The 437,963-nt window shown below is 40.6% G+C and overlaps 1 protein-coding gene across 1 annotated transcript; it reads left to right on the top strand.

The window, feature by feature from the left end:
• Positions 1 to 15,567: 15,567 nt before the first annotated feature.
• On the top strand, positions 15,568 to 393,590 carry MYO18B (myosin XVIIIB). Its single transcript, XM_072147027.1, has 44 exons — positions 15,568 to 15,701; positions 49,560 to 49,676; positions 51,857 to 51,997; positions 52,451 to 52,483; positions 55,779 to 56,282; positions 57,272 to 57,338; positions 58,328 to 58,440; positions 62,881 to 63,057; positions 65,283 to 65,481; positions 68,329 to 68,471; positions 73,116 to 73,216; positions 83,422 to 83,485; positions 105,375 to 105,519; positions 134,912 to 135,082; positions 140,994 to 141,084; positions 143,188 to 143,380; positions 144,456 to 144,536; positions 153,809 to 153,956; positions 155,224 to 155,383; positions 158,441 to 158,624; positions 165,525 to 165,735; positions 169,097 to 169,206; positions 185,313 to 185,378; positions 191,021 to 191,149; positions 192,073 to 192,216; positions 193,060 to 193,149; positions 216,602 to 216,721; positions 218,350 to 218,458; positions 221,184 to 221,311; positions 229,188 to 229,342; positions 234,159 to 234,282; positions 239,615 to 239,815; positions 240,413 to 240,523; positions 241,371 to 241,475; positions 248,894 to 249,046; positions 291,822 to 291,935; positions 293,855 to 293,971; positions 295,362 to 295,445; positions 300,861 to 300,998; positions 301,433 to 301,618; positions 360,987 to 361,120; positions 369,430 to 369,594; positions 377,846 to 379,026; positions 393,405 to 393,590. The coding sequence occupies exons 2-44, from the start codon at positions 49,638 to 49,640 to the stop codon at positions 393,416 to 393,418; spliced, it is 6,843 nt and encodes a 2,280-aa protein (XP_072003128.1). The 5' UTR covers positions 15,568 to 15,701; positions 49,560 to 49,637; the 3' UTR covers positions 393,419 to 393,590.
• Positions 393,591 to 437,963: the final 44,373 nt, after the last annotated feature.

Here is a 437,963-nt window from a genome sequence, read left to right as displayed (position 1 = left end):
ATTGGAAATCCTAAAGATATTCTGTTCCATAAGGACGTAAAGGGATTTGGAATAAGCTTCTTAGTGTGGATTTGTCAACAGCACCTTTTTATTTATATTCACATTTCAGAGAATGTCCTGAAAACTGTCTATTTTCTTATTGTACTGTAGTTTTAAAGAATTTATGGAAGCCATAGCTATGGAATGAGGTGCAATGACTGTTACTGAGCACTGATGTGCAGACCCTGTACCACGCAGCAATAACTAGAGAGTCGACACTGCAGGCCATGGACCCATTTTGCTTGGCAGCACCTTATTTTGGAAGCTTTGTTCATGTAAAACTGTAGATGTTAAGTAGCACCACAGTGCTTGATTCAATAGGTAGGTTAAGCCTTAGGAATATAACAAGAGATGATAAAAGAGGGCTAAATATAGATTTTTTTTTTTCCTTTTCCCATTTGTTAGAAACCATTGATTTGTCATGTTGTAAATCAACGACCTTCACAGTTGTGGATATAGATCCCTCTATGGCTTGTGGCCGGCTACAGTGGTGATTATGCACTTTCTTTTCTGTATATGAAAGTATTGTATCGGGTGGCTTATGCTGTAACAAATAGTAACATGGCTGTTTTACTTGTATCATTGAGCATAAGCATATCCCAATCTGTACTGGCTCTGTCATGTTCTAGCCCACGTTGAGTTGATACCGTGAATGTTCCTTCAGTCCACTTATAACACATAGCGTTCTCATAGACTTTTATAGTAGATTTATTTTGTAACCATTTGCTTGCTTGTCATGGTTTTTTGTTAAACTGTAAACCCATTTCTATATAAAATAGCTGGAAATACAAGCGTTTCACCTCTAACCAAAATATGACCCAAAATACTGAAACAGGCAGCCTCTGTGTGATTCGTTTGCATTGTATCTACTGTATGTATACTTATTTTTATGGAAAGTGTCGGCTGTACTTGTTTCATAAGCTACAATATGTCTACAATCCCTTGGGCTAGCTTTGTCAGGCAGCTGTACTCCATGGATGGTACCTACAGAAGGGTAATGTCTGCACGCTGAGAATTAGACTATGGAGGATAATGACGTGGGCATCCTGGTATCTAACCGGTGTTAGCTACTGAATACAACATATTTATTTGCCTTAAGATGTTCAAAGTAAGGAAACACATGCAGCACCATTTCACAATAGCACAACAAGAGCATTATATACCACATACCTGTCTACAATCCATACCATGTATATATACACGAGGCTAGGAGATGGGCCGAGCACAATGACTAAAAGCACATTCCTAGAGAGAAGCTATTTTCCCCATTGCTTTCACTTGTCATGCTGCTCAGATCGGGAGCTCCATTACAAGTATGGGGCGCTGACATTACTGCATACAGAGGAGTCTGGACTTTCTTTACACTTGATTTGAAGATTGTTCCTTTTACATTTAGTCTACTGGTGTTTTCCTTGTGTTGCTGTCCCTGTGAATGCACAATATCCCACTGTAAATATAACACTGTTATATTGATGGATTGGAATTGTTAGTGTTGCATGTTCTTACTAAATGGCCAGACCGCATCCCTCATTTCTAAGATAGGACAACCTATACACAAGTAGAAAGATATACAATGGCAATTATGGTTCTAGCATACATATGAGTAAGGCAGAGATTATTCTGTTGTAGTCAACATGGTTTTACCCCAAATCCAGAATTTCAATAATATATATTCCTAAATATAATCCATCTTTTCCTCCTTTTGTAGTCAAAGGGATTTTCCACTTTCAGCAAATAATTGATATGGTTTGTCACAGTTTTCTAGATGCTAGATGTCATTCTAAAGTAAGCTTCTATGTTTGCTTCTAGAAAATGGACAGATTTCTATCCACTGGAAGTAGACAATCCCTTTAAAAGCACCTTCATATTCTACCCTGGTCATTGCCGGTAGAAGTGCCATGTTCTCCGTCATTTTTAAATAAAGCTCTGCTGCTACTGGTAACTTCTTTTATTTTTACATTTTTTTTTTTATAGAAATCAAAAAACTTAATGACTACACTGCTGTTCTTACTTTCAAGAATGGAAGGAAGTCAGTTTAGAAATTGATCCTAATAAATCCTGATACGTTGTTGTAACCATCATTGTTTCATTGGAAACCATGACACTAGTGTGAACAGAGCCAAACCATAGTCTACAATCGTATCTGATATCAAACATCCATCTGCCCAACACCACAGGATACATACTAATAACAATGTACGAAAATTGTGTAGAATTAGCCAGAAATGCAGAGATTGTGCCAATATTAGTCTATAAACTGTTCTGTACATTTTATGTGGCCTAGTATAGGCTTTTTATAGATTATATGAAATGACCTATTGTGAAGTTTTATCAAATGCTTATTATAGTTATATGTGAATATACAAAGCTCTATCCATTGAATTTTAGAACTGCTTTGAAGGGACAAGATGTCCCTCAATTTGGGGCCCCTGTCTTTATACAACTGTCTTTATTGTGGGACCTCTGTTTGCATACACATTAAATACACATGAATAGTCTATGAATATTTCCATATTTAGAAGAATTGTGTATGCATGACTATGCCTGACTTTAACCCGATATCAGACGTCCCGGTTCAGAAGAGAGGTGCAGTCTCGCTATCTGTAGTCGTGAATGGCCCTACTGGAAGAACATGGCTGTGCCAGTCTATGAATCCTCATGCACAGAACGGATTGTCTTCTATTAGGAGGAAGGGTCACGTATTCATAAGCTTTAGCGACCATACACGTGTTCTCATGAAACCATCCTGTGTTGTGGCATCACTATTGCGTAAAGATGTACATATTTCATCCCAGGTAAGGTAACTCCTTCCCTCCCTGTGCCACAGTCGCATGGGGCGTATTCTGTCTGAAAGATGTCATTATGGACTCGGCTGTCTTTTGGGAAATGAAGGTAGTTATGTAGGAATAGAACAAGAGTTATATTTTAACAAGAATTCATTTTATATTATTTATTAAATCCATGCATTTCTTCGATGTTGCTGACATTCCACAGAATTGTTTATCTGTATAGTTGGTTATTTAAGGTGTGCTGGCAATTTCATTTTAAGTAGAACTTTCCGCTTTATTCTGTTTTTCATAAATAAACGCCAATTGACCCAGAAAATCCTGTCCAGTTTACAGTTTTGTCCTTACACTAGATTAATCTGCACCATAACTCTTCACCAGAGCTACAGGTTGTCATAGCGATTGCCATTTCTTCCAGATTGTTGCAATATTACTAATAAAGAAATATTCGAAATCATCTACACACTGTCATATAGAAACCGATCATTGCATAAGATCACTGTTCACTTACAATGCAAGCAAAACAGAAACCTGCAGTATTCCAGCTACTTCTATTGTCCAGTGACTATGAAAGGGTTGTTTCTTCTGCCGAAAGGGGCATTCTGGTGGTTACAAGTTATTCCATATGAACACAATGGGACTAACAAGAAGCCAAGTACAGTACTTGGCAATTTACTAAGGTCCATGAAAATCTAATGGGACGGCAGAACCTGACTCTTATAAGACACCGTACATCTTTTCTTCTAAGTCCCAGCTGTCATCAGTTATCCCCATTTTATGGTGATGCATATTGTAAACTGGGACCAGGTGAATGAACCCCCCGGATTTAATGTGAGATGCCCCTCTGTGAGCAGAGAGTAGCCCAAAATCTTGAGAACAGAATTATAGGGGGTTATGCTGCTTACATGAATTAGTTGATTGACAATGAGATCCGAGCGGTCGTCACTCATCTTTCTTAAAGTAAAAATGTCTGATTGACTGTGGATACAAGGAATACACTTCCCAGGTTGTGTTGTACTTCACATATGGCCATAACTGATCTGTCCATATGTCAAAATATACAGAAGTACTCATTATGTTACACACATACCTCCATGATTCTGTCAAGTATGTTTACTTGTGCGATTTCATGAGGAAAGTAACCCTTGTATAAAATGGAATTTGCTCACAGATGTAATGTGTGGCCATCCAGACCTCCACATGGTGTGTTATTACTTTGGCTGTGCACAGGAGCCCCCATTGTGTGTATAGCGGTAGGACCAGCACTGTGTGCATTGCATTACCCTACAATATATGACCTTTGCTTAGCTACTTTGTTTCCCATCATTCCCAGAATATTTCCACAATTTTGGTTGTAATGCCAACTTATCTAATTAAAAAGGGTAAATCTTTTAGGCTTTTAACCAATTTTACATTTTATACAGTTTTTGTGTAAGGAATAAATAGTACTTCACCTTTCTTAAGTAGTACGAAACTGGAACACGTGCAAACCCTTTTAGCTCTAGTTTTACAGCCTGCAGGAGAAGGGAATGTGATCTCTTCATCGCTTGTGGTTTGCTAGGAAGCTACACACTACATAACATGAGGGACGTTCCCTACTCAGATGACCCGATGCTGTGTAGAGAAGAAGGTGACAAGTTTCATATATTGGTGCAATACATCATAACAATAAAAGATCAACTAATTGGGCAGCATATATAACATATACAATATGTAGACGGTGCACATGGTTATAATGGGGATTGGCTTGTTTCATCTTTTACATATGATATGCATGTGACTCGTTGTCGCTGTCCCAAATGGATATGATAGAAGGGCCTTAGTTCACACTTGTATATGATCTCCACCTGTGCATTTTCATTTCAATAAAACTAATCAAGTGTAATTGTCAATGCAATGGACATTAGAGAGAGATCACCCCTACAAGATGATATGTACCGAACTAATTTAGAGGATGAAAATCTGACCTACCACAGGCAGACAACATGTACTCACAAACCCACCCACACCTAGTCAATACAATTTCATGTCCTTCAAGGAACCATCATAAAACTGGGAGTATGTTTCCTAATGGTTGTATGATATGTCGCCCACTAGTGGTGGTTGCTGGGTAATGGAGCACTTTGGTCTAGTAGGGTTATAATATAGTTTATTGTTACCCCCTGGCCACTGCCTGTCCTTAATAAAATGCATTTTGTGTTTCAGTACCAAATGATCTGGTACAAGGATAATAAATTGTGTGTTTACAATCTTGTAAAGATGTAAATATTTTTGGATATTGTATTTATGAGAAATATTTTTCATTTAAAGATTTGTTTTTATTTGTTGTATTCAGGAAAGGTTTAGATTGCAATCCAGTACAATACTGCACGTTAACAGTATACCTCCCACTCACTGTGAAGATTTGCCTTGACTATATCTGTGATGTGCCACAAATAGCTAAACCACTTTTATGTCCCCAAAGTTTTCTGAAACAGCAATGCTGCTTCTATGTGCTAGTCAACTGCTCATATAAATCTGTTTCAATAAAGACCCCTGTGTACTGTCCTGAGTGTTTCTTCATTCATATGTGTGAATCGTCCATATCTGTATCCATGGCCTGGTAGGTCATTAGAAATGATTGGGTTGGGTGAAATTTGGGTTTGACAGCTTCATCTGAGTACCAGGAAAAAATTCAATTCAGGACCTGGATGAATTTGAACCCAAACCACATTGAAATCAATGGAAACCCAAATTTTAACACCCAAACTGGATGTAAAATGGGGGCAGTAAGGGATAGAAGGCTGTAAAATGGTGGTGATAACAGGGCAGTTGCCCTGACAAAAATGGCCCAGGACTAAAAATAATAACATAGCCTAAAAAATATACAAAGAAATAATACAAGTAATGAATTAAAAAAATAAAATTCTTTTAATGTAAGTGTGCTAGAAGACTGTATGGGTAGTGATGAGTGGACCAATGAGTGGGCAATTATAATGACAGTGAGGGGCAGCTTTAATTTTTAATTTTTTAAATTATTGGCCTTTTCGATACAGTGTGAAGGCGTGTATATTCCCTGGATGGAGATGCCAGGCAAATTGAATGCATTTGTCAATTACATCACGAGTGCCTCTGAATCCATCAGATTGTCTTCAACCCACTACACCTCAACCCCGTTTAAAACAGCAAAGACATCTCAGCCACAGGTCAAGGACAGTCACTAATGCTCTCCGATAACTCTCCTAGCCAGATTCTATGGGCCATCCTCTTGCCCCTGCCCAGTTAAAGACCTATAGTTCCTAGATGCCCAACAACTTGTGTCAGAGGATGTGGACAGTGGATGTAACCAAGGTGGCAACTTTTGCAGCTTTCTACAGTGTGGAGACTGACAAGTAGGGCAGTGGTGAGGGATTGGTGTAAAAAGCTCAGAGGGGGGAGGACGATGTTCTACATGCAACGTGGCTCAGAGGCAATGATAATAGCTTGGAGAGTTGGTGGTCACAATGCCCTCCGTAGGAACCAGAAGATGTGGATGGTTGAAAAGGCTCATTGTGGAGCCCATCGCGACAACTGGCCTACTACCTCCCATCATGCCCAGAGCTGGCCACACAAAGACTGGCCAGGATGATCTCCCTGGCGTAGCATTTTTTAAGCAATTTTTAGAAGATATAACATGAGTCATGAGCACACTGTGCTGTCCGTTACTGGAGCGAGCAACAATCTGAGCACCATGGGTATAACCAGGCCCCAGGAAACAAAACATAAGCTGAAGTGGATGAAAAAGAAAAATAGAACATGAAAACCCCTGAGGCTCCCTCTGCTGTTTACGTTGCCTAAGCATCTACTCCCGCCTCCTGAGTGACAAGGACATTTGTCTCCACACAAAGAGAGGATGTGACACCACCACAACCATAACAACCCTTGTCCACACCATCCCAGGGAAGCCTTCAGCTATGAATGCCTCCGAACAATGCAGAGAATGCATTTTTTAGCCCATCCTACCCGCAAGCCCTAAGGTGTGCACTTTGCGATGCCATGAGTCACAAGGTACACATCACATGTTGCAGCTGGACCCTGGGCAAAAATCCACTAGTTTCGGCACATCCAATAGGGAAAACGACAATAGGCCATGCTGAAACTTATCTGTATGGGCAAAAAACCACACACTGCTCCTAGTTGTGAAAAATTCCCTCGCGACCCATAGAGTAACTCCCTTGATAAACTGAAAATATTTACAAAAACTAAAAGAAAACTGAACCTTTTAGAAAAACAGAAACTTTGTGGAAAAACAAACTTTTTGGAAACACAGAACCTTTTCTGTTTACAAAAACATAAACTATTTTCAAAAAGTTTTGTTCCCAATACCGGTTAACGTACATTCCGTGCATTGTGCGCATGTTCAGAACTTTGTGCTGCAGAAGATGCTGGCCAACTACACAGACCTGCCGAATCTGCTGCTTGAAATGTGTGGTGTGTGTGCGCGCATTTGCATCATTCATACGCTGCTGCTACTCGGCCTTCGGCCTTCCCACACACCGCCTCATCCATGATTCAACACTTCAACATCATCGTCTGGGGCTACATGATGGACTTTTGTGCCATGCTGCACTGCTTCCAATATCGTCAGTGATGGGAAGCAGCCGCTTAAAGCAGTGAGAGGAAGATCTTTTCCCATTACATTACACAAGGAAGACATAGGAACCAAGACTGCAATTTTTAACTGACTTTACAGTTACAAAGAAAGTCAAAATTTGAGCCTTTGTACATTTTGATAGGGATATAATTAAAGAATATTTCAGTACAAGCGGTCCCCTACTTAAGGACACCTGACTTACAGATGACCCCTAGTTAAAGACTGACCCCTCTGCCCACTGTGACCTCTCTGGATGTTACTATAGTCGCAGACTGTAATGATCAGCTGTAAAGTTTCTGTAATGAAGCTTTATTGATAATCCTTGGTCCCATTACAGAAAAAAAATTTGAAACTCTGATTGTCACTGAGGCAAAGAAAAATTTTGTCTAGATCTACAATTATAAAGTATATAGTTTCAACTTACATACAAATTCAACTTAAGAACAAACCTACTGACCTTATCTTGTACATAACCCGGGACTGCCTGTAATAAAAAAATGCAGCTAATGTCACTGCTCTATTGGACAGTAAGGGTAAAGAAATACACGTACTGTCACTGCACTATAATATAGTATGAGGATATAGATATCATAGCAGCATATCAATATACACATGTGGTTCTTTAGACTGCCCTCTCGCCTCTCCCTAGCTGTGTCCTGATCATATGAGGATATAGATGGAATTAGTGCTGTCACTGGCACTGCACTTTAGGGATAAATGGATCCAGTGAACATGTACACTACAATTAAGAAATAGTTGCAGATGCAGTTAAAAGTTTGTACTAAGACTGGTACTGTAAGTTATCACTGTATGATGCTTGAACTTATACTGCAGCAGCACCTTTAAGATTTTGATGGAACTGTAAACTATACTGAGATTGTGCCTTTAAGATATTACTAGTTGATGCTGGAAAAGATATTATTAAATGTGGGTCTGCACTATAGCAGCCTATCAGTAGCTTAAAAGAAACCTACCACATGAAATGGTAGGTGTATACTTCAAAAACCTTTATCCTCCTAAACCGCTGTGTCGCGGTTTAAACACTTTAGTATCTTTATATGTTGCGCCTAAATAGGAAATGCCGGAGAGCCTCGCGCACGGTCGCACATATGGTGCGCCAAGCGCGTACCATGGTGCGCCGAACCGACTTAACATATAAAGATACTAAAGTGTTTAAACCGTGATACAGCGGTTCAGGAGAATAACGAAAATATGCTCCGGCACCAGCTCACCCTGAGCTGGTGCTCGGTTTTTGAAGCTTACACCTACCATTTCATGTGGTAGGTTTCCTTTAATGCGGTTTTTGAGAGTGCCCTAAAAAAGGCAATAATTTCAGATTCCCACCTGTCTATAATAACAGCAGCCTCCCGCCCTACCCAAGTGCCCCGAAAAGGGCAATCATTGGTCCTATTGTAACTTCTGTGCCTAAGCTTCGCTCTGTCCGTAGTTGGCAGAATAGAGGCGTTTATTTGTGTGTGAACTGTGGCTCACTGCTTGTGTTTGGATTAACTGAGCCACACCCTGCTCCTTGCATTTAAGTCCTGCCCAGCAAGGGTTACTAGCCTGATGGACAGTTCCCCCAGTGTGCTGCTGGAGGCGTGTCTGGGAACAGCCTTATATACCTGCCTGCTACCATCATACCTTGCTGGTTATTCTTCTAGTCTTACCTGTGTACCTAGTGCTCTTGCTATCTTGTTTGGTGTTCGGTGTTTTGTATCTGATTCTGTGTATCTGTGGCACAGTAATAGTAAAATTTCCTGAGAACAAAAGTGTTCCTGAGATCATCTTGTTTCACGTCTCCAACTATGACTTATATTATACAGGGGAGTGTTATATGCTTTGTTACAGATTTCAGAACATTTATTATATTTCTCATACATTTTTCAGTAATGTACGATGCTATAAAGCAATTATAGATATTGTTAATGTAACATTAAACAATGGAGATTTGACAACAGAACTTGCCGCTCATTATCATATGCATGACTTTACCAAAATCAACATACACAGGAGAAGCTTTATCATGTTAACCCCTGCAGGCGCTGGCTATATATATCGAGAGACTCCAGCCTCCTGATATATTTGGCAGGGCAGTTCTATGCCAAGTCCTGCCCGGTCTGGCATAGAATTGCACTATATCTTGTGGTTGACAAGGAACTTCGCTGCCGGGTATGTCCACTTCCAAAGAAGGTCAATAGTCACTTGTGCGTATTTCAGGGCTTATCATTAGTTTTCTGGTATACCAGCTCTGATATATCCCCCTGCCCCTGTGAGGACATTGCAACTATTTGTAAACGGTTTATTGGTTAATTGTAAGTATGGATGAATCAGTTTAGGATCTTCAGGCTTGACATCTCCACCATAAATACTTTCAGTGCCAAACCTAATAGAGGGTAGAAGAATACTGCACAACAACTGTATAACTACATATGGTAAGCTAAAATATTCTATAAGCTATATCCAAAAGATACTCTATAAATAAAGATATTCCATAAATGAAAGGACTAGTGGCTTTAGATGAAACATGTCAATGATGTTGATTATACAAACTAATAGAAGCCTTGCATTTTCATTTTTATTCTACTCCATTTTTAAAATCTTTTCTGCCCATTTCTCCTATGTGCACTACATTAAAAACCTAATGGAGGATACTCAAGATTAATTGATGATACAGTATGTTTATTAGTTGAATGTTTTTGGTGAGGAAGTCAAATTTATTTAGAAAATACAGGTTATTATTTAAGATACTTTGTACCAATTCTACGACATTATTCATTAGCATCCTCTATGCTGTCAGTAGCAATACTGGCACTAGATGGCACTATTATTTTTATTATGACAAGGTTCCTGAAGGGTTTAGGGTACCTTTTACATTTTAGTTGCTTAAAGTTTTGTGTAAAGATTCTGTTTCCATTCTGCAGTTGTAATCTCCAAATGAATATCTGGACATTAATAGCCTTCGTATATGAAATGGATATATAGACACTAGTCACATGGGGGAATCTATGAGTCATTTGCCCTAGTATTGTGGTGTGAAAAAAAGTTGTAAATGGTGCTGCATCTGAAATGTACGGCTTCTTATGTCTCACTGCTAGTCACAGACAATGCATTGACAGAGACACCTGAATACATGAATACTGCTTCTGTAAAAGGCTCAGAAATGGGGCAGATTTATCCAGCTGTCTAAAAGTAAAAATGTTCTTAGTTGCCCATGGCACCAATTATGTCTCCCCTTTTAAATATTCATGAGCACTGGTAAAATGAAAGCTCAGCTGTGATTGGTTGCCATGGGCAACTAAGAACATTCTTACTTTTAGACAGCCAATGTATTGTGTATTGATTCCCTGGCCATAGATGTGCAGGGCTGAATATAATAAAAATGTTGTAACATTCCTATTACTAATTACATCCCATGAGATTCACATATTGGGTTGTGTACTCCATTCAGTGATCAATTTACTAAGGGTCCGAACGCCGCACTTTCGTCGGGTTTCCCTGAATATTTCCGATTTGCGCTGAATTGCCCCTGGATTTTGGCGCATGCGATCGGATTGTGGCGCATCGGCGCGGGCTTTCACGCGACAGAAATCGGTGGGCGTGGTCATCGGATAACCTGACAGATTTGGAATATAAAAAAGGATTTGTGTTGCAAGATCAGCACTTACATGCACCAGGAAGAAGAAGGTGAACTCCGGCGGACCAGCGACACCTGCTGGACATCGGGCGCATGATCTTAGCGAATCTCGGCAGACCTGAATCGTCGCCGGACAACGCGTCACAGGATCGCGACTGGACCAGGTAAGTAAATGTGCCCCACTGTGATTAATCCAACAGTTTGAGAAACTTCTACAATTAAGTTGTGTAATCAAACCCAACATCTGGCCAGGACTTAGTGGGGAGAGGGGTATGGTTCACATCAGAGTAAACTTTAGTTGATGTGTATGTCACATATAAGCTGTCAGATTACTGTGTTCTCATTGAGAAGTCTATATTTCTTAATACATTAGATGTATCTAGCCCCAGTGCACTGGGGATCAGGACTGGTGCCCTATGGAATGCCAGTCCCTATGAATTCCCCTTATGTTGGCTATTGAGCTCCAGGCTAGAATAAATTATTACACTTTTCTGCTCGGCAGGTCCTGCAGATGAATGAGGACATAGATAAATCTCATTATTAAGTGCTGCCTTTGCTGAATTAAATGTTTATGTGCAATTAAATCTGAAGCATTTGTGTAAGTCAATCATCCTATGATGACCCCAGGAGACTTCTATTCTCCACACACTCCTGATAGACCCCAGGGAACGGCAGACGACAGATCTGTTTTCTGGCAGATGAGATTGGGCATTTACACAACCCAATGTATAGAACAACTAATCAGCCATAGTATAATTTAATTTCAATCAACAGGTAATGCATGAAAATATTTCTCATAGGCTTCATTCAATCTACACACACACAAAACCTACTCATAAGACAGGGAAATAGCAGCCCTGCACAATTCATGTAACTTTGACATCAGTTGTGTAAAGATAGGATTTAGCTTTTTTTCTGAGTATCTTTTATGTTGACAGTGGCCTTACTGGACAAAAACTGGTTGTATATCTGTACTAGTAGCTTCTTTCCATAAATAATACTAGTATATCGCTAAAGGTAGCGTTCGCGTGATGTGCAAGTCAAAACACATGCTGCTACTTACAAAGCACAAGCATTTAGGGTCACACGCACACGTTCAGTGTGCTTAACCCTTTCACGACCCGTGACGTAATAGCACGTCACGGGTCGGCCGCGGGTGCATGGAGAGGGCTCACGCGCTGAGCCCTCTCCATAGCCGGTAAGTCTTTGCTGCATATTGCAGCAAAGGCTTACCGGTAACACCCACGATCGGTGCTAGCACCGATCGCGGGTGTTTTCACCTCGATCGCCGCCGGCAATGCTGCCGGCGGCTTCAAAAGGATGGCGGCGCGTGGGCGCCGCCATCTTTTCGAGGATCGCCGCTCCCCGTGACGTCATCGGGGAGCGGCGATCCGTCGTCATGGTAACCTCGGGTCTCACGAAGACCCGAGGCTACTTCAGGTTAACCCATGCATTACAATGTGCTATCAGCACATTGTAATGTATGAGTAGTAAAATCCCCATATACTGCCATACTGTAGTATGGCAGTATATGATAGGATTGTGCAGACCCCCTAGGGTTAAAGTACCCTAGGGAGTCTGAAAAGTACTAAAAATAAAAAAAAAAAAAAAAGTTAAAAAAAAAAAATTATAATAAAAAACCCTAAAAACTCAAATCACCCCCCTTTCCCTAGAACTGATATAAATATAAATAAACAGTAAAAATCATAAACACATTAGGTATCGCCGCGTCCGAAAATGCCCGATCTATCAAAATATGATAACGGTTTTTCACTGCGTTTAATCCCGTAACGGAAAATCGCGCCCAAAGTCGAAAATGGCACTTTTTTTGTCATTTAAAAAAATTAAAAAATTCTATAAAAAGTGATCACAAGGTCGAACAGTCCTAAAATTGATAACATTGTAAATGTCATCAAAATCCGCAAAAAACGACACCACCCACAGCTCAGTACACCAAAGTATAAAAAAGTTATTAGCGCCAGAAGATGGCAAAATCCCCCAAAAAAATTTTGTACAGGAGGTTTTAATTTTTTTAAATGTATGAAAACATTATAAAACCTATACAAATTTGGTATCCCCGTAATCGTACCGACCCAAAGAATAAAGTAGATATGTCATTTGGGCGCACAGTGAAATCCGTAAGATCCAAGCCCACAAGAAGGCGGCACAAATGCGTTTTTTTACCAATTTCACTGCATTTGGAATTTTTTTCCCGCTTCCTAGTACACGGCATGGAATATTCAATACCATCTCTATGAAGTGCAATTTGTTACGCAGAAAATAAGCCGTCACACAGCTCTGTACATGGAAAAATAAAAAAGTTATGGATTTTTGATCATGGGGAGTAAAAAATGAAAATGAAAAAACAAAAAAGGGCCAGGTCCTGAAAGGGTTAAAGAGGACCTGTCACCATAAACAAAACGCTCTAGGAGCTGCTTACTTTACTAAGCTATACCCCCACGTGTAGCAGTGTTACACTGCTAGCTTTACTGGATCTATAGCTATACAGACACTGCACTTACATATCCTGAAAACACCAGACAAAGCTTACAGCGCTCCAGCGATGATGGGCCGGTCTGAGGGGCTGGCCTCTATGTAGCTTCTTCCCCGGACCACCCCTCCTATGCCATAGGCCAGCGGTGACTGCCGGGCTTCATGCGGCAGTCACCACCTCCTCGTACCGCCTCCTCATGAATACAGTTGCATTTACGGGGCGTTTGCATTGTTACATATGAGGCGTTTGCCTCACAGTTACTTTTACGTGGCATTTGCATCACAGTTACTTTTACGTGGCGTTTGAATTACGCCTACTTTTACGGTTTTACGGTTACGCTTACGCGGCGCTTGCGGCACGGTTACGCTTAGGCGGCGTTTCCGTCATGCTTACGCGGTGTTTCTGTCACGGTTACGCTTATGCACCGTTTGCATCTCGGTTAGGCTTACGTGGCGTTTGCTTCACGGTTACGTGGCGGGTGCATCATGGTTACGCGGCGTTTGCATCATGGTTACGCGGCGTTTGCATCACGGTTACGCAATGTTTGCATCACGGTTATGCGGCGTTTGCGTCAGGGTTACGATTACGCAGCGTTTGCATCACGGTTACGCTTACGAGCCGTTTGTGTCACAGTTACGCTTATGTGGTGTTTGCGTCACAGTTACGCTTATGTGGTGTTTGCATCACGGTTACGCTTACGCGATGCTTGCGGCATGGTTACACTTACGCGGGGCTTGCGGCATGGTTACACTTAAGCGGCACTTGCGGCATGGTTACACTTACGCGGCGCTTGCGGCATGTTTACGCACGGTTTGTATCACGGTTACACTCAGCTGTGTTTGCGGCACGCCTACACTTATTCCGCGCTTGCATCACATTTACACCTACGCCGCGCTTGCATCACGTTTACACTTACTCGCCGTTTTGTGTCACGTTTACTCTTATGTGGCGTTTGAATTACTTTTACACAACGTTTGTGTCATGTTTATGCTAACGCAGCTTTTGCATAACGTTTACGCTTAAGCATCATTTGCGTCACGTTTATGAGGCCTTAGATGCAGATAGAGAAATTACATCTCACCACTGACAGTATGAGAGAAGATTAGCATAAGACACGCCCCCAGCTCCAACCCCAGCTCCTCCTCTCTGACCAAACACAGATTGTAATGGTCACATCTCAGGACTAATAACTCTGTAACCGTGGGGGCTAGAAGGAAAATTCAAAGTGCCCCTGAATCTATGTAGCAGCCCCTACAGAATGGTATGCTAATCGCCATATAAGTGAGGTGGTGAAAGGTCCTCTTTAACACTGCTACATCTGCGGTAGTGCTAGGAGCTACTCACTTTAGTAAGCAGCTAGTAGAGCATTTTTTTTAAGGTGACAGGTCCTCTTTATGGGCGGCTTCAAAGTGTCTGTGCCGACTTCTAAATAATGGCAGCACTTTATGGTAGGTGCTTATGACCTTGATTTCCATGCAGAGATTCTGCGTATAAATCTGTTTGGAATAACCTCACAAATTGTTGTGCCCAAAGGATTTATTGATAGTGAAAATTCGGATGAAATCCTCAGCAGAAAATTAAGATACTGTAGATTAAAAACACAGACTTATTAAATGGAATGATAATATATTCCCTTTAATTGTACTGTATTATGTTTTTTACATAAAAATTCAAAGTGGAAATCTATGCATAATATATAGCAATATTTAGATCACAGAATGGTATTTTCAAGCAAAGTTTCCAATAGATCAAAGCATGTATCAATAGCTACCTAATGGGAAGGACAAGACTAATACTAATAACCATCTGTGTTGTTTGGTCATCCTATCCACCTGGTAAGCAAGGAATCTGCTAAACCTATCTCACAGCACGTCCTGTCAAAATATCTTCCCTCCCCCCAACATTCGCTGTTTTGGATATTTATAGCCTGACTTGTGTCCAGTCAGCTGTCCCTATCACACTCTAGGTATTTGGGAAAAGGGGGGAGGACCAAGCTGTAGAGTCCCAGGGATCCTAACATAGTCACTCTCTTTGCTGCCTGCTCTCTCTGCTTTGTAGGACCTATAGCTGCTTCTGTCCCTTGGATTTGAGGATTATAATCTGCTCCTGAGCCTAAATTGGGACCTTCATAAAGAGGTATTGTAATAAGGTTTTCTATTTTTTTTTCTTGCCTAATAGCGTCTAACAGGATCATCCGGAAGTTCTAGAAATGGCCAATAATGTGTCAATATGATCTTCGTATAAGAATGGAGAGGTTTATAACCAACTGTGTCTGGTTCTGTGTCTATGATTTCAGTTTGTGATCTGAGGACCTTCCAAGGGTGATGAACTGATATAACCCAAGGCCTCTGCCTCCCAAGGCCTCTGCTAACATCCATGTCCTATCATTAACCACAAGGGAACACTTGTATTTATTCTTGTTATTACGATCAGTATTATTATTTTGTACATGTGATAAAATTTCTTGTTACATGTACAGTATATAGATGAGATAGACAGCGCTTCACATACAATATCCTGTAAATCTGAGGCAACCGTCATTATGAATCTCTATGTCTAGGATCATCTGAAATAAATCTGTAAATTCTATATAAATTATAATCTTGGTCCTGGGTTCGATTCCCACCCAGGTCAACATCTGCAAAGAGTTTATATGTTCTCTTTGTGTTTGCGTGGGTTTCCTCTAGGTCCTCAGGTTTCCTCCCACACTCCAAAACATACTGGTAGGTTGTTTAGATTGGGAGCCCCATTGGGGACAGGGACCAATTTGACATGCTTTGTGCAGCGCTGTGTAATCTGTGTGCACTATATAAATAAAGAATTATTATTATCTTACATTAACAATATTCATTGGAAACCCGGTTTTCTGCAGTTTCCTATCCCCCACATGTAATGTCTCTCTGGCTATAGCCTTACCAGACGCATCATATATGTGTTCCACATTATCAGCTTTACCTCCTCACACTCTGCTCTATAAAGATGATACTTCAGACTATATTTAGAGAGCAGAGAATTAGGAGGCTCAGCACTTAGAACTGTTCCAAATCCTCTCATAGCCAGTCAATTGTGGCAGACAATATCAGTGAGAACTGAGGACTCGCAGTTAACCCCTTATGTGCCTTCCAACGACAAAGAATGTGGTTACTGCAAGTGTAAGGCCTTCACCACATGTCTGTGTTTCACATGTGCTATTTATGTTCACCATGTACACAACACACATCCATCCATGACTATTCAGAGATCCATTTTTGTCAACGGTCTGTGAATGGTGAAAGTCAGTGGAAACATGTTCTATGATGGATTTGATAACTCTGTGGCAGTATTTTGCTTAGTGTTTTGCCTCCATAATGTATATAGGCAGGGCCGGCCCCAGCAGTGGGCATACCTGGGCAAGTGCCCTAGGAGCTGCTGGGGGGGGGGGCCCACATAAGGCTGTACATAAGGAATCCATGGGGGTGAGGGGGACTGTATCTAATCAATCCATAGGGGCTTTATATAAAATAACCATGAGGGGGTGTTAGGAATGATAAACTAGAGAATATTTTAGGGACTGTTAGTTTCTGAATTTTTAATATCGCCATTTTTACTGTAAAGGGGCCCACTGAAGCTCTGTAGCCCTACTGAAACCTGGAGCCGACCCTGTATGTAGGCAACCAGGAGTGGAACCTACACAGATGAAAAGTATCATGGAATTTTTTGTTAATTATTTTTGTGTTTCAGCCCGACTACTATATTTGGCTTCCAAATACTGATAACAAACACGGACAATGCTGCTTTATAAAACCGGCACGTAAGCCTATTGGTCTATAAAAGTCATATACAGCCTCTGGGTTCAACAGAATACAAAGTATAAGAATTAGGTTAGAAAAATTTTTTTTTCCTGTAACAAACACTGACAAAACACATTGATAATCATGTTTTCTGTGGGGAACAATGGACAGCACATCTTTGTATAATACAGACTTTTGAATAAGGCCTAAGAGTCACTAAGACATGTTATTACCAAACATATACACTCACCTGCCACTTTATTAGGTACACCATGCTAGTAACGGGTTGAACCCCCTTTTGCCTTCAGAACTGCCTCAATTCTTCGTGGCATAGATTCAACAAGGTGCTGGAAGCATTCCTCAGAGATTTTGGTCCATATTGACATGATGGCATCACACAGTTGCCGCAGATTTGTCGGCTGCACATCCATGATGCGAATCTCCCGTTCCACCACATCCCAAAGATACTCTATTGGATTGAGATCTGGTGACTGTGGAGGCCATTTGAGTACAGTGAACTCATTGTCATGTTCAAGAAACCAGTCTGAGATGATTCCAGCTTTATGACATGGCGCATTATCCTGCTGAAAGTAGCCATGAGATGTTGGGTACATTGTGGTCATAAAGGGATGGGCATGGTCAGCAACAATACTCAGGTAGGCTGTGGCGTTGCAACGATGCTCAATTGGTACCAAGGGAACCAAAGAGTGCAAAGAAAATATTCCCCACACCATGACACCACCACCAGCCTGAACCGTTGATACAAGGCAGGATCCATGCTTTCATGTTGTTCACGCCAAATTCTGACCCTACCATCCGAATGTCGTCGAGACTCATCAGAGACTCAGAGAAATCGAGACTCATCAGAAGAGGCAACGTTTTTCCAATCTTCTACTGTCCAATTTCGATGAGCTTGTGCAAATTGTAGCCTCAGTTTCCTGTTCTTAGCTGAAAGGAGTGGCACCCGGTGTGGTCTTCTGCTGCTGTAGCCCATCTGCCTCAAAGTTCGATGTACTGTGCGTTCAGAGATGCTCTTCTGCCTACCTTGGTTGTAACGGGTGGCGATTTGAGTCACTGTTGCCTTTCTATCAGCTCAAACCAGTCTGCCCATTCTCCTCTGACCTCTGGCATCAACAAGGCATTTCCACCGACAGAATTGCCGCTCACTGGATGTTTTTTCTTTTTCAGACCATTCTCTGTAAACCCTAGAGATGGTTGTGCGTGAAAATCCCAGTAGATCAGCAATTTCTGAAATACTCAAACCAGCCCTTCTGGCTCCAACAACCATGCCACGTTCAAAGGCACTCAAATCACCTTTCTACCCCATACTGATGCTCGGTTTGAACTGCAGGAGATTGTCTTGACCATGTCTACATGCCTAAATGCACTGAGTTGCCGCCATGTGATTGGCTGATTAGAAATTAAGTGTTAATGAGCAGTTGGGCAGGTGTACCTAATAAAGTGGCCGGTGAGTGTAGCTGTATAATAAATTAGATGACTGCTAATAACAGTTAATAGTTAAGATAACAGTTGATTCTAGTTAACTAGATAATTCTAGTAGATCATCTTCTTCTTAGATGGTTCCAACCTACACAAGTCCTCCAACAAAATCCCAAAAGCCAACCTAACGTGATATAATTACCTGGGCACCACCGCTATACGCTATGCCATAAATATCAGTTCTGTCTCTGTGCTAGTCTCGGGTACCATAATATGAAGTGTGCTGGGCACCACCGCTATACGCATTGCCATACATATCAGTTCTGTCTCTGTGCTAGTCTCGGGTTCCATAATATGAAGTATCCTGGGCATCACCGCTATACGCTATGCCATAAATATCAGTTCTGTCTCTATGCTAGTCTCGGATACCATAATATGAAGTGTGCTGGGCACCACCGCTATACGCATTGCCATACATATCAGTTCTGTCTCTGTGCTAGTCTCGGGTTCCATAATATGAAGTGTGCTGGGCACCACCGCTATACGCTATGCCATACATATCAGTTCTGTCTCTGTGCTAGTCTCGGGTTCTATAATATGAAGTGTGATGGGCACCACCGCTATACGCATTGCCATACATATCAGTTCTGTCTCTGTGCTAGTCTCGGGTTCCATAATATGAAGTGTGATGGGCACCACCGCTATACGCTATGCCATACATATCAGTTCTGTCTCTGTGCTAGTCTCGGGTTCTATAATATGAAGTATCCTGGGCACCACCGCTATACGCATTGCCATACATATCAGTTCTGTCTCTGTGCTAGTCTGGGGTTCCATAATATGAAGTATCCTGGGCACCACCGCTATACGCATTGCCATACATATCAGTTCTGTCTCTGTGCTAGTCTCGGGTTCCATAATATGAAGTGTGATGGGCACCACCGCTATACGCATTGCCATACATATCAGCAGGGCCGGTTCTAGACAAAGTGGGGCCCTGGGCAAAACTAAAAGTGGGGCCCCAAAATAAAACTATTTTATGACCAGTCACAGTCAGCAAGAGGCTCCTTTAGTATGGTAAAACAAACTGTAATATGGGAGAATTTTATAGGAGATAGATAAATGATAGGGAGATTTATGGGCAGCATTGTGGCTCCGTGATTAGCACTACAGCCTTGCAGCGCTAGTCAACATCTGCAAAGATTTTGTATGTTCTCTCTGTGTCTGTTTGGGTTTCCTCCGGGTCCTCCGGTTTCTTCCCACACTCCAAAAAATTACTGGTAGGTTGATTAGACTGTGAGGCCCATTGGGGAGAGGGACCGATATTTTCTGAAAGCAGACACTTGCCCCATTTTCAGAATTGCATCAAAGACTTTATAGACATAGGCGCCTTCATGCAATTTTGATTCAAATTGAAACATTTTATTAAAAATACTTAAAATTTGACTTTGATGGCAAAAAATTTGATCCAAACATGGACATTTGTAGAGTTCACAAATGTGCCCTATTGATATGTTCACATGAATAAATCCACATAATATCACTAAAACTGTAATAACTAGATATCTGCTTTTCAGCTAGACATTTTTAGACAGTCACAACCTGCAAAATATATCAATAAAACAGAATAAAAAGTAAAGGCGCCATAAAACCTATAGAATTTTGAAAGCAGAGAACCAGGCAATGCATTTGGCAATTAACATTCAAAATTTCCTCTAAAATATGTACAAATCCAGATACTTATATAAAGAAAATATACTTTCCTAAAACAGTAAGATGTGAGGAGACCATACATACCCCACATGTGGATATTCACCAAAATATGCAGCAAAGGGAACTGCAGAAAATTCACACAGATGTATCATTGTCTGTTCCTTAGACTATATATCCATAAACCTCTCTAATGAGATAATAAAGTCACGTTTAGATGTGCGCCATTGTATTAGCTGCACAATAACAGAACCCTCCGCGCTTCATAAGAATGAGAGTGAGAACGTCATAACATAGAAGTAAATAATGGAGGATGGTGAGAAATAAAAACTTTATTCCAGGACATGTGTGTGTTTTTGGTGTTACATATAACTTTATGGACATGTTCTGGTCGCTGTGTAGTCACATTAAGTGAAGAGGATCGAATGTTCATCGTATCAGTCAATTTTCCCAACAAAAAATAACTATCACAAAATAAAAGGGAATAAGAGAGAAAGGGCCACATTTATCACTTTTGTGCGCCTAAGAGTAGTAGTTGCGCCTAAATTCAGGCGCACTGTTTTCCAGAATTATCACAAGCTACAACCATCTGTGATAAGGTAATTTCCTGCCTCTTATTAATCACTTTACTTTAACACAGTTTAGGCACAATTTTGGTGCAGTTTAGGCGCAATGTTAGATTCAGGCACTTACATGTGATCCTGCTACAAGCTCCTCTCTGCTTCTCCCACAGCCCAGAATGAAGATAACACTCACAGCAGCACCCAGGTGTGTGACACCCAGCACCCAGTGACCTCCTCAGCAGGGGCTTCTCCTGGAGGGGATCCCCCAGTGCTGGTCTCCTGCTGCACCCCTGTAATTCTGCACAGTATCCCCCTCAGACACACTGGTGATACTGTGGACAATTACATGGGGGACACTTGTCTATACTATGTGCAACATTCTGTAACGTTCTCTTCTCTCTTGCTTTGAGCTCAGGATTCTGCAGAATGTTTTGTAAATAGAAGGTGATGAAGTGTAAATAGAGTCTGCAGCTCCTGTCTGCAGAGTATCTAATGACTGTATTATCTGTACTAGTGTCTGCAGAGTATCTCATGTCTGTATGATCTGTTCTAGTGTCTGCAGTGTCTGGATGAGCTTTGCTGCTAGAAATGAGCTGTTCTGCAAAGGGGCTCAGTGCTTTCTTCTCAGTTAACGGCAGCTTCGGGCTGGAGTGTTTTTGCGCCCGTTTTTGCGCCTAAATGAAAAGTCGCAAGTGATGAATATCATTAGGAGCATCAAAACATCTGGATTGCTAGGATAATGAGGGAAAGCTGGTTATTTTTGCTGCGCAGCTAGTTTGGCATTTAGTTGCAAAATGGCACAAAAACTGTGCGCCTGAATGAAAAGGCGCAAAAACAACAGAAAAAAACCATTGATACATGTGGCCCAAAGTGTGTTCTTAGATTTGCATAGAGAAGGGTTAAAAACATGAATATTAGTTGATATTATCCCTTATCAAAATGTAGTACTAGTAACATATAAAGTGAATATTTCCATTATCTGTGAGGTGCAGCAGCTCCTGTGTGCAGCAAATGCTCCCTCAGCCTGATGGCTAAGAATCTGGAGACACTTCAGGGGGCTGTATCTCTGGTTCTGTGACTCATAGAACCTCACTCCTTTTTTCCTATGAAAGAAGAGAGTCTCCTCTTTTATATGAATCTAAATTTGTGTTTCTAAAATGTAGGAAAACGGAGATATTTATATATAAAAATGGCACCTGATATTCTCACTTTAAACCTGAATATCTCTGGATCCATAGCACCTAGAAACACAATTCAAGATTCATTTGAAAGAAGAGATTCTCCCCTTTCTCCCTGGGGGCCCTGGGCAATTGCCACCTTTGCCTACCCATAGCGCCGGCCCTGCATATCAGTTCTGTCTCTGTGCTAGTCTCGGGTTCCATAATATGAAGTATCCTGGGCACCACCGCTATACGCATTGCCATACATATCAGTTCTGTCTCTGTGCTAGTCTCGGGTTCCATAATATGAAGTGTGCTGGGCACCACCGCTATACGCTATGCCATACATATCAGTTCTGTCTCTGTGCTAGTCTCGGGTACCATAATATGAAGTGTGCTGGGCACCACCGCTATACGCATTGCCATACATATCAGTTCTGTCTCTGTGCTAGTCTCGGGTTCCATAATATGAAGTATCCTGGGCACCACCGCTATACGCATTGCCATACATATCAGTTCTGTCTCTGTGCTAGTCTCGGGTTCCATAATATGAAGTATCCTGGGCACCACCGCTATACGCATTGCCATACATATCAGTTCTGTCTCTGTGCTAGTCTCGGGTTCCATAATATGAAGTGTGCTGGGCGCCACCGCTATACGCATTGCCATACATATCAGTTCTGTCTCTGTGCTAGTCTGGGGTTCCATAATATGAAGTATCCTGGGCACCACCGCTATACGCATTGCCATACATATCAGTTCTGTCTCTGTGCTAGTCTCGGGTTCCATAATATGAAGTGTGTTGGGCGCCACCGCTATACGCATTGCCATACATATCAGTTCTGTCTCTGTGCTAGTCTCGGGTTCCATAATATGAAGTATCCTGGGCACCACCGCTATACGCATTGCCATACATATCAGTTCTGTCTCTGTGCTAGTCTCGGGTTCCATAATATGAAGTGTGCTGGGCACCACCGCTATACGCTATGCCATACATATCAGTTCTGTCTCTGTGCTAGTCTCGGGTACCATAATATGAAGTGTGCTGGGCACCACCGCTATACGCATTGCCATACATATCAGTTCTGTCTCTGTGCTAGTCTCGGGTTCCATAATATGAAGTATCCTGGGCACCACCGCTATACGCATTGCCATACATATCAGTTCTGTCTCTGTGCTAGTCTCGGGTTCCATAATATGAAGTATCCTGGGCACCACCGCTATACGCATTGCCATACATATCAGTTCTGTCTCTGTGCTAGTCTCGGGTTCCATAATATGAAGTGTGCTGGGCGCCACCGCTATACGCATTGCCATACATATCAGTTCTGTCTCTGTGCTAGTCTGGGGTTCCATAATATGAAGTATCCTGGGCACCACCGCTATACGCATTGCCATACATATCAGTTCTGTCTCTGTGCTAGTCTCGGGTTCCATAATATGAAGTGTGTTGGGCGCCACCGCTATACGCATTGCCATACATATCAGTTCTGTCTCTGTGCTAGTCTCGGGTTCCATAATATGAAGTATCCTGGGCACCACCGCTATACGCATTGCCATACATATCAGTTCTGTCTCTGTGCTAGTCTCGGGTTCCATAATATGAAGTGTGTTGGGCACCACCGCTATACGCATTGCCATACATATCAGTTCTGTCTCTGTGCTAGTCTCGGGTTCCATAATATGAAGTATCCTGGGCACCACCGCTATACGCATTGCCATACATATCAGTTCTGTCTCTGTGCTAGTCTCGGGTTCCATAATATGAAGTGTGCTGGGCGCCACCGCTATACGCATTGCCATACATATCAGTTCTGTCTCTGTGCTAGTCTCGGGTTCCATAATATGAAGTGTGCTGGGCACCACCGCTATACGCATTGCCATACATATCAGTTCGGTCTCTGTGCTAGTCTGGGGTTCCATAATATGAAGTATGCTGGGCACCACCGCTATACGCATTGCCATACATATCAGTTCTGTCTCTGTGCTAGTCTCGGGTACCATAATATGAAGTGTGCTGGGCACCACCGCTATACGCATTGCCATACATATCAGTTCTGTCTCTGTGCTAGTCTCGGGTTCCATAATATGAAGTATCCTGGGCACCACCGCTATACGCATTGCCATATGCAACACCCTCGCCGATGCAATGGCGAGGTAGTGCTTGCGAATACGTCCCACCTGTAGGTAACACCACATTACACTACATGGTCCTGACAGGATCAAGGGGAAATTGCAGTGGTTAATCCTGCCTGGCAAGGCAGATGTTAATTTGTGATGTAATCATGTCAGCTAATGTCTGTGTTACATCCTGTCTCTGTGCACTGAGAGGTAATTGGAGGAGCAGCCACCACCTGACCAAGGGAAGGTAATAAAACCTCTGGCCAGGAATGTTCTAGAGGAGTCTCTCCCCAGAGAGAGAAGAGAGCAGTCTCTCCCAGAAGGGAGAAGAGACCGGTCCTAGTCAGGCCCTCTGGGTCTGCAGGACACAAGCAGAGAGTAGTTAGCTGAGCAGCAGCTCAGAGTCTCTAGCACACCAGACCAGTGCAGGAAGAGCCTAGCCCCTGCCTGAAGTGGAAGATAAGACTAGAGTTAGTGTAGTGAGGAAAGGGGTATCATCCTACCTTCAAGGGTGATACCTGAAGAGATCCAGGACCGAGCTGAAGCCTCCTCTAAGGACACAGCTGCCTCCCAGCCTGCCCTCCACATCCAGGCTGGTGAACTACATCCTGTGGCTCCCTCCAAATACCTCTCCAGTACTCCACCTGTTAAAGACACGTTTTCTGCAGTTCCTGCCGGTTGCAATAAACGAACTGTAAGTTGTTTTCTTCAACCTCTGTCTCCGTCTGGTCCCTGCTACTACAACTACCCTCATCACCGGCACCCTGTCCATCACCCAGAGACTCACACTCGGGACATTAAGGGGTTGCCCCAGGGAGATCCGCTATAGCAGCCGCTCCCTCATCTTTTCTTGCCAACACCACCCTGCTGGAGACCTGCCAGGCTGTAGGACAGCCCTCCGGTTACCCCGTACCAAGCACCGTGACAATAGCGTGCTTAGGCCGCAACCGCCAGCCACTCCGGTACCGCGGGCCCCGGCTGACTCCAGGCCTCACCTCAAGGGCTAGGCCCCGGTGGGGGATGTTGCAAGTGGCGTCACGAACAGGATATAGACTTCTGTGCCTTATTACGGCATTAAAGACTTTCCTTTATTAAAAGACTGTGCTGCCTAACCCTGCTGCCATCCGGGTTTAGGCCTAAGGACTTGTACGTTTCTGGAATGAACTGTGTTATACTGCTGCCACGTGCGGTCGAGCGTCGCTCCCGCACTCCAGAGGTTAATCCTGGCAAGAACTGTACCAGCTCTGCTACATCCGGCGCTGCCGCGCCCGAAGATTTTTACCTCAGAAACTGTGGCGCAGCAAATAATTCCAGCCCGCCAAAACCTTCACTGGCGGGAAACCCAGATGACGCATCAAGCTCCACCCACGCGCGAAGCGCGCGAACCCCGCCTCCTGTGGCGCAGGAAAAATTAGAGCCCGCCACAGCTCTTGGCGGGAAGGACTCGGACTCCTCCCACTGGCTCGAGGCGGACTTCCTGCCCTGTCTCAGAGAAGCGCCAGAACTGGAGCGGACTTTGGACAGAGAGGACAACGCCATGTGGGGTCCTCCGCCTTTCCCTCCTGTGGAGCGTCCGGAGTTTTATGAGGTCTTAGAGACTATGGTGGTGGTCTCTGCGCAGCCTGTCCGAAGACCCTCCGCGGGACATCGGCTGCACCGAGGATTGACTCGGGCCTTCGTCACCAGGACATGCTACCAAACGGTGACGCAGTATCAAATTCCACCCGGGCGGTTCCTCGTCCCTATCCCGGCTACCATCCCGGTACCACGGGTCCACGTGGAGGCGCCACGTGGGGAGGCCCCGACTCCTGCGGAGCCAACGCCTGGGCCTAGTGTTGCCGCTCCACCTGCTCCGAGGCCTGCTCCTCCTGCTGCGCGGCCTGCTAGCCCCGCTGTAGTGGTTCCTGACCCTCCGGTGGTTCCTGCTCCTGTTCCGGCACCTACCTGTCGTCAGAGGAGATCCGAACCCGAACCGGAGCCACGAGCCCCAGCACCGAAACCTCCGCAGCCTCAAGGCCGAGGTGAGGCCACCCGCCGGCGACTCCGAGACGCTGTCTCGGAACAGCGACGCCGAGAGAAGGAGGCCCAGCGGTATATGGCCGGCAGATCCACAGCGGGAGCTTGGGTCGAGAAGAACCGCACCACCGGCATGGTCCGGTTCTTCGACAAGCGGAAGGGCTATGGCTTCGCTACCCAGGACTACACCGGACGGGAAGTATTTATACCCCGCCGGTCCGTCAAAAGGCCTGATCTGCCGGAGAGCCAGCACAACCTCAAGCCAGGCGAGTGCATCGAGTTCTCCCTGCAGGAAGGACCTCGAGGACCCTGGGCGGCTGGAGTGATCCGGATCCCCGACTCCGATGAGGACCGCTACTACCCGCACGATGACTGGTATGAGGACGACGAGTGGCCGGAATCCCCGAACACCTCTTCCTCCTCGGCTGCAAGTCCCCGGGCGGTGACCCACGTGAATGCCCCATCCACAGTAATTGTGAGTACGGGTCCCATTGCTATCCATGGGCCGGGCATGATACAGGGCGCCACCCCCACCGGTTCCCCTGCCGGGAGCATTGCCAGGTCCCGCGGCTCTTCTGTGGGAGAAGACATCCCGGCTAGCGAACCTTGTCCGGAGGTTCCATCTAGGCCCGCATCTCCCCTTGCCGGTTACCAATGGGGTGATGACCCGGCCCCGGAAGAACCGGAGCTGGAAGGAGCCGCGGCGCGGCCGCTGGACTCTGTTTATTTCTTCCTGGACCCCTCCGTGGTCCCTGGCTCAGTTGAGCCCCCGGCTGGAACAGCCGACACCCCGGGCGACAGCGCTCCTCCCCCTGAAGGTCCGGAGGATGTTGCTGCACCTGCAGTACCCACTACTGCCACCGGGTGTCCCCAGCCGGCACCTACTCCCGCTGAGGACGCACAGGATTCCCTGCAGGAGCTGGATCCTGTCTTTGCTGAACCCCGCAATACTGACTAATCCCTGAAGGGCTGTAGCCCTCTCCAGGTACTTTGTCCATTGTAAATATTGTGTATAACTCCATTTTCCCCAAAGAGCCAGAGACAGTCCTGAGACTCTTACCCTTATTTATCTCAGTCACGAGATTATACATTGTCATGTGCTATGATAGCACCTCTTCCTCTGCCACAGCAGAGAGTTCTTCAAAGGACTCTGTCCCTCTCAAAAAAAAAAGAGGAGACACTTTGCTTCTCAGTGCACTTTTCCCCACATCAAGGGCTGTACCCAGAAGATGGACTTTGTTACTAGAGACCTTCTGAGAGACTTTTGCCAGATACTCCAGGGAAAAGTTGCTATTGCTATTGACTATTATTTTGCACTTAATGCCTTCCTTTTTAGGTATGGACATTCTGCTTGCACTTCTTATGCCTTTTCTTTGCAGGAAAAGAGACATTTGCTACCGTGCTACTCTGAGTAGCCTATCTACCTCTGTAACGTTATGTTATAAGATGTGTACCCATTAGGCTGCTAAGCCAATGTGATTTTGCTAACCTGTTGCACACTGTCATATCTGCCAGTAGTCTGCATTAACCCTTTTATAGGCTTTTCAGGTTGTAGTGTGGCTGTGTCGGACCGTCTTTTTGTGTAAAACACTGACCGCTACCTGATCCCTCAAACTGAGGTTTGCACATGGGGGTAGTCCGTAAACTGCGGGTCTTTAGGGGACCGGGGGTGTTACACAGATAGCACCTGGATGCCACTCATACATGGGTAAGGTTGTCAGTCAGGAGGTACTTGTGTCACATATGCCAATGTATGCATATAGACACCATTTAATTGTCGCCAGGGAAGAAGCGTTGATCAAACAAATATACAGGCCTTGGTGCAAGGAGTGGATTACAGGACATGACACCACACCTTTCCTACTGTACAGTTCGGTTTAATGGCGTCAGCGACCAACTGTCATACAGCTCTTACATATTTTTGTCTTAGTCCGACACCAACCCAGGTGCCTGTCTCCAGGACCATGGGCGGTTTGTCCCTACACCTCACATAGCCTGCACTTCCCAGAAGTGCCCTTAGCCCCCTCTGTGCCCCAAAACAACTGTAGTCGAGCCGAGGGCGGCTCTTTCAATTGCCCCCGGGGTATGCAACACCCTCGCCGATGCAATGGCGAGGTAGTGCTTGCGAATACGTCCCACCTGTAGGTAACACCACATTACACTACATGGTCCTGACAGGATCAAGGGGAAATTGCAGTGGTTAATCCTGCCTGGCAAGGCAGATGTTAATTTGTGATGTAATCATGTCAGCTAATGTCTGTGTTACATCCTGTCTCTGTGCACTGAGAGGTAATTGGAGGAGCAGCCACCACCTGACCAAGGGAAGGTAATAAAACCTCTGGCCAGGAATGTTCTAGAGGAGTCTCTCCCCAGAGAGAGAAGAGAGCAGTCTCTCCCAGAAGGGAGAAGAGACCGGTCCTAGTCAGGCCCTCTGGGTCTGCAGGACGCAAGCAGAGAGTAGTTAGCTGAGCAGCAGCTCAGAGTCTCTAGCACACCAGACCAGTGCAGGAAGAGCCTAGCCCCTGCCTGAAGTGGAAGATAAGACTAGAGTTAGTGTAGTGAGGAAAGGGGTATCATCCTACCTTCAAGGGTGATACCTGAAGAGATCCAGGACCGAGCTGAAGCCTCCTCTAAGGACACAGCTGCCTCCCAGCCTGCCCTCCACATCCAGGCTGGTGAACTACATCCTGTGGCTCCCTCCAAATACCTCTCCAGTACTCCACCTGTTAAAGACACGTTTTCTGCAGTTCCTGCCGGTTGCAATAAACGAACTGTAAGTTGTTTTCTTCAACCTCTGTCTCCGTCTGGTCCCTGCTACTACAACTACCCTCATCACCGGCACCCTGTCCATCACCCAGAGACTCACACTCGGGACATTAAGGGGTTGCCCCAGGGAGATCCGCTATAGCAGCCGCTCCCTCATCTTTTCTTGCCAACACCACCCTGCTGGAGACCTGCCAGGCTGTAGGACAGCCCTCCGGTTACCCCGTACCAAGCACCGTGACAATAGCGTGCTTAGGCCGCAACCGCCAGCCACTCCGGTACCGCGGGCCCCGGCTGACTCCAGGCCTCACCTCAAGGGCTAGGCCCCGGTGGGGGATGTTGCACATACATATCAGTTCTGTCTCTGTGCTAGTCTGGGGTTCCATAATATGAAGTATCCTGGGCACCACCGCTATACGCATTGCCATACATATCAGTTCTGTCTCTGGTTTCATACTATAAAGTATCTTGTGGCATTTGTGTTTAGAAATGGTTCCATTTGACAGTTTTCACTCCCATGAGGGGAGCATGTGTTAGCACATATATTTATGAAAATTGCATTGTGGTCTGTAAAATGTCACACTGCGTTGGCCCATGCGCTCTGTGTTTTATACATGGACCTCACCCCACAATTTTACACAATTATACAGTTTGTTAGGATTACATGTCTGATGCATGCGTCCTGACAGCAGAGCTTGGCGCAGGCTCTGAACAAACAACAGGTGTCGTCTGCAAAAGTAAGAAGTGATCCTTAAAGTGACAGCTGTTATTAACAACCCAAACACTGGTAGAGGATTGAGGCCGTCCTACATACACCGGAGCGCATTCATCAGAAAGTGAATTCTGTGAATTATGAGCTCCTGCATAATGTACAGTGTAACATATTGATTGGTTGCTATGATGACAGTTGTCTGTAGGTTTGTCTTACCAAAGAAAATGTAAGGGCTTGTGTAGGATGATATAGGTTTAAAGGGGTTGTCCGAGTGTATAAAAACCCCTTTGGTGGCCAGGATGGGGCGGGTTTAAAAAAATAAACGTGTACTTACATCCCAGCATTCCAATGCTGCAATCTCTCCAGTCCGTGCCCCATATAAACAAACGGGCAGGGAAGACAGAAGCTGAGCACAGCACGGCCGGCCAGAAGCTGAGCACAGCACGGCTTCCATGCCCCTGTTTGTTTACATGGGGCACGGACCAGAGAAATCACAGCGCCGGACGCGAGGAGGGCATTGGGAGGTAAGTACATGATTATTTTTCTAACCCATCCTGACCACCAAAGGGTTTTTTTTTTTTACCCTCGGACAACCCCTTTAATTGATTTTCAGACATATGTGTATGTTTCCACTGCTAGCATGTGTTGCCTTGTATTTCTTTTGGCTCATACATTTGGTAATGTTTTTCATAGCCCTGTATATGAGCCGACTGCCCAAGCCGAAAAACTCAGAGCAGGTCCTATTCGTGCCTGTGTACATGGCTCTGACAGTCTTTTTCTTTACTTTCACTGGCAAACAAGTAACACTGAATGCATGTCAGTCTACTGCTCTACTATACTATTCTATTACTATGTACTATTCCCTGAGAGACCTGGTCCTGGGACAGTCGAACAACAGACTTCACTTAACACCTTATAAGAAAATGTAGACAAGTGCAATGTCTACACAAATGTTTATCGGGGACTTGTCCTAACCATTGCAGCAGCAACTAGCAATGTCCTCCTTTACATCTGTGGGCTCATGCCCTTGGCCTTGGATTTCATGGCCCCGTGCATGAGGCGAAATATAGAGCAGGTTCTAATCCTTCGTGTCTTTGTGGCCCGGGTAGTATCTTCCCCTGTCATTGGCCCCTTGTTTAAAGCCTTTTTTTTACATTTGTGTTCAAGAGGCCTGAGGCACAGAAACGATGAGGCCAGTGATATATGAACATCGTATTGCCACAGATGTAACCAAATTATGGGGGGGAGAAGGGGCATGGGCATGGACCACAGCACAGGAAGTGGTGACTAGGAAGACAAGAAATTTAAGGTTTATTTGTTATTTAAATGCATTTTTTGAACCTGCCAGTGTCTTCTAATAGCACAAGCAACCCTTTCCAGCAACAAGTTTTTGATTGCTCTCTCCCTTAATCTGTGACCAGGACTTGTTGTCTGCAGATTGGCATTAACGCCTTTCCAGTTGTTACCAACCACATTTCCATTGTCTATAGCAGTGGTTCTCAACCTTTTTAATATTGTGACCCCGCAATACAGTTTCTCATGTTGCATTTACCCGAAACCTTGTACAAGAATATAACAACTATTATACTACCCCTATGTACAAGAATATAACTACTATACTACTGTCCCTTATGTACAGGAATATAACTACTATAATACTGCCCCCTATGTACAGGAATATAACTACTATAATACTGCCCCCTATGTACAGGAATATAACTACTATAATACTGCCCCCTAGTACAAGAATATAACTACTATAATACTGCCCCCTATGTACAAGAATATAATTACTATAATACTGCCCCTATGTACAAGAATATAACTACTATAATACTGTCCTCTATGTACAAGAATATAACTACTATAATACTGCCCCTATGTACAAGAATATAACTACTATAATACTGCCCCCTATGTACAAGAATATAACTACTATAATACTGCCCCCATGTACAAGAATATAACTACTATAATACTGCTCCATATGTACAAGAATATAACTACTATAATACTGCCCCCCTATGTACAAGAATATAACTACTATAATACTGCCCCCCTATGTACAAGAATATAACTACTATAATACTGCCCCCTATGTACAAGAATATAACTACTATAATACTGCCCCATGTACAAGAATATAACTACTATAATACTGCCCCCTATGTACAAGAATATAACTACTATAATACTGCCCCCTATGTACAAGAATATAACTACTATAATAATGTCCCCTATGTACAAGAATATACCTAATATAATACTGCCCCCTATGTACAAGAATATAACTGCTATAATAGTGCCTCCTATGTACAAGAATATAACTACTATAATACTGTCCCCTATGTACAAGAATATACCTAATATAATACTGACCCCTATGTACAAGAATATAACTACTATAATAATGCCCCCTATGTACAATAATATAACTACTATAATACTGTCCACTATGTACAGGAATATTACTACTATAATACTGCCCCGTATGTACAAGAATATAACTACTATAATACTTACTATACTCCTTACACAGAACTCCCCCCAGATATTGCCCTCTTAAACAGAATCCCACTCCCTGGTCTTGTCACCCCCCCTACCTCCACAACACAAAATTCTCTCTCTGATTTGTCCCCCTTCACAGAACAAACCCCTCCAAAATCTGTCCCACCCCCCTCCACAACAAAGAATCCCCTCCCCAGATCTTACCCAGGATCCCCACAGTTATAGTCCTCCATCCTTGTCCCCCTCTTCACCATCAGCAGCCCTGCTGTATGTGATTGAGAAGCTGGAGGGTCATGTGATGATTCCATCATCACAGGTCCTTTAGCTGGCAGGCTGTAGGAGCTGTATTTCTAGATAGAATTACAGCTGCTATAGCGACCCCTGCAGCAAGACCTTGAATGATGTCATTCAAGGTCCCACAGCAACTATTGTGTGCATAACGCACACTTGTATTATCAAGTTTTTGCCCATAAAATTGTGGCTCTGTTGGCTTTAGGTGACCCCTGTGTTTTGGTCGTTCGACCCCCACCAGGGTTGCGACACACGGGTAGAAAATGGCTAGTCTATTAAATCAGACCCCAAATGAATTTCAGGAAATCATATTTAATTAGTAGACATGTAGGTACTACATGTTTATGTCCACGATACATTTTTTTTTTTTTGGTTTTAAAAAGTTTTTTATTGAACAAGCAACAATACAAGTCATATAAACATTTGGGAAGTCGGGGCACGCAGGCACAATGCATTTTTATACTAGATTCCACAGTGTGAGGAAAAACTGAAAAAACTGACTTTTTATTATTGTAGGGCAGCGTTGTATGATGCCCTTGTTCCACTCCCTATTACACAGTAACATCGATCACATGGTATAAAATCTAGAGAAGTCCATCTAGTTCAATCTATTGCCCTACAATCTTAATACTGTGTAGACAAAATAACTTTGTGAGTCAAAAACCACGTTTTCTTATCAGTGCATCATTTCCAAGAACCTAGTCAATATAATGTTCAACTGAAACAGAAGTAAAAATTATTTTACAAAGAGAAGATACTTGAAGAAACAGTCATTTAAAATGCTGTACACAGGTGATGTATTATACAATAGATCAATTTGCAGTCATGTCCTCTGTATATCCTATGATGTTATACTCATAAGATGGGTTAGTTTTAGCTACATAGGAACAAAAATCTTACCTCTTGTAAGGTCCTCTAAACTGGTTATCCAGGCTGGAAGAAAGATGGTAGGCTGTAAACTAAAAAAAAACTTATACTCATCTTTCTATTCAGCAACATGGCTCCCGTCACTGGTGGTCTCTTCTTATACATAGGGGTTGTAGCAGTAACATTATGCAGATAGTCTGCAGCAGTCACATGCCATGATCGGCCTCAGTCAAACCTAATAAACTCCTGACAGTGCTAGATATGCGGGGTGTAAAGTGTACCTTGTATGATGATACTAGTTGTATAGCCAACAAATATCTCAATTATAGAGCATCCTATAGACCTTTCTGAGGTCTATATACCTAAGGTCTATTAAGGAGGATCCATAAGCTTAGTAATTTCGTTATCTTTCGGTTGGTAAACGAGGTAATACAGTTATTGATGAGCTCTTGTCAAGCCCCAGAAGTCTGTATGTTACACCACCTCTGTTGGTCAGGTCATACTCAGAACATCTGTTTGTCCTTGCCTCACTTTCTATGCCACTAAGAGTCTAAGAGAGACTATCCTACCAAAGATTGCCTTACCCACACATTATTCACTGGGTGACGCCACCCTTTTGTGTCTCAAAGACCTCATGCCTAGCATGGGTTTCTGAGACACTTACCCTATGTGCTGGGGTTCTAGTCTTAATGGGGTTCTATAGCTTCTCCATGGTCACACTTGGCATCTGTTCTTCCTGGCTGTAGAGTTTACACCTTACTTTTGCCTATATGGTGTAACCCGGTACAGGTACAAGTAGCAGCACTCCTTTGTAATCCAGTGAATCAAGTGTTCTCGTTATTCATCATAAATACATAAAACATTTCGTCACTCGCTCTTCGTCAAGCATTGTGCGTCACAAAGATTGAGTGTCGAAACGTTGCCTGTATTTCTGATGAATAAAGAGAACACTTGATTCACTGGATTACAAAGGAGTGCTGCTGCTTTTTCCTCAATTGTATCTATCTGGACTAATGCAACTGGGATCTTTCTGCTGCGGGCAACCACCACAATGTAAGCAGTCCCAGATTGGGCAAATTTGGATGCCTATGTTCACATCTCTGCAGGACTTTTTTTTTCATACATTTTAATGGAATCTTCACCTGTGTTACAATTCATTCTTATGACATCATATTTAAGATCTATGTAATGTGACTATTATAGAAGAGAATAATGACTGATTACTAGAGCAATTATTTTTGGCAATGATGCCATGTTACAGTCAGACTTTATTCCTGGATATGATGTTTTGATTTGAGGTCTACACTTGGTCATGAATAAAATGTAATACTGACAGTCTTCTCTATGAATGTATCAGCTACACTAGGGAGATAGGGAGTTATACTGTCAATGTTTCCACATAGAACTAGAAACACCCAAGGCGTGCACCAACAATTTGTAGTACTAGTAGGTTAGGAGAGGAGAAAAGAAGGGAAAGTTAGGGGTGTGTTATAAACTTAACTTTTAATATTAACCCCTTAAGGACGCAGCCATTTTACAGCTTAAGGCTCAGTCCCATTATTTAGATTCTGACCTGTGTCTCTTTATATGGTTATAACTTTTGAACACTGTTACTTATCAAAGCGATTCTGAGATTGTTTTTTCCCCACATGTTGTACTTCATTTTAGTGGTAAATTTTGGCTGATAAGTTTTGCGTTTGTTTACAAAAAAAAGAAAAAAATGATTAATTTTTTAGAAAAATGTGCCCTTTTTGAAATTCAAAATCACCGCGTTTTCAGGAAGATCGATTTACCACCTAAATAACTTGCAGAATAACATTTCCCATTTGTCTACTTTACATTTTCATAATTTTTGAAATGTTTGGATAATTTATTTTGACGTCACGCGGCCTACAAATCGAATAGCGATTTTCCGTATTTTCAGAATTGACTATTTTGGGGATAAATACTGTTTGAAATCAAATTTTACATATTTAGCAACAAAAACCCCCTATATAACCAACCAATTTTCAAATCTGCACCCCTCAAACTATCAGAAACAGCATTTACAAAGATTGTTAACCCCTTGAGATCTTCATAGTAATTGAATCAAAATGGCGGTGAAATTTAGAATGGTCAAATTTTGTCGGTTATATGTTCATTTAGCCCTAAAATTTACACATTTCCAAAAGATAAAAAGAGAAAACCCACCATAAAATTTGTTCTACAATTTCTCTTGAGTGCAGCGACCCCCCACACGTGGCCGTTACTTGTGTTATGGGGGCACAGCGAGGCGCAGAAGGGAAGGAGCACCCTGCAGCTGCCAGGATTTTAGTTTTCTCGTTGCCCCCTTTTGAAGGCTATAAAATTTTTGCTTTTCCGTTATTTGGGCCATGCGATGGCATTTTTTTTTGCAGGACGAGATGCTTTTTCCAGTGTTACCATTTTGGGTTTGGTATCACCTATTGTTGAAAATTTAGGAACTTTTTTTGAGGTCATGAGTAGAAAAGCATCAATTCTGTACTGGATTTTTTACTTTTTTTTTTTTTTTTCGTGTTCACCGTATAGCCTAATAATCCTGGTATCTTTATTCTATGGGTCGATACGATTACGGGGATACCAGACATGAATATTTTTTCTTATGTTTTACTAAATTTGCCAAATAAAACCCTAATGTGGGGAAAAATCTATCATTTTTGCATCGCCATCTTCCAAGTGGCATAACATTGTTACGTTTTTGGCTACAGAGCTGGTTGATGGCTTGTTTTTTGCGGGACATGTTGTTCTTTGCAAAGGTATCAATCTGGAGTACATATGTTTTGTTGATCACTTTTTATTGCATTTTTAATGGGATATAATAGGTAAAAATCATAATTTTTGGCGGGTTTTTAACGTTTTTTTTTTACGGCGTTCATCATATGGGTTCAATAGTTATTTAGTTTTATTCTGTGGATTGTTACGGACGTGGTGATACTATATATGTGGGGTTTGTGTTATGATTTAGACTTTTTTGAGCGTTATATGTCTCTTTATATGTTTTGGGGCTTATGGGCATTTTTAGTGATTTATAAAGTAATTTTTTATTGAAAAACATTTTTTTTTACATTTTTTTACATGATCCACCATGGGATATGAACAAGCAATCATCTGATTGCTTGTTCTTGATAATACTCTGCAATACTAATGTATTGCAGGGTATTAGCAGTGCCAGCCTATGCAGATGCATAGGCTGACACTTTGCCTTTAAGATGACGTCACAGACGCCATCTTAAAGGCAATCCCTCCAGGCTTCTCTGGGGTCCCCATCGGCCCCAAAAAAGCGATGGCCCCTCCCCCTCGAAAACGGTTCCGGGGTGGGGGTGGGGGGGCGATCGTGGGGTAAAGACCCCCAGAAGGCATGTTAAATGCCGCGGTCGCGTTGACCGCGGCATTTAACGGGTTAAACACCCGCGATCGGAGCCCACTCCGACCGCGGGTGTTAGCCGGGGATGTCAACGGTAGATTACCGCTGAAATCCCGCGGCTAACGATGCTGGTTCGGCTGCTATGCAGCGCTGAACCGGCATTGTCTCTGCGCAGTAGCTGTACTGCGCTGAGCGCTATTCGCGGGACTCAGCGCAGTACAGCTACGGCGCATAGCGCTAAGGGGTTAAATTAAAATGTACTGTGTTGTGTACACACTTTAAATTTTTCGGAATGCTGTTAGCATGCGATCATGAGACATCTAGTCTACCCATAGTGGGGATATAGTTCAGTAGGGGTATGTCCCCAATTAATACACTGCCACTTGAACAGGGTCATTTGTGTCTCTATTCATAAAATTGATAGTGGAAAACTCATATCTGTCCTATCTGTTCACTGAGTAAATTATGACAAAAGAAAATCAGTGACACAAATCCCATTTTTTGTTGTGGGAATGCGACTTTTGTGTACATGTAGTCAAAATATTTACAAAGGTGAATCAGTGAGCAGAGATCCCTCTGTGACAGGGCACAAAGGTCCAGCAAGAGTCATAGGAAGAGGCAGGCTATATAGTAGGACAGCAGCTGGCCAGCCGGCCCCCTAGGGGGTGGGTATGCTCACATCGAAGCACATGCGACTTTGCTGGGCCATGGATGGATGAGTATGCCTGTTGCTGCAGTGAAGAGGTACCGTCACACGGAGGTACACAGGTGCACCCGCGACTCAAAACATGGGTCGCAGGAACACCCGTGACAGCACAGGGAACATATATACCATCAATGAACATTGACTACCAGTGTAGTCATTTATGTTCTCTACTGTACCTGCAATTTACAATATATAGGCAAAAAAATAAGGGATTTGAGATCCAGAATTAGGGAACATATAAAGTATAAAAACTATGAAAAGAACAAAATGGAAGCAATCGCTCAGAAGAAGGATTTACAACCTACACCGAATATTTGAAAAAATTGCACAATCTATGAATAAAAGATCGGACAGAATGTGCAATTGAACACATTAAATTGGACATAAGAGGGGGTGACCTAGATAATAAACTATGGAAATCAGAGAGTGGGTGGATCTACACTTTCAAAACTCTGAAACCAATGGGCCTCAATGATTCTTTCAATTTTGGATGCTTCCTTTAAAGCCTTGCAGTGGGATCTCATTTTGTCCCCCTTCTATGCAATACAATTCCCATCTAAAAATGCCTTTACATCATGTGGAAAAACTTGTATCCCATTCGTGTAAACAGTACATGTGTGTTTTTTTGTTATTTGGCTTTTCAGTTTTGAGCTCATTAAATAGACTCTGCATTTACCATTATAACCACTATCTACAGTATGTTAGTTCATGTAGTTCATAGTTTGATTTTATCATTTGATTGTTTATACACTCCAAGTCTTTCAATTCTAACTGTAAACAAAGTATCCAAAACAAATATACCTTATTGGATGCTCAACCTGCCAATCACCTAGACAGGAATAAGACACCCGCTTAACGGGCATCCGGGCCCCAGAAGAAGACGATTTACTCATTAAAACGCAGCGTAGGGACATTTTAATAGACATCTTGTCAGTTTGTTAAGCTCCTTGTAACTGTGTTGAAATATTTGTCCGATAAGTGTCATATCTTGCTCCGCTAATCCTGCCGATACATAGAAACGAGTATCAATAATCTTGCTTAGATCCGCTGTCTGCCCTAGCGTCCATAGAAGTCGCCGTTACAATATATGGCCGACACCTTGTGCAGCACGGACTGACACCATATCAATGAAAAGCGTAGTGTACAGTGCCGGCCTGTGATGTGTAGGCAGACCAGCAACAGCTAACCAGTAGATCACAGGGTGGCTATCACCAGAGCACATGCTATATCTCAACACTTACCTGCACAGTCTGCATATCATTGCAAGTGCTGATTGAGACACTGTATATGCACTGTGTATTACATGTCCTGATAATAGCTACATGTCGCTGGATACACAGGGGCTCATTTACTAAGGGGCTAAAACGGCTTTCACTGGTATTTAAGAAGCGCCAGGATTGTGATGCACGCAAGGCTTTTGTGGCGCAGCTGCGTTGGCTTACATGCAACACAAATTTGGAGAGATGCCGTCGGATGGTTCAACTGATTCGGACTGAGTGCTGTATTTCACTTTTAAATTTTGTTGCCAGCCCTATGTTTAAGATACACCACAAAAAAGATGGTGAACTCTGTCAGAACTGTGCGGGAAAGCGACACATTCATGATTTCTGGTGCACAATCTTACTGAATCACTGCACGCTGCATTATAGACACAAATGCACTTTCAGTGAACTCCAACAGATTTGTAAGTAAATGTGCCCCACAGAGTAGCGGAGCTGAGACCCCCTGTGCAGTTAGGTGGATACGTTAAACGCACGCTGCTTGATTACAATGGGAGTTTACTTCATTTAAACCCTATATCCACTGTATGTAGACAAAATATTCCCATGAAAATAAATGGGATCTCTGCTCATTGACTCACCTTTGTAAATTTATTGACTATATGTACACAAAAGTCACATTCCCACAACGACAAATGGGATTTGTGTCACTGATTTTCTTTTGTCAATATTTACTCAGTGAACGGATAGGACAGATATGAGTTTTCCACTATCAATTTTATGAACAGAGACACACAGGGTAGAATACTGTACAGGACCCTGTTCAAGTGGGAGTGTATTAATTAGGGACATACCCCCACTGAACTATACCTCCACTAAGGGTAGACTAGATGTCCAATAATCACATGCTAACAGCATACCAAAACAACGTGTATAAACAACACCGTACATTTTAATTTAATATTAAAAGTTATGTTTTATAACACAGCCCTAACTTTCCCTTATTTTCCCCTCTCCTGACCTACTATGAGCTACACTCCAGATTCGGATGCATCGTTTATTTGTTTTAATGTTGAATCTATACCTGACAAATACAAAGATGATGCCAGCACACAATAAACCACATAGAGCTTGTACAAAAATCTGCCCATCTGCCCCTCAATAGTGCAAGTTCCAAAGGCTGTCATTGTGGGTGGGCGTATAAATAAGGGGTCATCAGGACCCTTACACTCTCTATTAGTACAGTCAGGGTTTGCTCTGCTTTGTACACAGAAGTCCTGCTTCAAATCATATAAACCTGGATATCTGAGAGCTCAGCTCCTCTGATTCTGGTATATTTTTTTCTTGCATTGGTATCTGCTTGTATTTTATATGGTTACTCTCATATTTGTTGTATTTGTGCTGATTTGTTATATTGTATATGCAGGCTGTATGTTCTGCTTTTACACTTGAGCCAGGTGGTTTATACTGCGTATTGGATGTATTGACACCAATAACTGTGAGTATATTATATACGTTAGGGACCAGTTCATTTCTACCTATGTATAAGGATGCTTTTAGGGGGAAAATATTCTATCCACCCTTTTGTGGGCTTTGTGTACTGTGTTACATGTTTTTAAGTTATTTTGGGTCATTATTAAGAATTACCATTCACTTACATTTGGGCCTTCTCCTTTGTACTCAGAAGAGCTGCATTGAAGGGAACCTGTCACCACATTTTTTACAAATACAACTAGTGACAGGTTCCCATAGAGCCCTATTAACTAAATGCCACCCTTCTTTTAGCTAAAAGTTGTTTCCCTCATATCCTCATGAAATCAACTTTATTTTATGTTACCTGGCATCAGAGAGGCCGTGTCCTGCTTGGCAGACCCCTCCCATCTGCTCCTCCCAATGCCCTGTGCCTCCTTCCTGTTCAGTACTTCATGTCATTTAACCAGGGGGATGTCATCTAAGCTCCTATGCCCAGTAAAATTGATATCTACCCATAGGGGCAGATTGAGGCTGTATGAATTTTATAGCCCCTACAAGTCTGGATTCACTTCCTACATATGATACTAGAACCAAGCTTCTTGTGGAATGAAGGATGTGTCCTTTCTGCCTGCTTTCCATCTGTGGTTGTAAGACCTTCAAAGGTCTTGAAATGGCTGAAAGTCCTATGTAGTATAAAATTGGTGGGTGGTTTGGTTGGCCATGGGCCCCCTAGAAAGATTGGTCTCCCGGCTACCACCTAAACAGCTTTATATATTATAATCCACTAATGTCTACCCCATGATGGCTCTGATTACATGAAAACACAGCATGTCTCCATGAACTTCTACTCCTCAGCGCCCACCTTTCTGAGGGAGAGGTTAATAATGTAGCAGTGCTGAGTCACAGCCACTGGCCTGTGTGTCTTTCAACATGTGTCTTTCAACATGTCTGTAGCATTGAGACCTGTGAATCAGGAACAGAGAGCCAGGACAATGCAGTAATATATCTGCATATGCAGGACCCATTACTATCATTGGACTCACATAAAGTGAGTTGCATACAAATTTACAAACTGATTTTTTTTTAACATTGCAGCCATACAAAGGGGCCACTTAGGGTTAAGGCCAATGTTTTTTAATCATAAGTTTTATTTATTTTGATTATTAGAATAGCAATGGGACTAAACATTGACTAAATTATAGTAAAAATGGACCCTTTACATATGTGTGACCAAGACACAACACGAGTGCTGGTTGTGACGGGTGATGAGTCCAAGAACAAAATCTAATAAATGTCACAATGTCATGGCTTTGAGAAGACCAGAGGACAGTGACAAATGACCTTAGGTATTTGCAAGGAGGCATAACAAGAAAAAACTAACCAGTAGTTAGTTAGGTATTTCATAATAATTTTATACAGCAGTGGTGGTGAACCTATGACATAGGTGCCAGAGATGGCACTCAGAGCCCTCTCATTGGGCACTCAGGATGTTGCCCCAGCACAAAGTTCACCAGACAGGACTTAAGTGAATCCTCCGGCAGTCCGAGGAAACCCAGGATGTGCCATGCTCAGCATTATTTTAAAGGGAACCATCCTGGTCTACCTAAAACCGCAGGGAGAGAAAGAAGGTGCGGACAGGGTCAGATTTTCATCGGAGCTCCTGTTCTGGATCCCATTAACAATATTGGAGTCTTTTGGACCGTTGAAAGCTGTGCTGGAGAAGGGAGCAAGAACATTGCAATAAGTTACTGCTTAAATTGCAATGTTGGCAATAATTAAGTGGGTTTTGGTTTGCAATTTCAGCACGCGTCTATAAATGATTCGCCATCACTGCTATACAGTACACACCCTTTATCACCAGTAAAGCTTTACTATGTATAGTGGTGAGCAGATGGAAAAGATGACAGGTGTAGTTTGTATCATTGAACCCTGCAACTAACATCTTAAAAGAGTGGCTGCAGCCATTTTCCCTTGAACAGGTCTTGTTGCCTGGGGGTTTTGGCTCCCAGGTCTAAAATATCTACAGTGAATGCAATCCCTAAATATAGAGAATACATTATGAGTAAAACTGGAAGCGTTTAGCTAATGATGAACTGAGGCCAGCGCTTGGCAGACTTCATTGTAAGGAGTGCAGGATTCAGTGTCAGGCAGGATTAAAGAAGGTCACGACAAACTCTTAAAGATAGCCTCTCACCACTGTGTTCTACTAGTGTCACATAGAGTGCAAGTACAAGCCTTAGGCTTTTCACATTAAGGTATCAAATGTGTTACTTGATATTTGAAGAAGATATTGGGGAGATTCATGATTAAGTCTACCCATATTTGAGAAATTAAGGTTTTTTTTGCTAGAGGCCCACAATACTTAAAGGGGTTTTTCCAAGAAAATTCTCAAATTTCAATCCCCTAGTGATGTTTACACAATAAAGATAATTTTACTCAGCTTTATTGCTGTTTTAGCTCCTATCACTCAGTGATGGATGGTCAGTGTAATATTCCAGAGTGTGTGTGTGTGGGGGGGGGGGGGGGGACTTTCAAAGCAGACACATTATAATCCCTGTAGTTCTGTGTGGAGACAATGTGGTTAGATAATCAGGATATAGGGTTTATATAAATTTTCATTTATCCTCTGAACATTGTACTAGTATCTGACACATAGAAAGAGAGATGAGACAGATCAGAGATGAGATTATGAGGTCCATGATATGCCTATTACACACAATGACACTTTGCCAGCACTGCTACATATCTGCTCTCACACTATCAGAACTGACATACCTCCATCCCCCTCCCCAGATAAAGAACTTATCTGCTCGTAGCTTTTCTCTCCTCACCATGTGCTGTGATGTGTTTGCCGAAGTGAGCGTCTGTGAGCTCCGTCCTGGAATGCAGGGGGGAGGGGGCTAGAGGCAGAGAGCAGCTCATGCAGTGTCAGACACGAGAGCAAGATGGCTTTCCTGACCCTAAGTCAGTAGATACAGGGTTGGAAACCAAGGGCAACTGAAATTGTATACACAAGGATTGATAGAGACAGGTTAGAATTATATCTGTGAAATATCTGTGGATTTTTGTTAATTAGAGAAAGTGTTATTTTGTTATCCTGAGTTTATTTTAAAAAAACGTGTATTTGTGGGAATACCCCTAGAAGACTAGTGTACATGGTGATTAAAATATACTATTGAATGGCACTGGTTTTAGGTTGTACAGACTGCCAGAGCCATCACCATATTTAAGTTTAGGTGTGAGCCTTGTTATAAATTAGGCATGTGGCTCCCCAGTACTGGGGTTATCAAGACCGATGTAGGAAATCCCAGTCTTTAAAAATTTTCCCTATTGACTTGCAAAATAAATCAGCCACCAAATTAAGTACTTCATAATACTGTTTTGGATTGCATACTATAACATGTTTTCCTTCCTGAGGGCATTGATCAACTGTTATACATATATGATGTGTGTATGGAAAGATTCACACAGACACTCACAGTGCAGTGGCAGGATAGATATACAATCTCTACCTTAATTTGAACCTCTCATGCATGTCTCCAAGACTTTTCTCGAGCTGCACCAATTCTCTGGAATGCCCTTCCCCTGACTCTGAGACTAATACCCAGCCTCCAAAGTTTCCAACCTGCTGTTAAAACCCATCTCTTTAGGCAAGCCTATCACACTCGCTAACTGCATGAAATGTCAACTCTCCCTTTACTAATCCATCCTATGTCCTCACCCCATATGTTATCCGGGAAGCACCAGAAATATACCAAGCTCCAGGCTTCTCTGCAGTCAATTTCACCTTGGACCTTGTATATAAGATGGCGACTAAATGCTGGTTGAAGCAGCAGAATTTTTAGTTATTAAATTATTTTACACTGTTCCCTTATAAAGAATGGCTGGACCATAATACAAGCTTTTGTACCTTGTGTCCCCCCTCATCCTCATAGACTGTAAGCTCTTGTTTCACCCCCTCATCCTCATAGACTGTGAGCTCTTGTGAGCAAGACCCTCACTCCTATTCTTCCATATGACTGTTTGTACTCTCTAAAGTATAATTATATTTTACATGTCTCCTATGATGTGTTAAGAGTGGTATTATGTTGGATTGTTATCCTGCTTATGATGGTAATGAGAAGACTGCTAAACTTTAGTCTTCAGAAAACAGGAATTGTCAGAAATAGTGATATGGAAAATGTTTACAAAATTTACCAAGAAATATTTAAATCTGGTTTCCAACTGGTAGTATATATTTAAGTTACAATAGACTTGCAATAGGCAGCCTTCTGCTCTGCTTCCTTTATTTAGTATGATAGTATAAGCTTTTTTAAGATCTGTCAACTGTTATACATAGTTCTTGAAGAATGGAAATATTTGGCTTACATTTATCTCTGTATATGTACTTGTACAGAGGTAAATGTAAGTCAATAATTTCATCTATTTCCATTTTTTTTATAACTCGTTTTAATTTGGTGTAATGGTTTCCAGTTTTTTTGTCTTCAACAACTATGTATAACAGTTGACAGATCCTACTATTTGAAGTACCGGTAAATAATACCACATATACCGTGTGTAAATGATGTCTGTAGAATTCCTGTTCATATACACCAGACATGTAAACCTAATCTGGCTAAAGATTGTATGACCGGAAACTTTTTTTTTTTAGCCACACAGTGACTGTATTTAGCTACATGTACTGTATGACCGATGAGCAACATTACTATGACTGTCACTTGCCGATAATGCAACATAAATTACGCGTCTCAATATTAAAGTGGGGTTATGGAACAATGATCCCGATGTCCTATCTAGAGTAAGGATTATCAATATCAAGCTGGTGGTATTTGGGTAAACACTGAAGCCTCTTTACAGATTACCAAGAGCAGTGCTGCACATTGTAAATTGGCTGAGCTCATCTCTATTTACATCAATGGGATGGAGATGCATTCAGGTCATGTGACCCATGTGACTAACAGACGTGACATATATATATATATATATATATATATATATATATATATATATATTATCATTATCTTCAGAAAACCTCTTAATTTATTATAGTACAGTAAGTATAATAAACTGATAATAAATGAAAATTATTTGTTGCAAGTGACCTATCTAATAGAATTGAATAGATGCAAGACTAAAAAACTCCAATACAGATAGCGCTACTTTAGGAATTTTTTTAATTAGTAGATCTGCAGGCATTCATTATGGCCCGCATTTACTATTAGTGAGTGACTATGTGCAGTTTGCCTCACTAATGTGCAAAGTGAACCAGATTAATGAAGACCAGCGCATTAAAGGAAACCTGTCATCAGGAGCTCTTTTTTTGGCTCCTTCATGTTCCCATAGAGAATACTGTACAGAATGCCAATGAGTTTTTCTTTATAGTAGAACTGTCTTTTTCCTGAAAAAAAGATAAGTTAGATGAAAGTTTTCTGTATGCAGAGTTGTGTCCCTAGTCCAATGGCCAGTGAGGAGTGGTTATCCCCCCACCCTCGGGAAACTGCTCTGTCATGCTTCGATTTCTTTGGCAATGCTTACATTATTCCCTATGTGGATGTGTGGGAGCCAGAAAAAGGGCTCCTGATGTCAGGTTCCCTTTAGTATGGCACACTCTGCTCACGCAAAACGTGCATAAACTAAGTGCACCTTTTTTTATGGTTCACTCAGTTTAACGGCCATGTGCCACAACTATGTCAGACTCGCTGACATTAATGTGGTGGCCAGTGCAATTGCGCAATTGTGCTGTGGTTGACACAGTGAAGCCTCAACACAATACTGGCATAAACACTACATGAATACATGTACAAGCACTTTGCACAAGAAAACTGGCACAGACCAGTTAATAAATGTGGGCCTATGTGTTTTCACTTTAGGCAGAAACCTTCATCCGGTGGATATTAAAAAACAATTCAATTTTTAATACCGTAGGTCCCTTTTGAAGGCTTCTGTCTGAATCTGGAAAGCATTGCGAATACCTGAAAATCTACTAACAAGTTTCTGAAGTTGTCCTATCCATATTGGAGTGTTCTTTCTTTCATTGGGTCCATTGTAATATACCCTATGCTGGAGGTATATTACTGTGCTGAAGGTATATAATAACTGAGATAGGTCCCATGAGTCATTATCATATTCAAGCTGTACAGCTTATTCATGAGTGGGAAGCACAGCCACACCCCCAGTGCTTGACTGACAGCCTGTATAATGATGACACTCCAAGGTGCTGGCTCCTCTATGTGCTTCCTGGTGTTGGCAGCCACGCCCCCAGCAGCCTGTGTGTATGAGATACTCCTATGTACATGATTAAAGCCTGTATAATGATGTGACACTCCTGGTGCTGGCACCCCCTGCAGCCTGTTTGTGTATGAAATACTCCTAAGTACAAAAGCCGTCCTAGGACGTCATAGGAGAGCCCATATCCTGACAATAGATAGTGACAGCTAAAACTTAGCTTTTATTAATAGTACAAATAAGATATGAAGTAACCACTTAGGTGCTCAAATCAAGAATAATACATTAAAAACACAGGAAAAAAGGAACAGATTGGAACGGCACCGTGCAAAGCGTCGGGTGCAGGTCTTCAGAGCGGGTCTGACATGACTCGCTGAATGCAATCGGGGAAGTAGGTTGAAGCAGCACTCCAATAAGTAGTGAAAAAAGAAAACAGTTTATTCCACCATTGATGCGACGTTTCGCCTTATCATTAAAGGCATTCTCAAGCATGCTTCACATTTGCATCCCCTCCATGATGTAGAGACATGTCTAGAGATTTAAATACCATCTAAATTGTAAAAGTACAGCAGTCATATACGTGGCACAATGTACTTGCCCACGTTGGTATGTGGGCAAAACGATACAACAGCTCCGCAGGAGGATCTCTAGTCACATTAGTTCCATTACAACAAGCAAGGACACCCCGATCTCTAGACATGTGAGACTACATCATGGAGGGGATGCGAATGTCCTGCGTTTCTGGGCCATAGATCAGGTCCGAATGGGACCCCGACAGGGGAACATAGACCATAGGCTTCTACGGTTAGAAGCCAGATGGATCCACCGTCTGAAATCTTTAAGCCCGTCGGGTTTAAACGAAGGTTTCACTTTTGCAGCGTTTCTTTAAGGGGCCATATACGTGCACTCCTACTATCTTTCTGTCTATTCTGGAAAGAAGAACTGTCCATTCACCTTTAAAATTTTGGTCACTAACCACTTTTCGTACCTATCAAGAAATTGACACCCCTCCCCCTATCATAATATTTCTTCATTGGCCTAGAAATATATTTTGTTATCAATATCCCGATCCTACTCAATATAGAAAGGATATTTTACATGTAGCACATACTCGTAAGGGCGTAGGTACTTGTTGACATCATAGCAATTCAGTGATAGATACTTTACTCATCGTATGCGTTATTTACTATATACTAGAAACGCACCTACTGAGCTTTAAAGCCCTATCTCTATTGCCACCAGACATCTGGTCATCTTTACGATTACACTATTGTTATTGGCTCGCACCCTGGATATGGCACATTAATAATAGTAGATAACTAAAACATCTAACACACACATACAAACAATGTGCAGAAACGAGCGTAGTAGCATACTCACCTAATCCATCAGATGTGCGCACTTCGACTTGCAATTGGAGATAGAGTACCTGGGCATGCGCAGTCGCTCCTGTCGCTGAATCAACATCTCCCTTTCTGACATGCGCACGTCAACTGAAGAGCAAAGACGGCGCTCAATGTGACTGGTGAATGGCATCAACAGCTGTCCATTACCGCGCCGCCCCTCGCTGCCTATCATTGGCGGATGTTTTAGCTTTGCCCGCCCCTGCTACATAGTAATCCAATCGGGATAGTAGGCGGTGGCTAAAAAAAACAACATCACTCATTGGGCAAGATACCCACTATGGGGCGGGGCTATGACCTTTATATATCCAGCGCGATAGCGCCGCCGATCAGTATTAGCCCGACCCCTGATGAAGCCAGGTCACTGGCGAAACATGTCGGGGGGCTAATCTCTTTCTTAATTTTAAACTGCAGTGTACCTAGAGAGAGGTGATACCTTTGTTCTGTTGGCTGGTGAAGATTAGGGTTTTGTTGTGACAACAGGTTTCTGTACAAGGTTGGGATCGGATTGATCCCTTACCACAGGAATCAATGCATTTGTTTAAATGATAATAACTCATAGCATTCAGGTTTGTATCATCGCAATACTAGCAAATACTATCTACTAGCCACTATAACATCAAAACCTAATATCCATCACCCGCATTGGTTAGGGTGCTCACCCGCTCCCCTTCATCTTACAGGGGGCCGTCTTTCCAGCCAATTTTTGACGTTACTATTTAGTCTTTAATACGACTTCACAATCAAAGGCCACCTCCCCTAGGGCATCGGTGTTTTTAATGTATTATTCTTGATTTGAGCACCTAAGTGGTTACTTCATATCTGATTTGTACTATTAATAAAAGCTAAGTTTTAGCTGTCCTAGGACGACTTTTGTACTTACCTTGTAAAAACCCTGCCTGACAATTGGTCCAGTCTTTTGTTAAAATTGAAATACTCCTATACACATGACTTACAGCCTGAATGATTTGACACTCCTGGAGCTGGCTCCTCTATGTACTTCCTGGTGCTGGCTGCCACGCACACTGCAGCCTGTGTGTATGAGATACTCCTATACACATGACTGACAATCTGTATAATCATGTGACACTCCTGGTGCTGTTTCCTCTATGTGCTTCTTGGTTCTGGTGGCCCTGCCCCCTGCAGCCTGTGTGTGTATGAGATACTCCAGCAGATAAAGCACAAGTATTAGCAATGCTTTACTTTATATTACACACAGACATGAGCAGGCTAGGGGAAGGTAAAACAGGGAGGGGGGACATAACTTTCTCTCTCTATATGCCCAGCCTCATTTACATAATAAAGAAAAGATGATTTTGCAATGATTAATGTATGAAATATATACGGTAGATACAGGCTGGGATGGGATCCTTGTGAGCTGCTCCAACAAGTAATGGTGACAGAATTAGTTACAGAGACCTGATGACAGGTGTCCTTTAACACCCCTCTTTCTAGCAAAGTCATTGAATTCCAGCTATAGCTACAGTGATTCTTCTCTGCAATTATAAATGATCTGTTTCTGTAATATTTATTCTCCTATTAGAAGTAAAAGATTTTCTTTCATATCAATTCATAGAATAAATAATGACCATTATTCATGTTCACTTATTAACCATTTCTCTTCTCTTGTCTTTCCTCCACATCATCTCATCCTGTTTGTCCAGTGTTGATTGAAGCCTAATGTTTCACTTGTCCTGACTCCTCACCTGAAGCATCAAGCCCCGTCCAGACATTGTAACAGCATGGCTATCTCCTCACGCCTTGCACTTTGGGAACAGAAGGAAAGTCTCACTCCTGAGCACGACACCCATTAACCTGCATGTTTCTATTATTACATGACCATTTTGTGTGCAGAATATGACTGTCCATACCCTTTAGATAGCAGCCCCCCACCACCTATATGCCTATGCTCACCTCCACTGGGCATTTAAAACAACTGGCTCATGCATGTTACATTCAGAGTTAGTTCCATCGAAAACCTGAAATTGTCAGCCAGGTCTGTCGAGAACAAGGTATTAAGCCAACAGCATCTAAAGTATATGGCTGATAGAGGGGATTTCTGGGCCCTTATTCTACTGATTGGTGTTGTGGATTCCCCACCAGTGATCGTACACTACAAATCAGAGCTAGAAGAAGCTCCGTCAGTAGTAGTACTAGTACATTGGCCATCTGGGTGCTGCTCTCAATGTATTTAGTGTATACTAAATGATCAGCAATACCAGCAATAGCACGCTCAGCAATCACTGGCAAATTACCTATTGTGAATAGGGCCATGGAAAACCCCTCTTAAATGGGCCATGTAAAATTAGCATTTTACATAGCAAACTAACTGAACATGATAAGATAACATTGTCTCTTGTCTTAACCTCAAGAAAAGTATTTTTCTATTTGTTCAAACTTTACACCTTCAATATATATCTTCTTTCCTAAGTATGATTGTGTTTGGTTGTAAGCTGCTAATAGAAACCTCTACCTTAGAACAAAAAAGATTAGGCAGAAAAATTCAACATGCCAAATCACTGATTACTCAAATAGCACTTAGGAGCCTCAAAGGGAACCTGTCACCAGGGACCTAATTTTCATTAAAGGTTACAGAAGCCCATTGCAAATTTCTCAAAATTTCTCCTTTACATTTCTCCTTTCTCTAAGTATTTGCATTACAATATAATTGTGTGTTATAAGTTACCTTGCACCCTGATAGAATCTTCTGTGTAGTCCTAGGGGCCAGACTTTGGTTTGCAAGCATTTCAAAAAACAACATTTGACTTGTCTGTGCTACTCACTCCTCAGCTCTTGGCCTCCACCTTTATGCTCTTGTACAGCTCCTCCCTCCTGCTCCTTCACAGAGCTCACAGCCTGGAGAGCTGACATTGGTGGGAGAGGGAGGAGCTGTACAGGTTGGGGGCTGAGAGCTGAGCAGTCTGCAGCACAGACAAGTCACATGTTGTTTTTTTGAAATGCATCCAAACCAAAGCCCAACCCCTAGTACTATACAGAGGATTCTGTCGTGGTGCAAGGTAAGTTATAACAAACACACAATTATATTATAATGCAAATGCTTAGAGAAAGCAGAAGAGCATATCAGCAATGCAGCTTGTAATGGGCTTTTGCAACCTGTCTTTAGTGAAAATTAGATCCCTGGTGACAGGTTCCCTTTAAAGGATTTTTTTTCTTTACAACAACCAATATGTCCATTCACTGGGGGTCTGAACACTGAGAACATTATAGTCCACAAGGCCCCCCAAGTGCTAAACATAAATGGAGCACTGGTGTGTGTGTGCATGCATTTTTATGGGACTTTTGGGACTATCTCCAGAGCTCCATAGTAAATGAAGCCATGGTTGAGCATGGAGCGCTTTTATTTCTGCCCAGTTATAAAAACAGAGATAAGGGATAAGTGTTTCTAGTAGAAGACACATTTAATAACTATGATATTCCTGTCTAATCTCTCCTACCCAAGATCCATATACTTCTGATGTCATTAGTCGTATAACCAACTTGAAGGCTCAAATATCATAGAGCAACAGAAAAATTCATAGTTTTAGAAGATTTATTACTATAATTGGAATCCCTGCTCTTTTGCTGTTTAGGAGTCTTGTAGGCTTACCAACTCAATTACTGAATGCCAACCCTGTACAATGGTTCAAGTGTTGGCTAGGTCTACTAGCCTGAACCCCAAGCAGCTCAAATAACTCAGTTCAGGTAATTGGGGTTCAGGCCACTAGGATTCGGCCAACACATAGACCTAGTTCCATGCAGTGAATTCTGCCATGTGAAATGACCCTGAGAAAGCATATAGAGATGGCTGTCCGATAATATACAATTGTATAATAACGTCAGCGTCATACATATTGATGCTTATTGCATGTGCACTCACCAGTCCATTGTATGAACAGGCAGTCATTTTACAGGGAGGTATGCTATTATGCAATGCATTTATACTTGTTTTTAACTCATATAGATCAAGGAGGAAGACAAGGGGCCAGCACCTACATCTCCTCCCCCATTATTTTCAGTCATTCCTGGTGGATTTATCAAACAGCTTGTTCGGGAGACTGAAAAAGAAGCAAAGCAAAAAGTAAAAGAGCTGAAAGAAAAGACAGTAAGTATGAATCATGTAATACGTACCAGGGTGCTGAAGATACATTTGACTATGTCATTTATAGAATTTTGCAAAATAATGTAGCATTTTCCTATGTAAATGAATATTTTTGAAGTTGAATGAAGTAATTCAAGGAAAAAGTGGAGTTGAAATGGATGGAAAACACAATAAAAAAACATAGTAGGCCACTGATACATATGAAATAAAAATATTCAGGTCATGGAGCGATAGGTTTACTGACAACCTACTACAGATTCAGCATTGATCCAGGCTATAAGAAAAGGTGTTCGAAGTTCATAGAAGCAACTACATTTTGAAGGTGAACAGAATTCAGTACACAAAATACAGATATTTTTTCCCCAAATTAAAAGAATTATTTCTTTTTTGTTATAAATACAATTGTGTTCTATTATGATATTATTATAATTCTATGAAATTAATAATTTTTTTCAGGTGAAACAAGATCTACCACCTGATATTTTAAAGGTAAGAGATATGAACATGTATAAGTTATCCCTATTTATGTCCCTGACTGTCTCTGACTGTCTTTGACCATTTCTGTCTCTAAGTGTCTCTGACTGTCTTAGTCTCCGACTATCTCTGTCTTTCTCTTATTATTTCTTTCTGTCTCTGACTCTCTCTGACTCCAGTCTTCTATGACTGTCTCTGTCTTTGACCATCTCTGTCATTGATGGTCTGTGACCATTTGGAGCAAAGAATAAAAGCCATAAAAACAGATCCCACAAGAATTTGCTGCAATTGTCTTTTTTTTTTTGTCAACTTCACCGCACTTGGAATTGTTTTCCAGCTTTCCAGTACAGTTCATGGAATATTAAATGGCACCACTAAAAAGTACTCTTTGTCCTGCAGATAACAAACCCCCACACATCTCTGTAAATGTAAAAATAAAAAAGTTACTGCTTTTGTAATGAGGGGAGTAAAAAACAGAAGTGTAAAAATTAAAAGGTTAGGGGTCCTGTAGGGGTTAAGGAAGAGTTATACAAGAAACAGAATATTATGAATTTGGTTAGGTAAAATTCATTGCAAAATGTAACTTATTATTATTATTATTATTATTATTATTATTATTATTATTATATAGTGTTGCATATGCTTAATGCATCAGGTCTGTTATCAGGACACAGTTCCCAAGATCAAATCACAGACATCTATTCATCAATAACTAAGCTGAACATGTGTGGCCATTAGATTGGATTCTAGATTCCATTTGCATACAGATATTAAGTGATAAAGCTTTGATATCTTGGATATTTTATGTAGAAAATAGGATTAGTTTTCCTATTATATTGTTAGTTATGAAAATAATCTCAAATTATGTAAACTCAGAATTTACTGTGTCTTACTATTACATTGTGTTGTTATTAAGGCTGTAACTGCTCTGTTATTAGCAATAGCAATTAGTAATTAGCAATAAGTTATTAGCACCAAATCAGCACAGATGCTCCCTAGGTTGGTGTAGATCAGTTGCTAGGGCAGCTGTGAGTCTCATGTCACAAGGTGCACTAGGTGTAATTGGGAAATAGGACAGTATAATAAAAATATGCTGCAATATAGTTATATTGCATTATTTGGTACAGGTTTTCAGACTTCTAGGGTTGCAAAACCATATGGTGCCTTAAAGGGAACCTGTCACTTCTTTTTTCACAAATACAGCTAACAGGTTCCCATAGAGTCCTATTAAGTAAATGCCAAACTTCGTTTAGCTAAAATTTGCTTTTAGTTCTTGTATGTTAAGGTCCACATAAATTAAATTACATGGGCATGTATCATTCCGTATTTTTTGGACTATAAGGCACACCGGATTATAAGGCGCACCATCAATAAATGTCTGCTTAAATGTCTAGGTTCATATATAAGGTGCACCAGATTATAAGGCGCACCTGATTATAAGGATGAATGACCAGCAGGTGGCAGCATTGTGCACAGTTCAAGGCAGCTGTTGTCTGTAAGTATGGTTCATATATAAGGCGCAATGGACTATAAGGCGCACCTTTGATTTCTGAGAAAATCAAAGGATTTGTTGTGCGCCTTATAGTCTGAAAAATACGGTAATAGATTACTCCAGTAGTGGTACGTGTGTAGTCGCAAAAAACTGTGGTAGTTTCCATATTCACATAACCTAAACAATCAAACCCATTTAGGGCCTATTTAGGAACCAAAAAGTCAATTTGACAATTGTCCCTGAAGGTAGCTGCGTACCAATTTATCCTTTAGATTAGCGGATTGTCTAAAAATGATCAATGGTTCCAGGGGTAAATATATTGTCAGTGTTTTATAAGTCCTCAATATGTCCCAATACTTGGACAATATCTGTCTCATTGCATCGCTCTGATAATATTTGTCTATGTGAAGAGCTGTATGAAGACTTGTTTTATGTGTAACAAATTGCACTTTGCAATGACAGTATTTAATATTACATGCTGTGTACTGGGAAGAGGGAAAAAAATTCAAATGCAGGGAAATTGGAGAAAAAATGCATTTGTGCCATTTTCTTTAGGGATTGGTTTTTACAGTTTTCAAATGACATGTCTCCTTTATTCTTTGGGTTGTTCCGATCATGGGGATACATTTTTTTATAGGTTTAACCGTGTTATAAATTCAGAAAGTAATAGTTCTCCTAATGGAGAGTTTGCCAATTAACCCTGCATTTGCATTACAATATAATTGTGTGTTATAACTTACCTTGCACCCTGACAAAATCCTGGGGTAGTCCCCAGGGGTTGGGCTTTGGTTTGGATGCATTTCAATAAACAACATTTGTCTTGTCTGTGTTACTCACTCCTCAGATCTTAGCCCCCACCTTTGTGCTCCTGTACAGTTCCACCTCCTGTTTCTTCTCAGAGGTCACAGCCTGCTCAGCCTGACATCAGTGGGGGAGGGACAAGGTGTACAAGAGCACAAAGATGGAGGCAGTCTGCAGGTCAGACAAGTCACATGTTGTTTTTTGAAATGCATCCAAACGAAAGCCCAGCCCCTGTGACAATCCCAGGATTTTGTCAGGATGCAAGAGTAAGTTATAACACACAACTGTATTGTAATGCAAATCCTTAGAAAAAGCAGAGAGGTATTTTTGCACTGCAGATGTCATGGGCTTATACAACTTGTCTTTATTGAAAATTAGGTCCCTGGTGACAGGGACAGGATTAAGGATTAAATGCCAGAAATAACTTATTATATTTGGATAGATTGGACATTTAGGTACATGACAATACCTAACATATATTTACTGTTTACTTATTTCTATATCAGTTCTATGGAAAGCGGGTGATCTGAATTTTTTAATTTCTAATAGTGTGCCCATGTCAGCCAGAGAAGCACCAAAGGGCCCCCATGCTAGCCAGAGTGCCCAAAAATGCACCCATTTTAGACAGAGCACCCCCCACAGTGCCCTCAAACCTGCAAGAGTGCCCTCACACAGAAGTCTTAGTGCCTCATTTACTTCCCTGAAGAAGCAGCAGTCTTCTCCATTCTTGTGTGCGCCAGCTGTATGCACCGGCTCTGAAGCCAGCACACGCAATGACGTCACACCAGGGAGAAGTGAACACTGCTCCTTCTTCAAGGTAGCAAGGAAAGGTAAGTATCCAAGTACCTGCCCCTATCCTGCAATCCCAACTAGTGCAGCATAGGAGATGGAAGATTGATCGGACAACACAAGGCCGCGGGCCAAATCTTTTGACAATGCTCCAATGCTCCGGAATACTCCACACTATTTATTTTATTGATTAATATCACCTCATTTTTTTTTTAATAATTTCTTTAGTCTCCTGGAAAGTTGAATGACTCATTGGTACAACAGTTTGTATACAAGGATGAGAACATTCTCACAGTAGGAGAAGAAATGGCAGGTACAAATAATGTTTTCATGAATGGACTTAATGGAGACAAACACCCGGGCCAAGGACAAGCACCAGAGAAAGAGAACAGAAAATCCATACATTTAAAGCCTGTGAAAAGCCCTACAAAGAGACAGAGCACACTTGAACCCAAGAAAATCAAGAACAGCGAGTCCATGGTCAATAAAACCAATGAACTTAATGAGAGCAAGTCCCCGGTGCCAGGTATAGAGGAGAAAGACCTGCCAGTAGCAGAAGAGAACATACAGATTACAGTCAGTGGCAGCAAAGAGGGTGAGGCTGAACATGTGCAGTCACCGCAGGAATATACTGAGGTAACGAATGACAAGCTGGAAGAAACCACAGCAGACCATCAAGATAACTATGAACCGGTCCCAAATATTGAAGAAGAGAAAATTACTCTAGAGAAGGTAATCCATAGAAGAGTGTTTGCCAAGAACTTATTTAGTGAGAATTGCCACTAAATTTAAAGGAAATCTAGGTCATAGTGCTATTCACCCTTAAAGGAAATCTACCACTTAACTTAAAGAAAATTAAACTACAGATCCTCATCTATAGTCCGCTTTTTCAGGATCCCGGTGCTGGTCTTCTGTACTCTGGACACACATGGATCACAGTAAAAAAAAGAGTTATAAAAAAAAGCCCAGAGTTTGGGTGTGCGTGATGTCCGGCACTCAGGCTGTTATTTATTTACACCTCTCGGTTGACACCACCTCCTACTCCCAGCATGGGAGGCTAAAATTCACCCCTCTTGTGCTATAGATGCCTCCTTCTTCAGCATCGGAGAGGGAGGTGACCTCTAGAGAGAAGTATAAATAATTAACAGCCACAACGGCGGACATTGCGTCCCTAAACTCCAGGCTGCTTTTTATGTCTTTTTTTTACAGTTATCCTGGCTTGTCAAGATTAAAGAAGACCAGCACCAAGATCCTAGAGAAGAGCATATAGGTAAGAAAATTTCCTTTAATGCTGCAAGATAGCTCCCAGCACAGTGAATACTGCTATAAGTTTATGTAGTTTTGTTAAAAATGTTTATGTAAATGAAGTGCAAGTGCTCCACTCAGAGCAATTTTTCCCACTCTTCCCTTTCTCCTCTTTTGCTGTCTGCCGCATAATCTGTGCTGCGATGAGGTTTGGGGAGGGTGTGAGGGGGAGAGTGCAGAGCGAGCAGGAATAGAAGTGCTCTGGGGCATGTAAAAGCCAAAGCTCTGGTAACCGGGGGGCTCTGGTGACGCTCCCCGGAGCACTTGCACTTCTTCACTCTTGGTTAGTCTACCTAGAAAATTAATAAATGAATAACACAGACTGAAGTCATGGCAGACCAGCCCAGTAATACTAATACAAGTTATTCATCTTCCTTGTTCTGATTATACATTCTTCTGGATTGATCCCTCTCTAGGTGCCAGAAGATGTGTGGTACGAGACGGAGCAAGTCTGGTTTGTTCACAAAGATGGTTTCACATTGGGTAGGTTTTATGGGGTCCTCAGATTCTTTCCTTTTATTGATTGGTTTCCATCATTTATGGCCTCTGGTATGAGAATATAAGGCTTTTGTGTGCCCCAAAAAGTCTGGTATCTAGTAGTATTCAATCCAGGAGTGACCATTAGATAAAAGATGTCACTACCTTTAGACTCAAAAGACAGGTTCTGGATTTACATGGCAGCCGCATCTTTGGTCACATACAGTGGTGGCTAAATCTGAGAAGGACTAGGGGGGGAAGTGGGACCAGAGCATTGTAGGAACCATGGCAGCACAGGAGGACATCAGGGTGGTTATCTATGTCTGTCACAGGTCTATGGGTACTCTGCATTTGATACAATTAATGGGGTATTTTGTGCTCCCAGTTATGGGGATTATTGTGATTGCTACAGTCTGTGAGAGACCTCTGACTTGCCAAAGCAAGGATTTTGGAAATGACACATTGAGAAGCCTGATGATGTAATTTCAGTGATGAATGGGTCAATAATAAAGTAACATTGAAAACTATGGTCCTCACATTTCCTTTGTGGGTGGAACACTTAGTACATCAGTAGGCATGTTAAAAAATATCTTTTGTATCAGAAACCTCTTCCTATATCTGAGAACTGTAGCAGTACCTTTGGGCCCCAGAACTTATTATAAAGGCCGTGTATCAACAAACCAGAAATCAGAGTATTGGCTGCAGATAGGAAATAAAAGAAATTTTGTCAGTTGCAAGAACTAATTTTACTTGTCCGACAGGAAATTGAGATATTTTACTTGTCCCTTTTGAATTCGTTTCTTAAAACCTGATAACGAATATACATTTGGTCTCATTATTTTTTTTTCTCAGTATCTGAGAAGTAAAAGTGAAAAACAACAAATACATTGCTGTGTTTGATATTGTTAGCTGCAAACATAAAAAGTCGATATTTCTGTCAGTAAAAAGTACTGTAACTATTTTAACTATTACGGTTTTGTCATGTTTGATGACAGCAACGGAACTTAAGCCAGATGTGGGGACACCGGAGTTAGTGGATGGAAAAGTCAGAATTCGAATTGATGCAGAAGACAAGACAATTGATGTGGATGAAGAAAACATCCATAGGGTAAGTATATAATAGAAAAACACATTTTTTTGTAAATCTAACATTAAAATCAAGGTAGATAAACCAGGGACACCTACTCATAGATCCAGTCACCGTAACTATGGTAAACTTCTTATATTTATTATCCATAGCCTCCTTCCTTCTAAAATAAACTTACAATTATACTAATGAGCCACAAGTGCTATGAGCGTTTATGCTACACCTTAAATACAGATGTGAACACAGCTTTCTATGAAATCATAGAAAGATTAATGCGTGCATTATATAAAGCCTCATGCACACAGCTGCATTTGGGATCCCTATCACAAGAATTCAGGGTTATTGTAGTCCATTATGAGAAGTTATTATTGTTAGTGTGGCCAAACATGTCTCTCTATACTCCATTTTTATGTCTGTTATGCTTCATTATGTGCTCTATGTGGGACTTTCAGTGCTCCTTATAGAAAATGTCTCCATGGTAAAGAACCACATGCAGAACAGGCCACAATACAATGTGCAATAAGATTCCATTCTGTGCATTGCAGTAAGGGACACAACTCACATGTTAAATCATTTGAGACCTACAATTTGAGTTGGTCTTGGCTCAGTTTGTGTATATGAGGTATAATCCTGTCTCTCTATAGTCTTTGGGGGGCATTTATCAAATTTGGGGCAGGGTCCGTGTTTTTGGCAGACGAATTATGCTATAATTTACATTGGGATGTCATTTTGTGGTGCAAGGGGTTAATGAATTGACGCAGGACGGAAAAGGTTCAAAACTGTCTCCACATTTATGAAAGTGAAATAGAACTCTCTAGATCAGCTTTTTGCCGCTTTAAGCCTGTTCCAAAATGTGTGCCAAAAAAAGGATCAAGAAACTAGAAGCGCAGTAAAAATGTTGGGATTTCAAAGCAGTGTCAAATTGTGCACCCAAAAGATAAAAGGCGTGAGTGTCGGAAAAGGACTTCATAAATAAAGGTCAACAAGGCAAAAAAAATGCAAACTTTCGACTGAAAGTCAATAATAAATGCCCCCTTTATGTCTAGCTTGCAGCCCTCTCTGTGTTAGTGGAGATTTAGCTTCTGTGACCCGCTCAGATGTAATCAGATGCCTTAGTGAGCTTCTGTTCTTCTTGTTTTGTTGTGTTTTTTCCTTTATGCACAGTTTGTCCATCTAAATACAGTGTAGAAAATGTGTCAGTTTTGTTGCTAGCTTTTGACAGACCTTATTACTCTGGAGGACTTCCTTAGTCCTTTGGACTTTTCATCTAAGTACGGTATATTTCAGTCTCTGGAGCAGGAGAGGATATTCCAGCAGTATCACCACCACAGTCACACACTCTTACTCAAGATGTGGCTTCACATTTTTGCTGTTAAATTTTTAACAAAAACAAATGAAAACCTTGTTTCGGAGTATTTGACTTGTGGAATTGAAAATCTATTATTTACCACAGGCAATTTCTTTGCTTTCTTTTAGACACTGCAAAATGCTCAATAGAAAGAAAACAATAAAAAAGATATTTTTTACATAATTTTCTAGCCCTTCTGTATTTTCCATCTTTTTCCCTATCCCTAGTATTCTTAACCCTAGGCTTCTCTTTAGCTGAGACCTGCTTTATTTGCTATGTGTGAATTATAACTATTTTACTCCATATTTGTGAAGTTTAGAAAAAGCCAATTGGTACTGGAATATAACATGGCACATCCATCTGCATGCCAGGTAAAAGAAGCAACAAATTTATTTAAATGTATGTGCTACATAATAAAATTACGGCATCTTTCCCCACTCCACACTAGATTAAGACTGACATAATGCTTCCCCTAAATATACTTTAATGGAGCTCAGTAAAACGTTATCAATTGTTAAATCCAGTGCAATGTGTGATAAATGGTTCCTATTAGGTTATGATTATGATGTAGTGATACAATGAAATACAGTTGCAAATGGTATATAAAAGGTAATGTTACACCTATAAATAATAGTGTGGAGCAGAACAGCAGTAGTGGAAATTATTCGGAACATAAAACAATGATGTGTATATTCACTAATACAGTTAAATCATTAATTGAAAGTTTCCAAGGATAGAGTGAGATGAAAATAATGTTCATTTTGTTCTTCTAAATTAGAATTGGAGTTTTGCTGCATTCCCTTAAATACTCTGATATTGTTAATCAAGTAAGAATTATAAGGGTTTAACATCCATAAAAGCCTTTGTTTGGTAGGGGTCTCAGCATTGGGACCCACCAATTAAATTGGATTCAGAAGTGATGTAGATTTCACAATTGTTTACCATCTACTATCTGGCGGCTGCTAGCTCCACGCAGAACTACAGGAGTTCATACAGGTGGTCCCCAGATCACGTACAAGATAGGTTCTGTAAGTTTGTTCTCAAGTTGGATTTGTATGTAAGTTGGAACTGTATATTTTATAATTATAACCCCAGCCAAAATTTTTTTTGGTCTCTGTGACAATAGGATTTTAAAATTTTTGGGTTGTCATAAGAACCAGGATTAACAATAAATCTTAATTGCGGACAACATTGCTAACTGTTGTAGCTGTTTATTGTAGCCTAGATCTAAAGTACAGTAAATAACCAACATCCAGAGGTCCCTTTTTTAGCTGGGGGTCGAGATCGCGCAGCCGTTGGCCTGTGGTTTGCGCATACGCAGAACTCCAACTTTGCAGACGATTGCGTGCAGCTCCTTGTAGATGTCTGGGTAGGAGGATCAAAGTGGCTACTGGGGCGCGGAGTAGCCGCACCATGTAGCCTAAACTCCAGTTACTCCACTCCCCTGTAGCCTCTTTAAAAAGTTTGCAAATTACCCTGAATAAAGGTTAGCAAAGATAGAGGGGAGCAAAGGACTAGCCCCAAAAAGAGCTATCTTTACATACGTTAGATGCACCTACCACCTGATCTACTTTAATAAGTAGATCCGTAGTGGTAAGTTTCCTTTAAGTCGGGGACCGCCTGTATACTGTAATATTTGAACTGTCTGTCTAATTCAGCAGGCAGCAAATTTACTCACTCACAAATCACCCCACAAGTAATTCTAACTATTTCTAACTTCTTTCTGTAAAATACCTCAGAGGAGTGGTGCAAGTTTCTGCAGAGAAATATAGAAAGAAGAAAACAGGTGCACCAGCAGGCACACTCCTTACAAATCACTGAAGTGATGTCTGGAAAGATTTCTACAGGCTCTATACAATGCTATACTGACTTGTGTGTGAGTCAGTAGGTGATAGACCCCCCTTATATCATGTAAGGTGTGAATAGGTGTCATGGGTGCCCCTGCGACCCATATCTTGGGTCGCAGATGCACCTGTGTGCCTCGGTGTGCCCCTCTGTGCCTGCTGCAGTCTCACTTATCCCTCCTAGGGCGTGCATGTGCCAACTCTTTAAAATCTAAAGGGCCAGCGCACCGCTAATTGCCGCTCATCAACCGCTGACCTGTTAAATAGCTAGCCTCTTCCTGTGACCCCTGCCGGATCTTTGTGCCCTTATGCCATTGAGAAAGCATTCCCTGACTGTCTGTGTATTACCCATCGTTACCTCCTGTTACGTTCCTGACTTTGATTCTTTGGCGCCTGTCTTGACCTTCCGCTACGTCTCCGACTCTGATCCTGTGCCGCCTGTCCTGACCTTCTGCCTAACAACGACTCCGATTTTGCCTGCTGCCTCTGTATCTTGTCTTGGCCGCAACCTCGAAGCAAGTCACGCCTGTGAAGTGACCTGGTTATATCCTGCCGCAGCAAGTCCAACCCCCTTTGTGGCGAGCTGTGGTGAAATCCGGGTGACAATTAGACTCCACTCCCATGACGGCTTACTCGCAGTGGTTTAGTGGGTCCACTACCCCGACCCTGACAATAGGCATAGAAACTGTATTGAAGGGCCCCATTTTTTTTACAACTGTAAACAACATTGGATTAAGTGTCTTGAAATGCTGCAAAAAGCCACAATCACTCTCAAATGCTGAATTCCAATTAGCCAAAGTTCACATATGTGTGTGAGCTAGAAGCATTTATTGCAGAGTCTTTCAAATCTTATGAAATATTGAACCACCCTGAGCTTCTTTTAGCAAAGTAATGGTCACCAAAATGAAAGCCGATTATTTATGCCCAATATAGGACAGATCTATCTGTGTTGGGATTTCCATTTTTCTTTACCTACACAGTAACATACCAGAAAGACTGATGGAGAAGTGATCTGCTCCATGCCACGTGTCCGGCAAGGCTCCCTTATCTTCTCTATTTACAGAAATTTACATATGGCTAGCCAATTAGAAAGGTGTGATATTGGGCCCTAAAATCTAATTATGTATCCATTTTACTAAAGTGTTATGTGTGATAAATAAAACATTCTAACTGTCATCTCCAGAAATCCATTTGAAATATATTTCAATTTGAAAGAACCTATTGTTTTTTTTTTACTAATTGTTGGCTTATTTTATTTGTTTCCCTTAGACAAATCCCTCCAAATTTGATTATGCAGAAGATCTGACACAACTAATAAGTCTGAATGAATCCAGTGTAATCCACACTCTATGGCAGCGCTACCAGTCACAGCTCATTCACACCTATGCCGGACCAAACCTAATAGTATTCAAACCAAGTGGACCTGTCACAAACTTTTCTACAAAGGTTGGACTATTATAGTATTTCATATTCTGAACATTAACAAGGGCATATGACAGATATGTAATAAGTGAAATCTACTGTTTTCTCTGATCAGCTAGATGAGTAAAATGCAGTGTTCTACAATGCAATTTTTTACAAGAAGCCAGGTATATTGTTACTTCCATAATAACTTCTGCCAGATATATACATATACAATGGACTGGAATGACCGTTTATGTGCTGAATTTTGTGTCGCACTGGGTATAGTGCAGCCGCGACACAAATGTGTGGAGTGCGACCCATTTGTGTCTCAGACACTTCTTAAATACATGTGCAAACAGTTTTCACTAAAAAGAAAACGTTGCTGTTGTTATGGTCTTTTTTGGGTGTTATGCAGTGCCTTTTGACCTCCAAACATGGTGTGGATTGTGCCTTCCAAAGAGATGAGCGCATTACTAAATGTTTTCTGTGGAATAATTGTAACTGCTTATTCCAGGCACTATAGTGGCCTAGTTCTACCAGTGATGCAATCCTTAATTAGGAGAGCTTGTCCTTGAGTGTTTGTTGTGCATCCTAACTTTGGTCTGAGTGGCAACAGACTCTGGGAGAGATGTATGAATCTGTCTACGCCAGAAAACTGAAGTCATTAGAACATGAAATTCCCTGTGCCACATTTATTGAAGGCTGTAGCCATTTTTAGGCAGTTTTCTGACTAGTCCAAAAAAGGGGGTATGTTCTTAGTGACTAGGGGGCATGGCTGGATAGAAAATAGCCCGTGCACCAGAAGATTCAATCGAAAACTAGACCAACTAGTAGGAGGTGCAAAGTACAAGTCACCAGTCTTATACTGCACCAGACTAATCATCCAGCATCAGACACAATGAATAATTTGGTGCAGTAAAGAACTGTCTAGTCCTACTCTGCACTGGTCTAAAGACTCACACATTGATACATCTCCCTCTCTGTCTCTGCCTGGGATGAAAGTTTAGTTACAGCACTAATGCATAAGAAAGCACAATCAATGCAAATGTGATAATAGTGAGTTCTATGATTTACATTTCACAGCGTTAATGGCTGGTTTATCTTGAAGTGGTTGGCCACTTTATGTTCATTTCTCATTATATATTGGGGACATGTTATTAAACAACTTTCCAATATATATTCAAATAAACTTCTGCAGTATTTTGATGAAATCAGAAGCCACAGTCCTCCATCAGATATGCCTTCCTGCTCAGCAGCCTGCTGCTCCTGTCCATAAGGGTTAAGTGACCATACACTCCCGTGAGCACTCACTCCTCTACAGCATCCTGTGAGTTATCTGTGCATTGATTTCCTTTCCCGTTACATTGGCTATCACCGTCACGGGGGATAGTGTAAGAAGCTGGGCCTGGAAGGTAACAGGGAAAACAGGTCGCTCACAAGACGCTTTAGAGAAGGGTGAGTGCTCATGAGAGTGTATGGTTACATGACCCTCCATCTTCTGGCATTTCTGAAGGATTCTGATTTCATGTACACTAACATATAGTGGACAACCTCTTAAATATATGTTAAATGTTAGGCAAGTAAAAGTTACTGGCATGTACTGACTTGTTATTGGGTGCGATTACAATTTAAAATAGTAAATACGTTAATAGTGTCACGTTAGAATGTTTTTTGTTTAAGAGATTTGAATGAGCAGATTTTTTAAAGCAATCCTGATTCATAAAACCATAGAATTCAAAGACGGTGGACTTTCTTTTTCCCTTGACTTATATAGTGATGTAGTAATTTGCAGAACTATCTATATGGATGCAGTTATTTCTAAAAACACTAGATGGCACTGTACATCTACGTATTTAAAATACTGTAAACATTGCGGCAAAGTCTGCATGCAAATTCTTTCATATTTGCTCTTTGTGTCTTCTACAAGTCAGGCAACTTTACTATCCTTTACTATACTTTACTATCAGTTTCTGACTTAATTGTTGTGTAAATCTATTACAAGTTGTCGGTTTAGAAATCAGTTTCACACAAACTGATTTCTTAAAAGTTTATACATAGTTATAGTATTCTTCTCATACTATCTGTTACCAATGCCAATTCCTGCAAACTTCTTTATATCACAAAAGCATCATTCTATGCATGGAGGAAGTAAATATCAGATTTGTGCACATAAACACCAAATATAGTTGTATGATGTAACCTAATGCATTTTCCTCCTTTGTATAGTCTATGACAGGCACACCTAATCCACTAGCTCTCTCCATTAGGTGTTCAAAGGAAAGAAGGATAACATGCCACCTCACATCTGCTCAGTGGCTCAGAAGGCATACTGGAACATGCTTACCCAGCGCCAGGATCAAACAATTGCCCCCTTGGGCAGAAGTAGTTCAGGCAAGACCACTTGCTGCCAGACGGCATTGGAATACCTTGTGGATGCTGCTGGGAGTGTGGACAACAGGGTAACAGGTAGTCACATACTAGACTTCTTTACATCAAACATGGATTTTGTCTTTAGACTGGGATTGTAATTTTGAAGGCATTTAAGACACAAGATGTAGTAAGAAAGAAATAGTAGCGGCGCTCACCGACAAGAGTCCTCAGTAAACATCAGTGCAGCAGTGCGGGGGACCCCAACCACAGTAAGGAAACAGGCTGTTTCATGCTGACATGCACTTTCTTAAGCTAATGTTGTCATCAACCCAGGACCTCAACATTTAAATACCTCCCAGGGGTGATTTTATCATAACAACGAACATACACTCATCCACATTTATTAAAACTAGTGCAGTCTGTACTATGTGCAGTTTGCCTGTGTGGTGTGCCGAGTGCTTCAGATTAATCAAAACTGGTGCAGAGTCTTTTTTTTTTTGGTGCGCTTTGTTCATGCTGCAGAATTGTGGCGCACGTCAGTAATAAATGTGGTGCAAACTAAGACTAAACACTGACACACCACTTTAAATACACATTTTTCTGTCTTGTCGGACACAGTGCAGCCACGCCACAAAACTGGTGCAGACACTTTATAAATACATGTGAAAGCAGCTTACACCTTCTTTTCAGTGCAAAGTCAGACAGAAAACTGGTACAAATGCTTCAATAAATGTGCGCTATTGTATTTGCCCACATTTCAATAGTCAGTGTCGCAGATATATGTGTCTTTAGACCTGGGCACAGTAGGACTAGACAGTTCTCTGCTCCGCCAGATGAACCCCTGTGACTGGCGAGTCATACTTTACACATCCTATCAGTTGGTCTAGTTTTTGCATCAGAGAATTTAGAATATAGAATTTTGTGGCGCACAGACTGCATTTTCTGGTGCACGTGTTATTTTCTTGCACAGCCATGCCCCTTTTAACAAGGACACGACCCCATTTCAGAAAACAGTGGAAAACAGCCTAAAAATGGTCTAAATCCTTCGGTAAATGTAGCGGATGGCATTAAGGTGCTAATTAATCCATAAACGTAGACAGATTAATGCATCTCTCCCCTAATTTGCATATCATGCAACTTCTTAACCAGGACATGCAACATATATGCAATAAAAAACATTCAAAAGAATTAACAGCAATCTATTATCAGTACCTCAACTTTTCAGATGTGGAAAATAGGGGCGGCATGAAAAGAAAAGGCATGAGGGCTGCTACTTCTTTCTTACTACACTAGCACTGCAGGGTCTCTTATTAGTCTGTGTGCCACATGTCTCTCCTTGTTAACACAATATGGACTCATGTGAAGTTGTGCTTTGATCGGTGGTATTGTCTGTTCTTGTTTTCTTCCATTGGATTTATGAGATGCACTAAAGTGAATGTTCTATGGGGCATTTGGATGTCTTAAAGGTGGCTCCCCTATGTAGGACAAAAAAACTATATCTCTGGCAGACTCCAGCTATACAGTGTTATGCTTCTCTCGCCACAAATTCTTACGTTAATCCAATACATCTGGGTTGTTGACACTTCACTTGGAAGTTCAGGTGGATCTAAGGATCCACTTCAGCCAATAAGTAACCTCCTCACATCAAGGGACAAAAAAAAAACTCATTGCCAAGCTTGTGGTTGGGCGCAGCGCCAAAAACTAGAAGTACTGGTGCGGCATAGGAGCCATGTGACAAGCTTTCTTGGCTTTACGTAGTTAGGTATTCCATACAATACAATTTTGTGATATTGTATAATAAAGTAATATGCTATATACCAGATGTATGTGTGCTTGTGTAATGGGCTGCATTCTGACAAGGATTTTGCTTGTATGTTATAATAATGTATTGAACCAGTATCATGAGACTTTGGAGTCTGTAACTAAATATGATATGGGTGGACACACATCTGGAGTCCCAAAGCCTGTGTCATATGTGGCGTTTTCACTAAACAGTAGATATAAGTCTCAATATATAATAGATGATACCCTGTTTCCCCTAAAATAAGACATCCCCCGAAAATAAGACCTAGTACAATTTTGTTCAGGCTTAAAAATATTAGGCCTCCCCTGAAAATAAGACCTAGCGGCCGTCATTGCTACAGCTCCCCCCACACCATACATGAGTATTAGGAAATCTGTTACATGCTGCAGAAGGTTGTGACATGGGGAAGAATTCATGGAAGTAAATCACTGGCTGTTGTGCCTCAAATGTGATCCCAGCAGCTCCCAGGATAAGGAGGGGTCATTTATGGAAAGTGTTTTTACTGAACATGAGAGATTGGGGCCAATGAATCTAATAAATACAATGATTCTAAGAAAAACACCATGAAATTCAGAGTTTGGAGAGTTATAAGGATGTTAGAGAAATAGATTTTTTTGTTCACCAATAAATGTAAATTCTTGTTCATGGAAAAATAAGAATCCCCTGAAAATAAGACCTAGTGCCTCTTTAGGAGCAAAAATTAATATAAGACACTGTCTTATTTTCGGGGAAACAGGGTATAATGTTGTGCTTGTCCTCTATACTGCTAGCAAACCCATTTATCTGACCTTACTTTACTAAAAATTGTTTATGGTACCCAGTTTGCCATGAAAACAACATTATGACATGCTACAGGCTGGATTTCATAACACAACCACTAAGTGGCCTCACATAGACTTATGTAAGATATGCAGAACTTTGAAGAGCTTGTCACAAATCCTGTGACATGTCCAGCCAAGTGAAAATGTAAGTTCTCTTTTTGTCACTGCCCTGAAGCCTACAACACAAATCTGGTACCCTACCTGAGGCATGACTATTGTGTTCTACTGCCTAGTGGTCTTACAGCAATTGTTCTTCATTACTGCTATGCCTGGCATTAAAGAGTGAGCATAAGATAACTAACAGTGTATGTCTTTCAGTGGAGAAGATTCATGCAATGTTCACTATTCTAAAATCTTTTGGTGGAGTGGTGACTAGTGAATGTAATAACTCTACACGCTTCTCCATGGTCATGTCTCTGGACTTCAATTCTGCAGGACGTATCACTGCTGGTCACCTTCAGGTATGAACATAAATTATAGGTTATGGTCTTGGGAGGTTTAAAGTCATGAATCATTGGTATGAATATATTATACAAAGTGGAAAGTAGTTTGATACTTTAAGACATGTTATCATTCTTGGGCTGTGCTGGACTCTGATCTCTCCTTTGTACCGTATATATTCAATAACTTACCGCATGCATCTTTAAACAAACAAAGTTAAAATGCTAATTATCATTCTAATTCACTCTCGTCTAGACTACTGTAACTCCCTTCTAATCTGTTTTACTAAGCTCTCTCCTCTACAATCCATTCTTAAAGCAACTTTCATACCAAACTCTACACGTATGCCTATAGTCTGTGTCATTTACTGCACAGGTTGCCTGTCTCATTCCGAATACAGTTTAAAATAATCACCCTCATCCACAAAGCTCTGAACAGTGCCGCAACTCCCTACCTCCCTTATTTCATTTCACACTATTTCCCAACTTGTGCTCTTTGGTCTGCCAGCAATTTTAGATTATTCTCTTCCTTAATTTGAACCTCCCACTCCCAGCCTCCAAGTCTTCTAGCATGCTCTTAAAACCCTTCTTTATAGGCAAGCCTATCACATTCCCTAACTGCATAAAACTTCAACTCTCTCTTTAGCAACTCCTCCTGGGTACTCCTTCCATGCGTTAGCCACCAAATACCAAGCAACAATCTTCTCTGCTGTTCCACTGAACTTAGACTCTGTGGGGCTCATTTACTAAAGCAGGGCCGGCTCCATGTTTCAGTAGGCCCCTGGGCGACAGCGCCACAGTGGGCCCCTTTGCAGAGAACTCGCGTGCCAGCATTAAAAATTAAAAAACTAAAAAACTGTCTCCTGTTCCCTGAAATATTCCCCAGTTTATGATCCCAAACAGCCGTGTCACGGTCAGGGCAGTTTTGAGGTCATTTAACCAACAGGGCGAAACTAAAAATGTGTACCCCTCCTCTCTACCACGTAATAAAACTGAAACTTCAACTCAGCTGCTGCGGAACCTCATAATACACACCTGAGCTGCTGCGGAACCTCATAATACACACCTGAGCTGCTGCGGAACCTCATAATACACACCTGAGCTGCCGCGGAACCTCATAATACACACCTGAGCTGCTGCGGAACCTCATAATACACACCTGAGCTGCCGCGGAACCTCATAATACACACCTGAGCTGGCGCAGAACCTCATAATACACACCTGAGCTCCTGCGGAACCTCCTTATACACACCTGAGCTGCTGCGCAACCACCTAATACACACCTGAGCTGCTACCTGTTCTGTGTCTGTCCGAGTGGGGGAGGAACAGTGCAGGACACAGCTCCTCATCACAGGAAGTGAAGATATGAACAGTATGTGTGTGGGCCCCCGGCAGCTCTCTGGGCCCCGGCACTTGCCCAGGTATGCCGGGTGCTGGAGCCGGGCCTGTGCTAAAGGTCATGCTACTCACTTTCATCGTACTGTGCACCTTTTTCAGGCATTACGCGGCTTGGACAGGTATTTAACAGGTGTGCACTGGGGTTGTGGTGGACACAATCGATTTTTGGTGCAGCTGCGCTGGCTTCCATGCGGCAGAAATTGGGGGACGTGCTGTCAGACGTGCTGCACTTACATGCACCACTAAAAAGATGGTGAACTCTGTTGGATCTGAGCTATATATAGATATATAGTGCCTACAGATTACGCAGATCAGTCCCTGTCCCCATGGGGCTCACAATCTAATCAACCTACCAGTATGTTTTGGAGTGTGGGAGGAAACCCATGCAAACACGAAGAGAACATACAAACTCTTTGCAGATGTTGACCTGGGTGGGACTTGAACCCAGGACCCCAGGGCTGCAAGACTGTAGCAGCACTAAGCCACCATGCTGCCCATAATTTCCCTTATAAAGAATAACTGGACCATTATACAAGCTCTTATACCTCTTGTGTCACCCCCCTCATCCTTGTACACTGTAAGCAAGCACTCATATTGTTTTATATAAGTAAGTTTTTTACTCTGTATTGTCTTATTTTATTTGTATACATCCCCTATGATTTCTAAGGTGCTACAGAATATGATGATGCTATATAAATGATTATTATAAGGCCTCCAAGACACCATCTGGATATATTTGTAAATAGCTATGCCAGTGGTAAGCCTATATCAAGCTGCACCTCCATCTAGTACAACTGAGCCTGTGAATGTTTTACCTGAAAAAAGGCAGTGGGGCACATGCTCTGCCCGTGTATAATGGTGGGTGCTCTTTTAACATTGGGCATGCAGCAGACTTTGCATGTCAAATATAGCGCTCGGTCCAACTGAGCGTCGGAATGCTCTCTAATTTGCATCGCATGGTGGCTAGTGCAGCTGCGACACAAAAGGATCGCGTGTGACACAATAGTGATGCGGACACTTCTTAAATACCTGTGCAAGCCGTTTTCACCTACAAAAACGTGCAAGGTCCATCAGAAAACCGGCACAAAGCCCTAAATGTGCCCCAGTGACTGCCAGGGATTCAGTAGTGGCTGTAGCTTGACTTCATGTTTGCGCAATGATGCAACCCAACATTTTCAAAACCCACTTGTCACAGAGACCAAAATAATCTTGACTGGGGTTACAATAATAAAGTATACAGTTCCGACTTGCATACATATTCAACTTAAGAACAAACCTACAGAACCTATCTTGTACGTAACCCGGGGACTGCCTGTACTTTATTAGGATATTCTGCTCAGATTGCTATTGATAATAATAAATCTTTATATAGCGCCATTATATTTCTGCAGTGCTTTACAAATCATAGGATACATATACAAATAAAACAAGACATTGCAGAGTGATAACATAATCAGGTGAAACAATAGGAATTAGGACCCAGAGCTTACAAACTAAAAAAAGAGGCTGCAAAGTCCCTCTCTGGTTTCATATTATCTCTTTGTTGAGATTTGTAAACATAGGGTATGTCTGTGGACTAATTGAGGCTCTCCCTGTGTTTGTTTCTATGGACGATTGACCCTTTCTGCTCTATTTTTGGCTATAGTACATTAAAATCACTGTTTCACAAAGTATAAGTAGCCAACAAGGAGATAAACTATTCTGCTTCAAAATGATGCTCAAAGAATACTTTTGACAGAAAGAGAGAAGGAAGGGTTAAAACTCCCTGTCCAGGGCTGTGTAAACCGTCACAGAGAGACAGACCTTTAGTCAGTCTCTATATACACATACCTTGAAAAAAATGTTCTCCTATAACTAAAGGGAACTTTGCAGTCTGTGTTTTTACAAACCAAGAAGGATTTACAAATAAAGTTTATTGGAAGAATGTTCACAACACTCCTCCCAATAGTACACACAATGACACACAATATTAAAAATGATCTCAAATGTCATTTAGTCTTAAAATGCAGAGGCATAACTTGAAGCTACTGGGCCCCAGTATAAAATCTATATCCGGCATCCTTACTATAAAATACTCCGTATAGTGATGGTCTCTTTAATGTGAAAGATATAATTATGGGCCCCCTATGACTATGGGCCCAGGTGCTACTGTACACCACCTAAACGGCCTGTATTCTACAGAATTCTTCACAGAATACTGGATACTGCTAGCCAAACAGTGAGTGCCATTTTCCACAGACTCGCACAAGCCTATTAATCCAGTGATTCCAAATTTGGAAGCCACATTTGGCTTATGGCTCCTTGCTTTGTGGCTCATTATAGAATTTCTGGGATAAAGCCACATGCACTGATAACTCCTATTAATGCAGCCATATTGTAACCCCTAATTGGTGGCATCCTGGATGTATAGCATAATACAAGTGTAATAGCAGGGGTGCACCATCCATGAGGCAAGTTGAGCCTCTTGCCTCAGTCAGCAAGACGATGGGGTGCAGCATCAGGGGTGTAGTCACCTGCTATAAAGCAGAACCGGACACCAAAAAATAGTGTCTCTTGACACCCTATGTCAGGATGTGTGTGAAAAACCCACTGATGTATTAGTTCTAGAAGATGCATAGGGGTTGCAATTCGATATTGCTTGCCTCAGGCAGCAATGAGTTTAGGTTCATCTCTGTGTAACACCAAAGTCAGTTTTAATATGTTACCATGTTTTCCCTTATATAATGGCTCTCATTATAAAGTGCGTTGTCCGTCTCGGATGCAGTGTGCGGCGTTTCACTAAAATCGTGCACCAGAAATCATGAATGTGTCGCTTCCCTGCACAGGTCTGACAGAGTCCACCATCTTTTTAGTGGTGCATCTAAGTGCTTTGGCTTGCGACACAGTCCGACGGCACTCCCCCTAATTTGTGTCGCATGGAGACCAGCACAGCTGCGCCACAAAAAGGGTCGCGTGTGACACAATTGCAGCGCACACACTTCTTAAATACCTGTGCAAGCCGTTTTAGCCATTAAGAACATGAACTGTCTGAATAAAATGCGTCGCAAAGCGGCGAAAAGCCCTTAGTAAATGTGCCCCAATATGTCTCCTGACAATCTGTCATAATAGACCTCTGACCTACACGTATGCTCCTCTTCTCCTACTATCTTCTCTCTGGGCTCCCCTTTTATGATTCCTTATGGGTATTAGACCAGTTTGTTACCTTTTTTCTTTGCCAGCTATTTATGAATTCAGAAAGATACTGTACTGTATTTTGTTATTTCACAGACCATGCTCTTGGAAAGAATCCGTGTGGCACAACAACCGGAAGGAGAAAGTAACTTCAATGTGTTTTCGCAGCTGTTAACAGGAGCAGATTTGGATCTCAGGTATGCCAAAAACATGGAGTGACAGGAGATGGCGCTATACTGTCACATTATCTCTACCGCAATCTCCTAAACAGATTATCAAGTGCTCTCTTTTGTCTGTGGTTGATGGCAAATATCTCCTGAAAGCACTTACCTTAGTGAGAAACAGTGAGGCATTGGAATCTTTTATTCTTAAAGGAAATGACAAAGTATCCTACCTGCCTTATCATACAGTCGCTGTGCATCCCATTTCTGAAACAGCCCAATCTATAGCAATAAACACAACACAAATGTATGTATACCATTTATTACCTGCTTTCATCACATTCACAGTCTGTTAATAATGTTCCTTATCTGTAAAACACAACCTCTAATGATGACTTTTCAGAATCAAGAGGGGTTCTGCTCATCAATCCTTTCTGTGCTGCAATAAATGGGGGGAAGGGAGGTCCTATCACTGTACAGGCAGTCCCCGGGTTACGTACAAGATAGGGTCTGGAGGTTTGTTCTTAAGTTGAATTTGTATGTAAGTCGAAACTGTATATTTTATAATTGTAGACCCAGACAAAAAAAATTTTGGCCCCCGTGACATTTGGAGTTTAAACATTTTTTGCTGTAATGTGACCAAGGATTATCAATAAAGCTTTATTATAGACACTTTACAGCTGATCATTGCAGCCTGGGACTATAGTAAAGCATTCAGAGAGCTTCACCAGAGGTCAGAGGGGTCTGTCTGTAATTATGGGTTGTCTGTAAGTCGAGTGTCCTTAAGTAGGGGACCGCCTATATTACCAGACAGATTTTGAGCCTATGAAAGCTGGAGATGTACTGCACACATCCTGAATCAGATGTAACAAAGAAACAAACAGCACATGTGAATTATATCCACTGATAGATCTGTACTTAAGAGTTCCTTATTTGTTTTCCAGTACTAGTAGCTTTGTTATTGGGGATAACTAACTTATTGTCATTGCTGAAGGGTGCCTAAGAAGGGCATAACTAGGAGAGGCAGGGCCCCAAAGCAGACTTCTGAATGGGGCCCCCATTAAAACTTAAAAAAATATAGCTATTTGTTTTCTCACACATGTTACAATCAAACAGCATATACACACCATATATACATACATACAGCACATACACACCATATATACATACATACAGCATATACACACCATGTATAAATGCATACAGCATATAAAGCTATGCATCATATACGCAGAAATAAAGCATTTAGACACACACATACAAATAAAGTATATGCACAGCCCAAATCCCAGATGCCGGGGTCCCCTGACACAGCGGGCCCCATAGCAGCTGCTATGGCTGCTACCATTGTAGTTAAGCCCCTGGTGCCTACCAGCAGCTTTTACCATACAAAGCTGTAGATAGTGTTGGGTAGAAGTCCTGGAGATCTGTTTAACCATACATTTGAGTGGTGTTGTTAGTAGCAGCAGGTCTGTTTAAAAATCTAGGATGGTCACTGGACATGGATGACTTCAGTGCACTCCTTCACTAAACACAGCATAGCCCTCCCTTCTGCTATGAGTCACTGCTGAAACAGGCCGATTCTGTTTGAATTCTACAGCAGTAACTCAGTAGGGAGGAGCCATTGAAGAACTCTCACACACCAGTGCACCAAAGCATTTGAAGATCATCATTGTAAGCTTGCGGAAGTGTCTTCATTTGCATTTTATCAGCTGTTTTGCCAACTTCCTTCAGATAAACCTATGAAATAAAATGTTGTGGCATTTGCTATATTGGTATCTGCAGGTAAAACACTTGCATTTTATAGACACAAGTCAGAGTAAGTTATTTCTGAGAAGCTCACACAGCCTCTGGTGTAATGGCATGCCCAGTGCCGCCTCTATAGATTCCATATGTGCATGTTTGCCAGGTCTCTTTTCATTAGATGCCATCTCCTGGTGCAGAATGTGTTACTTCTTCATCAATACATAATGAATTAAGGTGGCAGCCAAGAGAATTGTGTTTACATTACTCCATCACCAGCAGTATGATCACATATGTGGGTCCCACTCTGCTCTCATAGGAATCCTGAGTTGGAAGGTAATTAACACTTCGTTAACTATACATTTCTGTTCACGTTTTTGAATAGTGCTTGATAAAACCTAGACTCCATTTGTGTTTTTTTTTTTTAACCAGCAGCAACTTTTCAGCTGGCATTGATGGAACCCTAGAGATTTTTTTAGAAAAAGCTTCCAGCCATCGGTTATCGGCTTCATGTTATATTGACATTGCCTGTAAAGGATTTGATACATGGTTCAGGCGATGGGATTTTTACAGCCTGGGAATAGCCTGATTAATGTCCCGTGTCAAGACAAAGTCTAATGGTAATCAGGAAGAGGCTGATGCATAGTAAATGGGTAAACAGAGTCTTCTTGTCCTTAGCTGTGACATTGCACAATTAACACACGACTTTCTGGCTTCTGTGGAATGTGTAAGACCATAAAGTGTCTCACTGGCTGAATAAAGAACTTAAAGCTTAAGGTTCAACCAAAGCCAAGTCCATACAAATCGTAGGCATTGAAGCCTATACAAAGTTGTACAGTAACTTTCCTTTACATATGGTATAGTTCCAGTATACTTGACCTGCCCTGTATCTAATGGATTAAAAATAGCTGTATTTCACAGCATGCAAAAGTTTTACAAAAAATATATATATTTTAGAGTCGTATAATAGACCATTGCTCTGTTCACTCATTCTTTAACCTGCAGCTCTAGGCTGTTGTGTATAAGTTCATTATTACAAAGTATTTACATAAAGTGTTGATATCCAATAGCAATGACTGGTGATTCATTTCAAACAAGTAACAAAAATAAGATATTTACAGCAACATTTGTACTGATGTAAATACAAGGGCAGTAATTCAATTCAAAAAGTGAAAATCATGTATTATATAGAGTCACAAAGTGAACTTTTTCAAGTGTTTATGTTAAAGTGATGATTATGGCTTAGAGCCAAGAAAAAACCCAAAAGTCATTATCTCAAAAAATGTTAATAATTAACCCAAAACAACTTCAAAGGGCTTCCTAAGTGTTTCAAAGGGTCCCTTAGTCTGGTTGAGTTGGTGACACACTCCACAAGTAGGGTAAGACACATACGGTCATTTCTAAAGAAGCTGGATGATCATATAGTGCTGTATCAAAGCATATTAATGGAAAGTTCAGTGGAAGGAAAAAGTGTGGTAGAAAAAAGTGCACAAACAACCAAGATAACCGCACCTTTGATAGGATTGTTAAGAAAAGGCCATTCAGAAATTTCAGTGGACTGCTACAAAAGTTAGTGCTTTAATAGCCACCACACACAGACATATCCTGGACATGGGCTGCTAGTGTCGCCACTTGTGACCCATAAGCAATGTCAGAAGCGTCTTACCTGGACCAAGGAGAAAAAGAGCTGGACTGTTGCTCAGTGGTCCAATGTGTTTTTTTCAAATGAAAGTAAAGTTTGCATTTCGTTTGGAAATCAAGGTCTCATAGTCTGGAGGAAGAGTGAAGAGGCACAATCCAAACTGCTTGAGGTCTACTATAAAGTTTCCACAATCAGTGATGGTTTGGGAGCCATGTCATTTGCTGGTGTAGGTCCACTGTGTTTTATTAAGACCAAAGTCTTTTTTTTTTTTTTTTTTTTTTTTAAATTTTTTATTAATCAATCATTATACATTATAAAAATAGTTCCCATGGGCACGTATACAATCATATTTCACACAATAACTTTATACACAGTCCAGCATTAGATACACGTTATTATAAACAAGAAGAAGAGAAATAAGAGGTTTTTTTTTTGTTTTTTTTTTTTTTTTTTTTGTTTTTTTTTATTAAGACCAAAGTCAGTGCAGCCTTCTAGCGGCTGAAGGCTTCTATCAAAGCAACCTGGGCTTCCATAATACCTCTGTTACGCCATCAGCTGATCACCTCCATGCCGCGCCACATTGATGCATTGATTCATGTAAAAGTAGGCCGGGCATTTACTGTAGATACTTTTCATTTCTCTGTTCAAAAAATTATATAGATTTGGTCTTATATAATATTTTAATTTTCTGAGATAATGGGGCTCCTTTACTAAGAACATTGCAAACTGCACTATGTTCGGTTTGCCTGTGTATTGTACCGTGGATGGCAGATTCAGGATTTTTGGCGCACATTCTGCATGAATCTGGTGCCCCTCTGCACTACTCTGACAGAATGCACCGATTTTTTTATGCACCTTCAACATAGGGCGTGCAACAAAATTCTGTCTTTTTTGACTTTGCATGTTAAATCTGGAACATGGTACTGAGCACCGGAACACCCACTTCAATGCAGAAATTTGGCTTCCTAAAAGAACAGACAAAGTCCGATAGAATACTGGTGCATGGCCCTTAGTAAATATGGTCCAATGGCCCGCATTTCTCAAAAGTAGTTTCTCACTAATGTGCAGGGTGCGGCAGATAATTTTTTGGTGCACCTTTAGCAAACAGGGTGAGACACAATTCTATTAAGTCGCTAAAAATAAATGTGGCAAATGTACCGAATCGGCTCCTTTAGGTGCAGAATTCTGTGGTGTGGTGGACACAAAACTGGCGCAGACACTTTATAAGTACATGTGCAAACAGTTTGCACGTTCTTTTCAGAGCAAAGTCAGACAGAAAACTGGCGCAAACACTTTAATAAATGTTGGCCAATGACTTTTGGGTTTGCCTTGGCTTTAAGCCATAATCATTAACCCATAAACACTTGAAAAAGTTCACTTTTATTGTAACTACTATATGAGTTTCACTTTTTGAATTGAATTATTGAAAAAAAAATTTTTTTGCTGATATTCTAATTTATTGAGAAGCCCTTGTATTTACATCAGTACAAATGTCACAATAAATATCTTATTTTTCTTATTTTTAGAAATAAATCACCTGTAATTGCTATATATCAACAGTTTGGGGCACATTCACTAAGCTCTATGCGCCAGTTTTCTTTCTGACTTTGCACATTCTTTCTAGTGCAAACTGCTTGCACATATATTTACGAAGTTTCTGCACTAAAGGGGGCATTCCGTACTCAGTCGGAACGTGCACCAGATTTAACATGCAAAGTCAGACAGAATTGTGTTGCAAGCCCCATGTTAAAGGTGCACCAAAAAAGTGGTGCACTCTATGGGAGCAATGAAAGGGACACCGGATTCATGTAGAATATGTGCCAGAAATTCAGAATCTGGTGCCCTCTGCACACTACACAAGCAAACTACACATATTACAGTTTGCACTGTTGTTAGTAAATGTGCCCTTTGTATACAGACTTTGTAATGATGCACTTATACTGTACACAACAGCCTATTTAGCGATAAGCCAGGAAGAGCTGCAGGTTAAAGTAAGAGAGACCAGAGCAATAGTCTAAGTCTGTTATTAGACTCTAAAATGTATTATTTGTGCAGCTTTTAACCCCTTAATGACCTGGCTCTTTTTTGTTTTTGTATTTCCATATTTTCACTCCCCACCTTCAAAAATCTCTATCATTTTTATATTTTTCCATGTAGAGAGCTGTGTGAGGGCTTGTTTTCTGCGCAACAAATTACTCTTCATAGTGACGGTGCACTCACCTTGTGTTTCCATCTACCCTCCTATATAGATTGTGAGCCATCACCTTGTGTCTCCATCTAACCACCTATATGGATAGTGATCCCTCACCTTGTGTCTTCATCTACCCTCCTATATAGATTGTGTGCACTCACCTTGTGTTTCCATATACCCTCCTATATAGATTGTGTGCACTCACATTGTGTTTCCATATACCCTCCTATATAGATTGTGTGCACTCACCTTGTGTTTCCATATACCCTCCTATATAGATTATGAGACGTCATCTTGTGTCACCATTTACCTTCCTATATAGATTGGAAAGGGTTCTCCTTCCACTTGTTCCAGATCTCTGTAGTTTTTATATTCTGCACAAACATGTTTTCCTGTCTAACATATGTGAACCCCTCACTGAATGTATAACACCATGAAATTAATGGTTCTTTAGATATAAATGATAAAATAAATTGCTAAAGTAAGGACATTAATGTACTTCCCCAGGTCAACCCATTGACCATAAACATAACAGTTGTGTTATGTTTGAAGCTGTATTTTGCAAGTTGTACACCTTTTTAATTCTGAGATATCCTGAATTTTCTGACTGTCTCTCAAAAAGTAGGAAGTCCCTATGAGTCTGTCTGATGTGGCTGCCATGTCCTCTTTCCCTTCCATAGACATCTTTAGGCAGCGGCTGTAAGCTGGTGAGTTGATAATCAGTGCAAGTGGCAGGGAAGGTGAAGAGGAACAAATATGTTTTTCCTGCAAAAATTGTAGACACATCTTTGTTCCCTATTCCCCTCCAAGGCCGAATATCAGGCCTGTCACACTTTTTAACAGATATTAGATAAATAATTACATTTACATACTATATTGCTCATTTATAACGAGTCTAACTGCTGTAACTGCACAGATTTTAAGAATAATGTAGCTCTGCTATGCTGAATTATCAAGGTGCAGATGCCCTGTGAAAGCTCTGTTCTTACCAATACTATCACTGTTTATCCACAGCTTGCCGTTAAGATAGTCCCAGACCCATTTTTATTATACAGCATTATCATAGGATGTTCCGGTATTTGTTACAGTGTAAAGTCTTTGCAATAAACAACTGTTGCTCTGGAGGACTATTGCATAATCAATGTCATAGGCATTGGTTTCAGTGGGTGGCAACTTATAGAAGCTACATACCCGAGGATCAGTCGGTTAGTCATCAGGATGATTGGTACACATAGGGAAATTCTCTACTGCATTTTACTGGCTTAGAGACCTCTTGGGTAAATGAAAAATCAAGTGGTAAGTAAAATGTCTAGTATTGGATTATTGATTCCCCACTCAATCCATTGCAAGATGAATCTGCATATAGAGCGGCAGTTACAATGACATATGGCCTTCCGAATGTGAAATATCACAGAATCACAATGCCTGGTAATGTCTTACAAGCTAAAGTCTAGCTTTTTTACAAAGATGTGTATGTCTTTCTGTCAAGGCTAAGAAGGAAATGTTAAATACATCAATACTAAAGAGTCAGTTTTGTTAACCCATCGAAGCCACACAGACTCATTTGCATAATTTTTAAAGCCTTTTTTTGTGAAAAACAGGGCATAAAAAGCTAAGTGAAGAGCGGATCCTGCCAAAGGGGGCACACATCAGCATGTAAATGTGCTTACTTTACAATCCTTGATCCTGGTGGTAGATGTGCTTTAATAGAATTTTTTTTTCTTTTTTCAAGCTTTTCTATTTCTTTTATTTAATAGAAGAATAAAAGGAGTAATGCCCTTAAATTGCATTAGTATAGTAAATGCATTAGCAACTGTTACATTGGTGGCTAAGTGGGTAGCATTTCTACCTTGCAGCTAGTTTGTATGTTCTCTCCGTGTTTGCGTGGGTTTCCTCCGTGTCCTCCGGTTTCCTCCCACACTCCAAAACATACTGCTAGGTTGCTTTGATTGTGAGCCCCATGGGAAGGGGACCAATTTGGCAAGCTCTGTGTAGCGCTGCTTAATCTGTAGGCGCTATATAAATAAAGGATGCATTTTTATTTTTCCCTAGTGACTAATAGTGGTAGATGATCCTTTATTTTTGTATATTCCCTGTGAAAAGTAATACAATATTCCTGTAATGCCAAATCCCACATTTTTTAAATAAAAAAGGAGTTTGTTTGTTAACACATTTTTACTACAAAAAAAAGACAAAACGTAAGCAAGTAGAAAGGTTAAAAGAGAATATTCAAGAAAGTAAGGAGAAGTTTAGAGCTAACCCGAACAACGAGAATTTTGAGAAATTGAACAGAGCCCACAAGGAACTTGCAGATGTGTTATTATGAAATAATTATTTTTTTGAAAGAGTCGCAAGTTTTGGGAACATAGGGGTATCACTCAAATGTCACAGATCTTTAAGGATGGGAGATTAATCTCTTTCAATATGCTGAAAGATCTTTACAATTTAGAGGACAAACACTGTTTTCAATATATTCAGTTGTATCACAGATCTAAAAGTATAAGTAAGGAAGAATATTTAAGGGCAAATAGGTATCAGGTTGTGGAATTCCTCGGGAATATAAAAGGGAAAAGAAAATCACTATCTAAAATCTACAAATATATGTTAGTAAATTTTTATGAGTATTTGCAGCACAATAGTAAAAGAAAGTGGGAAGAGGATATTGGGACCCTGTCAGAAAACCAATGGGCAAGTATATATCAGAATGTTGGTAGCGTGTCCCCCGAAACCCTCAAACTAATTCAGATTAAAATCATATATAGATTATATTATACCCCCAAAAAGATAAATTACTTTAAGAAAAAACGAACAGAAAAGTGCCTCAGATGTCTAGAATTAAATGCAGATTTTCTGCATATGATTTGGAATTGTCGGCAGGTTTTGGAATTCTGGGAGGGAATCCACTCGGAGGTGTGTAAATTCTCTGGATTAGATATTCCTAAGGTACCGGATGTGCTGGTCCTTGGAAATACTGCTAGTATAACTGGCTCTAAAGATCAAGTCCAATGGTTATTGGTGGCCTTACAGATAGCTAGAGGTATGTTGATATATGGATGGAAACCCACCAGACCGTTAGAAATTGAAGAGTGGTACAATAGGTTGAATAGAATCAAAATGTTTGAAAGGATTAAATATATAGAGGCAAAGAAAGAGATGGTATGGAAAAGGAGATGGCTATGTGAGGAAGATACCTAAGTCTCCCTAGTTGGTTCATAAAGTTTCCCTTTTTCTTTTTTTCTCTCGCTGCCGAGTGGGGGTGGGGGGTGGGTTCAGTGGATGGGAAGAATATGTATTTAATGGTAAACGGAATAATGGCTGTTACACTTTATTAAGATCTTTAACTATATTGAATGTTGTATTTAAGGTTACTATTATTGGTGTACAAGTCATACTGTTCTTGTTTTTTATCGATAAAATTTCATGTTAACATTTAAAAAACTAAATAAAGAGATTTATAAAAAAAATAAATAACACATTTTTACTAACTTCTACTTGATAAAAATAAGGCCTGTTAGGAAAATTTACCAAATTTACCATCAAAATCAAGCATGATAAACCAGGGACACATTTTCATGGTCATGGTGCCTAAATCTATGAATAAGTGTAGCTGGTTTATCATGCTTGATTTTGATTGTAGATTTCCTTTAACCTCCCTTATATGAACCTAGAGCAAGATTGGTGGAGAATGAGAAATGTTATAAGGACATGAATCGATGAAACCTTATGACATAGAATAGAAATATTAAAATGTACAAAGGTTGCCCTGGAGAACAGGGTCATTCTATTACACACGACCATGCTCAACCTTCAGCCAACCATGGCATGTCTGCAGAATGTGTCTTTTGATATGATTGTACACTGGGGCATGGAGGATGATATCATGGCATGTTCTGAAAGAAATCAATTCTTATTATTTTTATATTATTTATTATTTACCCAGTAAAGAAGCCCTAGCATGAATTATCATCCTTTTCAAAGTAAAGTCGAAATATCAGCCCTTCTCCAAAAATAAACCCTATTCACACTTCAAATGGCTATATCTTCTGCACCATGGCAGCTAGAAAGACAGTTCAGATTTTTGAAAGATTGCTTTTCTAGGATCCACAGAACCAGAGATATGTTAAACTTACAGTTCAATCTTAAAATTCAGCTTACACTCCTGATTGTACTCCTGATTCTGTAGCAACTAGAAACATAATCCTTATGGAATATTAAAGGAAAGATTCTGTTCAACTGTGTCTCTAAGTGCCTTGTTACATAAATTATAACTGTTTTAAATGTGTTCTCTCCAGTCTGTCAGCGTGGTTAAGAAATAGAGGGGAGGTGCAAGGTGCAGGTGCAAGGACAACAGGGGCTCATTTAAGGAAATTGCCATTTCAATTTTGCGGCAATGATTCTAAATGAAGAAATTTACAATGGAATTCAGGTTTTGGAAAGAAGATGATGACTTGAATATGTGTAATCAAAAAATAATATTAGCGCCTTGCTTTTTTGAGAAACATGGTTACAGTGTGAATGCAGCTGTCATCTTTTCAGATGCATTTGACCCGCTGTGTATGCTCATTTTCATAAAGTAAAAACCGCAAAGTAGAAGTCTGACTGATGATATAAGTTTGTTTGAAGTCTGTGCACATTGTAATTGTGATCTTTTCTCACTGCGCCCAGGTCAGAGCTGAACCTGCACCAGATGGCAGACTGCCATTCCTTTGGAATGATGCCATGCGTGAAGGTAGGAAAAAAATCTTTGTTATGCAAATATATCAATTGTCATTGGTTTAACTTGTATACAAGTACACCCCTAAATGCGGTGGTAGATGACCTTTAAAAAAAAGGTACCTATTGTAAATTACCAGATGATGGAGGTCCTGACAATTCCTTTAATTATGCAATACATTTTTACAAACATTGATACTGTTACCATATTAAGGCAAAGGTTTTGCAGATTTTAGTCACTCAACTGTTAGGAATGGGGACAGTGATATAAATACCCACGAGGCATGACCAAGGTATTTTCTTCCAGAGCAGTCTGGTCCACCAACTATTAGACATCAGCCACATATTCATCATAGTAGAAGTCAAGTATGTGGCTTTAATTCTTTACACCCATAATGAATATGTTTGCACAGTAAGTCATCATGAACTTAGAATATGCTATTTTCAATCTTACTTGAGTACAATGGGTAAAAGTCTAAACTTCCAGAGCAGATTATTAAACTAGTAAATGTTGTAATGTATGTTGAACAATCACTCTTGATATTGAATCAATCTTACTCTACGTGTGGCTGCCTTAAACCTTTCCAGTGAGGAGTTTATAGGTGCTATAGGCAAAGGATAAGCAATAAAACCTGTTAATGTGTGAAATGATTCATGTGAAAGGTTGTTAGTAAATGTAGCATGAAAGACAGCTCAACTGCCTAGAGCTGCTCCTGCAAAATTTCCTTCTTGACTCCTCAAGTCACTCAGAATTATTCCTGTGCGTGATCATCTCACATGACAAAGCACTAAATAGCTGGAACCGCTCTTCAAATACCTGTCAGGAGGAAATGCTGCGGCAGAATCTAGGGTTTCTGAATTTTAGATGTAATTTTGTAATTATCCCAGTACCTAGGTGATAGTCCCTATATAGAATCACAGAAACCCCAGCAGAAAAGGTTTTATTAAGTGATTACAATTGTTAACTTGTACAAAATAGCATGTGTTCTTAAAGTCATAAAGTTTTAATTACATGTGTGAACCCTGTGGCCCCTTCCACACTCGTGCTGCTCGGATCACACGCCCCGAATGCTGCAAACCGGAACTGAACTTATCCTGTCAGTTCATCCCATCACACTCGCGAGTGTGGAAGGGGCCTAAATACAGGCAGACCTTACAGAGGTTCTAAAGCAATATGCTAAGTCAAGCATTATGGAGAGATGGGCAGAGAGGGTGTAATGGCAATATAAAATAAAAAAAGACCATCTTCTGAAAATATTTCCTAGAATTGATTATAATAGGAACTTATGAAGATGGTAGTATCATTATTGTTAAAATAAACCTGTCACCATGAAAATGAGTCATCTACAGTTAGAATGCTCTAGAGAAGGAGGAGCTGAGCGGATTGATAACTAGTTTTGTAAAGTGAAGTGAAACTATTCCTTTCTTTCCCCTGAATATGAGTCAAATGTAGGCTGTCCCAGTTTCCATTATGACCTCCCTCATAAAGTAATTTTGCAGTAAATCCAGTGAGATTCTTATGAGTACATCAACTGAATGTGCACAGACTGGACTATATAGTGACAACCTGGCTGTTTTCATGGAGGGGCACTGAACATGTAATAAGTAGTGGATACCAGCAGTGAAACAGTTACTAGAAGTGTATCTGTGCTGTGTGAGCACTACGAGTTCATAGCTTTCCTGCTGTTTGGAAACTGTCTGGAGAACAGAATGTGCTGGAGGGTAGCTTCAATGAAGCATGTGACACAATTTGAGGTACAGAGAGAGACAGATAAAATTCTGCAGAATCACATACTGGGCTGAAGGGACTTATAGGGAACAGTAGAGACCATCTACCTTACTATTCTGTGTAGAAGACTTGTGCATCCACAGATCTGCACCTTCATAGCTCTCTTTCAAGCTAGACATTCAGACAAGCTATAATCTCACAAGCATCTACTGCAGGTACAGGCTCAACTGAGGAGTGTAGCAATGAAACTACAGGACCTAGTCAAACAGAATATTAAGCAATGTTGTCCTATGTGACAAGAGCTATTGAGTTGGGAAATATATATCGGGAGTTGCATTTGAACATGGTGGATGCCACAGTTGTTTGTGTTTTGTATTCTCCATTACTCATAGCCTAATGTATATGATATTCTAATATCAAGATCCAGACTGAAATCCCTCAAACTGGTTTTGATAAGTTATTTTGTCCAAATTTTTATTTCTTATATGTAGATATTCCCCTTCATTTATCTGTCAAATTAGATTACACATTCAATAGATTCTACAGTTTCATTCTGGTAAATAAAAATCAAACATTCTGCTTTCATTTCTTTTATCTGAATAACTTCAAAGTGATAAACAGCTGATGGAAGAAGTCTCACATGCCCAGCGCTGTGTGCTTATCAGAAACCACATGTTGCATGGTTTCCAAGTTCTTCCTATTATCAGCAACAATGTGGTTGGCCCTAACCTGCGACCTACATTGATAAAAGTACGCTGCTGGTGTGTGAATATACTGCCGGCTGCTTTCTTCTCTAAATTATCTTAGACTAGTGTCTTATTTGCTCAGTGCTCCTGACTTCTTGTAGTGTATGTGAGTTAGGTCATAGCTAGGTGAACTTTACCCTGCTAAACACATGTAGTCTTCCCTTGCTGTTTTCTACTCTGATGCCGGATTATATATAGCTAGTTGTCTTTAAAGGAAACCTACCACTTGTAGTGGCAGGTTTCAGATGGAAATACCGAGCACCAGCTCAGGGAGAGCTGGTGCCGGAGCTTATTTTTGTTAGTGTTTTAAACCGCTGAATTGCGGTTTAACCCCTAGGGGACACAGCCTATTTTGGCCTTAAGGACGCGGCCCCATTCTTCAAATCTGAGTCACTATAAGTGGTTATAGCTTTGGAACGCTATGAGATATCCAGGGGATTTTTAGATTGTTTTCTCGTGACACATTGTACTTCAAATTAGTTTAAAAATTTGGATGATATCTTTTGTGTTTAGTTATGAAAAAAAACAAAATTTGGAAAAAAATTGGAAAAATTCTTTATTTTCAACGTTCTAAATTCTCTACTTTTGATGCAGCTAGTCATAGCTCCCAAATAAATTCATAACTTACATTTCCCAAATGTCTGCTTTATGTTGGCATGGTTTTTTAAGATTCCACATATTTTACTAGAATGTTATAAGGCTCAGAATTTAGGTATCATTTTTCACATTTTTTGTAAAATCACCAAAACCCGCATTTAGATGGACCTGCTCAACTTCTAATTGACACTGAGAGGCCTAAATAATAGTGAGACTCGTAAATTACCCCATTGTGGAAACTACACACCTCAACGTATGAAAAACCACTTTTAAGAAGTTTGTTAACGCTTTACGTGTTTTATAGGGGTTAAAACAAAATGGAGGTGCAGTCTGCAAATTGTAATATTTTTTCACAATACACCCATTTTGGGTGGAAAATTAAACATTTACAATGGATTAAATGAATAAAGGCTCCACAAAGTTTGTTACCCAATTTCTCCCGAGTACACGGATACTCTATATGTGGTGGTAACCTGCTGTATGGGCGCACGGCCGGGCATAGAAGGGAAGGAGGGAACATCCAGATCAGATTTGCTATGTCACATTGTACAGGCTATAATTTTTTTCTTTTTTTTAATGTGGACCTATAGGGGCTTATTTCTTTTGCCACATGAGATGCACTTTTCTGGTACGTAATTTGGGGGAATCTATAGGCTAATTGGTGAGATTTTATTAACTCTTTGTTGGTGGAGGAAATGAAAATCATCACTTTTCAGGAAGATTTTTATGGGTTTTTTTTTTTGCCCGTTTACCATACCATAAAAATAGTATATTATTTTTATTCTATGGGTCGCCACGATTACAAAAAGACCTCATTTATATAGATTTTTTATTTTTTTCCCATTTTTACTGCATAAAAAGTAATTTGGCAAAAATGTTGTTAATTTTAGCATCACCGTCTTTCATATGCATAACTTTTTTATTTTTTGCCTCACAAATCTGTTTAAGGGCTTATTTTTTGCGAGAAGGATTGTTCTTTTTAGTGGTCTTATTTTAGAGTGCATAACATTTTTTAAATCCCTTTTTAGAGCATTTTTATAGGGTATTAATTGAAAATGATCTTTTTTCTGGAGCTTTTTTTTGTTTTGTTTTTTACGGGGTTCACTTTGCGGATCTAATAACGATTCTGTTTTATTATGCAGATTGTTACGGACGCAGGGATACCAAATATGTGGGGTTTTGTGTATTTTATTCAATTGTACTGAATAAAAACCAATTTGGAGAAAATCTTGTTCATTTTAGCATCACCATCTTTTCATATGCATAACTTTTTTATTTTTTGGCTGACAAATCTGATTAGGGGCTTATTTTTTGCGAGAAGAGTTGTTCTTTTTAGTGGGCTTATTTTGGAGTGCATAACATTTTTTAAATTACTTTTTAGAGCATTTTTTGATAGGGTATAATTAAAAATTATCTTTTTTCGGAACGTTTTTGCGGTTTTTTTTCTACGGCGTGTACCGTGCGGGTCCAGTAACGATTCTGTTTTATTATACAGATTGTTACGGACGCGGCAATACCAAATATGCGGGTTTTTTTGTGTTTTTGTGTTTTTTATACTTTATTAAGTGTTTTTATGGGAAAGTGACATTTTAGGGGCTTATATTTTTATGTATTTATTTTTTATTTATTATAATGTGTAGTGTTAAGTGTTTTTGCATATTTTTACTTATACATACTTGAACTTAAACCAGTGATGCTCTGATCACTGGTTTAAGTTCAATACACTGCTCTACAATACTATTTTATTGTAGAGCAGTGTAAACTGTCTGAGCAAGCTTGCGCATGCTCAGACAGTTTACAGCCAGACCCGGAAGGGGTCTGGCTGCCATGGAGACCGGGCAGCTCCGGGGCACATGCCAGTCCTCGGAGCTGCCCAGGGATGGATCGGATCCCCCGGTAAGCGGCATGGGGGATCCGATCCACAACGCAAACACCCTTACACGCCGCGGTCATGTTTGACCGCGGCGTGTAAGGGGTTAACACCCGCGATCGGAGCCGGCTCCGATCGCGGGTGTTAGCGCAGGCTGTCAGCTGTACTAGACAGCTGACAGCCGCTGCTTCTGGTACCGGCTCCGTTCGTGAGCCGGTGCCAGAAGCAGGACGTTATAGAACGTCCCCGTGCGCTAAGCATCTAGCCCCGGGGACGTACTATAACGTCCTGGTGCGCCTAGGGGTTAAAACACTTTTTAAACTTTATAGCCGGCGCAGGGAGGTACGCGCTCGGCGCTTACCATGCGCGCGGCTACATAGGAAGTGAATGAGAGCCGCGCGCATGGTAAGCGCCGAGCGAGTACCTTCCTGCGCCGGCTATAAAGTTTAAAAAGTGTTTTAAACCGCGATACAGCGGTTTAAAACACTAACAAAAATAAGCTCCGGCACCAGCTCACCCTGAGCTGGTGCTGGGTATTTTCTTCTGAAACCTGCCACTTCAAGTGGTAGGTTTCCTTTAAAAAGACAGTGTTTGCATTTATGTAATAAGGTAATAAGTGGTGACATTTTCTTTAAGCAGAATACAAGGCACCTTTTAGTTGAACTTCTGAGTTAAGGTCTAAGAAATATCACCCTGGAGCCATAATTTGCAGCAAATTTTTGCAGCAATAAATATCTAAATTTGTTAGATTTAGTGAACACCTTGACAGGCTAAACAAGCCCACTTTCCTAAATACGTTTCAATAATTTCAGGTGTGGTGTCCAAATTTGAAAAAGTTTAGCACAACTTAGCCCAAAAAGTTGCTTGACTTCAACACATATTTATATAATACTTGGCATAGATGTTGAGGCCTTGTGGGAGTCTTTCTTAGATTACAGATTTGCTCGGTTTGATAAACAAAGCTGTTTTGTGAAAATTGAGTCAACAGATTTTGTAGTGCGTTATACTAATCCTACAACATTTAGAAGTGGACACCCACCGCAACACCTGTTAAAGTGCAAGTACTATGCAAGTAATAAATCCGAATATTATCCCTCAAACCAACAATGCCTGCTAGTAAAGGGTTACATGTACCCCTCATATGACCTAAAATTAGCTACCAGTGAGGCACTGTACGTTAATTATAGCTGGTTTTATGGTTAATTAGCATATGTGACTCTTTTATCATGGAGATGACTATTCCTTTCTCTTGGGCTACCAGTGAACCACACCTCTTAATTTTGACTGACAGCTCTGTGTCTTTTCAAATCTCAGGCACTGCCCTGCCTCCTTGTTCCTGATTGATCTCTCTCACTGCTAGGACATGTTGCTGTGTGGAACTAATACTTGGGGACTGTCTGCCATTATTGAACTTCAAACATGTAAAGCTCTTTTACTTACAGGAAATATTGTGTCAAATTTGTTTACATGGTGCCTTGTGTTACATTCATGTCATGTGACTACGTGATGTAATATAACATCCTTCTCCCCGTCCTACTTGGGGACTGTCTGCCAATATTGAACTTCAAACATATAAAGCTCTTTTACTTATAGGAAATACTGTGTCAAATTTGTTTACATGGTGCCTTGTATTACATTCATGTCATGTGACTATGGTAATGTAATCTAACGTCCTTTAAAATTTGCTATATCTACCTCATGTATTTATCTGATCACATGAAATCACACCATGCCTCCATGGAGGATGGGGGGAATTATAAATCCATGGAGACATGTTATCATTTCCTGTGATCATAAACATTCATGGGATAGGTATAGCAAATTTTAGGGGACCTTAGATGACATCACCCTGGTCACATGACATGACGTGCTGAATAGTGAGGAGGCATAAGACATGGGGAGGAATAGATTGGACGGGTCGGCCAAACAAGACAATTTCCTGCCCATCTACTGCCCTTTGAGAGGCATGAATAATTAGCAGACAACAGAAGGAGACTTATGTGACATAGGAGAGAAACCTATGTTCAGTGCAGGGGCCATGCCCACAGTTCCACACCTCCTCACTGGTGAAGGCTACTACAGATTAGATTTGTGATTGTGTGGTGCTATTATATTTTCAGTATTTATGTAATATTACAACAGCCATAAAGTCACAGCTTGCAACATTGCATTTTATATAAAATACTAGTTTTCTATACAAAAAATAGTCTGCACTGAATCAAATGATGTTGCCCCCGTTTATGTCAGCCAGCAGGCTATAATTCCTCCCACAGTATGATCCATATCACTCATTGGTCTTTGTTCAACCCTCAGCTAATAAAAGAAGATCTCTTTGACATCAGCGCTGCTATAAATACCAGTTTTCTCAAGGAGTAATTATCTGTGGGCTAATTACTTTCAAAGACACGTCGTACCATACAACCACTATATAAAGAAGTGTTCATATGCAGTATATTACTAAATACATGAAAGGTATGAGATTGGGAGCACTGACTGTAAAATATTGAGAGAGATTCCAATTTTAGTAATTATAACTACAGTACAATGCTGCTTGATTTATACACCAGGAAAGTACATTGCAATCACATACCATGTTATATAACATGTTTCATTTGATTTTCTTAAAGTTTTTTAGAGTAAAACTAGTTAGTATTGTATTTTTGTTTCTAGTTAGTATAGTATTTTTGTTTCATATTATGTGAAACCTCTCCGAAAGACCACTTCTTTATCCAGACCAGGTTCCTTCAAACAATTTATAATTTCACCTTATATAATACTAATTATCTTATTTGAGAAGACCAGCAAGAAGCTATAGACCCCTCTGGATCTGTGGGGGTCTTTAGAACACCATATACAGTATAACACTTTCATGGCATGACTAGTAATAGTGACTGAATAACTGTAATTATACACAGAAGAAAACCCTACCTATTGCATCCAGTGACTGTAGGTGAAGTGCCCTCAGATTGTAGTTATTCTTGTTCATTATCTTAGGCCCAAATGACCATGTTCTTTACTTTCCCTACATCGTCCTCTAACAGTTGTGTTATCCTTCCGTTAACATTGTCTGTTAACGCTGTCCTCCCAAATACTGCAAATACTGAATACTGAAAATACTAGCACAGAGCATAACATGACATACAGCACCAGATTAAGGTAGGTGGACGCCCCAGGGAGTAAAATGTGGTGGGGGCCTTCACTGAATGTAGCTCTGACAGAAATACACATTACTATTCTAAATTATCATTAATATTCTTAACTTTCTCCTACTTACATGTTAGGCTATCTGCTGACCTACCTGTCACTCTGCATGCAGCGCAGCTCCTGAAAAAGCATGATGCATGCAGAAGGTGACTGAAAACTGTCAGACATTGCTGGGGGGCCCCCTTATGAGTAAGTGGTGGGAGCCCTGAAGGGAGCGACCTTAGGGCGGTCACAATAATCCAGCCCTAATAACATAACATGTTGTAACTCCCCCCCATTATGATTCCTGCACTGTATAATACCGTCCAGTGTGGGCCCCACACTTTATAATGTCTCCAATTGGGACCATACACAGAAAACTGTCCTGATTTTGTCCCCTAAACTTTATACATTAGCGCCTAAGTGTAGCGCCATAAATATAGCATAATAATATACTTTCCGGTTTATTCACAATACATTGTCCTCACTGTGCCCTCACATTTTATAATTCACCTCTTATTGTTGCACATTTTATAATGGATCCACCAATTTCTGCCCCCACACAGTGTATGGCCCTATACTTTACATTACACCCCTTTCTTGTGATGTATAATGCCCCTCATTGTGGCAATGATTGTAATAATTGGCCAACATGCAAAGGGAAATTCTCATGAACAGTATTTAGGCCTTTTCCCAGGTTAAATCATTAATGGAAGATGGGACAGGGAACCGCTCCTCATCTCAAAAACGGGGATCATATATCCTATACATGAGAATGCCCCTTTAATAACCCTAATCAATTTGCCCCCTGAATGTTACCCTTGCACTAAATAATTTTCTCTTTTTAATAATACCCACACAGAATAATGCCCTCACACTAGTAATGCCCCACACTGGTAATGCGCCCACACTAGTTATGCCCCTGTAAGGGGGTGGATAGTGAATAAATTTGTTTGTCTTTCTCTTCTTCTCTTCTACTGCTGGCCAGCAAAACCTTTGTCTATGTCCACTATTATTTCTACAAACACAGACCCACATTTATCAAAACTAGCACATGAACAAATGGTCTTCATGAATCTGGTGCCCCCTGCAATACTCTGGATGTGTGCACCATTTAGAGGCACATTTTTATGTCTTGTCAGTCACAGTGCAGCTGCAACACAAAACCATGGCACGACTAAGGGTGCGTGTAGCACCTGAAACGCGTAGGCCTAATCCCTCAACATGTAATAACTGGTGTTGCCATTGGGTTGTCATGCTCCATATTTTAATCGGAAGAAAATAAAGATTGAATTAAATTTTAACCAAGCCACGCCGGTGCCGGAGTGAACTTGTTCATATTTCTACAATACAACCTCAAGGTCCAGATGCACTCCACGAGCACGACGTCGAGCCGCTATTTACCCATTTTTTCTTTTTTGATATTTCCTTTATATTGCTCAAGTAGCTTTGAGATGTGCCATATATGACTACCCTTGTATGTGTGTTTTTGTGCATTTTTTTAAAATGCAAATATTGTTTTTTTGGCTGGTTTTAAATAAAACCTATCTATGGGTTTTTTGGTCATATTTGGGGTCTAGGCTAAAAGATCAAAGTGTCCCTGCCCTGGATGTTTAGATCTAGCTACCTGCGATAATAACTTTAATGATAATACTAATTCCAATAACACAGTACCTTCCACAGTACAGGATTCCACAAAGTAGAACATTTTATACATGTCATTTGATTATTTGTAAATCATTCCTATTATCTCTGATGACACGTGAACTGTTACCTGTCAAATACAGACAGCATGTGAGGATCGAATGCCACAATCTAGGACAAGTTAATCAATGTGCACAATGGGATGACTGGTTGGGTAGTGGATGGAAACAGCAAGCACCAATCTTCTTATAAAATTCATCACTTTGACAGGACGGTTCTCCTAATTAGCCGGAAAAATTGTGAGATAAGCACACACTGTGATCTACTGGGATGCGAATTCTGCATCAAACTCTTGCTTCGGATTCTATATGGATTTTAAATTGCTGCATAACAATAAATAACTGGGTTCCTGGTGATTACATAGATTCTCACAAAAAGAAGGGAGAAAGCATTTTGTATAGAATCATATAAAAAACTATAAAATGTAAGTCAAATTTTCTTTATCTGCAAAATAATATCAAGGAGAAAAATAAGCAAATCAAGTTATTTAGTGCATGGGCTTCGTCCTATGAACTTCAGTGTCAGTGTTTTTAAAAAAAACTATCAGGTATTTTTGTTGCATCTTTGTGTACCTTGTTGCACATGTTTATATTTTTGTTGAATTTGTGTTTTATGTATTTGAACCTCTATAGAAACATAAATATACCATATTCAATACATGCTGGCCTCAAAGCCACAGGTGAGGACTGTTCCAAATGATCATATTCAGACTTGCAAACATTTGGTTGCATTTCTGAACTAAACTATCTTTTGCTGTTTTCTTTAAAAATCGAGACTGAAATTCCACTATTATGTGTTCCTGGCATCCATCGATGACCACAAGCTCACAACACTCCTCTGCAGTAATCTGTGAAAATGACTAAAGAGAGGATAAACAACCCCTATAATTATACTAAAAGAACCTTGATCCGTGCCCAGCGTCTATTTATCCCATCCAACGTGCAGGTGACTCTGGCTCCTGGGGATATATGCTGAATGCCAATTCTTGCTCTTGGTATGATGCCAAATAATTGCTCTTTTCATAGAGGTTACACTAACACCTTTGCTGCTTGTGCTTGGCTTCAGTCCTAGAAGCCATTCATTGCTCTTTTCTTAACCTTTCCTGTTGGAATCATAATACACAAGCAAGACTGTCATTAAAAACAGCTTTGTGTGGTGGAAAAATATACTGTGTGTCCTTCTGGTGCACATCTCGCTATATCAGGCTGTTTATGAACGGAACACATCTGCATGGGGAAGGTTTAATTATCCTGTCGTACACTGGTCCTAATCCATACTTTGTTGGGGTAAAGTGCACAAATTGTACTGTATTTAGAGGGGCATTCTCAATAAATTTGGCGCATCATGGCTGTTTTTATGACAAAAGCATTCTGTGTCAGCTAGAATAGAAGTAAGAGTTGTTGTAGGCGCGTGGAGACTTACAGCCATTGATGCTTCACTAGGGGTTTCTGGGAAAATATGCAAATAGTTTAACAGGATGGGGTAAGGGAAATCCTGCCACTTTTAACTATAGTCATGGCCAAAAGTTTTGAGAATGACACAAATATTATATTTTCACATGATCTGTTACCCTCTGGTTTTTATGTGTGTTTGTCAGATGTTTTTATCACATACAAAAATCATATTATGAGTAAAAAAAGCTTTTATTGACAGTTAGAATGAGGGGTAATCCAGCAAGTCAGTATTTGCAGTGTTGACCCTTCTTCTTCAGGACCTCTGCAATTCTCCCTGGCAGCTCTCAATCAGCTTCTGGACCAAATTCTGACTAATAGCCGTCCATTCTTGCACAATCAATGCTTGCATTTTGTCACAATTTGTTGTTTTTTGTTTGTCCACCCGTCTCTTGATAATTGACCACAAGTTCTCAATGGGATTAAGATCCGGGTAGTTTCCAGGCCATGGACCCAAAATCTCTATGTTTTGTGCCCTGAGCCATGTAGTTATCACCTTTGCTTTATGGCAAGGTGCTCCATCATGCTGGAAAAGGCATTGTTGATCACCAAACTGCTCTTGGACGGTTGGGAGAAGTTGCTCTTGGAGGACATTCTAGTACCATTCTTTATTCATGGATGTGTTTTTAGGCAAGACTGTGAGAGAGTCAATTCACTTGGCTGAGAAGCAATCCCATACATGAATGGTTGCAGGATGCTTTACAGTTGGCATGATACAAGACTGGTGGTATCACTTACCTTATCTTCTCCGAACAAGCTGTTTTTCAGATGTTCCAAACAATCGGAAAGGGGATTCATCAGAGAAAAAGATTTTACTCCAGTCCTCAGCAGTCCCTCCCTGTACCTTTTGCAGAATATCAGTCTGTCCCTGATGTTTTTTCTGGAGAGAAGTGGCTTCTTTGCTGCCCTCCTTGACACCAGGCCTTGCTCCAAGAGTCTCCGCCTCACAGTGCATGCAGATGCACTCGCACCTGCCTGCTACCATTCCTGAGCAAGCTCTGCACTGCTGGTAGCCCGATCTCAAAGCTGAAACACCCGTAAGAGACTGTACTGGCACTTGCTGGTCCTTCTTTGGCGCCCTGGAGCCTTTTTGGTAACAATGAAACCTCTCTCCTTGAATTCCTTGATGATGTGATAGATTATTGATTGAGGTGCAATCTTTCTAGCTGCGATACTCTTCCCTGTTAGGCCAGTTTTGTGCAGTGCAATGATGACTGCATGTGTTTCTTTAGAGATAACCATGGTTAACAGAAGAGAAACAATGATGCCAAGCACCAGCCTCCTTTTAAAGTGTCCAGTGGTGTGATTCTTACTTAGTCATGACAGATTGATATCCAGCCCTGTCCTCATCAACACCAACACCTGTGTTACTGGAGCAATCACTGAAATGATGTTAGCTGCTCCTTTTAAGGCAGGCCTGCAATGAAGTTGAAATGTGTTTTGGTGGAAAAAGTTAATTTTCTAGGCAAATATTGACTTTGCAATTAATTGCTGTTAAGCTGATCACTCTTTATAACATTCTGGAGTATATGCAAATTGCCATTATAAAACCTGATGCAGTAGACTTTGCAAAAATTAACATTTGTATCATTCTCAAAACTTTTGGCCATAACTGTACCTTGTAAGGCAGCTCCCTTGATACCTAGCGTGACTTTCAGGAAGCCTTATGACACATGATTAAAACCAAACCAGTATATCTATTCCAGATGGTATCTGACATATTTTCACCAACTTGAGGCTTGAGAAGTTACAAAGCCTAAATGTTTTAGTAAAAGAGAACCTATTCTCTTCTGAAATGTCACTTTTTTTAGATAATTTTCCATTAAATAATTCCAGATCATACCAATACCAATTAACCAAGGAACAGCACAACATCTTAAATGATCATAGGCTCCCTGCTTGGCTGTTTTCATCTCTCTCTCAATTTATGTGTTATGAAATAGGGATAATGAGATCCTACTTCTTGAGATACATATGGATCTTATCTCCCACCTATAAAGTATTTGTGACAAATCCTATAGATAGATCATAAATAATGAAGATGGGAATGCCCTTAACAATATGTCTTAGGCATCACTTAATCAACTCTATGGGGCACATTTACTTACCCGTCCCGTTGTGATCCCCACTGTGCGTTGTCCGACGAGGATTTGGATCTTCCGCGATTCACATAGCTCATGCGCCCGATTTCCTGCATCCGCTGCTTCTCCACTGAGGTCCGCCGGAGTTCACCTCCTTCTTCCCTGTGTATGTGAGTGCTGATTGCGACACAATTTCTTTTTTAAATTCTGCGGTTTGTCCGAATCAGTCGGGTTGTCTGGCGTCCACGCCCCCCGATTTGTGTCGCATGCAAGCCGGTGCCGATGTGCCAAAATCCGATCGCGTGCACCATAGGGGCAATTCAGGGCAAAACAGTAAAGTCGGGAAACCAGACGAAAATGTGCTCTTCAGACCCTTAGTAAATGTGCCCCTATATCTTTTATTAGTGTTTAGTATATATAGATGCATTTGTATAGATGAATAGGTGTATAGGTGAATAGATATAATTAAAATTAAACCATTTTTGAAGTGTTTACCTTTAGTTTCAATCAGAAAATACAAAGCATTGTCTTCTTCATTCATGCCTTATAATAGGACTAGCCTCTTTCCATGCTCTAGTGGAGTAAAAAATTGCAACCAAAATTCAATTAGCAATCAGTTGATGAAATAAAACAAAAAAATGACCTGAGAAAATCTCATTAACTACACAAATAAATTGCACATAGTTAATGCAATTTTCTACTCTGAACTGATCTCAACAAATCCTGTTATCTGCTATGGCTTCTGCACACTAAGCAATTTATAAGCAACAAACATAAGAAAGTGTAAAACACTGAATGCCAGAAATGCGGGTTTAATAAAGGAATGCTTAAAGGGGTTGTCTGCTTCCATTATACGCCTCTACATGCTGTGTAATACTTCAGAGCGGATATTAGATGGCTCCTTCCTCTAATAGCAATGGAAAAGCTGAATGTTTATAACAACCTTGTGGTAGATTTATCTGAATTGTCTGAGGTAAAACTGTTCTAGTTGCCCATGGAAACCAATCAGAGCTCAGCTTTCATTTTATAAACAGCTGTGGGAAAATAAAAGCTGAGCTCTGATTGATTGCCACAGAGAACTAGAACTGTTCTGTTCTCCCAGACACTTGCTTTCTCATTGGTTTTAATGGCTTTGGTGACAGGATATCCCACTATAGCATGATATCGCTTCTACATCTGTAGTTTCTATAAGGACACAAATATTGGTTAACAACTTGTTCTTGCCACTTTCTCCCTGTACCACAATGTAGGGCTAGCGGCAACACCTGATGCATTTGAGTGACTCTTGCACACTAAGAATAAGGCTTAGAGGGACTATCACTGCTTTTACCCTAAAAAAACTACTACTTTATCCTTAGTTTAGAGTGTTCTACAAGTGCTACTTTTCTATGGAATCTCACCTGTGTACCCACAAAAAGTGTAAATTACATGCAAAAGAGTAATATTTTGTCCCTCAGTTATATTGTAAGTGCTAACAAAATGGATTCTGTTCTCTCTCAATATAAGAACCTCATCTTCAGATTACACCAGGCTTCTTGTTCTGTGAGTTACAGAACTGGCGATATGTGAAGTTACACATACAGTCAGCTCCATAAATATTTGCGCAGCTAACTGTTTCTAATTATGCTTCTGTACATTATCACATATACCACAATGAATTTTGAACAAAACAATTCAGATTAATTTTAGACTTTCAGTTTTAGTTCAGTGGTTTAACCCCTTAGGGACGTGGCCCTTTTTCATTTTTTCATTTTCATTTTTACTCCCCACCTTCAAAAATCTGTAACTTTTTTTATTTTTCCATGTAAAGAGCTCTGTTTGGGCTTGTTTTCTCCTTAACAAATAAAAATTCATAGTGATGGTATTTATTATTCCATGCTGTATACTGGGAAGTGGGAAAAAAATTCAGAATGCAGTGAAAATGATGAAAAAACGCATTTGCCGTTTTCTTGTGGGCTTGGATTTTACAGCTTTCACTGAGCGCCCCAAATCACATGTCTATTTTATTCTTTGGTTCGGTATGATCACGAGGATACCAAATTTGTACAGGTTTTATAATGTTTTCATACATTTAAAAAAATTAAAACCTTCTGTACAAAAAAAAAATAAATCCTTCATTTTGCCATGTTCTGGCACTAATAACTTTTTCATACTTCAGTGTACGGAGTTGTGGGTTAACCTGTTAAGTGCCGCGGTCGAACCCGACCGCGGCACCTAACTTACCTTTACATGGTCGCCGCCATCTTTGATGTCCGATCGCTGCCCCCTGGAACGTCATCGGAGTGCGGCAATCGGTGCCAGGACCGCAGCAGTGACAGGCGGGTGTTGGCTGTTTTATACAGCCATTACCCGGTGTGTATGGAGAGAGCTCAGCTCGTGAGCTCTCTCCATACACCCCTTGCAGCACGAGGACGATATAGTTCGTCCTCGGTCGGCAAGGCGTTAAAGGGAACCTGTAATCAGAAATTGGCCTAATAAACCAATACCAGATTGTTGTCAAGCAGCTGAACAGCTTCTAGATGATGTTTCTTTTATGGCCCAGCTTGGTGGCATCGTCCATAAAATCAACTTTAAAGTGAGATGTTAATTGGTTGCATCAAGTCAGGGAGGCAGAGAGTTTAACACTGGAGTCAAGCTTTCCCTGCTTCTGAACACCTCCTCCCCTGTTATTGTCAATATGCAGGAGATCTGGTCAATGATGTCCCTGAACCATAATTACAGTGAAAGAGGCGTTCTAAGGCACGGAAAGCTTACATTCTCAGCCTCCTTGACTTCATAAAACCAAAGTTGATTTTCTGCATGATGCCACAACACCAGACCATGAAAGAAACATCATCTACAAGCTGCTCAGCTTCTTGACAACATTCTGGCAGAAGGTTATTATGGCAATTTCTGATTACAGGTTCCCTTTAAACAAAATGATAGCATAAAAATGTGAGAAACTAAAGCATTTTGATACAATCCCTTCATTTCAGGGGCTCAAGGGTAATTGGACAAATTAAATAATTGTCAATCAAATGTTAATTTGTAATACCGTGCATCGCTATGGAGAGGGGAGGGGTGAGCAGCTCTCATCCCTCCTCCTCTCCAGTGCGCTGCTGCATACATGTGTGAGAGGAGCCTAACTTGCATATGTTTCAGTTAACGGCTAAAAAAACCCTAAATTTGTGTCACTATTCAAATATTTATAGACTTATCTGTCTTAAACTGCCTCAGTCTCCGGTTCTGTAGCTCAAAGAACCACAAACCTAAAGTGATTATCTTTTATTTAAGGTACTGAAGAAGCAAAACTATGGGTGTCTGAAGTGACACCCCTGCAGCCTCTAAAAATCTCTACTCATCTCATACAAATATGACTAATTTCTGCTCATTTTCACATAACTTTGGAGGAAATGTTTTATAGGTAAATGGGGAGGAATTTCAGATAAAAGAGGGAATTCGAAAAAATAATATTTCAAACCCTACCTGAGGGCACTAGTAGTTTATTGGGCTAAAATCTTGTGACAAGTTCCTTTTAAAGCAAACAAACACTCAATTGACATTGGTGTTACAACCACAATATATCAATTTATTTTACTCACTTTACTTATTTTCAACAGAAAACTGCTCATTCAAAGCTAGTCCCTTTAGAGGGCAAGCTTATATACAAAAATGTGTCACTAAGGAGAATGGGAAGAACCCAAAGTATTCTGTATTTCCATTGGGCAGTTTATATGTATGGGAAATTTTCTGAAGAGCACAATTAATTCGAGAATTTAGTTAAATTGTAAATCCCTTTGTATAGTAGATAGTCGACAGAGCAATAAATAATAATAATAGTAATAATATATAATGAGGAAACAGTAAGGCGTCTATGATACATAGCTCCCTCTTACTACTTCTTTCAGTAGGAAATGTCAAATACTGATAGGACATTGCAATGTGTTTAACCTTACCACGTTATTGTGGTGATGCTGAGCAGTAAAGGGCCAGTAAAAAGTGAATGATTTTTCCTTTGATATAGCGCAGGTAATGTTGTATTGAGTGGAAGGTGCTCATGCATGCATTATTTACTTTGTAATTTGTCGTACACAGAAATGCTAAACATAAACCAAATTTGGCAGAGCCATAAACACAGCCGCCTAGTTTACAATGCTACATGCAACAGAGAGAGATGGGGTTTATGGACTGGAAAAGTGAACACACTATATTTTATGAAATCCCTTAAACACCACATAAAATGACCCTCTGGGCTACTAAACGGCAGTCTCATCAGAGCAAAATAATAGGGTTTATAGATTATATACTCATTGTGTAACGGAGAAATGTAAACTTAATGTTTATAGTTTATTCTTAGTATTTCACAATTTGTGAAATTAGTTTCTCTATGTTATTTAGTTAAATCCTAATAAACATGAGTGTAGTTAGAGTTTTTTTGCGTACCAGAGCAAGAATATAGTTTAGAAACCCAATGTAATGTACCATCTATGTCTGTTTGTGATTTCTCTGTCAATTATAGTAACGTAATGGAGTTTTCTCCACCAAAGCTTAAAGGGAACCTGTCAGAGGAAATTGATCTAATAAACCACTACCAGTGTGTTGTCAAGTAGATGAACACCCTTCAGATCATTTTATTTTATGGCCCCCAATGATGACATCAATCAGAATTCAACTTTCTTTGCCAGAATCTGTAACTTTCTGCAGTTTTCAGCTTGGAATGCATTTTATTTTTCTCTGGGTTTCTGCTTGGGTTTTCATACTGTGAACAGTGATTTATGTTGCTGACTGTATTGAAACTAATTGCACCATACCCAGTTCCTCTGCAGCTCAGCTCTGGTCCACAAACAGTTAATCTACAGTGATGGACAGGCCTCTTCTCCAAACATCTGGGGCTGAGGCTCTCTTGCCACTTATATAGATCTTGTTCACACCTAGAATTCCTGCCTTGCTCCATATTTCATTCTCCTGCTATTCTTCTGTATTTGGTTATTTGATATTGACTTACATATTTTGACTATCCCTCTGTATTCCGATTTTGGGGTGTATTTATTATCTCTGCTGTAAACCTGACCTCTAACCTCTCTTTTGTGATATTTGTTTGTACGTCTTGTTACATGTTCCCACTTTGGCGTTTGGTTTAGGGACTGTTTACTAGTTGTCCTGTATCACCTTGGATATGCAGAGGCAAGCAGGCAGGTGACAGATTTGGGGTCTCATTTCAGGGCTCACTGTCTTGTTTGTCCTCTCCAAATCCATTCCTTTCATTACACCTGTTGTACATGATATTACTTTCTGTATCACAGTCCTCTTTAACCGATTTAAAAGTCCATCCCTGGTCTATATGTTCTTTTATATGTCTGTATGTATGTATATTTGTCAACTGTCCTCTGTTATTCCTCTGGGTAAATTGAAATACTTGTTTGTAAGCAACAGCTTGACTTGTTCTGAGGACTATACCTTCCATCTGGGGACAATACCTCCCATTTACTCTATAACAAGTTCACTGTGATTAATTTATTATGTAAATGTAGTTATTTGACCATTGACAGACTCTTTTCTGTGTAGTCTATCTTTTTTATAATTTCTTTTTAAACTGGTGAAATAAAAGTGTTATTTAATGCTTAATATACTCTAGCCATTGTTACCTCTGTCTGGTGTGACTCTTGTTGTCACCTACAAACAACATCTTGAAATGCAAAACCTCTATATACATAATTTTTACTTACAAGAAAAAGATTTCCAATAAAAAAATTCCCAGGTATCTTGGTGGTTTAAATAATTGTGTGTAATGGATGTACTATTGTGTGGTCTAAACAGAGAATAAACTTAAAACAAGAATGACAAGTCATGACACCATAAAAGGTCAGATAAGAGGCATAGACCCACATTTCCTAAAAACAGTGAATTGTGGTGCACGTTCTTCATCTGGCGCCCGTGCACTGCTCCGACAGTTTTTTGGTGCACCTTTACCATAGGGTTTGTGACACAATTCTGACTTTGCATGATAAATGTGGCGTACGGTCCGACTGAGCACAGGAACGCCAATTTCAGAGCAGAAATTTGTGTCACATTAAGAATAGTGCAACTGCAGCACTTCATAAATACCTGTGTAAGCAGTTTCCATTGAAAAGAAGGTGCAAAGTCCCTGATAACTGGCGCAAGGGCCTTAGTAAATTTGGGCCATAGTTTTCCTTTTGCCATCTGGGAAAACTTATTTGCATTTTCCATGCATGGTGTTTAAGACTCAATCTTGCAGTAAAAAATTAAAACAATATTTGACCTACTCAGAACATTGATGAATGTGCCAAATGGATTTATCTTTTATGCAACACTTTTGGAATGTGCAAACACCCCTGCCAATGTGCAGGCAGAGGAGTGTTTGCAAATAAGCCCCCTTGTTTGTGTCTCCCCAGTAGGTGAGCCTGCACAACTCACCAGATCTCAATTAGAGAACAATCAATCCTTTTCCAAGGAATTGCTCTAATATTTACTGATACAGTTGTTTATTTTTCTCCCCGGATTGATGGTTCTGTTTTCCATCACCTGTCTTAGCAGTCACAATATTAGTTTGTATTTGTATTTATTTATTTTTTTGTTATACATCAACTTACAGCCTGCCATAATAGTATGTCAGTGGGTGGCAAGAGGAGTATGGAATGGGAGTATGCAAATTGTGCCGACACTGATTGCAGGTGTCAACCCGTTATATGCCAGAAGCATTGCGGCTTCCAGGTACTGCCATATTGGCTCAAAGCGTCACTCACCGTGATGTTGTTGGGGAGTGATGACCTGCAACCATAACAGCCTGTAGTTTGTTATGACATCAGGACCTGTCATTCATGCAGTTCTGTAACAATGTGCAGGTGGCATATTGTTACAGTTGCATAGAAAAACTTCCATATAATGCAATACAGTAGTAGTAAAGTACTGTATATGGCAGGGATGGTCAGACCCACTAGGGTTAAAATAACCTAGGGGCTGAAAAACTGTAAAATTTTTTTAAGCAAAAACAAATTAAAAATATCATATACATGTTATGTATCACCACATCCAAAAACCGTGTCTATTGAAATATTATAACAGTTATTCTGGGCTCTGAGCCCCGAATAACACTCAGATGTCTGAATTACCACATTTTCGCCATTTTGCAACACATATTATTTTTTATAAAAAGTGATCTATTGGTTGTACAGTATGCTGTTGTATGATAAAGTTATTAGCGTCAGAATATGGAGAAAGTAATTTTTTGTGCAAATGGTTTAATTTTTTTCAAAATTATTAAAACATATTAAAAACTATATACATTTGATATCTCCATGATTGTACAGACTAGGAAAATAAAGGGAAACTAAGCAGAGCCCACAACAAAATGGCACAGATGCACTTTTTGTTATTTTCACTGCATTTAGATTATTTTTCCTGCTTTCTAGTATATGGAATTGCATATAAAACACTGGGGCAGATTTACTTATTCGTGATCCAGCAGCGCGTTCTCTGCGGTGGATTCGGGTCTTCCGGCGATTCACTAAGGCAGTTCCTCCAATGTCCACCAGGTGTCGCTGCTGCGCTGAAGTCCGCCATAACTTATTGGTTTCTCCAATAACGTCGGGTTTTTGTATGGCCACGCCCCCCAATTTTCGTCTCGTGCATGCTGGCGCCGATGCGCCACAATCCAATCGCGTGCGCCAAAAACCCGGGGCAATACAGGGAAAATCGGCGCAAAACGGAAATATTCGGGTAACACGTCGGGGAAACGCGAATCGGGCCCTTAGTAAATTACTCCATTGTGTCTAGGGACTATAATCTGTAGAAAACAAGCACTCATAAGTGGGGAGCAAAAAATGGAAAAGAAAACACAAAAAGGGTATCAGTTGTAAAGGATTAAATGACAGAACTCAATTATTATTTATTAAATTATTGGAAAGGCATTTTTAGTGTAAAAATCGTAACCTATAGCAGTACCCCAGAGGTGCCAAGGGCAATACTTAAAATGTACAGGATACTTAAGCATGCAACTTAATGGACCTGGGCCTTATACAATCTATAGAGTGACTAAGGTATATCAAAAATATACATTTGAGAATTGTTTTCTTATTTGTAAATTGTGGCAATAAATTTACTTTTTTACTGTGCATTATGAGCATTGGTAAATGTTTTTCTGCTGTCTCATGGAAAACTAGTGAGAAGTGTGCTTAATAGTAGAGTGATGGGCTCCATTGTAATTCATATTATACGCTGAGTATTTATGAAACCTACAAAACAATACTCTGTATCCTAATCTGTAAATGGTAATGATGTCCTGATGGCAGAAGTGGGGGGAGATAATGATTGGGAAGCAGTGTCAGGGCACATACACACTAATAGGGGAGATGATTGTTGGTATTAGACTGTAACCTACTGTATCTACTGTGTTGCGTTTTCATTGGAATACACATCAAGGTATAATGAATCAGACTTAAGTCTTTTATGAAAACTGTAAAACTGTTCAACTGCATAAAACTATGTACAAATATGTATATAATAAATATGTGCATTTAGTTAATGCTCCCCTCTTATCTTTTGTAGCCAGAGGAGAAGCAGAAGGCATCTGCAGGATTTGAACAGCTCCAATCTGCTATGGAGGTTTTGGGATTCACGGTGAATGAGCAGAAAGCCATTTGGCATGTTCTAGCCGGTATCTATCACCTCGGAGCAGCAGGTGCATGTAAAGGTAAGACACAAAATGTATAGCCTCAATTCTGTTATCTTGCCAGTTCAGTGCCTGCAAACAAAGGCAATGAATAAGCGAACCCGTTCTTGTGCAGAGCTAAGGACACAGGTGTCTTTCTGGTTCATTCTTTATTTTAACAGTTGACGTCATCATTACCTTCACTACTGTCATCCTGATGACATGTGCTCTATATTTGAATGAAAATATTGGCTTATTAGAGTTTCTTCCTTTATAAATCCGGTTACTACATTCCATCTTATTGGGATTATTACAAACTTATAGGACCTCATGTATCAAAACTGTCTGAGAGGATGAGTGGTTGTGTTACCAAAGCAACCGGTCCAGCTGCATCAGCGTTTCATTCCAGATTTCATTTCATTTATTGCAATAGAAAAATAAAAAATGGACTGCAGCAAGCCCACTTTTCTCTAAGAGGTGTGATACATGAGGCCTAAATGCATATTTTATTCTATGACCTCTATGTCCTTCTGTATAATATTATTTTCAGACATAAGATTTGAATTGATCAGTCTCTAAGGATTGTAGAATCACAGGAAAAATATGTTTTGAGTTAGATTAAAAGAGAACGTGTCAGTGGAAATTGACCACATAAACCACTACCACTATTGACTACTATGTTGTCAAGCAGCTTCTTTCATGGTCCAGTGTGGTGGCATCATCCAGGAAGTCAAGTTTGAAATGAGATGTGAATTGGAAGCAAACTCACGGAGGCTGGCAGTTTGGCACTGAAGTCAAGCTCTCCCCACCTTTGTATGCCCACTTTGCTGCGACTGACTTCATACATCAGGCTTCAAGGGAGCCAATTAGTGATGATCGCGAAAATAAGGGCATTAAGTACAGCAGAGAGGGTTTTCTAAGGCAATTAGAGTTTGATTTCAAGTTTACATCTCACTTTAACCCCCTTCATGCTCTGCGACGGATATATCTACCAAAGAGCGTAGCTGAGCCCTCTTCATACAGAGATGGTCTTTGCTGCAAATTGCTAAAGCCGGCGATCTGTACTTGCATCAATCGCAAGTGTTAACCTCTTGTATGCCGCCGGCAAAAAAACATGGCGGCGCATGGGCGATTGTCTCATTGTAATGAATCCTATGCACAAATGCCATATACTGCAATACAGTAGTATTGCAGTATATAGTAGGAACGACCAGACCATCTAGGGTTAAAGTACCCTAGATGGTCTAAGAAATAGGGGAAAAAAATGAATTTTTTTTTTTAAATTAATAAAATATTAAAAATTCAAATCACTCCCTTTCCCTAGAACTGATATAAAACATAATAAACAATAAAAATCACAAACATATTAGGTATCACCGTGTCCCAAAATGCCCCATCTATCAAAATATAAAAACAGTTATTGCTGGTGGTGACCTCCATAACGGAAAATGGGCCCATATGTCCGAAACGTTTTACATCATTTTACATGACTTAAAAATTTTTATAAAAAGTGATCAAATGTTGCACAGTCCTCAAAATGATAGCAATGAAAACACCGGCTCATTTTACAAAAAATGACACATCCCACAGCTCCGTACCCCAAAGTATGAAAAAGTTATTAGCATCAGAAGATGGCAAAATTTTAAAATGTACCGAACCAAAGAATAAAGCAGATGTGTTATTTGGAGCGCACAATGAAGGTGGTGAAAACTGAGCCCACTAAGTTTAAGTTTTTCCACATTTGGAATTTTTTTCTCGCTTCCCAGTACACGGCATGGAATAATAAATTACATCACAGGAAAGTAAAATTTGTTGTGCACAAAATAAGCCCTCACATAGCTCTATACACGTAAAAATTATTTTTCTGTTTGGTGCTTTCCTCGGTCCTATCTCCTATCACTCCTATCCTCACTTTTATTTTTGGGTACCGTAACTAAAGGCTTTTGGGTAATGGTACTCTGTCTCTTGTGTGATTCATCAGTATACACTATATTTATTTTCCACTCATTTTACCCAAAACTAAAAGTCCAAGATTATACATTTTTCACATTAGTGCAGAGTGCAATCTACAGCTTGACTGTACCATGGACTGAAGTTATTTGGAGCATTTATTCTACATGTTTGGATCAAACATAAGAAATCAGAAAATATTCACTAACAACCCCCCCACATTCAGGAGAACTAAGCAGACTAGGAAAGCAGCACTTTTGCATCTAAATGGAGTTGGTAAAACTGCAATCTATGGCCTAAAATGAAATTAATCAAAGTATAATTGTATTGTCAAATCCACTTCCCTTTATTGTAGAAAACTGTGATGTGCAGCAGTAATCCAGCACTTAACATATATTATGGTTATTGCTACCTATTCATTATAGAATATGACAATGTATACATGGCAGCAGAATCATCCTCATGCGCTGATGTGATTAAAATAACAATAGGGACTTGTCACAGAACATTGCTTACCTCTGCTTTATGAAGTGGATAAAATTTATTTATTCTCACATTATGGGTTTGCTAGTTCAGTGTCTAATTATTGATTAATTGTAGGCAGAATAAAATAGACCTAATGCTGTAGCTAGTCATTCACGAGTATTTTGGATTGCTGAAATGAAACTTCTTATCAAGAACTGAATACATGTCCTCAAAACACCACAAGGACCTTGTGCGACCCTGCATGGCCAGCAGTACCACAGGAGGGCTCGGCAGTGACTGGAGGAGGCAAGGAGGCAAGATGGAGGAAGGCAGCAGACTCTACTTACGTGGGTCCCCGGAGACAGCCCCTTCACAGCAAATCTCCAGCGGCAACTGAAGACCACGCCGGGTGCTAACAACAGGCACCATAGGGCGAACCACGTGGCTTCCCTGTATGCAGCCTGCATGTACCACCTTCTAACCCAAGCAGCCACCTAAAACCTGCACCTTATAATCCGGTGCACCTTATATATGCACCTAGATGTCTTAGCAGGCCTTTATTCACAATGTGCCTTATAATCTAGTGCGCCTTATCGTCAGAAAAATATGGTACTCAATTTCAGGATAGGGAATAGTAATCTAATTGCTGGGGATCCGACTGTTGGGACCTCAATTTGACACATGAATACATGTAATGATCTGTGTGAATGAAACAGTAATGGAATGCATAACCATAGCTGTTTTAACTCCTTTAGAACTTACAGCAATAGCAATTGCTCTGCCCATTCCATAAGAGTTAATGGTGCAGTAGTTGTATGTGCAGACTACTGAGACATTCCCATTCACAGGGGATTGGGGAATTTGGAGACCCCTGAACTAATAATGACTGATTGCTATTAGTGGAAAAGCATAGATGTTATTATTTGGTGTCCAAATGAGCATGGGAGGCTGACAACCTATCAAGCATAAGTGAAAAATCTATCATCATCAGCAGATCCTTTAAAGGAATATTCCCAAAAAGACAATATTCATAAATATACTCAGGATAACAAAATAACACATTCTCTAATTCACTGTTATTAACAAAAATACAGCATTCCCCAGATATAATTCTAACCTGTCTCTATCAGTCCTAGTGTATACAATATCTGTTTCCCTGAGATCTGACTATAAATCTTCTGATTATGGTTGGCCAGGGCAAATTCTTCTCATAAATAGCTTCTCCTATCTGCAAATTCTTCTCATAAATAGCTTCTCCTATCTACACAGCAAAATTGTGCAGATACTTATTCTACAAGCTGCAGATAAGGACTTTATCAAGTGGAAATGCTCAGAATGTTCAGAAGCTAAAAAGTGTAGATAAACCTGGACCCTGATCATCTCAGCACATTGTCAGCACACAGCATCTCATAGCAAAGAGGGATCATGAAGTGTCTGCTTAAAGAGTCCCCGCCCAGACTCTTACTACACTGACCAACACAGTGTAATAAATATGCAAATAGAGAGAAGAAGAGGCGGCACTCACCGGACCTGTGGAACTACTTCTTTTTATTCAGCAAAACGGTGTGGTACAGGGGGAACACTGGAGCCATACGGCGACGGGCCGTTTCTCGCTCACTAGCGCATCTTCAAGCCGTTGACGTCATCCGCCTGCGACGCGCAGAATATATGCGAGAGCGCCGGCGGCTGTCGTCAAGGAGACAGTGTAAACAAGGTGGGATAGGGAACAAATGCATAGACATTAAAATACAGCATTGTGATGTTTAAAAACAAATACAAAAGGTATATATTTATACAGCTTGAGAATAGAAAACGCTAGTACGTAATTGTTACCGGGGTAACATAGCAACTGATAGAAGTACATACTGTATTACGGAATGGAAGGGGGATGGGCACCCGCGTCATAAGAAAACGCTAAAATCGTTTCTATCATTCATGCCCAGCGGCCCCATAGCATCAAACCTAATGATGCATCTACTTTCGTGTTGCATAAGGATTTTGTTTCTATTACCTCCTAGGGGATCCGCTGTCACTACTTCAATGCCTGCAAATTTAAGGACGTTAGGGTTGCCCTCGTGGTGAGTCCTCACATGCTCAATCAAACGTGGGCAACCGTTGCCGTTTTTTTTGGACCTTTGATGTTCCTGAAACCGTACATTAAGTCTACGTATAGTTTTTCCTATATAAAAGAAATTGCAAGGGCAATGTATGATATATACCACGTAAGTGGATTTACATGAAATAAAGGATGTGACTTTCTGTGTTTGTCCCCCAAATTTAACCCATTTTAATTGGCTGTTAAAACGACAACTGCTACATCCCCCACATCTGAAGTTACCCACGGGCGTGGCTTTATCTAACCATGTAGACTTAGGGGTATGGAAGCGACTACTGATAAGAGCTTTTCTAATGGTGGGCGAGCGTCTGAATGCAATATGGGGACGTGTAACAGTAAAATTGTGTAATTGTGAGTCCTGCTTCAGGATACTCCAATTTTTCAAAATGGCATCACGTACTACTTTTTCATAGGGACTGAACTCAAAGGAAAAAAACACTCTCTCATTATTCCTCTCGTTGGCGTATGCGCATGTATTGGCGCTGTCCCTTGCACCTCTCTCAGTTCCCTTATGAGATCGTAATAACTCCTCCCGTGGTATACCCAAAGCTTTGTTGTAAGCTTCATTAATGAGATGTTCGGGATAGTCCCTAGCTCTCAACCTGTCTTTTAATTCTTCAGCTTGTATAGCAAACTGGATAGCATCGTTGTTGATTCTCCTCAGCCGTAGGAACTGGCTGTATGGAAGTCCTCTCTTAGTATGAAGTGGATGATGGCTGTGGTAATGGAGAAGTGAGTTGGTAGCTGTGGCTTTACGAAAAGCCACAGTACTCAACCCACCCCTCTCCTCCCTGACCTTGACGTCCAGAAAATCTAATTCACCTCCCCCATATACGGCAGTGAACCGCATGTTCATATAATTGTCAGAATTGAGATAATCGGCAAACTGTGTGAATTGCGTGTGTGTGCCCTCCCATATGATTAAAACATCGTCCACATATCTGTGGAACGCCTTCAGGTTCACGAGGAATGGATTGTCCAGAGAAAAGACACGGCGGTTCTCAAAACATGCGAGAAACAAGTTGCCAAGGGTACAAGCAACAGGCGTACCCATCGCAGTGTAATAAATATCTTTATTGTGTAAACATCAGTAGGGGATTCAAATTTGAGAACTTTATTTCATGGGCAAACCCCTTTGAAGAGGACATGTCACCAGATTTTGACCTCCCTGACTAACAATGCCTGCTGATAATGGGTTACAAGTCCTCCCTATATCTCCAAAAATTAGCTGCCAGTGGGGTCCTGTACCTTAATTACAGCTGTTATTGATATGTAAATTAGATTTCTGACTCCTGTCTCCTGGCTCTGACTCTTCTCTCTCTCAGGCTGGCAGTGAGCCACACCCCATTATTCTGGCTGACAGCTCCGTGTCTCTTCAAATACCTGCTCTGCCTCCTTGTAATTAGGGACTGTTTGCTAATATTCAACTACTCACATATAAAGCTCTATGTACAGATGGGAAATAATGTGTCAATCTTTTTACACAGTGCCTTGTGTTAAATTCATGACATGTGACCAGTGACATCATGGCAAGTCTCTCAGCCTTCTAAGAATAGCAAACTGTACACCATGTATGTGATCACATGAAATTACAGCAGCCACCATGGAGGATGGAGAGCAGTAGAAGTCCATGGAGGCTGCTGTGACTTCATGTGGTCAGACATGTGCATGGGGTACAGTTTGCAATTATTAAGAGGCTAAAGGACCTGAGATAATGTCACTCTGGTCACATGACATCAACTGTGACCAGTAAAGAGGCATAAGCCATGGGGAGGATTAGATGGGAGGGGCCGGCCGAGCAGGACACCCCCCATATGATGCCAGATAAAAGATAAAAGGTGATTTATGCCGTTGTAAGCAAAACAATTTTTAACTAAAAGAAGGGCATCAGTAAGTGAATATAGCTCTATAGGAACCTGTCACTGGTTATATATGTGCAAATGTGGTGACAAGTTCCCTTTAAGTCCTGTAAATTGCAATATGAGGACTTCTATGGATTGGATAAGTATAGCCCCATAGAAGAACAATTGTATTGTGACCTGTAGAGCTAAAGCATCACCTTCTACTCTTATGCTGCCATTTCTGAACATTTTTAAGAGAGCATTATCTTACTAAAAGACAGGTAATAGTATTGCCATTAAAGATGGTACATGGTCTGCAATAAAGTTTAGACTAAATTTGTCAAAGTAACATCCTCATGAATAACTGGACCCACGGTATTTCAGTAGAACATTAACGAGAATATGTTGGTAATGTTAAGCATTAAGATGTGCATACAGGGCTGGGTTATCATCTTCATGTCAGGGAGCACTGGAGAGAAGCTACAGTGATAATGCAAATGTCCTTCTTCTCTAAAATTTACAGTATATACTCGAGTATAAGCCAAGTTTTTCAGCACAATTTTTGTGCAGAAAATTCCCTACTCAGTGTGCCCACTCAGAGTGCTCACCATTCCGACGGTCCGAGCAGCTCCTCTTCTATCTTCATAGATAGAAAACGCCTCCGTGGGCGGTGCCTCTACTTTCTTCATGCCGGTGCCGAGTCAGTGACAGCTCTGTGGTGTGGCCCGTCCGGCGCACTCTGTGATGTCAGCAGTGGCTGACACCACAGTTGTGGGTTGGCAAGGCCCACTGAGCTGTAACGGACCTGCCGCACACATGAAGATAGAAGAGGAGCTGCTCGGGCCATCGGAACGGTGAGTACTCTTATTTTTATGGCCTGTATATATACTAGGGGAGGCTGCCAGGCTGTATACTACAGGGGCCGGCAGGCTGCATACTTCAGCGGCCAGCAGGCTGTATAATAGAGGGGTCGGAAGGCTATATACTACAGGGGGCTGGCAGACTATACCACAAGGGGCTGGCAGGCTATATATTACAGGGGGTTGGCAGGCTATATACTAGAGGGGGCTGGCAGGCTATATACTAGAGGGGGCTGCCAGGCTGTATACTACAGGGGCTGGCAGGCTGTATACTACAGGGGCTAGCAGGCTATATACTACATAGGGCTGGCAGGCTATATACTACAGGGGGCTGGCAGGCTATATACCACATAGGGCTGGAAGGCTATATACTAGAGGGGCTGGCAGGCTATACATACAGGGGCTTGCTAGCTATATACTGGGGACGCTATGACCAATGCATTTACCACCCTCAGCTTATACTCGAGTCACTTGGTTTTCCCAATTTTTGGTGGTAAAATTAGGTACTTTGACTTATACTTGGGTCACCTTATACTCGAGTATATGTAGTTATTGTGTCCTTAGGATGCTGATATAATGGAAAGCTCTTTTAAAATAAGTAAGTGGGTTTTGGTTGTAATTTGGGCACTCGGTCACGAAAATGTTCGCCATTACTGCCTTAGGTGCTCTCTCTTTTCCACGTTAAGTGACACACATGTACCTGATGTACCATGATGTTAAAAAAACACTGGTAAAACTAAAGCTAACACTCAGCAGCCATCAGTCACTTTACACATTCCATAGATTCAACCAGAATACTCTGATGTAATAAAGAGCAAATGTGAGACATTTGCATATCACTTTTATTGTGAATTAAAGTTTATAGGAAATAAGAAACCTTTTCAAATGTTCTGTAAAGCTGTAATCCAAAGGAGCAAACCGAGTGTGACACTGCAAAATCAATAAAGCATCAAAGGAAAAATGAGGCAGAAAATGATATTGACGTTTTAACATATTAACATTTGTGCTTCATATAAGAAAGGTGACCTGAACATCAGCAATTACTGCAACCCACTGAGATCTAGATATATTAGCTTCATCATCAAGATACCCTCATGCAATATTCATTCACCAACGTAACTGTTTGGAGGTCTCTAAATGACAGATTCACATCTAAAACCCACGAATATGGGATTTATAGCTTAAATGGGCAAAAGTGATTACAAGTGCCTACAGTTGAAGTTGAAAAGTAAAAATGAGTATTTAATGATTTTATAACACAAAAAGACAGGAACGGAATCATATTGTAAAGTGAATAATCAAATACTGCGTTTCGGAGGACTTTATCATACACTCATACATCTATATGTATGCAGGATATTTGGAACAGGTTTACTAAGCTAATGCTGCAGAATTTTGTATTGATCTATAGCAATAAAAATAGCCTGCCTCATTTATTACGTGTTTATGACAATTTTCAAGTTATCCGAAAAAGGATGTTGTATGTATGGGACTTGACACAGTGAATATCAAGGGGAGGAGTGCACAGGCTTTACCTCACTGACATCCTAAGGTGCCATTTCTCATGGGACCAGTAAAAGGGCCGCACAAGTTGCAGCTACATCCAAGCCCCCGTAGAGGTGTATGGCAGCCATTCACGGTGCGCTGATTACGCAGCATCTGCACAGCTGTCTATGGAGAGGGAAGGCATCTCTCCTGCACCCAGCCACCTTTGTGTGTAGGGTGCTTTAAAGAGTTGTCCAGTTTCATTAAGTGAATGTTCTTGTTTATGAGAGAAATTAAACAGTTTTATACTTCCTTTATCAATTCCTCATTGTTTTCCAGATCTCTGCTTGCCATCATTCTAAAGGAAGATTCTTTGTTTACTTCCAGTGGATAGAAATCTGCTGGTCATGTGATGTTACACAGGTGCACAACTTTGTGTTATAACAAGCCGTGCACCTGTGTGACATGACATTACAACTGACCAGTTTTTATCCACAGGAAGTAAACACTGAAGATTCCATGTCTGCAATCATCTCATAACTCTTCATCACGCAACTGACATATTAATTTTGGCAAACCGGACAACCCCTTCACGGTAACAAGACATGCTTCAGCCAGCTGGAAAGTGAGCTAAGTTGCTGAAGAATTGTTATGAGTTATGTGCAGCCCCTGGCAAATGTATATACAACTGTGGACAGGATATGACAACCAGGAAAACGTAATAAAAAAAAGTAGTTCACTAAACCAAATTACTTCATCGACCCCATGAATATCAAATGGAAAATAATGCAGATATAGCATAACCATTGTGTCCCTCTCCCCATGTGTCTTGTCTCATGTCTTTGAAATAGCTGCATAGGACTATGAAAGACTATACTTCAGAGCCACCCCTGTCCTAATCCATATATTTCAATATACTTCAATATTACTTGATATGACATATGTAGGACTTAAAGGTATATTCCAGGAATAAGCATAATCCATATACAATTGGGTCCTTAAAATATAAGCTAATATTTTATTAGTTGTTATTCAAAATTTTGTTCCCCTCAGCAGAAAAATGACATAAACTGTAATGAAGAATTAAAATGCTACTTGCCTTTAATCAGTCCATTGATTTTATCCGTGCAGAGCAGACAGAGGACAGATATCTCCTGGTCACATGTGCAAGTAACATGTTCTGCACCTGCCTACGCAGGTCATGTGATCATCACTATGTTTGGCTGTAGTCGGTTGGTTGCAATGCGTCCAGTATGACCAGTGTTGTGGTAAGACATCATCTCAGTGAGGTAATGTGCAGTGGTGGCAGTTACACACATAATTACGGTAACAGAGCAGGACAGTCTGTTACGTCATTACTGGGAGCAGAGCATAAGAGGGAGAAGGAGTTACTGAGAACTAAAGGATCATGGGACTGGTAGTTTCCAGTAGTGGCAATCTTGGTTATAACTTCACCTACTTTAGAAAGCCCATAACATTTTGTGAATCATAAAATCAAACTAAATAAGCTCCATTTTGTGACTAATGACATTGAGTTTTGTTATATAAATTCATTTATGGGGTTTTATATCAGACGTTCAAATTCCCAGAATACCCCTTTAAGCCCCCCCAACATCACACCTGTATAGGTAAAGCCAAACCCCTCTCACAAAACAAAGGGGGAGGAGGGAGTTAGAAAGGTTCTGCCAGACTCTTCAATGTGCCAGCATTCACTCAGACTTAGGAGATGCAATCCAGAATTTCATTGGTTCTCCTCTGTGGATCTTTTGACCATCCAATAAGAAAGAGGTCTGTTCCTTCTTTATTTTATTCCCTGACTGTTTTACGTTTATGTATGTCCTGTCCTTCGCACATTAAACATTTAAACTAAGAATCCCTAAAGACCCAGCTCATTTTCACCTTTAGGACACAGTCCTATTTTTCAAATCTGCCTGTGTCATTACAGGGTCGCAAAGTAAAAATTTCCTTTAGGAAATTGCCAATTAAGGCCGCTGTGTAGGCGTATGGAGACTTATAGCCATTGACACTCCACTAGGGGAGTTCTGGGAAAGTATGCAAAGTTTTCCAGGATGGGTTAAGGAAAACCACACCTCTTTCAGCTACCTTGTAAGGCAGCATCCTTGACATCAAGCATTACCTCCAGGAAGCCTTATGACGTGACACGCGATTTAAGCCAAAACAGTATATCTATTCCACAAGAAACAGATATCCAACTGTAGACAGCACTGTCAAAAAGGCATCTCAAAGGCTGGATTGTGTGGAACCTAAGGGTTTAAATGAACAGCTTCTTTGTACCAGTTTCATATAATATTTATTGCTAATTCTCTCTTCTTATGTAGGTTAGTCCTCTTATAATTGTGCCTTGCCACTAAATGGCGTGGTTCTTCCTTTTGAGAGACCCTCTGATGCCCTACTGGCACTCTAGAAAACAGATGGTATCATACAGGTGCAGTGTGACACTTGTTGATGGGCAAATGATGACTACCCACCTTGGGGACCTGTAATATCCATGCCCCCTAACATTGGCCAACCCCCCGTCACCATCATGGGGAGACATAGCCATGGTTTCCACAGCTGTTGTACTGTCCCTTCTGGGACTAAGATCGTCACTTTTGTGACAGATGTGGGATTATTTCCAATCCGTATCAGTCCAGATTATAGAGTGTGAACAAACAGTATCTTTAGTGTTAGTGTATTATGTCTTATGGGTAAGTACGATTTCGGTGTTATCCTATTTATACCATTTTTTTTATCACATGACTTTTTAAAGTTGATTTTGCTGAAGACTGTGTTGACTTAAGGATGCATTAAATTAACAACCCAATAAACCTGTGGCATATGTACGATGTTACTTCACTCTCTGTCTCACTTATTTACTGGAGTGAAGTTAAGACATTTTTTTAACAAAATATCCCAGCTATGAAATCTTACTAAACATGCAAACCATACCCCCTTCCCCTCCAACTTTTTTTTTTTTTTAATACTAGTTTTATGTGTAACAGTTACAGCAAAATCTGATGGGAAATCTAATTGTCTATACTGCTTGTGTGGGGTAGACTTTTTTTGTAGGAATCAGATTTGTGGGTTTTTTTGTTCCTGGCAAAGGTATTGAATGTCCTCATTCTTCATTGTTGAGCAAGATGACTCATTGGTGTGAATTAGGGTTGAAAGAAATTTAGAATTTTTCTGCTTTGAGATTAAAGCTTTTAGCGCCAGATAGACAAATGATGGTATGTTCTTCTGACCTGAGCACTAGGCAACAGAATATAAACAGCTGGACCTCTTATTAAAGTGTGACCCTACTCTCTGTGTCTTTCTTTCTTGTAGAAAATTGTTGTACACAATGCAGCCCTGAGTTTATTAATAAAGTATTTTATAATGCTCATATAGTGTCTACATTTGTTACTCTAAGACAAACATTGCTTGATTAGCTTAAACTTTTAAATTGACTTATCATTAATTTTCCTTTTGCATGAAGTCAATTTACTAACTCCACAAAGTATACCCTTTATGCTAGGACATTAGTTTTCATATATATTGGTAATAGATAGATTTTAGATTCACCATAACCTTTGCAGATTAAGTAAAGGAATGCAGGTGAAGACCATCTGAAAAGAGATGCTCTATCATTACTAAATTTGAGAAGTAGGCAACCATTACTTTGTTCTTTTATAACATTCTCTGCAGTTACTATCAATTACTATATGATTCTTGAATGATCAGTTTTCTCAAGGCAGTATAAAGTTAGATGGAATGTAGCATCAAAGGGCAGGTAGAGAAAATGGATGCTGTAGGCACCTTTTGGAGAAATCATTAATATATATTTGAATTCTACATGTGTGCAAATCCTAGCAAAACTCTAGACTGTACAAATCTGTTTTTGGGTTGATGGCCCTCATCAGTGCACAGCATAGGTGCAGGTTGACAGGATGAGATGCCTTAAGGAGCGCATGTCTCTGGTATGTGGTATGAGTTAATATGCATACTGTACTTTCCATGGTTAATTGCCTGAAAGGTGAGTTACCATACATGGCTGTGTGTGTTTCCTCAATGAATAGTCACCCCCCCCCCAATCATACACAATATACTGTATCATGCCTGCTCAGCTGAAACCATCATGCATCTATCTTACTGCCTGAAATGGTATTGATCAAATGAGACTTGGCTTTCAAACTTTTTGCATGCCAATAGACTATGTAACAGCAGAATCTATCCATTTGCAACCCATGTGGTCATTATGTGCTTTACGATCTTTTTCATTGGAACCACAATGTTGTGACTATTTAGGTAACCTAGTGCCTAATGTACAGTTTAAAGTACAACTGTTTGTTGCCAGGAAATGTCTCATGTGCATTGGGAAACCATGGGGGATTTATGAGGGCTTTCCTGTTTGTTCTCCGTGCCAGTCCTTTTTCTAGTGAGTGCTTTTTGGTTCTGGTTGTTGCCAACTAATCCTGTCCTCCCTATTGCCCGTCTTCCTGCATTCACTCTCAGTTGTGTGTTTTGTGTATGGGATTGCTTGTTTGCCAAGTTCTTACTTGCAGTAATTGTTCAGTTAGGGGGGGGGGGGGCAAAAACACCAGACCCTAATATCCTTTAGTCCTTTTCCCAACCATCTGGAAAGGTTTTCGTGTTAAGAGAGAGAAAGAGATGTTGTCAGGTCCGGAGTTAGCCCGGGTTAGTTGACCATTACCCGCAGGCAGGTTCTGGCTTAGCCTTAGAAAATGGGACAGTTTTCCCTTCCCTGTTTTCCTAGTGCTTGCTACTCTCATTATACAGTTTCCTGCTTCATAGTAAACCGTGACAGGTACAAAATACACTAGTGACAATAACAAATAGACACATATTTATGTCCCTATTTGCATCTACAAATAGGTGTCCATGACAGTTACTGAACTGCTATAAAAACCTAGATATTATGTCATGTGGATCTTATTTCCGCTGTCACATAATGCTATTGTCCTGAGGATCCTAATAATTGGGCAGGTGAAAGTACAAATGCTGACTTATCTCTGAAATTAGACATCTGAGTCCCTTTTCTAGCCGGAGAGCAAATGCCAATGAAGTGTCCCAAACAGTTTCTGACTGAGCATAGAACAAGTCAGAAGGAGGTACTTCAAAGGAAGTCAAAAAGGAAAAGTAGGAAGAGATGTCTATCAAATCCTAAAAGGTTTTGTGTTTTCAAAGGGCCTCCTCGGAGACTTGTTTCCTACCTAGCTTTGATTCATTTTTTATCCACATTTTCTTTCATTTTCTTTCTCTCTTTGGCAGAAGGCAGGAGGATCGATAATGGCGCAGGGGATGCCGAGCTTCATGCTAATATACACTCATTTCAAGCCCCTGCTGCTGCAGGGGACTGAAATCTGTTATTTGCAGTATTCGCTCTAACTATCCATCGTATACTAACATCTTCCAAATAATTGAATATTGAAATCTCTAAATCAGTTTTTTATATAATTTTCTCAATAATATTTCTCATGCACTTTTTAAAAAACTATTAAAGGGGAATTACTGTTTTCATCATTCTATTTATTGATTTTAGAGAAGTCATACAATTTTCTAATATACATGTACTGTAAGTTAAAAACAAAGGTCTGTCAGCAGGATACTGACATGTCTTCTAGTACCATAACAGTCCAAGGCAATCACCAAAAACCAAGCTATGGGTCAGTTTTAGGAACCTGAGAATAGATATCAGGTAATATTTGCTTGTAGGTGTACAGTGGTGAGCCCCACTCAAAGATTTTACAGATAGGCCCTAGGCACCACAGTCTCCCTAAAGATAACCATTAGCCTATTTAATTTGTTTTTAACCTGGCAGCAGTCATGTGACCCTCACCCAATGTATATCATAGCATTACAAGTATTATTACATATTCTCAATCTTTAGCTACTGGTAGTTCTAATAGATAAATAGCTGGGTTATATTGAATATGCGGGAATAAAATGTCTGTCCCCATTTCCCAGCTTATGATGCTTTGGTTCCTTTTATTTTCTCCCTACCATAAATATTTGAAATACAAGTCTTAGAGAACCATATGGGAGCACCAGATATAGGAACACTGATGGAGCCAAAATATCCAATTGATCACATAATAAGCTCCTTTAGGCTTCCATTCAGGTATGTGTTATGTTGGACTTTTGTTGTCAGGGATTTTTGATGTAATCTGCAACAAAGTCTAAACACAGATTGGAATATAACTTTGGATAAATACTAAACCGTTTATCTCTTAATGGACAGACTATTCAGGCCTGCACGTCACATCATTTTTCATGATTTTCAAAAGATCTTTGCAGAGTTATATTTTCAATCACACAATTTTTATGAACAATTTTACATAGCATTTTACAGTGTATCATATGAAAATTCCATGCAGTGGCACATTGGATATGTATCCAGCATGTGGCTTTTGTTGGCATACAATTCCGCAGCTGACCACGTCCCCCCTTTATGACCCACCTTTTATGTCCTTTTATATATTAAAGGACTTCTGAACATGTTATTCTTAATAGTAAGGTGCACACTTCAAACTTATTTAGGTGGAAAATGAATATTTACATGGATTCATTGAGAATTGCACACAGTAATTGGGTTGTATAGTCAAAGGGACCTTGCATAATAATGCAGTCTAGGAGGATGTCCGAAACAAATTGTTACTACATACGGAATAACTAAAGACAAACATTATACAGTACAATATGTGTGACAGTTAAATAATGTGTTTTAACCCCTTCCAGCTTCATGGTGTTCCACAGCAGTCTTTCTAAATACAATATCTGTCTGAAAACAGTAAAATCTGAGAAGAATACAGGCTGGTTCCACTAGAAATAGAGGGCATGACAGTCAAAATCTACATCTGAAAGCACATTCAACCTATTTTAATATGGAATTGGACATATGTTTTCTACCGTAAAATCACATCAAATTTAGTTCTGTGAAAGCATAAATAATAATAAGTAGTATAACAAGAAAAACTAATTATTGTAGCAGGGCAATGTATTTTATACTTTAGTAAGCAGAGCCCAGGCATGTTCTAAGATAATTACTAAGCACAGAATCCTTTTCCCATTGTCCCTCCGGTTTTCTTCACCATTGTCTCAGACTTGTCACTTAAATTTAGTGTAGTAAATGAAGTAGAACACTACAGGGTCACCCATAGTCACCCCTGCATCTAAATGTACAATGCTTGCTTATATCCATTCAACAGCCAGTGAAATCAATCATCCCTGGTTCAATTGGTACAACCTCAAACTCTCATGAAGTTAGTTGGTTCCTTACATTGGAAACTTTGCTTAAAGAAAATAAATCCATAGAAAATCACCTATTATTATGCCAAATGTTTCAAGTTGCATATAAAATTGCTTCTCAATAAATTAGAATATTAGTAAAAAGTTATTTTTTTAGTAATTCAATTAAAAAAGTGAGACTTGTTACAGTCATTACAAACAGAGAGAACTGTATATTTCTTTTATTGTTAAGGATTATGTCTCACAGCCAAGGGAAACCCAAAAGTCATTATCTCAAAAGTTTGTAATAATTACCCCAAAACACCTGCAAAAGTGTTTTAAAAGGTCCCTTAGTCTGGTTCAGTTGGCAACACAATCATTGGGAAGACTGCAGACTTGACAGATGTCCATAAGGCAGTCATTGACACACTCCACAAGGAGGGTAAGCCACAAAAGGTCATTACTAGAGAAGCTGGCTGTTCACGGTGATGTATCCAAGCATATTAATTAAAAATTGAGTGGAAGAAAAAGTGTATTAGAAAAAGGTGCACAAGAACCAGGATGACTGCAATCTTAATAAAATTGTTAAGAAAAGGCCATTCAAACATTTGGGGGAAAATCAAACGGAATGGACTGCTGCTGGAGTCATTTCTTCAAGAGCCACCACACACAGATGTATCCAGGACATAGGCTACAAGTGTTGCACTCCATGATTCAAGCCGCTCCTCTACAACAGACAATGCCATAAGCGTCTTACCTGGAGAAAAAGAACTGGACTGTTGCTCAGTGGTCCAAAGTGTACATTTTTTATTTCATTTGGAACTGAAGATCCCAGACTCTGGAGGAAGACTGGAGAACCACACAATACAAGCTGCTTGAGGTCTGGTGTGAAGTTTTCAGTGATCTGCTAGTGTAGGTCCACAATGTTTTATCAAGATCAAAGTCAGTACAGCCGTCTACATGGAGATTTTAGAGCACTTTGTGCCTCCCTCTGCAAACAAGCTTTTTGGAGATGGAAACTTCATTTTTCCAGCAGGGCTTAGTACCTGTCCACACTGCCAACAGTACCATTACCTGGTTTAATAACCACAGTGTCGCTGAGCTTGATTTTCCAGCAAACCCTCATGACCTTAACCCAATAAAGAATCAAGGATACCTCCAGCTTACAAAATATGTCAAAACTAACATATAGCTTAGACAATGATTCACCGATTCCAAACCTAAAATTCCAATTGATTATTTATTGAACACTCATTATAATCGTAGAATACCAGAGTACATACACACAAAAAAGTTTGCGTATTCGTCCTATGTGTTTTGGATATGTATTATCCTTAATTTGTACTATCTGTAATTTTACTTTTGACATTGCTGAATCATTCCCTGAGCTGGATGTTACTATTGACATACTTTTATCTGGCCAACATTTCTGTGTTTAAAAACTTTAAAGACCATTTACTATGAATGTCTTTCTAACCAGTTCCTGAGAGCCTATTCTTCTAAGGACTTTTTAAATTGTCACTTTATATGCTGCAATTGCGACAATATAGAGTTATTATGACAAACAGTCTAGGGAGCAGAGCGCCTCAAAGTGTCTTGTCTTATAATTTATCCACTCCCCTGCTACTCTACCTAGCTCGCTCCTGACTTCACCTGTTCCATGCACTGTGCATGGGACTTTTAGAGGAGCAAGGGAGTGAATAAATTATAATATGAGGCAATCAGAGGTGCTACGGTGATGTAGACAGAGCACCCCAGATGGATAAGCATAATTTTTATAACTCTATATTGTCGAAAATGTGTACTGAGAAGAACAGTTCTCGGGAACTTTTTCGGACACGTCTACCATCAGTATATAACATCTATCTATTGGAAACACAAGAGATTTGGATTGTACTGCAGCAACAATTAGCTTGCTCCCTAAGTATCAAGTACCAGTTTGGGGGCAAGTGTAGCAAGTGCAGTGGGTTGAAAGGGTCACATAACACCCAATGGAGAAAAAGGACATCTACACAGGCATGGAAAAGAGAGTATGCATCGGAAAACAATTGAACCATCTTTATGTACAATGAATGTATTTCTAGATGCTTTAGGAAAATTTGAAAATATTTTTATTAAAAAGTGCCTCTTCTGACAATACTGAACTCAATCTGATATATGTGCCTATTAGTATAATCTATTATAAACAATGGCCATAGTGCGAAAAATGTTTTCTCTCTACTTTTGACATCTGCAATTGATCATGCTTTCCGCTTCTAATCCATAACTTTGATCAGTTAGCTTTATGACCTCGCTTTTGCAGTGTAAAGCAAAGTTCTTGAAATTTGCTAACTTTTCAATTATACCTAAACACTCCAAGGTAAAATACTTTCTAGCAAGGCATTTCTCTACCTAGTTTCCTAAATATCAAATATTTAACTGGTCTATTTAATTTTGACTTTTTTTGTTTGGACATGGACACGACATAACCGTTTAGTCACTAATGAAAACCATTACTCACAAAGCTTGTTTGTTAAATGCAGCATCAAAAATCATCCTAGTTGGCATTGGCAGCACATCTCTTTACTTAACAGTGAATTCAACAATAATAATCAATAATTATTGGCCCCCATACAGTTTACATCATATAATGTAAAAGGTCCTTTAATCAGCGTTCATAAACTTGCTATATATTCAGTCAGTAATCTTCTGGCAGAAACCTCCACGGGTAATAAGATCATAATTTTAGAAAATCTGGTGTGTTCTTAAAGTGTTTAGGACAAAGAACAATTAGATAAATACATCACACCCAGTTTATTTAGAGAACCTGAAAGAGTAACTGTAAAATAGTTTTAGCACAGCTGCAGAGAGCCTTTGACAACAATTCCAAAAATACCTATATCATACTTAATTGGGCGGGACTTTCTGGTTGTGACATCAGCAAAGGGGCAGTGAGTCAGAAACCTCAGCCAATCAGGACCTGCACAAACCCAGCCAATCTTGATACATAATCAGTGTTTCTGCTCGTAAAGAGATCTAGGGCAAAGCAAGGCAGGGAAGAAGTATAGTTGACAGCACAGAGCATTAGATCTCTGCATCATAGTAAGAAATAATCATACAGTAATATACTACACCACAAACAAAAATATATATTAACCCCTTAACGCCGAAGCCACTTTTCACCTTTTTGACATGGCCCATTTTTTCAAATCTGCCCTGTGTCAGCATAAAGGGTTATAACTCTGAAACGCTTTAACATATCCAAGTGATTTTAAAAGCAAAAAAACTTAATAACTAACATTCACCGAATGTGTACTTGATGTGGACATGTTTTTTTATGCATACTCTCATTTTTGTAAGATGTTATGGGGCTTTGAACGTTAGATGAGATTTTTCACATTTTAATAAAAAACGCAAAATCCTGCTATTGAGGGACCTGCTCAGGTTTCAAATCACTTTGAGAGGCCTTAATAAAAGTAAAACCCCATAAATTACCCCATTATAGAAACTACACCCCTCAACGTATGTAAAACAACTTTTATGAAGTTTGTTAACCCTTTAATTGTTTTACAGGGGTTAAAACAAAATCGGATACTATTTTGAAAGTAAACTTTTTTTGGCTAAATTAAAGTGTTTTTCAAAAAATGTACAAATTCTCAATGATAAAATACCAAAAACGCTCCACAAAATTTGATACCCAACCTCTCCCGTGCATAACAATACCCCATATGCGGTGGTTAAATGCTGTATGGGCACACGCCAGGGCATCGAAGGGAAGCTGCGCCATTCAGAGCAGATTTTGCATTGTCACTTTTTATTGGCTATACAATGTTAATTTTTTTGGCAATTTGGACATATAAGGGCTTATTTTTTGCGATATGAGATTCCCTTTATAAATATTTCATTTTAGTGGGTCATTAGCTTATTGATGAGATTTTATTAACTCTTGAATGTATGGGTGAAAAGAAAATTGTCAATTTTGGTTTCCTTTCTTTTTGTATTTTTTGGGGGTCGTACACTGTCAACCAAAAAATATTAAAGTTACGTTTCCGAAAAGATGGTGATGCAAAAACACATGAGATTTCCTATATATTAGTTTTTTTCCAGTAAAATTGTAAAAATAAATGAAAAACTATATAAATGAGGCATCACCGTAATCGTAGTGATCTGTAGAATAGAGACAATATAGTATTTTTTAATATATATATATATCTATATCTATATATATCTATACATATGTAGACATGGTCAAGACAATCTCCTGCAGTTCAAACCGAGCATCAGTATGGGGAAGAAAGGTGATTTGAGTGCCTTTGAACGTGGCATGGTTGTTGGTGCCAGAAGGGCTGGTCTGAGTATTTCAGAAACTGCTGATCTACTGGGATTTTCATGCACAACCATCTCTAGAGTTTACAGAGAATGGTCCGAAAAAGAAAAAACATCCAGTGAGCGGCAGTTCTGTGGGCGGAAATGCCTTGTTGATGCCAAAGGTCAGACAAGAATGGGCAGACTGGTTCGAGCTGATAGAAAGGCAACAGTGACTCAAATCGCCACCCGTTACAACCAAGGTAGGCAGAAGAGCATCTCTGAACGCACAGTACGTCGAACTTTGAGGCAGATGGGCTACTGCAGCAGAAGACCACACCGGGTGCCACTCCTTTCAGCTAAGAACAGGAAACTGAGGCTACAATTTGCACAAGCTCATCGAAATTGGACAGTAGAAGATTGGAAAAACGCTGCCTGGTCTGATGAGTCTCGATTTCTGCTGTGACATTCAGATGGTAGGGTCAGAATTTGGCGTCAACAACATGAAAGCATGGATCCATCCTGCCTTGTATCAACGGTTCAGGCTGTTGGTGGTGGTGTCATGGTGTGGGGAATATTTTCTTGGCACTCCTTGGGCTCCTTGTTACCAATTGAGCATCGTTGCAAAGCCACAGCCTACCTGAGTATTGTTGCTGACCATGTCCATCCCTTTATGACCACAATGTACCCAACATCTGATGGCTGCTTTCAGCAGGATAATGCGCCATGTCATAAAGCTGGAATCATCTCAGACTGGTTTCTTGAACATGACAATGAGTTCACTGTACTCAAATGGCCTCCACAGTCACCAGATCTCAATCCAATAGAGCATCTTTGGGATGTGGTGGAACGGGAGATTCGCATCATGGATGTGCAGCCGACAAATCTGCGGCAACTATGTGATGCCATCATGTCAATATGGACCAAAATCTCTGAGGAATGCTTCCAGCACCTTGTTGAATCTATGCCACGAAGAATTGAGGCAATTCTGAAGGCAAAAGGGGATCCAACCCGTTACTAGCATGGTCTATCTATCTATCTATCTATCTATCTATCTATATGTATATACATTTATATTTGTTACTGAATAGCCTCTGTAATTTAGAGGGTGGACTCCTGAAATCAGACAATTATACCCTGTTTTGTAGATGGTAGGTGTTGTTGCAGGGAAAAATACTTTTAGTAACCTGAAATAGATTCATTATAAAAATGATTCAAACACAGATTTCTCTACTACTAAATCAAAGCATATTCTAATTAAGCAAAAAGGAGTTTTATATACTGGAGGCATCAATACATTATAGACATCTGTCTGCTGTTTTTTGACAAGCATTGTAACAAGTCTGCTTGTCAAGTAATCCCATTAAAAGCCCTTTTAACTTCTTAAAATATCAGTACAGATTTGAGTATACAAGCACAATCCATTTTATTAAAATATATTGATTGTAGTTACACATATCTCTTTGTTGTTGAATACAGCCTGCTATAGCATCTGCATCTGTGAGAGGCTTTTGACAAATCCCTGTTTAAGAAGAGGGAACGTCAGAATATTGGGGTCATAGAGCAACAATAAAGCCACATTCGATGAAACGTGCTTGCAGTTTTACAAGTAGAATATATTTGAGTATAGATGAGTAATTATAAATAGATGAATATTAATAGACCGTAGACTTATTTAGATCAACCAGTTCTATCATGACATTAAAGAAATCATGTCTCTGTCTTTTCCCCAATGAAGTATGCAGATGTCACATTGATATCTCTGCCATAGTCTAAAAACCAAGGGTGGACCTATAGAGAAATGTCTTGACAAATTGCACCAAGAAGAGGTTCTGAAGCCTTCTTTACTTTACAATACATTTGAGTGTTCAGGAGAAATCGAAAAACTGTTTCAAAAAATTTAGCACATAACCCAAACTTCAGAAATTCAATGATTTTGCATGAGAAAACTAAATAAATGTGTAAGTTTTCCAAGACTGGATAAGGAAAACAATGCCACTTTTGGAAATGTGGGGGCTCTTATCAATTGCTGTTGATGGTTCTAGCCTCTTTGTATATTCAGCACACAGCTGTACACTAGGCCCTTCTCACGCCCACTTGGCATGAATGTAGAGTAACCTGGAAAAATAGTTGAGGTTGTTTCCATTTGCATCATGTTCCACGTATTCCTTTCGACACATATTGATGAACTAATATCTCACTTGTGACTTTTTGTATTTGTGAATGCGCTGTAGGTATTTGATTCGAAACTAAAACCCACAGGTTGGAAAAGGGAATGTATAAAAAAAAGATGTGATTCCTATGATTTGTTGCTCATTACTTTTTTCATTACTTTTTTGTGAATTTTTCACAATTCTATCAAATGTCTTTTTTAAAAGTAAAAATGCTGGCCAAAAAAAAGAATAAAATCAGAATCCTGCAAAACATCTAATTGCTAGCACAAATAATAAAAATGTTAGAGCCTTTAAAAGAACAAAAATGGAAGATCGTTTGTGGTTCTGGATACACTTATTTTCCCGGCCCTGACCCAGTTAAATAAAACAGGTCTACAGGAAATAATCCTTTTTGATCACTTGACCATTAGGCATTTTAAGGTTATCAAGCAGGGTGCTGGGGTGGCACTGTACACTGCACAAATACTGTTTCAACAGAAATCATCAACTTTTAGCATCTATTAATATGTAACTATTATAGTTACATAATGTCATCTGCCATCTGTATAGTTTGGAGATTTGCTAAAAGTAAGCTCTTTCTCCTGGGGAGCCAGTTTATAGAATTTTAAGATTATGCATTATTGAAGAGACCGTATTCTGCATTGTATAAGGAAAATATAACAAATCCACGCTTCAGTACTGATAAATATCCTGTACAATCTACTGCTTGACATATGCGATCTGTAAAGGGTTAAGTGACAAAGAGCTGCTCTACATCTACTGATAGCGGGTATTATACTTAACCATAGCTATGGGAGCTTATCTTAGACATATCATACAGTGTACATTAGAAATGTCAACCCTAAAGCTCCAAAGTAAAAAAAGAAAATGTTAGCAGTGGATTTCTGTGCAGGCAATAACAATGTTTTATTTGTTCTTGCTGTTTTTACTATCATGTCATCTAGAGAGAATAGCGAAAGGCAGACTATGAGTGAATTCTCATACAAGAGAAAATCTCTGGAGCAAAGAACTTCTTTTATCCTAACACTTTCCCATAAATTGAAGTGACCTGATATATAAATTTCTCCTACAAATCCATCTTTTTCATTAAAGTCATCATTTACTAGTAGTATGGAGGTAGCAAGTTAAAACAGGACATTTTCTGACCTATATGAGTCAGTGACCTTATATTATATTTCCCATTGATTCCTCTGCTGCCTTTAATATTGCAGGGCGTCTCGCAGTCTTTCAGCATCGAGCAGACAAGAGAATGGTTAGGAAGATTTCTTCTCTCAATCACATATTCCCCCTGCCCAGCACCATTATCCATTCATTCTTTCGGGAATGAAAAACAAAACAAGTCATTATAAAACAATTCCTACTTTTTTTTTTCCAATGAAAATGTTATCTCTAATTGAACTTTTAGTTCCCTTTTAACCCTTGAAATCCCAGTGTATGTAGCCCTTGTGAACATGACTGGCTTAAAGAGGACCTGTCACCCATAAAAAGGCACCAGGAGCTACTTACGAAAGTAAGCGCTAACTCAGATGCAGCAGTGTTACACTGGTAGCTTTATCGGAACCCTCCGATAACGCTAGCAGACACTGCTGTGAAGTACAATTGTGTGGTCCGGCGTAATCATGAGGAGGCTTCATGTGGCTGTAACCGCACCTAGTCTTGCCCCCTCATGAATATGCCGGACCCCTTTGAACATGGTCTGGCGTTCCTATTGTACTTTACAGCAGTGTCTGATAGCGTTTCCTTTATGCTGCAGCAACTGGGAAAGCGCTAGGAGCTGCTTACTTTAGTAACCAGCTCCTAGTGCTTTTTTATGGGTGACAGGTCCTTTTTAAGAAGTCTTAAGATTAGGAAGTAAGAGTTCTTCTTACAGAGACTGCCAATTAAGGCCACGGTGTAGACGTGTGGAGTCTTCTAGCTATGGATGCTCCACTAGCGGGATTCTGAGAAAATACGTAAAGTTTTCCAGGATGGGATAAGGAACACCATGCATTTTTTAGCTACCTTGAAATGCAGCACCCTTGACATCAAGCGTGACCTACAAGATTTTGGATAATTGATATGGTTTATGTAAGGAAATTTTATACAATTTTCCAATATACCTTCTGTATCAATTCCTCACGGTTTTCTAGATCTCTGCTTGCTGTCCATCTATTGAAAACTTCACTGTATATATCCGGCGGATAGAAATCTGTCTATGGTCTTGTGAGGGACACACAGGTGCACGAGCCATTAGTATCACTGAGCAATGTGTGATACTAACAGCTTGTACACCTGCATGGCCTTCACATGATCATGGACAGATTTCATCCACTGGAAGAAAACATAGAAGCTTTTTATAGTAGGACAGGAATCAGAGGGAGGAATTCATACAGAAAGTATATTGGGAAATTGTGTAACCCCTTTAAGTTATAATTCACTCACACTGTTCCTGCAACAGCCCCCTTTCCTTCTAGTGGACCAAGTAAATAAGAAGTGATTCCAGTTTTAGTGTAGAAAAGCTGAGCATTGATGATGTAGAATGACAGCAGAACACATTTACAAATGTGTGCAAGTTTCATACATGTAACATATATATATATATATATATATATATATATATATATATATATATATATATATAACTTTTAACCACAAGGTCTATACTCTGTCTCATTGAGCGGCATTAGAAAAATGCTACCTATTCTAATCAACAATTCCAATATACACCCAATATTAATACACTGTTTAAATCAAATTTCACGAGAACAAATACAACACAAGAACCATGTTAAATACATCACCAGAGCCAGTGCCATACCATAAATGCAACCCCTTAATAAAAAAAAAACCAATAATTACTGTAAATACAGCACTAAAACCAAGTTTGTACATTTTTACAACACCAGACCCAATATCAGTAAATAAATACAGCACCTGAGTCCAGTTCAGCACATTAAAAATATTACCGGAACCCAGCTTAGTACCTAAAAATAGAACCAAACTCAGTGTAAAATATATTGAGCATTGAGTGGAGAATTGAGAGCTTACAGTATGTGTAATGCCTATTTTAGCCACAACTCATTTCTGCAGATTTAGCAACACAAATATTTTAAGTTCCTTACTCTATCATCATCTCCGCCACCTACTTATCAAAACTCAATATGGTTCTGTTGTTCTTCTAGAGATCACTATTATGTCCCCACAGTAACTAATAAAGTATCAACTCACAGTAACCAATATAATAACGTTACCCCCTCACAGAATTCAATATAGTACCAGGGCCCTACACAGTTGCCAAAATCATAACAGTGCCCCCACACAGTAGCCAATATAGTAAGAGTGCCACCACAAGTGGCCAATGTGGTTACATTATAGTTCCCTCACAGTCACCAAAATAGTAATGTGCCCCCACAATATAGCCAAAGTGCCCACCAACCGTAGCCACAATGTAGTCATACATAAGCGAAAAGTTACATTACCCTCACACGTTAGCCAATAGTCATAGCCATCCACAGAAGCCAGTATTCACATTACCAGTCCCCAGCAGCCATTTGACCCAATGGGGCACATTTACTTACCCGGTCCAGTCACGATCCAGCGGCGGGTTCTCCGACGCTGATTCGGGTTCTGCCGGGATTCACTAAGGTCCGTGCGCCGATATTCACCATGTTTCGCTGCTGCGCCGAGGTCCGCCGAAGTTCACCTGCTTTTTTCTGGTGTATGTGAGTGCTTGATCTTGCGACACAAATGGCTTTTTAAATTCTGCGGTTTTTCCGAATCCTTCGGGTTGTCCGGCGGCCACGCCCCCCGATTTCTGTCGCGCGAAAGTTGGCGCAATTGCGCCAAAAATCGATCGCGTGCGCCACAATGCCGTGAAATACAGCACAAAGCGGAAATATTCGGGAAAAACCCGACGGATTCGAGGCTGCGGACCCTTAGTAAATGTGCCCCAATGTCTTTCTCCAATAAACTGAGTAGTCTGCAGTCATTATAGTCAATAGTCACGGTGTCTGTGCCCTATAACCAGTAGTCACAGTTTCCAATAGTCTCAGTGCCTGTCCCTAGTAGTCAGTAGTCACAGTGCTTGCCCCAAGTAGCCCTACTGCTTGCCCCCAGTAGCCCTAGTTCTTGCCCCCAGTAGCCCCAGTGCTCATCCCCAGTAGGAGCTGGTTTGCTGACCTGCTTTGTCCAGCTTGACAAGCCTGTCATGATTTTAACAACTGACTCGCTTGAGCTGGGGCAAACCAGTTGGATCCCACCCCTGGTACATCTAATATTGCTAATTTCTGTATATATCAATTACTAGAGGCTGTCAGCAAATATGTTATAAGGAATCCACGTTGTTCCCAAAGAAAAATCACTTTTTATAATACTGGTGCCTTATTTTGTGGTTGGGACATTGACCTGGGCCCAACTGCTATCTCTATTCCCATTGTAATGACACCCATTGTCTTAGTCAGGAGTATTTTTGAACCACACAACTCTACATTCAGGAGAATTATTGATGTTTCACTCCTCAACTTAGCTCAGCTTTGGTTTAAGGTTGATCCACTTCAATACAATATCACAATGTACAAATAAAACCATTACCAGGATGCAAGTCACCAACAATGGGTGACATCGATACTGGACATGTCCAAACAAGAGGAGTGGTGAGCAACCTAATATTTGTAGATTACCTCCTCTATTGGACCCTTCATAAGGTGCTATGTCTCTCATTTGAGTAATTGCATATTTTCCAATAAATTTATATTTCTGATTTTTAATTTAAAAGTATTTAATTGGATAATAAGGAAAACATAAAGTACAACAAAGTTTCCTCATATCTGTATATCAATATCTTGTTTTCCTCTATGTCTTATGCAATGGATCTACCGTAGTTGGTTTTCAAGTTCTCTTATCTGCTGTGCATATGGTAATGTGTTCAGAGAACTGTGAGGTTCTTTCCTTTTTTTCTCATGTTTTTATTAAATTTGAGCGCAACACTGACACTGTATCATTCCCTTCAGGGAATTAATCATTTGCTCATTAACCTCTCCCCTAAATTGTCTTCCATTCACAGTAATGGACTGGTAGTTTAGTATCGTATTCTCAAATCACACTGCAATTTCTCTTAATTACTTCCCTTTTGTACCAATTGGGGTGAACATGTGAAGTGTTTGTGGTGGGCTTGTGGTTTCCCAGGACTGTTAATTAATGAGTGTGAATGTGACACATATTACTGCCACAGAGTCCAATACAGACTGTCATTAGCATGGATTCATGTCCCCCCCAAGGAGGTCTCAGTCTCACTAAGAACAGTACAACCTAGATAGTTTCCAATGAGAGGGCAGCATAGCAGTGCTGTGCAATAATGATGTGAAATATACTGAAAAAGTTTACCTTGAAACAGCTTGAAACTAAGCATTTCAGCACCAAGGACAGAGACAAAGCTTTAGCAAAGGCAATCTTACCGTGATACATGAAGGGGAAGTTTTGCCTACTTTTTTTAAACACATTTATCATAGGGTTTACATATGGCCTAATTAAAGGGGATGTATGGCAAAATTATGATTATGTGTAAAGATTTTTGCCTTGACTAATAATAGGTGCAAAGTTACACTTGACAGAATTTTAACTATAGAGGACCTGTCACCAAATGATGCACCCCTGACTAACAATGCCTGCTGATAAAGGGTTAAAAGGCCTCCCCATAACACCAAAATCTGCCACCAGTGGGACGCTGTACCTTAATGACAGCCATTTTTCTTATATGCAAATTAACTTTTCTTACTCATCTCTGACAGCCTGAGAAAGGAGAAGAGTCAGAGATACCAGTGATCCATGCCCCATTATTCTGACTGACAGCTCTGTGTTTCTTCAAATCCCTGCTGTGCCTCCTTGTATTTAGGGACCGTGTGCTAATATTCAACTTCAGACATACAAAGCTCTATGTACAGATGGAAAATATTGTGTATTTTTTACACAATGCCTTGTGTTACATTCATGACATGTGACCAGTGACATCATCCAAGGTCTATTAGCCTTCTAATAATAGAAAACTGTACACCATGTATGTGATTACATGAAATCACAGCAGTCTGCTGTGACTTCATGTGGTCAGATACATGCATGGTGTACAGTTTGATCAAAAAAACCGGGAGTAGAAATCCCTAAGTATATTGGTTTATGTCCCCTAACCAAAATCAAAACACATGGTGTACAGTTTGCTATTATTAAGAAGCAAAAGGACCTTAGAAGAAGTCACTCTGGTCACATGACATGAACTGTGACCTGTAAGGTGGCATAAAGCATGTGGAGGATTAGATGGGAGGCGCCGGCTGAGGAGGACATGCCCCCTCTGATGCCAGGTAATATAAGATAAATGGTGATTTATGTGGATGTAAGTGAAGCAATTTTTAGCTAAAAAAAGGGTATCAGTAAGTTGTTAAAGCTCTATAGGAACCTGTCACTGGTTGTATTTGTGCAAATGTCGTGGCAGGTTCCTTCAAAGACAGATTTATTATTCAGCATCAGACACTTTGATAAATTTGGTGCAGTTTAAGGCTTTCTGGACATGAACATGTTTGGTCTTTGGAATTGGACCCATGTGCTAGTTGGATCCCAGGGAGAAAGCACAGACAGCGGACAAGAGTTCTTGTATGGTGAGATATCTCTCCCGTCTAGTTAACTGTGCTCAGTCCTTAGGACCAGCACACTAGTCAGTTTTCATAGACTGAACACATGCCTGTCTTTCTGTCTTTTAGATATTTTTAATAGGTCAGTCCCAAAGTGGTTATAAGAAATCCTCTTTACATTCTTTAATTTTCAGATCAGAAAAGAATATTAACAAATACAAGTGATTTATGTAATAAATGACTGTAATAAGAACATTGAAATTTTATTTTTCATGGCAAACAAACAAGTACAATCTACTTTTATCACTACATGGATTATTTTCAGAACAATATATTCCCTTCTAAAATACTCATATTTTGAACATGTTTCATAATTTAAAATAATATTTCTAAAATGTCTTATGATAAGAATCATGAACAAGACCTTATCTTTCAGTTGGCAGGAAGCAGTTCATGCGTTTTGAGTGGGCAACCAAGGCGGCCAGTGCATTGGGGAGTGACTGTGAGGAACTTTCCACTGCTGTCTTCAAACACCATCTCAAGCAGATCATTGAACAAGTAACACAGGGAACAAGAGGTGGTAACCAAGAAGAAGATGCAAAGTCAGGTACGTTAGCTAAGCATAGAATGTATGGGCATGTACTCAATTTGTATCTTTAAATGTAAAAAAACAATAAAAGTCACCAATTTTTTGTGTACTGTGGCTGTTTAAAATCCTGTAATCTGATGGCCCTATGAGAGAAAACATATAACTGTATCTGTACGCTAAAATATTGTTTCTCTGCGGATTACAGTGTAGTGAATACCCTATTGCCAATACTGTAGACTTGAAAGTCAGAGCTCCAAAGTATTAGGAGATTTTAAAATTGAGAGCAGTAGCCTAATACAGTATGTAACTAGATATAACTAATATAAAAAAATGTGTATATTCTTGGTGTAGCCTTCAAGAGATTTATAGGGAGTTAATTTTACAACTTAAACTGGAAACTTAAGTTTTCATTTTTTTATACACCCTAACGTATATGGCAGCTATGGCCTGACATAAAATACTGTATTAGCTTACTATAATCCGTAGTTGAACATAATCAGTAGTCGTCTTACTCATGTACTGTTCTACTTTCACCCCACATATGATGTATTGCAGTGCTGCCTAAGTGCATTACTCTACCTACCAACACTAAGGTTCTGCCATGTTCTTGCTCATGCTGTCGGCTAATTCTTTCTGTAACTCATTAAATATTTTTAAAGAAAGTTTTGCATCCCCAGAAAAGGTAGGCACTTTACTCTTTATACCATCTAGAAAGAGATTTAAGAGAACAGGGATCAATACAGACCCTTGTGGTGCCGTCAACATCATTTTTACATGCTTTTACACTCTCAAAGTGAAGTCCTAGACTAATACACCATGAGCTTGTTTTGTGACCTTTGACATCTATCAAATCAATGTTTTATACAAAAACTGCCCATCCGCAGGTTTGATGTTTAAGCTCGCTCCCATTCACTTCAGTGGACTTTTGTTGCAGTATGAATTCCTTGATATGTTTTTCTAATAAATCTGCCACATAGCTGCTGTTATTCTGCCTTATCCATTAGGCGTTGACTGATACAATGTAGTGCAGTTTAGTATATTGGATAAGGTCCACTAACAGCAAAGCCTAGTAACTTATCTCTAGAATCCAGCAGGAGTGCATTGATTAGCATAAAAATGCAATATGAACATACAAAGTTCATCAACTGAAGGCCGTATCATACTATGAGACATTACCAAATATGGACTGGAGTACAAAATGCACCTAAATATTTGTAGAAAACAAAGCTTTTAAAGTCAAATACCTACCTTTTGTATAAATCTATCTCTCTGGTAGTATAATTATTGAACTTGATCAGTGTTTCCTTTGGGAATTGGCTAATTTGTTCTGTCTTAACGCAGTGATCAATCTTGTAGAGAAAATACAACATTTGATTTGCTTTTCAATGGGTTCAATTCTGTACCAATTTAAGTTATTATTGATATTCATCATGTAGTTATTATTTCTCGCCTAGACAAATAAAGACATTTCTATATTGTTGAAAATAATTTATATTGGGGAGATAAAGTTTTATCATCCTAGATGTTCTCTGCTAACTTAGAGCAGAAGGCAAGTGTCCTTCTATTTTCTGAGATGCTTCCCTGCCTCTAGCTTGTAAGGCCAGACAGGAAGAAACTTATCACAGATAAGAGGCAGGTGAGAACAATGTAATGTTAGAATGATAAGATATTTACTGTACAATATACCCCCTATCACTTACATTTCCTTTTATATTATCTGTGAGTGCTGTGTACAGAAGGCCCAGTGTATTTATAATGTCTTCTGTTGGCATTGATGGGCTAAGTTAAAACCTTGATTGGTTTTATTCACCTGCCTCTCATCAACCATCTATAAAGTCTCCCTGAGCCTGGAGCTCACTCAGTTCATTGATTTACATTCTCATTTACATATCATTTGCCTTAATTAGCATAGGGAACTATTGGGAACTGTTATTTAGGGAATCGTAGAAGGCAGGGACAGTTTTGAGTATCAGTATCAGGGCTCCCTGACTTTTACCGCATCTGACCTTACAGTATTTCTAACAGATGGAACTCCCTGTTGCTTTCCTGATTCCCGCTTTTGGTTAGTAGGTTTCTCCTTCCAGTTTTTCAAGCATGAGGCAGGAGAGAGCTGTATGAAACAGTCTCACAAAATATACTGTAAAATCAGCACACAGGGAAAGTGGGGATCTCTAGAGTTTATTATTGTAATACAATATAGCACTGTACTTCTGCCTGGTAGGATTTCAGGATATTCTAGTGATATTAAGATAACAACTGTGAAAACTGATTCATTCTTGGAGGTCTGACCGAACAAATTGTCTGAATATGGTATGGTAGGTATTAGTAAATACCCATGATAGTCACAGTTATTAATTTCCTTGAAAACTCCTGTAACACAACAGTATGCACAGATCTGGAAAACCAAAAGGAGAATGGCTGACAGAATGTCTGTCTCAGTGTATCCTGTAAATGAAGCGCCAACACTTCATTCACTTATATGGTGCTACTATCAATATAAGGGCCAGTGACATGTTCACTGGTGTTTTTCCATAGTAAGGGGTTAAGGGGACTTTTAGTCCTACATTCCCTTCATCGGTAGTGGTACCAGGGATGTGATACTGAGACAACCTGTATTCTAGTCCTTTAAACTTGCAGTACACAACACAGAACATGATTATCATTTCATAGCAGTTTGTCCACCTCATTTTATAACTGTGTATAAGTAAAAGACATTTTAGAAGAATACAAAGTACAACAATTCACGTCTGTACAGAAACTCTGTGCAGTTTACAATTGAAAATGGGCAATTCAGGCCGGTTACATCAATGTCTTTCGGGTACATAGCTAACAGACTGTAACTCATGGAATTGTTTTTTTATAATCTCCTTTGTGCAATTCTTTGCTAGATGTTCTGTCACATCCTCAAAAGAGATTAACTATTTGCATGGGAATGCTTGGCCTGGGCCCTTTGGTATTTGCGGTCTAATAATCAGTCGTCTTATTATTCAGATATCTGCCAAGCAGAAAACCCAGAATAGTCTGAAGCTGATCTAAGGCGAAGCGTTCCCTAGCAACCAGCCCAGGTGTACAGACAGTCCTCTGCCAGGATTTCGCATGTACGAGCAGAGAAATTGGCATCTGATAAAGACCATTTGGCTTCATTATTCTCCATCTTCTGCTGTTTTTCTTCACTATGATGAAACTAATTTTGACCTAGAGTTTTTCTTAGCAAGTTTAGTATATTTGCTACACACAAAAAGACTGTACATAATATCTTGTACGACAGCGAATACAGATTCTATATACATCCTCTAACCTAGCACATTGTTTTAGTTGAATATTGTAATTTTCTCTAGACTATACCCACATAACATTTCATTTTATATATATATTATTCATAGTATTGTATGTACTTCACTTTAATAGAAATTAGAGACAATGGGGCTCATGTACTAAGGGTCCCACGGACCTCACTTGCGTCGGACATCCTGACGATTTCCATTTTGCGCTGCTGGGACTGGGATTTAAAAGGGTTTTTGGCGCACGCGATCGGATTTTGGCGCAATCGTGACGGCTTTCATGCGACAGAAATTGGGGGGCAGGCCAACAGATTCGGACAAACCGCGGAATTTAACTTCAAAATTGTGTCGCAAAACATGCATCGGGAAGAAGATGGTGAACTCCGGCAGACCTGAGCGGGGAAGCGACAGATGCAGGATCTCGGACGCACGATCTAAGTGCATCGTGGCACAATGCATTCCGGACGTACAATGCACTTTCGGGAACTTCGAGGGACCGGGTAAGTAAACGTGCCCCAAACTTTGACTATAATGTCCGTCGTGCTACCTACCTTTTTAGTTTACAACAAAGTACATTATGAAATCAACAGTAGAGGCTTCTAAAGGTTTGTTCACACTCCATTTTATGCTGGAAATAAAATTCCCTTTTGATTAATTTTCAAGGTTGACAGAGTTGTCAACCATGTTTGCGAGTGGCACATGGATATGCCTCATACAATGACAACTACAGAACGTTTTTTTGTGGTGAACCATTGTTATCGTAAAATCTGTTTTAATACTGCACATGTGAATACAGCCTTACAATGTCACTGACGCAGTGAGGAGCACACTACAACTATTCTACAGATCTAATCATAGAAGTGAAGGCTCTGATTGCAGAAGCATACCAGCAGTTGTACCATTTAAAGGGAATGTATAACCGCTTATATCAGAATATGCAGAAAAAAAATTTCAAAATGTAGAATTTCTAGGAAGGAGCAAGTCCAAATACTCTACATATTTCTGACAACAAAATGATTTATGCCAGCTATTACTTAGCAAAACAACAGTTCCAGCATGGGTTAAGTAACTTAACGCACTCACAAAGTTAAGATCAGACAGTAATAAAATCCTGCTAGAAACTCTTTCTGCCCAACCCACAGTTTTACTGTATGGCTTCTTCTGGGGCTTGGTTTATGGCTAGTACACATCTCCTATTTATCTTATGAATTAGACTATACAACCCCATGTTTGTATCTGATGACACAAAATCACACTGTCACCTCATACTGTCAGTGCGCCCTGGTGTCACTAGTTCACAGTGGATATAATTGGGCTGTTTTGGGCAACCATTTATACCATAGAAAAAGATTAAAAACTGGGAGCAGTACATAAGTATCAAGCACCACTAAAGATCAAATAGAACTCAGACCTTGTAAAGTATTGTATGGTATAATAATAATACATTTAAAAATAATAATATGAGAATATTAGCATCCTTACATGGTCAGACAAGTAACTAGCAGTTGTAATGTAAAGGGTTGACTGTCCTCTCACAACAGTGTACAATATACAGCTCCCTGTAATAAATAACAAGCCCCCAGTAAAAAAAAACAAATCTATACTCACCTCCTCCTGTTCCCCAGAAGAGTGATGACTTCTTCCTCCTCTTTCGGGATGACGACATCCTGAGCACAAGTGTACTGTCTACCGCCTGGTCACCCGAACCGGGTGGTTAGCCGAAATTCTACCGGAACATATAGTGGGCAATCCAAATTTCTCAACTTGGTGAGGGCCCATTTAAGGGCAAGTGGTGGGGGCCTAGTGCACCCCCCCTTATAATGCGGCCCTGTTCATAAACATCAAGGACATACCAGACTTTGATGGAGTCAAAAGGTGTCATTAATGTTTATGAATGTCAAGCCAAATGTTAAGCCAAAGACTTAAAGCATCATCTACAAGTCTCGGGGTCTTTACTTCATACGTAAGTATAAAGCACTTAACAGACTGAGAGGAGAAGGAATCTCAACCCCTAGAAGAATGCTCCCTTGGCTGTGGTTTCTTCTGGGCATTCCGTAACCTTTAGGGGTGGATTTTTAAAATGTGACTGATTTTGAAGCCTTATCTTTGCTTATGTGATGATTCTACATAAGAAATTATTTCATTCTTACATAGCTTAGCTCCACCTTCTTTTTAGATTTTTTTAGACTTGTCATGTAGGTACTTCATTTTTGAGTTAGTAGAAGTAGTAGAAGGGAGTTGGTGGTTTGTGGTATAATTAGTGTCAACTCCAAGTTGGTCGTAACTTTTCGTAGTACATCAGTCTGTGGAGTGAGAACATTCAGTACTTCATCACTATTTGGCTCTGGGAATTTGTGGTACCATATTCCACATTCCACTCCCTCCCTTTTTCAAAATTTTATTAGAATTGCAACTTACTTTGGTGCACACTGAGGGTGTTCTCTCAAGAGAAGACCCTAACGGTAAAATCCATTCCCTGGTATCTTATATGCTGAACAACTATCATCACATTGTCGGTGGAACAGTTATCAGGCCTGTGCCTGGTTGTCAGAGGAACATTTATCCTTATTCTGGTATTGTTTTGTTGTATGTGAAACTACCCATGACATGTTAATTTCTTACATCAATTATGTCCTTTTTTGTCTCAGGTCCGAAAATGAGTGGAGTGGAATGTGTTGAAGGAATGGCTGCAGGCATCTATGAAGAACTCTTTGCAGCTATTGTTTCACTCATTAACAGGTACATGGGAAACTGGAGTGTTCGCCTATTTGTTTCACAACCGTTCCAACAACAGAATGTAGAGATTTCTGTGATTCTTGGATGTTCTTGATCCTGGGCATACAGTACTCTTAAAAGGAACCTGACATTACCTCAGTCCCCTTAAGCCCACCAACAGAACTTTGTATCGTTTTATGCTTCAGACATATTGCTACATTGCTACTATTGCTACTCCAGAAAAATCCTCTTCTATTCCCATGTAAAATGCAGTCTAAGAGGTAGGACTGATTGCCCAGGCAGCCAGGCAACACCACCAGCCGTATGCTCTGCCTACTCTAAGCATGATGTGTACCAATCCTGTCTACTAATGCCCACCTCTCTTTCTCCTGAAATGCTGCACATTGACGTATGCACGGTGTGCTTGTGATCTTGGAGCCAGCACTGCACGTACATGCTGGCTTCACAAGTGCGCACTGCTGCTTTGTATCTCAATATTGAAGGAGAATGAAGGGCGAGCATTAGGAGCCAGTGCTGACATGCGTCATTCTTGGAGTGGGCAGAAAATATGGCGATTAGGAGGTGGGGCTTCTTCACTTCCTAGACAAGCAGCCCTAGCTCCTGTGTTTTAGACACATACTATAGAAAATGTTATATGAAAAAACAAAATGTAGTTCAGCTCACCAAGCTCCAACATGCTCACAGTCCCTTGATGGTTTTGCGTCCACGGACACACCGCAGCCAATGGGTAGAAATACCAAAACTTCAAGAATTTGTCCAGCGCAATCCAATAATCACAAGTTCTCTCATAAAAAACAGCAACTAGTCACATGCCGTTAGCAGCACCAGGCCAATCAGATCATTATTAAGACGCACTGTGTTGAATCGTGTAGACCGGACTGCTGCTAACTGCATGCAACTAGTTAGGAGAACTTGGGAGAATTCTTGAAGTTTTGATAGAAAATGTTAGGTTTTTATGTAGCAGCAAACTGATTGATGCCCAACCAACTGGATAGAGGTGGAGCTAACCATAAATATATATACCCAGGGATTTAACAACCGCACTACGGCTGGTTACAATGCTGTGGGGGGAAATGCTACTGGTGTAATGTGAAACAAGGTTGCTCTATGTTGATGTACTCTAGTACCTCTGAGGATGCATCCAAATCTGATGTAGGGATGCAGAAAGGTGTTAGCTGTTACTAACAAATAAAGAATAGGCTAACTGACACCATCAGTGCCCCTAGTCCAGTCATGTGGCACTATGAAAAGTGTGTCCCACTAGACTAATTCTGTGTAAGGCTCGCATGCCAGAACAGCATGCATAACCACGATAAACTATACATCACATCTAAGGACCACTACACTAGTCCACTCTACTGGCCAATGCCTGAGAAAAAAGTTGTCATACAATTTTTTGTGATTAGTTCCAAACATTCTTTAATGAAATAGTTAATAAAGTATAATTCAGTTTTAAATGTTTTTAGTCAGGCAGGATACATGAGAATAAAAGAGGATTTCTTCATCGTGCCTGATAAACCTCCAGGGGAAATGCATAATATATAACAAGGTACTGATGGTGGTCTTAGACGGGATAAGGTGATGATAGGTTCTGTTCTGGGGGATGGATTTATACTTGCTACACAGCTGTGCTGCACTGACAGATGAACAGAATGTAATTTTCTATCTAATACAACTCTTTAAAGTTTTATCATAAGAAAAAAAGTTATGTTCTTGGACTTCAAGTAAATTTGATTATTATGAGTCACAGTTTTTGCTTGAATCTGTAGTTTTGGTATTACGGTAAATGTCAAATCCATAAGCTTTGAATCTGCAAGTTTTCATTTATAATAAGATTTTATTTTAATTCTCGGATTAGAAATAGTTACAGATTCTTGGAATGTATTACACAGTGAATGCTGATGAGTTTATGAGAACATCTTAGATTTTGTTTAACCTTTACTTTATTGAATAATATGTGGGGACATGTTATTGTGAAAGGGGGACAGTGTCACATGGAAAACGGGTGTGCTATAAGATTCACCAGATATTTTGCAAATAATTCACAATTCGCATGTATTGTGATAACATATTGGTCAATTATAACTCAATTCATATTTTTGTAAGGTCTTTGTCCTCTAGTCTGTTGACTCTTGCTTCCATCATGGTGGTTGATATTCCTGGATTCCATAACCCACGTCATCAGAAGAAAGAGAGGGCTGCCACATTTGAGGAGATGTGCAACAATTATGTCCAAGAACGCTTGCATTGCTTGTCCTACAAGAGAACCTTTAGTACGCCCCTGGAGAGATTTAATGCGGTAAGACTGACTTCATATAGAAATCCAATTACATATATAATGGGTGTGTGTGTGATATTAAGTCCTTTTACCTGCTTTTGCACCTTCTCATATTTGGAATATAGCTATGCTGGAATTGACTTTACAGTTAGAGTTTAGATGACTTTTGCTCAGGTACATGGAAGGGTTTTCTGAAGTAGGACTCCAACCAATCTCAAAGTGATGAAATATAAAGATACATACTTTAAATAATAAGTTGTCACAGATTAGTGAGTTAAATGATCCAAAAGTATGTTTGCTGGGATGTGTAGGGAACTTAGAGATAACTAGGGCAGAAGAGCTAGCAGTAGCTAAAATACTATATCAGGCCCGAAAGACTATTGCCAGATACTGGTTAGATACTACTCCAAGACTTGGGGAAATTAAGAGAATGGTGAATACCACGCTTCAAATGGAGTTGGGAGTATATATGAAATGAAAATCAATTAAGAAGTATAACAAGCAATGGAGTAAATGGCTTGAATGTCCGGGACTGGGAACAACAGATTGGATTGGAGAGATTGCGACTAGGGTAGACATCAGGGACATGAGAAAAGGAGGGGAGATGTGGGGAGATAGGAAGTCCTGCATCTGGACATGGAGCCTATCAATAAGGATGATGAGGGGAAGAGAGGGGAATGGACCGTAAGGGGCGGTTGGGTAGGGGTTTAGGTTAAGAAACAAACAATGTTTTATTTGTCAATGTATACATTCATTTTGCATATATATGAAGAAATGTAAGACAATACATGTATGTATCTGCTTTAATAAAGTTTATTTGATTAAAAAAAAAGAATGTTAATTTACTCTCAATACATAGATAGTGGTTAAAGTAGAATGCTTAAAGTTATATTGATATTTTGTGGTATCATCTAATTATCCAAATTATTAAAAAATATTTAAAAATAAGAAGTGTACTAAAACCAGTATGACAACATGGTATGCTTTGGTGACTTGATGCCTACTGTGATGCACAGCTTAACTAATACCATAGTACTAGATGAATTGTGGGTTACACATATAATCAGTCCTGTATTGTGTTTGCCTCTCTTCACAGGAAAACATTGAAGTTCCTTTTGAGATACCTGAGGATTCCCCATTCAAAACTGTATCTGTCATAGACCAGACCTCTTCACAGGCAAGGAATTTTACAGCTATTTTGTTTTTTCAAGTTATTTTTAAAAGCGAGTTAAAATTTTAGCTGAAATTGTTACATAATTTTACTGTGAGATAAGTAGACAAGAAAGAGTCTGAAAGTCTGAATAGTATTTAATATTGATTCTGTTACTTACTTACTTTACTTTCATCTTGATATTTGAAATAATGAAACATAGACCTGTAGTCTATCTTACAATATTTCTATCTTACTTTAGCTAGGCTTTTATCATAGCCTATTCCTGAATTAATATACCAATATACCATCTGTTAGTTCAGTGACATGAAATTATCTTAAACATCTGTAAACCTGATTTATTTCTTTGAAGAGAAACAGCGATCAAACAAGTTGGATTTTAATGGGTATTCTGTTGGGTAGCTATGTTGTTATATGAGTAAAGGGGTGAAAGAATGTATAATACTAGCGCATTTTATTGTTGTGGTGAATTAGGGCTACAATACAAAGAACTGAAGATCTCTTTCAATGAAGCTCAAACCTGTTGTCCCGAAGCATTAACTGCTCAGTGTTGGGGTCAAAGGCACATGTTACAATTGTGGAGTATAATATCATATAAAATGATCAATAAAGCAGCAAAACATGGGGTAGTTCAAAACAGTATATGAACGACAATGATCCTACATCCGGTACTCATTACTGACACGCCATGATTTGCACTTGTGTTCTGGACCTTCACCATAACTATGCTACAAAGTTATGGGTTCATTTAGTTTCCTCAATGTCAACAATCCCACCAACTGCACATTTTTGGCTTCCCCAAAAGAATCGCCCTAGAGTGTCTCAGGAGGCATTTTTTATCAAACATTGGATGGTATGGGACCGTATTTTGGCCCAGTGGTGTTTATGCTCCCCTATACCCCAACTGACTCCTGTATCGTTCAATCCTACATTCAGAATCCCACAATCTAGGCTCTCCTCCTTATTCGCTTCAGCTCCTCCCATTAATAGAGTAAGAGGCATAATCACTGAGCAGGGGTTACAACCACAGCCTTATCTTCCTCTCAAAGCATAGACTGGTTAACATGAAATTCTTTATCTGCTGGGATTCAGTCTTTAGGCTCGAAAAACACATTGAACCGCAGTTTAACAATGTTTAAAGAAACATGCATCCAACCTGCCCCTCCTTCACACACAATATCTTAGGTCCACCCACTGCTCAGGGGTGGGGGAGGGGATGCAGACTCTATAGGCAATGATACAGTGGGGACCTTCCATAAGGTCTAGTCTACTTGGTCCATGTTCCGGAACTCAGCAGCCAGTCTTCCTAGCTTTCCCTAGTAGATGCTAAGTGACTAATATCCAGTCCTTTTTACCTCTCCGATTCCCTTGTTTTACTGTTGTTCGTAGACCTTGTCACCCCTTTTCACCCATTTTACTGTTCTGTTTTCACATGTTAATTACACATCAGAATGTGCTTATGAATCTGTGCCTTCATGATGAATATTTTCAATAAAATTGATTTTCCTGTAAAACAGTATATGAACAATCAGAGTTAGTAAAAATAGTCAGAAGAATTATTTGAATGGTGGCCTTCCACTTACTAACCACCGTGGATTCTCAGAATGAATGTGATTATATATCAATCTAGCTGCAAACCCTGACTTTCCTTGTACAGATTCACTCTCATGCTAGAATATAAAACACATATACCCTTAACCAGAACGGAGGTGAAATACTCCCAAAACTTAGTGGTTGTCCCAGCAGTTATTTGAAAGTTGTAGAATATTCTTGTGACTCAATACAACTTTTTAAGGACTATTCCTTAACAATAAATATATAATAACATTATTATAGTATATTTAAAAGAGAAAAACATAATTTATACTTCCTTACCGTACACTGTAAGAATAAAATCTGCCCTCCAAATTGTCCTCTATTATTACCCCGTTTGTACAGTGTATTGATCAGAAATCCACTTTGACTATTAATTAACCTAGATGCCTATTTGAGCTGCATGATAGAATGTGAAAATCAAATCAATAGGATTCAGGGGCTTATTACTGTATAATGTGCATACTGTTAGAGAAGCTCAGTCTTCAGAGTGATAACCTGTTTACACTGTGCATCTGGCTTTATGGAAAAGGAAGATGTTAATCTCCTTAATCCACTAGTAATTCAGATTAGTATCCATATTCCATCATCACCAGTAATTCACCTGTTATAAACAGATGACAGTCAAACTTTGCATTGAAAACAAACTTGCAGGAAAATCCTGATAAAAGCATCAGCCTAAACAATTAAAATGTAATAAAACAGAGTCAATAATGCACAGTCCCTCATCAATAATTTACTCCTTCAGTCTTATAATTTATCTTTTCTCATCTCTTGCCTATAACGCTATAGAATTCCTGATAGATTACTCACCACATTTTAACTGCCTAAGGAGTTTATATTTTTCCACACAAATTATATCAACGGGATAGAGAATTAGAACCCTACTGGAAATCAATGCTATAATTGATATACATTGTGATGTGTGTTCCCATAACTCTGTATTAAAGGTTTAAGATGCAAGGTACATAAGTACATAAAGGTATAAAAGTACAAATGGCAGTGATATGATTCTCAGTATCAATTTTGAAAGCTTTCCATGCATTTTCATTTGGGGAATGTTAATAAGCCCTGAAAGGCAACATTGTTAGTGACTTACAGTGTCTCGTCTTTTAAAGGAAGGTTCAAACACAATGAGGGGCATTTATCATGCTTTGTATTCCAGCATTATGGCATACTTGGCATGAAAAAGTTCCAATTTGAGTTGCATTGCAATTGTGATTGAGCATTTTTGACCCCACACAATACTTTTTTGAATACTGGGAGTGGCGTGGCACAAGAAGGTTCTAGATGCCTTTTTACACCTAAATAACATTGATGGTTATTTTATATAGAATTGTTTCCCCTAAATCCCTTCTTCCTGCAATCCCTTCCCTTCCTTGGTTGAACTTGATGGACAAGTGTCTTTTTCAACCGTATAAACTATGATGATACAAGTTTGACCTGCTGAATTTACTATGGAGTACTGGCGCAGGTTATACCTGGAATCTATGCTTTGCTAGATTTTTTTCTGATATTTCTGCTGTGCTTTTCTTATTTACTAAGGTGACCAAAATGTACTTACCATAAATCCTCAAGTATAAGTGGACCCAAGTATATGCCGCGTCCCCTAATTTTACCACAAATAACTGGGAAAGACTTGAGTTTAAGCCTAGTTTGGAAAATGCATTGGTCACAGCCTCCCCTAGTATTATAATGCACAGCAGACTCCCCCAGTAATGAAATGCCCCATGCAGACCCTGTACAGAAATGCCCTGCAGCAACCCCCCAAATAATGAAATGCACTGCAATATACTGCATGTAGGGATGAGCGAGTATACTCGTCCTAGCTTGATGCTCATTCGAGTATTAAGGTACTCGAAACGGCTCGTTGCTCGGACGAATATTTCCCGAGATCGAGATCGAGCATTTAATTAAAAAAACACAGTGAAGAACAATGAAGAATAGAATAAAAACAGTGAGCACAGTGAACACAGGATCATTTAAGTGAAAAACACAGTGAAAAACACAGAAAAATACAGTGAAGAATAGATTACAGATGTTCGGCACATCTGCTTAATTGTCGGGAGATACGCCCGGAACGGTGAAAACAAAATAGTATGTGAAGAACAATATATATGTGTGAAGAACACATTGAAGAACACGGTGAGCAGGATGGAGACATCGGGGGAACAGCAGCACGGAGACATCGGGGGAACAGCAGCACGGAGACATCGGGGGAACAGCAGCACGGAGACATCGGGGGAACAGCAGCACAGAGACATCGGGGGAACAGCAGCACGGAGACATCGGGGGAACAGCAGCACAGAGACACCGGGGGAACAGCAGCACGGAGACATCGGGGGAACAGCAGCACGGAGACATCGGGGGAACAGCAGCACGGAGACATCGGGGGAACAGCAGCATGGAGACACCGGGGGAACAGCAGCACGGAGACACCGGGGAGCAGCAGCACGGAGACACTGGGGAGCAGCAGCACGGAGACACTGGGGAGCAGCAGCACGGAGACATCAGGTTAACAGCAGCACGGAAATATTGGGGGAACAGCAGCACGGAGACATTGGGGGAACAGCAGCACGGAGACAGCGGGGCAGCACGGAGACCCCGGGGCAGCACGGAGACACTGGGGCAGCACGGAGACACTGGGGCAGCACAGAGACATCGGGGCAGCACGGAGACATCGGGGCAGGGGCAGCACGGAGACATCGGGGCAGCGGCAGCACAGAGACATCAGGGCAGCGGCAGCACGGAGACACCAGGGAGCAGCAGCACGGAGACACCGGGGAGCAGCAGCACGGAGACATCGGGGGAACAGCAGCACAGAGACACCGGGGCAGCACGGAGACATCGGGGCAGCACGGAGACATCAGGGCAGCGGCAGCACGGAGACATCGGGGCAGCGGCAGCACGGAGACACCGGGGAGCAGCAGCACGGAGACACCGGGGAGCAGCAGCACGGATCCCGGGACAGCGTATCTCCCGAAAAGTAAGCAGATGTGCCGAACATCTGCAATATATTCTTCACTGTGTTTTTCACTGCGTTTTTCACTTAAATGATCCTGTGTTCACTGTTTTTATTCTATTCTTCACTGTTCTTCACATCTGCTAACTTGTCGGGAGATAATATACGCGCGGAACAGTGAAGAATAGATTGCAGATGTTTGCATACATCTGCTAACTTATCAGAAGACATTCTTTTTCAATTAAATAACACATTTTATTCCCGAACCATGGTCCCTTTGAAAAATGCTCGAGTCTCCCATTGACTTCAATGGGGCTCGTTATTCGAGATGAGCACTCGAGCATCAGGAAAAATTTGTCTCGAATAACGAGCACTCATTATAACGAGCGCTCATCTCTAACTGCATGATATCCACTATTTCTATAGTGCGGTGCTTGTGAAGACCCATGGCACAGAGCTAAGGGGATAGTCTGCCAACATGCATACTTGGGGGCTACTGGGTAATGGTCCTTGCTGGTGATGGTGCAGCAATATTTGACAACATGTGATGCAGCACCCACTAGTGTACCGTAAGTACCCACATAATCAAGGTTACCGTGACCAAAATGTCACTAAGAACCTTGGAGCACATTGATCATGATGTTGCCCCCCCCCCCCTCCCCGACATGCACCAGATTTATCAGGAGACATAGCCTGGCCTAACAGCCAGTAACATAGCGCAACCATGCACTGTGCAACTGACACAGATCTGGCGTATAATTGCATCATAGCCTGCAACTAAACGGATGCAAATTATAAGCAGTGCACAGGCGAGGGCAGGAATGCCTTGCATAATGTGGCACCAACCCCTTCCCAACCAACAGGTGAATTGGGTGGAATTGCAGCTAAATCATGGCTTTTATATCTGTTTTTAGGCATACAAGCAGCAATAATTGTGACGCCTTGAGTTTAATTGACTAAAGGGGTATTCCCACGAAGACAAGTTTCTTAAATGTACTCAGGATGACAAAATAACACATTCTCTAAATCACTTTATTAACAAAAATACAGCATTTAACAGATATAATTCAAACCTGTCTCTGTCAGTCCTGGGGTACACAATTTTAGCTGCCTCTAGACACGACCTTGTAACTTCAGACTTAGGGTTGGGGAAGCCATCTTTGATTTCTGTGTTAGGGCTGTGCTGCTGAGTTTCTCTCTCTGCTCACTGTACTCCAGCCCCACCCCCAGCATTTCAGGACTGAGCTCACAGACACTTACTCACTTCCTGCTTGCAAGCAACACATGGTGAGGAGAGAGAAGCTGCAAGATACGGATTGATAAGTTATCAAGGAGGAGGCAGGCACATATCTGTGAGAACAGATGTGTAGCAGAGTTGATATTGTGTGTAATAGGCATCTCATGCATCTCATCTCTGATCAGTCTCATCTCTCTTTCTATGTGTCAGATACTAGTACAATGTTGAGAAGTTAAATGAAGTGTATATAAACCTGTACCCTGATAATCTAACCACATTGTTAGCTCACATTACTCAATGGATCATAACGTGTCTCATTAGAGAGTCCCCGCCCACACTCTGGAATTCTGCACTAAGTGATAGGAGCTAAAACAGCAATAAAACTGAATGACCAAAATTTTTGACCCAAAGAAATACAATAAAGAATATAATTTAGCTACAAATCTTTATTAATTTCAAAAAACACAATTAATACGTAGCCATCACATTGTGTCAAAATACATATTATCAGTTATCCCAGTGGTTAAATATGGTTCAATGGTATTGTGACAGGACAGACCTTATCACTATAAGATTAACTATCAAATATTAAATAAAGAAATACATATATAGAAATACACTGATTGTATCATACCAATAAGTTGGACACCATACCAGCCAGCAATAAAAATGAGTAAAATTGTAAAGTAAGGGGTTAAAATGATCTTTATTGTGTACACATCACTATGGGATTGAGATTTGAGAAATTTTCTTTTTTGGGAAAACCCCTTTAATGTACCCTAAAGGCAATGGTTGATTGTATAATGTGTGAATGTGCAGTCCAGATCTTTCTCTTCAAATGTTGGTATAACCTTTGACAAAATTCTCATTTAACAAGGAATAGGTTGATTCCATTTAGGTTTTTTCAGGTAAGACAAAACCCCTTAAATGTTTTTTTTTAACATGGAAATTCTATATAAGATAAGTCATCAATATCAGATTCAAATCATTAAAGGGGTATTCTGCGAATAGGAACGTCTGATACAAAAACCCATAATGCTATAAATAAATGAATGTAACAAAACTCAACGGCATCTGTCACAAAACGGAGCTTAAATAGTTTAATTTTATGATTCACAAAATTTTATGGCCTCTATAAAGTATGCAGAATTATAACCAAGATGGCCACCACTGGAAACTACAAGTCCCAAGATCCTTTAGTTCTCAGTGACTCCTCCTCCCTCTTATAATCTGCTCCCAGTGATGATCTAACAGGTTTTCTTGCTCTGTTACCATAGGAATAATGTGTAACTGCCATCACCACAACACTGACCATACTGGATGCACTGCAACCAACCGACTACAGCCAAACATAGTGGTGATCACATGACCTGCCCAGGCAGGTGCAGGACATGTGATGTGGCCATCTTGACTGATTAAAGGGCCAGTAGCATTTTAACTCTTCATTACATTGTATGTCATTAGCATTTTTCTGCTAAGAGGAGCAAAATTTTAAATAAAAAGTAATTACATATTAGCTTATATTTTAAGGGCCCATATGTATATGAATTATGCTGATTCCTGGAATACCCCTTTAATGGTTTGACACCCAGAGCCCCCAATGATCAGCTAATTCACTTGGCCACAGCACAGAAAATAAAATTGTTCCATTTTCTATGTTGATAGTGGTAAAGAAAGCAGCCAGTATCAGCAGATTGTAGTGGACCTCAGTGTCTGACCCCCACAATAAGTCACCATGTGAAAATCGTATTAAATGAAGCATTTGCCACTGCATACTAAAAGAGAAATATCTCCCCACTAGCCTGTTATGCTATCATCAGTACAGCAATAATGTGTGCTCTTTGTGATCATGCGATATTCCGAGTCTGAATCTATTTGATGCATGTGGATCTAATTCCAGGTATCTTAAAACTCCAGCAAAAAAAACTGAACAAAGGAAAGGAGCAACAAAAGCATATAAATAATAACTACTCACATGGATTCATAGTTGCTAGTTATTAGTTATTGTTGTATGTTTTATGTATTTTTTTGTTCAATAATAAAAAGTAAAACAATATAATGATTGCCACACAACAGCTCATAGGATGTATAGATGTTGTTAGATTTCTGCCACATATATCCAGCGCTTAGTTCTGTTAAAGTCACCAGTATCTCCTGTATGTGACCAAGGTGTTCACACCATGATTATAATTAATTAAAAATGGCTATGAATGATGTATCTGATATTCACACACAAGTGGACGGAGACTTGTACATAACATTCATTATTTACAGCATGAAAAAAACAAAGTTGAAGCTCCATAAAGTTTATGAATAGCTGTTTTATCTGAGTGATGAATCTCATGAGACAGAGACATTATGCAGAATAACATTAAGCAAATGTGTCTAGAGCCATAAAGACAGTGCTACGTCTTCCAAACTATATAAAAGGCAATGTAGAAAAAAACAGATTTAAGTGGTGCCAGGCAGCAGAGACTGAAGTCATTATGGAGCCTTCCCTTATTTATGACTATGCTTGACAGATCAGTAAGGACACATAAATATGCAAAACGCTTAAAAGTCTCCTAAGGTGACTAATATATTTCAGGATAGATGGTGATACATCAGTTATTAGGTTAGCAAATATAAAAAACACAGTACATTGTATTGTTTGCCTTCAATGCAATGTTATATTAGGTATTTCAAATGCACAAAGATAGATACCTATAGTCACCGATAGCAGAAAAACAGGTTGTTTAAATTTAGTTTTAATGCACATTGTACCATATTTTTCGGACTATAAGGCGCACCGGATTATAAGGTGCACCATCAATAAATGCCTGCTAAAAAGTCTAGGTTCATATATAAAGCGCACACCTGATTATAAGGATGAATGACCAGCAGGTGGCAGACCTGTGCACAGTTCAAGGCAGCTGTTGTCTGTCAGTACGGTTCATATATAAGGCGCACTGGACTATAAGGCGCACCTTTGATTTCTGAGAAAATCAAAGGATTTTTTGTGCGCCTTATAGTCAGAAAAATATGGTAATTTAATACAACCTTTTAAGCTGGTACATGCTGTAAAAACAAGCACCTGTACCATGTCTTTTTAAATATCCAAACCAAAAACTGTACTGAAACATAATAAACTGCTCTGTTCATTGACTGCTTGACTGGAGAATTCTGTTTAATTTCCACTAAGTCAGTCATCTTGTTCTGTGTTACATTTTACAAGTGATCTTTATGTTAGACATTGTCTTTTTATTGATGACATTTTTACTCTTGATTATCTGAAATGTTCTTTATCTACACTCTAATTCTTTTTATAGCCTGTAAATTTTATAGCCAGGAAACTATTATTTGTGTCAGTTTTAATATTTTACATTTGTATCATATGTTGGGCCATTTAGATTTTTCCCACATTTAAATTGCTATAGGGAAAATATTGGTAATATCTGCCTTAATAATTGGGGAGATTAGATTTTACATTTTTATTCTTTTTCACAGATAAATTTGCAAGCCAGCAATCAAATGGAAGAAAAGAAAGGTCTTCTCTGGATCCTGGATGAGGAAGTCCTCATCCAAGGTTCTACAGATGACAATGTTATCAACCGGCTGTGTTCATACTATGAAATAAAAGGTGAAGATAAACAAGGTGAAGGTTAAAAGCAATTCATTTGTTCAGCACCTCAGGTCTTCTAGTGTTACCCAATTACTGTAATAGAAAATAACATTTGAACTGTGTTGTCTGGGGACTAGTATACAGTTAAACTATTATCTCTGTTTACTGAGGTTTACTGTGTTCTTCATGACAAATTAAAAACTTTTACAGCCCTAAATTACTGGTAGATACATCCTTCTATTATTCTCATGTACATACAATACTCTTAATGTTCAGGAGATTAGGAAGTGATATTTTATTGTCTTTTCTTTTAAAATATATAATTTTATTACATCATTTTAAAATACTTTGGGGATTCTGGTTAAAAAAACATACATTTATTCGCTAGAAATGCTCTTTACAATCATAAGGAAAAGATAGTTATCCATTCCTGCCTTATCTTAAAACATAGATCAGGTCTGTTTTGTGAGACAGACATTGGGGGTCATTTACTAAGGGCCCAATTCGCGTTTTCCCGGCGTGTTACCCGAATATTTCCGATTTGCGCCGATTTCCCCTGAATTGCCCCGGGAATTTGGGGCACGTGATCCGATTGTGGCGCATCGGTGCCGGCATGCATGCGACGGAAATCGGGGGGCGTGGCCGAACGAAAACCCGACGAATTCGGAAAAACCGCCGCATTTTTCAAAAAAAAAACTGTCGCAGAGCTTGCACTTACCTTCACTCAGCCCGGCTCGGTGAACCCGTTCCGATGCTTTTCAGTGCAGCAGCGTCACCTGGTAGACGGCAGAGGAACTACCTTAATAAATCCCGGCTGGACCCGAATCCAGCGCAGAGAAAGCGCCGGGTAAGTAAATCTGCCCCATTGTGTATTCTGTTTAATCTTATGTTTACAATTTTAAAGGGATTTCCCAACAATACAATTTATCCTCTAACAATAAGATCAGTGGGGAGGAGGAGTGTCCCCAAGAGTGTTGACATGTGTTGTTTATGTGATCATAGGGGTCATAGAATTTGGGCCCTTATTTTGTCCACCTGTGCACAGGGTTTAAGTAGCACTTGTGGTGCTATAGGGATAATAGTACTGACAATGATTTTTCTTATTGTTTAGGTTTCAACCAATGGGAATATGCTTTAGCAGGCATTGAACATATTGATAGTTTTTCTTCTAGGGAAAACAAGGGCACACTTCAATCTAGAGAATTCAAGATCCTATGTTTTACATAATGTATTTGAAACATACTTTCATGTACTAAAAGATGAGCAAATGTCCTGTAATAGATAATGATGTGTGTTTTAGATCATGGCCCTCTTCGAAAATGTGAACAACCTCTCCAGTTTGAGATCTTCCACCAATTGGGTCAAGATCCTGTGCGATATGATGCTTCCAATTGGATCAACAAAGCCAAACTCAACTTATCTGCTGAAAATGCAGTGCAGGTTCTACAGCAGTCTAAATTGTAAGTAGTCATATGATGTTACTGGTATGCTGAAAGTCAGGCGTAATTCACATGATAGTAAAAAACAGCCATGCACACAGCTACAATAAATGCAATACTTTCTAACGGATTTCTTTACAAAGGCTTTCTGTGTAACAGATTGTGTGATGTCCGATTTTCACAGATGATAAACTCATGACACATACATAGTCCTTTGTTCTCCATTCTCTGCTGTTTTTGTGCCTGTTTGTGGGGCTCATACATAGTCTCTGTGTCCAATTGTCATAAAAAGGATTTGCTACTTTCCAAATTGTATAAAAAGGGACATTTAGGGGCTTCTTGGGCACATTGCCAGCTTTGCAAACATACCCTTTTCAATTAGTGAGATTCTATTAAAGAAAAAATGGTGACTGTAGTCATAAACCACTGCCCCGTCCTCCAGTTCCGAAATCTTGCAAAGACCTAGTCGTACTATACTAGAGGCAATAGCAGAAGAAAGGACTGGTAGTGGGCATGTTGACTCTGCATACTGGGCTTCACTAGTTTGTACATTCAGCCAATACATTGTATTAGAAATATACTGATTCATTCATTGTGATGGGAGGAATCCACTATTATCTGGTAGCTTCTTCTTTGATTTGGTCCAGTACAAATGTGGAATACTTTTGAGCATTTCTAATTAGTTTCTTTCCACTAGAATCCTAAGCACCTACTTCGGCCATTGCCAGCCTTTATCAGTCCTATAATATCACTGTCTTTGGGTTTCCTGGAATGAAAATTCACTTTAATGTAAAGACACATATAAAGAAGGCACTACAAATATAGCCTTGAGAGGAGCATGGAAAATATGTTATATATTGTGCTCTCTTATTGATGAATGCTACCACAGAGAATCTTAAATCCACATGCTTGATGCCAATTAAAGGCAGTGTATAGACTAGTAAAGAGCGCTCTTTAAAATGAAGTCTATAACTTAGCAAGTGTAATCATGATACTCCACATGGCACTATTCCAAGTGATAAGTGAGGCTGTCTTTGCCTCTGCTATGATCATAAGCTGTATTTCTAAGCATAGAGGACTAGAGGTTTCAGCTGACCATAACTAAACAGACTATTTTCTAGTATATGATACACCATCTATTTACATCACATATTAATACAATTATGTTAAGTTTATATCTATTATAGAACTAGAGAAAATACAAGGCTTGATTCAATTCTATTTCTGGTAGCTATAAAAATATTTTTCCACTCTGCATTCTGTCTGTTCTCGAATTATTATCTTCATTAAAAGTGGCTTTGAGTCAGCTGACATTTATGGCTTTATGGGGAGTATGGCTACATGCAAAGCCAATTGAAATGTAATCAGAGCTTTATGCTCTTTCCACCTCCAATCAATATAACCTGCAATGAAATAGGTCGAGCCGATTTGAGTTTTGTTCATTTATTGCACTAATGTCTTTAATTCCTGTAGTGAGAGAGCAAAGAGGAAGATTAGCAGAGGATTTAGAGACTGATTCATATGAGCCTGGCACATGGTGTCAGCCCCATTAGCACAGATCTCATTGCAATTGTTATTTTAGTCGTTTGCTCTCAGGCTTACCATGGTATACAGGGATGCCAGAAAACTGCTCCCTATTGATTTTTCTTGATTCCATTACCTGTCATATTGTATCTGCAAAAAGAAATCAGGCATTGGAGGGAGTGAATGTAATTGGCAGCAAAAAGTCCTAAAAGTTTGCAAGGGAAAAGTATCTGGCACTTGAAGAACATACTGCATTGAATGAAAAGATAATGTAGTCTGCAACCACATGTATAGAAGATATCAGATTGGTGACTCATGCATAAATCCTTAAATAATTAAACCAAGACCCTTTTCCATTAATAAATGCACATTCATTATCAGAAATAACTCCATTAAAGTGACCATCCAATAATTAAAGTGACCCTCCAATAATAATTTTGTTTCTCAATAGCTCTTGCTATGTTGCATGACCTTCTATCTTACTTTCATTTATTTATAAGAGCAGCAGCCTGTATGGAGGGCAGATACTACTGCAGGAGCAGAGGGGCTTCCTACTGCTCACTCTGGAGGGAGTAGGAGAGACAGTTGACCACAATCACTAAGGACCTTGCACCAGTTTACTGTCAGACTTTGCACAGCCTGTAATGTGCAAACTGCTTGCATATGTATCATAAAGTGTCAGCACCACATATGTGTCACAAGCGACTCAATTGTGTTGCGGCTGCACTATACCTGATGTGACACAAATTTCTGTACATAAAAGGGGGCGTTCCGAAGCATGCACCACATTTATAATGCAGAGTCCACCAGAAGAGTGTTGCACGCCTCTTGCTAAAGGTACACAAAAAAGAGTTGGTGCATGCTATTGGAGCAGTGCAGGGGGCGCCAGAGTTATGAAGAACATGCTACAATTCATGAATCTGGCGCACCCTGCACTCTCCACAGACTGCACTGTTTTTAGTTAATGTGCCCCAATGTGAAACTTCTCTGTGCGTTGCTAGCAGGAGAGCCATGTCTGTGCAGTTCTTTGGATGCAGAAGTTTCCTGTAAAGAATAGTAGTGGCAGAGGGACTCCCCTGTCCCTTGTCCGGTCATCCATCTCAGTCTGAGACCTAGTACAACATTCTTAGTCTCTCTACACACCTTCTAATCTAATGGGCAAGTACATTCTGCTACCCAGAAAACTCACCAGAGACCCCTATACCTATAATTTGTAGAGAAAATGTGATCCCTGATCTTTGAAACCACTAACTATAGGGGAGTAAAACCAAAAGCTGGTGTCAAAACATGGAGAACAAAGAATTGTATAGAGATTTATTTTGACCAGATTTCAGAAAAGTAGAATACTAGTGGAATTCCAGTTTTTGCAATGCAGACAAAAACAAAGAATATTACAGAATGTCTCAATGTGTGCATTTGCTATAGGAAATTCAACTGTATTTACTAATCTTAGCTATGATTTGCTTGAATATCATAATTGTCCTCCTATGGGCCATATTGTTTTACATTGTGAAATCAAGACTTGTAACATTATCCTTTTTGTTTGCCCTCCAGTGACTATGTGAAGGACTTGTTTTCACCTCGAGCTAAATTCCCAGTGATTTGTCGCTCTGTTGCTGGAATGGAGGGAAAGTCTCAGCAGGCCATGCAGAGAGTTAGTTGTGTAAGGAAGACTTTTGCTAGCAGCTTCGCTGCTGTAAAGAGGAGGTCTGTATGTGCCCAGATCAAGCTTCAGATGGTAAGTGTACCCAATAATAGATATTTAGAGACTAAATACATTTTTGTATTATGCCGAGTCACATTGAAGTGCAAGTGGCAGTGTTTCAATACCAGACAGAGGCTACAGGTGAGAGTGGTGCTGTTTCTAGAAAGAAGTAGAATATTTTCTCAATGGTACCAAGAAAATACATTTATGTACTAAATTTGTCTTGGCTTATATATGAAAACTTAAAGTTTATGAAAACGTAAAGGGGTATTCCGGGAATATGAACGTCTGATACAAAAACCCATGATGCTATAAATAAAAGAATGTAACACAACTCAATGTCATTAGTTACAAAATGGAGCTTAAATAGTTTGATTTTATGATTCACAAAATTTCATGGTCAATCTAAAGTAATTGAAGTTATAACCAAGATGGCCGCCACTGGAAATTACAAGTCCTCCGTCTTATTTTCTGATCCAGCGATGATGTAACAGACTGTCCTGCTCTGTTACCATAGTAATGACCTGTAACTGCCATCATGGCACATTACCAAAACACTGGCTATACTGGATGCACTGCAACCAACCGACTACAGCCAAACATAATGAACATCACACGACCTGCCCAGGCAGGTGCAGGCCATGTGATCTGGACATGTAACCAGTGGTCCATGTAACCATCTTCTGTCCTGTGTCTTCTCCGCGCAGAGGAAATGAATGGACTGATTAAAGGGCCAGGAGCATTTTAATTCTTCATTACAGTCTATGTCCACAGTATTTTTCTGCTAAAGGGGAGCAAAATTTTAAATAACAACTAATAACATATTAGCTTATATTTTACTGACCCCTTTAAGAAATTACCAAAGGTCTGTATTTCCCCGATAGTTAGAGAGGACTTGTCACCAACTAATAATGATATACCTTGTTTAATTTTCCATGCACCCCTAAACAATGTAGTGTTTGTTTGTTTGTTTGTTTTAAAAACATCCTCCTCTTTAAATGATATTACCCCTACAAGCAGTAAATTAGTTCTTTCTAACCAAAGCAGTGACAAAAGAAAGATAAAAAACAGTAGGTGGAACATCGGTTGATATTGTCAAGGTAAAATCTGAGAAGAACCCCATGCTAATAGGAGTTTTCACATGGAAACAACTTGTCCAATACATGTAACTTTCAGGGGGTAGTAGAACTCAACAATTTCTCTTGGAGGACTCACTCTGTGGCCCACGGTCCAATTAATGCATACCCAACAGGGTTTGGAAATTTTTAGATCTATCTTTGTAATTTAAAAACATATTTTTATTAAATGTTTTGGCTGCAAATAAAAAAGAGTTGGCTAATGACTACTTTTTCCAGGTGAAGAAGATCCACAATAAGGTGATAACATCTTTTAGACTGTCTTTTTTATTTCTTGTATTTTGTAGTTAAAGCAGTTACCTTTTATTTTCTCTGGGGTAGTGTCTCTGAGTGTTGTATCATAATATGAAAAAATGTACCTCCCCCTCGTCTAGTAAGGGCTAATCTCCATCAAAGAGGCCAGATCTCTGAAATTTTGGACAGATTTAAAAAGGCAAACAACACTTTTTGTTGTTGTACAACAAAAATAGGGTGGCTAGCACAGCCTATTATCCATATGACTATTATACATCACTTACCCCTGAGGAAGTCATTCGATATGATGAAACGCGTGGTGAGCCTGCCACTCCTGTGCATGTTTACCCCCCTCTCTGTATGTCCTGGAAAGATTTGTGTTATATAGTGTGATACGTTTACACCTTTGTGGATCTATTATCTTCGCTATGCATCTGGTACGGGATGATTATTTGCACAACATGTAGTGTTCATGAGACATACACAGCCAGGAGGGTAATTATCATTACTCAGTGATTGTACAGTGGGTGTTCCTCAAATGACCGACACATGGTCACTGTGTGTTTTTGTTGTATATTATATTTTTAAAAGTTTTTAAATGTTTGTCATTGGTTTGTCTGTTCTCAAATAAAACAATGATTTATATTTGCTACATTGTTTAAGAGCCGGTGGTGCATTCTTTTTTCTGCCCATGTTGTTGTTGGTGTTACATTTATTGCCATTATGGCCACTTTGCTAAAGTTTGACAGCTGTTTAAAAGCAGAAGTATTTGCCATTTTCATATATCCTAATGATGACAAATTTAATTATGATAATTAAGAATGGACTATGCATTTTTTTAAGCCATATCACAAGCTCCATTAATAAAAGTTTAGTTATGTGCCAATTTCTCATTTGAATATTGACTATATAGTGACTTGGAAAAAAAAACAATATTTGTTAAGGCTTAGGACAGAGTCTTGAAAGTAATTTCAGATGAAATGCATATTTCCAAAATCATTTACACTGGATTAATATTAACAGAATCACAACTAAGCATATTGCATATTAACAAGGTTCAAGCATAAATGAGGTTACTTTACATTCTCCGGTCTATGAGGACGTCCTTGGAGTCTTTCTAACCAACTCTTTGTTCTGTCAACATTGGTTGGGAGAAAATCAATGTTGGCAGGCTGGTTCTGAATTGCATGTGTTGGTTTATGCAGCATAAATGTGGAATAAATTTAAAAGAGCTTATACCTTGGAGATGCATTACTTGTATGGTTGTATACTATTTTTGAAGGGAATAAAGCGGACAATCCCTTATTCTTTTAATTCTTATCACAATTTTCTCTACATGCAAATACACACATGTAAACCAGTGTAAAGCGTTTCCATAAAGTTAACTTTTTAGTATAAAACTATGAAATCCACATATACAAATAAAATAATACATTACAGGGAAGTTATACTGAATATTTTCACATAATTTTAGATGAATTTGCTCTGCTTTCCCTGCTCTTTAGCATACTGCATTTGGAAAAGACAACCTTTCATGGCAACAGTCTCTGTTAATTTTTTAATGACACTTGTGAATTGTTGTAAGTAATAATTCTATGTAGAATATAAAAAGAAAAAAACAAAGAGCAAGGGGCACTCCATGTAAAGGTTTACCCAGGATAACTGATTTAGGCTGTATTACGTGCAGGTTTCCACTCTGCTTTTTCAGTTGTGCAGATGGCACAACACATACAGCAGGTATTGGTGATGGGAGCGATTCGCAGCCTTTAGGAGATTGTCTTGGTGTGAATTCCGACCAAGCGTATACTGTAGGCAGTGATTTCAGCCAACATAGGTTTCTATTGGATTCTCCAGTAAACCACAGATGGTCCAGGCACAGTACGTCCCGACAATATTTTTATTCCAAGATATAAAAGCATGTACAAAAATGTTAAAAAGGACAAGGCAAGACGCGTTTTGAATCAATGCAACTGATCCGAAGAATCTGGTACAGATTCAAAATGCGTCTTGCCTTATCCTTTTAAACATTTTTTAACATTTTTGTACATGTTTTTATACCTTGGAATAGAAATATTGTCAGAACGTATTGCACAATGTAGAATATAAAGCTATTCTGCAACTCATAACAAGCTAAAATGAATATTGAAGATCTGTAATGCATAAACAGAGAGTGCAGTTTTTCATGTATGCAGTATAATGAACATACCCATGGAGCCCTGTAGACCCAATGGACACCAAAAGAATGTCCTTCTCCGGCCTCAACCCTGCAGTTCATTATGGTTTTGTAAAGATGTAGGAATTATAGTTGACTGCTGCATTTTTCATTTAATGGGCCACAGCAAAAACATGTTATATACGTGTTAATTTGTCATGAAGATGAATTTAAATAAAAATAGAAAGTGAATAGAAATCAAATGAAAATTAAGCTTAATACATTTATTATCTAAATAAACCTTGTTGTGTGCTACAATAGTTACAGATTACATGACCCTAATGTTAACTGTTCATTTAAAAAAAAGAATTAAACGCATTAAGTTTTCCATTTTACCTGAATTCCCCTTTCACCCTTACTAGTAGATAACCCTCTGATCTGTCCTTTATCACTGTTACATTTATGTTATCAAGCAGGTAGATAACAGTTCAGACCATACATAGACATTACAGTTTAATAATAAAGAGACTCCTGACTTCAAGGAACCAGGTAGAATAATGATGTTCCTGCTGCTATTTAAGAGAATCATCCATTTTGCTGAGCTGACTGTTTGCACACAAATGGGTTTTAGGTCTTTGTGCTGCCCATTTTTCCAGCAGCTAGCAGATGGCCCCATTATGGAGGTCAAACAATAGATCACTTTCCCATGTTTGCAGTCCACAAACAGCATACGTTTCTGTGAAGGATTTTGTGACGTTTTTGGCGTTAACCATGATTAAAAAGTTGCGAGGCTTATTAGATGAGAAAGTAGGGTGGCACTATTCTATGGTCATGTTTTGGTGTGAAGACATACTTTTCATCAAGGCATAAATCTGACATGAAAGGTGAGGTGGTGCTCTGGTTCCAAAAATGTGGATGAGTCCCAATAGTGATATCAAAAAACAGTAGAAACGGCACTCACCAATCTTCTTCCTTTAGAATGTTGCTTTATTAATGCATACTCACGAAAATTCTCTTAAAAACAGTTGACCAAATGGTAGGGGTGAGGGAGGACACGAATGGAAAGAGAATTTTCGTGAGTATGCATTAATAAAGCAACATTCTAAAGGAAGAAGATTGGTGAGTGCCGTTTCTACTGTTTTTTGATATCATGATTAAAAAGTTGCATATAAACCCCAGTCCTGATCAACCATAGGAAAAACTTCAGAAGAGGTTGCAGATGAGTATGCAACTTTTAGGTGACTTATTCACAAGATTCAGCTGCCTCATCAACCTCTAGGATAAATGAAGCAAGTTGAAAACCTAGAAAAGAGAAAGAGCGGCACAAATGTCCTGACTAAAGATAAATGGCCCCCCTTTGTCTTAGGCTAGGTTTGCATCACGTTATTTGCATTTATTTAGCGTATGCATTGAAAAATAGTGGGAGCTTGAGGCATAGTTGTTGTCTCCGTCTGGCGTTTAAACGTTCTGTCTGTACTTCTTTCATCCTGCAGCCTCCGCCTGAGTGACGCTAATGCTTAGCGAAGGCAATGGACGACTATGGGGATGGATGCAGCGTATTGCATCTCTCCCCACAGCCCCGCCGAGCGCATACATCTAGGACCTGGTGATGTCAGTTTCCATATTAGGACAGTGATGTCACTGGGGGAACACCCCATTCATTGGCAGCATCACTCCTCCCCCCATTCAGGCGGGAGAGGAGGTCCCCTGATGACGTTTTCCACTGTATAATCATACAGTGGGATGCGTCTGTGCCATACATTGTGAGGACACATCAGGAGGATTCCAATATACAATATATTGCAAATAATGCAATGTGAACCGAGCCTTATATAAACAGCATCTAAAAGTCCAAAAATTTCATAATTGAAGGTTCTTGCTCTATTTGCATATAAGGACCTGTCAATCAACTGAAAAGGGGTAGGGATTAAGCTACAGGGGCGGCATACATTTGTCCTCGTGTATGGCAATTTAATTTTTTTGTTTAGCAAATGCTTTTGGGTAAAACATAGTACTATGTAACTATTGCCTTAGGGCATTATGATCTATTCAATTTTTATTACAATTTGTGTATGCTAACATAGTTTTAATCCATCTGACCCCTTACCAAATAAGAGGTCAGATCGTGGTACAGGTCCCCTGGCAGTCGGACATATTCATGTGGGGGCCTGCTGACACCCCCCCTCCACACTCCTGTCAGTCAGGGACATGTAAGAATCGCCGGCAGCAGCACATGTATTGCACAATCGCTGCCGGCTCTATGCGATGCGGCATGCTGACAGCGGCTGCGCCGCACTTATTTACAGCGCTGGTTGAATGTTCGCCCGGAGCTGTGAATAAGCCCCTCTGTGACCGCTGTCAGCACAGCGCGACAGACGCTGTCAGCGTGCCGCATAGCATAGAGCCAGCAGCGATTGCACAATACATTGCAATGCTGCCGGCGATTCTTACATGTCCCTGACTGACAGGGACATGGAGGGGGTGTGTCAGCTGGCCCCCTCATGAATACGGCCGACTGCCAGGGGACCTGTACCACGATCCGACCACTTATTTGGTAAGAGGTTGGATCGATTAAAACCATGTTTTAGCACACAAATTGTAATAAAAATTGAATAAATATAAAGGGACAGGGGACAGGATTACGGAGAACCTATTTGGTGGGGGTATTTTTCGGGGGTGACAGGTCCTCTTTAAGTTTTGTATAAGTGAAGCATTTATGTAAAACTACACAAAAATCTGTTAAGCATTTCTACTGTAAAAAAACTTTGGGTCTTTATTATAATATAATTTAAAAAATGGTGTCAGAGGCTAATTCTGAGCCATTGAAAAAGTCTAATACATCCCTTTGATCTGCCTAAATGCAGTAATTACGGAAGCCCAATTTACTGAGAACTCTGAACCTAATTAATTGATTGATCTATCTCATCAAATTAACAAACATTAAGAAATTCTGTTTCAATCATTGATTTTCTCCAAGATACAAAAACCAAACTATGGGGCAGCAATACTTCATGTCATGAAATAATGGGAATCCATGACGCATTGGGAAATAACATTCCGATATCGGTAGTTTACATAGGAAGTGTATTAGTGGCTAGGTTATACTTCTTTTGGAGCCTATGAGATGTACATAAGTAAAGAAATATTCTGATTTGAAACCCAGAATGACATCACTTCAGTATTTATAACTTCCTTCTTACGCTAAAGATAATGGCTTTCTTTTCTTTAATACATTTTCACTGCCTTTCTACATAAAAGTTGTAAATCTGCATTGAAGTTCTTATTGTATAATCTAGGGAAAGTGCAGCATATGTTAAAAAAGAGATACAAGGTTGTTTTATGTGTTGTGCATGTCAGGAGAACAAAAAAGATCTTACATAATTTGATTTCTGCTTCCCCTATTTGCCCCAGGACGCTCTGATGAATTTGCTAAAACGGTCCCAGATACATTTTGTACACTGTCTGGTCCCTAGACTGGGAATGGATGCCACAGAATGCAAAGGATCACAACTCTGCAGAGGAACAGCAGGAGATCCAATTAATGCTGCTATTGATGTCCCTACTGTAAGAATTCAGCTTGCAGGAGCTCAGCTATTAGATGCTATGCGTCTCTGCAGGATAGGTAAGAGACTTGTGTATTTATTGGACAATGAAAGCTGCTCTTAAATGGTGCATATATTATGTGTACACAAAGCTTTTCTCTTGATTTTTATTTTCCTTTGTAATGCTTCTCTTCCAGGTGAAATGTTCAATACTGTCTCTTGGTAAATGAGAAAAAAGTGTTTAAATGCAATCTTTATAAGATTGAATCGGAGAGATAGGCAACCTGTCATCAGGAACCTGATTTTTAGCTGGTGACAGGTTCCAATAGCCTATGCTATGCTGATTTTAAAATTCTTTCAGTACTTTATATAAGTTTAATTCACATTACCTGGCTCCCCACTTCCTGTCATGTGCATTAAGCAGGCGGGAAGGGAAGGGGATGGTGTGGAGGAGAGGAAGAATGCATGACAAGACACAGGCTCACACATGCTGCTGGCAGGGAGCCAGGTAATGTGAATTAAACTTATATCAACTACTGAAATGAGTCAGAATACTGACAAAGGCATTTTTAAATTCAGAATAGTTTATTAGAAAACAAGCCCTTAAAAACTAGAACTTAAAATAAAAAAAAAAAACAAATGTATGGCTTTGGGATGATGTGAAGTAAAATGTTTAAATCCAAAATGATTGCCTCATTCAAAGGTAAATAATATTAAAAAGCTGTTTCTTAAAGCCATAGTATCTCATCTAGAAAGATTCCATTCTGAAGTTCAACCATGTATTTCATTTGTATTGCCTGTACATAGTTTTCAATTAAAAATACACGTTGAAGAAGAGATTTTGCTTTGGTTGAAAGAAATTTGCACCAAAGTTTAGTGAATTAATTTTGCTTCATTTTCTTTGTAATTAGCTGCTATAAGACAACTTGGATTTCAGTGGCCTGCAAAGACATTTTCTTATGGCTGGAGATCATTTTATCCTCATTCATTCAATCACGCTAATCTCCTGTACAGCGCTAGATATCTCAGAATACTAAGCAGGGTCTTGTCATTTCCATCAATCCTACATTTTTTGATAGAATGCCAAGACCTGATAGTTTCACTGAATTACTGGAATTTGTTTCTATTTTTTTTCTTTTGGCAAGATGTTTTATTGTGTGCATGGCAAAGATGACATTGGTGAACATTAGTACAGTATTGCCAAGAATCCCATTATAGATCACTTCATCATAAAACAGCAATATTCTACCCAATTATTACATGAAATGAGAGGAAGGTAACAATTAACATTTCTGATAATTTGTTCATCCAGTACATCAGATTTTTCCTGGCAAGACATTTTTTTACTTGGCATGAATGCTGGTGTTTGCACCTGCTGAATGGACTCTTCACTTAGAGCCAATATAATGGGGCACATTTAGCTACTCGTCCCATTGACGCTCGCCGATCTGGAATGTCCGATGAGGACACAATCCGATCGCGTGCGCCAATAACCCTGGGCAAGTCAGCGCAAAACGGAAAAATTTGCAAATTCCGACGGAAATGCGGCCGCTGGACCCTTAGTAAATGTGCCCCAGTCTGTTATCCCAGAACATGGGGAAACAGTCCACCCCAATTCAGCATTGAATATAAAATGGAGTAAAAACCTGAAAGCAGAGAGGCAAGAATTCATAATGTATTGTCTACTGTACATCTCTTATTGTTTGAGAAGCATCTTTGGCACGGGAACAAAAAGGTAACCCTTGTAGAAGTAGTATGGAATGGAATGTGCTGGACCTACTGTGACCTTATTGAATGATTGTGGCTAGTGTTATGGGCATCATGGCTGCCATTGGCTGTATGTGTCTGTGGCTGGAAATAGATGGGACATTTAAAGTAAGACTGATGGAATTTCTGACACCACATTCAAAATTCCACATCTCATCGTCTGTACATGTCGCATATTTTGAATAAAATTGCGACCCAGACTAAAAGGGGTTAGCCACTTTATGTACATTTTTAATTTTATTTTAGGGACACGGTATTAAACAATTTACAGATAAGGTTCTGCAGCATTGTCATGAAATCAGGCAATGCCGCATCCTTCAGAAAGCCTCGTAGTGTCCTCCGTTCTGACACAGCTGCACCGATCATAAGAGCACCTGTGACATGGCAGTGACAGGGAGAGGAGATCACAGGACAGATAGCTCACAGGACGCTGTAGAGGAGTGAGTGCTCATGGGAGTGTATGTCACATGACCCTCCATCTGTGAGGGTGGAGGCTTCTGATTTCATGAACATGGTGCATAACTTCATATAAATACATAGAGGTAAGTTGATTAATACCACGTCCCCAATATATAATCACATTCAGTGTTCTATATTTACCCTTAACTTTCGCATCTGAACTGTAAATAAATTTTATTTTGAGAACTTTTCCTTATTTCTAAGGTCCCTTTCCATGTAAGAGTAAAATAATTGTTGTCCCAATCATTTTGTCAGGGGTGATCAATGCCCCCATTGAGTGGCTAATACATTATAATTCAGCATTGAAAACTTGAGGATATGATATCTCAGCCTGCTTAAGGATGGTTTACATTTCACAACACGGGGAAAGCCCAGAATACAACCTCACAATTGACTTCTTCTGTACTACATGGTAAACATAATCTGCCATAATATTTTGCTTTAGAGGCAGAAGAGTGGTATTGCATGATGTTGGATAATTATTTTTATTAATTTAGTTGATATATCTTTTAAACCCCCCAGTCAGCGCCCCCCCCCCCCCCATTCATTGTATGATGAGACAGAGTTGTTAATGGAGATTTGCAGTAACTGATCATTGCAGATATAATATGAGCCATGTCATACTTCTGACAAGCTGTTTATAAATACCTGCATACTACGCAAAAGAAAATATATTGCTGATGTCTTAATGATTGTTCCAGATAATGACATGGACTGAAGATGTGATTGCAGCATATGACAAATAACGTAACTGGCCCATTAGGATGAAGAACATAATGACTTCTAAGTAATTAATGATGTTAACAAATAGCTGCTAGGAAGTTTTAGGTGAAATTACTGCATCCATTACATCTATTTAAACAAGAAAAAAGGTTTTACTTGACAGCAAACATTAACATCTTCATTGCTGTTAACTTATTTTACCAAAGGTAAGAAAAATATAAACCAGTATTACACATAATCGAACAAAGTGAGATGAGAATGATGTTGGAGATTTATCAGTGTTTGTACATCCGTTTTTTATGCACAATACTGATCGGGAGAAAGTCAAACCACTGCAACAGTAAAAAATCTCTTAAAAATGCCACCCGGTAAAGTGTGGTTTCCCTTGGTTTGCCCTAATCAGTGGCTTATAAATACGCCTATGGAAATCCTTATGCAAAACAATGGTAATCAATGTATATCATTCTTTTATATACTATTTTCTATTTACAGGTTATACCGATCGTATGGGCCTCACAGAGTTTAGACTTCGTTTTCAAGTGATGGCATCTCAAGTTATGAAGAAGTATATGTCCACATATGAACCTGTGGATGAAAGAAAGGTACATGAAAAACCGTGGCCAGTACCATACTGTTTTTTATGGGTAATAAGGTTAATTATAAAGTTTTAAAAACGTACCCTACTTATGTTAGTATGGCGCATATACTGCAACTACAACAAAAAACAAACCTCAAATGTTCTCATCCAGTGGACCAACGGTATACGTCTGTATGACAGTAGGTTAAGCATCAAAACTTATGAAAACAAATACACATTGGGGCACATTTACTTACCCGGTCCAGTCGCGATCCAGCGGCGCGTTCTCTGCACTGGATTCGGGTCCGGCCGGGATTTAATAAGGTAGTTCCTCCGCCGTCCACCAGGTGGCGCTGCTGCGCTGAAAAGCATTTTAACGCGCCGGAATTCACCGAGGCCGTCTGAGTGAAGGTAAGCGGGTCCCGAGCGACACATTTTCGGTTCTTAAATGCGGCGGTTTTTCCGAATACGTCGGGTTTTCGTTCGGCCACGCCCCCCGATTTCCGTCGCGCGCATGCCGGCGCCGATGCGCCACAATCCGATCGCGTGCGCCAAAATCCCGGGGCAATTCAGGTACAATCGGCGCAAATCGGAAATATTCGGGTAACACATCGGGAAAACGCGAATCGGGCCCTTAGTAAATGACCCCCATTGGGTTATTAAGAGTTCCATTAAAGGGTTTTTCCCACAAAAGAAAATTCTCACATCTCAATCTCCTAGTGATGTTTACACAATAAAGATGATTTTAACCCTTTAATTTACAATTTTACACAGTGTAATTGCTGTTTTAGCTCCTATCACTCCCCAGGCTGCTCAGTTTAAAATCTCAGGGTGTGGGCGGGGACTCTCCAAGCAGACACATTATTATTAGAGATGAGCGAGCACTAAAATGCTCGGGTACTCGTTATTAGAGACAAACTTTTCCCGATGCTCGAGTGCTCGTTTCGAGTAACGAGCCCCATTGAAGTCAATGGGAGACTCGAGCATTTTTCAAGGGGACCAAGGCTCTGCACAGGGAAGCTTGGCCAAACACCTGGGAACCTCAGAAAAGGATGAAAACACCATGGAAATGGACAGGAAACAGCAGGGGCAGCATGCATGGATGCCTCTGAGGCTGCTTAATCGCACCATTATGCCAAAATTATGGGCAACAGCATGGCCATGACAGAGTGACCGAATGAGGCTAGATAGCATCTAAAACATCAAATAATTGACCCTGACACTATAGGGGACGGCATGCAGAGGCAGCGGCAGCGGCAGCAGCGGCAGGCTAGAGAGTGTCATGGCAACATACCCTAAATGGACTCAGGCTTCAAACCAATGGGTGGCAGAGAGGAACCAAAGGAGGTGAGCAAGAAGCGCTCAAATAATATCGGTACATGATAAAAGTTTGCCAGTATATTTTGTGGATTACACAGCAGGGTGGCGACAAAGTTAACATGGAAGCCATGAAAACAATCCAAAATTCTGCCTGACACAGCTCGTTTGATAAGGGGACCATGTATGGAGGCAGTGAACTAGTAGTAGATTAAAGGTGCTGCAGTTAAAACTATGTTAGTTGGATTTTGGCATGGAGCTGGCGCTCCGCTGCCAGGCGAGCTTTCGCCAATCCAAGCCCCTGTCTCTAGGCTACTCCCCAAACAGCACTTCTAAGAACCTTTTGTATAAGATCAAGTGTAGTAGCGTTCTTATAAGTTTGGGATATGGCGGGTGAGGGGAATGTAAACAGATGCGCAAGCAGCGCTGAAATAATATCCGTAAATAAAAAAAGTTTTCCAGTATATTTTGTGGCTTACACAGCACGGTGGCGACAAAGTTAACAAGTTTGATGTGGAATGCCCTGTAATAGCTCTTGGGCGGTGTGCCTTTTATCACCTAGGCTCAGCAGTTTGAGCACCGCCTGCTGTCGCTTAGCGACGGCACTGCTGCTGTGCCTAGAGCTACCGACTGATGGCGCCATGCCCACGGATGGTAATTCGGAGGAGGAGGAGGTGGAGGAGGGGTGGGAGGAGGAGGAGGCATAGTAGGCCTGAAACACCTGGACCGAGGTAGGCCCCGCAATCCTCTGCGTCGGCAGTATATGACCAGCCCCAGGGTCAGACTCGGTCCCAGCCTGCACCAAGTTAAGTGTAGTAGCGTTCTTATAAGTTTGGAATATGGCGGGTGAGGGGAATGTAAACAGATGCGCAAGAAGCGCTGAAATAATATCCGTAAATGGTAAAAGTTTGCCAGTATATTTTGAGGATTACACAGCAGGGTGGCGACAAAGTTAACAAGTTTGTTGTGGAAGCCATGAAAACAACCCAAAATTCTGCCTGACACAGCACGTTTGATAAGGCGGCCATGTATAGAGGCAGTGAACTAGTAGTAGATTAAAGGTGCTGCAGTTAAAACTATGTTAGTTGGTTCTTGGCATGGAGCTGGCGCTCCGCTGCCAGGCGAGCTTTCGCCAATCCAAGCCCCTGTCTCTAGGCTACTCCCCAAACAGCACTTCTAAGAACCTTTTGTATAAGATCAAGTGTAGTAGCGTTCTTATAAGTTTAGGATATGGCGGGTGAGGGGAATGTAAACAGGTGCGCAAGAAGCGCTGAAATAATATCCGTAAATGGTAAAAGTTTGCCAGTGTATTTTGTGGATAACACAGCAGGGTGGCGACAAAGTTAACAACTTTGATGTGGAATCCATGAAAACAACCCAAATTTCGGCCTGACACACCTCGTTTGATAAAGGGACGATGTATGGAGGCAGCTATATGGACGACTTTTGGAGGTAGCAATGGAGACAACGTGTGGAGGCTGCTATGGAGACAATTCAATTTGGATAGTGCCTGTATGTGGCAGTCCAAAAAAGTTTTCAAACCAGAGGAGCAGGTAGGTGGCCCTCCAGAAAAATTTAATAGATTGAGTGCCTGTATGTGGCAGTCCAAAAAAGTTTTCAAACCAGAGGAGCAGGTAGGTGGCCCTCCAGAAAAATGGAATAGATTGAGTGCCTGTATGTGGCAGTCCAAAAAAGTTTTCAAACCAGAGGAGCAGGTAGGTGGCCCTCCAGAAAAATTGAATAGATTGAGTGCCTGTATGTGGCAGTCCAAAAAAGTTTTCAAACCAGAGGAGCAGGTAGGTGGCCCTCCAGAAAATTTGAATAGATTGAGTGCCTGTATTTGGCAGTCCAAAAAAGTTTTCAAACCAGAGGAGCAGGTAGGTGGCCCTCCAGAAAAATTGAATAGATTGAGTGCCTGTATGTGGCACTCCCAAAAATTGTTTAAAACAGAGGACCGGGTCAGTGGCCCTCCTGAAAAATTAAATGCATAAAGTACTATAGCTAGAGCCAGTGGGCCCTGTCAAAAAATAGCCAGTTTCCTCTGCTTTACTGTACAAAGAGGAGGAGAAGGAGGAAAATGAAGAGGAGGAGGAGTGGATAAATTATTCAGGTTGAGCTTCCTTCACCTGGTGGAGATTGGAAATTAGGAGAAATCCAGGCTTTATTCATCTTGATAAGCGTCAGCCTGTCAGCGCTGTCAGTCGACAGGCGTGTACGCTTATCGGTGATGATGCCACCAGCTGCACTGAAAACCCGCTCGGACAAGATGCTAGCGGCAGGGCAGGCAAGAACCTCCAAGGCGTACAGCGCCAGTTCGTGCCACATGTCCAGCTTTGAAACCCAGTAGTTGTAGGGAGCTGTGTGATCATTTAGGACGATGGTATGGTCAGCTACGTACTCCCTCACCATCTTTCTGTAAAGATCAGCCCTACTCTGCCGAGACTGGGGACAGGTGACAGTGTCTTGCTGGGGTGACATAAAGCTGGCAAAAGCCTTGTAAAGCGTACCCTTGCCAGTGCTGGACAAGCTGCCTGCTCGCCTACTCTCCCTCGCTACTTGTCCCGCAGAACTACGCACTCTGCCGCTAGCGCTGTCAGAAGGGAAATACTGTTTCAGCTTGTGCACCAGGGCCTGCTGGTATTCATGCATTCTCACACTCCTTTCCTCTCCAGGGATGAGAGTGGAAAGATTTTGCTTGTACCGTGGGTCCAGGAGAGTGAACACCCAGTAATCGGTGCTGGAATAAATTCTTTGAACGCGAGGGTCACGGGATAGGCAGCCTAGCATGAAATCTGCCATATGCGCCAGAGTACCAACGCGTAAGAATTCACTCCCCTCACTGGCCTGACTGTCCATTTCCTCCTCCTCCAACTCCTCCAACTCCTCTTCTTCTGCCCATACACGCTCAACAGTGAAGGACTCAACAATGGTCCCCTCTTGTGTCTCGCCAACATTCTCCTCCTCTTCCTCCTCATCCTCCTCCACCTCCACCTCCTCCGATATGCGCTGAGAAACAGACCTAAGGGTGCTTTGGCTATCAACAAGGGAATCTTCTTCCCCCGTCTCTTGTGAGGAGCGCAAAGCTTCCGACTTCATGCTGACCAGAGAGTTTTTCAACAGGCCAAGCAGCGGGATGGTGAGGCTGATGATGGCGGCATCGCCACTGACCATCTGTGTTGACTCCTCAAAGTTACTCAGCACCTGACAGATATCAGACATCCACGTCCACTCCTCATTGTAGACTTGAGGAAGCTGACTGACCTGACTACCAGTTCTGGTGGAAGTTGACATCTGGCAGTCTACAATCGCTCGGCGCTGCTGGTAAACTCTGGATAACATGGTCAGTGTTGAATTCCACCTCGTGGGCACGTCGCACAACAGTCGGTGAGCGGGCAGTTGGAGGCGGCGCTGCGCTGCCCTGAGAGTGGCAGCATCTGTGCTGGACTTCCTGAAATGCGCACAGATGCGGCGCACCTTCGTGAGCAAATCAGACAGATTGGGGTATGTCTTGAGGAAACGCTGAACTATCAGAATTAACACATGGGCCAGGCATGGCACATGTGTCAGTCTGCCGAGTTGCAGAGCCGCCACCAGGTTACGGCCGTTGTCACACACAACCATGCCTGGCTTCAGGTTCAGCGGTGCCAGCCACAGATCAGTCTGCGCCGTGATGCCCTGTAATAGTTCTTGGGCGGTGTGCCTTTTATCGCCTAGGCTCAGCAGTTTGAGCACCGCCTGCTGTCGCTTAGCGACGGCACTGCTGCTGTGCCTAGAGCTACCGACTGATGGCGCCATGCCCACGGATGGTCTTTCGGAGGAGGTGGAGGAGGGGTGGGAGGAGGAGGAGGCATAGTAGGCCTGAAACACCTGGACCGAGGTAGGCCCCGCAATCCTCGGCGTCGGCAGTATATGACCAGCCGCAGGGTCAGACTCGGTCCCAGCCTCCACCAAGTTAACCCAATGTGCCGTCAGCGATATATAGTGGCCCAGCCCGGCAGCACTCGTCCACGTGTCCGTGGTCAGGTGGACCTTGTCAGAAACGGCGTTGGTCAGGGCACGTATTATGTTGTCTGACACGTGCTGGTGCAGGGCTGGGACGGCACATCGGGAAAAGTAGTGGCGGCTGGGGACCGAATACCGAGGGGCGGCCGCCGCCATGAGGCTGCGAAAGGCCTCGGTCTCTACTAGCCTATAGGGCAGCATCTCCAGGCTAAGCAATCTGGAGATGTGCACATTAAGGGCTTGGGCGTGCGGGTGGGTTGCACTATATTTGCGTTTCCGCTCCAGCGTCTGGGGTATGGAGAGCTGAACGCTGGTGGATGCTGTGGAGGATCGTGGAGGCGACGATGGGGTTTTTGTGGCAGGGTCCTGGGCAGGGGGCTGACTATCAGCTGACACAGGGGAAGGAGCAGTGGTGTGCACGGACGGAGGTGAACGGGCTTGTTGCCACTGAGTGGGGTGTTTAGCATTCATATGCCTGCGCATACTGGTGGTAGTTAAGCTATTAGTGGTGGAACCCCTGCTGATCCTGGTTTGGCAAATGTGGCACACCACAGTCCGTCGGTCATCCGGTGTTTCCTTAAAGAACCTCCAGACTTCTGAAAATCTAGCCCTCGCCGCAGGAGCCCTCGCCACGGGAGCTTCACTAGTTGACACATTTGGCGCTGATGCACCAGCTCTGGCCCTGCCTCTCCGTCTGGCCCCACCACTGCCTCTTCCAACCTGTTCTGGTCGAGGACTCTCCTCCGTCTCAGAAGCACTGTGTTCACCCGGCCTCTCAACCCAGCTTGGGTCTGTCACCTCATCATCCTCCGATCCCTCAGTCTGCTCCCCCCTCGGACTTCCTGCCCTGACAACAACTTCCCCACTGTCTGACAACCGTGTCTCCTCATCGTCGGACACCTCTTTACACACTTCTTCCAGTACGTCAACAAGTTCATCATCACCCACAGACTGCGACTGGTGGAAAACCTGGGCATCGGAAAATTGCTCATCAGCAACCGGACAAGTGGTTTGTGACTGTGGGAAGGGTCCAGAAAACAGTTCCTCAGAGTATGCCGGTTCAAATGGCAAATTTTGCTGGGAGGGGGCAGACTGGGGGGGAGGAGGCTGAGGTGCAGGAGCTGGAGGAGTGCCGATTTCGGTGACATGGGTGGACTGCGTGGAAGACTGACTGGTGGACAAATTGCTCGAAGCATTGTCGGCAATCCACGACATCACCTGTTCGCACTGTTCTGGCCTCAACAGTGCTCTACCACGAGTCCCAGTAACTTCAGACATGAACCTAGGGAGTGTAGCTCTGCGGCGTTCCCCTGCTCCCTCATAAGCAGGTGGTGTCTCACCCCGCCCAGGACCACGGCCTCTGACCCCTGCAGTAGTTGGACGCCCACGTCCCCGCCCTCGTCCTCTACCCCTAGCCCTCGGGTTAAACATTCTGAAAATGAGAGTTATAACTTTAATTTTTTTTTTAACTTTTTTTTGTGTTTTTTTTTTTTTTTGTGTGTTTTTTAGTTTTTAAAACCAAACGATGCTATCCTATTGCTATGGCTATTTTCTAGCCAAGTATTAAAGCACACTACTATGCCAGATGAGATGACGCTGAGTTATGAAAAAAATAAACGTAAAATAAAAAAGGAAATGGCAGACTGTGCCTAATTGAAATCCAACCCCGGGCCCTAATAAATTTTCCCACTTCGGTCTTTGCGATGGATATGTGCGTCACTAAGCGCAAAACACAGTGGTCGCAAGTCTCACTCCAAATTGCTCACAATTTGCTAGTAGATGCACTGCAGCAACTACAGCCACCAGCAGATCAACCAGAAATCAAATATATATAACGCTACTGTAGGCGTAAGTAAGCCGTTTGGATTCTCCTATGGCTATTTTCTAGCCAAGTATTAAAGCACACTACTATGCAAGATGAGATGACACTGAGTTATTAAAAAAATAAACGTAAAATAAAAAGAAACTGGCAGACTGTGCCTAATTGAAATCAAACCCCTAATAAATTTTCCCACTTTGGTGTTTGAGGTGGATATGTGTGTCACTAAGAGCTAAACACAACGGTAGCAAGTCCCCCTGCTAATTCCTCACAATATGGTACTAGCTGCACTACTAGTGCCAGCAAGCCCAGCCACAAGCAAATAAAAAAAAAAAGTATAACGTTATTGTAGCCCTAAGAAGGGCTGTTGGGTTGTTGTAGAATCACTCCTGCCTAACAGTAAGCTAATAGAACACCCTAACGCTTTCCCTGACCAGCAGCAGCTCTCTCCCTAGCGGCATCCAGACAGAGAATGATCCGAGCAGCGCGGGCAGCGGCTAGTCTATCCCAGGGTCACCTGATCTGGCCAGCCAACCACTGCTATCGACGTGTAAGGGTACCACGTCACGCTGGGTGGAGTGCAGAGTCTCCTGGCTTGTGATTGGCTCTGTTTCTGGCCGCCAAAAAGCAAAACGGCGGGAGCTGCCATTTTCTCGAGCGGGCGAAATACTCGTCCGAGCAACGAGCAGTTACGAGTACGCTAATGCTCGATCGAGCATCAAGCTCGGACGAGTATGTTCGCTCATCTCTAATTATTATCCATCTAGTTCTGTGGGGTGACAATGTGGTTACATTATCAGGGTGCAGGTGTTTATACACTTTCATCTGATATTCTGTTATTGTACTAACACACTGACATAGAGAGATGGGACAGATTAGAGATGAGATCCATTAGATACATATTACACAGAGGCTGACAGATTTTTACACTGTTAAACTTTTAGCTCTGCTACATCTCACCGATATGTGTCTGCCTCCCCCTTCCCCTGGATCACTTATCTCCTTGTAGTTTGTAGTTTCTCTCTGCTCACAATGTGCTAGCAGGAAGGGATCAGTGAGTGTCTCTGAGCTATGTGCAGGGGGTGGGTCTACAGGCTCACAACAGAAAGACACAGAAATCTAGCAGAAAACAGTAAATTAGAGAATGTGTTATTTTGTTATCCTGTGTACATATAAGAAACTTGTCTTTGTGGGAATACCCCTTTAACCTCTTAACGACTTGCCCATTTTGCACCTTTCTGACAAGGACCTTTTTTTTAATGTCACTGTAAGTGTTCATAACTTTGGAATACTTTAACACATCCAGGTGATTTTGAGATTGTTTTTTTTTTATTACACATTGTACTTCATATTAGTTGAGAAATTTTTATGAAAAAAAATTATTTGAAAGCTGAGCTGTGATTGGTTGCCATGGGCAACTAGAAATATTCAGACTTTCAGAAACTTGATAAATCTGCCCCATAGTGTTCTTCCTAATCCCTCTCTTGGAACAGACTCTGCATCTTTGCTGTGTCCTTCCTTTAGTAGCAGTCTGGGGGACTTCACTGGGAAAATGTTGTCCTGTCACAACATGGAGGACATCTAATCCAGAGATACTGGGACCCTGTCCTTCTTGACCAAATATTAGTGCCTTAATCACCACCTCTTGAAAATGGAGAAATGATACGGCCTGACCTGAACATTGAAAAAAGACAGAAGAGTTGTACAGTGCCATCTGTATAATGCACATGGCCAGCTTTGCACCATATGTTTGTTTTCGATAGGGCGCTGTACAGCATCCGATTTGACAGATCAAACCCACCCAAGTATTTATTGTAAGCCAGGATAAAGTCTGGCTTGGGGGCAGCAGTGGTGGTACCTCATACAGGGGTGAGGGTGCTGGAGTCCCCATGAATTGTGGTCAAAACGGGGACATCTCTCTTGTCCTTATACTTGACCAACCTTATGTTCTGATCGCACAGTGCCTTGATGTCCCCCTTATCAGCTGGGAAGGGGGGGATTACATCCGATCCACTTCAGAAGCCCCTTATATGTGCTTGACCGCAGCATGTAAGGGATTAACATCAAATGGTATCTCCAATCGCTGGTGTTACAGCAGGGTGTCAGCTGTGCTATGCCACTGACACCTGTTATATTTGGTGCCCTCTCCGCTTCTAAGCAATTACCTTTTTGCCACGCCATATCATTACAGCACACTTAGGGAAGGGGTTAATACATGTGTCTTCTTTACATGTAAATGTATTCATTTATTTATGCTTAAAGGGTTATTCTGTTCTGGACATTCACATTTAATTTAATTAATATTCCACATTTCCTCAATTGCATAGTTATTAAAAAATATGTACCAGTAACATTATTTCCCATAAATGTAGCTATATGGTCCCTTATAAATGAAGGATAGGTGTTCTTGGATACAACCACTGCTGTTTACACAAAGGGATAAATAGTTTTTTTCAATTTTTTGCTGGGAGTTACTAAATTTCCCATAGCTGTTCTGTGGTATTGAACACTGAATCCAGGCACTTCAATAGGCATACCTCGCCACTGCTGGAAGAGTGCAGTAGTGGTCATATCCAAAGATCTCATTTTGGGAAATTATTGTCACACAGGAACACATTTTAAAAAAACATCTAATTGAAGAAAAGTATATATACAGGCGGTCCCCTAGTTAAGAACATTCGACTTACATACGACCCCTAGTTACAAACAGACCTCTGGATATTGGTAATTTATTGTACTTTAGTCCTAGGCTACAATAAACAGCTGTAACAGTAATCACAGGTGTCTGTAATGAAGCTTTAGTGTTAATATTGATTCTTATGACAACCCATCATTTTTAAAATCCAATTGTCACAGAGACCAAAAAATTTCTGGCTGGGATTACAATGATCAAATATACAGTTCCGACTTACATACAAATTCAACTTAAGAACAAACCTACAGACCCTATCTTGGATGTAACCCGGGGACCGCCTGTATATATATAAGAAAAGTATATATATATATACGGTATATATATATATATATATATATATATATATATATATATATATATATAAATATATATATATATATTATAATTATACATATATAATATTATATATATAATAATATATAATAATACATATATATAATATATATAATATATATATTAAATGTGAATGCCCAGATGAGAATTCCCCTTTATGCTATGTTTTATAATAAAAGGATGCAAGTAGCACGACACACTCACTAATTTCACTTAAAAAAAAATGAAATAAGGGTACAATACAAAATCTTCACTGGCTTCCCACCATCACATAACCAACTGTGGCAATATATACAGTCTCAAATAGCATAACAATTTATGACATAACCATGTTGTTTTGGAAAGCTGATCTTGTTACATATTTATATATAATAATAATTTTTATACATGTATTGTAATCAAATTCTGTAGCATTTTACAGATTCTGAGAACATATACAATAATATAAAACATACCGGGGCTTATTTACTAAGGGTCCGCAAATCGCACTTTCATCGGATTTTCGAAATTTTCAGGATTTGCGCCGCTGTGACAGGTATTTAACGGGGGATTGTGTTGCATGCGATCGGATTTTGGAACAGAAATCAGGGATTTTGGATGATCCGACTAATTTGGACTCAGCGCGGGATTTAATATTCAAATTGTGTCACATCCAATACACTCACATACACCAGGAAGAATATGGTGAACTCCGGCGGACCTGAGCGGGGAAGCGACAGGTGCAGGAAATCGGGCGCACGATCTTTGTGAATCGCGGCACAGTGCATTGATGTCGGACAATGCACTTCGAGTGAACACGGTCGGCCGCGTAAGTAAATGTGCCCCACAGAGTACAAAAAGTCATATAAAACAATAGGAGTGAGGGCCCTGCTCGCAAGGGCTTACATTCTATGACGCTTAAAGAGTGACACAAGAGGTATAAGAGCTTGTATAATGGTCCAGTCATTCTTTATAAGGGAACAGAATAAAAATAATTTAATAAATAAAATATGGATATATCCAACCAAAAGGACACACATCTGCACATTGTATGTGACAGTTATAGGACATTTACTTTAGCTGTACATACAAAGGTTTTATTCAGTCAGGTACATTAAATACTTTCAAATTATCGTATATTTCACAGTCAGAGCTTTGTTAAATAGCTGTGACTTTAGGCATCTACTGTGACAGTATAGAATCTACTATTTTATTTGATGCATTATGAACCAAACATACCTTGAGGATGCTGTAGCTACACTGATGCGGAATCATATCTTGTTTAATCCCTGAGCTGAATGGTTTTGCTGAAAAAAACATTTATAAAATTCAAGCTGGATCCACAATACTCTGAGCTTTCTGTACAGCCTGGACTAATCAACCTGAGCTGGATCACTCATACACAGCAGCTGGGGGGTGGTGCAGCAATTGATTATTCTGCCTGGCTGGGAGAACAGTGATTATATCATTCTCTGGAGCAGGGCATAACTAATGTGAAAGGAAGAGTGCCCGAGCCCAGGCACAGAAGCAACAGTGCTTCATTATCATAATTTATAATTGTTTTTACAGCAAAATCACTCAGCACAGGGATTAAACAAGATATGACCCTGCATAAGTGTAGCTACAGCATTTTCAAGGTATGTTTGCTTCATAATGCATCAAATCAAATGGTAGGTTTCCTTTAAGGCTTTAATATCTTAGGATATGGTAAACAATTGCAGAAATGCTACATATTATATATTGTGAAGGGACATTTTGAGTTACTTTCTAATAGCCTTTGAAGACCTTTGAGAATTATAGGTCATATAATAAGTTGCTGCCAGTACGTTTCTAATAGTCATAATCCAATTACCATAATGGTTCTATACAATTCCCCATACTAATATGTTTATATTAGTAAACTTAAGGTTTGCAATATAATCTAAATAAACCAGTTTTAAAATGATCTTTTCAAATTCAACATCTATAAACCATTCCACGTTGCTGTATCTCTCAGCTGGATGAAAGTGTTGCAAATGTCGTTCATCATTTAATATTGGTATTTTATGGCAGATATTCTTATAAGCAATTATTTTTTATCTGTTTCCAAAAGTGTCCTATATATGTGTTAATCTTCCACAATTTTCATTGAGAATGTGAAATTTATAAGCAAACACCCAGCAAGAAACAGAGCAGATGAAAAGACTATTCATTGAGTTCCATGAATAATTTAGGTGAAGAATAGAGGGGAAAGCAGTCATTCCATGAAATGAGAGATTTAACATGCAAGCTCCTGTAGTTCTGAGCAGAATAAATACGGGAGAAGGGATTTAGTGTTCTGTCTGAGGAATATCACTGTTGTATCGGAGCAGCAATTCCTGCTGCTTGACATCAATATTGAAATATATATATTATTATTGATGGCAGCCTCAGCATATGTGTTTAGTGATATTGCCTCTTCTAATATGTCTAACTGCACTCTGGATATATCAAGCTATGAAAATGTCCCTTCTTGGGATATTTAATGGACTCAATGTAAGACTGTTTTAGCGGCTCTTTACAATGATGGGTGAAGTCATCCTGTGAATAACAATGTTGATGGCTCCATAGGAGACAGCAATCGACATTAATTTATGATTTACAACTCTAAACTTGCTCATTATGATAGAGGAGATAGCTTTTATGGTGAAAGTGCCCTATATCTTCTTTCTCTATAGGTTAAATAAAGTGCTTTCTCCTTTCTTAACTTTAGTTTCAGAGATCTGTTTTATACGGATGTCTCGGCTCTGCAGCCAAGTTCTCATGTGATCTAACATTTATATAGAATTAATGCCAGGCGAGCAGTTAATCTTTTCGGGAAGACTATAGAGACACTGAGCAGGGTAATAGGAATGAATAATAGTGGAGATATACATCAGGTTGGAAAGTCTTTGAATGAATGAGTGAAAAGTTGCTCAATACCATTTTCAGTGGGACAGTGTTTTCTTAAAGGACATCTACCACCAGGATGAAGGATTGTAAACCAAACACACTGACATACTGATGTGTGCCGCCTTTGGCAGGATCTGTTTTTCTCCTAGCTACTTATTCCTTAGTTTATAAAAAAGGCTTTTAAAATTATGCAAATGAGCCAGAGGGGCTCCAGGCTCCATACGTGTTACTTATTTGATTACCTTTTAAAGCTTTTTTTTCTTAAAAACAAGGACACACACCAGTATATCAGTTTGCTTGGTTTACAATCCTTATACTGGTCGTAGATTTCCTTTAAATAAAAATAACTTTTTACCTACTGTATTCACAGACTATGTAATTTTACTGGTTTATTAACCATTGTATTTGGAATGATAACTCAAGGTCCCAAATGCTTGAAAATTGTGTTCTCCGTTTGCTCTCCAAAATACAAATAATTCTGATTCACTGTAAGTATTTAACTTGTTGCTCATAGGACTGCATATTGTATGCTTGTTTTTAGATAAAATAGGATGCTATCACCAAATTTATATTTAGAACCTCTTAGGCCTTATGCACATAAACAAATGGGTTTTCTGCTACGTTACATACAGCTGGATTTTCGGCATAAATACAGCATGTTTTTCACTTTCATGAGCATTTATGGCATTGCATGGATCAATAGCCTTAAAAATATGGTAACCCATAGCTCCAGGTCTACTTGACTACCCACTGTATATGCAGGACAAATGCAGCGGACAAACATAAGTTGCATGTATTTTTCCCGTTCCCTTTTCTTTCTATGGGTTTTATTTCTATGGCGGAAATATAGGAGAAATACAGGACATGCTCTATATTTTTTTTATCACTTGCTCATATATATATATATATATATATATATATATATGTCTGTATTGCCCATTGTAGTGAATGTGCACATGTGCGGCTAGTACAAAAACAGTATGGTACGATATGGGAAGCACATGGCTGGAAATAAATACATGACGTATGTGCATGACGTCATAGATTGATTCCATAATTATGATATAGACCCACCGTTCATGGTCCTTAAAAGGTGACACAGAGATGTGATGTAATAAACAAAATGGGCAGCTCTATATATTAACCAACACTGCAGACTATGTTTCATGTCTGAGTAAGAAGTAAAGCCACTTATGATAACCAGTTCTATATCTGTTATTGAGAGAATTCTGTTGTTTCCATAATTCCAATAATAATAGATAATAATTGTTGGTGCAGAGTTCTAAAACAGGAATGTGGAAGCGTCAGTGTTCTCGTGATCTGTTAGGATTACGATGGTTCCTGGTGTTAGATTTTCAGGTATTGTTATGCCACAAAACTCTTATTTGGAAAAGTCTGGTTCCTGAAGTAGCGTAAAATAGAAAAATAACCAATAGCATAAATAAAGCAGGATATGGGAAAGGCACACTGTATAGAAACATTTTTTGTGTCTTTTCACCATGTTCTTTTTGCATCTTTAGATGTTTCTCCACTGATTTAAACACAGTTGGATTTTGTTTCTGTTCCCCTAATGTTCCCGAGCATTAGGTCTGGCAAACAACATGTAAGAAACAAGCACCCATCTGACAGGAGAGAACCTAATTAGCATATTGATTGCTCAGGAACATTGGGGGTTACAGAACAAATTCCACGTGAGACTGAATCAGTGTAGCAATGGCTATTAAAGATGCAAAGAGTTGGAAGAGGATAATCTATAGGAAATCTACCATCAAAATCAAGCAGAGACACTTACGAATAGATCGAGGCACTGTGACTGTTGTAATTTTCTTATATATGTTAGGGAGGATGAGGGCGACCCTGCATAATGTAAGAGCCTTTAAAGCCAGAGCACCAGGAGCTTTGGTAACACCCCAGAGCCCTTCTGTCTCATTAGCATAATTTTAGTTGATTTTAGAAGGAGGGAGGCCATGAGTCATGTGCCTGGATCTAAAAGTTCTCTGGTTTATTATGCTAGCTTTTGATGGTAGGCTACATGGTAACATCTGGAAAAAGTTCCAAAACTGGTCCATTAAAAATCTGGATCTTTTTTCCGGTTTGCACTTTCCTAAATTATAGTTGTAATTATCAGAACGTATTATATTGAGCTAATACTGAGGGTTTATAAAATAACATATTTTTATATATTTATATTTTTTTTAACAGATTTATGCAAGAAACTACACTATTATTAAAATAAATGGAGTACACTGATAAATATTCAAAAGCTTTTAAATCTGATGAATAATGCATTTCCACATGTCATATCAGGCAAAGCTGTCAATACCCATGCACTGGCATGTTAAAGATTGCTTATTTCTTTATGCTGAATTAGATTTTATTATCATGTACATTTTGCAGTCGACTGAAAAATTTGACACTTATGGAAATCCTATATTTAATAGAAAGTGTAGGCTCACACTACTATGCTGGAAATATTGTTATGGGGATATTCATTTTTCTAAAAATAAAATAACACATTGAATAGTTATATAATTAATCTTGAATTAGAGTACCTGAGTAGGTGAAGAAAACTGGTTACTGCTCTATTGGTTGCCAAATTCTAGCAGATATATTAAAAACATAAGTAACTTGTAAAAGTTATCATAATACCAATGCAGTATTTGGCAGTGAGTAAGAGAAATTCATAGTTTTTGGTATTGCATCAGTCTCATGGGCTAAGCAAAGCAGTCACCACTCGATTTCTTGATCTGATATATTTAACCCTGTGATTTTTCATTAGCCACACAAATAGAGCAGAATTCATATAAAAAAAAACACAAAGCAACTAGGAACTGGACAGATCTCTAAATTACACTGTATTTACACATTTATGAATTGTTTGGCCAATTTTTAAAGAAGTATCATGGCATGAGCTTTTGTCATGTTACAGTAAGCATTATTTTGTCCATTTTGTAGGGCAACGCGTACTATATAGATATTAAAGCCCTTCAGTGAAACATAAAATATGCTACACTATATAACAAATCTATTTGATTAGTTTTGCTTACACTGATGGTGTGTGTGATTCTGTCTACAGGCTGTAGAAGAACTATTTCAGCTCCTAGACCTGGAAAAGAAGAGCATTGTGATGGGCAGAAGCCAGGCAAGTTTCCTAATATTCTAAAGTGAAAAAAGAAATCAAAGATTGATTTGGTGACTCCTGATCCTCCTTACATATATCATTGGTTACAAGGTCTTGAAGACAACTTATAGTAGGATAGCCAGTAGGGATGAGCAGACCTGAACGGCAAAGTTAGGTACCCCTCGATCACAGGTCTTAAGTGTGACAAAGTTAACTTGATCTAGTGTGTGTGTGCTGGCATTCACTTGATGCCGCTGCTGCGTAATTTGTGGAAGGTTTGGCACTCCCAATGACATCATAGGGCAGTGGTGGCAAACCTATGGCAGAGGTGGCACTCAGAGCCCTTTCGGTTGGCACCCAGTCCGTCACAGAGTTCACCAGACTGGACTTGAGGCTTCCTTCGGCAGTTCTGAGGTAGTAAGAGACATGCCATGCTCAGTGCTATTTTAAAGTGACAAATTTTTCCTGGTAAGGGGACCCTGGAGGGAAGCTACAATAATATTCCAAATTCCATCCTATGATGGAAAGCTGTGACAGAGCGAGGAGAAATAAGTTACTTCTTAAATTACCATGTTGGCACTTTGAGATAAATAAGTGGGTTTTTGTTGTAGTTTGGGCACTTAGTATCTAAAAGGTTTGCCATCACTGTCATAGGGAGTGCTAATGCTCCCCACAATGGCGGCGTGCAGCACCAGCACTTTAGTATTGACACACACACGCTGCATAAATTTCATTGCCACCGACAACTTCATGCCACTTATCACCTTAGTATTTTGCATTATGGGCCCTTCATTAATATAGACTTGTACTTGTGGCTGAATTTAGAAAAGTTATGGTTTCAAAGTATGTAGTCTTCTACAGAGGGGTATTCTCATCTGGGCATATATTTACATTTAATTTAATTCATCTGCCATATACATACAGGTCTTAAATTGGATGTTATTATAAAAAAGTACTTTTTTATGTAGTTATATGGTCACTTAGAAACAAAGGACAGCTGCCCCTGGATAAGACCACTGCGGCTGTAAGGATTGTGCAAAGAAACAAATAGTTTTAGCATATGAAATGGGCAGCAGGTACATGTCTCACAGCGGTCCTGTGGTAATCAACGCTGAATTCAGGTGGTTGGTCAGGGCTCAACAGTGCATGTGTGGTCCCCACTGCCAGAGTGCAAGTGTGGTCGTGTCCAAGGACAACTATCTGGTTTCTAAGGGACAACATTAAATTTATGGGAATAATCTTCATACAGGTAACTGAAGAAATGTATATAAAGGCTATAAAGATTAATCAAATAACATGTGTATGTCCAGAAGAGAATACTCTTTTAGGATTTGGGCAATCAGACAATCCCAGTATTATCAGGGCACTCTTAGTATTATGAAGTTCCTTCATCTTTTACCTGGTACTGTACAGAGTCTGTTATTGCATCTCAGGAGTTACTAAGCACTGGTAACTTAAAGAGGACTCATCTGCAATACCATATACATGACATGGATGATGGGTAAATATTTACTACTGTCACATGATCTGAATTGTGACCAAAAACAATATATAGAAGCAGCCTTAAACCCTGTTTGCATGCATAAAAGGTTCTAGAGGTTGGACCCATACCAATGACACATTGATGTCATATCCCAGAGATCAAAAAGGTAAAAGTTGATGTTTCTTCATATAGCATTGGTCATAATATGATCCTTTGAGGTTAAAGTATAAGGAGCTCTAAGCATCATTTGGGTGATTATTAGGGTCATTGATCTTACTGACATGTATTTCTGACCATATTATAAGACAATCACTGTAGAGCTTGGAGGACTCCTCACATATCCTGACAACATACAGCAGGAGTGAAAGATGGGGGAAGTGGAGTGGACAGCAGCAGCCAGTGATGGGCTGGCAATGTTCAAGGTATCTCCCAAGTGATGTATGTGCGTACACTCAGTGGAGGCCGTGGATGAATGCAGTACTGGAGCACTTGTCCCCCATAGCCTTCAGCAGCCTCCGCTGACTGTACATATTGCTCAGTGGTAGAGAGCTGGATGGAAAGACACAGCTTTTGAATCTTTCAATCCTATGTTTTGCACAGTTTACTGTCTGACAGTATATATCTAAGGGTAGGCTCAGCATATACACTGTTAGAAAACACTGGACAGTGTTACAATACATGAATGGTGCCTTTCCTAGATGGTACTTTCTTTTCTCAGCCATTTTATGTCTTATTTTATGGCCCTATGTTACCCAGCCTGTTTAATAAGGACTTGGCATCGGCGCTGATTGCAGCAAGGTAAATCCATTAATATGAGCACTGATTTTGCAGCAGCTTTGAAGAACTCATTGGGGCTGTGCAGTTAATGCAGTCATTATTGAAGCAATCAAACCTTTAATGAGGCATTACTCCATCTCCACTAATTTGCAGTCTATTGTTGCTCAGAACATTTATGTCAACGCAATGTAAAAGGAGATTGACTAAAAAAAAGAAATGTGTCTATTTAGTGAGTGCTAATGCTCATTGAAACACTGTTTCCCAGCCCGAACCATGAAAGAATTTATGGTTTCTTTTATTTGTTAGTGAGATTATGAAAATTATTCTTCTTGGCCAGAGTTGGTGTAGCTTATTGCTCTGATTTGTCCAAAATGTAATACTTTACTCTTGGTTAATATAATTGTAGCATAATTGTTATGTTTTATGTGGTCATGTTAGAATTGACCAAGTTGCTGTAATGCAGTGAGAGAAGGGGTTGGATGTACTTGAAGGACAGACAAGGCTAAATCTTCCTCCCATCTGTCCCTACCTAATTGCCCAACCTACCCAAAAAGCTCCAAAAAAGACCCGAGTGAAGTTGACCCCCTTACCCTGTTCAAATCTAACAAAATTGGTGTTGAACGTTTTGTTATGTTTGTGGCGCCGAAAATTTTGCTTATGCTGCTATCATTTTTAAGATATTAATAAAAGTTTCCATAGGTCATCAGAGGTCAAGCAGCCCCCACATTACCCAAATCAAACAAAACTGGTGCCAATCAATTGTGCTATGTTTGTGCTGTTCAAATTTTTGTTTGTGCTCCTTCTGTTTTGAAGATATAGATACAAAATTGTAAAGGTCAAAAGGTCAGCCAGCCCCTCCTCCACATTAACCGAATCAAACAAAACTGGTATCAAATGTTTGTGCAGCAAACAATTTCATTTGTGCTGCAATAATATTGAATGTATATATGATATGATATTTGATATGATATTTCTATTACAAAAACATGTTAGCCCACGCTGTTGTTGCATCCTAGTCAATGGCTGACCAACTAAACATATATCCTATTGTACCTCTAGGGACCCCCCTCAGAAGAAAAAGCCAAACTCATGTGAACACATATAAAATTTCGAAAAAATTTGAAAAACTTTATTGTTGTCAATACATTAAAAGGTATAGCTCCACTGTCCGTGATGGCACAGTGATGGGGAGGGTACCATCACGGACAGTGGAGCTATACCTCTAATACCTAGGTAAGACCTCTTACTTTGTGATGGGTCACATATATATTGAACTCTCATGTATATAATGTTTACGGTATTGGGCCATATTGATGCATAAACAACAGAGTGCCCCACCAATTCAACATTTGAGTCTTATCCGTTTTTATATGTGTACAATTGTCCTTATTGTGTCCAGTGATGACCCCCATTTTTGCCTGCATTATTACCACCTGTATGTTTTAAAATACTTTTAATGTATTGCCAAAAATTTTTTCAAAATTTCATAAGTGTTCACATGTGTTTATAGCTTTTTCATCTGGGAGGGTCTCTAGAGGTACAATAGGATATGTGTTTTTTTTTACCAGTTCATCCTAAACACCTTAACTTATGTAAACAACTAAACCTACCATAAAAATGATAGCAGCACAAATGAAAATTTTTGCTGCATAAACCAGCATAAACGTAGCACATACATTTGAGACCAGTTTTGTTTGATTCAGTTAATGGGAGGGGGAGTTGGCTGACCTTTTGACCTTTAAAATTTCATTAATATATTCAAAGCAAAGGCAGCACAAACAAAAATTTCAGCAGCACAAATCAGCACTAATTTTTGCTGCATAAACCAGCAACCAAATGCAGCACAAACATTTGACACCAATTTTGTTAATTTTGACCAAGGTAGAGGGGCCAACTTCACTCAGGTCCAAAATAGACTTATAGCAAGCAAAGTTGAACAACAGACAAACCTTATACAGTATGATATGTCAGAGTCAGAGTTGATTGAAGCAATGCCATGAAATCCATACAAAGTAGAGCAGTAGGGGAGAAGTGTGAATAGAGGCAACACTGGTGCATTTCAGCTGACTTAACTGCAACACTGAACAAAATAAATAGGAGACAGGCAGGTGTGGTGGAATTAAATTCAAAGGGTTGAACACTTTTTTTTTTAAAATAAGTTGCCCATGTTGCTTTACTGCCTTAATAATAATTCTTGCATGTGTCGACAGCTTGCTCATTGCTGTAGGATGTCAATACGGCACCTCACACTGTGTGTCTTTTTCTCACAGTCCACCCCTCACTGACAGGGATATGAAAAGAGGAGGGGGATGGAGCAGGATGAGTTATAACTCTGCTGCTATAGCTTCTCCTATTTAGCAGAGCTCAGGAATGTAATCAAAGAAGCATGGAGGGTCTGCATACAGTGAAAGGGAAAAGCAGCAGTGCTGACTGACTTGATGAACATTCAGGGCTTATCCAGAAGGCAGTAGAGGTACATGTATATAACACAATAAATCCATACTGTTAGATAAATAATACCAGAAATAAAGGTCTGTTTACTGTACTCAAAAGAGTTTATTCAGAACTATAATATTGGTAGATTAGGCTATTAACCCCTCAACAGCCATGTCTGTTTGGACAAAGCATTAGTGCATTTCAAGAGCCATGTTAATTTTATATTTTTTATAAAGCCATAAGATGTATTTTTTGTAGGATGTATCATTCAATAGAACTGTAAAAGAATCTGTCAGATTTGGGGTTGCTGGAGGTTAGGGCCATAAATCTAGTAACTACAACTTTTCTCATCACCAACTTTAATAATTTGCACAGTAGATTAAGTTCTAATAATGATAACAATAATAATTCTTAATAAAACACAGATTATGCAGCGTCACACAGAGCTTGCCCATTCTATTGTTTACCTTACCTTATGAGTTGAATTCTGGTTTGAAAGATTAGTGACATTTTTAGGTTACATTTTTCTGGGAAAACATCAACAGTTTTAGCAAGAGTGAATAGCATTTGTATTCTGCATTGGATGAGCATAAGTTGTCTGAATAGCTAGTGACCATAAACCAGGAACACTTACTCATAGACCCAGGCACTGTGACTGTGGTAATCTTCTCATATTTGTATGTATGTGTATGTTCTCAAGAAGGTCAATGCTACAGAACAAAGGAATGCAACCAACATTCTTAAAACATCCTTAGACAATTATTCATACTCCAAAACAAATCTATATTTTTCTCCTTGTCTTTGCTTTTGTCATATTCAATTAAAACAAAAGTTATTTTGACTATACTTTTTCTTGCTATTATTGCATGATGTTAAACATACACCTATCAGGTACCCATGTTGGCACTGTGTGATACATTATTGATCATATTTGAAGCTTTCTATAACCATGTATTATGCTCTGTAGGTGTTCATGAAATCTGGTGTTCTCTCGAGGCTAGAGAAACAGCGGGAGAAGATGATTTCCCAAAACATGATCCTTTTCCAGGCAGCATGCAGAGGTTTCCTTTGTCGACAAAAGTTTAAGAAAACAAAGGCAAGGACGGATCTAATTGATCATTTTATCACGTTATAAACATATATAACATATATCTGTATGTTACCTACTGCTGACATTTTTGTATCAATCTGTAAAACATAATGGGGCACATTTACTAAGGACTTTGCGCCAATGAACTGTTGCAGGTTTTTTTAAGTGCAAACTACTTGCATTGGTATATAATATTTGTGTCGTACGCGACCCTAGTGTGGCGCAGTCGGATCTGCACCAGATTTAACATGCAAAGTCTGACAGATATGTGTTGCAAGCCCAATGTCAAAAGTGCACCAAAAAAACAGTGGTGCACTCTTTCGGAGCTGTGCGGGGAGCGCCCGATTCATGAAGAACATTTGCCAGAAATCCTGAATCTGGCACACCCTGCACCATACACAGGTTGCATTTAGTGCAGTTAGCACTGTTGCCAGTAAATGTATTCTTCTATAAAAGATCACAATGTATTGTTTTGTAAAGTATGTTAGGTTTCCATGGTAATTCTTCATTATACTTTCTGCATTACCTAAACTGAAACAGCTATTGTACATTTAACATCACAGAAAATAAACTTGTGTAATGTAAAATAACCCCCCAAAGTATTGTTCTTTTATTTTCAAAACACATGGGTGCTTATTTACAAAGGATCCCGTGGACCACACTTTAGTCAGATATTCCGTTTTAGGATTTGCGCCACTGAGACAGGAATTTAGAAGGGGATTTTGGTGCACGTGATCGGATTTTGGTGCAGCGACGCCGGCTTTCATGCGACAGAAATCAAACTACAACTTTACCCACAGACAGTATATATATCTTCATTTGTACAACTGACCAAATCTTGAAAACATACTCATTAAATAAAAACAGACTGGTCGTATCAAATTAATTATTCTATAATATAATCAATTTGTTTTCTGTGTTTTTTTTAGATTCACATGGTTGCACTTAGGTGTATCCAAAAGAATATCAGGAAATATTACTGTATGCGAGGCTGGTTGTGGTGGCAACTGCTGTGTTATATTCGACCCTCGCTATCTATTCATGTGGATGAGGCCACTTTCCGTGAAAAAGAGGTATGTGACTATATAATGGAAATAACTATTTAAAAGACCATCTAATAGTACACTTTTCCCTACAAATTATGCTTGTTCTAAGCAGGGGCATAACTATGCACACATAGAGCATATAAACATAAATACACATCATAAACATACATATAAAACACACACACACATACAGCATATACACATGCATATACATACACATATACACACACATATACACCATCTACACACATACAGCAGATAAACACACATATAACATATACATATGCATCCAACATATTAACACTCATGTAACATATCCACACACATATGCAGCATATAAACACATACATACACTATTTACACACATGTACAGTATATACATCACATAAACACATACAGCAGATAAACACACAAACAGCAGACAAACACACATATAACACACATGTAACATATACACAGACATAAAACATATACACACAAATACATTCATACAGTCATACACACCAATGTATATTATTGTCAGGCAGTCTTCTTATCCTAGGGGGTGTCAGAAGCTACAGATATGATTTGATGCTGTTAAGTAGCTGCTGACCACATGGGGAAGTAGATGGCATGAAGTAGAGATGAGAGATCCATCCTCCTACAGTTCTGCTGTCCCCTCCCTTGACATTTCTTATCTGAGCCCCCAGCTTTGTAATTTGGAAGAGGTGCTCTATAGAATTTGCAGCATAATATGTGTGTACTAGTGTACATCCTCCATTCTTTTGTGTGACACTGCAGGCCCCATAACAGCTGCAATGGCGCTATCCTTGTAGTTGTGCCCCTGGTTCTAATATACCATATGATGAGACCTTTGTTTGGTTTCTTTAGGATGAAATTGTTGCTTTATCAACAAAGCTTAGCAAGTCTGAGAAGTCCAGAAATGAACTAAGACAGAATGTGGATCTCTTGGAAAGCAAGGTAAGACAATCATAAAACTGATTTCGATTAGATATACCAGAAGATGTAATAGGAACAAATGAGGCTACAGACATATCTAAGAGGAGACCAATACTGTAAATAATATGTTATAGTCAGGGGACCTGGTCCACAGCTGTTTTGGGACCTAGCTTCAGGTTATGATTCTTACTGCACAGCTATAGAAAAGTGCAAACATTTATTATTATTGACTCAGTGTTTGTAAATCAACCTTAAATTTGCACCCTATTATAGATGAAACTAGTTTTTAAAGTAAGTCTCTGCACACTGCTGCTTGCCAGCAAAAAAGCAACTGTGTCTAAGCTGGTATTTTAATGCAGGGGGAAAGGGTGGGAAACATCAAGCACTGCAGTCGTGCAGACAAGAGAAGCTTTTCATGAGAAGAATCCGACCCTAGTCAAAAGATTTACGGTCGGATCAGGGAACAGTCAAAATTGTAAACACCAGGGCTGATAGAGACAGGTTGGAATTATATCTGTGAAATGCTGTATTTTTGTTTAAGTACAACCATAAAGTATAAAAACTTTTGACTAGCTCTGCACTAAACCCGAATAAGCAATTCTCTAATTTACACTTATTTGTCAGCTAGCAGGCTAGAAGTTAGCAGTTAAATTATCTTTGTTTGGTTGGTTGCCATGGTAATCCATAGTTAGACGGAGGAGAGGAGGGTGGATGGGTGCTGTTGGGAGGGGTTACTAGCCCATGCACGCTCCTGATCAGTGGCAGGAGAATTTAAGTCCTGGCAGCATGTAAAAAAACTCCAGGTCCTGCAATGATGTCATAAACATGTGACTGATCACTTTCTTCAGGAGTGCTGCTTATATAGATGTAGTAAATGGGCAGAAAAAAACATGTCCTTGTATCTTATGCAGATGGTTTTATATATAACATTATTGTAAGTTTTTCACAGGATTCTTCAGGCTTTGTTTTTTAATGAAATATTCAGCTTGGTTAACGAATAATCCCCATCAAATGATGTGTTGATGGATTTAAGCCTTGCTATTATGTCTGTATTAATAAATCTATTGTAGACTTTTATTTCTCAGCAGAAAGGCAGGCAAATATTTAACTGAGCGTCAGATTAAATAGATATAAACCACAATGGAAATGAAGGTACTTGCTTCTGCCAAGTCAAACAAGCCTCAATTACAAACTTGTCATTCTGTCAGCACAACAAATATCCCCAAACATTTTCCACACCCCAAATAATGGCACTGACGCCACTCATCAGAAAAGGTATGATGAGGCCTTATACATAGGTACAAACTAAAACTGCCTAAAGTTACACATTGCCAAGTTAGACAAGATACTCTAAATTGATAGAGAAAGACTGCTCTGTCCTTACTTGCCTGCTGTAGCAAAGCCTCTCTATATAGAGTTTGGCAGTGACTGGTTAAACCACTCTGGTCTGGAGTGCTGGAGAGGGATGATTTCAAGTTGTTTGTTACTTTTGCCCATCATGGAGTCCATAGATACAAGTACAACGCTGATCTCAAACTCCCTCTTTAGGATGGCTTTCTGTATCAAGGTGGTAGTGCTGACCACTAACTTACAGCACTGCAAGCGAATAAAATGCCACTGTTTTGTTCAAAGACACAGATTCATCAGAACCAGGTAGTCTCAGTCATTCATTAATACCGGAATTTTTCAGGAAAATACTTGCATAGAATTCCTGGATTCATTGGAATCCCTGGTTTTATTGGAATCCCTGGTTTCGTTGACTATTTGGCTAACTTGAGCTGAATGTGCCTGCCTCTTGTAAAATGTCACATTTTACTTAGCTGAACATATTAAAGGGTTAGTCCCATGTATTTAGATTTTCCCCTATTCACCCACAATCATGAGAACAGGGATCTTGCTCTCTCCGTAATGGGAGGAGTGGCAGGATGTACATGCTTCCTTTAGCTTCATTCAATTGAGTGGTAATGATGGACGTAAAGCACATATCTTTCACCACTCCCATAGATAGTGAATAGAGTCTCAGGGAGGATGCTGAGTTCTTGTGATCAGGGCCAGCATTAGGGGTCAGCAAACTGGGCATTTGGCCAGGGCATCCTGCCACAAAGGGGCCCCCTGTAAGTGGACTTTTGTGCGCAAAGGATGTATTGCTTCTTTAATACACCTTGGTTGACTACAAAGTGCTAAAGGGAGCCTCTTACTGAATATGACTGTTCATAAACTAGTTTTAGGAACCCACTTTGTCTAAAACTGGCCCTGCTCTTGATCGGTGGTATAATTGGGACAATAGTTGTATTCCCAACAATTACCTTGTAATTCCCTATCCACAGTGGCTTAAATACTTAGGGGAAATGATTTAATTTGAACGCACACTGCTTTATGTTGACATGGTTTTTTATTTAGTAAGATGTGAATTAGGTGTGAATCTTCACATTCATAAAAAAATGGAGAATCTTTGAGGTTTGGCTAAATTAATGTATTTTTAAAAACATTTACACATTCTCAGTGGGTAAACTAAAATGCTCCACAAAGTTTGTTACCCTATTTCTATTAGTATGCTAATACCCCATATGTAAGATATCTTTTTTAGGGCTTATTTTTTTCATGTTGAGTTGTTCTTTTCATTGGTACCATTTTGGCGCACATCACTTTTTTTGCTCACTTAATTTTTGGGATTTTATGAAAAATATACATATTTGGTAGGATTTTAATTTTTTTTTTGCCGCTTTCATGGAGCAGGTACAATAATGTTTCCAATTTATTGTACAGATTGTTACGGACGCGGCAATACCAAATATGTGGGTGTTTTTTGTACTTTATTAGATATGTATAGGGATTCTGCCTGCTGGAGACATCACACCTGCCAGACCCTTGGGCTGCTATTGGAGGATTGGATCCCACCAGAAAATTCCAGGCGCATGTCAAACGACTTATATGACTTTTATCATTATTTCTGCGGCCAATGAAGTTTATGTGTAACATTTTGGCAATTGCTGCCTTTGTCAAACACATGTTCCGCTTATGAATGAAGAAAAAAAAAATGCCAGAGACATTAGCATAATTTATGGTGCACTGACTTTTTCCCACAAAGCCACACCTTTTTATGAGGTTATGCCCATTTTGTCATATTAGTCACAAAAATGTGTAAAAACTGCCTTAAACTCTTGATAAATGAGGCCCAGGAAGTTTTTTTGTTGCAAATTATGCCAGAATTATGTCATAAACAGATTGATAAACCTCCCAGGATGCCACATAAAATTATTATAGTCCTTTGCTTTATCAACCACTTTGGGACGGATTCAAATGTGTGTTTTTTTTAACATCATTGATTTTGGTTATGGACACATATAGATTGGTTTCTCTTCCTGGCTTCAGAGATTTTCCCAGTTGTCTTACTGAACCATTCTTTTATATGTGCTTTTTCACACTTCAGTTTTTTCCACTGATGGAAAAAAAATTAGAACCTGTCCTTTTCTTGTTCAACAACAACATTGTATCAGTGGAAAAAAACTGAAGTGTGAAAAGAACGGTTCAGTAAGGCATCGGAAAAAAATCACTGGATCTAGGAAGAGAAAACAAATCTGTTAGGGCTCTTTCACATTGGCGTTGTTTTTATGCAACCGTGCTTCAGTGATTTTCACGGATGCTTCATTAAGCCATTGATATCTATGCATGTTTTCACATTGGCTTTTTTTTTTTAATGATTCATGTTCCATGGAAAAACATTTGTTACCAGTCTGTTGTTTTACACTGATGCGGATCATGCAAGTTAATAGAAGTCTACGGATCATATGTATCATTGTTCTTCGGCTGCCATTTTTTCAAGTTTCCTGAAGTTGACCTTCTTAATCATTGCAATGTATCTTAAGGTCTTCCCCATCTGATGAGTAGTCTGTAGTGAGTAGTCTGTAGCATAGCAGAGACAAAACGCAATGGATGCGCAACAGACATGCCACCCTTAGTGTCCATATGGGAGATTCACACTGCTGTTGTGAACCATAGACTGTGCAGAGTGCTTTGGCGCAGACCGACATCGCTTCTGGAGACAGAATTCCTTACATGATAGCTGTTGTTTAGTAAAAAACCAGGAACTCCTTATATCATAGATTGATATCATGCAAGCAGTTCCGTCCATCACAGTGATGTCTCTCTGTGCGAATCTGCCCTAAGACGAAATGGCTTCAGGAGAAATCACTGATGTGAAAAAAAACGTAATGTAAAAGAGCCATTACATTGTAAACTTGACTCAGTAATGAGAATGAAGGCATTTTTCAAGCTGAGTTGAATCAGAAACATGTTGGTATACAGCTTACTACTAAGTGTTAATCAATCGCAGTTTCCTTAACAATTAATTACATTATCACACATTATTTCCCAAATGTGATACTTGATGTTCTTATCAGCTGTTTAATTCGCACTAAGAATCACACAGTTGATATAAAGAAAGAAACTAATGGGTAATGCTTACAAAAAGTAATGTGCACATATCCTGTAGATGGGTCGCTGCCATATGGCGCCTTTGGAAAGAATTGTATTCTACTAAGATTTTTTATTATGGAAACACCACTTTTTTCTGTCATTTTATAATGATTCGTGAAATTTATGTTTAATAGGCCTTTACTGATGTTTAATAAGTATGAAATAATAAGTACCTGGAATGATACCCGGATTTGCCAAGAGTGTGGTAACTCAAGAGAGCTAGAGTCTTCCACAGCCATGGAATTTATTATCTCAGTTCCTTATATACAACATAGTTGTGTTCTTTAAAGGGGTTGCCCACTTTTTGTAATGTGTGTGTAAGTGTGGGGGGTAGGATATTAGGTAATTTACCAATATACATCTATTAATAGTTCTGCTTTGCTTTCTTGATATGCAAAGTGAAATCTGCTGTCCTTTACCTCATCAGCCAGACATTCCTGATCATAAAATGGCTGCAGATGGAGGGTCATATGATCTCTAGTTGGCTATTGTTCATGGACATATAGCCCCGACTGGTTGAGGACTGCAGTAATAGTTGACTTTGTGGAACTTTCTCCCATCTTCCTACTGAATCTCTGGAGCTCAGCAACAGTGATCTTGGGGCTCTTCTTTACCCTTTCTCACCAAGACTCTTCTCCAATGATTGCTTGGCTGGATGGCCAGGTTGAGGAAGAGTTCTGGTCATCCCAAACTTCTTCCATTTAAGAATTATGGAGGCCTCTGTGTTCTTAGGAACCTTGAGTGCTGCAGATATTCTTTTGTAACCTTGGCCAGATCTGTGCCTTGCCACAATTCTGTCTCTGAGCTCCTTGGGCAGTTCTTTAGTCCTCATGATTCTCATGTGCTCTGACATGCACTATTAACTGTGAGGTCTAATATAGACAGGTTTGTGCCTTATCTAGTCAAGTCCAATCAGTTTAATTAAACACAGCTAGACTCCAATAAAGGAGTAGATCCATCCCATATGAGTTAAATATGAGTGTCCAAGCCAAGCATCTAAATACTTGACCACATGTTTCAGTTTTTCATGTTTAGATAATTGGCAAAAATATCTACACGCCTGTTTTTTTCTGTTAATATGGTATGCAGAGTGTACATTAATGAGCACGTTAAAAGGATTTTTGGATCTTACCAATTGGCCACAATGAAAGAGAGTGAAAATTTTAAATGGGTCTGAATGTTTCTGTACCCGCTGTATTGTTAAGATGCTAATAAAAATGTTGTTCAAATCCATCTTTAAAATAAATGTACTGATATAGTACATGGTATCATTGTAGTGGATGCGTATCTAGCACATCTGTTCCACACAGTGTAGTTTTTAACCTTTGCAATGCAAGTTGTTGCAGTAATCCAGTTAATTTTAAGAAGACCTGTCAGGGTGGGGAAGTGACATGACACCACAAATATCAATGCGCATTGTTCTTATCAATGACTGTGACTTTTCAGAAAGACATCATGTACAATTATATACTAACCACAATTACAATCCTTCACCACCCTAAATCATTTGAGCTAACATTGAAACTTGTAAACTCTTATGGAAGCCAGTCACGTACAGATCGATTCTGTCACTTGGTGTAAATACCAGGTGACAGGATAAAATGTTACAATTATCTCCAGTGTGATGCCCTATTATCTCCTGCTACATTATGCCATGAAGGTATCAGAGACTAGTCACCATTATGGACAAACTAAAACCTTCTAAGTTTCTTTTTCTAATCAGCTTAAAGGGCAGACACACACCTTGTGTCTAGATAAACCCAGACAATCTGCCTGAGATATGTTCATAGTCCTAACAATGTTTTATATAATAGATGTTCTGGAGGTTGGTAGATCACTAAGACTTTGTTTTCTAGTTATATTTTTTATGTTGTTGTTTGTTTTAAACTAGAGATGCCATACTTCCCCTGAGCACCAGAGAAATGTAGGAGCCGGCAGTGCCTTAGCTACGTACAAGATAGGTTCTATACCAGTGATGGCAAACCTTTTGGTGGCTGAGTGCCCAAACTGCAACCCAAAACCCCCCTTATTTATCGTGAGGTGCCAACAAAGCATTAAAGCAGTAACTTATTGCTTCCTGTTCTTCAACAACTTACGATCATATTGGCCTCGTGGAGCAAGCAGAAGGTCCTTCAAAAATAATTAAGCCTTGTCTACTAATTCTCCCTCTTCCTACAGTCTCAAGTAGTGAAGTAAGTATCACTTTAATATATAACCGAAAGCAGCATCTTTTAAGTTGCTTGGAACTGCAGAAAGATTCTTTGAGTCCTGTCTGGTGTGCTGGGGGGATGGCCCTGGTGCCCACAGAAAGGGCTCTGAGTGCCACCTCTAGCACCCGTGCCATAGGTTCGCCACCACTGTTATACATTTGTTCTTAAAGGGTGTGTTTTGAGCAAAAAAACTCCAAACACATAAATCTTCTCCAGGTAAATTTTTTTTCCTCTCAGTCCCCATTTAGTACCTTTTTTGTATTAGCAACCATATTTTTCAGCTCTGCAAAACTTATAGTTGGCAAGATGATGCCGCCTGTGACATCATCACAAGAACGTGATGCTGAATGATGAAACCGTAGCTTGTGCATCTTAGACATGCCCACACCGGCAAGTGTTGCGCTTGTAGTTAAGAGGCTAAATCATGTATACCCAGGATAAGTGAAAATGTCAAGGTTTATTCAATGACAAGCAAAGTTTCTGTATTCTCACTGTGTTACCCAAAAACAGACATTATAAGAGCATTTGGCATTTCATGGCACAATTTATATATATATACCTACTGCCTGGTAAGTAGGTTTCATCAACATGTTTCGGTATTCTAATTTTTGAAACTAGAGAAAAGTGTGATACGGAAAGGTCCCACCTATCTATCTATCTATCTATCTATCTATCTATCTATCTATCTATCTATCTACTTATCTATCTATCTATCTATCTATCTATCTATCTATCTATCTAGTCTACTTGCAGCAGAGCAGATGGGGTAGATTGGAGAAGAGCACATAGCACATCATCACTTTACTCTCTCTCATCCCTGATGTAAAGGGGGAGAGGACAATCCAAATCTCCTGCTACTCAAAATCATGTCACCACAGTACAACAGTTACCTAGTCTTTTGGAATGAAGCAGAAAGGGAAATGTGAAAAACATTGTTCAGATAATTTAGAAATAGTTGTATTATTTTTAAATGTAAATGAATGAATGAGGTATCACATTATAATAAATTATATTAAATGCTTAGCAAATTATAAATTCATAACAGTTTAAAGTCTAGTTATTTATAAATAGAATGCCTCCTTTCTCATAATTTGCTAAGTACACATCTCTTACAATATATATAGATAGAACAGATTGTACTATTTCTCAGATTTTAGAGCTGCAAATGTTTCCAGTGACACATAAGCAGCCATCCATGGATCATTACTTTCACAATGGCTATAATTCTGGACTTGTGGACTGTTCATCCTGTTATTATTAAGGCTTCCAAGGCACTGCCTGTTCCCTGAGCTGACAGATCTCTCTAATTTGATGCCTAATGTCTTTTATGCTAAATGACAAAGCAATGAAAATATGGTATTGTTCATCCTAAAGCCAGGTACAGGCCAGCATTCTGGTCAGTCAGCCATCTCTTCCCCTACATCATTAGATGCTTATATGCACAGCAGTAAATTGAACTAATTTGTGATTTGTATATTATCTGCTTTAACACATGACTTATACATAAGGACATGGTGGATGCTTACTAAATGAAATGTCCAAAAAGTAATCCATGCATGTGGGATCAGGGCGCTGCAAAATTTTTGGCCTGTTCTTCCAGAAGTTCATTTGTGGGGTCAGGCAATAATTTTGGATAGAGTTCTTTTTTGCTTTTGGGGTACAGTAATGTTTTTACAAAAAGGGTCTTTCACAAACCACATACAATTCTCTAAATGATCATTGAAGGTATTCTTAAAGGGGTTGTCCACTTTCAGCAAATAATTGATATTGTTTGTATAAGGAAAATTATACAATTTTCCAATATACTTTCTGTATTCATTCCTCATGGTTTTCTAGATCTCTGCTTGTTGACTTTCTATAGAAAGATTCTATGTTTACTTCCAGTGGATAGATATTTGTCAATGGTCATGTGATGTCACACAGGTGCACAAGCTGTTATTATCACCGAGAATAATCAGAGTTGTGTGATAATAACATCATGTGCACCTGCATGTCCATCACAAGTCCAAATAGATTTCTATCCACTGGAAGTAAATATAGAAGCTTTCTATGCAAGGACTGCAAGCAGAGATCTAGAAAACCATGAGGAATTGATACAGAAAGTATATTGGAATATTGTAAACCTTTAACACTTCTTCTTTTCTTCTATGGAGCCTAGGACAGTTCCAGATTATCAATAACGGCAATCTCAGTGTAATGTTGAGTGCAATTTCACACAGTGACTTGCAATGGCAGGAGAGTTCCACCTTGGAATTCAGTGAACTCTTCAGAACAAGTAATTATATCACAAATATCAGACTATATGGCTATGGGCTGGATTTTATACATTGGCAGCAATGGGATTGATTTATGCATCCCAATCCCAGTATATCCCAATAGCTTTGTCCATGTAGTCTGCATTCCTGATCTTGCCTTGATACTAGGGCAGGATAATAGATGTCTGTTGTAATAAAGAATCACTCTGCAGTCATTTAAATTATTCATCAAATCGTCCACCCTTAAGTATTAATCCACCTACATATTGAACGTAGACTTTATTTCTTCTATAGAGAAATGCACAGCTACAGGTTTGAGCCTCTGGGAATTTGTGTCAGTCCAGGGTCTATTAATCCTGGGTTCGAGCTATCTACCATCCCACCAGGTGTAGACCTCTTTAAAAATTCATATTAGCAATTTGTGACAAGTGGAAGAATACTTGACGATTCTTCACTTCGCCTCCCTGGTTCTGTGAGAGTCATTTAGCACCTTTAGGCAGCTGGGAAGCTCAGCAATGGAAACAGCTGAGAAATTGTAGAAATCTTGCAGCATGGTTGTAACTCATCTATAAAAACAAGCACTACATGAGATCCAGGGTTTCTTAAAGACCTCAATCCACTGAGAGGAGTAAGCCACTTCTTTCTCATGTTTACCCCTGAGGATGAGGCAGAAAAAAATTCCACAGCAGAAAAAATGGGTGGGAAAAACTAGAAAAATATGTATTACAAATGGTGTTACTTTTTTGCATCAAAGAAAATATTTCTTGATATGAATGCCTTTACTTAGCATTTCTTCATTGAAGTCCACAATGAAATTCTCATTGCTGTATACTTCCGAGGAAAATCCTGGTTTTTGAGTAGTGGAGTAGTGTGGGCTCCGCTATTTCACCAGCAAGCAGGGACTCCCTGCATCATATTTCATTATAATGCATGGAGTCCTGCCTCCACCACTCCATCTGTGAGTCTGCCATTTCATTGGTCCATGTTTCACAGACAGAGCATGGTCATGTGATTCACAGCACTCTTCAAGGAGATTCAGTTCATTTTACATTTATCAAGTTTCACCTGGCAAAATAAAAGAATGGCACAACATAATATCTAAGGTATAATAATATCTTTCTAAAAGGTTGTACAGTAACTCCGGGGTGTACCAAGCCTTTCTGCTGCCTGAGGTGAGCTATCGAGCGACGCCCCCCATATATGTAATATACCAGATACAGCGTAAAAATTAGATACAGCGTAAAAATTAGATACAGCATGCCGCCGTGTAGTATAAAATGCATACAGCGTGCCGCCATGTAGTATAAAATGCATACAGCGTGCTGCCATGTAGTATAAAATGCATATAGCATGCCGCCATGTAGTATAAAATGCATACAGCGTGCCGCCATGTAGTATTAAATGCATACTGCGTACCACCATGTAGTATTAAATGCATACAGCATACCACCATGTAGTGTAAAATGCATACAGCGTACCACCATGTAATGTAAAATGCATACAGAGTGCCCCCATGTAGTGTTAAATGCATACAGCGTACCACCATGTAGTGTAAAATGCATACAGTGTGCTGCCATGTAGCATAAAACTAAAATTGACATGGCACAGCAGCCCTGATTAATATCACCAATACTGCATAAAAATATATATTCACACACATACAGTATATACAACATCTACACACATACTGAGTATACATACAGCAAATACACATATATAAACAGTATATAAAGCAAATATACACACACATCTATACATACATATACACACAAATCTATGCATACATACATACACACACAAATCTATACATACATATATGCATACATACATACACAAACATCTATACATTCATACATACACAAACATCTATACATATATACATAAACAAACATCTATACATATATACATACACAAACATCTATACATACACATTCATATATACATACACACACACATATATACAAATCTATATATACATACATACATAGAAGATGTCTTACTTTTTTCTTCTTTTCTTGTTCTGACCGGTTCGGCCTTGTCCTCAGGCGCGGGGGGTGGTGGATGTTTGCCAGAGCCGGGGGGAATCGGAGGAGGGAGCGGGGAGCTGGGAGCGGAGAGAGGGTAGCAAGGAGCGGACAGCAGAGACCAGGGAGCTGGAAGAAGAGAGCGGGGAGCTGGGAGCGGACACCGGGGAGCTGGGAGTGGGGAGCTGGGAGCGGAGACTGGGGAGCTGGGAGCAGAGAGCAGGGAGCTGGGAGCGGAGACCGGGCGGGCGGTGACCGGGGAGCAGACAGCAGAGACCGGGGAGCGGACAGTGGGGAGCGGAGACAGGGGAGCTGGGAGCGGAGACTGGGGAGCTGGGAGCAGAGAGCGGGGAGCTGGGAGCGGAGACTGGGGAGCTGGGAGCAGAGACCGGGGAGCTGGGAGCGGAGACTGGGGGGGGGCGGTGACCGGGGAGCAGACAGCGGTGCATGTGCTGGCCGTTGGTCATATGATGTGCCAGCCGGCGGTTGGGTACCTGTGGGATGGGAGTGCTGGCCGGGTGTAGCCGAATGTAGCGGGCAAGGGGATGTGCAGGTACCTGTGATGGCTGGCGGTCATGAGGATCTTCCGGCCAGCTGGTACATTTGTGCCAGCCGGCGAGAGGGGTCCGACCGGCAGCAGGTGAAAGTGGCTGGAGCCCGACGCCGCTCCCTGCCTCCAGCCGGAGGCGCGCCGCCTGAGGCGAGAATCTCAACTCGCCTCATGACAGGTGGGCCCCTGGAGCAATTTAATAATTATCAGTCAATTAAATTCATCAGACTTCGTGTAGTCCGAACAAAACTTCAACAAGGTATACATTAGAAGAGTTCGTTATGTGTCCTGATTGGTTGGTATTAAAATGAATAGTCTGTGTACAATATATCCTATTGAGAACCTTAATTCCATCTATAACTCCCTTTTTCTTCACCATAGAAGGTCAATGTTAAAGGGAACCTGTCACCAGGGAACTCATTTTCACTAAAGACAGGTTACAGAAACCCATTACAGCTGCATTCCAAATATGCTTCTCTAAGCATTTGCATTACAATATAATTGTGTGTTATCTTGCAGCCTGGCAGACTCCGCTGTGTAGTCCTAGTGGTTGGACTTTGGTTTGGATGCATTTCAAAAAACAACATGTGACTTGTCTGTGCTGCTCAGCTCTCAGCCCCCACCTTTGTGTTCCTGTACAGCTCCTCCCTCCTGTTCCTTCAAAGAACTCACAGCCTGGTGAGCTGACATCAGTGCGGGAGGGAGGAGTTGTTGTACAGGAGCACAAAGGTGGGGGCTGAGAGCTGAGGAGTGAGCAGCACAGACAAGTCACATGTTAATTTTTGAAATGCATCCAAACCAAAGTCCAACTCCTGGGACTAAACAGAAGATTATGTCAGGGTGCATGGTAAGTTATAACACACAATTATATTGTAATGCAAATGCTTAGAAAAGGCAAAAAGGCACATGTGCAATGCTGCTATAATGGGCTTTTGCAAACTGTCTTTAGTAAAAATAAGGTCCCCGGTGACAGGTTCCCTTTGTTTTCTTACAGCTCCAGCCCATGTGTAAGTTATAATGGCTCAGCTCCAATGCCTGAACAGGATTAAGCTTCAGTACTAGGTGTAAGGAGTGACTTTTCCTATTTTTAATATTACAAATAAACATTTAGGTGATGTGATATTAGTGACTGGAAAAGGTAAAGTGGTTTTTCACCTTCCTTTCCTGTTTAGGTGAGTGGTATCTTTCATAAATGTCATATTTGTGATAATTACAGGGAAAAGTAAATCCTGTCATTTGTTTTCATATAGTAACTTTATCATATAATTTTGTGTTTCAGGTTACATAACATGTTTCTAGTGGTTTGAAAGCCATTGTTTTCCAATATCACTTGTCTGTCGCTGCCATGGTAACTGTACAGTCTGTACTGAGTATTGGACATACCTTTTGACCTTGCAGGCACTTCATCCTTCATCTTTTCGTATCTTTTAAATGAAGTATTACATGCGGAAAAAAACATTTGGCACATTAAATCTTTTCTTTATAAACAACAGCATTTCAGAAAAATAGTTTGTGATACATTTGCAAGAAAGACACAAAATAAACATGTTTCATTGTTTTATAAATCAAGATGTGGCAAATTGATCATTCACATTAAAATGACCGTGTTTTTCTAAATAAGAAGCACCGCAGATTTAGTCATAAAAAAGGAAAATATAATTGAGATCACATACACCTCTGCTACATACATTCACTCACACACCCTTTGCTGCATTCACTCACAAGGGTCTGCTACATGCATTCACAGACACACCTCTTGCTACATACATTCACCCTGAAAAGCTCTTCCTTGTATGTTAACCCAAAAAATATACTTTGGAAAATTAATCAAAGGTCTCACAAAGTAGAACAGTGCAGAGCTAATATATCTATTAGGTAGCATTTGCATTTACTTTTCCCTGAGAAGTCACACCTACTTTTTCTAAGGCCACAACCCTTTTGTCATACTAATCGGAAAAGTGTCAAATAAGCAGTTTTTTGGCACAGATTATGACAAAATTCTGTTGCAAACAGTTTGATAAATCTGACCCATTGAGCTCTGTATGTAAATACATTATCTGGACTCTTTAAAGAAAGCCTACCATCTCTGATCTGCCTATTAAGATAGATCCAGGTTCAACTAATGAATGTCATGGGAGCCCTTTTAGGGCTAATCTTTGAGTGGTCTGTAACTTTATAAATCTTTTATCACCTAATATGCAAATATCTGAAAGAGGCTACTGGGGCGTGGAGTAGCCGGAGCTGAAGCTACATGGCGCGGTTACTCCACGCCCTAATAGCCTCTTTGGATCCTGCTACTACGAGATCTTCAGCGCGCAGCTACCAGGAGCATGCTTAATAGCTCTAGCTTCGAAGCTAAGTACGCCCAGCCGCCAGCTCTGCATAGAGAGTCTATGCAGATCGCGGACGAGTGCGCACAGCTACCAGGAGCTGCACGCTGAAGATCTTGTAGTAGGATCCAAAGAGGCTACTAGGGCATGGAGTACCCGTGCCGTGTAGCTTCAGCTCCGGCTACTGCACGCCCTAGTAGCCTCTTTCACATATTTGCTTATTAGGTGATAAAATATTTATAAAGTAACAGGCCACTCAAGGATTAGCCCTAATAAGGGCTCCCATGTCATTCATTAGTTGAACCTTAATAGGTAGATCCGAGAGGGTAGGTTTTCTTTAACTTGGCTCTGTTATAGAGTCCTAGGTTCCCTTCATGCACTGAATTGCTACCCAATTGTACAAGTAGAGCAAGTGAGTGAACAAATAATCAGTTGATGCTGCAGTCTTCTTGGATCTCCACTAAAAAGAGAAAATGGGAAGTGCTGAAGAGTAAAAAAACATAGAATATATTTTTTTATTTTCCACGGAAGACTCAGAAACATAAAAATAAAAGCATTTTAAATGAAATGGTATGTAAATGCCATTACCACTGTAGGGATGAATTTACAACACCACAGAACTCCTTCCTTGAGTGTGCGCCACCTGCTCAATGACAATATATTCCCTAGAGGTGTGCTACTACACACCAGGAGCTCATCCTCTGTGAGCTCCGCTTCACCTTCCCATCTGTGATATGTTCAAAGCATCATTGGAATACCGGAAAGAAAAAAATTACTGTATAGCAACTTTGATAACATTAACAATCTTATTTAGCAAATTGATTCCCGTATTTATTTCCTGTTTTATATATATATCTTGTATACAGGCGGTACCCTACTTAAGAACACCCGACTTACAGACAACCACTAGTTACAAACAGATCCCTGGTAATTGGTAATTTACTGTACTTTAGCCCTAGGCTACAATAAACATCTGTAACAGTTATAAAAGGTTTCTGTAATGAAGCTTTATTGTTAATCCTGGTTTTTAGAAGAATCCAACATTTTTAAAATCCAATTGTCACAGAGACCAAAAAATTTTTCTCTGTGGTTACAATTATAAAGTATACAGTTCCGACTTACATAAAAATTCGACTTAAGAACAAACCTACAGAACCTATCTGGTACGTAACTCGGGGACTGCCTGTATATTGAAGTTATATCAATAAATATAAAATCTCTCTACTTGTCCCTCTGATGTCCAGGTCTTGTTTTTTAAAAAATAGTTTTTATTACCTTTCATAAAACATAATATAAAAATTGTCATTCCAAAAGATAAGTACAAACACAAAATTATACTGAAAAGGTATAGAGTCAGCTCACCTGAAGATCATGCAGCAGCTTCTGGTAAGGTTGGAGCACGGACAACTCTTGTTCCAAGTCCAGCACAAGCAAAAACATGTAGCGTATCCAGCTTCACACAATCATCCAGGGTCAGTAAAAACATAGCAATTTATTTAATATTCTCTAAAAATTCACAGAGGCAAATGAACATATAGGAGAACACAGATATACACAGCGTAAATGCCTACGCATTTTGGAAAAAATCCTTCATCATGGCACATCATGCCTATATGCCATGATGAAGGATTTTTTCCGAAACGCGGCTTGATGATGCGCCAGTAGGCGCGAAACGGCTCCTTGCCAGGCCCCGCTCCTCCCTGTACTATGCACCCTGAATAAAGTATCTTCACAGCATTGGTGAGTGCCGCTTATCCTTTCTTCTTTTACTGGAAATAAATTGCTATGTTATTACTGACCCTGGATCGTTGTGTGAAGCTGGATCCGCTACATGTTTTTGCAAACACAAAATTATATCCTATAATCCAAATCCCTCCCCATCTTAACTTAACCGCAGTCTTTGTGTCCCTGGTCTAAAAGAGTGTTTTACATTAACGTTAATATAGAACATCTTTTTTTTTCTTCTTTGTCTGGCTTTTGTGTGTTTAGATCCTTTATTGCACTTGTTTATATATTACATTTAATAATATCACTGTTTATTGCTTTATTATGATGTGTATTATGTGTATTTTGACACTGCATCATAATTGCCTTGCATGTGTTTTATGCTAGAGCAATTCCCATGTTGGCTGTTTCTGTTTTGTTAGAAATCCACACAGAATTGAAATACCATGCTTGGTGCAATTCTACTTTATTAAATTGAGACTTCCTTGTATCTTTAAAACTGATTTCCAAAAATGAAGATTACCTTCATTTCTTCTACTGTACATTACCTTCATATCATGTTTTTAGAAACACAACTTCTATATGGAAGGTTTATGGCATGTTCTACGTGCAACTAATATATGACATAGGTTGACTATAAAACAAGTGCTATACATCACCATTCATAAATATTCATCTCCAAGAAATAACTGCATTGTTTTATCATGTATAAAATACTGTTAGGGCTTAGAGGATTAGGTACTCCCTTCTGTGAAATGACGTTAAATGATAAGCACCACCAGATCTTAATAAAACCAGTTTTGAGGTGTCACTTTACCAGACAAAACATTTAGGACTGTTGAAACAGTAAAGAGGTTCAAACAGAACCAATAAACTTTATTAGGATGGGTAGTTGGGCCAACTGCTACCCCCCACTATCAACATAATACACCTATCAAGAGCAATGCATGAAGCAAAGAGTAATAGAGATGCATAATTTTATTTAATCAATCAAAAAATGTTTTTACATAACAATAAAATTGGCAAACACATAAAAGCAACACACAGACAAGAAATTACACATTAGCCCGGGTGTCAATTAATAAACATGGGAGAATCCTAATGGCATCAAGTGCTGAGTAGCAGCATAATCAAATAGACCACAATGTACTAAAGTGCAAATGAAGTGCTATATGTGTTATAACCCTGTAACATACATGGCAAATAGTAAGTGGAACAAAATTCAATGACAAAAGAAACAAAGGATCACACCATAATAAAACTACAATGGCTTCCTCTGGGGGATGCCCTATTTTCCTTCTAAGTAGCTCTTTTTATAAAAATTTTTAGCTGGTGACAGGTTCCAATGGCCTATGCTTTCATGATTTTAAACGTTGTTTTGTCAGCATTCTAAATAGTGCTGCTACATTATAAAAGCTTCAGCAGCCTGTGTGCCTGTGTCTCAGTCTCCAACTCCATACCATCCCCCTCCCTCCCCTGCCTGTTAAATGCACACAACAACAAGTGGGGAGGGAGCTGCACGAGTGTAGAGTAGAGATTGAGACAAAGGCTGCTGCTACCCCCCTCCCCAGAACCCACCACATGCTACTGGCACTGACATGGGGATGTGACCTAATCTTATATAAACTACTGAAATGATTCAGAATGCTGACAAAGGCATTTTTAAAATCAGCATAGCATAGGCTATTGGAACCTGTCACCAGTTAAAAATGACTTTCATGGTGACAGGTTTCTTTAAAATGACTTTGATATACAAATGCATTGATAATCTCAGAGCAAGTGCAGGACACCTGGGAATGTCTTCTGCTGTATTTAAACAGTCAATAGTAAATTGACATTTTTATTACGCTCTCTACATGCAGTTTGCTTTACTATTAGTAAATGTGGGCCAGTGTCTTGAAATACATAAAAAAAAAATATGCTTTAGCCTATTCAGATAGAAGCCATTTGTGTAGATTATGAGGCAAGGCATATGAATATAACCCATCTTAAAATAGGGAAAAAGAAGACCAGCCTTTAAAATATGTGGAATTGTGCCAGGATTTAATTTTATGATAATGTATTCATTCTTAGACATGCAAAGCTTCAGTTCAAAGATGTGAATAAAAATGCTTGTTCCCTAGTGTACAAGAAAAGCTACTCACGCTTTCCAAATGATAAAAACTCAGTCCTAATGTGTCTTAAATACCTTGTTAGCATAAGTGTTTTGTCTTAAAACATTGACTCTTGACTAGATGTTTTTTATAGTTTGTTGTAAATCTTAAGGAATTAGCTTTTTATTTTATTGATCACAATGCTTCAATGCCAGTGGATTCTGTATATGTCCAAGTCATTGGAGGATTAATTATCGCCGAAGCCACTTTTCACCTTCCCGACATGTGTCACTATAATGTGTCATTATAACTTCGGAACGCTTTAACATATCCAAGTGATTATTAAATTGTTTTCTCGGGACACTTTGTACTTCATGTTAGTTGCAAAATTTTGGTGGTATGTTTTGCATTTATTTATGAGAAAATTAGGTATTTGGTGAAAATTTGGAAAAATTCTCTATTTTCGAAATTCAAAATGTTCTACTTTTTCCACACATAGTCATAACACCAAAAAGACTTGATAACTATCATTCACCGAATGTCTGCTTTATGTTGACATGGTATTTTATGCATCCTATCATTTTTGTAAGATGTTATGGGGCTTTGAACTTTAGGTGCGATTTTTCACGTTTTTATTAAAAAATGCAAAATCCTGCTATTGAGGGACCTGCTCAGGTTTCAAGTCACTTTAAGAGGCCTAAATAAAAGTAAAACCCCATAAATTACCCCATTATAGAAACGACACCACTCAACGTACGTAAAACAATTTTTGTGAAGTTTGTTAACCCTTTAATTGTTTTACAGGGGTAAAAACAAAGTTAGATGTAATTAAAATTTTTTTGACCAAATGAAAGTTTTTCATAAAATGTTCACATTCTCAGTGGATAAAATACGAAAATGCTAAACAAAGTTTGATACTCAATCTCTCCCGAGTATAACAATACCCCATATGTGGTGGTAAACCGGCAGACTCAAGGGCATCGAACGGAAGGTGCGCCATTCACAGCATTGTCACTTTTTATTGGCTAAACTATCTTTATTTTTTTGGCAATTTGGACAAAAAGGGCATTATTTTGTGCATTTATAAAATAAAGCCCAACCTACTTATGTAAAATGACATATTTACATTAAATCTATTCCTAAGTTCTCTCAGCGCCCGCACAACACCAAACTACCATTAGCCACAAATTTATTTAATACTAAGAACGCTGTAGCAGCTCATCCACACAGACTACGCACACTGGTAATTCACACAGAACATGAGAGGCTTATTAAGTTTTACATTTTAATACACATGGAAGTACAATACAAACTTGCCAGATAAAAAAAGTTACAAACAATATACAATACATACAAACAGTTTTTGTCCTCCACACCTTAACTGTGATATCACTGAGAAGAGGAGATTTGTATCACCCTCTCTCCCCATTGAAACCCCATAACTTTTGATTAGAAGATATCATAACCAAGCCATTGCTTCCAATTATCAGGATACCCTGCTATCTTTCACCCCGTACCAAACTTGGGATGGCTAGGCTTAAAACAGGGGTGTTCTGCAATTCGACCCACTTTCCACTAGGTTCTTGAAACTCTGGATATGAATGTACCAAACTCCCCCTTACTCTCTCCTGTAACGAGGACTCATAATCATGTTATCTCAAAGTGTGTTATGTGTTTTTGGCGATAGATGCACACTTTGATCCCCTGGCTAAGGAGATGTGGTTGGGAGAGGTGTCAATGCTCACACTCCCTGTACAAACCGGCCTTCCCACAACCTTTGAAGAACAGGGTACAGGATTGTCAAGCACCAAATAAAGCTTCCTGGCAGATCCCGTAACTTAGCTCTAGGGTGGGGGGGGGGGATGACTAGCAACTACGATCTCTCTGATACACTTATCACTCTATAACTGAGGCTAAGATGTTACAGCTCCATGCAGGACATTTTACACCCCATCTGAGTGAGAGTACGTAAGTTGAGGGGTGAAAAAAAGGGTCTTATTGGAGGGGAACGTGACATCTCTTTATCTATAATAAATTCTGTTCTATTAGTGGTGGTACATTTATTCTGTTGGTTTATAAGAATATCAACAGTAACAGTCTTTTTATATATAGAAAATATATAGAAAAACATAATTCAAATGCACCACTAAACGGGAGTTCCCATGGCAGGTATTTATAACATATCCACAGAATATGTCCTAAATACCTGATTATGGTGGATCTCACCTCTGGTACTTGCATCTATCTTCTAAATTCCCTTCCTGCGGCCTGACCCTTTGAAGATTAATTGTGCATGGACGGTAGCTCACCATTCAAGTTTATGTGAGCGGCAAAAATATATAACATGAACAGTAAACTCTGTTTGGCTGAGCTATGAGAAGGGGTCGGTGTAGGTGTAGGTTCTTGAGGTGATAATGATTCTGTATGATGTCATAAATACCCGACTTTATTAGGGGTTTGCCTTTCGCAACGACCATAAATATATATTTATATATATATATACATATATACGTGTGTGTGTGTATATATTACTTGGGAAACAATCAAACCAAATATTAGTAACTCTAAGAAACTATAGCCATTAAACTCTGTGAATGATATTTCACATTCATAGTCAAACTCCTACAAATCTGAAAGAGTCCTAGGCATTTGCTAATGGTGCCTTAGTACGTTTCATATTTACAAATTATGTCAAATTTTTATCAATCTAATTTTATTAAACAATTGAGTGAAGTAATGGTAGTATGGTTCATACTTTAGCTGCTTAGGTGGAAGATCTGACAAATCTCCAAATTACAAATCTTTTATTGTTGCTAAACTCCCTAGTTATAAATAGGCCTTGTAAATTAACCTTGAAGTGGGCGACAAAGTAGTAGTAAATAACTTGCTAGAAGATGCAAATACAAATTATTAGGCAAATTGCTTGTGTGATAAGTTGTGCCACATTTAACTAACATTTCACAAAATCGTTTTCCAGTTTACTCTTAATATCATTTGCATAAATTGCTGCGCCGGTATTCTTAGGTGTCAGGCAGGGATTAATAATTACCACATTTAACTAAAGAACTATGTTTTTTCCCATTTGCACAAATCTCCACCGTCCATTAGAGACAGACTTTGTGTTTAACTCTAAGAAGCTATGATAATTTTTGCATGCCTTGGGACATTGCAACATAATTAGGTTATTAATGGAGAAATTGTTAAACAGTCTTTTATGTAATAAACAAAGACAGTGCCAAATACCATTTAGGTTGTTATTGCAAGCTGAACATTTCCCTGTGCTGCGATTGAACCTGATAACAGGCACTCTAGGCTTTGGGCAATATAGATGGATCTTGTGAATTGTCCGGAAATTGCTCATTGCACCAGAGACATATATAAAAAAAGACTTCTGATGTAGGTTCATGAAGTTATTATAATCCACTTATATTTGGGGCTTTAACGGGACACCTAGTGATTTAATAGAGGTACAAAATGCCTATTTGATGCTTACTATCTATATGATGTTCTGCTAAGCTGCTTTACCATCCAGGGGCCTCTTATAAGCCATCTGAAGTGAAATATAATGTGAAGGCACCTTTTCTATTACTGTCATAATTTTAGGTTAGTGGAGAAAGGACAAAACATAGTGTCATTGGTGTAATATGATCTATGAGTTTTCTGATATTGGGGGCATAGGTCTTGCACTTAATACGCAGTTTACCGGTATGTAGCTATATCTCTCTATTGTACTAGGACACTACCATTACAGACAGTCCCTGGGTTACATACAAGTCAGAACTGTGTATTTTATAATTGCAACTGCAGCCAATTTTTTTTTGGCCCTGTGACAACTGGATTAATTTTGGATTGTTAATTTTGGATTGTTATAAGAACCAGGATTAACAATAAAGCTTCATTACAGACACCTTTGATAACTGTTATAGCTGTTTATTGTAGCCCAAGGCTAAAGTACAGTAAATTACCAACATACACAGGTCCGTTTGTAAATAGGGGTCGTCTTTAAGTCGGGTGTTCTTAAGTAGGGGGCCCCCTGTATATCTCGTGACAATATCGTAGTTTGTTTATGGTTTATTGGCCTAGTATTAGGTTAATATTATTAGATATTTAGCTATCTTAACTAAATAGGACATCTGGATATTTTTTGTCAAGTTTATTAGTTGTTGGTTTCCATGGGTCTTTGTGGAGTAAACATATTCACAATTATTAGCAATTTTTTTTCTTTTTCATTCTGCAAATGCATTTAGATCCAAGCCAGACTGTAAGCCACCCTGGCTTTTGCAAATTTTTGCAAATATGCCCATCATGCATCCAACACAGCCAGACACCCTAAATAAAGATAATTATTGCTTGCGGGGAACACATAGGAGTACAGTTACTTACCTGGCCGCTGGACTTCAACGAAAGTGCATTGTCCGACTATAATGCACAGTGCCGCAATTTCACCATCTTTTAATTGTTGCATGTAAGTGCATTAGCTTGTGACACAATTTAAAAGTTAAATCCCACACTCAGTCCGAATCAGTCAATTGTCCGATGGCACGCCCCCCAATTTGTGTTGCATGGAAGCCAGTGCAGCTGCACCAAAAACTATTGCGTGCGGCAAAATCCCTGCGCATGCCTGTCCAAGCCGTGCAATCTCTTAAGAAAGTGCAAAGTCCGATGAAAGTGAGCAGTGCGTCCCTTAGTAAATGAACCCCACAGTGATGCAATGTAGGTTCTCCCAGATCTCTTGTTAAAATAAAATAATTGGCCCAGAAAACTGGGAAGATGTGGGCTGCCCACACACTTCCCCTTCATGCTTTAAAGTGTATTAGCATCTCCAGGATGTAGATACAGTTTAAAGCAACTGTCAGAGCCAGGAGTAGTGGGTACCTCACTCTCCCATTTGCAGATAAGTTTTACTTTGGGGGACTCCAAGACTTGACAATGCTTGAGGCCCCAAAGCTAACCCTCTATACATGTAGGCAAATATTTGTTATATTTGTAATTTTTGATGATATTTTAGAGCAAATTTCAGTAAAGAAGATGTTGTATATAAAGTTATTTTGTTTGTATCACAAACCATTTGTTGCCAGGTTAGAACACCAGATAGGATACCTCTCTTGCACTGAGATGGTACTTGCTGGTGAGGCTAATAAAGCTCACCCTTCCAAACCATTATCAGACCTATTTACTATTTTGCCATTCCTTAAATTTATGATTGAACTATGTTAATAGTCACTCAGATGATGCTTTTTGGAGGAGAACATCATTTATCACACCAGATTTTTCATTGATATGAGAATCCACCTTGAATGAGCAGGAACACTTACATAACAAAAAAATACATTGAAATCTTAGTAATTTGTTATAGAGAGAAACTGCGGAAGTGAGGATAGCGTCTAAACTATGTCTATTACCTAGTACCTATGTCTAGAACAGGAAGTATCAGATTATGGAAAGATGCAAGATTTCACATTTTCTATTACTGTACTTTAGATAGTAACATGGAAAAATAAATGAAATATTGTGATGTTTTTAACAGGTTTTCTGAGAATAGATTCTCTATAAATCAATGATCTCTATGTTGCCAACAAACATAGTTTTTTTATTATTATGATCAACATTTAAAACTGTCCACAAATTGTGGATCTATAATATGTTAAACCAGATTTCTCATTTTTCTTATCTCATGATTTACCTATAAAAAGCAGCAGGATATTTTGTATTCTGATTTTTTACATTCTTCTTCTATATGTTGATGTAATCAACTTTTGCTGGAACACTTAATATTTTGTTAACTATAAGTGAGACATTGTATATTGCAGATCACTGATTTAATGACTGAACTGTCTGATGAACGCTTCAAAGGTGAAGTAGCTTGTCAAGTTTTAGAAGGGGAGAGAGCAGAGAGGCTAAGGGTAACCCGTGAAATCAAGGAGATGCAGGTGAGTTGTTCAAGGACTATGTACAATGATAAAGAGAGAAAGCTATAAATTGGTATGTATACTCTTAACATTGCCATCTTTAAGTCTTTGTTAGCTTGATAAAGGTCTTTACTTTTGTGTATTAACAATAGGGAATCTCTTATGCTCTTACCTAGATAAAATATTTTTTTTTTTAAACAGGCCTCAAGGAAGATATAATAAATCAAATAAGTTTGATTAATTATCTATGGTTTCATACTGGTTTCTCAAATGATTCCTTTAAAAATAACAACTTTTTAGTAAGCTTGTATTTACACTGAGTTTCTAGTATAAATTTGGCATTTGTACTAGAAAAGCTTGTAATAAAAGTAAATGTGAGATGCCCAATTGACCGGAAAAAAATTGTTGGAGCTATATATTTTGTGTGCATATTTTTGGCTCCTTTCACATGAAGGACCAATATTCAGCCGTGCAGTTTGAGGAAATCGGTCCCCATAGAAACCTGTGGCGACCAACCATGGCACAGTGACCACACACATGTACAAGCACACTCTTTTCCCGCTTTACACTATCTTTTCCCTAGTTTACCGCGAGGTGCCATGCCTTGCTTCTCACCCCTCCCCCTCTTCAGCTGAACATGTGCTTTTTCCTCCGAAACCCAGTCTGGGTGAAGCACAGGTTTGTGTTAAAGTAGCATAATGGAAAGGACACTTAAGTAGTATGATATCGTTTTTCTCACCGTTAACTAGCAGTTTAGAATAGGAGTCTATGGAGGATTTTTATCAGAAATTGCATGGCTCACAGGAGCTATCCAGGTAATATAAATACTCAGCCGTGTATTCCTTGTTGAGTAATATTATTAACAAATAATTGCTCCATGTTAAAATAATTTAGCCATTGTAAGAGACCAGAAAGCAGTGCCTTTACACTCCCTGGAGTCAGAATTAATAACATAGTTCAGGCCTACCTGCTGTGCACCAGGTATAATACATTGACACATTTATTGCTTTGTCCAACAAGTAGAAATTGCTTTCCATTGAGAGGGCGCAGTATATCCAACATTTTGTGGCTTGCAATTTGGCTCCAAAAGCAAAAATACTGATATGTTATTGTAGTAAAATATGTCAAAATCCAACACCGAATAGTTTTGAATTAATAAATCTGCTTTAATGGCTTTAAAAATTATAGAAAGACACCTGCATACAAATATTTTATTGTGATGATAAAAATTTAGCAAACACAAACTGTATAGTGCAATATTTTAGATGGAAATCTACCATCCAAATCAAGAATGATACACCAGTGACACCTACTCATAGATCCAGGGCCAGTGACTGTGGTAATCATGCTATTTTTGTTATCCATGACCTCCTTCCTTCTTAAATCAACTTTTAAACTATGATAAAGAGCCTGAATGGGTACTGGGACAATTTACAAAGCCCTTCCATGCTGCAGATTCACAGGCTGTTAAAATGAGCAGAGCAGGTCACCCCCACCTTGCACTTCCTGCTAGTTTACTGATCCTCTCCCCGTCGCCGATGTATGCCCACTGTACTACAGTACAGCAGGCATACCTTATGTGAATGTAGCCTAAGGACAATAAAAAATACATTTTTCTTTGATTAAATCTAACTTTTTATTTTACTTAGGTGAAGTATGAACAAATGCAGAAAGGTCTTGAGTCTGTATCCAAGCAGCTGGATGAAGCTAATCAGCAAATCCAACTTCGGGAACTTGGAATAAGCAGCCCAGGGGGAGGTAAGAAGTAAAAATGATTGTCCTCATGTACCCTGTGATCCAGCAATAAGATAGTAAGTAAGAAATGGAGTACGTTAGTGAACACCATAAATCTTCCACATAATTAAGTATGAAGAAAGCTGCAATCAATGTGTAGGGTTGATATGTACTTCTTTGTGGAAAGATTGTATAGGCCTCCTGTACTGTATGCTTATCTGATACTGGGCTCTAATTATGATATAGTGCAATTACTGGACTGTGCAAAACAGCAGACAGGAGAGAGAGATGAGATAAGATATGCAATCCTCTCAGGCATTGGGCTGCCAAAGAAAGCAGGAAACCTAAGTGTTACAGAGAAATTCTTTTTCTAATGTCAGCCATGTCTTACCCACAATAAAGCACATTGCTATTGTTTTGCATAGCACCGGGGAAATAACACTCGTTTTGAAGAGGACAGTATGTGGTATGCCCTATTCATCATAACATCTCCTGTAAAAACGCTATTTCATAAGGGAAAGTGAAATACACCAATACTGAATCTCTTTTGTACGTTTTTTATTTTTACAACACAATCAAAAGACCTGTCATAGCATCATTATCCACTCTGTTGTTTTAGTTCCTATAAATTGTTTATTACTAATTATAGCAACGATGGGAAAAAACATCAGTCACACTGATGTAAATAAATGGTGTGAAAACGGAATAATTATGACGATAAATGTAAATGATTTTCTCATTTGACAAGTCTATGATCTAGAAGCACCATTGATTGATCAATTAAATGAGCAATTACTGTGAATACCTTACTTTACTATGGATCTGATATTTACACGTAGTATCTATTTATACTGAACTGAAAACTCATTTCCACTTTAACATTTCAGGGTCTTCTTTAGGGTATTTGGGAAATGTGAAAACATATCTCAGATCTGATTCCTCGTTCTTCTCATGTATCGTGTTGAGTGTAGGTCTAATCTCAGACAAGAACTTTGTTCATGTCACCACTATAGAGATGAGGAAGTCTAAGAAAGTCAATTGCCATCGGTGAATAATTATAAAGGGATCTAAACAACATCAGCATTCTTCAACTATTAAAACTCATTACTGACCTAACAACATAAATGAAAAGGTCCCTACCTCTGAGTTTACCTGGTACTAGTATCAGCTTGCCCAGACAGGTCGGGAGACCAGTAAGAAACACCAGGGTCAAGAAGAGAATAGTCGCAGACAGGTTGTGATCAGGGTAGGTGGTGGTTATGACGTAACGCGATACCTGTCAATGCTCCGGATGGATAGATCAAGTAGGGTTATCGCCAGCAATCATTTAGAATTACAGGGCAAAGATGTTGTGTAACAAAGAGGAGGAACACTGGATACAGCTGGACCACATACTTTGGCATGAAATTAGTAAGCTAGGAACCTACAGCTCTCAGGCACTTTCATGTCAGGAACTTGCCTTTTATAGTCAAGAACTGACAGGAATTGGCAGGATTTACTTTTACAATGGGTGCACTGGCCTTTTAAATCTCATAGAGCCACATGGGGATCTGTCAGAAACATTGGTGGCCATGAGCAGAATCCCCAGCACACAAGCTAAAGGGAAGAAGCTGGAGGTTAGTGACTGTGTCCAAAAGGTGATATAGCATTTTAGCAGCTTGAACCATCAATTATATAATTCTAAGGGACCAGTATCAATACAAGAACACAATCAAAGCACAAACAGACCACAACGAAATGTATGGTATTATGGTATTACTAAGGAATGAATAGGTAAATGTTCTATTGGAACTACACATTGCAGGATTAGCTGGCCACACTTTACCCATATCTTGAGGACATTGGAAGTGCATAAGGAGCGTAACATAACCCGTCCGGCAGGCCGTTACATAGTCAGTCCTCTGCCGCTTAGTATATAGCAAGCTAGCAAATGCCCCCCCAAGTATATAGTCAGTATGCTCAGCACTTAAAATTAACTCTGTACTCACCTTTCCGATGCCCCCCACAGATCCTCTTTTCAATTGCTGTGGAAGGCTAGCGACAGGTCCTTGCCCGCTGGCCACACACACACTATGATGTCAGCCGCATCACACATGGAACTTTTGATGCTGGCGCACACACTATGATGTCAGCAGGCAGCTGAAGTCATGGGGCACATTTACTTTCCTGTCCACGTCGTGATCCCCGATCTGAAATGTCCAACGATCGTGGATTGTGCCGCGATTCACTACGAGCGTGCACCTGATATCCTGCATGTGATGCTCCCTGCTCAGGTCAGCCGGAGTTCACCTTCTTCTTCCTGGTGTATATAAGTGCATTGGTTGCGACACAATTTGAATATTAAATCCCACGTATTCTGTTTCTGTTGCATGAAAGCCGGCGCCAAAATCCGATCACGTGTGAAACCCAAAAATTTCTAAAATTCGTCGAAAGGGACCCTTAGTAAATAAGCCCCATAGTGTCAAAGACCTGTTGCTGGTCACCCACAGCAATCAAGAAGAGGACCTGCAGGGGACATCGGAAAGATGAGCACAGAGTCTATTATTTTTTAAGTATAAGCCAAGTTTGTTATTTTCAGCACACAGCAAAACAAATTGTGTTGTATAAACCAATGTGGGACATTGTACTAGCATGTGAACAGACTCCACATCACAACCTGATGAATGTTTCATACCACAGATGATTTCTGAATGTGACAGATTATTATGCCAGCTACTTTATTCTTCACAAGTGTTATATTTTTGTGTAGGAGCTGATGAGTGGCAAGTACGATTTGACTGCGCCCAAACAGAAATCAACTTTTTGCGGAAGAGAGTTTCACAGTTTGAAGAACGTCTAGAATCTGAGAAAAATTATAGGAAGGAACTAGAACAAAAGGTAACATAAGAAAGTTTATATCAGATTAGATTTTGATATGCTTATATTTTCTCATGTTTTTGTATGAGTCCTTATTGGATTGAATGTGCGGTGAGAAGGACACAATGTGGCTGAGCATATTGTTAATTAATTTTGTAGCGGCATCTCCTCTCATTTTTTGCTGGACAGATACGTATCCCCTGCAGTGTGTGGCTGGAGAACATAGATAGCCAATAAAACTGGGCACAAAAACAACATGCATTTGTCTCTTCCAAATTTTGGATACAACTGTTTTGTTAATGTCTTTGTATGCCAGTGATAGTGTTATTTATCACTATAATGTTATGCTCTATTGTGAAGCGGACAATCTTTTGCTTATTTGGATTACATCTGCAGTTCTCAGTAGATTGCTATAGGATTGATTCGCCAAAGGCAAGATGTGTGTTATACTGTATGCTTGCCCGAGTCTGCCTGTTTGTTTTTATGCTGTAGTCCCTACAGGTTTTGTAGTCAATATTCTATAAGTTTGTTGAAAATATAAATCCATATACACAGAGGAGTCATCTTGTTGTAGAATATCTGTTTTTTTAAGTTTGTTTTTATATAAGTATAAAAACTTTGTGGAGCAAGGATATCAATGGAATTGGAGCAGGACAACCATTTTTTTGTGGAGGGGGTCATTTAACTTTAGTCAGGATATTTGTGGGTGTTTTTTCTTGTTTTTTTCCAGGTTTTGGACTAGCGGTTGATATATCAGGCAGCTTTATGTGCATGTGGTTTTTGCAACTTTTTATTAAAAAGTCGTACAAAAGTCTCACAAAAGTCTTAAACTCTTCTGTAACTCCTTCTAAAGTTTTTCATATGCCTGATCGAAACTGGAGAATATCAGGTTCAACGCTGAAGAATTCTTGTGCGGCGAGAGGAAGAGTCGCAAATTTAGGCATAAATATATAAAATGTGCCAAAAAAGTAGCAATAGGAGAAAAAAGTAGGAAATTCTAAAATAAATAATCCCTCTTTTTTTAAAAATTTTCTAAAAGTATAACAACATACAAAAGACAACATCCATCTCAGTTAAGTACATAGTACATTCGTTAATATCAATCATTAGTATCCATGGAGTAACATAAGATGATTACACCAACCAGTGATGTAGATACAGATGTAGAATAATCCACTAAAAGGAACTTATTCCCTCAGAACTAGAAGATATGTGTTGATCTGCGAAATCCATTTAACAAGCGTGAGTAGTTTAGAAGGTTTCCATTTAAACAAAATCACCTTCCTACCATAAACAAAAGAGAGCTCTATCAAATTTAGCCTAAATAACCTCCCTGAAGACACACCCATAGGGAGCCGACGCCAGGGAGACCCAAACGCTCATTGATATATGAATGAATGTACATCCAGCAATTCTGAATCAAAGGGCATTCCTAAACCATGTGAAAAAAGGTACCCTCACCCTCCCCATATCTGGTACACAAATGTGAGGGAAATCTGTGCATCTGAAGCTGATGCAGAGGGATCAGGTAGACGTTTTATTTATAAATTGACAATCCTCTAGTTCAGAATATGTATCTGTCATATGTGAGACCTTCTCTCAGAGGGGGAAGGCTGTGGGGGGATTTATCATACAAGCGCCGGGTTATGAAATGCCCGCCGCTGCATATTCGCAGCTAGATATGGTATCAGTATCGGGTAGGCTGCCATGCAGCGTTTATCCTATGCCAGGCAGGGCCTGGCATAGAAATAGACGCAGCCAGCAACTTTTTACGTGTTAAAAGTCGCTGGCGGCAGCGAGTGCATCGGCGTGGGGGCAGTAACACCCCGGGTCGACCCACTCCCGGCTGGCCGCGCCCTCCGCTCTACTGGAGTGGCGCAGAGATAATCCTGATAAATATGCCCCTGGGTGTCTATTATTTGTTTCTAGAAGGTAAGTGTAGGTTTTGCTAGATCTTTAGTTCTAGCAATAGCTTTTAGAGCGCTGACAACAATTTTCAGTCCCCCCCCAAACTGCACCCCAATGAGTGATATAACTGTAAATAAGCAGTGGGAGCTAAACTCTGGACTAAGGGACGCAAACATCTTAAGAATCACATTCTGATGCAACTAAACAAGGTTTGAATTTTAAGTGTGCAGAATTCAAAGTCTGGTAAGGAGCACAGCTCAGGTAGGAAAGGTTTGCTCCAAAGTGGAGTGACGGGAAAGCAAGCTCTAGAGTCAATTTCCCAACAGTCTTCCCACCCCTGGAAACCAAATTGGTCAGGGATGCATAAAAGCTCATCAGAGCTGCCTTGAGGACTACAGTTGGATTATTATAGCCAATTCTTATCCACCACACTACAAGTCAGTTGTACTCCTTGTTAGTATTTCTGCATTTGGGGTAAAGATGTCTGTGGGGTGCCTTCAGAGTATCTCTTGCGATTCTTCATGGACCCCCACCACATAGAAACGGGATCAAGAGTTTATCAGAAAAATGGTATTTATGTAACAATGCCGGAGCAGCACGATACAAATAGCGGAGCTTTTCACTATATCTACTAGGGACAAAGGCAGATTTTCCCATGCTATAAGCCTTGCAGCTACATACTGCATAACGGGGGCCTCAAACTTGGAGATATCTCTATGGTTAATTATCCCCAAATAGACAAATTGCTCAACATCCACCAGATCAGAAGAGGGGTCAAATTCATCCATCATAAGAAAAGTCCATTTGTGCAAGTTAACTTTTAACCCTAAATAACTAACTAATTCAAGATTGTCTGCATAGAGACAGTTTTTTTGGTAATGCTGGCAATGTGCCATCCATCATATTCTGTACTACTGTTGATCAGGACAGTTAGGGGGTTCAGCGCTAGAGCAAAAAGCAAGGGAAAGAGTGGGCAACCTTATCTAGTCTCCCTCTCCAGCTGGAAGTATTCAGAGTGATACCCATTGACCCACACCCATGTACTGGGCATATGATACAGAATCTGGAGCCACTTAAGGAATTCAGTTGGATAGCAAAGCCTACTCAGCACTTCCCAAATAAATCTCCACTTGAGACACATTCTTTTTTATTGTCCAGGGAAGCAAAAACCCTCTGTCTCTTTTTATTGTGGAGATACATGAATCAGTAGTCAGGGGGTTTACCTTGCTTGTGTATTACCACTATAATGGCCTCATAGAAAAGTATCAGACCTCCCAAACATACTTAAAAGTTGCCAACAATCTTGGGCTAAACTCCTCTAACTGTAGTCCGTACCACTCCACGGGAAACTCATCAGGGCCAGGGGCTTTACCGGAGGACAAAGCTTAGATGGCATGCTATATCTTCTCCACCATCGGTGGGACAACAAGCTTGGCTGGCGTCAAGCGATAAGTCCACTCTAGAAACATAGGGGCACATGTATCATAAGTATGGTTTTGTTCATCCGTTTTTCTAGGTTTTCTTGGTTTTTCTGCTGGTCAGATGTATTTTAGAAGTTTTTCCTTATTGATACATGTGGCGTTTGGTCTTTAGTGAATTTGTGACTTTTTAAGCAAAGCTGCAAAATGTCTCTAAAATCTCGAAGCTATTTTCTACCCCTGGTCAGGGGCAGTCCTAGATTTGTGCCAAAATTTGCGCCTTTTATGCTACTTTTTCAAGAGTCACAACTCGATTCAGGTGATAACTAAGGGAACACAGCAAAAAACTGCACACTGGCAAACTTTGAAGAAAGACAGTTTAAAGTGCAGAAAATTTCGCAAATGAGCACATGCACTAGGTAAAGTCTCAAAAATTAAAAAAGGCAAGCCAAAGGTTTGATACATGTCCCCCATTAAGTCCCAAATAAAAAGAAAGAGACTGTGCACAAAAATATGAAAAAAAAAATTAAAATCACTCCCCTTTCCCTAGAACACATATAAAACTAAACATGTAAAATAAAAAAAAATGATATTACCGAACTTGCCAGCCTGAGAACATTATCCCAACAGTGAAACATGGGGATGTAGAGAAAAAGTAAAAATTGTGTTGCTCACCGATTCAAACCACTCACATGTGCCGGGGATCCTCACATCCGTGGTGTGGGTACTTTAACGAAGAAAAGAAAAGAAAATGGTCTCCGTACAAGTGATAAAATATCAGTGATATCACTTGTGCGGAGACCTTTTTCTTTTCTTCAAACATGGGGATGGCAGCATCTCATGCACTTCACAAAATAGATGGCAACCCAATTTAATGAGTCATTCTGGATAAAGCATAAAAAGAGACAGAATGAGATATGCACAAATCAGTACATATTATAAATCTAATAAAGATCAATTCTAATTATGATATGAGTAGTGATTCTGGCTCAGGAGGGGAAGATGTTTCATAGACCTGCACTGTAGCCTGTCTTCATTTACATTCTATTTACTCTTCCAGTAAAAGCAATGAGCACTTTGGATTGAAACATCTCCAGTAGCTCAAACGAAATGGCAACATTCAGCAGCTCAGTATTTTCATTGCAACAATATATTTCACAAAATAAACTTCTACATCTTATGTTGAAAACATATAGAGAAGGTGTTTTCTAAAAAAGAATGGGTCACATGGAGTTATTCACAGAGAGGTTGGTAATGCTTTACAATTACTCACTATGTTCCCTACCTAATACCCCCCTTTTTCATGCTACACTGTAGCATTTTTGCGGGAAGAGATGTGTTTCTGCCATTGACGCTGCTGCCATTTTAGGGACTGTAGAATCTTTTGATCACTTTTCATTAAAATTCTTATGAGTTGCAAAATGGCGAAAAAGGGGCAATTCAAACAGTTGGGTGCTATTTTCTGTTGAAGGGTTCACCACTGGGAATAATTATTTTTATATATTGTTAGAGTGGGACTTTTGAGACGTTGCCTTACCTAACATGTTTATGATATTTATTATTTATTTTTTACATCAGTTCTAGGCAAAGGGGAGTGATTTTAACTTTCAGACCCCTTATGGCACTTTAATCCTAAGTGGTCTGATCGATCTTGCCATATATTTCTATACAACAGTATAGCAGTATATGGGTTTTTTGCACATGATCTGTTACAGTCTGCCACCAACATATTGAAACAGATCTTCATAAATGACAAGTCCTTGGGTCTTAATAACGAGTGAGTGAATACAGGGAACTACCCATTTTCTGTGATGAACTAATTGTGTTAAGATATGTTCAGTTACAATTTGGAAAGGAAATAATCTCTTTTAGTTTTAGAGGTTTATTGTCAAATTAAAGGCCTCATTAAGTCATCATTGTGTTTATTTACAGCAACTTTATATTGATTCCAGACAGCTACTTCCCAGTGACATGCTGCTAAGTATAAAAATCATAGCAAACCATTCCTTCTATAGTATTTTACAAGTAGTGTTTAATATCAGCAAAATAGACATGAGAAGATGGCATAGTCCCACCAATTCATATTTAGGAAGAACAAGAGTGAAAAAGAGACACATATACCTATTCTTGGAATTCTAAATGTGATCCATTTGTCAGGATCCTCTGAATGGACTCTGGCTAAGTACGGAGGTTGTGAGCCACACTCAGGGCTGCCTTGCTGGGAGAAAATTGACAGCTGCCTTGCAGTATATGGTCCCTAGAGGCTACATTCACACATGGAGTTTAATGCATGTGGTTTGAAATGCACTGCAACAATGGAAGAGAGATTTGCCTAATTACATTGATGTTAAAATTTCCGTTTACAAAATGCAACAGTTAACGACTGTGTTAACAAACACACGCATTGGCGCAATGTTAGTATATGTTAACATCTCATTAAGGGATGTATTTTGTAAAGCAAATGTTAACATCAATTTAATTTAAGGTAAATCTCTCTTCAGTTGTTGCAGTGAGTTTTAATAGGCATGTGCTAAACACCAGGTGTGAATGCACCCGGAAAGGTTGGTGGTTTGATTGTGTTAGGCTCAGCTGTGGGTTGATGATCATGCCTACAGAGACTAGATAAATTCCTGGGGATCAGGTCAGTCAGGGTAGATCATACTTTCTTCTGTGTACCGTAGCCTGATCTGGTACAGCTGTGACCTTTAATTTTTCTGCCTGTACCGGTGTGACGTGTGGTTATTCTGCATGCCTGACTCTATGAACCTCAGCCTGATCCTGTGCTGCTGTGATCTCTGGCTCTTCTGCCTTTTCCTGTGTCTGACTTTATGAACCTCAGCCTGATCCTGTGCTGCTGTGATCTCTGGCTCTTCTGCCTTTTCCTGTGTCTGACCCTGTGAACCTCAGCCTGATCCTGTGCTGCTGTGATCTCTGGCTCTTCGGCCTTTTCCTGTGTCTGACTCTATGAACCTCAGCCTGATCCTGTGCTGCTGTGATCTGTGGCTCTTCTGCCTTTATGCATGTTTGGCTCTGTGAACCTCAGCCTGATCCTGTTCTGCTGTGATCTGTGGCTCTTCTGCCTTTACGCATGTTTGATTCTGTAAACCTCAGCCTGATCTTGTGCTGCTGTGATCTCTGGCTCTTCTGCCTTTTCCTGTGTCTGACCCTGTGAACCTCAGCCTGATCCTGTGCTGCTATGATCTCTGGCTCTTCTTCCTTTTCTGGTGTCTGACTCTGTGAACCACTGCCAGATGCAGTACTTGTGTGACGTGTGGTTCTTCTGCCTGATACTCATGCCGAATCTGTGAACCTCAGCCTAATTCTGTATTGCCATGATCTGTGGCTCTTCTACCTTTTCCTATGTCTGACCCTTTGAACCTCAGTCTGATTCTGTACCGGTGTTGTGTTCTCCTACCTGTACCCTGTATCCTGACCTGATCCAGTAATCCTGATCCTGTAAACTACCTGTCACTACAGCGCTGCCTCATCCACTTTTCCCCACCAATCCTGTGACTTGTCTTCAGCATTAATGACTGCAATCATGGAAGATGACCACATATATAATAAGTTAAACAACCAAGTTATCTGCATACAAACACAATGTATCCAACCTCGACAGCCATGTTACAAGTCACCCAATGACAGGCAGCCATGTGACAAGTCACATAGAATTAGACTTCCAGACAGGTAAACATGTTAGGTGAAGACAGGAATCTATTTATTTACAAAGCTCTGAGCAGTGAGTGTTAAGCCTTGTTATGCTCTCCCTGGCTGTAGTATGCTATCTGCATTATTTTCAAACAACACGCTGAAAGTGAAAAGGTTAATCCTCACACCTCAGAGCTGTGCAAACATACACTGGGAGATTAGATTTAAGCCTGTAGTCAGCCTCCATAGACACATATGGTACAGGTTGGAATATGGATCCCTACAAGAGAGGGCTCTGGAGCCCGTTTTTTTTTTTTACAATCTAAGCAGAACTCCTTAATAAAGTTTATTAGAAAAATTATCACAGCACAATATTAAAAATGATCTCAAATGATGATTAAGTTCCCAATGTTAACTAGGAAATGCGGGTGCATGCTATATTCCACTAAGTTCTCTCACTGATTACTTTATATGAAATATTTTAGCTTTCCATTTCAGTGACTATTCTCTACCTTTAATGTTTTGCAGCATTCATATTGCTTTCTTCTCTTGCATGGCTTATATTGTAGCGCTCAACAAATTGCTTTATGCAAAGTCATATGTGGAAAATAAAATGCATGGCTGCTCTCTAAGATTTATAGATTGCTCTGACAATACTCTATTGGAACCTGCCAGTAGTTTTTAAATGAATACAATTCGGCCATTTCCATAATCATTTCTTTGGCTGGTGACTGATTTATAAAGGAGGCTTTTCTTCCGCTTGTTTTCATCCCAGATGGCATAAAAAAAAAGAATCGTACAGTGGCTTGGGGGTTTTCTGTCCATTAAACGACAATTTCTGCTGTACAAATATGTGCGGCAGAGCATAAATTGTGCAGTGAAATTGCTGGTATCATTCACCTTTTTTTTTTTTGGTTCCACAGCTCAGTGATTTACAAAGTGCTTACGAGAATGCTAGGCGAGCAGCCCAGCAAGCCAACAGGAAGTGCAAGCACTTGACCTCTGACCTAGAGGATACTAGAGTGTTAATGGAAAATCAACAGATCCGGAACCATGAACTCGAAAAAAGACAGAGAAAGTAAGAGAAATCCCTAATGATTGTCCTTATCAAAGAATCTCTAAAGGATTCTGATTGACATTTGCTAATACATTTTGTATGTGCGGTTCTTTGGGGTGTTTGACATAACAGCAGAAACGTGTGAGCATATATGTTGTAACAATGTGCCATCAGCTTGTTTGAGTGTTTGTCCTACTGTAAAGGGTCAAATTCACAAAAAGAAATCCTAAACAGCATTGGAAATGAAAACATGACAGTTCTCAGGAAGCTGCATAATTATAAAGGTCATTAACTTTTCAACATATTTTGCATATCAAGAGGGAATACATAAAGCTTTGCTATATCTTTATCAGAGAAAGCTACCTCTTTCTCCATTTATGCTGCCTCATTTCCTTCTACAACCTTCCTTCTTAATCTGCTTTTCACTCAAAGCTAGCTCTCCAGACCCTTCATGTAGGGTATGAAATATCTTTTCTAGCATTCTCTCTTTTATCTTCCCCTTAGAGGAATATGCAAATGAGCTGAAAAGTCACTTTTATATACCTGAATTCTCCAGATTTGCAGTTGTACAGAATTATGTTGTACAGAGTTGTGAACAATTCTCAACTATATCTCTAACCGACTATACCTCTGCCAATGTTCTATAGCACACAACACCAAAATCCTGATGCATTTATAATGCTAAGTTTCACATCTTTTAAAATGACACACTATTTCTCAGTGCTATAGAAGCTAAGGCTGCATTCACACGTCCATATGGGGAATGTATATATGGCCAACATATACACGGCGTATATTTGACCTACCACATCTCATCAGATTTATTAAAACCTACTTATATAGATTTGCATTTATTTATTTGTTTTTGTTGTTGCGGGTCTAGCACCACCTATAAAAAAAATCCTAGAGTATGGGCTACAATAAACCCAAATGATCCCACATAGGGCAGTACTGCATACATAATATTCCTAATGCCTTACATAATTTACATCTGTGTCCTAGCTTTTGCGGAACTCTTGTGCCTGGTGCAAGGCATTGTGTACAATTAATTGAAACAACATATGCTCATGTAAATTATGTCAAGTTTCATTTTTATCCTTTTCATTACAAATAATCAGAATATTAGTAGATCAGTTTTTTATGCAAAACATGCCCACCAAACACTGACAGATATAGATTCATATACTAATTATAGTGTCCAGTTCTATTATTGTTGAGAATGATGTAATCCATATAATGGCTAATCATATTAGCGTATACGGTATTCATCTACATTTTAGCTATTAGTGACTAATTTTTAAAAAAAGGGGAATAATAGAGATGTTTTTGTCTCAGTTTATAGAATAGACTTATGCTTTTTTTTTTATAACAGTACAATTTAACCAATGTCATTCTATGACAAACAGAAGTGGATTTACCCATAATGCAACACGTGTAATTGTTGGAGGCCATAAGGTAGCACGCAGGTGAAATGCTGTGACAATCACATAGGTGACCATTAAAAAAGCAACAGGTTTGGAGAAGCAGGATGCCCACCCACATGCTCTAAACAGTGTCAACATCCACAGAGCTTCAGCAGAGCAGGGTGAATTGGACTCATTTGAGTTTTTGCAGCAGCTAGAATATGACATGACTGCATCAAACCACATTTTTTCATGGATATCACTTTCCCCAAATTCGATATTAAAGGGGCTAACCAGGATTTAACCCCTTAATGACAAGGTCTGAAAAGGCTTTAATGACCAGAGAATTTGTAAGAAATTTCCATATGTACCGTATATTCTTTTTTGTGTGCTACCTTAAATAAAAATTGTGGTGTTTATTTCATGACACATAGGGCTAGTTAAGGACTTTTTAAAAAAATGTTTCATTCTTTTGGGGGTTAGATTTAAAAAAAGTGGGAAAATATTCTTTTTGTAATGTATAGTGTGTGTGTATATATATATATATATAATATATATATATATTATGAATGCAAAATGAACATTATAAATGAATTCTCTATTTTTTGTTGGTCTTTTTGATATGCAGTATAATATATGTAGTCTTGGGGACAGAGGCCGACTATTGCAATGTATTTTATAGTGTACATGGGGATTTTTTTTTTTATTTATTGGGAAATATTGATATGTATTAACGGTATGCACATTTAGTTATATATTGTGTGTGCATGTTCTTTTTACTTTATATGTCCCCCATAAAGTCATAAAAAACTTTATATATCTCCCCTGATGTCATAAAAGATATTTCCACATTTTCTTTTCTGACGTATGATCAAAGCACTACTTGGTTATTTCAGACTTCCGCTCTATCCAGTAAAGAAAGGAGAAAGCAAAAGCATTAATAAATTGCTCCTGCTTTCTCTCTAGGGCAGTGATGGCGAACCTTTTAGAAGCCGAGTGCCCAAACTGCAACCAAAAACCCTGCTTATTTATCGCGAGGTGCCAACCAAAAATTAAAGCAGTAACTTATTGCTCCCTGTTCAACAACTTTCAATCATATTGGCCTCCTGAGGCAAGTAGAAAGATGGAAAATTTTCATAATTTTAGCTTCTTTCCAGTTTCCCTCTGTACACAGAGAATCATGGAGCCAGCAGGAGATCCTCCAAAAATAATTTGACCCTGTCTAATTCTCCCTCTTCCTACAGTCCCAAGTATATCAAAATATCATTGAAAGCAGCATCTTTTAAGTTTCTTGGAACTGCAGGAAGATTCTTTGAGTCCTGTCTGGTGTGCTGGGGCGATGGCCCGGGTGCCCACAAAAAGGGCTCTGAGTGCCGCCTCTGGCACCCGTGCCATAGGTTCGCCACCACTGCTCTAGGGTCTCCAGATATGTCTGACACCTGGACACCCAGCCCTCCTCCCACGATTAGCTGAGGAGCAGAAGAAACTGCTTCGATGTCGAAGAAATATATCTAAATAGCAAATAACATAAAGCAAATTTACCATTCATGATAAACCAGGGGCACCTTTTCATAGATCCAGGCACTGTGACTGTCATAATGTCCTTATAGTTTTTATTCATGGCCTCCTTCGTTCTATAATCAACTTTTAGAATTTACTAATAATAATTAATAATTCCTTTATTTATATAGCGCACACAGATTACGCTGCTCTGCACAGAACTTGCCAAATCAGTCCCTGTCCCCATGGGGCTCACAATCTGTTCAACCTATCAGTATGATTTGGAGAGTGGGAAGAAACCCAAGCAAACACAGAGAGAACATACAAACTCTTTGGAGGTGTTGACTTGGATGAGACTTGAACACAGGACCCCAGCACTGCAAGGCTTTAGTGCTAACCACTGAGCCATCGTTCTGCCCTGAGCCTAAGGAGCTACACTACCCCCTTTGTGATCTGGCTTTACAGTGTCTCACACTCTCCCTGCTCTATTGGCACTTGATCAGTGAGCAGAAAGTGTTGGGGGAGCAGGGCGGAGTCTGAGATGTGTAAGTTTATTTTTGAAGGAAGGATAAGAAATATGAAAACTTTTTACAGTACCTGGGTCTATGGGTAAGTACCCCTGGTTTATCATACTTGATACTAGATTTCCTTTAAATGAAATGTGCATGCCCAGACAAAACCCCTTTAAGATTTTCCATCTCAAAAGTCATGTAGCCTTTACTGTAGCCCTTTCCTGTACACCTAGATGCCTCCAATTTTAAATTTAAAATGTTAAATTGCTAAATTGAAATAATGGTACTGGTAACCTGAGATTACTCACAAAGGATATAACAAAGCATCTGAAGTAACTCAAATAATACACAAAAGAACAGTGGAGTAGTGTCATAAAAAAGTAAAATCAGGTTGAATTAAAAAAAACCTTGAATGCATTCCCAATGTAGTGCTTTACCCTTGATTCATTATTTTTCATGCATAATCATTATTAATATTACATGGACTAGGGGATAGAGAAAAATTGCATGCTTAAAACAAAATACTACTGTGTGAAACATGAAAGCAGCAAACTACCACCCACAGTTATAAATCATCACATATACAATGTACAGGCAGTCCCCGGGTTACGTACATGATAGATTCTATAGGTTTGTTCTTAAGTTGAAATTGTATGTAAGTCGGAACTGTATATTTTATAATTGTAACTCCAGAAAAAAATCTTTTTGGTGTCTGTGACAATTGGATTTTAAATCTGTTGGATTGTCATGAGAACCAAGATTAACACTAAAGCTTCATTGCAGACACCAGTGATAACTGTCACAGCTGATTATTGAAACATAGGACTAAAGTACAATAAATTACCAATATCCAGAGGTCCGTTTGTAACTAGGGGTTGTCTGTAAGTCGAGTGTTCTTAAGTAGGGGACCGCCTGTACAGTGCTGAATTGTATCCTTGCTACTCCAGGTATTTTAACAACTGATAAGACTAAAACTAGTCAGAAAGAGGACATTTCGGCATTTGTAAATTGTAGACGCTGAATGAAAGTTGTTCCTTCAAATAACAAGTTGTTCGAGATAAATGCAGAGCTGCTGGATATCGGTAACCGTGCTTTAGGGAGGACTCTGTAGAATTTAATGTAAGCACTGTTCTTTTGAATAGAAATGACTAATTTCCATGATTTTGTCACTTTCTTCAGCAACGTATGATTCATGGCTCTAGCGTTTTGCCATCCGGGGATGTTTTATCATGCTTTATGGTGACAGAAGTGAAATGTCACCTCACAAACGTATTGGAAAGTAACTTGCCGAGTTAATGATATTGCTTTAGCCTGCTATTTCACTTGCTGCACATCTAATCCTACCGTAACATTTTGTGAAGCGCTCTTCCCATTTCTGAGCGGCCTGAGAAAACAGTGTAATTGGATGCCTTTTCCATGCAGGTTTGATATGCAGTTAGCGCAAGCTATTGGAGAGGCAGCATTTGAGAAGAGCTTACGTGAGAAGGTGACTCAGGAGAATACATCCTGTCGGTGGGAAGTTGGCAAACTTCGTCAACAGTTGGAGGTAAGATTAGTGAAGAAAAGTCATAAAACTGAACACAATTTTAAAGTTTAAATAGAATTAATCTGTAGAAAAAGCTGAGTAAATTTTAAATATAGGGTTTTGTACCATTTTTATGCAGTTTCCGACTTGTCTGGCATGGCCACAGAAAAAGAGGGGTTGAAGCTTTTCTGTGCTCCTGAAAATCCGGTCTTAAACTAGATCAACTATTAGTTCATTTTTTCATTTTTGGGCTAGCAACATGATTTTCATAGTGTATTTTTAGAGAGAAAAACAATATTCTTATTTTATTATGGGTCTGAATTTTTATGTTAAAACAAAATTTTAGGCTTCGAAGTTCAAAAAAATTATAATTTTTTTTTGCATTTTAACAATTTCTTTTTCAGACTGTAATAAAGAGTAACCCAAAACAGACATTATAATAGTACTTGTCCTAAACAGACCCTGCAGCAGCCTTTACCTATCAATGTCCCTGCAATTATGTGTTTAGTTACATGACCATCAGTATGCAGAGAGATACCACTCACTCTACTCATGTCAATAGACAGAGACTGGCCCTGCCACAAATCACCAGTAATTTGTAATGCGGTCATTCACTTTGGCTGCGTTGCAGTGAGGTATGTTGCATGCTTCATGCCCCACAATGGCCTACATTTATCAAAATTAGTGTAATCTGTACACTGTGCATTTTCCTTCACTAATGTGCAGGGAGCAGCAGATTATTTAATACTGGCCACAGTCTTCATTAATCTGGTACCCCCTGCACTGCTTGGGAATTGTCCCCATTTTTGTTCTGGAGTACCTTTAACATAGAGCATGCAACACAATTCTGTCGAGTCGCTGTAATAAATGTGGCCCGTGGTCCAACTCTGCAGCGGAACATCCCTTTAGGTGCAGGATTTCGTGGTGTCAGACACAGGGCAGCCGGAATACAAAACGGGCACAGACACTTTATAAATACATGTGCAAGCAATTTGCACCCTCTTTCTAGTGCAAAGTCAGACAGAAAACTGGAGCAAACACTTTAATAAATGTAGGCCATTGTGTTGTGTACCATGTGTCAGCCACAGTTATACAGGCATGTGTGTGATGCCTATGTATGTATTTTATCATATACGTATTTAGGATGAAATATTCTTACATTTAAGTCCTTTTGCTTTTCTGAGCTTTTTTATGCAAAAAAAATTCTAATTTACTTACTACTATAATGTCGGGGTGCTGCAGATGGTGTATGAAGAGAGCTCAGGGGCTGAGCTCTTCTTATACACAGCAGGTATAACACAACTGTTGCGGTAGGTACTAGCACCAATCGTGGCAGTTAACCTGTCGAACCTTCCATCTTGGATGGCCCTCTCATCCAGGGTGTTCTGTGATGTCATGGATAGCAATAAAATTACAGTATACTGCAATACAGGAGTGATCAAACCCTCCAGGGTTGAAGTACCCCAGAAGGTCTGTAATCATAGAAAAAAATGTTTTAAAAAGTATTTTTATATTTGTTCTAGTGAAAGGGGGGTTGATTTAAACTTTTAAACAGTAAAAATCATAAACATGTTAGGTATCACCACTTTCAAAAATGCCTATAAACAAAATTATTCCTGGCTGTCGCCACCATAAAGGAGACTAGCACCCAAATGTCTAAATAAACATTTTATCATCCATTAATATTTGAATAAAAATGATTGTACAAACATAAAGGTCCCAAATTGATCTAAATTAAAACATCATCATGCAAAAAATTATACCTTACACAGGTCTGTACACCAAATGGCATTTTTTTTGTGCAAAAGATTTACATTTTTTAAAATCTACTAAAACCTAAGAAAACCTATATATATTTAATACCCTTAGGATTGTACTGATACAAAGAATAAAGGGTAGGTGTCCTTTGGAGCACACAATGAAAGTTGTAAAAATTGAGCTCACAAGAAAATGTTTCTTTTGTCATTTTGATGCACCTGAAAGGGTTAAAGAATTGCATGGAGAGAGTTGTGAATGTTTTTATTTTGTAATGTCCCCTCCTCTGCGCAGTTCAGCTTCATCCCGAGCGGCTGTGCCAAAAAAACTGCAAAATACAGAGCATGCCCGGCTTGCTCACGGTGGGGTGAAACACCGGCCCAGATGTATCGAAAATTAGGCAAACTATACTAAGTTCACTTTCCCTCATGAATGTGCGGCTGATTACTGAATAGTGGCGCGCAGTCTTCATTTATCTGGAGCACCCTGCACTGTTAGGGAAGTGGACACCACCTTTTTTTGGTGCACCATTGTGTGCACAATTCTGTAGAGTCACCATATTAAATGTGTCTCAAACTTGGACTGAGCAGTAACATTTATTTTGTCTTGGTGGACACAGTGCAGCCACGACACAAACTGGCGCAGCCACGACACAAACTGGCGCAGCCACTTTATAAAAACATGTGCAAGCTCCAAAGACGTTATTTTCAGTGCAAAGTCATACAGAAAACTGGAAAAATACGTGATGGTTGTGGGTCCCACTGGGTCGTATCCAAAAGGGTCTGCTGCAGGACAAATGGAGGATGTATTTTCTCAGCTTTTTTCATAACTCCCATAGACTTGAATGCAGAGTGACTACACATGCATTCAAAACTCATTCTACCTGGTATTTTTTAGACAGATTCAGGTCCCAGAGAGGGGAATCAACCTATCATCAATGTATGAAGAATTCTCCAGTGTTCTCTGTAGCTGGGTATGATAAGTATGTAATGTAAGCACATGTGCGTGGGTGTTATGTAGAGGAGTTGGCGCTACTGAGAATTCACTACAAGGTGGTGCCCCGGATCTTTTAAGCTCTAGAGTTTACCTTAAATGAATGACTTAGCAAAGAACTCTATTGGGTTCTAAAGGTATACTGCCTACAATATAAATCTGTGCTGTGATTGGTAGCTATTGACAGCAAAGGGATTTTATCTATAGTATAGATAAATACTCTATGAATAAGTTTTCCCTGAATTAATCCTTTAAGGAAACATATAGCCAGCCGCAGGTCCTTAAAGGAAATCTACTTTCAAAATCCATCATTAAAAACCAGGGACACTTACTCATAGATCCAGGCATTGTGACTGTGCTAATCTTCTTGTATTTGTTATCCATGGCCTCCTTCCTTCTAAAATCAACTTTTGAAATTATTCTAGAGGGGCTACTTTAGCCGCTCTGTAATCTGACTTTACAGGCTTTTATACTTTCTCACCCTCCCCCCTGCTCCCTCAGCACTGGATTTTGATAGTTAGATATTCTTTACTGTCTATTAAAGAAATGTGATTTCCGGTCATAGATTTCTGTAACAATGTCATTACTAGAATTTCCAATTTCATCTTTCAAATGACCTCCACTCTTCTCATCAAGACTTACTATTTGGGCCTCAGTCACAACTTTTCTTCCATGTCTTATTTAATTAAATTGGATTTTCTGTGTTGGATCCTTCTTTTTTACAGCAGCCCACATTATATATCATATCTACAAGTATGGAATCAAGTCCTTCTACATCGACAGTAACAAGGAAGCGGTCCTATCTAATTATATACCTTTGTTGTAGAGGTTAGGTGATTCCACCTATAAAGGCAGAATATTACTATAATGATGGTGAGAACAACTGTAGCTTTTCTAGAATCATTTAGTGCTAAGGATAGCTTTCCCTAAAACACTGAATTTAGCATGAAGCCAGCCACACACAAGGTAAGCAGTTATTATTAGCACAGTAATGTGCAGCTTCCTCCTCCTGAAGTATATAAATAGAAGGGTAAATTAGGAACAAACACAGCTCCGTAGCTCAGGTTTGCCAACAAAATATAAAACATGTTTGGATGTGAATCTACTAATAACTTTGTATTAATAATTCATGTGAAGATTGCAACTTTCATGGATGTGTTCGAAGAAACAAAACCAAACAAAACAGGCTCCCATTTGGGATTCATACTGTACTGGGAAACTAATAAATGAAATATCAATTCTTTAAGTCAACAATGTACTCAAGACTAACAAAAAGAGCCATAAAAAATTAAAGATATATGGGTTTGTCGGTTGCCGACAAGGAAGATGTACAAATCTTTACATGATACTTTTGTATTGAGAAACCCAATCCTGGTTTTTGCATCTACATACTGATGCTAAAAGAGTCTCGGCAGTGATATTACAGTTTAAAACATACATTTTAATGAATACTTATTAAAAACAATACCCAGGAAAAATACAATTCTGTGACAACTGAAGCTACACACAAGAAAACTTACAGTATAATGAAGGATAAAATATGCTGCAGAATTCACCATTCTGTCAGTTTGTACTGAAAGTCTACTGTGGGATCAGGAGTTTGCATTTTTTCCATAAAGCAAGAAGGTTATAGAGGTCCCTCATTTCATTTTGTAGATAAACAGGGTCAACACCTATACTATCTCCTATGCTCCTCTTACAAGGGGGGAGTCTGTGCCGCAGAGCGCTCAGTTCTTGGCCCCCATCTTTGTTCTCCTGTACAGCTCCTCCCTCTCCCACTGATGTTAACCTGCCAATCCAATTTACTATCAATCCATATTCCTAGGTATTTGTACGAGTCAACTATCTCCACCTGACTACTTTCAATTATTACCGGGGCGACTTCTGGTTGTCTCCTCCCAGTTCTGATTAACGTTTCTTTAGTTTTTCTTAAATTTAAAACTAGTCAATTCTCCTTACTCTAGTTGACAAAATGGTTAATTTGATCAAAGTATTCAGTAGACAGTAGGAAGAAATGCTTAGTTTCTGTCATACAAAAAAATCGGACGCAGAAGAATAATATAATAACTTTTAACTTTTGAATCTATAATATGTACAAATGAAAAAATGGAAATCTTTAAGAGTGAAAGAATAATAATAAATAACTAAAATAAATGTGCAACATAAAATATGGTAATACTTTAAGGAACCCTTACATTTTTTGAATGCCCAGTTAAAGAAGTGTCTGAGAGAAGAAATTTTCTAGTTGCCCATGGCTACCAATCAGAGCTCAGCTTTCATTTTCCCACAGCTGTTTATAAAATACAGCAATCTCTGATTGGTTGCTATGGGCAACTAGAACAGTTTTACCTCAGACACTTCTGGAAAATCTCCCCCTATGTGTTTATTGTCTTGTTTTTAATAGAAGACTGTTTTGCCACGGTATAATAATGAAATGTCTGCTATACACATATAATAAGGATTATATTCATCAAAATCCAGGTGTGTGGTCCAGTCCATAACAATAAGTATTTATAAACTCCAGTGCTAAATATTATTCATGTAAACAGGATTGAGACTTGCTCTCATCAGTTTCGTAAGCACAATCTTTTTTTTTTTCCCACAGCAAAAGGAGCGGGAGACATCCACCTTAACCAATCAATTGGAAGTACTGAAGATGCAGATAAAAGAAATATCCTCTTCCAGTGGGTTGGATAGTAATTCTGTTGTTTCCCTAAAAAACAAAGTATGGGAGTTGGAATCCAGTGCTGCTGAACAGAACCAACAGCTGTTAGAGCAAGCCAACTCTATACAGCGCCTTGATCAGGTAACGCTCCTACCCCTGAGGTATGCCGAAACAGTTATAAGCTTACAGTCACTACACATAAAATCTGCATGTGCTGTACATACTGGGGCACATTTACTTACCCGGTCCTGTCGCGATCTCCACTTTGCATTGTCTGACGATCATGGACTCCGGCGTGATTCACTAAGATCATGGGTCCGATTTCCAGCTTCTTCTAGGTTCATGTAAGTGTATTGTCTTGCCACACAATTTAAATGTTAAATCCTGCGCTGAGTCTAAATCCGTCGGATCGTCTGACGGCACGCCCCCGATTTCTGTCGCATGAAAGCCGGCACTGATGTGTCAAAATCCAATCGCGTGCGACACAATCCCCTTCTAAATTCCTGTCCCGGCGGCACGATCCCCAACAGAAATGCGTCCGTGGGACCCTTAGTAAATAAGCCCCACTGATTTTTAGAATGAAGACGTTTATAAGAAATCTATATAAATATATTTGTGCTTCAGAAAACCAGAAACACTTTTCACACACATATCATGACTTAAAAGCAGCAATGCAATGTCAGAGAGTATGGAATTTCCTTACAGTTCAGGTAACATAATGTTTATTTTCTGCAAAAGATGCGTGTCCGTTTTGAAATGGAAATTGAAAGGATGAAACAAATGCAGTTGAAAGAATTAGAAGATAAAGAAGAGGAATTAGAGGATATTCGGCAGTCATGTCAACGACGGGTAAGTCAGTGAACTATTTATAATACAAAGTAGGGCACAAAATGCAAATTTTTTACTTTTTGTATTCTTTTACTGTTATTTTTTGAAGTTCAAATTGCATTCACCTAATTTCTATTTCCCAATTTTAAGAATCCTAGTGATGGACAAAATTATTTTCTTCCTTCAAAGATGTAACCAGTCCAGATAAACCCTACTACAAACCCTTTGCTCTGCCAGAAAATAATACATTTCAAGGTTTCTGTATTGTTTGTTGAAATTGGCTAAATTAGATATAATCTTTTGTTGTAGAGCCCTACAAAGTATTACGCCTAGATTTTTAGGAAATGCACCATGAATATGCAGTTGTATTTGTATAAACCATGTTAAAGAGTAGGAGCTGGACAGATTGATGTATAGAATTATTGGATAGAAATGACAGTATAACTATAATCAGTTGTTAAATGGTTGTATAAAGTGAGAGAGAAGGAGCGTTTAGCACTAAACTCAAGCTCTTCCCACCTCTGAACACCTTCTACCATATGTTTGACATTATGAGCAGACACCAGGAGACCTGGATATTGATGTCCCTGGACCCAGGACTGACAATTGCAGTGAAGGGGGCATTCTGAGGCTGGGAACGCTTGATTTCAGCATTAAACTCTCTGCCTCCTTGCATTCATAAAATTAATTTACACCTCCATTTTAAGTTGACTTTTTGGATGATACCACCACATAACAACGTGAAAGAAATGTGATCTAGAAGCTGCTCTACTGGTAGTAGTTTATTAGGTAAATTTCTGATTCAAATATTTCAATGTAAAGAATAAGTGCACTAGTCACCTATAGTTTCTTATGTTCTGTTTTATAGCTCCGGCAGTTTGAAATGCAGTTGGAACAAGAATATGAAGAAAAACAGATGGTTCTTCATGAAAAGCAAGACTTAGAAGGACTTATTGGAACTCTGTGTGAACAGGTAGGTAATTAAATGTAGAGAGAAAAAAAAGAGAGAGACACATACATGATCACATGATCTAGGATTGTCTCTTCATTTGCTTAAACTCGTCATTATTGCCTCAAACTACTTTGTACACAATGTCCTTTGGCAGTCTTATACACTCTGCCTTTTACCAGTTGGCAGCTTAAGGAAGGACAACCCGTCTCAGACTACCAAAACACAGGTTCCATCCTCTGGTTGAAGTTAAAGTAAATCTGACAAATGATGGCATCACCCCAGCTTCACCTACTCTTTTCTGAAGTGGTGATTGGGGTGTTAGAATTTGCATGGTTTGTGGCAGAATTTTTTTTTTTAGTACCTTTACATCAGAATCGGGTTGGTAAGCAGTGTTAAATCCCCATCTATGTTCTCTGGAAAATGCTTTTGTTTTGGGATACAACTTATTAAACTTATTTTGCTTCAAATAAACAATTGACCCAAACCCCAAAGTAATCAGGTCAGAGATTCCTCATTTTTTAAATTGGACATACTCAGCAGAACATAGTTCAGAGATCTTGCCCACTTACCAAATGGGCATCACTATATTAATTGGCAATTGATAACATTATTATAGCAATATCTATTCCAATTATGTTGTAAACTGAAGCTCAATAAACGCCCAGCATGTGCTACAACTGAGCATGCTGGGATTGAAAGGCAGGAAGTCCTTACCTGAATCCTTTTTGGATGTGGACCCTATAACATGGTAAATGATGACAAACTGCTAGGTTCTCTTTTAATAAAAGCATGTAACGATATAGTGGATTTACACAGAGACTATAAAGATTTTATGTTTTTATGTTCTATATAAATTCAATTTTTATTCCTTTCCTGTACTGGAAGGATACAAAACCCTCAGTAATTGATATCTTAATAATTTTCTTTAACTACATTTCTATTTCAGAGCAGCCTCTTCTTCCTTCTTCTGAGAAGATGTAGCTTTCTCTTTTGCCCTAGTGTAGAGGCGTGCTGCTTAATATGCCTGTGACATAGGCAGCAAACTTAAAAACATCACAGATTAAAGGCACGGCCATGCTCTCACTCATGTATGAAGCATCTTTCATGACACACTGTGCAAGTCATACATTTTCTGCAATTAAATCTGGAAGGATAAAAAGGCCAGTGAATGCTGCCGACTAATTAGGATCACATCAAAGCCGGATACACCAGCAGAAAAACCAATGACAATTAACTGGAGAGAGCAGCACATCTTCTTCTGTCGCTGATGGGTTTAATACTGTAGCTCACTTATAATGATGTCTCTATGAGCCAACATACTGATTTTATTAAATGTCCTCATAATTAAATGTAATAACTCAGATAAACATATTACTCCTGACATTATGAGAGCCCCAAGGTCATATGTACCAGGCGTGTACTTCAATAGTTGGTAATGTACTGTCACGTAAATATAAGTCAATTGTCACATCAAGTGTGATACTGACTTTCTGATATAAGTTTATATTGCATACCTGGCTTATGATTAAGCATTATGGTGACTATTGTGATTTATTTTGTGTTGCATACAAGAAAACAACTCCTTACCTTATCATTATAGAATTGGGGTACGTACATACATGTAGGTACCATGATAATATGTTTTAAGACACTTATGGCCGCAATGTTCCTGCCAAGTCTATATCCTTCTCATGCTTGGTGGACACTATGGTCAATCATAGGTGTCAGTGGTGACCTCAGAAAGCCGCTACAATGGAAAATTGACAATATACTGCAAGGCGGTAGTGTTGAAATATTTTGTATGATAACCCTTAGAGGGGCTACAAATGCATGTTATGAAAGATTCAGAAATCTTACAAATAAAAATATAAACATATAAATATAAACAATCTCCTTTCCTCCTTTCCCATTTTACATAACAAATAATATATATATATATGGATATTGAAAACTATATTGAAAAGTTGTGGTAGTAATAATAATAATTGCTTTTTTTACATAGAACACACAGATTACGCAGCGCTGCACAGAGCTTTGCCAAATCGGTCACCCTAGAAATTTTGTACCACTGAAGTAATGATACAGTAGGGGAAATAAGTGTTTTCCCACCTACAAAGAATGGAGAGATCTGTAATTTTTATTGTAGGCACACATCAACTGTGAGAGACAGAATGTAAAAAAAAATCCAATAAATCACATTGTATAATTAATTAGCATTTTATTGCTAAACAGAAGATAATATTAGGTACAGAAACAAATTACAGAGGTCACATGTTTCCTGTATTTCTTTGCACACACTACAGCAGGGATTTTGGCCAAGTCATTCATACAGATCTTCTCCAGATCTTTCTGTTTTTGAGGATGTTGCTGGGCAGCTTTGAGTTTTAGCTCCCTCCAAAGATTTCTGATTGGGTTCAGGGATAGACACAGGCTAGACCACTCCATGATCTTGAAATGCTTCATACTGAGCTGCTCCATTGTTGCCTTAGCTGTGTGTTTTGAGTCATTGTCATACTGGAAGACCTAACCATGCCCCATCTTTAATTCTCTTACTTAGAGAAGAAGGTTTTTGTCCAAAATTTTGCAATACATGGCACTCATCCTCCCCATGCTTCACATCTGGGATGGTCTTCTTAGAGTTGTACTAATTTTTCTTCCTCCCAACCCAGCAAGGAGATGATTCTAAAAAGTTCTATTTTGGTCTCATTTGACCACATGACCCTCTCCCATGCCTCCTTTAGTTCATCCATATGGTCAGTGGGGAAGTTCAAATGGGTCTGGACATGCGCTGGCATGAGTAGGGGGATCTTGCAAGCCCTACAAGATTTTAATCCATGATGGTGTAGTGTGTTACAAATGGTAATCTTTGACACTGCTGGCCAGCTGGCTTCAGGTAGTTGACTAGGTCTTTTTGTGTAATTCTGGTTTGATACCTGACCTTTCTTAGCATCATCCTTACCCCACGATCTTGCATAGAGCCCCAGACCAAGAAAGAGTCATAATAATAATCTTCATTTACAGTATATAGCGCCATTAAATTCCACAGTGCTTTATAAATCATAGGGGACTTGTACAAATATAATATTACATTACAGAGTACAAACTGTCCTATGGAACAATAGAAATGAGGGCCCTGCATTCAAGAGCTTACATTCTATGAGCATGAAGGGGGTGACACAAGAGGTATAAGAGCTTGTATTGTGGTCCAGTCATTCTTTATAAGGGAACAGTGTAAAATAATTTAATAAATAAAAATTCTGCTGCTTGAACCACCCATCAGCCACCATCTGATATACATAACCTAGGTGGAAATGCCTGAGACCTGAAGCACGGTCTAGTGTTTGCCAGATAACTGACAGGAGTAGGACATAGGATGGATTAGTAACGAGAGAGTTGACATTTCATATAGTTAGCGAGTCTCATAGGCTTGCCTAAAAGGATGGCTTTTAAGAGCACTTTGAAACTTGTTTTTGTATTAGTCTAATAATCTGGGGAAGTACATTCCAGAGAATTGGTGCAGCTTGGAAGAAGTCCTGGAGACATGGATGAGAGGTTTGAATTAAGGTAGAGATTAACATGGTGTTAGAAACAGCAGAGAGACAATCCCTAGTGTTCTAGAGTAAGGCGGGGGTGATGCGAAGTGCAGTGATGGTGATCTAGTGTTTCTTCCAGTTAATAATTGTGCCAACAGTTGTCTTCTCACCAAGCTGCTTGCCTATTGTACTTTAGAATATCCAAGCCTTGTCTACAATTTTGTCCTTGGTGTCCGTTGACAGATCTTTGGTCTTGCCTATGGTGGAGTGGTTGGAGTGTGATTGATTGTGAAGACAGGTTACTTTTATGCAGGAAAAATGTTCAAACAGGTCCAATTAATACAGGTAATGGGGCAGATTTATCAAGTGTCTGAAACTCAGAATATTTCCAGTTGCCCGTGGCAACCAATCACAGCTCAGCTTTCATTTTACCAGTGCTCATGAATATTTTAAATGGAAGCTGTGATTGGTTGCCATGGGCAACTGGAAATATTCTTATTTTTAGACACTTGATAAATCTGCCCCAGTGAGTGCAGAGAAGGAGGAGCTTCATAAAGAAAAACTAATAGCACTGAGAGAGCCAGAATTCTTGCTAATTGGTAGGGGATCAAATACTTATTTCATGCAATAAAATGCTAATTAATTATTTCAAAACCATACAATGTCATTTTCTGGGTTTTTCACATAGTTCCGGTGTACCTACAATTAAAATTACAGACCTCTTCATTCTTTGTAGGTGGGAAAATTGGCCTAAGATCAAATTTACCCCACTGTATGTGTTACAGTATTACCAAATTGGAATAAAGTTAATGTCAATTCTTTTTACACACTAAACAGCCACAAAACAAAACTCAAAAAACAATAACACACAATTGTGTGTTATATACATGCAGTTTCTTAAAATATTTTATGGAGAAATAAGTGTTAATATTAGAAGGCATTGTACAACATATTTTATTAAAAAATATGTCCTTTAATGGAAGAAATAAAATGTTATGTGAGGTGGACAAGAAAAATAACATGGGTGTGCTTAAGAGAACCTGTTACCATGAAATTAGAAATGAATAGTGTAATCTGCAAGCAGCATGGTATAGAGCAGGAGGAGCTAGGTATATTAGTATAAAGATCTGTGTTACAAGATTCAGTATTTTGACATTTTTCTTTATTCTTGATTTGAATCTCTGGGATGTGCCGGGTCCTACTCACTGTTTGCCAACTACTAGTGATGAGTGGACCCATCAGTATTTGGAACCGACAGGTTTGACTGAAACCGGACCTGATTCCAAACACTTGCGGTGCTTGCACCCATTTCAGGTGTTAACCCTTTAAATTGTTGCACTCACAAACCAGTAACACCCGAGATTGCTACTGGCATGCGCTCAAAAGATCACTACCAAAAAGGCTTTGCCCGTGGCATCTAAAGAATAACACCTGCAATTGGCGCGGGGTGAACCAAACCTGGACTTTAAACTGGAGTCCTGGTTCAAGTTCATGTGGTTTGGGACTATTAAACTCAAAATAAGCATGTAGCAATCCATACTGAAACATTTGTAACAAAACTATATATGTATCACTCTCCTCGGCTTATAGTCTATAACATTCTGCATGCATTATCAACGTGACAGGTTTGTGTTGTTTATCCCCTTAAAACCCCTTTAAATACATATTACAGAGCTGTAACTTTATATTTCCTGCATAAAGTATAAAATTGCACAAAGTATGGAATTAAAATCCTAACAGAAATTTCCATATTTGACTATATAGTTATGCAGCCAGTTTGATCTGTTTATTTTTTTGGGGCTGTAGAGGCATGTTGTGATGTTAGAGATGGAACATAGTAATGTCAGAACAGATAGCTTTATTATAATTGAATCTCTCAACTGCAGCCATATTCCCTTGGCAGTAATACACTAAAGGACCATTGGCACTGGCACTGCAACTTTATTTTAAAAACACACCATTTATCTCTGTGCAAAGTGAAATAGATTGCCAGTATGATTTATCAAGCAGATTTTGAGCAACAAGGGAAAAATAAAGAAAGAAATTCAATTTCACACTAAGACTGTAATGGGTGAGCAGTGAGTTCAATGGACACAGAAGATGCTATCATAGGGTGTTTTGCATCTGGTCCCAAGATATTAGACAGAATGTAATTGTTACTGTAAACCTTGTCAGGAAAACAAGAGGTCGATATAGACATGACGTGCACCAGTGAGTATACTAAATAAAGAAATACATAAAGGTTCCATCATCATGGTGTGTTCATAGTTAAATGTAATGTTTCTCAGAGTGCTAGATGAAAGAACTGATCCCATTGTTATCCTAAAGACTGCTGGGAAGATGTATGACTAAGAGTAGTAGCTGCTATAGGCAACCACAGCTTTTACATTACAATTTGTCTCCAAAAAGAAGAGGTGGGATTTTTTTTTGGTAGCTACAGGTAAATAGTTATTTTATTTGCACCACTTTTTAGACATCTCTTCCCATGTGCCTCTATTTCAACGTAGAATGATGGGTTTTAAACACCACAGGACAGTGAATAAGTTTTTAGTATTGTGAGTAACTTTCATGTCACAATTTTCTGAAAATTTTACCCTTAGGCCTATTGCACACAACCGCGTGGTTTGGCAGTGAGCTAGTCACCTAAACAGCAGCTAATTCATGGCCCCATTGTTTTTATTGGTCATAATTATGTGGTGCATGCACCATCACCGTTACGAAAAAGTGCCAACAACCTGTATCACAAAAGGTAAGGTAGGTTGTAATCCAGCAGTAACTTCCTATGGACATCAACAGGTTAAGCAGTGTGGGCATGAGGTCTTATTATTGGAAATGGTGCTTGATTCTTATTATAGATTCATGGACAAAACCTGCACTAATGCCAACACTGATCCCAAGACCTTTCATGTTGTACAGCAGTACTGGAGGGGTTTTCTAGCCCCCTAAGATCTTTTTCAAACCCCGATCACCTGCACCAATGATTTTCTTTCTCTCAATCCTTACCACTGTATCCATGATTGCTTGTAGTAGTCACATGTCAAAAAGACACTACATGACAGGAGGAGACGGGGACCAATAATGAACCAGGTACATCTTGACATGGTATAGGCAGTTGTTTGGTGAAGTGAGAAATTTTCCTCTATCTTTTATCATTGTCAATGTTGTACTTGTGTGCTGGAATTGAATTGTCCGACCAGTATTCTGGCGGAGGTAACTGTAAATCTGGCCGGCTACAGTATTATGTCAGAATAATCCTCTCATAAGCAAGCTCTTTTTACAATAAACAAATTAGAGAGCTGACTAAGATGAAAGGATGTTAACAATTTGTGCACAAAGTTATCTATATTTCAGATCTTTTTAAACTCCCAGCATAAAGTCAGAGAGGGATGACAGTAATATATTACAAGCTACAATCAGCTACAATTGGCATCAAGCAATGGCATAGTCGAAGAACATAATTTTATGCACTAATCACGTTGAGACATACATTGCATAAATTAAACTGAAGGGGTTACTTACCACCTCCAAGATTAGCAAAATTCTCCTTGGCACATTCAGACAACTGCTAGTGCTGTTGTCAATCTGGTGCGAACTTAAAACATATTCTTCTAATAAAATAATTTTAAAAAGTGAGGCAAAACCCTAAAAAAGTCTCAAAATGTGTCATGAGCACAAATTTGCGACTGTTGATTTACCTTTTCAATTTTTATCAAACACTATAAAAATTTTTAATCTGCCATGTGACGATCGCATAGTTTGTCCTACTAGAGCCCTATTATCAAAGACCTCTCTCGATTACATCATATTATGTATCAAACTTTTACTATGATTATATGTCTGTTTAGTACATGCAAACAACACAATGATTTTAATGAATGAGAAATAATGAGATCATTTACTCTTCAGATAGGACATCGTGATTTTGATGTTGAGAAGCGACTCCGAAGAGATCTAAAGAGAACGCATGCCCTACTGGCTGACCTGCAGCTTCTTTTGGCCTCCATGGGAGACTCAGGACCACCTGTAGATCGCGGAGATCTTGAAAGAGTTCACTTACAGGTGACATTTCAACTTATGAGTTGTTAGTCTGTATTATGAGTGGAAACAAACCTGAAAGATATGTTAAAGAAATGTGAACAAACTTTAATATGCACAAAGGACAAAAAACCTATAGCTGAAAATAACCTAGGTTACTATCACATATAATGGCAAGATGTGACATAAATACAGTAAAGTCAAGAAGACTAATATGTAAATACTACAGACTAGTATGACATGGATAGGCATTTGTCCTAGAAAAGTATCCTAGAATCAGCAGCAGATTTATTCGTAATATTACTCATGCAACAGCTAGTGGTCCCAGAGATCGCGAGGGACCCCAAACATTTATGGAAAGCGGTTAATGGGAAAAATCAGCCAGTTGAAGGAAAAAGGGAGAAACAAGATGGTGACTCTCATTCTCAATATGTGCTTTAAATCTGAATTCATGTGATGCCATTGCATTTGGATAAAATTGTCTGTGTACATGCTATTGGGTTGCAGTATTGAATCCATGTTTAAAATGGCTAATTCTATAAGCAATAGTGTAGTCTGCAGAGCAATTTTATACACTTTAAAAGAAGGAAACCCTGATGTATTCCATCCAATCAATACTCTTTTGAAGTATGGTAAAAAATGGGGAATTATTGGTTAATTCACATATGCACCCAAAACTTTTCCACAATCTAAAGTAACATTTCTAGCAGACATATAAAGTGCATAATGTTATTGGCTGGCATCACATTTTAGCAAAAGTGTCTATAAACTGGTAAAGCAATTAAAACTATAACATATACTGTAAAGAATACAATAGCTCTGCAATTAATTTGGGATCTAGCGTCCACTGTGTGATTTCATCTACACCATGCTTGGTTAACACAAATACAGCGGAACATCTTTACCTTTAACTAGACCACCCCTTTATTCACATCACATGTCCTGTAACCCAATTGTACTTCCACCAAATATTATGTACACAAGTGATCTTTGTGAGAAAATCATACCAGAGACATTTTAATGTTACAGTCATAATAGATACTTCTAATGATAATTGTGTCTCAAGTGATATGTTTAATATCATATACATTGTCTAAAATATAAAATTTAGACAGTTGATATGTAACTATTCAGAACTGATATTTAAATGCCATGGGCCATGAAGGATTAGCTTTTATCTGATTTGCCAAAAGAGAGTGTCCAAGAGGATTGAAAAATGAATGTACCAATGGGCTCTTTGCCATGTCCTGTTGTGTTAACAGTAATAAATATGCTCAATCTGCTACTGCACAGCTTGCCGCACTCTTCATGGCATCCCATCCCACTTACAAACTGTTCTGTGCTTCAGTGTTTAGATGGCATGTGTTCAGCTGAGGAGCTTACTATTGTGGCCACTGCAAGGATTAGAACCATCCAACACCAGCATAATCTTTACAACAGTTGGTTTTGTTCTGCTCTAAAAATAAACACTGTGCAAAATAAACCAGAATGGAAAGTGACCACACAGGGATATCCAACAAATTGTAACACAGCTGTCCTAGAAATTTTGTGCCAGATCCTTCAGTGGGAAATGCTGTGTAGAAAGAAGCTTAACTATGAATGAATTGTGCACTGATTCCCTTGTATTAAAAGTCTCTCTTATTTCTCAAGTGAGTAAAGTGTTTGTACTGTACATATGTAGCACATACAGTAGCTTCTCCTCATGCACTATTTTCTATTTTTTCCCCTCCTTCAATATTTTTGATATTTATCATGATTAGATTTAATGATCTATATAAATCTCTTACATGGATAAAACTATAGCCATAGCAACTGCTGCAGAGCACCGCCCCTTAACTATAAAGTGCCAAAGATGAAGTTGCTCCTGTTAGAAAGGAAAAACTTGTATCTACACATACACAATGTAGCCGCCAGCTGACTGAAAATTGGTGGGTTCGGACAGCTTTATTTTCTTTGTTAAAGGAACTTTAAAGTATTAAAGTAATACACAAAGATGAAGAAAATATAGATACTACTACAAGTCGTTAACTCAATGCTTGAAATGTACAAATCGATTGGTCAATATTGGTCAATGTACTTCAGGCACCTAAACTAATCCAAATATTTTCTGATTGCAGCTGCACCCTGTGTGTGCCTCATATATTCTTCCTCTCCTCCACACCTGCCCCCTGTTTTCCTCTGCATGTTCAATACACATAACAGGAAGCAGAGAGGGAGCTGCATGACTCTGCAGAAGAGAAAACTGGCACAGGCACACACAGGTTGCAGCTGCCCTTCCCTGGAACTCACTACATGCTGCTGGCAGGGAGCCAAGTAATGTGCATTAAACTTAGCCAAAAATAGGCTATTGAACCCTGTTGCAAGCTAAAAATCACATTCCTGGTGACATGATTGCTTTAACTTTAAATAGTGTGAAGCTGCCCTTTAAAATATGAATGTTATTGGAACCAGTAATGAATGATATGGTGGTAGTTTTGTTTTTTTAGGATATTAGCATTTTGCCATATACTGCACTGAATGTTATTTCCAAATGTAAGAATATGTGTGATAAATAGCTCAAGAAATATAGATGTATATCTTAGGACCGATTTTTTTCAAACACCAAACAGTATAAGGTATGAATTATACTTGAAATCCTATGCTTTCAAAGTTAAAAGTATTTTGGAGATGTCCACAAGGTTTGGTTGATGATCTTGGGCACAGGAGATGAATTTACACCCTCTCTTTTGCTTCAAGTTGACAGCTTTCAACAAGCTCAAACTAAAAGGCCAAAGTAATTTGAGGGCGAATGATTGAAAAGAAAATGATGTTTGGATGTTTTCTATTCAGGGAGAAAATAGTCTCAGAAATACCTAATGGGAATAGAACTGAATTGTGTATATAATTGCCTACAGTAAAACTGTAAAGTATACAGAAAATAAGGGGATGTGAAAAACCTGGACAAATAGGTCTGATAAATATAAGTATATGTTTGTTACATCTGTATAAGAATCTTGTAAAAACAAAAACAAAGGATACATATTCTGCATATGGAATGTAATAAATGACATGTCCTAGTGTTTGTAGGACTGCCCCTCTCAGCAAAATACCAGGATGGTATCTGCGTAAAAAATGGCTTTATTCTGAGCGTAATGTCAAATGAGATTAACCCCTGTATCTTTTCTCTCATAATGATAGATGTCAATCCTTATTAGTTTTTTTATTTCCTCCAATACATATACAATAAAAGAAGGAAACATTCTTGTTAATTGTCTAGATTGAAAAAAGAATTTGTGTCGACCGTCTCCATGGTTACAGACTACATACAGTATAATGCTCTTTTGTTTGATCCTTTTATACTGTTGACTGATAACTTTTTAATGTTATCATAGGGTACATTGGGTAGTTTAGCACAAAGAAAAGTAGAATAAAGTATCAGACTATACACTTTCTCAGTAGTCTGTAACCATAAATAAATATAGATTTAAAAAAACAGTTAGATTGCAGTAGTGTATTAAAATAATTACTAATTGTCCAAGCAACTAAGATGGCCATAATAGTGCTTTCTTTTTCCCTGACCAGCAAAAATAGCATTGTTGGTTAATGCTAAAATAATTCTTATATAGCTCTTTTAACTTTTGCAGTTCTTTAAAGGGGTTGTCATGGAAAAAAATTAATTTATATATGGACGGGAGGGGCTGTAAAAACAGTAGAATTTATATTCACACCTATATCATTTTTTATTCCCTACAACCCGTTTAACATGTTCTAGCCACTGTATAGATTGACCACTGAACACCTTGAAACCTTTATCTTAAATCTACGATAGGTTTAGTACACAATGATTGACAACTTCATAGAAATAAGAAAGCAGATGCACCAGCAGGCATGGCCACTCTACTGGTGCACTGAGAAACTGTATTACATAAAGATATAAGAAGAATTTACTCTAAAATTATTCTAAAATTCACTGGGATACAATGCGGGAAGCTGATTCAGAGCCCTATGAAATGCTGTTTAGTTGAGGTTTCATTGGGGATCTGGAAAATTCTCTGTACATTTAAAATCATTGCCCAGTTTCAGTAAATATTGATATTGTTTTTATAAAAAAAGTATACAATTTTCCAATATATTTTCTGTATCAATTCCAGTTGTTTAGATCTCTGCTTGCTGTCTTTCAACAGGAAGCATTATTGTTTACTTCCTGTGGATAAAACATGATCCATGGTCATGGATTCTTAAAACTTGTAAGAATCACAGAAAGTAATCAGATCTGTGATATGTAATGAGCCGTGCACCTGTGTGACATCACATGACCATGGGCCCTGTTTTATCCACAGGAAGTAAACAATGAAGCTTCCTTTTAAATTACACCAAACAGAGATTTTGAAAACAAAAAAGAAATTGATACAGTATTGATTAACAATCAATATAAATTATTTTCTCAAAATGGATAACTCCGTTGAAACATATTAAAACATTTTTTATACAATGGCTTTACAACCCCTTTAATATTGCCTGTCTCACTCCATATATTTCAAACAAATAAAAATAACTGTGTGTCTGGATGGACAACCCATTTAAGATTAATTGTTGTCAAGTCTGTCATTTTTTTTCTTTTGATTGAAAAGAATATTTAAAAGTTGGATGATCACCAATTTATATAACTTCTTCAGTGTAAGGATCTATGTCCAGTCATTTTGGTGAAAGCCTTTAGATGACAATGAATGAATTCCAGCATGTTCTGTTATTGACAAATCCATTCTACATTTGTTTGCTGGTTGACAGCCGTCTGAGAAGTGAAGTCTTATCACAGAACCAAAGTTTGCTACTGGGATTTACATTATGAAAAGCATCCAGGTATTTCTGAAGAGGTCAGATAATAAAACAATGACACTGGCAGATTTTCTGTGCAAATATTACATTTCCAGATATTATTTAAAGATTGAATTATCATGTACAATAGGAAGTGACACCTGTGGCAAGCCTGATATAAAGAGAACATCCACATATGTCAAAAGCTGATAAATAAATAGCAGATTTCAAGAAGGAAGATTTTACAGTTTGATTACTTTTAGGTAAAAGAGAATAGATTTTAGATGCAATGGTTCATATACAAACAAAAAAGGGATGTGTAATGCTTCAAAATAAGCAGATTTTAGAACTCATGGAACAGGAGGGCCCCCTAGAAGAAATTAGGATTGTCCCGTATAATTTTGTTTTGTTACCTAGGAAAAACCAAGCCTAATCTTTTCAACTAAAATCTTCAGGGATTGTCTAAAATCTTCAGGGATTCCATAATGTCTACTATGGTGCAAAGTGACTGGCGCAAGGCAAATGTAGTGCCAATATATAAAAAGGGCTCTAGAACGTTGCCAGGCAATTACAGGCCTGTAAGCTTAACTTCTATTGTGGGGAAAATATTGGAAGGGTTAGTAAAAGAATATATACTGGAGTACGTGACATCAAATAGTATAATAAGTGACAGCCAGCATGGGTTTATTAAGAATAGAAGTTGTCAAACTAAACTGATCTGCTTCTATGAAGAGGTGATCAGATGCTTGGATGGAGGAGCAGCTGTGGATATTGTGTTCTTGGACTTTGCAAAGGCATTTGACACTGTACCTCATAGACACCTGATGGGTAAAATTAGGGCTATTAGTTTGGCAGAAATCATTTGCAATTGGATTGAAACTGGCTGAAGGATCGTACCCAGAGAGTTGTGGTCAATGATTCCTACTCAGAATGGTCACCAGTTATAAGTGGTGTACCCCAGGGTTCTGTGCTTGGCCCACTACTATTTAATATATTTATTAATGATATAGAGGTAGGAATTAATAGCACTGTGTCTATTTTTGCAGATGGCATTAAGCTGTGTAGTGTAATACAGTCTAATGAGGATGTGCATAGGCTGCAGGGTGACTTGGACAAACTGAATGTTTGGTCATCCACTTGGCAAATTTAGGTTCAATGTGGATAAATGTAAGGTTATGCACCTTGGGGCTAATAATCCAAAGGCAAAATATGTCCTTGGTGAAGTAAATCTGAGAGAGTCCCTTGTTAAGAAGGACCTGTAGAACTAGTAGATCTGTAGAACTAGTAGATCAGTAGATCATAAATTGAATAACAGCATGCAATGTCAATCAGCTGCCTCTAAAGCCAGTAGGATCTTGTCATGTATCAAAAGTGGTATGGAGTCTCGGGATAAGGATGTAATATTACCACTGTACAAGGCATTGGTTCAGCCTCACCTGGAATATGCTGTCCAGTTCTGGGCACTGGTCCATAAAAAGGGTTCAACGTAGAGCCATAAAAATGATAAGGGGTATGGAGGGTCTTAGTTATGAGGAAAGATTAAAACAACTAGATTTATTTAGTCTGGAAAAGAGACGACTACGAGGGGACATGATTAGTTTATTTAAATATATGAATGGTCCATACAAAAATATGCTGGTAAATAGTTTCAGATTAAATCAAATCAAAAGACTAAGGGGCACTGTCTCCTTTTGGAGAAATCAAGGTTTAATCACCGGAGGAGACAGGGATTTTTTACTATGAGAACTATCAACCTGTGGAATAGCCTGTCTCAGGCGCTGGTCACAGCTGGGACAGCGGAGAGCTTCAAGAAGGGTCTAGATGCCCTTTAACACCTAAATAACATTGATGGTTATGTTATATAGAATTGTTTCCTCTATATCCCTTCTTCATGCAATCCCTTCCCTTCCTTGGTTGAACTTGATGGACAAGTGTCTTTTTTCAACTGTATATACTATGATCTTATGGCCAACTCTCCATTACAAACCAGGGCAGGGCCAATTCTCTTCAATAGGCTGAATAGCAGTCACATTCTCTATTTTAAAGATCAGTTTTTTCTTAGTCTTCCAATGTTGTGCTTTGTGAGTAAAGTATTTATATCTTGTTATCAAGATCTCATCTATGTATACCTTAAACTAAGAGCAAAGGTGTGATAGTTGGGAACGAAGGTAGTGCATAGTATTGATTTGGAACATAGTTTAAATCCGCAATATTTGTAAGCCCATCAGCAAAATATCAGATAGCTTGTATTTAACTTGTTCACGTTTTTGGTATTATTTTGCCTGAGAATTGACCAAACTGTGAAAGGTGTAGCTTAAAGCAATGGGCTCTTCTACACAAGGGCAACCGGTATGAAGGCATCATAAATCCAAGAAGTAGCTGTTTCATGGATTGTTTATGTATGATCTGTATTTAGCTTATGAAACCACCATATTTAGGACCTGAGAAATTGAACTTTGTGATCCATTTCCCATTATTCTACGTGTTACATGAACCTGTTCATCTTAACCAGGATCTACATACATTGTAACAATTGGGCACTACTGTAGTTTGATTGAAAGACAACTGGGTCACCCGAGAGGGGTGCCCCATTTCCCCTGTGATATTTGGTTATTAAACCACTTGCACAGGCGGTACAATTGGATCCAGGGATTGAGGGGGTGTCTATTGGCGGTAGGGAACATCGAATAGGCCTATTCGCTGATGACTCTGTCCTCTGCCTTAAGAAGCCAGAGCCTATCCTATCAGCAGCATACTCATAATTAGATAGATTTGGCTCTTTAAGCTACTACAAATTAAACGCCAATAAATCGTTAATTTTGGGGATCCATATACCTCGGATCACGAAAGAAAGGTTGGCAAGGGATTGCCCCTTTAAATGGGTTTCGGAAGGAATTTCTTATCTTGGTATTACCCTCACCTCGCCAATTAGTAAACTTGTTCCCATTAACTTCAATGTTCTTAAACAGACTATAAGGATGAGGGATGAAGGATCTGCAGAACTACGATAAGATGAATATTTCATGGGTGGGTAGAATATCGGCCCTTAAAATGATGGTGATGCCTAAAATCCTTTACTGTTTCCAAATACTTGTGGACTAAGTCATATTTAGCTCATATACAGAAGATTCTGACCACATTTATTTGGAAAGGCCAGAAGGAGAGGGTCCCATTAAAAAAGCTAATCTCACCTGTAACAGAGGGTGGCTTAGGTTGTCCATCAGTGGAAGCCTATTATCAAGCTGTCATAGCTGACCAACTTAAAGACCGGTGGTTGGACAATCGGGACAAATTGTGGGTGGACATTGAAAGAAACATAGCAGGGTCTTCATCACTTCAGGCAATATTGTGGGCTGCTTGTTTATCTGCACAAACACCCAAAATGCTAACTCTGCCCATTATAGCTGCTTTGAAGATCTTCAAAAACAGACTTAACCGCCTGGATATGCTCCCTCTTAATATACAAAGCGTACCCTTTTCCCACATGCAGTATGTGATTCCTGGTTTACAAGGGTGAATGATTTATTCGAGAACCTAACGCTCCTTTCCTTCTCTGAGCTTGCCCAAAAATACTCGCTGCCTTAAATATTTGCAAATTTGCCAATTTATTGATGGATAGGGGCCGTGCAGCAGTCATGAAGTCTCTCAGTACGTGCTCTATTTCTCCTCCAAGGTTAAGAGAAAAAGGGGAATCTCCTCAGCTTATGCTGCTATCACAAAACCTACCGAGTGCAGAACTTTCTTACCTAGAGAGAAATAGGAAAGGGAATTGCAGCTACAGTTTACTGATAGGCAGTGGTCTTCGCTCTAAGCATTAAGGTGTCCAGATGTATAAACCATTTAGAGTCCTCTCGTAAGCTTCTGTATAGGTGGTACCTCGCAGGCTATCGAAAATGTATCCAGACTCATCTAAATGGTGCTGGAGATGTAACTCAGAAAGTGTGCTCATTGGTCCACATATGGTGGTCATGTAAGGCTTTGGTCCCACTGTGGGCATCAGTGTTTTCTTTAAACAAAACAGTGTTGAGGTTTCCGCCTCCGTGGGGTCCTCATGTGGCTTTACTTAATCTTGAATTAGAGTCTCTTAAGAAAGGGGATAGATTTTGTGATGTTTCATAGTTTAACAGTCACAAGAATTAATATTGCTAGAAGGTTGAAATCAATTGAGGTCCCCAATGTCTCAGCCATTGTTCAGGAAGTTCAGAGTAGGGAAATGGAAGGTCTGATCAGCGCTAGACTAGATGGGACAGCCTGTCACACGAAATTGTGGTCTAAATGGTTGGATTTCAAGGGTGCGTGAACTAATTAAAGTCATTCAGATTGATGGTTATTTGTCTTGTGTGAGCCTAAAGGGCTTTTTGGGTAAGTCGCTAAGTCTAGGCCAAGGAATTTCATTCATAAAAATATTAGGGAGAGTGTCTGATCAAAGTTGGTTAACATTGTTTATCTGTTATGTGTTGTTCCCAAGTTTTATAACCCTGTACTAGCTTTCATCTTATAGTATTGCATATGAACATCGTAGTGCAGGGACAGCAGCCCATGCCTGGATTTGCTGCTCCCATTCATTTGTATTTTACTTTATTGAAAAAGCCAATAAAATATTTATGATAAAAAACAGTACATATGGATTAACTGTACATATATGTAATGTCCATATAAGTAATCATAATATAGCTCTTTTTAGGCCTTAGATTTTGCCACTGTGCCCCAAATCACAAGTAACCACTGACCATCTTTGCAAATAGTTTCAGCAGCTAAGAAGCTTTTAAACATATATCCTTCCTAATTATTCAAGGGTAAATATGTGTGTCACCAGCTTTTCAAGAAATAGTTTTATATCAAAAGCGATCTCTAGAGATGAGCGAACACTAAAATGCTCGGGTACTCGTTATTCGAGACGAACTTTTCCCGATGCTCGAGTGCTCGTCTCGAATAACGAACCCCATTGAAGTCAATGGGAGACTCGAGCATTTTTCAAGGGGACCAAGGCTCTGCACAGGGAAGCTTGGCCAAACACCTGGGAACCTCAGAAAAGGATGGAAACACCACGGAAATGGACAGGAAACAGCAGGGGCAGCATGCATGGATGCCTCTGAGGCTGCATAATCGCACCATTATGCCAAAATTATGGGCAACAGCATGGCCATGACAGAGTGACAGAATGAAGCTAGATAGCATCTAAAACATCCAATAATTGACCCTGACACTATAGGGGACGGCATGTAGAGGCAGCGGCAGCAGGCTAGAGAGTGTCATGGCGACATACCCTAAATGGACTCAGGCTTCAAACCAATGGGTGGCAGAGAGGAACCAAAGGAGGTGAGCAAGAAGCGATCAAATAATATCGGTACATGATAAAAGTTTGCCAGTATATTTTGTGGATTACACAGCAGGGTGGCGACAAAGTTAACATGGAAGCCATGAAAACAACCCAAAATTCTGCCTGACACAGCTCGTTTGATAAGGGGACCATGTATGGAGGCAGTGAACTAGTAGTAGATTAAAGGTGCTGCAGTTAAAACTATGTTAGTTGGATCTTGGCATGGAGCTGGCGCTCCGCTGCCAGGCGAGCTTTCGCCAATCCAAGCCCCTGTCTATAGGCTACTCCCCAAACAGCACTTCTAAGAACCTTTTGTATAAGATCAAGTGTAGTAGCGTTCTTATAAGTTTAGGATATGGCGGGTGAGGGGAATGTAAACAGATGCGCAAGAAGCGCTGAAATAATATCCCTAAATGGTAAAAGTTTGCAAGTATATTTTGGGGATTACACAGCAGGGTGGCGACAAAGTTAACAACTTTGATGTGGAATGCCCTGTAATAGCTCTTGGGCGGTGTGCCTTTTATCGCCTAGGCTCAGCAGTTTCAGCACCGCCTGCTGTCGCTTAGCGACGGCACTGCTGCTGTGCCTAGAGCTACCGACTGATGGCGCCATGCCCACGGATGGTAATTCGGAGGAGGAGGAGGTGGAGGAGGGGTGGGAGGAGGTATAGTAGGCCTTTGAGACCTGGACCGAGGTAGGCCCCGCAATTCTCTGCGTCGGCAGTATATGACCAGCCCCAGGGTCAGACTCGGTCCCAGCCTGCACCAAGTTAAGTGTAGTAGCGTTCTTATAAGTTTGGGATATGGCGGGTGAGGGGAATGTAAACAGATGCGCAAGAAGCGCATGATGCGCATGGAGCTGGCGTTCCGCTGCCAGGCGAGCTTTCGCCAATCCAAGCCCCTGTCTCTAGGCTACTCCCCAAACAGCACTTCTAAGAACCTTTTGTATAAGATCAAGTGTAGTAGCGTTCTTATAAGTTTAGGATATGCCGGGTGAGGGGAATGTAAACAGATGCGCAAGAAGCGCTGAAATAATATCCCTAAATGGTAAAAGTTTGCCAGTATATTTTGTGGATAACACAGCAGGGTGGCGACAAAGTTAACAACTTTGATGTGGAATCCATGAAAACAACCCAAATTTCTGCCTGACACACCTCGTTTGATAAAGGGACGATGTATGGAGGCAGCTATATGGACGACTTTTGGAGGTAGCAATGGAGACAACGTGTGGAGGCTGCTATGGAGACAATTTAATTTGGATAGTGCCTGTATGTGGCAGTCCCAAACATTTTTCAAACCAGAGGAGCAGGTAGGTGGCCCTCCAGTAAAATGGGATAGATTGAGTGCCTGTATGTGGCAGTCCCAAAAATGTTTCAAACCAGAGGAGCAGGTAGGTGGCCCTCCAGTAAAATGGAATAGATTGAGTGCCTGTATGTGGCAGTCCCAAAAATTGTTCAAACCAGAGGAGCAGGTAGGTGGCCCTGCAGTAAAATGGAATAGATTGAGTGCCTGTATGTGGCAGTCCCAAAAATTGTTCAAACCAGAGGAGCAGGTAGGTGGCCCTGCAGTAAAATGGAATAGATTGAGTGCCTGTATGTGGCAGTCCCAAAAATGTTTCAAACCAGAGGAGCAGGTAGGTGGCCCTCCAGTAAAATGGAATAGATTGAGTGCCTGTATGTGGCAGTCCCAAAAATTGTTCAAACCAGAGGAGCAGGTAGGTGGCCCTGCAGTAAAATGGAATAGATTGAGTGCCTGTATGTGGCAGTCCCAAAAATTTTTTAAAACAGAGGACCGGGTAGGTGGCCCTCCAGAAAAATGGAATAGATTGAGTGCCTGTATGTGGCACTCACAAAAATTGTTTCAAACAGAGGACCGGGTAGGTGGCCCTCCAGAAAAATTAAATGCATGAAGTACTATAGCAAGAGCCAGTGGGCCCTGTCAAAAAATAGCCATTTTCCTCTGCTTTACTGTACAAAGAGGAGGAGAAGGAGGAAAATGAGGAGGAGGAGGAGGAGTGGATCAATTATTCAGGTTGAGCTTCCTTCACCTGGTGGAGATTGGAAATTCTGAGAAATCCAGCCTTTATTCATTTTAATAAGCGTCAGCCTGTCAGCGCTGTCAGTCGACAGGCGTGTACGCTTATCGGTGATGATGCCACCAGCTGCACTGAAAACCCGCTCGGACAAGACGCTAGCGGCAGGGCAGGCAAGAACCTCCAAGGCGTACAGCGCCAGTTCGTGCCACATGTCCAGCTTTGAAACCCAGTAGTTGTAGGGAGCTGTGTGATCATTTAGGACGATGGTATGGTCAGCTACGTACTCCCTCACCATCTTTCTGTAAAGATCAGCCCTACTCTGCCGAGACTGGGGACAGGTGACAGTGTCTTGCTGGGGTGACATAAAGCTGGCAAAAGCCTTGTAAAGCGTACCCTTGCCAGTGCTGGACAAGCTGCCTGCTCGCCTACTCTCCCTCGCTACTTGTCCCGCAGAACTACGCACTCTGCCGCTAGCGCTGTCAGAAGGGAAATACTGTTTCAGCTTGTGCACCAGGGCCTGCTGGTATTCATGCATTCTCACACTCCTTTCCTCTCCAGGGATGAGAGTGGGAAGATTTTGCTTGTACCGTGGGTCCAGGAGAGTGAACACCCAGTAATCGGTGCTGGAATAAATTCTTTGAACGCGAGGGTCACGGGATAGGCAGCCTAGCATGAAATCTGCCATATGCGCCAGAGTACCAACGCGTAAGAATTCACTCCCCTCACTGGCCTGACTGTCCATTTCCTCCTCCTCCAACTCCTCCAACTCCTCTTCTTCTGCCCATACACGCTGAACAGTGAAGGACTCAACAATGGTCCCCTCTTGTGTCTCGCCAACATTCTCCTCCTCTTCCTCCTCATCCTCCTCCACCTCCACCTCCTCCGATATGCGCTGAGAAACAGACCTCAGGGTGCTTTGGCTATCAACAAGGGAATATTCTTCCCCCGTCTCTTGTGACGAGCGCAAAGCTTCCGACTTCATGCTGACCAGAGAGTTTTTCAACAGGCCAAGCAGCGGGATGGTGAGGCTGATGATGGCGGCATCGCCACTGACCATCTGTGTTGACTCCTCAAAGTTACTCAGCACCTGACAGATATCAGACATCCACGTCCACTCCTCATTGTAGACTTGAGGAAGCTGACTGACCTGACTACCAGTTCTGGTGGAAGTTGACATCTGGCAGTCTACAATCGCTCTGCGCTGCTGGTAAACTCTGGATAACATGGTCAGTGTTGAATTCCACCTCGTGGGCACGTCGCACAACAGTCGGTGAGCGGGCAGTTGGAGGCGGCGCTGCGCTGCCCTGAGAGTGGCAGCATCTGGGCTGGACTTCCTGAAATGCGCACAGATGCGGCGCACCTTCGTGAGCAAATCAGACAGATTGGGGTATGTCTTGAGGAAACGCTGCACTATCAGATTTAACACATGGGCCAGGCACTACACTGCTGCTGTGCCTAGAGCTACCGACTGATGGCGCCGTGCCCACGGATGGTAGTTCGGAGGAGGAGGTGGAGGAGGGGTGGGAGGAGGAGGAGGCATAGTAGGCCTGAAACACCTGGACCGAGGTAGGCCCCGCAATCCTCGGCGTCGGCAGTATATGAGCAGCCCCAGGGTCAGACTCGGTCCCAGCCTCCACCAAGTTAACCCAATGTGCCGTCAGCGATATATAGTGGCCCTGCCCGGCAGCACTCGTCCACGTGTCCGTGGTCAGGTGGACCTTGTCAGAAACGGCGTTGGTCAGGGCACGGATGATGTTGTCTGACACGTGCTGGTGCAGGGCTGGGACGGCACATCGGGAAAAGTAGTGGCGGCTGGGGACCGAATACCGAGGGGCGGCCGCCGCCATGAGGTTGCGAAAGGCCTCGGTCTCTACTAGCCTATAGGGCAGCATCTCCAGGCTAAGCAATCTGGAGATGTGCACATTAAGGGCTTGGGCGTGCGGGTGGGTTGCACTATATTTGCGTTTCCGCTCCAGCGTCTGGGGTATGGAGAGCTGAACGCTGGTGGATGCTGTGGAGGATCGTGGAGGCGACGATGGGGTTTTTGTGCCAGGGTCCTGGGCAGGGGGCTGACTAGCAGCTGACACAGGGGAAGGAGCAGTGGTGTGCACGGCCGGAGGTGAACGGGCTTGTTGCCACTGAGTGGGGTGCTTAGCATTCATATGCCTGCGCATACTGGTGGTAGTTAAGCTAGTAGTGGTGGAACCCCTGCTGAGCCTGGTTTGGCAAATGTTGCACACCACAGTCCGTCGGTCATCCGGTGTTTCCTTAAAGAACCTCCACACTTCTGAAGATCTAGCCCTCGCCGCAAGAGCCCTCACCACGGGAGCTTCACTAGTTGACAGTGGCGCTGATGCACCAGCTCTGGCCCTGCCTCTCCGTCTGGCCCCACCACTGCCTCTTCCAACCTGTTCAGGTCGAGGACTCTCCTCCGTCTCAGAAGCACTGTGTTCACCCGGCCTCTCAACCCAGCTTGGGTCTGTCACCTCATCATCCTCCGATCCCTCAGTCTGCTCCCCCCTCGGACTTCCTGCCCTGACAACAACTTCCCCACTGTCTGACAACCGTGTCTCCTCATCGTCGGACACCTCTTTACACACTTCCACTACGTCAAGAAGGTCATCATCACCCACAGACTGTGACTGGTGGAAAACCTGGGCATCGGAAAATTGCTCAGCAGCAACCGGACAAGTGGTTTGTGACTGTGGGAAGGGTCCAGAAAACAGTTCCTCAGAGTATGCCGGTTCAAATGCCAAATTTTCCTGGGAGGGGGCAGACTGGGGGGGAGGAGGCTGAGGTGCAGGAGCTGGAGGAGTGGGGATTTCGGTGACATGGGTGGACTGCGTGGAAGACTGACTGGTGGTGGACAAATTGCTCGAAGCATTGTCAGCAATCCACGACATCACCTGTTCGCACTGTTCTGGCCTCAACAGTGCTCTACCACGAGTCCCAGTAACTTCAGACATGAACCTAGGGAGTGTAGCTCTGCGGCGTTCCCCTGCTCCCTCATCAGCAGGTGGTGTCTCACCCCGCCCAGGACCACGGCCTCTGACCCCTGCAGTAGTTGGACGCCCACGTCCCCGCCCTCGTCCTCTACCCCTAGCCCTCGGGTTAAACATTTTTAAAATGAGAGTTATAACTTTTTTTTTTTTTTTACTTCTTTTTGTTTTTTTTGGTGTTTTTTTGTGTTTTTTTTTTTTTTTTGTGTTTTTTGTTTTTTTTTGAGTTTTTAAAACCAAACAATCCTATCCTATTGCTATGGCTATTTTCTAGCCAAGTATCAAAGGAAGCACACTACTATGCCAGATGAGATGACACTGAGTTATTGCCTAATAGAAATCCAACCCCTACTGAATTTTGCCACTTCGGCCTTTGCTATGGATATGTGCGCCACTAAGCGCAGAACACAGCGGTCGCAAGTCTCACTACAAATTGCTCAGAATTGGCAAGTACATGCACTGCAGAAACTACAGCCACCAGCAGATCAACCAGAAATCAAATATATAGAACGCTACTGTAGGCTTCAAGAAGCTGTTTGTATTCTCCTATGGCTATTTTCTAGCCAAGTATCAAAGGAAGCACACTACTATGCCAGATGAGATGACACTGAGTTATTGCCTAATAGAAATCCAACCCCTACTGAATTTTGCCACTTCGGCCTTTGCTATGGATATGTGCGCCACTAAGCGCAGAACACAGCGGTCGCAAGTCTCACTACAAATTGCTCAGAATTGGCAAGTACATGCACTGCAGAAACTACAGCCACCAGCAGATCAACCAGAAATCAAATATATAGAACGCTACTGTAGGCTTCAAGAAGCTGTTTGTATTCTCCTATGGCTATTTTCTAGCCAAGTATCAAAGGAAGCACACTACTATGCCAGATGAGATGACACTGAGTTATTGCCTAATAGAAATCCAACCCCTACTGAATTTTGCCACTTCGGCCTTTGCTATGGATATGTGCGCCACTAAGCGCAGAACACAGCGGTCGCAAGTCTCACTACAAATTGCTCAGAATTGGCAAGTACAAGCACTGCAGAAACTACAGCCACCAGCAGATCAACCAGAAATCAAATATATAGAACGCTACTGTAGGCTTCAAGAAGCTGTTTGTATTCTCCTATGGCTATTTTCTAGCCAAGTATCAAAGGAAGCACACTACTATGCCAGATGAGATGACACTGAGTTATTGCCTAATAGAAATCCAACCCCTACTGAATTTTGCCACTTCGGCCTTTGCTATGGATATGTGCGCCACTAAGCGCAGAACACAGCGGTCGCAAGTCTCACTACAAATTGCTCAGAATTGGCAAGTACATGCACTGCAGAAACTACAGCCACCAGCAGATCAACCAGAAATCAAATATATAGAACGCTACTGTAGGCTTCAAGAAGCTGTTTGTATTCTCCTATGGCTATTTTCTAGCCAAGTATCAAAGGAAGCACACTACTATGCCAGATGAGATGACACTGAGTTATTGCCTAATAGAAATCCAACCCCTACTGAATTTTGCCACTTCGGCCTTTGCTATGGATATGTGCGCCACTAAGCGCAGAACACAGCGGTCGCAAGTCTCACTACAAATTGCTCAGAATTGGCAAGTACATGCACTGCAGAAACTACAGCCACCAGCAGATCAACCAGAAATCAAATATATAGAACGCTACTGTAGGCTTCAAGAAGCTGTTTGTATTCTCCTATGGCTATTTTCTAGCCAAGTATCAAAGGAAGCACACTACTATGCCAGATGAGATGACACTGAGTTATTGCCTAATAGATATCCAACCCCTACTGAATTTTGCCACTTCGGCCTTTGCTATGGATATGTGCGCCACTAAGCGCAGAACACAGCGGTCGCAAGTCTCACTACAAATTGCTCAGAATTGGCAAGTACATGCACTGCAGAAACTACAGCCACCAGCAGATCAACCAGAAATCAAATATATAGAACGCTACTGTAGGCTTCAAGAAGCTGTTTGTATTCTCCTATGGCTATTTTCTAGCCAAGTATCAAAGGAAGCACACTACTATGCCAGATGAGATGACACTGAGTTATTGCCTAATAGAAATCCAACCCCTACTGAATTTTGCCACTTCGGCCTTTGCTATGGATATGTGCGCCACTAAGCGCAGAACACAGCGGTCGCAAGTCTCACTACAAATTGCTCAGAATTGGCAAGTACATGCACTGCAGAAACTACAGCCACCAGCAGATCAACCAGAAATCAAATATATAGAACGCTACTGTAGGCTTCAAGAAGCTGTTTGTATTCTCCTATGGCTATTTTCTAGCCAAGTATCAAAGGAAGCACACTACTATGCCAGATGAGATGACACTGAGTTATTGCCTAATAGAAATCCAACCCCTACTGAATTTTGCCACTTCGGCCTTTGCTATGGATATGTGCGCCACTAAGCGCAGAACACAGCGGTCGCAAGTCTCACTACAAATTGCTCAGAATTGGCAAGTACATGCACTGCAGAAACTACAGCCACCAGCAGATCAACCAGAAATCAAATATATAGAACGCTACTGTAGGCTTCAAGAAGCTGTTTGTATTCTCCTATGGCTATTTTCTAGCCAAGTATCAAAGGAAGCACACTACTATGCCAGATGAGATGACACTGAGTTATTGCCTAATAGAAATCCAACCCCTACTGAATTTTGCCACTTCGGCCTTTGCTATGGATATGTGCGCCACTAAGCGCAGAACACAGCGGTCGCAAGTCTCACTACAAATTGCTCAGAATTGGCAAGTACATGCACTGCAGAAACTACAGCCACCAGCAGATCAACCAGAAATCAAATATATAGAACGCTACTGTAGGCTTCAAGAAGCTGTTTGTATTCTCCTATGGCTATTTTCTAGCCAAGTATCAAAGGAAGCACACTACTATGCCAGATGAGATGACACTGAGTTATTGCCTAATAGAAATCCAACCCCTACTGAATTTTGCCACTTCGGCCTTTGCTATGGATATGTGCGCCACTAAGCGCAGAACACAGCGGTCGCAAGTCTCACTACAAATTGCTCAGAATTGGCAAGTACATGCACTGCAGAAACTACAGCCACCAGCAGATCAACCAGAAATCAAATATATAGAACGCTACTGTAGGCTTCAAGAAGCTGTTTGTATTCTCCTATGGCTATTTTCTAGCCAAGTATCAAAGGAAGCACACTACTATGCCAGATGAGATGACACTGAGTTATTGCCTAATAGAAATCCAACCCCTACTGAATTTTGCCACTTCGGCCTTTGCTATGGATATGTGCGCCACTAAGCGCAGAACACAGCGGTCGCAAGTCTCACTACAAATTGCTCAGAATTGGCAAGTACATGCACTGCAGAAACTACAGCCACCAGCAGATCAACCAGAAATCAAATATATAGAACGCTACTGTAGGCTTCAAGAAGCTGTTTGTATTCTCCTATGGCTATTTTCTAGCCAAGTATCAAAGGAAGCACACTACTATGCCAGATGAGATGACACTGAGTTATTGCCTAATAGAAATCCAACCCCTACTGAATTTTGCCACTTCGGCCTTTGCTATGGATATGTGCGCCACTAAGCGCAGAACACAGCGGTCGCAAGTCTCACTACAAATTGCTCAGAATTGGCAAGTACATGCACTGCAGAAACTACAGCCACCAGCAGATCAACCAGAAATCAAATATATAGAACGCTACTGTAGGCTTCAAGAAGCTGTTTGTATTCTCCTATGGCTATTTTCTAGCCAAGTATCAAAGGAAGCACACTACTATGCCAGATGAGATGACACTGAGTTATTGCCTAATAGAAATCCAACCCCTACTGAATTTTGCCACTTCGGCCTTTGCTATGGATATGTGCGCCACTAAGCGCAGAACACAGCGGTCGCAAGTCTCACTACAAATTGCTCAGAATTGGCAAGTACATGCACTGCAGAAACTACAGCCACCAGCAGATCAACCAGAAATCAAATATATAGAACGCTACTGTAGGCTTCAAGAAGCTGTTTGTATTCTCCTATGGCTATTTTCTAGCCAAGTATCAAAGGAAGCACACTACTATGCCAGATGAGATGACACTGAGTTATTGCCTAATAGAAATCCAACCCCTACTGAATTTTGCCACTTCGGCCTTTGCTATGGATATGTGCGCCACTAAGCGCAGAACACAGCGGTCGCAAGTCTCACTACAAATTGCTCAGAATTGGCAAGTACATGCACTGCAGAAACTACAGCCACCAGCAGATCAACCAGAAATCAAATATATAGAACGCTACTGTAGGCTTCAAGAAGCTGTTTGTATTCTCCTATGGCTATTTTCTAGCCAAGTATCAAAGGAAGCACACTACTATGCCAGATGAGATGACACTGAGTTATTGCCTAATAGAAATCCAACCCCTACTGAATTTTGCCACTTCGGCCTTTGCTATGGATATGTGCGCCACTAAGCGCAGAACACAGCGGTCGCAAGTCTCACTACAAATTGCTCAGAATTGGCAAGTACATGCACTGCAGAAACTACAGCCACCAGCAGATCAACCAGAAATCAAATATATAGAACGCTACTGTAGGCTTCAAGAAGCTGTTTGTATTCTCCTATGGCTATTTTCTAGCCAAGTATCAAAGGAAGCACACTACTATGCCAGATGAGATGACACTGAGTTATTGCCTAATAGAAATCCAACCCCTACTGAATTTTGCCACTTCGGCCTTTGCTATGGATATGTGCGCCACTAAGCGCAGAACACAGCGGTCGCAAGTCTCACTACAAATTGCTCAGAATTGGCAAGTACATGCACTGCAGAAACTACAGCCACCAGCAGATCAACCAGAAATCAAATATATAGAACGCTACTGTAGGCTTCAAGAAGCTGTTTGTATTCTCCTATGGCTATTTTCTAGCCAAGTATCAAAGGAAGCACACTACTATGCCAGATGAGATGACACTGAGTTATTGCCTAATAGAAATCCAACCCCTACTGAATTTTGCCACTTCGGCCTTTGCTATGGATATGTGCGCCACTAAGCGCAGAACACAGCGGTCGCAAGTCTCACTACAAATTGCTCAGAATTGGCAAGTACATGCACTGCAGAAACTACAGCCACCAGCAGATCAACCAGAAATCAAATATATAGAACGCTACTGTAGGCTTCAAGAAGCTGTTTGTATTCTCCTATGGCTATTTTCTAGCCAAGTATCAAAGGAAGCACACTACTATGCCAGATGAGATGACACTGAGTTATTGCCTAATAGAAATCCAACCCCTACTGAATTTTGCCACTTCGGCCTTTGCTATGGATATGTGCGCCACTAAGCGCAGAACACAGCGGTCGCAAGTCTCACTACAAATTGCTCAGAATTGGCAAGTACATGCACTGCAGAAACTACAGCCACCAGCAGATCAACCAGAAATCAAATATATAGAACGCTACTGTAGGCTTCAAGAAGCTGTTTGTATTCTCCTATGGCTATTTTCTAGCCAAGTATCAAAGGAAGCACACTACTATGCCAGATGAGATGACACTGAGTTATTGCCTAATAGAAATCCAACCCCTACTGAATTTTGCCACTTCGGCCTTTGCTATGGATATGTGCGCCACTAAGCGCAGAACACAGCGGTCGCAAGTCTCACTACAAATTGCTCAGAATTGGCAAGTACATGCACTGCAGAAACTACAGCCACCAGCAGATCAACCAGAAATCAAATATATAGAACGCTACTGTAGGCTTCAAGAAGCTGTTTGTATTCTCCTATGGCTATTTTCTAGCCAAGTATCAAAGGAAGCACACTACTATGCCAGATGAGATGACACTGAGTTATTGCCTAATAGAAATCCAACCCCTACTGAATTTTGCCACTTCGGCCTTTGCTATGGATATGTGCGCCACTAAGCGCAGAACACAGCGGTCGCAAGTCTCACTACAAATTGCTCAGAATTGGCAAGTACATGCACTGCAGAAACTACAGCCACCAGCAGATCAACCAGAAATCAAATATATAGAACGCTACTGTAGGCTTCAAGAAGCTGTTTGTATTCTCCTATGGCTATTTTCTAGCCAAGTATCAAAGGAAGCACACTACTATGCCAGATGAGATGACACTGAGTTATTGCCTAATAGAAATCCAACCCCTACTGAATTTTGCCACTTCGGCCTTTGCTATGGATATGTGCGCCACTAAGCGCAGAACACAGCGGTCGCAAGTCTCACTACAAATTGCTCAGAATTGGCAAGTACATGCACTGCAGAAACTACAGCCACCAGCAGATCAACCAGAAATCAAATATATAGAACGCTACTGTAGGCTTCAAGAAGCTGTTTGTATTCTCCTATGGCTATTTTCTAGCCAAGTATCAAAGGAAGCACACTACTATGCCAGATGAGATGACACTGAGTTATTGCCTAATAGAAATCCAACCCCTACTGAATTTTGCCACTTCGGCCTTTGCTATGGATATGTGTGCCACTAAGAGCTAAACACAACGGTAGCAAGTCCCCCTGCTAATTCCTCACAAAATGGTAAAAGATGCAAATTAAAATAAAAAAAGTAGAACGTTATTGTAGCCCTAAGAAGGGCTGTTGGGTTCTTTGAGAATCACTCCTGCCTAACAGTAAGCTAATAGAACACCCTAACGCTTTCCCTGACCAGCAGCAGCTCTCTCCCTAGCGGCATCCAGAGACAGAATGATCCGAGCAGCGCGGCCAGCGGCTAGTCTATCCCAGGGTCACCTGATCTGGCCAGCCAACCACTGCTATCGACGTGTAAGGGTACCACGTCATGCTGGGTGGAGTGCAGAGTCTCCTGGCTTGTGATTGGCTCTGTTTCTGGCCGCCAAAAAGCAAAACGGCGGGAGCTGCCATTTTCTCGAGCGGGCGAAGTACTCTTCTCTGTTGTGCGTGTTTCTAATACATTGCTGACTACGGCATTTGCCCATTAAGTGTTCTCTTGCTAATTGTTACATTTTATAAAGCCTAAAGCAACCTGGCATTATCTAAAGCGAGTGCCCAGGCTGAGATGCCACTGCAGTAATTAACCCACTGTTATATTTTTTTCTCCAATTACATCTGCAAACCTTGCAATCTGTAACTGAGGCATAATGTATAAGCAGCCAGGAATCTCCTATTGCTACACACATCACATCTGTGTTAGGCAGATGTTTGCACCTGTCTCTTAGGAGATGAAGACAATTGGAAATAGAAACACTTGAACCTATTGCTGCATCTCTTCTTAATCTAACTGCAGGAGAATGGGCTGGTTTCATGTTGAGAGGCTTTTATCATAACAGGCAGATATTCACTAAGCATCTACTGTAAAATAGATACTATAAAATCATTTGCTGCAGTCTGCTGACATAATGCATATAGATAGCTATAAAACAAAAGAAACAAAATAGAATGCTGTATAAAAATGGCCATTTTATAACATTGCGGAGAGATGGCTGGACCAATAAAACAATCCTAAAACAAGAGAAATACTAAAATAACAAGTACATTGTATACTTTGTATTACTCCTGATAGATTCACAAAGCAGTCAAAGTAAAAAGAGGATCCAGTGGATAAAAACACCTATTACCTAGTATCGGTTGGGGACGGTCACCTTGTGGGCTCTAATTCATGTGTATGTAAACAGAAATTGGTACTAAAGGAATAAGACACTTTAGAAAAAAAAACAACTTGAGAGCATCTAGAGCAAATCACAGCGTGACGTGTTGGCAAGATGGAAATTGAAAACATAAAGGCAATTTTTATATCTTTGCCAAACAGGAGATCACCTTTGTTTACCGTAGTTTGAGCCTTAGAACTGCATCAATAAAACACACAAGTGCCCAGGTGCAAAGAGATGTACGCAATATGCAAAAATCATCCAAACTTGGTTGTGCCATTAGCCGACTGCTGTGCGACATTTTAATATCAGGTGATGAAGAGTAAGTATAACACATTTTAAGTGTAAGTGCTTAAATAGAAGGAACATGTCCTTATCTATATGCCAAGCTGGTCATAGATATGGAGAGAATCAAGTCTCCTACTGAGCGCAATATACACTTAGATCAGAACATAGTTGCCGCCTTACTGGTGAATATTGTATGGGACTTCAGGAATGTAGAATGTACTTCTCTTTCCAAACTATAAAGTTCAACTACACTTTAATATACTGTATTAAAGACATAAGGGTTTATTTACTAAGGGTCGTGCACTGGACTTTCATTGGACTTTCTTTCCAACATTTTAGGGAATTGCACGACAGGTATTTAACAGTGGTCTGCGCGCGACCGGATTTTGGTGCAGTGATCCATGCGACAGCTAGCGGGGGCATGCCGTTAGATGATCCGACTGATTCAGACTGAGCGCGGGATTTAACTTTCAAATTGTGTCGCAAGACAATGCACTTACATGCAGCATGAAGAAGCTGAACTCCGGCGGACCTGAGCGGGGAAGAAAAACATTCATGATAATGGGCGTACGATCTTAGTGAATCGCTCCAGATTGCATTATCGTCAGACAATGCACTTTGGGTGAACTCCGTCGGACAGGTAAGTAAATGAGCCCCATAAAGTCCTTCTTTTTACTCTACATCGTCTCCTTATTTAAGCCTTTTGTGTATCAGATTTCTGTCCCATCCATCTTTGACAGCTGAGAGCTAAAGGAACCTAGCAATGTTTTCAAAGACTTAACTTTACAGACAGTCCCTGGATAGTCCTATCTCCTCAAAGACCTGAATCATTAAGGGAAATATGCTCCAGATATGGAAGAGTTAAAGGGGTATTCCCACAAAGATAAGATTCTTAAATATACTCAGGATAACAAAATAACACTTTCTCTAGTTCACTATTATTAACAAAAATACAGCATTACAGAAATATAATTCCAACCCGTCTCTATTAGTCCTGGTGTTTATAACATTGGTTGTCCCTTGATCTGGATTCTTCTCATGGATAGCTTCTCTTGTCTGCACGACTGCAGTGCTCTTTGCCTCCTGCCCCTCCCCCCTGCAATACAAGACCAGCTCAGACACGGGCACCTCCTGCCAGCAAGCAGCAGTGTGCAGAGAATTACTCTACTAGCTACAGACAGATAAGGTCTTTATCTACATATGTTAATGAAAAGGGCTCTCAGGGGTCACACCCCTCACCCTCATAGAGGAGGCTCATTACACATGCAAAAGTAGGGCACACCAAGTTATGGGAGGTACAGGAGGGATGTTGTTAGAACTGCTGCAGGAACACATTTTGTAGTCTAGTTCTTATAACTGGGAACCACACCTAGGTATGATGTTTTGTAGGAGTCCGTTTGTATGACAGATCAGCAAATGCCAAATCTTATAGAGTTTGTCTGAACTAGATTTTGCCTTCACTATGAAGCAGAAGGAGGTGGTATATCCATCACATAGAGATGGCTTTCCTAGCCATTAACAAAGTACCCCTCAGAAAAATACAGAGGTGGGGTCAGTGGTCCTCATCTAACAAGCCCAAAATACATAGATATTAGGTGTGAATGGTATGTGCCTCCAAAACACTGCCATAAAATGACAGGACTATAGGAGGTAAATAAAATCTACAGCCAGTACTGGACAGTGGTGGTTTTGTGAAGCAGTCCTAGCCATTCTGAATAACATAACTAGTGTGATGTAGAATTGGTCTAATAAGTAACATTTGGGATCATTTGTCCTAAGCAGCTGGGGAAACATGTAGATGAGAGTTACCATAAGTTCTCTGCAGTAAGGCATGTGAAGAGGTCTTTACATTTCTCCTCAGCTAAGGAACAGGAGGAAAGGGTTAGGGGACTCCTAAGGAAATTGTGTGTCAATGTTATGACACAACTGCAGGTGCCCGAAAAAACCTATTGCCAAGCAACTCTTCATCCTATACTCTAGAAATACATTTAAATCTACAATATCCTTATTACTCCAGAAATGGGAATTTGCCAAACTGAATACATGGGTCAAACCCTTATTTTCTTAGAGCGAAGTCTCTTCCAGCATCTCTTAATGACCCAAGATTGATTTACTCAATTTTCACACCTGTGCCATTGTCACGGGTTCTCCCCCGATCCCTGTCTCGGATTGCGGGCACACCCGTGCCTCTCCGTTGTCCGGTGGGCGGCCTCACTTACCTCCCCCGGCTCCAGCAGCGTCCTCTGCAGCTCCTGCGGGGACACGCGCACCGGCTCGCTAAGATTTAAAGGGCCAGCGCGCCAATAATTGGTGCTGGTCTGATTCAAATTCCAGCCTCTTCCTGTTACCCTTGCTGGATCTTCAAACTCCCCTGAAGAGAAAGCTCCTGTTATTCCTTCGTTCCTGTGATTCCTGCGTTCCTGTGATTCCTGTGTGCCAGTCCGTCCCTGTGGTCCTCCGTTCCTGTGTGCCAGCTCCTGGGATTCCTGACATGAGTCCTGGTGTGCCTTCCTGTGCTATTCTCCAGCCATCACTCCGGGTACAGATTGTCTCCTGTGTTACTACCTTGGCAGCCACCGCTGGCTAGTCGCACCTGTGGAACGACCTGGTGGTATCCCGCTTTGTGGCGGGCTCTAGTGAACACCGGGTTCCACTTAGACTCCGGTCCCAGGTCTGCTAGTACCACCTCCTGCGGTGGTCCAGAGGGTCCACAGACTCCCAGTCGTGACAGCCATATTTTGTGAGTGGACAGGAAGGATCAAGAATAAAACGAAGGAGACTCCAGGACTGTTATGTCAGTTGAGTAGTTTAGTAAATGGTGCTTTGCATTAGGCAGGGGAGGCCAGTAAGTTATGTTCAACAAAGCACAACTGGCCAGCCATGTACTAAAGTTTAAAATCCAGTAGAGCTGCTCCAGCTTGGTCCTGTTCCCCCGCCACTCCTTCACACCGGAGATGTCATGTAATCATGTACAGTTCATGACCTGTAAGTCAGTATAATGCCCTTGTGTGGCAAATAGCTCAGCAGCTGTACTTCCTCTGCCTCTGCCCTGGACCAGGTGCATAAGTCGCAAAAAATAAAGAAAAAAAAGATACATAAGGCAAATGTCATACCGAACACCTGGAAAACAAAGATGCATAAGGCACACTGCACAAGGTGTAGATATAGGTGTACTTTAGAAAAGACAGTGAGAGGTCACAAAACAACAAAAGGTCTCAAAAATGAAAAAATAAGCAGAAATGAAAATACATGTCCCCCAATGAAAAGAAATTGCAAATAAGTGTAAATGTAAAATATGTAAATGTGCACTTTATTTTTCAGCAAAAAAATAAATAACATAAAGCCCTACTGAAAAATTACACAAAAAATGTATATTATAATCAAATGAAAAACTTGCAATGGTGCAGCAGATGAGGTCATTTAATAGGTGGGGTGCCAGATGTCACACCCACACAACATGTCTAATGGGTTATTTAAGAACATATTTTGCAACCGTGTTTAGAAAATGGGTTCATATGTGCAAAGGTCTGTGTATCCACAAGAGCCCAAATCCAGTAAGTAGGCCATACAGTTGCCCACATTGTTATATGACTAATAATTTAAAGCCATTTTTCTTTAATCATGTTTAAATATGGTATGTGGAAAACAAAATGAAATCAAGAAAATTTGGTCCCGTGGATGAAGTCCCTCATGCTAGGATGCCTTTCCTAGCTATAACCATAATGGCATTTTTTACAGTAGTGTTTTTCGATCTATTTGAAAACATTATACCTCTGTTGCCAAACACTATTTACCTTTATAATTTACAATGTATATATTTTACTAGAAGCTTTCATTACCTGTGATTGGATTCTAGACAGAGGAGCCATAGCAAGTAATTTTACATAGTTTTCATGTAGTTAGAGTTAAGTGGTTTTCTAACAGAGCGTTCCTGACATATAGTGGGAAGCAAGCGGAGACATACAGTCAAACAAACAATTACTTGGGCAACTATGTTTGATGTTCACAGTAACTAGTGCCACTTGTCTTCTGCAGTTGAAGCTCCCTCCATAATAAATACTGTTTTTTAACCACTTTTTTTCTTCATTTTAATGATCTACTTACAAAAAAGTCAGTATGACCGCTGTGGAGTAATAATTACCCAGTCATACTCAATTGGTCCTTAGAGAGAGATAATATAGGTGACATCTAGTTTAAATAGTCATTCTTCATGCAATATTCTTTAGAAGTTCTTAGAAAATAGATGGGAAATAAATGGGAAATCGTAACTTCAATCGTCATCGTAATCGTCAATTTCTTTGCTATCCCCCTTACATTATCTAAGTACTGCAATGGCGTATTCCTCTTCCTGTGCTTACAAGCCCTGGAGTCCATATTATAAACAAATCTACAAACTGTATGGTCTCCAGGGAGGGGAGTTGCTGCTGCTCCATGCTCACAAGGGATGAGGTCATGTGACAGAGCTTTCTCTCTGTAAGTAGTAGGGCTGGATGTGTTCAGAGCAGTGGATACTGATGTCTCCTGCACAGAATAGTAAGGTAGAAGATCTCCTCTGTTCCCTATCGGTCCTTCCATCTCAGTCTGTGATTCTACAGAACTTTCTTTGTCTCTCTCTGCACCTCATGCTGCTCCCTTCCCCCACCTTGTCATTGATACTTTGTGCACTGTGTAGATAAGCCATTAGTGCTCACATAGCACAGGCTAAAAACTTCATGTAACTGGTTTATTTATAATTTTTTCCTCTTATTTCATGTTCCCTGCTCCTCCATGTGAGGGAAGCTGCCAGGCTGGTCACCGCATTTATTCTGTATGTGTACTGTGCAGTGTTTATTGGATTTACTTGTGGGAAACTGAATGGATTTAATGCTAAATTACTTTGAGAGAGAACACAAGGCATCATGGGATCTGTGGGCAAGCTAACTGGCCTCAGTTTAAGGACATAGACTGACAGACATTAGTTTTCGCCCACTTCACCTCTGGTGAGAAAGAATTTTGTCAAACACCTTTAGAACAGAAAATTTCATAACTTTGGAAAGAAAAGAATGAGCAGCACAAAGTAGGCATCGTTCTGTTTGTTTTTAAAGGGGGAAAAGCATATACAAATCACATATGCACTCACACACAACAAATACACCTACGGTACATATAATATTATATTCAGACATACAGCACATACAAACGCACAGTATTTACACACAACACATACACATATACAGCATATACATACCCAATACCTCAGATGCTGGGGCCCACAGATGCTGCAGGACCCCATAACAGCTGCTATGGCTGCCTCTCCTGCAATTACACCCATGTGTATAAAGTGACAGAAGCGAAGAGTTCAACCCTGAAGGATGCAGCCTTAGACAGGGTGGGTGTGATCTAAGGGGAACATATGCTGCCATGGTGCCAGTGGTTGAAAATGTACTGTGTTTCCCTAAAAATAAGAAAGTGGGGCACATTTGCTAAGGCTTTGCAAGACACTTTTTTCAGACTGTGCCCTATCTAAAATGGCTTGCACAGGTATTTAAGTAGTGGGAGCACTGCAATTGTGTTACAGGGTGTGCCATCAGACAGTTTGACTGATTTGGAGTGAGCGCAGGATTTAACTTTCAAATTGTGTCGCTTACATGCCCCACTAAAAGTGTCAGACTTGCGACACATTCATGATATCGGGGGCACAATCTTAGTGAATCGCAGCACAGTGCATTAGAGTCAGACAATGCACTTTTGTGAACTCTGCGGGATGGGGTAAGTAAATGTGCCCCAATACATGCAGTGCCCCATTAATATAATTGGACTCACATCAGTGTGTTGCATATAAGTTTACAAACTGATTTTTCTGTAAACTCTGGTGACCGGGTAAGTAAATGTGCTCCAGTGTCCTAGACTTTTTTTTTTCTTCTAAAGATGCACTAGGTCTTGTTTTCATGAACAAGAATTCACGTTTATTGTTGAACAAAAAAATTAACATCCATTAATATACTGTAGTTGTGTCATCCCATCATCAGCATAACCCTCTGATTTCCATCAAGAAAGTCTTGTGACTTTATTACGATGTACAACAATCTATAGTACATTTACCAGCCCCATTATTCTAAACAAAACATTTTTTATGTAAAGACCATCAGGTCCTAACTTTTCTTAACATTCTTATAACTCTCCAAACTCTGAATTTCATGGTAAATTTCTTGAGACTCCATTTCTATTAGAATCATTGGGCCCAGTCTCTCATGTTTAGCACTTTCCAGGTAGCTGCTCGTAGCATATGCAGCGAAACAGTCAGTGATTTTATACTATGAATTCTTCCCCCATGTCACAACCTCTTGCAGGATCTTAAGATCTACTAATACTAATGTATGGTGTGGGGGGAGCAGTAGCAATGGCTGCCATTAAATCTTGCTTCAGGGAAGGCCTTATATTTCTGTGCTTAAAAATAATTGGGCAGCACGGTGGCTGAGTGAGTATATCCCAGGTCAAAATCCCAGGTCAAAATCTGCAAAGAGTTTGTATGTTCTCTCCGTGTTTGTGTGGGTTTCCTCCGGGTACTCCGGTTTCCTCTCACACTCCAAACATACTGTTAGGTTATTTAGATTGTGAGCCCCATGGGGACATGGACCAGCTTTGTGCAGCGCTGTGTTATCTGTAGGCGCTATATACTGGTGTATAAGCTGAGTTTTTCAGCACAAAAAATGTGCTGAAAAACCTGACCTTGGCTTATACACGAGTCAAGTAAAAAATAAAAAACTTAATACTCACCCTCCGGTGTCCGGATCGTTGGCGCAGGTCCCGATCTCCAGCATGAGGCTCCCGATCCTCGGTGCGGTACCAGGCGGCGGCGGCTCCTCTTCTTTCTTCTGTAGCCGGCAGATCACGTCCATGGGATCTGTGGCGGGCGCACAATTAGATGCAGCGGTGTCGCGGCTGATGACCTGTATACCTTATGGGGGCAGGCTGTATACCTCATGGGGGCAGGCTGTATACCTCATGGGGGCTGGCTGTATACAACATGGGGGCTGGCTGTATACTAAATGGAGGCTGGCTGTATAGTACATGGGGGCTGGCTAGCTGTATACTACACCCTCGGCTTATAGTCGAGTCAATAGGTTTTCCCAGTTTTTGGTGGTAAAATGAGGGGTCTCGGCTTATACTCGGGTCGGCTTATACTCGGCTTATTATTGCTCTAGGTCTTGTTTACACAGCGTGTCTTATTTTCAGGGAAACAGGGTATCATTGAAAATACTCTTTTACATGTTAATGATGTTAGATTACAAATATCATTAGTTCCTTTAGATCACTGTATTGGAGTTTTCATGTATAAAAAAATATATATATTTAATATATATATTTTAGATGCTCTACAGAATAGAGGACAGTAATAGAAACTTATTTACCAAGTCAAATGTTTTTTTATACACAATTGCTTGTACATACCAAACTTAGAATTGTAAACCTAGTTTATCAACTGATTCAGTATGACACAGAAATTCAGCGCTAAGGCTGTTTATGGCGTCCTGAAATTTTTTTTTTCGGAATTCCCATGATTCAGTTCAGTCCTACTCTAATTGTGGATAATAAATGAAGCTGCATACAGCATAAGTGCATAAGTTGTGAGCTGTACATCTTATTAATAGCAAAGGGAGGGAGCTGAAATTTAATTGCTCCTCTTTGATACCTGATCCATGCTGAAAACTTGTCCATTTGGATGAGTCTGTACTTACATTTCTACAACGGATTATGAACACATCCATATCACTGTTCAGTATGGAGGACAGGGCTACGACAGCTTTACTGTCTGATCATTTGCATGCTTTACCTGACGTCAATTTCCAAAAAGTTGTGCCATGTGCTAAAACTCAGCTCTGCTAGATCCATATTTATTTCTAGTCGGTTTAAATTATTTGCCTCATAAAATGTAGTAAGTTTTTAATCTAGAAGAAAAGTCAAATGCAGGTCATGAAAAGCAGTTCTTCCTGTATCAACCAACATTATAATTCTTTTGATGTTTCCTCAGCCAGCAATTAACTTTAAGCGACTGTGAATTTTATTAGCCTTTTTAGATTGATTTTATTAAAATGTCTAGGTAAATGCAGGTCATAAAATATACATAAACGTTAATACAGGCGGTCCCCTACTTAAGGACACCCGACTTACAGACAACCCATAGTTACAGACGGACCCCTCCGCCCACTGTGACCTCTGGTAAAGCTATCTGGATGCTTTACTATAGTCCCAGACTGCAATGATCAGCTGTAAGGTGTCTGTAATGAAGCTTTATTGATAATCCTTGGTCCAATTACAGCAAAAATTTTGAAACTTCAATTGTCACTGGGACAAAAGAAAAAAATGTGTCTAGAACTTCAATTATAAAATATACAGTTTCGACTTACATACAAATTCAACTTAAGAACAAACCTCCAGACCCTATCTTGTACGTAACCCGGGGACTGCCTGTAAGTTGTAGAATATTAAAAAAGACAGACTAAAATGTCATGTTTTATATAGATGATATATAGACTAGACAAGTGCTACAAGCATAGGGATAGAGATACTTTCAGAAGGACGGGCATATATTATGCACAAACAAAGCATTGCTCACATCTGTTTAGACAAATCTACGATGCATCTTAAAATATGCTCCATTTTAGGTCTATGCTAGTTGTCAAATGATAAAGATGCATAGAACCAAACCGCTACATCTATACACCATAGTATGAAAACGTCATCAAAATGACTTATTTTTTAAACCAAACTTATGTGTTAATCATATGATACCATTATTATATCCACTACTGACAGTGGATTATGTAACAGCTTATCTACACCTGTCTGGAAAACTCTCCCTAGACCTCAATGAATCTTTTCCAGACCATTACTGCCTATGACAATGGAGCTGCTGTAAGAAAATAGACATTTTACAAATAATGTGCACCCTAGTTCTCGTAAGGAGTTACCCATTCTTGTTACTGATTATGTTCCATTGCATTGAACTACTCAGCTGATTTAAAAAGAAAGGGCAGTACAAAGGACAGTACAAAGGTGGTTAAGTAATTGGTCTTCTAACAAATTCTAATATTTTAGTGGATTTTCACACATGCACCCTAGGTCCTTATATGTAGGCTATGTGGAATTTGAATGTGCATGTGCTGACATGTTTTACCACTATATGTATTGCCTATAGCTTTTTAATTCCAGTCCATATCAATCCTGCAGTCATATATGAAGTGATGTTAAATTTTAATGACATGTTCATAAAACTGGCACACTCTGATATACAATGGGGCACATTTACTAATGGTCCGAATCGCGTTTTTCCACTGGGTTTTCCGAATTTTACAGTTTTGCACCGTATTACCCCGGGTTTTTGGCGCATGCGATCAGATTGTGTCGCATCGGGGGTGTGGCCATCGGAAAACCCGACGGATTCAGAAATATCACGCAATTTATAAAAAAAAAGTGTCGCTTGACACACTCTTACATGGACCAGGAATAGGATGGTGAACTCCGGCGGACCTCGGCGCAGCAGTGACACCTGGTGGACATCGGGCGCACAACCTTAGTGAATTGCCGGAACACCTGAATCCTCGTTGGAGAACGTGCCGCTGGATCGCGACATGACCGGGTAAGTAAATGAGCCCCAGTGTCTTCCGAGCTGGTTCTCTGAAGGTACATGACCTTATGCAGGTAAACAGAAGTTGCCAAGTCCCTAACATTTTTTTAATTAAAATTAAGCACAACTTACTCAAACAGTAAGACAAGAAGTGAATTTTTTTCTTATCAAGTTAGGTGTTGCATAGCAGTTCTGCGCCAGGTCTTGCCGGTCATTGAATCACACTGTGATTCACCCAGTGGGCCCCTTGCCATTAGGGCATGGGGGAATATGTGAAATTATTTATCTGGTACTTATTTGTTGTTGTTGCTTCATCTTAGCTGTTTTCATACTTTCCATTAGTAAAATTATTGATTTTTTTTTCTGTAACCATGGCCTTTTGTATTTGTTTCTGTGAATTATGCAGTGTTATTCACTAGGTCTTCCTTTATATCATCACATAATAAAACTGAAGAACAAGTTCTGAAAGATTATACAGCTCTGAAGACTGATGATGCCCATTCAAACTCCCTTTCTAATTCAGCATCTTCTAATTGAGCAATTTGTCACAATTTGACAAATGCTCATATAAGATTCCCAATTAAAAAAAATAATAATATACTACATTATGATTGTGGTAAATTGACTAAGGACTATAACATACAGTAACATTAATAAACCAAACAGCAGAATAAAAAAGCACAGGGAATGTGTTTTTGTTGGTGAAAATGATTAGTAAAAAAAACAAATGATTTGTATAGTTTTAATTATTCACATTATCTTACACCAGGAGTTGCATTCATAATTCTGATGGATGACAGTGAAAATGCATACAGCCTAATGCTAAAGCCTAAAGGTTGTACATTGTACAACTGTGTTTTTTTTTATTGCTAGTGTAGGGAAAAAAATCACGTACAGCTGCCACCGAATTTCATGCTGTATGACTTCTTTAATACATGGTGTTATTACATAGTGTAATTACAAATGACAATCCATATGTCACAAGCCTGTCCAGCAAACAGTGTAACCACAACCAGACTTGGTGAAAGCTGTCAGACTAGGCAAGTGGTGGTAAACTAACCCTACAACATCTCTGAGGGGCTTGGGCAATGCCTACAGGAATATAAACTGCCCTGGTAAGGGTGCAACCCAATATCAGGACCCTACTAACTGATCCTGAGAAGATGAGAGGAGGAACATAGTTAATTTGCAGTTGAAGGATGGTAGAGAAGACAACAAGAAGTCGGAGATAGACCAAGGGTTACACTGGGAGAGACACAATACAAAGGGAAAAACAACACGTAATAGATGAGCAAGCAAAGTCAGACAGTACTGGGTCAAATCCAATATTGTGGCGAGGAACATAATGATATAGCGAGAGAATGGTTGAATAAACGTAGCTGAGGTCCCGTACACAATTTTTTAGCACTAGATAAAGACAAAGTGAACAGACTATATAATCAGCAACCTCTTATGGAAGTAGGCAGAATATAAAGGGAATAATGGATGCTGCCCTCACCAACTGAGTGGTTCAACTGTAGCCACAGCTGCACACAACATAAACTCAAACTCATGCACACAGTAGGCCTCCAGTCTGTATGAGGTACAACTTGCTTTTATGTATATACATAATATTTCTAGTGCTTATAAAAGAAGTGCTCCCAATCACATGCTGAATTTTTTTTAATGGACAGCACACTGCTAGACTGTTTGCAATACATTTTAATGGAACATGGCTTTTTTAACGTACTGTCTGTGTGTCCCATTAAAAAGTAGATCATGCATTTGCTGATCATTTAGGGGCTACAGTTTATAAGGATCAGTGAAAAACGGTCACATAAAAAAGATAAAAATGTCAGCATTTCTTCGCTAAAAAAAAGCCTCAGCCGTGTAAGTATGTGTGCTGTGAGGAGTAACGGAATTCAGAGGTACAAGAACGGATGAACAGCCAGAAAGGATAGTAGAATTGAAAAGATTGGGGAAGACACCTCTGCAACACTCAAAGCACATTCCACAGAAAACTCAAATGAGTTATTTAGGAGTTTTGAGAACTCCTTAGAAACACTACCTGTAAAGGAGTCATACAAATGATTCATTATCCACGAGATAGAGTATAACAACCTGATTAGTGAGGGTCCGACCCCCATCAATCATGAGAATGGAATCACAGAAATCTGGAGAACTGAGGTCCAGTTAGTGTGGACACCTGCTGCTTCTTTTAACAATATTGGGAGTGTTGGAAATTGCCAAGGCACTTACATAGACAGTGAATATAGTCCAGTATTCCGATCTCAGTGTATACTACTTCAGCACTCTGTACTTTATAGGTGAAATGGGTCACAGTGGGCTTTCTATATGATGCTAATACAAGATATGTCTAACAGAATGTGAGATGCTCTGTTTTCTTAATAGAATATTTTGAGGACTTTATTGAAAACAAAGTCTGTCAACCTGAGACAACTGAAGTATATGGATAGATAATTATTCTTTTATGTACCAAACAAAATTAGAATCAACATCCTTCCCCGCACCGGAATGAGATCATTGTCACATTTTATGTTTCTTCTGGCATAAATTGATCCTAATAAATAACTGCAAGTTTCATTAGGGCTTTTAACAGCTGACTTCATCAAGACTCGTGACATATTTATATAGATGTAATTGAGCATGAAGCACTTTCCCCATCAACTTTAACAATAGCCATGTGTTTAGAAAACAAATAGCAACCAACTTTTAGGTGAAACAATGACAAAGTGATATTCACATTCAAGCAATTCTTATTTGAAGCAACATATCGCCAATACATTATATTTCTTTTGTACTTCTAGCAATTTTTACTGAAAGTTCAATACATTGTCTTAATGTTCACTAAATCCAATAATAAGTGTTGCTTAAATAAACATATTAAATGTCATAATAGTTTAGCTTCCAACAACTAATATCTTATATATGTACATTATTTGAGGTTTTTTATAATAAATAGCTCATAGTTTCTGTGAAGATTTATTTCAAAATTCAGTATCCTACAGAACTACTATCCAACACAAAACTAAAGGTGTACCACCCTTGTCACCAAAGCCAGTTTTCTCCTTCCTGACCACGCCCTATTTTTAGGTTCTGACATGTGTCATGATAATTGCTTATAACTTTGGAACGCTTTGACATATCCAAGTGCTTTTAAAAATGTTTTCTTTTGACAAAATGGAGGCACATTTACTTAACCGATCCTTGGAGTTCACCGAAAGTCCATTATGATCATGCTCTCTGCTGTGATTCACTAAGATCGTGCACCCAATATCGTGCATATGTCACTTCCCCACCCAGGTCCGCCGGAGTTCACCTTCTTCTTCCTCGTGCATGTTAGTGCATTATCCTGCAACACAATTTGAATCTGTGGGATCATCCGACATCCAGCCCCCCAATTTGTGTTGCATGGAAGCCAGCGCAGCTGCGACAGAATCTGATCACGTGCGACACAATCCCAGCGCAGACACCTGTTAAATACTTGTCAAAACCATGCAAACTCTGACGAAAGTGAGTTGCACGACCCTTAGTAAATAAGCCCCATTATATTTAGTTTTAGTTGGAAAATTCTGAAAAAATTCTCTATTCTCAAAGTTTAAGATTCTCTGCTTTCTAGGCAGATAGTCGCACCACCCAATTAGCTTGATAGCTATTATTTCCATAGGGCTTCAAAATAAACTGTCATCAATAAGCTCTTAAGTATGTCCAGAATTGTATTCAATATGGAGCCTGGTACATTTCTATAACTCTACTTTAAGTTCGAATGTTTACTGCTGATTTCTTAGAAGGGATGGAAACTATTTTAAGTGCTTCATGTATTGTATTCTATAGTGTGCTTCTATTGCATATGTTTCTATTTCTAAATGCGTAGGCCAATGAGAATAATACTGAAGCAAGTGGTAGAGAAATATACATTATTGCAGAGATTTACTATGTCTTCTCCACCTGTTCTAAGCTTTTCCGACCCCGCACACCATTTGGGTGTGTCAGGTGGGAGTAGGGCAGGTAGTGGTTGACTACAGTCATGCCTGGCAGTGCTTTATCTGGCCTGTACTTGGCATTTCATAGCTAAGTGCCTGATCTTTATATTCTCTGCTTTTGGGAGACTCTATGTGCATAATGGTCAACCAATCCAATCAAATTTAGAGGCAGAGTGATGAACAGTAATCATTCTATCCTTCAGTGGATCATCAGATCTACAAGAGTAGGGGGGCTGTTTTATTATCACCAACATTTTGTACACAGGTTTTAATATTTTCTCTCCCTGATGTGAGATGGGCAAGAATTCTAGAAAGCTCTGGTGCATCAGGTGAGGTTACCTGCACCATAACTGTGACCAGTTAGTTCTATCAAGCCAAGACATCTAAGCCGGGGCCCACCATGATCTCTTCCCTGCTTTGCCTACTTTTTATAGAACATTGCAGAAAATTAGTCTTCAAGACATGATAAATTAACCATGGTATTGAATGCATTTAGAAATTTATACCCTATAGGTTTCTATTGTTCATGTCAGATGTTTCATGTTTCAAAGACCATATATTTCTATGCATATATATAAATGTATATATATATACATTTATATATAAAACATATTTTATATGTTTTATATAAAATAGTAAAAATAGCACCACAGTCCTATTGAGAAAAATGTGATGGGTGCTATCCTCCACTCTCACCAGCCAGAGTTCAACAGATATCCAAAAATTGAAAACAGGCAGCACTTCATTATAGTGAAAAAACAATCTTAAGTGTTTATTCTACCGACAGCAACGTTTCGTCTGTATTCCCAGCCTTTGCAAATTTTTATATATTGAAGTTTATTCCAGGACAGGCCAGTCAATCTAATTTGGAGTGCTGCTTCACTTTTCATCTATTGGATATCTTTATAAGTCTCCTACCTAGTCTTCTTGCACCCCATTAACAGGGGTCAGAGATACTGCGCAGCTACAGATTTTTTTTTTTATATAAATATGTGTATATATATATATATATATACCTTGAACGCTTACATTAGCTGCCTCATTGTTGCTGGAGACGTATTGAATTCCCCATATAACAGTGTTTAATAAGTTATCTTAAGAACCAGCTTTTAAAAAGTTAGTAATTACAATGAAAGAATAGCTATTCAATGTGACGCTTGCATTAAAACATTGGTAAAATTTCCATTTCATCTTCCTGCTTTTCTCTATAGACAAATCCATTTTTTTTTCTCAGGCTGTTTTTATCAGACCTCCTGGAGATTATAATACAATGTATTTTATCCATGAATGTCATGTCCAAATGGTTGAGTCTCCAGTAGACAGTGACTGCATTATCTTTGTTCTTAAAGACATCAGATACTTTTGTTACAGCTTATTTGTGGGATTAGAATTGACAGATAAGACTGAATAGAAATCCTCTACAGAAGCAGTCATTTGCTTATCTAATTCTGTAAGATGTTGTATGTTATAACAGCCCATATCTATACAAGTTTATTTTGGAAATGTTTCTGGGGAGAAAATAAGATTGTGTGCTTATCATTTTTACTTTTCAGTGATTTTAGCACAAATGATGCAAGTAATGGAAATTTCTCAAGAGCTTTACTGTTGCACATTCTGCATATTTTAGGCATTTCTCTATAAAAAGATAACAGTCCTCTCATAGGGAGAATCTTATTACATTTATATTTGACTCACTCCTATTGTTTCATATGACTGTTTGTACTCTGTAACCTATTATTAAATTTGTATATGTTCCCTATGATTTGTAAAACGCTATGGAATTTGATGGCGCTATATAAATTAAGATTATTATTATTATTATAAATTTTCCTTAAAAAAATATTAAAATCAACTAGTTTTCAATTGAGTTGATGCAGAGACATAGCTAGAGGTTAAGCTTAGTGGGTCTGATTGATCCCCCTAAAAGGTGGTGTTGTGAACCTACACTTTTAAGGTGGCAGAATTTTTTTGGACATTATTTTCAACAAGAAGTGCCTCTTATTGGAAAAATTGCCATTATTTTAGATTCATTCTCATATCTATATCTCTAAATGTACCCTAAAAATCCTAACTCCACTCATTAACCCTACTTTTCATATACCAGCCTACCTTCTACATTAGTCCTCAGAAACTGTGTCTTCAACAATCCTTGTACCCTTCACAGCTACACAGATACTGGCTAGGCGACCAGATTATCTCTACTAACCTGTTGGAGGACTGGGCCATTTTAAATGACAAGAATTTTAACCTCCAGTTTTCATTCAATTCTTTTAAGGGGGAATCTAACTTTACTTTCTTACCTTATAATTCCTGCTTTTACTTGTGTCCTCTTAACTGTGTATTGCCACAGAATATTTAGCATTTTATGAACAAATCTTACTTTTGTCACAACCAAACTGAAACTATGGGGCCTACTCAGAATCGGTACACTATGTACCCACGGACCTTTACCTTGGACTAATAGGTTTTTCAGTTCTTCATCTTCTAAAAAAACTTTCATCGCTGTGCACACAGACTTTCTACTTGTTATTTAAAGTGAGCTGAGAAAAGTAAGTAGAAAGTGCATACCATTCATCATGAGACTTAGAAATGAAATACCGTTCTAACCTTCAGACTTTCTCATACATTTCTAGAGCTGAGAAACAGAAGGGAATTAGCATTTGCTCAAACTGTCCATCTGTTCGTAAAAATAATTCATGAAGTCTGTGAACGTGTGTAAAATAGAGTTTCATTTCTGAGGTTGCTCTCCTTGTGCGAGTCACATAGAAATAATTCCATCATGTGCTGCTGCCGCTATACACGAATGCCTTTGACAGACATGCAGGCAGGTGCGAGCATAGGGCAGGTATTTTGTTGAGCTGAGTCACAGGCTAAATTGCCGAGCTCTGTAAGCTCTCATATTTGTACAAGATTGGACATCTAAGCCTTTTTAGTGGTAGTATCGGGAGAAAGGTTGTTATTTGTAGCTATTTTTAACTTCTTATTGCTGGACAAACAAGCGTTTACCTACAGGTCTCAATGGAAGTCAGCTTGCAATAAGCCTTCTCACACTGCAGCAGATGAGCTTGTACAGCTTTGCGAATGTAAAATAATATCTGCAAAGATGTTAAAGAAAATATGTTCAAACAACAAGTCATATGCCATAAATATGTTTATGGATTTACTACTTGGTGCTTCATTCGGGGTGTAAAAGAACAATGGTTCCTTGTCACCATTAACTTTATTCCAAAACAAATCTGACAAATAATACAAGAAGAAAAATATTGATAGACTTATGCATAGTAACATAGTTTGTAGCATACGCATAAATGATACAAAAGACATACGTCCCTTCCCTATTATTCTAAATTTTAGAAGTAAGAACCTCCTTTTATTTTGGTGTAGAAGTCTTGTTTTCTCTAAACCTAGAGGCCCCAAGGCAGCCCCCTTGTTAGGTGCCATGCTTCTGAATAGATGAGATAGATGTCTGGATTCACCTTTTCACATAAGTTATACAAACTTAGTGCAAGGTTAATCCTCATTTATTTATTTTCTAAACATTAATCATTTTTCAAAATCCCATTCCATTCAGTAGGTTTGGTGCTCACCTTTGAACCCACCTTTAGCTATTTTTGAACTTTTGTTATCCATTGTTTCAATCGCTAGCATTTGTCCCCATGTATTTCTATGGGGTCATACACACAAAGGCCCCATATATCAACTCACTTCCAAAGCAACAAACTTTCTATTCCTGGCCGTGTTTGTGGCTTAGGCAGTCTTATCCTTCTGTTATTTGCAAATAAGCAGACCTCACACGCTGATGAAACACAGGCCATAAACAACAGACCATAGGTCAATTGTTTGCTGTCTGTGATTGAAGCATTTGTGTGCAAGGTTGTCTTAGCCCCCCATTCACATGTCCGTAACTGTGGACATGATCTGGCCGCACAAATTTCAGCCAGATCACTGCCACAATAGAAGTCTATGGCACCTTGCCACTTTTACTAAGGGCCGTGCGCAAGTTTTCCGTCAGACTCGCACATATGTTTAAAAAGTCTCCGACTGAGCACTGGAATGTCCCCTTATGAGGAGAAATTAGGTCGCGTGAAGCACAGTGCAGCCATGCCACATTTGTGTCACACGCAACTGTTTTGTGGTGCGGCTGCACTGTGCTTCACGCCAAATTTCTCCTCATAAGGGGGTGTTCCGGTGCTCAGTCAGATCGTGTGCCATATTTAACATGCAAAGTTTGACAGAAATGTATTGCATGCCATATGTTAAAAGGTGCACCAAATAAAGTGGAGCACTCTGTCAGGGCAGTGCAGGGGTCACCAGATTCATGCAGAATGCGCACCAGAAATCCAGAATCTGGCGGGGTGCACACTACCCAGGCAAACTGCACATAGTACAGACTGCACTTTTCTAAGTAAATGTGCCCCATAGTGTTTCACCATACTGTGACCAAGCTGGGTGACCGCACCTCAAAATATAGAACATGTCCTATATTGTGCCGAACTTTAAACTTTGGCCACTTTGACACTCACTCCCTCTTCCTTCTCCACCTCGCGGTGTGTTACGCCAGGGATCCAGTCTGAGTGAGCACACAGCCGTGTGAATGTGGCCTTGGCCTGTGATCAACATTTTTATTGTATGTATATACTGTATATATATATAATTTTGACCACACACAATAAGTGAATGTCAACAAACTCACTGCTCTTAGTGCTATACATATGAATGTCCGTTCCTCCTCTAGACATGCCGAATTTGACACGACTGATCTTTTGTTCTCTGCAGATAAACTGCCAGCAGCTGTGTCTAATAGTGGCTTCCCCTTCCCTTACCCTCATTTAGAAGACTTTCATGTCCATTGATTGACAGCTATTGAATAGATAGGGACGTGTTTTATATATACTGTATATTTATGTTAGATTCCTACATTGGAAGTCCATTTATCAGTATGTTATGGATTGTAGAAGACAAGTACAGTATTCAAATCTGAATAACATCTAGATGCAGATAGTGCTCTGGTTGAATAGCACTAGTGTGATCTTCTAAGGTATCATGGGTTGTAAATGTACAGTAGTCAGGATAAATATAACACAACTATATAACGTACACCCATGACAATGCAGTGACTTACTCTTTCTCTATATGGTTTCACTTTGCCTTCTTACTCATCTCGATTAAGTGTTTTATGTATACTGTTGTATATATACTGGCTCTTTGATGTTGTACAATAACAATATACAGGCCGTCTCCGGGCTACAACCAAGATAGGTATATTTTGTAATTACTGTATTTCTAATTAAGTATAATTCCTCTACCTGTGAAATCTGGATTTTCTAAATTTTGGATTGCCAAGGAAACAAGGATCAACTTTAATAACTTTCAGTACATCACCGGCACCCAGAGAGCTTCACCAGAGGTCACAGTGGGCATAGATGTCCGTCTACTGTGAGTCGTCTGTAAGTCAGGTGTTCTTAAGTCGGATACTGCCTGTATTCCGCTGTGAAACAAAAGAAGTGATAGATGAAAATGACACCATGAAAATAGGATTTACTGTACTTTATTCCATGTGCAGTGATGTTCTCTTGTAGAAGTGGATAGCAGAGTTGTCAATCACAATGCAGCCACACCCACACATGGAGTTTTTAGCTTTTACATGTTTCAGTGTATACTGTCAGTCATGTGGCAGAATTGTACTAGTATAAAATGAAATGCAAATGTCTTCCTCTACTCATCCTAACATAAGCAAATCTTAATTTATGTAACTTTTTACCAGTTTCCAGCCATGGTTTGGTAGTGTGCCTTATATCTTTCACCCTGAATATGGAGCACAATGGAGGGATGAGTTGGTGCCACAACCACGCCATTGTGGGAAATGGATGTGGCTTGCCACAAAAGTGGGGTCTATTCAGATGCATCATATTCTGCATCAAAATGTATCAAATGCTTTCTTACTGTAAGCTAACATTCAACTACTTGGTGGTCTAAATCTAGATGTATTGTACCAAATATGTCATCCAGCATCAGCCAGAATTATTAAATCCGTCCCAATATATTATTTCTTTTTCATGAGGGTAATACAATGTTCATTTCATCTTGAATTCTGCGATTTATAAAATTGCTTGTGCCAATGATATGTATTGACTTCTTCTACTGCAGCGTTAAATTATCTCTCTCTGTTTCAGCTTGAAGAGTGCGAGGCCAGGTATGCCGAGTCCCTCAAGTCTCAGAGATCACTGAGCTTAGAGGTGGAAAGTCTACACATGGAACTAGATAATATTACCAGGAATAAGAATATGGTAATTTACATTTTTATCAGCTGCTTCTGTATGAAATGATTCCGGCTTCTCCAATAAATGAATGTTCCGACCTTTAGATCACATTACCACTTTATTTCTTTATGTAATGTTATTTATTGTTTTAATTATTGTTTAGAGAATGCTGTAGATAGTGTTTATATGACGGGCTGTGTGCCAGCATTTCTCTACTGGCATGTTTTCTTAGCAACTAATCTTTTTAGATAAATTAGAAAATGTCTGCACTGCTTTAAATAGAGTGTCCAATAATATTCATTATAATTGAGCTAAATCTAGATCCCTTATCCCTGGAAAATTCTTTCCTTTCATCACTAGATACAATGGTTCTGTTTTTAATATAGTATCTGTCACTATGAAACTGCTGATGATCACAATGCCAAGCCTGACAATAGAGCGACAAAGGGAGCTCCACAATCTCAACCACTGCTGCTGCCGGGTGGAATTTATCATTCCCAACTGCAAAGGACAAAGATTATAGAGAATAATATCACAGGCTTTTCTCGACTTTTTGGTGCAAAAAAGTGGCAAAAAAATGTGTTTTTTGCAATGTTTTTTAGTGGCAGGAACTTGCATTGGCAAGTTGCACTCAAATAGTGAATAATAGCCAGATTTATGTCTTGCAATTTTTTGAAAATAATCACAAAAATCGCAAAGGTCACTCCACTAATGCTTGCAAGTTTTATTTTACTTGGTGAAGAATGGTGAAGTAGTCAGTTTATTTTTTTTACCAGCAAACTATACCCTACAGGGGGCCGGCAGGCAATATATATATTAAAGGGAGGGGGGGCTGGCTTTATACTTCAAGGGGCTGGCAGGCTATATACTAAAGGGGGCTGGCAGGTTATATACTACAGGGGCTGGCTATATACTACAGGGGGCTAGCTGGCTATATAATACAGAGGGCTGGCTGGCTATATACTACAAGGGGCTGGCAGGCTATATAATACAGGGAGCTGGCAGGCTATACACTACAGGGGCTGGCAGGCTACAGGCTACAGGGGGCTTGCTGGCTATATACTGGGAGGCTGTGACCAATACCCATTTCCCGCCCTTGGCTTATACTTGAGTCACTAATTATTCCCTGTTCTTGGTGGTATAATTAGGTACTTAGGCTTATACTCGGTTCGGCTTATACATGAGTATATACCATATGTAGCGATTATTATGCAATTGTTTAAAAATAATTCCAACCCCTGTGGAAGGATTTATTACAGGGCCAAAGGAATTTTAGTGAATCTGATGGCCAGCGGACCTTCAAAGGTAGTCAAAGAACAATCTCAAGGAGTCTGCCTAATGATAAATAACCCCGTATTAGGGGAATTCATTCAGACTGGTGTATTAAGCACCAGTCTTAAATTTCACCCCACTGGCGAAATTACCAAGAGACTTCAGCCTCTTAATTAATGTGGAGGTGACCTTTACATCGAACCCCGTGCCCACCTCTCTTCTCGCCCCATCGTGCCCAATTTTGGAGAAAGTGGTGTGTGGGGGGGTTTCTAATTTACATTGATCAGGGTCACAGTGGAATGATTAAATATTGGATGTCATTTGGCATTCTGTAGGTTTTTATCATAGCATAATAGTAGTACTGTATATGATATACGTTTCAGTATAATTCCTATATACAGTAGGAAAAGTTCACCTTATGGTCTTGAATTAAGATGAAATCTAGAGATGACATGTTTAATGTGAAGACGTAATAGAGAGATATCTCCTTTATTCTTATTGTATCATTTTTGGGGTGTGACATCAGTTTAGTTTGGAGGGGACTTGATAAGCGCATGATAAATAAGGATTTCCAGATATTTCCCAGCATAGACCATTTATTCATTGATCTCAGAAGAAGTCATTGCAGGAAAGCATAACTTTCTTACTCAACACTGCATTTTTCCCATCTTAAGGTTGATGAACAATTGTTCCAGCTTCAGCATGAAAAAGCTGAGCTTCTGAAAAGGATCGATGAAGATCAGGAAGACCTGAATGAGCTTATGAAGAAACACAAAGCGCTCATTGCACAGGTAGGAACCGAAAAGCTGCAACAAAGGTTTCCACAGCATCTTGTCAATGGAGAGGAGACGCACATACTAAATCTCATTTTGTCTGAAAAGGAATAGAAAGTGCAACATATTCAAGGGCATGTTTCTGTATTACTCACCTCATAAGGTTCAGAAATGAACACTGTGACATTAGGAGAGGCATCTTTGTCCCCATGCTTTGTAAGCTGAAGCATATATCCTAAATCTATCTGATTATCTGTCTGTGTAGTCCATGATTTCAAATTGTATGTTTGCCTTCATCTTTTTAGGCTTTTTATTGGTTTTTCAGGATGTAAAATTTGTCCCAAAAAAGCCAAATGTAGGTGCAAAATAACAATCTGACGTTAAAGGGGTTGTCCCAAGTATTCTAGTTATCCACAAGATAATCGATAACTAGCTGACGGGTGAGGATCCCATTGCTAGAACCCCCACTAATTGTGAGAATGGGAACTTCAGCAGTTCCGAGAATGGGGAATGCGTTTTCACTGATGGTTGGAGCAGCAGGACATGCATGTGCCCATATGCGTCATTCATTTGTATGCGAATAATGGACATTGTGCTTGGCTTTCTCTGACTGCTCCCATAGACAGTGTATAAAGTGACAGGGTGCTGCTCAATCCATCAGTCAGAAAAGGATCCCTGTTTTCTGAAAAGCTGGGTATCCCATTCCAGTAATCGATGGGGGTCTTAGCAGTTAGAGAGAGGATAATATAATTATTCGAGACAAACCCTTTAATGATTTTGTTGGTGGTCATCTGTCAGTGTGATGATGTATCATAATGTTTTAGTGGCATGAAAGGGAATATATCAGCAAGAATCTGACCTCCACATTCAATACATTACTACATAGGGCTCTATGTAATAATGCCAATGGTACCTTATTGTGAAGTAAAGTATCAATATTTTTGAAGCATGTGAATCAGACCATGTGTACAATTGGGACAACTTGAGAGCACCACACCACTATAATGCCTGGTTTTACTCTGCACTGCCCATTTAGGAAGAGAACCAGCTTTTCTTGCCTGCCCCTGACTTCACACTACTCTGTACTACTACTTCACACATATACTGTATGTCAGTGAGTGGGTTATAGGGCACCGCTAGCATGATTTTTTTCTTCATGTGAGCCTTTAACTTATTTGAGCTACGTTAAGGATAGAAATATCTGTGTTAAGAAAACATTTGTAAGTATTGTTCCGTAGCAAATCTTTGAATACTAGTGTAAGGTTGTCACCTAGCAGTCCAAAGCATGCATCAAGCAGAACATGTAAAAGTTCCTATGATAATGGTTTTTATGTGTTTAATAGTACTGTTCTAAAATACATAGACTGTATTGTATTTTTAATCTCCATTATTATTTTTTTTCTACAAGTCTGCAACAGATATTACACATATTCGGGAGCTACAGACTAAGCTAGAAGATACACAAAGAGAAAAGCAGAGCCTTCAAGAGAAGGTGAGAGTTTTTTTTTCTATGGAGTTTGGAACTATTTATGCTAAATATTGGAAAATGTTCTTAAATACAAGACTGATACAAATAAGACAAAATAATATAAAAGACTGGACTGGAACAAGTAGAAAGAGTGCTCTGAATATGAGGTCCCACAATCTACATAGGATGGTAGTTGGAAACAAGAAGTGAGGTTCTAAGCAAACAGTAAGATTTTCAAAGAACAGAAAGACGTGCCATTTCTAGTTACAATGAGATCAAATGACAAAGGTGAAAAATTCTGCTTAGTTTTTGTGATCTACTAAAACCTTCTATCGCAGTTACACTGCGTCATTTTCACTTTCAACTATGTGTGGGTGGGGCATAATGTGAATCTACCATCAAAATCGAGCATGATAAACCAGGGACACTTATTCATAGATCCAGGCACCGTGACTGTGATAATCTTCCTCTGCTCCCTCAGGACTTCCCCCTGCACTCTGCCTGCTGTAATCTCATGGGAGAACAGGAATTTTCATAACACAGTTGGAGGGGGAGGTGCTGAGGGAGCAAATGGCAACGTGAAACAGTGTAACAACCTGTAAAGCTACAGGACAAAGGTGCTTGTATAACAACCCCAGAGCCTTTCTGGGTCATTAGCATATTTACAAAATATTTTTAGAAGGAAGGAGACCAAGGATAACAAATATAAGAATATTATCATAGTCACAGTGCCAGGATCTGTGAGTAAGTTTTACCTGGTTTATCATGTTTGATATTGATGGTAGATTTCCTTTAGGTTTGGTGTCCCAGCAGGAGATGCTTAGCATATTATTATTAGTAGGTTAATAAATTCCCAGACATGACCATTAGATTTTTTTTTTGAAGGGCTGGAATATTTGATTAAAAGTACTTACAAAGGGATTAGGATTCTCATTGATGGTTTCTACCCCAACCTTTACTTCTTTAAAATGAAAAGTTCTGTTACAGTGTACTACAATTCTGTTACTTATATAAAACAAGAGACTTTACTTACTTAGGATACGTAGGTGCTAAAATTAGAATAACCACTCAGCAATTTATAGTCAGACTATGTCTTTTGGTTTATAAAGAATATCAATAGGAAGCTTACCTACCTATAAAGGCATAGTAATTGTAATCGGCGAGTCTTTGTTCCATTACTGCCACTCCTGTGATTCCTGCTGCTTGCGGGAATCATTTCCATGTAATCAATGTAACCTGTAATTTTAATCACTGGTCACTGGAATAACACATTGGCTGTTAAAAAAGAAATTTAATTCATCCTTCTTTTATTTCATGTTCCCTTGGTTTTATGGTAAAATTGCGGGGGAACTTCAGCACAGCCTTTCTTATAAGACTTTTAGGACATGTAGTATGCCATAAAGGTCTAAAATTGGGGGAAAACAATGTCCTAGAAGCATTCCATAATTAAAGAAGAAGGGAAAATCACTAAGAAATATTTTGGTCCCATATTGTGGCCCCCCTCATATAGTGACCCCAATCATCTCCACTGATATTGTGGCCCCACCCATCTCCCCCTCATATTTTGGTCTGTCATTTCCCCTTTATATTGTGGCCCTTCTCATCTCTCATATTGTTGCCTTCTCATATTGTGCCCCTCTCATCTCTATTCATAATATGGCCCTCTCACCTACCATCATATTTTGGCCCCCTTATCTCCCCCTCATATTTTGAGCTTCCCCTCATGTTGTGGCCCTTTTAATTTCCCCCTCTTTTTGTTCTCTCCAACTCATCCAGTGTGCTAACACATATATTGAACCACATCACTCCCCCTCATATTGTTAACCCCTGCAGCTCCCCCTAATATTGTGGCCTTGTGTTATGGGCCCCTCACCCAACAGGCCCCCTACATATCTACCTTAAGTTGTGGTCCACCTTCATTTTGTGCCCGACCTTATCCTGTCGACTCTTTCCCTTGTTTCAATTGCAATTACACCAGTGGACCAGCCCGACTCTGAGAATAGGAACTGAGAAGTATCACACAATGCCAGTTATCTTACAGGAAAATAAATCACACTGAGAGGCTGGAGGGGAAGGATATATCTTGGGCCCCAAAGTGTCTGGAACCATGCCTCTGGTGTCATTTTAGATATGAGAATTTAAGCTTTTATTACATTGTTCTACTGGAGATACAAGTAGTTAGCGCCAATTAGTTGGGATTGAGAGTTGCAGATTCCAATTCTCAACAAAGTCTGTAAATGCTTATATCTCTGGTTCTTTTTTCATTCTTCTTTCAGAAGAATGGTTCTGGGTTCTATACAGCCCTTGACATAGCCCTCTGAAGTGACACTCTTCTGTAAGTCTATTGGTCTGACCAAAAATAAATATTTTTAGGTAAAATCTGACTTTTTAAAAATCTTATTTGCTTATGCTTAAAGAAGGAACGTTATTCCCTAAAAGAGGGTGTTGTTAGTTTAGTAGTAGAATGCTGGTAAGGGGTTCTCTTTTAATGAAGGATTGAACTTTTGAATTTGAAAAAAACAAGTTATAAGTTGACTGTGAAATGTGTTAAAGTATGACTAGCCATAGACCATAGCTCATGGTTTAACTGCAGTTCTTCTTCTTTGGGCTTTTCCACGTGAGTTAAAAAGTTAATTCACTAAAAGCGTAACTGTAAAGTTTAAAACCAAAGCTAAATTAAGCAATTCTCTAATTTACACTTATTGGGGAACATTTACTTGCCCGGTCCTGACGCAATCCCCACTGTGCGTTGTCATGGACGATAGTGTGATTCACTAAGATTGTGCGCCTGTTAGCCTGCATGTGTCGCTTACCCGCTCAGTTCTGCCGGAGTTCACCTTCTTCTTCCTGATGCATGTAAGTGTATGTCTTGCGACACAATTTAAATGTTATATCACGCGCTCAGTCCAAATTCGTCAGATCGTCGACGGCCCGCCCCCCGATTTCTGTTGCATAAAAGCCAAAATCCGATCGCGTGCGACACAATCCCCTTCTAAATCCCTGTCCCGGCGGCACGATCCCTGAAAAGTCAGAAAATCCGACCAAATGTGGCCGCAGGACCCTTAACCCCATTAGCTATCTGTAGCCATTTGTCAGCTAACAGGCTGGAAGCTAGCAGTACCTTATCTCTCTGACAGTCTTTGTGTGGGTTGTTTGCCATGTGAATCCAATGGATCTATACGGATCCCTAGCACATTCACAATCCTTATCCGTAAAACCTCATGCAACTTCAGGACCTGCCAGGATGACTGATCACATGCTTCATGTCATCCAATTACTTACCAGTAATGGGATGTAGCAGAGCTGTTTGTATTTGAAAGTCTGGATATAGTCAAAATGTGTATGTATGAAATTTTGAATGCACAAATAAAGACAGAGCTCAAACTTCCCATTAGTTCTAATAAATGGCATCAGATCTTGCACACACAGTAAAAGGGAAACCTCTGAGCAGACCTATTTACACAGGCAATGGGTGGTCTGCTGGTAGGGGACAGCTTCCATAGAGTATAATGGCCCAAAAAAATATTGCTGATTATATTAAAAAACTGTTTTTTAGGGAGAGGGTACTCTCAGAGAGGTGGTCTTCTGGAGACACATACTGTGATGCTGCCATGTGTTCATTTTTTTATTCCTATGCAGTTGTTTTATAGTGTAGGTGTACATGCTTTAGGGTATGTTCACACATGGTAGTAAGGCATGCATTTTCAAACGCATCAGAACAGCTGAGAAGAGGAGATTTGCCTGATTACATAGCTGTTAACATTTTTATATACATCTTCACTTACCTTCTGCACATTGTACTAGTCTCTATCACATAGAAAGAGAGATAAGACAGATCAGAGCTGAGATGATGAGATGCATGAGATTCCTATTACACACTGTCAGCCTGCTACATCTCTGTTCTCGCAGATATGTGCCTGCCTCCCCTTTAGTTTGGATAACTTATCTGCCTGTAGCTTGCAGCTTCTCTCTCCTCACCATGAGCTCCTCCAGGACTGCAGGTGGGCGGGTCTAGAATTTAGGGGTGGGGCTAGAGTGCAGGAGGCAGAGAGAGTGAAATCTCATCTGCATGGCGTCACACAGAAATCCAAGATGGCTACCCCGACCCTAAGTCAAAAGTTAAGGGGTCGTGTCTAGGGGCAACTGGAATTGTATACACTAGGACTGATAGAGACAGATTGGAATTATATCTTTAAAATGCTGTATTAATAGCAATAACAGTGAATTAAAGAATATATTATTTTGTTATCCTGAGTACATTTAAGAAACTTGTCTTTGTGGGAATACCCCTTTAAAGGAAACACTGCTAATATGTAGTAATGTTGTTTAGGTAACCCATAACACCAGGGACACATAGAAGGAGAGAATGAAGGAGAAATATTTAAGACCACCTCATTGTAAGGGATCGATTACCTATGAGCCAGTCACACTGTCTCTAGTAGAAGCAAGGCGAAAACCTCAGTATTGAGGCCAGAAAGAGCAAAGAGGTTTAAGAGAAGCCATTTGGTCTACAGATTTTGACGCCAATAGGGCATGTAGAAGACAATATAGAACATATTGCAGTAAGAACAGTGGAATGGTGCACCAGCCAGATGCACAGTTGGCACAAGTGTGGCAGTTTGTGCCTCCATTTCATGGAGAATTGTTGCCACAAAGAATGAAGTAACACCCAGGTCTGCTCCATAATAGATTTGTCTAGACTGTGCACATATTACACATCATTATTGTATATGCCACTAAGTGCATTGCATTCCACATAGTAATTTAACCTTTATAATCTTTACCTATAAGCGGATAACGTACTTTAGATAGCTACCAGCAAATATCTTTAGTGAGGATGAATGTTTTATTATGTTTCTCAGCTTATTAGACTCCTAGGGTATATTTTGTTTTCTACAGGATGAGATTAGACACCTTTTAATCCAATCACATAAATAACTTATGTTTATCTTTTTTGACTTATGCTTGTAAATGGATTTTCCCATCAGATGAGAGGATGCTACTACTGACTTGAGGATTCTCAGAACTCTTTCTTACTGCTTCCACTGGGCAGGGTTAGTGAACTCTCATTCATGAGCTAGATGCAGGTCTCGGTGGTTGGACTTTCATCTGTCAGAATTTTATGCCATATCCACAGGATAAATGTTCCAGACGGGAATACTCCTTTAATGCTTTTGCTGTTTTGTCAATTTTTATGTTAATGTCTCTAATCTGTTATCAATCCAAAATGAAAAACTGAAAAAATGTAAAAATTCTCATGCTGAGTTAATAAGCCATGATATTTTATAAAGTCTGTCTCACTGAGAACAAATGCATGCTCAGATGAGCTGGGTGTGCATGTGTTTGGACACCTATCTAGGGTGTATTGGCACCATAATTTAGAAACATCATTATCCACATAATACAGTTAACTTATTAATGTATTTTGGGCTTTTACAGCTGCAGGTGGCCCACAGCCGAGTTGACTTTTTGGAGCAATCCATGGTGGAGAGGTCAATAGTGAGCCGGCAAGAGGCAGTGATATGTGACTTGGAAAACAAGCTGGAATTTCAGAGAGCTCAGATTAAAAGGTTTGAGGTAAATAATGTTTTAAGCAGCTTGGACTTGTCCAAGTCCTCATACAATTCCTGAAAAGAATGTGGTTAGTTATCATGCTCATATATCAATAATCTAGACCTTTAATGTAAATCCCATGTGGAAATAGCAATGAATAACCAATAGCCAATCAAGAGAAAATGGCAATGTGGCTTCAGTTTCACAAGAAGTGTTTGGTATCTTTTAGGCTACATCTAGAAGATGTCTAACATCTTGAAATTTGATATTGGATCAAGAGCAAGTTATAAATAGAAATACATAGATAGATACATAGTTGTCTATACATACTTTCCTAATTCTGGCGTGCATACACATTAGTGTGAACATTGCTGCATAGAAGGTATCACATTTACAATGGGATAATACTGTAAACTAAGTTGTACATACTTACCATATTGCATTTTCTCTGGGTTCAGATGTTGATACTACGTTTGAGAGACAGCGTAATAAAGATGGGTGAAGAGTTGGAGAAGGCGGCAGACTCTGAAGCACGAGAAAAGGAGAATGCAAAGTATTATCAGATCCGTATGGAAGAAATGAAAGCAGAGATGAATGAACTCATGCAGAGAGAGATGGAAGCATGTCGGAGACGGGTGGAACTGGTAAGCAAAATCCTTTTACCCTACAAGTATTTATATTGAAAAGGGATTTTGGGGTTTAGAAAATCTCAAGGGCCATTTGAGTCCACCCTGCCAGGCGTTTCTGGAAATTTTGTTGCATTATTGGCCAGAGCAATTTTTACAATTTTGACATTTACAAATAAAAAGCAAAATTACAGCATAAATAATTATACTAAACCCCAACATACCATATATTTTCTGGAAGCAGACACTTGCTCCGCTTTCAAAATTACATTAAAGAGTTATAGAGATAGGCACCTTAATGCAATTTTTATTAAAATTGTATTAAAAATGCATAAAAATTGACAACCTGCAAAATATAGCATTAAAACAGATTAAAAAGTAAAGCTATAAAGTTTTGGAAAGCACACAATCTGGCAATTACATTTGTCTTGATTAACAATTGATAGCCCTACCACCATCATGCAACTTTGTGACAAACAAAATATTTGTTTTTTAAAAAATGCATTCAAAATGCAATGAAAACATACATTTTTACATTAAACTCGCATTCTATTTTCAATCTTTATGAAATTTACCTTTCTTTGTTTTCCCTTCCCCTATTTCCTATTTTGCTATTATATTCTCTTACCAATATACCTTTTTATTACTGTTCAGATAATTATTGAAACCTTTCTGTTTGATGACTCTCTCTTTTAGATTCATTGATTCAAAAATGAAACTAAGGTGCTGGGTGATCTCTCGGAACCTGGCCTCATATGCCCTTATATCCCCAACTGTGGTCCGACAAATTTTTATTTTTACTTCAATATATGGGGATTGGTTCTTGGGGCCTTAATTTAATTTGATCTACTTAAACTTAACTACACACTTTGATTCATCTCTCTCAGAGGGGTGGGATGCTACATCTAAAATCTTGATAATTGTGATTATAATTTTTATCGCTCCATAATTTTTTTTTTTGTAAACACAATTTGTCCTTGCATGTTTGAACGTACAATGATCTGTTCTCGTAGAACAATGTAAATGTACAATGTAAATGCTTTGCAATGTTTTACGTTACATTGTTCTTTTTTCTACTTTGTTTTTTCTTCTGTTTTGGTTTTTTGTTCAATAAACTTGATTGAACTATAAAAATGATAACACAAAGTGAGCATATTTATATATACCACTTTACTATAGTTTACTACTGACTTGCAACAGGTCAAACTCTATGTTAATGGTTTATCTAGTGGTCCTCTTGACTATTGACTCTTGACTATTGACTATTGAATTTCGGGGGATGCATCCTTGCATGTCTTTGCATCTTTTAACTACACATTTCTGTGTTATAAGGGATAGGTATATAATAATTCCAAGTTTTGTTCTATCTTAATTAACTGAACTACTATATATACTCGAGTATAAGACAAGTTTTTCAGCACATTTTATGTGCTCAAAAAGCCCCACTCGGCTTATACTCGATTATATAATAAACCTGTAGTACTCGCCTCCAGTGCTCAACCCCTTTGTCCTTTTCTCCCTGCAGCTTGTTTTATCCCAGCTTCTTCCAGCTTCCTGGCAGTGCGGGCAGAGGTATGTCTATGCTCTGTGCCCACATGCTCACTTTGTGATGGCTTCTGCTGATATCATGCCACATCACATTGTGTGTGGCTGGCAAAGAACATAGACGTTCCTCTGCCTGCACTGCGGGAAGCAGAAAAATGCAGGGAGAAGAGGATTGGGGTTTGGGATTGAGCACTGGTGGTGAGTACTAAGTTAATTATTTTATCCCAAAAGGGGTCTTTGCTGGACAATTTTTAAAATGGGGCTCTGGCTCTGCTAGACATTTAATCATAAAGGGGAGCTCTGCTGGACATTTAATCATAAAGGGGGGCTCTGCTGGACATTTTATTGATGAGAGGGTGCTGCTGGTGGACATATTATTAAAGAGTAGATGCTGCATTTCCCACTCTAGGCTTACACTCAAGTCAATACATTTTCCAAGTTTTTTGTGGTAAAATACTCAGGTCGATTTATACTCAAGTGTATACAGTATTTGTAGTCTGAACTAAAAATTGATATAAATACTTGTGCAAGTTATTTAACATTGGTCTACACATATATAAAGAATTAACATATATTATACTTACTATTAGTAAGAGCAGCCAGCTCTTTTATTAGGGTATATTGGATGGTGCCGCAAACCGAATTTAATTTTTTTAAAGAAATAAATATATTAGTTTGCATCCCAGTGGGTCAGAATCTAATTTTAGAATGTTTCCCCATTCAACGTTTGCAGTGTTAAATGTTGGCGTGATTGCATCAAAGTTGCTGTTTGCATTTCCTCCGGTGAGAGCTGTGACCTTAACTCAATCTGACTACTTTTTATTACCTCGATTTGGAACACTATTCCTTGTAATAACTGATTGCTGTCAGGCCAATGTATTAAACACTGGATGCAGGTATTAGCTCGTAAACCAAATCTCTTGGGCTAGCACACATTTTAGAAAGTGGAAATTGTTCTTATGCGCTCCATCAGATGTCAGTGGCAGCACAATGTCATGGAGGGGTCGGGGGGGGTTAAGCTAAAGGGGGGTTTGCTTTAATATGGTTGATAGATGGCAACTTACACTCTGGATTGCATTTCTCGGTGGATATTTTATGCAGTGTGCAGGTACATCTTTTGATGTGACACATAAGGAGAGAATATTTATTTCCTTGTGGGTGTTTTTATTTCCATTGTTCAGTGAAATTGCCTTCTCAAACTGCTTAATTTGCGTCCTATGAAGCGATAAACTAAGGCAGTCAAATACATTTTTACTGCTGCAAAGAAGTACGACAGCTATTTATTTAGTGGCAAGGAGGCACCGTGTGGCAAGAGTTTAGCAGAATGTCGACCAAGTGACAACTGTCATTTCATATTTACAATAAACCTAGATTGTACACAACCTACAGCATTATATGGCTTTTACATACGTGAATCCTATACAATGTGGCATCCCATTCTACAATGTTTGTATATTCTTAGGGAAAACAAGGATATTGGTTATAACCAGAAAAATAAATATTATCTGGGGTCTCTGGTTGAGAAAATTTGTGTTAGTAGAGTAGCGTTCGTCATTCATAACTTCTATGACGTAACTAGACAGGGGACTGCAACAGCATCCTAAAGGCTGAGTTCATATCTTGTTTTTGGCACCCGATTAGTATGTACACCAGGAAAACACCAAATGTACACATTAAACGCGACAGTACTGGAAGACTAATACTTACGTTGCATCCATGTGCGGCCTCTGCTGAGCATATACTGTGGTCGTTTCTCCAGTGATGTAACTGTTCATATGAGAATAGTTACATCACTCGGGGGACATATCAAAGAGGACCTGTCACCCTGAAAATCGGCACTATTATCTGCTTACTAAAGTAAGCATCTCCTAGTGCTAAAACAAACGCGGCAGTGTTACAATGTTAGCGTTATCTGAAACCTCCGATACTTACTAACACTGCCGCGCTGTAGGGGGCAGGATTAGGGGCGGTGACTGCTGGATGACTTTAGTAAGCAGCTCCTAGTGCCGATTTTCAGGGTGACATTAACCCCATAGCGCAATAAGACGTAACCTTACGTCTTGCTGCGCTATGGGGGAGTATGAAGAGGGCTCACGGACCTCAAATGCCCTCTTCATACTCACCGGGCATTTGCTTCATAATGAAGCAAACGCCCTTCGCTAACACCCGCGATCGCGGGTGTTAACCCTTTGATCGCCGCCGGCACATCGCCGCCGCGTGGGCTCCGATCCGTTGCCATGACAGCCTCGAATCACACAGAGATCCGAGGCTATCATGATCTCGGCTATCTATTATAATGTGCGATTTGCACATTATAATAGATGGTGAGCAAAATCCCCATATACTGCCATACTGTAGTATGGCAGTATATGGTAAGAACAATCAGACAACCTAGGGTTCGAGTACCCTAGGGAGTCTGAAAAATAGTAAAAAAAATAAATTAAAAAAAGTAAACAAAAAAAAATTATATTAAAAAACATATAAATTTAAATCACCCCCCTTTCCCTAGAAGTGATATAAATATAAATATACAGTAAAAATCATAAGCACATTAGGTATCACCACGTCCGAAAATGCCCGATATATATAAAAATATAATAATGGTGTTTCACTGCGTTTAACCCCGTAACGGAAAATAGCGCCCAAAGTCGCGAACAGCATAGAAAAAATTCTATAAAAAGTGATCAAAAGGTCGTATAGTCCTAAAAATAAAAGCACTGAAAACGTCATCAAAAGTTGCAAAAAATTACACCACCCACAGCTCCGTACACTAAAGTATGAAAAAGTTATTAGCCCAAGAAAATGGCAAAATGAAGAATTTTTTTCTGTACAGGAGGTTTTAATTTTTGTAAATGTATGAAAACATTTTAAAACCTATACAAATTTGGTATCCCCGTGATCGTATTGACCCATTGAATGAAATAGACCTGTCATTTGGGGCGCACAGTGAAAGCTATAAAAACCAAGCCCATAAGAAATGGCGCAAATGTGTTTTTTCATCATTTTCACTACATTTAGATTTTTTTTCCCGGTTCCCAGTACATAGCATGGAACATTGAATACTACCACTATGAAGTGCTATTTGTTACGCAGAAAATAAGCCATCACACAGCTCTTTACATGGAAAAATTAAAAAGTTATAGATTTTTGAAGGTGGGGAGTGAAAAATAAAACCGCAAAAAAAAAAGGGCCTGGTCCTTAAGGGGTTAAACATCTGCTGTTTACCTCACCTCCCGCATTCGGAGCTGAAACAGAGGTCATATGTTCTTACAGTAGGAGAAGTTCTAGCCCTCCATTATAAGAATACATCATGCAATCTGAACATAGCGTAACTCTTGAGGACCTATCTCATTCATTATACAGACAACAATGTTTTATTTACCGAGAGCGCTTACAGCACAAGATATTGCCATGATTCAGCAGAATATCATTATTTTAGTAGGATCTTGTAACCCAAATACTCAATACCAGATTAGTGGAGGGCCAGACCCTCCAATCATCATCCCATTCTTAATTCCCAAGGCCTGTCTGCAGCTCAGTATTCAATATTCTTTTTTAGTTTACTTCGAGTCCCTTTAACACTTAAGACTGGTTAAGACTGTTCAGAAACAATATATCTTAATGTTTTCCCATATGCTCATTATTTTGCTCATTATCGTTTAATATTTGAGCAATGTTCAGTGTCTGAGAATTTATATATTTATATAAAATGCTTTATTTCCATACATTCTCTGCAAATCGTCCTCAGGTGACTCAACATGTGGACCCTTGACATAAAGATATACAGTTGTGGGAGGTGTAGTGCTCTCCGAGGTGCCATATTTTTTCCAGCACTTTATTTATAGGCTGCCTCTTGGATATTCTGTGCAGCTCATAATTTTGTCCTGTGCTGCATGTTTTATCTCCTCTCAGTTGGAGACTGAGGCAACCGATCAACTTGAGACTTGGCCCTGAAGCACACAAACAAGTTATGTTTCACAGACTACTGCTTTCAGCTGCAGCTCGTGTCCTGTAGATGTTAATATAATCCACATATATTATTTGACCCCTTGAGCAATTACATTAATTTTCTTGGAGGTGCTTTATTTTTGGTTTCTCCCTAAATTGCGTGCCTAATCTCATTTTATGTCAGATATGTCATTACCATTTTTCTTTCCTTTTGCCAGTGTATATGTTATGTACCGTCCAAAGGCATCTCACAAACCTGTGCCGTGTGGTGCGAGTGATTTATTTTCTCCTCTCCTCCAGATAACAGAACTGCAGTTTGTACATTACAATATTTTGGGCTTTGCCAATTATGGAAGTAACAGAGTTCCTTATCTAGTAGTGGGAATACTCCCGTCATAGCTAAACTATTACTCAAATGCTAAGCTACTCCTCCCAACTTTGCACATGGTGATACTGAACTTGGCCAAGTAGAGTGTTCTATGTAGGTAGTGAGGAATAAACCAGAAATCTCAGCCATTTATTATCTCCACTGAGATCAAAACATTTGGACATGTTAAAATCCTAAAGCCTAATCATTCTTTCTTCTGATGTCAGACTTTGTCAGAGCAACCCAATACAAATTGGCCCACCTTTATTTATGCCCCAGCACCAATACTTTTGTCGGACATTGCACAAGAATTTAAGTGCAACCTGCTTGAACATGTATTTAAAGTATTTGCGTCTGCACTTTACCCGACGCAACACAAAATCTCTGCACTGAAAGGGGCGTTCTGGTGCACACTTGGACCGTGCGCCACAATTATTATGCAGTGTCCGACAGGATTATGTCGCTCTGTTAAAGGTGCAGCAAAAAAAAAGTAAGAGCAGTGCAGGGCATGCCAGATACATGAAGAATGTACACCTCAATTCATTAATCTTGGGCCCCCTGCATTCTACACAGGCAAACTACAACTAGTGAAGTTAGCACTGTTTTTGACAAATGTGGGCCATTGTTGGTGGATTTTCATTGCACTAATGTATTTTGACACCTTAGAAGGGTGCAGTCTAAAGTCCTTTAGAAATGTAGGAAAAGTGTACTTGGATAAGATCGCTTCTGCTGGAGGGATTTCACTTTATTCTCATATTAGATGCTCTACAGCCATCCTGTGGTTATGAATGCTGAATCCAGGTGGTCAGGCAAGGTTCAATAGTGCATGTGTGGCCGCCACTGCCAGAGTGCAGAGATGGTTGTATCCAAGAACATCTATCTTGCTTATAAGGGACAACGTGACTACATTCATTATATTCATTCATTATATTCAAACAGGTAGATTGTTGCAATAACATGCAATTAAGAAAATGTATGTATATGACAGATAAATGAAATTAATTGTTTATGCCCAAATGGTTATACCACTTTAAGTCAATTTACTAATGAAAAGATAAATAATGAATGTTAGCTGAAAATCTTCTGTATACTTAGATAAACTTCTGTATATATCTCCTATATGTCCAACTGTGTATCCTTTCTACCTGTTCTTTTGGTCAAACGTGGGAGATGTGTATGTGTGTCGCATGTTAAGCAGCTTCTTTAAGAACAACATGATTTATGGATATGATTTGTGCCTCTCTGTTACCTTTCTATAGTGAGTGGAGAGGGAGGTATGCATTTTATGGATAGTGTTATCATGTTGTGATAAATTGAAATGGTTTGATGAGAAATTTTATTCTCTAACTCAACTAGAGATCAGCTACATGTGGACATGTATTATTTACTTTATATAGCATATGTGTATTGTTCCATATTATTCACTGTAAGCAAATCTTAAAGTAACCCAGTTTCCATTACACTCCCCACTACCCTTTTTAACCAATCCGCTCATTCTTCTTTCATGGACCATCTTCACTTCCAGGGGGAAATTTGTGAGCCTATCTTGCCTTTCCAACGAAATAACTATAATGTTATGTTGAGCATCTTGTATGATATTAATTTGAAATGAAATGTTATATGACTTACATGTGGAGGCGGTAAAATATATATTTCACAACACCTCAATTTCACAACAGCATTAACATATTACATAGTGGTAATGGAGTTGTAGTGCAAATATTTTTGGCTATTTTGTAGACTTAAAATTTTAGGACTTTCTTTCATGGGCCAATCCCTTTGTGTTGCCCGCTGTGGGTTTACGAATGCCTTTTAGCTGTATGTGTAAGTAAGGGATAATATATGGCTGATGTTCCTGCCACATTTATAGCAAAATATTCCCCCAACTCAGACCTGGTCTGCATGTCAAAACTGGTGTAGTTTGTGCCCATATATAACTTACAGCGAGAAACATCTGAGCCCTCCGTTATAAGGGTACATCTGAAATCTTCCTGACTTTTCTTTTAGACAGAAAGCTGTGCCACAATTTAAATGAAGCCTAAATCCATGGATCAATATTCCATCTCAAGAACATAGTTTCCATAGTGTGTTATTTTTGCTCTCAATTTTGCCTTCTGTAAGATTTACAAAAAAATTGTCCATCACAACATTGCGTGGCAGACAGTTCTATGCAGTAAAGAAACCATGGTTATGGCTGTAGTAGAAGTCCCCTGGACATAGAGGATGAGTATGGCCCCTAGTTGGGGCCACATGCCTAGCTACAGTAAAATAGATCTTTAAAAAATTCTTTGTACTGTCCATTCAAGTTGTATCGAAATAAAATATTGGTTTTTAAACAATATTCTACTTACAAGAAAAGTTTGCCAAACATATTTTAAACTACAGTACTTTGTTTCCACTTTGTTAAAAAAAAATAAAAGTATTGTAAAAAATGTATAGAGGAACAAATCCAGGTTATGCAGGCAGGATATGTAAGCAAATATCCGGCTCTAATATGAGAGAGCATACTGAGTAAATGACACTATTTGCATCAGCTCTGCTCCGAAATTGTCTTCAGTCACAGATCCTGTTACCGTTATGAGATGAAAATAGCAGACATCTAGTAAATTGTGATTTCCCCATGCATAATGCATGCTACTAACCTACCCATTGGTGTAAGCTCAGTTTTATTCCAAGATAAGTATCATACATACAGTCCTTATCTGTAATCTTGAATATCTGGATTCTGTTTTTGGGACTTGATTCATGATGAGATGGGAAAATGGTTCTTGCTAATGAAGACTATGCAAAGCGAGGCAAAGTATTAAGGATCTAGTTTGTTTTGTTAACATGGCTCCAGCTTTCTGATTAAGTCACTTTATGCAACAGCAGAACTTTCTCTGGGAATTCTGATCACTTGTACTCTGTACAATTAAAATAAATTGATTTTTTTTCCCCGCCAGCCACATGCCGAAATCCTCCAAAGACTGGGTTGATTTATATAGTGTAGTCACAGTCCTTCTATCAGATATTTTTCCGTAATCAATGTGTAAGTTATGCATTCTATGCACCAACTCTGAGCTACAAATCTTCATGTATTCAGATCAGAGATGATTTAGTGAATACCATTTTATGTTTATGTGAGGATTTGATCAACCTCATAATAAGACACTAAATGAAAATGCCAGCTTCGTATGCAGCTCTTGTTACTGCGACAAACTAAAAAACTTTTTGAAATTACTTTATTGCCTTTTTCATTTAAAAGTTTCTGTTTTTATCAAGGAATATGAATATGTGATATACCGTAATAAACAAAATTTTTGTGTCAAGTGGTCTACCATACTCATTGTATGGCAAGTTCCACCCTTGGAAACAAGCCGAATTTCACTTACTTACTCTTACTACTTCTTACTACGAATACTCTAGCTGGAAGGCTATACCAGTCACATGGAGCTCTATTCAAATTGTTGTGTAGTGATTGGAGCACAATTTACTTACCCGTCCTGTTGACGCCGCCAATCCAGAATGTCCGTCGAGGATTCGGAGCTGCCGCAATTCACTAAGATCGTGCATCCAATTTCCTGAATGTGCCACTTCCCCCGCTGAGGTCTGCCAGAGTTCACCTTTTCCTTCCCGGTGCATGTGAGCGCTGATCTTGCAACACAATTTGGTTTATAAATTACGCGGTTTGTTCGAATCAGTTGGGTTGTCGGATGTCACATGCAAGGCCGGCGCCCAGGCCAATTCAGGGCAAATCGGGAAAAAATTGCGAAACCCGGCGGAAATGCGCCCGACGGACCCTTGAGTAAATGTACCCAGTTAACTTAGTTTCCAGGATAACAACATATATGTGCTGGTGCTATGTGCCATAGGATACCCTCTAGAACTGGACTACATTCTACAGGTGTACACTACCTTTCAAAATAAAGCCTCAAAGAACAGAGTGCCAGTTGAATGGGGGAACCTAAATATAGAAAATATACTAAATTATTTCAGAGATGAACAACAATAACAAACATTTATAATGAGCTTCTCAGAGTGGACTACAATGTTCAACACCGAGGGGAAATCAATATTTTAGTACTGTTAAAAGCTTTCTTTTTCATTGAATCATCAATTGTCTCATATTGCATTTACGAAAGTGTGAAATATCACAAAATCTTGTACACCTCTCCCAGACCTTCTCACAAATCTGTGGTGTATGTCCCTATACATTCACATTGGGCAGAAATTCTAGTAGATAAATCCCGTTGCCAAACTGCTCTGTTTTTTATGCAGATTTTGTTTTGGATTCACTGCAGATTTCACAACATGACTTGAAATACTGTGGATTTTAATATCTGCATCAATTTCTGTGTTCATTCTGCACATATTTAGTCTGTAGCATATGGATGAGGTGTGAACATAATCTAAGATATATTGCAACACCTCTACTCTTACTGTTGTAGAGTAAGTGAACATAAGGTCCCATCCACTAATACAGGGGAGTAACACCATCAGAAGCAGCTGCTATGGGGCTGCTATGGGGCCTGCAGTGACAGGGGGCTCCTGACACCTGACCTGCCACAATAAAGAATGAAGGATATGCACCATTAAAGACATATTGTAGTGCACATTGTACACCATAATATGTATATAACAGTGCACATCTTCTACAGTATACAGCATGAATAGGCAGCTCAGATAAGAAATGTTGGGGGACTAGGGATCTCTCATCTCTAATTCCTGCCATGTACTTCCCCCCTGTGGTCAGCAGTTACTGGGACAGATCTGTGTAAGTGTATAATTGTATACACCAGTGCATTAATATGTCCGCAAGTGTATAAATGTGTCTGTAAATATATATATTTTCTCAGGGGGTAGGAGGCCCTGCCACTCCTAGTTATCCCCCTGCTCTAATATATGTGTTTCTATCAAAATTAATGGCGTATGTTGAAAATCAACAATTTTGGTTAGAGATCTATCATTGTCAGCCATACATTAGAAATCCTGAATGAATACAGCAGAATCCCCTTTTCAGGCTCCTAATGTCTTGACTAAGAATACCGGATGGTGCCTGCAGCATGTAGGATTTTCTTCTTTTTGGTTGCAATTGGGATTGTTATGGATGATCACATTTTTTGTGAGATTACACAGTTTTCTATCCCTGCTGCTGGATTCTTTTCGAATATAATTGTTTGGGGTATCTTGGTCTAGGTGGGGTCCTGGTACACAGTGTACAGGACACATCTGAAGGTAACCATTTACTCATGTATTACCAATGTGGTGATATTGAGTAAATGTGAGAAATAAACATCTATAGATATGTCCAACTTTACCTTAGCTTGAATTTTGTATAGAATAATGTAAAGCCTTGAATATTATTATTATTATAAAATAATAACAAAGCATTAAACAGCTAAATATTTCATAGCAAGAATGTGTTGATATTTTATAGTAAGAATCAGGAAAATCCAGAACATATGCTAGCATATTCAAAAACAATAAAGCAATAAATACAATTTTGGGTAATATATGAGTCACCTAATTCAAGGCTGAAGAAAATCCTCTTACATATCCGGAGCCCTCCCGTGCTTAAGCCTTTGACTTGTATTTGTAATGAGATTACACGTTTATCAGATTTATATCATGTACAAGAGAGGTGCTGTATGTTTTTCATTAATTTAATTAAGACAGGAATACATATCTGTTTATAGCTGCAATTCTCAGCTGGATGTGTGAGTAGAATGTAATTTAACAGTATGACTCAGATCTGAAGTTTTTCTTATAATGAACTTATCCTGTATCCTTCAAACACAGTGACCTTTATATACTCTGGGATTTGGTCTCTGATCTGATTATTTCACAGCACTTAAACGCTGAAAATCTATGCTTATGCTGAGAAAAAGTGTAAATGTACATCCTTTTTATGAGAAACTAGAAGGTTAAAAACAAAAACACAGAATATTCACTGCTTATCTTAGGATATAATTTTCCTATGTAGAATTATGTTATATATATATATAATTTATGTATAAATATAATCTATATAATCTATAAATATATATTATCTATGTGTATATATAGGTTAGTGTTGTGTGTTATCATATACTGGTTCATATATATTTTTTTTCCTTCACTGCAACATTATTTAGTTTATTTTATGAATAGAAATGAGAGGAACCATTCAGGTTGGGGTATGCCAAGCTTGGTCGAACCTGAACCTGTGATAGGTGCTGGCACCGATTGCCTGTGTTACCCTATAAATGCCATTGATGGAATTTAAAACGCATCTGGCGCATGCACGCCTCCATTTTCCCAAAGAGCGCCGCACCCTGTAAGATCAACAGGATCCTAGAGTAAATGTTGGTACGCAGTTAACACCCAATTTTGGGTGTTACCGTGGGGATTGAGCCCACATGCTGAACCCGATCTTCTAGCTGAAGTTCAGGTTTTGGGTCCTGAACCGCAATGTTTGGCAGAGCCCAAGCATTGTGGGTTTTGATCTGCTCAACACAGAGTCCAAAATGGATTGATTTACTGATTGGACTGATTTACTGATTAAATTTGCAAAGCATAAAAAAAATATTTTCTAAGCAATAGTTTTTTTTTATATAAGCCTAAAAAGCTTCCAAACTTTGGCAGTCTCTCTATTTTACTCAATATCTTCGTAAATGTATATATAGTCTGCATATTGTATGAAACATGACTTTCATATTGTATAAAAGATGTATTTTCTGCATCCTAATTTACATCACTCAAATGTAACATTGACATTCTGACCTCAAGAATTGACATTCTCCTTCAAACCTTCCTCATAATTTAAGATATCTTTATGTACAGTGCCTCATATTAGATCCAATCCTCTACTTCATCTCCAAGTACCAAGGTGCAAAAATGCTACTTGCCTTTGTGAAAATGAATGATTTTTGCAACTTAGAAAATGGAAGAAGTGGATTGATTGAAAATGAAAAGAGTCTAATGATTGTGAATGACAAGGGAAAATCACCAATATGGGAAGAAGAAGCTAGGCTAATAAGATGATATTATAGACATAGTGTCGAGAATGCTGCAGAATTAGAGATGAAGCTAGAAAGGTGAGAGCACATTAAGGATAATAGAGTAGTCATAATGACATATTCCAATGCACTGTGAAATAGTAAGAAGGAAGATCTGTATTAAGGTACTTCAAGTACTTATATACATATGTGCGTCTGAAAGAATTACAGTACAATGAAAAAGTAATGAAATGGGTAATCTGATGTGTGTGTATATGCATACATACAAAATGCACTACTCATTTCTTAAATCTCCTGCTGTTCCACTGCAGATGCCCTAGTGGTATCTGTGGTCTCTGTTTACAAAAGGCCAGCACGTAATAGCTATAGTCAATCAGTGGCCTTAAAGAGAACCTGTCACCAGAATCCCTTTTTCTGGCACCCCATGTCTCCATATAGAATAGTGTGCACATTGCCAAAGTGTTTTTATAATAAAACTGGCATTTTCTGATAAAAAGAAAAGTTAGATGAAAGTTTACCTTTCCCATGTTGTCCCGTGCCCCATGTGCTATGAGAGTAGCCTTTGAGAAGCTGTTTTCCTCCCACCCTTGTAAAACCACTCCTTTATGCGTCAAATAGGAGGGATATGGGCTTTTCATCTGAATTGAAATAGACGCATTAGAAGATTGGTTTCTCACACGTGGGAGCCATCATGGCTCCTTTAGAACGTTTTCAGTTTTTGCATTTTGTTTTTCACTGCTGGAAATTCAGAAGACACAGACCCAGATGTACTGAAGCCCCTGTGCCAATTTTTTGTCTGACTTTGCATTTTCTTGTGCAAATTGCTTGCACATGTATTTAAGAAGTGTCTGAGATACATTTTTATTGCACCCCCCCCATGTTAAAAAAAAAAATGGTGCAGTGCAGAGAGCGCCATATTCATGCAGACATGCGCCACAATTCCTGAATCTGGCGTCCTCTGCACACTACACAGGCAAGTTTTTTAGTTTGCTACATTTTTATGCCTCATATGGTGTTTAAAGCCTCACAATATACTGAACAAGACTATGATATGATATGAATATAAAACAGCAGACACCTGCCATCTATGGAGGAGTCTCAGTCCGTGAGAACTCACCATATACCCCTTAATATTAATCATAAATTCAATGTAATGTGTCAAGGAGATGAGTGACGGGCAGTAAGACAGCAGAATATGACTGCAAAACTGCACAAAATATGTTTATAGCTTGTTACCAATGAGACATGAAAACTGTAGGACATAAAAATGTTATTTTTTTTGTAAACTTGCCTATGCTTTGCATTTGTGGGACTGACCGCATCTATGCTAGCGTCTGACTTTTTATCACTGTAATTATGTAAGCCATGCTGTGCATAAAGAGAACAGTCTAATGTAATCTTTATACCCACTAACATCTTGGGAAATCAATAATTTCAACTAAAAATAAATAGAATGGGTTTTATGTAATCCAAGAGCAATTCAATTTGTACCACATACGGTAAGAGGCTGAGTCTGCATATTATATGGAAGAGAGTTGTTGTAATGTGCAGCAAAGTTCATATTGCCTTGTGTGACACAATCACACACTTACACATTATAAGAATTCTGCCTCTAACATATTCTGTTCAGTGGACACTATCACACTGCAATAACTGCAAAATAGGATTTAAAATTCCATCACATATCAGCATCACGGGCAGAACATCCCTCATATATTCCCTAAGATTTGTTTTCCTGCAATTGCTGATCAGACCAGTGTACCAGTTATTTCAAGATGAACTTACATTTCCATGGATCTCAAATGCAAAAAAGAGTACCCAAAGTTTCATTTAGTTCAGTGCTGAATCATTGCTGTTTTTTTTCTTAAAGGGATTGGCCTCTATTCTTGTTCATGTTTTTTTTATGTGTGTGGGGGCAAGATATTAGGTATTTTACAAATATACATCAATTAAAAGTTATTTACTGCTCTCTTAAAGGCAACTTGTTACACCATTTGTCACAAATATAGTTAGTGACTGGTTCCCATAGACCCCTATGACCTAAACAAGGGGCGTCAAACTCATTTTCGCAGGGGGCCATGGGGGCCAACAGTCATTTTATTACTGTATAAATGTATCTACTTGAGCTGTTTAGTAGTTACATTTATACAGTGCTATGATTACAAACAGCTCTGTGAGTGCTGAACATAGTGATAAATTACCTTAACCTGAGACACTGGCATGGCTTGTATGTACCACACAACAACAAGAAATCAGAGTTTCCCTACAGCAACAGCCACAGTGCTCCCACAGTGCACCTCCAGCAGCAACGGAGCCCTCACAGTGTCCCCCCAGCAGCCATAGTGCCCCCACAGTACCTCCAGAAGCCACAGTGCTCCCCTAGTAGTCCCAGTGCTCCCACAGTAGCAAAAGTGCTCCGCCAGTTGCCCCAGTGTTCCTAGTGTCCCCCTGTGCCCCCAGTATTCAGTGTTCCTAGTTCCTCCATTAGCCACAATGCTCCCCCAATACTCCCTTTAGCCACTATGCTTCCCCAGTGCCCCCAGTAGCCACAATGCTCTCCCATTACCCCCATTAGCCACTGTGCTTCTCTAGTGCCCCCAGTAGTCACAGTGCCCGCAGCAGCCACAGTGCTCCTTGTCTTCTTCCCTCTCCCACTGTTGTGAAAACAAAATAATTATTTAAATTCCTCAGTTCCCCAAGGCAGCAGCTGTCGTTTTCTTTGCTTCAGTGTGCTCCAGCTATACGCGATGGCTCTTAAGCCGACACATGTAATGATGTCATTACATCCCATGTGCCTGCTTCAGAGGCAGCATGTACCTCAGCAGCACACTGGAGAAAAGAAGAGGACAGCTGCTGCTTTGGGGGAAGAGGAAAGTTAAATATTGGAGTTGCCCTGCACCTATGCTACACTCGTTGGGAGCAGGGAAAGAAGAGCTAGGCCAGATAACGCAAGGCAGTGGGTCGGATATGGCAGCAGTGAGACCTGTCAATCCGGTGCAGTGCAGTAAACACTATATATGCAGGGCCCCATTAATATCATTGGACTCATATCACATGATTGGCATATAAGTTTTCCGTCATGGAAAGGAACCACTTAGGGATAAGTGAAATGCTTTTTAATCATAGTTTTTAATGAAGTATTTATTTTTGGTGTATTAATTTGAATGACAGGTTCCCTTTAAGGTAAAATATATTTACATATCAAGAAAGCAGTGCCAAACTTCTAATAGATGTATATTGGTAAATTACCCAATATCTTGCCCCCCACACATTTCAAGAACATGAGGTAAAATGAGCAACCCCTTTAAGTCTACTTAAAAGGGTCATCCTGTAGATGTTATCACCTGATAGTTTGGCATCTACTTGGATAGCAACAGTCTTTTCTATAAAATTCACTACAGTAGGTAGGTTGGAGAGTGGTCTGTAGCTACACAGGCGAGTTGGGGTCATGGGCAGCCTCCTTAGAAGATCAGGGAGGATCTGACTCTGTATAGAGCAGCTAACTATATTCTTGATTGTTGGAACTAGAAGGTCAGCAAATTCAAGCAAGACAGGTCAGGTCTGGGTCCAGATCAAATTTTGTCCTATATAAGCACTGACGAATGTTTTATCTCTAAATTTGGTGGTAAAATTGAGATATCTTCCACCCATAAAATTGATTCTACTAATGTGTATTTGGCATTTCCATAGGATTTTCCTTACTGTGACAGTGTCTTGTTCCCAGAAATAGTTAAATGGACTAAACCACAGATTTAATTTCAGAAGTTTACCACTGGTGAGCTATAAAAGTTTCACCATTAGCTAGGTGAAGCCTGTCAATCTGCCTGGGCAGGTCATGTGATCATCACTATATTTGGCTGTAGTCGGTTGGTTGCAGGGCATCCAGTATAACCAGTGTTGTGGTGAGATGTCATCTCAGTGAGGTAATGTGCAGTGATGACAGTTACACGTCATTGCTATGAAAACAGAGAAGAACAGTCTGTTACATCACTAGGAGCAAAGCCTGAAAAGGAGGAGGAGTTACTGAGAACTGAAAGATCATGGGACTTGTAGTTTCTAGTGGTGGCCATCTTAGAGATACTATAGAAAGCCCATAAAATGTAGTGAATTATAAAAGCAAACTATTTAAGCTCCATTTTGTGATTAATGATATTGAGTTTTGTTGTATTCACTTATTTATAGCATTATGTGTGTTTGTAGCAGACGCTCACATTCCTGGAATAACCCTTTAACCCCTGTAAATTAAAAATAATCCCCCCAAAAAACACAAAAGAAGACAACCACTGACCTTGTAGAAGGGTCCTGACTATATACTATTGGTATATCAGAATTGAAGTTTGGATATTGGAGGATTTGCATTGCAAAGCTACATGAAAGGACTGTGTGATGTGTCACAAATTTGCGACCGCATGTACGTCCCCGCAGACGGCCATGTGAATGTGCCCTAAGTTGCTAGAATTGTCCTGGAAATTGTCCTAGAAATTGGCATGCGGCACCCTCTAGACTCTATAACACACATTTTTCGTAAAAAGCTTCTAAAATTCTCCCTCGCCCACCCCCTTCCTCCCTAAACAGTGACAGTAAAAACGAGTTGCTTAGATTTGGATTTCATATGCTGCCTGAAAAATATACATTTGCTCATCTCTAAGCACAGTATGGCAACTTCATTGTGGATCCTTAATAAAACTTTGCAAAGGGTTCATATACCTACATTATCTGTTTCATAGTTTCTACGGTTGAAAAAAGACACTTGTCCATCAAGTTCAACCAAGGAAGGGAAGGGATTGGATGAGGAAGGGATTTAGGGGAAACAATTCTATATAACATAACCATCAATGTTATTTCGGTGTAAAAAGGCATCTAGACCCTTCTTAAAGCTCTCTGCTGTCCCTGCTGTGACCAGCGCCTGAGGCAGGCTATTCCACAGAGTGACAGTTCTCACAGTAAAAAAGCCCTGTCGCCTCCGGTGATTAAACCTTGATTTCTCCAAACGGAGACAGTGCCCCCTCGTCTTTTGATTTGATCTAATCTGAAACAACTTACCACCATATTTTTTGTATGGACCATTCATATATTTAAATAAATTAATCATGTCCCCTCGTAGTCGTCTCTTTTCCAGACTAAATAAATCTAGCTGTTTTAATCTTTCCTCATAACTAAGACCCTCCATACCCCTTATCAGTTTTGTGGCTCTACGTTGAACCCTCTCCAGCTCCAGGGCATCCTTTTTATGGACCGGTGCCCAGAACTGGACAGCATATTCCAGGTGTGGCCGAACCAGTGCCTTGTATAGTGGTAATATTACATCCCTATCACGAGAGTCCATTCCACTTTTGATACATGACAAGATTCTACTGGCTTTAGAGGCAGCTGATTGACATTGCATGCTGTTATTCAATTTATGATCTACTAGTACCCCCAGGTCCTTCTCAACAAGGGACTCTCCCAGATTTACTCCCCCAAGGACATATTTTGCCTTTGGATTATTGGCCCCCAGGTGCATAACCTTACATTTATCCACATTAAACCTCATTTGCCAAGTGGATGACCAAACATTCAGTTTGTCCAAGTCACCCTGCAGCCTATGAACATCCTCCATAGACTGTATTACACTACACAGTTTGGTGTCATCTGCAAAAATAGACACAGTGCTATTAATTCCTACCTCTATATCATTAATAAATATATTAAATAGTAGTGGGCCAAGCACAGAACCCTGAGGTACACCACTCATAACTGGTGACCATTCAGAGTATGAATCATTGACCACAACTCTCTGGATACGATCCTTCAGCCAGTTTTCAATCCAATTGCAAATGATTTCTGCCAAACCAATAGCCCTAATTTTACCCATCAGGCGTCTATGAGGGACAGTGTCAAATGCCTTTGCAAAGTCCAAGAACACAATATCCACAGCTGCTCCTCCATCCAGGCATCTGCTCACCTCTTCATAAAAGCAGATAAGGTTAGTTTGACAACTTCTATTCTTAGTAAACCCATGCTGGCTATCACTTATTATTCTATTTGATGTCACATACTCCAGTATGTAGTCTTTTACTAACCCTTCCAATACTTTCCCCACAATGGAAGTTAAGCTTACAGGCCTGTAATTGCCTGGCGAAGTTCTAGAGCCCTTTTTATATATTGGCACCACATTTGCCTTGCGCCAGTCACTCGGCACCACACCAGACATTACGGAATCCCTGAAGATTTTAGACAGTGGTACAGCAATAACATAACTGAGTTCTTTAAGAACTCTGGGGTGTAACCCATCTGGTCCAGGAGCTTTGTACACATTGGTTTTATTGAGCTTAGATTGGATAATCTAAGCTCAATAATAATGTTCAAAGTGGTCACGGAAAAGCCCATTAATGTTACCACTTTAATGGGGTTTAAGAAAATCTGAATTACTACCATGCCCCCATGGAAGTCAACAGCTGTATTAGGAATGGTATGTATGCCACGTATAAATATTTATGCCTACATATATTCTGTCAAAATGACTGATTCTATATGATTCAGTCTCATTGCATTACTAATGCATAGAAGCCAGCAGCCATTGAAAAAGTGGTGTAAAGCGTGTTGAAAATTTTAATAGCTAAAGATAATATCATGTTCATCTTCAAATTTAACTCTTACTATTCCAGCTTCTCTTAACGGCACACTAATAAACATATTCTACACATTGCTTCCCTGTATCCTATATATCCATATTCCTAATGCTACCGAAGTAGAACTATTATAATAATGTGCTCATAATAACCATAATGACTTCATGCGCAGATATGTCAATTACAGTCATTAATCCTCAGGACACAAATGGCTATTTGCACCATCATATCTACAGCATGTTTAATAATTGATGCTTACATTATACCACCAGAGATCCCTGGCCAGCGCTTACAGAATGCATCCCTGCTTATAAGAATTACCAGCAAGAGTTAAAACTAAAATGTAGTATGTAGTGCGGAATAATGATAACATTTCCTAGAATGCGAGCAGTCTGTTAACCGTAATGAAAACCAATGGAAGAGGAAAACAAGAATGTGTGGAGGCGGCTGTGCACACTTGTTATGTAATTATCAGATATCTCATAAGCCCTCAGGGTGTAATAAGGCGCAGATAGAAAGCTGACCTGACCTCCAGTAAACAGGACTCTTATGAGGAAGATATTGTGGTTTTAAGAGTCAGATTAAATTGCATTCTTAATTAAAGTAGCTCTCCAAGAAAACAGCGCCTATTTATTTCACACACTGGAGGCTTCTGCAAAACAATGCATTAGAAACCTGGCGAGGGAAACTTGTCAATGTGAGGTTTTTCTTTTCTAGAAATATGTGGTTTGACATGGACTACATGTTTATTTGACCCCAGCTTCTTTATTTACTACCTATAGTTTAGGAATTAGACAGATTGGGGGTCATTTACTAAGGGCCCGATTCGCGTTTTGCCCACGGGTTATCAGAAAAAACGCCGCATTTAAAAAAAAAAAAGTGTCGCTTGACATGCGCTTACCTGCACCCGGCCTGGCTTGGTGTACTCCAGTGCATTCCGATGAACTTCAGCGCAGCAGCAACACCTGGTGGACGTCAGATGAACTACCTTAGTGAATCCTCCGCAGAGAACGCGCCACTGGATCGCAAATGGACCAGGTAAGTAAATCTGCCCCATTGTAATCACATTCATGATCAAACTATATATGTGGGTCTAATATGAGCAAGATTCTGCATTAGTAACTGTTGACTCATTGGATGCTAAAGGATCTGTGCACAATCCCTTTTTATGCCTGTCAATGATAAACTTATTACAGTATATGTTGAGGCCCCTCTCTCTGACACAATTTGTAACAGGGGCCCCCAGAGGTCATATTAATGGGATAGAGAAGCATCATAGATGCTTGTGCAGGCATTTTAACCCTGCAAAAATGTCATTTCTCCTCCCACCCCCTACCAGGATGGAAATGCAGCTAACTCATTGCTTCAGCAATGAGGTGGTGTGAAGAGCCTGTCCCATGACAGTGTGTGCTTCTGCATACAGAACCAGGATTATGCTGTTAGTGTGATCACCTAACCGGCCTTTGCCATAGGCTGATCTGTGGGTGACGACAGCCAGGGTCTGATTGAGGCCGGCGGCAGCCACACTCTGGTCTGGGGTTGGCAACAGCCACAGTCTGATCAGGGGGGTCTGGCAGGAGTGTTAGTCGTAGTCTTCACCAGGGGGGGTCAGATACATCAGCTACAGTTAGGTCTTGAGTTCTATGGTGTCAGCTATGGGCATCAGCCATAATCTGATCCAAGGGGGAGTCGAGGGTCAGGCATAGTCTGGTCAGAGGACATCAGTGTCAGCCACAGTCTGGACAGGGGGGTTTGGGGCGTCCACTGTAGCCAGTTCTGTTGGTCCCCTTTATTTAATGGATGCTGTAAGACTACTAGAACTGTCAAATGGTTATCTATGTACAAGAAAACATAGAAATAGCCTTCTATCAACACTATACATGCCTAAAAGTTATTTATTTCTCTTATTAAAAATGTCATACTCTTCCTAAGCTAATAATAGTCCTGAAAAATGGTAAGAAGAGTACAATTACTTTTCTAGATGTTAGTGAATATTAGTGCAACCTCTGGGAACCCCTTCTATCATGTGTCATTTTCGTTGTAGATGAGTTTTTAGCTACCGTCAGGATTTAGAATCTGTTACCAGATAATAAATCTTGAGTATATGTGATAAATAATATCACATCAGAATCTCCCCATTCTGACATCATGTCTAAAGAAGTGGGCGTTCCATTGAGAGTCAACATACAAGATATTGGAGGACTCTGATTTGCCCTAAAAAGAAGGTCTAAGAAGGTATTTACCTATTAAGCAGAGTAAAAAGTTTTTTCCTCTGTAAATTTTTCATTAAAGAATAAGAAAATTCTTGAATGTACTCTTGTGTACTCTTTTTGCATTTAGAATCTGTTACCTCTACAATCACTATAGCTTCGCCCTTGAATAGTTAGTGGCAAGTATTCAATTATTAAAGAATTAAACTGTATTTGTGTCCATTTATTGCATGGACATAGCCAGGCCTCTTTGCATCTGACTATGACTAATATATAAAGGTTATGAAAAGGTGGGAACAGTTGAAATAGAAATTTCCACCCATTCCCCTACTTTCCTGTGTACTTTTCTGAACCCAAAATAAATGTTAAATTCCCTCAGTCTATTACTTCTCAATCTATAAAAACCATGGTGCACAAATAGAATACCACTCCATCTTGTACAGCTTGAAGAATTTGACAACCTTTTTGTTAGCTACTCATTGAAGTATATATTCTTAGTAGTATAATGGCAAAGCGATCCAAAACAGTAACGTTTCCTCAGATTGTAAGGTGCAGTAGATAAACATAAGTGTTGTATTTACAGCTATTCAGGATAAAAGAAGTGGGAGATAATCAGGTGCTCGTGCAATGGTAATCATATATGGAAAATCATACATGTCACTCCATGGAAACTGAGGTGCTTAAATAGGATACCACTCTGTCTTGTACAGCCAAAAAAGAATTTGGCACACCCTTTTGTTAGAATCTGATTAAAGCACAGGCGGTCCCCTACTTAAGAACACTCGACTTACATCCGACCCCTAGTTACAAACGGACCTCTGGATGTTGGTAATTTACTGTACTTTAGCCCAGGGCTACAATGATCAGCTATAACAGTTATCACAGGTGACTGTAATGAAGCTTTGGTGTTAATTAGAGATGAGCGAACATACTCGTCCGAGCTTGATGCTCGATCGAGCATTAGCGTACTCGTAACTGCTCGTTGCTCGGACGAGTATTTCGCCCGCTCGAGAAAATGGCAGCTCCCGCCGTTTTGCTTTTTGGCGGCCAGAAACAGAGCCAATCACAAGCCAGGAGACTCTGCACTCCACCCAGCATGACGTGGTACCCTTACACGTCGATAGCAGTGGTTGGCTGGCCAGATCAGGTGACCCTGGGATAGACTAGCCGCTGCCCGCGCTGCTCGGATCATTCTCTGTCTGGATGCCGCTAGGGAGAGAGCTGCTGTTGGTCAGGGAAAGCGTTAGGGTGTTCTATTAGCTTACTGTTAGGCAGGAGTGATTCTACAACAGCCCTTCTTAGGGCTACAATAACGTTATCCTTTTTTTTTTTATTTGCTTGTGGCTGGGCTTGCTGGCACTAGTAGTGCAGCTAGTACCATATTGTGAGGAATTAGCAGGGGGACTTGCTACCGTTGTGTTTAGCTCTTAGTGACACACATATCCACCTCAAACACCAAAGTGGGAAAATTTATTAGGGGTTTGATTTCAATTAGGCACAGTCTGCCAGTTTCTTTTTATTTTACGTTTATTTTTTTAATAACTCAGTGTCATCTCATCTTGCATAGTAGTGTGCTTTAATACTTGGCTAGAAAATAGCCATAGGAGAATCCAAACGGCTTACTTACGCCTACAGTAGCGTTATATATATTTGATTTCTGGTTGATCTGCTGGTGGCTGTAGTTGTTGCAGTGCATCTACTAGCAAATTGTGAGCAATTTGGAGTGAGACTTGCGACCACTGTGTTTTGCGCTTAGTGACGCACATATCCATTGCAAAGACCGAAGTGGGAAAATTTATTAGGGCCCGGGGTTGGATTTCAATTAGGCACAGTCTGCCATTTCCTTTTTTATTTTACGTTTATTTTTTTCATAACTCAGCGTCATCTCATCTGGCATAGTAGTGTGCTTTAATACTTGGCTAGAAAATAGCCATAGGAGAATCCAAACGGCTTACTTACGCCTACAGTAGCGTTATATATATTTGATTTCTGGTTGATCTGCTGGTGGCTGTAGTTGTTGCAGTGCATCTACTAGCAAATTGTGAGCAATTTGGAGTGAGACTTGCGACCACTGTGTTTTGCGCTTAGTGACGCACATATCCATCGCAAAGACCGAAGTGGGAAAATTTATTAGGGCCCGGGGTTGGATTTCAATTAGGCACAGTCTGCCATTTCCTTTTTTATTTTACGTTTATTTTTTTCATAACTCAGCGTCATCTCATCTGGCATAGTAGTGTGCTTTAATACTTGGCTAGAAAATAGCCATAGGAGAATCCAAACGGCTTACTTACGCCTACAGTAGCGTTATATATATTTGATTTCTGGTTGATCTGCTGGTGGCTGTAGTTGTTGCAGTGCATCTACTAGCAAATTGTGAGCAATTTGGAGTGAGACTTGCGACCACTGTGTTTTGCGCTTAGTGACGCACATATCCATCGCAAAGACCGAAGTGGGAAAATTTATTAGGGCCCGGGGTTGGATTTCAATTAGGCACAGTCTGCCATTTCCTTTTTTATTTTACGTTTATTTTTTTCATAACTCAGCGTCATCTCATCTGGCATAGTAGTGTGCTTTAATACTTGGCTAGAAAATAGCCATAGGAGAATCCAAACGGCTTACTTACGCCTACAGTAGCGTTATATATATTTGATTTCTGGTTGATCTGCTGGTGGCTGTAGTTGTTGCAGTGCATCTACTAGCAAATTGTGAGCAATTTGGAGTGAGACTTGCGACCACTGTGTTTTGCGCTTAGTGACGCACATATCCATCGCAAAGACCGAAGTGGGAAAATTTATTAGGGCCCGGGGTTGGATTTCAATTAGGCACAGTCTGCAATTTCCTTTTTTATTTTACGTTTATTTTTTTCATAACTCAGCGTCATCTCATCTGGCATAGCAGTGTGCTTTCATACTTGGCTAGAAAATAGCCATAGCAATAGGATAGCATTGTTTGGTTTAAAAAACTAAAAAACACACAAAAAAAAAAAAAACACAAAAAAAAGGTAAAAAAAAAATTAAAGTTATAACTCTCATTTTCAAAATGTTTAACCCGAGGGCTAGGGGTAGAGGACGAGGGCGGGGACGTGGGCGTCCAACTACTGCAGGGGTCAGAGGCCGTGGTCCTGGGCGGGGTGAGACACCACCTGCTGATGAGGGAGCAGGGGAACGCCGCAGAGCTACACTCCCTAGGTTCATGTCTGAAGTTACTGGGACTCGTGGTAGAGCACTGTTGAGGCCAGAACAGTGCGAACAGGTGATGTCGTGGATTGCCGACAATGCTTCGAGCAATTTGTCCACCAGTCAGTCTTCCACGCAGTCCACCCATGTCACCGAAATCGGCACTCCTCCAGCTCCTGCACCTCAGCCTCCTCCCCCCCAGTCTGCCCCCTCCCAGCAAAATTTGCCATTTGAACCGGCATACTCTGAGGAACTGTTTTCTGGACCCTTCCCACAGTCACAAACCACTTGTCCGGTTGCTGATGAGCAATTTTCCGATGCCCAGGTTTTCCACCAGTCGCAGTCTGTGGGTGATGATGACCTTGTTGACGTAGTGGAAGAAGTGTGTAAAGAGGTGTCCGACGATGAGGAGACACAGTTGTCAGACAGTGGGGAAGTTGTTGTCAGGGCAGGAAGTCCGAGGGGGGAGCAGACTGAGGGATCGGAGGATGATGAGGTGACAGACCCAAGCTGGGTTGAGAGGCCGGGTGAACACAGTGCTTCTGAGACGGAGGAGAGTCCTCGACCAGAACAGGTTGGAAGAGGCAGTGGTGGGGCCAGACGGAGAGGCAGGGCCAGAGCTGGTGCATCAGCGCCAAATGTGTCAACTAGTGAAGCTCCCGTGGCGAGGGCTCCTGCGGCGAGGGCTAGATTTTCAGAAGTCTGGAGGTTCTTTAAGGAAACACAAGATGACCGACGGACTGTGGTGTGCCACATTTGCCAAACCAGGATCAGCAGGGGTTCCACCACTACTAGCTTAACTACCACCAGTATGCGCAGGCATATGAATGCTAAACACCCCACTCAGTGGCAACAAGCGCGTTCACCTCCGGCCGTGCACACCACTGCTCCTTCCCCTGTGTCAGCTGATAGTCAGCCCCCTGCCCAGGACCCTGCCACAAAAACCCCATCGTCGCCTCCACGATCCTCCACAGCATCCACCAGTGTTCAGCTCTCCATACCCCAGACGCTGGAGCGGAAACGCAAATATAGTGCAACCCACCCGCACGCCAAAGCCCTTAATGTGCACATCTCCAGATTGCTAAGCCTGGAGATGCTGCCCTATAGGCTAGTAGAGACCGAGGCCTTTCGCAGCTTCATGGCGGCGGCCGCCCCTCGGTATTCGGTCCCCAGCCGCCACTACTTTTCCCGATGTGCCGTCCCAGCCCTGCACCAGCACGTGTCAGACAACATAATCCGTGCCCTGACCAACGCTGTTTCTGACAAGGTCCACCTGAACACGGACACGTGGACGAGTGCTGCCGGGCAGGGCCACTATATATCGCTGACGGCACATTGGGTTAATTTGGTGGAGGCTGGGACCGAGTCTGACCCTGCGGCTGGTCATATACTGCCGACGCCGAGGATTGCGGGGCCTACCTCGGTCCAGGTGTTTCAGGCCTACTATGCCTCCTCCTCCTCCCACCCCTCCTCCACCTCCTCCTCCGAACGACCATCCGTGGGCATGGCGCCATCAGTCGGTAGCTCTAGGCACAGCAGCAGTGCCGTCGCTAAGCGACAGCAGGCGGTGCTGAAACTGCTGAGCCTAGGCGATAAAAGGCACACCGCCCAAGAACTATTACAGGGCATCACGGCGCAGACTGATCTGTGGCTGGCACCGCTGAACCTGAAGCCAGGCATGGTTGTGTGTGACAACGGCCGTAACCTGGTGGCGGCTCTGCAACTCGGCAGACTGACACATGTGCCATGCCTGGCCCATGTGTTAAATCTGATAGTTCAGCGTTTCCTCAAGACATACCCCAATCTGTCTGATTTGCTCACGAAGGTGCGCCGCATCTGTGCGCATTTCAGGAAGTCCAGCACAGATGCTGCCACTCTCAGGGCAGCGCAGCGCCGCCTCCAACTGCCCGCTCACCGACTGTTGTGCGACGTGCCCACGAGGTGGAATTCAACACTGACCATGTTATCCAGAGTTTACCAGCAGCGCCGAGCGATTGTAGACTGCCAGATGTCAACTTCCACCAGAACTGGTAGTCAGGTCAGTCAGCTTCCTCAAGTCTACAATGAGGAGTGGACGTGGATGTCTGATATCTGTCAGGTGCTGAGTAACTTTGAGGAGTCAACACAGATGGTCAGTGGCGATGCCGCCATCATCAGCCTCACCATCCCGCTGCTTGGCCTGTTGAAAAACTCTCTGGTCAGCATGAAGTCGGAAGCTTTGCGCTCCTCACAAGAGACGGGGGAAGAAGATTCCCTTGTTGATAGCCAAAGCACCCTTAGGTCTGTTTCTCAGCGCATATCGGAGGAGGTGGAGGAGGATGAGGAGGAAGAGGAGGAGAATGTTGGCGAGACACAAGAGGGGACCATTGTTGAGTCCTTCACTGTTGAGCGTGTATGGGCAGAAGAAGAGGAGTTGGAGGAGTTGGAGGAGGAGGAAATGGACAGTCAGGCCAGTGAGGGGAGTGAATTCTTACGCGTTGGTACTCTGGCGCATATGGCAGATTTCATGCTAGGCTGCCTATCCCGTGACCCTCGCGTTCAAAGAATTTATTCCAGCACCGATTACTGGGTGTTCACTCTCCTGGACCCACGGTACAAGCAAAATCTTTCCACTCTCATCCCTGGAGAGGAAAGGAGTGTGAGAATGCATGAATACCAGCAGGCCCTGGTGCACAAGCTGAAACAGTAGTTCCCTTCTGACAGCGCTAGCGGCAGAGTGCGTAGTTCTGCGGGACAAGTAGCGAGGGAGAGTAGGCGAGCAGGCAGCTTGTCCAGCACTGGCAAGGGTACGCTTTACAAGGCTTTTGCCAGCTTTATGTCACCCCAGCAAGACACTGTCACCTGTCCCCAGTCTCGGCAGAGTAGGGCTGATCTTTACAGAAAGATGGTGAGGGAGTACGTAGCTGACCATACCATCGTCCTAAATGATCACACAGCTCCCTACAACTACTGGGTTTCAAAGCTGGACATGTGGCGCGAACTGGCGCTGTACGCCTTGGAGGTTCTTGCCTGCCCTGCCGCTAGCGTCTTGTCCGAGCGGGTTTTCAGTGCAGCTGGTGGCATCATCACCGATAAGCGTACACGCCTGTCGACTGACAGCGCTGACAGGCTGACGCTTATCAAGATGAATAAAGCCTGGATTTCTCCTAATTTCCAATCTCCACCAGGTGAAGGAAGCTCAACCTGAATAATTTATCCACTCCTCCTCCTCCTCATTTTCCTCCTTCTCCTCCTCTTTGTACAGTAAAGCAGAGGAAACTGGCTATTTTTTTACAGGGCCCACTGGCTCTAGCTATAGTACTTTATGCATTTAATTTTTATGGAGGGCCACCGACCCGGTCCTCTGTTTTAAACAATTTTTGGGAGTGCCACATACAGGCACTCAATCTATTCAATTTTTCTGGAGGGCCACCTACCTGCTCCTCTGGTTTGAAAACTTTTTTGGACTGCCACATACAGGCACTCAATCTATTCAATTTTTCTGGAGGGCCACCTACCTGCTCCTCTGGTTTGAAAACTTTTTTGGACTGCCACATACAGGCACTCAATCTATTCCATTTTTCTGGAGGGCCACCTACCTGCTCCTCTGGTTTGAAAACTTTTTTGGACTGCCACATACAGGCACTCAATCTATTCCATTTTTATGGAGGGCCACCTACCTGCTCCTCTGGTTTGAAAACTTTTTTGGACTGCCACACACAGGCACTCAATCTATTCCATTTTTATGGAGGGCCACCTACCTGCTCCTCTGGTTTGAAAACTTTTTTGGACTGCCACATACAGGCACTCAATCTATTCAATTTTTCTGGAGGGCCACCTACCTGCTCCTCTGGTTTGAAAACTTTTTTGGACTGCCACATACAGGCACTCAATCTATTCCATTTTTCTGGAGGGCCACCTACCTGCTCCTCTGGTTTGAAAACTTTTTTGGACTGCCACATACAGGCACTCAATCTATTCCATTTTTATGGAGGGCCACCTACCTGCTCCTCTGGTTTGAAAACTTTTTTGGACTGCCACATACAGGCACTCAATCTATTCAATTTTTCTGGAGGGCCACCTACCTGCTCCTCTGGTTTGAAAACTTTTTTGGACTGCCACATACAGGCACTATCCAAATTGAATTGTCTCCATAGCAGCCTCCACACGTTGTCTCCATTGCTACCTCCAAAAGTCGTCCATATAGCTGCCTCCATACATCGTCCCTTTATCAAACGAGGTGTGTCAGGCCGAAATTTGGGTTGTTTTCATGGATTCCACATCAAAGTTGTTAACTTTGTCGCCACCCTGCTGTGTTATCCACAAAATACACTGGCAAACTTTTACCATTTACGGATATTATTTCAGCGCTTCTTGCGCATCTGTTTACATTCCCCTCACCCGCCATATCCTAAACTTATAAGAACGCTACTACACTTGATCTTATACAAAAGGTTCTTAGAAGTGCTGTTTGGGGAGTAGCCTAGAGACAGGGGCTTGGATTGGCGAAAGCTCGCCTGGCAGCGGAGCGCCAGCTCCATGCCAAGAACCAACTAACATAGTTTTAACTGCAGCACCTTTAATCTACTACTAGTTCACTGCCTCCATACATGGCCGCCTTATCAAACGTGCTGTGTCAGGCAGAATTTTGGGTTGTTTTCATGGCTTCCACAACAAACTTGTTAACTTTGTCGCCACCCTGCTGTGTAATCCTCAAAATATACTGGCAAACTTTTACCATTTACGGATATTATTTCAGCGCTTCTTGCGCATCTGTTTACATTCCCCTCACCTGCCATATTCCAAACTTATAAGAACGCTACTACACTTAACTTGGTGCAGGCTGGGACCGAGTCTGACCCTGGGGCTGGTCATATACTGCCGACGCAGAGTATTGCGGGGCCTACCTCGGTCCAGGTGTTTCAGGCCTACTATGCCTCCTCCTCCTCCCACCCCTCCTCCACCTCCTCCTCCTCCTCCGAATTACCATCCGTGGGCATGGCGCCATCAGTCGGTAGCTCTAGGCACAGCAGCAGTGCCGTCGCTAAGCGACAGCAGGCGGTGCTCAAACTGCTGAGCCTAGGTGATAAAAGGCACACCGCCCAAGAGCTATTACAGGGCATTCCGCATCAAACTTGTTAACTTTGTCGCCACCGTGCTGTGTAAGCCACAAAATATACTGGAAAACTTTTTTCATTTACGGATATTATTTCAGCGCTTCTTGCGCAGATGTTTACATTCCCCTCACCCGCCATATCCCAAACTTATAAGAACGCTACTACACTTGATCTTATACAAAAGGTTCTTAGAAGTGCTGTTTGGGGAGTAGCCTAGAGACAGGGGCTTGGATTGGCAAAAGCTCGCCTGGCAGCGGAGCGCCAGCTCCATGCCAAGATCCAACTAACATAGTTTTAACTGCAGCACCTTTAATCTACTACTAGTTCACTGCCTTCATACATGGTCCCCTTATCAAACGAGCTGTGTCAGGCAGAATTTTGGATTGTTTTCATGGCTTCCATGTTAACTTTGTCGCCACCCTGCTGTGTAATCCACAAAATATACTGGCAAACTTTTATCATGTACCGATATTATTTGAGCGCTTCTTGCTCACCTCCTTTGGTTCCTCTCTGCCACCCATTGGTTTGAAGCCTGAGTCCATTTAGGGTATGTTGCCATGCCACTCTCTAGCCTGCTGCTGCTGCTGCCGCTGCCTCTGCATGCCGTCCCCTATAGTGTCAGGGTCAATTATTGGATGTTTTAGATGCTATCTAGCCTCATTCGGTCACTCTGTCATGGCCATGCTGTTGCCCATAATTTTGGCATAATGGTGCGATTAAGCAGCCTCAGAGGCATCCATGCATGCTGCCCCTGCTGTTTCCTGTCCATTTCCGTGGTGTTTCCATCCTTTTCTGAGGTTCCCAGGTGTTTGGCCAAGCTTCCCTGTGCAGAGCCTTGGTCCCCTTGAAAAATGCTCGAGTCTCCCATTGACTTCAATGGGGCTCGTTACTCGAAACGAGCACTCGAGCATCGGGAAAAGTTCGTCTCGAATAACGAGTACCCGAGCATTTTAGTGCTCGCTCATCTCTAGTGTTTATCCTGGTTCTTACGACAACCCAACATTTTAAAAATCCAATTGTCACAGAGACCAAAAAACTTCTGGCTAGGATTACAATGATAAAATATACAGTTCCGACTCACATACAAATTCAACTTAAGAACAAACCTACAGACCCTATCTTGTATGTAACCCGGGGACTGCGGGTATTCATTCATAATACCGTAGTATATTGGTAAATCTATCCACCACAGTAACTTTTCGGTGTATGTAAGGACCTTCCTCAGACACTAATTGCATGGTGAACTAGAAAAAAAATAGAGCTGTATTCAACAATGTTCAGAATAAAAGAAATGAGAGCTAGTTGGTTGCTCGTGCAATGGTAAGCATATATGGCATGTACACATGAGCACTTGACTCTTCTTCTTTTATCCTGAATAGATAAATATCAGAGCTGTATTCACTGCTCACCGATTCAGGATTAAAAAAGTGGGTGCTTGTGCACATGCTTGTAAACAAATGCAATATATGATTACCATTGCCCGAACATCCTGTTTTTGCTTTACAAACATACTACTATAAATAAATACTTTAATAAACATCTAGCAAAAGGTTGTACTAAATTCTTCAGTGCATTACTCCTCAATCATCGCAAGCTGCAGTAATGGTGTCTGTGCTATGCTAATAAAAAGGTAAATACAGGGTAAGTCTTTTGGATTAATCTATATGAATCTACCCAGTTTCTACATCTTCTTTACAGGTAGTATCTGGAGATTTACACGTTTATAGCTGAAAATGCCTGTGACAACAACACAGTCCCTTGGGATTTCTAATTATATTTTGCCGTTGCAGTGAAAAAAACTTTTGGACCAATAGAGATGACATAAATCTTATTAATTCATTAAAAATCACCAAGAACTTTTTGTTGTCACATCCTAGAAGGGAGGCCAAGAGACTGTGATAAATGACTTCACTCACTAGTGGATGTAGATCTCTTTTGCAATTGCTGGCCTCGTGCACTGTTCGGCATTCATCCATTACAAAGGCCAGTTTAATTAGTACTAACCGTGCTGAATGCACATTTCATATCTTATTTGTCACACTGAATTGTACGTTAAGTTAGCTTTGAAGATGAAAGTTGAGCTATTTACTTTTAAGTAACATAACAGCTCATTAGAAACCAAAGATTTCTGTAATTTATATCTTGTTACAGTTTTATTATTTGCAGCTATGTACAGGCAGTCCCGGGGTTACATACAAGATAGGGTCTGTAGGTTTGTTCTTAAGTTGAATTTGTATGTAAGTCGGAACTGTATATTTTATCGTTGTAAACCCAGCCAGAACTTTTTTGGTCTCTGTGAATTGGATTTTAAAAATGTTGGATTGTCATAAGAATCAAGATTAACACTAAAGCTTCATTACAGACACATTTGATAACTGTTACAGCTGATCATTGTAGCCTAGGACTAAAGTACAATAAATTACCAATATCCAGAGGTCCGTTTGTAACTAGGGATCGTATGTAAGTCGGGTGTTCTTAAGTAGGGGACTGCCTGTATTATATTATTTACATTACTTCATTATTTAAAATGACCATCACACAGATTTTCCTTTTTATAGTAGTGTATCCTGTTAGCTACTTGACCTAGTAAATAATGCAAGCGGAATACATACACTGGTCCATATGATGGTAAAGGTTGTGAGAACATCTCCCATTCTCTAAGACTCACTGCTCAAATACATCAAGTTGACTCCACACTTTCAACATTGATGTAAAACTTGTAAGCCCACAAATTAAAGAGTGACTACAATTTACAATAATAATGTTCCCTGGTCCAACTTAGAAAATTCTGATTTTAAGGAAAGTCTACAGTACAGGGATCTTACATTTACAGCCTTCAAGAGCAACCTGAAAACCCAGCTCTTCAAGAAAGTCTACATCTTATAATAAGGCCTCATGCTCAAGATTGTGCGCATTTCATAGGCTGTAGGAAGTGACTGCTTTAGCTACAAAGGCAATGGATCTGCCTTATCTTTTGTGGTGCAGGCAGTTGGAACGGTTCCCCATGTGGTGATGCGTGGTGTTTCACCGTGTATGTCCCGCAACATGAACATGCCCAATAGAAGGCAGTGGGGCTGTGAGTTAGCCGCAGATTTTAAGGCTAGTACACGGGCAAATCACACGGTACTGTGACTAAGGCTTTACCCTGTTACGGCAATACAGCCCCACACACAGCAGGTTATCATATGGTACATCTCTATTATAATTATTAATTTATGCCGCAGTAATTCACTGGAAGTCGTATCAGAGCCTGGCTATTCTTCACTTTTCATGTGTACCAGTCGAAATAACTGCATACCAGCGACAGCCCACAAGACCTGCTGTTAAGGAAATGACTCACTTATCTACTTATCACAAAGTCATTCAAATGGTGTCCCCATCTTCCATCTATGAAGGGATGATCATTTGATTGTTATTTGGCAGAAATAATAACATACATTCGATATTCCCTGCAATGGATATGTGTTAGCTCCATCAAGTACATTCCTTCCATTGGCGTGTAAGTCTTGACCCCATTTTCATTTTGCAGCTTGTAGACATGGAGCTGTATCCGGCTGTCAGAGCTTTTGAAAAAAAAAAATGAAATTACTGAATACTTTTTGTTAGAAAAGCTCTTAAGAATTATTGCATGCTTTCTTTTTAGGTCAAAGAATAAAACTTGGAAAGGTTCTCCTTAAAATGCATTGCCCAGTCACAAAAGGAAAGCGTTTTGTGAATATTGTTAACATCCCGCACTAAAATGTTTTTTTCTTTCCATAAACTAACATTTACTTTGCCAAAACGGAAAGCTTTTAACATTAAATCTATAATAGATATATAAAATGTTGCATTCCTCTCACGTTTGGCAGCTAAGTCCTCATATCTGGTACATTTTACATGGGTAGAGTTTATAACCATGAGTAGAATATAATAATACACAGGATAATCATTATTTTTGAGCAATGCTACATGTATTCCTTCCTTGACTACCTATTTCCCAGTGACTCTAGTAAAAGCTAACAAGAAAGAAGGCTTGTCCCATATGTACTTCTCTGAATTGATTTCCCAATACCTCTTTACAAGTGATTACTTTCATCAGTATCCACCATACTCTGGAACTTACTGGTACTGGGAAATTTCTAAATGACCCCCAAACTTTTGATTTTACTTATGCAGATGTTTCTTATAAAACCCCAAGTCTTTGTGTCTACTGACATACAATATGTTAATATAGGTTTTCATGTTATAAATAGAAAGGACGCCATTGCCTTTCTTTTTTATACTGTATACATTATTCCCTGGCACACGCCCACTGAACTGAGTGCATCGGAAAAACACTGATACACGCAGTCCATGCACTTTGTGTGCCTGCAGGGTGCGCCACATTTAAGAAGTCCGCTCTCCAGTTTTCATGAATCAAGCACACTCTGCACAATATTGAGGCAAACTGCACAGAGTGCAGTTGCTACCTGTGACGTAATAGGTGAGTGCCAATCCTCCCCAAATATATGGCAGTATCCATGAGCTGTGGCTGTTAAGAGCCGATACACACTCCCTACATTAATTTAAATGCCAGCAGCATTTAAATAGCGGCAGTGTTAACTCTAATGGCAACTGACTGAAGTTCATATCGAGGGCCGAACTTGGATTTTAATTTTGGGGTTTGGACCTGCTCAACACTACTTACAACTAAGTGTTCTCAGGTTCCTTAAAATCACTATTTCAAAAGGAATATCACAGGATTTAGTAAAATGTATTTTAAGGAATCACAGTACATCAGATACGGACATTCTCAATGATAAATATAAAGCATCATATAGTGATACATCACAAATCAATATTTCCTTAAAAATCTCACAAGACACTTATCTGGACATCTCACCAAGGGAAACTAAGGAAAGGTATAAATTTACATCACATACAATATGATATGTTTATTACTTTATTATTTTAATTGGTTTATTATCAAAAGAGATACTTGTGCAGCTGTCTAGACTGTTGTGAAGCACAACAAAAGGCATAAGGGTGATGCACCCAAAGTTAAAATGATATTTAGTATTCATTGTTTGAAAATACATTGTGAAGTAATAAAACCAGATCAGCAGTAAAATATTCTACATTAATAGTATTAGCCCAGAACTTAATTGCAGGTACATTGTAAATATTATTTATTGTAAACACATCATCCATAATTATTTGATAACTTTTGGGTCACAAGTAGAGATGAGCGAACATACTCGTCCGAGCTTGATGCTCGATCGAGCATTAGCGTACTCGTAACTGCTCGTTGCTCGGACGAGTATTTCGCCCGCTCGAGAAAATGGCAGCTCCCGCCGTTTTGCTTTTTGGCGGCCAGAAACAGAGCCAATCACAAGCCAGGAGACTCTGCACTCCACCCAGCATGACGTGGTACCCTTACACGTCGATAGCAGTGGTTGGCTGGCCAGATCAGGTGACCCTGGGATAGACTAGCCGCTGCCCGCGCTGCTCGGATCATTCTCTGTCTGGATGCCGCTAGGGAGAGAGCTGCTGCTGGTCAGGGAAAGCGTTAGGGTGTTCTATTAGCTTACTGTTAGGCAAGAGTGATTCTACAACAACCCAACAGCCCTTCTTAGGGCTACAATAACGTTATACTTTTTTTTTTTATTTGCTTGTGGCTGGGCTTGCTGGCACTAGTAGTGCAGCTAGTACCATATTGTGAGGAATTAGCAGGGGGACTTGCTACCGTTGTGTTTAGCTCTTAGTGACACACATATCCACCTCAAACACCAAAGTGGGAAAATTTATTAGGGGTTTGATTTCAATTAGGCACAGTCTGCCAGTTTCTTTTTATTTTACGTTTATTTTTTTAATAACTCAGTGTCATCTCATCTTGCATAGTAGTGTGCTTTAATACTTGGCTAGAAAATAGCCATAGGAGAATCCAAACGGCTTACTTACGCCTACAGTAGCGTTATATATATTTGATTTCTGGTTGATCTGCTGGTGGCTGTAGTTGCTGCAGTGCATCTACTAGCAAATTGTGAGCAATTTGGAGTGAGACTTGCGACCACTGTGTTTTGCGCTTAGTGACGCACATATCCATCGCAAAGACCGAAGTGGGAAAATTTATTAGGGCCCGGGGTTGTATTTCAATTAGGCACAGTCTGCCATTTCCTTTTTTATTTTACGTTTATTTTTTTCATAACTCAGCGTCATCTCATCTGGCATAGTAGTGTGCTTTAATACTTGGCTAGAAAATAGCCATAGGAGAATCCAAACGGCTTACTTACGCCTACAGTAGTGTTATATATATTTGATTTCTGGTTGATCTGCTGGTGGCTGTAGTTGCTGCAGTGCATCTACTAGCAAATTGTGAGCAATTTGGAGTGAGACTTGCGACCACTGTGTTTTGCGCTTAGTGACGCACATATCCATCGCAAAGACCGAAGTGGGAAAATTTATTAGGGCCCGGGGTTGGATTTCAATTAGGCACAGTCTGCCATTTCCTTTTTTATTTTACGTTTATTTTTTTCATAACTCAGCGTCATCTCATCTGGCATAGTAGTGTGCTTTAATACTTGGCTAGAAAATAGCCATAGGAGAATCCAAACGGCTTACTTACGCCTACCGTAGCGTTATATATATTTGATTTCTGGTTGATCTGCTGGTGGCTGTAGTTGCTGCAGTGCATCTACTAGCAAATATGTGAGCAATTTGGAGTGAGACTTGCGACCACTGTGTTTTGCGCTTAGTGACGCACATATCCATCGCAAAGACCGAAGTGGGAAAATTTATTAGGGCACGGGGTTGGATTTCAATTAGGCACAGTCTGCCATTTCCTTTTTTATTTTACGTTTATTTTTTTAATAACTCAGTGTCATCTCATCTGGCATAGCAGTGTGCTTTCATACTTGGCTAGAAAATAGCCATAGCAATAGGATAGCATCGTTTGGTTTTAAAAACTAAAAAACACACAAAAAAAAAAAAAACACAAAAAAAAGTTTAAAAAAAAATTAAAGTTATAACTCTCATTTTCAAAATGTTTAACCCGAGGGCTAGGGGTAGAGGACGAGGGCGGGGACGTGGGCGTCCAACTACTGCAGGGGTCAGAGGCCGTGGTCCTGGGCGGGGTGAGACACCACCTGCTTATGAGGGAGCAGGGGAACGCCGCAGAGCTACACTCCCTAGGTTCATGTCTGAAGTTACTGGGACTCGTGGTAGAGCACTGTTGAGGCCAGAACAGTGCGAACAGGTGATGTCGTGGATTGCCGACAATGCTTCGAGCAATTTGTCCACCAGTCAGTCTTCCACGCAGTCCACCCATGTCACCGAAATCGGCACTCCTCCAGCTCCTGCACCTCAGCCTCCCCCCCCCCCAGTCTGCCCCCTCCCAGCAAAATTTGCCATTTGAACCGGCATACTCTGAGGAACTGTTTTCTGGACCCTTCCCACAGTCACAAACCACTTGTCCGGTTGCTGATGAGCAATTTTCCGATGCCCAGGTTTTCCACCAGTCGCAGTCTGTGGGTGATGATGACCTTGTTGATGTACTAGAAGAAGTGTGTAAAGAGGTGTCCGACGATGAGGAGACACGGTTGTCAGACAGTGGGGAAGTTGTTGTCAGGGCAGGAAGTCCGAGGGGGGAGCAGACTGAGGGATCGGAGGATGATGAGGTGACAGACCCAAGCTGGGTTGAGAGGCCGGGTGAACACAGTGCTTCTGAGACGGAGGAGAGTCCTCGACCAGAACAGGTTGGAAGAGGCAGTGGTGGGGCCAGACGGAGAGGCAGGGCCAGAGCTGGTGCATCAGCGCCAAATGTGTCAACTAGTGAAGCTCCCGTGGCGAGGGCTCCTGCAGCGAGGGCTAGATTTTCAGAAGTCTGGAGGTTCTTTAAGGAAACACCGGATGACCGACGGACTGTGGTGTGCCACATTTGCCAAACCAGGATCAGCAGGGGTTCCACCACTAATAGCTTAACTACCACCAGTATGCGCAGGCATATGAATGCTAAACACCCCACTCAGTGGCAACAAGCGCGTTCACCTCCGGCCGTGCACACCATTGCTCCTTCCCCTGTGTCAGCTGATAGTCAGCCCCCTGCCCAGGACCCTGCCACAAAAACCCCATCGTCGCCTCCACGATCCTCCACAGCATCCACCAGCGTTCAGCTCTCCATACCCCAGACGCTGGAGCGGAAACGCAAATATAGTGCAACCCACCCGCACTCCCAAGCCCTTAATGTGCACATCTCCAGATTGCTAAGCCTGGAGATGCTGCCCTATAGGCTAGTAGAGACCGAGGCCTTTCGCAGCCTCATGGCGGCGGCCGCCCCTTGGTATTCGGTCCCCAGCCGCCACTACTTTTCCCGATGTGCCGTCCCAGCCCTGCACCAGCACGTGTCAGACAACATAATCCGTGCCCTGACCAACGCCGTTTCTGACAAGGTCCACCTGACCATGGACACGTGGACGAGTGCTGCCGGGCAGGGCCACTATATATCGCTGACGGCACATTGGGTTAACTTCGTGGAGGCTGGGACCGAGTCTGACCCTGCGGCTGGTCATATACTGCCGACGCCGAGGATTGCGGGGCCTACCTCGGTCCAGGTGTTTCAGGCCTACTATGCCTCCTCCTGCTCCCACCCCTCATCCACCTCCTCCTCCGAACGACCATCCGTGGGCATGGCGCCATCAGTCGGTAGCTCTAGGCACAGCAGCAGTGCCGTCGCTAAGCGACAGCAGGCGGTGCTCAAACTGCTGAGCCTAGGCGATAAAATGCACACCGCCCAAGAACTATTACAGGGCATCACGGCGCAGACTGATCTGTGGCTGGCACCGCTGAACCTGAAGCCAGGCATGGTTGTGTGTGACAACGGCCGTAACCTGGTGGCGGCTCTGCAACTCGGCAGACTGACACATGTGCCATGCCTGGTTCAGCGTTTCCTCAAGACATACCCCAATCTGTCTGATTTGCTCACGAAGGTGCGCCGCATCTGTGCGCATTTCAGGAAGTCCAGCACAGATGCTGCCACTCTCAGGGCAGCGCAGCGCCGCCTCCAACTGCCCGCTCACCGACTGTTGTGCGACGTGCCCACGAGGTGGAATTCAACACTGACCATGTTATCCAGAGTTTACCAGCAGCGCCGAGCGATTGTAGACTGCCAGATGTCAACTTCCACCAGAACTGGTAGTCAGGTCAGTCAGCTTCCTCAAGTCTACAATGAGGAGTGGACGTGGATGTCTGATATCTGTCAGGTGCTGAGTAACTTTGAGGAGTCAACACAGATGGTCAGTGGCGATGCCGCCATCATCAGCCTCACCATCCCGCTGCTTGGCCTGTTGAAAAACTCTCTGGTCAGCATGAAGTCGGAAGCTTTGCGCTCCTCACAAGAGACGGGGGAAGAATATTCCCTTGTTGATAGCCAAAGCACCCTTAGGTCTGTTTCTCAGCGCATATCGGAGGAGGTGGAGGTGGAGGAGGATGAGGAGGAAGAGGAGGAGAATGTTGGCGAGACACAAGAGAGGACCATTGTTGAGTCCTTCACTGTTGAGCGTGTATGGGCAGAAGAAGAGGAGTTGGAGGAGTTGGAGGAGGAGGAAATGGACAGTCAGGCCAGTGAGGGGAGTGAATTCTTACGCGTTGGTACTCTGGCGCATATGGCAGATTTCATGCTAGGCTGCCTATCCCGTGACCCTCGCGTTCAAAGAATTTATTCCAGCACCAATTACTGGGTGTTCACTCTCCTGGACCCACGGTACAAGCAAAATCTTTCCACTCTCATCCCTGGAGAGGAAAGGAGTGTGAGAATGCATGAATACCAGCAGGCCCTGGTGCACAAGCTGAAACAGTATTTCCCTTCTGACAGCGCTAGCGGCAGAGTGCGTAGTTCTGCGGGACAAGTAGCGAGGGAGAGTAGGCGAGCAGGCAGCTTGTCCAGCACTGGCAAGGGTACGCTTTACAAGGCTTTTGCCAGCTTTATGTCACCCCAGCAAGACACTGTCACCTGTCCCCAGTCTCGGCAGAGTAGGGCTGATCTTTACAGAAAGATGGTGAGGGAGTACGTAGCTGACCATACCATCGTCCTAAATGATCACACAGCTCCCTATAACTACTGGGTTTCAAAGCTGGACATGTGGCACGAACTTATTGTAAAGGAGTCGTACCGCACACCAATCGGTTTGTTCAGGTGCTCTGGATAGGGACCCAATCCCATCAATATATCTGATATGGAATCCAGTCACACTGATTATAATCTTTAAATCAATAGTGTTTTATTTTTCACACAGGTAAGTGTAACGTTTCGGTCAAACATTGACCTTCGTCAGACACTGTTATAAGATATAAAGTAGTACATAAATGAGTGATGTCTTTTTTTGAAAGAAAAAATTTTTTTAAACATGTCAATTGTCAGTATATATCAAATAGAGGTACATTGGTTGGATAGGGGGAGGAAAGGAGGGGAGAGGGGAGAGGGAGTGGGAGGGAGAGAAAGGGAGGAAAGGTAATGCATACAAAAATATTATAGCAATCTGTAGGATAGTGGGTCCTCTAGGTATCTGGAGTAGGCAGTCCAGTATGATGTTTTCAGTGGGAGGTTAAACCGTCCCAGGTGGTAGTTTGTAGGTAGATGGTATCATAGAGACGGCTTATAGGGAGAGATCCTAAAAAAGAAATAATAAAATCCGGCTTACCAATCTGTGGTGTACAGGGAAGATTAGGGCTGCTGTGCAGGCGTTCAGCGCTATAGAGGAATGGCGGTATCACCGCTCTGTGGTCTGGGAGCGCTGTTGTTGGTGTGTTTGGCCGGGGTTTAAATGGAAAAAGGTTCACTCGCGTCTTAGCGCGTGACTTCCGGTTTTGACCGGAAGTGCGTCACTGAATGCGTTCCACCTGGAGTATCGTGGTGGAACGCAAGTGCCATTTTGGGCATGCGCAGTAGGGGCGCCTGCTGATGTCTATCCAGGTTAGTAGTATTACTGCATTGATATGCGGTGAGGGGTATATAATAGAAAAAATAGAAGGATATGGTGCTGGATAGCATCTTAATATAGACATCAGGAGGATCATATAATTTAGCATAACAATCAAAGTCATTGTACTAGGCATATTATACTCTAATCATTCTATGTTATACAATACCATGTTGGATGGTGGTATAACTGCTTCAGCGTCTCTGTAAAAGAATAGAATTTTTATGTATTAATAGAAGTTCAGCAAAAGCTTTGAATATTGTATTCTCTGTTCATTCCTCTGGGGGATAAAGTTTGTAAGGTGTGGATCCAGAATGATTCGCGTTTTTTGAGGATTGCCACTCGGTCCCCATTACGTCTCGGGATCCCTACGTGTTCAATGACTTGAAATTTAAGTTGGTTGACAGAATGTTTTTTATCTTGGAAATGAGCGGGTACTGGAAGTAAAATGTTCTTAAGTCTGATCGTAGATTTATGTTTTGATATTCTTTCTTTGATGGGTAATGTTGTTTCGCCAATGTATGCGAGACCGCAGGGGCACTTGATCATATAGATAACATAGTCTGAGTTGCATGTAAAGAAGTCGTGTATAGGATACCTTTTTCCTGTGTGGGGATGTGTAAATGTATCGCCTTTTTGGACATTATTGCATTGCGAGCACGATAAGCATGGGAATGTGCCTTTTTTCTGTGTTTTCAAGTAAATTTGTCTAGGTATTTTGGTACATGAACCTATATCTGCTTTCACCAGTTTGTCCCTCAGGTTGTCTGGACGTTTGAAACATGGTAGGAAAGGTTCTTTAAATTCAAGGATATTGGGGTGTCCTTTTTGGAGGAGTGGCCAATGTTTCCGTATGATTTTATGGATTTTGAAGGAGAAGGGGTGGTAGGTATGGACAAATGGTATGCGTTTATTAGAGAGTTTTTGTGGTCTTATGGGTCTTTTCTTATATTCTGTAAGGGTATTTGTGGGATATCCCCTTTGTGAGAATTTATCTTGCATCTCTTCAAGTCTGATGTCCAGAATATCAGGTTTACTGATAATTCTTTCTAATCTCTTAAATTGAGAGATGGGAAGGGAGTTTTTAGTGGATGTAGGGTGGCAACTGGTGAAGTGAAGCAGGTTATTACGGTCTGTGGGCTTGGTGTATAGGTCGGACCATAGTTTACCATCTGTTTCTTTGATAATAAGGGTATCAAGAAAATTAATCTTATGGTAGTCACTGTGTAGTGTAAACTGAAGTTCTGGCCATACCGAATTGAGATCGTTGAGGAATTGTTGAAGGGAGTCCAATGGGCCCCCCCATATGCAGAACACATCATCAATATAGCGTTTCCAGGTACGACAGAATGTAGAGAAAAGGGGATTGAGGTAGACAAAGCTTTCCTCAAAGGCTGCCATGTATGTGTTCGCATATGGGGGTGCCACATTGGACCCCATTGCCGTGCCCTGACGTTGGATGTAAAAGGAGTCCTGAAACATGAAGTGGTTTTCAGTTAAGACAATTGCTAATAGTTCAAGACATAAATCGATAATGTCGGTGGAGTAGGAGGTTTTAAGGAGTAATTCTTGTACTGCTCTAAGGCCTTTCTCGTGAGTTATTGATGTATAAAGGCTATTCACGTCAAGAGTGACCAGGAGGTCTGAGGGGTCTATTTTGTCAATGGTTTTGATCAAATCTAAAAATGTGTTGGTATCTAGTAGGAAGGATTTGGTTGTGTGAACTAGTGGGGTGAGTATTTTTTCAAGGAAGATGGATAGGGGTGAGAGTATGGATTCAGTGGATGCAACTATTGGGCGGCCTGGGGGGTTGGTGAGATTCTTGTGAATTTTTGGTAAGGTATAGAACACTGGAATGATGGGTGTTTTCTTAGTGAGAAAGGTGTGTGTTTGGGAGTCGATGGTGCCAAGTGTTAGGTATTTGTCCAGGGTGTCTCGGATTTTGCCCGTGATCCTTGTGGTGGGATTTCTCTCTATTTTGTCATAAATGTTAGTATCGTTGAGTTGGTTGAGGATTTCTTTGGTGTAATCCTCTTTGTTCTGGATCACAATGGCTCCGCCTTTATCGGCTGGTTTTATAACGATGTCTTTGGATGTAAGTAGATTGGATAGTGCTAACCTGTCTGTACTAGACATGTTATTGGGTGCATGTAGGGTACCCTGGTCGATATTCTGTCTTAGTAATGTAATGTCTTTCTCGACAAGATCAATGAAAGCTTCTACACTGTGTGATCCTTTGGGTGGCATGTAGTGGCTTTTATTCCTTATGCCTAGGGCTGATAGACTGATCGGGTTTCTGTGTTCAGTGGGGGGTGAGGGGGAATGTTCGAAGTGAGTTTTTAGACGTATGTTCCTAAAAAATCTTTGTAGGTCCATTTCAAGGTTAAAGGTATTAAATTTGTATGTGGGGCAAAAGGATAGACCTTTTTGTAGTACAGATATTTCTGCTGGGCTGATAGTTTTGGAAGAAATATTCACAACTAATGGAGTCTCCCTACCTGGGACCGAGTTGTCATTGTCGCCATGTTTTCTCTTGTGTTGCCCCCTCCGCGTCTTCCTCTTGTGTGTCTGCCTCTCGTTGTGCCTAAAAAAGAAGAAGATGGAACAAGATCCTGTGGTTCTCCCTCGGTGCTTGAGACCGAGGAGTTGGCTGACGATCTGTAATTTCTTCGGTATACTTGAAAGTTGTCCTGCCATTTATAGACACGGTCGTTGATGTAGTCTTCGGCGTCTCTGAAGAATTTCTTCCTCTTCTTGTTTTCCGTCTCTTTTTTGAAGGATTCTAGATAGCTATTTATTCTTGTTTTGAGTGATGAGAAGTCTTCAGGTGGTAGAGTTGTCTGGATTTGTGACTCGATGTTCTTGACCTTCTCTTCGAGATTTAGTATCTCTTTGTGTAGAAAGTCTATTGTAAGAGTGATCAGGTCTAGAGAGCACTTATTTAAGATTTGTTCGTAGCGGGAACAGTATTCTTTATTCTCCTTAAAAAATGTGGGGCGGAGTGGGACACGTAGTCCTCTTGGGATTCGTTGTACACGTAGGTATTCCGATAGTGTGGCGCAATGGAGTTGCGAGTTAAGTAGTTGTTTAGATGAGCGTTCTAGGTCTCTGGACTTAAAGTCGTTTGTTGGGATTTGTAAGAAGTCCGTTGGTAGTTTGCTTTGGGCAAGTATGCCAGCTACTTCCTCTTGGTTATATGAAAATATGGGTAGTGACATATTAGGCGGGTGCTGGTAGTCGTATGGGTAGTCCACTTATTGTAAAGGAGTCGTACCGCACACCAATCGGTTTGTTCAGGTGCTCTGGATAGGGACCCAATCCCATCAATATATCTGATATGGAATCCAGTCACACTGATTATAATCTTTAAATCAATAGTGTTTTATTTTTCACACAGGTAAGTGTAACGTTTCGGTCAAACATTGACCTTCGTCAGACACTGTTATAAGATATAAAGTAGTACATAAATGAGTGATGTCTTTTTTTGAAAGAAAAAATTTTTTTAAACATGTCAATTGTCAGTATATATCAAATAGAGGTACATTGGTTGGATAGGGGGAGGAAAGGAGGGGAGAGGGGAGAGGGAGTGGGAGGGAGAGAAAGGGAGGAAAGGTAATGCATACAAAAATATTATAGCAATCTGTAGGATAGTGGGTCCTCTAGGTATCTGGAGTAGGCAGTCCAGTATGATGTTTTCAGTGGGAGGTTAAACCGTCCCAGGTGGTAGTTTGTAGGTAGATGGTATCATAGAGACGGCTTATAGGGAGAGATCCTAAAAAAGAAATAATAAAATCCGGCTTACCAATCTGTGGTGTACAGGGAAGATTAGGGCTGCTGTGCAGGCGTTCAGCGCTATAGAGGAATGGCGGTATCACCGCTCTGTGGTCTGGGAGCGCTGTTGTTGGTGTGTTTGGCCGGGGTTTAAATGGAAAAAGGTTCACTCGCGTCTTAGCGCGTGACTTCCGGTTTTGACCGGAAGTGCGTCACTGAATGCGTTCCACCTGGAGTATCGTGGTGGAACGCAAGTGCCATTTTGGGCATGCGCAGTAGGGGCGCCTGCTGATGTCTATCCAGGTTAGTAGTATTACTGCATTGATATGCGGTGAGGGGTATATAATAGAAAAAATAGAAGGATATGGTGCTGGATAGCATCTTAATATAGACATCAGGAGGATCATATAATTTAGCATAACAATCAAAGTCATTGTACTAGGCATATTATACTCTAATCATTCTATGTTATACAATACCATGTTGGATGGTGGTATAACTGCTTCAGCGTCTCTGTAAAAGAATAGAATTTTTATGTATTAATAGAAGTTCAGCAAAAGCTTTGAATATTGTATTCTCTGTTCATTCCTCTGGGGGATAAAGTTTGTAAGGTGTGGATCCAGAATGATTCGCGTTTTTTGAGGATTGCCACTCGGTCCCCATTACGTAGGGATCCCGAGACGTAATGGGGACCGAGTGGCAATCCTCAAAAAACGCGAATCATTCTGGATCCACACCTTACAAACTTTATCCCCCAGAGGAATGAACAGAGAATACAATATTCAAAGCTTTTGCTGAACTTCTATTAATACATAAAAATTCTATTCTTTTACAGAGACGCTGAAGCAGTTATACCACCATCCAACATGGTATTGTATAACATAGAATGATTAGAGTATAATATGCCTAGTACAATGACTTTGATTGTTATGCTAAATTATATGATCCTCCTGATGTCTATATTAAGATGCTATCCAGCACCATATCCTTCTATTTTTTCTATTATATACCCCTCACCGCATATCAATGCAGTAATACTACTAACCTGGATAGACATCAGCAGGCGCCCCTACTGCGCATGCCCAAAATGGCACTTGCGTTCCACCACGATACTCCAGGTGGAACGCATTCAGTGACGCACTTCCGGTCAAAACCGGAAGTCACGCGCTAAGACGCGAGTGAACCTTTTTCCATTTAAACCCCGGCCAAACACACCAACAACAGCGCTCCCAGACCACAGAGCGGTGATACCGCCATTCCTCTATAGCGCTGAACGCCTGCACAGCAGCCCTAATCTTCCCTGTACACCACAGATTGGTAAGCCGGATTTTATTATTTCTTTTTTAGGATCTCTCCCTATAAGCCGTCTCTATGATACCATCTACCTACAAACTACCACCTGGGACGGTTTAACCTCCCACTGAAAACATCATACTGGACTGCCTACTCCAGATACCTAGAGGACCCACTATCCTACAGATTGCTATAATATTTTTGTATGCATTACCTTTCCTCCCTTTCTCTCCCTCCCACTCCCTCTCCCCTCTCCCCTCCTTTCCTCCCCCTATCCAACCAATGTACCTCTATTTGATATATACTGACAATTGACATGTTTAAAAAAATTTTTTCTTTCAAAAAAAGACATCACTCATTTATGTACTACTTTATATCTTATAACAGTGTCTGACGAAGGTCAATGTTTGACCGAAACGTTACACTTACCTGTGTGAAAAATAAAACACTATTGATTTAAAGATTATAATCAGTGTGACTGGATTCCATATCAGATATATTGATGGGATTGGGTCCCTATCCAGAGCACCTGAACAAACCGATTGGTGTGCGGTACGACTCCTTTACAATAAGTGGACTACCCATACGACTACCAGCACCCGCCTAATATGTCACTACCCATATTTTCATATAACCAAGAGGAAGTAGCTGGCATACTTGCCCAAAGCAAACTACCAACGGACTTCTTACAAATCCCAACAAACGACTTTAAGTCCAGAGACCTAGAACGCTCATCTAAACAACTACTTAACTCGCAACTCCATTGCGCCACACTATCGGAATACCTACGTGTACAACGAATCCCAAGAGGACTACGTGTCCCACTCCGCCCCACATTTTTTAAGGAGAATAAAGAATACTGTTCCCGCTACGAACAAATCTTAAATAAGTGCTCTCTAGACCTGATCACTCTTACAATAGACTTTCTACACAAAGAGATACTAAATCTCGAAGAGAAGGTCAAGAACATCGAGTCACAAATCCAGACAACTCTACCACCTGAAGACTTCTCATCACTCAAAACAAGAATAAATAGCTATCTAGAATCCTTCAAAAAAGAGACGGAAAACAAGAAGAGGAAGAAATTCTTCAGAGACGCCGAAGACTACATCAACGACCGTGTCTATAAATGGCAGGACAACTTTCAAGTATACCGAAGAAATTACAGATCGTCAGCCAACTCCTCGGTCTCAAGCACCGAGGGAGAACCACAGGATCTTGTTCCATCTTCTTCTTTTTTAGGCACAACGAGAGGCAGACACACAAGAGGAAGACGCGGAGGGGGCAACACAAGAGAAAACATGGCGACAATGACAACTCGGTCCCAGGTAGGGAGACTCCATTAGTTGTGAATATTTCTTCCAAAACTATCAGCCCAGCAGAAATATCTGTACTACAAAAAGGTCTATCCTTTTGCCCCACATACAAATTTAATACCTTTAACCTTGAAATGGACCTACAAAGATTTTTTAGGAACATACGTCTAAAAACTCACTTCGAACATTCCCCCTCACCCCCCACTGAACACAGAAACCCGATCAGTCTATCAGCCCTAGGCATAAGGAATAAAAGCCACTACATGCCACCCAAAGGATCACACAGTGTAGAAGCTTTCATTGATCTTGTCGAGAAAGACATTACATTACTAAGACAGAATATCGACCAGGGTACCCTACATGCACCCAATAACATGTCTAGTACAGACAGGTTAGCACTATCCAATCTACTTACATCCAAAGACATCGTTATAAAACCAGCCGATAAAGGCGGAGCCATTGTGATCCAGAACAAAGAGGATTACACCAAAGAAATCCTCAACCAACTCAACGATACTAACATTTATGACAAAATAGAGAGAAATCCCACCACAAGGATCACGGGCAAAATCCGAGACACCCTGGACAAATACCTAACACTTGGCACCATCGACTCCCAAACACACACCTTTCTCACTAAGAAAACACCCATCATTCCAGTGTTCTATACCTTACCAAAAATTCACAAGAATCTCACCAACCCCCCAGGCCGCCCAATAGTTGCATCCACTGAATCCATACTCTCACCCCTATCCATCTTCCTTGAAAAAATACTCACCCCACTAGTTCACACAACCAAATCCTTCCTACTAGATACCAACACATTTTTAGATTTGATCAAAACCATTGACAAAATAGACCCCTCAGACCTCCTGGTCACTCTTGACGTGAATAGCCTTTATACATCAATAACTCACGAGAAAGGCCTTAGAGCAGTACAAGAATTACTCCTTAAAACCTCCTACTCCACCGACATTATCGATTTATGTCTTGAACTATTAGCAATTGTCTTAACTGAAAACCACTTCATGTTTCAGGACTCCTTTTACATCCAACGTCAGGGCACGGCAATGGGGTCCAATGTGGCACCCCCATATGCGAACACATACATGGCAGCCTTTGAGGAAAGCTTTGTCTACCTCAATCCCCTTTTCTCTACATTCTGTCGTACCTGGAAACGCTATATTGATGATGTGTTCTGCATATGGGGGGGCCCATTGGACTCCCTTCAACAATTCCTCAACGATCTCAATTCGGTATGGCCAGAACTTCAGTTTACACTACACAGTGACTACCATAAGATTAATTTTCTTGATACCCTTATTATCAAAGAAACAGATGGTAAACTATGGTCCGACCTATACACCAAGCCCACAGACCGTAATAACCTGCTTCACTTCACCAGTTGCCACCCTACATCCACTAAAAACTCCCTTCCCATCTCTCAATTTAAGAGATTAGAAAGAATTATCAGTAAACCTGATATTCTGGACATCAGACTTGAAGAGATGCAAGATAAATTCTCACAAAGGGGATATCCCACAAATACCCTTACAGAATATAAGAAAAGACCCATAAGACCACAAAAACTCTCTAATAAACGCATACCATTTGTCCATACCTACCACCCCTTCTCCTTCAAAATCCATAAAATCATACGGAAACATTGGCCACTCCTCCAAAAAGGACACCCCAATATCCTTGAATTTAAAGAACCTTTCCTACCATGTTTCAAACGTCCAGACAACCTGAGGGACAAACTGGTGAAAGCAGATATAGGTTCATGTACCAAAATACCTAGACAAATTTACTTGAAAACACAGAAAAAAGGCACATTCCCATGCTTATCGTGCTCGCAATGCAATAATGTCCAAAAAGGCGATACATTTACACATCCCCACACAGGAAAAAGGTATCCTATACACGACTTCTTTACATGCAACTCAGACTATGTTATCTATATGATCAAGTGCCCCTGCGGTCTCGCATACATTGGCGAAACAACATTACCCATCAAAGAAAGAATATCAAAACATAAATCTACGATCAGACTTAAGAACATTTTACTTCCAGTACCCGCTCATTTCCAAGATAAAAAACATTCTGTCAACCAACTTAAATTTCAAGTCATTGAACACGTAGGGATCCCGAGACGTAATGGGGACCGAGTGGCAATCCTCAAAAAACGCGAATCATTCTGGATCCACACCTTACAAACTTTATCCCCCAGAGGAATGAACAGAGAATACAATATTCAAAGCTTTTGCTGAACTTCTATTAATACATAAAAATTCTATTCTTTTACAGAGACGCTGAAGCAGTTATACCACCATCCAACATGGTATTGTATAACATAGAATGATTAGAGTATAATATGCCTAGTACAATGACTTTGATTGTTATGCTAAATTATATGATCCTCCTGATGTCTATATTAAGATGCTATCCAGCACCATATCCTTCTATTTTTTCTATTATATACCCCTCACCGCATATCAATGCAGTAATACTACTAACCTGGATAGACATCAGCAGGCGCCCCTACTGCGCATGCCCAAAATGGCACTTGCGTTCCACCACGATACTCCAGGTGGAACGCATTCAGTGACGCACTTCCGGTCAAAACCGGAAGTCACGCGCTAAGACGCGAGTGAACCTTTTTCCATTTAAACCCCGGCCAAACACACCAACAACAGCGCTCCCAGACCACAGAGCGGTGATACCGCCATTCCTCTATAGCGCTGAACGCCTGCACAGCAGCCCTAATCTTCCCTGTACACCACAGATTGGTAAGCCGGATTTTATTATTTCTTTTTTAGGATCTCTCCCTATAAGCCGTCTCTATGATACCATCTACCTACAAACTACCACCTGGGACGGTTTAACCTCCCACTGAAAACATCATACTGGACTGCCTACTCCAGATACCTAGAGGACCCACTATCCTACAGATTGCTATAATATTTTTGTATGCATTACCTTTCCTCCCTTTCTCTCCCTCCCACTCCCTCTCCCCTCTCCCCTCCTTTCCTCCCCCTATCCAACCAATGTACCTCTATTTGATATATACTGACAATTGACATGTTTAAAAAAATTTTTTCTTTCAAAAAAAGACATCACTCATTTATGTACTACTTTATATCTTATAACAGTGTCTGACGAAGGTCAATGTTTGACCGAAACGTTACACTTACCTGTGTGAAAAATAAAACACTATTGATTTAAAGATTATAATCAGTGTGACTGGATTCCATATCAGATGTGGCACGAACTGGCGCTGTACGCCTTGGAGGTTCTTGCCTGCCCTGCCGCTAGCGTCTTGTCCGAGCGGGTTTTCAGTGCAGCTGGTGGCATCATCACCGATAAGCGTACACGCCTGTCGACTGACAGCGCTGACAGCGCTGACAGGCTGACGCTTATCCAGATGAATAAAGCCTGGATTTCTCCTAATTTCCAATCTCCACCAGGTGAAGGAAGCTCAACCTGAATAATTTATCCACTCCTCCTCCTCCTCATTTTCCTCCTTCTCCTCCTCTTTGTACAGTAAAGCAGAGGAAACTGGCTATTTTTTGACAGGGCCCACTGGCTCTAGCTATAGTACTTTATGCATTTAATTTTTATGGAGGGCCACCGACCCGGTCCTCGGTTTTAAACAATTTTTGGGAGTGCCACATACAGGCACTCAATCTATTCAATTTTTCTGGAGGGCCACCTACCTGCTCCTCTGGTTTGAAAACTTTTTTGGACTGCCACATACAGGCACTCAATCTATTCCATTTTTCTGGAGGGCCACCTACCTGCTCCTCTGGTTTGAAAACTTTTTTGGACTGCCACATACAGGCACTCAATCTATTCCATTTTTATGGAGGGCCACCTACCTGCTCCTCTGGTTTGAAAACTTTTTTGGACTGCCACATACAGGCACTATCCAAATTGAATTGTCTCCATAGCAGCCTCCACACGTTGTCTCCATTGCTACCTCCAAAAGTCGTCCATATAGCTGCCTCCATACATCGTCCCTTTATCAAACGAGGTGTGTCAGGCAGAAATTTGGGTTGTTTTCATGGATTCCACATCAAAGTTGTTAACTTTGTCGCCACCCTGCTGTGTTATCCACAAAATACACTGGCAAACTTTTACCATTTACGGATATTATTTCAGCGCTTCTTGCGCATCTGTTTACATTCCCCTCACCCGCCATATCCTAAACTTATAAGAACGCTACTACACTTGATCTTATACAAAAGGTTCTTAGAAGTGCTGTTTGGGGAGTAGCCTAGAGACAGGGGCTTGGATTGGCGAAAGCTCGCCTGGCAGCGGAGCGCCAGCTCCATGCCAAGAACCAACTAACATAGTTTTAACTGCAGCACCTTTAATCTACTACTAGTTCACTGCCTCCATACATGGCCGCCTTATCAAACGTGCTGTGTCAGGCAGAATTTTGGGTTGTTTTCATGGCTTCCACAACAAACTTGTTAACTTTGTCGCCACCCTGCTGTGTAATCCTCAAAATATACTGGCAAACTTTTACCATTTACGGATATTATTTCAGCGCTTCTTGCGCATCTGTTTACATTCCCCTCACCCGCCATATTCCAAACTTATAAGAACGCTACTACACTTAACTCGGTGCAGGCTGGGACCGAGTCTGACCCTGGGGCTGGTCATATACTGCCGACGCAGAGGATTGCGGGGCCTACCTCGGTCCAGGTGTTTTAGGCCTACTATGCCTCCTCCTCCCACCCCTCCTCCACCTCCTCCTCCTCCGAATTACCATCCGTGGGCATGGCGCCATCAGTCGGTAGCTCTAGGCACAGCAGCAGTGCCGTCGCTAAGCGACAGCAGGCGGTGCTCAAACTGCTGAGCCTAGGTGATAAAAGGCACACCGCCCAAGAGCTATTACAGGGCATTCCACATCAAACTTGTTAACTTTGTCGCCACCGTGCTGTGTAAGCCACAAAATATACTGGAAAACTTTTTTCATTTACGGATATTATTTCAGCGCTTCTTGCGCAGATGTTTACATTCCCCTCACCCGCCATATCCCAAACTTATAAGAACGCTACTACACTTGATCTTATACAAAAGGTTCTTAGAAGTGCTGTTTGGGGAGTAGCCTAGAGACAGGGGCTTGGATTGGCGAAAGCTCGCCTGGCAGCGGAGCGCCAGCTCCATGCCAAGATCCAACTAACATAGTTTTAACTGCAGCACCTTTAATCTACTACTAGTTCACTGCCTCCATACATGGTCCCCTCATCAAACGAGCTGTGTCAGGCAGAATTTTGGATTGTTTTCATGGCTTCCATGTTAACTTTGTCGCCACCCTGCTGTGTAATCCACAAAATATACTGGCAAACTTTTATCATGTACCGATATTATTTGAGCGCTTCTTGCTCACCTCCTTTGGTTCCTCTCTGCCACCCATTGGTTTGAAGCCTGAGTCCATTTAGGGTATGTCGCCATGCCACTCTCTAGCCTGCCGCTGCTGCCGCTGCCTCTGCATGCCGTCCCCTATAGTGTCAGGGTCAATTATTGGATGTTTTAGATGCTATCTAGCTTCATTCTGTCACTCTGTCATGGCCATGCTGTTGCCCATAATTTTGGCATAATGGTGAGATTAAGCAGCCTCAGAGGCATCCATGCATGCTGCCCCTGCTGTTTCCTGTCCATTTCCGTGGTGTTTCCATCCTTTTCTGAGGTTCCCAGGTGTTTGGCCAAGCTTCCCTGTGCAGAGCCTTGGTCCCCTTGAAAAATGCTCGAGTCTCCCATTGACTTCAATGGGGCTCGTTACTCGAAACGAGCACTCGAGCATCGGGAAAAGTTCGTCTCGAATAATCTCTAGTCACAAGACCTTCAACAGAAATCAGATTGCTGGTGGGTAAGAGGAAGGAAAGAAATAAGACGGCCCATAGTGGGATCGATCAGCGTCTTGTCTACTGTGGGCCAAGGTCCGCTCAGGAAGCAGAGCTCAATAAAATATTCTATTCCATGTTGGGCAATAGTGCTAGAGTCAACATCTCAGTGTCTAATGACTAATCATACATTTAGTCCATGACATGTAGTAAAATGTTTGTTTGGTCAGAGATTTCCACAAAGCAACAGAGAAGATGGACAGAATCTATATGTTTTCTTTTGAGCAATCTGCCACGCATAGGGTAAAGTGTAAATTCTAAATCTAAAAATTCTATGCACTTGCTTGTTCTTATGTTATGATTTTTTGTGAAATCACACCCATTTAACTTTAAAAATACAATCCCCTCCAAAGTCATGTGAAAATGAGTTAAATGGAGTAACATGTCTTGAGATGCTAAAAAAATAAGAATTTCATCTTTAAAATCACATTAGACTTCTTTGAGCTACATAGCTGGAGATACAAACATTTGAAGAACCATGTGGAAATGGGATTTTTATCTGCATCTCATATTAGCAATGATGTCTAACCCCTTAATGACCTGGCCCTTTCTCATTCTTGGGTTTCCATAATTCACTCTCTGCTTCCAAAGACAAAGCTTTTTTTTAATTTTTATGTTTACAAAGCCATATTAGATTTTGCACTTCCAAGTGTCAATGTTTAATATTCTATGCATTGTACTTCTTAGTACTTCTTGGTACATTGGAAATAAAATTTCCAATTGTTGTGACATTTTCTCAGGGCTTCATATTTACAGCTTTCACTGTGCGCTCCAAATGGCACTTCTCCATTCCAAACTTATACCTTGAAAAGTAATATGCAAATTAATTGTGCACTTTGCAATAATATGATTTTCATACTATTGCTTTTATACTTTGTAATTGATGTCACATTCAGGGTGTGCATATATGCATAGCATATGGTATATTGAGCTGCTTAACGGAAATCTACCATTTCATTTGATGCATTATGAAGCAAACATACCTTGAGAATGCTGTTGCTACACTGATGCAGGATCATATCTTGGTTAATCCCTGTGCTGAGTGGTTTTGCTGAAAAAACAGATATACCATTATGATAATGAAGCTCTGTGGCTTCTATGGCTCCTTCAGCGCTTGGTTCTGCACTTGTTCTAGCATGTGAGTTTTTCTCTGCTGGAGAGGATAATGCAATCACTGTTCTCCCTGCCAGACAGAATAATCAATTTCTGTACCAGCTGCTATGTATGAGTGATCCAGCTCAGGTTGATTAGTAATGTCTTGACTGACCTCTATTTGTAATTCCCAGCTCCTGTGTGTAATGTGTTTATCTTGGCAGCCATGCTGACCTAGCTTTCAAAAGATCCTGAACGTTAAAATTGTTTTTTCAGCAAAACCACTCAGCTCAGGGATTAACCAATATATGATCCTGCATTAGTGTAGCTACAGCATTCTCAAGGTGTGTTTGCTTCATAATGAATAATATCATAGGGTAGGTTTCCTTTAACTTGTATCATGGGTGAATAATAAAGAATTTCCAGGAGCCATGCTTCCACATAAGATTGCTGCAGTGCATATGTCATATTTACTGGCAATATATTGCAATCCCCTGTTTTTGTCACATCACTGCTTTCAGTTCTACCTTGCACCAGACAAGTGACATCTGAAATCTACAGAAAATAGTTACTTTGAGGGAGTCTATTGCTATGTCTGTGCCCTAACTAATATAATTTAGCCCTTTTATGGCTTCCACATGCCATTGATCAGGAATTGGAGTACAATGATGCAGAATTAGGGGATTTATTTGCATGTGTTTAGAATTTTGCTCCATTTCCCCTTCAGTCCTTTTCACCCCACAGTAGCTGGGTTTGCATTATTTACTTTGACAGTCTGCTGGCTGCAGCACCCAGGGCTGTCGCTCCATGCACCACATATCATCTCTCACCCTGTCACTGCCGAGATGGCAATTTTACAGCTGGCAGCTTTAATCATGTTAAATGTGCAGTGTTACACTGTGTTCTGTGTATGAGTGCAACAGCAAGTACTTATTGTCATATTCTAAGGTTCACCTCACACAGGAGGCAGCAATAATTCAGAATTCTTACATTGTTGTATTATGCCAATGTATGAAAAATAAGGAAGTTTTCATAAAAAGATGGCCAAAATAAACACATTCAATTATTTGCTATTATAGTATGCCCTCTGAAATAAAGGCAGGATATTCATCTTGTGAGGGGCCATAGCTAGAGAAAAAACCTGGAAATGGAAATGCTTTGCTTAAGGCATAAAAAATCCTTTGAAGCTAAATTTTGCAAGGCAATGGATAGCTTTAAACTTCGTTAAGGGAACCGACTTCACTGTACCTATTTTTTCTACTTCTTCTTTCTCCTCTGGTGAGCATGGTATCTGTAGTCCTGTACACAACATGGAGATATGGAAAGGAGGCTAAATATTAACTCGTTCCTTACTTACTTACATAATGTTTCATTTGATTATTCTGCTCTTTAAGGAGTTTAGACTATTCAGTGTCTTCCTATAAAGAGTTAAATAATTGGAAACATCAAGTACAACCTATGTTTCTATACTGTTGATTCAGAGGACTGCAGATGCCTACTACCCATATATTTTCTATAGCATATATCAGTGCTCTTTGTACTAACTTTTCAGTAAGTTTTCTTTGGGTTTAGAAAGAATCTGTATAGTTTGAAATCCAAAGCCACATTTCTCTCCCAAAATTCCATGTGGATCCAAATATAATGATTCTGTATTTCCCAAAAGGTACAATATAGACCAACAGGCTTGTTATGGGAAACTGTAATATGATATGAGACACGAACCTGCAAACCTAGTAATAAAAATAATAATAATAATTCCTTTATTTATGTATCGCACACAGATTACGCAGCGCTGCACAGAGCATGACAAATTGGTCCCTGTCTCCATGGGGCTCACAATCTAAGCAACCTACCAGTATGTTTTGGACTGTGGGAAGAAACCCACGCAAACACAGAAAGAACATACAAACTCTTTTCAGATGTTGATTCTGGGACTTGAACCCAGATCCCAGAGCTGCAAGGCTCTAGTGCTAACCACTACCTAGTTGGACTATGGTCACAAGGAGAAATTGCTAATACTTTGCAAATAATTGATAATGTTTGTGAAAGGAAAAGTTATACAATATGCTTTCTGTATAAATTTCTCACAGTTTTCTAGATCTCTGCTTTGTGTCATTCTATAGAAAGATTCTATGTTTATTTCCAGTGGACAGAAATCTGTCTATGGTCATATGATGGACAGGCAGGTGCACAAGCCATTAGTATCATTAGTCTCATGCACCTGTGTGTCCATCACAAGACCATGGACATGATTCTATCCACTTGAAGTAAACATAGAAGCTTTCTATAGAATGACAGCAAGCAGAGATCTAGAAAACAGAGAGGAATTGATACAGAAAGTATATTGAAAAGTCATATTACTTATCCTTTACAAACCATCTAAATTATTTGCTGAAAGTTGACAACCCCTTTAACACCAATCAGCGCTGTCATTTATATTCATGGAACAAATATGCAAAATACAAATACATAGGCTAGTATAAATGTCCTATGTATTAAACACTAAGGGGGGATTTATTAAGAATGGTGCTTAGAACGCCAGTCTTAAAATTCTCCCTGCCGATGGTCTTGCAACTATATTCACTAAGAGACTCCGGCCTGAATATGGGAGCAACTCCACCAGTTCCGACCTGAAGAATTTATCAGCTACGTGCAGAGCCCCAAAAACTGATGCTGAGAACCTTCAATACTCACTTCCATCTAAATCATTGTGTGCCTGCAAGGAATTGGTGAGAATTGTTTGTCACTGTGCACTTGCTTAAATCAGGAAGAGTAGAATTATGTGGCCTTTAATATTTTTGTAGACAGCGCTGCGTATATTTGTTGCCTGAATATATGCTGCTCTATATCCTGACAACCATAACTTATATGGAAATATTGTTCTCTGCCAGGATGCACTAGTTGGCTGTGCTGCTGATGACTTATGCATTAGCTGTTTTCTAAGCCTTATGGCACCAGATTCAATAAAGCATTAAGTGAAAATTATTTAATATATGATTTATCAAATATGTTGTGTATCTGGACATACATCTAATCTATATTATTTACTTAGAAAGTAAAAGATTCAATTATTAATATTTTTCATACAATGTTAGATTTTTTTGATCTTTAACATAAATATACAATAAATATACCGTAATAATAATATAGAGATATACATAATATCTGCAGTATACAAACAAAAGACATTTAATAAATTGTTCAGTTATGATAAACTATCTTTACTATTCTTTCTGCTCCTGTGTTTTTTTGTGTCACTCATAAATGTTCTTATGTAAAAAGTTCAAAAAGTTTACCAGTTTTACCAGAGCATAATTTAGCCATCTTTATGAACCCATAGGGGGTTATTTATCAGGCCAGCTCCTTGGGACTGTCCTATGCCTATTTTTTAGAGCTCCTCTGATTAATCAAAGTGGATTTGGCCCTTTAATAAATGTTCTTATGGTCTACTTTATGTCTGGGATTTTTCAGTCTAGGATCTCCCAAAAAACTGTCAAATTGCATAATCCTATTAGCCTTTTTAGCAGTAAAAGTCCAAAAAACCTCAATGCAACTTTTTGAGACTTTTTACTCCAAAAAAGCCCAGGATCACCAGTGATCAATACGGTGTAATAAATGTATTATGAGTAATAAGCCAAATATACAGCATGATAGATATGTTTAAAGGGGTATTCTGGGAATATGAACGTCTGACACAAACCCCATGATGATATAAATAAATGAATACAACAATACTCAATGTTATTAGTCACAAAACAGAGCTTAAATAGTTTGATTTTATGATTTACAAAATTTATGGCCTCTCTAAAGTAGGTGGAGTTATCACTAAGATGGCTGCCACTGGAAACTACAAGTTCCATGATCCTTTAGTTCTCAGTAACTCCTCCTGCCTCTTGTGTTCTGCCTCCAGTGATGATGTAACAGACTTTCTTGCTCTGTTACCATAGTAATGATGTGTAACTGCCATCCCTGCCCATCACCACAACACTGGCCATACTGGATGCACTTCAACCAACCGACTACAGCCAAACGTAGTGGTGATCACATGACCCGCCCAGGCAGGTGCAGGACATGTGATGTGGACATGTGACCAACAGCCATCTTCTTTCCTGTGTCTGCTCCACAATGGACCGCGCAAAGGAAATTAATGGAATGATTAAAGGGCCAGTAGCATTTTAATTCTTTATTACAGTCTATGTCACCAGAATTTTCTGCTTAGGGGAGCAAAATTTTAAATAACAACTAATTACACATTAGCTTATATTTTGAATACTAGTTTGTATATGAATTATTCTTATTCCTGGAATACCCCTTTAATGTTGTAAATTCCATTAGACCTGTGGTTAGGCCAGGGCCTACGGCCATTATATGGGTTCGTAAATTTGCCTATATTTTGATCTGTGATATTGAAGGAGGCCAGTAGATGTACTCTGATTTCTTGATATACTTACTATATGCATTATTGTATTTCATATAATGTACCATAGCTCTACTAGTGATATTTAGGAACCTGGGAACGCTTAGTAATCAGTAGTGTTGAGCGGGTTTGTACTGAACGTTGAGAGTTCAGCCCCCAAAATGCTTCATCACCGCCGCTAGTAAACCGATTCCGGGTGTTATCTTTATAAATGACGCTGGCAAAGCCACCACCAGCATTTGAATTATTGTGGGGGAGGCATGCATGCCTTTTCCATCCACGGTGCATGTGCGCTGCCATTTTGGGGGGGGGGGGGGTTTGGGACTCCCCTATGATGACCAAAGCTCTGATCCTCCCCAAAATAGGGGCACATGGTCCATATTAATTTAAATGTTGGTGGCAGCTTTGCCAGCGGCATTTAAATAAATGGAAAATCGGTTCTAGCATTGTGGATAGTCCTATTTGGGCTTCGGACAGGACCCAGACAGAATTTTTAACTTCAAATTTAATAGGGTCCATTCATCACTGTTAATAAGCTATGCGTGAAGTCATTAAAAATTTGTTTAAATAGAATTCTGAGTTTCTTGCAAAGATTTGCTGTTATAGTTAAAAGTTTTATTCCAAATTTCCAGCTTATGATTCAGATAATTGAAGTGACTATTGAGGTCAGTGTTCTCTGTCTTAATGTAGTATTAATCTATTTTTTATAACTTTTTTTTTATAGGAGACGCAGGTGTTTGAGCTCACAGCAGTAAGGCAGACTTTACAAGCGGATCTAGAAACATCAATTCGTCGTATTGCTGACTTACAAGCTGCACTAGAGGAGGTTGAATCCAGCGATGACAGTGATACTGAAAGGTATTGTTTCCTAGTTCCCATTTGTTATATATTAAATGGAACTTGTTAGAGGAAAGCTGTGAAACTTCTATAAGCCACCATGATGAAGCAATATGTTGAGTATCAGCTAAGCTCTGTGCAACTGAATTGGACTGAGATTCTACACAGAATGCAGCCTTTAGTAAAGAGTGATGCAGCTCAAAGATGAACTTTTCTAAATTCATAAAACCTATTTTTTCTTAATTTCAATGTACCAAAAATTAAGTCTTAAATAAAGTCAACTAAACCAGCAAAAAAGTCTGGATGACAGAAAATTGAAAGAGTTATGACTTTTGAAAGGTGAGGGTGAAAGAACAACAAGAATTGCTTGAACATTTAGGCCAAAAGAATAATAATAATAAATAATTATTGATATAGCACTGACAGATTAGCAGCGCTGCACAAAGCATGTCCAATTTGTCCCTGCTGCTTACTAAGGGGTTACAGTAATTGTGCATAAATGAATGCCTGTAGACCGCAATATGCAAAGAGTGAACCAGAATTTCTCCAGAATCATGTTAGAAACGTATACAGAAAATCATTGCTACAAAGTTACAGATAAAGGTTTGCATTAAGCTATTGATAAATACGTGGCTTTTCCAGTGGGTTTGATGTTTGCTGAATAACTAATATTCAAGATTGCATCTAATTATGAGTATGTAAAATATTTACTGTAAAGAAAATCCTTTAAAACTGTTAACAGATCAGAAAAGTTTCAGAAATTTTAAGATCTTCTGAGGTCCAGACATTTTTCTTTCTTATGTCCTAAAATGTATAATGGGTACGGAAAGTATTTAGACCCCCTTTACATTTTATACTCTTTGTTTCATTGCAGCCAAATGGTAAGATCAAAAATGGACATTCTGCACCCCATCTTGACAACAAGAAAAATTGAAATATCACATGATCATAAATATTCAGACCATTTGCTGTGATATTTAACTCACATGCTGTCCATTTCCTTCTAATCCTCCTTGAGATGGTTCTACCCCTTCATTAGAGTCTAACTATGTTTAATTAAACTGATTGGAATTAATAAGGAAAGGCACACACCTGTCTATATAAGACCTCACATCTTACAGTGCATGTCAGAACACATGAGAATCATTAGGTCTAAAGAACTGCCCAAGCAGCTCAGAGACAGAATTGTGGCAAAGCACAGATCTGGCCAAGGTTACAAAAGAATTTCTGAAGCACTAAAGGTTCCTAAGAGCACAGTGACCTTCATAATCCTTAAATGGAAGAAGTTTGGGACAACCACAACTTTTTCTCAACTTGGCTATCCAGACAAACTAAGCAGTCATGAGAGAAAAACCCTGGTGAGAGACATATAGAAGAACCCCAAGACCACCGTGGCTGAGCTTCAGACATGCAGTCGGTAGATGTGAGAAATTTCCACAAAGTCCTCCACCAATCACGTCTTTTTGACAGAGTATGTCGACGTAAGCCTCTCTTCAGCGCAGGACATATTAAAGCCTGCATGCAGTGTTTAAAAAACACATGAAGAACACCCAGACTATGAGAAATAAGATTTCCTGATTTGATGAGAATGAAGCTCGAACTTTTTGATGTTAATTTGAAGCGGTATGTAGGGAAAAAATCAGGCTCTGCTCCGCACCTGGCAAATACATTCCCAACAGTGACACATGGTGGTAGCAGCATCATGATATGGGGGTGCAGGGACAGGACAGCTGGTTGCAATTGAAGGATTGATCAATGAGGCCAAGTACAGAGATATGCTGGATGAAAACCTCTTGCAGAGTGTTCTGGTCCTCAGACTGGGCCAAAGGTTCACCTTCCAACAAGACAATGACCCTAAGCACACAGCTAAAATAACAAAGCAGTGGCTTCAGAACAACTGTGTGAACATTCTTGACTACCCCAGTTAAAGCCCTGACCTAAACCCAATTGAACATCTCTGAAGAGACATGAAAATGGATGTTCACCACCCACCCTGAGGGAACTGGAGAGGATGTTCAAGAAAGAATGGCAGAGGATCCCCAAATCCAGATGTGAGAAATTCGGATCACCATTCAAAGTGCTTCTTCTCAATACTGAGCAAATAGTCTGAATACTTATGACCATGTGATATTTCAGTTTTTCTTATTTAACAAATTAGCAAAAATTCTATTTAAAGAACTTTTTTGATCTTACCAATTGGCTGCAATAACACAAAGAGTGAAAAATGTATACTTTTCATACCCACTTTAAAATGGTAGAATTCATAGTGGGTGCACTCTTTACTTTTTATGACTGCAGATAGCAGTTCCTTCTACAACGTTAACATGTGAAGCGCTGACAGATGTGCTGGGCAACTCCACTGTTATTATCCGATTACTCTCACAGCTAATGGTAGTGATTCCAGTAATAACATGATATTAGGTATATCTCATGTCATAATAGTTCTATATTTGGAAACTCCTGGATATAGAGCCAACATCAGTTTGACAGCCACCAAACATGTATTTAAAATAAGCATTATTTTCTAACTTGTGAATACTGTTTTCTTAGCTATTCTTTACTGATTAACCCCTTCACCACTTTAAGGGGCTCAGACCCGTGATTTTAATATGACATGGGTCACTTTATATGGTTAGAATTTTTAAACACTTTTAAAACCTACCAATATGATTTTGAGATATTTTTTGTAACATGTTGTACCTAACCATGTTACTGGTAAATTTTGGTTGACATATTTTGCATTTGTTAAAAAAAATTGTTACATTTGGCAATATTTTTGAAAATGTGTCAACATTCTAAATTATCTGCTTTTTATAGAAATATTTTTATAACTGATGTTATTTACCAACTAACATTTCCCATATGTCTGCTTTATTTTTTCATAATTTTTAAGCTATGAAACAGCTTATAAATTGAAATCAGTTTTGTTTTAATTGAGACTTGAAATATATAATATTAGAAACCCCCTATATATCACCCAATTTTCAAAACTGCCCTCCCAACCAATTAATAACAGCTTTAAGAAAGGGTTGTGATCCCTTTGAGAGCCATTAAAACAAACTGAAGGTGACATTTAGATGGTCCATTTTAGTTGGTAACTAGTCATTTTGTCTTAAAATTTACACATTTATAAAGCATAAAAGGAAAAAACCCATCTTACAACTTGTTATGCAATTTCTCCTAAGTATGGACACACCCAGCATTAGACATTACTTGTCGTATGGGCGCAAAGTGGGGCGGACCCACAAGGGAATGAGGCCCAGGCAGCAGTCAGCTTAGCCATATAAAATCAGGCAGTTTTAAGGAAGCCATAAAATATTGGTTTTCTTGTCGATGTGAGGTGTTATTTTATGTGAGATAAGATGCATTTTTAACCCCTGTTAAATCATTCAAATTCTGTGGTCACGCTGACCACATGTTCTTTAAATGGTCCTAACTTTTTCACTTTTTGGGCTACCAACATGATTTTGGCAATGCTTCATTTGGGAGAAATACAAGATTCTTATTCTATGCATTTTTGGTCACAGTTTTTATTGCAAACAACATTTTAGGCTTAAAAGTTTAAACATTGGTTAAAAAATGATGGCTTTTACATTTTTAGCTATTTTTTGTGACTGCAAAACAGTGCTACCTTATAGCACACATTTTGATATATAACAGTCTATTTTATAGTAACTGGCTGGTCTATAGGGTGATGCAAGTGATAGGAGCACATGATTGTTGGGATGCATAGAGGCAAAGGAGCAGCTGCTGCCTCTTCTCTCGGCACTGCACTCTGTTTCAGTGCTGTGTACGAGAAACAGAGAAGACAGAAGCTGTGAGTACTGTTTCTTTCTGTTTCTGCTGATTGCAGCAGGAGATCCAAACTGCAGATGCCTGATCCCCTGCGCTGCAAATATACTATGGTGTGGGCTTTAGGGAGGTGATCGACCCCTTATAAATAGTTGGCAAAGGTTCGAGAACCAGTTAAAGAAAGCAAATGAGATGACCCTTTATTTTCACTCATATTTGTTTCTGTGGTTAATATAATTGGACCAGATGCCAGATAAAAATGAGTAACAGGTATGAGTAGCAACAGTTATATAGCACTAGCACAGATAAATCACTATGAGAACAAACTTCAATTTTATATTTCAACCACATTTTGCTAAAGTATGAGGCATAACTGCAATATGAATGTAAAAGAGACAGAACAGGTGCGCTCACCACCAGGTGCTCAATCCAGGAAAGAGTCTTCCACTTTCACAAGCAAATGCAAGTCCAAAAAAAAAAGGGAGTTTGATTGGCACTCACTGTAGTATGGCAGTATATGATAGGATCGATCAGACAACCTAGGGTTAAAGTACCCTAGGGAGTCGGAAAAATAGTAAAAGTTAAAAAAAAATAAATTATAATAAAAAACCTAAAATTTCAAATCACCCCCCTTTCCCTAGAACTGACATAAATATAAATAAACAGTAAAAATCATAAACACATCAGGTATCGACGCATCCGAAAATGCTCGATCTATCAAAATATATTAACGGTTTTTCAATGCGTTTAACCCCGTAACGGAAAATAGCGCCCAAAGTCGAAAATGGCACTTTTCTGCCATTTTGAAAAATATAAAAAAATCTATAAAAAGTGATCAAAAGTCCGTACAGTCCTAAAAATGATATCATTGAAAATATTATCAAATTTCGCAAAAAATGACACTACCCACAGCTCCATACACAAAGTATAAAAAAGTAATTAGCATCAGAAGTTGGCAAAATCAAAAAAATAATTTTTGTACAGGAGGTTTTAATTTTTGTAAATGTATGAAAACATTATAAAACCTATACAAATTTGGTATCCCCTTAATCGTACCGACCCAAAGAATAAAGTAGACATCTCATTTGGGGCGCTCAGTGAAAGACGTAATATCCAAGCCCACAAGAAAATGTCGCAAATGCGTTTTCTCATCTTGGATGAATAAATCTGAACTATTTTTAACGGAGCTGGTGAGTGCCAATAAAACTCCCTTTTTTTTGGACTTATAACTGCAATATGGCACAGATGAACTCCAGATATGACAAGTTTCCAAATAAATGCAGCTCAAATCCCTTCCATTTTTAATGGCTACTCATTAGAACTTGTGCAGTGGATCTCTTATTGCCGCTCTGTTATTGGAGTAGATTGAAGAACTGAATAGTGGATTCAGCACATGTATGCATATAGTTAAAACATGCTTTTATTAGTTCATATTACAATACCAAAGGTACTGCATGACCCATCCTACGGAACCTACAGCATACACAAAGGCTGCATTGAATGAAGAATTCTATACACTATTTAGTTGCTTTATGGTTACAAGTATTGGCTATATACATAACATTCCAATATTAAAGCTAAAATGGCTCTAAGGTGAATATTCACTTTGGTCTATAAGGTTCACATACAATAGGTGGTCAAACTGACGTATCTCCATGCAGGGGCATATTAACCCATTAAGAAACCTAATTCTTGTGTTACAAATAGTTGTCTCATACACCTTCATTGGCACATAACACTTTGCTTGTGGTTACCACAGCTTGGCCACTATTTCCACTGTATCCTCGGTCTGTATCAAATCATAATTGCAGATTAATGCTCATCAATTATATTATATTGCGACTGTACTGCATTCACATCTATATATATTCTGGCAATAATTACAAACACACACAGAGATGCTTTCATTCTATGACACCTTCGTTCATTATCCACTGTATGCAAGCGTGAGTGAGTTCAGGTGCCTACAATTAGTATGGCACGTGGCATAATACGTTGAATATCTTCCATTTATGTGGAGAAACTTGGCTTCACCTGATTGTAGTACTAGAACATCTGTGAATCGGTCAGGGAGTGTGCTTCCTGCAGAGATTCAGCTCCACAGATCAAAGAATCCTGGGTAGTGAGGAGATGTGCGGATGATCACTGAGGAGGAGGAGAAGGAGATTGTATGCCTCTATAAAATGCTTGTATATGATTATTTCTACAGGGAAAATGGGTTAAAATGCCATTATGGACTTAACCTTATACTGCAAGGACTTCAAAGTACAAATGCAAAGCTCACATTATCATTACAGTTTTTGTGTGGTATTTCTTGGAATGCAGTTTACTTTTCCGCATTTTAAAATCTAATAATAAGCACAAAAAACTGAAAAGCCAAGGTCACATGGACAGAAAGCACAATGAATTTACAAGAGAGAACCAGATGGGTAAAAATAAGTTATACACTGAGGCTAGAAATGTGGCAATCAATTCATTGATACATAGATTCGGCAGATTTTATGGCACCAAACTGAATACGATTTATTTCTTATTCACTTTTGACAATGCTGCTCCTATTTTCCTGAAAATTGTTATATAACCCCCTCTAATCCTCTAAAACGAAGTTTCTTTAATATACAGGTCCTATCTTGTTCATTAACAACAATACCACCAGGATGAAGGATTGTAAACCAAGCACACTGACTGACTGGTGTGACTCCCTCTGGCAGGATCTGCTCTTCTTTTAGTTTCTTATGCCTTTGTTTTAAGAATAAAAGGCTTTACAAAATAAGCAAATGAACCTGAGGGGCTCCAGGCTTCATGAAAACCTATAAAAACCTTGAGCCCCTCAGACTCCTTTGCATAATTTTAAAATCCTTTTTTTGTAAAAACCAGGGAATAAGAAGCTAAAAGAAGGGCAGATTCCAGAGGGGACATAAGTAATCTAAGGTGCTATAATTATAAAGTAGTTTTGCTTAATTGTATCGAAATTGTAATGAAAAGTTTTTAAAACATAAAAATTTTAACAGCTCCTCCATCTGTAAATAAGCAGAAAGTGAATGATCAAATTACATCACCCACATCTGAAAGATCCTGTAGTGGTACTGACAAAAACACAAAAATGGAAAAGTGCCGAGGTGAGAAGTAGTTAAAATGTTGAGCACACCCTACCAGTAAGTATCCCTGTTGGGTTAATATGATGCTTTGAGAGCTTCTTTGTTGCTATATGATGAGGCAAAAACCCTTAAGGCGTTCTATGTATGAAGTTCAATATCAATGGAGACTGAAAGGGTGGAATAGACGCCCGTACGTTACCTAAGCTGCCGCTCCATGCAGTCAGAGTGGCGTTGGAATTGAAAAGCGCTAGAAATGGGCTGATGTGGTTGAAAAAATAAACCTCAATATGTTTGTAGATTAAAGTAATTCATTCATGTTTTTTTTTCTGAGCACAATGGCCTCAAGGAGATGGATTAAAGATTTTCAATAAATTGCTCACTGGTTCAATGAAAGTCTTGTGTTTGCATGTCAAATTTCATTTATTGCACAATCTGCTTTGAGTTCTAGTTACTGTGAGCAATTTCAGGCAGTGGTTGGACTGCAGAACTTTATCAATACTTCATACTGTTTAAACTCCTTTCCCATTTACTCTCCTGTCTAGATTTTCTTTAAAGTAAAAGAAAAATGTGCTGCAAAAAATCATGTTGACACATTGCAGCATCTACAACATTAACTCCTGAATGCTTGGTTTTCAAGTGTAGCCAAACATTACCGGTGTTCAGTAATGGAGGTGACTTTGGACATAGAAATACATTTCCATTTTGCCATCATAACTACCACTATTCATAATTTAGTTTTTGCTTTTAAGGCATGAGAAGATTGTAGGTTAGGATTACATGTAAAATTAAATGAAACTAGTTCACTCGCATTTTTTCATTTGCTGAGGAATCGGTTTCGGCACCCAACAAACTGATTATGCTCCCCAATTTCAGGCGGGTCATCCTGGACTGGAGCATGCAGCATATAATACAGATTCGGCTTGTCTAACTACTGACACTGTTGGAACAGGGAGGACTAGAAAAAAATTCTAAATGTGCTGGAAAAAGGAGGATGCTAGGATGCAAAGAATTGGAGTTAGTGGAGGTGGTGAAAGTTCCTCTTTTATAGAGATTAATAATTTAAGATTTTTGTCTATATCATCTGCAGGATAACAATTATTTATAATAATTCAGGCATAGATTTGTTAGATCAGGGAGTTATGTAATATAGTATCGCTCGGCAATCTCCGTCAGCTCCATAGAGATTAATGGAGCAGAACGGTCAATGGTCATGCGCGGCTGTCTGCCCATCATCACCGAGACCCCCACCGATCAGTAAGTTAGGCCCTATCCTGTTTATAGGGCCTAAATTCTGTTCATGATAATACCCCTTTAAGTATAAGAGTAATTTTATTTTTTGTAACAAATGACACATTTTCTGCAAGGCTTAGTTCCCTTTGTTCATAACAATAATCAGGCATATAATGCATTAAATATATATACCTCTTATTTTCCCTACAGAGATAATCGGTCAACAATCGGTTCAGTGATGAGTTTGGGAAAAACAGAGAGCGTCCGATCCTGGGTTGGATCATCAGCCAGTTGGGCATCGCCTACTGGAAGCAGTGTTAGTGGACGTCAGTCAAGACAATCAACATCTGATACACTTAGTCTTCATAGTTTACGGTAAGAAACTTGTATCATACTGGTTTTTGATATTTGTATTTTATGCTTGACCTGAACCACAAAGTTCTTGTCCATCCAAAACTTTGCTTTTTCTGGTCTCCCAGACTCTATTCCAAACTTCTTAGAAGTTCTAGGCTAGGGCTGGGTTTGGCTCAAATTCTCCCCACAGTTAGCACAAGCGATTGGTGCTAGCAATGATCAAAATTCATCTGGCAATGTAGCCAGCGGCAGGTTGGTCGTTGATCCTGATGGTGGCACCGCGCAGCACTGCCAGCATATTAATTTGCCAATTCTATTCAAACTGTTAACATCTGTGATTGGTGTCAGCACTAATCGCAGGTGTTACTGGTTGTGTTCTGAACAGGGCTTTAAAATGTAGTTAGTCCACTAAGAACTTTGAACCTCTTAAGGACGCAGGGTTTTTCGGCTCATTTCTCGCTCTCCAACTTCAAAAATCCATAACTTTTTCATTTTTACGTGTACAGACCTGTGTGAGGGCTTATTTTGTGCGTAAGAAATTTTACCTTCCCTTAATGTTATTTATTTTAACATGCCGTGTACTGCGAAGCTGAAAAAAATTCCAAATGTGGAAAAATTGAAAAAAAAAACGCACGTGCGTCACATTCTTGTGGGCTCAGTTTTTACGACTTTCACTCTTCGCTCCAAATAACATGCCTACTTTATTTCTTGGTTTGGTGCAATCGCAGTGATACCAAATTTATATAGGTTTTATTGTGTTTTAATACATTTTCAAAAATTAAAAGAATGTGTACAAAAAAGAAAAACATTTTTTTGCCATCTTCTGACGCTAATAACTATTTCATACTTTGGCGCACGGAGATGTCTGAGGTGTCATTTTTTGCAAAATGAGGCAACGTTTTCATTGCTACCATTTTGAGGTCTGTGTAACATTTTGATCATTTTTTATAAAATTTTTTGTGTTATGTAAAAAGGTGTAAAAGTCGCATTTCGGACATTTGGGCGCCATTTCCCGCCTCGGAGGTCACCGCCGCCCTTAACCGTTTTTATATTTTGATAGATCGGGCATTTTGGGACGCGGCGATACCTAATTTGTTTGTGATTTTTACTGTTTATTATGTTTTATATCCGTTCTAGGGAAAGGGGGGTGATTTGAACTTTTAATATTTTATTTATTTTTTTTATTTTTTAAACTTTTTTTTTCTTTTTTTTTTTCATTATTTTTTAGACCATCTAGGGTACATTAACCCTAGATGGTCAGATCGCTCCTACCATATACTGCAATACTACAGTATTGCAATATATGGCATTTTTGCACACTATACATTACAATGAGCCACAGGCTCATTGTAATGGATATGCAGAAGCCATGTATCCTCGGGTCAAACGAAGACCCGAGGCTACCATGACAACTGATCGCCGCCCCCCGATGATGTTCGGGGGCGCGGCGATCGTAACAAAGATTGGGGCGCCCGCGCGCCGCCGTCTTTTAAATGCCGGCGGCGACGGAGGGGTTAGTAGCCGCGATCGGTGCAAGCACCGACCGCGGTTATTAGCGGTGGGGGTTTTCTGCAATATGCAAAAACCCCCACCTTTGTATGAAGAGGACTCGTGAGCCCTCTTCATACATCCCTTATACCTCTGCGCCGTAGAGCTACGGCGCAGAGCGTTAAGGGGTTGAACTTCTTAGGAAAAAAGTGGGCCAGCCTTTGTCATTTTTCATTTTCTGTGATTCTCCATTGTTTTACGCTGAAAAACATATTGTAAAAATTGCTTTAAAATTGTAATAAAATTTGTGGACAAACCACAAAAACAAAATTGGCTATAAATGTCCAAGAGGATCCTTGGCATTACATTGGGGCACATTTACTTACTCGGTCCAGTCGCGATCCCGCGGTGTGTTGTCCGACGCTGATTCAGGTCTGCCGGGATTCACTAAGGTCGTGCGCCCAATATCCAGCAAGTGTCGCTGCTGCGCCGAGGTCCACCGGAGTTCACCTTCTTCATCATGGTACATGTAAGTGCTGATCTTGCGACCCAAATTCTTTTTTAAATTCCGTGGCTTTCCCGAATCCGTCGTGTTGTCCGACGGCCACGCCCCCTGATTTCTGTCGTGTGAAAGCCATCGCCGAAGCGCCTCAATCCGATCGCGTGCACCAAAATCCCGTTGCAATTCAGGGCAAATCGGAAATATTGGAGAAACCAAACGAAAGTGCGGTGTTCGGACCCTTAGTAAATGAGCCCCATTACGTTCAATTTTCATGGACTAAAAGAGATGCTTAGGGTTCTATTCAAGGAGTAGCTGGAAATAGTAAAATTTGCATGACATATAGGTGATAATTTTTCTAGCTACAGGTTTTAGAGACTACCTGAAAGCTCACAAGCTGACATCTCAGAAATAAATGGAGTGCACAGCACTCTATAGTCAATGGGGCAGATTTACTTACCCGGTCCGTTCGCGATCCAGCGGCGCATTCTCTGCGCTGGATTCGGGTCCGGCCGGGATTCATCAAGGTAGTTCCTCCGCCGTCCACCAGGTGGCGATGCTGCGCTGAAAAGCATCTGAATGCTCTGGAGTTCACCGGCTCGGGCTGAGTGAAGGTAAGCGCGTCCCAAGAGACACATTTCTTTTTTTAAATGCGGCGGTTTTTCCGAATCCGTCGGGTTTTCGCTCGGCCACCCCCCCGATTTCGGTCGCGTGCATGCCGGCGCTGATGCACCACAATCCGATCGCATGCGCCAAAATCCCGGGACAATGCCGCAAATCGGAAATATTCGGGTAACACGTCGGGAAAACGCGAATCGGACCCTTAGTAAATGACCCCCAATGTTTTTAACAAATACTGTTATAGTTTTCATAGTGCTGCACAACCCCATTTAAGGTCATGTTTGCAGTTTGTTGAATGAGAGTTTATGTTGAATGACTATTTTTCATAATGACTTGAATGGCAGATTTTTTTTTTTTACCTGAAGCTGAAGTGTGACTACATACTTCTTGTCCAAGTCTTTGCTGTACTTTAAATGACTCTGTATTTGAAGATCAGTGAAAGGTGAACGTGTTGGATGTATTCATGGAGGCCTTACAATTTTATAGCTAGAAAATCATCATAAATATCCATCCTCTGTGAAGAAATCAAGAGAAGCCAAGTGCACGCTAGAAGTTATTTCCCAGAGAAAATGATTTGTGAGGCTTGAAATGCAATTTCCCTGTTTAGACTTTAAGACTTTGTTGACAAATGCCTAATGATGCCATGAACAGAAGAGTATCTAAGTTGAAACTTTACAAGATATTTCCCCTTTGCTTCAGTCAGAACCAGCATGACTAATGCAGCTTCATGTATTTTGTAAGCCCCTGAATAAGACCTTAACCCCGCTTATATATATAGGAATACATTTTATGTGCGTGGAATAGTGAAACTATGCTAAGGGACGGGATATTGTCTCTGATGTTTGTCTCTTTTCTCAATATATGTATTCAGTGACCTACCACCTTCATATTATGGGCCAACCACATAACATGCATCATCCAGTCTAATTTCTCTAGCTTCCCCCGAAGTTATTGACACTGAAAAAGTCACAAAAATAGTTAGCTTTTTTTGCTTTTATTTGGCCGTTAAATGCTAAGTAGTACTTTCCTCAATCCAACATTGCATTTTCCCACAGCTTCTAGTCTCCAGCCCATGACTGCTCGAGGCATGATTCAACATCACTCCGCGCTGATTGGCTGTCATGGTCACATGATGACCGTAGCACAACACTGGAAGAAGTGGGAAGAACACTTTTTCCTGTTACTACCTGGTATTTAAGAGCCAAATTAAAACAATAATATATCTCGGACAGCCCCTATAACCTGCCCAGGTTACAGTGTAAGCTTGTAGCTACAAGTGAAGAAGTTTTAGCTTGAAAAGATTGTAAAAAAAAAAAAAGAAAAGAATAAAAGAAAGGGCAGCAGGATCGTGTATATGATATGTCTGCTAGTATACATTATAGCAAATAATGGAAAGATTAATGTAATTTTTGGATTAAATTGTTTAGGTGTTTAATGGCATAAGATATACTAAAATACTTCATTCCTTACCAAAGCATGCATGTTGAAGCAAATGGCCATGAAAAAATGTTAATTTCTAAAAAGTCTGTACAACTATAATATTTCACACCCACAGTTAAAGTGACACCTCATGTTGATGTATTCCAAGAAACCACCGAAACAGGTTCCAAGGATCTCCAATTGCCTTCCTTTAGCATAGGACTGTTGAGGAGCTTAGCACATAGGCCTTAGTACATAGACAAATTATGCTATTCTATGGTAGTGAATGAAATCCACTCTTCCTTCTTTCTTTCTTTAACCAAACCCATACATATGGTTAAAGGCAGTCTACTATCAGAATCAAGAATGGATACCTTATTACATGCAGAAGGGCTCTAGGGCATTACCGGAGCCACTCCATGTTGCAGCTTCAAAAGATGTTACACTGTCTGAACCTCCCCCCTTCTCCTTCAGCTCTCCCCCGCCCTCTGCCTGCTGTAATCTCATGGAAACAAATGAAGTTTCAGCACACAGTGAAAGGGGGAGTGCCTTGCACAGTTTAACAGCTTGTGAAACTACATCACGAATTGGCTCTGTAAACAACCCCCAGAGCCATTCTGGCTCATTAGCATTAAAAGAAGATTTTAGAAGGAAGCTGGCTATGGATAACAAATATAAGAAGCTTATCACAGTCACAATGCCTGGATCTATGTGTAAGTGTCCCTGATTTATCATGATGGATTTTGATGGTAGATTTCCTTTAAGTGCATTACACAGCCACCAAAAACATTACAGTGACAAGAATGGCTATATCTGGACAGGACTGTGTCTTTTCGGATGTGTTGTAGATTGTGTTTTCACATTCATCATACATACAAATGTTCCCTTCTATCATTATCCCAACTACAGACATGTAGCCTCAGCACACTGACAATACACATCTTAGGAAACCATTCACATGAAGCTATCCTTTTCACAAAGACGAATAAATGTTATTTTTGTGTGTGGTTAAGGTAAACCCCATTATACTTAGCTTCCTTGAAAATCCAAATGCAAGGAAACATGGCTCTTTATATTCCTTGATCAGCTTATGTTGTAGCATCTCTCTATTTTACAGAAAATCCAGCTGGAAAATTTGTCTTCTTTCTCATGAAAATGTGTGCCTTTGGTTTTCCAGCGGGACGTTCTTGGCCAATTTTCATAAACCTTCTTCGTTCTTCTTGCAGATTGTAACTCATTTTTCATTTCACATTCAAAGTACTTAGAAATAAATTATGATAAACACTCCTTACAATCTTTTTAACAGCATTTTTGTATCACACTGTAAAATAGAAACGCATCAAAAAACATTAGAAACTCAATCCATCTTGCAGATTTTTTTTACCAGTTGTGATGATGGAAAAATCAAATCTAAAGGTGGATACATTAGACATTAGATATTATACATAAGATTCAAACCTGCCAATTTAATTGGGGCCTGTCAGCTATCTAATGTGTTATAGATGTGTTCCAACTCTCCTATGATATCTGATTTTGGGTTGATTTCTGCATATAAAATTTGCATGCCTGTCTTGCAATTACTTACCCCTCTCTCCCTTTTAAAACATTATGTCTGAGGTAAAACCAGGGGCATAACTTGAGGGGGTGCAGAGAGTGCGACCACAACCGGGCCCTGGTGGCTTAGGGGCCCTTAAGGTCTCACTTTCCCATATGAGAAGACTAGTACTATAAAACATACATAATACATACATTATTGTCGGGGGCCTGGCACAGACTTTGCACTGGGGCCCTTCAGCTTCAAGTTACGCCACTGGGTAAAACTGGTCTTGTTGCTTATGGAAACCAATCAGAGCTCTGCTTTAATTTTATAAACAGCTGTTGGAGAATGAAAGCTGATTTCTGATTGGTTTCCATGGGCAACTAGAACAATTCTGCTCTCAGACACTTCTGATAAATCTCGCCCAGTGCTGTTTAGCCCAGTGTTCACATTTAGGGTGACCGGGGAAGTAACTGTTGGCTGAACAAGTGGGTTGACCGCTAACAACTTACATTACACATGACAGGTGTATAATATAATAGGTGTAGAATATCAGGCTTATTTGCTGTTTGACCATATATCACGAAATACTGAATACATTTTTATGTTTCTTCAGGAAACCAGTTTTTTTGAAGATAGTGTTGTGGATTTGTAACAATTTATACAAATTTTTGTAAAAACCATAGTTCTATTTCAATCTTCCATGTAGAGATATCTCAGGTGTCCCAATATTAAAATGTGTTTAGGGATGGCACAGTCACCAGGGAGCTGATTATTACTTTAATGGTGTGATGAAGTTGTGGTCCTGGTATAGTATAGTTACACCTGCATAGCAGTAGTTAGTGGTGTCATTCTATAAAATATTCTACTCTGCAGGGGCATAACATAGCAGCTGCTATGGGGCCAACAGTTTCAGGGGGCCCGGCCACCTGATCTGACACACTAAGGAATGCTAATATATTACCCTAACTGCATGTAAATGTGTATATGCTGTATGTGTCTATGTTAAATGTATATGCATTCTACATGTATATGGTGTGTTTGTACTTACTGTATGTCTGAGTATATAATTTATGAATAAAGTGTATAAAGTGTATGTGTGTATATTAAAATACCTGTATATGCTATATGTAAGACGGTATAAATGTATATGAGGCCATAAATGTGTACGTATGACTGTATACATGTATGCATGTGTGAATATAAATGTGTGCCTATGAGTGTATAAGTAGAACTTCATGTGTATGTATATAAGTATATAAACATGTGTGATTGTATGAACATGTGTATACAAAAATGTATATGTCGTTAATAATGGTAAGGCGGGCCCCATGACCCCGATCCAGCCTTTCCGAGTTACGCCACTGCTTCCACGGCACTTGATAGAGTCCCCCGCAGCCTTACATCATGGAAATACATGTTAATAGCAGGTTGTAAAGGCTAGTCACAACCTTTAAGGCTAACTAAAACTCAAACAATACTGTAATGAAATTGAATAAAATCCCTTTACGTCTAATCTAATACTACATAAACAAAGAATCGATATTTGTTACTAGAAGGCACTACTAATGATAAGCATTAGGGTATACAATAAATGGTTTGCATAGTGACATCATGTTTAATAGTTATCTTTAGACTGTGTGGATGCCTTGAAGCTATTGTATAGCTAGGATAGCACTAGACACCATTAAAAGGCAACCCAATTTCGGCTTCATGTGTCTTTTCTGTTATATTCTGAGAGCTATGAGCTGATAATCCAAGGAAATACATTAACTACATACATTTACAATAGTGCCTTGGGGGAAAAAATGGATTAGCTAAATTTAAGAGATTTTTTCAGTCATTATAAAACATGTAATGTTGAAATAACATTCTTCTTTATGTTCATGGTGCAAAAATTATGGAAACAATGTTGAAATAAAACATTAATGTGAATTGGTTTAAGGAACAGCTAACAGGTGCACTTCAGCATGTCCATTATAGGAAAGAAATGTGTCTCTTTGTGCATTTGCTAGATGCAACACCAACCATCAACCTCTTAAAGGATAACTACCATCAAAATAAAAAAATAGATCCAGGCACTGTGACCGCGGTAATCTCCTTATATTTGTTATCCATGACCTCCTTCATTCTAAAATCAACTTTTACAGTTATGCTAGTGAGTCTGAAGGTCTCCGGAGGTAATACCAGAGCACTTCCACGCTGCAGATTCACGGGTTGTTACAGTGTGCAAGAAACACTTTCTTCTCCCATTTTGTGCTGTAAGAGGAAGCAGTGAAGTTATGATAAAGCAAAAAGGGGAGGTCATGCAGTCTAACAGCCTATGAAGCTGCTGCACGGAGGTGCTCTGTTAACACCCCTAGGATGTTAGCATATCTTTAAAGGTTGATTTTTGAAAGAAGGAGGCCATGGATAACAAATATAAGATTATTACAGTCACAATGCCTGGATCTATGAGTAAGTGTACCTTATTTATTATGTTTGATTTTTTATTGTTTACTTTAGTCTATACCATAGTTTTAGTTGTCCAAACTTTAAGAAGATGCTTATTTTCCCTATAGAACCACAACATTCATTTATGGAATCATGATTGAAATTTAAAAGTAAAATGTGTAATATAATATGTATATGCATCATAGCAATGTCTTGTTGCCATGAGGCTCACATATGTTTAGATATTAAACTCTTTTATGCTGTGTTTGATTTAGGCAAAAAGATGTGAAGGATCAAGATGCAAGTCAACCAAATTCTTCCTTGAGTTCTGGGTCAAAGAATTATGAAAACATTGCTATTTCTCCCAAAAAGGAGAACACAAGCCCATTGCTTCACACTGGAAACACTACTCCAACTTTGAGCAGAAGGCGTTCCTCCCCAGTAGAAGAAAAGCTTTCACGTTCCTCATCTGCTCTATCTGAGTTTTTAGATGAAGTGAGAAAGAAAAGGGCTTCAGAAAAAGATCCATCATCCTTAGTTATTGAAGAAACATCTTCACTGCCTATTTACCGGACAACTGGAGCTTCTTCTCTTAGAAGATGTGTACGGCTTGATGATGATGAGGAAGATTTTTCGGTTGCCCTGAGCAAACTCTCAGATGAAAAGCCTATGACAAGTCAAGGATTAACACGTTCATCAAGCCTTCGCTGCTTACCATCTGAAAAGTCTGACCCAACATTGTCCCCTGCTGTGAAGCGCATGGCAAGGTTCGGTTCTTGTGAGTCTCTTAATCAACCACCACATTTTAAGCTTGCATCTGCAGAATCAGGAGTAGAAGGTGCTAGTTCATCTTTGAGATCAAGGCCGTGGAGACAATGTCTTGAAACACCACTGGAAGAAGCTGGTGAAAATGAATTTGGTAAACAACCTCTTGTTTTCCAAAATAGAAGTCTTTCTAATGTATCTGATCCTGGAAATGATGAAAACTTCTTAAATTGGAAAGTACCAAATCTTAATTTTGAAAGGAAACTTACAGATGATTCTGAGGACATCCTGCCTGCTCTTAGACGGTCTCAATCAACTCAAAGTTTGTCCAAAAACTCGAGAAAAGATGGTCAACGACCACTCAGTGTTCATTTTGGTGATCTCCCGTCATATGAACCAAGCCCTTCTTTAGGGGGATTGAGAAGTGTTTTAAAGAAAAGTTCAAGTATTGGAGAAGATCTGGGAAATCTGTCTGATTCTTCATCATCTTCTGGTTCTGTCGTATCCTGCAAAAGTGCAGATAGCATTAAAAGTCGGCCCCGGATACAAAGAGTAGATGGAGAAGGTTACTCCGGGAAACCGATAACATCTGAAGTCCCACAAGAAAGTAAGAGACCTGAAGCAGAAGGCAAAGAAGATGATGTAAATAGCATAATGAGGAAATATTTACGGAAAATCGAGGAAGAGCAAGGTAATGTACTGTCAATAATAAAACTATATAGCGTTTACAAGCTATAAATTCCATTTGTTTCAGTATATATTTGTCTTCAGAATTATAGAATTCTAATAATGATTTTGCATCATCTTTTCACATAGATCTTCATCATTCTGTTTTCCTCTTTCATATTTGTGAATAAATTGACAACTGGGAGTTACCATTGCCTCTAATAAGGGTGTGGCCTTCACAGTTTCACTTTGTCAGTACTGATTGAACTGTATAGGAGAAGATCAACAGCGGACAACAGCTACTTATCCCTTGTTTACACATGGCACAGCATGCTATACATAAACATGAATGCATACATTTGTATTGTCTCAGAAGGCTAAGTGGAGACAAACACTAAGGTGTCGGACTCGGGTTTATGTAGAAACAAATATAAATTTCCTCTTATACAGTAAAAACCTTCGGAGTAACAGCACCGCTACTCTTAGCCTTTCCATATATGCTCTTAAAGGGCTGATCCAGAATTTGTTTTTTTCATTAATCACCATCATCATAATCTGTTTAACAAAGTTATTACTCTTCTACTTCATAGCTCAATGACATTACTATTACTGAAGGATTGTTTCAGCTCACAGCGGCTTTGTAGGGGTGACGTGGCTGCATGTAAAAAATGCTGTCATTTTTTTTAAACAGTTGATCGTTGGGGTTCCAGGATTTATTAGTGAACAATAAAAAAATCCCCCTTAAAGAAGACAAGATTGATTTAGGACTCTAAACTATTAACAGGTCCATATGCACCTGTGGCTAATGGCGCCAAATCAACCTTTTTGAAGTTTTTATATGGAAAAAAAATAACTTTAATACTTGAATGTGAGTCCGATGAGGCACATTGGACTCATATCAGGAGATACCATTATGCTGTCTTCACTGCACACACGCCATAAAACACCAGTTTCACTCACTGGAATGCACAGGTGCCAAGGGTGCAAGGGAAAAGGTGAGTATGTTTTTCTTGTCCTGAATGCTTAAAAATCATACAGGGCGATTTTGGACACTAAGGACCTGTGGGTAGTTTAGTGTTTCAAATCACCCTGGCAGGTTCCCTTTAAAGCAAGGATATATATATATATATATATATATATATATATATATATATATATATATATATATATATATATAAATAGATATCTTGAAATAGTCAGGTTTTGGTTTTGCAGGCTGAAGATACAGTTTAACAAGAAAATGACATGCAGGTAAAGAGTGTAGCGCACCACACAACACACGCATTAGCCATCGCTGCAAACTTTAGAGGAAATATTTGTTTCCATTAGAAAGTGATTTTATGTCTCACCTGACTGATATTTTCCATTTCTTGTCCATCTCATTAAATCTGTTCATTATCTGCAGCAGGCTGACAAAAGCCATACTGCATGGCTCATTAGCCAACATTGAGTTCACTTACTTGGCACAGGCTTCTACAGGACTTGCATACACCCAAATACTAAAGGAGCCATAAAATGTATCTGATGTGTATTATATTAATAGGTTTCTAGAACAAAATGTCACACTCAATTCTGTGAATCTACGGCAGGGAAAAAATATTCAGGGAGCATTGTTTGACAAAATATTTTAGACTTTTTCCATTTAACTCCATGTGACATTTCCTTTATTATCTACTAAATGGTAAATCCATGATTGAGATAACCTACTGTAAAGGATCTGTAGTTCTGGAGCACCTGGGGATCTGCAAGCTGCATATTGGTTATCCATAGAAGCAGTTTAATTAGGTTTCCTTTACTCATTCCATGATACAACTTCTCTATAGTCCTCATTAATGTTGCGTCCTTTATCATTTACTTGAAGGGCAAGGGTGAGTTGACATTTGGAGCATTGAGTATTTATGCATGCTATTTGTACACTGCTAAATACTCTTCTTTCTTCTTTTTTCACTGCTTTTCTCATTAGCTTCCTTTGTGGTTTTCATTACATTATTGATATCATTTGGCCACTTAAACAGCAGTCTGTCTGTGTAGAATGGATCACCTAGTGCAGACTAGCTACTCAGTCTAGGCCTCCTCGTCTTGTCATAGACTACCGGCTGGCTAGGTAGTTTTTTTGAAAAATAATATTTGGACCCCTGTAATATCTGTTAATGTCTGTTTAGTTTGGATCTCATTTTGCTGCTACTGTTGGGCTGTGCGGTAGTCTATAACATCAGTCAATCTGTGCATTGTGAACCAACTACTGTAATGTTCACATAATATTTTCAGGAGAGGTTCAAAAAAGGAGGTACATCAAAAAAGTGTCCGTAGACACATACATGGCACATGGCATTTACTGACCTGCTATATAAAAAGTATACATTAGTGGTAGGTTCATTAGACTGTTAGACCCATTGGGTATAGGGACCAATTTTGAAAGCTCTGTGCAGGGCTGCGTACTGTGCACTATATAAATGAAGAATTATAATTATTATTAGAGCCTATAGGAGTATAGCCATTAGAGGCTATAGGAGACGGATACCATGGTATGGCATCCTTCTCCCATCTCCACCGAATTTATACCTTAGGCTTCAGATATCATGCTAATATGAGGGAGGGGCAACCACAATTTTGCAATGGGGTATTACCGTAGGTACGTCCTGGGGTAACAAAGTAGTTGTTTTACAGGTAATATGAATTACAGGTGCTAAGATTATATTTGTGCCCATAATAACTTCACAATATTAGTCATAACAAAAATTATACTTGCATGTCTTCCTCCTATGGGACTGTCTAAGATTGTTACCTCTTTGAGAAGATAAATTGTTAAAGTGGTTTCCCCTTTTTCAGGATTTAAAAAACAGGGTTCCATGATAGGTTCCATAGGTTTGTTCTTAAATTGAATTTATATGTAAGTTGAAATTGTATATTTTATAATTGTAGATCCAGGCAAAAAAATTTTTTTGCCCCAGTGACAATTGTAGTTTCAACAATTTTTGCTGTAATTCGACCAAGGATTATTACTAGAGATGAGCGAGCACTAAAATGCTCGGGTACTCGTTATTCGAGACGAACTTTTCCCGATGCTCGAGTGCTCATCTCGAATAACGAGTCAATGGGAGACTCGAGCATTTTTCAAGGGGACCAAGGCTCTGCACAGGGAAGCTTAGCCAAACACCTGGGAACCTCAGAAAAGGATGGAAACACCACGGAAATGGACAGGAAACAGCAGGGGCAGCATGCATGGATGCCTCTGAGGCTGCTTAATCGCACCATTATGCCAAAATTATGGGCAACAGCATGGCCATGACAGAGTGACAGAATGAAGCTAGATAGCATGTAAAACATCCAATAATTGACCCTGACACTATAGGGGACGGCATGCAGAGGCAGCAGCGGCAGGCTAGAGAGTGGCATGGCGACATACCCTAAATGGACTCAGGCTTCAAACCAATGGGTGGCAGAGAGGAACCAAAGGAGGTGAGCAAGAAGCGCTCAAATAATATCGGTACATGATAAAAGTTTGCCAGTATATTTTGTGGATTACACAGCAGGGTGGCGACAAAGTTAACATGGAAGCCATGAAAACAACCCAAAATTCTGCCTGACACAGCTCGTTTGATAAGGGGACCATGTATGGAGGCAGTGAACTAGTAGTAGATTAAAGGTGCTGCAGTTAAAACTATGTTAGTTGGATCTTGGCATGGAGCTGGCGCTCCGCTGCCAGGCGAGCTTTCGCCAATCCAAGCCCCTGTCTCTAGGCTACTCCCCAAACAGCACTTCTAAGAACCTTTTGTATAAGATCAAGTGTAGTAGCGTTCTTATAAGTTTGGGATATGGCGGGTGAGGGGAATGTAAACAGATGCGCAAGAAGCGCTGAAATAATATCGGTAAATGATAAAAGTTTGCCAGTATATTTTGTGGATTACACAGCAGGGTGGCGACAAAGTTAACAAGTTTGATGTGGAATGCCCTGTAATAGCTCTTGGGCGGTGTGCCTTTTATCGCCTAGGCTGAGCAGTTTGAGCACCCCCTGCTGTCGCTTAGCGACGGCACTGCTGCTGTGCCTAGAGCTACCGACTGATGGCGCCATGGCCACGGATGGTAATTCGGAGGAGGAGGAGGTATACTAGGCCTTTGAGACCTGGACCGAGGTAGGCCCCGCAATTCTCTGCGTCGGCAGTATATGACTAGCCCCCGGGTCAGACTCGGTCCCAGCCTGCACCAAGTTAAGTGTAGTAGCGTTCTTATAAGTTTGGGATATGGCGGGTGAGGGGAATGTAAACAGATGCGCAAGAAGCGCTGAAATAATATCGGTAAATGATAAAAGTTTGCCAGTATATTTTGTGGATTACACAGCACGGTGGCGACAAAGTTAACAAGTTTGATGTGGAATGCCCTGTAATAGCTCTTGGGCGGTGTGCCTTTTATCGCCTAGGCTCAGCAGTTTGAGCACCGCCTGCTGTCGCTTAGCGACGGCACTGCTGCTGTGCCTAGAGCTACCGACTGATGGCGCCATGGCCACGGATGGTAATTCGGAGGAGGAGGAGGTATACTAGGCCTTTGAGACCTGGACCGAGGTAGGCCCCGCAATTCTCTGCGTCGGCAGTATATGACTAGCCCCCGGGTCAGACTCGGTCCCAGCCTGCACCAAGTTAAGTGTAGTAGCGTTCTTATAAGTTTGGGATATGGCGGGTGAGGGGAATGTAAACAGATGCGCAAGAAGCGCATGATGCGCATGGAGCTGGCGCTCCGCTGCCAGGCGAGCTTTCGCCAATCCAAGCCCCTGTCTCTAGGCTACTCCCCAAACAGCACTTCTAAGAACCTTTTGTATAAGATCAAGTGTAGTAGCGTTCTTATAAGTTTAGGATATGGCGGGTGAGGGGAATGTAAACAGATGCGCAAGAAGCGCTGAAATAATATTGGTAAATGATAAAAGTTTGCCAGTATATTTTGTGGATAACACAGCAGGGTGGCGACAAAGTTAACAACTTTGATGTGGAATCCATGAAAACAACCCAAATTTCTGCCTGACACACCTCGTTTGATAAGGGGACGATGTATGGAGGCAGCTTTATGGACGACTTTTGGAGGTAGCAATGGAGACAACGTGTGGAGGCTGCTATGGAGACAATTTAATTTGGATAGTGCCTGTATGTGGCAGTCCAAAAAAGTTTTCAAACCAGAGGAGCAGGTAGGTGGCCCTCCAGAAAAATGAAATAGATTGAGTGCCTGTATGTGGCAGTCCAAAAAAGTTTTCAAACCAGAGGAGCAGGTAGGTGGCCCTCCAGAAAAATTGAATAGATTGAGTGCCTGTATGTGGCAGTCCAAAAAAGCTTTCAAACCAGAGGAGCAGGTAGGTGGCCCTCCAGAAAAATGAAATAGATTGAGTGCCTGTATGTGGCAGTCCAAAAAAGTTTTCAAACCAGAGGAGCAGGTAGGTGGCCCTCCAGAAAAATTGAATAGATTGAGTGCCTGTATGTGGCAGTCCAAAAAACTTTTCAAACCAGAGGAGCAGGTAGGTGGCCCTCCAGTAAAATGGAATAGATTGAGTGCCTGTATGTGGCAGTCCCAAAAATTGGCCCTCCAGAAAAATTAAATGCATAAAGTACTATAGCTAGAGCCAGTGGGCCCTGTCAAAAAATAGCCAGTTTCCTCTGCTTTACTCTACAAAGAGGAGGAGAAGGAGGAAAATGAGGAGGAGGAGATAAATTATTCAGGTTGAGCTTCCTTCACCTGGTGGAGATTGGAAATTCTGAGAAATCCAGCCTTTATTCATCTTAATAAGCGTCAGCCTGTCAGCGCTGTCAGTCGACAGGCGTGTACGCTTATCGGTGATGATGCCACCAGCTGCACTGAAAACCCGCTCGGACAAGACGCTAGCGGCAGGGCAGGCAAGAACCTCCAAGGCGTACAGCGCCAGTTCGTGCCACATGTCCAGCTTTGAAACCCAGTAGTTGTAGGGAGCTGTGTGATCATTTAGGACGATGGTATGGTCAGCTACGTACTCCCTCACCATCTTTCTGTAAAGATCAGCCCTACTCTGCCGAGACTGGGGACAGGTGACAGTGTCTTGCTGGGGTGACATAAAGCTGGCAAAAGCCTTGTAAAGCGTACCCTTGCCAGTGCTGGACAAGCTGCCTGCTCGCCTACTCTCCCTCGCTACTTGTCCCGCAGAACTACGCACTCTGCCGCTAGCGCTGTCAGAAGGGAAATACTGTTTCAGCTTGTGCACCAGGGCCTGCTGGTATTCATGCATTCTCACACTCCTTTCCTCTCCAGGGATGAGAGTGGAAAGATTTTGCTTGTACCGTGGGTCCAGGAGAGTGAACACCCAGTAATCGGTGCTGGAATAAATTCTTTGAACGCGAGGGTCACGGGATAGGCAGCCTAGCATGAAATCTGCCATATGCGCCAGAGTACCAACGCGTAAGAATTCACTCCCCTCACTGGCCTGACTGTCCATTTCCTCCTCCTCCAACTCCTCCAACTCCTCTTCTTCTGCCCATACACTCTGAACAGTGAAGGACTCAAAAATGGTCCCCTCTTGTGTCTCGCCAACATTCTCCTCCTCTTCCTCCTCATCCTCCTCCACCTCCTCCGATATGCGCTGAGAAACAGACCTAAGGGTGCTTTGGCTATCAACAAGGGAATCTTCTTCCCCCGTCTCTTGTGACGAGCGCAAAGCTTCCGACTTCATGCTGATCAGAGAGTTTTTCAACAGGCCAAGCAGCGGGATGGTGAGGCTGATGATGGCGGCATCGCCACTGACCATCTGTGTTGACTCCTCAAAGTTACTCAGCACCTGACAGATATCAGACATCCACGTCCACTCCTCATTGTAGACTTGAGGAAGCTGACTGACCTGACTACCAGTTCTGGTGGAAGTTGACATCTGGCAGTCTACAATCGCTCGGCACTGCTGGTAAACTCTGGATAACATGGTCAGTGTTGAATTCCACCTCGTGGGCACGTCGCACAACAGTCGGTGAGCGGGCAGTTGGAGGCGGCGCTGCGCTGCCCTGAGAGTGGCAGCATCTGTGCTGGACTTCCTGAAATGCGCACAGATGCGGCGCACCTTCGTGAGCAAATCAGACAGATTGGGGTATGTCTTGAGGAAACGCTGAACTATCAGATTTAACACATGGGCCAGGCATGGCACATGTGTCAGTCTGCCGAGTTGCAGAGCCGCCACCAGGTTACGGCCGTTGTCACACACAACCATGCCTGGCTTCAGGTTCAGCGGTGCCAGCCACAGATCAGTCTGCGCCATGATGCCCTGTAATAGTTCTTGGGCGGTGTGCCTTTTATCGCCTAGGCTCAGCAGTTTGAGCACCGCCTGCTGTCGCTTAGCGACGGCACTGCTGCTGTGCCTAGAGCTAGCGACTGATGGCGCCATGCCCACGGATGGTAGTTCGGAGGAGGAGGTGGAGGAGGGGTGGGAGGAGGAGGAGGCATAGTAGGCCTGAAACACCTGGACCGAGGTAGGCCCCGCAATCCTTGGCGTTGGCAGTATATGACCAGCCGCAGGGTCAGACTTGGTCCCAGCCTCCACTAAGTTAACCCAATGTGCCGTCAGCGATATATAGTGGCCCTGCCCGGCAGCACTCGTCCACGTGTCCGTGGTCAGGTGGTCCTTGTCAGAAACAGCGTTGGTCAGGGCACGGATGATGTTGTCTGACACGTGCTGGTGCAGGGCTGGGACGGCACATCGGGAAAAGTAGTGGCGGCTGGGGACCGAATACCGAGGGGCGGCCGCCGCCATGAGGTTGCGAAAGGCCTCGGTCTCTACTAGCCTATAGGGCAGCATCTCCAGGCTGAGCAATCTGGAGATGTGGACATTAAGGGCTTGGGCGTGCGGGTGGGTTGCACTATATTTGCGTTTCCGCTCCAGCGTCTGGGGTATGGAGAGCTGAACGCTGGTGGATGCTGTGGAGGATCGTGGAGGCGACAATGGGGTTTTTGTGCCAGGGTCCTGGGCAGGGGGCTGACTATCAGCTGAAACAGGGGAAGGAGCAGTGGTGTGCACGGCCAGAGGTGAACGGGCTTGGTGCCACTGAGTGGGGTGTTTAGCATTCATATGCCTGCGCATACTGGTGGTAGTTAAGCTAGTAGTGGTGGAACCCCTGCTGATCCTGGTTTGGCAAAGGTTGCACACCACAGTCCGTCGGTCATCCGGTGTTTCCTTAAAGAACCTCCAGACTTCTGAAAATCTAGCCCTCGCCACGGGAGCCCTCGCCACGGGAGCTTCACTACGTGACACATTTGGCGCTAATGCACCTGCTCTGGCCCTGCCTCTCCGTCTGGCCCCACCACTGCCTCTTCCAACCTGTTCTGGTCGAGGACTCTCCTCCGTCTCAGAAGCACTGTGTTCACCCGGCCTCTCAACCCAGCTTGGGTCTGTCACCTCATCATCCTCCGATCCCTCAGTCTGCTCCCCCCTCGGACTTCCTGCCCTGACAACAACTTCCCCACTGTCTGACAACCGTGTCTCCTCATCGTCGGACACCTCTTTACACACTTCTTCCACTACGTCAAGAAGGTCATCATCACCCACAGACTGCGACTGGTGGAAAACCTGGGCATCGGAAAATTGCTCAGCAGCAACCGGACAAGTGGTTTGTGACTGTGGGAAGGGTCCAGAAAACAGTTCCTCAGAGTATGCCGGTTCAAATGCCAAATTTTCCTGGGAGGGGGCAGACTGGGGGGGAGGAGGCTGAGGTGCAGGAGCTGGAGGAGTGCCGATTTCGGTGACATGGGTGGACTGCGTGGAAGACTGACTGGTGGACAAATTGCTCGAAGCATTGTCGGCAATCCACAACATCACCTGTTCGCACTGTTCTGGCCTCAACAGTGCTCTACCACGAGTCCCAGTAACTTCAGACATGAACCTAGGGAGTGTAGCTCTGCGGCGTTCCCCTGCTCCCTCATAAGCAGGTGGTGTCTCACCCCGCCCAGGACCACGGCCTCTGACCCCTGCAGTAGTTGGACGCCCACGTCCCCGCCCTCGTCCTCTACCCCTAGCCCTCGGGTTAAACATTTTGAAAATGAGAGTTATAACTTTAATTTTTTTTTTACTTTTTTTTGTGTTTTTTGTTTTTTTTTGTGTTTTTTAGTTTTTAAAACCAAACGATGCTATCCTATTGCTATGGCTATTTTCTAGACAAGTATGAAAGCACACTGCTATGCCAGATGAGATGACGCTGAGTTATTAAAAAAATAAACATAAAATGAAAAAGGAAATGGCAGACTGTGCCTAATTGAAATACAACCCCGGGCCCTAATAAATTTTCCCACTTCGGTCTTTGCGATGGATATGTGCGTCACTAAGCGCAAAACACAGCGGTCGCAAGTCTCACTACAAATTGCTCACAATTTGCTAGTAGATGCACTGCAGCAAGTACAGCCACCAGCAGATCAACCAGAAATCAAATATATATAACGCTACTGTAGGCGTAAGTAAGCCGTTTGGATTCTCCTATGGCTATTTTCTAGCCAAGTATGAAAGCACACTACTATGCCAGATGAGATGACGCTGAGTTATGAAAAAAATAAACGTAAAATAAAAAAGGAAATGGCAGACTGTGCCTAATTGAAATACAACCCCGGGCCCTAATAAATTTTCCCACTTCGGTCTTTGCGATGGATATGTGCGTCACTAAGCGCAAAACACAGCGGTCGCAAGTCTCACTCCAAATTGCTCACAATTTGCTAGTAGATGCACTGCAGCAAGGACAGCCACCAGCAGATCAACCAGAAATCAAATATATATAACGCTACTGTAGGCGTAAGTAAGCCGTTTGGATTCTCCTATGGCTATTTTCTAGCCAAGTATGAAAGCACACTACTATGCCAGATGAGATGACGCTGAGTTATGAAAAAAATAAACGTAAAATAAAAAAGGAAATGGCAGACTGTGCCTAATTGAAATACAACCCCGGGCCCTAATAAATTTTCCCACTTCAGTCTTTGCGATGGATATGTGCGTCACTAAGCGCAAAACACAGCGGTCGCAAGTCTCACTCCAAATTGCTCACAATTTGCTAGTAGATGCACTGCAGCAAGGACAGCCACCAGCAGATCAACCAGAAATCAAATATATATAATGCTACTGTATGCGTAAGTAAGCCGTTTGGATTCTCCTATGGCTATTTTCTAGCCAAGTATGAAAGCACACTACTATGCAAGATGAGATGACACTGAGTTATTAAAAAAATAAACGTAAAATAAAAAGAAACTGGCAGACTGTGCCTAATTGAAATCAAACCCCTAATAAATTTTCCCACTTTGGTGTTTGAGGTGGATATGTGTGTCACTAAGAGCTAAACACAACGGTAGCAAGTCCCCCTGCAAATTCCTCACAATATGGTACTAGCTGCACTACTAGTGCCAGCAAGCCCAGCCACAAGCAAATAAAAAAAAAAGTATAACGTTATTGTAGCCCTAAAAAGGGCTGTTGGGTTCTTGTTGAATCACTCCTGCCTAACACTATTCTAATAGAACACCCTATCGCTTTCCCTAACCAGCAGCAGCTCTCTCCCTAGCGGCATCCAGACACAGAATGATCCGAGCAGCGCGGGCAGCGGCTAGTCTATCCCAGGGTCACCTGATCTGGCCAGCCAACCACTGCTATCGACGTGTAAGGGTACCACGTCATGCTGGGTGGAGTGCAGAGTCTCCTGGCTTGTGATTGGCTCTGTTTCTGGCCGCCAAAAAGCAAAACGGCGGGAGCTGCCATTTTCTCGAGCGGGCGAAGTATTCGTCCGAGCAACGAGCAGTTACGAGTACGCTAATGCTCGATCGAGCATCAAGCTCGGACGAGTATGTTCGCTCATCTCTAATTATTACTAAAGCTTCATTACAGACACTTTACAGCTGATCATTGCAGCCTGGGACTATAGTAAAGCATCCAGAGAGCTTCACCAGAGGTCACAGTGGGCAGAGAACTAGGTGGGCATCTTTAGCTAGGGGTCATCTGTAAGTCGAGTGTCCTTAAGTAAGGGACCCCCTGTACTTACCTTTCTAGTGAACCTACTGTCTTGCAGTGTACAAGTAAGTCAGATGTTTCTTCCGTTTCTCCAGAGAAATAGTATATGATTTTCATTTTGCTATTTTCTTTTCCATTTTTTTACCAAGTGCTGCTGGTTCTAGGCATTTAAAAAAAAACCTTTGATGGAAGATGCTGAGTAACTCATGTGACATAATTTACATAAGTCCATGTGGCTGCCCCATTATACTTCCAGAAGTAGAAAGACAGTCAGAGGGGAACTCGATTTATTGCATTCATCACAACACTTCTTTTTGTGTCTGTGAAATGCAGAATAAAGTCTTTAGTGCATGAGTCTTGATCCACTTTAATGGAAAGCTTAGTTAGAGTTGCTTCAAACAATCTGTAAAGCACCAGATAAACAGTTGATATTATTACTGTGCATAAGTCCTAGTCATATAAGAAAACAGTCTTTTATGATGGTATTATTCTAAGAAATTCTATACAATGCATTGGACTTGAAGAGTTAAGAAAATGATTAAAAGTTTGCATGCATGTGTAACATCATTAAATTCTTCCAACATGAAGAAGAAACAGACTTTCATCTCAATTTGCTGTGACCAAATTATAGTTGTAATTAAAGCCATACCAGGTCTTATCTTCATCCTGCAGCAAATTCATGAAACAGCCATTGCAATCGCATGTTTCTGAGATTAGCTTTGCTCTAGGAGTTGTGTGACTTAAAATACTTGAAACACAGAACAATCCTATCCCAGGGAATTATGGATTCACAAGATATGGGGGGAAGAGTTCATTGACGCAATGTTATTTTGTACCTTTAATCTGATTGTTACAAAGTGGGATTAAAGGGGAGGGGGATTATGTTACCAACACATTATTACAAAATTACAAATAAACAAATATGATCCAGTGTACAGTATATGAGCATATTAATACATTATCTTGCAGTCATGATGGATATTTCACGGAAGTTTTTTCAAAAAAGTAGCTTACATTTTTGATATATGTAGTTGATAACCATGGGCCACATTTATCACTCGTTTTTTCTGTTGTTTTTGCGCCTTTTCATTCAGGCGCACGTTTTTGCGCCATTTTTGCGATTAAACGCAAAAACGGGCGCAAAAACACTCCAGCCCGAAGGTGCCGTTAACTGAGAAGAAAGCACTGAGCCCCTTTGCAGAAGAGCTCATTTCTAGCAGCAGAGCTCAGCCAGACACTAGAACATATAATAGATACATGAGATACTCTGCAGACAGGAGCTGCAGACTCTATTTACAGTTCATCACCCTATTTACAAAATATTCTGCAAAACGCTGAGCTCACAGCAAGAGCAAAAGAAGTTTGCACAAGTTTGCAAAATGTTGCAGATACGACAGACAAGTGTCCCCCATGTAATGCTGCACAGAATCACCAGTGTGTCTGAGGGGGATACTGTGCAGAATTACAGGGGTGCAGCAGGAGACCAGCACTGGGGGATCCCCTCCAGGAGAAGCCACTGCTGAGGAGGTCACTGGGTGCTGGGTGTCACACACCTGGGTGCTGCTATGAGTGTTATCTTCATTCTGGGCTGTGGGAGAAGCAGAGAGGAGCTTGTAGCAGGATCACATGTAAGTGCCCGAATCTAACATTGCGCCTAAACTGCACCAAAATTGCGCCTAAACTGTGTTAAAGTAAAGTGATTAATAAGAGGCAGAAAATATACTTATCACAGATGGTTGTAGCTTGTGATAATTCTGGCAAAACAGGGCGCCAGAATTTAGGCGCAACTACTACACTTAGGCGCACAAAAGTGATAAATGTGGCCCCATGTCTTTACTGTAGATTTTTTTTTAACTGTCCTCCATCTGACTACGATGTTATGACAGCTGTCTATGATATTTGAAATAGAACATTTTGCACACTGTTGAACCCCGTGAGATTTTAATGACACAAATTATGACATTTCCTTTACCTAAGTGTGATAGTCCATCATACTTATTTTTGATTCATCTGAGACATATTGGTATGGGCCTTTTTTTTTGTAGTACAACCCTCACATGGATGATACCAGAATGAGAATAGAGAAGCCACCTTGTGGTCACAAACTAAGGACTCGGGCGTAACTCATATTTCGTTTTTCTATATCCGTTGTAAGAATATGCCAGGAGCATTCCTGATATGTGCTTATAGTGAAGGGTTAAGATGAATCCCACTGTATGCACATACAGAGGTATGCGTCGTCCTTCCTCTCCCCCTGGAAGCACAAAGAGGAGTGAGCATTGGCAGCAGATAGTAACGCAGTCCTTATATAGACAGTGACATCTCTGGGTCCTTCCTGAGCGTACACTCATGGGAGTCCAATGACAGTCAGTTTTCAGCCAATGATGTGTCAGGATTAAGGATTGAGGATCTTCCATAATAGGATCTTCCATAGCAACTATGGCATCAAGGGGGGAACTTGCTTCTTCTGTTGCTTCCAAGACTTTTATTTGAATTATTTTCTGTAACCATAATATAACTTTATGGTTAATAACGTTAAAAGTCGGAGTATATGATGCAGGTAGACTACATGGATTAAAATGGTTGCAGTCAACTTGTATCTGCCACATAATGTACTGTTTGCAGATAATGGCCACATTTATTAAAGCCCCTGCACCAGTTTTTTGTCTGACTTTGGACATTTTTTACAGTGCAAAGTGTCGCAGCTGCACTTTAACCGACGCTGTTTGCGCTGTTTTTGATAAATGTGAGTGTAGCACAGTTTGCTCTGTTTTTGATAAATGTGAGCGTAGCACAGTTTGCTCTGTTTTTGATAAATGTGAGTGTAGCACAGTTTGCTCTGTTTTTGATAAATGTGAGTGTAGCACAGTTTGCTCTGTTTTTGATAAATGTGAGCTTAGCACAGTTTTCTCTATTTTGGTAAATGTGAGTGTAGTGCAGTTTGCGCTGTTGGGCTTATATATTTTGCAACTTCTGTAAACAGCAAGTCATGGTCTGAAACCATGGAAGTTTAGGTCCCTGAATAACCCCTTTAAGTTTAACCCATCATTTTCTTTCATTACTGATCCACAACAAAGACAAATTAAAAAGTCTAAGAGATCTTTCTCCTCCCACCTTCACCACTTTCAAAAAAGCAGGAATGGCAGGGAATAGTTTGGCTGCTGGCGTCCACCAGATTTATCTTTCATACTGGAAATTGTGAAAGCTGGTAAAATGTAATCTAACCCCTTCCTGGTGTAAAGCCTGCAGAGACTGTGCCGCAAATTTAAGAAGAGGCCTGGGTGATAAATTAGTTCCCCACTACACCAGGGCAAGGCTATGAAGACCAGCCATGATACCTTCCCAGTCTACATGATACTTGATAGATGAATTCTTTTGTGTTTTGCTTATTAAACCTACCCCAAATTGTAACAATGTTGTATTCCATTTTCTTTTAGGTCCCACAAATTGAGGACTCTTCATGTCCATGTAGGACACATCATATCTGCTTGGATTCTTCTGCCTAAGATGCACAATATATTTTTGCCAGAAGAGCGAGATTGTAAAGATGGATTTATGGCTAAGAAATAAAATGTTGTTCAGTAATTTGTTTGCTTTTTGGAAATAAAGCAATATGTTTCTCACCAATGTATTAATATAGTCTTATTGGGAATAGATGTGACATTCTTCTCTGAACTTTTGTTTCTTATTTATGGAAAGGAGGATGTTTTGCTGTGTCCCGTTACCGCAGGATTTCTGTATCTCAGATCTCAGATTATACCCAGTCGGTAACAGACAACAAAGGTAATCTTGTTTTGGGAGTCAGAGACATAACAGGGATTTGCTGCAACGGAAATACAGATCCTCAGTGTTAAAACCAAAAACCAAGTCTTGCAGATTTAATTAGCTTCTTGAGGAGAAAAGCTGAGATGCTGAGTAACAGTTGCATCTCCTGTATGCGCACAAACATTTAGACAGAACCTCATGGTGCCTCGTCTGAACCTGAAATCTATTCACTAAGCCTCACAAGTGCAATGATTTCCCGAGAACAACACTTACTGAGCAATTTATGACAAGCCAAATGCCAACTCTGCAGAATACAGAGCTTGTGGTCTTCTGTATTTGTCAAAGCTTGCAGGTATAAACTGTAAATATAGGTAGGTCACAAGAGAAGAGCTATCAACTATATGATATATAGGTAACAGACTTAGCTCAAACTAGAACAATAAGTCACCGAATTCTTTCCCTGGGGGAAGTGTATGTCAGCACTAGGTAGGATTGACCTGGAACCATACCTCATAAAAGACATGCCATAGATAATATTGTGCTGATCTATTGTGTGCGTCAGTAAAATAAAATGAAATTGAAGAGAAATGTGATCATAAGATGATAGATTACACTCTATATGGGGGCTGTAATGTCTGGATGTCTGTACAGTATATTACAGATTAGTAGTGGTTAAACAATTTGTTTACTCCTTATCCATTTTTTTCATTATGCAAATGCAGTTATAAATAAAAAATAAAGCATCTTTTAAAATATTCTTGATCAAAAATATGCTACAGTTCTTTGTGTGTTTCCATGGTTACAGACTTCAAACACACCCTGTATGATCTGATCCTTCAGTCATACTCTCTTCCAGGCTCTTATTTCTTAGTTATGCACAGAATGTTTGTGACCAAAAAGAAAGGGGTTGACTTCAGAACCTGACTACTCAACTGTTTGTGGTCTGTAACTATGGAAACATAATTCTACATAGAAGCTGCAGGCACAGCATAAAGGATTTACATTTATCTTTTTTCAAGTTTTCATTTGACTGGAAAAATTAAAATGAGATTGTAAAGATGGATTTATCCAGGAGGTTAACAGATGTACTTTAACATCAGGTGCAAAACTGGGAGAGGCAGGGCCACATAGCAAATATAGCAGAATGGGGCCATCCTACCTTCTCAGAAAATATACATATTTGTATAGTCATATACAAATTTATATACACATAGACACTTTATACACTCATGCGCACACATCTATGCACTGACATATACATTTACACACTTACACAGATCTGTCCCAGTAGTTGCTGATCACATGGGGGAAGAACACAGCTGGAATTTGAGATGAGAGATCTCTAGCCCTGTCCTTCTGCTGTCCCCTCCCTCTCCCAAACATTTTTTTTTTTATCTGAGCTGCCAATTCATGATGTGCACTGTGGCTGATGTGCACTGTTACATACATTTTATGCTGTACGATGTGCAGTATAATATATATATATATATATATATATATATATATATATATATACATAAAATGGTGCACATCCTCCATTATTTAGTTTGTCAGTTGAGATTCTGAGGGCCCCTGACACAATGGGGGCCCATAGCATCTGCTATGGCTACTACAGCTGTAGTCACACCCCTGTGTACCATCACATGTTATCTGTACGTCACATGTTCACCACAAGTGTTCGGAGAGGGCTCATAAGCTAAGCCCTCCCTATACACAGTGAGTGTTTTATGCTGCAGCAAACACCCACCTTTAACCCTGCAATCTCTGCCTTCACTGCTGTTGGCGTTGTGTGGGCACCACCATCTTAGCTTTGATCTTTGCTACCCGTGATGTAATCACGGGTAGCAACGATATTTTGCTATAACAGCCTTTGGTCTTTGTAGGATCCAAGGCTGTACAGCTTCTGATCATTTGTTACAATGTGCCAGTGGCACATTGTAAAGAATGATCAGTTAAATCTCCATATACTGCCATACGGCCAGTATAGTGCTGTAGTGCCATACAGTAGTATGGCAGCATAAGGTAGGATCAATCAGACAACCTGAAAAATAGTGCAAAAAAAAAGTCCCCCCCCCTTTCCGTAGAACTGATATAAAAAAAAAACTAAACTGTAAAAATCATAAGCATGTTTGGTATCGCCGCATTCCAAATGTCTGACCTATCAAAATATACCATATATACTCGAGTATAAGCCGACCCGAGTATAAGCTGAGGTCCCTAATTTTACCACAAAAAACTGGGAAAACCTATTGACTCGAGTATAAGCCGAGGGTGGGAAATGCATTGGTCACAGCCCCCCCCCCAGTATATAGCCACCAAGCCCCCAGTATTATATAGCCAGCAGCCCCCTGTAGTATATAGCTGCCAGCCAGCCCCCAGTAGTACATAGCCTGCCAGCCGCTGCACCAGTATAGTCTGCCAGCCGCTGCCCCAGTACATAGTCTGTCAGCCCCTGCCCCAGTACATAGTCTGTCAGCCCCTGCCCCAATATATAGCCTGTCAGCCCATGCCCCAATATGTAGCCTGTCAGCCCATGCCCCAATATGTAGCCTGTCAGCCCCTGCCCCAATATGTAGCCTGCCAGCCCCTGCCCCAATATGTAGCCTGCCAGCCCCTGCCCCAATATGTAGCCTGCCAGCCCCTGCCCCAATATGTAGCCTGTCAGCCCCTGCCCCAATTTGTAGCCTGTCAGCCCCTGCCCAAGTATTTAGCCACCAGCCCCTGTGCCCTCTTAAAGAGCCGGATCCCTGGCTCATTATGGAGCCGGGTCCCCGGCCTGTTATGAAGCCGGATCCCCAGGCCCGTTATAGAGCCGGACAGTTAATTAAAAAAAAAAAAATCTAATCTCACATTTCCTGCAGCCGCGCGAGTCTTCTATGCGATCCCTCTGGCTGCGGCGCCAGGTCCGTGCGGCGCGCAGCTCTGACGTCAGCCGCAGTCGCTGACATCACAGTGTGTGCCGACTGCCGGCACACACAATACGATTGCGGTGGTGGCTGAAGTCAGTTACTGTAACATCGCACTGACCTGGTGCCGCAGCCAGAGGGATCGCATAGAAGACTCGCACGGCCGCCGGAAAGATGAGTTTAGATTTTTTTTTTTCAGCTTTTTGACTCGAATATAAGCCAAGTTTGTGTTTTTCAGCACATTTTTTGTGCTGAAAACTTGGCTTATACTCGAGTATATACGGTAATAGCGGTTATTCCCTGCGTTTAACCCTGTAACAGAAAAAAGTGTTCAAAGTCAAGAATGCTGCTCTTTCGCAACATGTAAAAATGTTATAAAAAGTCATAAAAATGCAGTGTATTCATCAAATTGGTAGCATTGAAAGCGTCATCTCAACTTTGCAAAAAATGACACCACACACAGCTCTGTACATTGAAGTTCGAAAAAGTTATTAGAGCCAAAATTTATTTCTGTACAGGAGGTTTACATTTTTGTAAATGCATGAAAACATTATAAAACCTATATAAATTTGGTATCATACCAACACAAAGAATAAAGTAGACTTGTTATTTGGGGTGCACAGTGAAAGCCATAAAATCCAAGCTCACAAGTAAAAGTGCATTTTTTAAACTACTTCACTGCATTTGGAATTTTTTCCCCACTTCCCACTACATGGCATGGCATGGAAAATTAAATACTGTCACTACGAGTTGCAATTTATTATGCAGAAAACAGGCCCTCATATAGCTTTTTACATGGAAAAATAAAAAAGTTATAGATTTTTTAAAGGTGGGGAGGGGAAAATGAAAACTCAAAGAGAGGTTAAGGGGTTAAGATTGTAGGGAATCATAGCATTGATATTATAGTGTAAAATAAATTAAAAAGAGAATAAAACATTTTTTTGCTGAAAGTGGACCTTTAATAATAATTAAAAAAACATACAAGTATCCTGAAGAATGTATTTTTTCACATTTCAGGTTTTTCCATCAGTTATTGTGAGCCAAGCCAGATAAAATAACTGAAATATAAACTGGTCCGAAGGCATATTGGATGGTGATAAGCAATAAAATGATACCATCTCAAGTCCAAATATCAGCACTGATTCCAATACATCTAGTATAGATATACTCCATACAGCTATGTGTCTAGGTGAAGAAAAGAGGAATTCTACTGTACAGTAAAGCCTGAAGACTGTGAATATTGTCAACATGCATTCAATGGAGAAATCGCCCTTTATACCAACCTCATACAGCTTCAATTGCCTCTGGTTGTGTTTTGTATTACTGATGCCCGTGTCCTGCTGTTATGCTCATTACATATACTATACAACTGATTGCTTCTATTTCTGCCAAGTTGGGACAGGCATTTTTGTGTCATTATGTCTGTTGCTGAAGCAACTACTGTGTAAATGGTTTACATCCATATGTCATGGCCAGACTTGCTGATTTCCATCTATACCACAGGAAGCCACAACAAATTTAGTATAAAGGTTTGTCTTTAATTCTTTGTTCATAGGACGTTTTTGCATCTCACCCACATTCATTTTACACCTTGATCCATCTGCTGAAGCTTATTTTCAGGTTTTAAAAAAAAAAAGTTGTCAAAGGAGTTTTCCAACTATCTTTAACTAGGGCTTCATGGTCTTATCCCAAAAACCAGAGCGTATGATTGCCCCTCGAGGCTCCCATTTACTATTGAACTTCTGAGTAATTTTCTACAGTCCCATAAACAGAGAGATGGTTGGTCATGTGTACCAGCATTCCAATAATAGAGCATTTGAAGACAACTGGTTGCTGGGGCGTCTGGTTATTGGACTGTTCGGCTCTCAGACACTTGCCCTTTGAATGATGATATGCTTATATGTTTAGAAACCTATTTATATATGTGACACTACTAAATCTCAGCTCCTTAGTGCGAAGCAACGGACATGTACGGCGCTGCAGGAACCCCATTAATGTTCAGTGCGATTCATGGAGCTGTACTCCATACTCATGACTGGAGCTGAACTGGTATTAGATGTAACACATAACATTTAAAAAGTGAAAATAAGCACACATCATTTTTTTCTAAACCCATAGACTTCCATTGCCTTTCGTGATCCACAACTGTAAAAAAAATAGGACAGGTTTCATCATTTTTTCCACAGATAACGGATCAGTGAAAATACAAGCCAGTGTGAAACACCTATAGGAATCAATGGATTTGTGAGACATCTGGGGAAATAACTGAACCACAACATGAAAATGAACATCAATGTGAAAGCGCCATAACTCTGCACTAAGCAAATCTTTAATTTACTGTAATTAGCTATCTGCAGGTGTTTAGCAGCTAGTAGAGGTTTTTCCTTGCCCCATAGGCTAATCTCCATTTGGCTTGCTGTCTGGTAACCATGGGAAACCATATAGAACAGCAAGAGACAACAGGAGGTTTGTTAAGAGAGGCTGTAGGACCTTTAGTGATGTCACAAGCATGTGACTCCACACATGTTTCAGGTCATCCAGTTACAAACATGCTGTCCTGCATTATTTGAAAGTCCTTAATGTTCTGGCAAAAGACCTTCAGTGATGTCACAAGCATGCGACTTATCATATGCTTCAGATCAATTAAACATGCTGTCCTGTATTCTGAGCTGATGTTACACCCAAGAAGTGCCCACTCACATCAGGAATAGCTGAATCTGATTTAATAAATAATGTTAAATATACCAGATGTATCTCAGGCTATGAAGAAGCCAGCAGCATGATACAGGTATCAATCGAATTGTTGGCTAAGGCTTTCTCCAGCTGTGCTAAAACTATTTTTTTGTCAGTGACTTTACAGTTTTGCATCTAAATGTGTGTCCTTCTCCATAAAGCTGCACACTATGATATAATTCTCAAAATAATAAGAACCTACTACCTACAGGTTAAAAAAGGCCTTTACCATCAACTTATTCAGACATCTCTCCGATGTGATTTGTTGCTTAGTAAAAAATATTGCTTGTTGAACCTGTCATGGCTATCATTTTATACAACTGTACTTGGTCCATTCCATTACAAAGTAGCTTGACCTCTTCGAAACATTGGAGAAAGCTGCTTAATGTGTCCTGTAGTCTTTCATTGTGGCAGTTCTCCAATCTGTAGACCTGCTAGGGAATTGTACAGTCAGGACTGATGAGGCTTTCTAAGTCCTATTTGCTTTCTCATCAGTTGTACATGAAACACCCCAGGCTAGGATTCTAAAATAAAAAACCCATTGGTTTCAATGTCCAAAGAAATAGCCCGGCAGACATTTCATTCACTGAGAAACCACAGGACCTCAATGTGATGTGTGACATAAATGACCCTGGGAAGTGAAAGATGTATCTGCAGTCAGAATGTTGCCTCGGAGGATGGATTGAAAAATGCAACATTTAATCAATGTTCCAATGCAGGTTTTTTATGAGAAATAGCACATAAATACTGCACACCCTTTAGTATTGTACCCATAGACATCTGTACTCTATGCACTACTGATGTAGCCCAATTACTGGAGATTATCAATGACATACATATACAGTTCATTGTATTTTACAAGAGTACCATAATAGAAAGTGTAAAACCAGTGTCAGCCCGTGGGGTGTCATTATTATCGATGTTCTGTGCAAATGGTGGCAATATACAATTGTATCTTTCTCACAGATGCAGGTAAGTATTGTCATTGTATTGATTATAGAGAAGAGAAACCTTCGTACTAGCTACATTAACAATGTCTTCATATGTATAAAATTCAGCTTTTGTGCATTAGAATTGGAGATATTCTGAAATACTTGTAAAATTGTTTAAGATCACAATTTTCTAAATTGGGCCTTGGTATTTAATACCCTAAATCTTTGTCCCTAATACAAAGGGATACAGTGCTAGAACATGTGCAGAGATGTGGTTTCGATGAATGTCTCTACAATGTATATATGAGATTACCTGCTGAAATTAGAATGAGAAAGTAGTCACACCAATCGTGACATGGGGACAGAGGGGGTCATTTATCATTGGCTATTTTGTTTGGTGTAGTTTTTTTACACAGTTGTTGTACAAATGCTGTTTTGTGACTTTCCGTTGTGCCAAATGAACATAGGACAGTACAAAGTCACTTTGACATAGACCCTGCTTGCTCCAAATTCATTATTTGCATAGACTGAATTCATGATTTGTGATTTGGTGCAAATTTGGCTCAAATTTACGCCAGTCCCCATCCTGGTCTAGGTTGAGACATTTTCCATTTTTTTGCGACTTCTCATGTGACTGTCGCAAACAACACACACAGCAAAAACCACAGCCAGCAGATTTATCAAGGATCAAAGCCACTTTAATAAATGTGATGGCAGCATGAGCAAGTCTAATGATAAATTACCACCAGAAACTAAGTGCTAACATATGCCAAAAGAGAGAAGATCAATAATTAAATGTGCAAAAATTAACTACAGGTAACTAGAATAGTTCTACAATAGGCTTGACCAGAAGACTGTAGCCCACTGTCCAAGAATTGTCATAACAATAATAATAATCATTATTTATATAGCGCCATCAAATTCCGTAGTGCTTTACAGATTCTGGATGGCGGGCCTTGCTTCCATCCATGCTTGCTGTGGGCTGCTGTAGATTTTGTACATTTTAGTGAGCTTGTATGCCAGTTTTCAAGGATATGAATTCAATTGAGGAGGTGTCTCAGCTGTTCCCATGCCCCTTCATGCTCTTTTTTTCAAATTGGTGAGGACAGCAAAAGACTTCTAATTGTGTGAAACTTTTTGCTTGATTAAACTTAACAATCAACAGCCAAATCCAAAGATACAACAACACGGTCCAGAGAGAAGGGACTTCAGATTCGTCAATCCTGCACAGATAATGTATCTGGTTTGTGGGTCATTAATGAGAGCAGGAGGGGACTTCACTATTATGGCTAGGCTCCACTGCTCTGATTACTTGGCCATTTTTATACAACATCAAATATCTTCTTTTTAGCTTGTTGCTAAATTTCCCAGAATATAGGAGGGCATATTTGTGGTCCGGATAAGGATAAAAAAGTTGGTTTCCCGTTTGGGGCCTAAATCCTGGTATCTTTCCTGCACCATGCAGACCAGAGACATGTCAGCCGTCATTGTCCTATATCACTATTTCCAGCCTCATAGGGGCAGATTTACTTACTCGTCCCTGTGGGATCCCCGAGGTGCGTTCCCTGACTCCGATGCTCAGGGATGTATGTAAGTGCTTGACCTTGCGACACCTTGCGACACAAATTCAAAGTTAAATCCAGCAGTTTGTCTGAATCGGTCGGATCGTCCGACGTCCCGCCCCCCGATTTATGTCGCATAAAAGCCGGGCCCGATGCACCAATATTCCGATCGCATGCAACACAATCCCTGGTGCGATGCCCCAAAATTCGGAAAACCTGACGAACATGCGGCCGCAGGACCCTTAGTAAATAAACCCCAGAGTCTCCATGGTAGATTCCATAAAAGACAAAATAAAGTAGTGCAATGTACATATTATCATGGCAGCCACCAAGATGGAATACTTATGGATCACTTTATTGTCATTAGAGTATAGAACTTCATCTCATTATTTCATCGTGCAACAGATTGGCCCTTCTGTTAATTTCAGTACAATACAAATAACAATGCAGATGTGAAGCCTAAACTGAGATTATTGCTTCTTTTTTTTCAGCTTTAATCTACATTTTGTCAGGAAGAAACTAGATTGATTCTTACAATATGGCCCTATTATTTTAGCTGTGCAGGCTTAGTGCCTCGTCATTTTATAATAAAGCTAAGGTATTATTTTTGTATCTGTCTGCTGTTTCATTTTAACTTGTATTTAAAAGATTCCCAGAAGTGAATTAATAGATACTGGAACCGTAGTGTTTTGGGAGGATAAGCAGAACAGTGAAATGATTTTGATTGATTGGTCCTGCAATGCAGAGATCAAGAAAAACTGCAATAAACAGAACATTTTATAGTGTTCATACCGAAAAAAGACAGTCATCTTTAAAAACCACTTTACAGTTTATCTATTTTGTATTGCTTTTGCAGTCTTGCTTGCATAGTGCCAACCTATTACACAGCGCTTTACAGATATCAATCAATGTCCCTACTAGGGCTCACAATTTACATATCCCACTAGTATGTTTAGGAAATTTAGGAGGAACTGAAGTCCCTGAAAAAAAAATCTATTCTTACAAGCTACATACAGGCTGAATATGCAATGTTTGGTTTAAACTCAGGACCCTGCTGCAGTAGATTAAGTAACTTTGGTGAAGGGGTTTTCAGGGGTTTTCTCTGTGCACTACAAAAACTAAAAGAAATCTTCAATATCTGGTGGCTGGTTTTGATATTACTATCTTGCTATCAGGGTATTATGGTCATGTAAACCACAGTGTTTTTAGTAGTCCATTATAGTCATGCCATCCAGCAGGACATATGAGAGTAAATATAACATGTACAACCAGAAACACTTTGAAAATAATTAGGTGGCAGGACTTCAGAAAAGCAAGTACCAGGGAGCAGGCTGCAGGTGATTTTACTAGCAGCATGAAGCAGAATAAGAGGACATTTATTTGTGGTTTACACTGATTCAACAGCTTTAAATAATTTCTTCTCTTTGCTCCTAATCAGGGTATGGTCCAGCCACAGTAATTCGCCTGCTTGCTGATAATGAAGAGAAGAGCATCTTTAAGATGAAGCAAATACAGATTGTGAAAGTATGAGTCATTTGGTCCAGAGTTAGAACACAGATATTGGTTGGCACAGGGTTGGAGCACTTTTCTACAAAAATTAAAGTCCTGGTATACTGAGCAAAATCAAAATAGATACAATCATTATACAAGATTACAAGTTCATACAGATTTGGCATCTAAAGCCAAGAGCAAAAAATCTAGACTGCCTTCCCCAACGTCTGCATATTCTATTGTGCTGACATGAAACAGGAGACCGTGTTTTTCTGTGATATATTTTTAATATCCAGATGTAAATGTATGAAAAAGTCACAATTTTGGTGCAAATAAACTCTAGTTGTTAGCAAGTGTATGAAAAATTTTAGAAGAGGTTAAACAATTTGTGACTTCTGTGCAACTTTAAAAATAAAAAGTCCAAAAAACCCCACAGAATCAGTTGTCTAATATATCACCTCTACAGTTTCTGCACCTTATGAAGTACGGTTACGTCTGGGTGATCACAAGGGCTCAGTGGCTGAGCTAATGTGATCACTGCAGGATCCCAGCTATACGCGAAAGTAGAATTCCCACAGTAACAGCTGGGATTGAGACTGATTAGAGACAAAAGTAGGGGTGAGCAGAACTCTGACACACATTACCAAACATCCCTGAAACTGGTCTCCAGAACCCCCACCCAATCGATACATGCACTGATTGCAGATGTTAAACCTTGAAATGCTGCTGACAAAGCCGCCTGATATAGTAGGTATGGAAAGTATTCAGACCCCTTTAAATTTTTCACTCTTTGTTTCATTGCAGCCAAATGTTAAGCTCAAAATAGTTCTTTTTTTCCTCATTAATATATACTGTGCATCTTGACAGAAAAAAGTAGATATGTTTGCTGATTTATTAAAACTAGAAAAACTGAAATATCACATGGTGATAAGTAATCAGACCCTTTGCTCAGTATTGAGTAGAAGCTACTTTTGAGCTAGTACAGCCATGAGTCTTCTTGGGAATGATGCAACAAGTTTTTTTACACCTGGATTTGAGGAGCCTTTGCCATTCTTTCTTGCAGATCCTCTCCAGTTTCCTCAAGTTGGATGGTGAATGTTGGTGGGCAGCTTTTTTCAAGTCTCTACGGAGATGTTCAATTCAGAGCTCTAGCTGGCCAGTCTAGAATAGTCACAGAGTTGTTCTGAAGCCACTGCTTTGTTGTTTTAGCTGTGTGCTCTAGTTGGAAGGTGAACCTTTAGCCCAGTTTGACGTCCATAGCACTGTGAAAGAGGTTTTCATCCAGGATAAAGCTATGTTTGGCTGCATTCATCTTTCCTTCATATGCAATCAACCGTCCGTGCAAACAACCCCATAGCATGATGCAGCCACCACCATGTTTTACTGTAGGAAATGTATTTTGCAGGTGATGAACAGTGCCTGGTTTTCTCCACACATACTTGTTAGAATTAACACCAAAAGGTTCAATCGACTCAACAGACCAGATAATCTTATTTCTCATAGTCTGGGAGTCCTCCATGTGGTTTTTTGCAAACTTTATGTGGGCATATATTTGCACTGAGGAAAGGCTTCCGTCAACCTCAGCTGTTGGAGGGCTGCAGTTTTTCTGTGATTTTTTCCCTACTACATCTCTAGAGCTCAGCCACAGTAATCTTGGGGTTATACTCTACCTCTCTCACCAAGGTTATTTTCCCGTGATTGCTTTGTTTGGTTGGACAGGTTGTGGTTGTCCCAAACTTCTTCCATTTAAACATTATTTAGCCACTGTGCTCTTTGGAATCTTGAATGTTGCAGAAATTCTTTTGTAACCTTGACCGGATCCGTGCCTTTCCATAATTCTGTCTGAGCTCTTTAGGCAATTCCTTAGACTTCTCGATTCTCATGTGCTCTGACATGCACTGTTTGCTGTATGGTCCTATATAGACAGGTGTGTGCCTTCCCTAATCAAGTCCTATCAATTTAATTAAAGACAGCTGGATTTCAATAAAGGAGTAGAATCATCTCAAGGAGGTTTAGAAGGAATTGAAATAGCCTTTTCTGAAGCCAATAGACAATGATAATAAACAAGATATTCCCTTTAAAGCATAGTTATCAACGTATGCACCTTTATTACCACTGGACATAAAAGAAACAACATCATTGTTCATGAAACTACTTGTGAGGCATTTCAAAATGCAGCTTCTTTTGATCCACCAAATGCACTTGTCTAGCCTAACTATCCAACGCAGCTTCCTTTCATCCACTATCCAGTGTAATGAAAAAAGTTATTTTTGGACATTTGTTTAATCAGATATCTGTTGCAATGCTTAGCTTGTGTGTTTGTAATGACAGGTCACAAATAAGGACAGTGAGCCCTAATAATAAGGACAGTGAGCCCTGTCATCAGAAATTGACCAGTATGTGGTGGGGCAGATGACCACCTTCCAGATCGTGTTTCTTTCATGTAACATGTAAAGAAACATGTAGCATGTAACACCTTCTAATTTTTTCTTTCTTTCATGGTCCAGTGTGGTGGCATCATCCAGAAAATCAACTTTGAAGTGACATGCCTCAGACAGCCTCTGGTACTGTAATTGATAGTCCTGCATTCAGAGACATCACTAATCAGATCTCCTGAAGTCCGATGGATGATTTCAATCACAGAGAAGGAGACATTCAGAGCTACCCACCTTGACTTCAGTGTTAAACTCTCCGCCTCTTTGACTTTATAATTTACATCTCACTTCAAAGTTCATTTTCTGGATGATGCCACCACACTGGACCATGAAAGAAACAAAAAACAGAAAGTGTTCCATTGCTTGACAATATAGTGGTAGTGGTTTATTAGGCCAATTACTGATGACAGGTTCCCGTTAAATGAAAGTTCCCCAGGTGAAGGAGAAGCAGAACTGTGAGAGTATGCAAGCCTTAGCCCTTTCTTGTCAAGAGCAGAGGTTGCATTTTTTCAACAGTCTAGCATTAGAGCAAAGTTCAGACTGCCAATTAAAATGTACCAAATCCAGCACCTTCTCAGCTGATAAGTAGAAGACTGTGGCACAGATTTAACAGTACCCCCTTCCTCTTATGGTGGACCATCAGACTCTAATTAGGACCACAAGGCTTGGAAGGTTTCTGGTGATAACCCATGTACACATGTACGCTCCTCACGGCCATATCCTTTCCAATGCACTGTACAGTACTGAACAGCTTTCTAAACCCAATGAGAATCAAGATTTTTTTCAACTTCCCATTCTAATTCACTAATAGAAAAGAAGGATTGCTTCACAAACCCTGACTAGTCCCAAAATGGTGGAGGCTTGCATAATAGGAGTATGCACGTGTATCTGGCTTGTCACAAAGATGTTTTCCACAAATAGATTGTTCCGTAGCATATGCAAGGTAAAATTCTAATTCCTTTATCTTTCATTCTTTAAAAATGTGTACATGTAGGTATAAATAACCTACGCATTCTGGCTGTATGTTAAGGATACGTCGTAAGGATACACGTCGTAAGGTCCGCACGAGACACAAAAGAATACAGCTCATGGGAGAACAAGATACAGCATAATAGAAAATACAAAAAACAAAAACAGTAAAATAAAAATGGGAAAAGCACTGACACATTACAAGACTGAAAAGCAATAATTAATAAATGTATGATAGGTTATTTTTGGAGAAGGGTTTAGCGAGTACTTATCACTTATCACTTAAACCCATAATTACAATTGAATCGCGAGAATTTGGTGAAAAAGTTTATTATATTGTTCAGCCCCCCAGAGTCTGCAAGAGGGAGGAATTGTCTCAGACACCACATAAGGCATAAATTGTAAGGCAAAAGCGTGATCGGGGACAGGCAGGAGATCAGGACAGGCAGCACAGGATAGGAGTTGGGGACATAGTGGAAGGTCAGGACAGGCAGCATTGGATCATAGTCAATAACAGAACCTGGGTCACAACAGGATACTGCAATATCAGCATAGGAGCTCTCGGTCCCCTATGGTGTAATTTCTCTCTGCAGAGGAGAAAGTCTTAGAGAAGAACCTACAAGTGAGAGTTCGGCCCTTGGGCCTTTTCTGGGTGAGCACTGCTCCAGCTCCTACTGAGGAGGCATCAACCTCCAGCTGGAAAGGCTTCTCCATATCAGGCCGTGTGAGAATGTTAAGTGACTGCTTCTTCAGCCGCCGGAGGCCAGGGTTTAGGATTGGCTTTCTTCTTGGTCAGCGCCATAATTGGAGATACAAGGGAGGGGAAGCATGGAATAAACTGCTGGTAGCAGTTGGAGAAGTGCAGGAATCTCTGTACAGCAACGAGGTCCTCCCAGGAACCCTAGGTGGGTGCGTTTCCCGGACTCTGAGCATGGACTGTACAAGTCTCAAGGAAGTGCTCAGGGCTGGAGAGCTCTATCCACTTGCATATGTTCCTCTGCAGCAGACATGGAAGGTAGTTGACAGGGCGGGGCAGACGATGGGTCCTGACTTGCAGATGTTCCAGATGCTGCTCCTCAGAGTGCTCAGTAAAGTGGATATAAAAAAAGTGCCCAGAGAGATGAGACCACTCACATGCAGACAATGCATCTTTAATCCGTCCCGAAAGTCCTGAAGGTTCCTTGAAGACCAACAGGAACTCAAGGAAGAAGGATGTAATATTAGCTGTGACCAGGTCTTTTCTGTCCCAGAGAGGAGTAGCACATGCCAGGGCCTTCCCGGAGAGGAGGCTAATGATGAAAGCCACCTTATACTGTTTCGTGATGAACTGATTTGGCATAAGTTCAATGTGCAAGGAGCACTGAGTGTTCAAGCCCCTGCACAACTTGGGGTTCCCATCATACTTAGATGGCAAGGAGACTCTCATCTTGGGTTCCCCGGGTAGTAGACGAACTGAAGTAGCAGGAGGGGCTGCAGTAACTTGACCCTGCTGCTGAGAAGACATCAATTGCTGCAACATGATGACTTTTCCAAGTTGTTGACCTTGTATGGCAGTCTGCTGGGACTGCTGGACCATTATAGTGGTATTATCAGCCAGGTCAGGTAGCGGGACATTGGCGGGATCGATGGCCCGATCTTACTGTCAGACACCAGAGGTAGTGGACCCACTGGACCCCAGCGGACAATGACGTAAGCTGGCACCTGGTTGCATAGTTTAAGTGGTACCCGGTTTTCACCAGATCCCGCCACTAAGCGGGTTGGACTTGCTGCGGTATAGTACCACCAGGTTGCTCCACAGGTGTGACTTGCTCCACAATGGTGGCCAAGGTAGTCGGGGAAAGGCAGGAGGTAAGGACAGGCAGCACGGGATCAAAGTCAATAATGGAACCAGGGTCACCACAAGAAATCGCAATATCAGCACAGGGCATAAGTAACAAGCCTTTTCAATGGCAACAACGCACAAAGATCCAGCGAAGTGTTCAGGAAGAGGCTGGCTTATAAGGAACCCGGGAAACGGAATCAATGGTGGGCTGGCCCTTTAAACCTTTGGGAGCCGGCACATATGAATTAGGAGGCAGGGACGTGCACCTGACTTCCGGGGGCCGGAGCAGGATCAAGGACAGGTGAGTTAGGTGAGTTAAGACATGACACCTTAAGAATTGTTCCACAGTCTCTCTGTTTTTACAGTTATCTCTGGATGGTCAGAAACACTATTTATTTGGAATACCATGCACACACAAAATGTAGTTAATAAACAAAAAGGCTATAATCTTACCACTGGGGGGAGCTTCTTCAAAGGTATCAAATGGCACATTTTAGAAAACCTGTCACAAATAGCTGTTTAACCCTGGGGCTCAAATAATAAAGTCCACTGAGATACTGTATAGGTATAAGGTTTATTAGGAAGAGGAAGTAGATGGAGAAGACCCTCAGGTGAGAATTGAGGAAGCTTCAACCTAGCACATACTTTGCAAGCAGCATCAAAGCTTTTAACGTCACATGACTAGGGGGCCACCAACAGGACAGTAGATACTTGGTTCCATAAATGCCTGGAAGCCCTGCTAAGACTAAACAATGTATTGGGTGAAACAAATAACCTTCTATTAGGAACGTTTTCAGGATCTGAACCCTGAGCATTAGTGATAGATATGGCCAAATCCTAAATAATACTGCAACAACACCAGACATAGGAATTTTTCAGAAGCCATCTCTGGGGCATTGCTGGAAAAACTGCGGACCAGGGCATTGGCCTTAACATTTTTAGTGCTGGGATGGTAAGTAATGAAAAAATAAAAATTAGTTCAAAACAATGCCCAATGAACCTGCCTGCAAGATAATCTCTTAGCATTATCAAGATACAGCTAATGATCACTATTTACTGTAATTCACTATTTGGCCCCTTCTAGGAAGTGTCTTAGTTCCTCAAAAACCCATATGATGGCCAGAAGTTTCCGGCATTATAATTGCTCTCAGAGAAAAAAAACTTCCTTAAGAAAAAGGCCACAGGGTGTAGGATGGAAAGAGAGTCAGGACCCTGGAACAAAACGGCTCCCACAACAACCTCCAAAGAGTCAACCTCTACAAATCAGGTAAAATCAAGACTGGTGTGTTCATAAAGTTCTTTAGCTGTATGAGCCAATTGGTTACTTCAGCACATTTCCTTGTGAGATCTGTCAAACTCTTAGCTAGTACAGAAAAATCTTTAATAAATATTTGAAAATAGTTTGCAAAACCCAAAAATCATGTAGAGCTTTTTAGATTAGAGGGATGTTTCCAGTTTTCAATAGCTGTGAGCTTGATTGGATCCATATAAAAAGACTCAGGAGTGATGATGTAACCTAGGAAATGTATTTTTTATTCCAGAAACTTAAACAGTTAAGCAAGTATAGCCTAGAAAATACATTTGATATGTTGTATGTGTGTGAGGAGATAAGATAAAGATATCATCCAAATAAACCACAACATACTGACCGAGCAAATCCCAGAAGATATCATTAAAAAAGTGTATGAAGACAACAGGAACATTGCACAAACCAAATGGCATTACAAGATATTTAAAAAGTCCCTCAGGGGTATTAAACATATGGGCAGATTTACTTACCCGGTCTGTTCGCGATCCAGCGGCACGTTCTCTGCGCTGGATTCGGGTCCGGCCGGGATTCATCAAAGCAGTTCCTCCGACGTCCACCAGGTGGCGCTGCTGCGCTGAAGTCCGCTGGAATGCCTCGAAATACACCGGCCTATCCAGGATGAAGGTGAGTGAAATTTTCGCGACAAAATTTTTTTTTTAAATGCGGCGGTTTTTGCGAATACGTCGGGTTTTCGTTCGGCCACGTCCCCCAATTTCCGTCGCGCGCATGCCGGCGCCAATGCGCCAAAAACCCGGGGCAATTCAGGTACAATTGGCGCAAATCGGAAATATTCGGGTAACACGTCGGGAAAACGCGAATCGGGCCCTTAGTAAATGACCCCCATAGTCTTCCATTCATCTCTCTCACTGCTCCAAATCAGATTGTAAGTCCTGTGGAGATCAATATTGGCACCCACTATATGATTGAACAAATTGGGAGATGGGATCAATGGTTCAATGAAAGAGGTTATCATTATTTTTACAGTAATGTTATTGAGCTCACAATAGTCAATAGATGGTCTAAAACATTGCCCTTTTGTAATCCATCTTGAATGTAATTGGGTATAGTCTCACTCTCAGGCGGGTACAACATTCTACCATATTCTACAATATTTAGAACCTGGCAGGGTATAAATCCCACAATCATAAGGCCTACAGAAGAAACGTTGTCAAACACATCAGCAAAATTGGAAATAAATTCTGATACATTCAAACCTTCAGCCCGAACACCAGAAACAAGTGATGAGGTGCAATGAGGAGAACATTTTGACTACACTTTATCAGTTCACCAGAGGTCCAAAAGAAGACAGGATTATGCAAGGGTAGCCAGGGAAGTCCTAAAATGACATCAGCAGACAAATTATTGAAAACATAAAATTCCATAAAAACTCAGTGGGAATAGATCCCACCTGCAGGGCAATAAAATGAGTCTTGAAACAAACTTTACCATCTCTTAAAGGATTGGAACATTGGAACATTCAGTTTGGCCAACTCTATATTTAGAGCCAAAAGATCAAAAAATCATGATGACAAAATTGGCTGCAGCCCCTGAATCAACAAACCTGTGCCAAGTGACTCTCCCAAAGGTCACTTAAGTGCTTGTGGTCCTCTGGATTTGGTCTTGTTGGAAAGTACCTAATCAAATGATCAGACCTAATCACATTTTCCACAGTAGAAGCATAGTGAGTTTTTAATGCAATGTTCCTTACTCTCATGACCTGACATATTCCCAATCTGCCTAGGATCTTCAACATTCACCAGGGTCTTTTTAGACAAGATAGATGAGACAGGAGAAGAAGACATAAGAGCAAACTGACGGGTACTTAGAGTTAGGCCCCTTCCACACTTCAAAGTGTTATGTGCTGAGCAGATGTAACAATGTTGGTTAATAATTTTCTCTAGAACAATATGGACAGAAGTGACTGTATGGTACACCTAAGGCAATGACAGATTTTTCAGATTTTTATTTAATGTAATACATGCAATACAAAAGTTTCAGATGCCATGGATCAGACAAGACCCTACTCAGTGGTGGGATGCATCTAGTCAGATAGTTATCCAACACCAGTGCATTGAGGATTCCACCGTAGATTCTTTAATTCTTTGATTCTTTAATTGGCAACCACAGGACACCAATACAGTTTTATGCAATGGAAGAGCATTGGCAGTTGGCTTCCCAAGTTTGCCATTCATATCTGGGATCCCAGACCTAACTTTGTATAGGGAAAAGTGAAATACCAAATCCATAAATGATTTTCATCCCACTTAATGGCAACAGAGAAAAAAAAACATACACACTCAGGGACAAATTAACTAATACTGTCTGAGTTAAACAGTGTAAAATGAGACTAGTGAGTCTTAAATTTCACTGGTTTTATCAAACAATTCCCACAGTTTTGGGGTGCTGATGGGGCCTCCCTTTGACACATTTAATGTGTGTCTAAACTTTTCAACCATCTTTTCAGCCAATTAATAGTGTAAAATTGTAGAATAAAAGTTGTTTGTTTCATTGTCCTGTTTTCCCCATCTTTATTCCTGCACTTTGAAGTGTACATAAATAGTTTTTTTCTCTTTCTCTAGTTTTTAGTCTTTTTGCATACATGAAATGTATGGTAATCTTAAGTTTCCTCTCCTTATCTATCGTCTCTAGGCACTTGATCAGAAACACTGCTCACTGCAGGAGAATCATCATATAGAGGAGTAAAAAGCCAAGTCTTAGGTTGGTACACTGCCTCATTAGTAGTCAGTCAGAATGGTAATTAAATGTTTCCATATCAAACCCCAAGACGGCCCCTTATTGGTTGCTTCCCCTTCCTCTGTAGGGACAGGAAATTGAGGGCATTAAAAGGCCCCACCATCAACCTACCACCAGTGTTTTTCCTGTCCGGCCTACTTGGGGTCTTCAGGTCCTGGATTGCCATCAGGTAGTGTCAGCAGACATATGGCCCGTTTGTCAGGTCCGCGGCAGTGGGCACATACCACTCTTTCTTGTGCAAAGTCACTTCCGGTTTGGCCGGAAGTGACATCAGAGATCTCAGCATCACATCGGCTTTAAGTGATGACATCAGGCGCCGGAAGGAATGTATAAATATTGCGGCATAGCCACAGTCTGCTGAGGTCTATGTGGAAGCAGAGACCATCCCAGCATGGCAGAGAAGGCTGAAATCTGTTCCCTAACCCTGGCCCAGGTAGATAAGAAAACTGAAAAAAATTAATCGGAAATCAGATTGTCTGCTTAAAAAAGCATGTGAAACCTCAATGGCGACACTAAAAACTAATATAGCAACTACTTCAGTGTCCCACACTCTTCTCTTCTGGTTAAGACAGCTTGAAGATCGTCTTAGAGAAGGTACATCTAGAGAAAAAATTTTAGAATCTTTCCCTTTACTCAAATCTTTTCTAGTGGATGCATTAGCGGAAACCATTTGTTTCTCAGGAAGAGAAAATGCACTATGAAATGTGACTAGAAGAGCACTTTGGCTAAGGCAGTGGTCTGGAGATGTGCGCTCTAAGTCGAAGTTATGTAGCCTTCCATTTTCCGTTGATTTTCTCTTAGGATCAGAATTGGATTAAATCCTAGACAAAGCAGCAGATAAAAAGAAGGGATTTTCGGAGGCTAAGCAACAACCTAAGAAACTGTTCTTCGTAACTTCTGATCAACCAAAGAATAGCCAAAGTTCAAAAATAGACAGACCCGGAAACAGGTCCCCTTTGGAAGGAGGTATCTGACCTGTTGAAGCAGAATGTGATCAGTTCATCCAGAAGAAAAAAGCACAGGTTATTATTCTCCTTTATTTTTTATTAAAAAAAAACAAATGGAGCCTTAAAATTGATTACAAATTTAAAATAGCTGAACAGAAGGGTAGGTAACATATGTCAGATTCAAAATGGAATCGGTAAAATCTGCCACTCCATTAATATCTTACAAAGCCCTTTTATGCACCTTGGATCTCAAGGATTCATATTATTATGTGCTTATTCACCCAGAGTCACAAAAATACTTACAGTTTGCAGTATAGTATATATAGGGGTATCACTGAATTCTGTTAAACAAACCTCCTATCTTCCACAGGAAAAAATGGACAAGCTACTTGGAAAGATCAGACATTTCCAAAAGAAGAAGTCTGTTTCAGTTCGGACTGCAATGAGTCTTCTGGGGACCATGACATCATCCAGAGTGTGGCCTGGTGCCAAAATCACTCGAGGACTTTGAAATCGTGGATCATTTCAGAATGGGACAGAAACCATTACCACTTACATTGGCCTTTAGTAATTCCCTCAAAAGTGAAAATTTCATTGAATTGGTGGAAGAATTCCAGGAACCAACAGAAAGGAGTAGACTGGATGCAATGGCCATTAATTCAGATTCAAACAAATATCAGCAGCTCCGGATGGGGGACTCTCCCTCTAGGAAAACATGTTCAGGGACGCTGGTCCCGGAAAATGGCGCAAATCTCTTCAAACGAAAGTGAATTGAGAGCAGTCTTGAAGACACTAGAAGCCTGCGCCAATGATCTGAGAGGACAACTTGTGAAAATCATGTCAGACAATACACCTACGGTTGCCTATTTAAAAAGACAGGGCGGAACCAGATCCGAGAAACTACTAAAAATATCACTGAAAATATGTTTGTGGGAAGAGGAAAACATTCGGTGAATTTCAGCCATCCATCTGAAGGGCTCGAAGAATGTGGTAGCAGATTATCTCAGCAGGTCCCAGACCCTTCCCTAAGAATGGAGCCTGAAAGAGGAGATCTTAAGAAGTTTTAAGATAGGGGATAAAAAAAACTGCAAGGTGGAAAGGTTCTACTCGCTGAATCCAAAAGAGGTTCCCTGCGGACTAGATGCATTTTCACAGGACTGGAATCAAGATCTGGTAAATGCTTTTCCCCCGTCTCCCTTTGATAAGCAGGACACTGCAGAAATTATTAGTCAGTCCAGCCAGACTTATCTTAATAGCACCTTTTTCGCCAAAAAAGAATTGGCCAGAGACGTAGCAACAGGTCAGGGCAGGCGGCAAAGGAGCGATGTCAGGAATGGAACCAGGGTCACAACGGGAATTCACAAGAAGAGCACAAGGCATCAGAAAAGCTTTCTCTAGGGTGATAGGCACGAAGATCCAGCAGGGGCTTGCAGGCTTGCAGGCTTAAATAGATTCGGCAAAATGGCAAGCTCCAATTAATGGCGCACTGGCCCTTTAAATTTTGAGAAGTGACCGCGCGCGCCCTAGCATTCGGGGCCGCGTGCGCATGGCGGAAGGGAGCAAGCTGGGAGCCGGGGAGGGTAAGCAGCACTGGCGGCGCGCTGGCGGGGGCAGAGAAGCTTGGGTGAGCCCTCGACCCGCGATATGAGTCGCGGGGCCACCCGTGACAGTATGGAAAAAGTTTTGTTCCTGGTCAAAAGATATGCTTAACCAAGATTCTCCCAATATCTGTTAGAGCCTTGATTTTCTGCAGGACTACGACCTAGTACCTTGAAAGCGCCTTCTTTGATGGGTACAAAGATTTTTCTAGGCCTGTACGCGCTTATGTCCTACAATTAAAGAATCATCCCCTCAGTGGGATTTATCTTTATTCTTGGACACTTTAACCACGGGCCCTTTTGAAACAAACAACCCCTACAACATGCGTTTCTTAACACTAAAAACACACTTTCCTAATAGCCATCACATCGGCTAGAAGGCTAAATGAGTTGCAAGCCTTGTCTATCTGTGAGCTCTATTTGTCAATCACAGAAGATAGGATTACGCTTAAGCTTGACAGCAATTTTTTGCCTAAAATTGTTTCTAATTTCCATAGGAAATTGCCATCATCCAAAAAACCTATGGAAGAAAAGTGGCATCTTTTGGATGGAAGACATGCTGTGCTTAAATATCTTGAAGGTTCCAGAGAAAGGATTTAAAGCATGAAAGCTTCAAAGGCCACGACTGGGCAATGCTATAAAATTAAAGGTGTTCCGCTACCACTCTCAAAGCCCATTCTACTAGGGCTATATCTACATCTTGGGCTGAGAGAGGAGGAGCATCTTTCGAAGAAACTGTAAAGCTGCCACATGGAGCACAAATATCACATTTGTAAGGCACTATAGACTGAATGTCTCAGCTTCCAGAAGAAATTAACATACTAATTAAAATCGAGTTGAAACCTATACTGGTGTAGTTATTTGGTAAAACACTGGTGGGAGGTTGAGGGCGGGGCCTTTTAAAGCTCTCAATTTCCTATACCTAGAGGAAGGGGAAGCAACCACCAGGGGGCTGTCATGGTGGACTTAAGGAAACTAATTCCTTTTATGTATTAGCATAAAAATGGTACAACTCATTTCAGGAAGGAATTGCTCCCATCCTCAGGTTCAAATATGATATACACAGATTCTCAGGTCCTTATCCCTGCTCCACTGCATATGTGAAAGATTTAAACTCCTCATCATCATTGTGGGCCCCCAGCTTGCTATCCTACAAAAAGCTGATACATACAGTATAAATAGAAATAACACTCTAAGCATCAATTATTATTCTTTATTCCTTCATGTAGACTGATCCTTTAATATGATAGGATATAGGGTCACATTTCAGAAATATCTTCTCTGATTCTTAACTAAATCATTTCCATTGGGCATTTTAAAGGCAGCATCAATTACAGATTTATACAACCATTTGTAACCAAACTGCAATCAACTCAAGTACATTAATTTCCACTTCAGACTTGATTGACAGATCTTTTACATTCTTTCTTTGGTTTTGATAGGATTCAATTTCATGCTTATTTGGGTACTGCAAGTCAATGCTAAATTGTCCTACTGCATTAAACTTCTGTGCCAACTAAATACATCCTTTCAAAGGAGATCAACACAATTGAAATCATTTGCACTGCGGGCAGTTCACCAAATTATGGCTGCTGTTGTTTGGATTTTCTTTGCTCTGCTCCACAGACTAATTCTCTGCCATAAATGTCAGGAATGAATAGATATCTATTCTTAAAATTGTGGATGACCTTCGGCAGTGGAAAGATATTTCCTCATTTCACAAATGCGTCTGAGATTCATTCAGTTTTTCAAACTATGCGAAAATTTAATAATTTTCATTCTTTTTGACAGACATGTTTTCCAATATATCCCAATCAAATGGGATGACTTTACTCATAGCTGCAGATCCAATATTAGCTGGGCAATAAAAAAAAAAGTCTTTGCCAGGGGTTATGGGGTGGAATGCCACAGCACATGTTGTTAGCATGCTGTAGAATTATTTTATGGATTAGACAAAGACTTACTATAACAGACTTGATCTGTAACAATACTAGAATTCGATACCGATACTTAATGCTGTATCACAGTACTCAATGCCAAAGCAATACTTTGCCATGAACTAAAGGAAACAATTTGAAATAAAGAAAAAAGGATACTTTAGTTATATATATATATATTTATATAGATAGATAGATGATTTAGAATACATATATCGCTATATACCACTGCATTAAGCTCGAGTAGCAGTGTAACTCCATTGAAGCTCTATTGAAGGTCTCAGATAACATTCTTCTAATCACAGCAACTGAGTCTATAGTTCTATATGTCAATTATACTAATGCCTGCAATAGAGTGGAGGTTTAAATAATTTAGGAATCTTGTGAAACTATTATAAGCTTTCCAATATCAAAAAAGTATTGAATTTTTGAGGCATCGTGCATCTCAGGATAATAAAAGTCTTTTTTTGAATTTTGAATTCTGGTGGTTCAGCAGACACTCCCTTTGTTAAAAATGGTAATATTGCTCCAGGTCCTTTTCTTTCTTCAAAATAGTTTGATACTTATTCTTCAAAAATATTCAGGACGTCAGAACCGATAATAAGAGATTTTATTTGGTTTAGTTTAGTTAAGTTATGCAAAATTAGCAGAATATGATATAAGGAAAATACACTTTATATTGGTTGATAAATATAAATTTTTATAAGTTTATAATATATGAGGTCTTCAGAAGTGAGGAACATAAAAGCCCTATTTGGGTATGGTAAAAACCAAAGGAAACGAAAGGAAAATTGTAAAGGTTTCACTAAGGGTACTCTAATATGGGGATAAAGTAGTTGGACAGTGGCACCACATGATAATTTTAGGTTAAAGGAATACTTTATGTGCATCAAGTTATGGATTAGGGGCAAATGAAAGATGAGTGCCTATAAGACGAGTTTTTAGCACAAAATATGAGCCGAAAAACCCTAACTCGGCTTTTACTCAAGTCAATGAAAAAGAACCCTCTGTACTCACCTTTCTAACGCCCCCACAGGTCCTCTTCTGTCTTCAGCTCCTGCTCCATCTTCAGCTCACTGCTGCTGTGTGCCGCATGCCAACATTATAGTGTGTGCGCAGTCATAAGCACACACTATGATGTCAGTAAACGGGTGTATGCATTATGGTGTATGCGACAGGACCGTGGGGGAGCCAAAGACGGAGCTGGAGCTGAAGATAAAAGACCTATGGTCGGGCATTGGAAAGTTTTTTTTTTTAGGCTGGGCAGGTAGCTGCTGGCTATATACAAGGGGAAGCACTGGCTAGAAGGGGGTGCAGGCACTGGCTATATATACGACGGGTGCAGGCATTGGCTCTTTACTGGGGTACAGGCTCTGGCTATATACTGGGGGGCAGCCACTCGCTATATAAAGGGGGGAAGGCACTGGCTATATAATGGGGGGCAGGTACTGGTTATATAATGGGGCAGGCACTGGCTATATACTGGGGGGCAGGCACTGGCTATATACTGGGGGGAAGGCACTGGCTATATAATGGGCGCAGGCACTGGCTATATAATGGGGGTTAGGCACTGGCTATATACTGGGGGACAGGCACTGGCTATATAATGGGGGGCTTCTGGCTATATATTAGGGACTGGGGGCAGGGAGCTGCTGGCTATATACAATGGTGCAGACACTGGCTATATACAAGGGTGCAGGCACTGGCTATATACAAGGGGGCTGCTGGCTATATACTAGGGGGCAGCTGGCTATATACTAGGGGGAAGGGGCTGGCTATATACTAGGGGGCAGGGGGGTGGCTATATACTAGGGGGCTGCTTGCTATATACTGGGGGACATAGGCTGCTGGGTATATAATGGCCAGGGGACTACTTACTGTATACTAGGGGGAAGGCATTGGCTATATACTAGGGGGCAGGGGCTGGCTATATACGGGGGGCTTCTGGCTATATACTGGGGGGCATGTGACTAATGCATTTCCCACCCTCAGCTTATACTTGAGTCATTAGATTTCCCCACTTTTCTCGGCTTATACTCGAGTATAAAGGGGTATATAAATTATTTAGTAATAGTGATAAGAAACGTCCCATAAAAATACCGCACTCATTGCTACACCAGGTGTGGAACAATGGAGTAAAAGTAATTTCAAGCTGTTCAACAGCCAAAAGTAGTGTCCAAGATGGACAAAAGCTGAAAATATTTATCTTCATGAATGTGATTTAATAGAAGGGTCAGAGAAGACTGAATACGGGAAGTATGATCAAGGATGATAGGATAGGATAGAAGAGCAGGCCTTAGCAAGCATCAATCAAACCAGTTCCCATTAAAACATGTGCTGTTTTCATCTAGAAATTAAGGTTATTTTTAACTGTTGTACTGGAAATAATCCCTGTGTAACCGGACTTCCAAATTGTGGCATACCCTCATCTATAATGTATATAGTTAATTTATGTACATTGAAAACATTGAATATATAGAAAATACTGTTTCATATTAAATTCTCCATTTAAAAAAGGGATCATCAGTTAGCACCTTAATGACAAGTCTGTTAAGGCTGCATAGAGTGGGTTAATGGACGTTATGCAGCTAATACTCACAGCTAACACCAGTAACACCCATCTTTGAATGGGCATCATCATACGCTGGCTGTTGCTATCATAGCTGGGACCCTTACTGAGAGTTCCATAGTTATCATAACACAATCTCTAAATGTGTCTTTGTTTATAGAATGTTGTGTGGATCAATTGATTTTACAATATATTGCAGTTTTTGTTCCCATGTCCAAAATAAAATGTTGAAAATGCATTTTCTTGTCAATTTCACAACATTTGGCATTGCCAGGAGATTTATCAAGGGTCAAAACTAGAGTTGAGCGAGCACTAAAATGCTCGGGTACTCGTTATTCGAGACAAACTTTTCCCGATGCTCGAGTGCTCGTCTCGAATAACGAGCCCCATTGAAGTCAATGGGAGACTCGAGCATTTTTCAAGGGGACCAAGGCTCTGCACAGGGAAGCTTGGCCAAACACCTGGAAACCTCAGAAAAGGATGGAAACACCACAGAAATGGACAGGAAACAGCAGGGGCAGCATGCATGGATGCCTCTGAGGCTGCTTAAACGCACCATTATGCCAAAATTATGGGCAACAGCATGGCCATGACAGAGTGACAGAATGAAGCTAGATAGCATCTAAAACATCCAATAATTGACCCTGACACTATAGGGGACGGCATGCAGAGGCAGCGGCAGCAGCGGCAGGCTAGAGAGTGGCATGGCGACATACCCTAAATGGACTCAGGCTTCAAACCAATGGGTGGCAGAGAGGAACCAAAGGAGGTGAGCAAGAAGCGCTCAAATAATATCGGTACATGATAAAAGTTTGCCAGTATATTTTGTGGATTACACAGCAGGGTGGCGACAAAGTTAACATGGAAGCCATGAAAACAATCCAAAATTCTGCCTGACACAGCCTGTTTGATAAGGGGACCATGTATGGAGGCAGTGAACTAGTAGTAGATTAAAGGTGCTGCAGTTAAAACTATGTTAGTTGGATCTTGGGATGGAGCTGGCGCTCCGCTGCCAGGCGAGCTTTCGTCAATCCAAGCCCCTGTCTCTAGGCTACTCCCCAAATAGCACTTCTAAGAACCTTTTGTATAAGATCAAGTGTAGTAGCGTTCTTATAAGTTTAGGATATGGCGGGTGAGGGGAATGTAAACAGATGCGCAAGAAGCGCTGAAATAATATCGGTAAATGATAAAAGTTTGCCAGTATATTTTGTGGATTACACAGCAGGGTGGCGACAAAGTTAACATGGAAGCCATGAAAACAATCCAAAATTCTGCCTGACACAGCTCGTTTGATAAGGGGACCATGTATGGAGGCAGTGAACTAGTAGTAGATTAAAGGTGCTGCAGTTAAAACTATGTTAGTTGGATCTTGGGATGGAGCTGGCGCTCCGCTGCCAGGCGAGCTTTCGCCAATCCAAGCCCCTGTCTCTAGGCTACTCCCCAAACAGCACTTCTAAGAACCTTTTGTATAAGATCAAGTGTAGTAGCGTTCTTATAAGTTTAGGATATGGCGGGTGAGGGGAATGTAAACAGATGCGCAAGAAGCGCTGAAATAATATCGGTAAATGATAAAAGTTTGCCAGTATATTTTGTGGATTACACAGCAGGGTGGCGACAAAGTTAACAAGTTTGTTGTGGAAGCCATGAAAACAACCCAAAATTCTGCCTGACACAGCTCGTTTGATAAGGGGACCATGTATGCCTACAGTTCATGCCAGTCGCTGCACTGGCTGCCAGTCTCCTTTCGAATACAGTTTAAAATAATAACCCTCATCCATAAAGCTCTGTATAATGCTGCACCCCCCTACCTCTCCTCTCTTATCTCAGTCTATCGCCCAACCCGTGCTCTTAGATCCGCCAGTGATCTTAGATTAACCTCTACCCTAGTGCGGACCTCCCACTCGCGTCTCCAAGACTTCTCTAGAGCTGCACCAATTCTATGGAATGTTCTGCCCCGGACTATCAGACTAATACCTAACCTCCAAAGTTTCAAACGTGCTCTTAAAACCCATTTCTTTAGGCAAGCCTATAACACTCATTAACTGCATGAAGTTTTAACTCTTCTACTAACCCGTCCTGTGTCGTCCTCCCATCTGTTATCCAGCAACCAACAGGCACCAGACTTCTCTGCAGTCCCATTCACCCTGGACCTACCTGGTATATAAGATGACGGCTGAGTGGTTCAAGCGACAGCAATTCCATTTATTATATTTTGTTCTATTCCCTAAGAAGAATGGCTTGACTATTAAATATTCTTTTACCTCGTGTTACCCCATCATCTTCATAAACCGTAAGCTCTGGCGAGCAGGGACCTCACTCCTGTTGTTCCATACAAATGTTGTGCTCTGTTACATTACATTTGTATTTGTTTCCTATGATTTGTAAAGCGCTACGGAATATGATGGCGCTATATAAATAAAGATTATTATTATTATTATTATGGAGGCAGTGAACTAGTAGTAGATTAAAGGTGCTGCAGTTAAAACTATGTTAGTTGGATCTTGGGATGGAGCTGGCGCTCCGCTTCCAGGCGAGCTTTCGCCAATCCAAGCCCCTGTCTCTAGGCTACTCCCCAAACAGCACTTCTAAGAACCTTTTGTATAAGATCAAGTGTAGTAGCGTTCTTATAAGTTTGGGATATGGCGGGTGAGGGGAATGTAAACAGATGCGCAAGAAGCGCTGAAATAATATCGGTAAATGATAAAAGTTTGCCAGTATATTTTGTGGATTACACAGCAGGGTGGCGACAAAGTTAACAAGTTTGATGTGGAATGGCTTGTAATAGCTCTTGGGCGGTGTGCCTTTTATCGCCTAGGCACAGCAGTTTGAGCACCGCCTGCTGTCGCTTAGCGACGGCACTGCTGCTGTGCCTAGAGCTACCGACTGATGGCGCCATGCCCACGGATGGTAATTCGGAGGAGGAGGAGGTGGAGGAGGGGTGGGAGGAGGAGGAGGTATAGTAGGCCTTTGAGACCTGGACCGAGGTAGGCCCCGCAATCCTCTGCGTCGGCAGTATATGACCAGCCCCATGGTCAGACTCGGTCCCAGCCTCCACCAAGTTAAGTGTAGTAGCGTTCTTATAAGTTTGGGATATGGCGGGTGAGAGGAATGTAAACAGATGCGCAAGAAGCGCTGAAATAATATCCGTAAATGGTAAAAGTTTGCCAGTATATTTTTTGGATTACACAGCAGGGTGGCGACAAAGTTAACAACTTTGATGTGGAATCCATGAAAACAACCCAAATTTCTGCCTGACACACCTCATTTGATAAGGGGACGATGTATGGAGGCAGTTATATGGACGACTTTTGGAGGTAGCAATGGAGACAACGTGTGGAGGCTGCTATGGAGACAATTTAATTTGGATAGTGCCTGTATGTGGCAGTCCAAAAAAGTTTAAAACCAGAGGAGCAGGTAGGTGGCCCTCCAGAAAAATGAAATAGATTGAGTGCCTGTATGTGGCAGTCCAAAAAAGTTTTCAAACCAGAGGAGCAGGTAGGTGGCCCTCCAGAAAAATTGAATAGATTGAGTGCCTGTATGTGGCAGTCCAAAAATGTTTTCAAACCAGAGGAGCAGGTAGGTGGCCCTCCAGAAAAATGAAATAGATTGAGTGCCTGTATGTGGCAGTCCAAAAAAGTTTTCAAACCAGAGGAGCAGGTAGGTGGCCCTCCAGAAAAATTGAATAGATTGAGTGCCTGTATGTGGCAGTCCCAAAAATTGTTTAAAACAGAGGACCGGGTAGGTGGCCCTCCAGAAAAATTAAATGCATAAAGTACTATAGCTAGAGCCAGTGGGCCCTGTCAAAAAATAGCCAGTTTCCTCTGCTTTAGTGTACAAAGAGCAGGAGAAGGAGGAAAATGAGGAGGAGGAGTGCATAAATTATTCAGGTTGAGCTTCCTTCACCTGGTGGAGATTGGAAATTATGAGAAATCCAGGCTTTATTCATCTTAATAAGCGTCAGCCTGTCAGCGCTGTCAGTCGACAGGCGTGTACGCTTATCGGTGATGATGCCACCAGCTGCACTGAAAACCCGCTCGGACAACACGCTAGCGGCAGGCAGGCAAGAACCTCCAAGGCGTACAGCGCCAGTTCGTGCCACATGTCCAGCTTTGAAACCCAGTAGTTGTAGGGAGCTGTGTGATCATTTAGGACGATGGTATGGTCAGCTACGTACTCCCTCACCATCTTTCTGTAAAGATCAGCCCTACTCTGCCGAGACTGGGGACAGGTGACAGTGTCTTGCTGGGGTGACATAAAGCTGGCAAGAGCCTTGTAAAGCGTACCCTTGCCAGTGCTGGACAAGCTGCCTGCTCGCCTACTCTCCCTCGCTACTTGTCCTGCAGAACTACGCACTCTGCCGCTAGCGCTGTCAGAAGGGAAATACTGTTTCAGCTGGTGCACCATGGCCTGCTGGTATTCATGCATTCTCACACTCCTTTCCTCTCCAGGGATGAGAGTGGAAAGATTATGCTTGTACCGTGGGTCCAGGAGAGTGAATACCCAGTAATCGGTGCTGGAATAAATTCTTTGAACGCGAGGGTCACGGGATAGGCAGCTTAGCATGAAATCTGCCATATGCGCCAGAGTCCCAACGCGCAAGAATTCACTCCCCTCACTGGCCTGACTGTCCATTTCCTCCTCCTCCAACTCCTCCAACTCCTCTTCTTCTGCCCATACACGCTGAACAGTGAAGGACTGAACAATGGTCCCCTCTTGTGTCTCGCCAACATTCTCCTCCTCTTCCTCCTCATCCTCCTCCACCTCCACCTCCTCTGATATGCGCTGAGAAACAGACCTAAGGGTGCTTTGGCTATCAACAAGGGAATCTTCTTCCCCCGTCTCTTGTGACGAGCGCAAAGCTTCCGACTTCATGCTGATCAGAGAGTTTTTCAACAGGCCAAGCAGCGGGATGGTGAGGCTGATGATGGCGGCATCGCCACTGACCATCTGTGTTGACTCCTCGAAGTTACTCAGCACCTGACAGATATCAGACATCCACGTCCACTCCTCATTGTAGACTTGAGGAAGCTGACTGACCTGACTACCAGTTCTGGTGGAAGTTGACATCTGGCAGTCTACAATCGCTCTGCACTGCTGGTAAACTCTGGATAACATGGTTAATGTTGAATTCCACCTCGTGGGCACGTCGCACAACAGTCGGTGAGCGGGCAGTTGGAGGCGGCGCTGCGCTGCCCTGAGAGTGGCAGCATCTGTGCTGGACTTCCTGAAATGCGCACAGATGCGGCGCACCTTCGTGAGCAAATCAGACAGATTGGGGTATGTCTTGAGGAAACGCTGAACTATCAGATTTAACACATGGGCCAGGCATGGCTCATGTGTCAGTCTGCCGAGTTGCAGAGCCGCCACCAGGTTACGGCCGTTGTCACACACAACCATGCCTGGCTTCAGGTTCAGCGGTGCCAGCCACAGATCAGTCTGCGCCGTGATGCCCTGTAATAGTTCTTGGGCAGTGTGCCTTTTATCGCCCAGGCTCAGCAGTTTGAGCACCGCCTGCTGTCGCTTAGCGACGGCACTGCTGCTGTGCCTAGAGCTAGCGACTGATGGCGCCATGCCCACGGATGGTAGTTCGGAGGAGGAGGTGGAGGAGGGGTGGGAGGAGGAGGAGGCATAGTAGGCCTGAAAGACCTGGACCGAGGTAGGCCCCGCAATCCTCGGCGTCGGAAGCATATGACCAGCCGCAGGGTCAGGCTCGGTCCCAGCTTCCACCAAGTTAACCCAATGTGCCGTCAGCGATATATAGTGGCCCTGCCCGGCAGCACTCGTCCACGTGTCCGTGGTCAGGTGGACCTTGTCAGAAACGGCATTGGTCAGGGCACGGATGATGTTGTCTGACACGGGCTGGGACGGCACATCGGGAAAAGTAGTGGCGGCTGGGGACCGAATACCGAGGGGCGGCCGCCGCCATGAGGTTGCGAAAGGCCTCGGTCTCTACTAGCCTACAGGGCAGCATCTCCAGGCTAAGCAATCTGGAGATGTGGACATTAAGGGCTTGGGCGTGCGGGTGGGTTGCACTATATTTCCGTTTCCGCTCCAGCGTCTGGGGTATGGAGAGCTGAACGCTGGTGGATGCTGTGGAGGATCGTGGAGGCGAAGATGGGGTTTTCGCACGGGAGGTGTTTGGGCCGTGGTCCTGGTCAGGGGGCTGACTAGCAGATGACACAGGGGAAGGAGCAGTGGTGTGCCCGGCCGGAGGTGAACGGGCTTGGTGCCATTGAGTGTGGTGTTTAGCATTCATATGCCTGCGCATACTGGTGGTAGTTAAGCTAGTAGTGGTGGAACCCCTGCTGATCCTGGTTTGGCAAAGGTTGCACACCACAGTCCGTCGGTCATCCGGTGTTTCCTTAAAGAACCTCCAGACTTCTGAAAATCTAGCCCTCGCCGCGGGAGCCCTCGCCACGGGAGCTTCACTACGTGACACATTTGGCGCTGATGCACCTGCTCTGGCCCTGCCTCTCCGTCTGGCCCCACCACTGCATCTTCCAACCTGTTCTGGTCGAGGACTCTCCTCCGTCTCAGAAGCACTGTGTTCACCCGGCCTCTCAACCCAGCTTGGGTCTGTCACCTCATCATCCTCCGATCCCTCAGTCTGCTCCCCCCTCGGACTTCCTGCCCTGACAACAACTTCACCACTGTCTGACAACCGTGTCCCCTCATCGTCGGACACCTCTTTACACACTTCTTCCACTACGTCAAGAAGGTCATCATCACCCACAGACTGCGACTGGTGGAAAACCTGGGCATCGGAAAATTGCTCAGCAGCACCCGGACAAGTGGTTTGTGACTGTGGGAAGGGTCCAGAAAACAGTTCCTCAGAGTATGCTGGTTCAAATGGCAAATTTTGCTGGGAGGGGGCAGACTGGGGGGGAGGAGGCTGAGGTGCAGGAGCTGGAGGAGTGCCGATTTCGGTGACATGGGTGGACTGCGTGGAAGACTGACTGGTGGACAAATTGCTCGAAGCATTGTCGGCAATCCACGACATCACCTGTTCGCACTGTTCTGGCCTCAACAGTGCTCTACCACGAGTCTCAGTAACTTGAGACATGAACCTAGGGAGTGTAGCTCTGCGGCGTTCCCCTGCTCCCTCATCAGCAGGTGGTGTCTCACCCCGCCCAGGACCACGGGCTCTGACCCCTGCAGTAGTTGGACGCCCACGTCCCCGCCCTCGTCCTCTACCCCTAGCCCTCGGGTTAAACATTTTGAAAATGAAAGTTCTAACTTTAATTTTTTTTTAACTTTTTTTTGCGTTTTTTTGTGTTTTTTTTTTTGTGTTTTTTAGTTTTTAAAACCAAACGATGCTATCCTATTGCTATGGCTATTTTCTAGCCAAGTATGAAAGCACACTGCTATGCCAGATGAGATGACGCTGAGTTACGAAAAAATAAACGTAAAATAAAAAGTAAATGGCAGACTGTGCCTAATTGAAATCAAACCCCTAATAAATTTTCCCACTTCGGTCTTTGCGATGGATATGTGCGTCACTAAGCGCTAAACACAACGGTCGCAAGTCTCACTACAAATTCCTCACAATATGGTAGTAGATGCACTGTAGCAAGGACAGCCACCAGCAGATCAACCAGAAATAAAATATATAACGCTATTGTAGGCCTAAGTAAGCCGTTTGGATTCTCCTATGGCTATTTTCTAGCCAAGTATGAAAGCACACTGCTATGCCAGATGAGATGACGCTGAGTTATGAAAAAATAAACGTAAAATAAAAAGTAAATGGCAGACTGTGCCTAATTGAAATCAAACCCCTAATAAATTTTCCCACTTTGGTGTTTGAGGTGGATATGTGTGTCACTAAGAGCTAAACACAACGGTAGCAAGTCCCCCTGCAAATTCCTCACAATATGGTACTAGCTGCAAATAAAAAAAAAAAAATGTATAACGTTATTGTAGCCCTAAGAAGGGCTGTTGGGTTCTTGTAGAATCACTCCTGCCTAACACTATTCTAATAGAACAGCCTAACGCTTTCCCTGACCAGCAGCAGCTCTCTCCCTAGCGGCATCCAGACACAGAATGATCCGAGCAGCGCAGGCAGGGGCTAGTCTATTCCAGGGTCACCTGATCTGGCCAGCCAACCACTGCTATCGACGTGTAAGGGTACCACGTCATGCTGGGTGGAGTGCAGAGTCTCCTGGCTTGTGATTGGCTCTGTTTCTGGCCGCCAAAAAGCAAAACGGCGGGAGCTGCCATTTTCTCGAGCGGGCGAAGTATTCGTCCGAGCAACGAGCAGTTTCGAGTACGCTAATGCTCGAACGAGCATCAAGCTCGGACGAGTATGTTCGCTCATCTCTAGTCAAAACCACTTCAATGAATCAGACAGTAGTGGAACTTCAAAGACAGAACTAGAACTGGTGCAAGAGGCCAGCCTAATAATAAATTTCTCCATTGACTTATAACCCTAGGGTGGCACATCAATTGCCCATGCAGGCTCTCCCAGTAATGAAATGCCATGGCAGCCTTCCATAGTAATGTAATGCCTAGCATCCTCCCCCAGTAATGAACTGCCCATGTAGCCTCCCCAATAATGGAATTCTCAGCAGCCTCCCCAATAATAGAATTCCCTGCAGCCTCCCCAATAATGGGGAGAAAATCGCCTTATACTCAAGTACATACAGTAGTTATCTCCAGATTTCAGGCTTCTTCCATTATTTTTTTTTTTACCATATACAAGATTTGTATGTAGTTCTATTAGCCTGAAATAAATATACCAACCTACAAATTTGGTGTCCTGTTCCTTGATCATTCATTTTAGATTCATTCAATTTCCTATCAATCATTTCTGTTGGTCCTTAAAATGAACATAAAATATGGGGCATCCGTAACTGCAAAAAAGTGGTTAAAATATTTCTATCCTCTAGGCTGAACATTGGAAAGATTTCAGGAACCTGGCGACAAAACCAAAAATCCATCTCAAAATGTTTCTGTGGTCATATGAAGTTAAACGAAGAGGGTGGTAACGCAGCCCCTCCTCCTTGATATATTTTAAAACAAAAATACTGAGCCAAAATACTAATGTAATGTTCTCTTACAAATATTTTAAACTTAGAAAATAAAAGTTAAATTTTAGTTTGCACAAAAAGGGTTAAATTGGCCTTTTGGCATTTTTTGTTATGTAATGCAGTAGTGCCACCATAATTCTCTCTCAACATGCTCCATAGGTCTGCCTGGGCGTGGGATCTGTGCTTCAGTCTTTGCAGAGAGGTTGCAGACAAGTTTTCTTGGCTATGTGTTGCGTCTGAGGTGTACACGAGATTGCAAGCTTTTCTGGCTTGGATTAAACTTGGATTACTGAATCTCAATCCAAAATTTGTGTGTAATTTGTATGTTATTCATTTGAAGGCAGTTTCTTCTGAAGGAAGCAAAAGGTGTTGGAAGTTACTAAGCTTCTTTTGCATTATGTCTGTACATGTGCCTGACCTTGGCTTGTACAAAAGCAGCCTGCCCTGACCTTAAACAGTGACCTCCTCGTGTGTCTTCATCAACCAGTTGTTTCTTTGTAGTGAAGTCCAAAGTAAAGGGTAAAATCCAGATAACCAGCTAAAGTTGTTAATATGGGCTCTTTTGAGGGGGGGGGGGGGGTTATTGTATGGGATTTTTACATACATCCCCAGATATAAGATCCTATTCCCTTTGCTTATTTCTGCAACACACCCCAGCCAAATCCTATAATACTAAAAGGAAAGAGGCTCCTATGATCTGCACTTCTGTACACAGAACATAAATAGCCTACACTTCACAGTTTGTCAATGAATATAAAAGCAGCTGACAACCTTATCAGCTCACATCTTCTCTCTCACAATCGAGGGACACACAAGTCTTTATTACAACTGAAAAGATGGAACGTTACGATTTTCAATTGAGAATAAAGTTGCAGTACAACAGGTGAATGAAATGTACAAAAATAAAATCAGATGCTCTATAATAAAGCTGGAGTCTTTTGGTGTTATACTTCAGAATAGGTTCAATAAACGTCAAATATATTATGCCTATTAAAACATCATGGGCCCACACTTATTAAAGCACCAGTTTTTTATCTGACTTTGCACTGAAAAGAAGATGCAAACTGCTTGCACATTTATTTAAAGTGTCTCCGCAGTTTTGTGTCACAGCTGCTCTGTGTCTGACAAGACAGACAAAATGTGCACCTAAAGGGGCAAGTTAGTTCTTAGTTGGAGTTTGCGCAATATTTATTACTGATGTGCGCCACAATTCTATCTGCGCCACAATGCTACAGCATGAACAAAGTGCACCAAAAAATGGTGCACACTTCCAGAGCATTGCAAGGTGCACCAGATAAATGAAGATCTTGCACCGGTTTTGTTGAATCTGGCGCACACCAAACAGACAAACTGCTCATAGTACAGACTACACTAGTTTTTATAACTGTGGGACATGGTATTCATACCTTCATGCTCTCACACTACAGCCCACATAGTCTGTACTATGTGTAGTTTGGCTGTGGAGAGTACAAAGTGGGCCAGATTAGCTGCACAGTCCTCATTAATCTGGTGCACCCTGCACTGCTTGGGAAGTGTGCACCAATTTTTTTGGGGTGCCCTTTCTTCATGTTGCAGAATTGTGGATCAGACAGAATTGTGGCGCACGTCAGTAACAAATGTGGCACAAACTCCGATTAAGCAGTAACATGCCCTTTTAGATCCACATTTTTTTGTCTTGTTGGACACATTGCAGCTGTGACACAAAACTGGCAGAGACACCTTATAAATACATGTGCAAATAGTTTGCATCTTTTTCTTGTGCAACCCGTGACCGACAGTGTATGACTGGCGGTATAGAATGTATTAAAAGGAAAAGAACAGGTATGACCTGAGACTGAGATGAAGTATGTGGAGTCGGAGGGTTGTTTGGTATTTTATTTTAGGACGACCGGTTTTGAGGGCGAATTGTCCTCTTCATCAGGTCCACCAAAATGTATACTAAAAGGAAGCATCATGACAAAAAAATGTCATAAATAGCATAAATAGGTATAAAATAAAGTTGATATATAAATAGATGAATAAATAGATAAACAGATGGACAGATACTAAAATGGCATATAAATAACATATATATATAAAGATGGAATATACACGATTGATAGAAAATACATCACCACGATTGGCAACAAGTACAGATTTTATGATAAACCCTTGAAAAAAGTTTGTGTCTAAAAAACAATATTCATAATAGTATTCATAATAGTATTCGAATGGTATGAATACATGATTTTTGTATTTCATATATAGGCATGCATTGACATCTAAATATTGAGGAATAGTAATAGGAGGGGGGGGGGGATTGCAGCTTACCTGTGTGTAATAGTGGAAGACACATACAAGGAGGCTTGGGGCACAAAGTGGTGAAATAAAAATAGCCGACCTGGAAGGGGGAAATTGGAGACCAATGTGATTTGAGTTAAAAAACAAACAACAAAAAGAAGGGAAAGGGGGAACAGGGGTCCGGTTCCAAAATAGGTTCCAAAAGACTCAGTGGAGGTTAAGATAAGTTAACCTGAGTGATGTTATGCACAATGGAGCAATGGAAACATTTTCTGTGGAGTGAAGATACATTTCTAGTCTGGGTTTGGTTGTACAAATCATTACCAAATTCTATTGTTATTTTATACCGTAGCAGCTCACTTGGAGACTAATGGACCATATTAACTATCAGGTTTTTATTTTAATCCCCTTGCTTTCTATCTAACAGCTGGGACATCAAACTAAAAATATAACACAGTATAGCATAGTATAACCACTATATACTCTCGAAATGGGCAAAACTCTCCACGTCCCATATCCTTCATAACATACTCTCCATAAATCAGTTACTCATACATTCTGATACAATCATTCTATACTTGAAGTATTTTTCTCCAAGGGAAAGTAATAGAAGAAGTGTCAGAGTATATGAAGTTTACTGTCAGTTAGGCATCTATCTCAACTACAATTGAAGCAGTCGGAGAATAAATGGAGCCCTATTTACATTAACTGCCCTCAGTAAATCAGTTATCTTTATTGATGTATTGTTTACGACTATTTCTCTCTGCAATTTACGCTCTGCAAACTACACTTTTGTTTTCAATGAAAAAGAAAAGAGTTTTCCAATATTAGCAAATTCTGAGTGAGCAACTTTAGCAAAAAGAATCTGTCAGGGCAATATTGGACACTAAACCTAATGGACCTAAAGGACAGATTTATCAAAAGTGTCTGAAAGTAAGATTAAAGTTAGATAGACAGTCTTATGATGCACAGGTTTTATCACTATATCCGATTCTGGAGATAAACCTGCCATAGTGTAAGACTCTATAGTAATATTTTGCACCCCCTATTAGTTGGCTTAGATTTTCCTAGTTAAATGGAACAAATTCAGGTGCAGTAACATACATAACCTCTTTCCCATTAAGTCTTCTCTCCTTTTCCAGGGCTACCCCCTGGTGAATTCAGTTGTCAATCAGAGTCTTCAGTCACAGGTGATCATCTTAAAAAGAACCACTAATCTCTCTTACATCAAGGATGTCTCATTTCACCAAACAAACTGTACTTTAACTAAGTATTAAACTTGCCTAATTCAGTCTGTGAATGACAGACCACGCAGGTTCCTCCATTATGAACTGAAACAACTTCTGGGGATGGGACTTTGAGCACCACAATGATATATGATGCATGGAGTTACAGTTTCCCTGATATGCAGCAGAGAGAGAGAGAAGCAGGGATTTATTAATATGGTGCTCTGAGTCCCATCTCCAATAGTGGGTTTGGTCTGTGAAGCAGGACCCTGTGTCACACAAGCAAATATGAAGCCTCCCTTAGCCTGAGCTTTTCTGACAGAAGGCAACTCGAGCCGCTTTCCACTTATTATTTAAGCAATGTTCCAATAGCAGTTTAACTTGTTTCACAAGTTATCACTAGAGATGAGCGAGCACTAAAATGCTCGGGTACTCGTTATTCGAGACAAACTTTTCCCGATGCTCGAGTGCTCGTCTCGAATAACGAGCCCCATTGAAGTCAATGGGAGACTCGAGCATTTTTCAAGGGGACCAAGGCTCTGCACAGGGAAGCTTGGCCAAACACCTGGGAACCTCAGAAAAGGATGGAAACACCACGGAAATGGACAGGAAACAGCAGGGGCAGCATGCATGGATGCCTCTGAGGCTGCTGAATCGCACCATTATGCCAAAATTATGGGCAACAGCATGGCCATGACAGAGTGACCGAATGCGGCTAGATAGCATCTAAAACATCCAATAATTGACCCTGACACTATAGGGGACGGCATGCAGAGGCAGCGGCAGCAGTGGCAGGCTAGACAGTCTCATGGCGACATACCCTAAATGGACGCAGGTTTCACCAAAGGAGGTGAAATGATTTCCTATGTGAACAAAAGGTTGACGGTATATTTAGTTGATAACACAGCATGGTGTCGACATAGTGACCAAGTTCCATAACGTATTTGGTAAACATCCGAAAAATGAGCCTGACACAGCTCTTTTGATAAGGGGACGACATGTGGAGGCAGCCATGGAGACGACTTCCATGATTAAGAGCGACAGTATGGGGCATTCATATTGCGCTGCTATGATTGCAACTTCAGGTCTCCAGCATGGCGGCGACAGATGGGCCGAGTTCCACTATGTATCTGGTGAAACACCTGAAAATTCTGCCTGACACAGCTCGTTTGATAAGGGGACGATGTATGGAGGCAGTGAACTAGTAGTAGATTAAAGGTGCTGCAGTTAAAACTATGTTAGTTGGATCTTGAGATGCAGCTGGTGGTCCGCTGCCAGGCGAGCTTTCGCCAATCCAAGCCCCTGTCTCTAGGCTACTCCCCAAAAAGCACTTCTAAGAACCTTTTGTATAAGATCAAGTGTAGTAGCGTTCTTATAAGTTTAGGATATGGCGGGTGAGGGGAATGTAAACAGATGCGCAAGAAGCGCTGAAATAATATTGGTAAATGATAAAAGTTTGCCAGTATATTTTGTGGATTACACAGCAGGGTGGCGACAAAGTTAACAAGTTTGATGTGGAAGCCATGAAAACAACCCAAAATTCTGCCCGACACAGCTCGTTTGATAAGGAGACCATGTATGGAGGCAGCTATATGGACGACTTTTGGAGGCAGCTAAGGCGATGACGTGTGGAGGTAGCAATGGAGACAACGTGTGGAGCCAGCTAAAAAGACAACATGTGGAGGCTGCTATGGAGACAATTTAATTTGGATAGTGCCTATATGTGGCAGTCCAAAAAAGTTTTCAAACCAGAGGAGCAGGTAGGTGGTCCTCCAGAAAAATTAAATAAATTGACTGCCTGTATGTGGCAGTCCCAAAAATTGCTTAAAACAGAGGACTGGGTAGGTGGCCCTCCAGAAAAATTAAATACATAGAGTACTATAGCTAGAGCCAGTTGGCCCTGGCAAAAAATAGCCAGTTTCCTATGCTTTAGTGTACAAAGAGGAGGAGAAGGAGGACAATGAGGAGGAGGAGTGCATACATTATTCAGGTTGAGCTTCTTTCACCTGGTGGAGAATGAAAATCCGGAGAAATCCAGGCTTTATTCATCTTGATATGCGTCAGCCTGTCAGCGCTGTCAGTCGACAGGCGTGTACGCTTATCGGTGATGATGCCACCAGCTGCACTGAAAACCCGCTCGGACAACACGCTAGCGGCAGGGCAGGCAAGAACCTCCAAGGCGTACAGCACCAGTTCGTGCCACATGTCCAGCTTTGAAACCCAGTAGTTGTAGGGAGCTGTGTGATCATTTAGGACGATGGTATGGTCAGCTACGTACTCCCTCGCCATCTTTCTGTAAAGATCAGCCCTACTCTGCCGAGACTGGGGACAGGTGACAGTGTCTTGCTGGGGTGACATAAAACTGGCAAAGGCCTTGTAAAGCGTACCCCTGCCAGTGCTGGACAAGCTGCCTGCTTGCCTACTCTCCCTCGCTACTTGTCCCGCAGAAGTACGCCCTCTGCCGCTAGCGCTGTCAGAAGGGAAGTACTGTTTCAGCTTGTGCACCAGGACCTGCTGGTATTCATGCATTCTCACACTCCTTTCCTCTCCAGGGATGAGAGTGGAAAGATTTTGCTTGTACCGTGGGTCCAGGAGAGTGAATACCCAGTAATCGGTGCTGGAATAAATTCTTTGAACGCGAGGGTCACGGGATAGGCAGCCTAGCATGAAATCTGCCATATGCGCCAGAGTCCCAACACGCAAAAATTCACTCCCCTCACTGGCCTGACTGCCCATTTCCTCCTCCTCCAACTCCTCCAACTCCTCTTCTTCTGCCCATACACGCTGAACAGTGAAGGACTGAACAATGGTCCCCTCTTCTGTCTCGCCAACATTCTCCTCCTCTTCCTCCTCCTCCACCTCCACCTCCTCCGATATGCGCTGAGAAACAGACCTAAGGGTGCTTTGGCTATCAACAAGGGAATCTTCTTCCCCCGTCTCTTGTGACGAGCGCAAAGCTTCCGACTTCATGCTGATCAGAGAGTTTTTCAACAGGCCAAGCAGCGGGATGGTGAGGCTGATGATGGCGGCATCGCCACTGACCATCTGTGTTGACTCCTTAAAGTTACTCAGCACCTGACAGATATCAGACATCCACGTCCACTCCTCATTGTAGACTTGAGGAAGCTGACTGACCTGACTACCAGTTCTGGTGGAAGTTGACATCTGGCAGTCTACAATCGCTCTGCACTGCTGGTAAACTCTGGATAACATGGTCAGTGTTGAATTCCACCTCGTGGGCACGTCGCACAACAGTCGGTGAGCGGGCAGTTGGAGGCGGCGCTGCGCTGCCCTGAGAGTGGCAGCATCTGTGCTGGACTTCCTGAAATGCGCACAGATGCGGCGCACCTTCGTGAGCAAATCAGACAGATTGGGGTATGTCTTGAGGAAACGCTGAACTATGAGATTTAACACATGGGCCAGGCATGGCACATGTGTCAGTCTGCCGAGTTGCAGAGCCACCACCAAGTTACGGCCGTTGTCACACACAACCATGCCTGGCTTCAGGTTCAGCGGTGCCAGCCACAGATCAGTCTGCGCCGTGATGCCCTGTAATAGCTCTTGGGCGGTGTGCCTTTTATCGCCTAGGCTCAGCAGTTTGAGCACTGCCTGCTGTCGCTTAGCAATGGCACTGCTGCTGTGCCTAGAGCTACCGACTAATGGCGCCATGCCCACGGATGGCAATTCGGAGGAGGTGGAGGAGGGGTGGGAGGAGGAAGAGGCATAGTAGGCCTTTGAGACCTGGACCGAGGTAGGCCCCGCAATCCTCGGCGTTGGCAGTATATGAGCAGCCCCAGGGCCAGACTCGGTCCCAGCCTCCGCCAAGTTAACCCAATGTGCTGTCAGCGATATATAGTGGCCCTGGCCGGCAGCACTCGTCCACGTGTCCGTGGTCAGGTGGACTTTGTCAGAAACGGCATTGGTCAGGGCACGGATGATGTTCTCTGACATGTGCTTGTGCAGGGCTGGGATGGCACATCGGGAAAAGTAGTGGCGGCTGGGGAATACCGAGGGGCGGCCGCCGCCATGAGGTTTCGAAAGGCCTCGGTCTCTACCAGCCTATAGGGCAGCATCTCCAGGCTAAGCAACTTGGAGATGTGGACGTTGAGGGCTTGGGCGTGTGGGTGGGTTGCGCTATACTTCCTTTTCCGCTCCAGCGTCTGGGGTATGGAGAGCTGAACGCTGGTGGATGCTGTGGAGGATCGTGGAGGCGAAGATGGGGTTTTCGCACGGGAGGTGTTTGGGCCGTGGTCCTGGTCAGGGGGCTGACTAGCAGATGACACAGGGGAAGGAGCAGTGGTGTGCCCGGCCGGAGGTGAACGGGCTTGGTGCCATTGAGTGTGGTGTTTAGCATTCATATGCCTGCGCATACTGGTGGTAGTTAAGCTAGTAGTGGTGGAACCCCTGCTGATCCTGGTTTGGCAAAGGTTGCACACCACAGTCCGTCGGTCATCCGGTGTTTCTTTAAAGAACCTCCAGACTTCTGAAAATCTAGCCCTCGCCACGGGAGCTTGACTACGGGCAACATTTGGCGCTGATGCACCTGCTCTGGCCCTGCCTCTCCGTCTGGCCCCACCACTGCCTCTTCCAACCTTTTCTGCTATAGGACTCGCCTCCGTCTCAGAAGCACTGTGTTCACCCGGCCTATCAACCCAGCTTGGGTCTGTCACCTCATCATCCTCCGATCCCTCAGTCTGCTCCCCCCTCGGACTTCCTGCCCTGACAACAACTTCACCACTGTCTGACAACCGTGTCTCCTCATCGTCCGACACCTCTTTACACACTTCTTCCACTACGTCAATAATGTCATCATCACCCACAGACTGCGACTGGTGGAAAACCTGGGCATCGGAAAATTGCTCAGCAGCCACTGGACAAGTGGTTTGTGACTGTGGGAAGGGTCCAGAAAACAGTTCCTCAGAGTATGCCGCTTCAAATGCCAAATTTTGCTGGGAGGGGGCAGACTGGGGGGAAGGAGGCTGAGGTGGAGGAGCCGGAGGAGTGCTGATTTTGGTGACATGGGTGGACTGCGTGGAAGACTGACTGGTGGACAAATGGCTAGAAGCATTGTCCGCAATCCACGACATCACCTGTTCGCACTTTTCTGGCCTCAACAGTGCTCTACCACGAGTCCCAGTAACTTGAGACATGATGAACCTAGGGAGTGTAGCTCTGCGGCGTTCCCCTGCTCCCTCATCAGCAGGTGGTGTCTCACCCCGCCCAAGACCACGGCCTCTGACCCCTGCAGTAGTTGGACGCCCACGTCCACGCCCTCGTCCTCTACCCCTAGCCCTCGGGTTAAACATTTTCCAAATTAAAGTGTAAACTTTTAATTTTATTTTTTTTTGTGTTTATTTTTTTTTATTTTTATTTTTTTTTTAATCAAAACGATGCTATCCTATTGCTATGGCTAGTTTCTAACCTACACTGACAGCACACAACTGGATTTTGTGCTTTGCAAGATGAGTTTGAGCTATAAAATGAAATAAAGGTAAAAAAAAATAAGTAAATCAGCAGACTCTGCCTAATTCTAATCAAACCCCTAATAAATTGTCCCACTTCGGTGTTTGAGGTGGATATGCATGTCATTAAGAGCTAAACACAACGGTCGCAGGTCTCCCAGCAAATTCCTCACAATATGGTACTAGCTGCACTACTAATGCCAGCAAGCCCAGCCACAAGCAAACCAAAAAAAGAAAAATATAACGCTATTGTAGGTCTAAGTAAGCCGTTGG

Source organism: Engystomops pustulosus, chromosome 1 (genome assembly GCF_040894005.1).
Source record: "Engystomops pustulosus chromosome 1, aEngPut4.maternal, whole genome shotgun sequence".
Taxonomy (NCBI): Eukaryota; Metazoa; Chordata; class Amphibia; order Anura; family Leptodactylidae; genus Engystomops; species Engystomops pustulosus.
The sequence above is the reverse complement of the archived record's forward strand: the minus strand, read 5'-3'. Positions and strand labels throughout refer to the sequence as shown.

Coding starts and splice junctions, on each gene's coding strand:
- MYO18B (XM_072147027.1), top strand. CDS start 49,638: ATGGCTATCTCCTCACGCCTTGCACTTTGGGAACAGAAG. Junction 52,484..55,778: donor TACCACCTGATATTTTAAAG/GTAAGAGATATG, acceptor TAATTTCTTTAG/TCTCCTGGAAAGTTGAATGA. Junction 153,957..155,223: donor AAAAGGTGAAGATAAACAAG/GTGAAGGTTAAA, acceptor TGTGTGTTTTAG/ATCATGGCCCTCTTCGAAAA.